Source organism: Chlorocebus sabaeus, chromosome 21, assembly GCF_047675955.1.
Source record: "Chlorocebus sabaeus isolate Y175 chromosome 21, mChlSab1.0.hap1, whole genome shotgun sequence".
NCBI lineage: Eukaryota > Metazoa > Chordata > Mammalia > Primates > Cercopithecidae > Chlorocebus > Chlorocebus sabaeus.
The window spans coordinates 26,704,679-27,281,394 of record NC_132924.1 but is presented as its reverse complement, the minus strand read 5'-3'; the positions used below and the strand labels follow the sequence as shown (position 1 = coordinate 27,281,394).

The following is a 576,716-nucleotide window of genomic DNA, read 5'->3' as shown; positions in this document are numbered from 1 at the left end:
ACACAAATTTGAACTGAGAGGGTCCACATATATGTAAATTTTCTCTGGCTTCTGCCACCCCTAAGACAGTAAGACCAACTCCTCCTCCTCTTCAGTCTACTCAACATGAAGATGACAAGGATGATGATCTTTATGATGATCTACCTCCACTTAATGAATAGTAAATATGTTTTCTCTTCCTTATAATTTTCTTAATAACTTTCTCTATAGCTTACTTTATTGAAAGAATACTGTATATAATACATATAACATATAAAATACATGTTTATATACTATACTGTTTTTGTTTCCACTACCTGGCATCTATTTATATAGTGTTTAACTCTTTATTTATTTCCTTTTAAATTATAATTTCATTTACTTTTTATTAATACATGATATTTGTACATATTTATTGAGTGCATGTAATATTTTGTTACATGCATAGAAGGTGTAATGATCAGTCAGGGTGTTTAGAATATCCATCACTTCAAGTATTTATCATTTCTATGAGTTAGGAACATTTCAAATTTTCTTTTCTAGTTATTTTGAAATCCACAATACATTGTTGCTAACTGTATTCACCCTACTTGGCTATCAAACAGTAGAACTTTTTTCTATTTAACTGTATATTTATACCCATTTGCCAACCCCTCTTCACTCCCACCTCCGACCCACACAACATTCCTGGTCTCTGGTAACTATTATTGTACTCTCTACCTCCATGACATCAACTTTTCAGTCTTTCACATATGAGTGAGAGCATTCAATGTTTGTATTTCTGTGTTTGGCTTATTATAGTTAACATAGTGACCTCCAGTCCATCTTTGTTGCACAAGTGACATGATTTGATTCTCTCTTAGGCCAAATAGTATTCCATTGTGTAAATATAGATACACCAGATTTTATTTATCCCATTCTTCCACTGGTAAACACTTAGGCCAAATAGTATTCCATTGTGTAAATATAGATACACCAGATTTTATTTATCCCATTCTTCCATTGATAACCATTTAGGTTGATTTCATATCTTTGCTATTAGGAATAGTGCTGCAATGAATGTGGGTACAGATATCCTTTGATATACTGACTTTTTTTCCTTTGGATAAATACCCACTGGTGGGATTGCTGGATAGTATGGTAGTTCTATTTTTAGTTTTTTGAGAAATCTCCATACTGTTTTCCATGGTGGTTGTACTAATTTACATTCCTGCCAATGGTGTATAAGAGATCCCTTTTTCCACATCGTTGTCAACATCTGTTATTTTTAAAATAATACTCATTCTAAGGTAAGATAGAATCCCAGTGTGGTTTTGGATTTGCAGTTCCCTGATTGGTGATGTTGTGTATTTTTTATAAATGTATTGGCCATTTGTATGTCTTCTTTTGAAAAATGTCTATTCATGTGCTTTGCCCAGTTCTTCAAAGGATTATTTGTATTTTTACTGCTGAGTTGAGTGCCTTATATATTCTCAATATTAGTCCCTACCAGATGAATAGTTTGCAGTTATTTTCTGCCATGCAACAGGTTGTCTATTCACTCTGCTGATTGTTTCCTTTGCTGTGTGGAAGACTTTTAGTTTAATATAGTCTCATTTGCATACTTTTGCTTTTGTTGCCTGTGCTTTTGAGGTACTAGTCATAGTATCTTTGCCTAGACCAATGTCATAAAGTGTTTACTGTACTTTTTTTCTAGTAGTTTCATAGTGTCTGGTCTTATGTTTAAGTCTTTAATCCATACTTGGTTGATTTTTGTATATGTTGAGAGACAGGGGTCAAGTTTCCTTCTTCTACATATGCATATCCAATTTTCCAGCATTGTTTATTGAAGAGGGTGTCCTTTCCCCAAGGTATGCTCTTGGCACCTTTATTAAAAATCATTTGGCTATAAATGTGTGGATTATTTCTAGGTTCTCTATCCTGTTCCATTTATCTATATGTTTTCATACCGGTACCATACAGTTTTGCTTACTAAAGCCTTGTAGTATATTTTGAAGTCAGGTAGTGTGATGTCTCTAGCTTTGTTTGTATTGCTCAGCATTGCTTTGGATATTTGAACTATTTGTTGGTTCCATATAAATTTTAGGATTTTTTTTCTATTTCTGTGAAAAATGACATTGGTATTTTAATAGGGATTGCATTGAATCTGTAGATTGCTTTGTTTAATATGATTATTTAAACAATATTAATTTTTCTTGTTCATAAGCATAAATTGTCTCTCCATTTGCTTATGTCCTTTTCTTTTCATCAGTATTTTGTAGCTTTTCTTGTAGAGGTTTTTAACTTCATTAGTTAAATTTATTTAGAGGTGGGTTTTTTTTGCTAGCTATTTTAAATATAATTGCCTTCGTGCTATTTTTCTGAACTAGTTCATTATTTGTATATAAAAATGCTACTAAATTTTTAATGTTGATTTTTGTACCCTGCTATTTATTGAATTTATTGGTCAGATAAAAGAGTTTTTGATAGAGTCTAGGTCTTTCTAAGTATAATATAAGATCATGTTATCTGCAAAGAAGAACAATTTGACTTTCTCTTTTCCAATTTGGAGGTCTTATTTTCTTTTTCTCCTGCCTGATTGTTCCGGCTAGGACTTCCAGTACTATGTTGAGTAGGAGTGATAAAAGTAGGCATCCTTGTCTTATTACTGTTCTTAGATGAAAGGCTTTCAGCTTTTTCTTATTCAGTATGAAGTTAGTGAATTTGTCAGATAAAGTATTATGTTGAAATAGGTTCCTTGTATACCTAGTTTGTTGACAGTTTTTATCATGAAAAGTTATTGAATTTTATGAAATGTACTTTCTGTGTTTATTGAGAAAATCATACAGTCTTTGTCTTTCATTCTGTTGATGTGATTTATCACATTTATTGATTGGCATATGTTAAACCACCCCTTATCCTGGGAATAAATCCCACTTGATCATGGTATATTATCTTTCTGATATGCTGTTAGATTCAGTTTGCTAGTAGCCTGTTTAGGGTTTTTGCATTCATGTTCATCATGGATATTGGCCTGTGATTTTCTTTTTTGTTTTATCTTGGGTTCAGTAATAGAGTAATGCTGGCCTCCGAGAATGAGTTAAAGGGGATTCTCTTCTCTTCAATTTTTTGAAATAGTTCGACAAGAATTTGCATTATTTCTTCTTTATAAGTTTGGTAGAACTTGGCAGTGAAGCCATCTTGTCTGGGGCTTTTCTTTGATGGGAGACTTTTAATTGCTGATTCAATCTCTACTTATTATTGGTCTCTTCAGGTTTTCAATGTCTTCCTGATTCAATCTTTGTAGGTTGTATCTGTCCAGGAATTTGTCTATTTCTTCTAGATTTTCCAGTTTGTTAGCATATTGCTGTTCATAATAGTCTTTGATGATCTTTTGTATTTCTGTGGTGTCAGTTGTAATGTCTCCTTTTTCATTTCTAATTTTGTTTATTTGAATCTTCTCTCTTTTTTCCTTGGTTAGTCTAGTCAGTGGTTTATTCATTTTGTTTATCTTTTCAAAGCACCACATTTTTGTTTCATTAATATTTTGTAATTTTTTTAGTCTCTATTTTGTTTAGTTCTGCTCTTTATTATTTCTTTCCTTCTACTAAATTTGGGTTTGGTTTGTTATTGCTTTTCCATTTTCTTAAAGTATACCATTAGATTGTCTATATGAAATCTTTCTACTTTTTAGATGTAGACATTTGTTTCTATAAGCTTTTCTCCCAGTGCTACTTTTGCTGTATCCCATAGGTTTCGGTATGTTGCACTTCAATTCTAATTTGTTTCGATTTTTAGAAATTTTCTACTTAATTTATTCCATGACCCAGTGGTAATTCAGGAGCATGTTGTTTAATTTATATGTAGTTGTACAATTTCCCAAGTTTCTCTTGTTAATGATTTCCAGTTTTATTTCATTATAGTCTGAGAAGATACTTCATATTATTTTGATTTTTAAAAATTTCTTGAGATTTGTTTTTTGTCCAACCACAATCTATCCTGGAGAATGTTCTATGTGTTGATGAGAAGAATGTGTATTCTGTAGCTGTTAGGTAAAGTGCTCTATTGATGGCTGTTAGGTTTATTTAACCTAACGTGCAATTTAAATCCAATTTGGTTTATTTTCTATCTAATTGATCTATATAGTGATGAAAATGAGGTATTGAAGTTTCCACCTATTACTGTGTTTGTGTCTATCTTAGTCTGTCTTATCCAATGCAAGTAGCTACTCTTGTCTGCTTTGGTTTTCATTTTCAGATATCTTTTTTCATCCTTTTACAGATGAAACATTATTCTTTTGTTTCCAGGTGTTAGGGCTCCTTAAGCATTTCTTTTAAGGCCAGTCTAGTGGTAATGAATTCCTTCAGTTTTTGCTTATCTGGGAAAGACTTTATTTCTCCTTCATTTATGAAGGATAACTTTGCTGGATATAGTACTCTTGTCTGCCAGATTTTTTCTTTCAGCATTTTTTATTTATCATCCCATTCTCTCTTGGCCTGTAAAGTTTCTGCTGAGAAATCCACTGTTAGTCTAATGAGGTTCCCTTTTAAGTGACTATATGCTTTTCTCTTGCTATTTTTAGAAATCTCCCTTTGTCTTTTAACAGCTTGCATATAACGTGCAGCTAGAAAGACCTTTTTGAACTGCATCTATTTGGAAATCCCTGAGCTTTCTGTATTTGAATGGCTAAAATTCTTGCTAGATTGGGTGAGATTTTGGCTATTCTTTGGTTAAATGGTATTTCTATACATTTGGTTTTCTCTTTGCCTTCTGGAACACTAAAAATGTGAATGTTTTATGGCTTTATTGTGTCTTGTATGTTATGCATATCTTGTTTTTTTTTTACTTTTTAAAAAGTTTTGTCTGACCAGGTTATTTTGAAAGACCTGTCTTCAGATTCTGAAATTCTTTCTTTTGCTTGATCTAGTCTGTTGAAGATGTTGAATATATTTTTATTTCATTCAATGAATTCTTCAGCTCCAGGGTTTCTGTTTGGTTCTTTTTAGTAATATCTATCTCTTTGGTAAATTTCTTATTTATATCTTGAATTATTTTTCTAATTTCCTTGTATTGCTTATCTATGTTCTCTTGAATCTTATTGACTTATTTAATATTACTATTTTGAATTCTTTTTCTAGCATTTCATAAACTTCTTTTTCTTTGGAATCTGTTTTCAGAGAATTATCGTGTTCCTTTGGAGGTGTTATATTTCCTTACATTTTTGTTTCTTATGTTCTCACATTGATAGCAGTGTACTTGCTGTAACAGTTACTTCTACCGATTTTGTTTTTGTTTTTTTGAATTTGCTTTTGTAGGGCAGGACTTTTTCCTGGAGATGTATTATTTATGGTGCTGAATAAGTACAGCACTTTGACTTTGATTCAGGGTGCATGCAGTAGTGTGGTCTGCATATAATTTCTTTGGCTGTAAACATCATTGTTGGTATCTGTGATTTCCTCAGTGGCTCAGTGTGCAGTTGTTAATGAAGGCTTTAGTGAAGTTTTGCTGGGGATGAGAATGCCAGGTAGGCCAGTTCTCAGGTCCCAGTGGTGGCAGTGGGCAGACCGAGAGTGTTTGTCCTTGTGCCCCAGGGTAGCATATGCTGGCACTGATGTTAATGAGTCCAGATGGGCTGATTCCTGGGCCTCTAGGCTGTTGCTCAGTTGTTGGCAATGGTAGTAGTGGGCCAGGTGGGTGGAAACACCCTCAGACCCCTGGGTGGCAGGTGTGGTGTGGGCAATGACAGTAGCAGTAGTAGAACAACCCTCTACCCACCAAGTGGTTCACACCGGTGTTGGTGGTGGCTGCATCAGGCTGGATAGGCCAGTCCCCAGGCCCACAGGTGGCACATGCAGGTGGGTGCTAGCTATGGTGGTAGTAGTAGATTAAGTAGATCTGTTCTCAGGCCCCTGGGAGCAGTGCTCAGGTGCCATCAGTGATCGATGGGCAGGGAAGTCTTAAGGCTCCTGAACAATGTGCACAGGCACTGAGGGAGCAGAACCTGATCAAGAAGACCTATCCTCAGGTCCACCAGTGGTGCATGTGGATGCTACCTGTGGAAGGCAGGGGTAGGGTCATCACCAGGCTTCTGGTGGAGGGCTTGGGTGGAACAGCAGTGGCAGCATTGTAGCCCTGCTGACAGAGAGGGCAAGTTTGCTTTGGGTGGCAGCAGCCGTAGGCAGGCAGCTGGGGAGCATGTGCTTCAACCCCAACTGGTGACTATAGGCAGGAAAACCTGGCCTCTTGGCATGTCCAATGTGTGGTGGCCCCTCTGCTATGGGGTTGTGGTCACTGACATTGGGGCTGTCTTTTGTACCTAGTGGCAACAATGTGCAGTAGCATCAGATTCAGGCATGGGAACTTGTCCTCAAGAAGTGTGAAAATGTGTGGCAGACATACTGCCGAGGGTGGCAGGGTTGCTGCTAATGGCTCATGATTTAGTCCTGGCAGCAGCAGCCAGCAGTGGCCGTGGCTGCCGGCAGAGGATGTCAATGGGGGCACCAGGGATATGAGGATGCAGGGGCTCTTGGGACCCAGGGCAGGATGCAGTCTGGCGGGGTCTGGGCTTTTAAAATGGCACCATACTATAGCTGGTTAGGATTCAAAGGGCTTGGGGGATCCAGGCTGAACCCCCTCTCCGAAGCAGTGCTGTTGCATGGTCTCCAGGCAATTCCCTGTGTTAGTCTCAGGGTCTGCAAGAGTTGAGGGCTAGTATGGCAGGAGTCCATGATTTCAATGTGACATTCTGGGGGTCTCTCACTCATTCCCCGCATAGGGAAGACTCTCCAGGCTTTTAGATAATCTTGGCTGTCAGGCTGTTTCGTTTCCCTCTCCTTCCTTGCCTTAGGTGTTACTTGTTGCTGCTCTGTTGAATTCCAGTGTTCTGTCTTAGATGATCTGGTCAAAGTGTGGTTATCTACTGCTTTTTTCATTCTTTGTGAAGGAGGTGAGTGCCAGATGCTTCTACTCAGCCATTTTGGAGCCATCAAAATTATCTTATTTATTTTTAATTTCTGAATAGTATTCCACTGTATGGATATACTACAGTTTGTTTACACATTCACCTACTAAAGGACATCTTGGTTTCCTCTAGTGTTTCATAAATATGAATAAAGCTTCTATACACATTTATGTGCAGGATTTTTTTATGGACAATGTTTTCAAATCCATCGGGTAAACACTTAGAGTGCAATGGCTGGATTGCATGTTAAGACTATGTTTAGTTTTGTAAGAAACTGCCAAACTGTCTTCCATAGTAGCTATGCCATTTTGCTTTTCTGCCAGCAATGAATGAGCGTTCCTTTTGCTCCGAATTTTTATCGATTTTGGTATTATCAGGGCTTTTTTTCTCCTTTTGTATTTTAACTATTCTGATATGTATGCAGTGATATCTTAGTGTTGTTTCCTTGTATTTAAAGATGTGTTTGGAATATTTATTTTCTCACAATTTAATTTTTTTCTAGGTATGCATGGAATTAAAAACTTTTCTTAATATCTAGATTCTCAGTTATGCTTTCAACTCAAGTGTTATTTAGTTATATATTAGTGTTTCCTGCTTCTATTCCAACTGTTTTGATTTATTTCTCAAGGAATTCATAATTCTGAAATTGTATTTTTATTCATTATCTTCCTATTACTATCGTCTTTAACTTCCATCCCCTTTTTTTGTTGTTTTCCCCTGCATCATAAGACAGCTTCTCAAATTTGACCTTTGTATCCCTGATTCAAGATTCTGAATTTCAAATTCTGTCTTCTAATGGAGGTTTTTAAATTCAGGTGCTGGATTTTCTTGTCTAGTTTCCTTACAGTCTTCATCTCCCTTAACATTTCTGTTTTTCTTTAATCTATTCTCTTATAATGGCTTCATGTTCTCATTTGTTTTTTAAAGTTGGTTTATTTTATAAAATGATAATTTTTTTGGAATATGATTCTCTCCAAGTCTTTAAAATGGGATGGATTTAGTGTTCGATGCAGTCACGTTTTGCAGCTTGGCTTTCCCTTTACCTAATTAGTGATATATTTAAAAAATATTTTTACTTCTTCTTTTTTTGGAAAACATAAGCCATTGGTAGAATATACAAAAATATTTGATGCGGGATGCTTTGTGGCATTTCCCTCCTCAGAACAATACAGAAAGCATCAAAGCATCACAATGTTTCACTTGCTTTGTCTAACTCATTGTTTTCTCAGGACTGCAATCTCTGAAGCTACTTGACTGAGAGAAATTTTGGAGTGGGTAAGGGGCAGTGTCTCACTACTTCAAAATAATAAGCTACTGCAGTAGAGAAATGGATTTCCCATTTGAGGCTGAAAAGGCTTGAGTTTCTGATTCACAGGCAAAGACGTTATGTGAGAAATTTTATATTCTTTATTCTTCAGGAAAGAGTATTTACTTTACCTCAGGTGAAAACCATATACCAATCTCTCTTTCACATTCTAATTCTCATTTATGTTTCATACATTTTTAATCAGTGAAAATGCTCCCTATGGTCTGGCAGTATGTTGACTGTCAGACTTAGTTTTAGATGTAGTTACAAATTATCATCATTTTCTGAATTCCCATAGGTATTCCACTGGGAATTGGGAGAAATTAAACATCAAATGGCTGTCTAAATGCTATAATGGCCAAAAAATCGCATTTCAACACAAATTTAGGATGTTTTCTTACAAGTATATCTTATAAGGTAAAGAATGCTTGAAAATACAGAAGAAACAGTATAAGAAATCATAGTAGATCATAAACAGATTATGTCATCAATAATTGCCTTCAATAAATTAAATTTATAATATATATTATAAATATATAATATAAATAAATCTGAATCTCAGATTTTAATTTTATTTATATAGCTCTATACAAGTATTTTTATGGTTTTCCCAGAGACTGAAACAGATTTTGAGATAAATAAGGAGAAAATAGAAAGAACTGCATGAGTAGTAATAAATAGCAATTTAGAAATCATAAACTAAGACTTTATAATAAAAAAATTAGTGGCCTCTAGACACCACAATTCACTTACCGAAATTATTAGGAAATAAGAAAAAGCTCTTTAATCCATTTTTAAAAGCTTATAGAGATAATAGAGATATAATTTTCATACAATAAAACCTGCCCATTTTAAATGCATAGTTTGAAGACTTGGTAAATGCATATAGTCATGCAACTACCATGATTATCAAGTTTAATCACATTTCCATCACCCAGAAAAGTTCCCTGATACCCCTTGACAATCAATACAGGCCACCAGCATTCATCTTGGAACCTCTGGTCTGCTTCGAGTCATTCCAGCTTTACCTATTCTAGAACATCATATGAATGGAATCATAGAGAATGTAGGCTTTTGCACCTGGCTTCTTTCACCTAGCATGATGTTTCTTAGTTTTCTCTGTATTATTCGTGTTTCAACAGCTTGTTCTTTCTCTATTGCTGAGTAGCAGTTCATTGTATACATAACTTACATTTTGTTTATCCACTCTGCAATTCATGAACCTGCGTTCTTTTCAGTTTGGGGTTACTATGAATAATGCTATGATAAACATCGCATAAGTTTGATTAGTGGATACAAGTGTTTATGTCTCTTGGGTAGTAGAATCATTGGATCATATGGTAAGTTTATTTTTGACTTTTTGAGAAACTGCCAACATAATTTGCAAAATGGCTGCACTGTTTTGAATTCCCTCTAACACCACATGAGGGTTTCAGTTGCTCCACAATTTGTCAACACTTGACATTGTAAATCTTTTTAATTTTAGCTATCCTAAATGTGAAGAATATATTCAAAGGCAAAAAGCATGTTTGCATGGCTCTTCAAGCTTGCTAGGTTCCCTGGAGTCTCACTTAGATGTGTGTTGTTTATCAGTCAGACAGGCATACATGAAGCGATTCTTATCTGTACTTCTATGAATCTCTTAGCTCTCATTTCCAAAATCTTCCTGTTAAACTTTTCACTGCTCTGCACCCAACTCCAAACTGACCCTACCCTCTATGCTTACTAAAGCTGTGGGTTTTAGTTGTCTGTTTGTGGAAGGTATAGAAATGGCCACAGTGTAAGACCTCAAGTAATTCTTAACCAATGAAATATTTGTGATTCCTGACTAAACACTTTCAAGTTGTTGCCTAACTTTGGACTATTACCTGTGCCCTTACATTTTATTAAAAATTTTTTTCCAGCTTATACTCATCTTGAGAAGAGAAGCATCCCACACCACACTACCACTACCAGAAGTAGCATCATTTGTTCATTTTTGTGAAGAAGGAAAGAGTTGTATATATACACATACACACATATACATGTACACACATAATAGAATGATGCAAAGTGTCAGATTGTGTCTTGTCAAAGAGCATGGCTGTGTCTAGAGAAGTATTGGAACTGAAAGTTTTCAGTGCATAACCACAGGTTTTATATACACCTGGTAAGGAGAAAGAGTAGACAAGGGAAAGTCACATTAAGGGTGAGTTTCATCTTGCACTTGAGAGAAGAGTAAAGGAGGATATGAAGCATAAAAATAATTAATAATTTAGTCATCTGAGGATGTAGTACATGTTATTTTAAAGATAATGATAGTCCGTTACTGTCTTCAGTTATGATTTTAACATCAAAGAAATGATGAAAAGTAAAATTAACAATGAAGAGAAATTTTCTTTGTTAAATATTTGAACAGGCCAGAGGAAGAAGTTATAAAACTCTCTTTTCTGTCAGTGTAGTAGAAGCAGAAAAAATAACATCATGGCTTAGAGGTTTGAAATCAAATTAAGATGAACCTGCCAAATGCTTGATACTATTTCCAGGTGTAAAGGACAATAATTAAGCTATAAATTATGATCATATTTTGGAGAGGTGTACATCAATAATTACTTAGAATTACTTCTAATATACAAGGTGCGACTATGATGGTGATTATAATTCTTTCTTACCTTCTCTCAGCAAATTTTGTTTATATTAATCAATTGATGAACATAAAAAGCATATTCTGTAATAGAATTTTTTTGCTACTCAAGATCATTAGAGTGTATTTTATAGCCATAGTATGGGCTTTATGATGAAAAAATTGTATAGGCAAAGCCTTATTATATCATTACTTATATTATCTACTGAGGACCTCATGTTGGTTTAGCTACTCTATTCCATGCCTTTCATAAAAGCAACTCTATATCTGAGTTAAATGAGTCTTCATGCATAGCCTAAAAATGAACAAATCACTAAGCACCCTGAATATTCTTGGAAGGATAAATGTTGCATGTAGCTCAAACAAAAAAGGAAAAATTGTATGTACAGCAAAAAATTGTCCATGAGGATAGATGTAAGCAAATCTAAAGGAAGCCATTCAAAATGGGCAGAATGGTGACTCTCCCACTCATATTTTCACAGTTCTTTGTTGTTTAAAGCTGGAGTTCTATTTTCTCACGTATATTTACAGATTTTTCATTTAGTTATATTAACAATACACCTAATTCCAAGCGCTTTACACATTTTGAAACATTTTCACTTAATTTGTTTGATCACAACAATTCTGCTATTCTCCTCATTATACAGATGGCTTTCAGAGGAGTTAAATAAGGTAATTAGCATGTGGCTGTATTAGTCATGATTCTATTCGGTAGCAAACAGAATTTGCACCCAGGGATTTTTTAAAGCCAAGTCAAATGTCATTTCCATCTCCTATGCTGATGAAATCTCTGGAGAAGATACAATTTCTTTGACTGTCAGAAAAACAGAGGCATTCAGAAACATCAACATGAGGTATCCTTTTTCTTAATTGTGTTGTTAGATCCAGACACCCTAGGAAGAAATTAACAGTCCAAGTGTTAAGTTCTGAATAAACATCCACAGCGAGGGGAGGTCATTTAGAAGATTCACGAACTTTTGTTTCTTGACTAGTCATATGCCACATAATGATGTTTTGATCAATAATAAACCATATACATGACAGTGGTTTCATAAGATTATAATACCATAATTTTAAGGTAACTGTTCTATGTTTAGCTCTGTTTAGATACACAGATACTTACTATTGTGTTACAGTTGCCTACAGTATTCACTACAAAAACATGCTATACAGGTTTGTAGCCCGGGACCACTAGGGCCACTCATACCACGTAGCCCAGGTGTGTAGTAGGCTCTACCATCTAGGTTTGTGTAAGTGCACTCTGTGTTGTTCCCACAAAGACAAAATCACCTAAAGATGCATGTCACAGAGTGTATCCCCATCGTTAAGCAACACAGGACTGTACTTTATGTGTACCAATTTAACGCCCTTGCCACTGTCTAATTTCTGTTATGGTTTTTGCATCATGTATGATTTTTTTTCCACTGACTGAACTATAAACTTACTGGAGGCAGGAGTTATATCAATTTTGTCATGAATCTCATGCAGTGCTTACCAAAACGTGTCACCCACTGTAGTTCATGATAAACGTTTGTTAAATGAATTAATCATACAGACCTATTCTTGTTGTTTGTGTATTATAATTATATTTCTTTGATCTTTTGACAATAACTATCAGCTGGATGTAAAGTATAAAAGTGGAGCTTTGACATCCATTAATGAATAAAGATGTATGGTTAAGCTAAGAAGGTGCCATACGATATGGTGAGAGAAAATAATGAACTAATGCGAATGGTGTGGAAAAAACGTTAGTTATGTCAGGGAAAAAAGTAAAGAAAGTCAGGGAGAACTCGGGATTAGCAAGAGGAAGAATGAAGTCAATTTAGAAAAAGCTAGAAAAGACACTAGCTAGACTTACTCTTGGCTAAATGTCCAAGGGAATTCAGGAGGGTGGGGCACCCACATAAGTAACTCCTGCAGCAGTCATCCTGGGAGAGCATTTTTTTCCTGAACCTAAAGGGAAAATATTATTATTTTTTCTTTATTTTAAAGGCAGAGTCTCTCTCTCTCTCTGTCACTCAGGTTAGAGTGCAGTGGCACTATCATAGGTCACTGCAGTCTCGAACGCCTGGGCTCAGATGATCCTCTTGCCCCAGCTTCCTAAGTAACTAGAAACACAAGTGTACACCACTACACATGGCTAATTTCTTGTAGAGACGGGGTCTCGTTATGTTTCCCAGCCTGGTCTTGAACTCCTGGCCTTGAACAATACTCCCACCTCAGCCTCCTAAAATGCTGGGATTATAGGCATGAGCACCATAACCAGCCCAAAAGGAAATTCAGAAAGGGTAAAACTTCTTCATTGGCCAGAGCATGCAAGGTATCATCCAGCTACGCTCCACATAGAAGCAGAATGGAGCGAATAAGAATTATCTCTCCTTTATTGAAACAGATGAAGATCAACTCAGTAGCTGTGATTTCAGCCATATGGAACAAATATTAAAACAGATTGCAAGAAATAAAGAAGAAAATTCTAGCTGAAAACAACAACTGCAAATTGAATAGGAAAACTTTTCCAAGTGCTTAAAGAGAAAAAGATGGTTTCCTTAAAAGCCAATCATACAAATCCTCTCACGGAGAACTTGGCATCTGTGAGGGGAACACCAGCACTAGGTCATAAAGATGAGGCTGCAGGGATAATGCTCATAGGCAATAAAAATGCTTTGCCCAAGACATTTACCAGAATGTTGAAGATGAGTGAGCTACACAAAGGCGGATGAAGATTCAGAGAGAGAACAGTCCTGGATATTGATGGGAGATTAACACTGGTGGCAAGAATAGTCAAGCTCTTTTAAGCCCAAGGATGTCTAATATACAATTTTAAGTAATTTGCTGTGCAATTACCATGAACCTTTAGTAAAATGTGTTAAACATAAGTTTGAGTGTAAGATACTTTCAGGAGCTAAATAATTGGGGGCTATTCATTTTGAGTGGTGAGGGATTATACATACATGTTATATAGGAAAAGAAAGACAAATCAGAAACATTTTAATAGAAGCTACAAATTGGAGTCAGGGGAAACCAGAGAAAATACTATATACTGCTTTGTTTCCCACTATATCATTAGGGCAATTGGAAATAATCTTATTGAAATCTTCATGGGCAAAGCGACCCAGAGAAGTGAAGAACTAGTGAGGTATGCAAGAAACTCAGAAAAAGATGGACTCATTCATTTACTACCTACTTGCTTATTGCATGAAGTACAATTTAGTTATGGGGGATGGAACTTATACTGAACTAACCATGCTAGTAAGAAAATTGTAAAAGAAACTAAGGAACACCTGGTTTATAAAGAGAGTGTCTGAAAACCTAATTTTCCTGTGTATATCACTGCCTGAAAGAAAGCCTAGCTTAAGAGTCAATGGACTAATAATAAGTCAATGAAATAATAATAAGTTTCTTCCAGATAAGTCAGAGAGAGACTGAAGTTGTGGGACCACATTTAGATCAGGTGGGTCTTCACTTCTCCAAGACTATTCATCATTCTGTCAGATATTAATAGATAAAGAAAATAAGGAATAAACAGGAAAGTATGGGTGAGTTTCCTGGACTTCTTAAAAAACATTTTGTTGTTTACAGAGGCAATAATTGAGCCACTGCAAATTAAAACACATCTTGCTAACCTCCAGTTATCTAAGTCCAGACAGGCCGGCCCCTTAGTGTGCTCACCAACCCAGGTAAGTACAAGGTGTGTGTGTGTGAATGCTAACATAAGCAGATTGCACTAAGGATAGAAATACATGGGACTACAAGGGGATAAAACTTCCTAATAATAACAATAATGGACCAGTCATCATGTTAAGCCCCTTGCAAATAGGTCACTGAATATGGTATCTGCTTATGATTTCCATAAAACCCTTTATTGTAAGATCTTGAATGTATAAATTCACAGGAGCATTTCTTTATTTTTATTTTGTTTATTAAACAGAGTCTCGCCGTGTCACGCAGGCTGGAGTGCAGTGGCATGATCTTGGCTCACTGCAACCTCTGCCTCCCAGGTTCACGCGATTCTTCTGCTTCAGCCTCCTGAGCAGCTGCGATTACAGGTGTGCACCACCATACTCGACTGAGTTTTTGTATTTTTAGTAGAGATGGGGTTTTGCCATGTTGGCCAGGCAGGCTGGTCTCAAACTCCTGGCCTCAAGTGATCTGCCCACCTTGGCCTCCCTAAATGCTGGGATTACAGACGTGAGCCACCATGCCCGGCCCAGCTTACAGGAGTGCCTTTTCTTTTTTCTTTTTTCTTTTTTTTAACATTCCACAGTGTCTATCTTTGGATTTTTTCATACTGTACGGTAATAACTGCTATTATTTATTAGGTGCATACTAATTGCCAGGTGCCTGTGCACACTGAAACTTATTTAATGCCCACCAATAACTCTATGAGGTCACTACTATTATCCTGTTTTTTATAAATGAGGAAACTGCAGCTTGAAGAGTTTATTTCGTAAGGTGAAATGTTAGCAAATGGCACATCACCGATTGAAGCCATAAAGATTTGACATGACACTTCATAACAAGAAAAAATAAAAGAAAAAGTGGTATTAGTAAAAGGTACCTGGAAAAGGGCAAAATGGTAGTGGCAAAGCTGCTACTGAAAGACTTGGCTTGCCTAGAAAATTAGCACCAGGCCTGGCCTGGTACAGGTAATTAGGCGAGGTGATTACTGAGATTTTAGTTCCACATATTCAAAGTAAGACTCATCTAACTGAAAGTGGTTTCCATAGAGGATTTTTTAGCCTCCATTCAGGTCAAGTTTGATAGCAAATAATATTTAATCAAAGGAACAGTTGGGTCAAGGAAAAAGTCAACACAGAATTTGAAGTCCCTCATTTCACGGATATTTTTATTCCCTTGGGATAAACACATTAGCAGTCTTTTCTGATTTCTCATCAGAAAAGACTGAGCGCTGAGCATGAAGGGCTTTTCAGAATTCAGATACTCTTTCTGTGACAGTACTTGAAGTTCAGATGATGGAAATAGTAGATAGTGGCCCCAGGCCAGAAAAGCCTGCTTCTGGGAAGAAAAAAGAGGGTACTGTGACTCAAAGCATTGTGAGCTTCAAGCTCAATTTCAGAGTTTCAACCCTTCTCTTTGCACAGGGAAAGGATTCAAAAACAGAGAACTAATAAAAACGAAAGGGAATCTGAAATTTTAACCAATTTTATAATCTGGCCTTCTAAGGCCTGGTGTACATCAATATCTCAGGATTCATTTATGCCCAGGACGTGCCTGTGAATTTACATCAAAACCAAGGCCATTGACAAACGTTCATTGAGAGCCTATTCCATGCCAGGCCCTTGGGGAAATGAAAGGGCACAGGGTAGATGAAACAGCAGCTGGCTTTTGAATAAGAACAGGTAGATTTGTAGTGCTAATGTTGTTTCATTACTATCCAAATGTGGTGCATGCTAAAACCACTCTTTTTTTGTTGCTGCATTCATTTTCCCATCTCCTTTTGCCATCTCCTTTTGTAACAGAGTGTCACCTTTCCTCTGGGCAACCTCTTCCCCACCTCCTCATTGTACAATATCTTCCTGGACTGGTCCAAGGAAAAGGTGAGTGAGTTACTCCATGCCCATCAGAGCTCTTCCCTGGAAGTTTCTAATTAGATGTGGAGGTACAGCGCCCCACTATGTGTGTCAGCCTATCTGCAAAAAAAGGTCCTTAGAGGGACAGGCAGAGGAGAATGAGGAACTGAGGGAAGGAGCTATCATCCCCTAGTAGCTTGGAGAGTCCTTAGGTTCTGTCTCTGAGTCTCTTGATTCCTGCAGCATTTCTTTGAGGATGTCTCTGTAGGATATAGAGGGACTAAAAGAGAGACTCCAAATTCTATGTTGACGTTTTTCCTGGCCCAGGAGTTCCTTTGACTGTCTCCACAGGATCTTCCACAGGTTGATGAGCCAATTCCACCCTGGCCCATAAGTCCCTCTTTTCCTAAGCAAGTGTTGATTTCCTATCTCTAGACACCGAAAGAATCTTAACTAGTATTATGACCTCAGGACAATTATTTAAGCTATGATTGCTTCATTCTCATTTTCTATGAGGTTAAAATATATACCTAATGGTGCTATTGAGTATTAAACTAGATTATACATAGGAAACACTCCACACATAGTAAATGCCCAATAAGTAAGAGCTCTGTTCATTATTGTTACTACCAATGCTGACAAGAGGAGGCTCTGGAAAAAAACACCAAAAGTTCCTATGGTGATACAGTGAATTGACATAATCCAATTTACACTTTGGTTTCATGGGTATCTGGTCAAAATAAATCCATCACAGAAGTGACCATCTCTGGGAGAGCTAATATGTATCTGGTTTGAGGCTAAAATATAAAAACCAAATCCTAGATTTGGGGACTCAACTGACATGCTGCCCATAGGTGAGCAACAGTTGGGGATTCCATGAGCAAACCTCAACTAGGTGTCATGAAAAATTATGTTGGAAAGATAGGATGGGCCAGGCTTGACTTTTGAATAAAGGGAATTTAGTCTGCTTTTTGTTTTTTAACCAGGCACAGGCTGTAACTCAGTAGGATTAATTTAGCTTAATGAAGAAGCAAAAGTGACCTGACTCATAATCCAATAAGATGTTGATGATAAATCTTTGTTCAGTTCCCTCTGAGAACCTGGAGACCAACAGTGACACAATTAAATGTGCAAACACTGATCTGTTGTATTTTGATAAATCCTTGATGTTCCATCTCTGAAGACCCTGCAAAGGTTAAGTCCCATGAGTTCTCAAGCTAGTTTCAGTGTTTGTGGAAGCTTCCTTGTCTTGAGAAGCAAGTCTCACAAACACTATGGAATGTTGTTCATGTATTCACTTATTTATGCCTCAAAATTCTATGATGTAGTTGTTTACATATCTTTCCCATTTTATAGATAAGGAAACAGAGACACCGAAAAGATAAGTGACTTTTGCAAATTCATATGGCTAATAAGACAAAGACTCAAACACAGACAATCTGGTCTAGTTCGTGTTGTTAGCTCCTATACAAACCCACTCAACTACCACTGCAACTAGTACTACTGCAGGGAAGCGAATGAACTCTGGAAAGATTGAAGTGGGTATAGTGATTGGCTAAGTTTTGGAAGCAACTGAAGTGTCCATCGACAGATGACTGAATTAAAAAAAAAATGTGGTATATATACACAATGGAATACTATTCCGCCATAAAAAAGAATGAGATCCAGTCATTTGTAGCAACATGGATGGCACTGGAGACCATTATGTTAAAAGAAATAAGCCAGGCACAGAAAGACAAACATCATGTGTTCTCACTTATTTTTGGGATCTGAAAATCAAATCAATTGAACTCATGGACATAGGAGAAGGATAGTTACCAGAGGCTGGGAAGAGTAGTGAGGGGTTGTGGGAGAGGTGGGGATGGTTAATGGGTACAAAAAAAAAAAAAAAAAAAAAGAGAAAAAAAGAATAATACCTACTAGTTGATAGCACAACAGGATGACTATAGTCAATAATAACTTAATGGTATAATTTAAAATAACTTAAAGAATGTAACTGGATTATTTGTAACTCAAAGGATAAATGCTGGAAGGGATGGATACCCTGTTCTCTCTGATTTGCTTATTTCACATTTCATGACTGTATCAAAACATCTCATGTGCCTCATAAATATATACACCTACTATGTACTCATGAAAATTTTAAAAAATTAAAAATAAATAAAAAATAAAATTAAAAATAAATGATTGGGGATAAGAAGGTGTCAAAGAATGACTTTCAGTTTTGCATTTGTGCAAGTGGTTGGTGAAAGGCATCACCCACTAAGATGAAGAATATTCTTTCTCTCTGGTAATATTCTCATTGCTCAGCCTGAGGCTTAGGCGTCTGTGAGTGTCAGGGTGTGAGTGGAGTTGTGGAGGGTAAGCCAGATGCACTGGGCAAACACTCTGGACTTGAGATATTTGTCCACCCACGTCTTTTGAGCTAAATTAGATCAGCTTTATATCCTGCTTCCATTTTGAAAGCAGGAACCATGTGGTCAAAATATCTTCTGGGTTTTGCAAGCCATGCTGGGCTGAGGACTTTCTGTTGGTGACTCCAGAGCTTGGATATTGAATGAGGTCGAGTTCCAGAAACATACCTCAAAATGAACATTGGCATTTAACATTTTTCCATCTCTCCCTCGTATATTCAGACCATCACCTATCTGTTGTAACATTCACTACACCCTGGCTACCACTTTTGGCCTTTGGTGGTCTATGTGACCGTTGCCATAGTCTGAGAATCCAAGGGTAATGTGTTTTCTTTTTCTGAAATTATTTTTGTACCTTTTGCATATGCTGCAAAAGTTTTATTTTAAGAAACAACTTGAGGTTTAAATTCAGCTTAATTTTTCCATCTGGTTTATCTCCATGTGTTTAGAAAATGTTTTTATGTTTTAGAAATCCAGGTTATAAGAAGAAATGACTAGTTAGTTCAAGAGATTTTCCTCTTTCTCTAAAAAAGGCTAGTTATTAACACAAACATGATCTTATTAGGGGAATTCGGGCCTTTTATGATTTAACCTTTGGGTACAGATAGCAAACTTAGGTGCAATAAATACCAGAACCATGCAGAATTCTTGATTCAGGTTCTTGGAATTCATCCACGATTTATTTCATCAACATTCATAGAATACCTATTCTATACTTGGCATCAAGTGTCCCCAGTCGTCAAGAAGGAGCATGCAATCTCATGAGAGCGCGAGGATAAAATGCTTGTGACTCTCCAGTGTACCTCAGTCATAACTTAAAGGGAATTGAGCTCTTATTTGGGGACCAGAAGAGAGAATCAGACAAAGAGGCTTCTAGATTGCTCTGCTGGAGTTGTTGACTTAAGATCCTCTTTCAAAATTCTGAATCAGAGTCCCAAACAGAATAAAACTTTGGCTGAGTTCAGGTTCAGTTTTAAAGATATTTTAAATTCTGATTCAATAGCTCTAAAAAATAGATTTCTTCTGGCTCCAGCTGGCTTATTACTTTTGGTGAAAAATTTTTAAGTCATTGAGGGGAAGAAGTGAACACTTGAGATTGTTACCAGGCTTCCAAACAGACAGCGAGTGCTACTGCATTTGTGTTTACAGCACAGGTTGCATCAAGCACCTGGTGGGAATGCAGGCATCTAGAAAAGGGAGAACGCTAATCGGAGCGAGCCCACTGGAGCCCATTGTTGCTGAGTTTGGCATACTCCCAGTGGGCGTGAGAAGGACGTGGAGAAAGGCAGCCAAATGAGCTGGCATAGAACATCAAAACTGGCTGAGGAATTTTAAAAGGCAGAAAAGGCTTTTAATCAGGAGGCAGTACCCTGAGGGAGATCAAAAGCCTGTTAGATACAACCGTTAAGATGGAATTTAGTGGTAAAAGGGCCATTTGGATAATTAAAGCCTCATATGTGATTTTTATAGCCTCTATCCTTAGAAGCCTCTGAAGAGAACAAAAGATCCCGTCTATCTTGATGGAGACCTGTCACCCTGCGGACACCAGCATAGAGCAACAGGGTTTGCTAGGTGTTGGCTGCCAGCTCTAGCCCAGAGGTCACAGCCTGGCAGCCCACAGGCCCTGTTCAACCTATAGAGAAGTGTTTTCTGCCCACACAATAGTTAAGATTTAGACAATTTTGTGGGGGAAAAAAAAATCAGTTCTCTGACTTCCCTTGGGACACCTGAAGACCTGAAAACTCCTAAATTCCCACTTGGCAAATTTTGGCTGAATCTGAGTAGCATCTGTTCCCTTTAAACTAGACATGGAGTCTCTAGTTTATGTCACACCTAGTACTTGTATTATTGCTTATTTTATCAACAATAGTCTCTACATCCTTATCTGCATTAAAAAATGAGAAACGAAACAATGGAAAACTAAACAAATCACCGGCCTGATACTCATCAACAGTGAAATCACACCCAGCTCCCTTGGCTCACCAATACTCCTCTTAATGATCAGGTAGCTTTCCTTCGGAGTTGCCTTCAGGGAGGGAATGTGCTGGTCAGGCTGGTCAGGCTGACATGAATATCTGTTTTGTTTGACAGCTATTCCTTACTGGAAATGAATAAATTGTGATTCTGGCTTACTCATTAGTCTTCAGTCTCATTAGTCTTTTTTTTTTAGCCTAAATCAGCATTTCCAAATCCAATTAACTTTGATACGTATCCAAGTGTGTTTTTATGAGCCTACGTGGCAGGGGGGCCAGGCCCTCAACATCAGTTAATGTAAGAAGGTGATTTCACTTTGAAAGGGTCTTTCTGTGTGACTAGCCAGCTTTCCATGACCTAAGCCCCATGTTCATGCTGTGCCACCTTTTCTCCATCTGAACCTCAAACCCTTTCTGAAGGTTAGCCTGGGATTTTACTATGTTACAAAGCGAAAATGTAACATAGTAAATGCAATGCAACATAGTAAAACAGTAAATGCAGAAAAAGTGTTAGTAAGTATGATGATCATGACTATGATTACATTGCTGTCACCTCACCCTATATCTTAAGTAGGCCTCACTCCTTTTTATTAAAGTTCCTGATGTTAAAAGATTATAATCCATTTAATATGGGTTGCTGAAGTACAGAGAATTCAATAGACTGTCTCCAAGTTTTAACTAATTGTAAGTTGCCCTGAAATAGCTCCTTTTCCCATAGGTGTCAGAATGTGCTTTTCTACTTACAATCATTTCCTTAAGAGGAGAAGGAAAGAGGATCTCAAATGTATTGAGTACTTACTCTCTTTCAGCATTGTTAGATAGAAAATAAGTCTGCCATGGTGTCTCCAAGTTCAGTTCAACACAGGGTACTCTCTCTGACCTAGACCTCTACTTCTTCAGAAATTTAAAGGTGGTGGGAGGGCAAGGAAACAAGTTTCTGCATCTTCAGGTTTACCTCTGGCCTGTTTTTTTCCAGGGCCTTGTACTAGTTTGGACTGTGAATCAGGGCAAGTCCAGAGGCATTGAGATGGATGCATTGAAGCCAAAAGCAGAGAAGAAACAAGATCAGATTATACCCCAGGGAGAATTTAGGAACTAAGACAAATTATACCTCAGGAAGAAGAAGATGGGTCAGGGTCTAATGCTAGCAACACAGCAGGCAAAGGGGAATTTAAATGAGACTAAGAACAGAAAGCATAGCAGATGGCAGCTTGCCATTAGCATATCTGAGATCTAAAGCAGTGGGGTTATCACTGTCAAAATTTGCTAGTCCTATGAGCAGCTAGTCGAGTATCTTAGAGCAGATTTGGATGCCTGGACTTAGGAGAAGACTTCAGTGATTCTCCCTAAGGAAATGTCAGCAGCAGGGGTCCTGAGAGAGCTAACGCAATGCTTTAAGAATAAATGAAGGTCCAATACGAGGAGAGCAGGCAGTGGAAACAATCCAAAGGAACCAATAAAGGGGTCCGGGAGGTTCATAGACCCAGGGACAAGGATTGGGAGGGCAGGCAGAGATAGAAGTAAAAGTGGTAGGAAGCCAAGGAGTGAAGAGCAGATAGAGAAAGGAAGGGAGGAGGATAGGCTGGCATTTAGAGTGGTTGATTCAAAGTCTGACTGGTGTGCATGACTGACTTTAGGGATTTGCAAATAGGACAGAGTTACAATGCCATGAGAAGCGGGAAAGGCACCAAGGTAAGCATCAAGGACTCGGGCAAATACATAATGATGCTTTTCTAATCCTTCATGAAGCTGAGCTCAGGATGGACAGATGAACTGATGGTGAGATGACAGGATAGATGGACGGAAAGCATCCACTACCTGTCCTGACTATTTAGTGCATCTCCTACTCTGTTGTTGCAAGGCATGTCCTGCATGGACTTCTCTGAGCCTCGCTTACTTCTTCCGTACCGTGACTGAGGCATAAGTCTCAATTATTTTGAGTGTATTAAACTAGTGTTAGGGCACATCTGAGAAAAACACGAGCCACAGACACATCAGTGGGGGCTCTACAGAAGAGATTTTCAGAGGTTTAGTATTATATACATTCCCTTAAAGCAGGGCGGGGGTGGGTATATGGGGCGGTAAGTAGGAAGAAGGGTAGGTAGATAGTAAGGTGTGTAGTTAGATTTCTGTGACACTTTAGTTAGTGTCCAGTAAATCTACATTTTACATAACATGACCATCTGAAGGGGAAAAAAGTGAGTAAAGGAAGAGTCAATTATGCAGCTGTCTCTGGGTAGCTGAGAATATTTTGTCTCACCTTGTCTTTGTTCCGCACCTGAGAAGCTAAGCTTATAATGGGCATTAGCAGTGTGGAGTTTTAGAAGCTAGACTTAGATTGTAGGTTTAAAGTTGCTATTGGCATGTCCTTGTCTAGGGGAGGCCAGTAAAGAATTTACTTATGAATAACCTGTGGGGGCAGCCAGAGGACTTTTATTTTTCCATGGGGTCTGGCTGATGTTAGTAATAGTATTCATTTGGAAGAGGGTGTTGCAATGAATCAGCCTCCTGGTTTGAGTTTCCCTTTTTCCTAAGAATTTGGGAGGTCCTGATATTTTTATTTTCCTTTGCACATCTAACAAGATGGCTACGACATCTTAGGTGTTCAAGAAGTGTCATTCACTTCCAGATATTCTTGGTATTCTTGGTGCTTCTTCGTGAAGACAAACCTGTGTAAACTGTAAGGCTCGGTTTTGGGGACACACTGGGTTCTACCAGTGCTCTGAATGCAAAGGCACAGGTTTAAAACCCTTGACCACCTCCAGTGGCTACAGAATAAAACAGAAACTCCTTACACACATTGGCCCTTTCTGCTAAGCCAGTCTCCCACTCTTCCCTTACAAGCTGATAGCACCATTTCCCAAACACAGCCCTTCTTTCCTGCCTCTATACTTCTGATCACACTTGTCCCATTTGGAAAGATTCTTCAATCTTATTTTCCTCCACTTACCCAAGGCCTACCCACCTAAGTCAAAGCTGCTTTTCCTAACTATTCACCCTCCATTCTTCTCTCTGCTTCCATTCCACTCTGATTTCACCTTTCCCATATCCTGTTTCCAGGATGCTTGTTAAAACACATTGCTGGTCCCATCTCCAGGTTTCTGATTCCGTAGGTGTAGAAATGTGCATTTCTAGTGAGTTCCCAGGGAATTCTCATGCTGCTCTTCTCGGGACCACACTAGGAGAACCGCTGCAGAAGATGCACAGTAATAAAATAGAAACAGCCTGCGTTTGGACCCAGGGCTTTCATTCCAGTTGTGCCACTTGCTACTGGTGTAACTTTGCGCAGTCTAGGCCTCAGTTTCTTGTTCTGTAAATTGAACAAATGCACGATTGTTTTGAAGCCTAAATTAAATAACATGAAAATGCCTAGAGCAGAGTCCTCTGCACAGAGTAGAAACTCGGTTATTGTTAGCTCCATAAAGCAAATGCAGTTTGTGCTACTCATAAAGACAATTTTCTGCCCTCTTCCTCCCTTCCTTCCTTCCTTCCTTCCTTCCTTCCTTCCTTCCTTCCTTCCTTCCTTCCTTCCTTCCTTCCTTCCTTTCTTTCTTTCTTTCTTTCTTTCTTTCTTTCTTTTCTTTCTTTCTTTCTTTCTTTCTTTCTTTCTTTCTTTCTTTCTTTCTTTCTTTTTCTTTTCTTTTTGTGGCCATGGCACATGTGTCCTTGATGGAATCAGTTGATGAATTATCTCTTATGTAACCCAAAGACTGAGAGGCAATGTGGTCAGCCTGCTCCGAAGACCGGTACCTGCTGCTTCATCTGCTTGTAGTCTGGTCACTATAACTTTGTTTCCAAAAAAGATCTTATAACTGCTCCACTTGGTTCATCTTTCCCTGGTCCTCAATAATAATAATTATTATTATAATGATAATAATAGGGATTGTTCCAATTTCAGTAGAAAGATACAATACACAGGATACTTTGCATATGCTACAGTATTTAAATCTAACAATGAGCCTGAAGGGAAGATATTATTATCTCTCACTTCCTAGAGGAGAAAACTGAGGTGTAGAGAGGTTAAGTATTTCAAGTTCCCAAAGCTACTATCAAACAACTGACATATTACCCTTTGGGTCCATATTTGAGTCATTCTGGGCAAAACCTACAATGACAGTGGTTATATTCAATAACCTCATGTAACACACAAGCCTTTTCCTTTTTCCACTGTCAAAAGTAGATGAAATTAAAATTAGAAGTCATAATAAAAATTAAATGAAATGGCCTGGTGCGGTGTCTCACACTCGTAATCCCAGCACTTTGGAAGGCTGAGGCGGGTGGATCACCTGAGTTCGAGACCAGCCTGGCCTACATGGCAAAACCCCGTTTCTACTAAAAATACAAAAATTAGCTGGGCATGGTGGTATACATCTGTAATCCCAGCTGCCCGGGAGGCAGAATCGCTTAAACCTGGGAGGTGGAGTTTGCAGTGAGCGGAGCTCACGCCACTGCACTCCAGCCTGGGCAACAGAGTGAGACTCAGTCTCGAAAAATAAATAAAAAATGAAATGGTTTAAGACAATGCTATATAATTGTCTGCACAGAAACAAGACACTTTGTTGTTAAAACAGGATAGTATCTCAATCACAGGTGAGGGAAATTCCCTACGCAAGCTCAATCAGGCTTTGTTGTCTGGGTCTCTGGCTTTTTTTTTTTTTTTTTTTTTTTTAAAAAAAAAAACAAACCTTTTTATTTTGAAATAATTACAGCAAAAGAAATTGCAAGGCTAGTACTGAGGGGTTCCCTGTACCCTTTACCCAGTTTCCTTTGGTGGTTACATTTGACATAACTATTTTCATCGTTGTGTAATCATAGTTCTATGCCTTTTATCACAGGTGCAGATTTCTGACCACTGCAATCAAGATTGAGAACTGTTCCATCACTACAAATATCTCTATCCTGTTCCCTCTTAAACTCACTCCTTCTTCCTTACATTACCCTTTTCTCCTGATTATGGTTTTCAAGTGCATTAGGCTGAGTGGGGGGGAAAAAGCCAGTCTCCAAGGGTCCCATACTATATGATTTCATTTGAATAACATTCCCAAAATGATAAAATTATAAATATAGAGGACCTCTGGCTTTTTAGCACTTCGTCAAAATACTCTTGTTCATCCCCTTTTATCCCCTTTCATTGTTTGGGAAACCTCTTTACAGTCTTGAAGAACCCAACTCAATCATTACCTCTTCTATCGAGACTTTCTCAGCACCCCTGGGTAGGAGTAGAATTCCCTTCCGTGTGATGCCATGGTCTATGTGACCCTTGGAAGATGGGGTAGAGATTTATTTATTACTTTTTCCTGTGCCTTACAAAGGTGTAGGGTCCATGTACTGGATGTTTGATGGAATTTCCTTTAGGAAACTGCCTTTTCCCCAAGGTCAGCCATATGGTCTGATTAAAACATAACCACTCTCAGCTCCAGAGATGACCAGTTGTCTAAAAAAGCAATGCATTTCATATCCAGCCACCATGTCGGATTCTGGAAGGGTAGGTAGTTCAATTCAGGTCAACAAGACAGGGGAAGACATTTGCTTCTAGAAGGCTCCAGAAGTGATTGAAATTTACTAGCTCTTCTGGGAGAGTCAATGGAAAAGATGGGTTCTCTTCCTCTAGAATCCCAACCCTCTTAGGTAGCCACCTAGAACTCTTCCAGGCACCTCAAACTCAACACCGACCAAGCAGAAGTCATCACTCTCTATTTTGCTTCTCTCCCATCTTTTCTGGATTTGTGGATAGCACCCAGACCACTCGTGTACCTGGAACCTTCTGGTTACCATGGGCTTCTCCCTCTTTCTGACCCCATAACTCTTCAGACAATAACTTGCCATTTTTCATTCCTAAACATTACTATAATTTCTCACCTTAGTTTTTTAAATCTACACTTTGTTTTTCCTCTTTTGGGCCCCCTTCATGTCTTGCCAAAACTATTTTAGAGATTCCTTTCTGATTTCCATTAGTTCAGCCTAACTCCACTCAATCAGACCTCAACATTGCATCTAGGTTGAAGTCTGACTATACTCCACTGCAGCTCAGAATGTTTCTGTGGGTCCTCATTAGATACAGGATAAATCTTAGCTTTCTGAAAATGATAAGCATTTCTCTTCATGATCTGGCGTCTCCTTACTCCACCCCAACTCTACTCCCTAATAATCTACACTAAGCAATACTGAATATATACCATATTCTTTCTTGTCCCAATTTCTCCCTATGCTGAGTCTTCCACTTTAGTGCCTTTCCTCTCCTTGTCTATGTGGCTGATACTTTGTTTTTCTCCCCAAATCAAGTCAAGTACAATATTAGCTTCTCTATGAACCCTTTCTTGATGTGGCGGGCAAATGTAGGCTCTCCTCCTGCCTATGCATCCAGTGATTCCAAACTTGAGTAGCCTGAAGTCTTTCTGCGTACTGAGGTCACCTTTGGTTTTACAGTCAATACTGCAGCCCTTCCTTATCAAACATCCTAAAATTCCCTGCAGAATGAACTGTCATTTGTATTTCAACATTGGGTCTGTATCTATTGTGGACAATCCTTCTACCATCTCCTCTCTTTATTGCTTTCATCAGTTGATTTTCTGGTTCTCTCCCTTCCTTTTGTAATGACATTGGCAGGTAGGGTACAGTCTTACCTTCCATCTCAACTCCTGTTTTCATTTTTAGAAACTTCAGTGTCTGTGTGGATGACCCAGTTAAGTCTCCGTGTTCTTAATTTCTTTATCTTCTTGTTTCACATAACTTTCCGTCACTTCACTTTAACCACACAATTTCAAGGTCACACTCTGGATCGATCATCAATACAAACTAAGCCACTGCTGGAATTACAAATGTGTTACCCCACTCTCTAATCACAACCTTGTAGCCTTCTGGCTCAATTGCATAAATAACACTGTACTCAGTTTTCACCTACACCCTTTATATTGATCTCCAAAGTACATAGAGTTTAGGAGCTGTAGGAGAAAATATTCTGGGCTGGGTGTGGTGGCTCATGCTTGTAATCCCAGCACTTTGGGAGGCTGAGGCAGGTGGATCACCTGAGGTCAGGAGTTTGAGACCACCCTGGCCAACATGGTGAAACCCTGTCTCTACTAAAAACACAAAAATTAGCCAGTCGTGGTGGTGGGCACCTGTAATCCCAGATACTCAGAAGGCTGAGGCAGGAGAATCACTTGAACCCGGGAGGCAGAGGTTGCAGTGAGCCAAGATCGTGCCACTGTACTCCAGCCTAGGCAGCAGAGTGGGACTCTGTCTCAAACAAAACAAAACAAAACAAAACAAAGAACAAGAAAATGTTTTGGACTGTGGGGGAAAAATATTCCAACTTCCATTTATTTTCCAACTCACCTTTTGACATAGTTTTTTTTTATTATATCCATGATATACCAGTAGAATAATTCATTAAAATAGTTTTACATACATAAATAAGAGCATGAACTTTGCAGCAAGACTTTGCTAGCTCTAATGCTGTGGCATAATTAAGTGTGTGATCCTGAGAAAGTTATCTAAGTGTTCTATGCCTAGCTTTCTCATTGGTAAAATTGTATAGCAATGGTTTCTACTTCATGAAGTTCTCACGAAGGTTGTGAAGCTTGAATGATGTAATATTTGCGAAGCACTTAGCTCTGTACTGGAACACAGAAAGTGTGTATCACTGCTAAACAGACAATGATACACCTGTGCTTGCTTATATAAGGATATATGCCTAAAATGTTTTAACTTAGAGAAAAAAGACCTGTTTAGAAAGTATGAAGGCAATTTCTCTTATTCATTCTTGAAATCATTGTCTTCTAACACTTCTTTTTCTTCTATATCCAATTTGGATAACACTACTCTGAGCTCCCTATCCATTCTGCCCCCTCACATGTGCTTTTACAAATCCAAAAATCTAGATGAATTTTAAAACTGCCACCATTGGGCCTACACTCACAGGCCAGTATTACTGGAAAAAAATTACCTAGGCAGGCTGAAGTCTCTCCACACTAACCATCACCAGCTCCAAATAGGCTTTCTACGCTACCATATGTTCTATTCAGTTCTAGGTGATCTGCCTCATTCATCAGCAACTATTTCACATCTCTTCCTCTTCAAACCTCCCAACCTTCCTCTTGCTGCTGTATTTTGAGCTTGCAACATGTACTTCTTCTTTCTACTGAAAATATCTGAAATCTTCAAAAGAGCTCTTCTTCATGGTAACACAACCAATTCTGGAGATCTATCAGTATCTGCTAGCAATTTTTCTTTTCTCCACAGTTTCTACAGATAAACAGCTCTTCCTTTCTCGAAGGTCAGCATGCCCCACTTGAGATCTGGACCCCTGCCCTGCCACCTGAACATGTCCTTCTCTCCTTTAATGCCTCCGTCTTTTTCCTTATACCTCCCCACTGTATCTTTATTATCTCCCTACTGGATCATGCTCTGCAGTACTCAGATAGTCTTTAATATTTCCCATCTTAGAAAGAAAGAAAGAGAAAGAAAGAAAGAAAGAAAGAAAGAAAGAAAGAAAGAAAGAAAGAGAGAGAGAGAGAGAGAGAGAGAAGAAAGAAAGAAAGAAAGAAAGAAAGAAAGAAAGAAAGAAAGAAAGAAAGAAAGAAAGAAAGAAAGAAAGAAAGAAAGAAAGAAAGAAAGAAAATATCTACGGCTCCACAATAAGCTTCACCTATTGCCCCATTTCTGTCTTCCCTTTTATCGCCAAAGGTCTTGAAACCTCATCTTGGTCTTTCCTTCCATTCAGCTGTGAAACAGCTCTATTCTGAATTTTGCTCCTGACCACACTGATACTGTATTTGAAAGATCAGTGGGACTCTCCAAATTAAATACATGTTTCTCAGTTTCCATTCTCCTTCACCTCCCAGCAGGATTGCGCACCAGGGACAACCCTCTATGGCTTCAACACATTATCTCTTGGTTTATGGGGCATATTCCCAATTTTTCTCAGACCCCTATGGCTGGTTTTTCTTTTTTTCTGAGTCTTCTAACTGTTTCTAAATCTTGAATGATGGAGAAACTAAAATCTCCTTGGATCACAGGTATAGTTTGCACCTTCTCATATTTTTCACTCTGTCTCCCTCTCCATTCTCTAGGAGACTTCATTTATTGCCCTTGACTTCCCCCTACCATATCTATATTCTTGACTTCCACATTTATGCCCCTCTTATAATATTATTATTGGATAATCCTATTGATCTAACTTCTCGAATAGGACTTGAATCTATTCTCATCTAGAATAAATCACCATAACATTTTACCTAACCACTGATATCATATTGCATTGTTTTCTCTGCTTCTTCTTTTGCCCCATTTTCACCCAATCTGTTCTTTAAATGGCAGTGAGTGATCTTTGAAAAGCATCAATTGCTTTAGGGTCATTTAGCTCCTCATTTATTTTATTTCAAATAAAATTTGCATTTCCTACCTTGCCCTGTAAGGCCTCTTACATGTTCTGGTCCCTGTCCACCTTTCTAATCATAGTTTGTGCCATCCTTGGCACGAGCTACAGTCACACTGATCTTCAAACACACCAAGCTTGGTCCAACACAATGACTGTACACTGTTATACTCTTGGTCTGAAATGCTCTTCCCAACCCTTGCAGCACAGCACCCCCCTCTCAGTTTTCAGGTTCCAGAGTAAATATAAAGTAAATGTAATCTCTTTGGGCCATTGCAACTCCTTTCTCTTTAAATCAGTATCACACCCACCTCATTATTCACCATTCTGATTCCCTGTTTGTTTCATTCTTAGGTTTTTCCTCCTTGCAATCACATGCCTGTTTATTATTTACTGTAAGTCTCCCACACTGTTATACATCCCTGCACAGTACACTCAGCTCTGAGCACAGTAGGGTCTAACAATTTTAGAGTCAAATCTTAGCTTTAGTATTTACTATCTGTAGAAAGTGAGTAAGGTTTTTGTCATCTCAATGTCATAGTTTCCACATCTGTAAAATGAGAATGATCAAATATAACTCTATTGGGGTAGTATGAAAATTAAGTAAAAGAAATATACGTACAGCATTTAGAACAAGGTTTGGCACAGAGTAAATACTACTGTTACTACTACTACTGCTATCACTTCTGATGGTGATGATGATGATGATGGTGATGATATTATTATTGGTAGTATTCAATAAAATTGCTAAATGAGTGAATAAAGATTTAGATTTATATTATTATTCAACTATGATGTGCCAGGGAACATGCTATTTGCTGTCACGTATGCTCTATTTTCAAAATTATGTTCTGACAACAACTTAATGAAATAGATAGCATTATACCAATGGAAAAGTTATTCAGACAATTTCAATATATGTATTAATTATACTGTTATATTAAGAATATAGTTGTGCTCAGAACACATAGCTCCAAAGTGATGGAACCAAAATTTGAAACCAATTTACCTCCAAGTCTGGTGCTATTTACAATAATCTTCTGTTTATGACAAGAGCCAATCTATTAGAACTACCTAGAATCTTTTAAAATAGAGATTCCTGGTGTCATCCCTGGAAACTGAGATTCTTTAAGTCTAATGTGGAATCCTGAACTGTGTGGCATTTTCAGAACTTTGGTGCCTCTGAAGTGAAGCTAAAATGGAAATTACTGCCTCTGTCTGTGGTTCTATGGCTTCGCCCTTTGGCTCCACAGTGACGGTACAAGCCCATTCGGTGAGTCACAGAAGAAGGTAAAGAGGTTCTCTTGGAAGGCCTTTCACTTTCATAGTCACAACCTGAACTGCCACACTGGCCTGAATGTGGCTGAGGATGAGCTTGTGGCTGCTTCACCAAAACCCACCACTAGGGGCTAGAAAATACTACAGTATCCCCATAGTGGTTTGTTTTTGTTTTGTTTTTTCTAATTTTACTTTAAGTTCCAGGATACATGTGCAGAATGTACAGGTTTGTTACATAGGTATACATGGGCCATGGTGGTTTGCTGTACCTATCAACCCTTCATTTAGGTTTTAAGCCCTGCATGCATTAGGTATTTGTCCTAATGCTCTCCCTCCCCTCACCCCAACCTCCCAACAGGAGCCGGTGTGTGATGTTCCCCTCCCTGTGTCCGTGTGTTCATTGTTCACCTCCCACTTATGAGTGAGAACATGTGGTGGTTTGTATTTTTATCTTAAATCTGGAGGTAAATCAAAAGCAACTTCCAGAAAGACTTGGAAGAAATGACTTTCTTTAAATTGGGTAGGAAAACAGTGATAGATCAGTTTCCAATTGGTTCATTTTATTAATTTGATAGACACCCCAGGAATATAGTTTGTTGTGGAAAGGTTTAGAAAAAATGATCCCAGAAGAGGCAGACAACCAAAACCATAGGGAAGTGTTTACAGAAAACTCCATGTTCAACTAAATAGAGGACCAGATGTTACCACAAACTGCTCCATGTTTGAAAACTTTATTCCAAGGGCTCTGGCCAAGAAAAATAATTGACATCTTCTTGCAAACATTGGTAGTTCATAGTGTTGGCAATTAGGTACCTCATTTTTTTTTTCATTTATCATGCAGAGTTATCACTTCTCTCAAGCCAAGTAGTAACAGGTTTGGCCACATTTCAATACAAATTTGGAAATGTTCAAAGAACATTGGGATTATAATCCCCAGTGATCCCCTCAGCTTCTGCTCTTGCTTCTATGACCTAAATTATCACCAGAAAATAAAAAATAAAGTTTTTATCCTTAACTGTATGTAAATCCAGAGACCATCCAGGGTGGGCTAGTGAAAACTTGTTCTGGAAACATAAGGTTTCTATGCAATTAGTTATTAAATCCTTTGGGAAAGAGTCAGGCTAGACATGAGGGAAGGGAGAGCTCTCAGGCAAGGATTCAGGATGAGGTCTGAGAGGAAAAAGGGAAACAGCGTTTGATATTCAGACTTCTGTGCCCAGCAGGGTACACAACCCATTGAAATGGCCTAGGGCTGCAGTGGGTAACATTTTCAGATTCTATTTGTCTAAACAGTCTAGTCTGTGCTGCAGTAACAACCCCCAAATCTCAATGGCCTAAAATAAAAGTAGCAAATAAAGTTGTAGTTTTTCTTCATATTACATGGCCAAAGCAGGTTGACAGTGCTGTTCAGCTCAGGAACTCCAACTGATACAGCTTCCATCTTAAAATATATTTCCCTGATCAACTCAGTAGAGGACAATAACATCATGTGCCTTGTACCAGCTCTTAAATTATTCTACCCAGAAGTGATGCATGTTCTTTCCAACCACATTCAAAGACCTTGGTACAGGGCCACCCCTATGTTTAAGCATGCAGGAATCCTCCATGTACCTGAAGGTGAAGGAGAACTGGATATTAGCAAAAAATAGTAATGGATACCATGTAGATCAAAAAGCTTAGCATCTGGAAAGAAAATCCTGCTGGCATTCAAGGGAAAGTAAATGAATATGTTGACCATTTAGGGGATGAGGGACTGCCTGGCCTTTGCCCATAGTGCAGAGCAGAAACTGTTTACGTTAAATAAAATGGTGAAGGCACAGATATTTCAGCAGCATGAGGCTCCTCTTCCAACCAATACGGAGTCTGTGACTGTGCACAAATCCCTGTTGATGTGGAGGAGGCAGGAATGTGAAGGCCATGGCCTGAACATGGGCAGTCAGGTGCAAGTTCTCTAAGGGGTGCCTTGAAGGGATTGAGTAGGGAGGCAGAAGTTCTAAAAATTATTGCAAAAATGAAGTTCTGGTGCTCTCATAATACTAAAGGCTGACATTGATTGATAAGTCAATGCCTATGTGGCTGCACCTTGTGGCCAAGGAAGTCAATGGCACAAACAGAGACTGGAAAAGCAGACAAGAGCCAGAACATGTAGAGGTCTTGCAGGCAAAGGTAGGAGAGACAAATTTTATTTGAAATGCAATGAGGAGCTGAATGACTCTAAACCAATTTATGCTTTTAAAAGATCACTCTCACTGTTGTTTGAAGATGGATTGGGTGAAAATGAAGCAGAAGAAAAGGTAGAAAAAGAATTATGATATTATGATAGTGGTCAGGTAAAAGGTGATGTCAATTTACTCTAAGTGAAAGATAGTTTCTTGCACAAATTTAGAAATTAAATCAATAGGATTTGCTCATACAGTGGGTAAAGGAGGGGAGGGGAATCAAAGATGACTTCCAGGTTTCTGACTTGAGTAGCCGGAGAGGTAACGGTGTTGTTTCTTTGCAATGGGGAAAGACCAGTAGAAGCCTAGAGATTAGAAAACATCAGAAGTACAATTTTGAATACTAAATATGTAATGGTTATGATAAATTTAAGTAGGAATATTAAGTAAGCAAGTGAATACCTAAGAATAATGCTCCAATTACTGCATAACTGAGGAAGCCAAGAACACAGAGACAGTATAGTCCTAAACATTTTTATTTATTTATTCAATATATATTTACTGATTGACAGAAATGTGCTGAATACTGGAAATCAAAAGGTAATAAACAAAAGGTTCTGGCTTTATGAACTTCACGTTCTAATGGCTTTATGCATACCCTTTAACCATCGGAAGCACTCCCATGAGGATTGTAGTATTAACATTCTCAGTTTATCAGTAGGGAAACCAAGGCATGAGGAGGTATGACACAGCTAATGAGAAGTGGGAGCCGGAATTTGAAGCTCCTCAGCATGACTCTAGAGCATAGGCTTTCAGCTCCTGAGGTATGCTGCCACTGCTGATGCCTGAGAAGGATAGTCATTCTTTTCTGTTCTCAACATATGAGATAACAGCACTTTGGAAAAGGAGGGTAAAAAATATAGGTTGAGTATTACTGTTAAGTCAGACGGAAAACACGCGTAATCTCAGTGCCAAATGTCTGAGTGAAATGGCCCGAGGAGCCTCAAGGCTTCAAAGTTTCTCCTACCTCTATCTGTTCCTTGCAGAGACAGCTATCCTCCTTCCTCAGATAGGGAAGTGCAAGAGTCTGCTGTTCCCAGGAAGATACAAATTGGGAGAATCTGGCTTCAGCCTCCAAGCCCATGTTAAGGCAGTGCAGGGAGCTGGCACCCAACGGCAAACGTTTGAATCCCACTCCAAGTATTAGTGCCCAGCATGCTGGGCAAGTCACACAGCCGTTTTGAAATGTAGGTTTCTCATCTGTAAAATGAGCACAATAATTGTATTTTCCACACAGTTTATGGAAGTTTAAAAGTGATAATGGCTGTAAGTAGAGTCCTGGGACACAGCATGCCCCCAATAAATTATTATCCACACTGTCAAATGGACCTAATACTCCTATTTACATAGGAGTTAATGGGATGTTAGCAGGCACCAGTTTAAGGAGTCCACAAGAATAAGGATTATCTGTGGAATGGGCGGGTGATTACAGGATTATGCAGACTGCCCTGCCCCTTCTTCTTTTGGCCAAGTAGAAAGTACTTATCCCTCTTTTCTCTCTAAAGTCTACTTTGTCAGGCTTCTAGCATTCACTTCTGTTCTAATCACATTTTGTCTAATTAATATCAAATTCCAATTTATAATTAGTACAGAGAAAAACATCCACCAGGCAAAACTTCTCCTAATCCCCAGTGGTGTGTGATTGAGGTGGGTATTTGCTGAGCCTGGGACATGTCCTGCCAGCCCAAGATTTAATCAAGGAATGTGGAAACTCATATATATGCAACCGAGTTACCATGATTAAGAGAATTTTCTTTCAAAGGCTATTGGTCCCCTGAAGGAGACATACCAAGCACTACCATAGAGGGAATTTAGGACAATTTGCTCTCAGAGGGCTCAATTATTTCTAAATATATTTTCAAATAAATGAGACTTACTTAAACCATTTGTCACCATGGCAACTAAGCTGGCAGGATTGGTAGGAGTTTTTGCTTCTACCAACTGTGAAACATGCTTGTTGCTGGCAAGTCTGTAGAAAAAAAAGTCCTAGATTGAATAAGAAAAGCAATAAAGTAATGAAGGCTAGCAGGAAATTAACAAATAAAAGAATGACAAGAGTATTTGTAAAGACATTCAACCTTACTCTGAGAGTTAAATAAATAACAATAACAATAAACGTCCATCACAGAGCAACTCATTATGCTCCCAATTTGGTTAGCTTTTAAGTAAAATAACTTTCTTAAAATACAAATGCTTTTCTCTAATAATAAGTCCTAGCCTATGTGGTGCCTAAAAAGCTGTAAGGCCTGAAGATCAAAAGACATGAATTTTTTTCTTGGTTCTGATGCCAATTAGCACTGTGGATTGGGCAAGATATTTAGCTGTTTCCTTTTCTAATCAAGGAAAGGATATTGGGTCCTATTACTCACTTAAAAAAAATGAAGTAAACACTAACTTTTTAAACTTCCCTGTGGCCTTGAAAAATACCTTTCCCTGCTTGCATAGTTGCAATGTACCTATGTACTTTTTAAAGTTCTAGGAAATACATGAGGTGTTCAGACTCATGGGCTATACACACAGGTAAGACTCTCACTTCACACTTGTCCTTGTGGAGTTTCAAGCATAATAAAGAGGAGGGAAAATTGACCACTGTAAGGCATTTGTGAAGAAGGCTAGAAAATGGATATTTACATTTAATGAGAAACTTTGTATTTATTGGCACTTGTATACATTATCTCCTTTAATCCTTCCATTCTCACAGGAATTATAATTATAGAGGTGAAGACAGAGAAAGTTTCACCTATTTGCTCAATGTCCCACCACCAGCAAGTGGTGTTGGTGGAGCTTTAATTCATGACTTCTTGACTCCAGAGTCTAGACCCACCAGCCTGCGCCTTTTTTGAAACCATCTGGTTCAAAGACACAAGGTAGTGGGAAAAGGCACTCTCAGGGAGTCAAGATCTGAGCTTTTAATTCTATCAATGTCATCTACTAGCTGTCTGACCTCAAACAAGTCCATCCTGCCCTTAGGCTTTAATATCTTTATCTACAAGAGACTGGTTCAAATGCAGTGACCACTTCTCAAGAGAGTGGCCAATATCAGATGAAAGAGAATGAGAAAAGTGTTCCAAGCTAGAGTTAGAGGGTTAGAGTTTCAGACCCACTGTGGTCGTGCGGAGTTACTGCAGGGAGGCAGGGTGGGGACCATCTGTGGAAGAGCAGGTTCAGCCTTTTGAAAGGATGAGTTGGGTAGCACAGGTTTTGAAAAGGTTCTTTCAGCATTCATAACTGGAAGTCAGATACTGACATAAAATAAGCTAGAAAAGAGCTTTCTGGCAACCAAAGCAAGGATTAGCTTGAAAGCAGCAGGCTGCATTCAGCTGTCTCTGTATGTCTCTGCAGGTGAATGACTTTCAACCAGACCTAATGTCCAGACTTGAGAAAAGCAGAATCTACTGCAGAGGAGACCTTGCTTAAAGATTTCAATACTATCTTTTATGAGGCTTCCTTTTCAAATTACCTCCTACTGTATTTATAGGGAAATTACATTTTCATTGGAATCACATAAGTATCTTTTCTATCCACCCCAAAGGAATAGTCAGCTTCAGTGAAGGGAAGAAAACATACCCAGCCTTCATCTCACTGCTGGCAGGTTTTCATTTAGGTTTAGTAACTTTATGAAACACAAGCATGGCCCTGGCTCCCTAATTTATGAATTGGAAGAGAAGTCTTAGATACATTTTTTGGATATCATCTGTGTTAGTCTGTTTTTGCATTGCTATAAAGAGATACTTGAGGCTAGGTAATTTATAAAGAAAATAGGTCTATAAGTTGGCTGACAGTTCTGCAGGCTGTCCAGGAAGCATGGTGCCAGCATCTGCTTGGCTTCCGGCGAGGCTTCAGGAAGCTTACAATTATGGTGGAGGGCAAAGGGAGAGCTGTTGTATCAGACGGCCAGAGTTGGAGCAAGAGAGACAGGGAAAGTGCTACGATCTTTTCAACAACCAAGTCTAGCATGACCTCATTTTCACTCATTATTGCAGAGAGAGCACCAAGCCATTCAAGAAGGATCCTCCTCCAGGACCCAACATCTCACACTAGGCCCCACCTCCAGCACTGGGGTCATACCTCAACACAAGATTTGGAAGGCACACACATCCAAACCATATCATTGTCCCTCTGAGTACAAGTAGAAGAAGGAATTTCTGCTTTAAGAAAACTAACATAGTAGCAAGGTCACAGATCTGGAGTCAGCTAGGGCTAGGTCCAATCCTGACTGCCTCACTTACTAGTTGCATGACCTTAATAAATTACTGAATCACTCTAAACTTCATTCTTCTCCTCTGAATGAGGTTAGGGAAATTAAACTAACAATTGTCCAGTTTCCAAGGAGTTAGCATGGAGATTTTATTAGTCGGTTCTTGCATTGCCATAAAGAAATGTCTGAGACTGAGTCATTTATAAAGAAAAGATGTTTAATTGGCTCTGATTCTGCAGGCTGCGGGGATGCATGATGCTGGCATCTACTTAGCTTCTGGGGATGCCTCAGGTAACTTACAATCATGGCAGAAAGTGAAGGAGAAGCAGGCAGGTCACATAGTTGGAGCAGGAGCAAGAGGAGGGAGGTGCTACACACCTTTAAATAGCCAGATCTCACAAGAAATTTCACTATCAAAAGAACAGCACCATTACGATGGTGCTAAACCATTCATGAGAAATCCACCCCCATGATTCAATCACTTTCTACCAGGCCCCAACACTGGGGATTACATATTACTATGAGATCTAAGTGGGGACATAGACCCAAATCATATCAGAAATAAAAGGAAAGGAAAAAGCAAAGAATCAAAAATGAGAAACTTAGTAAGAGCCTGGGGAATAAGACTCAAAGCACCATGGTATTTCAAGGCCAGAACACTGATGGTGTTAGGAGTCTGGGTATCCAGAAACTGTTCACTGTTATAGATAGATTGGCAGGAACTGAGAGCCCCATCTCCAGCCAGCTGCAGAAGTTTTGGCAAGCTGGTGCAGTGACTCTTCACATTGTGACCAAATCATCAAGACAGTAGGGGAGAAGAAGAAGCCAATTCTCAGGCTCTGAGGAGTAACAGCATCTAAAACAATTGCCTCAAATTCCATGATAATAAAAAGAGGACTATATGAAGGAGCTCAGGGGCATGGTGCTTTCTTTGTAACACTATTTAAAGCTGCATTCCAAAGGCTATGAAGGTGGGGAAGCTACACAAAGCCCTCCAATTCTTCTGCATGTTCTTCCCTTTGCTTTCATGCCAAGGATTCTGGCAATGACACCCTCACTGCTCTGACCATGGCATTCATGCAAGCACCCTTTCACCTGAACCCAGGAAGGAAGAAGGAAGGCATTGTGAGTGATGCCCTTCTGAAAGCAGCAGAATTGAAATGAGCAAGAGTAATTCTTCCCTCCACGGGAGGTGGCACTGTTGCGCACTCATGTATCCTGTGTTTGTGCTGGGCTGAGACACCACCAGTCTCCCTCCGCGTCTATGGCACAATGTCCTCAGCACCTGTACTCTGTGCCTGGGTGGCGGGGGCATAGATGTTCAGTGTCCTTCACATAAACCCAACCAGTAGTAAACCAGATGTATAACTGAGAAAGGAACTTGGAACAGTATCTGTGAATAGTCATGGATTATTCTCTTCCCTGTGGCTGTGCCTTATTCTTGCATAGTTAATAACCATACATCCAGGCTATTTCCAAATGGTTTCTTTAAAGAAAAAAAGAAGTATTACTTTGTATTTTTTAACTTTTGTTGCTAAAATAATTCAAAATCTACAGAAAAGTTATAAAATTCTTGCCTGTATCAAAACCTCTCATGTACCCCATAAATATATACATCTACTATGTGCCCACAAAAATAAAATTAAAAAAAAGATTTAGAAAATAATATAATATACTCACATGCTCACTTCACCCAGAGTTAGTTGCAAGAAGAAAGAATATGTAAAGAACTCCTACACACCTTTCACTCAGGTTCACCACCTGTTAACATTTTGCCACACTTGCTACATAACTCACTGTCTCATATGTAATCTCCTTCTGTATAACTCTGTCTCTATATATAAAATATATACATATATATGATTTATCCCTGAACTATTTCAGCATAAGCAGCAGGCATCATGCCTCTTTACTCATAACCTTTACTGTGTGTGTTTCCTAATAACAAAATATTCTCTTAACATAATTACAGTATGGTACAATATCAAGAAATTTAATATTAACACAATGTTACTGTATAATCCACAGTCCATATTCAAATTTGGCCTGTTAGCCTAATGATGTCCTTTATAACATTTTTTTCCTAGTTAGTTTTCATATGCTGCCTTTATTTGCCATATCTTTTTAGACACATTTAATCTGGAATTGCTCATTCATCTTTCTTGGTCTTTCATAAACGACATTGGCATCTTCAGAAGTTACAGTACATGGTACCTTTCTGAAAATGTTTCTCAGTTTCAGTTTTCCTGCTAAAGGCAATGCCCTTGTGGGTAGGATGATCACAGGAATGATATTGCTTACTTTTCTGTGTATCACAGTGGGAAGCACAGGATATTAGTTTGCCTCACGATTGAGGTGTTAACTTTGTTTACTACGTGATTTCTCTTGCTCCTCACAATACCATGTGAGAGTATGAATCAGTGGCACTCAATCCTTTTTGCACATTGGAATCATCTTGGAATTATACAACAGGAACGACCATAATCTTGAATGTTCAGCCTTCACCCTAGATTGGGGATCCCCAACCTTGGCTGTACATTGCAATCAGCTAGGAAAATTTTTTAAATGCTGATGTCTTGTTCCCACATTCAGATAGTCTGACATATTTCATCTGGGTGTGTGGCCTAGGCATTAGATTTTTTTTTTTTTTTTTTTTTTTGAGACAGAGTTTCGATCTGTCGCCCAGGCTGGAGGGCAGTGGCACGATCTTGGTTCACTGAAAGCTCCGCCTCCCGGGTTCACACCATTCTCCTGCCTCAGCCTCTCGAGTAGCTGGAACTACAGGTGCCCGCCACCATGCCCGGCTAATTTTTTGTATTTTTCAGTATAGACGGGGTTTCACCGTGTTAGCCAGGATGGTCTCGATCTCCTGACCTCGTGATCCACCCGCCTCGGCCTCCCAAAGTGCTGGGATTACAGGCGTGAGCCACTGCAACTGGCCGCATTAGAATTTTTTAAAAGCCCTCCATGTGACTGAAGCCAAGGAGGAGAATCACTGTGCTAGATTGATGATGTCATGTTTTCTGAGGGTGGGCACTGAAATGTTTTCAAGCCTCTCCAGGGAAGCGTGTTGTACAGCCACGGCTGAGAACCATCGGTGTACACCTGGAAGTTAAGTACCTACATGTCACCAGAGGAAGCCTGGGGCTGCACTGGATTTCTCAAGGCCTCACAGCTGACGTGCGGTGGGGCCAACACAGGCTTTCTTTCCTGCTGACAGTAATTCTTCTCTGAATGAGGCAGAACCCAATTAGTTAATATCTACTGCACCTGGAAGGGGACCAGAAGCGATATTTTTCTCTTCTCAACCCAGGGAGTCTCAGAGAAAAGTGGGTAGTTACGTTTAGGCTATTCTGTTACTAACTACATCCTTTCTACTCAAAGTATGATTCATGGTGCAGTTACATGGATCTGAATCTCAGGCCCCACCTCAGATCTCCTAAACCAAAATCCGAATGGCAATAAGGTCTCCAGGTGTTTTAAATGCAAATTAAAATCTGAGAAGCGCTGGGCCATACTACCTGCCATAATACAGAGAGTGACAAACTTAGGCTTTATGGGTCACGTTCTCTCTGTCACAACTACTCGTTCTACCTTTGTAGCACAAAAACAGTCGTTGACAATATGGAAATGGGTGGGTTTAGACGTGTTTATAGTAGTAAGTAGCAGGCTGTTTTCGGCCTGTGTGCCATAATTTGCTGACTTCAGTACCAATTTGGTGAAGCAGGATTGAGAGAAATGATTTGGGCTCACAAAATTGGGAATTGAAATTCAGATCCGGACTCTGGCACTCACAGGTTTGTGCCCTTTGACAAATTACTTAACCCCTCTGGGCCTCATCTGCAAAATTGTATAAAGAAAATCCTATTGCATTGGATTGAAAATGATCAAGTAAGACGGCATGTTAAATGTCTGGCTGGTAGAAGACACTCAGTGAATGCCAGTGTCCTTCTTTCCTTACAATTCTTTTTGTGTATAAATTCAATAAGTCTGGAAGTGTTTTCAACAGGGCACTATAGCACAAATAAACCAAACGTACTTCTGTCCAAAACAGCATTTTAATTTGGCTTCGGAAGGTTCTCCTATTTGTATTTGATTGTGAGAAAGTATGGCCATCTAAAAACTTCCAACATGTCTAATTAAATTATGATACCACACTATAAAAATCAAGCCTCAAAACACAAGAACCCATCACCTTTATCCTTCCCCCTTCCCACATTGTCTCTCCCCTTTCCCCTTCTCTACAGTTCATTCTCTCTAGAAGATGAAAGGCCCCAGCCTCAGCCAACCTCTTTCTCTAAGTTCAGGTCTGTCTGACTCATAACTTCCCTGAGGGAGAGAAGAAAAGAGAAGAAAATAGAAAGTGAAATTATTTTGCTTAAAAGACCTTGCTGAGTTAGAGTTGGGGAAGGTGGTAGATCCGGTTTAAGGATGAGATTTCCAAATACTTTTAACAGGATTTTCCAACAGCAGAAAAAATTTTCAAATACGACTTATACCATGGTGAAGATGGTCTATCAGGCAATGATGACAGCAATTAAGGAGGAGGTAGTCAGTGAGTAGTGACATCTATGATGTGCATAACCCTAAACTAATTATAAAACAAGGTTCTAGACAGAAGACTGGCATCTTTTCTAAGCAGCTTGGAAATCAGCAAGAAAATATAATTCTCATTTAAGTTGTCAACAAATTGGTAGCAAGAAGCTGATGGACAAATACATACGGAGGACCAAAAAAAATAAAACTTGGATGATGCAAGGAGGGTGATAAAATGAAATAGGGCCACATCATCTTAGAGACTTATCATAGTACAGATAAGCTCCACACAGAATACCAGAAATGTGTCCCATGCAGGATAGTGTTCGATTAGCAAGAGTTTATAATTTTGTGACGTATCTAATTTGTTATCAGAGCCGCTCTAGTACAAGAAGCCCTGGGTGTATCTTTTGGAATGATAATTTGATCACCCTTATGGTTCTTTTCTCTCTGACTCATCCATTGAAGTAATCAAGAAGATATAATAAAAATCCATGGATCCCCAAAAGAGAGCTATTCAGATTTTGAAAAGGCTGGAGAGTAGGCAATTGGGGTAAGAAAATGGCAAGCCCTTACATTTTATCATACACAAAGAGAAAATGCACCTGAGAAATAAGAGGATGTAAATCCCTACCAGAGTTCTACCTTAAAAAGGTGTGGACTGGATGAAAGAGTGACCATAAGAGTGAAAAAAATTGACCTTGATTCAAGAAGTGTACCAGAGTGAAGGCTGTGGATCTCACTCCAAAGTTATACTTGGTATGGATGCTTTCCTGTCATAGTGGACAGGTGTGGGAGGGGGGTCTGCATCAATGACCTACAGGTTGCACATAAATGAAGAAGGTTCTTTGGCATGGCTGCAACATTTCATTGACTTTGTCTTGTATGTACAAATAAACAAAACCCACCAGGTAAAAGGATTCAGTTGTTCAAAAGAAAAGGAATAAAGATAAGAAATTACAGTAAATATCAATTTTTGCAGTTAATGTTTTCAATTACATTCGAAATGACTGACTGAAGGCAGAAAATGTTAGAAAATAAATATTCAATATTCAGAAAAATTGTTTAAGACAATACACTTTATCAATAACTTTTTAAAAATACTATGAAAGTAATGACTAGTAAGTTGAATGATGAAAGAAACTCAAAAAAATGGCAAAAACTGAACTCAAAACATGGTCTCAGGACTCAGAGGAAAAAGACAAAGATAAGAATATAATCATAAGCAAAATGACAAGAGACTAGGAAAAATGATCCAGGAGATCCAGCACACATGATACAGGTAGTGCAGGAGGATAATATTGAGCACAAAGAGAAGCAGAATAAAATAAATAATTGAGTAGAAGTTGTCCGAGATGGAAATAAAATTGAATCTTTACCAGGAAAAGGACATCAACTATCAGATGATGATAATAATAATAATAATAATAATAATAATAATAAAAAAATCACCTATCGAGAAAACAAGATCAAGATAGAACCAAAATTTTGTTCTTTACCACACTGAATACTAAATACAAGTGAAACTTTTCTATGACATTTTTAAGGCAAGTCTTGCACACATACCTTTTAAGGGAAAAAAAATTCTATACTCAACCAAGCTATAATTGATTTATGAGATCATTAAGATATTCTGAGATATGCAAGAACTGTCTTGCATATCAGTGAGACAGGTGATTGAGCCATCTGAAATAAATAAATAGAGAAAATAATTAACTCTGGAAAAGTGAAGATGTGCTAGAAACATACAGATATAAAATTATGAAACTGCTTAAACCTGTAGTTAATGTCTGTCTTAGTCTGTTTTCTGCTGCTACAAAAGAACACCAGACACTTGGTAATTAATTATAAAACAGAAGTTTATTTGGCTCATGGTTCTGGAGGGTGGAGAGTTCAAGAGCATGGTGCCAGCATCTGGTGAGGTTATTCCATGGCAGAAAGGTGGATTGTAGAAGTAAGCACTGAGACGGAGAGAAAAAGGTGGCTGAACTCCCATAACTAACCCATTCCTATAATAACAATGTTAATCCATTTATAAAGGCAGAGCCCTTATTACCTGATCACCTCTGAAAGATCCTACCTCTTAATAACCTTAGGATGATACTTAAATTTCAACATGAGTTTTGGAGGGGACATCCAAACCATAACAATGTCCAAATAATTGTTATTAATAAGTTTTCCTCCATAAGAAGCATGACTTAGTTGGCTTCTTTAAAACTAAGATGTTAAAAAAACTAAAAACAGTATATTACTTTAAAGCAAACGAACAGACTAACAAAACATACTTTGGTGTGCGTTCTCTGTTTCTACCACCACCATCTAGACTAAATAGCCATGTTCTCTTTTTAATAGCTTTAATACAGCATAAAGGCTGGCAAAATGTCAAAATAATTTTTGAAAAGTAACACATTTAATTATTGCGATTATTAATAAGGGCAATCTGTATCTAAAATCCTCATTTATCCCAATTATAATAACTAGGAGAAGGAGGTAAAAAATAAAATGTAGACAGACACATCTTACAATTTGCAGCTTGCATAGTGGACATTAATAGACATTATTACCAATCACAATATGGAAAAAGGGCTAAGAGACCTTGATTTCCTATTGAAACAGAAACATCAAAATGCTGATTACATAATTGCTAGTAAATAAATATTTAAAAGATGCCAGAAAAAACATCAAGGCAATATGATAAAAGCTATAAATTGGAGAAATGTCTTGATGTCAATTTGTATACTTTTAAACATCCCTTAATTACAGTAGCTCAGGAATTTTGCTATTTTCCATTTGAATACTCCATATCAAGTAAGCTACACATACAAGATGTGCCCCTCCTGGTTGACAGGTATGTCTTTCAGACCTACATTTAAAAATCTATTTTCATTTATTATAGTCATGCAACCAACAAACTTTGCTGTCTGATTTCTCTAACAGCAGCAATTTAGGAATGACATAGCTAGAAGCAACAAGAAATAAACATCAACAGCCTTAAAGGGAGAAAGGTATGCTAAGCAGTAAAAGCAGAATGAAAAATGAATAAGAGGCATAGATGCTTTCACAGCAGAGCAACCTCAGGGCATTTAGTGTGAGGCAAATGCTCAGTCCCTCACTTACAAGTGGAATAAAGAGTGTCATCATTTTGTGGTAAGTTGGAGAATGGTCCCCAAAAGATGTCCATATCTAAATTTCCAGAATTTCTGAATATGTTACCTTACATGGAAAAAAAGACTTTGAAGGGTGATTAAATTAAAGATTTTGAGATGAGGATAATGTTTTGGATTAGCTTGGTGGGCCCAAAGAAATCACAGGGGTCTTCACCAAGAGGGAGGCAGAAGGGTTAGAGAAGGAGACATGAGGATGGAAAAGAGAGATTTGAAGATGCTACACTGCTGGCTTTGAGTATTAAGGAAGAAGCCACAAACCAAGGAATGCAGGTGGCCTCTAGAAGGTGGAAGAAAGCATGGAAACGGCTTCTCCCATACAGCCTTCAGAAAGATTCCAGCCTGACCAACACCTTGATTTCAGGACTCTAAACTTCAAAACCATGAACAAATTAATTGGTGTTATTTTAAGCCACTAAATGTATATTGATTTGTTAAACAGGAAGAGGAAACTAATACAATACAACATTATATTTAAGTGGCACACCTTGATTCACCAATTTATAATGAAAAATTCACATTTCAAGTTCATCTTATAATCATTCCAGGTCCCTGTCTTGCTGATTATGAAAATCTATTTTTCTCTTTCAGTCTCCTTTTCCCACATCAGGGCAAAGAATCCCAGGGGTGATTACTTAGTCTAAAAGCAACAGATCTTGTCAGTAACACTCCTGTTGAAGATACTGGAATGTCTGGTCAGTCTGCCCAAAGGGACCATTATCCACAGCTGCTGCTACTGTTACAGCCACACATTGATGCAGCAACAATAGGAAGTCCAGAGGCTCAAATCAAGATCCAGTCAACTGCTGAAACACAGAGGGCCATGGCCACCATCCAAAGTAACAGTGTTTCCTCAGGATACAGGAGAAAATGTCTGTCTCCTTAGCATCACTCTCAGCTATGGGTGCTTCATGCCAGGGTAAATCCAGTTCCCAGTGCTCCAGCTCTGCAGTAATGCAGCTCTTTCAACCTGTGGACATGTGGGTATTCTTCCAGGCAAATTCACAGCATCCAGGCAGCTAGATTTAGCAGGGACATGACCTGAGCCCAAAACAGGCTCCAAACCAGCTCTTCCTACAATAGATTTGATCTTGGTGTAGAACCTGGAGCCCCAAATCAAGATGTCCCCCACTTAACGATCTATTTCCTTTTGGAGACCCCAGTGCCTTCTTCCGGGTGGCCTCCATCAGGATCACTCAGTCCAATGGATGTGTTTAATTAACTTGGAGCTTGAAAATAAAGATCTTGAGCCCTCCCTTCTTTGAAGAGACTCCTCCCTAGTATCCCTTAGTAAAACACAGTGGTCTTCTGCCCCAAATACCCAAGAGTGAGAACCCTGGGCCTGCTTCAGGGTCTTGCTAGAGACTTATTTTAAACATAGGATTTACTATTAAATGCTGGTTCTCTTTAAGAAAAGCCATAAATTTATATTTCATTTAGCTTCTCACTTCACATATTTGCTTTAATCATAATGACTTTGAATCATTAAAATAAAGTTAGTTACGGTCTGACTTGCTGAGGGTCTAACCAGTCAGTAAACTAACCAGTGGCTTGTGTCTTTGGTAACCATGGTTTGGAATAAAGCCAAACTTTTTGATGTCCCAGCATCAAACTTTCTCAAGGAGCCTGTATTAATCAGTTCTCATGCTGCTAATAAAGACATACTTGAGACTGGGTAATTCATAAAGAAAAAAGGGATTTAATGGACTCACAATTCCACAGGGCTGGGGAGGTTTCACAATTATGGCAGAAGACAAAGGAGAAAGTCACATTTTACATGGTGGCAGGCAAGAGAGCTTGTGCGGGGGAACTCCCATTTATAAAACCATCAGATTTTGTGAGACTTATTCACTATCACAAGAACAGCACAGGAAAGACCTGCCCCCATGATTCAATTACTTCCTACTGGGTCCCTTCCATGACACGTGGGAATTATGGGAGCTACAATTCAGGATGAGATTTGGGTGGGAACACAGCCAAAGCATATCAGAGCCCATACAAACAACTGTTGGAAACTATTCTGGGCCTGTCAGATTTTATCAAAATTCCCATGTCTTCTTTGACTCTACTGATCTGGATCTGAGACTGAACTATATACAGTTTTGTTTGTACCTGAGGGCTCTTGGCATCGAGAAGATGAAAACTTTTGGTCATGAACCGTTAGCCATTGGGACTGCTTTGTGGGTTAAAAGCCTCATGTTACATTCCTGTTACATACATTTAAAAAGGTGTTCCTGCTCCCCTTGGGTGGCTGATAAATATGTAAAGAGGTTGGGACAGGATTTTCTATTCTATGGTGCTCTTGCCTCATGTCCAGCCCCTTTCATCCAGGCAGGTCTGTCTGTGGATTTATCAAGAGCCTGGGAACAGGGATGGCTGCATAATTTTTAGGATTTAGGGCAAAATGAAAATGTAGGGCCCTCTGTTCAAATATCAGGGTGAGTAAAGTGTCATTAAAGTATACATGAAGCATTTTTCTTTTTTCTGCAGTCCGTCATGGTGTTTCTACGTGCTGTTTAAAGTCGTTTAAGCAAAAGAAAGTCAGAAGTTTTAATTATTAGCATGAACTTAAGTATACATGTTTATATTGTAGGATGCCCATTTTAAATGCAAATATTTACACATTAACCCATAGCTGGAACTATAAAAATAATCCCAAATAATGCTATCATCCTGGCTCGTCACTGGAAGATGCTTTAAACTGGCCAGAAAAAACAAACATATGTCAGGTTTAAGGAGGTTGGAAATAGGAAGAAAGGGTCTCCTAGGTATGGAGGCTGCCAAGGAGGTGCCACTGGGCACAAGGTTTCTCTCAGGGTGTATATAGTCCCTCCCAGTTGCCTGTGGGCCCCACCACATAATGTGGGACACCTGTGCCCTCACTCAGGTCTGATGGCTCCCAGATTCCCCCTCTTGCCTACAGCTGGACCAGTGTGCCATGCCTTGGCCTATGGTGGGGTCTAGGGACGTATATCCAGGTCCCTCTCCTTCCCACAACATGCCACACCAATCCATAGAATATTGGCAACACCCAAAGATCTCCATGCTATGATGTGCTTGGTGCTTGGATTAGGGATAGGTGAGAGGGGGCTTTAGCCAAGACATGACCTCTGGCTGTTCAGACACACCACGGGAGAAGTGGCAGCAGGGACAGCACCTCCATGTCCACACTGAGATGCCATGGGGCACACACAGCTGACCCCAATCATTTTCATACCAGTGCCCAGAGCCCAACAGGGGAAGGAGTGTGGCAGCAGTCAGGGCAAGGAGGAGAAAGCCAGGCGTAATTAGGATGCTAAGGGTTGGAGGGACAGGAGTCTGAGAATCCATATGGGGGAAGTGGGAGGTGGGGAGGGAGAGTGGGAAGGTGGTAAGAATCCACACTGCACGCAAGTCTAAACTTGAACCCCTCGGTGTATGCCCCATGGTCCCATTTGCCTTCACTTAAAAACCACAAATTATTAAAAAACTAAATTCTTAAGAATCTCAAAGTGGTGGCCACACACTAAGCATGGGAATCTTCTGAGTGGGACCCTGAGCAACGGCACTGGTTGCACGTTGACATGGTTTTGGTCTGTGTCCCCACCCAAATCTCATGTGGAATTGTCATCTCCATTGTTGGAGGTGGGGCCTAGTGGGAGGTGATTAGATCATGGGGGCAGATTTCCCCCCCAGTGCTGGTCTCCTGATAGCAAATGAGTGCCTGCGAGATCTGGTTGTTTAAAAGTCTGTGGCACCTCCCACCACCCCTTCCTGCTCCAGGCCATGTGAAGATGCCTGCTCCAGCTTTGCCTTCTGCCTTGAGTAAAAGTTCCCTGAGGCCTCCCTAGCCATGATTCCTGTACAGCCTGTAGAACCAGGAGCCAATTAAACCTCTTTTCTTTATAAATTACCCCACTCACACATTTCTTGATAGCAGTGTGAGAATGAATACACATGCCCGTGAAGCCAGCCCTGTCTGGGAGATCTGGTGCCTTTGCTTCTCCTATGCTCCTGAGCTGTTATCTATCATCCTTATTGCTGATACTGTGTCTTGTGAGTGATGTGAATTACCATGCCTTTGCACAGCAGGATCTGTCTTTAATTTTCCTAGTTCCTAACTATGGGTCGCTATCACACTCTTTCTCAGTATTATCTACCACTAGCACCGTGACTTACCCTTGTTTTGACTTCCTACTGTAGTAGGAAAATTTAGATATTACTGAAGAAAATCAATTAAGTTTAGAAAAATTTATATTTTGGATTTTTAGAAACTATTTATTTTGTCAATTACTCGTTTGTTTCTGATTTAATTTATAACATATTCCTTCACAGCATCTTGTTTACTTTTGACTTTACTTATGCTGGTTTTTATAATAAAGAATATTTTTAAAATTGTATAGAATCAAATTTATTAATCATTTTTATATTCTGATTTTATTATACTCAAATATTATTTAAAATTTTCTAATTTTTTAATGGCTTTAATATTTTTTCACATAGACCAATGGAGCAGAATAGAGAACTCAGAAATAAGACCACACATCTGCAACCATCTGATCGTCAACAACCTGATAAAAACAAGCAATTTTTGTTCTTAGTGTTAGTCTGTGTCCAATTTATAAATTATAATTTATCATAGTTATGTATGTATGGGGAAAATTAGTGCATATGGGGTTGACACTATTAACAGTTCCAGGCATCCACTGGGGGTCTTGGAAAGTGTGTCCCACAGATGAGAGGGGACTACTGTAAATGTAGGTGTCAAGAGTAGAATTGTGGAACAGAAAAAGGATGTTAGGTGGAAGCTAAGGGAATCTAAATAACATACGAACATATAAGCTTGGGTTAACACAATGTATCACTATTACTTTATTAATTGTGACAAATGTGTCAAACTAATATAAGATGTTAATAATAAGAGTAATTGGGCTAAAAAATACAAAGAAAATCCAATCCAATTAAAAAATTGAAGAAAAAATATGAAGAAACACTTCACCAAAAAAGATACACAGATAAAATATAAACACATGTTCAACACCCTTGCTAATTAGGGACATGCAAATTAAAAATGACAATGAGATATCATACATACCTGTCAGAGTCACTTAAATAAAAAGTAGCCACAACAACAAATGCTGGGAAACATGCAGAAAAGCTGAATCACTCATACATTGCTTGCAGGATGTAAGATGGTACAGCCCACTGAAAACAATTTTCTAAAATAAACATGTAACTACAGATGACCCAGCAATTGTATTCCTTGGCATTTATACCAGAAAAATAAAAATTATTTTTACACTAAAACCTGTGCGTGAATGTTTATAGCAGCATTATTGTAACAGCCCTGAATTAGAAACAATCCAGTTACCCTTTAATGTATAAATCTTAAATGTGAGTTACATTCATACCATGGAGTACTACTGAGCAATACAAAGAAACAAATGATTAACACATCCAAACACCAGAACGAATCTCTAGAGAATTGTGTTGAGAAAAAAAAGTCAACTACAAAATGTTGCATGATTCCATTAAAATACTGTTCTTGAATTGTCAAGATTATAGATACAGATGAGTGGCTGCCAGGCATTACAGAGGGGATTGGGATGAGAAGGAAGTGGATGTGGTTATGAAAGCATAGTATTAGATACTGGAGTGATGGAAAGTGCCGTGTATCCTGACTGCATCTCTGTGGAAACTATGGTTGTGATAGTGTACTATAGCTTTGTAAGATGTCACAATTGGAAACAAGGTAAAGAACATATGGCATCTCTGTATTGTTTCTTAAAACAGCATGTGAATCTACAATATTTCAAAATAAAGTGTTTAATTTAAAACTGTGTGATGGCAGTGCATTTGTAAGGGTATTTTTGTGTATTTTCCAAGGTTTAATTAATTTTTAATTTTTAATTTTGTGGGTGTATCTTAGATTTATATATTTATGGGGTCCAAGAGATGTTTTGATCACACATACAATATGTGATAATCACATGAGGGTAAATGAGGTATCCATTATCTCAAGCATTTAACCTTTCTTTATGTTACAGATAATCCACCTATACCCTTTTATTTTAAAATGTACAATAATTGTTGTCTGCAGTCACCCTGTTGTGCTATCAAATACTACATATTACTCATTCTATCTAACTATATTTTTATACCCATTAGCCATCCCCCCAGCATCCTCCCCACTGCCCTTCCCAGCCTCTGGTAAACATCCTTCTACTCTCTATGCTCATGAGTTCAATGGTTTCAATTTTTAGCTCCACAAATAAGTAAGAATATGCAATGTTTGTATTTCTGCACCTGGCTTATTTCACTTAACATAATGATCCCCAGTTTCATCCGTGTTGCTGCAAATGACAGAAGTTTATTCTTATTTTATGGCTGAGTAAATAATCCATTGTATGTATGTATTACATTTTCTTTATCCATTCATCTGTCGATGGACACTTAGGTTGCTTCCAAATCTTGGCTATTGTGAATAGTAAAGCAATAAACATGGGAGTGCAGATATCTCTTCAACATGCTGATTTCCTTTCTTTTGGGTGCATACCCAGCAGTGGGATTGCTGGATCATATGGTAGCTCTATTTTTAGTTTTTTTTGAAGAACCTCCAAAGTGTTCTCCATAGTAGTTGTACTAATTTACATTCCCATCCATAGCAGTGGATTCCCTTTTCTCCACATCCTCGCTAGCATTTGTTATCACTTGTCTTTTGGATAAAAGCCATTTTAACTTGGATGAGATGATATCTCATTGCAGTTTTGATTTGCATTTCTATAGTGATCAATGATGTTGAGCACATTTTTATATGCCAGTTTGCTATTTTTATGTCTTCTTTTGAGAAATGTCTATTCAGATCTTTGGTCCATTTTAAAAATTAGATTACTAGATTTTTTTCCTGAAGAGTTGTGTGAGCTCTTTGTATATACTTGCTATTAATCCCTTCTCAGATGGGTAGTTTGCAAGTATTGTCTCCCATTCTGTGTGCTGTCTCTTCACTTAGTTGATTGTTTTCTTTGTTGTGCAAAATCTTTTTTAACTTGATGTGATGCTATTTGTTTTTGCTTTGGTTGCCCATACCTATGGGGTATTACTCAAGAAATCTTTGCCCCCTCCTGTCTTTGAAAGTTTCCCCAATGCTTTCTTTTAGTTTTATTTCAATTTTGTCTATTTCCTCTCTGATCTTTATTATTTCTTTTCGTCTACTAATTTTGGGGTTCATTTGTTCTTGTGGTTTTAGTTCTTCAAGATGCATCACTAGGTAGTTTATTTGAAGTTTTTCTTCTTTTCTGATGTAGGCACCTAGAGCTATACACTTTTCTCTTAGTACTGCTTTCACCACATCCCATATGTTTTCATGTGTTGTGATTCTATTATCATTTGTTGCAAGAAATTTTTTTCTTTTCTTTTTATTTATTTCTTTTTTAAAATTTTTATTTATTTATTTATTTATTTATTTATTTATTTATTTATTCATTTTTTGATGAAGCCTCACTCTGTCACCCAAGCTGGAGTGCAGTAGTGCGATCTCAGCTCACTGCAACCTCTGCCTCCTGGGTTCAAGTGATTCTTCTGCCTCCTCTGCCTCCTGGGTTCAAGTGATTCTCCTACCTCCTCCCAAGTGGCTTGGACTACAGGCGTGTGCCTCCACACCTGGTTAATTTTTGTATTTTTAATAGAGACGAAGTTTCATCATGTTTGCCAAGTTCAAGTTCTGTTCCTGAACTTCTGACCTGTGATCCTCCCACCTCAGCCTCCCGAAGTGTTGGAATTACAGGCAAGAGCCACCACACCCTGCCTTGTTGCAAGAAATTTTTAAATTTATTTCTTAATTTCTTCATAGATCCACTGGTCACTTAGGAGCACATTGTTTAATTTCCATGTGTTTGTATAGTTTTCAAAATTCCTGTTATTGTTTTCTAGTTTTACCTCAGAAAATTATGGTCAAAAAATATACTTGATACAATTTTAATTTTTTTTGGAACATTTTAAAATTAGTTTTGTAGCCTAGCATATGATCTAGTCCTAACAATAATCCATGTGCTGAGGAGAAAAATGTATATTCTGCAGCCATTTCATGAAATGTTCTGTAAGTATCTATTAGGTCCATTTGGTCTCAAGTGCATATTAAGGCCAATATTTCTTTGTTGATATTCTGTCTAGATGATCTGCCCAGTGCTAAACGTGTGGTGTTGAAGTCTCCAGCTATTATTGTATTGGAGTCTGTCTCATTCTACAGCTATAATAATATTTGTATTATGTATCTGGGTGATCCAGTGTTGGGTGCATATATATTTACAGTTGTTATATCCTCTTGCTTAATTCACCGTATCATTATATAATGATCTCCTGTGTGTCTTTTTATAGTTTTGTCTTAAAATCTATTTTATCTGATATTTGTATAGCTAGTTCTGCTCTTTTTTGGTTTTCATTGGCATGGAATATCTTTTTCCATCCCTTTATTTTCAGTCTATGTGTGTATTTATAGGTGAAGAGTGTTTCTTGTAGGCAACAAATCATTGGGCCTCTTCTTTTTCATCCATTCAGCTACCTAGTCTGTGTCTTTTAATTGGAGAGTTTAGTCTATTTACATTCAATATTATTATTGATAAGTAAGAACTTACTCCTGCCATTTTGTTGCTTGTTTTCTGGTTGTTTAGAGGTCCTCCTTTCCTTCTTTCCTTCCTTCCCATCTTCCTTCTAGTGAAGGTGATTTTCTCTTTCAGTATGCTTTCATTTCTTGCTTTTTATTTTTTATGTATGTGTTGTAGAGTTTTCAGTTAGAGGTTACCTTGAGGCATGCAAATAATATCTTATAATCCATTATTTTAAACTACTGACAATTAAACATTGATTACATAAACTAACAAATAAGTAAAGAGAAAACTAATAAAAACTCTACACTTGAAGTTTGTCCCCATGCTTTTTAGCGTTTTCATTTATATCTTATTGCACATTCTATTTTTTGAAAAGTTACCGTAGTTATTGCTTTTTATTCGTTTTTTTAATCTTTTTACTCAAAATACGAGTAGATTTTGAATTGACAATATTTTACTCAAAATATACATGACAATTACAGTGTTATATTATTCTGTGTTTTTCTGTGTACTTACTATTACCAGTGAGTTTTACCTTTTCACATGGTTTATGGCTTATCAACACCCTTGTCTTTCAGATTGAAGAACTTCCTTTAGCATTCTTGTAGGAAAAGTTTGATGTTCATGAAATCCTTCAGCTTTTGTTTTGTCTGGGAAAATCTGTATTTCTCCTTCATGTTTGAAGGGCATTTTCACTAGGTATACTATTTAAGAATTTCTTCTTTCTTCATCACTTTGAATATGTCATGCTGCCACTCTCTCCTAGCCTGTAAGGTTTCCACTGAAAAGTCTGCTTCCAGATCAACTTTTATTTTACATTCAGTGAATACGTGTGCAAGTTTCTTACAAAGATATAATGCATGATGCTGAGATTTGAAGTACAATTCAACCTGTCACTCAGGTAGTGAGCACAGTACCCAATGAGTAGTTTCTCAAGCCTTGCCCCCTCCCTCCTGACTCCCTCTTACAATCCCCAGTGTCTACTGTTTCCATGTTTATGTCCATATGTACCCACTGTTTATTAATATATTCTACTTATAAGTAAGAAAATGCAGTATTTGGTTTACATTTTCTACTTTAGTTCACTTAGAATAATGGCCTCCAGCCTTATCCATGTTGCTCCAAAGGACATGATTCTCTTTTTTTAATGGCTGTGTAGTATTCCATGTACATACTACCACATTTTCTTTAGGCAAGCCAGTGTTGATGGGCACCTAGATTGATTCCATATCGTTGCTGTTGTGAATAGTGCTGCAGTGACCATATAGGGGCATGTGTCCTTTTGGTAGAACAATTTATTTACCTTTGGGTATATACCCAGTAATGGGATTGCTGGGTCAAATGGTAATTCTATTTTAGTTCTTTGATAAATCTCCAAACTGCCTTCCAAAGTGGTTCAACTAATATACATTCCCAACAACAGTGTATAAGCATTCCCTTTTCTCTGTAGCCCCACCAACATCTGTTATTTTTAGACTTTTTGATAATAGCCATTCTGACTGATTTTAGATGATATCTCATTGTGGTTTTAATTTGCATTTCTTTGATCAGTGATGTTGAGCATGTTTTCATATGTTTGCTGGCCACTTATATGTCTTCTTTTGAGAAGTGTCTGTTCATGTCCTTTGTCCACTTTTTAATGAGTTATCTATTTATTTATTTATTTATGCTTATTGATATAAGTTTCTTATAGATCCTGGATATTATATCTTTGTCAGATGTGTAATTTTTGAATATTTTCTCCCATTCTGTAGGTTGCCTGTTTCTACTGCTGATAGTTTCGTTTACTGTGCAGAAGCTCTTTAATTTAATTAGGTCCCACTTACCAATTTTTTTTTTTGTTGCAATTGCTCTTGAGGACTTAGCCATAAATTCTTTGCCAAGGCTGATGTTTAAAGGATATTTTCTATGTTTTCTATAGTTGGAGATCTTACATTTTGAGTCTTTAATCCATCTTGAGTAATTTCTGTGTACGGTGATAGGTAGTTTCATTATTCTGCATTTAGATAGCCAGTTTTTCCAGCACCATTTATTCAATAGATACATATTTCCCCATTGCTTATTTTTGACAACTTTTTTGAAGATCAGGTGGTTGTAAGTCTGTGACCTTATTTCTGGGTTCTGTATTCTGTTCCATCAACCTATGTGTCTGTTTTTGTATCAACACCATGCTGTTTTAGTTACTGTACCCTTTTAGAGTAGTTTGAAGAGGGGTAATGCAATACCTCCAGCTTTGTTTTTTTTTTCTTTTGCTTAGGATTGATTTAGCTATTCAGGCTCTTTTGAAGTTCCATATGAATTTTAGAATAGGTTTTTCTTATTCTGTGAAAAATCACATTGGTAGTTCGGTAAGAATAGCATTGACTGTGTAGGAAAAGAAGTGAAACTATACTTCTTCACTGATTATATGAATCTACACCTAGAAAACCCTTATGACTTTGCCAAAAGGATCCTAGATCTGACAGATGACTGCAGTAAAATTTCAGGATAAAAAAATAAATGTACGAAGATGGCCGAATAGGAACAGCTCCAGTCTCCAACTCCCAGCGCGAGCGACACAGAAGACCGGTGATTTCTGCATTTTCAACTGAGGTACCGGGTTCATCTCACTAGGGAGTGCCGGACAATCCGTGCTGGTCAGCTGCTGCAGCCCGACCAGCTAGAGCTAAAGGAGGGCGAGGCATCGCCTCACCTGGGAAGTGCAAGGGGAAAGGGAATCCCTTTTCCTAGCCAGGGGAACTGAGACACACAACACCTGGAAAATCGGGTAACTCCCACCCCAATACTGCACTTTAAGCAAACAGGCACACCAGGAGATTATATCCCACACCTGGCCAGGAGGGTCCCACGCACACGGAGCCTCCCTCATTGCTAGCACAGCAGTTTGCGATCTCACAGCAAGGCAGCAGCGAGGCTGGGGGAGGGGCGCCCGCCATTGCTGAGGCTTAAGTAGGTAAACAAAGCCGCTGGGAAGCTCGAACTGGGTGGAGCTCACAGCAGCTCAAGGAAACCTGCCTGTCTCTGTAGACTCCACCTCTGGGGACAGGGCACAGTAAACAAAAGCAGCAGAAACCTCTGCAGACGCAAACGACTCTGTCTGACAGCTTTGAAGAGAGCAGTGGATCTCCCAACACAGAGGTTGAGATCTGAGAAGGGGCAGACTGCCTGCTCAAGTGGGTCCCTGACCTCTGAGTAGCCTAACTGGGAGACATCCCTCACTAGGGGCAGTCTGACACCCCACACCTCACAGGGTGGAGTACACCCCTGAGAAGAAGCCTCCAAAGCAAGAATCAGACAGGTACACTCGTGGTTCAGCAATATTCTATCTTCTGCAGCCTCTGCTGCTGACACCCAGGCAAACAGGGTCTGGAGTGGACCTCAAGCAATTTCCAACGGACCTACAGCTGAGGGTCCTGACTGTTAGAAGGAAAACCATCAAACAGGAAGGATACCTACACCAAAACCCCATCAGTACGTCACCATCATCATGAAAGACCAGAGGCAGATAAAACCACAAAGATGGGGAAAAAGCAGGGCAGAAAAACTGGAAATTCAAAAAATAAGAGCACATCTCCCCCGGCAAAGGAGCGCAGCTCATCGCCAGCAACGGATCAAAGCTTGATGGAGAATGACTTTGACGAGATGAGAGAAGAAGGCTTCAGTCCATCAAGCTTCTCAGAGCTAAAGGAGGAATTATGTACGCAGCGCAAAGAAACTAAAAATCTTGAAAAAAAAGTGGAAGAATTGATGGCTAGAGTAATTAATGCAGAGAAGGTCATAAACGAAATGAAAGAGATGAAAACCATGACATGAGAAATACGTGACAAATGCACAAGCTTCAGTAACCGACTCGATCAACTGGAAGAAAGAGTATCAGCGATTGAGGATCAAATGAATGAAATGAAGTGAGAAGAGAAACCAAAAGAAAAAAGAAGAAAAAGAAATGAACAAAGCCTGCAAGAAGTATGGGATTATGTAAAAAGACCAAATCTACGTCTGATTGGGGTGCCTGAAAGTGAGGGGGAAAATGGAACCAAGTTGGAAAACACTCTTCCGGATATCATCCAGGAGAACTTCCCCAACCTAGTAGGGCAGGCCAACATTCAAATCCAGGAAATACAGAGAACGCCACAAAGATACTCCTCGAGAAGAGCAACTCCAAGTCACATAATTGCCAGATTCACCAAAGTTGAAATGAAGGAAAAAATCTTAAGGGCAGCCAGAGAGAAAGGTCGGGTTACCCACAAAGGGAAGCCCATCAGACTAACAGCAGATCTCTCGGCAGAAACTCTACAAGCCAGAAGAGAGTGGGGGCCAATATTCAACATTCTTAAAGAAAAGAATTTTCAACCCAGAATTTCCTATCCAGCCAAACTAAGTTTCATAAGTGAAGGAGAAATAAAATCCTTTACAGACAAGCAAATGCTTAGAGATTTTGTCACCACTAGGCCTGCCTTACAAGAGACCCTGAAGGAAGCACTAAACATGGAAAGGAACAACCGGTACCAGCCATTGCAAAAACATGCCAAAATGTAAAGACCATTTAGGCTAGGAAGAAACTGCATCAACTAACGAGCAAAATAACCAGTTAATATCATTATGGCAGGATCTAGTTCACACATAACAATATTAACCTTATATGTAAATGGACTAAATGCTCCAATTAAAAGACACAGACTGGCAAACTGGATAAAGAGTCAAGACCCATCAGTCTGCTGTATTGAGGAGACCCATCTTACACACAGAGACATACATAGGCTCAAAATAAAGGGATGGAAGAAGATTTACCAAGCAAATGGAGAACAAAAAAAGCAGGGGTTGTGATACTAGTCTCTGATAAAACAGACTTTAAACCATCAAAGATCAAAAGAGACAAAGAAGGCCATTACATAATGGTAAAAGGATCAATTCAACAGGAAGAGCTAACTATCCTAAATATATATGCACCCAATACAGGAGCACCCAGATTCATAAAGCAAGTCCTTAGAGACTTACAAAGAGACTTAGACTCCCATACAATAATAATGGGAGACTTCAACACTCCACTGTCAACATTAGACAGATCAACGAGACAGAAAGTTAACAAGGATATCCAAGAACTCAACTCAGCTCTGCACCAAGCAGACCTAACAGACATCTATAGAACTCTCCACCCCAAATCAACAGAATATACATTCTTCTCAGCACCACATCGCACTTATTCCAAAATTGACCACATAATTGGAAGTAAAGCACTCCTCAGCAAATGTACAAGAACAGAAATTGTAACAAACTGTCTCTCAGACCACAGTGCAATCAAACTAGAACTCAGGACTAAGAAACTCAATCAAAACCGCTCAACTACATGGAAACTGAACAACCTGCTCCTGAATGACTACTGGGTACATAACGAAATGAAGGCAGAAATAAAGATGTTCTTTGAAACCAATGAGAACAAAGATGCAACATACCAGAATCTCTGGGACACATTTAAAGCAGTGTGTACAGGGAAATTTATAGCACTAAATGCCCACAAGAGAAAGCTGGAAAGATCTAAAATTGACACTCTAACATCACAATTAAAAGAACTAGAGAAGCAAGAGCAAATGCATTCAAAAGCTAGCAGAAGGCAAGAAATAACTAAGATCAGAGCAGAACTGAAGGAGATAGAGACACAAAAAAACCTCCAAAAAATCAATGAATCCAGGAGTTGGTTTTTTGAAAAGATCAACAAAATTGACAGACCACTAGCAAGACTAATAAAGAAGAAAAGAGAGAAGAATCAAATAGATGCAATAAAAAATGATAAAGGGGATATCACCACCGACCCCACAGAAATACAAACTACCATCAGAGAATACTATAAACACCTCTATGCAAATAAACTGGAAAATCTAGAAGAAATGGATAATTTCCTGGACACTTACACTCTTCCAAGACTAAGAAGTTGAATCCCTGAATAGACCAATAGCAGGCTCTGAAATTGAGGCAATAATTAATAGCCTACCAACCAAAAAAAGTCCAGGACCAGATGGATTCACAGCTGAATTCTACCAGAGGTACAAGGAGGAGCTGGTACCATTCCTTCTGGAACTATTCCAATCAATAGAAAAAGAGGGAATCCTCCCTAACTTATTTTATGAGGCCAACATCATCCTGATACCAAAGCCTGGCAGAGACACAACAAAAAAAGAGAATTTTAGACCAATATCCCTGATGAACATCGATGCAAAAATCCTCAATAAAATACTGGCAAACCAGATTCAGCAGCACATCAAAAAGCTTATCCACCATGATCAAGTGGGCTTCATCCCTGGGATGCAAGGCTGGTTCAACATTCGCAAATCAATAAACATAATCCAGCATATAAACAGAACCAAAGACAAGAACCACATCATTATCTCAATAGATGCAGAAAAGGCTTTTGACAAAATTCAACAGCCCTTCATGCTAAAAACGCTCAAGAAATTCGGTATTGATGGAACATACCTCAAAATAATAAGAGCTATTTATGACAAACCCACAGCCAATATCATACTGAATGGGCAAAAACTGGAAAAATTCCCTTTGAAAACTGGCACAAGACAGGGATGCCCTCTCTCACCACTCCTATTCAACATAGTATTGGAAGTTCTGGCTAGGGAAATCAGGCAAGAGAAAGAAATCAAGGGGATTCAGTTAGGAAAAGAAGAAGTCAAATTGTCCCTCTTTGCAGATGACATGATTGTATATTTAGAAAATCCCATTGTCTCAGGCCAAAATCTTCTTAAGCTGATAAGCAACTTCAGCAGAGTCTCAGGATACAAAATTAATGTGCAAAAATCACAAGCATTCGTATACACCAGTAACAGACAAACAGAGAGCCAAATCATGAATGAACTTCCATTCACAATTGCTTCAAAGAGAATAAAATACCTAGGAATCCAACTTACAAGGGATGTAAAGGACCTCTTCAAGGAGAACTACAAACCACTGCTCAGTGAAATCAAAGAGGACACAAACAAATGGAAGAACATACCATGCTCATGGATAGGAAGAATCAATATCGTGAAAATGGCCATACTGCCCAAGGTTATTTATAGATTCAATGCCATCCCCATCAAGCTACCAACGAGTTTCTTCACAGAATTGGAAAAAACTGCTTTAAAGTTCATATGGAACCAAAAAAGAGCCCGCATCTCCAAGACAATCCTAAGTCAAAAGAACAAAGCTGGAGGCATCACGCCACCTGACTTCAAACTATACTACAAGGCTACAGTAACCAAAACAGCATGGTACTGGTACCAAAACAGAGATATAGACCAATGGAACAGAACAGAGTCCTCAGAAATAATACCACACATCTACAGCCATCTGATCTTTGACAAACCTGACAGAAACAAGAAATGGGGAAAGGATTCCCTATTTAATAAATGGTGCTGGGAAAATTGGCTAGCCATAAGTAGAAAGCTGAAACTGGATCCTTTCCTTACTCCTTATACGAAAATTAATTCAAGATGGATTAGAGACTTAAATGTTAGACCTAATACCATAAAAACCCTAGAGGAAAACCTAGGTAGTACCATTCAGGACATAGGCATGGGCAAAGACTTCATGTCTAAAACACCAAAAGCAACAGCAGCAAAAGCCAAAATTGACAAATGGGATCTCATTAAACTAAAGAGCTTCTGCACAGCAAAAGAAACTACCATCAGAGTGAACAGGCAACCTACAGAGTGGGAGAAAATTTTTGCAATCTACTCATCTGACAAAGGGCTAATATCCAGAACCTACAAAGAACCCAAACAAATTTACAAGAAAAAAACAAACAACCCCATCAAAAGGTGGGCAAAGGAAATGAACAGACGTTTCTCAAAAGAAGACATTCATACAGCCAACAGACACATGAAAAAATGCTCATCATCACTGGCCATCAGAGAAATGCAAATCAAAACCACAATGAGATACCATCTCACACCAGTTAGAATGGCGATCATTAAAAAGTCAGGAAACAACAGGTGCTGGAGAGATGTGGAGAAATAGGAATACTTTTACACTGTTGGTGGGATTGTAAACTAGTTCAACCATTATGGAAAACAGTATGGCGATTCCTCAAGGATCTAGAACTAGATGTACCATATGACCCAGCCATCCCATTACTGGGTATATACCCAAAGGATTATAAATCATGCTGCTATAAAGACACATGTACACGTATGTTTATTGCGGCACTATTCACAATAGCAAAGACTTGGAATCAACCCAAATGTCCATCAGTGACAGACTGGATTAAGAAATGTGGCACATATACGCCATGGAATACTATGCAGCCATAAAAAAGGATGAGTTTGTGTCCTTTGTAGGGACATGGATGCAGCTGGAAACCATCATTCTTAGCAAACTATCACAAGAACAGAAAACCAAACACCGCATGTTCTCACTCATAGGTGGGAACTGAACAATGAGATCACTTGGACTCGGGAAGGGGAACATCACACACCGGGGCCTATCATGGGGAGGGGGGAGGGGGGAGGGATTGCATTGGGAGTTATACCTGATGTAAATGACAAGTTGATGGGTGCTGATGAGTTGATGGGTGCAGTACAGCAACATGGCACAAGTATACATATGTAACAAACCTGCACGTTATGCACATGTACCCTAGAACTTAAAGTATAATAATATTAAAAAATAAATAAATAAATAAATAAATAAATAAATAAAAATGTACAACATCAGTAGCATTTCTATGCACCAATAATGTTCAAGCTGAGAGCCAAATCAAGAATGTAATTTCAGCCTGGCATAGTGACTCACACCTGTAATCCCAGCACTTTGGGAGGCCAAGGCAGGTCAATCACCCGAAGTCAGGAGTTCGAGACCAGCCTAGCTGACATGGTGAAACCCCTTCTCTACTAAAACCACAAAAATTGTCTGGGTGTGGTGGTGTGTGCTTGTAGTCCCAGCTACTCAGGAGGCTGAAGCAGGAGAATTGCTTTAACCCAAGAGGCAGAGGTTGCAGTGAGCCAAGATCATACCATCGCACTCCAGCATGGGTGACAGACAGAGACTCCATCTCAAAAACAAAACAAAACAAAACACTTAGGCATACATTTAACTAAGGAGCTAAAAGAGCTCTACTAAAAGAACTATAAAATACTGCTGAAAGAAATAAGAGATGACACAAACAAATGGAAAACATTCCATGCTCATGGATTGGAAGGATTAATGTCATTGGTAAAGTTGAATGGAAAGAGATACTCTCATATGATGTTATTGGGAGTGTAAATTGGTATAATTTCTATGGAGAAAATTTTGGCAGTAGTCACCAAAATTATATACATATGTGTGTGTGTATATATGTGTGTGTGTGTGTGTGTGTGTATATCCCTTTGACCTAACAATTACACTTTTGGGACATTTTAGATCTACATATTTGTATCACGTGTGAAATGATTGAAGGACAGATTATGCAGCGTGCTAATGTTTGTATGTTTGTAATAAAAATGGAAACAATTTGCATGTTTGTACCTACAATATTAAATTATTAAATTGGTAAAATGAAACAGTAGGAAGATACAAAATATAACCAGTAGAGTCAGTAAGCTCTATTTTACTGCTATGAAATAATCCTTAAGATATATTGTAAAGGGAAAAAAACAAGGCCCAGAATACTATGTATGCTATTGGGTTTTCTTTTTTTTTTTTTTTTTTTTTTTTGAGAGAGAGAGAGAGAGAGAAGTAATTTATTTCCTGGCATATACATAGAATATCTTTGGAATGATATTTAAGGAAGTGGTAACATTGTTTCCCTTCTAGAAGGAAAACTGAGAGACAGTGTTGAGAGGAAGACTTCCACCTTGGGATTTTGGATGAGTTTGTATTACTCAGCTTAGGCTAGACTATGAAGCAGTAACAAGTTGAGAAGTCTGATGCAGGTGTAAGACCCTGCAGAGTAGCTCTCCTCTATGCAATGACGCAGCAGACAGGCTCCTCAGCCATTTCTACATTTAGCTTCCAGGTTTCTGCAATAAAGAGAGTATTGAAGAACTCTCATCCTCTCTTACCTTTCTTGGATTGGAAGTGTCATCTTACTTTGATTCATAGCCAATTGAATAGTATTAGTCATGTATCCTTAATTCAGCTGCAAGTGAACCTGGGAAATATAGAGATGTACAAGTAATATTTGGTGAGCAATGCTGTATCTGCAGCAGTGTTGCTGTTCTGCCTTTTCAAATACATAAATCACAAGGGTCTTTTTAAAATAAAAGGATTTAAAATGTTGAGGTTTTTTTCCCTTTAAATGTAAAAAAAGATTAGTGTTTCCTGATGGGAGGAATATGGATGTGAGTATTCTCTATCTTTGTATCAACAAAAGACAAAACTTTGCTGCATCGTTTGGTCAGGAAGAGCTTGGAAGCCAGAAGCTAAGTTTATGAATTGTCCAGTTCCAAAGGAAGACATCTAGAGACAGAGTCACAAGGATAAGGCAAGAGAAGAATTTAAAAAAATTGGCCTCAGCAACAAATTAAATAACATACAGGATAAAAATTGTGTAATGTAAGTTGATCCACTTTCCTTATACTTTTTACATTTTTGCAATTTCTGGAAATCGCTTTTGTAATTTTATTTTTGATACACAGCTGTCCTAACATCTCCTCTTAGGAAAGGTTCAGATGTAGTCATGTATGTGTCAGTGTGGCCCCAGAGCATCACCTCTGCCACAGACTTTGCACTGTAATTCTCATTAATTATTTCAAAAAGGAAGCTCCTGTAACTCCTTAGAAAAGTTTCAAGCATCAGCAAGTGAGTATAGAGAGTATTTTGAAGAGCAGGAGATATTTCCTGAAATGAAAACATATCCACATGAAAACCTACACATGAATGTTTATAGCAGCTTTATTCATAATTGCCAAGACTTGGAAGCAACCAAGATGTCCTTCAGTAGGTGAATGGGCAAGTAAACTGTGGTACATCCAGACAATGGGATATTATTCAGCACTAAAAAGAAATCAGCTATCAAGCCATGACAATACATGAAGGAATCTTGAATGCATATTATTAAGTGAAAGAATCCAATCTGAAGGAGCTACACACCATATGATTCCAATTATATAACATTCTGGAAGAGACAAAATGAAGACAGTAAAAAGATGAGTGGTTGCTGGAGGTGAAAGAGTATGGAGTGGTGAATAGGTGGAGCAGAGAAGAGTTTTACAGTATGAAGCTATTTTGTATGACACTGTAGTGGTAAATATATGTCAGTACACATTTGTCAAAACCCACAGAGTGTCCAACACCAAAAGTAAACCTTAATGTAAACTGTATACTTTGGGTAAAAATGATATGTCAATATAAGTTTATCAGTTGTCATAAATGTACCACTCTGGTTTGGGATATTGATAGGATTCTGTGTGTATGGTGGAAAGGAGTATGTGGAAACTTTCTGTTATCAATTGTTTGGTGTCTCCTCAAAATTCAAATATTGAAATCCTAGTCTTCAATATGGTAACATTAGGAGGTGTGGTCTCTGGAAGGTAATTAGGTCACGAGGGTAGAGCCCACATGAATGAGATTAGTGCTCTTATAAAAAAGACCCCAGAGAGCTCTCTCACTCTCTTCCTGCCATGTGGGGTATGAGAAGACAGAAGCGTACAAACCAGGAGAAGTACCCTCAACAGAGACTGAATCTGCTAACACCTTGATCTTGGACTTCCCTGTCTCCAGAACTATGAGAAATATGTTTGTTTAAGCAACCCAGTCTAATGGTAATTTGTTACAGCATCCTGTGCCAAGATGCTCTTTATACTTTCTGCTCAGTATATATGTGATTCTAAAGCTGCTCTGTAAGATAAAGTCTACTAAAACATTTCGAGCATCTGCAAATTAGTAGGAAAAGTATTTTGAAGAACAAGAGATATAGCCAAAGGCCCCTATATTTATATCACTGGCAGCTACTTTGCTAAGGTCTTCCAACTCAGAGTCCAGGCACTTTGACTGTGGGGTTATCACCGATTATTTTGCTTTATCTACTTATTAATGTCAGCTATGTCACCTGGAGCACATCGTTTAACCAATTTCATGTCTCCTTCATGGGATTGTTGTGATGATAAAAGAGTGCATATTCTGACAGAAGAGCTTACTAAATTGTAGCTATTGTGATTTTTTTCATTATTTAATATACCCCAGAGGAATTTCATGGGGAGTAGAGAAATTTGAAAACAAGAAAGAGAACAATGTTTTTCTATACCTGCCACACACACATATAAACATACAACTATTCCTGTCTTGTAGCTGCCTTATTTAAAATCCAGTGCATTTTATAGAAAAACATTACCACATGTCAGATCTGATGGAATAGTTATGAGTTCTGAACCACTGCACCTGAACCCTGTTTTCCAGAGATGTTAATGTAATCATCAATTTATATAAAGAAGCCAAAGAGAAAAAACAACAAAGACAAGAGAAAAAAAAAAAGTAAGTGGGGAAGGAAAACACGGTGTGGATTTTTGTGCGTAAATAATAAAAGAATGATCTTTATGAACAAAGAGAAATGATGTGCGTACAAATAACACTTGCTACCTACCAACAAGGTTTGTTTTTTTCCTCATTAAACCTTTTGTTGCTTACTGAAACATTTTTAAGTGTTGAGGTTTCAGATTTAAACTTATTTTTAATATTTGCTGGTTATACTCCTTCAGATTTGCATTTATTTTAAATATATTTTCTATACTCGATTTTAAATACTGTAATTTTGAAATCAGGACTATTGTCTGACAATTGTGTAATTCATGTTTATCCATTATTTGCCCCAACCAAGCCTCATTCTCTGCATAGGCAGCCACTTCCTGAAGAGGTCCTAAGCTTGCCTTAACCCAGCCCAAAGACTGAAAGACCCCATCCTCTGTCCCTGACAGTTGCAGGATGCCACTGCTCTGGCTTCAGGCAGCAAAAGGAATGATGCTACTTACATTGAGCTTCCATTCTAATTGGAGGAGAAAGACAATAACAAATAATTGGGTAATTTTAGATAAAGTTCTATGAAGAATGTAATATAATACAAAGGGGGACTTTAGGGAGGAGAAGGAAGCTTCTTGAGAGAGTAGTTAGAAAAAAAATTATGAGAAATGGCATTTGAGTAGAAAGTTGAGTGACAAAAATACTTCAGGGAAAAGTCTTTCAGTAAGAAATGGTGAATTGAAAAATCTTAAGGCAGAATTAGCCTGAGCAGTTCCAGGATGAGAAAGACAATCATGATGGTTGGGAGCACAGGGAGTTATGGGGAAGTGGTGTAAAATAAGGTCATGTAGGGCTCACAGACCATGTTGAGGGCATGAATCCTGTGCTAAGTATAAAGGAAAGCCATTAAAGAATTTTAAGCCGAGGGGTAAGATATATGACAAGGGATCCCAGAGGCAAGAGATATTCAAAAGACCAGGAAAGAGATTATAGCAATAGACCAAGCAACTGAAGATGGAGAGGTGAACTGTTAGCACTGGAAACTGTGAAAATGGTTAGTAAAGGAATACGTTTCAGAATGTGATGGTAGAGGCAGCAGGCAGAGGGACAAATGGATAATTTATAGTGGTAATATTATTCAAGAAAAGATGTTAAATTTTATCAACTGCATTTTCAAAACTTATGAGGATGATATTATGACCATTTTTCCCTTTAGATTATCAATAGGTATTTTAATATTGATCAATTATCTTATTTCTAGAATTGCATCCACTTGTTCTTTCTATATGAATTTCTTTAAAGTACTACTACATTATTTTTGATATTAATTTGCTTATTAGCTTTTTACATTGATATTATGATTCACTTATTTTTTAATATTTGTAGGATTTTTGAAACAATATTTACACATGCTGAAAAATTTATAAATTTTTTATGTTCTAGATTAAAATATTTTACATGACTTTAAATCATCTGTTCCTTCATGTTTTGGTAGTATTTCCTTACGAAACTATTTGAACCTGGTGTTTTTTGTTTAGATATAATTCCATTGTGACTTTTAAAATTTCTTCTGTAGCAATTAGTCTGTTCAGGACCATTTCTGTTTTAAAATAATTTAAAATTTATATTTTGCTAGAAGTGTATCTCTTTTATGTAGGTTCTCAAATTTATTGCATAAATTAAGTTTCTTATTTTTTTCATATTGTAAAATGTTTTTCTATTGTCTTTTGTTTTAGATTTTTTAATTTTTGTACTTTAAATTTCTTATATTTTGTATTTTATGTTTCTTATATTTTACATGTTTATATTTTAATTTATCATTTTTTTTCACAACTAGCTCTAGGATTTATGTGTTCTACCCTGTTATGTTTTCTAATGTGTTATTTATTTTTATACTTAATTAAATTCAGTATTAAGCTTTCTATATATTTTAATATTTGACTTCTTACTTCTGGCTAAATTCACATATTTTCATTATTTCTTACTTATTGATATAAGTATTTAGTACCATACATTTTTTTCTCTAACAATTGTTTTAACTGTATCCATAACTTTAAGCTGGTTGTTTAATTAACACTTTTAAAATGTTCTGAGTTTTTAATTGAGTTTTATTTTAACACAAAGTCCTTTAAGAGAAACTTTAAATTTCCAGATGTTACAGATTCTTGTTTTTACTTTTTATATTTTCATACTTAATTTCTAATTTTATTAAATTGTAATTAGTATCTGTACATTTCTACTTAGGGATGAAATTGATGTTTTATCTGTGGTCTAATGTACAGTTAAGTTTTGCGACTGTTTCACGGACTCTGTTTTCTAGCTCAGGATTCAACATTAAATAGAAGTATTTATTAAATTTACACATGAGATAGAAGTAATTTATTACTTAACTAATATAGGCTTGTTTATCTTTATACAGTTTTAACCCGCTTGAACTATTGTGGACTGAGAGTGGTGAATTGAAATTTCTATCTGATGCTATGTTTCTGCCCATTGTTCCTTGTATTTCTATATATTTTGCTTTATGAAGGTCGATGCATTGTTCTTTGGTACGTGGATATTTGTAAATGATAGATTTTATTACTGATTATAACTTTTACCATTATAAGGTGCCCTTCTTTTTCTCATTTAATTATTCTGGTTTGAATTCAGGCTTATGATATGTTAAGATCTGGAGTTATTTTTCCTCTGCATTTGCCTCTCATGTCTTTGCCTATTCATTCAATTTTTTTCCTTTCATAGTCATTTCATTAGGTGTTCTTTTTATGTCTGGCACAACTTCAGGTGTTGCTGTGTGATTCAGTCTGAGCATCTTATTTTCATATACACCTTATTTCACTTTTTTCTTTTTGCTTTTACTATTTATTTCATTGTTTTATCTTTCAGTAAGTGGTCTTCTTTGTCATATGTGTGTTTCTTTCTGATTATTTGAGACGTCTTTGTTTTTCTAGTAGCTGCATTTATAATTTTATATCGTTACTTAATTTTCTATTGATATAGATAGCATCTACTCCTTCTCTACTAAATAAGCAATGACAGAATTAGTATACATATGCTTTTACTTCCATTCCTAAAATAAAAGGAATGAGTTGGAAACATCCTGATTAAAAATTTTTGAGGGAAAAATTTAAGATCTGTTTTTCAGTCAAATAAATCTAAAGTTCAATGTTTTCAAAGGAAAGTACAAGTACAAGGTTTAAAATGAACAGGGTGGGGTCTTTTCTCAGCACACTCCTTTGAGAACACGAAAGCTAATTGGGATCTTCAAGTCCAGATAGTCCATCTCGCGTTTCAGTTACATCAGTATGCCTGGGCTGGAAAATTTAATTCAGCTTGATCATAAGGTGGCTTTTAATGGGATTTGAATTAATGGCTTTCTATAATTGGCAAAGATGAGAAGACATTGTGACAGAAGAATGTTAAGAAATAAAGACAACTAGATGGAAGATTTCCACTGGCATCTTTCTTTCCCCATTTCTCCAGTGAACTTCTGGTGACCTCTGAGAAGTTTATTTGGATATTGTTGAGTGGAAAAAGAAATCATAAAACAGAATATATAAATAAACCTACATATAAATAATATGTGTAATATTGAATGTACCATAATAACCAACAGTTATTGAGCACTTTCCTTGTATTGTCTTTATTAATCTGCAAAACAATCTTATTAGCAAGGTCCTATCAGCATTATTATAGATGAGAGAAATTAAGCTTAGAGGACTTAAGTAGCTTTCCCAACATTATTTATCCATTAAATAGTGAAACCCAAATTTATACTCAGGCTGCCTAACAAGAAAGGGAAATTAAAAGAAAAATAGAAAGGATGGTATGTATACAAATGCAGAGTTTTCTAAACTTTCCATTTTATAATTCTCTATTTGATTTTTTATGATGTGTAACATTATAATTATAAAATGAAACAAAATAGTCATTTGAGACGTTTGCAAAAGCATTGTTTTTCTTACCAAATGTATGTTTACTTAACAATTATTTTTATTTTTGCTCTCTGCCCAAAACTTCACTCCCTCACTTAATAAAATAAATGTTAGGAACACACTCACAGTGTTTTTCGTTTGAGAACTCAGCTTTCCAGGTAGAACTGTCCATTGTTTCAGGTCTGACTGCTTTTCGCTTTGACAGAGATTTGAATAAAACATTGGGAATTCTCCCAGAATGGCTTTTACTGGTGAACACATGCCAGCTGTGCTTTCAGTCACAAAGTTGCCTTGGGGCTGCTTGCATTCCCAGCTGAGCAGAAGTCCCTCTGCCCACTCCCTAAGCTCGTAATGATGGTGTTTTATAGGAAGCAGGCTAAATTTAACATTTCTCCAAAATATTTCTATTAAGGTTTATTTCTAGCTCAGTATACACATTTTATGGCTATTTCTTTGACTCTCATGAGTAGTGTGGTTTAAAAGAAGATATTCCCTTTCTATGTATGAATCTGCCTTTTTTTATTACTTCCTTTATGGAAGATTTGTAGTCATTGTGTCCTTAAAAGTATGTCTTCAAATTCTCCTAGCTGCCCTTCTGGGTGTATTTCCCCTCTCTAAAGAAGTGAGCCTGAGGTAAGGATACAGTTGTTAGTCCTATAAGTATATCAATTTGATTGTTCCATAGAAAAGAGCACAGGGCACATAGAGGATGTGTTTGCCTAGATCTAAAAAAATGCATGTCAGTTACAGCTCTTGATGGACATATGACAAGTGATTGTCCTGCCATTATAATTAAACACTGATAACACAATCAGCCACAGATATATATGAGGATGTGTGCTTCTCTTAGGTTAGGAGGGAAATGATTTTGACACCACAGTGGAAACACTAATTTGCTCACTACTGGTGAGTGATACCCTTCCATTGTCCACATTTATCCTAAATCTTTGAGGAAACGGTTAACAATCTCCAAATATAATTGTGTATTAGACTCCTTCTCCTTTAGTTTTATATTATATATCATGAAGCTCTGTAATTAGGTACCTGAACATTCATAGTTTTTATTTCTTCTTGAATGATGAACTTTTTAATCATTATGAAATCCCCTCTTTATCTCAAGGAACACACTTCTTGAATTGTATCTTTACAATATTAACATAACATCTCCAATTTACTTTTTAGGGTTTGCATGATGTATTAGTATTTTATTTAATTCTTTTAGTTTTAACCTATCTCTCTTTTGTATTCAATCTGGAAATCTTTGCCCTTTAATTAATTATTTACTCTATTTACATATTACGGAATTTTTAAATAAGATTGGGTTTAACTCTATCATTGTACTACTTGCTTTTTATTTAAATCTTATTTTTTATTTTTTTCTATTACTTTATATTCTCTGCTGTTAAAAAATCAACTGAATATTTCTTATATTCAATTTTTTTCTCCTTCATGGATTTTTGGCTATTTATTTTCATCTATATTTTGCTTTTTAGTGGTCGCTCTAGAAGTTACAGTAAGCATCTTCAACTTACCACCTTTTAACAACACTACTTCATGTATAATTTAGGAAATTGGACAACATTATATTTTCACTTTCTTCCTTTGGTTTATAGTTGTCATACATCTTACACCTACGTATGCGATAAATCTCCAACTGCATTGCTATACATTTTGCTTTAAATAAACAATTGTCTTTTAGAAAATATTTTAAAGAGAAGAAAGCCTCTACTATATTTTAATGAGAAAAAATCTCTCTACTTATTTTTCATTTCCAGTGCTTTTGATTTTTTTTTTTAAATGTAGATCTCAGTTTTCATGTTATGGCATTTTCTTTCAGCCTCAGAATCTCCTTTAGAACTTATTTTAGCACAGGTCTGATGGTGATGAATGATTTTATATTTTGTTTATCTAAAATGTATTTATTTCTCCTGTACTTTTTGAAAGATATTTTTCTCGATACAGAATTCTAAGTAGACAATTTTTTTCTTCTCTTGTACTTTTTGAAAGATATTTTTCTGGTTACAGAATTCTAAGTAGAAATTTTTTTTTTCTTCTCTTTCAGTACTTTGCAGTTGTCATTCCATTATCTACTGGCTTACATTGTTTCTAATAAAAACTCAGTAGTAATTCTTAGCATCATGTCCCTGTCTGTAGTATATATTTTCCTCTAGTTATTTTTAAGTTATTATTTTCTCTTTAAGAATCTGTTATCTTTTATTTTAAACAAGTTGACTATAATGTGGCTAGGTGGGGAATTAGAGAAAGTAAAAGTCAAACAGAGAGATAAATAACTGTGATTGTGTGTGTGTATCCTATTTTGGCATATATTGGAATGTTGGGTATATAAGATGATATTTATCATCACATTTTGAAAAATTGAAGCCATTATCTCTGCAAATATTTTTCTGCCTCTTTCTCTTTCTCCTTTTCTTCAGAAACTTCCATCTCACATAGGTTAGACCACTTGATATTTTCCTCCAATAATTTAGGCTCTGTTTTTAGTTTTAGTTTTTATTTTCTTATGGCTTTTTTTCCTGTACTTTGATTTGGATGATGAGGCTTTCCTTTTTCTTTTATTTCTGGTAAATCCCATTTTTTCTTTTTATTTACTTATTTTTTTTACTTTAAGTTCTAGGATACATGTACAGAATATGCAGGGTTGTTACATGGGTATATATGGTTTCCTGCACCTATCAACCTGTCACCTAGGTTTTAAGCCCCATAGCCATTAACTGTTTGTCCTGATGCTCTCCCTTTCCTCCACCTACCCTGCCCTCCGATAGGCCCTGGTGTGTGTTGTTCCCCTCCCTGTGTCCATGTGTTCCTGTGTGTTCAACTCTCACTTATAATTGAGAACATGTAGTGTTTGGTTTTCTGTTCCCATGTTAGTTTGCTGAGAATGATGGCTTCCATCTTCATTCATGTCCCTGCAAAGGACATGGTCTCACTCCTTTTTGTGGCTGGATAGTATTGTGTATATGTACCACATTTTCTTTACCCAGTCTATCATTGATGGGCATTTGGATTGGTTCCATGTCTTTGCTACTGTGAATAGTGCTGCAATAAACATACATGTGCATGTAACTTTATAATAGAATGATTTATATTCCTTTGGGTATATACCCAGTAATGGGATTGCTGAGTCAAATGTTATTTCTGATTCTAGATCTTTGGGGAATCACCACACTGTCTTCCACAATGGTTTAAAGAATTTACAGTCCCATAAACAAAAGCATTGTCATTTCTCCAGAGCCTCACCAGCATCTGTTGTTTCTTGACTTTTTCATAATCACTATTCTGACTGGCATGAAGTGGTGTCTCATTATGGTTTTGATTTGCATTTCTGTAATGATCAGTGATGCTGAGTTTTTTCATATGTTTGTTGGCTGCATTAATGTCTTCTTTTGAGAAGTGTCTGTTCATATCCTTCACCCATTTTTTGATGGGGTTGTTTGTTTTTCCTTGTAAAGTTAAGTTCCTTGTAAATTCTGGATATTAGACTGTTGTCAAATGGGTAGATGGCAGAATTTTTCTACCATTCTGTAGGTTGCCTGTTCTCTCCAATGATAGTTTCTTTTGCTGTGCAGAAGCCCTTTAGTTTGATTAGATCTGCTTTGTCAATTTTAGCTTTTGTTGCAATTGCTTTTGGCAATTTTATCATAAAATCTTTGTCCATGCCTATGTCCTGAATGGTATTGCCGAGGTTCCCTTCTAAAGTTTTTATGGTTTAGGGCTTACATGTAAGTCTTTAATCCATCTTGAGTTAATTTTTGTATAAAGTATAAGAAAGTTTCAATTTTCTGCATTTGCCTAGTCAGTTTTCCCAGCACCATTTATTAAACAGGGAATTGTTTATTGCTTGTTTTTCAAAGATTTGTGAAAGATTAGATGATTGTAGGTGTGTGGTCTCTATTCTGTTCCATTGGTCTCTATTCTGTTCCATTGGTCTACACAAACCAATATATAGACCTACTTCTGAGGTCTCTCTTCTGTTCCATTGGTCTATATGTCTGTACCAGCACCATGCTGTTTTCGTTACTGCAAACTTGTAGTATAGTTTGAAGTCAGGGAGCATGTTGCCTCCAGCTTTGTTCTTTATCCTTAGGATTGTCTTGGCTATGTGGGCTCTTTTTTGATTCCATATGAATTTTAAAGTATTTTTTTCTTCTAATTTTGTGTAGAATGTAATGGTAGTTTGATGGGAATAGCATTGAACCTATAAATTGCTTTGGGCAGTATGGCCATTTTCACAATATTGAGTCTTCCTATCCATGAGGATAGAATGTTTTTACATTTGTTTGTTGTCCTCTATTATTTCCTTGAGTAGTGGTTTGTAGTTCTCCTTGAGGTCCTTCACATCCCTTGTTAGCTTTATTCCTATGTATTTTATTGTCTTTGTAGCAATTGTGAATGGGAGTTCACTCATGATTTGGCTCTCTGCTTGTCTGTTATTGTTGTATAGGAATGTTTATGATTTTTGCACAATGATTTTCTATCCTGAGACTTTGCTGAACTTGTCTATCAGCTTAAGGAGTTTTTGGGCTCGGGTGATGGGGTTTACTAAATATAGGATCAGGTCATCTGCAAATAGAGAAATTTGACTTCCTCTCTTCCTATTTGAATATGCTTTCTTTCTTTCTCTTGCCTGATTGTTCTGACCAGAACTTCAAATAATATGTTAGATAGGAGTGATGAGAGAGGCACCCTTGTCTTGTGCAGATTTTCAAAGGGAATGCTTCCAGCTTTTGCCAATTCAGTATGATATTGGTTGTGGGTCTGTAATAAATAGCTCTTACTGTTTTGAAATATGTTCCATCAATACCTAATTTATTGAGAGTTTTTAATGTGAAGAGATGTTGAATGCTATTGCAGGCCTTTTCCACATCTATTGAGATAATCATGTGACTTTTGTCGTTGGTTCTGTTTATGTGATGGATTACATTTATTGATTTGCTTATTTTGAACCAGTCTTGCATCCCAGGGATGAAACTGACTTGATTGTAGTGGATAAGTTTTTTGATGTGCTGCTGGATTCGGTTGGCCAGTATTTTATTGAGGATTTTCACATCGATGTTCATCAGGCATATTGGCCTGAAGTTTTCTTTTTTTGGTTGTTGTGTCTCTGCCAGGTTTTGGTATCAGCATGATGCTGGCCTCATAAAATGAGTTAGGGAGGAGTCCCTCTTTTTTTGTGATGAGAACATTTAAAATCTATTCTCTTAGCAATTTCTAGGTATACAATCTATTCCTATTAACTATAGTCACTATGCTGTACAACAGATCTCCAGAACTTATTTCTCCTGTGTAACCAAAACTGTACCTTTAAACAACAACTTTTTATTCCCCTAACCACCTCCCTTTTTGAAGCCCCTGGTAACCATCATTCTGCCCTCTGCTTCTATTAATTCAATTGTTTTATTTTTCTACAAATAAGTGAGATCAAGCAGTATTTGTCTTTCTGTATCTGGCTTATTTCATTAAGCATAATGCCCACCATTTTCATCTGCTTTGTCACAGATAACAGTATTTCTCTCTTTTCTGAGTACTATTTCATTGTGTAGTGTGACTACTATTTCATTGTGTATATGCTACATTTTAAAAAATTTGTTTATCTGGTGATGGACACCCAGGCTGATTCCATGTCTTGGCCATTGTAAATAACGCTGCAATAAACATGAGAGTATAGATATTTATTCAACATACTACTTTCATATCCTTTGGATATATACCCAGAAGTAGGATTGCTAACTCACACAATAGTTCTATTTTTAACTTTTTTAGAAACCCCATACTTTTTTCCATAATGAATGCACAAATTTACATTTTTACTAACAGTGTACAAGAGTTCCCTTTTCAGCAAATTCTTGACAATGTTTGCTGCTTTTTTGTCTTTCTTAATAAAAGTCATTCTCACAGGTGTAAGGTGATAATCTCATTGAGATTTTAATTTACATTTCTCTGATTATTAGGATGTTGAACATCTTTTCATATACACTGGATATTGTGAAATTGGATTATAAAAGTGAAATAAGATGAAATAGGGGTCCAATTTCATTGTTCTGCATATGAATATTCAGTTTTCACAACACCATTTATTAAAAAGATTGCTCTTTCTTCATTGTGTGATCTTAACAACTTGCTGAAGATAAACTGACTGTAAATGTGTGGACTTATTTCTGAGCCCTCTATTCAGTTCCATTGGTCTATATGTCTGCATTTAGGCCAGTACCACACTGTTTTGATTTCTATGGCTTTGAAGTAGACTTTGAAACCAGAATGTGTTGCCTTTAGCTTTGTTCTTTTTGCTCAAGATTGCTTTGGTTATTTGGAATCCTTTCCAGTTTCATAGAAATTTTAGGATTGCTTTTTATTTCTTTGAAAAATGTTGGAATTTTGAGAGGGATTGCATTGAATTGGTGGATCAGTTTGGATATTATGGACATTTTTACAATGTTAATTCTTCCAAGCCATGAACATAAAATAACTTTCCATTTATTTGTGTTACCTCAATTTCTTTAATTAATGTTTTATAGTTTGCAGTGTACAGACAAATCTGTCATCTCCTAGGTTAAATTTATTGTTTTTTACTTTAATACTATTGTAAATGAGATTGTGTTCTTGATTTCCATTTTGGATAGTTTGTTGTTAGCATATAGAAATGTCACTAATTTTTGTATGTTGATTTTGTGTCTTGCAACTTTATTAAATCCACTTACTAGTTCTAAAAGTTTTTGAGGAATCTTCAGGGTTTTTAATATATAAAATTATGTCATCTAAAAATGGAGGCAATTTAATTTCTTCCTTTCCAATTTGGATGCCTTCTATTTATTTCTCTTCCCTAATTTTTCTGGCTAGGACTTCCAGTAATATATTGAAGAGAAGTGGTGATAGTAACCATTCTCTCTTGTTCCTAATCTTAGAGGAAAAGCTTTCAACTTTTCACCATTGAGTATGATATTAGTTTTGGGTTTCTCATATGTGGCCTTTATTGTGTTGAGAAATATTTATTTTAAAGCAAATTTATTAAGAGTTTGTATAATGAAGTGGTGTTGAATTTTGTCAAATGCTATTTTTGTATTTATTGAAATAACCATATAGTTCTTGTCCATTCTGTAATGTGGTGTAGCACCTTGATAAATTTTTGTATATTAAAGCATTTTGAATCTTAGAATAAATCCCACTTGGTAATAGTGTATTATCCTTTCAATACACTGTTGAATTCACTTTCCTAATATTTTGTAGATAATTTTTATATCTATGTTAATTAGGAATTTTTGCCAATAATTTTCTGTTCTTGTAGCTTCCTTGTCTGTTTTTAGTATTGATATGGGAGTGCTGGGAAGGGAAGAGTGTGGCCCCTTTAAATGATACGGAAAGAGGGAAGAGAAGTGCTGGGTAGAGAGAGGTTGTGGTCCCGGCTAGGGCTACACCTCCATGGACCTAGGTGAGGACAGGCACTCCTGCCTTCTTGCCCAAATGTTGCATTTTCCAAGACCTCCCTGGCCCACCATGCCCCCATTCTGTGCCTGTAAACCCCCAGAGACCCTAGCAGGCAGATACACGAGTGGCTGGACATCATGAAGGACGCATCAGTGGAAGAAGACACAAGTGGCTGGTCATTGAGAGCACACTGGCAGAAGAGCATACCAATGGGCACTGGCAGGCCGGCAGGCCATCAACTGGTGGAATGACATGGAGTTTGACTGGAGCGATCAAGGAAGAGTCAGGCCCACGGCCAAACTCCAAGGGAAAAACATTTCCCGTTTGGTTCCTCCATCTGCTGAGAGCTACTTCCACTCAATAAAACCTTGCACTCATTCTCCAAGCCCATGTGTGATCTGATTCTTCTGATGCACCAACGCAAGAAACCCTGGGATACAGAAGGCCTTCCGATATTGCAGCAAGGTAGGGAGTCTAATTGAGCTGACTAACACAAGCCACCTATAGATGGCAAACTAAAAGGGCATCCTGTAGCACATGCCCACTGGGGCTTCAGGAGCTATAACATTCACCCCTAGACACTGCCTTGGGGTTGGAACCCCACAGCCTGCCCATATATATGTTCTCCCAGAGGTTTGAGCAGTGGGGCACTGAAGAAATGAGCCACACCCGCATCTCACACCCTGCCGGGGGTTAGGAGGAAATTTTCACGTTTCAGTATCAGGGTAATGCTTGTCTCCTAAAATGAGTTTGGAAGTGTTCCTTCCTCTTCAATTTTTTTGGGAAAGTTTGAAAAGTATTGGCGTTAATTATTCTTTGAACATTTGGTAAGCTGGGCACGGTGTCTCATACCTATAATCCCAACACTTTGGGAGGCTGAAATGAGAGGATCACTTGAGACCAGGAGTTTGAGACCAGCCTGGGCAACATGGTGAGACCCCATATCAATGATGATGATGATAATAATAATAATAATAATAATAACAACCAGGTCTGGTGGTGTACACCTGTAGTTCCAGCTTCTTGGTAGGCTGAGGCAGGGGAATCACTTAAGCCTAGGAGGCAGAGGTTGCAGTAAGCTGAGATCATGCCACCGCACTTCAGCCTGTGCAACAGAGCAAGACCTTATGTGAACAAAAAAGAAAAGAAAAAGAAAAAAAATTGATAGAATTAGTGAAACTATTAGTTCCTGGGCTTTTCTTTGATAAACAACTTTTTATTACTCATTAAATCTTTTTACTTATTATTAGTCAGTTCAGATTATATCTCATCATGATTCAATAATGGTAGATCGTTTATTTCTAGAGATTTGTCCATTTCTTCTAGGTTATCCAATTTTGGGGGGGTGTAATTGTTCATAGTAGTTTCTTATGTTTCTTTCCATTCCTGTGGTATCAGTTGTATGTCTCTTTTTCATTTCTTAGTCTAGCTAAATATATGTCCATTTTATCTTTTCAAAAAGCCAACATCTCTATTTTATGTATTTCTGCTCTGATCTTTATGATTTCCTTCCTTCTACTATTTTAGGCCTTAGTTTCTTTTTTGCTAGTTTCTCCAGGTGTAATATTAGGTTGTTTATTTGAGATCTTTCTTCTTTATTGAGGTAGGCATTTATTACCATCAGCTTCCCTTTTAGAACTGTTTTTGTCCCATTCCATAAGTTTTGGTCTATTGTGTTTCCATTTTCATTTGTCTCAAGATATTTTTAAATTTCTCTTTTTATTATTTGGCCCATTGGTTGCCTAATTTTTATTTGTAACTTTTCTGAATTCCTTCCTGTTACTGATTTCTAGTTTTATACCATTGTGGTCAAAAACTCTACTTGATATGATTTCAATGGTCTTAAATTGGTTAAGACTTCTTTTGTGGCCTAACTTAATCTATCCTAGAGAATGTTGATGTGTGCTTGAGAAGAATCTGTATTCTGCTGTTGTTGGATGGAGTATCTTTTATATGTCTGTAAGGTCCATTTTGTCTTAAGTATAGTTCAAATCCACTGTTTCCTTAATGATTTTATGTCCGGATGATCTGTTTATTGTTGAAAGTGCATTTGGGTCAGTCTTTAAGCCACTGTTTTTTTTTTGTTTTTTGTTTTTTTTTTCTGTAGTAGCCATTATGTTGATGCAACATCTATGTCAGCTTTCTTCTTTTTCTATTAACATTTTTATTCTGGTTATGGGATGTCTGTTCCTATCTCTTCATATGTCTAATATATTATTAGGTTTAATTCTAAACATTACTGATACAATATTGTTAGAAGTCTGGATTTTGTGGTCTTTCATCTTATCAAGAATTATTTTGGAACTGCATTATGCTGTGTCTAGAATAGATTTTACAATAGGGCTTAATTAAATTTACTCTAAGGAGTAATATTTTTGTTTCTTAACTTAATGCCCAGGGGTTCAGTGCAATGTCACTACTTTGGCTGGTCAGAACTCCAATATTTTCCACCATTATGTGGACTTTGGAATATCTACACATCTCACAGCCTTCAATACCATCATTCTGTCGTGTCTTGGGGAGTCTCTTATTGCACACAGTTAAGTATTCAACAAAAGACTCAAAAGGATCACTATGTAGTTTTCTGGAGGTTCTCTCTTTGTCACCTGCTCCTCAGTATACTCCCCGCAAACATTGGTCAACACAGTGTCCTTGACTCCAATATCTGTTTCCTTTGCCCAACAAACTTGCTGCAATCTGAGCACCTTTTCTCACTGTGAGGAAACAGACACTTTCATATATTGTTGGTAAAAGTGTTAATTGCTAAAAATCTCCATGGGGAACAATTTTACTATAGTTATTACATTTTAAATTGCAAACATCCTTTGGTCTCCAAATTCCACCAGTGGGAGTGAACCTCAGACATTCAAAATGATTGATATGTATACATGCAAGACTACATTTTGCAGCACTGTTTGAAATAACAAATAAATGGAAACAATCCAGATGTTTCTATACTGGGCACTACTCTTAAAGTTATCATCATGCATTACCACACTATTCAACTGTGTAAAAGAAAGATGGCATTCTCTTTGTACTAATATGGAAAATGTTTCTAGATTAATTTCATGAAGAAAGCCAGGTGGAATACAATGCATGGAATATGTGTATAAAAAGGAAGGAAAGAATAAGAATCTTTATTTGTAGTAATTTGTATGTAGATAATAAAACTCTAAAATAAAAATTATAGCCATTGGGAATACATGTTAAAATTGGGAAAAATGTGCAGATAAAACACTTTTTCACTATTCACTGTTATATGAACTTTAACAATTTAAATGATGTGAAAATTGCCCCATTCAAAAAATTTAATAAATGCATTAAAATAAGTATCACAAACAACTAATTAAATCGACAATGGGTATATATAAGGATTCCCTGGGATCCAAAAGCCCAAATTTGAGAAACTCCTATTGTCCAGGTTTATTTATAGAAATACTTATGCATTGGAAATATTCACACAATAGAAAACTGAAAGTTAACTTTTTTTATTTTATTATACTTTAAGTTCTATAGTACATGTTCACAACGTGCAGGTTTGTTACATGGGTATACATGTGCCATGTTGGTTTGCTGCACCCATCAAATCATCATTTACATTAAGTATTTCTCCTAATGCTATCCCTCCCCCACCCCCCATTCACCAACAGGCCCCAGTGTGTGATATTCCCCACCCTGTGTCCATGTGTTCTCATTGTTCAACTCCCACCTATGAGTGAGAACATGCAGTATTTGGTTTTCTGCTCTCATGGTAGTTTGCTTAGAATGATGGTTTCCAACTTCATCCATGTTCTTGCAAAGGACATTAACTCATCCTTTTTTATGGCTGCATACTATTCCCTGGTGTATATGTGCCACATTTTCTTAACCCAGTCCATCATTGATGGACATTTGGGTTGGTTCCAAGTCTTTGCTATTGTGAATAGCACCACAATAAACATATGTGTGCATGTGTCTTTATAGTAGCATGATTTATAATCCTTTGGGTACATATACCCAGCAATGGGATTGCTGGGTCAAACGGTATTTCTGGTTCTAGATCCATGAGGAATTGCCACATTGTCTTCCAAAATGGTTGAACCAATTTGAACTCCCACCAACAGCGTAAAAGGGTTCCTATTTCTCCACATCCTCTCCAGCATCTGTTGTTTCCTGACTTTTTAATGATCACCATTCTAATTGGTGTGAGATGGTATCTCATTGTGGTTTTGATTTGTATTTCTCTGATGACCAGTCATGATGAACATTTTTTCATATGTCTGTTGGCTGCATAAATGTCATCTTTTGAGAAGTGTCTGTTCATATCCTTTGCCCACTTTTTGATGGGGTTGTTTTTTTCTTGTAAATTTGTTTAAGTTCTTTGTAGACTCTGGATATTAGCCCTTTGTCAGATGGGTAGCTTGCAAAAATTTTCTCCCATTCTGTAGGTTGCCTGTTCACTCTGATGATATTTTCTTTTGCTGTGCAGAAGCTCTTTAGTTTAATTAGATCCCATTTGTCAATTTTGGCTTTTGTTGCCATTGCTTTTGGTGTTTTAGACATGAAGTCTTTGCCCATGCCTGTGTCCTGAAGGGTATTGCCTAGGTTTTCTTCTAGGGCAAAACTGAAAGTTAACTTTCCATCATACTACCAGAGTATCTCCACGGATAATTGCCATCTTTGTGTATGAGTGGTGTGTGTGGGTACTCCTACACATTGTGTATTTCCAGAAACTTTTATGGGTACTTAACAATATTTGAAATTCCTTTCGTAATTTTTGTTCTCCTCCGGATTTATATTTCTAAAATAAATTTTAGTAATTTGTGTTTTCAAAAAATATTAATACTTTAATTTAGATTTTCAAATTTTCTGTAGAGATTTATTTGTAATAGTCTCCTATTAGCTTTCAAAATTCTGTGCTCGATGATGCGTTTATTCCTTTTTAAAATCCCCAAGACAGTCTGTTACTGTTTTATTTTCTCTTAGCTTAACTATCACTACGATTTCTAAGTATTTTTGTTGCACAATTTTCCATAATAAACTGCTATATGCATTTACCAAATCTACTCTTTGTTTTTATTTTTAATTTATTAATATTCTTTATACTATCATTTTCTTTCTCTTTTCTTAAATTTAATTGGTAATTAGTTTTAAGTTTCTTGAGTTACAACTGAGTTTATTTATTTTTATATCTAATTTGAATTTTATCATCATTAAAAAGTATTAATTATTTTTTATGACATTTTGTTATATTGCATCATCATTCATCAGAAGAGCGTCTTTAAATTCTCTGGATGATTAAAATTCTGGTTTAATTGTATTGTGTCAGATGAAACCTGTATACTTTTCCACTTTGAAAAAATTATTAAAGGTTTTTTTTTTGTGACCCATGGCAAGATTAATAGAATTCATTTTCTACTTATAAAATAAGATATTTTATATAAATACACTAAATAAAGTCTTACAATCATAAATTTTATAATACTCTTGCTTAATATTTCCCATTTTACCTTCCATAACCGGGAAAATGACTTTCAGATTTTTACATCCTGTTATTTTATCAATTTAATTTTTGAAGAAAATTGAAGATTCCTTGCAATGTAAATTATTAGATTAAGTACCTGCTTCCTTAGGAAATTAATCTCAGTGAGAATAAGCAGTACTTTACCATGGAAGTAAACTGTCAGATGACTCAAATATTGAGAACACTGCTTTCATGATAATTATATTCTATCCTATGTATTCCACATTTTGACCATATTTTGTTATAATTCAACTGTATATTTACATAAAAATATTTCTAAATCCTAGCATATTATTAACTTACTTCAAGTAAACACTAAAAATTCCAACAAGGAAAATCTTAAAATTAATGGTCCTGAGAATTTACGCATTTGTATAAATGACCAATTTTTCTTAACAGAGATTTTAAGAAGAAGGCAGAATTATAAATGGAAATACACTGTAGTTTCAAAGCAAACAAAACAATTTTTTGTATGAGAAAGGACAGATAGGTCATGTCATTCATTCCAGCCACACTACCATTCAGAGGGCATTTTCATTGAAAATGACAGCCACTAATACAATCAATTCTACCTTTGTTCATTATGTGAATTTTCTTTGTCAAAAAACTAAACTTTAGTTGAAACAACAGAAAAAGCCACTCCTAGATTCTTTTCAAAATAATTGGGAGGCCGAGGCGGGCGGATCACGAGGTCAGGAAATCGAGACCATCCTGGCTAACGCGGTGAAACCCCGTCTTTACTAAAAATACAAAAACATTAGCCAGACGTGGTGGTGGCCACCTGTAGTCCCAGCTACTCGGCAGGCTGAGGCAGGAGAATGGTGTGAACCCGGGAGGCAGAGCTTGCAGGAAGCCAAGATGGTGCCACTGCACTCCAGCCTGGGTGACAGAGCGAGACTCTGTCTCAAATAATAATAATAATAATAATAATAATAATAAAGTGAATGGTGAAAATGGATGGCTATTATGTATATGGATGTACTTACAAGCTGTGTAGGCACTGGCTAACAAAAATGTGTTTTATATGTCTTGCCGGGATTACTGAAACTTTTCAACGCTGGTTTCTGCATTGAAAACAAATAATAAAGCCTGGTAAAAGGTTCCTTCATAGAATTATACAATATTAAATGTAGGAATACTAGAGGTGATCTGAAAGGTATCAGTTAGGTTCATTACAGGAAACAGATGGCATGTCTAAAATAGGATACTTCCAGGAGAGTTTTATTGCAAAGACATGGGAAGCATGTAGGGAAATGATGAGGGATAAATGTAGTACTCCAGACTTAGTAATAGTGAGAGGCAGTCACCACCCTTAAGCCTGAAGGAGTAAGGGGAGGACATGGTTACCTGCCTGGAAAGAGAGGGTCATATATAGTGGAGAGGAGTTGTTAACTCAGTTGAGGGAGATGGCCAGCTCAACAGTAACCCAGAGAAAGAGCTGAGGAAATAAATATTCAACATCAATCTTCTCCTTTTCTCCAGTCTACTGCCAGGGCTGCCCATAGGCCAAACTCAATTGGAAATCAGAAAGTCAAGGGACCTATGGATGCTATTTTTACAGATCAACCTCCCAGATAGAGCTAGATAAAGAAAGGTGAAGGTGTACCTATAAAAGGCAATGAAAATATACAACACATGACCCAGTTGTCTAAATTTTTAGATGAAAACATTGAATCCCAAGGATGAACTGACTTGCTTAAGTTTAACTGTAAGCTAGAATCAGAATTAAAAGCACACAAATATTCTCAATATGTTCCCCATTTCATGGAAATCTGCTCCCTTCCCACTTCCAAAATATCTTGCTTTAGAGGAACAGTCATGATTGGAAGGAATCTATGAGACTCCTGGGTCAAAATAGCAAAGTGAACACCTATAGTTTTTTCTCCTTTTGCTCTAGTGATTAATTGCTACATTATAAACCACTTCAAAAATGGTGGCATTGAGGGATTCCTGCTATGATGGTTGACTGGATGCAACCAGGAGGAACATCTCCTACTGAGGAACTGTGGTATCAGGAAGACTGGCACACTCATAGCAGATCTTCAGAGGGAAGGCATTGAAAGTAGTTGTAGGGAAGACACAAATGCTGGGCTGAAGGGTAAGGAAATTTGGAACCCTGTATGGGACTACCATGCACCAGCACTCCTCTTGACCCCCAATGACTCCTGAGGATGACGTGAGTTGAACAGGCAAAGAGCAACCTGCCTTTGCTGTAGAACTCTGGAATTCTGGCAAGAGGAGATTCTGTGACCACCATGGACATTTGAGTTGGCAGGGAAAGCTGCTTAGGGAAGCAGTGGGGACAGAACTGCAGTCAGGGTAGAGCACAGAGGGTTTGGAGAGGAAGCATCTGTAGTGGAGCATGATCAGGGATGCCCATTTTTTCTAGGCTCGACTTGCTCCCATAAGAGACTTTAGGCTTAGGGGAGCTGTCAGACCTGAATTTTGCAAGGCAAGGTGGTCTTGCACACGAGAAAGGGCCTGTAAGGCCTGAGCACCTCTGAGTCTGCTGGCCTCTCCCAGGGACCAAGTCTGGCTGCACCTACTTGCAGTGCAGCCCCAAGTTACCTCCTGGGGTCTGCATCATAGCTCCTGCACTGGCATACTGTGCCTGACTGGCAGAGTGCTCCAGCAGACAGGCTCCAGGAGAGCACTGTCTCACTGCTCGTGGACATGTACCAGTCCGCCTGTGCCCTCCCCATATTGCAGCCTCCACCATGCTGCCTTGCCTGCAGATACTCATCCATGGCCAACTCACATCACTTTGCCAGCATGTGTGTACACAAGCAGGCCAAGCCTTCCCTTCCCTGCTAGAATGCATGTTGGTGTGCACCCGCCACGCCACTGCTGCTGATGTGAGTGCATCATGGCTCCCCCTCCCCCTGCTGCATCACCACTGTCATGAAAGTACTGGCAGGCACAGAGCTTGCCAGCCCCACCCCTCCAGCATCCCACCCCTGCACCAGGGTCACCAGCATGAAACTAGGCATGGAAAATAGTAGATCCACCCCCAACCTTGAGCAGCCACTGCCACCAACATGAACATAAACAAAGGGTGCACACAGTCCTGCACTCACCAGCGCCCCACCCCCATGCTAACACCACCACCAATGAGAATGTCCACACAGTCTGGTGGGGACCCTCAACTCCTGATCAATACTGCCACCACTGCTTCTGTGAAAGCCCACAAGGAGACTGGCACCCCAGCACCTGTGGCACCCTGTTGCAGCTGACCAGTTTGTATACTGTGCACTGCCACTGCTCCTGCTGCCGGCATATGGAAACAAGGATAGAACCCATTACCACCACCCTATGAAGCATTTGGCCGGCACCACTCATTGGAGTGTTGTGACCAGTGGTCCGGGAGCACCTTGGCCCCTCCAGCACTACAGGTTCCTAAACTTGAGGAGCCAGAGATCAAAGCCAGGCCAGATACCAGTCCCTGAGAGTTACAGCACACAGTCCAGGAGTCCTGAGATGAGCTTTGGCCCCCTAAAATCTAGTAATGAAGCCAGTTGACTGAACCCACCTTATACTACAATAAAACACTTAGGGTCATCAAATAGAACAAAAAAATCCAAAGGATAGAAACTTCAAGCACTGAAGAAACATCAGCCCACAAAGATGAGAGAGAACCAGCACAAGAACTCTGACAACTCAAAAAACCAGTCTTTTATCCAAATAACCATGCTAGTTCTCCAGTAAGTAAGAGAAACTAGTTCTTAACCAGAATGATTAAGGCTGAAATAACAGAAATAGAATTAAGAATATGGATAGGAATGAAGATCATTAAGATTCAGGAGAATGTTGAAACTCAATCTAAGGAAGGTAAGAATCACAATACAATGATACAGGAGCTGACAGACAAAATAGTCAGTATAGAAAAGAATTTAACTGACCTGATAGAACTGAAAAACACTCTATAAGAATTTCATAATGCAACCATAAGTATTAACAGAAGTATAGACCAAGCTGAAGAAAGACTCTCAGAGCTTGAAGACTGGCTTTCTGAAATAAGACAGTCAGACAAAAATAAAGGAGAAAGAATAAAAAGGAATCAACAAAACCTCTGAGAAATATGGGATTACATACAGAGACTGAGTCTATGACTCACTGGCATCCCTCAAAGAGATGAGGAGAATGAAAGCAACTTGGAAAACATATTTCAGAACATCATTCATGAGAACTTCCTAGTTCTGTAGAACAAACTAGCTAGAGAGGCCAATATTCAAATTCAGAAAATGCATAGAAACACTGCAGAATGCTTCATGAGAATGTCATCTCCAATACATATAATAATAAGATTCTCCAAGGTTGAAATGAAAGAAAAAATGTTAAAGGCAGATAGAAAGAAAGGAAAGGTCACCTACAAAGGGAAGCCCATCAGACTAACAGCAGATCTCTCAGAAGAACCCTATAAGCCAGAAGAGATTGGAGGACTATATTCAGCATTCTTAAATAAAAGAAATTCCAATCCAGAATTTCATATCCAGCCAAACTAAATTTCATAAGTGAAAGAGAAATAAAACCTTTTATAGACAAGCAAAGACTGAGGAAATTCACTGTCACCTCACTTACTTTGCAAGAGCTCCTGAAAGATGCAGTAAATATGAAAGGGAAAGACTATTACCAGCCACTACAAAAACACACTTAAGTACACAGACCAGTAACACTATAAAGCAACCACAAAAACAAGTTGGCATAATAAACAGCTAACAACATGATGGGAGAATTAAATTGACACATATCAATACTAACCTTGAATGTAAACATGCTGAATGCTTCAATTAAAAGGCACAGAGTAGCAAGGTAGATAAGGAAGCAAGATCCAATTGTATGCTGTCTTCAAGAGATCTATCTTACATGTAATGACACTTACAGGCTCAGAATACAGGAATGGAGAAACATCTACCAGCCAAATGGAAAACAGAAAAAAAGAGCAGGAATCATAATCCCAATTTCAAATAAAACAAACTTTAAACCACCAAAGATCAAAAAAGACAAAGGGCATTAAATAATGGTAAAAGGTCCAATTCAATACGAGAACGTAAGTGTCCTAAGTATGTATGCATCCATGGCTGGGTGCGGTGGCTCAAGCCTGTAATCCCAGCACTTTGGGTGGCCGAGACTGGCAGATCACGAGGTCAGGATATGGAGACCATCCTGGCTAACACGGTGAAATCCCGTCTCTACTAAAAAATACAAAAAACTAGCCAGGTGAGGTGGTGGGCCCCTGTAGTCCCAGCTACTAGGGAGGCTGAGGCAGGAGAATGGCGTAAATGCCAGAGGCGGAGCTTGCAGTGAGCTGAGATCCAGCCACTGCACTCCAACCTGGGTGACAGAGCAAGACTTCGTCTCAAAAAAAAAAAAAAAAAAAAATATGTATGCATCCAACACAGGAGCACCCAAATTTATGAAGCAAATTCTTAGAGACCTACAAACAAACTTAGACTCCCACACAATAATAGTAAGAGACTTCAACACTCCACCAACAGTATAAGACAGATAATTGATACAGAAAATTAACAAAGACATTCAGGACCTAACTCAACACTGGACCAAATATATCTGATAGCCATCTACAGAACTCTCCACCTCAAAACAACAGAATATTCATTCTTCTCAACTGCACATGGCACATACTATAAAATTAACCATACAATCAGACATAAAATAATCCTCAGCAAATTTGAAAAAACTGAAATTTTACCATCCAGACTCTCAGACCACAATGCAATAAAAATAGAATTCAAAATGAAGAAAATCACTAACACATAAATTTACATGGAGATTAAACAACATGCTGCTGAATTACTTTTGGGTAAATAATGAAATTAAGGCGTAAACCAAGAAGTTATTTGAAACTAATGAGAACAAAGATAAAACAACAGAATCTCTGGGACGCAGCTATGGCTGTATTAAGGGAGGCATTTTTAGAACTAAATGCCCACATAAAAAAGTTAGAAAGGTCTCACATAACAACTAGAAGAACTAAAGAAGCAAGAGCAAACCAACCCCAAAGCTAGTAGAATACAAGGAATAATCAAAATTAGAGTTGAACTAAGGAGACTGAGACATGGGAAACCATTCCAAAAATCAACAAATCCAGGAGCTGCTTTTTAAAAAAATTTGAAAGCTAGACCACTAACTAGACTAGTAAAGAAGAAAAGAAAGAAGACCCAAATATGCATAATTAGAAATGACAAAAGTGGTGTTACCACTGACCCTACAGAAATACAAATAACCACCAGACTATTATGAACACCTCTATGCACACCAACTAGAAAATCTAGAACAAATGGATAACTTCCTAGACACATACACCCTCCCAAGACTGAACAAACTAAATTTCTGAACAGACTGATCATGAGCTCTGAAATTGAATTAGTAATAAATAGCCTACTAACAAAAAAAGCTCAGGACCAGATGGATTCGTAGCTGAATTCCTCCAGACATACAAAGAAGAGATGGCATCATTCCTACTAAAACGATTTTAAAAAATTGAGTAGGAGGGGCTCCTACCCAACTCATTCTATGAGGACAGCATCATCTTGTGAACAAAACCTGGCACAGACACAACAAAAAAATAAAACTTCAGGCCAATGTCTTTGATGAACATTGATGAAAATATCTTCAACAAAATACTAACAAACAAAATCCAGGAACATACCAAAAAGCTAATCCACCATGATCAAGTAGCTTTTATCCCTGAGATGCAAGATTCATTCAACATATGAAAATAAATAAATGTGTTTCACCATATAAACAGAACTAAAGGCAAAGCTACATAATCAACTCAATAGATTCAGAAGAGACTTTCAGTACAATTCGACATCCCCTAACGTTAAGTGTCTCTACAAACTAGGTATTAAAAGAGCATACCTCAAAATAATGAGCGCCATCTATGACAAACCCACAGTCAACATCATATTCAATGGACAAAAGCTGGAAGCATTCCCCTTGAAAACCAGCACAAGAAAATGATGCTCTCTCTCACCAGTCCTATTAAACACAGTATTGGAAACCCTGGCCAGAGCAATCAGGCAAAAGAAAAAAATAAAAGGGAACAAAATAAGAAGAAAAGAAGTCAAAATATTCCTGTTTGCAGATGACATGATACTATATCTAGAAAACCCCATAGTCTTGGACCAAAAAATCCTTAAGCTGATAAAGAACTTCAGCAACGTTTTGTGATACAAAATCAATGTACAAATATAGCATTCCTATATATTAACAATAGCCAAGCCAAGGGCAAATCAGGAACTCAATTCCATCCACAATTGCCACAAAAAGAATAAAATGCCCAGGAAAACAGCTAATCAGGAGGTGAAAGATCTCTGCAATGAAAATTACAGAACACTGATCAAAGAACTCAGAGATAACACAACCAAGTGGAAGAGCATCTCATGCACATAGATAGGAAGAATCAATATCATTGAAATATTCATACTGCCCAAAGCAATTTATAGATTCAATGTTATTCCTATCAAACTACCAATAACATCATTCACAGAACTAGAAAAACCTATTTTAAAATTCACAGGGAACCAAAAAAAAAAAGCCTGAATACCCAAAGTAATTCTAAGCAAAAAGAACAAAGAAAGAGTCATCCCACTACCCAACTTCAAACTATATTATAAGGCTACAGTAATCAAAACAGAATGGCACTGGTACAAAAGCAAACACATAGACCAATGGAGCAGAATAGAGAGCTCAGAAATAAGGCTGTACATATACAATTATCTGATCTTCAGCAAAGCTGACAAAAACAAGCAACGGGGAAAGGGCTCCCTAGTCAATAAATGGGGTTAGGATAACTGGCTAGCCATATGCAGAAAATTAAAACTGACCCCTTTCCTTACACCATATACAAAAATCAACTCAAGATAACGTAAATGAAAAACCCAAAGCAATAAAAACCCTAGAAGACAACCTATGCAATACCATTATGGACATAGGAACTGGCAAAGCTTTCATGACAAAGATTCCAAGTAATCACACAAAAGCAAAAATTGACAAATGGGATCTAATTAAACTAAAGAGTTCTGAAGAGCAAAAGAATCTGTCAACAAAGAGACAATCTACAGAATGGGAGAAAATATTTGCAAATTATGCATCTGACAAAAGTCTAATATCCAACATCTGTGAGGGACCTAAACAAATTTACAAGAAAAAAACAAACAACCTCATTAAAAAGTAGGCAAAGGACAGGAACAGACACTTTTCAAAAGAAGACATACATGCAACTAACAAGCATATGAGTGAAAGCTCAACATCACTGATCATTAGAGAAATGCAACTCAAAACCACAGTGAGATACCATCTCACACTAATCAGAATGGCTGTTATTAACAAGTCAAAAAATAACAGATACTGGTGAGGTTGCAGAGAAAGGGAATGCTTCTGCACTCTTGATGGGGGAGTGTAAATTAGCTCAAGCATTGTGGGAATCAGTGTGGCAATTCCTCAAAGAGCTAAAAACAGAACTACCATTCGATTCAGCAATTCCACTACTGGGTATATACTTAAAGGAATGTAAGTCATTCTGTCATAAAGACAGATGCACGTGTATACTCATAGCAGCACTATTTGTAATAGAAAAGACATGGAATCAACCTAATTGCCCATCAGTGGAAGACTGGATAAAGAAAATGTGGTTAAATATACAGCATGGGATACCATACAGCCATAAAAAATTAATGAGATCATATATTTTGCAGAAACCTGGATGGAACTGGAGGCCATTATCCTTAGCAAACTAATGCAGGAACAGAAAAACAAACACCACATGCTCTCATTCATAAGTGGGAGCTAAATTATGAGAATACGTGGACACAAAAAGGCAAACAACAGACACTGGGGCCTATCAGAAGGTGGAGGCTGGGAGAAGGGAGAGGAGCAGAAAAAGTAACTATTGGCTACTAGACTTAGTATCTGGCTGAGGAAATAATCTGTACATCAACCCCCATGATGTGGGTTTACCTATATAACAAACCTGCACATGTAACTTCTGAACCTAAAAAAAAGCTTAAAAATTAACAAAATATAGCTTGCTCTGCCAAAAAAGATGAGATTTAACAATTACACTTTTATTGAAGTATATTCTGGATTCTATGAGTCAGAAATTTAGACAGGAGCAGCAAGGGGTAATTTTTTTTCTGATTCACAATATATTTGGAGCTAGCAGTGAAGAATTGCTGTTAAATAGTAAAATGGCTGGGGGTTGTAATTATTGGAGGACTTCCTCATTAATGTGTCGACTACAACACTGAGGCTGAGATAGGCTGAGTGGACATCTCCATGCAGCCTCTCTATGCAGCTTCTCACTGCATGGTGAATAGATTCTGAGAGACACAATCCTGAGAGGGGACATTCAGAGAGTGGGCACTCCAAGAAATCAGAGCAAAAGTGGCATTGCTTCTTCTGAACTAGACTTGAAGATTTCACCATTTCTCTGCTGCTAAATTATTCTGGTTACAAGTAAATCACTAAATCCAGTCCACCTCTTGAGAGAATTGCAAGCTCTAGATGCCAGCTCTTAATGGGAGAATGACAAATTAACATTGTAGAAGAGCATGTAGGCTAGGAGATACTGTTGTGATCCTCCTGGAAAATGCAATTTTCCAACTCCTTCAAAGACCACATTTAAATAAAAGCAAAGAAATTTAAAATTACGAATTGATATTGAATAAAGGCGTGGAATTGAGAGCCATCATCTGAGGAAAGAAATACTAACAAATTTTGGGAAGAAAGAAACTGAATACAGGAGGGGTAGCAGATGGGGTAAAGTAGATAAAGCTACATCTAGCACAGTTGATCCTTGTATAACATTGGTTTGAACTGTGCAGGACCACCTATATATGGATGTTTTATTCAATAAACATATTTGAGGTTTGTAACAATTTGAAAAACTGATTGATAAACTATAAATAAAGCCTACAAACATCCAAAAAATTAAGTAAAAGTTAGGTATGTCATGAATGCATAAAATATATGTAGATGCTAGTGCATTTTTATCATTTACTACCATAAAATATATGCAAATTTATTGTAAAATTTATCAAAGCATGCACATAAACAGCATACATGTAATTTGTTTTTAATGGGCAAAATATCTAAACAGATAGTTCACAAATGAAGATGTATGAGTGGACAATAAACCCATAGAATGGTGCTCAAAATTTTTATCACCATGGAAATTCAAATTAAAACTGTAATGGATAGGACTATATACCTACTACAATGACTACAATTAAAACACCAACAATCTTATGTTGGCAAAGATAAGGAAGGGGGTACTAGAAATCTCACATATTGCTGGTGGGAATGTAAAAAAGTAACAATTTTACAGAATTATTTGGAAATTTCTAATAAAGTTAATCCTATACCTACCTTATGACAGCAATTTCACTCCTAAGTATTTACTTCAAAGAGATAAAAACATTTGTGCAAGTCTTTTACAAGAATGTTCATAGCAGTTTTAATTCACAGTACTCCAGAACTGGAAACAATCCAAGTATCTGTCAATAGAGATTTAGCAAACAACTTGTTGTGTAGTCATACAATGAAATTTTACTTAGCAACAGACTGGAATGTGCTTCTAAAATATGCAATACATGAATGAATCTCAAATTTATGCTGAGCAAAAGAAGCTAGGCAGAAGAGCACATACAGGATGATTCCACTTATATAAGGTACCAGAACAGGCAAAGTTCGTCTATGGTGTTAGAAATTAGAAAAGTGGCTCCAGCTGGTGAGAGTGGGGCAGGAGTTGACTCTAGGAATTTGGAGACTGATGGACATACATATTCTGTATCTTGTTTTGGGTAGCATTGCATTGGTATACTCAATTGTTAAAACTCACCAAACTAAAACTCTGGATGTTTCACCTTGTATGAATTAGACTTCAATTGAAATAAATGAAGAAAAGCTACCTAATTTCCAGCTAATAATAATACAAAAACATTTCTCAATAAGAAGTGCCTTTACGTGAAAATGTCCACTGAGAACCTAGAACAATAGGTTCTAACCTCAGCCAAACTATCTTTTAAACAAATAAAGTCTCTTTTATATATGAAATGACTCCGAAATGTTTTTCTTTCCTATCATCATGGTGAGGAGTTAATTGAAAATATGCTCTACCAATTAAGAATCATTAAGAAGGAGAAAGACTTAGTATCTAAAAATATAAATCGAAAGTGGGAAAGTAATAAAAGCAAATTTCCAAAGTGATAGCTTTACGGGAGCATATAGAGCAATTTATACAGACTGAAGGATAATGAGAATCCCAAGAAGTGGGTGTCTGGAAAAAGTATAGATTCTTGAGGCATGTGATTTAGAATAACCTAAGAAGATGATAAATATTAATTGTGTATGAAAAAATGAATGCAATTAATCTTATAAGTCTTTAAGGAACACAGCCCCTATATGCCCAGATAAAGAAATCCAGAATGAAGACATTGGGGTAAAAACAACTGCTGGGGATTATAGATTCTTTTAAAATATATACTGAACAGTAAATAATGCTAAATGTCATTTTAAATAAGTTTTTCTCTCAGTTTTGGATCATCTAGGATCTCATATTTCTATTGTTAAAAAAAACCCTGAAATTCAGCAAATACTTGTTTCAAATCGATTTCATTTCCCTCTGTTTAACTCATGAAAAGGTAAATTTCATATCTTCTTATCAAAAATATTATTTTATGTAAAGTATGATCTATTGCTGTGAAAATGATTTCTCAGCCTATTTACTTAATCGTGCCCCCTTCCTTATGTATATATACCTAGAGAGACCTTATATATATATATATATATATATCTTCCTTATATGGTACTAGAGAACTGCCTAAAATCATGCTTATCTAATGTTCATTATATGTCTCAATGATGGGGTTTGGGTGAATTTTTAAAAAATTCTCATCTTCATAAGTTTTTTAATGCTTGAATTTTTACAATGAGAATTTATCATTTCTATAAAGACAATAAAGAAAGCTCTAATAAAGGAATATTCACCAAAGCTGGAGAAATGTGTAAGAGCTTAAGGCTACACTGGGTGCTGTCATTTAAGCAGGGAAAATTCAGAAGCCAATTAGAAGCATGGGACTGGCTGCTCACCACGTTCACTGCTATACCTCACAGTTTGGCATTTGCCCTTGAGGCCATGACCCCCTCTCCCTCTGATTCCTAATGCCCATCCATGGAGAGAACGGCCATGATGACAAAATACCAGAGCCAACATACTTGGTGCAAACAACCTGCTTAGTTGTTTCAGTCTCAATTACAATAGAAGAGAGATACAACTGTAAACTATTTAGGAGCACAAGCATGAGGGCCTCCATCAGTTATCATCCTAACAATGATTAGATGAAGATAAGAATAAAGTTTTAGACAGTCACTTGGAAAAGCCAAGTCCAGGAAAAGATGAAAGAAGTGCAAATAGGAAGGGAAATGATGTCACAAACATTACGTGCTTATTCACTCATTACCTGAAGTACATTACTTTTCGGCTATCATTTTTTGAGAACCTGATGCTGTACCTAGTGTTAGATGTGCCCAGTAAACAGGGTAAACTCCTTCCTTGCCCACTTGGCACTTCAAATTATTGGGCATGGGAGAGACTGATCATCCAAATAATTGAAAAATTGGAGTCAGTGCCTCAAAGAAAACAAACTGCTTATGATTAAAAACAATAATAATAACAGCGTGGTCAGGGAAGCTCTGTCTGGGAAGAGGTAATCATTAGAGATGAGAACTCCAGGGTGAGAAGTGAGCTGTGCACAAAGGGTGATGTTCAGGGCTTTTCTCGAGGAAAGTGCAAAGACTTCAAGGTGGGAAGGGATTTAGTGAATTCAGGGACCTGGGAGAGGGCCAGTGTGGCTGAGCGGCTGTGAGGAAGGGGGCAAGCGACCCTTGAATCAATGACAGAAGACAACTCAGACCAGCAGTAGTAAATGGAGTGAACTTCTGAGCTGCACTGTTCAAGAAACAGAGCTCAGGTTTCATTTTAGATGTTATCATAGAGGGCATTTTCTCAAATCCTGCTGTGGTGGGTTGAATGGTACTTCTCCAAAAGACATGTCCTCTGTGAATGTGACCTGATTTGGAAAAAGGGTCTTTGCAGACGTAACTAAGTTAAGGATCACAAGATGAGATAATCTGAAGTTAGAGCAAGCCCCAATGCTATGTCAAGTATCCTTAGAAGGGAAGAATAGAACATATGGAGAAGATCATGCAAAGATGAAAACAGGTATGAGAGTGATGCTGCTACAAGCCAAGGAATGTCTGGAGACCCTATGAGCTGAAAGAGGAAAGGAATGCTTCTCCCCTAGAGCCTTCAGAGGCAGTGTCATCCTGCTGACACTTTGATTTTGGACTTCTGGTATCCCAAACTGGGAAAGAATAAATGTATACTGTTTTAAGCCACCCAGTTTGTGGTAATTTATTATGGGAACCCTAGAAAATTTAGACAGTTGTCAATGTTTCCATCTGTTTTTCTTTCTCAAATTCTTTGTCTCTCAGAATGACTTGGAAACACAGGCGATAAGATGGAAAGAAATGGATGACAAGTCTCCCTAGAAGTAAGAGGTCAGGCTGAACCCACCTACCCATCATGGTTGCTCTAGTATTGTGCAAAGGAAACAACCCAAGGCCACCTAGCCCTGGTTATAAAGCCTTCTTGCTCTGTGTGTTTCAAAGAGATACAGCTGTCTTTGCCTCCTGCAGATGCTTGGCCTTCTAACGATGCTCTCTTTTTAATGTTCTGTGATCCTGGTATTCTTTTTCAGTTATTATTTAAACAATTTCCATTAAATCTCTCAGGAAAATGGTTTTTGCTTTTGTATTTGTTCTATTTTATACACCTTACCATCTTAGACTTTAGACTTTTAGATTTATCTCAGGAAGAAGTATTTCAGCTTCAGGATCTTAGAGCAGAGTTTTCAACCCCACTTCAACTGGAGTGGCATCTACCTCCCCAAAGGAACAGAGATCACTTTTAATGCAGCCATGAACCATTCTCTTTGAAATTTTCTCGTTCCTGTTCACTGGCTTGCAAGTACTCTGTGCTCTTCAGGGAGCCCATTAAAAAATACTTCTCTCTGCAGAAACACAAAAGGATCCTCAAGGCACATCTTCTTAGCTTCCCATGAAAGCCACAAGTTACTCAGGACAGAACTGCCTTTGCAGAATTATAGGGAAGGGGTTGGTGGGCAGAAATCCCCCTCCTCTGGTAGTGACAGGAGTGGGTTTTGTCTGCGCAGGGGACTGTGTCTGCCTGCCTGGAAGAAGGAGTCTCATCCGGAATGGGGCTGCACACAGTCAAGGACAGAGTGAGTGAAGGACAACGATGAGCCAGGGAAAGAAGGGGAGGAACATCAGAAGTCGTAGCCTGGGGTATGAAGCCAGGACTCCAAGACACAGAGAATGAGAACAAGAAATATGAGACACATGCAGCAGAAAAGTTGCCACAGACAGAACACAGAAGGCTGCCGCCTATAGCTTGAGTCTTCAGTGGCAACCCCTTTGTTATAGTGGTGAGCCAGCTAGACTCCAGACATCAGAGCAGAAGACAAAAGAAGTCAAAAGTCCACAGTCCTTTTCCCCAAGGCTATTGGCATGAGAGTGAAATGACAGTGGCTTGCCCATCTGCCTTCTCTGCATGTCAAACCTGCACCAGAAGAAATGTCAGTGGCTTAAATGGAATGGAAGCTTTAAGACAATGTAATAAAATGTAAACTCACCTAATTGTCCTCAGACATATTTGGACCAGTCTGTAGTTGGCAACACAGAATGCCATCAATCCAAACCTCATCACAGACAATGTTCTCAAATCGTTTATTTTGATTTTACTACTTACGTTCCTAAACTTTTCTGCCCATCAAAATTAGCTAGGAAAACTTCTTACATTATAGATACTTAAGCCTCAGCCTTATCTGAATTCTTGGGAGTAGGGCCTAGAAATATACATTTTAACAAATATTCCCCAGGTATTCTGATGCAGTATGTACAGTGGGGACTGGGTTTGGGGAACCTCTTCCCCTACTGGCATAGCTTTGGGAGTGAGACTATTTCATACCCATCCCCTGGCCTCATACACGGAAAATGGGAGACACAACAAATTCTTTTGGGCCTGAACTGAACTAGTAACTGCATATCAGAAGTTTGGCAGGATGCTGTGCTTGGGGGACACTTGCAGGAATAAATTACAGAGCCTAAGGCATAGTTAAGCTGAGCATCTAAATATACATAGGAGGTTGAAAGGCACACGCAAAGTGGAAGATAAAGAACTTTCCAAACAAGAAGCCTTTACAAAGGGCTGCGGAAAAAGGTGGATGACTGGAAGCTGAGGGTGGGCCAGCGGAGAGATCCTGTTCTGTTCTTTCTCTCTGGGCACTAACATGCTTGACGCTGACTTAGCCAGAAAGAGTTTCTGGCTGATTGTAGGAAGCATGCAATCTGTGACACTGTCTTACTGCAGAATCTATTTTGTTTTTATTATTTACCTTTTGCCTTCAGCCCCATTTCTCTCCCTATTGCCCTCCTTTGCACTGACCTCTGACTTTCAGAGTCAGTTTCCTTTCTCTAAATCTCTATGGTCCTCTCCTGCAGATTCCAGTTCTACCATTAAGGGATAGGAGGAGAGGGGAGGTGAGCATGAAAAGAGGACAAAGGGAAGGAAGAAAAGAAAAAAGTGAGGAAAAAAGAAAAGGAATGAAGGAAAGAAATTCAGCTTTACTGGGGCATCTCTTCTGTGCAACGTGCTTTCCTAGAGGGTATCTTGGCTAATCCTCATGATAAGCTTGTGAGGTAGCAATTATTAGCACCAATTTATATATATATACACACACACTGAGGTTGAGTAATGTCTTCCTTCATTTATGTTGCTATAAAGGAATACCTAAGGCTGGGTAATTTATTTTAAAAAAAGTTTATTTGGTGGATGGTTCTGCAGGCTGCGCCAGCACCTGCATCTGGTAAAGATCTTGGCTGCTTCTAATCCTGACAGGAGGTGAAGGGGAGCCAGCATTTACAGAGATCACACGGCACAGGGGGAGGTAAGAGGGGTAGAGAGGTTCCAGGCTCTTTTTAACAACCACTTCTTGCAAGAACTAACAGAGCAAGAACTCACTCATTGCCTCAAGGATGGCACCAGCCCATTTATGAGGGAGCCACCCTGGTGACCCAAACACCTCCCATTAGGCCCCACCTCCAGCACTGGGGATCAGATTTCAGTGTGAGATCTGGAGGGTCAAATATTCAAATGATAGCAAGTAACTTGCCCAACATCACACAAGCCTTTTGTATCTACTGTGTAGGTGCCTGCTCAAGTGGTTTTTCCAGGTAGGCACAATTTTAGTGATTAACTCTGATTTTGTGGTAAGAAGTGAATTTGCATTTTCAGGTTACCAGTGGTAATTATTAAATACTAATGTTCCATTGTCTCAGAAAACAAGATTGTGGGAGGAACATTTTTAGGGGCAGTTCCCTGTTGGTAAATATATCCAAGGAAAATTTTGAAGTCTTATCTCTATTCAGAAGCAACTGTGAAGGAAAGAAAATTCCCAGTAGAGTTTAGACTTATTTTGTGGTTTGAGAGCTTCATGCTGGCTGGAGTCAGAGTTCCAGTGAAATTCCTCAGAGAGCAGAGTATACAAGGTTCCTACAATCTTAATCGACAATACTGAATGAACTCTGTTTAGAGAACAACATGTTTCTCTTCAAGAAAAAGTTTCAGTCTTCCAATTACCTAATGTAAAATGGGAACAGCAGGATCAGCCAAAATATTATTTGATGTTGAGTGCGGAATGACAAAGTAAACCACATAGCATCGCCCCTGAGAGCAAAAGTGATCAAACATAAGCTCACACATCTTGTCCCTTGTTATCACTGCAGGCACCATGCCCTCACTGTATTTCCACAGCATCCTGCCCAGACCTCCAAAAGAGTAAGAATCATGCCCACCCTAATCACTGCTTTACCTACCTGTCACATAGATTGCGCTCTCGCCATTATTTTTAACTTTTTTCTCTTTTATTAACAGTGATATAATGAACAAATGATCATGTGCTAATTGTGTCTTCACTTCTAAAGATGACACTACCAGGTTCAGCAGAGAAGGATTGCTCTGGACAGATTTCTCTTTGTTAGTGCAGGGCTATCCATGGGAAGTGGCTTCCCACCCAGGAATGACATTCTCCAACCCCCTTCCATCTAGATATGATCACAATAGTGTGAATAGTTATGTGAAGAGTAGGAAGTGGAATTATTGGGTGCCTCCCCCAGGCTCCCTTAAACTTTCTGTCTGTTGGATGCCAAAAATGATGAGGCCCTTGGCGGGGGCTCCCTGAATCCCAAATAAAGGAGACCTTCCTGTCAAAAAGTAATACCCACCTCAGGCCATTAGGTATGGAAGAAATAAATGTCTTTTGCATTTGAGATCATTTGTTGAAGAAGCCCAGCCTCCTAAAACTCATAACAATAGGAACATGCATTACAGGTTCAATGTGTAAAAAACACTAATGAGGACTCCTCTCCACAGGACCCTGCCACCCTGCTGGAATTTTAGTTCACAACTCTGTACATCAACATTAATTTGGCCTAGCTCAAAAGTTTTAACACCGGAAAGCGGTTTGAATTTCACCCAAGTGCATGAGAAAACCTTTAAAGGGTTTTAAGGAGGCAAGTGGCATGATGAGGTTTGCATTTCAGAATGACCACCAGGGCAAGACCAAAACCAGAGACTAGGTTTAATGCTGTCACTGGAATGCAGGGTCCTAGCAATATAAACAGAAAGTGGGGGTGTATTCAAAACCAGTCCAGAGAAAGGAAAGGAGAAAAGGTCCTAAAGAAAGAGAGTGTGTAAACATTTGAGAGACAAAAGAGTCTGCTAAGGAGACTAGAAAATGTGTCTAAGGAAGCATGAGGAAACCACAAGGATGTTTTGCGCGAGGAAGGGAACCAAGGAAAGCGTCTTTCCAAGAGTGAGTTGAAAATAGAGTCAGTGCTGAAGGCCAAATAAGCCATGTATAAAACGGTGCCTGTGGGATTCAACAAATGAGAGCCATGTGCATGGGGTGGCCAGAGAGGGGAAACAGGGACAGGAGTGGATGTTGCCTGAGGATATGGAGACAGTATATTTCAAAACCTTTTTCGGGGGGTTGGTTGTGAAAGGAGAAGTAGAACAGGCAGAGGAAACATAGGTAGAAAGAATTATTGTGCTTATTTGTTTGTTCTTGTTTTTGCTTTTGATTTGAGTATGAGAGGATTGTTTCCATGTCATTGGGAAGGAACATGCAGGGAGGGGAGGTAGTCAGCAGTGGGAAGGCTATGGACAGAGGAGGGAAATAGTGGTTGGCAGGCTCACTCTTTTATGATAAAAATGAGAAGTGAAAAAGAGGAAGTGCAAATGGAAGTAATTTATATTGGGCAGATTAAATGTAAATGGATAATGGGAGCAAGGAATATATGCTGTCTGCAGAAGAGAAAAGAAAAAGCATCTATTAAGCCTATTAGAATTTCTATCAGTTGAATGGAAAACAAAATGTCCCTACCTGAGAGTGACTCAGAGGAGGTATACACATGAAAATTATCTACGTAGAATTCAGAGTAAAATTCCAAGAAATTGCTTCACCCTCTAATCTAGTGGTTCAAAACATGGCCTTTGGAATCAGGGAAACAAAGTTTTGCATTCCAATTTCATTTAGTAATAACTGCACAATCTTGTACAGTTTGCGTGCCCATCCTAAGACACCAATTCCTGATGCATGCTATGTGATTATACACAAAAACAATGACTATTTGGGGTAGCACATTACTAGTTCTCAAAGTACTTTCAACATAATCATCGGTATCTCTCTAAAGAGCTCATGAAGCTATGACCTTTATGTAACAAGCACAGAAAAGCAGGGATTACAGGTAGTGATGGAGAGACAAATGGGGTACTGTCCAAAAGTATCCAGGAAATGAACAGAGATTTAAACAATAAGAAAGTTGATGGCTAAGGAGGACAGATATGAGTAACTCTGCTTATCAGTTTTCACACAGTATGCCCACATATTTATAAACCACCCACTTTTGCTACACAGAGCCAGACTTTTTTCTGTATCTACCTTGTTGAAGCTGATTGCAGTCAGCTCAAGGCCATGTCACATAAAGTATTGTTTATGTATTTTTCAATTTTTAGGGTTAGAGTTTTATCTGTAATAATATTTTATTACAGAATTGGCTTCCTGATACATTTCAACCACCACTTGTAACTTACATGGATCCCAAAATAAATAAATAAATAAAAATGGGCAAATTGACAAGTACCAATATTACCACTACTGTCAAAATCCCTATTACTTCAGGAAATTTAAAAAATATTAATGCACAATGATAGCAACTGTAATTATCTACAATGTATAATTATCAATACTCATTGATATTAACAGCTGAAAGCTGGAACTTTCTTTTTCATTAATAGAAGCACAGCAGTTTTTACATTAATATTAAAGATAAAATGTATGTGTGTTTTACCTACAAGCTAAAGCTTTGGAGCCCATTATACTTGTATGGCTAGGACAAATTGTGTCAGAATACTCAGATGACCTGGAGACATGGGTGTGTAATTGAAATGGCTTCCTACAGTGCAGATAAAATCAATGACAAGAGATTCATGCTAGAATTTATCCCAGCAATTTTCCTAATTACGTAGATAAAGGAAAATCCTCAAGTGTTAATGTTTGAGGGGATGATAATGAGTCAAACCTCTTCTCCACCCCCACCTCTAGGTTAAGAAATCAGACAGCATAGAGAGATGGAGAATTCAAGGGCTTGATTACTGACAAAACTGATAGGAGAATGCAGCTTAGAGCTAGTGCCAAAGGAGCGTCCTGATCCGTCTACTCCATTCAATGCTCCTCTGGAAACAGAAATTAAAATTGCCAACCTGATCACTAACATAGCAGGATGGCCTCACAGTTTCCCAACTAAGGCGGAAGGCTTACACATGGCAGAGGATGACAGACAGAATGTTCTAGGTGGAAGAGTGCCACACCTGGGATGTCTCAGTGCTCCTGCACATGACCTCTCTTTCTAGCAGAGTAGCCTGGACTTCTTACTTGACAGCTCAGAGGAAGAAGCAGGCATTGCCAGTCCTGCGAAAGGATAGCAGCAAAATCAGCACAACATCACTTCTGTTACAGGAAAGGGGTCCCGATCCAGACCCCAAGAAAAGGTTCTCTCTTGGGTAAATTCTCACCCAAGAAAGAATTCAGGGCGAGTCCACAGATTAAAGTGAAAGCAAGTTTATTAAAAAAGTAAAGGAACAAAAGATGGCTACTCCATAAGCAGAGCAGCCCCCGGGCATGCTGGCTAGCTATTTTTATGATTATTTTTTGATCATATGCTAAATAAGGGGTGGATTATTCATGAGATTTCCAGGAAATGAGTGAAGAATTTGCAGAACTGAGGGTTCTTCCCCTTTTTATAGTATAAAGGGTAACTTCTGGATGTTACTATGGCAGTTGTAAACTGTCATGGCCCTGGTGGGAGTGTGTTTTAGCATAATAATGCATCGTAATTAGCGTGTCATGAGCAGCTAAGAAGACCAGACATCACTTTTCTGGTCATCTTGGTTTTGGTGGGTTTTGGCCAGCTTCTTTACTACATCCTATTTTACCAGCAGGGTCTTTATGACCTGTGTCTTGTGATACCAGTCCTACCAACTCCCTATCTAATCTTGTGAGTAAAAATGCTTAACTTCCTGGGAATGCAACCCAGCAGGTCTCAGCCTCATTTTTACCAGTTCCTATTCAAGATGGAGTTGCTCTAGTTCAAACACCTCTAGCACTTCTATTGCATTCTACTGGCCCAAGCAATCAGGCCAGCCCAGATCCAAGCTGGAGGAAGAATAGACTCCTTGGCTCAACCAAGGACTGGCAGGTGTGTACAGACAGGGAAGGAACTGAGGGTAGGTAAACCATCACATACTCCACGGGATATAAAGGTGCCTCACAGTTCCCTCTGCTTACCAATTTTGTGTTTACCTAATGTCGGACGTGTTTCCGTTAGTTAACATTGCTCTAGGCTCTGAGTGTGAAAAGAAAGAGAGCACTGGCATGCACAGCTTTAATAAAATTCTCCCCTGCTACAGATTCTCACTGCTCCTCAACTTAGATAATGATGTATGAAGCTTGTTATGCTCTGGCTATTCAATGAAAAATGAGTCCCATGAAAGGTGAATCAGTAGAGCCTGAAGATTTATTTGTAAAAAGAGACTCATACTCTTAATGCTTAAAATAACCTCTAGAGTTTGAAAAGCTGTAAAAAAAATTACCTTAACGTGTTATAATAACATATAATAATTTCTACATTTCTAAATTTGTAAAAGAGTGTTTTCTCATTTATAATTTCATTTGACTCATGACAGTCCTATGAGAAGCATAGCTACAAATGCTGTTGGGCCTGAAATAAACACTTAGGCCTTCTCCCTTTAAAATGAAGTATTTTGTTTGATGGTAAAAATAATAAGTGTTTTTGCAGAAAATCAAGACAAACAAAAAAATTTAGAATTAAAAAAAAATCCCCTTAAAATTACATCTTAGAGGCAAGCGTTATTACCTTTGTGATTTAACTTACAACACACTTCTCCTCAGTTACCAGCAATAAAAAGATCGTAAAACTTTCCAACATAACATATATGGCTTTCAATTGTAATCATACCACAGAACAACAACTACGTATACCTTTGTTTTCGCCATCACTAAACACTGTTCAAGACACAATTAGTAAATAATATTTTTAATCTGACTATATAAATAAATACATTATAGAATATTTAGAAGGTACAGAGAAGTAATATGAAGTTTATTTTAAAATTATCTGTTGGTCATTACCCATAGCCAACAATTGCTATCTTTTTGTTGTGTTTCCTTCCAAAAATATTGTATCTAATACAAGTAAAGACATTGAAAGTGGCATGTACAAACCTATCTATCTACATGTCTCTATTTAATGAGTGTCTACATATACACATTCAGTGTGTGTGTATATATATGTATACACATACGCGTTTTATATATACAACATTGTGATCATAGTGTGTACTGTTTTGTAACTTTCATTCACTTTTATTCATCAATGTATGTTGAATATTTTCCCATGCATGCCTTTTACAACACCATCTCATTCAACAAGTTATGATGAAAATTTTCAAACATTTAGAAAAATGTCAGGAATTTTACATTGTACACCTACAACCTAGATTCTTCAATTATTGATACTAATTCACATTACTCTTTTGCTCAAAGTCATTCCTAGGACTCTATCTGGCACTTCCAACTTGCTGTGCAGTCGGGGTAGGTGAGCTGCAGTACACACTCCTGCAGACAGCAAATACCCTCTGGCAGTACAGAGCTCAGGTAGACAAGGGGATATGGGTGGCAGATTGACAGGGTGGGCTGCAGAAAGAGATTATCTACGGTAAATGGCCCAAGGTCAATGCTCTATTAACTTACCTTTCATCAGGTTTCTTTGAAGCCTTTCTCTATAGTGTGTGACTTTCTTAAGGCGGTTGCAAGGGAAGGGTTTACTGATTCTAATACCAGTTAGTGTGAACCCCCTCATCTGCCAAAATTCATTGTACTACAAAGAAATTGTTTTTGTTCTTAAGAATGATTTTTATTGAATTTTTAGCTTTTATGCACCGAATCTAAACTTTCAAGTACCCTTCCTATTTGAGAATGCAGTGATCCACTAGAACAGCAGAGATATGCATACTAATAAACATAGGCCGTGAAAAATTCAGCACTCAAATTCTATGAATGTCTCAGTGCCTGTGGTCTAAGTGGTACCCAAACATCTGCAAAGAGATAGAAACAGAATGCTGAGCTGGTTTTCCTGAGGTTTAACTCTTGCCAAGTGAAATTGAGGAACTCCAGAAAGAGCTCAGCTTTTCACCAGGCAGTGAGATTCCATGCGCTGTCACTGAGCAGTACAATGTTCTTAACCCTGACATCTTCACATGATCTCCTCTTTCTCTTGGGTGGGGAAAAGGGGAGGAGAGCTTTGAACTTCTCCTTAGGAAAAACAAGTTATAATTGTGAAGGTTAACAAATCATCTTAAACACTGCTCTTTCTGACATTATTTCATTTGAGTCTCAACATAACTTTGTGAGGTAAGAGAAAATATCACCCATTCCCCACGTTTGAGAGTAGGATTTCGAGGTTGAGATAGGTATTCAAGCCTAGGTCTTCTGACCCCTCGGTCCCTCTTCCTTCCACTCCTCTACTTTTATCTCTTCTTAGAAGCAAAGAGAAATTTGGTCAAGAGAAAAGACTAAACAAAATAACAGGCAAAGCAACTTCATTAAGAAACCCCTCATTTGACAACTTTCTTTATTCCACAATATGATGTCTATAAAATGTGTGTTGCTTTCAAAAAAATCTAAGAAGTTCAATCTTCATCCTTTTCCTTATGCAACTCCCTGCAAATCGAAAGCTATTCTGACAAAATGATTGAAGGGAGCAGTGCACTTGCATCAATGTCCCTTAACTCTCATTCTGCTAAAATGAAATTACGAGGTAACTGCCCACCTGAGAAACTTTACACAAAGTAATGAGGCAGGACTCATTAATCGGCAGGGCATTGTTTACCCCAGTCTGCTCTTGGCTCTTTGAGGACCACCTCCTCAGCTTTTGGGCCACAGGGGAACTTCAATAATTTTCAGTCATAAAAATGAAAAATCACTGCATGGAAGTGAGGTCAATGAGATCTCTGCAACTAATATGAAGCAATTTTTTCCCCTCCCAAAAGCACTCAGATGAAAAGAAAGGACTAAATCACAGAGTTTCCAAAGAGCTGTCTCTTCTTTAACACAAGACAGTCTGAGTTCTTGATTTGCACTCAGAGGAGCCTGTCACTTGGCCAGTGTCTACCCTTCATGTAGCGTTCCATAGATATCTATGAAAATGTTGGTCTGGAAGAACTAGGGATGTTGACATATTTGGGTCAGATAAATTTCAACTCATTCTCCTTTATTTTTTATTTTACTTTATTTTATTTATTTTTTTTTGAGATGGAGTCTCACTCTGTTGCCCAGTCTGGAGTGCAGGGGTGTGATCTCAGCTCACTGCAACCTTGCAACTTCTGCTTCCCGGAGTCAAGCAATTCTCCCGCCTCAGCCTCCCAAGTAGGGACTACAGGTGTGGACCACCACACCTGGAGGACTAATTTTTGTATTTTTAGTAGAGATGAGGTTTTGCTATGTTGGCTAGGCTGGTCTCGAACTTCTGACCTCAAGTGATCTGCCCACCTTGGTCTCCCAAAGTGCTGGGATTACAGGTGTGAGTCACAGCGCCCAGCCTCATTCTCCTTTAATTAATAATGTATATATTACCTTTATGGTGGCTGACCATCTTAATGTTGGTATTTAATTGGCTTTTGAAAGACTAAAAGTTCACACCTGTACCTCTGGCACTCTGCAATTCTTCTTTCCAGTAAGTAAAAAAGCATAAAGGCAGATAGAAAGGTAGAAATTCTCAAAACATAGGCTTTCCCCCCTAATATGAAGCAAATATGGAAACTCAGGTCTCACTATGTTTTCTAAAATTCTACCTTAATATACTTAGATTTTACTGTTTATTTCTCCTGATCATAATGAAGAAAGCTCTTGAGATTCTCAGACCTGTCTAATCATCCAAGGACAAAACTCCAGGAATTCTGAGGGTTTGCCCACAGGAAATGATGCAGCAAATCAAGGTGAGCAATTATGATTTCACTCGGAGATCAAAGGAGCACCTACCAAATTTTCTACCTTATTGTATTCTAGGATTCTTTCTAAATCGACAGCATCAAGCCTTTCCTCTGTTTGAATTCCTAGTCAACATGGAAAATTTAGACAAAATCTAATAATATTTCAGGGGGTGATTTGGCCACCATGGTCACATGGTTGTGTAAAATGAGCCAACTGTGTTAAAGTATTGTGCTTCCTTCCTGACGTCTGCTGCCACTGACCTTCCCTTCTCATGTTGCTGTCTACGTCTTTATTTTAATAACAGCTTGTGGCACTGACATTAAGTGATTTTCAAATAGTCTTGGGAAATCACACAAAGTTATAGCAAGAGAAAAAATCTGAAGATCACCTAGTCAAACCTCTTTCTTTTTGTAAATCAAGAAATGAAGCCTCAGAAAATTAAGTAATTTTCCTAAGGCGACACTGCTTGTTTTTGACACAAACTCTATGCTGATCTCTGACTCAGCACTGCAGTCTTCACTCACACACTGCTGGTTCAAAGTATTTTTAGCCATTGGGTTCTTCCTGCTAATTATATATTACGAGGAAGGCAATATACATAGAGGATAAATTCAAAGCAGATGTGGGGCCTGGAGACTCACCTGTTGGTGGCCATACAAATGGCCAATAAGCACATGAAAAGATGCTCAACATCAGTAATCTTTAGGGAAATGCAAATCAAACCTACGATGACATAGTACCTCACATCCATTAGGATGGCTACTATTTAAAAAAAAAAAACAGAGAGTGACAATTGTTGGCAAGAATGTGGAGAAATTCAAACATTTGTGCACCGTTCGTGGGAATGTAAAAAGGTATAGCTACTGTGGAAAATAATAGGGTGATTTCTCAAAAAATCAAAAATATAATTACCATATGATCCAGCCATTTCACTTCTGGATATATACCCCCAAAATTGAAAGAAGGGTCTCGAAGAGATATTTGTACAACCATGTTCATAGCAGCATTATTCACAATAGCTAAAACAGGAACTAACCCAAGGGTCCATCAGTGGATGAATGGATAAACAAAATGGGGTGAATACATAAAATGGAATATTATTCAGCCTTAAAAAGAAAGGAAATTCTGACACACGCTACAACATGGATGAAGCATAAGGGACATCAAAGGGACATCATGCTAATTGAAATAAGCCAGGCACAAAAACGCAAATACTGTACGATTCCACTTATCTGAGATACTTAGAGTAGTCACAATTTTAGAAACAGAAAATAGAATGGTGGTTGCCAGGGGCTAGGGAAGGGAGGAATGGGCAGTTAGTGTTTAATGACTACAGAGTTTTAATCTTACAAGATGTAAAAAGTTACAGAGATGGGTGGTAGTGATGGTTGCACAACATTATGAATGTATTTAGTATTTAGTGCCACTGAATTGTATGCTTCAATTAGTTAAGAGAGTAACATACATGTTATGTGTATTTTATCACAATAAAAATTCTGGAAAAATTAAAAGAGATGCATTAGTCACAACTGTAGGCCCACGCTAATGCATACTGACTGGTCCCATGCTACCTTAAGAGATCCACTCCACACAGTTTGTAAACCAGCACACTTTACCATGTTAGCAAGGCTAAAGATGGGAGAAAGTTAGCCATCCAGCATTTCATCCAGAAGTCCTAGAAACTGGAATTTACAACATTGCCTGATGGAGGACTCATGTGTAGTCACTGATTAATTGCAGTATCACTTTCCGTGGAAAGAAACTACATAAAAATACAGCTTAAGTTAACACCTTCAGCTAAGCAGAATAAACTTTAGCTAAGCAGAATAAATTCCGTGTGGTAAATAAAAACTTTGCCACAATTTCACACAGTGGAAAGCAGAAAGTGCTAGTAATCCATGGAAAATGGCATTTGAAAAACATTGACGTTTGATATGTGTATGTGTGTGTGTGTGTGTGTGTATGTCTGTGTAAGTGGAGGTGGTTCTGAAAGGCAATGTGGAAACTGAAAAATACTTCTTATAAAAGTCATACTTAGAAAAGCAGTTAAAACACACACATATACACACAAACCCCAAGACACATCACTTGGCGAATGGAAAGAATGAAGAAGCTGAATCAATGTTATTTTCACTCACATCAAAACTGTACTTTCTCTTAGTAGAGAAGGTAAATATAGGAAGGAAATGGCCAGAACATCAGGAAAATCACACGTAAATAAATTTGTAGTTTAATGTTTTCTACTTGTGCATATTCTGATTTCTGCCCTGGATGTTAACCTCTTTGCCTCTGTACCCTGAAGACAATGTCAATGGGCATGTCTAACACTTCTCTTTGCTATGGTTTGCATGTACGTGTACCTCCAACAGTCCTATGTCGGAACCTAATACCCTATACTGTAGTATTCAGAGGCAAGGCCTTTCAGGCAGTGATTAAGTCATAAGCACTCCACCCTCATGAATAGGATTAGTGCTCTTATAAAAAGAGGCCTAAGGAAGAATCTTAGTCCCTTTTTCCCTCCTGCTTTTATCTTTGCAATGAAACAGCATTCACCCCTTCTACTATATGAGGACGCAACAAGGTGCCACCCTGGAAGCGTAGAGTGAGTCTCAGACACTAAATCTTCCAGTGCTTTGATCTTGGACTTCCCAGTCCCCAGAACTGTGAAAAACAAATTTCTGTTATTTACAAATTACCCAGTCTAAGGTATTTGGTTATAGCAGCAAGGACAGACTAAGATACTCTTCAAGCTCAGTTTATGATGCAGGGTACAAATCATGACACCATAGTTAGAACATCAGTGATACAGACCTGGTTGGATCATGTTACTCTCCTGGCTCTAGAAAATCATTCGTCTTTAAGAGTCTTAGTTTCTCATCTTTTAAATGTCATGCAGATGTGAAACTGCCTTTCAAAATTATGACTGAGACAGTAGAAGAGATCTAACTTAACCGGCTCCATCTTGCTTCTAACATCCAAGCTGTCTTTGTTCATTCCTGGACATAAGCTGTACTAACTTTGGGAGAAACTTAGTTTATCGTTTAAAAAAGGATAGCAACAGTCCTTTCCCAAAGCAGACCTCCTTCTTGCCTGGGGACTAGATTGCCTTTGTAGGACTAACATTAGCCACAAGTTTAGAAATTATGTTTTAAGAGTCATGCAGCTGGAGGCTACAAGATTCTGACCCTCCCCTAAACTGCTCCTAAGATCAGAGCTTGAGATATTTTGCACAGCCTGCACTTGATGGAATGGCTGGCACCACCCAGATCAATAAACTAACTCATCTGCTCTTGTGCCCCCTCCCTGCCCTGGCCAGGAACTGACTCAGCGCAAGAAGACAACTTCGACTCCCTATGATTTCATCTCTTACCCATCAGCACTCCTGGCCCACTGGCTTCCCCCCAGCCACCAAGTTATCCTTAAAAACTCAGCTACCTGAATGCTCGGGGGCACTGATTTGAGTAATGATAAAACTCCGGTCTCCCTCACAGCTGGCTCTGTGTGAAATACTCTTTATTGCAATTCCCCTGTCTTGATGAATTGGCTCTGTCTAGGCAGCGGGCAAGGTGAACCCCTTGGAAAGTGAAAGATTGTTTTTTATTTTGTTTTTTTTTTTTTTTTTTTTTTTTACTCACTTTGTTGCTAAGTGTAATAGCTGGGAATTTTAAGTTTCCTGTTAGTATTTCTGAGAGATACAAGGATGACTGGAGGTGGTATGTGGCCCCAAAAGCTACCTTATTTTTCTAGAGCCTACAAAAGTTCAGAGAGGAAGCCTTATAATGAGACTCAAGGAGCAGTTTTCCAATCTTCTTCAGAACTGAGTAGCTTACTGGGAGCTATCAAATCATGTCCTAGGGTGACATCATATGTTTATGCATCTATGTACAAAACCACACAGCCAAGAGAGAATCAAATATTCTTTATCTCTAAATCATTTGTTTCCTTCCTCTCATTGCTTCTTGTGAACATAAAAAAAATATGCTCCACAAAATAGATTCCACATCAAACTGACTTGTATCATTTTTTAAAAATATATTTTATGTAACCAATACCTAGACAGCCCTCACTATATGTGGGGACTATTCTTAAGAGCTCTGTGACTGTTAACTTATTTAATGTTCAACCGTATGAGATAAAATACTTTCTTTAACAGATGAGAAAACTGAGACACATCAAGGTTAAGTACGTTACTCAAGGTCACACGGCTAATAACCAATAGGGTAAAAAAATTCAAATTCAGACATCTCACTCCAAAATTCCTGCTCTTACCTAGTATATTATGCTGCATCATTAAAAGTAAAATACTACTTTTTAAAAGTTCTTTGACATTGCATTAACTGGAAACTAAAATCACCAGCCACCAACAATGTACTGTGGGTACTTTGAAGTCAACAAGCAAAACGTAGAATAATTTTTCTAATCTCCTTTTGACGGCTGGAATTGTATAAGTATTTAATCCTCTTCATGTTGAGTATTAATCATTAGCAAGTGGATGCCTTCTGAAAATTGCATGGGATAAGCTAAAGTGGGTTTTACAGACAAAAACTGTATTTTAACTGCATTCTCTGGATTAGCAGAATGTTGAATGAGTAGGTCTGGGGCTACAGTAGAATCTCCTATAAGGAGACTTCCTTCTAATAGGCTTTCTCCAGCTCTTCAGAGACTGAGCAGAAGCTGCACTCAGTGCTGTGAACATAGAGCTGCAATGGCTGTTATTTAGAGGTGGCCCCTCTTATATGGCTAAGAGGGGACTTGTCTTAAGCAGCTGAATCAGTGCTCTGAAACCTGTAATGCCTGCTTGTTTTCTTTGCTAATATTAAAGAGAACTACCCCTTCCCACCATTCTTGTGCGGGATCCCCAAATGGTAAGAATAAAACACAGTAAGATACCACGACAACTATGCTTGAACTGAAGCGCATACAGGACATTTCTGATGAGGGGAGTGCTATTTCTGATGGCTCCATTAACATGGGCCTTTGTGACAGAGATGGGTTCTTGCACTTTCAGCAGAAGACCAAAATAAAGTCAATGTCATTGTGAATAAATGAATTTTAGTTCCTCAGATGAGCCAACTATAGTTACTCTTTGGAATAACATACATAATCCTGGTAGTGGTGTTTTCCCTCAGGCTATTCAGGAGAAAACAAGCTACAGCCTCATTGTTGGAGACAGTAGATATGCAGTTTAAGCCAGCTGCTCCCTCCCATATCCTCCAACAAGCAAGATATCCCTTTCCTCTTCTGAATCGAGGAAAGCCCTGAATCGAGGAAAGCTTCATTCACATAGAGCTAAAAACTGGGTGTCAGAATTTGTTAAACATGGGGAGGGAGCAGGGGAGAGTTGATGAGGCAACTGTTATCATATGGAAAGAAGTAGAATGTCCTGTGAAAGGAGGTGAGAATGAAGAGGTGAGGAAGTACAGAGGACTGTAGAGAGGGAAAAAGCTGGTTGAAAGAGGGAAGGTCCCATGTGGAACCCCTTCCAAAGACCTAATGAGCAGGTCTTGTCTCTGAGTTCCCTCTCAGTCTCTCACTCTCCTTCCAAGTTCAAAGGTATGGATAGCGAAATAAAGTCACAACTCCCAGCCATCCAATTCAGTACTGGTTTATGATACTTACTTAAATCCTGTAATAAGAAAAGTGCTGTGGAGACATTAGCAATGGAGAAAGTGGGGTGCTGGCAAGACTGACCTTTACATAAAGCCTTGATTTGTCATATTTGCCAGTTTTCTTAGTGTAAATGCCCTAATCATTGCTGTTTTCAAGCCACCAAGGCAATGTCACTAAGTGCAGGATTTGTAAGAGGTGTCCACAGCCACTCTTTCCTGAGCCAGTACAACCTGGCCACAGCATACCACACCACGGGGTTGGTCCACGTTCCCTTCAGATCAATAGCTTACTTCTACTTAATTGAAAAGCTAAGAGATCATCAGATGATGAAACACATTTGAGAGACTACAGACTATTTTCCTTGACATTTTTCTTTATCCATAGGTTATGAAAGGATAAATATAACTCAGGTAATGACCATGAAAATGCATGGTGGTTGAAAGCCTTTGTTCAATGTAGTAGTACCATGATTCCCTGTGTTCACACAGGCCAAGTGCTGAACACTGCACTTGGCCTCTACAGTACTCATGTGCTGATATTTACTCAAGTGAAAAATAAGTCAAGGAGTAAACAAAATACTCCCTTATTCCTGGAAATGGCTACTAGAGGAAGGTTGGAGAAGAGCACTTATATCTGTGGTCAAATGGGCTTTTAAACAGGAAACTCCTTGGTAGGAAAGGGTCTGAGGGGAGTAGCCACTTCCAAAATGGAAAGCATGGAGGAAAGTAAAAGTCCCTGCTGTCTGCAGGAAGCGTGGGTCCTGAGGGAGCTTAGAGAAAGGAGATGATGAAGAAAGTGACTGAAACTAAATAGATATCTATCTTAGTACAAGATATCTGGACCAGAGCAGAGCTCGTGAAGCTTCCTGTGGATTCTTGGTCCTGCTAAGAAGTGAGAATTACAATGTGGGAGAGCAGAGGGGAGTGTTGCTCGGAAGGGCAGCTTCACCCAAGAGGGAAGGGAGAGAGAGAGAGACTAGGTGTGTTTCCTCTGTATAACCCACCAATCAAATCAGTTACTCTGGGAACCAGGCTTGTAATGCTTATGGATGTCCCTCCGTAAGAAGGGAGAGAATGGTACCAGACCCCCACCCTTCCACTGCCTAGTTCATTTTTATCTTAGTCTATTGAGCTTGACCATTAAGCTTTTGGTCACCTATGAATATGGCTGCTCCCTCATGGGAGAAGAGTGGCCCAGGTCTACAGGACAGACCTGCTTCACCTTCACTAAGCCCATCTCCAGCACTGACCTCTGCTTCTTTGTGTATCCTCATGAGGGTGCTGATGGCCAATTGTAGTTTGCCTCCACCACATTCAGAAATTGGTCAGAACAGCTAATTAATTAGGACAATAGCAGGGCCATGTGGTTCCCAAGGCTGAAAATTTGTTCTCTATTTTATTTCTCAGGCCAAATTACATCCAGAGAGCATATCAGAGGTTTTGAATAAAAATGAATGAATAAAATGCCAAATAGACAGATATCTTGAATTTGATTACTAAAACTGCTCTGTTAATCAAATTTCAGAGGGAAATTAAAGTCCAAAGATTAACACTTTTGCTTGTTAAAGTCCAAAATTTATGCCTTCTAATTTCATATTCTGCTCATTTCACGAAAAGGGCTTATTATAGAGCCTTTAACTTCACCTGTAATGGCTTCCTGCAGAACTCTCTGGATCAAGTAGTGGGAGAAACCACTCATACAGCTGACTTACCTCCCTCCAGCCTCACAGATCCATGCAGCAGTCCTACGCCCAGAGTTCCTTGACTTGGCTCCTTGCTACAACACGTCCACATGCTTTTTCATTTTCATTTTCTGTGTCTCTCGTGCCCCTTGCTAACTCCCAGTTTTCTCCTTATTACCACCCCTTCAAAATTAATAGAGTTAGGATGGAGTTGAAATGTACAGGTGTGCAGTTGCCTCATATTCAGTTTCTAGGTAGTCACAGACTTCAGTAGATATTCCCAATTGTTCAGAAAGAACTTGCAAACTGGACTTTTGATATACTGCTGTATCTGTTGTTAGGAAAGAATACAACCCCAAAGTTTCTTCTTCTTGACTTTTGGAAAAGTACCACACTCTGCGGTTCATCCCTCTGACAGGATGAGCTGATGTCTCCCAACTGGAATCTACTCCTCTTGCCTTCTAGCTATTTCTGAGCATTAAATATGTCAGAACCGTAAAAAGAAATGTTTGTTCCATGCTTCATTACAGAACCTTGATAATATTGTCCTCAGGGACCACACCACAAAATGAGACCCATCTGATTTTAAAACATTACTTCATGAAGAAGGAAAGTAGTTTTACCCACCTGAAACTATGATATCAATTTTTTTTATTTCTGTAATCATTAAAAGCAACTTTGATGAATAATTTCTAACATTTAAAATGCGGCTCCTGAATCTCTCTTGTCATTAAAAAGGAAAAAAGCTAGTTTTGAAAATAACCATCCCTCCTGGCTCTATTACTGTATGGTTCAGTTTTTAAATAAACGCTTTCACTTAAAAGTAGAGTGTGCATATTGAAGAAAATTTGGATACCCAGAAAAGTGGTCAGAGGAAAAAAGTACATGTAGTCCCATTATCCAAGAAAAATCATCATTAACATCTTAATGTTTTCACTTATGATTTCCTCTTACTTTTTATGCTTACAAAATATTTCCTCAGGTTGAAAGTAGGTCAATTACCCATAAATTAAGCTATTAATTTAAAGTAATTCTAAATTGCGATTCCCTATTAGAATGCAATTCTAACATAAATCCCCATGGGTTTCTTGTAGAACTTGATTAGTTCACTCTAAATTCAACCTAAGGTATAAATGAATGAGACTACGTAAGAAAAAATTTTGAAACAGCTAATAAAGAAGTTGCCTGGAAAAATGTATTAAAATTTAAAATGCGTGTACTCTTTTATCTAGCAATCCAATTTGGTAAAGATTTCCTTAACATGTACAAGACTGGTCTGCAAAGATACATGTCAAAGGGTGTTTTGGGGTGGTTTTGTTTGTTTTGTTTTGGAACTGCAACACACAGAGTTGAAGTTATCACACTTCTCAACTCATGAAACATTAACTGCCATCATTCACACATGGAAGGACCATCTCTTGTTTATTTTCCATAGGAATGATTCTTGTTCCATGTTTCTTTCCTTAAAATCCCCAATCTTCATTCCCTTTTTCCTCCTTCCCAAGTAATCACATATCACATTATAATTATTCATTGTTTTAGGATTTTTTTTTATTCAAAAGGAATAAGGCAATGAACATCACACCCCATGAACTTTCCATTATGGACCTCTGCAAAACTTTAGCTGGGCTACAGGATAATATATAAGAATATATATTCTTGTTTTCCCAAAGTACTTTTGAATTGCTTTCCATATTGTCTGTACCATTTTTCACTATCATCTGCTTGTCCATGTGGTTAATTTCCTTTCATTCTCTCCAATACTTGTCATTAACTTTTGTTAATGTAATGAGTATAATGTAATGGTTCACCACTGTCATAATTCACATCTTACTAATTAGTAAGTTTGACTATCACTTCATATACTTAATAGCCATTTAATTTTTCACTTCTGAGATTTGAGTATACACGTTCCTTGTCTACTTTTCCATTTGGTGTCTTGATTTTTCCCTAATGATTTGGAAGAAATCTCAAATATTCTAGATTCTAATCTCTTATCAGTCTTAGTTTTGACAAGTATCTTCCTCCAATCCATTGTCTGTCTATTAATTTTGTCTATGGTGTTTTCATTTGATAGAAATCTCCATTTTTGATGTAATCAAATCTTAATTTTTCACATTGTGAATTATGTTTCTAAGGTCCTCTTTAAGAATGTCTATCTGACCTGGAGTCAGAAAGATAACCTCCTCTACATTTTTTCCTGTTATCTTTATTTGGACCTTAAATATTTATAATCCACTGGTATTAATTATTGTATTTTGGATGATATATAGCTCTTTATACATGAGCTTCTGTTAATAATATAATATATCTTCTCCCTCACTGATGTGGTACTATCTTACATTAAGTTCCCCCAAATACATGGCTCAGTTTCCAACTGTCCATGAAATTATATTTACCTACTTGTACCCAAACCATTAGCCCATTTTTTTCTTTTCTTTATGACAATGTTCTGGTAGATTTAATCCTCACTACTTACTCTCTAAAAATTATTTGGGAATTTTTAAATATGAAAAACAATATAAGAAGCAAATCGAATTAAAAAATAAGAAATGAATAAGAATATACAAGATCAGAGAGACAAATTTTTTTAAATTGACCTAACTGGCATGTATAGAACACTGCACCTAACAACGGCAGAACAGCATGGGGAAAACCACTCCCATGATCCAATCACCTCCCACCAGCTCTCTCCCCAGACATGTCAGGATTATGCAATCGAATTACAAGTCGAGGTGAGATTTGGGTGGGGACACAAATCCAAACCATATCAGTTTGATATTTGAAAATCAATGTAATTCTATACATTAATAGGAAAAATTTAAAGAAATAATTATTTCAATAAATGCAAAAAAATGTAATGAGGCTAAAACCAAATTATGATAAAATCTCTTAGCAAATAATGATAGAAGAGAAGTTAATTTGACAAAGAATATCTATCTCCCCGAAAACCAAAAAAATAAAAAATAAAAATAAAGGGACTAAGGTTGTCCTCCTACTGGAAATCAGTAGGTGACTCTGCCTTCCATGATGTGGTTTCCATCAACCACCTCTACTCATTTTCCAAGTTTTATAAACTTTGAGAGGGTCACAGCGAGGAGTATTGACATTGTCAATTGACATTGTCATAAAATGATGATTTAGAAAAGGGGCAGGATTCCATGACCTGGAACATTTAGTGCACAGAGTAACTAGCTTCAACCTCTCTGAAACCACTTAACCAAGAGGCAACCCTTGGGCATTCTCTTTCCTGGGAAAGGTCTAGAGAACAATAAAGGGATATTTCCAGCATTCTCCGCAGTGGGAGATAGAGAAAGTGCTATGGTTTGAACATTTCTCCCTTCCTAAACTCATACTGAAATTTAATTGCCATTGGGACCATATTGTAAGGTGACACCTTTAAGAGGCATTTAGTCATGAGGTATTTAGGAAATACCTAAAAGTGTGTCCAAATACTTATTGTTCATTGTCTCTTGAGCTCTATATTTGGCATTATTGGGGCTTATGAATTAAAAGACAGCCTATTCTTAAGCTCACGTGAATTCCAGTGAGTGGAACCCATCATTAGAGCTTATGGAGATGAAGCATGACCTGCCTCCCATATAGCTAACATAAATCTATCTGGATACAAGCAATCTCTACCTACCGCTGGGACACTTAGGTTATAAAGATGTACCTTCATGACTAAAAGAGGCCTCAGGATTGTAAGTTTCCTGAAGCCTTCCTAGCTATGCAGAACTGTGAGTCAATTAAACCTCTTTCCTTTATAAATTACCCAGTTTCAGGTAGTATCTTTGTAGCAGTGTGAGAATGGACTAATACATAGAGTGAGTTCAGGTCCTCTTGCTCTCTGTCTCTCTTGCCCTCTCTCTGCCCTTTCACCATGGAATGACACAGCAAGGAAGCCCTCACAAGATGCTGACACCTTGATGTGAACTTCCCAACCTACAGAACGATGAGCCAATAAATTTCTCTTCATTATAAATTATCCCAACTATGGTATTCTGTTACAGCAGCACAAAATGGGCTAAGACAGAAGGGAAAAAAGTTCCTTCATTAAAGAAGTTCTCCCCTAGAGACTAAGACTTGAGAATACTCAAGAAGCCTTGGGCATGGATAGGACTTATCCAACCTGAAAAACCAAGCAGGGGAACAGGAGTAATTGAACTGGTAAGCATCCTTCATGTTTTCTTATATTTATCCTTCGCATCTCAACTTAGGGTTATGCTTGTATAATGAGGCTCTGATGTACTTGAGAAAGCTATGCTTTGTGGTTCTTATTGAATTGCCATAATTTCCTATGAAATGGTTCTTGAATAGGCTAAGATCTCCCTGGATTTAGAAATGTACAGCAGACCACATTGTTCTCTTTACTGTGGGTACTTGAATAGTCTAGGAAGTCAGCTCTTCATCCACAATGGAAAAATAAATATTTTGGTACCCAAGTTCTTGTGGAAAATTTTAGTTTGATAAAACTATTCTATTCACATACCTCATTATGAAAGGAAATGAACAGACTTTTGATGAAACTTTAAAAAATCATTCTCAAACCTTATTAAGAAAAAAATGCAAAAGCATATTAGGAATTTATCCTCCCTCTTTACATGAAAGGTTACTGTAGACAATACCATAATAATAAAAGTCCAAATGAAAGAGAGCTGGAAATTATTCTAATAAATATTCAGTTAGCAAAAATATAACAATTGCCAGATATATATTTCCTTTATTTTTTGTAATAAAAACTGAAATAGTAGCTCAATGAAAGTGTAGATCAAAATGAATGGTTTTGAAAGATTGCCCAGACACTTTCTATCAGAGAGGACACAATTCATAAAAAGACCATGTTGAAAACGTGTTTTCTGTACTCAGCGTGACAATTTGTCTTAAGCCCTTATCTTTGAGAACAGAGTTTTAAAGAAAATAAAATTTTTGATGGTTGGCTCAGTCTTCATTTTTGTTCTGGGCAATATTTTATTAATGACTGAAATGTGGACAGCAATTGTATGGTGACCTAAAAACCCTGGCTTGAAGGTGTAGGGAGGATTAGTGTGGCTTCCCCAATCCGTGAAGTAGAAATTAATGTATCGGAGAACGGAACCAGGGTCTAACATGGACCACCATATTGAATGAGAGCCATTCCCTATCAGCTAGCCACGTGCTTATTTGATTACAGGTTGGGTGGAAATTAACAATGGTGCCTGATGTCTAACACAGTTGGTATAAGTCTTAGGTTAATACAGTATCAGGGAAAAGTAAGGCCATATTTCCAAGGTGTGCTGAGCCCATCATAGAGGTTAGCTGCATTACAGGGTTCAGTTCTGGATCCAACTAAGAACCGAGAGATCCAGAAAAACTGGAACAAGTTTGGTGGTGGATACCCAAAAAGGTAAAAGTATCAAAGTATTGTCACATGTTTAAGAAATAAAGGAAAGATAAGATCTATGAAAGACATGATGTGTGTCCTCACACACTTGAAGGACTGTCATGCAGTGAAAGAACAAGATTGATTGCCATTGCAGAGGGAGGCTAGCTGCACATCTGTGTAGAGAAGAGCTATGAAGGAATAGCCTGCCTAAATTGGAAGTGAGTGCCCCATTATTGAGAACTTCAAACAGACAAGCATCTCTTATGGATGTTTGGGGCATGGTTGGGTTAGAAATAGTGGGCCTAAGAGTATGCGAGGATTGAATAAAGATGATTTAAAGTGTAAAGGAGGATATGCAGAGGTTATATGAAAATACAACAGCATTTTATATAAAGGACTTAAGCATCTGAGAATTTTGGTATTCACAGGGAGCCTAGAACTAATCCCCCATGGATACCAAGGAGTAATTGTAATGATGGCAAAGTGTGTGGACTCTGAAGGAAAATTGCTGGGTTTAAACTGTAGCCTTAGTTCTTTATGTGACATTGAGTAAGTTACTTGCCTTTCTATGCCTGTTTTCACATTTGTGAAATAGAGATGACAACATTACCTAGTTCACAGTGTTGCTCTGAAAAATAGACTCAGTCACAAAACGCTTATAATCTAGACCACATAAATATTGCCTGTTAGTTGTTACTATCCAGTGGAGGAGAGAATCATTCCAGTCCAACCTTCCCCACATGTATAAGAGATCAGCACACATCTTTTCCATTCAGACTGACTCATAGTTGGATTAAAAACCAAAGAAGGTGGCTTTCGTGGGCTGATTCTAGGTTGCTGTTTGGGCCCCTCCTGCCAATGGGCATCTTAGTGGGCTCTCCCACTTGCAATGGCAACCCACTCCAAGCCCCAATAACTGTGAACTTCTCACCACTTCTTAAATAACTCTGGCCAATTGTGGAGGATCTGTGCTTGGGGGACACTGCCCATAGGGCTTCTACGAGGCGGGCTTTGCCTTGTCTCTTCTTCTTATTGACGTGCAAATGCTTACCCAAGTCCATGACTCCTGTGAAAGGAAAATACATCTTCGGGTGCCAAAATCACTAAGCTAAAGGGAAAAGTCAAGCTGGGAACTGCTCAGAGCAAACCTGCCTTCCATTCTATTCAAAGTCACCCCTCTGCTCACTGAGATAAATACATATCTGATTGTCTTCTTTGGAGAGGCTAACCAGAAACTCCAAAGAATGCAACCATTTGTCTCTCACCTACCTGTGACCTGGAAGCCCCCTCCCCAGCTTCAAGTTGTCCCACCTTTCCAGGCTGAACCAATGTTCATCTTACATATGTTGATTGATGTCTCATGTCTCCCTAAAATGTATAAAAGCAAACAGTGCTCCGATCCGCATGGACACATGTTGTCAGGACCTCCTGAGGTTGTGTCACAGGTGTGTGTCCTCAACTTTAGGAAAATAAACTTTCTAAATTAACTGACACCTGTCTCAGATATTTGGGGTTCACACTCTTCATGTCCCCCAGGCATTCCCTCCTCCGGGCTGCATGGCTCTTGTTCATAACTATTACAGGATTTATCTTGTGGTATTTTGACTGTCATGCGTAGTCTTTTCAGCTAGATCAAGGGTCCCGAACCCTAAACCAATGACCATGACTATCCATGTCCTGTTAGGAACTGGGCCGCACAGCAGGAGGTGAGTGGCGGTGAGGGAGCAAAGCTTCTTCTGTATTTATAGCTGGTCCCCATCACATGCATCACCACCTGACCTCTGCCTCCCTCCTGTCAGATCAGCAGCGGCATTAGATTTTCATAGGAGTGCAAATCTTATTGTAAACTGCGCATGCAAGGAATCTAGGTTGTATGCTCCTTATGAGAATCTAATGCCTGACAATCTATCGTTGTCTCCCATCACCCCTAGATGGGATCTAGCAAGAAAACAAGCTCAGGGCTCCCACCGATTCTACATTATGGTGAGCTGTGTATTATTTCATTATATATTACAACGTAATAATAATAGAAATAATGTGCACAATAAGTGTAATGCACTTCAATAATCCCTAGATCATCCCCTGCCTGTCTGTGGAAAAAGTGTCTTCCACCAAACGTGTCCCCAGTGCCAAAAAGGTTGGGGAACACTGAGCTAGATAGACTGTGAGTTCCTTGAGGGCAGTGACTGTTCCGTTCATCTTTGTTTCCCCAAGATGGGCACAAAGTAAGTGTTCAATAAACCTATTAACCTAAAGAAAGTAAATCTGTCCAATTTCTCAGTATATCATATTTTCAACTTCTTTCGAGCTGTCCCCACTAGCTTAAATCTTCAGAGCAAGGATAATGTTTTTAAAATATCTATAGCCCCAGGATAGCCAAGAACATGGGAGGTGTTTAATCATTTGCAGAATAAATTAAAGGATGAATTTATTTTGAATATAAGCCTCATTAGCATCGAGCGTATATCAGTATTTCTTGTTCAAATTAATAGCATAACAGTCACAATTAGGTAGCATCTTATAAGTAGACTGTTTAGTTGATGCTGTAAATCGGCAGTCTTCTAGAGATTCTAACTCTTGTTCCTCAGGCAAATTGTGGCTGGGGAGCAAGAATTAGGCAAATTATTCACTGAACTTTTAAAATTCTCAGGTTCTACCTCAATTTAATGAATCAGTCTTTAAAAAATAAGTTTAAACAGATACTTTGTTTTGTTTTTCCAAATATCTCCAAGATTAATATGAAATAGGGGTTGAGAACCATCCTGACCCTGTAACTTGCAAGCCCTATGATCTTCAGCAAATTTTTAATTTCTCAAAGCCCTGATGTCCTCATCTGTAAAAGGAAGATAATTATTAAGCCCACCTCCTAAGGTTGCATAAAAATTAAATGATTTAATCTCATAAGAAGTGTTGAACATGGTACCCAAAATACTGAAAGCATTGTTGTTATTGTCTTATTAGTAACGTCATTTCTATTGAAGTAGAGGCCATGCCACCACCACCTGTGAGCCATTACTGACACATCTTGGCCAAATATCACAACTGCAGGTTCCTGTCTTTTGTATTTATATACAACAATGCCTAGCTTAACAATGGGGATGCATTCAGACAAATTCATAATGTGTGCGAACATCATAGAGTGTACTTACACAAACTAGATGGTAGAGCTGATTACACACTGAGGTTATATGCTATAGCCTGTTGCTCCAAGGTTACAAACCTGCACAGCATGTTACTGTACTGAATACTGTAGGCAACTGTAACACAATAGTAAGGATTTGTGTATTTTCTCTGTTTCGACATTGTGAACATGTCTAAACAGAGAAAGGTAAAACTGTGGTCATATAATCTCATGAGACTAACATTGTAATTTGTCAACTAACATTGTAATACGCAGTACATTGTTGACCAAAACACCATTATGCGGTGTGAGACTGTACTTGAAACTAGACAACTGCTACCCCAAATTAAACCTATCAAGTAAGAGAAAGGAAATTTATAAAATTCCAATCACCTTTACCTCTATCAATCAATCTCTGCTATCAAAAGCTAAAATTTCCCCAGCCATTTCTAAGCATAAAATTACTTGAACCTCATTTAGGCTTGAGTTTACTGCTTCCCAGAGAAGAAGGAAAGCAAACAGAGAAAATCCTGTACAGTAAAACTTCCTAAGTTTTACTTATCCTAAGGGGGAAAAGATGGCTTCTGAAAACCTACTTTGTAAGAAATGGTTTTGAAAAATAATTTGAATGTATTCATTAATATCCTTCATGTTATCCTTCTAAATGTCCTCGTAAGTCTTATAACTTCTAAATGATCTCTGCAGTGTCCATTTCCAGGGAATAGAAAAGAGCCAAATGAATACATTCTGTGCAGATCATAGCTCACACCAATTCTTTAAGTTTAAAACCCAATTTACATACTAATATGAGGGGAAAACAGACAAATATTTGTAAGGCAAATAAATGCTTAAGATAGGAAAAATTAGCATCCTTGAAGAAAACAGCCCAAGAATTCCTGTATTTTTCTAAGAGAGTAGAGGTGGGAAGAAGGCAATGTTCCAGCATTGAGAAAACATCAACAGAATGTCTTTGAGACAATGGCAATACAATGTCTACTGCATAGCTCATCTTCACATACATTACCACAGATGATCCTCCCAATGACACTGGGGTGAGGGGGAGTAGTGTTATCCCAGTATTACAGATGACGAGATGGTGAGGCATGAAGGTGAGACGTTACAAATCCACACAACTGTTGGGTGGCAAAGCCGTGCGAGACTCAACGCATGGGTTCCTTCATTTCATGGTTCATCTCCTTCTGTTCAACTATTCTGTGTAGCACAGAGAAGAAGCCTACGACTACCAAAACCATTGCTAACTGAGACAGCATATTATAGTTCATGTGTAAGAAAAGCTTCAGAAACGAGTGCAAGACTCTGAGGGAAGTTTGCTGCGTGGAATGCTACCCTGGGCTGCCTATGGAGATAAATAGCAGCGCCAGAACAGATTTTTATTCATTTGGAGGTCGTGAATAAAACAGTTTTAGACTTTGGAGCAGAAAGAAATTAGTTAGGGGGTAGGGGGTGTATTTTTCCCCTAGGTCTTTGTATTTTAATAAGTGGGAGGCTTTTCTGTGTTTTGTTTTTTGGGGTTTTTAAAAATCTTATTCTATAACAAAGGAGGTCCCTTTTTTATCAGATAAGGGGGACTCAATCAACAGCTTCTTCACTCTCTCTTTCTGTCATAAAAAAATAAAGTGTTTCAACCAACATATTTGATGTTTTTCTACCAGTTCCTCAGATCGTTATCGTGTGTTGATAGGAAACACCTCCCCTGAAAACCCAATGCTTCCCCTTCTTCACGTAAGCCCAGGTGGGAAGGAGGTTTGGGACTAGGGCTGTGAGCAATTAATCACAGATTTACTGCAAAGTCCTCTGAATTCGCTCTGTGATTTGGCTTCTTAAAACTAACTTATATCTCACAGAGTTCTTATGGGAAAAACCGGGGGAAAGAATGCAATGAACCCCTCTGTGAAATTTTGCTAGTTTTAAGTAAAGATTTTATGCCTGGCACTAAGTTCAGGTCTTCACGTGTGTTGTCTCATTTAATCCTTAAGACAATGGTTATTATCCCCTTTTAATTGAAAAGAACTTTGAGCCCTAGATAAGTCAGTTAGCTTGCCCAAGGCCACACAAATCCTGAGAAGCAGAACCCAGCTTCGCTGATCACCGACCTGTGGACTTAGAGCCAAAATGCTTGACTTCAACTTCTGGTTTCATAGCTGTGAATTTGGGCAAGTTTTAAAATTTCTCTGTGCCTCGGTGTCATCTCCAAGATGGAGATTAAGGATAGGAACGGTACATAAATCACACGCTGCTGTGAGGATGAAAGTGTTAATATAATTCAGGTGCCTAGATCCGAGATTCCCATTCCGTATACTAATATGTCCTAGGGCACTGCAGTCAACTTGCAAAGGGTTGTTGGAACATTTAACATTTTCAAGGGAAATGTGGGGAGAACTGACATCTGTCAGTCATTGAATGGACTACTAGCGTGCGGTAGTTCACAGTTTCAGCATTAGATCACACTGCATTCCTTTCGATGGCAGTATATCTTCACAACACCGGGTTTTCAGCTGTTGCTGTGAGGAAAAGCAAATACCATCCCCAAGTCAATGTGGAGCCGGAAATGAGGGTGAAGGTGTCAGATCTTGACTCCAAGGTTCCAGACATTGTACATCCCCCAACAGGTGAACACATGCCATTAGTAACCATTGTGTTACTTTAGAATGTAATAAAAATATTATCTTTTCTTTCAATTTATGCATATTATTTTTTCAAATTTCTACCAAGTTGTCAGGACATAAATATGTATTAAGTGGTTAAGACATAATTACTTAATAAATGTATATGATGGGTATTTCTTTTGGCCTAGGTGTGCTGTGAAAAAATTACTATTGCTACGGATGCCATGAAATGAAAATGTTCAGAACTTCTGGCTTGGAACAATTCCTGGTTGCATAGTCACTCTGCAGATGGCAGCTGTTGTTATCAGCACCCATGCTGTACTGAGTCTTATATAAAGCTTTGCCAGTTCCATATGATGAATATAGCTAATGTTTGTGTTTGCAAACTGCCTAAACAGGTTGGGAGAAGAGAGAAGCCAATTTTTACAGAAAATGATAGGGGGTTAAGGCAGACATGTGACTTGCCCCAGATCACTAAGCTTACCCTATGGAACAATGGTGCACCCAAACTTCTAGAGACAGGGCACGTGTTTCTCTGAACAGGCCAGTTCCTCAGAAAAAAAATGACACAAAACAAGAAAACATTTTCATAACAGTCATGATTCTTTTTTTTCTTCCCCCTGCCCCATTAAGAGAGTCCAGTCTCTTCCTTTCTTCCATCATCAATTTGTTTGAAAAGATTTTATTTAATGATCTTAATGAGAGAATCATTCTGCTGATTGGGAAGATAGCCAGAATTAATTTTCTTCTCTAACTGCGAAGCCTTAAAATAAGATCTCAGCATGTCATTCTAGGATTCACGTTTCCGTCTGTTACTTTTACGTAGGTGAGATTTGTGCCGTGGGGACAGGAACCTTCTGCCACCTCTCAGGAGCCTTGGTAGGCTCTTGTGAGACCTGACCTGGGGCAATGACCAGGACATCTTAGTGGACTCAGTTCTGTTATTACAAAAAAGCAACAGAAAATAGCATGCAGTAAAGATTCTGTCTGATGTGGATTAAGTGTACTATTGGAGGCCGAGCCTTTTCACAGACTGTTTCAGGAAGCTGCTTTAAGGGGTTTGGGTTTTGTTGTTTATGTTATTTTAAATTTTTTCTCCTTAAACATTTAGAGTGTTGGTTTATCTTTAATATTTTTATAGCATCCCCTAGGATCATCCCAGGGAAGTGCTTTATAATAGCTGCAAGTAATTCAGCTCTTTTGGCTAGTTAAGGAATTCCACAAAAGGTGTTCTGAGAAGATGAGAGTCTCAGTGCCCTTCCAGTGTCCAGCCTTAAGCCTTTAAGCCTCTGTCTGTATCCACTGACCCCTGCCAATCACTAGGCACCTTGTGAAGGGTAGGCTCTAACAATTTCTGCTCACAGACTCAATGCTGAACTACCTTAATCTACCCCTCAAACCATACCTTTCTTGCCCTCAACTTACCTCCTCATGAGCTCATTCTTTCCCAGTACCCTAAGTCTGATTCTGCTGCACTGTCTGTGGCTGTTGCCTTCCTAGCTATGAATGTGTTTTCTATCATAAGCTAAACAAAGTGCTGACTTTTCACCCCAGCAACACTCTGAAATCACTTAGATTAAACCAGTGTTGGGGTTTGAGCCAACCTCCATGAGCTTGCCTTCTATGGCACCATGGTATTGTCTATTATCGGTATAATTATTAACATAGGCTTTCTTTTGATTGGTCCCACTATTGAAGCCTTATGTTTTAGTGAGTCATAAAGGATAAGTATATCAAATTTCTAGAATTCTTGCAAGAATTAAATGGTATGCTGAATGTAAAGCATGTAGCCCAACTTAGCGGGCTCACAAGTGTAATAATAATTATTATGAGAAGGGACTTCACCTCTTCACTCAATGAGGACAAAGGGAAACATAGAGACTGTGGAAGTTAGAAAGGCTCCCAAAGGTGTCCATGCTCTTGTCTCTGGATCCTATGAATATGCTGCAGTACACAGCAAAAGTAATTTTGCATGTGTAATTAAGCTTATAAACCTTAAAATAGGAAGGTTAGCCTAGATTATCAGGAAGGCCCAACACAATCACATGAATCCATAAAAGCACAGACCAGGCCAGGCATGGTGGCTTATGCCTGTAATCCCAGCACGTTGGAAGGCCAAGGCAGGAGGATTACTTGAGTTCAGGAATTTGAGACCAGCCTGGGCAACATGGTGAAACTCCATCTCTAATACAGAACTTATCTGGGTGTGGTGGTGTGCACCTGTAGTCCCAGGTACTCTGGAGGCTGAGGTGGGAGGATTGCTCGATCCTGGGAGGCAGAGGTTGCAGTGAGCTGAAATCATGCCACTGAACTCTAGCCTGGGCAACAGAATGAGACCCTGTCTCAGGAAAGAAAAAAAAAAAAAAAAAAAAAAAAAAAAACACACACACACAACAACAATAACAACAACAACAACAAAAAAACAACGACAAAGAAAACAGCAGAGAGCATCCTCCAGCTGCAGTCAGCCAGCTGTGACAGAAGGGTAACTTGAGATATTTGAAGCATGAGAGGGACTCAATAAGACAATACTGGAAAGACCACATGGAAAGTATGAGGTGGAATGTGGACACTCTGTAGGAAAAGAGATCTACCTCAGCTAATAGCTAACAATGGACTGAGGACCTCAGCCCTACAATGGCAAGAAATTGAATGTGGCCAACAACCTGAATGAGCTTGGATGCAGATTCATCTCCAGAACCTTCAGATAGTCCTTCAGTACTCTGATTTTAGCCTTGTGAGACTCAAAGCAAAAGACCCAGCTAGGCCGTGTGCCCTATTTACCTACCAACTATGAGCTCAAACATTTGTGTTGTTTTAAGTGTTAAACATTTGTGGTAATTTGTTACTGCAACAATAAAAATCTAATACAGAGCCTGTATCCTGGATTAGGTCTGAGTAGGAGAATGACTTCCAAAGAAATGCAGAATCATGTCACTATTGAGGGTTGCTCCTCAGAGGCTGTGGTAGGTGACAGCAGCACAGCAACAGCAGCAGCCGTAGGAAACCAACAGTCACAACAATGCCAGACTTGAGGGCTGAGGGACTCAGACTATGACTCTACAGGGGGACCTCAAAAAGTTTGTGGAAAAATTGAATTGATAAAAATAAAAAATAATACATTTTTTTCATAAGATAAACTGCAGCAAGTTCAAGACTCAATATATTGTAAGTGATGATACCAGCCATTTAGTTCATCCCTAAAGAACAAAGCACCCTGGGATTTAACGACATCAATGCAGTCTTTTTTATTAACCGAAGAAAAATGGGTGGCTTTTTCAGGTCTTTCTTCAGATAAGGAAATAAAACGTCAGAAGGAGCCAAATCAAGATTGTCATGTGGATGCCGAATGATTTCCCATAGGAACTCCAACTTGATTGCCCTTGTTTGATGAGATGAATGACTAGGAGTATTTTGGTAGTGAAAAGGAATTCTCTGGTGAAGATTTCTGGACATTTTTCTGCTAAAACTTTGGCCATTCTCAAAATATAATAAACAGATGTTATTCTTTGGTCCTCCAGAAAGTCAACAAGAAAAAATGCCATGTACATTTCAAAAATAGATTCCCATGACCACTGCGATAGTTTTTGCTCTTGACCAGCAAAAGCTTTTGCTTTGACTGGACCACTTCCACCTCTTGGTAGCCATTGCTTTGATTGTGCTTTGTCTTCATGATAATACTGATAATGTCATCTTTCCTCATCTGTTACAATTCTTTGAAGAGATGCTTCAGGATCTCGAATTTCCTTTTTAAAAATTTCCACTGAAAGTTCTGCTCTTATCAGCAGCTGATTTCTAAGTAAGAATTGTGTAAGCTGAATCAATTGAGATATCTATAGTACTGGCTATTGTTTCTGCTGTTCATGGTCAGTCCTGTTCAACTAGGGTACAGACAAGATTAATTTTTTTCTCACAAATTGATGTGGATAATTTGCCACTGTAGGCTTTTATTCAACGTTGACTTCTCCCTTCTTTAAAAAAGTTATCCATCTGTAAACTGCTGATTTCTTTGGGAAATTGTCCTCATAAATTCTTCGTAAAGCATTGATGATTTCACCATTCTTTCTCTCAAGTTTCACTATACATTTGATGTTTGTCCTTGCTTCAATTTTAGCAGAATTCATTTTGCTCTGACAGAGGCTCTTTCAAACTGATGTTTTATCTTTCTTAGTGCCTCAAACTAGATTCTGCTCATACATGTTATAAAAAGTTAGCACCAGTTTATTCTGGTGCAAAATATTTTTGAAATTCATGCATAATTTTTCCATGATATGCATTTTTCATGAGCTTTTTGAAGACCCCACATAATTTGAATCGTGCTGCTGACTACAGCCAGGAGAACTGTAAGACCTCTGGCACTAGGGATGAAGCATAAAGAAATGGAGAGGCAGCATGCCAGCCATTGGGACCCAGCCAAAGGCCAATATTTTGTGCAGTAGCAGCCAGGAATGTATGTGTTGCCGCTAAAAATACTAAGATTAATTTAGAAAGCGTCGATATGATGTGTCCATAGTGTTACTAACAAACAGATAATCTTGGTTTTTCTGCATTTTTTGCTTCTGCACAGATTTGGTGAGCCACACATTTAGAATTTATAAATGACTGACCCTCCAGTCCTTGATATTAGGTTGGGTCAAAAGTAATTGTGGTTCTTGAACTTGAAAGTAATGTCAAAAACCATATTTACTTTTGTACCAACCTAATACTTATTTAAAGGGATTAAACACAAGTGTCCCTAAGCTCAGAGAAGTTAACCTCAGGGAGAGCTGGAGACTTCAAATACAGTCAGATCTGGTTTCCATGTCTGAACACATATGTCTCCCACAAAGTGTACTTCTTACCCTCACCCTAAAATATAATTCACAGCATGACAATCTCTTGCCTTTTATGTAACTACCTCTTTCCCCCAGCCCATAGTCCAAGAACATCATAAACGTAGTATTCTTATTTTCTTTTATAAGAAACAATATCAATACCTGCTGGAAAAATAAAGATATCCATGATCTGACCCCCACCAATCATGATTCTGCAGTGGAAGGTAGGGATGGGAAGTTGAGTCATGACTCCATCTTTCCTGTACATTGTTTTCTGTCTGAAATGTAATTATTTCTTCCTTGTGTAACTCACTCCTAATCATCCTTCAGAATTTAACTCAAAGACTTTCCTTTTGACAATCTTCCCTCACTATAGCACCATTCATTTATTCCACAGATATTGTGATCCTTAATCAAAATTCTGCAAGTGTTAGAGATACAGAAGTGAGCAAAAATGAAGTAATCTTTACCTTCATGGAGTTTACAGTCTAGTGGTTGAGTCAAACATGAAACAACGAATTCATATATAATAACAGATTGTGGTAAGGCTACTATGCCAGAATAATGATGTATCAATAATTTAATAGATAAATTACCCTGTGCCTTTCTTTTTCTGTAGTTGACTTACTAAGAAAAAAGTATAAAGGTAATTTTTCTCTCTCTCCCTTCAAAACACATTCAGGCTTTGTGTAAGGTAGGTTAGGGCTCCCAGGCCATGGAAGTGGAGCTACTAAATGGGGATAGGGTCCTGGCCTCTGTTCTGGAATATATAGAACAACACCATACCATAGAACTGTTACATGTAGTTTTATATTTTCTAATAGCCACATTAAAACAAAAAAAAAGTGCAATTAATTTTGATAACAAATTTTATTTAATCTCAGTATCACAAACAGTATTTCAACATGTAACTAGTATAAAACCATTAATGAGATATTTTACATTCTTTTTTCACATCATCTTTTCAATATCTAGTGTTAAAATCACAACACATCTCTATTTGGACTAGCTACATCTTTCTTTAAAGTTATTTTCCTGTGGTAGGAGGACCTTTAGTTGAGCTGGTATGTGGTAATTCTGAGACATAAATACTAACTGCCAAAACTTGGTATCCTGGCAAAGACCCTGGTGATCGAATCTTTGGGTGATAGAGAGGCATATCTGTATTCCATTTCTGGATCAGTACTTGATGAAAGGCAACCCTCAAATTCAGCATCATTTAGCAGAAGCAGCCAAATTAACAATATAGATCAAGGGAATAGAGCCCTTCTCCTATTGTCCAGGCTAAATAAATTCTCATTCCTGGTAAATGGAAATCCTGAACTATAGTATATGCTTTAGAATATAATATACATGTGACATTTCTTACACTCTGAGTGTGATAGAGCAATTCATCCATTAGGCATAGAGGAAAAGTCCATTCTGTTTTGAGAAAGAATAGAAGAATGCAGGTTAAACGTGGGCAAAGATCTCCTTGAGGAAGGGACATGAACGTATGGAGAAGGCAGCTGTGTATAGACATGGGGGATGAAACGTGCTGCAGACAGAGAGAGCAGCATGTATAAGTGCCTGAAGGTAAAAAAGAGGTTTGTATGCTTTAGAAGCTGCAAGAAACCCAATGGAGGTATATAAGAGGAAGAGTAGAAGGCTGGGCGCAGTAGCTTATGCCTGTAATCCCAGCACTTTGGGAGGCCAAGGCAGGCAGATCACTTGAGGTCTGGAGTTCGAGACCACCCTGGCCAATATGGTGAAACTCTGTCTCTACTAAAAATACAAAAGTTAGCTGGACATGGTGGCTCATGTCTGTAGTCCCAGCTACTTGGGAGACTGAGGCAGGAGAATCACTTGAATCCGGGAGGCGGCGGTTGCAGTGAGCCTGAGATCGTGCCACTGCACTCCGGCTTAGGTAATATAGCTAGACTCTATCTCAAAATATACATAAATATAAATATAAATAAATAAAAGAGGAAGAGTTGCTCAACTTGAACTGGAAGATGTGAGAGGAACCAGATTATATGTACTTATGGGATAAGTTAAAGGTCTTGAACTTTATTCAAACTGCAGCGGGAAAGTGTAAGCATTTAGAGGTTCAGAAAAGTGTGATCAGATTTATGCAGATATTCACTGTAGCTGTCGTGAATGGGTTGGGGGATGGAAAGAGTAGAAGAAGGGAGACTGATGGTCTAGGCATGATTAGAATAAGGATAATGGGAAAGAAAGATTTTGAGATCAATTTTGAAGTTGAAATCAATAGGACTTAGTGATGCATTAGATATGGAGGTTGGACTGAGGAGGTACCAAGGATGACACCCAGATTTGTGGCATAAACCACTTCATGGAAAATGAAGAATCTGCGAAGTGTAGCAGGTATAGAGTAGATTCAGAGTTCAGTGTCTTATTTTCGTGCTTCTATGGTGCCCTATGCATATAATTAATTAAATTAATTATAAATTAAATGATGTATTTGTCTCAAAATGGACCTATGGGCTTCTTGACTTTGTATCTTTGTATCTTGAATTTTTATCTTCAGCAACTACTTAACATGCCATCTTGCACAAATCTGATATAGATTCATTTAAACATTAATTATATCCCATTTCCTTCTTGCTTTGTGATATCAAAATCCAAATCCATATACTGGCATACAACATCTTCCATTAACTACCCTCCAGCTACCTGTCCAGCCTCATGTCTTACCATGCTTCTTCACACACAGCTGGTGTGTCAGGCTCACAACCTCTCCCACCCTTCAATGCACCAGTCTCTATCGCAATGTCCTGACTTAGAAATCTTGTTCATCTATTTGCCATTCCTCACATCCCACATGAGCCATGTTAAAGGTTACTCCTCTTCAAAGACTTCCAGAACAATCCCAGCCTGGATCCCCCACAGAATCCCTCAATACCTTGTTTATTCTCTAATCAGTGCAGCAGTCCTTATGATTCAGGATCAGTTTGCAGGTGATAATCTACTTAAGACAGTGGGCTCCTTGAGAGCAGGAGCTGTGCCTTGTTTGTCTCTCAAATATTGGTACTTTGCATTAGACTTAACAGAAGTCTATTGAAGTAAGGATAAAGAATATAGCTAGAAGGAAGAATTATCCCTGGTGAATAATTTAAAAAGTCAGAGATTCAGGATAAAAATGCAGAAATATCAGTATCCTGATAGTTAAATGGTGAGTGCAAGGAAGTAAATGTTGCCTGCAGAAGAAAATCTGGAAATATTTAATGAACCTACATATGACTTTCGACTCAGCAATCTCACTTCTAGGAATTTACCCTGAAAATAAACCTCCAAAAATGTGAAAAAATATATGTGTGTGGTTATCAATTACGGCATTATTTGAGCAATGAAAGTCCATCAATAAAGGATTATAAGTGTCCCCACACAGTGGGCTATGATGCATCTATTAAAGAGGAATAGGGTCACTGCAAACTCATAGCAATGGTTCCCAGGGCATACTTTTAAGTGAAAAAAATATATATATAGGACAATGTTTGTTGCATGCTGCCTTTTGGGTAAGAAGAAAGGAAAACTAAGATATTAATTGTTTTTAGGAAATAAGAATTAAGTGTATCTGTGTATGTGTTTATATTTGCCAAAGGAAACATAGAAACAATCACCAGAAACTTATGAAAATCGTTCCTTCTGTAAGTAATCTAATAGTAGCTTTTCTTTTATTTCTGATCTTTAAGTTACATGAATGTTTTACATGTATTCAAAAATCAAATCAAATCAAAAAGAAAGAAGTACATTTTAAAAATGAATACAAGCAGAAACAAATGAATTTAAATATATGTATATACACACATGTATATGTGTGTGTATATATACGTGTGTGTATATATATGCACGTGTGTATAATTAATAACAAAATGGCCCATAAAAATGTACTCCAAACAACTCTTGGATCAGAACTCTGACTATACAGCTTTAGTATAATACATTGTACTCTAAGAACAAAATCAACTGCCAAGAGAGCTTACATTTCACTCAGGCTCAATTTTTACTCAGGTAATTAAACTAAATTTAGGCTTATTGCTATTAAATAAAACGGCATTATAAATTTGAAACTATTATACGTATATTATAGGTTAAAGCAAACAAGCAAATATATTGTTATTAGGAAGCAGGATTTTAATATAAAAGAACTACATGTACAAAAAGATAAGATAAAACTTGGTAATAGAAATATCAGTTGGCCCGTATAATTCTTATTTCCTACTTCTGACATCTACAGGATCTAGAAGCGATGATATCCAGGTAGCCATGAACATAGCCAGTGTCTGGATTTTACCATTCCCCCTAATATGTGCTAAGCTTTTTGGAGAATGATTGAGTCTAGACCTGGGACAGAGAACGCACGGGTGAGTCTGAGACATCCGTTGTAGTGGAAACCAAGAAAGCACTCCAAAACTAACAGGAATATGTTCAAAGGACCCAGGAGTCAGATTAACAAGAGTTGCAAGGATAAATTCAAGAAAATATGATAATCAAAAAAGATGGACTATTGTGGTTTGTAATATATTGAATAAATAAAAATCCTGAGTCCCTACTGATATCATCTCCCTGCCTTCAAATAAAAAATAATAAAGATAAAAAGGGAAAACACAAAGGCTCTTCTATACAGAATACTACCAGATAACAAGTGGAGAAGAAATGGTAGAAATATAAAATCACTATGTTTCAACCCTTAATGTAGTAATTGATTTAGGCAGGCTTTATCAATGGATGTTAAAACTGTTAGAAGTGGGAGATATTCTTCCATGCCAAAGTATCATGTGACTGCTTTCTCATTAACTGCAAACGGTGACATTTATCATTACAATGGAGAGAGCCAGTGGCCACCATCTTAATCAAATGATTAAAGCTAGCATTCTGAACAGCGCAACAACCTGAGGAGATGGAGCTCCTGATGTAATTCACTATACATAAGTAACATCAGCCATGAGGAATTCTTACCCACAATGTTTAACCAAACCTAATCAAGCTTCTGGACATAATTTCTAATTTACCAGAAATCTATAGATACAAGAACAAATAACACCACGAGAAAATAATGAGACAAATCCAGAAGTTGGAACATTTCACAAAATATTTTTTTAAAAAATTTTCATGAGAAAAAAAAGTATGGAGACTTAGATACAAAGAGAGTTGACTACATGCCAGCTACTATGTGAAACTCTTCGTTCATTTTGTAGAATCTTCACTACAACCAGGATGGCAAGGCAAGGAGACTTGCCTTAAGTCACATAGCTGGTAAGTAGTAGAGTTGCTCAATCTGCTGAGTCTGTCACTCTGACCAAACTACCTACCCATAGTCTGGTGATGACATTTATTTAACTGATTTTATGCAATACCTAGGAGTAACCACGACAGGCAGATAGATAAGTGTTTAGGTAGTGTTCTCTGATAACAACAAAAAGTCAGTGAAGTTTTCTACTTATTGTATCTGCTGAAATGTTAGCACTGAATATCAGGGTTTACCTACCAAAGATGTCAGTGAGCAAGTAGTAGGAAAACATCAGCAGTTGAGTAAAGCAACAAGTGAAAATGGTCAAATTGGCAAAAGTGGTTCATTTCAAATGTGTTACGTTAGAAAGTCAAAAGTGCCAAAATGTCCTTAATGGACTCCACCAATTTGAATGATGTTTCAGTAACATCTGCAGATCACTATTTATTTCGAATTTTATTTATTTTCAAGTAGTTCATGCCATAGCAATCTAAATACTCTTATTAATTCCAGGTTAGTTTACCACTCATTTGCGTTACTTTTCTTTGTTCTAATTAATATTTCCTAATTAAAAATACTAACAGACAGCTTTTAGGTAGCTTTTCATATTTACTCCATTGTATCATTTAATATGGTACTATAGTTTCGGCTAGATCCTCCTCTATGTATACCAGGTAAAACAAACAAATAATATCAAAAGAGAGGAAAAAAAGAAAATGAGACTTTGTATCCAAGTAAAATCTATCAACTTTGATTAGATCCTGATTAAAAAGACAACAATAACAACTGACATTCTTGTATAACTAAATAAATTGTTAGTCACACACCACATAATGACATTTCAGTCAACAATGGACTGCTTATACGATGGTGGTCCCATAAGATTCCATTACCATAGTTTTACTGTACCTTTTCTATGTTTAGATACACAAATACTTACCATTATGTTAACAATTGCCTACAGTATTCAGTATGATAAGATCTGTACAGGTTTGTAGCCTAGAAGCAATAGGCTATACTGTATACCCTAGATGTGTAGTGGGCTATACCATCTAGTTTCTATAAGAATACGCTATAATGTTTACACAGCAATGTAATCTCTTAGTGACATATTTCTCAGAACGTATCCTCATCATTGAACAGTGCATGACAGTATACCGAATATTAGATAATGTTGGAGAACTATTAGTTTTCTTAAATGTGATAATATAGGTAAGTGGGAGAATGCCTTACTCTGGGGATTTGCATGAAGGAGTATCTAAGAGTGAGATATATTAATGTCTGTAACTTACTTTTGGATAGTTCAGCAAAAATGACTACAACAATAACACACACACAGGGTGAGTGGAAGTGGAAAGCAAATGATCAAAAAGAAACAAGCTTTGAATCTGGTTGTAGAGCATTGTACTATTGCACTATTCTTTCCAATTTTCTCTATGGTTGGATTTTTAAAATTATAATACATGAAGAAAAATAGAAGAAGTTAGGATTAGTCTGTGGCATTAAGTTTATATAAAGGTCAAGGTAAGTAAGATCCAAGAAGATCTTTGCCAAGAAGGTGGTGGTGGTGGCGCCTGGAGACATTTGAAAATGTGCCTACACTTACATGGTGAGGGTAGAAGTCAGAGCAGAGGAGGTCTGGAAAAGAACAAGGCAGCCTGAGAAACTCACTCGCTCCAGAGAATAGGCAGTAGAAAGAAAAAAATGGGTTGAGTAGCTAGATTAAGTACTAGGTAACTGATTTTTAGTAGAAAAGACAGTATCACAGTAACATTAAAGGACCTTTGAAAGAGATAATAATAATAAATCATCCATTATTCTATGACTCTCCCTTGTATTAACTGTATGTATTACATTCTACATTCAAATTTTCCAATATTGTCATCATGCTATTTTATAATCTACTTGAACTATACATTATGTCAAGTAGTTTCCATATTTTTTTAAAAGCTTTCAAAACAGCTTCATATTTTATTAGGCTTTTATACTACAATTTATTAAGCCATTACTGTATACTGGTGATACAATGTATATAATAATGTGTATCTTCCCTCTAATAGATGATATCTTTGATAGTCACAGGAAAGAAATAATTTGTGCAGAGTGTGTGAGTATTTTTGTGTTTGACCTTTGAGTTTTGATAATCTAATCTTACTGCTTGAATGTAGAGCCATAATGACAGAAGGGGCCATTAATTCTTCATCCAGTAGGGGAAGGACGCAGGAACAAGGCCTGATCCAGGCAGAGCTCATGATCTTGGATGGGGATCTGGGAAGAGGCTGGGTGTGAAAGCCAAAAAAGCAAAGCTCTAAGCACCTAAGATGAGGCCTGCTTAGTTGAACTTGGCATTTGGGGAGTGTGGGAGTCCTCTCTTCATTCAGGCATCTGAACTAGAGAGCATATCACAGCGTAGGATTCAGTGTAGGATTTCCAATCCTACCTGCAATTTTAAATATGCATCACTTAGCAGTAAAAAGTAGAAGTGGACTTTTATCCTGGGTGTGAAGACCAAAGTGATTTCCTATAGATCTCAAGTCACCTGGGAGTTCTGAAACAGTATGAAAAAAATGCCAAAAGAGAGAGATTCAATGTTGTGCTATAGGTGGTGGAGGCTTGAAAAATTAATTGGAAATAGATGTGAACCTATTTGCATGAACTTCAATAATGAAAATCATGAGCATCAGATGGTAGCTTCTGCCCAACGCTTCATAGACTCTGGTACAAGCAGTGTAACGGGAGATAAAGGTGAAGTTGTCCAGGGAGCAAATATTAGGGTAGAATCAAACTTGTGAGCTATCTCAGAAAGCGAGCATTCTCAGCATGTGAAATGGTAGGCCTGGCACTTACTACAGAGTGCTCCCACTACCACTTAAAGAAGGCGAAAACAGCCCCGGACAACTTCTGTCTGTACCCACAAGCATGGGAAAGAAGTCAAGGAATGTGCTTTGTAGCCTGCAAATGCATTACACTGAAATGTCTTCCTACACTTTACAGCCAACCAACCTTCTCCTTACAGAATAAAACAGACCCAGCACGAAGATTGCCTTTTCCTTTTGTCTAGGACAACATATTTAAACAGCTACCCATCCCCACCCAAGGCCCCATGACAGGCAACTGTGCACATTTCTGGAGCAGCATGTATACGACTTGCAGGAACCAAAGTGGAAAATAAGGACCAAATACTCCAAGTACCTAAGATCTGCATTTGGATTGCTAATTGCTGCTTCTGATCACAGAGGTACAGACAAAGATATGAGTGGCCATTTCCCCATTGTTGCAAACCCCTCTGTCTCTGCCTAGAGTGACTTTCAGAGGATTTAAAAGACCAGTACCCTCTCAATCCTTTCTTTATTTTTCTTTTTCCAACTTTTGGAGTCAGACATTCAACACTAAGATGCTGAAAAACACCTACATATACAGGGAAAATTGGAAAGGGATCATGCATGTTCAGGGAAAACTGCAGACTCAGAAAGGCCTGAAAATGCTTTAAGTTTACACCTCAAGCTAATCATTGGCACAAATACAGTCAATGACAACCCAAAAAGCATAACAATAAACAACTTTTTAAAAAGCAAACCCTGAGGAAGACAGAGAATCTGACTTACTATTAGATAATTTATGAGGTTATAATAATTAGATAAATTATTAGATTCAAATACTCACTCTTCAACAGCAAATTACATGGCATACAAAGAAACAGGAAATATGGCACATGCAAAAGAAGCAGAAACTGTCCGTAAAAATGACATGATGACAAATCTACCAGACAAAGGCTTTAACAAAAATGTCTTAAGGATTCTCAAATAACTGAAGGAAGATGTGGAGAAAGTCAAGAAAACAAGGTATGAATAAGTTCAAACATTAATAAAGACAAAACTTAAAAAGAAAACAAAGAGAAATTCTGAAGCTTAAAGGTATAATAACTGAAATGAAAAATCTACTATAGAGACTCAAATGCAGATTTGAGCAGGCAGAAGAAAGAATCAGAGGACTTGAAGATAGAACAATAAAAATTATTGAGTATGAGAAACAAAACAAAAGGATTAAAGAAAAATGAACAGACCCTAGGGTCCTCTGGGATATCATCAAGTGGACCAATATATGCATTGTGGGGGTCCCATAAGAACAAGAAAGGAACAGACAGAATATTTGCAAAAATAATGACTGAAAACTTCCCCAAAGTGAATAAAGACATAAATAAAAACATTCAAGAAGCTCAACAAACTTCAAGTAAGATGAACTAAAAAAATACTCACACTGAGACACATTGTAATCAAACTTTCAAAATACAAAGACAAAGAAGGAACCTTAGAGACAGCAAGAGAGAAGTAGCTGGTTACATACAAAGGATCCTCAATAATATTATCAGCTTATTTGTCATGAGAAACTTTGGTGAACAGAAGACAGTGGGCCAATATATTCAAAGTACTAAAAACAAACAAACAAACAAAAAAAGCTGTCAACCAAGAATCCTATATCTGACAAAATTGTCTTTCAAAAGTGAAGGAGAAATTAAGGCATTCCCAGATAAACAAAACCTGAGGGAGTTTGTTACCAGTAGAATCATTCTGCAAGTAGTGCTTAAGGGAGTCCTGCAAGGTGAAATGAAATGACATTAGAAAAAATTGAATGCTAGATGAGGAAGTAAAGATAGTGATAAAGGCAAATGCATAGGCAATTATAATAGCTAGTTTTTTTGTTTTTTTGATTAAGACATTTATGTCAAGGGATAAGCGTGCAATAATGCAGATATGGTTCATTTTTCTAAACAGAAAGGTAGAACAGGTTGTACAAATATCACATAGTTTTACTGGAGAACTTTCAAGGTCATTAAAGGTTTTGAGAGTTATGGCAGATACATAGCAAATAATAGTAAAGAGCAAAAAGTATAAGAAAAGCAGCAGTCAGCAACATGTTAGTAGCCAGTCATTGATGCTTATAAAGGCCCATAGACTCCAAACAAAGAATCTGAATTTCTGAACATTATACCTTCATGTCTTCTGAAGAGAAACCACAAATTATCTTTTTAAAATTCTGCATATATGTGAAATATTTCATAGAGAGCACTGGAACAGAAAAGTCAAGCATCCAAAACCTTTAAGCATTAAAAAACAGCAAAATGACAGAAATAAATCCCTCCTTATTAGTAATTACTTTAAATAAAAATGGATTAAGCTTTCCATTTAAAAAACAGAGATTGGCAGAATGGATTATTTTTAAAGAAACACGTGATCTAACTATATGCTGTCTACAAGAGATACTTTACATCCAAAGGCACAAATAAGTTGAAAGTGAAAGGATCAAATATTGTATTTCATGCCAATAGTAACCAAAAGAGAGGAGATGGTTATACTAATATCAGACAAAATAGACTAAATTTTAAAAGATTATGAGAGACAAAGAATGACATTATAAAAGACTCAATATGGCAATATAACAAGAGTATTTAATAATTATAAACCTATACACACCTAATGACAGACTGTAGCATAGAAATATATAAAGCAAAAACTGACAGAATTGAAGGGAAAAGTAGACAGTTCTACCATAATAGTTGGAGGTTTCACTACTGTACTCTCAAAAATTGATAGAACAATCAGATGAAAGATAAGTAAGAAAACAGAGGACTTAAACAACACAATAAACCAATTAGTTTTAACAGACAAATACAGAACACTACCCAAGAAAAAAAAAATACACATTTCTTCTCAAGTGCATATAGGACATTTATATGTTAGGTCACAGATAAAGTCTCAGTAGATTGAAAAATGCAGACATGATACTAAGTATCTTCTCTGATGACAATGGGATGAAGTCAGAAATTATTAATATAATTAAAACTGGAAAATGCACAAATTTGTAGAAATTAAACAGCACACTCTTAATCAACCATGAATCAAAGCATAAATTACAAATGAAATTAGAAGATATTTAGAGAAAAATGAAAATGAAAACATAACATGCCAAAAATGCATGGAACATACTGAAAACCATGTTAAGGGAAGTATTTAGTTATACATGCCCACATTAAAAAATAAGAATGATCTCAAATCACCAACCAAACTTTATGACTTAAAAAATGGAAAAAGAAGAACAAGTTAAACAAAAGCTAGTAGAAGGAAAGACAAAGTAAATATTAGAATAGAGATAAATGAAATAGAGAAAAAGAAAACAATAGGGAAAATCAATTAAACCAAAAGTTGGTTATTCAAAAAGATCAATAAAGTTAAAAAATCATTAGCTGGATGGACTAAGAAGAGAAAAGACTCAAATTTCTAGAATGAGAAATGGAAGTGGGACATTACTACTGACTTTACAGAAATAAAAAGGATTATAGTGTAGTACTATGAAAAATTGTATACCAACAAATTCTATAACCTAATGAAATGGACAAATTCCTAGAAACGTAAACCATACCAAGATAAATCATGAAAAAATGGAAAATCTAAATAGACTTATAACTAGTAAGAAGATTTGGTGAATTTGACCAAACATTTAAGGAAGAACTAATACCATCCTTCTCAAACTTTTCTGAAAAGTAAAGAGAGAACACTTCCTAAATTATTCTGTGAGATTAGCATTACTCGGATGCAATAGCCAGACAAAGACACTACTAGACAGAAAAGGAAACTACATTCAATATCCCTTCTAGATGTTGTTGCAAAAATCCTCACTGAAATACTAGCAGCCAATACTAGGCAAAGTGACCTAAAGATTCAATGCAATCCCTGTTAAAATCTCAATGACATTTTTCACAGTATTACAAAACTCCATCCTAAAACTTATCAGACACCTCAAGTAATCTCGAATGACCAAAACAATCTTGAAAAAAAAAAAAAAAAAAAAAAAAAAAACAGCTGATTTCAAAACTTACTACAAAGCTACAATAATTAAAACAGTGTAGTACTGGCAAACAGACAGACATATATATAAACCAATGGAATAGAAGATAGAGCCTGGAAATAAATATATGATCCACTCATATATGGTCAATTTTTGACAAAGCTGCAAAGACCATTTAATGGGGGAAAGACAAGTCTTTTCAACACATGCTGCTTGGAATAGTGTATATCCACCCGCAAAAAATGAAAGTGGACCCTTACTAACAACATATACAAAAACTGATTCAACATAGATCAAAAACCCAAATGTAAGACTTAAAACAATACAATTTTTAGAAAAACATATGAGAAAATCTTCATGACATTGGTTTAGACAATGATTTCTTGGATATGACACTGAAGGCATAGACAACAAAAGAAAACATAGACATACTGGACTTCACAAAAAATTAAAAATTTTGTGCATCAAAGGACATTATCAGGCCAAGCGCGGTGGCTCACGCCTGTAATTCCAGCACTTTGGGAGACTGAGGCGGGCAGATCACCTGAGGTCAGAAGTTCGAGACCAACCTGGCCAACATGGCAAAACCCTATCTCTATTAAAAATACAAAAATTAGCTGGGCATGGTGGTGGGTGCCTGTAATCCCAGCTACTCGGGAGGCTGAGGCAAAAGAATCCCTTGAGCCAGAGAGGTAGAGGTTGCAGTTAGCCAAGATTGTGCCATTGCATTTTGGCCTAGACAACAGAGTGAGACTCTGTTTCAAAAAAAAAAAAAAAAAAGACAATATCAAAAATACAAAAAGACAATCCACAGAAAGGAAGAAAATATTTGCAAATTATATATCTGATAAGGATTTGATATCCAGGATTCAAGGATATATACAAAATTCTTAAAACACAAAAGCAAAAAAACAAAAAATCAGATTAAAAATGGGCAAATAGCTCAAATAAGCATTGCTTCATAAAAGATATACAAATGACCAATAAGCGTATGAAAAGATGTTTAATATAGCCAATCGTTAGAAAATGCAAATCAAAACTACAATGAGATACTAACTCATACCAATTAGGATGGCTACTATAAAAAAGAAAGAAAAATAGAAAATAGCAAAATAGGAAAGAATCTGGAGAAATTGGACCCTTGAGCACTGTTGATGAGAATGTAAAATGGTACAGTTGTTGTAGAAAACAATATGGCCATTCCTCAATTAACAATAGAATTATCATATGATATAGAAATTTATCTCCTAGTTATATATCCAGAAGAATTGAAGGAAAGGTCTCTAAGAGATATTTGTACACCCTTGTTTATAACCGGATTGTTCACAATAGCCAAAACATCAAAGCAACTCAAGCAAGTTGCTTATCCATTTATGGATGGATAAGCAACCTATGGTAATAAATAAAACATTATATTATTCAGCCTTAAATAGAAAGGAAATTCTGACAAATACTATAACATGGATGAAGCTTGAAAGCATTATGCTAAGTAAAATAAGGCAGTCACAAAAAGATAAATACTATACGATTCTACTTATATGAGGTACTTAAAGTAGTTAAAATTATAGATACAGAAAGTAGAATGGTAGTTACTGGGCTTTGGAGGAAAGGGGGAAATGAGTTATTTTTTAACAGAAATAAAGTTTCTGTTTTACATAATGAAAACTTTATGGAAATGGATGGTAGTTATGGTTGCAGCAGAACATTATGAATGTATTTAATACCACTGAACGGTATATCTAAAACTATTTAAATGGTAAATTTTATGTTGTATATATATTTTAACACATTTGAAAAATTGAGAAAAAAAAAAAAACACTGATAAAAGGGTCAGGAGATCTCATTCACCTGTAATAGTAATTGGAGAAGCAACATATAAAAAAGAAAGTAATAAAGCAATAGTCAAAAAAAATAGTAGAAGAAAATGTCCTAAGATGTAGCTTCCATCTTTAGATAAAAGCTCCCTGAAGCTTCCATCTTCACATTAAAAAGACACTGAGAACCTGGCAAAATGATGAGAAATGCACTAGCCAAACTTAATCAAAAACCGGTTTGTGAGGGAACCTAAGAAATGTTGTTTGCAAGTTTGCCTCCAGAGATAACCAATAGAGTAGGGGAAGAGTATGAAATAGATCTCAGAACAAATGGTAAAACAGGCACAATGATTACGTAAGATTCACTTCGTAAGTAAAAATATAATTCAGTATTTAAGGATTGGTTAATTTAATTCATCATACAACTGAATCAAAGAATAAAAACTGTAAAAAATACACTAAAATGACACTTGAAAAGTAGCAATGAAAGGATAAAACAACCATACTTGAATTAAATACTAGAGACTCTTCTACTATAGATAAAATATAGTTTGTTATAATTGAATTATTCAATAATGCTATGGATATTTTGGCCAATGCAGTAAGATCTTTACTCCTACCAAAAAGCAAAACAAGTAAATTTAAAAATTAAGCGGTATAAATATTATAAAAGAGGAGGCAAAGTTACTATTATTTTCATATACTGTCATTTTATACCATAAAACATACAAATAACCAACTAAATAACTATTAGAGCTGATAAATGAATTCAGTAAGTTGTTTAATTAAAAAGCAGTATACAACAATATATTAGCAATAACTAAGCAAAATTAAATTGATCATCCTTAAATATATTATATATTAGTGAAGTTATTTATAAGAAACATAATGCAAAAAATACCAGAAGACCTTCCTGAAATACCCAACAAGGAAACATGAATAACATTGGAGAAACAAGATGTATTGGATGGAAAGTGTCTATGTGTTATGGCCTGAATGTTTGTATCCTCCCAAAATTCCTATATAGCAAGCTCCAACCCCCAATATGGCTCCATTTGGGGGATAGTAGAGCCATACTGGGGGTTAGAGCTTTCAAAATTACTCTGGGTGGTAAATGAAATTCCAATAGAATTAGTGTCCTCATGAAACGAGACGCCAGAGAGCTCACTTAACTCTTTTCCACATATACACAAGGAAAAATGGCCATGTGAGAACACGGTGAGAAAGTGGCCAGCTAGAAGTCAATAAGACAGCCCTCACCAAAAAACTGAATTTGCTGGCACCTTATCATGGATTTCCAGCTCCAAAACTGTGAGAGAATAATTGTCTGTTGTTTAAGCCACCTAGTAGTCTGTGATACATTGCTATAGTAGCCCAACCTGACTAAAACACCATCATAAAGATTTTGGTAGTTCTCCAATTAGCCTATAAATTAAAATCATTTCAATCAAAATGTCAATGAATTCTGTTTTCATTTAAGTGTCTCCTACAAGCCCCATTCACACGTAATTAGAGAAAATATTTTTTCTTACATAAATCTGGACCAAGAAAACATGCTATCCTAACATGGACTAACACATGTTGATCACATAGTTACATTAGAAGAAAGGATGGCACACAGTAAGGACTTGTAAAATGTTAGTTATTATCATTTTATCATTGTCATCCTCCTCATTATTATTTCTCACTTTTGGTAAGTATTTAAAATATTTTAACCTATTCTGAGAAAAAGTGGGAAAATTTTGACTTAAAAAAAGTCAAAGATGTGCCCTGTGACAGAGCAATTTCATCTTCAGGAAACTATCAGTAACAGGCAATTAGACTAATGGACAAAGATGTTTACTGTAGCTTTGTTTATAATGGCATGAAATGGAAACATTCCAAATATTGAATAAGGAAGCAATTTTGAATATATTAGGGCATATCCATAAAATGGAAATCATTTCAGCAGCAGGGTCATTGTCAGTCACAGTCCTGTCAGGGAATTGGTTATGCAAGTGACAGAAGAACCAAGAAGCCAAACAGGGGATGAGGAGACAATGCGGAGATTAGAACAGTGGGAAGCTGCCAATACCCCTGAGCTGGGACTGATGACAGGAAGGAGTAGTGTTACTGAACCTAGAAGTTCAGGCCCTTCTGTGGGAGCTGGGGTCCCATTAGGTACCTAAGTAAGGTCTCAGAGACCTTAGAGAAAAGAGGCCAAAGAGAAAAGAGGTGTCCTTCTCCCTGGAGTCAACGAAGAGGCTCAGTTGCTGTCAAAAGTAACACTCAAAGCAAAGAGGAAGGCGGGGAAATATGCTGCCTTATCCTTTCCAGTCTTCCACTAGCTTCTCCCATTGGTGAACCTGCCTGGAAATTAGAGGCAAGGGAGTCTGGAAAACATAGTTCCCTGTGATTCAGAACAGGGCAGGGAAGTGTGGGGAATGAACCTGAGAGAAAACAAGCACTAAGCTGGCAGGGCTAGTGGGCGATACTTACTGATGAGGAGAACATATTCATGATATACTTTCAGGAAAAAAACAGGTTATACCTGTTTATATTACCCAAATAGGCATATACATAAATATATAAGCACATAAAAATGTCTAGATAATATAAACCAAGATATTCATGTTAATATTATCTGTATGGTAGTATTTTTGACTTACCTGAATCTCCTGATTATTCTAAAATAAATATATATCACTAGTGACTTAAAGTAATAAAAAATAATTGTGCTTCTGTGTTTAAGGAAAGAGCAATTTGCTTGCCGGCTCCTTGAATACAGGATATGAAGATGAGCTATCTTTATCATTTTTAGAGCCTTTATTTTAGAGGAGAAAGCTAAAATGTGTCTACCAACATGAAATACACAACTGAATCTAATGATGGTGCCCATCAGACAAAACATTCAATATAATTTGACTTCTGCTTACCCTTTTCTACTCTCATGTACAATTGAAATAGAAGGTATATTACATCTGAATCCTTTTTATCTCTTTCAATAATTCATTTTGAATCATCTCCTTTAAGAATTCTCTTCACATTTGCTTCTTTTAAAATAATGTTAACTTCCATAATTCAAACAGTTCTATTTTATGGTTTTCATTGTCCAGTATCATTTGTTTTATAACAGATATTCTGTATCCATTTATTTTTAATTTTGCCTGTTTCTCTCTCGACACACTATCCATGGTATTTGAGTTGTATCAGAGGGTAGACCTTGTTTGGAAGGAAGATTCTGATGCCAACTTGAAATGAAAACAAAAGAAACACTTCTCTATCAATCAGTCAGTTCTCCTTTTCTCAGCTGGTCTTGGTCAGTATCCAGTCAGGAGACAGTGACCATACCAGTTATTTTTACTGAGAGAATTTAATTTGAAGAATAGTTAATCAGGTATTGGAGAACTGAAAGTGCAAACATCAGACGCTAAGGTAGTATAGAGGTGGTAACTGCAGGAAGATGTAACTACCCCCTTGAGTTGGAAGGGCAAAGAGAAGGGACTGCAATTATTAAAACTTAGATGCTTAGAGAAGGGGTCCCAAGGAATTGGGATGGAGACCTCTTGGAAGGCATTCGCTGCCTGATTGGTGCTGGGATGATTCTTCAGGGACCTGTAGGAGCCTTCTGTGGAGCTGGCACTCAGACCTCTGAGCAGCAGCCCCCTGCAGCCCCATGCCAGAGCTACCATCCCTGAAAGGATACCAGGAGGCAAGCTCTCAAGGCAAAATGGAGAACCACTGCTCCTAGAATGTACTGCCACTGCCAGGGTGAACAACCACTGCTGTGGTGTTGCTAAGGTGACCAGGAAAAGACACGAAGCAGCAAGTCCTCTCTCCCTCTTTCACGCATCCTCCCTCTGGAATTCCCTAGTGGCAGAGCCTAATGAGCAGCCCTCTCACAAAACTGGAATGGGGTTCAGGGAATGCTTAGCCCTGGCTTCGAATGCTGGATACATAAGGGTGGTCTGAAGCTGAGAAATGTTAGCAAAAGTCCCTGACACACAGCTCCTGTCAACAGTGTCTGGAAATAATAGAACTCTGTGACTATTTCCAAGACTAAGAGGAAAATTGGAGACCAAATAAGGGTAGAATAGGCTTGGAATAAAAACTGTGGGGGTTGTTTACCGTAATTAGTAATATGGTAACACAGGTCACTGTGCCCCAATTCAGCCAGTGCTCAAGGGAAACAAGCTTTATGCATTCTGATGCTGAAAAATTCTCAATCCGTATTTATTCAGCTGTCTGACAATCCAGCTGAAAATGCAGCTAAGGTAGTTTTGTTTCCTCATTTTCTATTATTAGTTCCCACTGAACCAGATAACAAGTTCGGATTCTTGAATTTTGACCCTGAAAGTTCTTGCTCAGGTACAAAGTGTGTATATTCACCCCCTGGCCTTTTAAATTATATTCCTTTCCAATGATAAAGTGGCCCATAGTAGTCTATCTTTGTATCATGTTTTCCCACAAGACCAGTGCTGGTCTTAGAGAGGCCTATCCATCCATCTATATACCCATTCATCAACTCATTCGACAAGTGGTTATTAATAACCCTCTGTGTTTGGCATTGTTCTAGACACTGGTGACACAGCAGAGAGCAAAACCAGTCCCTGATCTGATGGAGCCCACATTCTAGTGGGAGGAGAAGGGGAGAGGCAGGAGAGAGGCAGACAATACACGAATAAAGACATCATAGCAGGTCATGGAATAAAGAGCCCTACAGAGAATAACACAGTATATGAGAAGGCAGAGTGACAGAGATGGAGGAGTATAGAGTGATCAGGGAAAGAATCTGAAAAAATGACAGTTGAGCAGAGATCACAGTAAGAGTCTTAGGAACATCTATGAAAACAGCAATTGCAGGTCAAGGGAAGAGCAAGTGCAAAAGGGTGAAGCAAAAGCTGTGTGGCATGTTGAGGAGAAAAGCAAAGGGCCAGTGACACTGGCAGAAAGCTGGCCTAGGGTCAGAACGGGGCTGAGATCAGAGAGGGAAAAGGTCACATGGGGCCGTCTGAGTCATGTGAAAAACTTTGCAATGCCTCTGTAAGTGAAATGAGAAGCTACCCGGAAGGGACGAATAGGATAGAGAACACACTCGATTTAAACTTAAAAAAGAATTATCCTGGCTACTGTGTGAGCAAGTCATAGACTCTACAAATCAATCAATCAAAAGAGACACAGTTGTTGTTTGTACCACTAAGAAATTGAAAAACACTGCTAATTAAATCACACATAAAGTTTCCTTATGACTCAGGAAATTTTTACACCCATTTAAAGAGCTGTTTTTAAATTTATTTAGACACAAGTTTTTAATCATGTATCATTTTTGTGCATATATAGAAGGAAAATATACATGAAACTAAAGTATTCTTAAGTATTTTTCATATTCAGAGTCCAGCCCTTCTGAAACACTTTCAATTCAAAGTCATCAAGGAAACCAAGATACTCATTCATCGTTTCATTCATTCATTCAACAAATACAATCAAGGGCCTACTATGTAGCAAGTACTGTTCTTAGTGCTGAGATGCAGTTGAAAATATGACAGATGCAATCACCAACCTCATCAAGCTTACAGGCCAATAGAAAAATGCAAGAAAAGAGAAGGGCAATAATCACAAGGAAGAAGGCAACATCTCTGCAAATTCTCCATCCTTCTAGAGCATTGTTCATAACAGGATCTTTAATGTCAGACAATTGGGTTTGAAACCTGACTGTCCATTTACTATTTACGTGTCCTTGAACAAATTATTTAACCTCCCTGGTCATAAATTTTCCTCCAATATCTACCTCATAGCATTGGTATTAGGATAAAATAAAATAATGTATGCAAAACCCTTAAAAGAGTTTTGGCTCTCATATGGAATTCACAGTTGCTACGTGAGCATATTTTTTTGCATTTAAATATGTTTTATATGGTTCGCAAATTAATTCGTATATTCATGATACCTTAGATTCTCTTAGCACAACGATAGTGACTTATTCCTTCCTTCCGTAACCCTTGAGGGAACTTCTAAATGTGTTACACATATTCAAAGTTGTAATAATATGACTACTTTGTTTTCTCATAATTATGCATTGAGTTGACATCTTGTTTTCCTTCCCCTAATTCATAAGATCTCAGAAAAAAAGCATATCTTTCTAACAACTCTGTAAAACAGATTTTTCTTATTTGCCATTCTTTCTCTTTGCCAGAGATAAAAATTGAAGAACTGAAAGGAGATTGAAATGCAGGCTCAAAGACACTGAAGGGCATTGCTGCAAGCATCTAATAAACTATTGCAAACATGTAAGGAATAATTGCAAAAGTCTAAACTGATTAGGCCGGGCGCTGTGGCTCACGCCTGTAATCCCAGCACTTTGGGAGGCCGAGGAGGGCGGATCACGAGGTCAGGAGACAGAGACCATCCTGGTTAACACAGTGAAACCCCGTCTCTACTAAACCCCGTATATACTAAATATATATATATATAAAATTAGCCTGACATGGTGGCGGGTGCCTGTAGTCCCAGCTACCTGGGATGCTGAGGCAGGAGAATGGTGTGAACCCTGGAGGCGGAGCTTGCAGTGAGCCGAGATCGCGCCACTGCACTCCAACTTGATTGGACTGAAGGGTGCAAAGTATTGTTCCTAGGTGTGTCTGTGAGGGTGTTGCCAAAAGAGTTTACCATTTGAGTCAGTGGAGTGGGAAAGGCAGACCCACCCTCAATCTGGGTGGGCACAGTTTAATCAGCTGCCAGTGCAGCCAGAGAACATGAAAAGATGAGACTGGTTTAGTCTTCTTGCCTACATCTTCCTCCCATTCTGGATGTTTTCTGTCCTCAAACATCAGACTCCACGTTCTTCAGCTTTGGGACTTAGACTGGCTTCCTTGCTCCTCAGCTTGCAGACAGCCTATTGTGGGACTCTATGATCGTATGAGTCAATACTCCTTAATAAAATCCCTTTATATATACATCTATCCTACTAGTTCTGTCCCTCTAGAGAACTGTAACTAAAACAAGCCCACATCGTTTACTTGGTTGTCTCGTGAGTCATTATAATGAATGGTTCTTTGTCAGTCTGAGGCATTCCACGTCAAGGTCCCCTTAGTCTTGAAGCCAGGGAGACTGGTGATCCTATAATTGCAATCTTTGTACTAACAGAATTTAAAGTATCTGTGGACTGGTCATCTTTCTGATAGTATATTTAAAGGTTTGATTAAGCACTTCTTTTATTTTGAAAAGCCTAACATAGATGAAGAAAATACAACTATTACTCTTCCTATTTTTTAAATCATGAATGATGTAAATTGTTCCTTGGTTGACATTTTCTTGGCCATAAGCTTCTTTGAAGAAAAGTGGGTAATCTATCTCCAAAATGTCATCCCATTCTCTTTTCTCTTCTAAATTCTACACCTGACTGGGGACCTCATTTGCCATCTGGCTCATTTGTGAGTTTCCAAAAAAAAAAAAAAAAACTGGAGTTACAAACCGGAAAAAATACATCTTTCTATATGCATCCTCTATTAATATGTCAGCATAGTGAATGTATGACCAGAAATATTTCCATGTATATGAAGGGGCCATTCTGCTACCTACCAACCTTCTCTGTTCCAGAGTTGGTAGATTTCTAGAGATCAGAGAACACAACTCCAACATAAACAGGACTCTATGGTTTCAATATGTTATAAGAGCTTAAGGTGCCTTTGAACTCTGAAATACTTTAAAATAGATGTTAAATATATATGTACTATTTAACTTATTCTTTTCTAAAATATATTAAAATTATAATGATAAACTTGAGGTGATATGAATCTAGAAAATGATCATAAATTGTTAATGACTAAAGTCCCATTACAAGCAAATCACTGAAAAACAATGAGGAGATTAATACATTCTTATCCAGGCAACATATGGTCTTTAAAATGAATATATAAAAGTGTTCTGTGTTTATACATTTCTAATTTTTCAAAATATTCCAAGCAGCTCAAATTAATCCTTGGCATGTGTTGCCTTTTAAGACATATTCCATCTTTTGAGTCACAAAATAAAATTAATTTTTTTCACTTGAGGTTTTAATTTATGTGGATAATCAGATGTCAGCTGTGTAGAGAAAATCCATTTCATCCAAATTATGGGTAAATGGTATTCTAAGATAATGATGTGTGTTTCTTTCAAAAGTCCTGCCTGTCCTACTTTCCACGCAATTCCTTCCGTGTCCTGATCTATGCTCTACATTAATTCTTCCATTTTTAACTTTCCAAGGAATACTGTGAAGCCAAGGCTAGAAATGCCTGGTACAAGGTCACATGAGGTTCCCAATTTTCTCTGAAATTTTTCAATCTACTACATATATTTATTGACTACGATAAAGATGATATCTTTTATTTACTTAAATGTCATTCAATTTTCTTGCACTATTGTGCTTTCACAGTACTTTCACACTGATTACCTCATTTAATTTTCACATCAACTCTGGAAGAGGCAGGGCAATAATACTATATTCATTTTTATAAATTACATTGTTGTTAAGGATTGCTACTCAAAATACAACCCAGACCTGCTAACTCTCAACACACAACGTTTTCCGTGATGTCCTAGGTGGAAAAAATTTGAGTTTTCATATTGCATGTACCTCAATTGGAACTCTATTTCCACTCTTTACTAGCTAGGTGAATGTGACTTTAAGTATACCATGTTTGTGCCTCAGTTTCCTCATCAGCAAGGTAGAAATAATAAATAACATGTATAAAATACCTGGCACAGTTCTCTCTACACATACTGTAAGGTTTTAACAAATAATTGTTGTGAGACTACTGCTGAGTACAGAGCCATACTCCATAAATTCAAGTTTCTTCTTCTCCAGGTAGATGACATCATGGCTCATTGAAAATGAGACTGTCACTAAATGAAACATTTTAGGAGTAAAAAATATTTACAAATTGAGTTGAATAATTACCAAAATAAGTTAACATTTATTGAGCACCTATGATCTGCCACACTCTGTCAATTCTGAAGTGCTTTATCTGTAAAGCTGGGTGCTATGCTTATCTCCAGCTTACAAGTTAAGAAACTGAGGCACAAATGGTTAAGTAACGACCTAAAATCACAGAACAAAGAGTAACAGAACTGAGATCGTAACCAGTAAATCTGCTTCCAGAGTCCTCCATCTATAGGTCAATTTCAATATCAAACGTTATGTCCAAATGATTACAGCAAATAAATAAACCCAACCCTTTATAGAATGAAGTCCTGTTTCATCATGTACATTTGTAATAATTAGTTTCTATCTTTGTGTAATTTCACTACCTAAACTTTATAAACCAACATTATCAATACCTTGACCGAAGGTAAAAGATTACTCTGGAGAACAAGTAGGTCAACATCTATTTTTTTAACCATCGATATTTTTTCTGGCAAGTTTTAAACTATCAACTAAAATTCTGTCTTTAAATATTATGATAAAGGAAAGAAAAATTTCTCTCAAGTGAATTGAGATGGTATCATACCAATTTCTTGCTAAAAATTCTTCAATGCCTTTATTTTTCCTACAGAATTAAGTTCAGATTCCTTAGCCTGTCACTCAGAACCCTTTACCAACAGTCAACTACTTAGTTTTTGAGTTTCATCTCCCTCTACTAACAGTCTGAAATTACACTCTTCTACTTTTACTTTCAAATTCTTGTCTCTACCATGCTTCTGTAGTTATTCTTATATCCAGCATGCCATCTTGACTTTCTCTATTAACCTTACCCATTCCCCAAAGTGCATACAAAATGAAAAGCACTTCTGTGAATTTTGCCTTTTTCCACCATCTTTGAGGGGTCCTTGCCTCTCAATTCTGGGAGCACGCCAACCAGTCCCATCATTTGATATATATCCTCACATTGATCGAGCACCTACAATGTTCCAGCTGTTCTAAATGTGTGTCAGTATTTAGTCTTCACTAAGTCAGATTTATTTTATTTAGGAAGGAATCAAAGTTGAGAGACCTAATTTTCCAAAGGTATTTAGTTATTAAAAAGTAGATTGGAGCTCTCTAGATTCCTCCTCCCTGGGCAGGACAGCGGCAGCCCCAGTAAGGGGCTTATAGATAAAACTCCCATCTCCCTGGGACAGAGCACCTGGGGCAAGGGGCAGCTGTGGGTGCAGCTTCAGCAGACTTAAACGTTCCTGCCTGGCAACTCTGAAGAGAGCAGCAGATCTCCCAGCACAGTGCTTGAGCTCTGCTAAGGGACAGAATGCCTCCTCAAGTGGGTCCCTGACCCCTGTGCCTCCTGACTGGGAGATACCTCCCAGCAGGGGTCGGCAGACACCTCATACAGGAGAGCTCTGGCTGGCATCTGGCAGGTGCCCCTCTGGGAAAAAGCTACCAGAAGAAGGAACAGGCAGCAATCTTTGCTGTTCTGCAGCCTCTGCTAGTGATACCCAGGCAAACAGGGTTGGGAGTGGACCTACAGCAAACTCCAGCAGACCTGCAGCAGAGGGGCCAGTTAGAAGGAAAACTAACAAACAGAAAGGAATAGTATCAACATCAACAAAAAGGATGTCCACTCAGATACCCCATCCAAAGGTCACCAGCATCAAAGAAGGTAGATAAACCCACAAAGATGAGGAAAATCCAGCACAAAAAAGCTGAAAATTCCAAACACCAGAATACCTCTTCTCCTCCAAAGGATCACAACTCCTCACCAGCAAGGGAACAAAACTGGATAGAGAATGAGTTTGATGAACTGACAGAAGAAGACTTCACAAGGTCGGTAATAACAGACTCCTCCAAGCTAAAGGAGCATGTTCTAACGCAGTGCAAGGAAGTTAAGAACCTTGAAAAAATGGTTAGAGGAATTGCTAACTAGAATAACCAGGTTGGGGAAGAACATAAATGACCTGATGGAGCTGAAAAACACAGCATGAAAACTTCCTGAAGCATACACAAGTATCAATAGCCAAATCGATCAAGTGAAAGAAAGGATATCAGACACTGAAGATCAACTTAATGAAATAAAGCATGACAAGATTAGAGAAAAATGAATGAAAAGGAATGAACAAATCCTCTGAGAAATATGGAACTATGTGAAAAGACCAAACCTACATGTGATGGGTGTACCTGAAAGTGATGGGGAGAATGGAACCAAGTTGGAAAACACTCTTCAGGATATTATCCAAGAGAACTTCCCCCAAGCTAGCAAGACAGGCCAACATTCAAATTCAGGAACTACAGGGAACACCACAAAGATACTCCTTGAGAAGAGCAACCCCAAGACACATAATCGTCAGATTTGCCAAGGTTGAAATGAAGGAAAAAACGTTAAGGGCAGCCAAAGAGGAAGGTCGGGTTACCCACAAAGGGAAACCCATCAAACTAACAGCAGATCTCTCTGCAGAAACCCTACAAGCCAGAAAAGAGTAGGGGCCAATATTCAACAATCTTAAAGAAAAGAATTTTCAACCCAGAACTTCATATCCAGCCAAACTAGGCTTCATAAGTGAGGGAGAAATAACATCCTTTACAGACAAGCAAATATTGAGAAATTTTGTCACCCCCAGGCCTGCCTTCAAAGAGCTCCTAAAGGAAGCACTAAATATGAAAAGGAAAAACCCATACCAGCCACGGGAAAAACATACCAAATTGTAAAGACCATCGACACTATGAAGAAACTGCATCAACTAATGAGAAAAATAACCAGCTAGCATCAAAATGACAGGATCAAATTCACACTAACAATATTAACCTTAAATGTAAACAAGCTAAATGCCCCAATTAAAAGACACAGGCTGGCAAATTGGATAAACAGTCAAGAACTATAGGTGTGCTGTATTCAGGAGACCCATCTCATGGACAAAGACACACATAGGCTCAAAATAAAGGGATGGAGGAGAATTTACCAAGTAAATGGAAAGAAAAAAGAAGCAGGGGTTGCAATTCTAGTCTCTGACAAAACGGACTTTAAACCAACAAATATCAAAAAAGACAAAGAAGAGCATTACATAATGGTAAAGGGATCAATGCAACAAGAAGAGCTAACTATCCTAAATATATATGCACCCCATACAGGAGAACCCAGATTCATAAAGCAAGTTCTTAGAGAAATACAAAGAGACTTAGACTCCCACACAATAATAGTGGGAGACTTTAACACCCCACTGTCGATATTAGACAGATCAACGAGACAGAAAATTAACAAGGATATTCAGGACTTGAACCCAGCTCTGGATCGAGCAGACCTAATAGACATCTCCACCCCAAATCAACAGAATATACCTTTCTCTCAGCACTTCATTGCACTTATTCTAAAATTGACAACATAATTGGAAGTGAAACACTCCTCAGCAAATGCAAAAGAATGGAAATCATAACAAACATTCTCTCAGACTATAGTACAATCAAATTAGAACTCAGCATTAAGAAACTCACTCAAAACTGCACAATGACAAGGAAACTGAACAACCTGCCCCTGATTGACTACTGGGTAGATAACAAAATTAAGGCAGAAAGAAATAAGTTCTTTGAAACCAATGAGAACAAAGACACAAGGTACCAGAATCTCTGGAACAGAGCTAAATCAGCATTTAGAGGGAAATTTATAGCACTAAATGCCCACAGAAGAAAGCAGAAAAGATCTAAAATCAATACCTTAACATCAGAATTAAAAGAACTAGAGAAGCAAGGGCAAACAAATTCAAAAACTACCAGAAGACAAGAAATAACTAAGATCAGAGCAGAACTGAAGGAGATAGAGATACAAAAAGCCCTTGAAAATATCAATGAATCCAGGAGCTGGTTTTTTGAAAAGATTAAAAAAATAGACCACTAGCCAGACTAATAAAGAAGAAAATGGAGAAAAATCAAATAGACACAATAAAAAATGATAAAGGGATATCATCACTGATCCCACAGAAAAACAAACCACCGTCAGAGAATACTATAAACATCTCTATGCAAATAAACTACAAAACCTAGAAGAAATGGATAAATTCCTGGACACATACACACTCCCAAGACTAAACCAGGAGGAAGTTGATCCCTGAATAGACCAGTAACAAGTTCTGAAATTGAGGCAGTAATTAATAGCCTACCAACCAAAAAATACTGCAGGACCAGATGGAATCACTGCTGAATTCTACCAGAGGTAGAAAGGGGAGATGGTACCATTCCTTCTGAAACTATTCCAAACAACAGAAAAAGAGGGACTCCTCCCTAACTCATTTTATGAGGCCAGCATCATCCTGATACTAAAACCTGGCAGAGACATAACAAAAAAAGAAAATTTCAGACCAATCCCTGATGAACATCAATGCGAAAATCCTCAATAAAATACTGGCAAACCAAATCCAGCAGCATATCAAAAAGCTTATCCACCATGATCAAGTCGGCTTCACACCTGGGAGGCAAGGCTAGTTCAACATATGCAAATCAATAAATGTAATCCGTCACATAAACAGAACCAATGACAAAAGCCACATGATTATCTCAATAGATGCAGAAAAGGCCTTCAATAAAATTCAACACCCCTTCATGCTAAAAACTCTTAATAAACTAGGTATTGATGGAACATATCTCAAAATAATAAGAGCCATTTATAACAAACCCACAACCAGTATCATAATGAATGGGCAAAAGCTGGAAGCATTCCCTTTGAAACCTGGCACAAGACAATGATACCCTCTCTCTCCACTCCTATTCAACAAGTATTGGAAGTTCTGGCCAGGGCAATCAGGGAAGAGAAAGAAATAAAGGGTATTCAAAAAGAAAGACAGAAAGTCCAATTGTCTCTGTTGACAGATGACATGACTGTATATCTAGAAAACCCCATTGTCTCAGCCCAAAATCTCCTTAAGATGATAAGCAACTTCAGCAAAGTCTCAGGATACAAAATCAATGTGCAAAAATCAAAAGCATTCCTATACACCATAACAGAAAAACAGAGAGTCAGATTATGAGTGAACTCCCATTCACAATTGCTACGAGAGAATAAAATACCTATGAATACAACTTACTTCCAAGGGATGTGAAGGACCTCTTCAAGAACTACAAACCACTGCTCAAGGAAATAAAAGATGACACAAACACATGGAAAAACATTCCACGCTCATGGATAGAAAGAATCAGTATCGTGAAAATGGCCATACTGCCCAAAGTAATTTAGAGATTCAATGCTATTCCCATCAAGCTACTGTTGACTTTCTTCACAGAATTAGAAAAAACTACTTTAAATTTGATATGAAACCAAAAACGAGGCTGTATAGCCAAGACAATCCTAAGCAAAAAGAACAAAGCTGGAGGCATCACACTACTTGACTTCAAACTATACTACAAGGCTACAGTAACCAAAAGAGCAAAGTACTGGTACCAAAACAGATATATAGACCAATGGAACAGAACAGAGGCCTCAGAAATAATGACACATATCTATAATCATCTGATCTTTGACAAACCTGACAAAAACAAGCAATGAGGAAAGGATTCCCTATTTAATAAATGGTATTGGGAAAACTGGCTAGCCATATGCAAGAAATAGAAAGCAGACCCCTTCCTTACACCTTATACAGAAATTAAGTCAAGATGAATTGAAGACTTAAATGTAAGACCTAAAGCCATAAAAACCCTAGAAGAAAACATGAGCAATACTATTCAGGACATAGGCATGGGCAAAGACTTCATGACTAAAACACCAAAAGCAATCTCAACAAAAGCCAAAATTGACAAATGGAATCTAATTAAACTAAAGAGCTTCTGCATAGCAAAGGAAACTATCATCAGACTAAACAGGCAACCTACAGAATGGGAGAAAATTTGCAAACTATTCATCTGGAAAAGGGCTAATATCCAGAATCTACAAAGAACTTAAATAAATTTACAAGAAAAAAACAATCCCATCAAAAAGTGGGTGAAGGATATGAACAGACACTTCTCAAAAGAATACATTTATGCAGCCAACAAACATATGTAAAAAAGCTCATCATCACTCGTGATTAGAGGAAATGCAGATCAAAACCGCAATGTGATACTATCTTAGGCCAGTTAGAATGGCAATCATCACAAAGTCAGGAAACAACAGATGCTGGAGAGGATGTAGAGAAATAGGAAAGCTTTTACACTGTTGGTGGGAGTGTAAATTAGTTCAACCATTGTCGAAGACAGTATGACGATTCCTCAAGGATCTAGAACAAGAAATACCATTTGACCCAGCAATCCCATTACTAGGTATATACCCAAAGGATTATAAATCATTTTACTATAAAGATGCATGCATATGTATGTTTACTGCAGCACTATTCACAATAGCAAACACTCGGAACCAACCCAAATGCCCATCAGTGACAGACTGGATAAAGCAAATGTGGCACATACACACCATGGAATACTACGCAGCTATAAAATGGATGGGTTCATGTCCTTCACAGGGACATGAATGAAGCTGGAAACCATCATTCTCAGCAAATTAACACAGGAAGAGAAAACCAAACACCACATGTTCTCACTTATAAGTGGGAGTTGAACAATGAGAACACATGGACACAGGGAGGATATCACATACCATGGCCTGCTGGGAGGTTGGAGGCTAGGGGAGAGATAGCATTCAAGAAATACCTAATGTAGATGACAGGTGGATGGGTGCAGCAAACCAACATGGCATGTGTATACCTATGTAACAAGCTTGCATGCACATATATCCCAGAACTTAAAGTATAATTTTTTAAAAACAGGTTGGAGATTCATATTTAAAGTGATACTAAGCCAAAATTTGTATCATTTTTCTTAATAATTTCCAAAATGGAACCTAGGTTTTACCTTTTAAGCCAATCTGATCAACTTCTCATGGCACTACCTTGAGAAAAACTCTAAGGTATACTAAGACACAGTAGGTCTCAGTGCCATAATCCAACAGTGAATGTGGGGACAGGTAGCAGGCACAGAGAGTGGGAAGTGCGCCCAGGTCTGACATCAAGAACAACATGTTGATGCAATATCAAGAAGTTGCTTCTCTCCTGGTTTCCTTGTAGCCATCATCAGCTATTACCCAACTCAGCTACTCTATAGTCATTTTCAACACATTTCTTCCTTTCTGTATCCCATTGCAAAGACTTTAAAAGCCAGGCACTTATTTTTCAAGCCCCCTTTCATAAGGCCAGCAGTCGCTGTATAACCTAGTTCTTGCCAATAAGATGTAAAGAGATAATTGCCATCATCTTCATAAACATCATGAAAATATTTTCCTCTCTGAACAGAGAAACAAATGAAGAATGTCTTCCTCTAGCACCAGCATCCTCCCCTGCCCTCCGCCCTATTTTTTTTGTTGTTGATTTTTGTTTTTTGTTTGAGACAGAGTCTCACTCTGTCACTCAGGCTGGAGGGCAGTGGCACGACCTTGGCTCACTGCAACCTCTGCCTCCCGGGTTCAAGCGATTATCCTGCCTCAGCCCCCCAAGTAGCTGGGATTACAGGCGCCCTACCTCTACGCCTAGTTAATTTTTGTATTTTTAGTAGAGACAAGGTTTCACCATGTTGGCCAGGCTGGTCTCAAACTCCTCCTAACCTCATGTGATCCACCCATCTTGGCCTCCCAAACTGCTGGGATTATGGGCATGAGCCACCACACCCAGCCTCCTCCCTGTCTTTTTTTAAACCCCTTACCATCCTTGCTATCTGATTTGGCCTGGCATTGAAGATGTGATGATTAGGGATCTGGCAGCCGTTTTGTGATCATGAAGGAAGATACTGGCAACATGATAAAAATAGCATAGAGGAGGATGAAAGGAGTCTGGGTGTCCTGGGGACTTGTTGAGCTACCAAACCCACCCTGATACTGCCCAGCTTCAGTTCTTTGTGGGATAAACAATACATGGTTTTGTGGTTTCATCTACTGTGAGTTAAGTCTTCTGCTCCTTGCTATCCAGTGTATCCTAAAACCAATACACCAACAAATGAGATGCAAGTATAACTGCCTATATGCTCTGCCATTTTTGCAATGTAGACACCACCTAGAACAAGAAAATTATTGAATCTCTGAATGATATTTTTGTAAAGCTATAGAAGCAAAACCACAAGTTTAAGAGACTTAGATTTTAATTATTAGAGCCAGATTCTTGAGAAAATTTCTGATGGCCTTGAAGCCAATAATTTATACAGTGAGGCAGGACAAGGAGAAATCTGTTTGAGAGTTGTTTCCTCCCTGTACACAGAGAAAATCAGAACATTTTCTAGAGAGGATTGGGAATGGAGAGGAAGACAGTAGATGCTAATGTTGGCCTCTGCTTCCTGGCTTTCTCTTCCTACAGGTTTGACCCACTGATGGGGTGTGTAAAATAGGCTTGGGGATCTGAATGTAGAAAGGACTTGCCCCACACTTCCTGCCTAGAACTCAGAGAGGAGATGGCCTTCAAGAATGCCTTGCAGCAACGTGTGTAGACAGCAATGGCTTCAGAATAGGGGCACAGCATAGCAAAATCAACTCATCTCAGGTCTTCAAAAAGACTTCAAAAATCTCCCAAGCTTCCCCCAAAAAGGAGTTCAAAGAACAGCTGAGAATTAAGAGCCGGAATGCATCAGGAATTCACATCCTCATAGTAGAGGCTCAGAAAGTGATTATGTCAGATAAATGGAAGAAAAATAAGTAGAAAGAGAATCATTCAGGCAGACTGAATTTTAAAATAAATTACCCTGAAATGGGAAGTTAAGAGTTTTTCGGGTTTTATCCCACTATAGAACAAAAGAGCTATGTTAATTTATCTTGTAAAGAAAGTTTTGTTTCATGCATCCAAGTTGATAATGTAAAACTTAGAGTTGCTTCAGACAATGTGACACCCCTGGATTATAATACATTAGGACTCATCTCTCTGAACGAACAGCAACTGTGCAAAAGAGGAAACAGGGCTGCCTGTTCTGTTACTGTCATATCTGATTTTTATTTGTATATGACTTGACCAGCCTTTACAGCTCTCGCCACACAGCACTTCCATGCTCAATAATGGTCCTGTTCAAAGGAAGCCACATCACTCCACTTGATTTGCTTCTGATACCAGTTCCAGGGGTATCTATCTGTCTTGAGTAATGTCTTATTGTTGGCAGATAGGCTTCTTGACTCACTGTAGGTGAACTTTTATGTCCTTTAAAGTTCTGAAAGGCCCATAAAGAGAAGGTTTAAATTACAAGTCAGACACAACAGAAGAGTCTGGAACAGCCACACAGGCAACTGCATAATATTAGAAAGACTGTGGGCATGGAATCAGACTACACAGTTCCATAGCTGACTGGGTATATTACTCTTTCCTCAGTTTCCTCATATGTGAAACGGTAAGGCTAATATCTACCTAGCATAGTTTTCTGAAGATTTTATAAGAGATCACACATATAAAGCACCTAACCCTGTTAACCCATAGAGGAACTGTAATAAATATCATAAAAAGAAGAGATTTTTTTTCTCCCTTCTTCTGTTATTTCATACTATAAATTTTACTATTTTCTGGTTTTAAGTACAATGTGTTTATGCTAAGGTTTAACACAGTGGCTTCATCTTTTAGTCATTCTAATTAATTTCAGCATTGACTGTACCCAGTGGCCCCTGTGGATGATAACAGGACCAACCACTAAACATTAAACTCTCAAGCACCCAGCTGTAATCACTTAAACAGCTAGAGGTGGCTCCACTGATACTCGTTAAACAGATGTTCACTCTGTATCAAAAGTGTACCAATCTCATCCTGAAGCCCCGAAAATACAAAAGAAGATAGGACAGCCTCTGTTACCCAATGGCAGAAATATGACAGGGCTATATGAGGCTAAGATAAAGAATATAAAACTCAAAACCAAGAGTGATGAGCAAGGAGACTGTGTTAGATTGTTTCAATAATTAAGGTGAGAAATGATGGTGGCCTGAAGTGTAATTTTCATGGTGGAGATGCAGAGAAATAGATAGTTTAAAAACTATTAAAAAGGAACATTGGCAGAACTCATTAATTGAACAGATGTAGATAGCAGGTAGGCTGGGGGATGGAGGTGTTACATATGACATCATGACATAGTCTATTAATGCTAATTGAAGTCCTCTATGGCGGAATCACTTACTTAGGTGACTTGGGAGATACCGAGAGGTAAAGTCACATTCCTGGCTCCCAAGAAATGTATAGTACATTTAAAGGGATAAGACATAACGACAACTTTTTAGTATCTGCTCTAGTTTATCATCTTGTTTTTTAGGGGTCTATTCTGTTCTCAAAAAAAAAAAAAAAAAAAGTAGGATGAAAAGGGGTAGGGCATCTGGGAAAAACTTTGGAGAAGCCTCAGGAACATCCCGCTTGAAACCTCCAGCCAATTATTTTAGTCTTAAAGTGAGTGGATGAAATGAATAGGTTATGTCACTACTTTTGAGAAGCCTGGGTGCCTCTTCTAAGAGCTATTTTCATTTCCATAAAAAGCAAGGGAAATTGCAGTATCTAAAAGCAGTGTTTGAAAGTCACTCCTTAAGAATTATATCAAGTCAAAACACTTTCATTTAAAGCCCTTGATATTTGAACATTGTTATTTATTTTTGCTGTTTGGATTTTTATGTGCATGTTTGTGTACCTATGAAAAAGTGTTCCATTCATGTCTCAAATGTAATAAAAGAAGGTGGTTGTGATGTCTTAGTATGGGTTCTCAATTTCTGTCCTAGGTAAGATGAAAAGCATGAAGATGCCTCCTTCAATCCCTGTCATGACCTGCAGTCTCCTTGTCATACTCGTATAGGCTCTACCTCAAGTTGTGGGCAAACTTCTTTACCCATCTGTCATGAAACTGTGTTTTTTTTCTATGCTATCTCTAGGGCTCCAAGACTCTACGGATAGCTGCAGACCACTACCTTCAGGAAGAAGGGTCAGATCCATTGTGGAGTGTATTTGGCATTGAGCTGATAGAGAATAAAGGAGAAAAACTTCCTGAGTAGCTCCAGTCTTATCGACCCGGCTTCTGTTTCAATGTGAATTCATGATTAACCGTGGTCTCGCCTGGAGTCATTACTCCAGAAAACATCCCAACAAAGAAGGTGTTGGAAGTTTTCCCAAACCTAATTTATACATCAAAAACCAAGACAGAGAGAGAACAAGGTTAGGAAATAAATGGGAAGTTGGAGGAGCCCAGGTAAAGCAGGAGTAAGCCCAATAAAGCAAGAGAAAGGTCTGAGGTATAATGGTATAGGTCTGAGACAGGAAGAGCTACTGAATAAGCAGAGCAAGAAAGTGCAGAGGGCAGTAAGGAGTCCTCAAGGACTATTTCAGATGCTTTTCTTCTACTCCAACCCCAATTAGATACACATGGACATTGGTATCTTTGCCTTCTGAATCTCTGGGATGATACATCAACCACGTAATTTGCCCGGGGAGAGGGTTTATGAAATTAGCAAAATAGCTCTGATTTCCTGCCAAACGGTTAATCAGAAGGGAACCTAATACATAAAGAGCAGGAATCTACTACTCTCATAGACTCCTTATGCCTTGGGTAAGACATAATTCTATCTTGCTATTACCTTCTTCTCTGATTTTACACTAACTGGGGATATAACAGCCACCTCAAACGTCTCCAGGTAGTCCACATCCCAGCAATAGCTGACTTCGCCAAATTGGGGCAGCAATTTCATCTTCATCTCACAGAGTTCAATGAATATGTTGCTAAGGGACATTTTGAGTGCCAGTTCACTAAGTTTACAGAAACTCTGTAATTCATTGGAATTGCTGTGGTCAGGGATTGTATATTTCTTGTCACCTTCCTTCACAGTGCTAATTTCTGTTTTCTCTCTTGGATGCATTCTATAGATCAAACGGCCGATGCACTCTCTTGCAATGGTGAATAAAAAGTCATTCTTGGACAGGCCCAGTTGCTCTACTAAGTTAGAAGGAACCTCCTTTTTAGCTGACATATAATCAATCAGCATGCATTCGGTTTAGAGCAATGAACCTTCTCTAAGTGACAAGAGACTGGATTTGTTAATTTTGCTTTCAGCAAATGTACCTTAATATGGATATTTCTAAAATTCTTGGCAGCAATATAATTTAAAACGTAGTTTAGTGTGACAATACAAGAGCATGATGTTCTGATTCTGATAAAATTTTGTCACATATGAGAGAAGGAAGAAGAAAAAAAGGTTAGCAGTTCAGATAAGAGAAAATAATTGGCTGAAAAGCTTTTATATTTGAGAATGATATAAAAGTGGAAATTGAAATCATTGACATGAACTGAGAACTTTGAAAGACACTTTACTCTGGGACTGCGATTGCCCAGCTGTGCCTGACATGATCCCATCTAAAGTCAGGGGTCATAATATAAACCTCCCATCTCTGATTTTCCCATAACCAGGGCTCTAATGGACATCTCAGACTTCCTCAGAACCCCCACACTCTCCAGTAGTTGACTCTGCCACCTTGCTTGTTACGAATCAGGGCAGCAATTTGATCACCTTCTCATATGGTACAATAAATATGTTGTCAAGTAAAGTAAAAAGATAGCTCAAGAAATTTTTACTGGATATAATTGCATTTTAGTCACATCCAACTATGCATGAAAACAGCACAGAAATCATCTAAGACTTTTACTAATTAAAGTTCCCAAGAAAGTATCTTAGTGCAGTGATTTTCAAAGTTGTGGTATATATCAGAATCACCTAGGGAACTTGTTAAAATACAGAAGCCCAGGCTCTTGTCTACTTGATGAACCTGAACCTCTATTCTTTATTAACTCCCCAGGTAATTCGAAAACATTGCGAGTTTGAGAACCACTGATGTAGTATTACAGAAAGAAAGTAGAGAAAAGGATGAGCTGTAGGTAAGAGGGCAACACTTTCTGTCCCTTTTCCGACTGTATGTAGGAAATGTTTGAGGAGTGGTTTAGCTGGATGGGAAAGCAAGTATCCTTATTCATCACTTCTCACTGAGCAAGCAGTTTCTTAATTGCAGTGCCTTCTGCCTCTGACTCCATGCTCATACACACATTATGAATCCGAGGGCCTATGGCCAGGCAGTCATACAATAGAGACAAGGACCAATTTACTTGCCAACTAAACATGTAGGGACATGCCGTCTATCCTCAACACAGATAAAACCTGCAGGTGCTCTTCCTTTGTGGATCCCAGTGCTTCTCAACCTTGGCTGCACGTTACAATCGAAAAATGTTGCAAACTCCCCATTGCCCAAGCTGTAATGCAGACTAGTTACAGCTAAACTGGGAGGCGAGCACAGGTTTTGGTGGTTTATAAGGCTCCCCAGGTGATTCAACATCTAGCCAAAATTGAAAATGACTGCCTCTAATTCAAATTCTCATGAATGAGGCAGATTCATCCTGCATTTAAGAGAGCAATCATAACTGTAAGGTTACTTCTTCTATTGTATGCTCTCATGATTTGGTGTCAGATTAAGTAGTTTAAAATACGAGAAAATGTGCATGAAGAAAAGTCCCAGAGATGTGATTGCCCATTCCTTCTCCTTTCCTACAGTCTCTGGTCTAGGTGACAATGCAAATATAAATCTGCTCTTTTCAGGAAGCAAATACCCACCACACCAACAAATGGCAATAGAAAGACTGTATAGACCTGATTCCCTTATAAGATGTGTAAAGAGAGAAATGAGAACAGCACATTTGAAATTCAGATGTAATCAAGAAGTCTTAAACTCAATAAAAAGACAACTCAATTTTTAAATGGACAGAAGATTTTAATAGATATTTTTATCAAAGAAGATATACAAATAACTAATAAGCACCTGAAGAGATGCTCAACATTATTGGCTATTGGGAAATGCATATCAAAACCACATGAAATAAAACTTACTCATCACTGAAATGGCTAGAATCAAAAAAACAGACAATAAAAGTGATGTCAATCATGTGGAAAAACTGAAACCCTCATTTATACATTGCTGGTGGGAATGTAAAATGGTGTGGCCACTTTGGAAAGCAGTTTAGCAATTTCTTAAAAATTCAACACAAAGTTACCATGCAAATCAGCAATTCTACTCCTAGTAATCTCTCCGAGAGATGAAAATGAAAGATGTCCACACAAAGACTTGTATGTGAATGTTTATTATTCATAAAACCCCAAAAGTGGAAACAACTCAGTGTTTTTCAACTGGTAAATGGATAAACAAAATTTGATCTAGTCACAAAATGCAATAATTTTCAACAATGAAGAGTAATACAGTACTGATATAGGCCACACTATGTATGAAATTCAGAAAATTACACTGCACAAAAGAAATCCAACATAAAGTCCACATATTTTATGATTTAATTTCTACAAAATGTCTAGAAAAGATCAATCTACAGAGATGAAAAGTTGATTACTGGTTGCCTGGGTCTGGAGTGGATATAAGGAATGACTACAAATGGGCCTGAAAGAGACACTATTTGCGTGAGAGAAATGTTCTAAAATTGGATTGTGGTGATGGTTGCACAACTCTGTAAATTTACTAGAAGTTAATTAAGTTGTGTACTTAAAATGGGTGAATTTTATGGTATATACATTATTTCACAATAAAGCTATTTATAAAAACATGTACAGTTGACTTCAAAATTCTGCAAAAATAATGTAAAAATTTAAATAGATATAACATGCAAAAATAAAGCATATTACTTTGGAAAAAATTACTTCAAAAATATGAAAAAAGTTCAAGCTGCAGGATTAAAAAAAAAAACTCTAAAATAATAATATTAGCTAAAATATATTGAGCATTGACTGTATTCCAGGCATTATTCTAAGTGCTTTATATCATTTAGTCCTCTAAACAATACTCTAAGTTTGATGTTATGTTCCATTGTACAAGTATAGAAACTGAGGTCTAACTAGAGATAAAAGACTGATGCTCGAATAAGAAGACAGATTAAAAGGAAGATGGTAGTACTAAAGAAATAATTCGAGTAATTTATAGTGCTGTTGCATAATTGTAACTGGTATTAAAAAGAATGAAAAAGAGAATAGAGACCCAAATCTAGTGTTGATCAGACTAAGATTAAAGACATCACAGACAATGCAGAGAAAAAGGAGAAAGAGATTAAGGTGATGAGAAAGTAGATGATAGATAGATACAGATGACATAAAATGAGGAACAGAGTAGGGATAATTAGTGTTCATGGGGTACAGAGGAGAATCAACATAACAAAAATATTAAAGATATTATTTAAAATGTCCTTTTAGCAGAAGAGAATTCTAAACATAACTAATATTATCATTAGCAACAATAAATATCAGGCAATGATGTACCACAACTGCACTGAGCACACATCAGCTCCTTCAACCATCACAACAACCCTAGGAAGCACACACTACAATTTCCATTTTACAAAGGATCCCTAGAGCTAGGGTGACTAGATATCTCCAGTTTGCTTAGGACGATTCTGGTTTGCTGCATGTAAACTACCTAAAGTACCCATTTTATTCTTAAAATTATGATTTTGGAAAATAAACGACATGATCACCCTACTTTGAGTCTAACAACTACAGGTGGTAAATTGCAGAACCAAAACTTAGAGAAATCTCCAAAGCCTTTGTTCTTAAACATTTTATTATACTAAATCTGCAGAGCTAAAGTGTTCATCACAAAGCAACAAAACTTGTAAAAAACTAAGTGATTATACCAAGAATTCTGCATTTCAAAGATAAACAACTCCACATGCATTCAGTAAAAGTAAGTCACTTAAAAAGAAAAAAGATATTAATTAATTTAGTAAGTAATTGAAAAATAGTACCCTGGATTTCTTCTTTACAACATTAAATGCCAAAAAACAATGTCTATGAAGTCAAGTTAGAATTAATGCAAGCTCTCAAATATACAAGTAGTTAAGAATCTAGAAGTCAAGCAACTACTTAAAGACATTGTCCAGCTAATTTAGGTAGAAATCAAAATTTAGACTTCATAAACACGTAAGTAAGATACAGAAGTACTTATAGTGGGCAATGAATCCACTTTAATATCAAATTTTATAAAAGTTGATCTGGTAAATATCATGTCTAGACAAAGTATACATGTGATATTTCTTGGAAGACAATGTGCACCATATCTAACTTCAATCCTGCATCAAAAATTCCACTGGTTTGAGAAGAGGCCGGGGGAGCAGAATGGGAAGAAAGGCACATGAGCTGCTTTTCCCATTTTCACAAGGGAATCCAATAAATAATGTCTTATTCCCATTGTTGATAAACTAGCAATCTGAGATTTAGTCACATTTTTAAGTCATATAAATATACATCAATAGAGCAAAAAAGTTGTATTATCTTTCACGTTGCAGGAGAAAATAGAATTAAAGAAAACCTTAAAAAGATAACATAAAGAAAAAATGCAAAGGTAACACAAAAACTAAAGAAAATATTTTAAATGGCAGTTAAAGACAGAAAACAGACATAACAATCAGGAATTATATAAAGAGATCAAACACAGGATGTTTAATACTAAATATAAATGGTTAAATCACTCTCTCATTAAAAGAAAGATAGCTTCATATTAAACAAAAAATTAAGTAAAATATATTTAAAAGAGACACCAAAAGCCAATGATTACAGAATATAGAGAATAAAAGAATCAGGAAAGGTATGCAAAAGAAACTAAAAAATAATACAAATTTTAAAATACAGTATAACAGCTATTTACCTAGCATTTACATTATATTGGGAATTATACTTAGAGATGATTTTAAGTATACGTAAGGATATGCATAGGTTATATGCAAATGCTACACCTTCTTATATAAGCGACTTGAGCATCTTGGATTTGGCATCCACAAGAGTCTTATAACAAATCCTCCATGCATACCAAGGGATTGGTCTGCTTATCTGATTGACTTAAAGAATCCTGATTTTATAGAGCATGACCATATTCTCAGCCTCCCTTGCAAATAGGAGAAGCTATGTGACTAAGTTCTGGCCAATGAAATATAAGTGGAAGTTATTGGGAGGGCTTTCAGGAAAATTTCTTTAAAAAGAGCTGAGCTCCCTTTTGTCTTTTCCCTTTCCTTCTTCCATCGGCTGGAATGCAAACACAATGAAGCTGAAATGTATGTCTTACAACTGTGTGGTGACCTTAAAGACGGAAGCACTTCATCAAGGAAAACAGAGAAAGAAGATACGATGAGCCTGGGTCACTGATGATATCCTGGAACCACTTCACCTCATGTTACCACTAATTTCCCATTGCTTTCCTACATTAATTCAAACTTGACTGTAAAAATTATTTTCTGGCATATAATGTTGTAAAGAAAAAATTCAGGATACTTTTTTTTATTTACTTATAAAAATAATTTACTTTTTTATTTACTTTTAAAAATAAACACTAAATTAATATAGTATTTCTTTATTAGTGCCTCACTTTTACTGAATGCATGTAAAACTTGTTTATCCTTGAAATGCAGGATTTCTTGGTACAACCACTTTTTTTTAAACTAATCTGTTTCTTTATGATGAACACTATAATGGCTCTGCAGATTTAGTGTAATAAAAGGGTTAAGAACAAAAGCTTTGGCAACTTCTATGACAGAAAGTTTTGGTTCTGCAACTTACCAACTGTAGTTTTTAGGCCCAAAGAAAGGTGATCATGTTATTTGCTTTGTGTCTTTACCACAATACCTTGACTCCATCTTACTTGAAGAAAAGACCAGCAAACATTCTGTTTTGTTCAAATTGCTCTTTTTTTTAAGGTCTCTGTTACTTGGACTAAAAAGCAATTATTAACTGATACCAGCTCATAATGATAGTTTAGAACAAATTAGAATCCAAGGTGAAAAAATTATATGTGAGAGAGTATTTTTACTTGATCATTGACATAATTCAGCATAATCATGTGTGTCATTAATCTTTTTATGACAACAATACAGCATCAAAATGTACAGTGTAGACCTAGAGGAAATACGAAGAGAAACACAGGGTCCCAATAATAATGGAAAACATAAACAAACCTTTCTGTGCCTTTGACAAATTAGGTAGACAAAAGTTAAAAGGTAAAGAAATGAGATTCTAGAGACTTCAGTAGAACTAAGAGTACCTAATAAAATGCTTCTAAAAATATGTGTGTGTGTGTGTGTGTGTGCACATGCAATTGTGAAGTTATCTGATAAATAAAATCCCAGGTATTTTTTCAAAGACAGACTATATATATATGTTTTAAAATATTTCAAAAAATAGAGCTTGCCTTCAAAATATAATTCAAGAAATAAACAAAACTTGAAATTAAACTGAAAAAATATATAAACATTTGGAAGTCACTTCCAAGTAATTCTTTGGTCTAAGAAGAAATCAGACACACATTGTATTTGTTGTAGGAAATAATGAAAATGAGAATACCACATATCAGACTCTCCAGGTCACAGCTAAAAGCAGATTCAGAGGAAAATTCGTTGCCTTAAACACTTCAATTACAAATATGAATGAATGAAAATAAATGTTAAGCATTTAACCCAAGGGTTCAGATTTTTTAAAGACAGTAAAATTAAGAAAGAAAAAGAAGGAATTGATGACGAAGTAGTAATATCATTTGTACTTCAAGAAAATATTTTGAGGAAATAATCAGACAAGAGCTCAAGAACATTTGTTTAATGTTGTTTCTGAAAACTCAGAAGAAACTTTAATCTTTATTATAGGGATGATTGAATAAATCACAACACATTTCATGTAGCAGAACAGAGAGACACTAAAATATATTTCTTGATACAAAAATCTACAATAAGTGGAATTAAAAAGAAGAATGCAGAACTGAATAGAAGAATCACACTTGGGCACTGAGGAATACATTAGCAGTTAATACAAGTTGTGTCTTTGCATCTTCAGGCATTTATTTAAAGGAAGCACAGTTTGGAGCTATAAATGGAAAAATACAATCCTAAAAGCATGGACTGTGAAATCATATTTATTCTAGTGTCATCCTTTAAGTAAAACATTGCATTCCATTTCTTTAGGGACTGTATCTCTTAATCATTGTAACAGGTAAACCTCTGGTACCCATTAGAGCAAGCAATTACCAAATACAATATACTACATTTGTCTTTTCTGCAGGATCCCAAGAACTTCTCTGCCTTCAAAGCAAGTTTCTGTTTAATGCTATGCTGAGGATACTGTTATTTTATACTAATGATTTAGAACACTCACCACCAGATCAGAATTCCAAGCCAAAACTAAGGTACCATGAAAAGTTAACTGGTGTGGAAAGTCAATGATTATTTCTTATCTTATTTCTCTACTTGAAGAGTTATTCCTTACCAACAGCTCTCTGCACTTTCACTATGGGGCAACATGCACCCACTTTAAAGAAATATTCTGGGAATTAAATGATGTGACATCTTTCATGCACCCAGCACAGTGGTCAGATGGAGTTCCACCTTTACCTTCTCCCATGTTCTTTCCTGCTCATATCTGAGTAATTACAACTCCTCCAACCAACCCACTTTTACTCAGTGGTTTCTGTTGTTGTTGTTTTTGTTTGTTTGTTTGTTTTTTGAGATGGAGTCTCACTCTGTCACCCAGGCTGAAGTGTAATGGCACGATCTTGGCTCACTGAAACCTCCACTTCCCAGGTTCAAGTGATTCTCCTGCCTCAGCCTCCCGAGTAGCTGGGACTACAGGCATGTGCCACAATGCTTGGCTAATTTTTGTATTTTTAGTAGAGATGGTGTTTCACCATATTGGTCAGGCTGGTCTTGAACTCCTGACCTTGTGATCCACCCGCCTCAGCCTCCCAAAGTGCTGGGATTGCAGGCATAAGCCACTGCAGTGAGACTTTTATATGGTTTTTTTACAGAGTACACATCCAAATGTAGCATCAGTGGTATATCTGAATTAAATAGTGGGTGCAACACCATGGCTATTTCAAGTTTAATTGTCAGCTCATATTTTTGGAAGCAAAGTCATGGGAGTGAGTGTCTGTTTGCACCTAATCCTGAGAAATTTAATCTCTGCAGGCTGTGACACATTCTGATGTCAGAGAATCAAAATCCCACTGGTGGAAGTTAATTTCCTTTGCTCTACAATCCATATTTACCATTCTGTGCTCAGGTAGGAAAATAAAAGCTGTGTTCTTCATCCAAAGTTACTAAAAACACCAAGCCCAAATTTAAACCTCAAAACTGTGAGCTCTGTTTCCTCGGAACTCAAAAGAATAATTCTCTTTACTACTCAGTTAAAGATTAATCACACTGCCTTTATCACCTACTGTGTTTGTGTTATTTTACTCTTCTTTTGTTATTTAACTGAGAGCATTTATGTCTATTCTACCTAACCAAACCATGAATTTCATTTGCATGTGTCAGGGAAGCTCTGGCAGCATCTGATACAACTTACTCCTCATATATTAGTTGCTTAATACAGTTTTTATGATTGAATTTTGAGCCAATAACATGTTTTAATTCAATACAGCATGCATTTTTAAACATTCTGAGAATGTCCAAAAACAATCTGTCACTTAGGTAAGAAGAGACTTTATTCAGGCCAGGCGCGGCGGCTCATACCTGTAATCTCAGCACTTTGGGAGGCCAAGGTGGGTGGGTCATGAGGTCAAGAGATCAAGACCATCCTGGCCAACATGGTGAAACCCGGTCTCTACTAAAAATACAAAAATTGGCTGGGCGTGGTGGTGTGGGCCTGTAGTCCCAGCTACTGGGGCGGCTGGGACAAGAGAATTCCTTGAACCTGGGAGGTGGAGGTTGCAATAAGCCAAGATCGTGCCAGTGCACTCCAACCTAGCAACAGAGCAAGACTCTGTCTTACAATAAAATAAAGAGACTTTATTCAAAAGGATTAGTGCAAGAGGGAGACTGGACCATTGCAGTAAGGAGAAAGGGGCCGTTGCAGTGTGGAGAACATTCCTATCATGAGATCTGCAAGCATCTCGAGGGTTAGGAAAAAAGAGATTCTCTTTCATAAGAAAGAATAGACAAGGCTAGAAAGAACCAGGTGTGGAGAAGTACCATGACAGGAGCGACACGATCTGTCAGTAGATGAGGGAATATTTTACCCTGAACTCTGCAGCCTACTCCAGGGAGAGGCTGTGAAGGAGGGGCTGTGTGCTGGCTGAGGCTGAGGGCAGGACTAAGTTCAGCCCAGGAGAAGCACAGAATCTTAACCAAAATTGGTTTAGCCTGCATGTTTTTCTTATTGATCAGTGGAGACAAAACAGCTTAGCTCGTATCATTTATGAGACAAACAAAGGGAATTTAGAGGGTCTGCATCTGGCCTTGTTACAGGTGTTTATGGCTATTTACTCTGTGTTGCTACAAAAATATATGTGAAATTGGGTAATTTAAAAAGAAAAGAGGTTCATTTGGTTCACAGTTCTGCAGGCTGTACGAGAAGCACAGTGCCAGCATTTGCTTCTGGTGAGGGCCTCGGGAGGCTTGCAATCATGACGGAAGGCAAAGGGGGAGCAGGCACACCACATGGCAAGAAAGAGAGCAAGAGAGAGAGGGGGAGGTGCCAGGCTCTTTGAACAACCAGATCTCACCTGAACTCAAAGCAAGATCTCACTCATTGCTGCAAGAACAGCACCAAGCCATTCACCAGGGATCCACCCCATGACCCAAACACCTCCCACCAGGCCCCACCTCCAACATTAGAGGTCACATTTCAACGTGAAATCTGAAGGGGACAAAACATTTGAACCATATCAATGGCCCCCAAGGGAGCATTGGTGAGTCTGATTTAAGTCATATGGGGAATAATTGTTAGCTGCAGGAAGCCCTTTCTGGAACACAAAGCAATGGGGTCATTTATTAGCCTTTTCTATTTTCCGAGATCCCAGGGTTCTGGTAAAGTTCAACCTTGTCAGAGGATACAAAAAGAAAAGGTGCAGTGTCTCCATTCAGGAATTTGGAGACTAAAGAAAGAGCCAAGGAAAAATTGTTCACATTTTAAAAAATAGTAATGATTAAGCAGAAGACAAGAAGGAAGACAATTAGATCTCATTTGATTTCCAACACCTTCATGATGCAGGCACCATAGTCTCTCAATTAACAGATGAGAAGAAAGAGGCTTAGAACTGTTAAGTAAATAATCCAGGGACTCACAGACAGGACATAGCAGAGCCAACTTTGAATCCAGATCATTTTGACAGCTCAGGGCACAGATCATACATGAAAATGCCAACTAACAAAATGTCAGCTAACAAAGGCATCACTGTGGATGGTCAGGAAATACCTGCAAGCTCCAGAACTTCCTCATTTGCATAGCACTAAGAGAAACTTTTGGACTTTCCCTGCAATGAGGCAGAGTGTCAATCCCTACAGAGATGGACACCAATAACCATTAAAAATACATACATAAAGAACAAGTTTAAATATTTTGCCTATAACTTTTATTCCAAAGCTTACGAACTCTCCTCTTTCAGCATTACAGGAAAATGATGTATTAGTTCAAGGACATAAAAACTGTGGCCAGGGCTCCCATAGTGAAGGTATGAAGCAGGAAGCTGGGGGGATCCACGGAACCTTGAGCATTCTCTTCCAGAACTCTCCATCACTGCTAAAGCTAAACTGCCTGTCTCATGGGCGAAGCTTTTCACACTAGAAAGGTCAAAACTTAAAAATATTCTTACCAAGTGTCTCCCAGTAGTACACAACTGATATGAGACTGAGGCAAAGGTTCTCCTAGTAGAAAAGAAGGGAATCAATAACCTGGGAAAGGGGACCTTCATCTAGAAAAGGAAGAGACTGGATATTCAGTTTCTACAACACAATTTGTTTAAAAAAAAAAAAAAGAAAGAAAGAAAAAGAAAACAAGAAAAATAAAGGCACAGCAGGGGGAGAGGCTGAGGGAGGAAGGTGAAGAATACAAATAGGTTTCAAAACAAAACCAACAAAATATACAATGATCAAAATATGTAAAGATAATATTTCAAATAAAAATTTGTGTATACTTTCCCTCAGCATTTATAAACTCCTATTACTTGTAGCCCAAGTTCTCCCCATGTCAAGCCCAAAGAGCTGAATCTTTGGTGGGGGTAGGCTTTAGAGGAAGATGGTTACTGTAGGGTGAGTCATTTGTGAGCCAATGGCAGAGGCCTTGTGAAAGCCAAGTCAGTTCCCAGCTGTCCTTTTACTGGCATCTGTCCATGGCCCACAGCGAACAATGGCCAACATATCCTCACCAATTGTCCATTCCATGTAATTATCTATGCCCTGGGATTTGGGGAAACTCCTCAAATTCAACTCATGTGATCCCTGACATTGAACACTGGTCCTAGTGAACGTTTGTTTCAGCTAAGACTTTCGGATCTCCATTCTACTTACAGGGAAGACACTGGGCATGTCTCAATAGTTACTAGAGATTGGAGAGTGACCAAAATGGTGTTGGAGGAGTTGTTTCACTGACTACCACTGGACAATGTGTGGTGCCTTCTTCCAAACCAAATGCTGGACTGAATACAACAGGAAGAGGTAGAGAGTCTGAGTAGAGGAGAACTAGACAGGTACCAAAGACAAAGGAAGATTTTATTAAAGGTGAAACTCACCAGACATCACCTCTTTTCCAAAGCCCCATAGCCTGAATGTGCCCCAGCAGCATAAAGAGTAGACTATACCTGGTAAAGCAGTTTCGTAGCAGTTTGTGCAAATTTCTCTTTTGATACCTCCAAGCTTTGGTTCAGTCTTACTATGATGCCCCAGTCTTAGATCCATTGCATTCTCAGGTACAAGAACTAAACTGAGAGGCCCACCTTTCTGAGGTCAGAAAGACAGAATGAATTACTGAGCCAACCCAAGGGCAGAGAAAATCTAAGGGATATATTTGGAGTTTTGTAATCTATACACCCTTCTCATCCCAGACATTCTGCTTTCAGGCTCATGTTGGACATTTTAAAGTAAGCCTATATTTAATTATTGAAATGTGATCCAAATGTGGTGTTTGATAGTCTCCAGAAGGGATGTTGACTATGACTTCCTGTTGCCGAGAAAGAGAGATGGCCCAAAGATAAAGAAGTTGGAAAGTTCCCTCCCTTTCTCTGCTCCTCTGAGACTATGGGTGCCCCATGGCTAAAACTGGGTCTTGAAAAAGTGAAACACACCAAGGATGTTGGGCTTCCTGTGTATCCCAGGAGTGCCAGAAGCATCCCTCAAGGCTGAAGACCAGGCAGGACCACACAATCAGGAAAGTAGCCTCAGAATGAAAACTGCTGGACAGGTAGCAAACATACAAACCAGAACCAGGAACCTAGAACTGCTCTCCTCCTAGAGTAGGGATTCATTTCCCTTGATGTATTGTAGGACCAACAGGCTCTTATGCCTACTGTGCAGTAACAAATCAATTACATGAACAACAAGGTTTGCAGCAGAGAAAGTTTAATGACCACAAGGCACTGAACAAGGAGATAGGAGGAGCAAGGAGATCCACCTCCCCAAAGACTTCTGGGCTGGTGATTTTTTTTTTTTTTTTTTTTTTGAGATGGAGTTTTGCTCTTGTTGCCCAGGCTGGTGTGCAATGGCACAATCTTGGCTCACTACAATCTACACCTCCCAGGTTCAAGTGATTCTCCTGCCTCAGCCTCCTGAGTAGCTGGGATTACAGGTATGTGCCACCACGCCCAGCTAATTTTGTATTTGTAATAGACACAGGGTTTCACCATGTTGGCCAGGGTGGTTTCAAACTCTTGACCTCAGGTGATCCGCCCCCCTCAGCCTTCCAAAGTGCTGGGATTACCAGCACTATGAGCCACCACACCTGGCCAGGGGCTGGTGTTTTTAAGGGGATCATGGAGGGTGTGGGGCTGGAAAACTGGGGTCTTTGATTGGTCAGGGTAAATGGGGTGAAATCATCAAGACATGGAAACTGTCTTCTTTGGTGAGTCAGCTTGTCATGGGGTTCTTCAGACGAGTTGGTTTCATTGGGGTCCTTTAGACCAGCTGACATCAATAGTTTCATTGGTACACAGGACCTGAAAGAATTTCTCAAAGAGAAAACAACATTTTATAATGTTCAAGGTGTTATCTATAGAACGATTATGGTGAACTATAATATTGTAACAAGGTCTACTTGATTCTAGGACAATAAGCACCAATCAACTGTAAGGAAGCAGGTAAGAGAACTAGTTGACCTCATGATTAATGCTGAATGTGCTGGAAGCTTGGTTTCTTTTCATTTCTTCCACTCCTTTCTTTCCTGATTAATTTTAAACAGTTTATAGGGACAGTTTCAGATGCATGTTAGAATTACCTGGGGTGCATTTCAAAATCCCAATGCCCAGGTTGCATCCCAGAACAATCTCTTCAGAACCTTCAAGTGTGGCATGGAAGCACACCAGGTTATTCCAATGTGCAAGGAGGATTGTAAAGCACCCTAGATTATTTCAACGTGCATGGAGGATTGAGAACCCCTATCCTGGCAAGCAGTAAACATGTAAAATACTGGGCTTTGAGAGGGTTCCCAGTCTCCATAGGTAACACAGAGGTGTGATACACAATTTATTGCAATCTGTTAGTAAACTCTTCACTTGCGTCAAGGGGTGACAAGGAGGGGAATGCTGGGCTGCCTCTTGTAACAGAGGTAACAGAGACCAGAGCTCTCAAACCAGAGTAGAATCACGCTGAGTGAAGCTGTCAGCCTCGCCATGAGCCAGTCCCCCCAGCACCACTGGCTATTCAGGGTAAAGATTCTTACCTGTACCATCACAACATGCTGAGGTTTACAGTTGCTGTTATCAGTGAATATCTAATTAATAAAGTCCTGCTTTTGTTAAATTAGAAAAGTTTCAAGGTTATCCCATAACAACACGATACTCATGAGCTTGCACTCTGAGTCATTCATTCAACAAATATCGATTTGATGCCAAGCACTGAGCTTGATACAAAAGGTACAGTAGTCAGTACAACAGCTGTGGTCCCTGCCCTCACAGGGATCATTGTCTATCAGAGGACAGAAATATTTAGACAGAGTATTAAATAGGGATGAGCATTATGATGTGTGAGGAAAAGGTTACCAAAGGGATACAAAGAAAAGGACTCTTGGCAGAGGTAGAAGAGGCCTTTCTTGCCAGGAGACCTGTGTGGGAAGTAGGTGTTGAGTGAAAGAGTAAAGGATGATGTCACAACTAATGATGAGCAATTGGCCAGGATTAGGAGTCTACCTCTAAAGCTGTAAAGAGCCACCATCCTTGAATGAAATTAATAGTCATTACAATCATTAGTTATCATAATGTTGTAGTATAGCTTACTTCCCTACACATTATAGAGAATTCATCAAATCTCAGTGATACATGGGAGAAAATTTTCTAGGCATATGTATCATATTAGAAGAAAAGTCAGGAACCATGGAACTGCTTTTAGAAATATGACAAAAGGTAATCACATTTATCTTATATTTAAAGGCCAGTGGATTGATGCGTTTCAATCCCTCCCTGCCCCACTCAGATGACTCCACCCCATGCCACCCAGTTCATCCTTCTGATGACTCCATCAGCTTCAACATGCTTTTCTGGGATCATGCTTCTCAAACCTAGCAGAATTCGGAATCATCTGGAGGGTTCATTAAAACACAGATTCATGGGCCCCACCCCCAGAGATTCTAACATAGTAGGTCTGGGGTGGGGCCCCAGAATTTCCATTTCTAGCAAGTTCCCAGGTAATGATGCAGATGCTGCCAGTCCTGGGGCCACACCTTGAGGACTACTGCTCTATAGCACTGATCCTCAAGAGTAAATGTCAACAAATTTGCAGACAGCTGAGGTTCTGCCCCATTCATCCCCTCTGACTGCAATATTCAGAGAAGCTTCTGAAGCAGGATGCAAACTTGCATTCTGCTATCCCCATATTTTTGTATTGTAACCCTTAGAACAGAACTCCCAGGAGCAGGGTCTCAAGGTATTGGTTACTGAAATTTGTGAATAACCAGTGCTCTCATCATTTTCTTATTGAAGAGACTTAACCTATATAACAATGATGAGTTAGTTTTTTTATTTTTTTTAATGTAACAAAGTTAAATATAACTTGCTGTGTAGACTACTGGTCAACGAATTTCTCAAATCATACCTAAATTTCTATTTCTTTAAAAAATCTTTTGATATTTTTGTCAAGGTCATCTGACATCCTCCACCCCCCTCCCCCAAAAAAATGGTTCATTTTGGAGTCAGGAATGTGAAAAAAATATTTTATATTCACACATGAACTTTTCTGGATATAAGACTTTAGGTTTGAAGATATTTTTTTAAACCTCCAGGTCATTATTCAATGATCTTCTTGCATCCAGTATTGTTATTAAGAACTCAGATACCCATATGATGCCTATTTCTTTGTAAAGGTTCTGTTTTTCCTCTTTGAAAATGTTTAGAATTTTTCCCTTGTCCTTGATATCCTTACATTGTGCTGTTACTTGTCGAGGTTTTCCTTTTCTTCTCTTGTTTCACATCTGCTATAACCTTTCAATTTAAAGTCTTGTAACTTCCTTTAATTCTGACAAATTTTCAATAATTATTCCTTCAAATAACTTTCCTTAAATTTTAAGAAATATTTTATTATGAAAATTTCCAATCATACAGAAAAGAATTATACAATGAAAACCCATATAAACACCACTTAGATTCTATCAATTTTTTTTTGCATTGTCACGGACCTATCACTCTAATCAACTTTCTATCCAACAATTATTTTAGGAAATGTTTAATGCATTTCCAAGTAAGTCAACAACATCAGTAAGGTCCCTTCAAATGCTTCAGCATGAATATCAAGTAAATGCATACTACTATTTGTTTATATATTTTTTATTTTGTCTCCTCAAGTAAAAATTATGTACAATAAACTACACAAATCTTAATTATGCCATTCAATGCATTATGATGGATGCATACACCTGTGTTTCCCAGGCCCGTATCACGATACATATCTTTACCACCACCTCTGAAAGTTCTCTATGCCTCTTCCAGTCACCTCCAAATCCAGCCCCATACCCATACCCACAGATGCAATTGCCATGCTTAAATTTTCTGCTGTAAATTAGTTGTGCTTATTCCAGGGCTTAAGATAAGCACAATTATATAATAAACATTTTTAAGGATTTTTCTTTCAGCCTAATGACTTTGAAATTAACTCATGTTGTGGCATGTATTATTGCTTTGTTCCTTTTTATTGCTGGGAAGTATTCCATTGTATGGGTATATCCTGGTTTATTTACCCATTCTCTTACTGATGAACACCTGGAATCTTTCCAGTTTTTCATCAACAAACATAAACCACCATAGTGGTAGCATTTTTCCTTCCACTAGCATTGTGTGAGAATTTCAAATGCTGCATGTCCTTACCAACCTTTGGTATTGTCAGTCTCTTGAGCTTTAGTCATTCTTATGAATGTGTAGTAGCATCTCATTGTGCATGTCCCAGACCATTGTCCTTGAGCACTTGTACAAATACTTATGGAGAATTCTCATATTGTCCTTTGTGAGGTGTCTATATTAATTTTCCATTTTAATTTTTTTGTCTTCTTATTGTTATTGATATATCTTTATATCAGTTATTTGTCAGATGTATATTTTATAAATGTTTTCTCCCAATATTTTCTGTACATTTTAACATCTTTTCCTTTTTAAAAAAAATACACTTTCAAAACATCTTTTGATTATCATAATATTTTAATTTTAATGAAGTCTAGTTTTTCAAGTTTTGTTGTGATTATTGCTTTCTGCATCCTATCTAAGCAATATTTGCCTAACCCCAAGTTGAAAAAATATTCTCCTCTGCTTTTTTATAAAGGCTTATAGTTTTGAGTCTGTGATCCACCTCAAATTAATTTTGGCTGTGATGAGAATCATAGGCTGACGATCATTTCCTTTTTTCATGTGAATATCCAGTTGCTTGGTGCCATTTCTTGAAAAGATTTTCTATTCCCCACTGGTTAGTTTTGGTACCTCTGTCAAGAATCAGATACCTATATAAGCAGAAATCAATTTTTACATATATAAAATATATTGTTCCATTGATCTATTCATCAGTATCCACTGTCTTGAATTCTGTAGCTTTATAGAAAATCTTGAAGTCAGGTAGTTTAAGCTCTTCAATGATGTTCTTCATCTTTAAGTGATTTCGACAGTCTAGATTTGTTGTCTTTCCATATGAATTTTGATATCAGCTTGTTAATTTCTACTAAAAATCTTGGATTGATTATTAGTGAAATTTTACTGAATTTATAGATCAATTTGGGAAGAAGTGACATTTCTAGCAATCCCGAGTCCTCCAGTCCCTGAACTGGCATTCCTCTCAATTTCCTCATGTCTTTATTCATTTCTTTCTGCTATGTTTTATAGAGATATTTTATGTCTTTTGTAAATGCATGCTTAAGAATTTTACATGTCAAAATTTCGAGAATTTTTATGGATTGGAAATAAAATTATTTCATAAATTTTGTTTTGCATTCCCTTCCATTGATTTTTAACTCTCCCACAGGGATCTAGGATACAGATGTTCAGACATCTACCTTTATTACACATACTGTTTAACTGTTTGTCCCATTTTTTCATAACATTATCACTTTTATTGTATTCTGAGAGTTTTTCACCTGTCTTTTATCTCATTCATTCTTTTCTCCAGCCATTCAAAACATCTGTTTAGTAGTTTTTTCAGCTATTTATTTTTATACTCAGTATTTCCTGTTGGTATGCCTTAAATACTTAGCTCTACTCTTCCGTGGTCTTTATTTTATTTTATTTTATTTTATTTTATTTTATTTTATTTATTTTTGAGACAGGGTCTCAGGTCACTCCAGATGGAGTACAGTGGGGCCATCACAGTTCACTGCAGGCTCGACTTCCTGGACTCAAGTGATCCTCCCACATCAGTCTCCTGAGTAGCTGGGATCACAGGCACACACCACCATGTCCAGCTAATTGTTTTTATTTTTTGCAGAAACGGGGTCTATGTTGCTTAGGCTGGTCTTGAATTCCTGGGCTCAAGTGACCCCAAAACTTGGCCTCCCAAAGTGCTGTGACTGTGGTTGTGAGCTGCCATGCTTGGGCTTCCTAGGTCTTTTTCACGAGCTGCCTCTTCATTTGTAAACATCTAGCCCATGGAGTGGTGTGGAGGATAGACTTTAAGGTGACCCCCATGATATCTGACACTTGGTTTTCACGCTTTTCTATAATCCCCTTCTCTTGAGTGTGAGTAGACTATGTGACTTGCTTTCAGACAATGTAAACAGGACATATACAATGACGTATATGTGATTACATAAGAGTGTTGTACTCATCTTGTTAGAATCTTTCTCCCCTTTGCTGGCTTTGAAGAAACAAGGTGCCGTGAGTTCTACGTCCATAGGAAATGAATTCTGCCAACAGCATGACAGGACATAGAAGTGGATCCTTCCCCAGTTGACACTGTGATGAGTTCCCAATTGCAGCCAACACCTTGATTTCAACCTAATACAGATGGACAAGAAGAAACACTCAGTGCCAGCTGCCCATCCGCACATGTTGTGATCTGCTCCCCTGCTCCTGCGGCCCTGCACCCAGCTCCAGGCCAGGATCCAGAGTTTCTGCTGTGTGATCACCACAGGCCAAGCAAGGAGCCACCTGGACAGTGTGTGCAGAAAAAGACACAACTAAAAAGAGTTCTCTCTGAGCCTGTCTCCTGTTCAGAGCACCTGGCCTTTGCCTACTCTAAGTTGCCATTTCCCCATCCAAGCTCCCATCTTTATCAAACCATGACTCAGTCAGCTTCTAATCTAACTCCAGGATTTTCTCACAGCTTTTTTTAAAATAAGCTTATATAACATACATACAGAAGCATGAAGAAATTATAAGTGTATATAGCTCAATGCATTTTCACAAGTGGAACACCTTCAGGTTACTATCAGTCCAGTCAATGAACAGAATATTACCAGCATCCCAGCGTCATTCATTTTCATTAGTGTATGTTTTCCATTGTGTGAATATACCACAATTTATTTTTCCATTTTACTATTGAATGGCACTTAGGTAGCTTCTTGTTGGAGGCTATTACAAACAGAACTGCCATATTGACTGTTACATTTTTTGGTTAACATGTGTGCTCATTTGTGTTGGGTATTTTCTTAGCAGTGAAACTGCTAGGTCATAGAGCATGCATATGTGCGGCAGTAGATGATGGTACTGAGCAGTTTTCCAAAGGGGCTTGTACCAATTTGCATCACTACAGTAGGGTATGCTAGTTTTTCCTCCACATCCTCACCAACATGTAGTATTTTCCATCTTTATCATTTAAGCCATTCTAGCAAATGTCTTCTGGTTTTTCTTTAACTCCTGCATTTCATCAATGCCTCTCTCATTCTTATGGAATTTCTACAAATAAGTTCAGGTGAGAATGTGTATTAGTTAGAGTTCTCCAGAGAAACAGAAACAGAACCAATAGGAGGTGTGTTTGTGTGTGTGTGTGTGTGTGTGTGTGTGTGTAGGGAGGGTGGAGAGAGAGAAACAGAGAGAGAAATTTATTATAAGGAATACAATATAAAATAATCATTCACACAATTAATACAGATTAAGAAGTCCCAAGATCTTCAAGCAGCAAGCTGGGGACCCAGGAGAGCTGATGTGAAGTTCCAGTCTGAGTATGAAGGCCTGAGAACCAGGAGAGCCGATGGTTTAATTCCAGTCTGAAAGATGGCAGGCTTGAGACCCAAAAAGAACGGATGTTTCAGTTCAAGTCCAAAAGCCAGAAAAAAAACAATGTCCCAGCTCATAGTACTCAGGCAGGAGGAGTTGCCCCTTTTTCACAGAATTAGCCTATTTATTTTATTCAGGCCTTTAATTGAATGGATGAGAGCCATTCACATTAGGGAGGGCAATCTGCTTTACTCAGTCTGCCAATTCAAATGCTAATCTCATCCAGAGCCACCCTCACAGACACACCCAGAATAATATTTAACTATTTGGGAACTCCATGGCCCAGTCAAGCTGAAACAAACAGTTAATCATTATACCATGTTAGTTTGTCTTCTTGTCCGCAACTTTCTTTTAACTACGGTACAGTATTCCATTGTGTTATATACAAGCATAGTTATACTTCATGAAATGAAAGGGCCAGGCATGGTGGCTCACACCTGTAATCCCAGCACATTGGGAGACTGAGGTGGGTGTATCATGAGGTCAGGAGATGGAGACCATCCTGGCTAACACGGCAAAACCTCATCTCTACTAAGAATACAAAAAAACAAAGAGTCCCAGCTACCCAGGAGGCTGAGGCAGGAGAATGGCGTGAACCTGGGAAGCAGAGTTTGCAGTGAGCTGAGATCGTGCCACTGCACTCCACCCTGCGCGACAGAGTGAGACTCCATCTCAAAAAAAAAAAGAAAGAAAAAAAGAAAGAAAACAAGCATATTTATTATTTTGCTTAATACTATGTAAGTTCCATTTATATTATTTTTGGCTGCAGATCATTTTCTCATCGCTATATAGTATTTCATTGTGTGACTACATGAAAATTTATTCATCCACTTGATGAACATTTGGGTGGTTTCCAGTTTGGGATGATTCATTGATTTTGACATCATGAATATTTAGGTTGCTTCTGATACATTTATTTAATAAGTTGCAAAGTCATCGTTTTGCATGTCTGCTTGTACAGATACATAAATGTTTCTGTTGGGTGGCCACGGGTTAAACAATGATCTACCTGGATCATGAATGGAGATAAACAACCAGAAAGCTCTCTCTCCCCACCTATTCTCTGTCCATGGCATTTGCCATTTTCTCTCACTCTGCCCCTACCACGCTGTGACCTAACCAGCTTCTACCTTCTCCCAGGAGTTCCTCACAGATTTTTGTCTTATAAACATTTTCTTGAAGTAAAGCATACCTACAGAAAAGTTCATACATTTTAAGTATGTAGTGCAAAGAATTTCTGTGAATTGAGCACATGTAAGTAACTCAGATACAGATGAAAAATTATTAGCATCTAGAAATGGAACAATGCATTAGAGGATATGTAATTCCAGCTTTACTAAATACTGATGAATTGCTCTTCAAAATTACCATGTCCACTAACTCACACCAGAAGTAAAGATGTACACCCATTTCCCTTTAATCTTCTCAGCACTTGGGGATAGCCACACACTAGCTTTCACTATGCTAATAGGTAAACATTCTTACTGTTTTGAGTTATTTTCCTTAATTGTTAATAAGGTCGAGCCTATTTTCATGCTTATTTGTTAGTTGGAATATACTGCTCTTGTTTTGCTATTGAGTTGTTGCCCTGTTTTGACGCTTTCCTTAAGAGCTCACAGCTTATCCAGTTTTCTGCACAACTCACTTCTGTTTGCTGCCCTTCATTACAGAGTTAATGGCTTCTCATCGTTAGAGCACCGTGCCCTCCTTGGGGCTGGATGGTTTATAATAAAGCTTTCCCAGGAGATCTCGGGGGGGCATGTTCTTTAGTGGTGGCCACTAAAGCCGCTACCTCTTATTCCTGGTGTCATAAACCAGTGGCTGGACCTGTTTGGTTCACAGAGTGTTTTCAGCGTGAGGAATCAGGTATCATGTTTGGTTGCCATATAAGCAGCTTAGTTCCTATTGTTTTACACCCAGCCTGCTACCCTCATTCATGTTACCTTCATGCCCCATAGATATTTGAGATTTGATGCAAACCAATCTGTTACAGTAAAAGCACCGCTGTCTAGGAAGTTCTGGAGATGGGTTATCAGCTCATTTACATCAGCAGCTGCGGGATCTTGAGCAAGTCATTTCACCTATTGGAGCCACTCTCTGCTAGCATAAAGGAGAACATAAAGCTACCGTCCTTGCCTATCTCACAAGGTTGTTTGGGAAACTGAATGAAAGAACATGTAAAGTACTTTGTGGGTTTTTTGTGAATCAAGAGCAGCTCTTAATATTCTTGCCTAGCCCTGTCTGTGGAGCCCAGGATGCTGCATTACCTCCTTTCTACTCTTGCCCTGAGTATTGGGTCCTAGGTAGAAACTGAGGTCAATATACTGAAAGCACTAAGAATCTTCACCAGGCCGCTCTCAGTCATATCACAAGGTGTTGTGGCTTATTGACAAACACAGACCTCGTGTTTTTCTGAGAACTGCCTTGTGAACACCTAGATAGAACTACGGGTGTGAAACACAAATGTACTTACTATTTGCCTACGCTTACAGAAATGAGAGCACACGACAGAGTAGATGGCAAGGTGAGGCTTTAAGTCAGAAAGCAACCTCAGCTGAAACAAATGTATAATTATAATTTGATTTCAGAAGTGGAAACATGACCTGAATTCATGTACCTACTGATTAGTCCAAATTCCTGTATTGTTGAAGCTGGAGCAGAAGTGGGGGTCCACTCTAGAAGTAAGGAAAAGCACAACAGAACAGGGGTCCCATTCAGGGAGCCATGTTGATGGCTATGGGGAGCTCCCCCTTGCTCTTGAGGTGGGGCCCTGGCCCTGGGTGGGATTGTGGGGTGATGAGGGTTGTGCTGTGCTGGTGGTAATTGCCAAGGAGAGAGCAGCACGTAGATCCTCCCTGTCATCAGGCAGAGCTCTTCAGTGAGGTGGGCTCAGGGAGGGCTCTGTGCCTCTGTTCAGCAGAGCTGCAGCTGCTGCCCAGCTCTCAGGAGGCGAGCTGGACTCCCTCACTCAGCTGCAGGAGCAGGGACCGAGAGGCTCAACCCCGCCTGAGCCATGCCAGCCAACTTCACAGAGGGCATCTTCGATTCCAACGGGACCAGGCAGATGCTGGATTCTTCCCCAGTGGCTTGCACTGAAACAGTGACTTTTACTGAAGTGGTGGAAGGAAAGGAATGGGGCTCCTTCTACTACTCCTTTAAGGTAAGTTTCCTGCCTGCGACTCTGCACACTGACTTATAATAATGAGACTGGTGGAACTTAAGAGTGTCAATTAAAGGATCATAGCCAGTATTGTGAATGAGTGGTGTTTATTTTCTTTACTAAAAAGGATTTTTAAAAGTCTGAAGTGCTAAAGCAACAAGCTTCAGTGTGCAGAGACCTAGACTGTAGTTTCTTAGGAATACAGGTGGCGTTTTTCTTTCTGATGCTGCTGGAAATGAGTGAATCATGAGTAACATTTATGAGTGGATGATTTTTACTCTCCCCTTTTCCTAAGGTGAAAGCACTTTTAATTAATCCTATAGCAGTCCTTGAAATGTCTGTTTCTAGTAGGGGTTACAGCTATGAGTTTTTTGCTAGCAAGACCAGACGTGTGGAAAGCTCACAATCCCCAGGACAGTGACTGATGTGATGAGAAACAACATTGAATAAGGCAGGAAAGATGACACTTTCTTTGATGATCCTTTTCATTAAACATACTGAGAAATAGATTCTTTGAGGGTAGTTGATGATGCCACCATTTGCAACAAATTCCCTCCTAGAACAAATGAAAGACAGAGTTTGGTGAGTTTCACCTTCAAAGTATCCAAGGGCCACACTGAGGAAGGATCTTCATTAAGCTAATCCTGTGTTGTTTCTTATTCCGCAACAAGATCTTGTGGACAGAAATGAACCACACATTTGGGAAAACAACAGTTTCCTGTTTCTTGCCTCAGAATGCTGGCTTGTCAGGTTATTTCACACCCTGCCTAACAATATGTTTAGTCATTGCAATCATTCACAGGCCTCAAACTGGTCCTTTCCACCAAAGGAAAAAATACTTCAAAAAGATTCTAGTTGTTGCTTTGTTGGGTTTTGCTGTTGTTGTTACTCTTCTGTATGTTCTTGAAATGATTTGGTTTTTACACAATGAGGTAACATTACTGTAACATCCACCTCCCTACTGGAAGTTCATTTCTTTTGCAAGTATTCAGAATAAAACTTTCAGCAGGGTGCTGTCCCAGGAGTCAGACTTAAACTTCCAGGGCCCTAATGACTATGCAGCAAAGCAGAGCCTGATCAAACCACTCCTCCACTGGCTTCAGCGAAACCCTGGTCTCCAAATCATCTCCTAATGCAAGCACATACACAGCTCAGCTGCACAGCTCCACGATGTAGCAGGGAAAGTAAAATTAGAGTTTGTTGCTACTTAATGTTGACTGAATAATCCCCTTTACGAAATCAGCCTGCAGACCCAGAGAGTCTATCTTGGCAGGCTTTGTGCACCCAGGAAGCACAGGACTCCACTTAGTATTGCTGCCTGTGCAGCCTCTTTGATATTCTCAGAATATGACAGCAAGCAGAATGAAGAGAGGTCCTCCATGGCAAAGGGAATAATAATCAGCAATAAGGTGGTTATTCTGAGACTCAGGCAAGAATCAATCTCAGCTGAAATCTCATTTGCCATTTTTTGAATACAGCACCTACAGGGATATTTGGAATATGCGAAGAAACAAATCCCACCTTGCTCTCTCTGAGTGTTTGTCCTCTCTATCCTAGCAACATCATGGCCAGACGCTAAAGAGAATCACAGCATCTCTAGCTGATTCCTATTGATATGTTTGCAGCAAAACGGCTGGACCACTGGACAAGGAGAAAAGCAGAAAGAGAGGAATTATGTCTGGCCAGGAGCTTAGAGTGCTCAGATTCATTATTACAGAGATACGTGTATTGACTAAAACCCTGTGATTTTTAGTTACACAGTGATCAGTGGTGTTATTTGTGAGAACTTAGCTTACATTTCTTAGTGTAACTTTTTTTTCTATGGTCCCCTTTGACCACAAGCAATTTTAATGCATTGTTGACACAGAAATAGTTCTGATGCAAGCCTTTGTTCACTGCGATTCATTTTATCTGACATACTAGAGAAGAAATTCAAAACCGTGCCCCCTTTACTGTCTCCCAAATGTATCCCTTTAATCCCCATTGCCTTTATCAAAAGCAGTAAAAAATAGCATAAAAATAAAAACAGCAACAGCAGTAAATGTCACCGAAATAACAGCAACAACCATACATCTCATTTACTTTGGGTATTCTTGGTGCCAAGAGTCATAGCAAGACTCACTTAGCAAGTGACCTCTGTGAAGTATCTCATTTAATTCTCACAATCCATGGTATATCTTTCCATCCAGACCTGCCTTCCATCTTCATCTGTTTATCACAATTTTACCCACTCTATAAAGCTCAGCTTGGGTTGCTTCCTTCATGAAGCCCTCCATGACTCATCCCTCCCTGAGCTTCATTAGTGTCACGGACTGTACCTCTCTTCTTGCCACTTAATGCAGCTCTGTCTTAAACTGCTGTTTCCATATGTGTTGGGTGAATGTGTTACAGTCCTCAAGCTCCTTGAGTAAAAGGAATGCCTTATATTTGTTTCATATTTTCTCCCAGGACCTACCATTATGCTGGTCATACTCAATAAACATTGACTGTATAAACAAATTGTGATATGTTTTTTTATTCCAATTATCAACATTTTGTCAAATAAGCAACAGAAAGCATGTATTCCCTGTGACAGAGGTGGGTGGGGGCTCTCATTAACCAAGTTTCCACCCGTCAGCCCCTACCCTGCCTGGTCTCTATACTCATCCAGGTCCATTTCTGCAAGCATGTTCAGCTTGTCTCTAATCCATTTCTAAGCCAATGAGACCAAGATCGGTTCCAGATTCCAGTGGGTGGGGTATGGAACTAGCTGAGGCACCATGAGCTGGTACCAAGTACCTGGTCCAGCCCTGGGGAATCCATCTCTACCGCATGGCAGCCTTACCTATTCTCAGCTGTCTTGCTCAGTCCACTTACCTGGGCTTCTGACTTAGTTTCTGGGAAACTAAGAACATTCTCGTTCTTATCCTCTGAACCCCAAAGCTCTTTCGGGAGGAGACAAAACACCCCGTCTAGATCTTACTGGCACTTCCTTCACAGGCTTAGAGTCTGTTCCTTCCCCCGACCTCCACCCTTGAATTCTAGCTTCTGCTCCCACCACTCTAACCTGCTCCACCTTCCTAAGCATGTGAGGCTCTTGGAAATGAGCAGGGAGGTCTGGGGTGGGTTCACCCATCCCATCTTCTACCATGGGACTTGTGTAACTAACCCTACACGGTCTTGCGTTCAGGATTCTCAGTTCAGATGCTGGGTCCCTTCACAGTTTCCAGTTTTGTGTACTTTTAAGATCACATCCAGCTCACCTTTTCAAGACCTAGTTCTTGGCATTAAGGAATTATATGCGCTTCAAGAATCTACCAGAAGTTTTCAAGGGGAAATGGGAACTAGCTCATCAGAAATTAAATGAGGTATCTGAATATAAGGCTGTCCAAATGCAAAACAAATACAAAACTCTTCACACAGAAAGCCCTTAATTTTGCTGGTGAATTCACCAGCAATGTTTCCTGAATCTCTGATACTTAATGAGAAACCTAAGTAGAAGTAACTGGGAGGGAGACCTGTCTCAATTAGTGAATTACCTAAATTATAAAATAATGTAAATGAAACTTAGTTTTATTACTCATAGGTGAGTGGAGAAACATGAACTAAGACTGCTAAATATCACCTAACAACAATCTTTTATTGCGCCTCCTTCAGTGGATAGTTACAAGTGATACGCAATTAGTCTAACTATTGTTTACATGTAAATGGTTGCTTCTAAGTGCTTGAGGGTGATTGGACACAGTTTGTTCCCTTTGTTTGTACACCCTCCCTGCCACACTGCCTTACTGTTAATTTTCTTAACACACTCTTCCTCCATTAATATAACAAAAGCAAATTTCACCTCAACGCATTATCTCACACTATGCTTTTGCAAGGGAGCTCAAATTAAGCAGCTTAAGTAGACCATGCTTGTTTTCACTACATTTCGGTTGATAACTCATTTCTAAGACCTTCTTCTACTTATCAAGTACCGGCATTTTCACCTGTGACTGTCATCTCAACGGCTCACAACTTTCCAGGGCTTGCTGTTCTCCCTTCCTGCCCTGGTCCCAGGACAGTGTCAGTGATGTCCTTCCTGGAATCCAGAACCCCTCATGTTCCAACCCCCAAATGTATCTCCTGCAATTTGTAACCAGAGGTCTTGCCTTTACGTCATGCATTTTTTATTCTTTTCTAATTAGTCTCACTCAGTATGTTCAATTTGAGTTTCTACAGTTGAATACTGTGGCTGCTCCTAAGGGAACTACTAGTTTTGCTCAGTTAAATCATTATTAAATACATTATTCCTTCCAGCCAGTTCTGCTACCCAGATCTAGCGCTCTGCTTTCTAATCCCTGACCCTGGGTAAACTCTACCATGCAGTGAGTCCAATTTCATTCACGCAAATGAGAAAGGCTAAGGATGGCACGCAATTTCCAAACTATAGAGGCTAGTATTTGAAAAGGAAATCTTCCTCGGCTAAATTTCTCTTTGTGTTACTAATACATCTGATGGCAGGAAGCATAATCTTAGCTAATTCAGAATAAACCCAGTCATTGCAGAGCTTTTCAGCCCAGGAAGAGTTTTCACATTTTCTGGCTTCGGGAAGGCATCTAACCCCAGGGGCAGTGCTTCTGTAGTGCACTTCTCTCTCTCTCTCTCTCTCTCTCTCTCTCTCTCTCTCTCTCTCTCTCTCTCTCTGTGTGTGTGTGTGTGTGTGTGTGTGTGTGTGTGTGGAGGGGGTGGTAAGGGATGGAAGGTGAAGATGGTCTGATCTAGTGAGGGATCTGAGCAAGTTGGCATCAGTTGAAACAAGACCTGTCTGTCCCTCAGATGTGGTCATCCTCATTCTGGACTTTCATCTGGGTTCCCATCCGACACATGTCAGGCCCACACTGCTTTCTGGGGTAATGTCCCTTGGTCACATTATCTCCTGGTACAGGGTGCTTGAATCCCTGTCTCTCAATCCCGGCTATAATTTCTGCCTCCTTCCTAGGAATAGAAAGTTTGACTGCTCCCAACTTTGGGCTGCAGAAAACACAATGGAGTGTATCTGGCCCTCTCTCATCCCACATAGCCACCTACACTGTACAACTTCCACCTCTTGATAGATAGGAAGGTCTGGGAGACTATCCTTCCCTGGTCCCTACACAGTAAGTGGACCTCAGCACCCTTCCAAATCCTGTGCTCCCCAAATGTAGCAAATATTCTCTCTTCCTCCCCTTTTTCCTGCTAACCCTTGGAAGGGGACAATCCAATACACTTTTGTCATTGTCTCAGTTGCCTCACATCTCCCCTGGCATCTGACACCACCGCTGCACCATCAAATCCTTCTATCGCCCTGAGCGACCCCCCCCTTGTCATGGGGAAATTGACGACACAGTGTTCCTCCAAAATTATTATTCCAGGCTCTCTGTTCTGAATGCACAAAAGTCATACCCTCTTGCAACAGAAAAACCCATTTCTCTTCCAGCTGTTTAAGATATCCTCGATGAGGTATTTTGAAAGCCCAGTGCTGACTTGTTTCTCTCTGTCTGCACTGATGGAGTCAAGAGTGCACTCTGAGGGCAGTGGGGCTGCCTGAGCTGGTGGACAGTGTATCAAAGAAGTGGAAAGAAGCACATCCATTCATGCTTCACAATGTCATTCTGCCATCCTTGAAATAATTTCCTGTTGATGAAGTAAGAATGTTTCAAGCCATGCACTCAGGTAGATAAGAAATCTAACCCTATTTTTCTTAAGTAAACTAAGCTTCTCTCTGGACCTCTAAACCTCCCAAGTAAACTCAGGCTTTTGAGCTTTCTCCAGCATTTCAGTGAGGCAGTGTGGTTCAGAGAGCAGGCTTTAGAGCCAGACTTCTGGGGTCAAATCCCAGTGCCACACCATCTAGCAGAGTGACTTTGGGCACTTTACTTCCACCGGTGTCTCAGTTCCCTCATCCAACAAACAAAGCTAATAATTGCATGTCCTGTAGAGAGTTGTTGTGAATGGGAGAGAATGCTTGTATAGCCTTAAAGAACAGCAAGTAGCCCCCAGTAGTGTTCATTATTCATAATTAGAGTTCCAGGAGTTCGTCATTCCACTCTTTTCTCAAGACAACTACTGAGAGGTGAGGAGGCAGCACTATCTGTAAGGAAGAAGTTTCAGCTGAGAGAGACCACTGCAGGTGGAAGCACTTCAGGACAGCTTTGATTTGCAGGTGGTCCTCAAACAATGGTGGTGAATTAAGCTGTTTCTTTTCTTTAAAAAAAAAAAAAAAAAAAAAAAAATGAGACCATGAAAATGTAGAATAAGATACAGAGAGAAAAATTCTATTTCTTACTTTGTCATCTTGATATTATGTCTAGCTATTATCTAAGCAAACTTAATGGCCCACTATATGAAAGGCTATTTGCAGAAACAGCAAATTATGCCCTATCTGGAGAAAGAAAGAAATGGCTTCTTCTCTGGTATAAAGATTTTCCAGGCCACAGATGGCAAAATCACCCAAGGTCATGAGGAAGTTGTAAGGAATAATCAAGGTTCTTGTTTTCCCACTTAGGCAATATTGATGGCTGCCTAAAAATGATAGATCTATTGCTCATGTCAGTACTTTACAGTTTGCAATATGATTTCACAGTATCACCTTTGAAGCACCCATCAGCTCTAGGGGGATTTAAAATAGCATTCTTTTTATTTGAGCAGATATGAAACTAAAGTCTGAGAGAAGTTAAAGGTGTAAACTTCCTAAAAGTTAAGATAAGGTAAAAATAAAATAAGAAAGAAAATAAAGAAGATTCTGAGCTGATTTTGGTCTGGATAGGTTAAGCTCTGAAACAGTAGAAACCAAACCCTGAATCTCTGTGGTTTAACATACCAGAGGTTTATTGTTCCCTCACATCACAGTAGCAAACAGGTCAACTTGTAGCTACACCTTCTAGAACAAGTGGCTTCCAGGGGAGATGGCAAACTTTGTCTTGTTGGCTTTGGTCTGAAATGACACATGACTTTGACTGAGTTCCATTGGCAAGAATTAGTTACCTTGATGGGCAAGAGAAACGCCCCCAGGGTCGGGGGTATAATGCATGGTTTTAAAGATTTGATCCTTACCTCTGGCAGATAAAACCCAAATCCTTGGGCCTGGCCTACCGGCCTTTCACTGACCCAATCACCTTCTCTCCTCCTTTCTTCACATCCTGGACCGCGTTGTATTGAATGTCTTACCATAGTCTGAGGATCCAAGGTCCTGTTTCCCTTTTCTGGAAATGCCTTTCTCATACCTTTTTCTTCTGATATCACTCTAAGCTCAGTTGCCTCCTCTTCTGGGAAGGCTTCAGAATCATTCAGTAGACCAGCATCATCACATCACTACCCTTGTGCTCCCAAAGCACTTAGAATCTCTGTGCAACACGGTTCCTCTCTTGACATGTATGTTCACCTACATACACACACATGCACGCACGCATACACACACAGCCATGAGCACATACACATGGACACATACAAATACACAACGACAGACACACATGCCCACACACACGCAGACGAGATGTCAGTTATTTAGGGACACCTTTAGATCCTACTATCCCTAGTACCGTGACTGACACATAGCAGATACAAGGTCAATAAATATTTTGTTGAATGAAAGAGTATATCAAGAAATAATCTGTAAAACAAGTTTACTGCTAATATCTCAGTAAGTTCATGTGAATGAATTTGGGTAGATACAGTCTTAATCCTTTTTCACCAACCATTTGGGTTGAATTTATAGGCGTCATAATTTGGGAGGGATTCGTGACATCATAGTAAGCCATGTTATGTATTATTTAGTAGTGACGAGGAATAATGATGATACTATCGGATTTTGGGAAACATCAATAGGATTGGTGAGTAGAGGCACTACACGAGCCTGGAGGAGGGACAGGGAAAGAGAACAGGTTTCTGTAACCCAGGATGCCATTTGGTTGAAACAATACTTAGTTTCAACCTCCTTCTCACTGTCCCAGCTAAGTACTCACTCTCCTAGTCTCCCTTGCAGTTAAAGGTAGCACAGTTTGGGAAGCTTAATTGGAAGTCTCTGAGATTTCTAATACAGGTTTTTCCTTTTCTGATGAAAGTAGAAAGATATGGCTGGCATTCTGATGTCCCCCTGACTTGAATTCAGACCCAGTGCATAGAGCCGCAGCAACCATTTTGTGACCACAGGAAAAAAAAGCCAAGGGAATCTTAGTGAATTGAGTTCAGCAGCAACATATCTTCAGATTTCTTATGATATGAAAAAAAACTAAATCTTTGTTTAAGCCGCTGCTAAGCTGAATACTTTCCTAATTGATATAAATACTAAGTATAATATGACATTGACCGTATTGAAGCCAAGGTCTCAAAACGTGGTCCACAGAGAGTCAAGCAGACATTGCATTATTACACATTTGGAGGGTACAGAGGCTGGCTCTGCCCATGGATTTTGTCCTGTTATTATCTAGATTACAAAGAGATTGAATAGATTCTTATAAAAACTGATTCAGATTAGATTGTGCAGTTTTGAGTAACCAAGAAAGTAAAAGTTTCTACCCCTCCTCATAGAAAAGGGTCTTACATTTTTCAAATGATTCTCTACATTCCAGATAATAACAATGCCATTCACTTGTGCAATTTTATGAAAAAATACTAAAACCATTCTAAAAACATCAGCTCAAAAAACTACCCAAGACATCTGCTCATTTTTTCATGATGGCTCAATAAGAAGATCTTTTTATTCTCTTCCAAAAAGCATAAGGAATGACATCCTTTCCTGACAGCTTAAAACATCCAAGCAAAATGTAAGCTGGAGCCACGGGCTCTGGACCTGGCAGCCAGTTTTATGTTGTGGGATCCTGCACACATCACAGGGCTACTCTAGCCCCAGGTATCTCTGCCTTGGGTGCGGAACAATAACCACCATCCCTGCCTGGATGGTGAAGTAGGAATGGAGCTAGTTTTCATGTGGGAGGAACAGTTTTGAGAGACAGGAGAAGGGAGGTAGTCGTGGAGGACTTCTGCTTACTAACCTGTGACAATCCTCTCCAAGCCCAGAGAAGGTGGGAAGTGGGGGAGGACTGACGCTTTTCCCCCTCAAAGACCAGCCTCCTGGACTCTCCATTCATCCAGCTTCTTCACCCTCCTGGCCTCTCCACATTCCCTGCCTCTCCATTTTCTCAGGTTCTCCACCTTTCCAGACACTCCACCCTCAAAGACTCTCCACCCACCCAGCCTAGTCATGCATTGCTAAAGATAAATAAAAAAGAAACTTCCTGGGACTCTTTCCTCCTTCTAAAGACAGGAGTAGGTGGTTGAAAAGGAATCAGATGCAATCATAACTTTGACAAGACTCACAAGAACCCTCATGAAGATTTCCCGCCATCTCAAAAGCCTCTGTTTTCCCAGCCTTATCTGCCTGCCCTCATCCTTACTAGGGCATTCAGCTTGGACTTTGCATGCTCAGTTTTTAAAAAAACATTTCTTTCTTCCCCTTTTCTACCATCCCTCTTTTATCTCATCAAAACTTCTTTCTTCAATAAACTGACTCCAAGTATTAGCAGAAAAACCATTCTGAGTAAAAGAGTGCTAAGTTCCATCCCTCAAATGTCTCTTCTCATAACTCCCCTAACCTGCCATGGCTGTTTGCATTTTAGAGAAGCCTTTGCTTAATGTAAAATAAACTCCTACTCCCCATCCCCTCTGGACAGAGTCTAAAGGATTCTTGGAGTTCCTTACAGAAGCCAAAACTCCTCTGCTGGGCTACAGCCATGACTCACCCAGGCCTCTGAATCAGACCCAAGGTATCCCCACAGCACTCAGAATTCCATTCACATACAGATATTGAACCCAAGTGTTCGCACAAGGAGCATTATTCACAAGTCATAATTTAATAAAAAATGAAAGGGAATATTGCGAGTGCTCCAATGCAGGTTTCTCTTCTTTCACCTATTATTGTAGACTCTAACCCTTGGCAACACAGAACAATCTATGAAGACTGAAGATATTCTTTTGGCTAAGAATAAATTTATTCCCTTTCCAATGTATTTAGTCCCTTTTCAGGGTTTTTGGTCTAGGTTAAGATAAAAATGCAGAGTATTCAAGAACACAGAAACTATCACCCTAAAATAAAACTTAGAATAATGTAATGAATGCAACTCTATCAGGCATTCAGTCTTTTCTATCAATTATTTCATTCGTTAATCAGGTTAAGCTAGCTTATGCTGAGGAAACAAATAACTGGATATTCTCAGTGGGTTAAAACCATAATATATTAATATTTGTTTCCTACTCATGTCCCATGTCCATCACAGGTTAACAAGGGGCTCCGTGCATTGTAATCTCTCAGGGAACCAGCTGATGGAAGCCCCATGTCAACACAGGCTTCCATAATACTGAAGTCAGGAGAGCAAGAGCTAGAGAGATACAGAGTAATGATCCTTGCCCTGGCTCTCATAAGCTGCTGCCCAGAAATAACACATATGACTTCCACTCACTATTCATTGGCCAGCGTAAGTTCACGGTCACGTCTGATATCAGTGGAGCAGAGAAACATAATCTTCCCACTGGGAAAGGCAGGAAATCTTGGTGCTCAGTAATGTGTAAGGCAACTCCTAAAGCTCTGAGACAGGCATTGTCCTCTTTGATTTAGAGAAAATAAAAGTGAGGCTCAGAGAAGATAAGTTCACACAGTAGTTAATAATCCAAAAATTTTAACCCAGATATGGGTTAAAATTATGACCCAGATAAGGTGCATGCTCTTTCCACCATATCAGGAATTCCCAAAGGTTGTTCCACAGAATTCTTATGATGAGAGTTCTTAAGCAGTTGTCAGGGGAATGTGGAATAAAGAACTTGGGAAGCACCACATAATATACACCATTATATACTTAGAGGATGCATTCACCTATTTAACTCTCTGAGAAATCTTACAGTAAAGAAACTTGTTTACGGTGGCTCATGCCTGTAATCCTAGCACTTTGGGAGGTCGAGGCAGGTGGATCATTTGAGGTCAGGAGTTCGAGACCAGTCTGGCCAACATGGTGAAACCCCATCTCTACTAAAAATACAAAAATTAGCTGGGCATGGTGGCGGGTGCCTGTAATCCCAGCTACTCAGGAGGCTGAAGCAGGAGAATTGCTTGAACCCTGGAGGCAGAGGTTGCAGTGAGCCAAGATCGCACCACTGCACTCCAGCCTGGGCGACAGAGCAAGACTCTGTTTCAAAAAAATAAAAAGAAAAAGAAAGACAAGAAACTTGTTTAATTCTTTAACATGCATTTCCCAAATCTATTTGACCACAGAGCATTACGATATTACCTCTAATAATGACCACTGGCACACACTTCAGAAAACACTCTGTTACATTATGTGCTTTCCCGAAAGAACTTACCAGATAACAGAACAGAACTAGCTCTGAGCAAATGAGGCCCAGAGAGGTAAAGTGACCTTCTCAAGGTTACATAGCTGGTAGATGTTAGAGTCAGGACAAGAACTGCAGTCTCTAAATATCCAAGTTGGAGCTTCTGCTCAGTTGCTGAGGGGATCGTCAAAAAATAAGAATGTTTTATAAACTGGAAAACACTATTCGAATTTAAGATAGCATTAATTCTCTAGGCGAAGCATTACTGAAATATATAGAATACATGGAAAGACATGCGGCACTTCAAGACAGGAAGATTAAATTTCGCAAAGATGTCAATTCTCCCCAAATTAGCATATAATGTTTGAAATAATTTTAATCAAAACCTCAATGTGATTGTTTTAAATTGATTAGATAATTGAAATTTTTATTTAAAAAATAGGTGAGAAAAGTTCAGAAATTTGAACACAACTATGGGGAAGAAATGTGTTTCCTATTAGTTATTAATAAATGTGAATCCACAGTAAGCAAAACATTACAGAACTAGCAAAATAATTGATAGATGGATCAATAATAACAAATAGTTTGCCCTGAAAATAAAGTCCTAGTACATATACGAACTTAACGTTACAAAGAAACAACCAAAATTAGTAAAAAAGGAACTAATATTTTGGCAACAAAAGTAGTGGGTGAGTAATAGCTCTTATATAAAGTTATAAGGTAAATCTCAGGTGGATTGTGGAACTAAATTTTTACAAAATAGCTAGAAAAATTATATAATGATGACACTAATTTTAGGATTAGCAAGCACTATTCAAGCCTAAAAACAAAAATTTAAAGGGAAACAACAAATTAAGAAATTTATTTGCAATAAAAATAAATATATAATATTATAGCTAATAGTATATACATTAATTATATAAAAAAATAACATGGTTAAAGTCCTAAATATATAAAGAGACCTAGAGGGAAAATAAATAATATTTCTACCGGAAAAATGGGCATGGGAAATAAGAACAATTTTAGATTAAATACAGAGTTAAAAGAATATGTGAAAAACATTGTTTATAGTGGTTAGAACAATACAGACTCAATAATTCATCATAATATGAGACAAATCAAATAAAGATGAAAGAAAAATAATATATAAAGCCAGAACAGTTCTGTAAAACTGTTTGTGAGAGAGTAAATCAGAACAACTTAACCCAATTTTTCTGGAAAGCAATTTGGTAATATGCAGCAAACTTACACGATGTATTCAGACTTTGCCTAGTAATTCTATTTGTAGGATTATACCATAAGTATACTAAAGAAACATTCGAAGACAGAAACAAAGACTGCATTGTTTTTATTAAAAAGCAAGTTTCTAACAATGGAATAATAAAATTGTGATATAACCATAGAATGGAATAGTAAGGAATATTATGCACCTATAATAACCATTTCTGTTTGTGCAATGTCAAAGGTTTTTAAAAGCACAATACATATAATATATTTCAAGTTTTATATATACTCATAAAATATAGAAGAAACAAATACCAAGATGGAAGAGTAAGAAATTGTCTCTGAAAATCACTTTGCAGATGATTTTTATTTTATCTTTGTGTGAAACCTTACTGTATTTTCTAGAGTGAGCACATATTACATTTATTATTCTAAACAACAAATAACCATGTAAGATACACCATGCAACCTCTCAAATAAATTCTGTGCATTGTATTTCCATGAGGTAAATGGGAAGAATCTATTTATTCTGCAGAAGCCCAGAAATGAACCCAAGCAAGTGAGGCTTGCATGACCCAGAGAGCACATTAAGGGATCCAGAAATGCAGGCAAGGGAAGAAGACAGCAAATGAAAACCAAGGCAGATGACTGGCTGTATGAATTGAGTGCACACCAACTCATTAGCCTTTTACATTTTGCTACCCAAACACCCAACTTAGCTGCACAGAAAACAAAGCTTGCAAGAGTAGCAATTCCAGACTCTGTAGCAGGAATCCTCCTGCTGAGCCTCTCTCATGCCCGCTCTCCTACTGTTCTCATCTCCCAGGATGTTCAACTCCATTCCCTGGTCCTTACATCTGCTTCTGCCCATCCATGTGTTCGCTCCTCCTGGTTTCTTTTAGCTACTTGATTTTGAGCCTCCCAGATGGATTTTAAATATCAGGTCCAAGCCAAGGTGCGCTCCCAGGGGAAAGTTTCTCAGACACTTTCCCTTTTTATTAGCACCTCCAGAACAGAAAAAAAATTCCTGAATGTTTATTATTTTAATTATGCGGATCATCAGGAATAATACATTCTGGGCATTTTTACTATATAGTAATTACTTTGGTTTCTACCACATTGTAGAGATTTGGACCTAATTTACTTAAATGTTAGTTTTCCATATTTCAACAGTCTAGAGCTTAAATAGCAATTTAAATGTTAATCTCAGTTCTTGTTATATAGCCGACATTTCATTCGTTTATTCAGCAAATATTAATTACTACATAGACTTGAAGCCCAGTGGGTTTCCAAATGATTTCTAACATTTGTGGTTTGCTACATTATGGGAATTCAAATGGAATCCCAGAATTTAATTGTTTCAAAGTTTTCAATATATGCTATTAGTGGTTAATTTGCAAGTCCTCTTGTGATCCAAGAACAAATTGCAAGAAGAGATTCACATTAAAATGATTGCAGAACATTGGCATTTCTGTTTCTGGTGAAATTCAAGAATTCACCAGTAACCAGAAAACTGAATTCGAAAGTAACGCAAATGCAGTCCCACATGCCAAGCCCTGATCGAAATGAGAACGTTTAGGATGTGGGAGATTAACATTGTTAATAAAACATGATCTACGATCCACAGTACTGATGATAAAAACTCCAAACCAATGACTATGTCTTTCCGGTCAGAGGAGAAATGACTAATGCAGTTATTCAACATGTCCTGAAGACTAAACTAAGAAATCAATGTCAGGCAGTAATCCAGAGTCTGCTGAATCGCTTTCCGGTACAGTCCCAATCTGAAGGTGCTAGTATTACATTCCGTCACTTGTAATGATGGTGTTGAGAGGTAAGGCAAAGGCAATTCAGACGAAGACAACTGAGGAAGATTGCAGATGGACAAGAATCTCTCCTCTGCACCTCCCATCCCATCCACTTTCTCTATTCTTCATGAAGAAGGTCTCTGTCAGCTTGTCTTACCAGTCTCCAGACAGGTCTAGAGGCATTGCAGAGGGTGCAATCTCTCCCTGTTCTAGACCTTTGTTAAAGTGACATGAAAAGCCTTAAAAAAGTATTAAAACTTGAGCTAACAACCAAATTTATATGTAGCTTTTTACAGGTTTCTTACTTTTTTATGAATGTTTAAAAAATCTTGTCATACATATTTTCATAATTGAGTATTATAACTGATGACAATGCTGGGTAATCCGGGACAGAATCCCCATAGTTCATGGTAAAACAGTTAGAAAATGTGAATGCCAACAGGAGGTCGTGATGACCATAATTCAACTGTATTTGCAAGCATGCCTCCCAGCTGGGTTGCTCAGGGGTTGGTGGCAGGGGAGGGGAGGAGAGACAGATTTTAAAAAGAGGCATCATCAGAAGGAGATGGCTGTCAGGGAGAAAAATGGCAGGCCCTCCTGAACTAACTCAGTCCTACCTTCAGGCCTCCTTGTTGACCTTGACTGGTTATTGACCACCTGTCATTGTTTCTGTAGCAGCAGGTGGGGTGAGATGTGGGAAGAAGTTGGGATGACCTCCTGAATGACAGATTACCAACTGTCCAGTTACTGCCCGGGGTCACCACACCCTCACATTGTGTCTTATTCTCCAAGTCTAATTAAGCAGCTTCAGGAACACAGAACTTTGCTATCTGCTCCTGCCTGTTTCACTTAAAATCAGGTGCCCATGTATGTCTCTGTGTTACACTGTGACTGATCCCTAATAAAATTAGAGATTTTCTATCTTTGCACTTGATATTGTCAACTCACCTAAGCAAATTAATGAGGCTTTGAGTAGGCCTCAGAGCCTGCTGCTGTGAATGACGGAAGCCACACAAGTCTCAGTGACAGAGAAGTAGAATTTCATTGTCTTCTCACTGAGAAGTGACACCAAATCATTGAAACCTTTTTTCTGATACTTTCTTTCCTATCTTGGAAAATAGCAAATATTTGCTCCTTCCTGTGTTGGAGATATTCATCTTCAACATCACATACATAACAACCTTCCTAAAACAAACCCTGAAAACATGAGGGGCACGGAAAGCTTTGTGACTCCCAGGACAGCTGATGTGGCTACATCTTGTGTGACATTTATCACTACTGTTGTGTGGGCACCACATGTTGCCATAGAGTCCCTCCATTCCTCCGAGGAATGGACCTTACGCTCTGTCCTGGGGGAGACAGTCATGAATCCAACCCAGCCCCGGAAACTCAGCTTCAGGCAAGTTTTGGCTCAGAAAGAAAATGAAGAATTGTCTCTCCCTTGAAAATTGAAAGTAAATGAGGCAACTTCACTATCCTCGAGCCAAAATCGGGGCAGAAAACTACTAGAGTAAGCAGGGCATGGTCTTTCCAATTAAGCAAAGCTACATTCAAATCCCAGCTGCATCACCCAATGAGCCAGTAACCCAGGTAAGTAACTTCTCTGAACCTCATTCCCTTGCCAAAAGATTGAGGACAGTGATAACTCGTTGGTCAAGTTGTGATGGTTAAGTGAGCAATATGTAAGGCTTATCAAATGATCCTTGGCACATGACAATCAATCAAAAACATGTACTGTGCACCTACTACATACATTACAAACTCAGTAAGCCATGTACTGGATTAATGTGATTCACTCAAATTATTTCATTCCCTTTCACCCTACTATTGTTAAAGATACTTAGGCTTTTTGTCTTCCAGTTTTCAGCATCTAACTGAAAAAGGAGATCATTATTCCTTGGATCTGGATAAATCCAGACTAGCCTGACAGATCCAGAATCGACTAGAGTAACTAATGTCCTATATTTCCTGAGATAATTCCCATTTCAAATGACCTTTTCTGTGATTCTTGTAAGTAGCCCTGCACTTGTCATCAACCATGTTTCCATCCAACAGATATTTATTAAGCACCTTCTATGGGCCAGATAGATGCCAGGGGTGGAGTTGTGAACCAGGCTTAGTGCCCGCCAGCATGGACATCCTTTTGGCTCTGGAAGCATGGCTCATGGAGCCACATCCCAGCTATCAGCCCTGTGGAAGCATCACCATCATCAAAGGAACCCTGCAATTCATCTTTCTAAATCCCAATTTGCAATTATCCAGGTCTGTAGAGAACTGATGTCACTGTGTAGCCTGATTAACTTGAGGTTAAAAGCCAATCAGTCATGTACCAGCAACCATGTAATTGAGCTGAGAACAGGCCAATCTTTAGTTACTGAAACATTTTAAATACATTTCTTATTTCCACTCAGTATTTGACCATCTGGCTGGAATTTTGCCTCACATCACCACTAGGGGGCATTTTACGCCCAACTATATTCTGCAATAGTTTGGGGATGGTGTTGGGACACCATCAGTACACTGTGGTGGGGGGTGGGTAGGGAGAATGCTTCTTAGGCTTAGTGAAATTCCAATAGACTAGTACCAAAAATAGGATGAACACGGTGAATTCAAGCATCACTCTGAAAAGGTAGTGAGTTATCACCCCTCAAATGTACGTATGTAGTCCACAAACCTCAGGGAGGAGATAAACCAATTTTTTATTGCATATCTACTATGTAGCAGGCACTGAGCTAAAAACCCCAATCTTCATCATCTTATCCACCCATCACAACTATTCTGAGATAGGTTTCGTCTTCATCCTTATTTTATAAATAAGAAGGTCAGAGAGGTTATCACTTACAACCTATCACACATCCAACAAGTAGCAGAGACCGAGTCCAGGTCAGGTTGGTTTCAAAGCCTATCAACTTTTCTCCCACGAGGCTCACCTGGTTGTGATATTCTCATTCCTCTGAAATTGTTTCCTCAATCCCCATTACCGTGACTCTCCAGATTATCCTGGGATTTGTGTGTGTCTCTGTGTGCCTGTGGGTGGGGAGGGGGACATGCACGCGTAATATGGCTGTGAATAAAGGAGCAAGCAGTTGAGTATTTTCATACTTAATGACCCTTGTACTAGTCAGTGAAACAGGATTTAAACTTGACTGAGTATAACTTATACACTCAACCTATTTTATTCTCTTGTAGCACCAACACCTTACACTATGTCTGGCATAGAGTAGGCAATTAATAGATGTTAGATGAATTAATAAACAGATAAATCAACATGGCTCTTAGGAAGACCCCAGAAGCATTTGGCCGGGGAGGCTTCCTACATCTAGAAGTGTCCTGAAGCCTATGAAGTAAGGGGAGATTATCTGCCAATAGAAAATTCCAAAAGATGTGGAGGTGGGGAGGGTTTCACTTATAGGATTTGCTCAGCCTGCCCTAGAGACATCAGCCAATCAAAGGAAAATAGACCCCAACTTGTTTACAGAGCTCCTTGGACTTACCATCCCAAAGCACAGCCCAAGAACAAAAACCCAGTCCAAGCAATCACTGACTCACCAGTCCCGGGGAATGATTTCCAATTCACTGATACATCAAACCAGGGTGATTTGATATGTAGTGCTTGTCACTCTGAACTTTCAACAATACAGATCTGAGCCCCGGGACTACTTTGAAAAGACTGGATCCCTTGGCTTGGATTGCACTCTACAAAGATGAAGAAAGCAGTCATTTACTGCCCACTGGGGACCAGAAGTTTCTTCCATTAGACAGAAACTTCATTTCTGGAAATGTGAACTTTGCTGCCAGGGTCATAAATGCCAACTCTGTATGTGAAAAGCAGACCATTTACTTATTTCAGCATGTATTTTTCTGGAAACTTATGTAAGTAAGGCCTGCCTGTACTTACACGAGGAAAGGAAAACATGAAAGAGAGATATAGTCTGAAAATGTAATGTTGACTTCCAATGCAAAACTACCCTGAGTTCACTTATTCTCTTCCTCTTTCCAATTCTCATCCAATAGGCTATCAGAAAGTAATTTCAGTTGAAAAGGCTTCCATATAAGAAGTAGAAAAGAGGGAAGGTCCCTATTCCCTTCCACCTGCTGGAAAACTGGAGGAATGTCCACAACGTGTAGAGTAGGTAAGACATTCTGAGGGAGGGGTCGACAGACTCCTCTGCTCTCTGACAGGAAGTAAAGGCCTTCCTAGGGGGTCAGCAGAGAAGAGATCAGCTCCAGGGCATTCCACTACTCAGAGTCCATCCACTGAGGCTGGGGCCACCTCCAGTGAGCAAATTTCTGTGGGAGGTTCACTAAATGCTGCAGACCTCACAGAAGAGGATTGTGGTCAGTGCCTTCTCCCAGCTAAAGGAGTGTGGACGACTGGCTAAGTAAAACTTGGGCGAGGCTATGGATGGTGCCAGTGAAGACAGAGCCTCAGTAAGGAAAACATTCCTGTATCTACTATCTTCCTCACATCCCACCCGTGCCTCCTTCTTTGGCTGCTTCCAGACATTGTTCTCACCTCTCCCACCATGGAGACCTGGCTTTCTGATCTGGCAAAGAAACATCATAAGTGCTTTACCTTTTCTCTTCCTTCTTCTTTCTCCATTCAAGAATGAAGGAGTTCAACAGAGACCAATACAATACAGTACTGGACAAGTGCAGAAATAAACCATCCCCTTGCACCATCTAGGCTTTTCAATTCTTTTCAATTCTTTTTTTTTTTTTTTTTTGTTTTGTTTTGTTTTGTTTTGTTTTGTTTTTGACAGAGTCTCACTCTGTCTCCAGACTGGAGTGCAGTGGCACCATCTCAGCTCACTGCAACCTCCACCTCCTAGGTTCAAGTGATTCTCCTGCCTCAGCCTCCCGAATAGCTGGGACTACAGGCACGTGCCACCACGACCAGCTAATTGCAATTTTTAAAGAAGAAATTGCTTTAAGGCATCAACATGCTTCTCTTTACGAAACGGATTCCCTACAAGAAACGGGAGTAAAGCTTGGAAAATTTCTTATTTGTATTCTCAGCAGAGCTTGAAAGGACATTGCATTAAGAAAAGGGACACAGTGGCTGGGCGAGGTGGCTCACACCTGTAATCCCAGCACTTTGGGAGGCCGAGGCGGGCAGATCATGAGGTCAGGAGATGAAGACCATCCTGGCTAACACAGTGAAACCCCGTCTCTACTAAAAATACAAAAAATTAGCTGGGCATGGTGGTGGGCGCCTATAATCCCAGTTACTCGGGAGGCTGCCGTAGGAGAATGGCGTGAACCCAGGAGGCGGAGCTTGCAGTGAGCCAAGATGGCACCACTGTACTCCAGCCTGGGGGACAGAACTAGGCTCCGTCTCAAAAAAACAACAGAAAAGAAATTCTTATAAACTTCACTGTAAACAATGGAAAGCAGAATATGATGGGGAAGAGAGAGAGAGAGAAGAGAAATGCAGGGAAGTCTCATACAGTAAAAATCAAGCAACTACAAACTAAGTAGAGGTATGCAGTGCCTTGTGGATTCAGTTTCTTCTCCCACATGGAGAACAGCAGCAGCGGAAGAGATAGCACCTCTTTTCCAGCCAGCCAGTGTGCTGTAACACTTTCTCGGCCTCCTGGCAGTGCCAAAGACATGTATGGCGGCCTTAGCCAGAAAGAGGAGGCCATCCCAGCCTCCAGCATGGGGCTGTGAAAGTAGACGTAGGTGACCCACTAGAGCTGTGAACTCCTTCAACTCTAGGGCCGAAGTGCCATATTCAATGAGCACAGTTCTTGAAAGGTCTCCAGGGAACCCATATTATATCTTGAACTAACCCAAACCTCTAAATCCCCTAAATCTTTCAAAGCTGAGAGAGAGAGAGTAATTCATCTTTAGGGATTGATACAGACTAGGCTATGATATTTGGAGCCCACCCACTGGGAACCATGGATAGGATGATTATATAATTGACTATCCAACCAAAGACACTTTTTGAGAGAGAAAGGGAAATTTAAATAATTATCTTGGGACAGCAGTTGACAACTAGGACTGTCCTAGGCAAACCAGGTTTCATAATTACCCTAGCCATGGACCACACTTTGAGAAGCACTTTCCAAAGGCCTCCGCCATGTACAGCTGCTCATAGCCAAGCTCATGCTACACAGGTGGGAAAGCTTCTGGAAAACTGAGGCGCTTCCCTAGAAGACTCAGAATGTTAACAAGGAATAGGGAAGAAAGAGAACTAAGAGCTTGGCACAGGAGGGCTGGCCCAAAACCTGTGTCACAGCGCTGCCCTGGGCCATTCACACCAAAGCTCATTCTAGAGACCAAAAGTATTTGATGGCCTTCTGTCATACTTTACCTGCCAGGCCACCTGCCTGATGGGCTCTTTCCTGAACCTAGACACCCCCAGGGCACCATCATCCTCCCTGATAGAATATTATATTAGAACAATTTGAGGAACACAGACACATTATCCCCAACCCTGTCCCTCAACTGTTTCATCTGTCAGCACCATGGTGTCAGTGAGACCTTATGATGGAGACTTCCAAGCCACCTGGCTGCTTATGTTAGTCTGCAAGTTGTTCCATTGTTTTTTAAAAGAGAGGTCCTCCAAATTCAATTCACTTGTTTATGTCCCACTGCTGACACATCACCTGAATGGGAAGTGTGAGTCTAGGACATCAAAGGCCTCTCCTGTTGTATCTGCTACTGACAGCACTGTTGTCCATCTATCTCAGTGGGGAGAATTCTCTTACAAAAATTGGCCCCCTCCACTCAGTACAGTACTTTGCATAATAATTAGTTTTCATTCCTGATGCTTTATCGCCCATTTAAAGACTGCTAGAGAAATGAGTTATCCAGGATATGACCCCTCTAGTCATCAAAGAACCAGAGAAAAAGTGTGTGGCTTGAAGCTGAGCAAAGATGGTGCCCTCCAAGTGGGATGTGACATACGTATGCTGGACATGATATATCTGCAGAGCTCTCCAACCCTGTCATCCTCCCACTCTAGTTGTGCAGCCCTCATCCTCCCCTCACATCACCACAATGCCTATCCTCATTTCCACAGTTCTGCAGTTCCAAGGCCCTGACCTCCACCTAGGATCTCAGAAACTGATCTGTAAATCCAGGATGGAGAGCCTAAATATCAGATTGATAAAGTACAGGACTCATGAAGATGCTCATAAAAAATTTCTTAGAAGGCCAGGCATGGTGGCTCATGCCTATAATCCCAGAACTTTTTGGGAGGCTGAGGCGGGTGAATCACTAGGTCAGGAGGAAAAGAGACCATCCTGGCTAACATGGTGAAACCCCGTCTCTACTAAAAAATCAAAAAGTATTAGCCGGGCGTGGTGGTGGGTGCCTGTAGTCCCAGTTACTTGGGAGGCTGAGGCAGGAGAATGGCATGAACCCGGGAGGCAGAGCTTGCAGTGAGCTGAGATCATTCCACTGCACTCCAGCCTGGGTGGCAGAGCAAGACCCTGTCTCAAAAAAATGAAACAAAACAAAACAAAACAAATTTCTTAGAAGGACTGTTAGATTAATAGCATTCCTGCTTTTTTTCTTTTTACTAATTAATCATTTATCTTAATCTGTTTTATGCTGCTATAACAGAGTATCAAAGACTGAGTAATTTATAAAGAAAAGTAATTTATTTCTATAGTGTGAGGGTCTGGGAAGGTGCTGGTATCTGGTGAGGGCTTTCTTGCTGCATCATTCCATGGCAGAAAGCAAGAGGGTGAGAGAGGGACAAGGGAAGAGAACTGAGCTCATTCCTTTATCAGTAACGCACTCCTGCAACAACTAACCCACTCCCACAATAACGACATTAATCCATTCATGAGGGCAGAGCCTTCAAGACCTAGTCACTTCTTAAAGGTTCTACCTTAACTCCACTGCTTTGGGGATTAAGTTTCAACAATAGGAACCTTGGAGGACACATTCAAACCACAGAAATATTCTTCAGTAGAACTTTAATATTACTGTCTTATAAAATTCTGTCAAATGAACAAAAGATAACCCATAATTATACTATCCTAATATGACTGCTTTTAACATTTTACTGTACTTCAGCCTTTTTGCTATGTATATAATTTTACAGAGTTGTAATCATACCCAGTACATGATTTTATCATGTTTTCCCACTTACCATTATATTATAGGTATTTTTAATATTGCTACATGGTCTTCGTGGTTGTCCTTGTTAATAGCTATGCTGTAATAGTTCACTAAATTGAAGTGCTTTATTTACTTAGCTACCCTATTATCTTTAAACAATTTCTAATTTCTTTTTACAATAAATATGGACATCTTTGTGACAGTGGTGTTCTTTTTCACATCTTGACCTACTTTTCACATAGTGTTACAATTACTTGACCAAAGAGTACAAACTTTTTGTCTCTTGACATATATTTCCAAAAGATTTTTAAAAGGTGTATTAATCTACTCTGCAGCTGGCCTAAATGAAGACCATTTTGTCATTGTTTTCCTGAGAGCAGAGCTTCCAAAGGTAGGGATATGGGGCCAGGAGGAAGAAATCCAGCACCAAAGCCTGGGCCATGCATTCTGTAAGGAACCCCGGTTCTCACTGGTACACTGGTCTTATTTTTCTCTGTTTCTTGCAGACTGAGCAATTGATAACTCTGTGGGTCCTCTTTGTTTTTACCATTGTTGGAAACTCCGTTGTGCTTTTTTCCACATGGAGGAGAAAGAGGAAGTCAAGAATGACCTTCTTTGTGACTCAGCTGGCCATCACAGGTAGGTCACTATGCAAGTGAGAGGAGGAAGCTGTATGTGAATTCTCTATGGCTTCCTGCTTTTAATGAATTTTATCCAAAAAAAAAAAAAAAAGTAACACATCGGTAAATTTGGGAATAATTTCTGAAACAATATAAAACCCATGTTTGAATATTTCCTCAGGCATACTTAACACACATGAATGCCTCTAAGATTTCATTATAAAAGTAACTCACTACACTAATGGAAATACCATTATCAGTGCCACCAAATGGTTCTGTAGGGTTTCCCTGTTTTTATACACAATAGCCTCCATAGTTTACTAAGGTGATATTACCATATCATCCTGCATTATGAGCTTAAGGAATACATCCCAGAAAATGTACCAGCACTATCTCTATTCAATTATTAATGTTAAGTCTTGAGTACTTTGCAGATTAAAGCCTGTGGACATTGCTTTTGAAATGCAAATGATGTGCAACAGCACTACTGGGGGTAGTATAATGAAGTAGTATAATCTCAAGGATCGGGATGCTTAAGTGTAGACTTTGGAAATGACTGTTCAGTAGAAGAGTGAGCACAGCTCACCTAGTAGAGGAATGGTGCAATATTCTCAAAGAAGAAAATGATCTGTGAAAGTAAGAGCCCCACAGACATGAGTAGAACTCATGTTCAAAAGGAAAAGAAAAACACAACCAGGGAAAGAGTCTTGTTCTACAGGCCAGAGAAGAAAGTGAGAAAATGGGATTCACAGAAGGTCCAGCAAAAGCCATGCTTGGCGTCCTGAGCTCTGGGAGCAAGACGGCTATTATATTAGCTTAATTTGGATCAGACTATAGAAAAAAAATGCAAAAAGGAAAATGTAAATATTAAATGCTTACAAGGAGTGATGGTAAATGACTTTCAGAAAGGGCTGTTTGGTATATTTCAACCTGTACTGTTATCTCAGCTGTAATAATGGTAGTGGAGCTCTTTGGAATTTAGTCTTGAGCCAAAAATATATGACACTGTAACTTACAAGAGAACCTTAGCCATACATTGTTGGTAACCTGAAATACCCCTTTTTCTTTCTAACAAATTATAACAAGCCCATCTGCTTGAGCTAGGCTGCAGTGGTCAGGGTAAACATCCAAGGCACCACTGAAAAATATAGAGAAGGTAAAAGGAGCAAGAGTTCTGAAGATGGAACCTGGGATGGGGGAAAGTTTCTTCAATCTTTCCTACCAACAGGAATTCTAATTTTTCACTCCTATGATTGCAGAAGTAGAGGTAATTAGGATCATCCAGCAAATGCTTAGAGGCAAATATCCCTGGATGAGGATGCCACAACTTATTTTCATTATATTTCTTTCATTACAGTGTGGTAATGCATGTTGTATGGAACTACGTACTCTTTTAGAATGAAAGGATTTAGAGGTGGCAAGAATATCAGCTTGAAATTTAAAGTTTTTTCATAAACAATAAACATATAATAATTGAAAATTCACTACATATTATCAAAGAGAAAAGTTGTATGTTCTATTCTAATTCACAGTCGTTGTATTAATCTGGGCTTAATTTCGTATACATCTCCTGGACGGTTTTTATTTGTTAATTGTTTCTAGAAAAACTCTGTCAGGTCAGAAGCATTTTAAATGAAGAATTTCTGAGGTGAAAAACACTGCCAAAGGTCTAAGATTGAAGCTCAATAGTCTGAGATTAAATTTTTGTGTTATTGAAATTTCCTTCATACACTTTCACCATGATCACAGATCCTTTGGTAAAGGAGGTGAGCATACATACCTGAGTCTAAAAGTTACCCAGGAATCAACTGAGGGACCCTGTGCTTTGAGACATATACAAAAATGTGGTTTGAGTCCCCCATCATATGTCAATATCCTCCTTTAAGATTTCTTCAAATTCTGTGGAATTTATATTTTTACTTCTCTCTTCTGCTTCTTGCTTTCTCCTTCCACTAAATTCTTGCTCTGTCTCACCAGTATCTCATCTTTCTGAGCTCCTCTTTTTTTGTGGTTGTTTCATGCTGTCCCTAACAAGGCACCACCCTCCTTTCCTTTATTTTCTTTAAAATCATTCACAAATTATGACTTTCTATGTTTAAAGGACTTTTCTGAATATTTCAGGCAATATAAGGATATTGCATCATAGAAAAGTAAATACCTTAAGAGCAAATATTTCATTTTCTCAGAACATTCAGCTGCCATCAGAAATGTTTCAGTTTGATCATGCCACTGCACCTCAGCCTGGGCGACAGAGTGAGACTCTGTCTCAAAAAAAATAAAGAAATGTCTCAGTTTTACTTTGCTTCAGCCTCACTATTCTACTCTCTCTTCTAAATGTCTAGTATCTTGTGCCAAGAAATTTTAATACTTTCCTCTATTTTTTGTTTTGCTTTGTTCTTACCGCTACCAAACCATGATCTCAGAGACCCCTCAACTTCCAAAAACCAAGTATCAGGCCAAAAAGCAAGTATGAGGCTTTTTTATTTTATTTTTTTAAACAAAGGAAGTTGCTCCCTAAAAAAGAACCCTGGAACTAGTTACAATGATAAACAGACAAAGAAAAATACACATTCATATTTATAGTTACATATGTCATGGCTAAAAATAAATTATTCTGAATTGTATAAAACTGTAAGATATACAGTGATAACTCAATAGTATATTGTATTAATCTGTTCTCACACTGCTATGAAGAAATACCCAAGACTGGGTAATTTATAAAGGAAAGAGGTTTAGTTGACTCAGAGTTCTGCATTGCTAGGGAGACCTGAGGAAAGTTATTAATACAATCATGGCAGAAGGCAAAGGAGAAGCAAGTACCTTCTTCACAAGGCAGCAAGGTGGAGTGAGTGCGAGCAGGGGGAACGCCAGATGCTTATAAAACCATCAGATCTTGTGAGACTCACTCATTATCACAACAACAGCATAGGGAAACTGCCCTCATGATCCAATTACCTTCTCCTGGTCCTGCCCTTGACACATGGGGGTTATTACAATTCAAGGTGAGTTTTGGGTGGGGACACAGAGTCAAACCATACCATATATTATGTGCTGTGCTTGCAAAAACTTCGAACTGGTTTTAGGCCAATACTCCTACCTACAATAATTAGAAAAGCTGGACAAAATCTAAACATTCGTTAGAAGGTATCATATAGCTGCCAAAGACAACTAAGACTTGAGGGGCCAAGATTTCACAGAGCAGAAAATTTTGTGAGATAAATACATTATTTGACACCACTATCCCCTTAAAGTATTAGCTGATTTAAAAGCAGAAATGGGCTGAAAACCTGAGTAGAGCTTTCGGCAGTTTCATTGGACTGATGGGGCAAAAATTAATCTGCCAAAGCATAGTGGCTTTGATAAATATTCCAGGGTTTCTACCGGTACTGCTGAAAGACACAACCTACAAGTAAGAGAAAACTAAAAGTGGATCAGCCCTCATCAAAAAATGAAATACAACCCCAAACCCGAATGAAATCAGATGATCTACCTCTGCATGCACACAAACCATCTGCTAGTGCAAAAATAAATCTTCTTTGGGGGAAGAAAGCATTATCCCATATCAAATTAACTATAATTTTCCATGCACAATGTTCAGCACTTGATTAAAAAACAACCAGGAATGCAAAAATACAAGAATTGATGAAAAACAAGGAGAAAAATAGATTATGAAGAGTTGCAGAAGAGATCCATCTATTGGCATTATCAAGGTACAGAATTTATAACTGTTGCTTATCTGTTTAGAAACTACAAAATAAGATTAAAGGTTGAATATCCTATCTCCAGGCTTTTGATGCACCTGCCCCCTTAAAATTGGAGCTTGAGCACACAAAGAACTCCCTTTCCACACAAAGAACTTGGTGTAGTGGCACTTCCTCCACTCCACACCTGGATGTAATTCCAGCCATTTAACACACCTGCCCTAATGGACTAGGAGTTTGAGCCACCTCTTCCTCCCATGCAAAGACCTTGTTGTGGCTGCAGTTTCTCTGCTCTTTCCCCAGACATATCACCCAACTCGAGGTGCACCTGCTCCCCCAGATTAGGAGCTTGAGCTACCCCTATGTTCACCAGGAAAACTTTGTGGCAGCAGTGGTTTCTCTCCACCTTGCCGGGGCATATTTCCAGGCATCTGGCACACTCGATTGTCTAAATTAGAAGCCTGACCTGCTCCTCCCTGCAGAGATCTTGGTAGAGCAAAGCTGTCTTCACTCGATGCCCAGACATATTTCCAGGCATTTGAAGAACCAACCCTTTTAGATTAGGAAGTTAAGCTTCCCCCACTTCCTGTGCAGAGAACTTGGGACAGTGGAGGTTTCCAGACTCTACGCCTAGGCACATCTCCAGGCACTTGGCAGCTGCCCACCAGACCCTGCCTCAGAGCTAATACTTCTGCCTGCCATTGGGAGAACTGTAGGAGAGCTTGCTTAGTCTATCCCACCCATCTTGGCCCCCACTCCAGAACTAAGCACGGAGCTCAGACCACTGTGCATTCCACAGATCAGCCATTGCCCAAGTCAACAGAACTTCTCCCAGTAAACAAGAATCAAGTATATACCCGTTTGAGTCAGCTGCAGCTGAACTTTATGCATAAGCATCACCTACTGACCTGGAGGTTGAACTGCACAATACAGTAAGAAATCTGGGGCCAGGCGCGGTGGCTCACGCCTGTAATCCCAACACTTTGGGAGGCCAAGGCCAGCAGATCACAAGGTCAGGAGATGAAGACCATCCTGGCTAACAGAGTGAAACCCTGTTTCTACTAAAAATACAAAAAATTAACTGAACGTGGTGGTAGACGCCTGTAGTCCCAGCTACTCGGGAGGCTGAGGCAGGAGAATGGCATGAACCTGGGAGGCAGAGCTTGCAGTGAGCCGAGATCGTGCCACTGCACTCCAGCCTGGGCACAAAGCGAGACTCCATCTCAAAAAAAAAAGAAAAAAGAGAAAATGCTTAGCTATCCAACCTAAGAAACTGGAAAACAGAGAATCCTATTCACTAAGACTAAATTAAGCCTTCTGGCTAGTGTGATTTTGTAAGTTACTCTAAATTCCTATTTATAGAAATTGCTGACCTGGTGCGGTGGCTCAAGACTGTAATCCCAGCACTTTGGGATGCCAAGGCAGGCAGATCACAAGGTCAGGAGTTCAAGACCAGCCTAACGAACATGGTAAAACCCTGTCTCTACTAAAAATACAAAAACTAGCTGGGTGTGGTGGCACATGCCTGTAATACCAGCTACTTGGGAGGCTGAAGCAGGAGAATCACTTGAACCCGGGAGGCGGAGGTTGCAGTGAGCTAAGATCCGCCACTGCACTCCAGCCTAGGCGACAGAGCGAGAATCCATCTCAAAAAAAAAAAAAAAGAATTAGCTGGCCTGGCAAGGTGGCTCACGCCTGTAATCCCAGCACTTTGAAAGGCTGAGGCAGACGGATCCCCTGAGGTCAGGAGTTTGAGACCAGCCTGACCAACATGGAGAAACCGTGTCTCTACGAAAAATACAAAACTAGCCAGGAGTGGTGACGCATGCCTGTAAATCCCAGCTATTCGGGAGGCTGAGGCAGGAGAATCGCTTGAACCCGGAAGGCGGAGGCTGAGGTGAACCAATATTGTACCATTGCACTCCAATCTGGGCAACAAGAGCGAAACTCCATCTTAACAACAACAACAATAACAACAACAACAACAAAAAGGGCCGGGCATAGTGGCTCAGCTTGTAATCCCAGCAAGCGTGGGTTTCGGAGGCTGAGCCACTGCACTCCAGCCTGGGCCACAGAGCAAAGCTCTGTCTCAAAAAAAACAGAAAGAAAGAAAGAAAGAAATTGGGCAGGGCTTGGTGATTTATGCCTGTAGTCCCAACACTTTGGGAGGCTAAGGCCAGCTGATCATTTGAGCTTAGGAGTTCGAAACCAACCTGGGCAACATAGTGAGACCCCCGTATCTACAAAAAATTTTTTACATTAGCCAGGCATGGTGGTGCACACCTGTAGTCCCAGTTGCCAGGGAGGCTGAGGTGGGAGAATTATTGGTGCCCAGAAAGTTAAGGCAGCAGTGAGCCAAGATCATGCCACTGCACTCCCATCTGCATAACAAAGTTAGACCCTGTCTCAAAAAAAAAAAAAAAAAAAAAAAGGAAATGAAAAGACATCTGATAACATAAGTGCCCAGCAGTGGAAAATGTAATAAGCCTCCTAAGACCTCTACCACCCCAGCCTCATAGGAGGCAGTGAGCCTGCTCACATACTCAGTACACAGCTACTACAACCAGCATTTGGGAAAGCCACCATACAAAAGCTACCCATTACCAAGAAATGCTTATACAGACTCGTTGCCGCTGAAAGCACCCAGAACCAAATCCAAATGACCTTACACAACATAAACTAAAGATATCTCCTCAGAAGAGGAAAAAAGTCACATCCAAATAAAAGCAAATTTAAAAAAAAATAAAGAAAGATAGTTTATCTGGATGAGAAGGAACCAGAGAAATAACTCTGAAAGTGTGAATTAAATAGAGTGTTACAACACCCCCAAAGGATCACACTAACTCTCCAGTAATGGATTCTAACCAAGATGAAATCTTTGAAATATTGGGTAAAGAATTCGAAACATTGAGTTTTAAAAAGCTCAATGAGATCCAAGAGAAAATTGAAAACCAACACAAAGAAAACAGAAAAAACAATTCAGGACATGCAAGAAGAGATAGTTATCACTAAAATAAGAGAACTGGAAATGTAAAAATTATTGAAGGAATAACAAAATAAAAATGAAAGCTTCAACAATAGGCTAGACAAGAGGAAGAAAGAATTTCAGAACTAAAAGACATCTTTTGAATTAAACCAGTAAGAAAAAAATACAGAAAAATGAATTTTAAGAAATGACCAGTGCCTTTGAGAAATATGGGATTATGTAAAGCATCCAAACCTACAATTTATAGGTATTCCAAAGGGTGAAAAAGAAAAAGTATAGAAAACCTATTTGAGGAAATAATTCAGGAAAGCTTCTTTGGTCTTGGGAGAGATTTAGAAACCCAGATACAAGGAGCTCAAAGAACTCCTGGAAGACATATCATGAGAATAACATCACCAAGACATAGAGTCACCAGACTATCCAAAGTCAACATGAAGGAAAAAATCCTAAGAGTGCCCAGAGAGAAGTGTCTAATCACCTATAAAGGAAATTTCATAAGACTAACAGTGGACTTCTCAAAAGAAACTCTACATGCCAGAAGAGATCAGGGGCCTATTTTTAGCCTCCTTAAAGAAAAACTTTGCTAGCCAAGATTTTCACATCCTGTCACGCTAAGCTTTATAAATGAAGAAGAAATAAAGTCTTAACCAGACAAATAAATGCTAAGGGAATTTGTCAATTCTAGACCAGACTTACAAGATATGCTCAAAGGAGTTCTAAACATGGAAACAAAACAACAACACTCATCATCACAAAAGGACACATAAATACAAAGCTCACAGATCCTGTAAACCAACAGCACAATTGAAACTCCAAGAGAAGTAACAACACTGTGACAGGAACGCAACCTCACATATTAATATTAATCTTGAATGTAAATGGCCTAAATATTCCACTTAAAATATAGAGTGGAAAATTGGATTAAAAAGAGACTCAACTATCTGCTACCTACAAGATACCCACTTACTGACTAAAGACAGCTATAGACTCAAAGTAAAGGGGTGGGAAAATGTATATCATGTAAATGGGAAAAGAAAGCAAGCAGGAGTAGTCATTTTTATATTAGATAAAAGAGACATCAAACCAACAGCATTAAAAAACAAGACAAAGAAGGGCATCATATAATAATAAAAGGTTCAATACAATAAGAAGATTGAACTATCCTAAAGTATACATGACCAACACTGGAGAGCCCAGATTCGTAAAAATTACAACTACACATAAGAACAAAGATTAATAGAAAAAAAAAATAGTGGTCTTCAATACTCCACTGACATCAGGAGACAGACCATCAAGGCAGGAAATCCATGAAAAATCTCTAGACTTAGTCTGGGTACAGCACCTGACTCTTGTAATCCCAGTGCTTTGGGGGACTGAAGTGGTAGGATTATTTGAGGCTAGTAGTTCAAGACCAGCTTGGGCAATATACTGAGACCCAATCCCACAAAATAAATAAATGAATAAATAAATAAAAATTAAGCATGGTAGTGCATGCCTGTAGTCTAAGCTACTTGCGAGACTGAGCTGGAAGGACTGTGTGAGTACAGGAGTTTGAGGTTACAGTAAGCACCACTGCAATCCAGCCTGGGCAAAAGAGTGAGACTCTGTCTCCTAAAAAAAAACAAGACAAAATGAAACAAAACAAAAAGAAAGAAGGAAACTCTGGACTTAAACTGTATATAGATCAAATGGACCTAATAGGTATTTACAGAACATTTCATTTAATAACTACAAAATATACATTCTTCTCATCTGTGCATGGAATGTTCTCCCAAATTGACTATATTCTTAGCCATAAAGCAATTCTCAATAAATTCAAAAAAATGAAATCATATCAAATATTTTCTTAAACCACTGTGGAATAAAATTATAAATCCAACTAAGAGGCACCTTCGAAAACACACAAGAACATGAAAACTAAACAACTTGCTCCTAAATGACCTTTGGGTAAACAATAAAATTAAGGCAAAAATTAAAAAAAATTTCAAAATGAATGAAAGTAGAGATACAACATACCAAAACCTCTGGGATACAGTAAAAGCAGTTCTAAGAGAAAAGTTTATCGAATTCAATGCTTACATTAAAAGATAGAAAGAGCTCAAATTAACAACCTAACATTATACCTCTAAGGAACAAGGAAAGCAAGAACAAGCTAAATACAAAGTTAGCAGAAAAACAAACAAATATAATAACAAATATCAGAGCACAATGACATGGGATTGAGATTTAAAAAGATACAAAAGTCAACAAAACAAAATATTGAATCTTTGAAAAGGTAAATGAAATTGGCAGCCTTCTAGTTAGATGAAACAAGAAACAGGAGAGACGATTCAATTAAGTACAATCAGAAATGATAAAGGTGATTGATATAGTTTGGATGTGTGTCCCAGACCAAATCTCATGTTGAAATACAATTCCCAGTGTTTGAGGTAGGGCCTCGTGGAAGGTGATTATATCATGGGGGCAGATTTCTCATTAATGGTTTAGGACCATCCCCCTTGGGCAACCTACTGCCCTCATCAGAGCGAGTAAGTTTTTGTGAGATCTGGTCATTTAAAATTGTGTAGCACCCCCCTGCTCTCTCTCTTGATTCTTCTCTGACCATGTGATGTGCCTGCTCCCTCTTCACTTTGCCTACCATTATATTGTAAGTTTCCTGAGGCCTTCCAAGAAGCCAAGCAGATACCAGCATCATACTTCTGTACAGCCTGAAGAACCAAGAGCCAATTAAACCTCTTTTCTTTATAAATTACCCAGTCTCTGTTATTTCTTTATAGCATTGTGAGAATGGACTAATACAGTGAAATCACAACTGATACTATAGAAATAAAAAAATATCATCAGAGACTACTATGAACACCTCTGTGCACGCAAACTAGAAAACCTGGAGGAAATAGATAAATCCCAGAAACATACAACCCCCCAAGACTGAACCAGGAAGAAGTTGAAATCCTGAATAGACCAATAGCAAGTAATGAAATTACATCAGTAATAAAAAAATTTCCAACAAAAAAATCTCAAGACCAGACAGATTCACAGCTGAATTTTATCAGATGTACAAAGAAGAGCTGGCACCAATCTTACTGAATCTATTCCAAAACATGAATGTGAAGCAATTCCTATAAAATTCCTGTTTCTCTAAAACCAGTATCACCCTGATACCAAAATCATACAAGGACACCACCACCACAACAACAACAACAACAAACTACAGGCCAATAACTCTGATGGACATAGTTGTAAAATTCCTCACCAAGATACCAGCAAATCAAATCCAACAGCACATCAAAAAGATAATACATCACAATCAAGTGAGTTTTATTCCAGGGATGCCAGGATGACTCAACATACGCAAATCAATAAAATCAATTGACATGATTCACCACATTAACAGAACTAAAAACAAAAACCATGCGATCATCTCAATACAATAAGGTTTCAATAAAATCCAATATCTTTTGATAATAAAAACCCTCAACAAATTAGGCATCTAAGAAACATACCTCAAAATAAGAGCCATCTATTACAAACCTACAGCCAACATTATACTGAATGAGGAAAAATTGAAAGCATTATCCCTAAAAACTGGAACACAGTGAGGATGTCTACATTCACCACTCCTACTCAACATAGCACTAGAAGTCCTAGCCAGAGCAATCAGGCAAGAAAAAGAAATGAAAGGAATTCACACTGGAAAAAAAAAGTCAAATTACCAAATTATCTCTGTTCAGTAATGACATGATTGTACACCTAGAAAACACTCTACAGACTCCAAAAGACTCCTAGACTTAACAAAAATCTTCAGTAAACTTTCAGGATACAAAATCAACATATAAAAATCAGTAGCATGTCTATACACCAATAGTCTTCAGGCTGAGAACCAAATCAATAACTTGATCTTCTTAACAATAGCCCCCAAAATAAAATAAAATAAAATAAAATAAAAACAACTAGGAACACTTTAAATCAAGGAGATGAAATATCTCTACAAGGAGAATTACAAAAAGTGATGAAATTGTAGATAACACACATGACTGGGGAAACATCCCATGCTCATGGATTGGAAAATTCAATATCATTAAAATGATCATACTTCCCAAAGCAATCTACAGATTCAACACAATCCATATCATATTACAAATGTCATTTTTCAGAGAATTAGAAAAACAATATTAAAGTTTATGTAGAATTTTAAAAGACCCTGAATAGCCAAAGCAAATCTTTTTTTTTTTTTTTTTTTGAAATGGAATCTTGCTCTGTCACCAGGCTGGAGTGCAGTGGCATGATCTTGGCTCACTGCAACCTACACCTCCTGGGTTCAAGTGATTCTCCTGCTTCAGCCTCCTGAGTAGCTGTGACTACAGGTGTGCATCACCATGCCCAGCTAATTTTTGTATTTTTAGTACAGATGGGTTTCACCATGTTAGCCAGGATGGTCTCGATCCCTTGACCTTGTGATCTGCCAGCCTCAGTCTCCCAAAGTGCTGGGATTACAGGTGTGAGCCACTAGGCCTAGCATAGCCAAAGAAATTCTAAGCAAAAGAAAAAAATCCGGAGGCATCACATTGCCTGACTTTATACTACAAGGCTATAGTAGCTAAAACAGCATGGTACTGGTACAGAATTAGACACATAGATCAATGAAACAGAATAGAGAAAGCAGTTATAATGCCACATACCTGCAACCAACTGATCTTTAACAAAGCTGACAAAAATAAACAATATGGAAAGGACACCTTATTCAATAAATGGTGCTGGGAAAATTGGCTAGCCATATGCACAAGAATGAAACTCTACCTATGACAATATACAAACATTAACTCAAGATAGATTGAAGACTTAAATGTAAGATCTGAAACTTAAAATCTTAGGAAAAAATCCTGGGAAAAACTCTACTGGACATTAGCCTAGGCAAAGAATTTATAACAAAGACCCCCAAAACAAATGGAACAGAAACAAAAGTAGGCAAGTGGAACTTATTTAAATTAAAAAGCTTCTGTACAACAAAAGAAATCATCAACAAATAGACAGCCTATCTGGAGAGGAAGTATTTGCAGATTATGACTAATGACTAATATCCAACAAATGACTAATATTCAAAATATACAAGGAACTAAGACAAATCAACAAGAAAGAACAAAAAAACCCATTAAAAACTGGGCAAAAGACATGAACACGGCCAGGCATGGTGGCTCATGCCTGTAATCCCAGCACTTTGGGAGGCCGAGCTGGGCAGATCACAAGGTCAGGAGATTGAGACCATCCTAGCTAACACGGTGAAACCCCATCTATACTAAAAAAAAAAAAAAAAATTAGCCGGGTGCGGTGGCGGGCGCCTGTAGTTCCAGCTACTTGGGAGGCTGAGGGAGGAGAATAGCGTGAACCCAGGAGGTGGAGCTTGCAGTGAGCTGAGACAGCACCACTGAAGTCTGGCCTGGGCGAAAGAGTGAGACTCTATCTCAAAAAAAAAAAAAAAAAAAAAAAAAAGAAGACATGAACAGACATTTCTCAAAATTAGAAATACTAGCAGCCACCAAACACATGAAAAAAACGCTCAATATCACTAATCATCAGAGAAATTAAAAGTAATACCACAATGAGATATCATCTTACACCAGTCGGAATGGCTATTATCAAAAAATCAAGAAACAATATACACTGGCAGGCAAGGCTGTGAGGAAAAGGGTAGACTTACACACTTTTGGTGGGAATGTAAATTAGTTCAACCACTATAGAAAACAGAATAGAGATTTCTCAGAAGACTTAAGACAGAACTTCCATTTCACCAAGCAATCTCACTACTGAATATCTACCCAAAGGAAATGAAATCACTATATGAAAAAGACATTTGCACTCATATGTTCATTGCAGGACTATTCACACTAGCAAAGTCAGAATCAAGTTCAGTCTCCAGCAATGCATGATTGGATAAAAAAACTGTGGTATATATACACCATAGAATACTATGCAGCTATAAAAAAGAATGAAATCATGCTCTTTACAGCAACATAGATAAAGCTGGAAGTCATTATACTAAATAAAATAACTCAGAAACAAATAAAATAACATATGTTCTCTTTTATAAGGGGGAGCTAAACAATGGGCACACATAGATAAAAAGATGGAAATAATAGACACCAGGAACTCCAAAAGGGAGAAGGGTGGGAGGTGCATAAGGGTTGAAAAATTACCTATTGGTTACAGTGTTCACTATTTAGGTAATGGGTACACTGGAATCACAATCTCCACTAGTTACAATATGTTACAATACACACATGTATTACAATATGCCTGTGTAAAAAACTGCACACCTATGTCTGGAATCTAAAATTTAAAAGTAATGAAGATTGAATGTACTAGAAAGGAATAAAACAAAACATTTAGGAACAGACAATTACAACTGAAGCTTAAAATACAATAGTTAAATTTAGCAGCAAATTAAATGTAGCCAAAGAAGAAATCATTGAACTGGAATATAGGTCAGAAGAAAATAATTAGATTAAAGCATGAAAAAAGAAAGGATAAAAAATACAAAAAGAAAATAAAAAGCATATGGAAGTAGTGAAAAGGACTCCCAGAAAGAGATAAAGCCCAGACTGGATAGAAACAACACTTAAAGATATAATGGCCAATAATTTTCCCAAACTCTTTAAAGACATCAAAACACAAATGCATAAAGCACCATATAGGACAACAGAATTAACAAGCAAACAAACAAATATAAAGAGAATTAAAACACATGAAATGATAAGACTAAGTAAAAGCCCCATAATCTTGAATTTGAAATGAAAGTATTTATGTTAGCTCATGATATATTTTATGCTTAAGAGGAGTTTTTAAGGATACATACCAAAATGTTTACAGGTAAACTGATAACACATCTGGGATTTACTTCAAAATAATTTGAGGGTGGGGGTGAGTTGAGATGTACAGATGTGACAAAATTGATATTGATAACTGTTGGAGGTTGGTGGTGAGTACATTGGATTCTTTATATTTTTATACGATTCTCTCTACTTTTATATAAGTTTAAGATTTTTCCATAATAAAATTCAAAACAAAAAATATACATGATTACAATGAAACAAAATAAACAGATTTGGGTAGTTAAAGATATTAAAGTCTTTGGATTGCCTGGATGTAGTAAAAGTACTAATTTCTATTGGATTTTAATGTCAAGGAGGTGTGTTAAAATCTCTAAAGTAATCATCCCAAATTATGAAAATTGACATTACTAGCAAGCTAAAGAAGGCAAAAATGCAGTCTTTGAATATGCAAATATTTATGTTTATATATACAGTTGTTCCCCAGTATCCATGGAGGATTGGTTCCAGAATCCCCTGCCAATACAAAAATTTGAGGATGCTTAAGTTCCTTATATAAAATGGGTAGTATTTGCATAAAACCTACATACATCCTCCTGTATACTTTGTCATCTCTAAATTATTTATAATTTCTAATGCAATTTAAATTCTATATAAAAATTATTGTACTATTTTCTTAAAATTTGTATCATTTTATTATTATATTGTTATTTTATACTTTCTTAATATTTTTAATCTGCAGTTGATAGAATCCAAGGATGTGGAACTCACAGATACAAAGGGCCAATTATAATATATACATAATATATATAATCAATCTAAGGAAAGTTAAGACAGGAGAGAAAAAATATTAGAATTATTAGAACAAGTAAGACAAATAGGCCAGTACACTTAACCTCAAATATATCAGTAATTGCATTAATTGTAAATGGACTAAATATTCCCATTAAGATAACAAGATTGTCAGAGTAGATTTTTAAATTACCTATTTTAATTTGTTTATAAAAGGTATACACCATAAATAAAATGATGCAGGTTAAAATGAAAAGGAAAAGGATAGTAAAGTAAAATGGTAAAAAAAAAAAAAAAATGAAACAAAACAAAACACAAAGTAAATGTAAGCCAATGCAGCTACATATGTGTATCAAAAATTTATATATTTGCCGTGATTCTTGGAATCACTTGTAGCTTTATCTGTGTCTTAGAATTTGCTTTGAAAGGAATACAAAGACAGGAGGGCTTCTAAAGCTAGTAATGTTCTATTTCTTGACCTTGCTTATAGTTACGTGGGTGTGTTCCCCTTCACCAAATTATATACTTATGACTTTGTGTACTTTTATTTATGTATTTTATTTCAATAAAAAGTTTATTTACAAAATATATCACATTAATCCAGAGCAGGGGTTGCAATTTCAGATAGCTTTAGGAATCAAGCAGGTAATGTAAACATGTAAAAGAGCCAAGGGGAAGAGACAAAATGAAAACAGAGATAAAACCAGAGAATGAATGCCCTGCCTAAAGACATTAAAATCAATTTTTGTCAAACACTGTGCAGATCAAACAAATCACATATGCAGGCCATATTTGACCTAAGGGTGACTTTCTTACAACAACTGATATACCAAATTTAAACATCAGAATTTGAAAAGTGAGCCACTATTAAATTCTAGCCCACCTCTGAAGTATGAACCCCACCTTCAATTTGTGAGGTAGAGTATCAGTCTTTACTGGTGGATTGTGAGAAGTGAGGCCAAGAAGTTGGGGAGGTTAACATTTACAGTGGTTTAGAGAAATCATATGTTTGACAAGGCTTAAAATCCCTTCTGTTCAAAAAATATCTTATATTAGGATTATCTTTTCCTAATGTGTTTATTATTGTTTTTATTATTATAATTTTTAAAGAAATCTGACCTATTATATGCCTCAGAGACCACAACAGTGAGAACAAAAATATAAAGGAAAATTTACAAATGATGGGAAGTCCAACCCATATAACCTGAAATCTTCATGATTTTCAGATGACCATCTGATTAAGGAGAAAAGTCAAGATAAGCACATATTCATATCTGCTTATTTCTAGAATTGTTCTATCAGAAGACCATAAATTGGTCATATGAGGGGAAGAAACACTGACACAATACTGGCTGTATTAGGATGATATTAAAAGAGGCTGCTGGCTTAAGCTTAGGATGGATGAGTTGTTCTCAAATAAAGATGCTGCTGTTGGCCAGGTGTGGTGGCTCACGCCTGTAATCCCAGCGCTTCGGAAGGCCTAGGTAAGTAGATCCCTTGTGTCCAAGTGTTAAAGACCAGCCTTAGCAACATAGTGAGACCCCGTCTCCACTAAAATTTTTTTTAATTAAAAGTTTAAAAAAATATTAAATGGTGCTGTTATTATTAGTGCATTCCTGCAATGCTAATATACTTGCATAAATATAGTTATGATTTTATAGGTGTTTTCCTCTTAGCCTCAAGAAGGGACATGTTTTAGTCTAGGGACTGTCATAACAAAATAATACGAACTGTGTGGCTCAAACAACAGAAATTTATTCCCTCACAGCCCTGTAGGTTTGAAGTTCAACATTAGGATGCCAGCATGGTGGGGCTGTCTTCCTGGGTTGCTGATGTCACCATCTCGCTGCATCCTCATGCCTTTCTGCAATGCCTCTGCACAAAGAGAAAGAAATATCAAGTTATGTGGTGTCCCTTCTTGTAAGCTCACTAATCCTATGGAATCAGGGCCCCACCCTTGTTAACCTTGATTATTTCGACAGAGGTCATAGGTTCAAATACAGTCACATTGGGAGTTAGAGATTCAACATATACATTTTAGGGGGACACAGACATTCTGTCTGTAACAGTTGGAAAGGACAGGTTGGGCAAAACACAGTTGAGGGAACAGGGGTGCTAGAAGAAATGTAGTAGTAGCAAAAGGTGAGGGTGGGGAGATAATAGGAGCTTCATATGTCTTGCTAAGAAGTTCAGGCTTTGCTTTTAGTACAGACCCTCTTCTGCTAGCTTTGTACAAGCCACCATCACCTTTGCTGCAGATTACTACAAAAGCCACCCAAGGTGTATAAAGTGAGAAAACACATACTTAAATCAATACATGGCCAGGTTTTGCTGGTAACTTGGGGACACAGTAAGGGAAGGAAAATAACCTTGTTGTGAAGAGGGCAAACCAAGGAAGGTCAGAAAGATATAGAGACAGTGGAAGTTCAAGGAACCGGAGGTCATCCCAAAGTCATAAGGTGGATGTAACGAGAGCACCTAACAACAGAGCTGGAAGGAAGGAAGGAAGGACCTGTTTAGGAAGCAAGATATTCCCAGATGAATATTGCAGAGGTGGTATAACTTAGCACAACGATTGTATGGGTAGCCAAGGTAGGGTGGCAGGGAGAGTCACTAGCAAACATGGCCACAATAATGGAAACTAAACTTTGTAAGTGTTTACCATGCACCAGGCTCTGTGCTACATGCTTTCTGCAGATTATCTCATTTCATCCTCACACAGGGATTTAAGCCTCAAATTTTTTTCAGAGAAGACATAAAAATTACCACCAGTAAGAGCATGAAAAGATGTTCACTAGCATTAGTCATTAGAGGAAATGCAAATCTAAAGATCAGGGAGATAACACTTCACACCCACAAGAATGGCTATTCCCCTATAAAACAATATACTAAATCACTCTTCAAAACATAACATTTTCCACAAACTCACCTCTCTGAATCCATTTTGCTTTGCCAGTGTTTTATGTTATTCAGACATGAGTTTGAATCTCAACAATTCTACTTCCGGCCCTATGACCTAGGAAAAGTGACAATTTCTCTGAATATCAATTTCCCAATCCAAAAAAATGGGAATACCTCTTGGAGTTGTGGTGAGGATTGAATAAGATATTGAATATAAAGTGCCTAGTACAGTAAGAGGCATATTATTGCTCAATAAATGCTAGCTGTGAATGCTACTGCTATAGTTACTTCATTTACTGTAGAAATGATTAATTTAAACTCCTTCAAGTAACTTACTAAAGAGTGAAAGTTCTCTAAAAGGCCTGAATTTCATTGCAAACCTCTTTCCCTGTTTTGCTCTTTTAGTCAGGACAATAAACTTTGCTCAGGTGTGTCTTTGGCTGTCAAGTATTGCTTTAAAGAATGACCAGACTTTGTCATAAAACATTCTTAAAGGAGTTCAGGACATGCCACCCCAAAATATGCTGCTTTCATATATTGATTATTTTGAGCTGATGCCACTTCAACAGCAAAAGCAAAAGAGGCTTTCTCTGAACTCACCTGCCTAAAAACAGACCCTCCAAAAGAAACTCAATTGCCATATATCCTCTCCCTGGGAGTTTTATTAACCAGGAAAGATAGACTTTTATCACAAAAGAGGAAACTGGAAGTCAACACCACCTACGGAAAAACTTTTTCATAAACTGTTATATCTCCCATCGATTCTTCTAAAAACCCATTCATCTTTCCCCAAAATCATTTACTCCACCCTAAGTGGCTTACATCACTCCTCCCCATCCCCTGTTAACACAGTATGTAAGCTCTCAAATCTCATCTCTTTTAGGAGTATTCATTTTTTTCCTGTGGCACCCCATGAACATAATATGAAAAGGAATATGCCTTCTCTCTTATTAATCTGCCTGTTGTCAGTTTATTTCATAGACACAGCTATCCAACCCAGGAGAGTACAGGGAAATTCTTTCCTCCCCTATATCCTTAAATCATAAGATTCAACTGACATCATCAATGCAACAAACATTCAGAAAACTAAATTCAGAGACATTATAGATGGCTTTTCTGAGGCAGAAAAATAAGAACTAATAGGCATTGTCGGGTAAGGCAATACGGATGTTTTTCATTAAATGATGTTTTTCCCCATGACCCACATCTTGAAAACACCTTCCTAATTAAAGACCAGTAGTCTTGAGTGATTATTTGAACAACGTTTTTACTTCCGTTTGGTCTTTTCTTTATTGAGTTGATGAATCTGCTGGAATTAGATTCAGCGCACATAATATAAATTCAAATAATACCGGCTTAAGTTTACAAGGATTTATTTTTATCTTATGTAAAGAAGTCCAGAGGTAGGTAATCCAGGGCTCATGCTGCATTTTCTTATCATTGGGAACCCAGGCTCCTCTGTATTTCTACTGTATTAAAGAGTTGTCACCCTCCCAGTTCAGCTTATGGTACAGATGGCTGTTGGTTCAAGATGACTGCTAGAACGTCTGTTATTATGCCCAAATTCTAGCCAGCAGGAAGGAAGAAGGGAGGAAGGACAGAGGGGCCTGTATCAGCTCCTCGTCCTCCTCTTAATTGGTATTGCTAGAATTCCCACCCATTAGTTTTTCCTTGCATCTCAATGGTAATGTCTAAGAGAAAAAAAGCCTGGGAAATATTTTCACTTATTATTATTTTTTTAACCCAGGTCTATTGGCCAGAATAAAACCAGTTTCCTTTTCCTAAGGAAGAAGGAGAAAATAGAATAAGGAGCAGTCTCTGGCATAGCTTGTTCTCCATACTTTTACTTCCATCCAGAACTGAGAGGTTTAGAAAACAAATCTCTTTGTCTCCCCATCCCCTGCTTTGAGAATGCTTCTTCTAGAGTGTTAACTCTCTTCTAATGACCTATTATCTTGGCAGGCTGCACTTTTCACACCCTCCATAGGCTGCAGATCCATTGGATGATTGTCCCATTATGTAGATAAGCTCCTATTGCTGGCTGTTTATGCTTTTCTCTCATTTTTAGGCTATTAGCAATCCTGCAATAAACATTCTCATAATTAAATTTGTGTGAGAATTCTGTATTATTTATTTAGAAAAAGTTTATAGAAATGGACTTACTGCATCAAAGAAAGGCACTTTTGTGGCTTTTGAATTGTCTAATATCTTTTTTGGTTACCCAAGTTAAAAGATGATGGAAAATGTCGGGGAACAAATGCTCTAGAAGCTGCCAGCGTAGACCTACACTAAGTCTTCTTTAAAAAGGTCCCCGTAAACAAAACCCTAGTTGACTTGCAATAGCTACAGAATCATAACTGGTTTTTTGAGAGCAGAGATTATCTCTGTTCCTCCCTTAGTGATACTTAGCCACCTACTGGTAATTTGCTTGTTATCAAAAGGAGTGGCCGGGCAAGGTGACTCACGCCTGTAATCCCAGCACTTTGGGAAGCTGAGGAGGGCGGATCACGAGGTCAGGAGATCAAGACCATTCTGGCTAACACAGTGAAACCCTGTCTCTACTAAAAATACAAAAAAAAAAAAATTAGCTGGGCGTGGTGGCAGGCACCTGTAGTCCCAGCTACTCCAGAGGCTCAGGCAGGAGAATGGCGTGAACCCGGGAGGCGGAGCTTGCAGTGAGTCGAGATGGTGCCACTGCACTCCAGCCTGGGCGACAGAGCGGGACTAGTCTCAAAAAAAAAAAGACAAAACAAAACAAAAAAAAACCAGGAACTTTTTTTTTTTCACTTTAGCCAGTGCATCAGAGAAGAATCCACACCTGATTGTCTTACTTCCCCCCTCCCCTGCCCCCCTCCCCCCCACAATGCCCAGAGCAGTATTCACACATTCATGAAAAGAAAACACATCACTTAGAACATTTGAATGGAGGACGTGTTTTTATTTTGCTCTTCTATGTTTTACCTCCACTTCTCCACAATTTTGACCCCTTCAAAATAAATCTTAACTAATTGTTCTCTATATACTATATTAGGAATCTTGGCTGTAGACTTAATCTTGAGGTTAGCAAGAAAATAAATCTTGAGGCCACTATTTTGACACATTCTGTAATTCTTAGAATTTCCATTCTAACAATTTTCTGGATGAATTTAATGACTGTTTATATTTTATGAGCTAAAGTGCCAATTAAAATTTATTATTCATTTATCATCTTTAAGACTTACTTGTCTGTTTTATTCAAATGCAATAAAAAAGGGGAACTAATGAGAGTAACTCCCATTGAGAGTTCAATAAAGAAGAGAGAAAACGTATTTTTTGGCACACATTCAAATCATTTCCTTTTTCTGGTAGGGCCAAATCTTCCCATATTGGGAAAGGAAATTAGCTTTGCTTCAAAGCACTTTCTGAAGAGCAATTTACTAATGAACTTAGGAATACTCTGCCCTCAAAACCCTCCTATACATTACCTGAATGAAGAGAAACTTGAGACGTTCAGCAAGGGAGGTGAGGCCCGGAGTGTTGAGGGGTCCAGGTCCATCTGCGGAGTTCACTGCCACTTTCCTGTGTGGATTTCAGTCCTTTTTTTCCTGGATTTTGAGTTGCATTCTCAATATATTATTTTTATTTTTATTCATCGTGAAAATATTGAAGACTGAATTTTTTCTGAATTCATACATTTTATATGACATGTTTTTATTTTCTGTTGAATATTTTACTGTTGAAGTAGTTCCTCTTTCACACAAAAAACTAATAGTTTTTGCTGTCTTTGTTTAATTTCTAGATGACCTTTGCTTTAATATTTTGTAATTCACATTGGATTTTATTGCCTTGTAGTCAAGGACTATTTCTGAAAGGACTTCTGCTCTTTGGAACTTATTAAGAGTATCTTTGAGGTTTAATATGTAATTATTATCTTAAAAATATTTAATGTATACTAAAATGTAAGACATAATTTATGCTGTGGAATTAAGCAAAGACCATTCAAATGAGAAGAAGCTATGGCTATTGACTCAGTTTGGGAGTCAGCCCACAGTTTCTTGTGTTGACAGAGACTCAAAAGGCAGGCTGAGTGGGAAAATTTCACAAGGGGGAAAAAAAGGCGGGGCCTCAGCTGTGCCCTGATTGGAGGCTGCTGGCCTGGGGAAGTTGACCTGAAGCACAGCATCTCACTTGATTGCTTAAGGTTGCATATTTACCTTTCTCCTATTGGTCCTAAATTAGAAGCAAGGGAAACAATTAAAGGAGCTATCAGTTATGAATCAAGTTCTGGGTTTGTTGGGCTAATTGCTATTGTGGTATTGTTTGGCTTCCTAAGCTGGTTGCTGCAGGTTGTGGATAAGAGTTCTATTTTATGTATATGGTCTGGCCATTGTCTATATGTTCAGTCTCTCAATGCATTATTTGTACTTATTCTTTTGAATTTGCCTTTGCTAATTATGGTCTCTATATTGTCTTTTTTAAATATAATTTTTGCCTGTTTAACCAAAAGAGCTACTAAAAACTTTCACAGTTTTGGTTGGACGTGGTGGCTCATGCTTGTAATCCCAGCACTTTGGGAGGCTGAGGTGGGCAGATCACTGGAGGTCAGGAGTTCAAGACCAGCCTGGCCAATATGGTGAAACCCCATCTCTGTTAAAAACCTAAAAATCAGCTGGGCATGATGGTGCACACCTGTAATAGCAGCTACTCGGGAGGCTGAGGTGGGAGGATCATGTGAACCCAAGCGGTGGAGGTTGCAGTGAGCAAGGATCATGCCACTGCACTCCTGCACTCCGGCCTAGGCAGCAGAATGAGACTCCATATCAAAAAAAAAAAAAAAAAAAAAAAGAAAGAAAGAAAGAAAAAAAGAAAAAGAAAAAAAAGAAAAAAAAACTTTCACACTTTCTCTCATCTTTTAGTATTTTTTATCAATGTTTGTCTTATACATTTCAGTGGTTTATTATTTGGTTCCTAAAGGCTCCTGATTAGCATATCTTTAATGTATGTTTGTGTATGTATGTTGATCTCTCTCTCTCTCTCATATGCACACATAAGTCTTTTCATATATTAGCTTTGCTTTAAATTTTGCTAATGTGATATTAATATTATGTTTGTCTATCTTCTTTTTATTGCAGTTGTTTGCCAAGCACCAAACTAAGCATTTTAAATAATATCTCATTTTTGTAACTGTTTTGGCATTTATCTTCTTCATTGTGACTTTACCTGAAATAATTATCACTATGTATTTCTATATTTGAGTGTTTCAATACTTAGCAAGAGTTTGCTTCCCCATTCTTGGTTCCTGTGTTTTGACACAGCTCTCAATTTTCTGCGGTACTTCGGGTAGTATTTTTTTTTTTTTTTTCAAGAAGTCACCTGGATAAGATTCTAAACACCTGGCATTTCTGTAAGAGCCTTTTTCTTCATTCCACAACAATAATGATATAGATGGGTATAGAAATCTTGAATTCATGATTTAAATCTCCATAGATGTTGCTCCATTTAATTCTGGTATTTTATGTTACCAAAAAAAAAAAAAAAAATTCTAAAGTCAGTCCGAGATTTCTTTCTTGATAGGTTATCAGATTTTGTCTTTTGTTTCTGACTTATTTTTTTAGATTTCATGCTTTCACCAGGTTATGTCTATTTATTGGTCGTCTGTTATATGAGTTCTCTGAGCTGTCATATGCTCTTTTGATCTGCCGATTAATGTGAATTCGTAGATTATTTTCTTTATGTCTTTGAATACAAATTGCCTTCCATTTATTCTAATCTTATCTTCAGGAACTCTAACTGTTCAATGTCAGTAATTTTGGCCTTTCTGTCATCATTTAAATATCTTGGTCCTATTCTTCTACATGGGAAGAATAAGTTCTACTTTATTAATCAATAATTTGATTTTGATTCAATGATTAGCAGTGTTAACTCTACTTTTTGTTGTTTCTAAAGTATCTTAAAGGTTGCTTTGCCTATGAAAAGTTTTAAAACATTCTTTCTTTGTATTATCTGGTGCCTTTTTATTTCTGTCAGCTTCTCGGTGTTTTCCCTCTCACAACCTATCTAATGTCTTATTAGCTCATCTTTCACCTTTTATTCCATACCGTCAAAGTGTCCCCAAAATGCAAAAAGAATGCAAAATATGCACTGTCTAAAATTTCAGTGTTTCTTGAGCTAAAGTTTTTTTGAATGTATATTCTTTTTCTGACATTTTCGTGCTCTTTTAAACTCAATGCTAGGAAATCTCTCTCTCTCTCTCTCATATGTTTCACTCAACTACTGAAAGTTTTTAATTGGCTAACATCTGAATAAATGCACATATCTTTTATTTGGATTATTCCTACACTAGTTGCACAATGCCATCATTGTTTCCTTCTCCAGGAAGAGCTGGGTCCTGTTCATAGAGAAAATCAGTTTCTCTCAATCAGGAGAAAAACGGCATTGTCCTATCACTGTGTGAATAATTCAACTAAAAAGAATAACTTTTCTCCCAGTAAAGCTTTTTCTTTCTTAGAAAAATTGGATTTCTTTATATTTAATGCCTTTGCTTCAGAGCACAACATGTGACCTGGGAAAGGCATTTACCCTTGTTAAACCTTCGTTTTCTCATTTCTAAAATGATGAGGGTTATCTCCATGATCTTTAGGAAGCCGGAACCGATCTGGTTCTAATGGTCCTTTGATTCTAATTAGAAATTTCCAACTGCAAAAGTTGAGGGGAATTCTTACATCTTCAGAAGCCTACTAATTAAACAACTTTTGCTGTAATGAGTGTCAGTCACCTTTGTGAATCAGCTTGTCACTTAATAATAGAAATATCTGGCTTCTGGCCCATGCAGAAGGAATGTAGACAATAGATCATAGTAACAAGCTGACTCCCATTCTCCTGTTGTTCCCCTACCTCTCTCAGTTTCCAGAGTCAACTTAGGACAATTCCATACTGTGATTATTTACTCCTTCTTTGCTTTTATAATTCAACAAACAGTATTAACCACTTACTATGATGAGGCATGGTTCCAGGTGCTAAGGACACACAGTGTACTTGATTACAAATTACAGCTAAAATAATAAAGCAATAAAAAGGATAATTTTGCTTTCATCACTAAAAGCTCAGTGATAGAGTAAGCCTTAGACTTGATTTGCCTCACAATGCAGCAGTGGTAGAGGGCAGAGGAGAAGTTTCATCCTAAGCCTTATTCCCTAGGCTGGTTATAGGATGCTGTATTAGTTTGCTAGGACTGCTGTAACAAATACCAAAGACTGGGTGACTTAAACAACAGAAATTTACTTTCTCACAGTTCTAGAAGCTAGAAGTCCTCTATCAAGGTGTTGGTTATTTTTATTTTGAGGCCTTTCCCATTGGATTGTAGATGGCTGTCTTGTCCATTTTTTTTCACATGGCTTTTTCTCTGTCCATGTCTGTGTCCTAATCTTCTCTTCTTATGAGGATACCACCAGTTATACTGGATTAGGGCCTACCCAAAATTACCTCATCTTTTTTTCTTCATTATCTCTTTAAAGTCTCTATCTCTAAGTATGTCACATTCTGAAGGACTGGAGGTTAGGACTTTAACATATGAATTTAGGGGAGACGCAATTCAGCCCATAACAAATGCCTGCTAGTAACTCATGGGAACTCTCATCCGCATGCAAAGAGATAGAATGTGACTTCTACAAGTTTTATTAGAAGTATAGGAAGGAATCCTTCCCAGCAGGGCTTGACAAGCCTGTGCATGTGCCTCACTGACATAACTAAGTTACATGGTCATATTTGAACTAATCCATGGAACAAGACATGCAATTACACTGATGCGCTTAGGCTGAAGTCAAATGTCTCACTCCTGAAAATTCAGACTTCCCCAAAACACATGGGCTAAGCAGATAAGACGGATACTTCAACTGAAAGCCAGGGTGCTTAACAAAAGCAGGAGAAATAGATATTGTGGAGGTAATCCCAAAGTGCAATGCAAATGCTATGAGGGAAAATGAGAGAGTCCCAAACATGCTGGAGCTTGTAGTTAGAGGAAGGAAAAATAAGATTTTTCTCAGGGCTTTGGGATTGGGGCACCTGGCAGTCAGTGCCTAGATTCCAAAGCAGGTCAGAAGATGCCTCTTCCCGAGAGTTGGAAACCTTTTGAATATCTTTGAGTATTGAAAACATTTTAACACTGCCTGAGAAAAGCAGTATTTGTGAAGTTATACATTTAGCCTATCCCATTCAGCTCAGGGGAATGTACACAGATCAAATAAATCGCAATTGTGTTTCCCTCCCTGATATTCACATAGAAAGGTCAGTGGTGAGCACTAACCTTCAGGACCTTTACAGGCATCATTGCTTTCACCTTTGCACCAGCCTTTTGGGGTAAATATTCCCATTTTCTAGAAGAGGATAATGAGGCTCAGAGAGGGTAAGTGGCCTCCCCAAGGTCTTCTAGCTGAATTGTAACCAGCTTGATCTGCCTTTTGAATTCTACCATCCTGCCTGTGAGGGAAGAAGGAATAAGGAGTTGCAGGGTCATTTTTCCCCCAAGGGGCTAGAGAGTAACAAATATCTGTTCAAAACACTTTTGAGAATTTGATGGCCCTTTTACCTTCTCAGGAGTCCCTGGGGGAGGTTACGCTTTTAGGATCCCCAGGAATAGAGTGACAAAATACAGCTACCACAATGTGGTCCTGTGCAACTGTGCCCTTGCTCAGCAATGACTGACTCCATTCTGACTGAACTCTGCCAAAAACTCTTAACATTAATAATTATTACCTGTTCCCAATTTTAATAATTAAGAGTTTTACAACTTCCAGTGACTCTTAGTTCAGGTTTCTTTGGCTTGCTGTTCTTGGACAATAACAGTATGGTCACTGTTACACAGACAGAAGCTAGACATAGTCTATGATAAACTGCTTCCTCCACAATAATCTCACTGCATCCTCCTTAATTCCCAAAGCTTTTGTACAATTTAGGCATTGTTTCAAAATTTGAGGAATCAACATTTGTGTTAAAATGTGTTCTTGTAACATACTTTTGTTGCAGAGCCAATTCATGATACTCCAAACTCATATACCCAACTGCTTACCCAACACGTCAAAAATTCCCCTTCTTATGCACGTGCTTCTTCCATCTCAGTTGATGCCAACACATCACATCTTTGTGGTTGCTTAGGACAAACATAAAGTCATCCCAGATCCCTCACTTTCTCTCACACCACACATCCAATTCATCAAGGAATCAATTGACCTTAAGAAACTCCTCTGAAACCCAAAGACTCCTTGCCATCTCTATTGTTTCTACTCTGGTCTAAGTGATCATCCTCTCTTGCTTGGATGACTTAGATATCCTCCTAACAGGTCTTTCTCCTGCTATATTTGTCTCCTTATAGTCTAAGCAAGAGTAGCAAACTATGACTCACAAGCCAAATCTGGTCAGCTGACTGTTTTTGTAAATAAAGTTTTATTGGAATAGCAGGCTCATTTGTTTATGTATTGTATATAGCTGCTTTTGTACTAACATGGCAGAACTGAATTTATGTGGCATAGATTTTATGGACTGCAAGGCCTAGAATATTTACTGTCTGACCTTTTAAAGAAAAAGTTTGCAGGCAGGGTGCGGTGGCTCTCGCCTGTAATCCTAGCACTGTGGGAGGCTGAAGAGGGTGGGTCACTTGAGGTCAGCAGCTCAAGACCAGCCAGGCCAACATGGTGAAATCCCATCTCTAAAAATATAAAAAAGTTAGCCAGGGGTGGTGACAGGCACCTGTGGTCCCAGCTATTCAAGAGGCTGAGGCTTGAACCAGGGAGGCTGAGATTGCAGTGAGCCACGATCGCACCATTGCACTCCAGTCTGGGTTACAGAGCGAGACTCCATCTAAAAAAGAAAAGAAAAGAAAAGAAAAGTTTGCTAACCTATGGACGATTCTCAACTCAGCAACTTGATAGGTCCTTTCAAAGTGAAAATCAGATCAGGTCATGTCTCTGCCCACATTCCTCCTATGACTCTTCATTCTAGTCAGAGTAAAATCCAAAGGCTTGCCAAGGCCTTCAAGGCTACATGATCTGGCTTTGCTTTTGCCTCTTCTGCTACACTCCCCGTCATGCACTCTGTTCCCGTCCAATGGATTCCTCACCGTTCTTCCCACATGCCAAGCACACTTCTACTTAGGGCCTTTGCATGTGCTGTTCCTTCTGCCTGGAGAGCTCTTTCTGCAGATAATCTGTATGGCTAACTCCCTCATGTCCTTCAAATCTTTCTTCAAATGTCAGTTTCTTATGGGGCTTTCTGTGACCAACCTGATGAATACAGCCCACCAGTCCCAGACCACAGCGTTCCTGACTTCCTTTACTTTGCTTCACTTTTCCCTTTTTCACAGCAATTGTCACATTCTATTCTACTATAACTTACTTATTTATTGAGTTTACCATTGATTGTTTGCCTAGCCTCCCTATAATATAAGACAGGGATCTTTGTTTTGTTCTCCAAGAACTTAGAACAGTAGTTATTCAATTAATATTTGCTGAAGCAATGAATGAACCAAATTAATGAATGAAAGATGAATATAAAATATTTATACGTCCTAACACTCTATGAAGCAGTATGAGAGAATATCCACCAAAAAAAAAAAGGTGACATGTTCCTTTACACCAAGAATTTTTTATCACATATACAGTTAAAGATATTCAGGAACAGTATATTGACATATAATTAGGATTAAAGTATATATAGAATGTACAAAGCAGATTTCAGTAAAAGACAGCAAAGGAGAACAGAGTAGTTCAGGAAGACTTTATGAAACACCATGAATCCTTCCCAGAAAAATGAAAAGAACGAAGCAGATAGGAAGTTAAATCTTCTAAATACGGAATATAGGATATATTAAATGTAATATACATATTCTATGATATATATGTGAAAATATAATGTTATATGATATACATGTGTTTATCTGTATCTCATCTGTATGTATAACATAATATATAGATATATAGTATATATATTTTATAATATATACATATTTTATACAGATACCTATATATTTATGCACATATAGATATATAGATATATAAAATTCAAAGGTGTTAACACTCTGAATTTTTTTTATAAAAAGAAAAATGTTATGAAATTAGGTAACTACTACTGGCCAATAGAGAGGCACTTAATCAGGTCACTAATGTGATATTCTGTCCTGTGAGCCAATTATACGTCATCTGGCCTCACCATGATCATATATTCATTCACTCAACAGCGAAAACTCCGAGCATCTTCTATGCATCAAGCTTGTGCTAAGTGCCAGAGATCCACTGGTGAGCAGAAACAAAAGTTCTCCTGCCCTGTGGAGCCTAAGTCTATTGGGGATAACAGAGATTAAACCCACATTGGTCAAAGAGGGTGCAAGGGGTCTCCAAGACCAGTCACATCTTCTTGCTCTGATTCTATAATCATGAAGCCATCTTCCAATGACGACTGCAGTCTCTCAAACACACTGTTATCAGGAAACTGTGGGTTTTGGGAAATGGGGGTAGATAGGAGGGCCTAATTAGAAACTAGTTTCTACACCTGCTGTGCTGGGCCAAGAACTAAGCCATGGGCCCTGGCAAATTCCCCATGGAAAGCCACTCTGTAGGTCTCTATATAGTTTGTCCCCAGCCCAGCACAGCAGGTATAGAAAGCCAATCTGTAGGTCTTCCACAGACCCAGTTGGAGTCTGCCAGTGACCAGTACAGACATGAGATTTGGAACATAGATGAGAAGGAGAAACCATTATTCTCCTGTAGCAGGGCTAACAGAACATGAGCAGATGGCAAACATGAGATTATCAGCACCTTCTGGGCTAGTTCCTGGAAATAAGCTGATTTCCTGCTGCTTCCAAAAATTCTTAAAGCTTTCAGACTCCTGGGCAAGCTCCTGCAAAACACCGGTTTTGGTGCTGCAAGCACCTGCAGTAGCTCTCTAGCCATCCAGGTACTTGTTGACCTTAGGAACTCAAGCCATAGCTTCCATGATTTTCACTCCCTGATCCCTCTTCAGTCTCAAATTGCTGTATCCAAACCCTTCCTGCTTGCAATACCTTAGAAAGGCCAGCTTCTGACCAAATCTGACAAGTTGGGTAGGTTTGTAGAGGAAGAGTTATTGGATTATTCCCAATTCTTTTAATCCTCACTCAAAGCTCCTAAGACCAAAGCTACAGTGGCCTCCCTTTAGGGAAGAAAGCAGAGGAAAGGAGCAGAGGAATTATTTTCTGTGAGTTACCTGTTTCTAAATTCTACTATTAGTGACTAAACTGCCATTTGCACTTCCTGTATTCCTGTTTTAGCAAGAGCTAAAAGAGTTTCAAAGAATTTAAATTGTATTCTAAGAAGAGAATTTAGAAAGGCCTTTCCAGAATAGATGAATCTTAAATGGTGGGTAGGTTTCCCAAAGAGATAGGTGGAGAAGCCATTCTAACCTAGAAAACAGGATGCCTAGAAGTATGTGGTGTTGGCCGGGCGCGGTGGCTCACACTTGTAATCCCAGCACTTTGGGAGGCCGAGGCGGGCGGATCACAAGGTCAGGAGATCGAGACCATGGTGAAACCCCGTCTCTACTAAAAAATAGAAAAAAAAATTAGCCGGGCGCAGTGGCGGGCGCCTGTAGTCCCAGCTACTCGGGAGGCTGAGGTAGGAGAATGGCGTGAACCCGGGAGGCGGAGCTTGCAGTGAGCCGAGATTGCGCCACTGCACTCCAGCCTGGGCGACAGAGCGAGACTCCGTCTCAAAAAAAAAAAAAAAATTAAAAAAAAAAAAAAAAAAAAAAGAAGTATGTGGTGTTTTCAGAAAACAGCAGACACAGGCTTCCTTGGCTAGAGAACAAAGACTTCATACAGGAGTAGGTTCATAAATACAAGCACAAGAGCCCTTTATAGCATCCGAGTCTAGTGATTTTCAATTATTCTGCCTATAAGCATCAACTGCAAGAATAGTTAAAATTCTGTTGAGGAGAAGAAATAAGTTTCCTGCTGTGCCAGAAACCCTTAAGAAAAAGCAAAGGAATTTCACAGAGCTGAAGATCAAGCACCTGAGAAACAAGTTTGCCTCAAGAGATGCTTCCAAAGGCAAGGAGGAAGCTTACTGATGAAAAAGCGAAACACTATCCCAAGGAGTACAGGCAGATGGACAGAACTGAAATTCAAATGGCTATGATGGCACAAAAAAAAAAAAAAAAAAAAAGGCTGACCACTTCTATGTACCTGCAGAACCCAGATCGGCATTTGTCATCAGGATCAGAGATATCAATGGTGTGAGCCCAAAGGTCCAAAAGGTGCTGTAGCTTCTTCGCCTTTGTCAGATCTTCAATGGAAGCTTTGTTAAGCTCAACAAGGTTTCGATTAGCATGCTGAGGATTGTAGAACCATATATTGCACAAGGGTACCCAAACCTGAAGTCATTAAATGAACTAATCTACAAGCATTGTTATGGCAAGATCAATAAGAAGCGAACTGCCCTGATAGACACCACTTTGATTGCTTGATCTGGCTTCATCTGCATGGAGGATCTGATTCATGAAATTCGTACTGCTGGAAAACACTTCGAAGAAGCAAATAACTTCCCGTACTCCTTCAAATTATCCTCTCCATCAGATGGAATGAAGAGAAAGACCACTCATTTTGTAGAGATGGAGATGTTGGCAACAGGGAAGACCAGATTAATGGGCTCATTAGAAGGATAAAATAAGGTGTCTGCCATGACTATTTTTGTTATCCTGTCAGTTAATAAACAGTGACTGGTTTCAATTTGTAAAAAAAAAAAAAAAAAATAGTTAAAATACACCTATACACCTACACACTCACACCAAAGGTTCTGACTTAATTGGTATGAAGTCAAACCAAGACATTAGTACGTTTCCAGAGCTTCCCAGCTGATCATAATTTGCAGTCAGTGCTGAGAAACACTGAGATGATACACATAAAATGCCTAGCCCAGAGCCTGATCAAGAAATGTTAGCTGTTGCTCTCTGCTGTCATTGCTCGGGTGGTTGAGACTTGGGCCCAGGCTTCCTAGGGGAGTGTTCTTCCCATTGCCCACAGTCCCCTGGAAGTGGTGGAAAAGGAGACACTATAGCAGCACTTCTCAGCACCAGCTACACATTTGAATCAACAAAGGAGCTTTGCAAAGGTTTGCAAAAGATGTCTGGATCTGTCTCTCACCAATTAGAATCTCTGGAGGTGGGACCTAGGTATCCCCATTATTTACTTTCCCCATTAATTATTCCACAAATATCCTCATATGATCTGATCCCTATTTCTCCATAATTATTTATTGGTATTTCTCTTTGCCATTTCGGTGTTCACAATCTGCTTTGTATTAAAGCTGCTTGTTTATGTTCTCTCTCCCACTGGGAACCACTGCAGATCAAGGACTGGGTTTGTTTTGTTTTGTTTTAGTTTTTATATAATCGCTTTCCCCTTGCACTCAGCATACAGCAGAGCTCTAATACATGGTATATACTTACATAATATTAATTTAGTTAATCATCACAGACCACAGATACTCAACTGTAAGACTTTCCTGCCTTCTCCACTCTACTTTTCCATTTTTCAAGTTTTCTTTGTTGTTGTGCTTTTTTATGCCTTCTTCTCACTGTAGCCAAAGTAATTTTATTCAAAATTCAAATTAATTTAATTATGGCAGCTGGGTAATTGGCCTAATAATACAGACACAGTGGTGCAATGAGCATGCATCTAGTTATAATGTTCCATCTATTTTTCTGTTGTTTGAAGGCATCCACAATTTATAAAGTACCCGGTGATTCAAAAATTAAGAACCACTGCTCTAGGAGTAGGTTGAGGCCAATCTACGGAATCTTCCAATACCCAGGAGCAGGAGTTGGAATGGAATAAATTAGAGCACTGGGTCAGCCCTGAAATCTTTGAGCAGAGGAACAGCCTAAACAGAGAGGTATTTAAGCTTATAAGTCTAAATAAAAGTTGGGTATTTAAAAAAGGATACTTAATTACTTCTGAGAAAAAATCCTTTATTCGTTTCTCAGTGGGCTTCTAATAATCATCACAGCTCTGTCTGCAGTTTCCTTTCTTCCATAATTATTTTTCTCTCCATTTTCTTGCCATGGTAGCCACGTGCTCATTTGGGTATCTGTCAAAAGGCTTCATTTCATTATATTAATTCTCTCACTGAATGGTACAGCTTGAATTTCCTTCTGCTAGTTTTATTGAAATCTAAATGGGGGGGAAAAAGCCCTCTACATTATCTAGGCGATCCATGTGAGCTGTCCAGCTCCATTAGCTGTTGTCTGTTAGAGGTGGATTACAAGCAGGTGTAATCTTAAGGACACCGCCCTTCCGTGGTTGTTGAGAAGGAACACAGACTGGGCAAAATGGGTACTGTTCTGATCAGGAGCCACCATCCCTGGTTCCTACAGCAAACAGAATTTCAATAGTCAGATCTGTCCTGGAGGAACAATAGAATAGAACTGTGAATTAAATAATTTAGAAACCAAGGACATAATCTCACTTTTCTAAATGAGTTTGCCTCTTTTAGTTTTGCCAGCACAGTCCTATGATGTAGAGGGAAAATGCCCAAAAATATTCTAGAAAAAACTTTGAGAATTCAAGTTAAAATGTCAGATGGAGCAGCCTCTAGAATTTTTCCTTTGTAGGCCATCAGTAACCTCACTCAAAATTAGAAATTTATTATTTATAAATATAATATTATTATGTATATTTTAAATATTAATGATTTAGGTCAAAGGCAGAAAGTGAAATTTCTAGGTGTCAGAAATGAAGGGCAAATCTTTAGTGGGAAGGCTGTGGGAGTTGAAGCTCTGCAGAGCACAGTGGGGATCCAGAAGTAATATTTAGAGGCTGGTGTTTTCACTCTCCTATGCAGAAGTCAAGGCTCCAACTCCAAAGCATGGAACTAGGCTTCCCAAATAAGCCTATTGTTGGCAAAGCTCTGCACAATCCATGGCTGGGAGATGGGAAATCTGGAAAACTAACCATCTGACCTAGGCCCATCCCAGGCCTGTCCTGGGTCCCTCCAGAAATTTCAAGAAACAGGATCTCAAACCCACAGGGCACTATGTGCCAGGCACCATGTCCACTGGACACATCCAGGGAACATCATGAACATGTGTCCCTGTTCCGGTCGTTGATTGCTGTGTAACAAACCATCCCAAATATTAGTGGCTTAAAACATCAGTTTATTGTCTCTCATGTTTCTGAGGGTCAAGAATTCAAGTGGGATACAGTGAGGCAGCTCATCTTTTCTCCATACTGTCTGAGACTCAGCCAGAAATAGCTTGACTGGCACTGCTGGCACGTTGGTGCCAGCTGTCTGCTGGAAGTCTGGCAAAGATTGCCAAGCAAGTTCCCCAGTTCCTCCTCACTTGAGCCTCTCTAGAACTCCCTGACTGGTGCTACCTAGGTTCCAAGAGGACTAGGTGAAAACTGCAAGGATTCCTATGACCCAGGTTCTGAAATTATGAAATGTCCATTTGCCACATTCCATTGGTCAAGCATGAATCCAAGCTCTAGCCAGGGCTCAAGGAGAGGAGACCACACAAGGGTGTGAATAATATGAAACATGGCTCACTGGGGGCCATCTTTGGAGACTAGTGACCACACGTCTGGAATTGTGCAATGGGCCAGTACTTGGCTGCGGTTGTAGAAATCCCACTGTAAAGCCTAAATAGAAACACAAGTTAAGAATAAGTCAACCCAATGGTGCACTTAAGAAGTGACCATAAAACTCTCCTGTAGAAGGACTTTCACATATTAGAGCATCTACAAGGCTCCCCCGGTTTCCAAAGATGATAGATCTCCTGGAAGATGAACTTGAAGAGAAGGTAAGTGCCCGCTACCAGAGCTGGACTGTGAGCTCCAAGCTGGGCTCATGTACCTAGTGGGGGTCCATAGGTTACTCATCCTAGACCCAGTCCATTGCCCCTGACCCACCTCAGAAGTGAAGCAGAGCCAGGGTCAGGGCTAGGTGGGTAGGCGGGCTGCCCCGGACTTTAGTTGTGCATTGAGAAGTGCCATAGAAACCAGGAACCAAATGAATGAAGATTTGCTATTATTTGGAAGAATGTAAGATCACAAGCATATCTATAAGAAATTGTATGAGGATTACATATCTCCCATCTCAACTCTGCAGCAGTGATCTCTGGAAAGAAACACCACCCCACATCCCAGGCCAGTACACTTCACAGTAATGATGTGTGCCCAGATTAACACAAAAGACAAGTTCCATTATACTCCCTCTATCTGAAGGAGGATTAACCGAGCACACCTAATGTGAGAAAGAGCATGAGAGGAGCCCGGCTGTCAGAGCAGGAATTCTTCATTGTGGCAGGTTCTACTCTGTCTGGCTGAGCCTTCTGAATACAGCAGAGATAGGATGGCCTCATAATTTGGGTTGCTTGAAAGGCAGAGAAAGAAAAGTGACCTAGTTTCGTAAAATCAGGAAACTCAAATATGGAAAGGCTATGCTATCCCAAGCCAGCATTGCTCTTGAACTAAGCAGATGAGAATGAGAGTCCAGAAAGTTTTTCTCCCAAAGAAATTCTCTTTTTGACAGCCAATGAGGCCCAAGTGGTTTATAAGGTAGCCCAAGCGGCAAAACATTTGAGTTAGAAAACCCTCACATGCTTGGCACCTCTACCAAGGAATTGTCAGTCAGCCCTACAGAACCTTCTGTCTGGCCTTATCTTAAACTTGTGGCAGAAGTAATGTCACATGTTCACAATATCCCATGGATGGGGTCATGTGATATGTTCAGGCCAATGAAATGTGAGTTGAAGGGACTATGTCACCCCCAGACTGAGACTGTGAAAAGCCCCTATTGGATGGTTGTCTCTCTGCTTTGAGCTGTATGGAGACCACGTGTTGAGATAGTAGAGTCCTCAGATCAAAGCAGCCCTGAATACAAAATAGCTGCGTTTGGAGCTTGTGTGCTACTGCAGGTATCATAAGCCTCACCTATTTTGTTACTCCAAAGATGTGCTGGGTTCATCTTTGTAGCTAGCCCAGGGACACCATGATGCTCAGGCTACCACATGGGAGGGCAATCCGTGAGGAGCAGCACCTGGGTGGTGAATAGCACTTGGGAAGCTGAACCTCTATGTTCAGCTTGGAAGTAGTTAGCAGATGGAGTTCTAGGATGTACTACCATGGGAAGAAAATCAAGGGAAGACAAAAGTCAGAATGAGGGAGATGGTATTGGTTACATTCAAAGAAGGAAGGATAAAAGCTGTGGGGAAACAGTGGAAAGAGGGTGGCCTCAAGAGCTGAGACCACCAGGATGTACAATAAATTATGCTTATGCTTAAGATGAGCCCAGGACTCAGTATGCAAATGGGCAATCTATGCCTCAGTGCCCACTTATTGGAAAACACATCTGAGATGAAAAGCATGCTCTAAACTCTGTCGCTGGAGAGTCTTGCCGCTTGGACCACGAGATGACTGTAACAAAAGTACTGCCATTCATCTTCCAAAAGAGGAAATGGACAGACATATAATTATTAGCCCATAAAATGATAGCAAATAACACAGCCCTCCAGACACTATACTTGGTGCCAGGGAAAAATTTGAGCATTATTGGGAAATCACTGCCTTCTGACTTCAACTTTGACTTAAGAAGAGCAGAAGAGTGTACATACTGGGAGCAGGATCAAGACACAGACTTTCTGGTTCAAATCCTCACTCTCCTGCTTTTTATTGGGAGATCTTGCAAGTTAATTGCTTGACTTATTTTTGCTTCAATTATTTCATCTGTCAAATAGAGACAAAAGCAATTCCTTTTTCATGAGGTTAGTATGAAAATTACAGTGGATCATGAAGAAAGTTCTTAGTACCGTGTCTGATATGTGAGTCCTCGATGAATGATGAATTCATTGAATATGATGATTTTACCAGGATTTTTTAAACCTCTGGCCAGGTGTTCCCTCACAATCCTTTATCTCTCCTCCTCCCTAAATGTCCAACACAGGCCACTTCTCCCCTTTCTACACCTGCTGTGCAATTCCTGCCACTTTGGAATGGGAGCATCACAGTTGAAGGGTCCTAATTCCTTTCTCAGCCTCTGGGTATCCCAAGTCTCTAACTTGCTACGGCCATTGTCTGCTTTGCACCAAGACTAGAGTGTCAAAGGTAGATTACACAGAGTCCTACAGTCACTGCTTTGCTAATGAGTGCTTCCCTTAGAGGTGAAGAAGCGAGGCAGTCCCTGCCTTGGAATGCTTTAATAAACACCAGGACATTTTACTCACTTTCTAATGTCTAAAATTCAAGAAGATAGGACACATTCATTTGCTAAAATACAAAATTTCCAGGGAGAGGATGTATGAGTCTTTTTTGTTTGATTGTTTTTTGAGACAGAGTTTCGCTCTTGTTGCCCAGGCTGGAGTGCAATGGGGCGAACTCGGTTCACCACAACCTCCACCTCCCGGGTTCAAGAGATTCTCCTGCCTCAGCCTCCCAAGTAGCTTGGATTACAGGCATGTGCTACCATGCCCAGCTAGTTTTGTATTTTTAATAGCGACAGGGTTTCTCCATGTTGGTCAGGCTGGTCTCAAACTCCTGACTTCAGGTGATCCGCCTGCCTCAGCCTCCCAAAGTGCTGGGATTACAGGCATGAGCCACCGCGCCCGGTCATATAACAAGTCTTATCTGTCAGTATACATCAGTTTAAATTAATTTCTCAGGTTCCTTTTCTAAAGGGTGAGGGGGAAATGTAAGATGGTGAAAGACTTGGGCATTTGAGAAGCAACTGAGAGGGAAAATGATCCAAATGAGAACCCTGGGACCCCCAGAAACAGTCACTAAAGAGTTACCAGTTGGCACAGAACTTCTACTCCTGCTCCCAACTGGCCATGCTCAACATGAAGCCCAGTAGGGTCTTCAGGGTCTTACCTTGGAAGAAGACAGGTTCCAAGCCTAGGATTGCAGAGTGTTTAAGGGTCATTTGAGTGCTGCTCATCAGTGAACGATAGCTAATCAGTGTGCAAATTCAGCAGGCCAGCACTCCATCAGCAAAGGCATTTTCATGAGGACACATCCTGCTTGGAGAATTTTGAGTGCCATCAGACAAGTCAAATGGCTGCCCTCCTCTTTACTCAAAGGATCTGGAATCCCCTGAACCAGTAAAAATGCCATTGTCACCCTCCTGGGTGTATAAGCACAGGAATAAACACAATAGATGGGAAATCCAACTGTACCTTATCCTGATGACATGTTTCAGGACAGTAGTTTTTAACTGTCTAGCTTATGCTGTTAAAAATAATATTGAGAACCCCAAAGAATTTTTGAGGATGTGGATTAACTGATCTCTACAGATATTTATCATTTTAAGTTAAAGTGGAAAATTCTTTAAAAATATTATTTATAAATTCATTGTAAACAACAATAATAAAATGTTAACATAAATGTAATACGTTATGATAAATAACTCACATTTTCCAAAATGACAAAAACGCAGCTTGCATTGTTCACATTTTTGCAAATCTCTTCGATGTTTGTTTCCATTCAGCTGTGATATCACTCACCATGCAGCCTCTGGAAAACTCCACTCTACACACAAGAGAGAATGAGAGTGAAAAAGACAAAGGACAGCTCAGGATTGTTGTAAAAATAGTTTTGACTATGCAGACCCCATGAAGGGGTCCCAGAGACCCACAGGAGGCCCTGACAAAGACCTCTGTTTTAGAGGATTGTTTTAGGTGATTGGGCTGTTCTGATATGATCCATTCCTAGGCTTCTAACCACCTCAGGCAAGTCTCCAGGACCCAACAGGAAGGTCAATACATCCTCTTCCTGGTTAAGGGTAGGCCTACATTAAAGATCAAGGAATCTTGGTGTTTGCAGAATAATTATGGACTAGCAAAGGATAAAGCAGTTGCGGGTTTCTTTGCTGAGCCTCTGTGTTTGTGAATCTGGAACCCAAAGGGGCAGCAGCTGAGGGGCAGGGACTGAGAAGTAGCAGGATCTGTCTCTTACTAGCTGCACCAAAAGGGAAAGTCATGACATTTTTCTGAGACTTCCTTTGTAAAACTGAAATAAAGTCCAAGCACTTCATGGAGAGGACTTTATTTAATTCAAACACATAACATAGAAAGATTGGGAGATAATCATCTTACTCTGTTTTACAGATGAGAAATCACATACTCAGCAAAGTGCCCAACAGACAGGAAGTGACAGAGTCCTAATTTGAAGCAGTGTTTGTTTGATCTTAAAGCCCAGGCTTTTCCCCGTCCTGCTGGCTTGGTGAGAAGGTGTCCAGGGTTGGCAGGAAGCTGAGAGAAGTGGAGGATGGACTTTTTTCTGGAAGTTTATCCAGAGCTAATGGCGTGTGGTGACTGCCAGGGGTGTGTGAGCACTCAATACCTAATAACTGCCTGCAGGAGGATTAATAGAAAGTGGAAAAATAGAACAGCAACCTGGCCAGTTATCAAAGCAACCCAAGGGACAGTAAATGTCCTCACAGTATATGCTGTGCATGCATATGTGGACCCTGCACTTCTCAACAGAGGGAAGGAGGGAGGCTTTTTCGTTTTTTCATTTAGACACACGGATGCCTGGCATAATTTGCTGCAAAGCATTTTTCTCTCTCAGGACTTAGGAAAATGGAGTCACAGGTTAGCAAGCTAGATTGGTCAGAGCTTTAGTGAAGCAGCAGGTGACCTAGAAAAGATCTTCCCTAGGAAAAATGCAATAACACAGTATCCCTAGATAATGATGACATGCTGTCTCTATGCACTGCTAAGACGTTTCAGAAACATTATGGGAAATAAGAAATGGATTTTTCCTACAGCTGGCACCTTACTAAATAAATACATATTTCATACCTGTTTTGTTAATGAGGATTCAAAATGTATTCCCATATTGCTGCCAGAGTATGTCCCTAAATCACAGACAGATTGTTTCCATTCTCTTATGCAAAACATCTAGATGGACTTCCAGTTCAAGATTGTGTCTGGCTAACAGCCCTCAGTGCAACCTGTCCCATTTTCTCACTTCTAAAAGATGGGAAGAAATGAAAACTCATTACTATGGAAAACCACCAGTGACAGTCTAATGTCAGAATCAGAGAGGAACCGACACTAATTGTAAGGCAGATGGAGCTGCATTAGGAAACACCAAGCCAAGGAGCCCTCCATACCCATGCCACACTTAGACTAGTTTCCAAAAAAAAATTAAGGGGCGCCAAGGCTGGGCATGGTGCACACCTGTAATCCCAGCACTTTAGGAGGCCGAGGCGGGTAGACCATGAGGTCAAGAGTTCGAGACCAGCCTGACCAACTGGTGAAGCCCTGGCTCTACTAAAAATACAACAATTAGCCAGGTGTGGTGGTGCGTGCCTGTAATCCCAGCTACTCAAGAGGCTGAGGGAGGAGAATTGCTTAAACCCGGGAGGCGGAGGTTGCAGTGAAGCGAGATTGCACAACTGCACTCCAGCCTGGGCAACAGAACAAGAGTTCATTAAAACAAACAAACAAAAAAAAATAGAAAAGAAAAAGAAAAAAAAAAAAAAAAAAAAAAAAGGAGCCAGACAAAGGCAAGGCAGAAGCATGGAGCCCTGTGTGCTGGGATCTGGCCCACCAGAGTAGGGGGTGCTAAGCTGTAGATGCTACCAGACTGTGAGGCAAGCAGAATGTGGACTCTATACCAGTCTCCACTTTCTGGGAGGGAAAAAAGTCCCAGGAGGAAATATGGGCAGGATGTAGGGGCAGACACAATATATGATCCAATGTGTAGTTCCCCAAATAAAGCCCTTAATATGTGAGTTGGGAGAAGTCCTCTGATAACAGCACCATGTTGAGAGTTATGTGTGATGTATGGGGTTTGGTGTGTGTGATGGGGGATGTGGAGTGAGTGTACGTGTACTTAACTGCAGTATTTAAGAGTCCTGAAGAGTCAGGCAATTGAAGGAGATGAAACCTTCTGTTAGCTAGAGACCCCAAAAGAACTTTGGAGTTGGCCTGGAGCTTTGACCTGTCTCCAGATGCATGTCAGGAAAAAGTCTTATTTGTTCACTGTATGAATGAACAGAAAGCAGGGACAAGAGTACTTTATTCACATATCTGCTTCTAATCATCAAGTCGGAAAAGAAATCTGTATACTATTTTTGAGAAAAATAGAGAAGCCATAAATAATTTGGACCTGTATAAGTACACGTTACACCAAGAAAAAGGAACAACATCTGGAAGGTTCAAAAGAAAAGGATATCTCTGAAAAAAATAAAATAAGAAATATATATATATACACACACACATATATTAATACCTCAGTGACTAGAAAAATATATTTCAAGCAAATGTTTTACTGTCATGCAAAGTTGTAGGAAGACATAAATAGGAACAGTGTCATAAGCAAAAACGCAGGGAGGGTAAAGGAATAGGATGGTAAGAAAGAACAAGAATGATCAGGGAGCAATAGTTGAGGCAATAACGACTAAAACAGGTGTAATTCGTGACGCATAAAATCCAATCTATTCCTAGAAAGACAAATTTGAGACACATTTCCAGAATGTCAAAGGAAAAGATAAGGAAATGAAAACAGCGAAATAGGAATGGAAGATAGCAACGAGTGTTCCTGGAAGAGAAACAGGAATAAATGGAAGAGAAGCAGAATCAAACCTACAATAGAAGAAACACTTCCTGAGCTTAATAAAAGAGCGGGGAGGAGTCTTATGTGAGCAAATTCCCAGGGCTCACCATTTTCAAGCACAGTAATTAGAATGAGACCCCACCTCCCACCTTCACCATCACATCTTGCCAAAGCACTTTCATTCATTCTCGCAACTAACACTTATATTATTTCTATTGCATGCCAGTCCCTGCAACTACAAAGGTTAAAGAAAAAGGCCCCCAGGTTTCAGGTAGCACAAAATTATGTATTTATAATATGCATAGTGACTTTAGATTTCTTTGTAAAAACAAATATTTCAAAACATTGTGGAACAACATCTATAGTTCTAAGAGAATAGTTTGTGGCTCAGGAATTTCATATGCTGCCAAATTTATGCAAGAAAGCAACAGTTTTTAACAAGATGACATTAATATTAAATGCTTAAAAATAGTTAAAGGTATTCCAGAACCAATGGAAAGCTGGAACAGAATTAAAGTCCTAGGACTAAAGAAATAATGGTATAGAAATTCTGAAATTATTAAAATATAGATAAGCATAATTGGTACAATGTAGCTTAAACTGAAATGATATTACAAACATTATACCAGGAAGAGAATATATATAAATGTATACATCCTTAACTCAACAGTCCTTTTATTTTATTTTATTTTATTTTATTTTATTTTATTTTATTTTATTTTTTAGAGAAAAGGAGGGGGAAGAGGAGGGGAAGGAGAAGGGAGCGAAAGAAAAAGATGGAACGGTTTTATTAGTAAAAAAAATTCCCAATTAATTATTTAAGGATGGGTATAATAGTTTCTAAATGAGGGTGTAATTTACAATATTCATTACAAAGTGAAAAACGTTAAAGAATATAAGGATAAAACAATGATGTTGTTGCTTATATGGACAAAACATACCTATGATGAAACATAATAGAATAATGTGGATAAAATCCATCCATAGGGTAAAAAACTGTAATATGTGGTATATGCAAAAAAAAAAAAAAAAAAGGAAGTTATAACCCAATGCTATAGTACAATTCTACTTTGGAAAAATATGTCTATATATGTATAAATAGAAAATAAGGTATAGAAATATCTGCAGCTAAATGTTAACAGTTGTTATATCTGGAAGAAAAGATTTTGCACGCTTATTATGTTTTATTTTAATTTGTTTGGGGCTTATCTGGATTTTTAGTTTTTCTGGAAGTTACATATAAAGGATTTAAACACGGCTATGACATATTTAGATTTGTAAGGGTAGAGACAGAATTGCAAGGGCCAGTATGAGAGAGAAGGTAATTGAAGCAAACCAAGTGAGAGGTGATGGCAGTCTAAATCCAGACAATGGCAATAAGATGGAAAAAAGTGGGCAAACCTGCGCTATTCTAAGATGAGGAGCTGATGGGGTTGGAGATCCATTAGATATGGGAGTGTGGCTGCAGATAATGACAGTTCCATATGTCAGTGTCGACGTGGATGGAAGTGTCTTGAGCCACTGGAAGATCAGTCTGGGAGTTGGCAAGGCCTCTTAGAAGAAATCATACCTCCTTTGAGTTTTAAAGGATAACGAAGAGTCAGCCAGCTGGAGAGGTGAGGAAGGCCATTTTAGCCTGAAGTGAGTGTCCCATTATTTGACCTGTCTCCCAGTGGCCTTTCCCAGTCAAATTGCAGAGTCACCAAATTTGAATAAACATTTTTAAAGGGAGAGAAAAGCACTGCTCCCTCTGGAACCTGTGAACAAATTAAGCCAGAGCAAATCCATCCATCCTGGCTGCAGCAATCCCCAGATAATGCTGCTCAGTGCTAGGCTGCTTGGCAGAAAGGGGTTATTCTCTGTTATGTGCCTCATTTACTCATGAATGGAGAACTTCTGGGAATGCAGGATCAGCCAAGCACAGCACAGTTACTATTTCTAGGAAGATTTCATTTGACACCAATTACTTACAAAAGCAGAGCGATGTCCCATTTTCCAATAATAATCACCATGACCTTCACTGGGTCTAGGTGTCCCTTCCCCAAAGACTTGCTTCAAAATATCATCTAACAGATTGGAGCTCCTGTCAAAACAAGAAGAGTCATCACGCTGACAGGATCTCCCTGAGGACACCAAGTACCTAAGAATTTGAACAAAGCATCCTTTCTGTGCCGGAGGAAGGGGGCACAAGATTTCTAAATAGCAAAAATAAATAAATAAATAAATGAATAAATAAAGATGAATTGTAATTATCTGTATTTAGCAGATTCATTTGAAGTAGAAATAGGTCACTGGGATTTCCATTTCAAATCTCCATTGAAATTCTTTACCAAAAAAATTATTTTGCACTTGCTCTATCCAGCCTTTTTTTGAGAGAGGGATGTTTCCCGGGCTAGACTTGAACTGCTGTGCTTAAGCAATCCCTCCATCTCAGCTTCTGGAGCACTGGGAGCTATGGGTGTGCACCCCCACTGCACCTGGCTCAGCACTTTTTATCAGCTATAATTTATAACAGTAATAGTGATAATAATTATAATAAAATAATATGAATGTTTGTTACTGTTTGTCAGGCTCTGTTATTAATATGTATCTCTATCTTTATAACAATCACATGAAGAAGGTGACTCAATTTCTACAGATGTCAGAGAGAAAAATTATCCATTTGGTTGAACCAAAACCCGTCTACCTTCCACACTGAGTTAGTCTTTTATTTTAAATAAATATGTTGTTATCAAGAAAGGAAATCATCCATTATACTTTCACTTTCACCTTTGCTTTCAAAATCACCCAAACTTGAATTACTAGCTCGTTTCTCCAAAAGCATAATTAATATTGACTTTCTTTTTATTATCTGCTATAACTAGATCTTGAAAAATGGTATAGCTAGCAAAAAGGAAAACTTTTGAACAGTGTAGCCATATTGCCACAGAAACAGATTCAAAAAAATAAACCTGAGAACTCTAGAGAAAAATGCATGTTACATAACTTTCTCCCTAGAGTTTGGCAGCCTTTGTTCATAGTCGGATGTAAACTTATTCATTTCTACCCATAAGCCCACATAGCTTTACTTCCTGACATCTGTTTTCTCCTCCCAGGATCTGGAAGGTTTCTTCCTTCTGATAAAGTGTGAAACATTTGTGGGGAAAAGGTAGGTTCAGAGAGGGAGAGAAAGACGACAGCCTGATTCCTAGATCTGAGGTGGGACCTGGGAAGATGGATTTGTTTTAATTCCCCCATCAAAGTTATTCCTCCTCATGTGCTTTTGGGACAATGCTTTGGGAATCTCTGGAGTGGAGTATCTGGTGGTCTGTGCATTGTGGTGAAGAGCCTGGAGTCAGAGAGTCTGGGGTCAAATCCCAGTTCTACGTCTAATCAGCTGGGTGAACTTGGCAGGTCAATTCACTGGCGAAGCCTCAACTTACCTGCTCTTAAAATGGAGAGTGGTGATATAAGAAAAGTGTTTATCATAGTATCTAGGTTACAGGAGGTGACCAATAAATAGGAGTGATAACTGTCATCATTATATTACATGTAAGTACAAAACAAGTATTATCACAGAATGTAGCAAAGTCCTCAATTTGTTGGAAAAAGTGATTAAATAAAACCCCAAATGTCTGTAGCCTGTGGGGTGAGATGAGGGAAAAGTTCAATGGTAATAGACAGCAAAGTGTTACCAAGCTACCCAAATAGATGATCCATTTAATTTCTACATGGAAAGGAGCAAAAAATGAAAGGGACCTCTGAAACCCTTCTAAATACACACACACACACAGACACACACACACTCACATACACACTCACATACACACAGAGCTCTCAGAACACTGCTGCCAGAGGGTGAAGGCAGATACAACTTTCATAACCACTGCTGGAATCACACATATTCCAAGAGGGGAAAATACTTGTAAAACTAAAACTTAATAATTAAGATACTATAGCCAAAATGGATGTCACAATGCATGTCTGAATATCCATAAGAACATTTACGTAAAATTTACTATGTCCCATCAACTGTCCCAAATCCTCTACCAGGATAAGATCACGCTATCTTGACAACCACTCTAGCTGGTAAGTGTTGGTTTTAAGACAGCTACGATTGAGGATACTGAAGGACAGAGATATTAGGTAATCTACCCAGGCTGCACACCTCATAGACAGTGGAACCAAGACTCATATATAAGTTAACACATCCCAGAGCCTGTGCTCCCAAGCACAGCCCTCACACAGAACTGCTCCTGTAGTTAAGAACATAGTGAGGTCCCCAGAACGTGGGCAAAGTCTAGTGGAGAGACTATTTTCTGCCCCATACCAGCTGTTGTTATCGCTGGATTGTTAGTAAAAAGGAAATGGATCAAGAGAATGAGAAGACAAGCCACAGGCTGGGAGAAAATACTGGCAAAAGACAGACGTCTAATAAAGGACTATTGATATGGTTTGGCTGTGTCCCCACTAAAATCTCACCTTGAATTGTAATAATCCCCATGTGTTAAGGGTGGGACCAGGTGGAGATAATTACATCATGGGGGCAGTTTCCCCCATAGTGTTTTTGTGGTAGTGAATAGGTCTCACGAGATCTGATGGTTTTATAAATGGGAGTTCCCCTGCACAAGCTCTCTTGCCTGCTGCCATGTAAGATGTGACTTTGCTCCTCCTTCACTTTCCACTATGATTGAGAGGCCTCTAAATCACATGTGGAACTGTGAGTCAATTAAACCTCTTTCCTTTATAAATTACACAGTCTCAGATATGTCTTTATTAGCAATGTGAGAACAGACAAATACAACTATGGTACAAAATATACACAGAATTCCTAAGGCTCAACAATAAGACAACAAATAGCCCAATTAAAAATGGGTAAAAGACCTGAACAGACACCTCACCCATAAAGATACACAGATGGCAAATGAACATATGAAAAGATGCTCCACATCCTATGTCATCAGGGAACACAAATTAAAGCAACAATGAGATAGCATCTCATATCTTTTAGAATGACCACCATCCAGAACACCAGCAACACCAAATGCTGGGGGTGCTGTGGAACAACAGGATTTCTCATTCACTGATGGTGGGAATACGAAATAGCACTGTCACTTTGGAATACAGTTTGGCTGTTTCTCACAAAACTAAACATACTCTTACCATATAATTCAGCAATCACACTTCTTGGTATTTATCCAAATGAACTGGCAACTCATGCCCACACAAGAACCTGCACATGAATGTTTATAGTAGTTTTATTTGTAACAGCCAAAACTTGGAAGCAACCAAAATGTCCTCAGTAGATGAATGGAAAAACAAACTAGAGTACATCCAGACAATGGAATATTATTCAGCACTAAAAATAAATGAGCTATTAAACCATGAACATATGAAAGAAAATTAAATGCATATTACTGATTGAAAGAAGTCAATCTGCAAAGGCTACATACTATGATTCCCAAGTATATGACATTCTGGAAAAAACAAAACTATGAAGACAGTAAAAAAAAAAAAAAATCAGCAGCTTTCAGGGATTAGGGAAGGGGAGGGATTAATAGGCAGAGGATAGAGGATTTTTAGAGCAGTGAAACAATTTCAGATGTTATTATAAGGGTGTGTATGTGTCATTGTACATTTTTCCAAACTCATAGGATGTATACAACACCAAGAGTGAACCCTAATGTAGACAATGGACTTTGGGTGGTGATGATGAGTCAATATAGGTTCATCAATAGTAAGAAATGTACCATTCTGGTAGGGGATATTGATAGCGGGGAGTGGGGGTTGTGCATGCGTGGGAGCAGACAGCATATAGAAATTCTGCACTTACTCGATTTTGCCGTGAACCTAAAACTGCTCTGAAAAATAAGGTTTATTTTTTTTAAATGATGTGTATTTGCCAGTTATATTTTAATAAAGCTGGGAGATCAAAAGGAGTGGAGGCTATCTTCACACACATGTGCAGCCTTTTACAATTCATTTATAAACAGGCTCTCCAGGAGGGTGATCATGTTTATCTTGTTCACTTTTTAAAAAGTCATTTTGTAAAAGCAATACATTCAAAGGAAGTTACAAAAATAGAGGCCTGGTGTATTACTGACCAAGTTTCCCCCAATGGTTTTTGCATAACATTTAACATAACTCTAGTTTGATATCAAAATCAGGACATTGACATATGTGCAATGTGTGTATAGCTGGACACCACTTTGCTACCTGGATACGTTCATGTAGCAACCACCACAGTATCTTGTTCACTTTTGTCATCCAGTGCTGATCATGATTCTCAGTAATACTCTTAAGTGACTCAGTCAACAAACAAATAAGCAAGTGAATGAACAGGCGATTGAATCCATGACATCAATAAAGAGCATGTGGTTCTTCTGTTGCATATGGACTCAGTCAATCTCACAGATCATTTTTATTTGTATAAAGTCTTGAGCTGAAAGCAGCATCTTAAATACATGGACTGGAAGCACCTCACCACACTATTAAAGTGCCCTTCTTCCCTTTCAACTTGACTAATTGAGCCTATGTGAGTTTAACTGCCACCCCCCGAAAGATCTTTATTGAAATAATATAACATAAAAACGGAGGAGATGATTTTTTTTTAACATCCCTGATGATAGGAAAGAGTGCTATCCATATGGTTAAAAAAAAACTGAGGCTTTCTTGCCAAATTCAGAACAGGTGAGATGGAAAGCCACCATCTGGGAAGAAAAACAAAAATCTGCCTTTAGAGATGGCAAGAGATACCCATCAGAACTTCATTCTCAACCCCCAAACCAAGAGCTGGAAATAAAAGGTGTACAAGGTGCCAGTTACAGAGGAAATGCACCAGACCCTGCCGCTGGAGCAGGAGGTCAGAGCATTCTCCCAATCTATCCTGGGCCAAGGAGGCACGCGGGAGGCGGGCTGGGCTGAGCTGGGTGCATGATGTGGGGTGCATGCTGGCAGAGCCAGTTCCCACCTGAGCCAGTGATGCTCACTAGAGAGGTGTGCAGTGCCTCAGCCCCCGACAAAGCTCAGAAGCTCTAGATGGAGCAAACGCACTTGCCTTTGTCTTTAAAAATAACTGGACTTTGATCTGGCCAAATGGTACTGGAGAAAATTCTCCCCCTCCTCTTTTCTGTTCACCTGAGGTTTTTCAGGAACCATCCAAGCAATTAAACAGGAGTGACCTTATATCTGAAGAAAATAATTTCACTTACCAGTTCGGTATTATGAAAGACCCTTGGGAATAACCCCTCTGCTGGACTTAAGACCGGTGATAGCTATACATATTGGTTTTCTTCTCACAAGAAACTGATGGGCATGAAGACAGCAGTGACTGAACTGACTCTTACCTTTTATATTTCTATGAAATAATAGAGAGAAATTTACTCCTCCAGCTCCCAAGAGAAGAATGAAAGTTAGCTTAGAATTTATAGCAGACCCACAATTTCTGACCTGAGAACTTTATAATACAGGAATCCAAACCCCTCCCAGCTCTTCTTTGCTACAGTCATCACCCACTCAGAGGTTCAGCTCTGAGCACACCCCTTCTGAACCTCTCCCAGGAAGCCTTATCAACCCACAGTCCAGAACCACCTTGACCGTTTGAGAACCTCATGAAGGGTACTTCCAGTGCTAGTGATGCCTGCAGGCTGCTTGGCCTTATACTTGAGATGGAGTGAAGACAAGGGAAATCTCTTGATTGTTCTCAGTTTTCCCCTTTGCCCCTTGAAATTTCCATTTCATTGTGAATAAAAAAGTCAAAGTGTATTCAGTCCCAGAGAGAGGTTGAATCCCTGACTTTCACAAGATTGAAAGATCATGAAAAAATTGACCACCCTCTGGAAAGATGCGAAAAATCGAAAAGACCAATGAACACCTACAAAGAGTTTGTATCTCTGACTCTTATTGACAGTGACTAAAGGAATTTATCTGAGTAATTCAGCTAATTCAACTCATTTAGGAAACAACATAATAAAAGATATAACTGAAAAAAGGAAATTATCAATTTGGAAATGATATGATTAAGAAGAAAAAAACAAGATTGTTTTTGAAAAATCATTGGGCCTAATAAGACATTGTAATTAAAGAAGATTATTACAAAACCAACAAATATAAAAAGTAATTAGCTTTTCTATACACTATCAACAACCAATTAGAAAATGTAATTTTTAAAAAACAAAAGATGAAATATTCAGGAGCAATCAAAATACAAAATGCAAATGAACAAACTTTTTTGTTTGTTTTTTGTTTTTGAGACAGAGTCTTAATCTGTCACCCAGGCTGGAGTGCAATGGTGCAATCTCAACTCACTGCAACCTCCGCCTCCTGGGTTCAAATGATTCTTCTGCCTCAGACCCCCAAGTAACTGGGACTACAGGCACCCGCCCACCACGCCTGGCTAATTTTTGCATTTTTTAGTAGAGATGGGGTTTCACCATGATGGCCAGGCTAGTCTGGAACTCTTGACCTCAGGTGATCTGCGTACCATGGCCTCCCAAAGTGCTGGGATTACAGACATGAGCCACCGTGCCTGGTCATGAATAAACTTTAAAATAATTGTGGTGACTTACATGAAGAAAATTGCAGAAGTTTGCCGAGTGACATTTTAAAAGTTTAATAATGGAAAATCTATTCAATGCTCCTGGTAAGGGAACAGAATTAATGGTCAGAAACAAATCAAATATATATAAGAACCTAGGATTTTTTTAAGCACATTAGAAATGAATAGAGAAAAAAGGGATCACGTCTCCAGCACATTGATGTTCCTGCTTTTCTGAACACACTTAACTCTGTGCTGCCTGAAGACCTCTGTACTTGCTGTTCCCTCTGACCTGAAGAGTCTTCCCTCAAAGTCTGTTTCTGATCTCTGCTCAATGTTCTTTTAAAGGATAGTGGTGTCTTGAGTCTTTATAACTTTGTGGCTTATCTATGGCCAGCAAATGTAGGGCATAGGTGTGCAGAGTATGCAAAGCAGGAAGGCTCTCAATGGTTAAAAATCTGTTTATTTGGTTATGTTTAAAACAACTGGATGTAAAAATTTGACTGTGGTGCTAGCGGGCATTTAAGCTAACAGATCTCAGCCTATTGTGAAGAAGTCATAAACCCAGGAGTAATATACAGAGGCCATTTTGGCTCATTTGCATGACACACCCCACCCCATTCTCAAGCTCCTCCCCCTTCATTTTTTATTATAGCACCTATCACTCTGTGACATTACAATCTATATCTATTTGGTTTTGTGTCTATTATCTGTTTTTCTCTTCAGAATGTTAACTTCACAGAGGCAGGAATCATGTCATCCTTGTTCACTGCATTTTCAGTACCAAAAAAAAGTGAGCGCCTGACCGGAATGGAAACCTAATAAACAGTCACCAAAGGAAGTAGGAGAGGAGAAGGGGCATGGAGGGAATATACTAAAATAGGTTAAAGTTTCCAGTATAGCCATGAAATTATTTTTAGGAAAATAATTTCAATAACTCGCATAGAAAAAGATTTTTTAAGCATGATACCAAGGCAGAAATCCTTACAAAAGACTAACAGATTTTACTGCAAAATATAAAACTTACAAAATTTAAATTGTAAAGTTAAGATTTTTTAATACAAATAAAATTATAAACGGATTTAAATGTTTACAATATAAATAGTATTTACATAGCTGATCAAGAGTTAATATACTCATTAAAAAAGGACTTTCTACAAATCAATAAGGAGAAGATAAATACTTAATAGAAGAACAAATACAAATACAGGAACAAGTAAGACCCACAAAAAATGCAATTCACCAGTAAACCTATTTTAAATGTTTACTTTTGCCACAAACTAAATAAGTGAAAATAAAAATAACAATGAGTTGCCAAATTTTCCAATAAGAAAAAGTAGGTTTTAAGATATTGGTAGTGCATTAGGCCATTTTTATTAAATAAACCTAAAATGATATCAACAAAATATGTAAAAGTATCCCTGGGTTATATTGGGTACTTTCTAATTATTCACCAATATGTATTACTTATGTAATTCACAAAAGTGATTTTACATGAAAAAATAAATAGTATGGTAAATTGCTGGTTCCTAGAGAGTGGGCCAATCTTGGAAAACAATGTCCCAGTGCTGAGAACTGTGTAGGTAAGTTGCATCTTTCAGTAGCACAAAAGAAGGGTTGGTTTTTCACTGCTTTAGACGAGGGCCAGGAGCTGAGGGGCTAATAGTGCACAGGTAAATCTTGAAGGACAAATGAAGTTTTCCACGTGGCCAAAGGAAGGAAAAATTATAGGCAGATGAACAGAACATGCGAAAAGAGAGGAACACAAGGCAGCATGGGCCAATGTAGCATCATAATAAAAATAAGCAACACAAGGCCAGGCACAGTGGCTCTCGCCTGTAATCCCAGCACCTTGGGAGGCCAAAGCAAGCAGGTCACCTGAGGTCAGGAGTTCAAGACCAGCCTGGCCAACATGGCAAAACACCATCTCTACTAAAAAAAAAATTAGCTGGGCATGATGGTGGGTGCCTGTAATCCCAGCTACTCAGGAGGCTGAGGCAGGGAGGACTGCTTGAACCCAGGAGATGGAGGTTGCAATGAGCCAAGATCGCTCCACAGCACCCCAGCCGGGGCGACAGAGTGAGACTTTATCCCCCCCCCCCCCAAAAAAAAGCAACACTTGGATTCTCAGATTGTAGAATTCACAACTGATACTAAAACTCTATCATGTAACAGGGCTCAGGTTGAAATTCACCTCACTAGTTATGAGTTAAAGACAGGGTTTTTGATGAGACTTACAAAGAAAATGTCAGCAAGAAAAGAAAGGACACTTTTCTCTGATCTCTCACTCTGGGGAATGCTGGAACAGGTCATGAGTGTACCTTCTGCGAGAGAGGCCCAGCTCCCTTTCTCACTCATCAAGAAGTTGCTCAACTTTCTAATATATCAATAGATAGAGCAAGTTTACCTGTGAGCGGAAGCTAGTGGTGGGGCAGGAAATGGACCACTTGGGCATTAGGCAGTATGGTTTTGATGTCATTTGTTTAGCTGCTTAGGAAAGCCATCCATTGCCAGCTTAAGATTCAGGGGGAGTTGAGATCAGGTGCAGCCCTACCTCCTGACATGGGGAAAACTCATTGTCCTCACTCATTCATCATGCAGGCAACCCGGGGAGAACTTCCAGGGTTGCTTTTGGACTGCCCTATTTGTGATACCAGAGCTTTATGACATTTCATTAATTTTAATTTTACTGAGGCTGGATTTGACTCACCCATACTTGAAAGGTAGGGTACATAACACATCACTAAACAAGCAAATGAGTCTGTGAACCACCAGCAGTCACATCTCAACTATACTTCTCTTCAGGTATTTATCAGCACATATGCATGCTAACTCACAAAATGAGTAGCCACAAAGGGGTGCTAATTCCTAATGATGGTGGTGGCCATTAAGAGTGAAATTGGTAGTTCTTGGACAGAAAAGATAAGTTCTGGATAAATGACAAAGAAAAATATTAACACATCTAAAAGTTTGAATGTGAGTAAGTACAGCATTTGGAAAAAGTAAAGGTGATTTGTGAAGCTGTTTTAATGATTTCTTGAACCAATTCAGAAATTGCTCATCAACTTAAAAATTAGACAAATGAATGATGAAACAGTGGTTAACTGAGTGTTAACAGGTCGCTGACTCATTATAAGAATCCATGCAGGCCGGGTGCAGTGGCTCATGCCTGTAATTTCAGCACTTTGGGAAGCTATGGCGGGTGGATCACGAGGTCAGGAGTTCGAGACCAGCCTGGCCAACATGGTGAAACCCCATCTCTACTAAAAATACAAAAATTAGCTGGGCACAATGGCGGTTGCCTGCAATCCCAGCTACCAGGAGACTGAGGAGGGGAACTGCTTGACCCCGGTAGATGGAGGTTGCAGTGAGCCACGATCACACCACTGCACTCCACCCTGGGTAACAGAGCAAGACTTTGTTTAAAAAAAAAAAAAAAAAAAAAGAATCCATGCAGAGCAAAAGTACTATCAAGGCTTTGGAATAGCATATCCTGCAAAATAAAAGTTAGTTCAAATTTTTGGGAAATATTTTTCTTTGTAGAATTTAGATTCTCTTTGTGAAGAGAGGGCTTTTCCTAATCACACCTGTATATAAATGTGGACTCAATAGGAATAATTAACATCATTCATCACTCTTGGTCAGTGTTACTATAGAGATGGAATGCAATATTTTGTGGAGGTTATTTTTATGACAAAGTACACTGTTATTGCTATTTAAATTACATTACATTTGCATTTATAGAATCTGTGTGGAAGTCACAGTTTCTCTGTTATAAGTTATGGCCTTCTATGGGATGAAATTACATGACTTTCCAGAAAATGGAGTTTTACAACTGTCTTGAGATATTTCTCTTATGAACGCCAAGGACTACTTTGGTACCACTATAGAAAACTGGGAGGGGGAAGGGACAGAGATGCTATTGAGGAGACGGACAATGAGGTTGTCTGTAAAGCCATGCAGAGGTTAGGGTCACAGAGGAGTCATAGTCATGGGAGTGACAGAATCAGATTGGTGTTTTACAAATATTCCCCTGGAAATGACATGGAGGACACATGAGAATGAAACCAGATTGGAGGAGGCAGGTTGACAACTTAGAAAACTAATTTAGTAGCCCTGAAAAGATAATGAAGATCTAAAGTTAGCTTCAAATCCAGTGGTCCTCAACTTCAGCTAGATATCAGAGATGGCTGAAGAGCTTTTGAAACTACTAATGTTGAATATCATTCCAGATAAATTATATCTGAGAGTGACATCTGGGTATCAATTTTTTTAAGCTCCCCAAATAATTGTGATGCAAGATGAGAATTGAGAATGCTACTCTAAACCAAACAAGGCAATAAATGTGGATACATTCAAAAAGCATTTAGGAAACAGATGATGACTGATGGATGGGAATGGAGAAACAGGCAGGGCTCAACTTCCAGATGCGTGTCTTGAACAGCATGGATGATAGGGTTGAAAATATTAACATGAAATACATGGAAAATCTGCTCAAAGCTGAACACATTTCAAGCTTTGAAAAAAAAAAAAAAAAAACACTAAGGTATAATGTCTTCAAAATCTAACCTGCCCTCAAAGCCCACAGACTGGGAGTGGCAATCAGCAAGGAAAACCTCTATTATTCAAAAACTAATCATTTCTATGGTTGGGAAAAGTAAGTCTTCTCAAAAGTCACAAGAGAAAAAGCACTTGACTGAAGGTGCTTGTTCTGAAGGGAAATCTGGATGTTGAAATAGCAGCATCCCATTATGAAGATTTTGCTCCTGTGGGAGATTAGATTGATGATTTATTCAGTACTGAGATGGAACGAGTGTCCTCAGAGGACAGTGTTTCTTTGATAATAATGAACAGATTTCAGTCTCCTTGAAAACCCATGTTACCTGCAAGTGTGTTCTCTGTCACCTCCTGCTGGCCTTCTATTTTTCTCTCTTAGCTTGCCCTCTTGGCTGTACTTTTTTCTGAGATGGTATTTTGCAATCTCCCCACAAGGGACCTCAGCAGCACGAGGCTTACATTACCCTTACCGCGAGTAACCAGTCACTATGGCCATGGTTGGACTACTCTGATTAGCCAGCCCTAGGTCATGAGACAACCCTAGGTGAGGAGCAAGAGAGTCACCACCACCTAAATCATCTGGATGAAGACCTGGTTGGGGGAAGGATAACTGAGACAGTGTTATTAGCAGAAGAAATATTTTTAGGGTAGGCAAAAACAACAGATGATGAGTAAAACCTCAAAAGAGTTTCTCCACTCCCTTGGCCCTTATCAGGGTCATGGCCCCGAGAAATGATTCATGGGTGACTGTATCCCCTCCCTGGTCTCCATGCATAGCCATGTGTGGAGCGGAGATGACCATGCTGGAGAAGAGACCACTCCAGAAGACACAGCTAAAATAAAGGCAAATTTGTTGTGCCATTCTTGGCAGGGCCATCTCTCTTATTTATTATCCTGGAGCCGTCTTCCCCTCCTCTGTTTTGCTGACCTTAATAAATGAACACATCAATATATGTTTGGAAATACATCTGTTTCTACATACCTTATGGCTTCCCTCCAAAGAATAAATTAAGTGATTATTAGAATATAAGAGCTGAAAATGTGACAGCTGTCTGCTCAGAATCCAGAGAAAACAGAAAGGGGCTTATGAAAAGTAGTGCTTAATTAGTTAGTTTCAAAAAATCCTAAAACAGTGTTTTCAAATGTTCATTTCTTTGAAACAGTAGTTAAGGTTTTGATACTCTCCCCTGAGGAAGTCATCTAAAATTGCTGATAAAGCTTTTGGCAAAGAGCTTTTCATTACAGGGCTATTTATAACAACAGAAAACCGTAAACAACTTAAATATCCAGCATTGAAAGAACAGTTAAATAACAGATGGTAAATCCACACAAATAATATTATGTATCATTAAAAACTATTGACAATGAAGTTGTAATACTATAGAAAAAAATCTCAAAATGAATAAAAAGCAGAATAAAAAATTATATATGCACCATAAACTTCAGCTATATAAAAAAGTGAAACCTCACATTAAAAACAGGGATGAGAAGGATCATTTAATAATATAAATAAGAGTTGTTTTGATGGTGATAAAATATATATGATTGTCATCTCTCAACTTTCTACTTTCCTCTAGTTTTTATATTTTGGGTAAGAATAATTTACCCAAATAACTTACCCATGTTTAGTTTCTTTAGAAGTCAGTCTTCATCTTGGTTTAAGCGGTCAGCAGAATTTGACACATCTGATCACTCCCTCCTCCCTGAAACACCCTCTCCATCCTCCCCATCTCTTCTAGTCTTTATATAATAATACAATATAATAAAGGTATCTATCTGTGTGTTTGTCTGACACACAATACTGTGAATTCCTTGACAGCAGGTACTACGCTGTACCAATCTTCATCTGTTTTTTCTCTCCTTACCCAGATTGAATTCCACAGTCATTTTTATTACTCTCTTTTGCACATCCTCAACTTCCTTGACCCTGCCTCTTTTCATGATATTACCTGGCAAAACTACAACCATGGTAAAATCCCGCTTTTTCTCTCTGTACCCACTCTGGCGAACAAAGCTGGAAACACACACACACGCATGTATACACCCTGCCTACTCTCCTTGCTTACTTACTTAATTTATTTATCTATCTATTTATTTTAGAGACAGCATCTCACTCTGTTGCCCAGGCTGGAATGCAGTGGTGTGATCATGGCTCACTGCAACCTGGAACTTCTGGGTTCCAGTGATCCTCCTGCCGCAGCCTCCCAAGTAGCTAGGACTACGGTCATGCAGTACCACACTCAGCTTATTTTTGTATTTTTTTTTTATTTTTGTAGACATAAGGTCTTGCTCTCCTTAGTTTAATAACCTAGAACTCAAATAAGTCACAGATTCTATCCAGCAACCATATGCTTATTCCCTTACGGTTCACTGAATTCTCCAAAATTATCATTAGAATTTTTTAAATATTCGCAATTTTCATAGGATAAGAAAGCAGTATTTCATCCTACATCTCGCACTGCCCTAAACTCTTTCTTACCTTCTCTGTCTTCTAACTTTCAGCACCTCCTCTTTCGTCCTCTCCTCCACCAGATGACTTTGTTTCTACTCCACGGAGAAAGCTGAAGCATCAGAAGGGAATGTTCTCACTCCCCGGACTCTCTATACCTTTGCTGCCAACATCAGCATTCATATCCCCTGCCTCTCACCTGAAAAGTATGAGTAAATTCTCCATGTGCCAAGGCTAAACCATTTTCTCATGTTTTGGACACCACCACCTCTTACCTACTCCAGATCTTTGCTCCAAAAATCTTCCCCCAACCCCGATTAAGTTTTCTCTTTCTGCTGATTATTAACATCAACATTTAGGATGCTCTTCTTTCTCAAACACTGAAAACACAAACAAAAAAAAAAGAAGCATATTCATCCCACTTTTCCCTCCATCTCGCACTGCATTTCTTTACCACCCATTAGAGGAAAACTTCTTGCAGTAATTGTCCATACTCACTGTAGTCAATTTCTCTTCTCTCATTCCCACTGAAATTGTCTAGCCAGGCTTTTGTCAGTAAAGCAGCTCTGGTTTAAGCACCCTTCAATAACTTTCATATTCTAAACCGAGGGTCAATTATTTGAACGGACAGTAGTATTCAACACAACTGACCACTCCCTCTTCTTGAAAATACTTTTTTACTTGGTGTCTAGCCACCAAACTCTCCTGGTCTGCTTCAATCCTATGAATGGCTTCTTCTCAGTCTCTTTTATTGGTTCCTTCTCTTATTTCTGGCTTTATTAATATTTCTCATATTAATAGAGTCCCTACCTCTCAGATCAATGCTTGGATCTCCCTCTGCACTTAGGGACAGTCTTGTATTTACTTAAATAGTCGTCATGTCTTGGGGCTTTTAAAGTGTCTCTACATGGATGATCCTTGAAGTGATCTCTCCTTCCAGGAGTTCTCCTTCGAATTCAAGTTTCCTTAGACCAACACAGACTATGTTTACTGCCTATATCCCACCACTGGAATGAAAACTCTGTCCAAGGAAGATTTTTATCTACTTTATTCACTGCACCTAGAAAGGTGCCTGGCACATTACGGACATTTAACAAGTGTTTTTGAATGAATGAATGAATGAATGAATAAATAAATGGGAAATTGGAGCATTATGGTTGAAGGCTAGGAGGGGGCATTTTTGGAGGCATAAAGAGGCAAAATCAAACCAAAGCATCTTGAACAAGAAATTCATAAAATCTTGCCTTTTGTTTACTATACTATCTTCATTGAATCAAATAGGCAATACCTTCTTTCACAATTCTCTAGAAGACTTTGTAAAAGACCAGAATGAGATGCTTCTTGAATGCCTGGTGGAATGCACAGGTAAAACAATCTGGGCCTGATGCTTTCTTTCTGGGAACATTTTACACTAACAGATTCCATTTCTTTAGGGTTACAAAAACAATTAGGTTTTCTATTTCTTCTCAAATTATTTTTGGGAAGTTATTTTTTAGGAATGTGTGCATTTTACTAAAGCATTCAATTTACTGACATAAATGTATCAATATTGTTATATTATTTTTTCTGTCTCTACTGTACCTATAGTTGAATGTCTGATTTTTACAACAAATAGTTTGCTTTTGGCTTCTTTTTTTTCTTGTAATCGATATCACAAATACTTTTTCAGCTGGCTTGATCGATCTTTTCTATTATATTTTGGGTTTTTATTTGTTCCCTGCTTTTGTCATCTTCATCTCCTTTCCTCTGATTTAAATTGATTTATATACCATTATTCTTTCTCTAACATCTTTTTATTTCAATTGAGGTAAAATTTATGTAACATATCATTCATCAAATTAACCAAGTGTACAATTAAGCAGCATTTAGTACATTCACAATGTGGTCAACTATAAAATCTATCTAGTTCCAAAACCCAAAAGGAAACTTAATAGGAAACCTCATAACTATTAAACAGTCACTGCCCCATGCCCCCCATCCAGCCCCAGCAACCATGAACCTGTCTATGAATTTGCCTATTATGAATATTTCATAAAAATGGAATCATAGAATATGTGGCTTTTTGTGTCTGGCTTCTGTCACTTCGCATAAGATGTTTAAAGTTCATCCATATTGTAGCATGTATCAATACTTAATTTTTTTATGGCTGGAAAATAATACTCCATTATTATATATTGTGTTTTATTTATCAGTTCATCCACTGATGGACATTTGGGTTGCTTCCAGCTTTTGGCTATTGGGAATGATGCTGCTATCAACAATCAGATATAAATATTTGTTTGAAACCTGGTTTCTATTCTTTTAACTATATACCTAGGAGTAAAATTGCTGGGTCATATGATAATGCTGTTTAACTTTTTAAGTCAATACAAAACTGTTTTCTACAATAACTGCATCTTTTTATATTCTCATCAGCAATGTACAAGAGTTCTAACATCTCTACATCCTTGCCAACACTTGTTATTTTCCTTTTTAAAATCATAATTATCCTAGTGGCTGTGAAATGGTATCTCTGTGGTCTTGGTTTGCATTTGCCTAATAACTAATGATGGTGAGCATCCTTTCATGTGTTTGTTAACCATTTGTATACCATCTTCAGAGAAATGTCACTTAAGTCCTTTGTTCTGTTTTTTAGTTGCATTGTTTGTGTTGAGTATTAAGAGTTCTTTATATATTCTGGATAGTAGATTCTAATTGTATTTACAATTTGAAAATATTTTTCTCTTGTTCCGCAGTCTACCTTTTAATTATAGTGTCCTTTGTTACATACAGTTTTTAGTTTCAATAAAGTCCAATTTACCAATTTTTGTCCTTTGTTGGATACCCTGTGAATTATATATGTTCCCTCCTACCTTCAACCATAATGGTCCAGTTTCCCATTCATTTATTTATGCTTTGGTGTTATATCTAAGAATATCTTGCCAAATCCAAGATTATGTAGATTTACCCTGTCTTCTTCTAAGAGTTTTAGAGTTTTAGCTCTTATATTTAGATGCTTGATATATTTTTAGTAAATTTTTGCCTATGGCATGAGTTAGAAATTTAACTCCATTCTTTTGCATATAGATATCCAGTTGTTTTGGCACTGTTTATTGAAGAGAACACTTTTTGCTTCTTGAATGATCTTGGCATTTTTGTCAAATGAGTTATGGACGCTTAGGTTTATTTTAGGGCCCTCAATTCTATTTTGTTGCTCCACGTGTCTATTCTCATGCCAGTAGCACACTATTTTGATTATTGTAGCTTTATAATAAGTTTTGAAATCAGGAAGTATGAGTCTTTCAACTTTGTTTTTCTCTTTCAAGATTATTTTGGCATTTGGAGTCCCTCGTACTTTTACATAAATTTTATAATTAACTTTTCTGTTTCTGCAAAATAAAAAAAAAAAAAAGTCATTGGAATTTTTGGCAGGTTTGGCATTTAATCTGTAAATCACTTTAGAGAGTATCATCTGTATATGAGTCTGTTCTTACACTGCTAATAAAAAATAACCAAGAGTGGGTAATTTAACAAGAAAAGAAGTCTAATTAGCTCACGGTTCCACAGGCTGTACAGAAAGCATGATGGCCTCTGGAAAGGCCTCAGGAAACTTTCAATCATGGCAGAAGGTGAAGGGGAAGCAGGAATGTCTTACATGGCCAGAGCAGGAGGAAGAGAGAGAGAGATGTGGGAGGCACCACACACTTTTAAACATCCAGATCTCATGAGAACTGTACCAGGAGAACAGCATCAAATGGAGAAATCCATCTCCATGGTTCAATCACCTCCCACCAGGTGATTGACCTTATATCTGTCATTATTAATTTTACTTAGTAATGTGTGTTGGTCAGGGTTCTCCAGAGGGACAGAATTAATAGGATATATGTATATATGAAAGAGAGTTTATTAAGGAGAATTGACTCACACAATCACAAGGTGAAGTCTCACAATAGGCTGCCTGCAAGCTGAGGGGCAAGGAAGCCAGTAGTGGCTCAGTCCTAGTCCCAAAGCCTCAAAAGTAGGGAAGCCGACAGTGCTGCCTTCAGTCTGTGGCCAAAGTCCCAAGAGCCCCTGGCAAACCACTGGTGTAAGTCCAAGAGCCTAAAGGCCAAAAATCTGGAGTCTGATATTCAAAGGAAGGACGCATCCAGCACTGAAGAAAGATAAAAGCCAGAAGACTCAGCAAGCCAGCTTATCCAACTTTCTTCCACCTGCTTTGTTCTAGTTGCACTGGCAGCCGATTGGATGGGGCCCATCCACATTGAGGATGGGTCTTCGTCTCCCAGTCCATTGACTTGTGTTAATTCTCCTCTGGCAACACCCTCACAGACACATCCAGAAACAGTACTTCACCAGCTATCTAGGCATCCTTCAATCCAATCAAGTTGACACATAACATTAAGCATCACATAATGTTTTATAGTTTTTAGTGTATAAGTTTTATACCCCTTTGGTTACATTTATTCTAATTATTTTATATTTTTCGTGCTATTGTAAGTAGAGTTATTTTCTCAATTTCATATTTGGACTGTTAATTGCTAGTATATACAAATACATCTGGTTTTTATGTGTTGATATTGCATCCTGCAACTTTGTTAAACTTGCTTCTTAGCTTTGATTGACTATTGTGAATTCTTTAAGATTTTCTACATACAAATATTTTCTGTGGACAGATGATTTGCCTCCTCCTCCTTTCCAATCTGTGTGCCTTTTATGTATTTTTCTTGCTTAATTGTTTTGATTAGAGCTTTCAGTAAAATGTTGAGTAGAAGTGGTGAAATGTGCATCCTTATCTTTTTCCTGATATCAAGATAAAGTTTTCAGCCTTTCATCATTAAATGTACATTAGCCGTGGATTGTTTCATAAATGTTCCTTTTTTTGTTAAGGAAGTTTCCTTCTATTCTTAGCTTCTTGAGCAATTCTTGTCATAAGAAGGTATTAGATTTTTGTCAAATACTTTTCTGTATCACTTGAGATAATCATGTTGGGTATTTTCCCCTTCATTCCATTCATGTGGTGTATTATATTAATTGATTTCCATATGTTGAACCAACCACTCTTACATTCCTGGGATTAATCCCATTGGTGATGGTATGTAATCCCTTAAATATGCTGCTAGGTTTGATTTACTCGTTTTTTTTCCCCCAAAAAAAGATTTTTGCATGTATATTATAAGGGATATTGATCTATATTGTCTTTTCTTCAAGACGCTTTTTCTGGCTTTGGTATCGAGGTAATGCTGGCCTCATAGAATGAGTTAGGAAGTGTTCACTCCTCTTCAATTTTTTGGAAGATTTTGAAAAACATTGATGTTAGTTCTTTAAAATGTTCGGTAAGGTTCACCAGTGAAGTTCTCTGGTCTTAGGCTTTTTCTTGTTTGATGGTTTGATTACCAATTCAATCTCTTCACTTTTACAGATCTGGTCAGATTTTCTATTGGTTCTTGAGTTAGTTTTGGCAGTTTGTGTGTTTCTACAAATTTATCCATTTTATGTAAGTAATCTAACATATTGATGTACAACTGTTTATAGCTTCCCTTTGTAACCTTTTTCTCATTTCCGTAAGGTCCATAGTGATGCCTTTACTTGCATTTCTGATTTCAGTAACTGAGTTTATTTATTTATTTATTTTTTGCTTGGTCAGTCTAGCTAAATATTTATTAATTTTGTTGAGTTTTTTTCAAAGAACCAACTTGTGGTTTTGTTGATTCTATTAGTTTTTTATTCTCTATTTATCTTTGTTCTAATTATTACTTTCTTCTTTCTGCTAGCTTTGGGTTTAGGTTGCTTTTTTTTTAGTTAATTAAGGTATAAATTTATTCTATTGATTGAGGATTTCTCTCCTTTTTAATGTTAGCATTTACAGCTCTAAATCTTCCTCCACATATCATTTTCACTGTATCACATTTTTAAATGTGTCTTGGGGTTGAGCTTTTGTTTTTATTCTTCTTGATGTATTTTAAAACTTACCTGTTATTTCTTATTTAACACACTGGTTGCTTAAGAATGTATTGATTTCCACATATTTATGAAGTTTCCTGCTTTTCTTCTGTCCTTAACTCCTAGCTTCATTACATTATGATTGGAGAAGACACTTTATACAACTTTTAAGTATTTAAATGTATTGAAACTTGTTTTATGACCTAACATATGGTCTATTCTAAACAATGTTTCATGTATACTTGATGAAAATGTGTATTCTGTTATTGAGTAGACTGCTATACAGATGTCTGTTAGTCCAGTTGGTCTATAGTGTTGCTCAAGTCTCCCATTTCCTTACTGATCTTTTGTATGGTTTTAATATCCATTTTTGAAAGTAGATATTGAAGTCTCCAACTATCCTTGCAGAAGTGTCTATCTCTTCAAGTCTGTCAATCTGCTTCATATGTTTTTGGGGCTTTTGTTGGTGCATATGTGTACATAATTGTTATATCTTCTTAATGGATTCATCTTTTCATTATTTCATAATATCCAACCTAGTGTCTTATAATAATATTTGTGTTAAAGTCTATTTTATCTGATATTAGTACCAGCTCTTTTTTGGTTACTGTTCCCATAGGATTTTTTTTTTTTCTTTTTCTTTTTCTTTTTTTTTTTTTTTTTTTTGAGATGGAGTCTTGCTTTTGTCACCCAGGCTGGAGTGCAGTGGCCTGATCTTGGCTCACTGCAACCTCACCTCCCAGGTTCAAGCAATTCTCCTGCCTCAGCCACCCAAGTAGCTGGGATTACAGACACCCACCACCACACCCGGCTAATTTTTGTATTCATAGGATTTTTTTCATCCTTTTAGTTTTATCCTATTTATGACCTTGAATATAAAATGAGTCTCTTTTAAGCAGCATATAGTTAAATGATAATTTTTATGTATTCTGTCAATCTTTGCCTTTTAACTTAGGAATTCAATCCATTTACATTTAAAGTAATCCAATTACATTTAAAGTAATTGCTGGTAAAGAAAGACTTATTTCTGCTACTTTATTATTTGTTTTCTGTTTATAATTTTTTGTTTCTCAATTCTTCTTTACTGTCTCCTTTTGTAAATAATGATGTTTTTGACCGGTGTGGTGGCTCACACCTGTAATCCCAGCACTTTGGGAAGCCAAGGTGGGTGGATCACCTGAGCTCAGGAAGTCAAGACCAGGCTGGCCAACATGGTGAAACTCTGTGTCTACTAAAAATGCAAAAATTAGCCAGGTGTAGTGGTGGGTGGCTGTAATCCTAGCTACCCTAGAGGCTGAGGCAGGAGAATCACTCAAACCTGAGAGGTGGAGGTTGCAGTGAGCCAAGATTGCACCATTGCACTCCAGCCTGGGCAACAAGAGTAACACTTTGTCTCAAAAAAAATTAATAATAATAATAATTTTGTCTAGTGTACAGTTTTGATTCCTTTTTTATTTCTTTTTCTGCATGTTTCCTAGGGTTTTTTTTTTTTCCTGTAATAGTTACCCTGTGGATTATAATTAACATCTTGATATTATAACAATCAAATTTAAATTAATATCAACTTAGTTTTGATTGTTTATAAAACTCTGCTTCTTTATAGCTCTGTCTCCTTTTATATCATTGTCACAAATTACATCTGTATATATTGTATGCCCATTAACATACGTTTTATAAATGTGTCTTTTAAATAATACAGGGAAAAATAGAGGCATTACAAACCCAAAATAAAATAATACTGGCTTTTATATTTACCTATGAAGCTAACTTTCCTGCTGTTCTTTATTTCTTCTTATAGCTTTGAGTTACTGTCTAGTGATCTTTCATTCCAGGCTGAGTACTCTCTTTAGTATTTCTTTTAGGGCATATCTACGAGTGAGGTATTCCTTCAGTTTTCCTTCCTAAGAATATCTTAATTTCTCTTTCATTTTCAAAAGACAATATTACTGGATGTAGAATTCGTTCTTTTAATTTGTTATTTCTATAGGTTATTGTGGAATAGGTGGTTTTTGGTTACATGAGTAAGTTCATAAATGGTGATTTGTGAGATTTTGGTGCACCCATCACCCGAGTAGGATTCACTGCACCCTGTTTGTACACCTTTATCCCTCACTGCTTTCCCACCCTTTCCCCCTGAGTCCTCAAAGTTCATTGTGTCATTCTTATGCCTTTGCATCCTCATAGCTTAGCTCCAACTTATGAGTGAGAACATACAATGTTTGGTTTTCCATTCCTGAGTCTTAGAATAATAGTCTCCAATCTTATCCAGGTTGCTGCAAATGCCATTAATTCATTCATTTTTAGGGCTAAGTGGTATTCTGTTTTGTGTGTGTGTATGTGTGTGTGTGTGTATGTGTGTATATATATGTATATAGGTGTGTGTGTGTATATATATATAAAATATATGTATCAAAAACAGTTTCTTTATCCACTTGTTGATTGATGGGCATTTGGGTTGTTTCCACATTTTTGGAATTGCGAATTTTGCTGCTATAAACACACATATGCAAGTATGTTTTTCATTTAATGACTACTTTTCCTCTGGGTAGATACAGAGTGTGGGATTGCTAGATCAAATGGTAGTTCTATTTTTAGTTCTTTAAGAAATCCCACACTGTTTTCCATAGTGGTTGTACTAGTTTACATTCCCATCAGCAGTGTAGAAGTATTCCCTGTTCACCACATCCACGCTAACCTTTTTTAAAAAAAATTTTTTTTGATTATGGCCATTCTTGCAGGAGTAAAGTAGTATTGCATTGTGGTTTTGATTTGCATTTCCCTGATCATTAGTGATGTTGAGCATTTTTTCATATGTTTGCTGGCCTTTTGTATATCTTCTTTTGAGAATTGTCTATTCATGACCTCAGCCCACTTTTTGATGAGATTTTTTTTTATTGCTAATTTGTTTCAGTTCTAGATATTAGTCTTTTGTCAGATGTATGGGTTGTAGAGATTTTCTCCACTCTGTGGGTTGTCTGTTTACTCTGTTGACTGCTCCTTTGGCCATGCAAAAGTTTTTAGTTTAATTAAGTCCTAACTATTTATCTTTGTTTTTATTGCATTTGCTTTTGGGTTATTGGTCATAAAATCCTTGCCTAAGCCAATGTCGAGATCCAATGTTATCTTCTAGAATTTTTATAGTTTTAAGTCTTAGATTTAAGCCCTTGACCCATCTTGGTTTAATTTTTGTATAAGGTGAGAGATGAGGATCCAGTTTTATTCTCCTACATGTGGCTTGCTAGTTAATCCAGCACCATTTGTTGAAAAGTTTCCCCATTTTATGTTTTTGTTTGCTTTGTTGAAGATCAGTTGGCTGTAAGTATTTGGCTTTATTTCTGAGTTCTCTATTCTGTTCCATTGGTCTATGTGCCTAGTTTTATACCAGTACCATGCTGTTTTGGTGACTATAGCTTTATCATATACTTTGAAATCAGATAATGTGATGCCTCCAGCTTTGTTCTTTTTGCTTATTCTTGCTTTGACTATGTGGGCTCTTTTTTGGATCCATATGAATTTTATCATTGTTTTTTCTAGTTCTGTGAAGAGTTATGGTGGTATTTTGATGGAAATTGCATTGAATTTATATATTCCTTTTGGCAGTACAGTCATTTCACAATATTGATTCTACCCATCCAAGAGCATAGGATGTGTTTCTATTTGTTTGTGTCATCTATAATTTATTTCAGCAGTGTTTTGTAGTTTTCCTTGTAGAGGTCTTTCACCTCCTTGGTTAGATATATTCCTGAGAATTTTATTTTTTTGCAGCTATTATAAAAGGGGCTGAGTTATTGATCTGATTCTCGCTTGGTCACTGTTGGTGTATAGAAGAGCTACTGACTTGTGTACATTAATTTCATATCTGTAAACTGCTCAATTCTTTTATCAGTTTTAGGAGCTTTTTGGAGGAGTCTTTAGGGTTTTCTAGGTAAACAATTACATCATTAGCAAACAGTGAGTTTGACCTCTTTAACAATTTGGATGCCCTTTATTTCTTTCTCTTCCCTGATTGCTCTGGCTAGGACTTCAAGTACTATGTTGAAGAGAAGTGGTGAGAATGGGCATCTTTGTGTTGTTCCAGTTCTCAGAGGGAATGCTTTCAACTTTTCCCCATTCAGTATTATTTTGGCTGTATGTTTGTCAAAGATGGCTTTTATTACATTGAGGTAAGTCCCTTGCATGCTGATTTTGCTGAGTGTTTTAATCATAAGGGGATGCTGAATTTTGTTGAATGTTTTTCCTGAGTCTATTGAGATGATCATGTGATTTTTGTTTTTAATTCTATTTATGTGGTGTATAACATTTATTGACTTGCATATGTGAAACCATCCCTGGTATGAAACCCACATGGTCATGGTAGATCATCTTTTTGATATATTGCTGGATTCAGTTAGCTAGTATTTTGTTAAGGATTTTATCATCTATGTTCATCAAAGATATTAGTCTGTAGTCTTCCTCTTTGGTTATGTCCTTTCCTGGTTTTGGTATTATGGTGATGCTGACTTCATAGAATAAATTAGGGAGGGAGTCTTCTTTCTCTGTCTTGTGGAATAGTGTCAAAAGGGTTGGTACCAATTCTTCTTTGAATGTCTGTTAGAATTCTGCTGTGAATCCGTCTTGTCCTGGGCTTTTTTTTTTTTGTTGATAATTTTAAAATTATCATTTCAGTCTTGCTGCTTGTTATTGGTCTGTTCAGGGTATCTAATTCTTCCTTATTTAAGCTATGAGGGTTTTATTTTTCCAGGAATTTATCCATCTCTTCTAGGTTTTCTAGTTTATATGTGGAAAGGTGTTCATAGTGGCCTTGAATGATCTTTTGTATTTCAGTGTTGTCGGTCGTAATATCTCCTGTTTCGTTTCTTAGTGAGGTTATTTGGATTTTCTCTCTTCTTTTCTTGGTTAATGTTGCTAATGGTCTATCAATTTTATTTATCTTTTCAAAGAACCAGCATTTTGTTTCATTTATCTTTTGTATTTATTTTTTGGCTCAATTTCATTTAGTTCTGCTCTGATCTTGGTTATTTCCTTTCTGAGTTTCATTTGTTCTTGTTTCTCTAGATTCTTGAGGTGTGACCTCAGATTGTCTGTTTGTATAGATGTAGGCATTTAGGGCTATGAACTTTCCTTGTACTATCCCAGAGGTTTTGATAGGTTGTGTCATTATTGTCATTCAGTTCGAAGAATATTTTAATTTCCATCTTGGTTTCATTTTTGACCCAATGTTCATTCAGAAACAGGTTAATTTCCATGTATTTGCATGGTTTTGAAGGTTCCTTCTGAAGTTGATTTCCAGTTTTATTCCACTGTGATCTGAGAGAGTGCTTGATAAAATTTCAATTTTCTTAAATGTATTGGGTCTCATTGTGTGGCCTATCATATATCCTGGAGAAAGTTCCACGAGCTGATGAATAGAATGTCTATTCTGCAGTTGTTAGGTAGAATGTTTTGTAAATATCTGTTGAGTCCATTTGTTCCAGGGTATAGTTTAAATCCATTCTTTCTTTGCTGATTTTCTGTCTTGATGACCTGTCTAGTACTGTCAGTGGAGTATTGAAGTCCCCTACTATTATTGTGTTGCTGTCTATCTCATTTCTTAGGTCTAGTAGTAATTGTTTTATATATTTGGGAGCTCCAGCTTTATGTGCATATATATTTAGGATTGTGATATTTTCCTGTTGGACAAGATCTTTTATCATTATATAATGTCCCTCTTTGTCTTTTTTAACTGCTGTTGCTTTAAAGTTTGTTTTGTCTGATATAAGAATAGCTAATCCTGCTCGCTTTTGGTATCCATTTGCATGGAATGTCTTTTTCCACCCCTTTACCTTAACTTTATGTGATTCTTTATGTGTTAAGTGAGTCTCTTGAAGAGACAGTAGATAGTTGGTTGGTGAATTCTTACCCCTTCTGTAATTCTGTATCTTTTAAGTGGAGCATCTAGGCCATTTATATTCAATGTTAGTATTGAGACATGAGTTATCATTCCATTCATTGTGCTATTTGCTGCCTGTACACCTTGGTTTTATGTTTCTTTTTTAATTTTATTTTTGTTTTATAGGTCCTATGAGATTTATGCTTCAAAGAGGTTCTGTTTTGATGTGTTTCCAGGATTTGTTTCAAGATTTAGAGCTCTTTTTAGCAGTTCATATGGTGCTGACTTGGTAGTGGTGAATTCTCAGCATTTGTTTGTCTGAGAAGACTGTATCTTTCCTTCATTTATGAAGCTTAGTTTTGCTGGATACAAAATTCTTGTCTAATAATTGTTTTATTTAAGGAGGCTGAAGATAGGGCCACAATCCCTTCTAGCTTGCAGGGTTTCTGCGGAGCAATCTGCTAAGTTTAACATAATAGGTTTTCCTTTATAGGTTACCTGGTGCTTTTGCTTCATAGCTCTTAAGATTCTCTGCTTCATCTTAACTTTAGATAACCTGATGACAATGTTCCTAGGCAATGATATTTCTGCAATGAATTTCTCAGGTGTTCTTTGAGCTTCTTGTATTTGGATGTCTAGGTCTCTTGCAAGACCAAGGAAGTTTTCCTTAATTATTCCCCCAAATATGTTTTCCAAACTTTTAGATTTCTCTTCTTCCTCAGGAAAGCCAATTATTCTTAGGTTTGGTCATTTAGCATAATCCCAGACTTCTTTGAGGCTTTGTTCATATTTTCTTATTCCTTTTTTATTTGTCTTTGTTCGATTGGGTTAATTTGAAAACCATGTCTTCGAGTTCTGAGGTTCTTTTTCTGCTCATCAATTCTATTGTTAAGACTTTCCAGAGCATTTTGCATTTCTATAAGTGCATCCCTTGTTTCCTGAAGTTTTGATTGTTTTTTATTTTTGCTATCTATTTCACTGAAAATTTCTCCCCACATTTCTTACATTTTTTTTTTTTTTTTTTTTAGTTTCCTTAAATTGGGCTTCACCTTTCTCTGGTGCCTCCTTGACTGGCTTAATAACTGACCTTCTGAAGTCTTTTTTCAGGTAAATCAAGGATTTCTTCTTGGTATGGATCCATTGCTGGTGAGCTAGTGTGATTTTTTGGGGTGGTGTTAAAGAACCTCATTTTGTTATAGTACCAGAGTTGGTTTTCTAGTTCCCTCTTATTTGGGTAGGCTCTGTCAGAGGGAAGGTCCCTAGGCCCTAGCTCAAAGCTGTTGTTCAGATTCTTTTGTCCCGCAGGGTATTCCCTTGATGTAGTACTGCCCCCCCTTTTCCTAGGGATGTGGCTTCCTGAGAGCTAAGCTGTAGTGATTGTTATCTCTCTTTTGGATCTAGCCACCCAGCAGGTCTACCAGACTCCAGGCTGGTACTGCCAGAGTCTGCCCAGAGTCCTGTGAGGTGAACCATCTGTGGGTCTCTCAGCCGTGGATACTAGCACCTGCTCTGGTGCAGGTGGCAGGGGGGTGAAATGGACTTTGTGAAGTTCCTTATTTTTGGTTGTTTAATGCATTATTTTTGTGCTTCTTGGCCTCCTGCCAGGAGGCGGTGCTTTCAAGAGAGCATCAGCTGTGGTAGTATGGGGAGGATCAGGCGGTGGGCAGGGCCCTAGAACTCCCAAGAGTATACACCGTTTGTCTTCAGCTCTCAGGGTAGGTAGGAAAGAACCATTAGTTGGGGACAGGGCTAAGTGTGTCTGAGCTCAGACTCTCCTTGGGAGGTCTTACTGCAGCTGCTGTGGGTAATTATGGTATGGTTCCCAGGTCAATGGAGTTATGTACCTGGGAGGATTATGGCTACCTCTTCTGTGTCACGCACGTTGTCAGGGAAGTTAGGGAAAGTTGGCAGTCATAGGCCTCACAGAGCTCCCAAGCAACCCAAAAGGCCAGTCTCACTCCCACCATGCCCCGCCAACAGCACCGAGTTTGTTTCCAGGCAGTGGGTGAGCAGGGCTGAGAACTTGCCCCAGGCTACCTGCCTCCCAGCTGTGAAAGCAAGTAGGCTTTAGTACTTCCCCACCTGTGGAGTCTGCATACCAGATACACACCCTCCCCCAAGTTCTGTCCAGGAGACTTCTAGTTTCATAGCAATTGTTACAAAGTTCAGCTGGAGGTTTCCTTCTTCTTGTGGCCTTTTCCCAGTGCCTCTGGCAGCACTCCCCAAGGACCCTTGTGAGACAAGGCAGAAATGGCTTGTTAGAGGACCCAGAGAGCCCACAGAGCTTTCCTGCTGCTTCCTCTACCCCTGTATTTCACTTGGCTCTCTAAATTGACTTAGCTTCAGGTATGATCAAAATATTCTCCTGTTATATAGACCTTCAGGTTACCTAGTGAGGGTGTATATTCGGGGGTAGACTCTCACTTTCACAGTTTGGGCACTCACAGGATTTGGGGTGTCTCCTAGGTCTTGCAGGAACAATCCGCTTCCTGCAGAGGGTCTATGGGTTCTCTCAGCTTTCCTGATTTATTCCTGCAGTCATTCTGGAGCAAGAGTTCTTGAAGCAAGACTCCACATGCTGCTCTGTCCATCTGAGTGAGAGCTGCAATCTAGTCCTGCCTCCTGTCCACCATGATCCTCTGTAAAACTTGGATGTGGAATTCTTGATTGATAGGATCATTTTTCTTTCAGCACCTTAAATATGTTATCCCATTGCCTTATGGCCTCCATAATTCCTGAAGAGAAACCTACTGTCAATCTTACGGAGGAGCTCTTGTACATGACAAGTCATTTCTTTTTTGTTACTTTTAGGATTGTCTCTTAGTCTTTCATTTTTCGAAAATTTAGTAATATGGTGTCTTGGTATGGATATCTGTAAGTTTCTCCTTCTTGGAGTTCATCAGGCTTCTTGCATGTGTAGATTTGTGTCATTTGGGAAGGTTTTGGCCATTATTTCTTTAAATATGCCTTCTGTCCCTTTCTCTGCCTTCCTCTAAGCTTTCACCCAGAGGCGAAAGCTCAGGGTCTTCTCATGTCTTTTTTGAGAGTTTATTCAGTCCTGATTATGCATTTGATCTCCTTGATTTACTTGTACATATTAGTGCTTTTGAAAATTGTTATTCCCCCATATATCTTCTTTCCCAACTTCATTCTTCCTAGGATTCTTGATCTATTGTTTGTCCTGACTGTTATCACTTGCTCCAAGCTGCTGTGGACAGTACCTTTGGCTTTAAATATTTTTAGCAAATGTGGCTCAGGAAGCTCTATGACCCTGGGAATATTCCAAGTTAGGTAAAACAAAGGCACACTTTGTACTGATCCTTCAGGGACCCTGGGAATATTCTAAGTTAGGTAAAACAAAGGCACACTTTGCACTGATCCTTCAGGGAGCTGCCAGACAGGTCAAAACACACAACCAAAACTCTTCAGGAATAAAGTCTATACTGTCCCCTGTGACATTAGCAAACTAGAACAGTATCTTCATGGCCACCATTACTCTGGGGAGGAGGGGTGGCAAGCAGGCAATTTTAAATGCTCTAACACCCTCTTATCACAATGCAGCAGCTTCTTTCTTCATTAAACTTCCCCTGGTTGTTGTTAGTTTTTCACTGTGTTTCCTCGTTCTGTGAAAGTTGATTCTACTAGTTTTTGCCAGCATTTGTTGCTGGATGTATGGAGCCTTAGAGTTCCCTACTCTGCTGTTTTTGGCAAAATCAATTGCACCTATTTTTAACTTGTCAAATTAGATGCTTAGATAGTTTATTTTCACTTTCTTCTTCTCTAATATAAGCAGTTAGGAACCATAAGTTTTTCTCAAGGATTTTTTAGTTTCATCATCTCACAAATTATTATATGTTATTCTCTCAATCTCTCTCCTCCTTTTTTTTTAGGTTTGGGGGTGCATGTGAATGTTTGTTACATAGGTAAACTCATGTCACAGGGGTTTGTTGTGTAGACTATTTCATCACCTAGATATTAAGCCCAGTACCCAATAGTTACCTTTCCTGCTCCTCTCCCTCCTCCCACCCTCTGCTTTCAAGTAGACCACAGTGTCTGTTGTTTCCTTCTTTGTGTTCATAAGTTCTCATCATTTAGCTCCCACTTGTAAGTGGGAACATGTGGTATTTGGTTTTCTATTCCTGCATTAGTTTGCTAAGCATAATATCCTCCAGCTTCATCCATGTTCCCACAAAAGACATGATCTCATTCTTTTTATGATTGTATGGTATCCCATGATGTATATGTACTACATTTCCTTTATCCAAACTGTCACTGATGGGCATTTAGGTTGAGTCCATGTCTTTGCTATTGTGAATACTACTGCAATGAACATTTGTATGCATGTGTCTTTATGGTAGAATGATTTCTATTTCTCCAGGTAAATATCCAGTAGTGGAAATGCTGGGTCAAAAGGTAGCCTTGCTTTCATCTCTTTGAATTGCCATACTGTGTTCCACATTGGTTTACACTCCCACCAACAGTGTATAATTCTCTTTTCTCCGCAACCTCACCAGCATCTGTTATTTTTTGACTTTTTAGTAATAGCCATTCTGATGGATGTGAGATGGTATTTCACTGTGATTTTGATTTGTATTTCTCTAATAATCAGTGATATTGAGCTTTATTTCATGTGCTTGTTGGCTGCATGTATGTCTTCTTTTGAAAAGTGTCTGTTCACGTCCTTTTTAATGGGGTTGTTTTTCTCTTGTAAATTTGTTTAAGTTTCTTATAAGTGCTAGATATTAAAACTTTGTCAAATGAGAGATTGAAATATTTTCTCCTATTCTGTAGGGTGTCTTTTTACTCTGTTGATAGTTTCTTTTGCTGTGCAGAAACTCTTAACTTTAATTAGATCCCACTTGTCAATGTTTGTTTTGTTGTGATTCCTTTTGGTGTCTTTGTCATGAAATCTTTGCCCATTCCTGTATCCAGGATGGCATCACCTACATTGTCTTCCAGGGTTTCTATAGTTTTGGGTTTTACATTTAAATCTTTAATCTATCTGAGTCTATTATTGTATATGGTGTAAGGAAGGGGGTCCAGCTTCAGTCTTCTGCCTGTGGCTAGCCATTTATCTTAGCACTATTTATTAAATCAGGAGTCTTTTCCCCATAACTTGTTTTCTTTCTCTCGCTCTTTTTTTTTTTTTTTTTTTTTTTTTTTTTTTTTGAGATGGAATCCCACTCTGTCGCCCAGGCTGGAGTGCAGTGGTATGATCTTGGCTCACTGCAACCTCCTCCTCCTGGGTTCAAGCAATTCTCTGTCTCAGTCTCTCAAGTAGCTGGGATTACAGGTACCCACTAACCATGACTGGCTAATTTTTGTATTTTTTAGTACAGACGGGTTTAACCATCTTGGCCAGGCTGGTCTTGAACTCCTAACTTCGTATCAGTTTTGTTGAAGATTAGATCATGTGTTATTTTCGTTACCATCTCATTATGATCAATGAATCTATCATTTTTATTATGATTTCTTTTTGGGCAACTTTTACTTAGAAGTTTACTTTTAAATTTTCAAAAGTACCAGGCTTGTCTAGTTATATTTTTGTTATCATTTTCTAGCTTACTTTCTTGTATGTTTTAGTTTTTTTGAATTAGATGAAATGACATATGGTCTAATATATAATAATCTGATACTCTTCTATGTACCCTTGAATACATGTGTTCAGCCGATTTGAGAAGTATTAGTTTATATGTTTACATTAGGTCAAGTTTTTTTGCTGTGTAGTTAAAATCTGCCCTATCCTTGCTGATTATAATTATCTATTCCATCTTTAAATAAATAAGAGAATTTGCTAAAATCTGAAGTTCTGGTGGTGGATTTATCTTTTTCTCCCATAGTTCTATTATTTTCTTACTTTATTTATTCTAATGGGCTTAGAATTGCTATATCTTCCTGGTGAATTTAACTAGTAATCAATATACAGTAGTTCTCTTTATCTCTAGTAATGCTTTTAGCATTAAAAAATATTTTTATCTTATATTGATGCCGCTACATAATCTTTCTTAACTAATATTTGTCTGGTATACCATTTTATTGTTGTTTTAAAATTTTATGCTTTTGTTTTAGGTGCTTCCTTTTTCTTCTTTTTTGAGAGCAAGTCTACATGTGCCCAACGTTGTGTCTGGTAGCAGTGGGCCTCAGGATAAAAGGAGCAGGAAGAGCAGAGGAAATGGGAAGGACCTCAGTTTTACTGGGTGACTTTCTGGCACCTAGCAGGGATTCAATAGATGTCCATTGAACTGTCAAAATGAATGCAGATGGCTGGACTTGCTTCTAGTGAAACTCTTGGACCCAGGTGAAGTCTCCCCATTCCTTCTTCATGTTTGAATCTCTAGTTGTCCCATTGGGAATCCCTCATCCCCAAGGTCTTCTGCTTATGATAAATAATCAGTCAGGTTTGTGATTCAAAACAACATCTGTCATCTCTGTAAAACTAGTTCCCCATCCGAAAGCTGTGGCATTGTTTGACAAGAGTATGTATTATTTAAAACCAGACTTTGTCATGTTTTCAGTATCTGAGTACAGTTGGCCCTTTGTATCCACGGATTCTGCATAAATAGATTCAACCAATTGTGAATTGAAAATATTCAGAAAAAAAATGTATCCATACTGATCACGTTCAGACTTTCTTCTTGTCACAATTTTCTAAACAATAAAGTATAACAATTTACACAGGACTTACATTGTATTAGGAATTAAAAGTAATCTAGAGATAATTTAAGCTAGGTTAACATATGCAAATATAGCATCATTTTATTTCAGGGATTTTGGTATCCATGGAAGGATATCCATGGAAACCAATAACCCCATATATACAAAGAGACAACTATATTGGCATCCTTTACCTACTATAGAAAAATTCCTAGTCACCACCTCAGTGCCTCTTTCCCATCCTCTTTATTATCTTCTTCTGGAATTCCAATGGGATTTTTGTTGGACTTTCTCATCCTACTCATTATGCCTCTTCACTCCTCTTTGATCTATCTCTTTGTCTCTTTCTATTGCTTTTTGAGTAATTTATTTGGCCCATTCATCAAGTTTACTGTTTCTCTTTTTATTGGTTCCAACCTTCTAATCAACATATTCATTGAGATTCTAACTTTATTACAATTTTGTTTCATTTCTAGAAGTTCTATTTTGTTCTTATTTAAATGTATCTGGTAAATTAGAGAATTCGTCTTTCATCGAACTTGCAATTTTCTGCTTAATTTCTTTTAATATACTATCTATTAATGTATTTAGTTAGAGATAGGGTTTTGCTCTGTCACCAGGGCTGAAGTGCAGTGGCATGACCACAGCTCACTGCAGACCTGAACTCCTAGGCTCAAGCCATCCTCCCACCTCAGGCTCCCAAGTAGCTGGAACTATAGTTATGCACCACCAAGCCTGGCTAATTTTTGTTTTCTGGAGATGGGGTCTCACTGTGTTGCCCAGGCTGGCCTTAAACTCTTGGTCACAAACAGTCCTCCTGCTTTGGTCTCCCAAATTGCTGGGATTACAGGTGTGAGCCACCATCTCTGGCCTATTTTTAAATATTATATAATACTGTTTATCTGATATTCCCAATATATGCAATCTTTACACATCTGATTTCTGTGTGTACACAGATGTTCATGTTTACACAGTTGAGTTTTCCAAAAGTCATAGTACACTCATGAGAAAATGGAAGTGAAAAGACAAATACAATCTTAGTACTATTATAAAAATAGTTTTTGCCTAATGGATTCAGAGTCTTAGTGACCCTCAGACGTCCTCAGACTACACACTCAGAACCACTTCACTAAAGCATCCGTTGATACAATCAGTTATTTCTTTCCTATGCCTCCAAAATGTTTCTACCTAGATGCCAACCTTGGAAAAATTGAGAAAATGAAAGTTCAATTTATTTTCCATGGAGCCTAATTTTCTCTGGAATTCTAATCGAAAAAGATTGCAAGCAATGAAAGAATCAAATGCAGCTGTATTCAGTAGTTCTCCCTTATCCACAGCTTCACTTTCCATGATTTCAGTTAATAGTGCAGTAGAGTAAGATATTTTGAGAGACAATGACCCCATATTCACATAACTTTTATTACAGCATATTTTATCCTTATCATATGATATCAGTATATTATTGTTGTTCATTTCTTTATGTGCATGATTTATAAATTAAATTTTATCATAGTTAGGTACATATGTGTAAGAGAAAACATGGTGTATATACAGGGTTCAGTACTATCTGCAGTTGGGACCCTTCAAACATATCCCTCACAGATAAGGGGGGACTTGCTGTAACATTTTTGCTTCCTAACCAAGTGTTCTCCCTCCCCCAATCCCTGTCTTAGCATTTCTATCATTACATAATTCTCTGTTTGGAAAACTGTATCATAAGGCTTTTACTGCCACAATGCAGGTTAATTAGGAAATGAGAAAAACAAAGTAGTCTATTTCTTGGTCTTGAGTTTCAAGTGATTTAGAAGGAAAAATGAAAACCAGGCTACCTGGATCCAAGAATGGGAAAGAATGAGGAGTATGTAGGGAGGAGGAGACAAGAGCTTAAACATGGAGGCATTTCTGGCCGGGTGCGGTGACTCACGCACAAGCAAGGGCATCTGTAACCCACCCTACCCACTTTCTCAAGAGAGTCCAGAGAGCGAGTAAGGCACAGGGGCCCTCTTCTGCATATTGAAAGTGAGAAGAAATGTCTATGTGAGTGTCTAGGCAAAGAGCTTGAAACAGCCACTGTGGGTCTCTGCACCTGCAGCCTAGTGCAGGGATCAGAAGAATGTACTTACTCTGTGCAACAAGAGCCATGCCTTTGTGACAAAGCCTGTGGCCCAAAGAGACCCTGCAGTTGGAACAAGGAGGCACCACTTTGATCTGCTGACAGTTAAGTGCAGGGTGGAATCAGAGATATCTTAATAGATGCCAGTGATAAGAGATGACACCGAGGACCAGGCAGCTTAGACACACACACACACACATACATACACACGCGTAAGTACCCATGCACACGTGCGACTTGATACTGCATGAGTTTTCTAAAGCTTAAAGATGACTACAAGGACAAAGAATAAACACTTATTTGACTGCAATTAAGTTTTTGATATCTAGCAGAGTAGGAGTTTTGACTAGCAATTAACTTCAGTTTTAGAACATGACAAATGTTATTTTTATTATACAACTACAAACAAATATGTAATGAATGCTCAGATTCCAGGACCCTATACCTGGGGTGATGGGTGGGACGAGTTAAAGAAGGGATCTGGACACTGCTGCCTCGCTGCCTTCTTTATATGGGGATCATATCACAAATGAGGCTCACTGTGGCTCCAGTCTTGTTTACTGTGCAGCAAGGCTTTTGGCCAGAGAACATAATTGACGTGCATGGAGCTGGAGCTCTTGCCAGCTCACAGCAAAAGGGCCTCTAATTCAGACAAAAAGGAGTTGGACCTCTGCCAGTCATGTACCTGTCATGCTTTCATATAGGCATCAGTTAGACCCTGATTTCAGTCTGACAAACCAGAAAATATAAAACCGTCAGGATCAAGCCACACTCTTTACTGGGAGTATTAGCCTGGTAATGGAGAGGAATGTTATTGCTCTAAGCATTTGCATAATATCTATTAAGTAAAATTCTGTGAAGCTGCTATTCTTCATGCCAGCATCTGGCGGCAAGGGAGGACTATTTCAGGTCTCACCATCACAGCCACTTCACACTCAGGACATGCCACAGTCACTAGCACAGCCTGAGATTGGGGCAGGAAGTCCCCAAGGTGACCAGACAGAAAGCAGCCTCGGGGCAGAGCATGAGACTAGGGGTGGTAGCAGCTGGGTTTTATTTACTCTGGAATGTGTGACCTTGGGCAAGCTGCCAGCCCATTCTGTTCCTCTCTGCATGCCATACCACCTGCAATTCCTACATTACTAAGTCACTCCCGGGCCAAGGTCTGATGTCCCTATTAAAATGCTGTTGAGAGAGTAAGTGGCTTCAGTTATTAGCCCTGGAGAACTAGTTCACCAGTTTGATTTGTTTACAGCTGAGAACTCTTTCAGTTTGTGTGGGTGAGGTGCTGAGCAGGTGGAAGAGGCTTTGCTGGAGTAGGGGATCCCACTCCCTTTTCTGCCTGGGAGTGGGACTGGGGGAAGGGGGAGTATTTGTCAATCACAACAGAATCCTAGACATGTATGTCTGGGAGGCATAGCATAGGCCATTGCATTCATCTTCCCCCAGTACCCAAATCCCTGACCAATGGAACTGAGGATCTTTACTTAATAACCTCTGGTGATGGGATAATCACCTCCTCCCAAGGCAAGCTACTTAGAAACTCTAAGATATTATTGAGAAAAGACCCTGAGCCCAGTCTTGAATTAGTCCAAAGTCTAATGCTTCTCCCAGGTGACAACCCTTGAAAGAGTGTGTGACAGGCACCATGCCCCCCGAATGGTCTCTCCTTGCAAATAAATAATACCTGTTTCTCCCTCTGCAATGTGCGCAGCCCAAACAATGCCGAGCCTCTGTGTGGCCACTCTCAGCCTGATGTTGTACCCTAAACCTTCAGCCACAGTCTTAATGCCTGGGAATGGGGGAATGTGTGGAAAATGGCACGAAATACAGTACACGGGAAAATGTCTTAACATTTCTCTTGATTCTCTAGCTCCTTATCTCTTGTCTTAACAATCTCTTTCTAAAACTTTCAAGGGAAAAAGAAAGGGGGTAGAAAGCGGAAGTGAGGAGAGGTAAAGGAAGATGTTCATTACTGGGAGCCTATAATGTTTCAAACACTTGGGACATTTAACCTTCCCAAAGTAAGTATACTCATCCTAATTTTATAAGGTAGAAACTAAGACCCAAGATATCTAAGTAAGTTGTCCAAAGTCACAAAGCAATTACTTGGCAAACAATGGATTCAGGTAATGACTATATCATAGGCCAGGCCCAATTACACTCAAAATAATTCACATCTTCCTGAGAGGCAAGCCCTGGGGGCCCAAATGGGGGTTGTTGAATAAGGGCAGAAAGTACAAGGGAGACAAGTTGCCAATCACAGCTTGGCCCTGATTATAATAACTGATACAATCAAAGTTAAATTTCATATCCTTAGAAGGTTTCCTGCATATTCCAAGGCTGATGAGAAATTCCCATTCTAAGAATGGGGATCTGCTGAATGTCTTAAATTCAGGCCCTTAATTAAATCTTTTAAGATGACTCTTTCTGTGTTTGCCTTTAGTCTTTTATTTCTATTCAATATTGTTTCCGGACCAAACTGAGGGTTGGGCTGCTGTTTCTTGTAGCCCAATAACGAGATGCAAATGAACTGGGGAGGAAGAGAGTTTTTTTTTTTTTTTTAAGTATATAAAAACATTGATTCATTAGAAAACAAGGAGACTGGCAAACATATATTCCAAAGTGAAAGCAGCTCCACGCAGTTCAGTTAGCCTAATTTAAGAGAAAGGCCTTGCACTTTAAAGATTGTGTATTTTTTTTTTTTCCAAAAAAGGAGACAGGCAAATATTTTACAAGGGGAACAGAATTAGAATTCCAGGTCACCCTACATGATACCCTGCACAGGGAGGACAGGAACAGGCAAGACGACTTCCTAGGATCTGTGCCTGCGAGCTGATGCTCTGAGAACGGGCGTTGTTGTCTTCGGTGTCCCATCTTCTGTCATCTAGGCTAAAAGATCTTCCTCACCTGACTCATCACTTGAGAAGACAACTTTGGGTTTCTTTCTGGAAGCTCGCTGCTGGGTGTTCGGATGCCGAAGGGCAGTACGGCATGACTCTGGAGTGACAAAGTCATTGTCTGAGGCTGCAGAAGCCAGAGGCTGGTGCCTACAAACAGTGGATGGTTTCTTGACTGATGGGGCTCTCTGGCTACCTGCTTGGTTAATCTCAAGCTCCTCAATCCCATCCAAACCTCTGGTATGACAGGCCTGAAGCTTTTGCTCAAATTCATCTATTACAGCCTTGCCCTCAGGCTTGGCCCCATGTTGCAGCTTGCCCACAATTGACAAAAAAAACACTGAAGATGGATTCATCTGACAGTTTGTCTCCAAAACAGTCAAAATTGCCAAGCATCTTGCAGAGGCTTTGCTCTGTGAGGGGCAGCTGTGACACACAGTAGGCCAGGTCCCGCTGCACCTGCTTAGTTTAGGCTGTGCGGAACCACTGACACAGCTTTTCCACCAGGCTTTGTATACTTGTCTTTGGTGATGATGTAGGAGAGGAGCTGCTTCATAATGGTGTGAAAAGGCACTTCCTCCATCCCCAGCTCGGGGCCTGACAGGTGACTGATGATATCTGGAAGGGGATTATAGATTCTGCTGCCTTTGTGGGAGAGCTTGTTGAAGAACTTCTTGGCCAGGGCAGCAATCTGAGGCTCAGGGTCGATGAGCAGCACTGCCATCTCACTCACCTGCCCCTTCACCTTCACCATGTCCTTCAGGGTCAGGTGAGTCATCACCAGCACTGCTGTTTTCCACACTGGCTGAGCAGAGTCCCGAAGGTAAGCATAGACATGAGGAGTCCAGGGGTCCACTAGATTGGGAAGGCAGATGGCCAGATCTCCAGTGGCAACCATGAGGTTAGACCAGACAATAGGAAGTGGAGACTTTTCTAGCATGGTGAACAGAAGATGAGGCTGAGAGTCGCAGAAAGTGGCACTGATCATGCAGAACTTGCCAAGGGCAGGTGAAGCAGCTGCAGAGAGGTCTGGGTTGCTATAGAGGCCTGGGTTGTTGCAGACTTTAAACAAGAGTGGAACAAAGGCAGCCGGTGTCTGTTTGCCATCCAACAGTTCCATCTCGCAGAAGACGCGAATGATTTCTGTCTCTGTGTCATCTGCTGCCCCAGCCAGCCCCAGCTCCTCCTCCATGGTGGTCTCAAAACTTGTATTCTTCTTCTTGGGATCTTTCGGTCTTGTGCTCCTGTTTTTCCCAGAGAACTCAGTGCTGACAGAACTCTCCACTCACTGCCTGCTCCAAGTGGACCAGCTGCTGCAGAGTCACATGTTCAGCCAGGGACAACAAGTTCATCAACAGGAAAGTGGGGAGCATTGCAGGGGACTTCTTTGGGTCCTCCTGACTAGTTCTCTTTTCTTCTAGCTTCTCCAGGACCTGTTTTGCATAGCCCTGCCATATCTGGGCACAGATCACTTTGGGACCCTCTGCCAGTTGGTAAATGAGGGTCACTGCCACCTCTTTGAATGGGATCCAGAGTGGGTCTGGTGGACAAAGCCTTTTGGAACTCTCTCCCACAGTCACTCAAACAACCTGTGTTCCTGAGGCAGCCAGAATGGGGGGTGACGTTTGCCTGGAGAAGGCTTTCTACTGTCAGAGATACTGGCAATGGCATGGCACACCTGCTGGGCCAGCCGGTAATGCTGTGAAAACTTCAGAAGAGAGTTTTATTTTCTGCAACCGGTGACAGGGAGAAGACTTGGAAATTATTGCCTGACCAACTTAAAATTACAAAGTTTTCCAGAGTTTATATACCCTCTAAGCTATATGTCTACGTGTAAGTGTGCATTCTTCTAAAGATATAAATGGTTAACTTCTTTTAATCTATAACTAAGGCCTGAGTCCTGAAGACCTTCCTCTGGAGCCTCAGTAAATTTACTTAGTCTAAATGGGTCCAGGTGCTGGGGTGATTACCCTTATCTTGTCTCCTGCTAAATTACAGAGGTTGGGGAGTTCCTTCAGACCTCCAATCAACTTGTTTGTGGAGGCCTAGGGAGTTTCTTCAGACCTGCAGTGAAACTTGTTTAATCCTAAATGGGTCCTGTTAAGAATTCCTTTGTGGCCGGGCGCGGTGGCTCAAGCCTGTAATCCCAGCACTTTGGGAGGCTGAGACGGGCAGATCACGAGGTCAGGAGATCGAGACCATCCTGGCTAACGCAGTGAAACCCCGTCTCTACTAAAAAAATGCAAAAAACTAGCTGGGCGAGGTGGTGGGCACCTGTAGTCCCAGCTACTTGGGAGGCTGAGGCAGGAGAATGGTGTGAACCCAGGAGGCGGAGCTTGCAGTGAGCCGAGATCCGGCCACTGCACTCCAGCCTGGGCAACAGAGCAAGACTCCGTCTCCAAAAAAAAAAAAAAAAAAGAATTCCTTTGTTATTTTGTCATGCTTTAAGTCCCAGGAGAGGCCTAGGTAAAACTCTTGATGGGCTTTTGTTACATTCCAGCCTTCATATAAGGGCACTGGCTTTTAAGATTTAATTTAACCAGTCAGTACTGAAAGAGTTGTTAGTGACACCTGGCCTGCCACAATTATGAGTGTCCAGAATTTTACTAGATGTTTGGGAGAAGGGGAATGAGAAGCCTGAGTTAGGAATCTTCTCCATGAGTCTCTCACAATCTAGTTGGAAAGACTAATAAATTCAATGACATATTAAATGATAAGTAAATGACAACCTGTGGTCTTTACTTCATGCCTTTGCACACACTGCTGTCTCTACCTGGATGCCCTTCTCTCACCTGGTCTCTCTAGCAAAGCACTACTCATTCCTCAAGACACAAAGCTGAACAGGCACTCTGTGAAGCCTACCTAGTCCGCTTGGTTCCTTCCCAGAAGATTTTGCCAATCATCCCTCTTTTGGACAGATACCGTGCAACACTGTATTTTAATTATTTCACATCTCCCTGAAACACTAGAATGTGAGCAATTTGAAGATAGGAATGGAGTTTCCTTCCTCGTATTCTCAGCACATGGCATTGTGTCCAAAACCAAATAGTCAGCAATCATTAGTAATTGACATGTATTTAAAGAAGCCCTACGTGAAGTGGTGCAAATCAGGGTCCTCCAGGACAAGATGGGGACTTCACAGAGTGGGTGGAGCTTGTATTGGGCCTTAGAGGATGACTAACATTTGGAGATGCTGATGCTGCCAAAAGTAGAATAATCAGGAGGAATGAAAGGCCAGAAATATGAGAATGTCTTCCCCAGTGTTTCACGGTGGTCCTAGATTCAAATATCCCATCATGTCACAACTTCAAGATGAGGAAAATACTTTCACCAGGAAGATGAATGCAGTTCTGAATTACAAACCCAGGTGAGTTCTTAACAAGAACAGAAGACCAGCCAGGTGTGGTGGTACATGCCTGTAGTCCCAGCTACTCAGGAGGCTGAGGTGGGAGGATCGCTTGAGCCCAGGAGCTCTGGGCTGAAGTGCACTATGTGGATTGGATGTTTGTACTAAGTTTGGCATCAGTATGGTTACCCCGATCCCAGGAGCAGGTAACCCCTAGATTGCCTAAGGAAAGATGAACCAGCCCAAGTTGGAAACAGAGTGGATCAAAATTCCCATGCTGATCAGTAGTAGGATTATGCCAGTGAACAGCCACTGTACTACAACATGAGCAACATAGAGAGACTCCTTTTCCAAAAAAAAAAAATGAAAGAAACCTGCAATCCGAGCACTTTGGGAGGCTGGGGAAGGAGGATTGCTTAAAGCAAGGAGTCCAAGATCAGCCAGGGTAACATGGCGAGACCCTGTCTCTACAAAAATAAAAATAAATTAAAAATATACATAAATAAAAAATTATAAATGAATTTTAAAAAGAAAGAAAAAATAATAGAAGGCTTTGGGGATCAGAGAAGCCCAAAGGGATTCCTGGAGTTTCAAACACAAAATAGGCATGAGAGACTTAATCTGGATCTCAGACCAACACTAGAAGAAAACCTGGACATTTTGAAGCCTTTAAATTCATAAAACTTTGACAGTTTTATGAACATTTGTTGAAGCCTTGCCATGTCCAAGAAGGTCACCCAGGATCAGAACTTCCACCTATCTCCTCTTCTCCCCTGTCCTTTTCTGAGGTCTATACCCCCTTTGTAGTAGGTGGTCAACTGGACACAGGACTAAGTTTATCAAAACTTATTCTCAGGAAATAAAAGTAAGACAAGAAATACAATATACACAAGAACGCATGTTCTTGTACATCAGTAACTATCTTGAATAGCCTGTCTCTAGATTCTGCTTGATGTAAGAGTGGTTGCTTCTGAGAAAAGAACTGAGTGACGAACAATTGTTGGAGAAGGGTACCTTTCGTAGTTTTGGTTTTTATTATTTTTATTGAAGTACGAAGTTCAATTCTGTGCACACAAGTATCAGCTGACGAATTTTCACAAACAGAAGATACCAGTGTAACTACCACCCAAATCAAGAAATGTTCCCATCTGCCTCTATGCCTCCTCTCACCAATTCCCAGTACCACTTCTTCCCCCAACCAAAAGTCAGCTCTGAGGCCCAGACAGGCTTCACCTAATTTTATACTTTATTTTTTCTTTTTATGAACAGCTTTATTAAAATAGTCACATAACAATACAGTTCACCCATTGAAAGTGTAAAATTGAGTGACTTTTAGTATATTCACAGATATGTATAACCATCACCAAAGTCAATTTTAAAATATTTTCATCACCTCAAAAAGAAAGTGAATACCTTTTAGCTATAACTCCCACCCCACATCCTCCCCAACCCTAGTCAACTGCTAGTCTACTTCCTGTCTCTATGAAATTGTTTAATCGAATTAAACAAATTTCACTGGGGATTTGAAGAAACTCCCTAGGCCTCCACAAACAAGTTGATTGGAGGTCTGAAGGAACTCCCCAACCTCTGTAATTTAGTAGGAGACAAGATAAGGGTAATCACCCCAGCACCTGGACCCATTTAGACTAAGTAAATTTACTGAGGCTCCAGAGGAAGGTCCAATTCTCTACATTTCGTATAAATGGAATCATGTAATATATCATATTTTGTGATTGATTTCACTTAACACTTTCACGGTTCATTTTTGTTGTAGCATGTGTCCATATTTCATTTTTTATGGCTAAATAATATTCTATCATATGGATATACCACATTTTGTTTATCCATTCACCAGTTGATGGATATTTCAGTGGTTTTTACCTTTTGGCTCTTCGCAATAAAATGCTGCTACAAACATTTATGTACAACTTTTTGTGTGGACAGTTTTTTCTCTTGAGTATGTAACCAGGAGCAGAATGGCTGGGTCATGTGGAAACACTGTGGTTAGCATTCTAAGCAACTGCAGTTTTGCATTCCCACCAGCAGTGTACAAAGGTTTCCATTTCTCCTCATCCTCACCAACATTTGTTATTTGAGGATTGTTCATTACAAATACATAAAACAGTGGTTACCAGAGTCAGTCAGGGTGGGAGGGAGGAATGCAGAGATTTAGGTCAAGGATATAAAGTAGCGAATATGTAGAATGATTTAATTCTTTACATAAATAGAATCTCACAGTATGTGTGCTTTTGTTTCTGACTTACTTTGCTCAGCATTGGATTCAGGAGATTCATCAACAGTGTTGCCTATAGTTGCAGACTATTCACTATCCTTATTGAATGGTGTTCTACTGTGTGAACACACCACAGTTGATTTTTTCACTCCACTAGTGGTGAGCATTTGGGTCATTTCCAGTTTAGGGCTGCTATGAATACTGCTGCCTTGAACAGTCCAGGATACATCATTTTGTGAGCTGCTTATTTTTATTATTTGTGCTACCTGAATTTTGTACTATGTGCATGTATTACTTTTCTAAAACATCCTAAAACACCTTTAAGGGCTTTTAAACTAGATCAGAAACTGAGCTCCTTCCCTACTGACAAGTAGGCAGAAAAAAAATAATAGTAATAACTAATATTTACTGAATGCTCACTGAGCCACCTCTTCGGGAAAAAAATCTTTTCATATATGTTTGTATTTAATCCTCCAAATTACTCAAAGCCATAGGTATTCTCATTATGCCCATGTCAGACCTGCAGAAACTGAGACTGAAGGACGTTAAATAATGTGTGCGAAACTATACACCTAGCAAGTAGGGAATCACAGTACAAATACAGGTCTCTGACTACAAAGCCTGTGCATTCACCCTCCAATTACACAGCCTCCGATTACACTCAGCTGGGAGTTCAGGGCACCTGCTAGACACAGGGAGGAGAGGCTGAAATGAGAGAACCTGAAACTGCCAGCTCAGTCCAGCTCAACAACCCGGATTCTTCTTCCCCCCACTTCATGTCCTCATTAATCAAATGCTCTTGAACATGAAAAAGAGTGAGATTGGATTTTTGTTAAGATGAAAGAAACGAATCTGTTCCCATCTGGCACCTTCAAAACTCTTCTATCCAAGCCAGCAGGGAGCACTTAGTGCAACCTACATGGCAGTTTAATAATTCCCCAAGAATGCTGGGAGATTTGGCAATGTCACAACCGATCTGGATCCACCAGCACTTGAGAATAATGGAAAGAACAGGGGCCTAAGGTCTAGGGCAGGGGTCAACCAACTTTCTCTGTAAAGGCCCAGATACTAAATATTTTAGGCTTTGCAGATCCTTTGACCTCTGTGTCAACTACCCAACTCTGGCATTGTAACATGAAAGCAGCCATGGACAACACATGAGCAAACAGGCCTGGCTGTGTAAATAAAACTTCATTTATGGCACAGATATTTGAATTTCATATAATTTTCATGCGTCCAGGCATATATTTCTTTTTTAAAAAAATATGTTTTAACCAGTAAAATATGTAAAAGTTATTCACAGTTTGAAAGCTGCACAAAAATAGAGGACAAAGTCTAGAGACCTAGATTCAAATCCTCTCTCTACCATTTGTTATTTCTGTGGCTTTCCATATACAACTTACATTCAGCAAGCTTCGTTTCTCTCTTGAGAAAATGAGCAGAGCAGGTGTCAGGCATTCGGGGCCTCCCTCGTGGCTGGCACTGAGCCACATGCTTTATATGCTTTACTGAATTAAATCCTGTAATAAACACAAAAGGCTGAAATTATACGACTGCCTTTTCAGATAGTTACGATGACTAAGAAATTATGTTTATAATTGTGCCTAAGCTGGCCTCCATAGTTCATTGAGTTTGATGCTTCCTGTTGTACGCAAAAGTTGCCATGCTGGTTCGAAGAGAGCATGCCTGCTTTTTCTAATACCTGTGATGTTTTGAGTACCTATATTTGTATTGCATTTAGAGTAAATAATTATCTAATTGTATTATTCTATTTAATTATAATTGCATCAAGCTGCAATATACAATCCAAATTTCACTGAACTGAAAGTTGAGCTCACACTTTGAATAGTCACTCCTTCTATTAGGTTGATGCAAAAGTAATTGCCATTACTTTTAGTGGCAAAAATGGCAATTACTTTTGTACCAACCTAATATACATGTGCACAGTAGGCAGTTTGACTCAGGTACACTTATTCAAAACATTGCGTTAAGTAAGATAATACATGTAAATACCTAGCACACAGCCTGGGATGCAGGTGTCGGCCAGTGTTTGTTCCCCACTTCCTTAGTGACAAAGATGAGGCTTAGCTACTTTTTGGAAAAGGTAAGTGCCACCAGAAAGATGAGGCCAAGGCTTATCAGACACACTGGAACACACAGCTTTACCAAGGAATAAATCCAACATATTTTGTGTGTGAGTTCTGGCTCTGAAGCCCAGCCTGTTCTTACACTGACCCCCCAGTTTCTGCCTTGATCAGCCACCCACTAGGCTGGGCATTGCTTCCTCTCACTCTGCTATCTAGTGACCCAACCTAAGCCCAACCCTCCAGCTTTCTTCGGCCATGCAACTGTTCTGCTAGTCTGCTCTGCATATCTGCTCCTACCTTCCGATGTCTCCTCTGAGCTTTGGCTCCATTTCCCACTCAGCACAAACAACCCACTTTGCCCCAATATGGGGTGCAACAGCTCAGACTCTCCTAGTGGTCTAATCCCAGACACCTCGTTTGCTTCATAAGCACAATCTGGAGAGGAGATTTTCACTGCTCAGAGCCCCTCAGGAAGCAGAAGAGTAGAGTGGTGAACAGAGCAATCATCCTCTGGAATGACCCTAACTGGTGTTTCAATCCCAGTTCCCCTCCATACTAACACTTGGGTGAGTTATTCACCAAGTCTATGCTTCAGTTTCCTCATCTGTAAAATGGAGATTGCAAAAATATCATCTATCCCACAGGGTTATGGTGATGATTAAATTTGTTATTCCATAGAAAGTACCTGCAGCAGTGGTTAGCATGTGGTAGGCACTTCGTATTCGTTATCTGTCATGTCTGTTTGCTCTTACTAGCATCTATATTTCTGAGTCCTAGACCTCCCCAGAGAGTGTCAAGTTTGTGATGTTTCGTGGGAACAGATATAAGCTCACTTGCTGAATCTCTCTCTGAGCTAATAATTAACACATACATTGCACAGTAGCTTACCAGGAAAGCCTATACTGGTCTGAACGAGAAGAAACTTACTGAACAATACTAAAGCTCACTTCTCAATATAACAGCAGCCCTTGCTCAACATGTTGCCCATATCTTCAGTACTGTGCTGAGGTCACAGCCATCATATTCTGCCAGCTCTTCCCCTATGGGTTGAGCAACCATATCATGTGTCTTCCCAACGAGGACATGTTTCATTTTTAGCTTCTTGTTTTGACATAATTTCAGGTTTACAGAAAATCTTTAAGAGTAGTACAAGTACCACCATGTACCCTGTACACATATTCCTGAAATGTTAATATTTTTCATATTTGCTTTATCATTTCCTATATCAGTCTATCTATAATACCTACCTATCTACCTATCCATCCATCTAAAAGTGCCCCATGTAATCAGCAAACCTGCTTTAAATGTCACCAATTATCCCAAGAACATCCTTTTTAGCACAAGAAAACCCTGAATCATGTATTGTATTCAGTCGCCATGTACTTTTAGTGTTCTTTAACTTAGAACAGTTCTTTGGTCTTTCTTTGTATCTTATGACATCAACATTTTAAAATAGCACAGGTTAGATATTTTGTGGATTTTCTCTCACTTTGGGTTTGTGTAATGTTTCCTTCTGAATAGATTGAGGTTATGTGCTTTTGAGAGTTATACACCAGGAATGATGCTTTGTTCCTCTTAGTATGTATTATCAGCAGACACAGTATATCAATTTGTCCCATTACTAGTGATGTTATTGTCAGATTTCTGTACTGTAAAGATACTGCTTTTCCTTTTGCAACTGACAAGTATTTTAAGAGTATATAACCATCCTGATACTCCTTAAACTTTCACTCAAAACACTCAGCACACAGTGTAGATTCCTGTCTGAATCAATGCTATAAAGGTTTCCAAATGATGATTTTTCTAATTTCATTATTTCTTCTATACTTATTAGTAGTCTCTCTACTTTAAAGAAGAACTTTCCCTTCTCTCCTACTTTTAAATTTATATCATAGGTTCTTCTTTTATTCCATGGGTTATAATTGGTTGCCATAGTTATTACTTTTTATGCCTAGATGGCTGACGGGTCAGGAAGAGCCCTACAATTTGGTGCATGTTCCTGTTGACATGTTTCTCAGCATTTTGGGGGATGTCCTCACTTGCCAGCACAACATGATGTTTCAGGCTTATCTTGTCCTTTTCCCAGCCCCAAGCCTGGAATCAGCCATCTCCAATGAGCCAACTAAACCAGGGCAAAAAAGGGCCACAGGCATAATCATGGCGGGTATAAACTGTAACTGACCTAGAGACGCCAGGTCATATTCCCAATCTACCACTAGATGTCCTTCCACAGCTCAATGGTTCTTAACAGGAGGCAGTCCCGGGGCATTTGGAAATGGTGGGATATTTGGAGTTATCACAAAGACTGGGGCAGCAGGGGTTACCTCTGGCATTTAGTAAGCACAGTCCAGGCATGCCAAATTTCCTGCACAGGACCATCCATCCTAACACAGAATTACCACATAAGTAGCAATCCTGTTAATAAACAGTGGTCCAATCCCTGAACTAATCTATCTTGTGTTCTAGTCTCTCAAGGATTTACTTAGTTATTTTCACCTTAGTGGCCATCAGTTAATTCAATCACCACTGTTTCCATAGAGGGAATCTAATATATTAGATTGATCAAGTGCGTTAATCAAATATATTGGATTAGCTGGCATGCATTATAGCAAATAAAATAGCCAGTCTTCATTGTAGATCTAGTTTAAACAAAGCCTCTACCTCTTATGTGTCAATTTTTGAAGAAAACATTGTTCTAGCAAGTTGGCAAGGAGCCTAGGACTTACGTTAAGACACACCCTCTCATCCTCAGTTCTTACAGCTCTCTGTCTAGTTATTGCCCCTGTTCAGCACCAACAACAGGTAACCAGGTTTTATAGGGCAAGCATTTTACATGCACTATCTCATTTAACCTTCACAGTAGCCCTATAAATCAGGCATTCTTATTATTACAATTTTACAAAGAACCTGGGATTCGGTGTGGTCGGGAGCAAGCCCAAGATAGCACAGCTATCATGTGGCAGAGCCAACATTCAAAATCCCACTATCAGGCTCCAGTAGCCATGCTGTGTACTGCCAATGAATGTAAGAACATATCCAACACAATGAAAAATAAAAAATGAAATAGAAAGGGTATGGAAAACATTAAATCATAACTGCAGAGGAAAAAAATCAAATTTAGGCTTTGAGTTACGCAAAGTTACTGCAACCAATTGTTTCATTTTGTGCTTCCTAGTTATCGGCTAAAACTAAGGGCAAAACAAATTACAAAAATATAATTTGTTGTAAGCTTGAGGGAAATGCACAGCAAGATGTTTCTTGATCAAGAAAATGGATACTGTGGAGCTTTCTATTCAGTACTTTGATGAAACAGCACTAAAATGTCCTCAATAACATCTCTACAAAGAATCAGTGATTCTTACAGACCTCTAAGAGGAGCCAGTGTGATGTTTAAGGATGGGCATGTTGGTTACTTGGAAGACAGACTCAGCAGTCATCATCACATAGTAATTTCTAGCATCCTAGTAGCTTTCTCACTGGCTTTAGTTTTGAATAAATGGGATTTTTACTAAGATCGTACATTATGCAACAGAGGCAACCACAAAGACCATCCCTAGAAAATGAAATTATCTTGGGCCCCTTCCTCCCTTACCTCGTGCTTCACACTGCATTCTCTGGGAAGCAGATGCTGAAACAGAATCAGGTATACAAAAATTTGGGGAGAAGCCACACCTGTGAAAGCAAAGGGAAGAAGTAAGATTGGGCCAGAGGACCCATCAGAGCCTGACATTAACCTGACAGTCTCTGTAAGCTCAGGAACCCTTTAGGATTTCCATGTTGGGTGTAAATGACTGGACCCTTCTACTGGAACTTAGTCATTGGTAGAGGTTGTACCAAGAATAGCGTGATCCCAGCTAAAAAGCTGAGGCAAACACTGAGGAATCTAACAGCTGAAGGATGTCAGCAAACCATATTCCTCACAGCTGGACAGCAAGGTCATTCTTGAAGGGGGCATCTGAGCAGCATATCTCTATGTCTGCCTCACTTCCCTCTGTACAAGCCTGTACCTGATTGCAGCAGAATGAGATGAGAAACAAATATTTTTTGTTACAATTTACCACTTCCATCTCAGCCTGCTACCACTTAGCTCTCCTTGGGCAAGGGGAAAAAGACATTTGAAGAGCTTGCATCTTGGGTAAGTGAAAATGGAACTCTCCTCTCCTTCCCTTGGATTTCTAAACATCCTAGATCATTTCTGTGAATTCTTTTTATTAGGAAAATAGCACCCTTTAAAAGAAAAACAAGTTGTCTATGCCTTACACTTACACTCAGAGTCAGTTTGAGCCTCCTGCTGTGCAGTGATGTACATCTCGTGCAATGATAACTGCATGCTACCATGCCTCAAGAAATGTTCCCTTAAGTGGAGTGAGGAGGAGAAATAACAGAGGCTCAATGCCTTGTTTCGAGAAAGCATTTGTTCTTGCTGAACCTGATGCTTGTGCTTTTGAGCTCAGGACTTTTTCCTCGCCCAGCGATAACCAACAACTCAGGTAAGCCAGTTGGCCTCACTTCATGAGCTTCTTGGTTTCTGAATACAACAGAGGCAAAGAGAGTAAGTTTTATGAGGACTTGGGTTTCCTTAATTAGACACAAGATTTTTATTTGGTTGGGGGGACTAATGGAGAAAGGGAGACACTAGTGGCATTTGTAACTTGTTAAGACTAATTGAAAATCTCAGGACCAAAGCTTTCTGTGAAGAGAGTGCTCTAATGAGAATAAATGTGATGATTATTTACCTAATTGAGCAGTAATGAGTGAGGTGTGAGCCACTTCCCCAGGATTAATAAAGAGCTGGGGAGTTGACAGTTTAGACCATTAGGCTCAGCTGGTACTTCATCTTGGTGAAGGGCACAGTGCCAGAATCATATTGCTATTGTAAAATGAGCCCAAAATATAGACATATACTTTTGGAGAAATAATTTTAATTGGCTAAGTACCTGACATCAGTTTGGGCCATTCAGTTCTATCATTAAACAAAGTTTCATACAAGTTCTTCAAGACTTGTTCCATTTAGAGTGTCCTCAGCATTCAGTGATTAAAAAAGAAAAGCAGAAGAGGGACCCTTAGCAATATCAAAAATAGTCTCTTGTGCAATCAAAAGCCAGCAAGCTATTATTATATACACCCTCTCACTTTAAAAACAACACTAGAGACATTGAGTTGAGCTGGAAGCATTGCATACTCTGAGATACAGTTGATATTGTTACCCACAGTGTCCCTCCAGGAAAGCCAGAGGTCATCCGTAATACCACAATTAAGGATAAAAGGATCTTATATTATCAGAAATTTCAATGTCTTCATAAAAAATTGTGTTTGCATTCAATATCTCCCTTATCCAGTGTGACAAATATTCACGTATGAGTCATGTCAAGACAAAGAGTTTCTCAGCTTGCTATGTATTCATTATTCTATGGCTCTGCTCTGCAGGGGAAAGTGCGAACAGCAACTGAGAGCAAGCAGAAATCTAACACATGGGATTCAACTTGCCCTTTACACAGGGTGAATCCTACACTAGTGACCTTTGTGTTTTAAGGAAGTTTGCAAATATGTTTAATTGGACAACATTTCTTCCTTTATCTAGCAAACACTGAGTATCTTGCCAGACACTGAAAAAAGATAAAATTATAAACATGAGCAAGGCACAGCCACTGCCAATCAGAAGCTTACAATCCAGCAGAGATCTTAAAATCTAGGGAGCTCTTTTAGAAATCTGCTTAGGGATTAAAATTTCCAATCACACTCTTCCTTCCAGCAACTTGATTCTGTAATCATTATTTTAATCTTCATTGAACAAGGCGATTAATGTGGTTCTATCTGCTGTATGAAATCACCCATGCTACAATCAGCCAATCAAGCAACAGCAGTAATAATGCACACTTCATTTAAAGGACATTTACCAAGCTGTTACTATGTAATATCACAGTTATAGGGCCTGAGGAGGTAGAGTTGAATTAAAAATAATAATCTCTGTTATCCCATAGTATAGTGGAATAGGAAAGAAATACAAAAAAATAATGTGTTAATGTATTATAGGTCCTATAATAGTAGGGTAGGAAGATACACAGAAGTGGGAATAACCAAGCCAATCTCAGCACTCAGAAAAGGTGTTATAAAGGAGGTAACCTTGAATTAAACCCTGAGGAAATGGATATTCTTCAGGCAGAGGTGTATAAAGAGCTTCCCAACCAACGGAGCAGCATAAAGAAATGGCATGGCAGAGTGAATAGTTGGGTATGGTCAAGGAAACTCTCTCAACTGCATCTTCTTCACTGCCTCAACTGATTACTCAATGCTCTCCATTCTCTCAGCAAACACCCTGACTAACTAAACTCCCATGACTAGCAGGATATTATTAGATGTAACAAACCTGTCAATTTATGTTTTCCCTTTAGAATGACTGGACTTTTGTTTCAGTAAACTGCAGTAAAACTAAGCTCAGGAGATCAACTATGAAAGATGAAGGAACATTATAAAAATCTCTGCAATGAGATTCTGCCTTAGATTGCTTTGCTGGTATGTCAACTGATTACCCCAATTTAAAGAAACCCAAACTGGAAATTATAAAAGATAAATTATGGGTGTTTTTATGCAAAAAAGAATCAAATCAAATCAAAGTCTTGGCTCTACATTAAAGAAATGACAAATGCATGTTTATGTTTTTATTAAAATGTTTTAGGGTAGATTCGTATGTATGCTTTATTTCTTTTTTTTTTTTTTTCACTTAATAAATTTAATGTTGTAGCAATACCAAATTGTCTCCTTATCACAAATTTAATTATAGTTCATTTAGATACAGGAATAAGAATACTTTAAAACCAACCTTACAGAATTTAGCCAAAAATATTGCCATATATAAATGTTATAATGTTATTTTTTTTAGAAAACAAAACATTTTAAATGAAGACAGAATTCAACTCATAAAAATTAAAATAACAATAGAATAAACATAAAGGAAGCAAATGAAAGAGTTAATGAGATAAACATAACAATTAATAAAATAGAGAAAAACAGAACCAAGTGACTGAAAATAGAAAACCAAAACAAGTTTTTTTAGAAAGAACAATAAAAAGGCACCATTCTGGCAACTCTGCCAAAAAAAAAAAAAAATTAATGAAAAAACGCAAATGACAATAGGGATGAAAATGGGAACATAATCATAAATATAAAAGAGCATAACATTTTGAAAAAATGCTCTGTATAATTTTATTTCAATAAATGTGGAAATACCGATATAGTAAATAATCCTTGGGAACAGTTATCAATATTAATACAAGAAGAAATGAAAGATTACAACAGACTGATAACAACAGAAGAAATTTTAGAGATATTTAAAAAACATCCCCCAAATCCCACATGGATTCTAGAAAATCTCAAGAAATATAAGAATTAAACTGCTTTGATATATGGTAAAAGTTGATGAGATACTCCCATAATTCCACAAAATTATTAGAACCTCAGCAAGAAAGGAATAAAAATCATATTATTAGTAGCAGCAGCAGCAACAGTAGTAGTAATAGCAATGAAGTCTGATCTTTTTTTTTTTTTTTAATTTATTTATTATTATTAAACTTCAAGTTGTAGGGTACATGTGCACAACGTGCAGGTTTGCTACATATGTATACTTGTGCCTTGTTGGTGTGCTGCACCCATCAACTCGTCATTTACATCAGGTATAACTTGCTTTATTTCTTTAACCAATGTTTTAATCAGTTAACCAGCTGCTATTATTAATGTGCTGGTTGAAAGGGTTTCTCTTAAAGTATGAATTCAAAATAGAATGAGAAAATATCAGACTTGAGAAGAAGGAAAGTCACAGTAGGACATTTGGAATTTATTCTCTAGACCAGAGTTCTGCAAACTCCATCCTGTAAGCCAAATCCATCCTGCAGCTTATTTTTATAAATAAAGTTTTATTGGAATACAGCCAGACCCATCCAGTTACAGAATTTTCTATGGCTGCTTCCACTCTACAATGGCAGATTTGAGTAGTTGTTACAGAGACTATACGTAAGTGTGCAGGAGAGTTCAGGCCATGCCTACAGGAAAGGTATGAAATACCGCTCTTCTTCCTAGACACTTCCCCAAACAAAAACCTTAAGCCAGTGTGGGACCAAACACTGTTGCCCCACCCGAGCACTAATGAAGGCAGATAAATGACCCAGAAAACCCCATCCCTTGGAGACAGAGGCCAGAAATGGTAACACCAATACCACTGGAAGTCTCCTGCTTCTAGGGAAGGGCATGAAACTCTCTCATATGCAACACCCACCACAGATACAAGGCAGAAGTTTGATTTTCATGGGGAGGAGGAATTGGAACACTGAGAATGCCCCACCCCTAAGGCCCAGGCACACAGGCCTATATGGGTCCGTAGCTAAACTGGGACAAAAGAGAAGCGCTGAAACCACCAGTAGCAAGCATTGGGTAACAAGCAGTAGCAGTATTACAGCAAAACAGGTGCAGCTGAAAGCAGAAAGCGGGCCATTAAAACCCTTCAGCACCTCAGCTACTATGCTAATAGAAAATCCAAAGAAAAATTTGAAGCCCATAGGAGGCTGAGGATGACCCTACTAACAACAAAACTCAAGCCTAGCTAGACTCCTAAGTAGATTGATTTAACACTCCACTCTAACAACCTTAAAGAAGTATGCCCATTTCCATGAATAAATAGTATGTATCCTAATATTTGATGATCTTCTACACAAAATGTTTGCCATTTAATCAAAATGTATGAGACTCAAAAAGAAAATGCAGCCCACTATTAACAGCCAAAGCAATCAACAGAACCAAACAGAGACATGACTCCAATGTTGGAGCTATTAGTCAGGGACTTTAAATAAAATAATTACAATGAATAGGAAAAATACATTAAAATACTTCATGAAAGAAGATATATGGATGGCAAAGAAGCACTTTAAAAAATGTTCAACAGCTTATACACTATTAATGGAAACGTAAATTAGTTCATCCACTGTTGGAAGCAGTTTGGAGAGTTCTCAAAAAACTTAACTGCCATTTGACTTACCAATCCCATTACTAGGTATATACCCAAACAAAAGCAAACTGTTCTCCCAAAAGGACACATGCACTCATATGTTCATCATAGCTCTATGTATATTCACAATAGCAAAGACATGGAATCAACCTAAATGCCAATCAATGGATTGGATTTAAAAAAAATGTAGTACATATACACCATGGAATACCATGCAGTCATAAAAAAGAATAAAATCATGTTCTTTACAGCAACATGGGTGCATCTGGAAGCCATTATCCTAAGTGAATTAATGCAGAAACAGAAAACCAAATGCTGTATGTTCTCACTTATAAGCTAAACCTTGGATACACATGGACATAAAGATAGCAACAATAGAGGGGAAAAAGAAGGACTAGAGAAAGGGATGCAAAACTAGCTACTAGGCACTGCTCAGTACCTGTGTAATGGGATCCATCGTACCCCAAATCTCAGCATCACACAATATATCCATGTAACAAGCCTGCACATGTACCCCCTGAATCTAAATTAAAGTTGAAATCATTTCTAAAGAAAAGAAAAATGAACAAATTGAGAAAAAAAGATATTCAACATGATTAGTCATTAGAGAAATGCAAAATAAAGCCATGATGAAATATCACTACATACCTAGTAGAACAACTAAAAGAAAACACACTGACAGTCCTGAGTGCTAGCAAGTATGTGGAACCACAGTCTCACTCATACATTGTTGGTGGGAGTACACAGTGGTGCAGCAACACTGGAAAACTGCTGGGCAGTTTTTTATGAAGCTAAACATATATTTACTTACTCTGTGGCCCAACAATTCCACTCCTGAGTATTCGTCCTACGGAAATGAAAACTTATGTTCACACAAAAACCTGTACATGAATGTTTGTATCAACTGTGTTTGTATCAGCCATGTTTGAAAACAACACAAATGTATTTCAGTGAGTGAATAAACATATTGTGATACATTTATACAATTTAAAACTATTTGGCAATAAGAAAGAACAAGCAAATGATATAAACACCTTAGGAGAATTTCAAAGGCATTATGATGAATTTTTAAAGCTAATTTTTAAAGGTTGCATATTTTGAAATTCCATTTATATAAGATTCTTAAAATCGCAATACTATAATGATAAAGAACAGATTAGTATTCGCTAGGAAATGGGTGGGTAGGGAGTGTGGCTATAAAGGGATAGCACAAGGGAATATCTTGATAGTTGTAGAACAGTTCTCTATCCTGACTGTGGTGTTAGTGACATGACCTTATATGTATTTGAGATTAAATTTCATTGATATATAAAATGCTTATAAAAACTGGTGATGTCCAAACAATTCTATAGTTTAGTTAACAGTATTATGCCAGTGTCAATTTCTTGGTTTTCATCATTATACTGATATTGACCAGGTAAAGTGTACATGGGAAACTTCTGTCTTATTTTTGCAACTTTAGTATGAGTTTTAAATGACTTCAAAATAAATACTTAAAAATCTTCTCCCTACTAAATAACCATTATTAATAGGTTAAAATTTCCAGGGGAAAAAAGTGGACAACAGAGATGAACAGTTGAGTGATTTCACAGAAAGATAAAAACTGTAAGCGAGGTTCAAGTAGAAGTGTGTGAGGGAAATAAATCACAATAGTAATTCACAGATTTAATTATAGGAATCGTAGACTTTACACAGCCAGAGGAAGAATTAGGTAATTTGAAGATAGATCAATAAAAACTGCCCAAAGTGAAAATCAATAAGAAAATAACAAAGAAAGTGGATGGGGAGAACAAAGTATTTAAGAACGATGGGACAATATCAAATAGTCTAAAATATATGTGATTGAAGTTACAGAAGGAGAAGAGAGAATGGGCAAAAAAAATCTCTGAATAATAGAATTCTCCAAAAATAATGAAAGCATAAAACTATAGATCCAAAATTCTTAAATAACCTGAAGCAGAATAAATTTTAAAAAGCTAAATATAACTTACTCAAAGTAACAAATAAAGGTAAAGAGGAAATTGAAGGAAGCCAGTGGAAAAATATGTGAACACATTAAATTAGAGAAATTGTTTAAAAATACAAAATTACAGCTACATAGAACTAGAATAAGTTCTAGTGTTCCATATCACTGTAGGATTACTATAGTTAATAATAATATATGGTCTCAAATAACTAAAAAAATATTTAATGATCCTAACACAAAAAAATTATAAATGCTATGAATGATAGATACGCCAGTTACCCTGATCTGATAACTATATGTAGTGAGACATCATCATGTAGCCCCATGAATATGTACAACCATTTTGTCATTTAAAAAATTAACTTAATATAAAGAGGTAAAGACAAGAATTATAGCTGACCTCTTGCCTGAAGCAATCAAAGTCAGAAGATTAAACATATCTTCAAAGCCAGCTGGGGGGAAAATTATCACCCAGAATTCTATACCTAGCAAAAATACCTGTTTAAAATTAAGATAAAATAAAGACTACTCAAAATTTTTGTAATGGGAGAATTCCTTACCAGCAGACCTATACTTCAAGAAACATTAAAGAAAGTTCTTCTGACAGAAGGAATGTGAAATCAGACCAGAAATTTTACCTACACAGAGATATGAAGAACTCTGAAAATAGTAAAAATAAAGATTAATATTAAAAAACACATTTTTCTTAATTTTAAATGACTCTAAAATGTAATTGACTACTTGAAGCAAAATTGTAGCAGTGAGATTTACAACCCATGTAAAATGTAAATGTCTGATAGCAATAGTACAAAGTTTATGAGGAATTTGAATGTCTAAGTCTTCACAATATGTAAGAATTTGTATAATATTATATAAAACATCTAGTACTCAGTCTTTACTTGCTGCAGGGAAGATCAGTTTGGCAGGTCCAGCACTGGAATTACCATTTAGATTAGTTAGGAGACTGCAGAAGTTCAAGAAAGAAATCATCAGTACCTAGAGTATGCCAAATAATAGTAGGAACACAGAGAGGATTCAAATTTGAGATCTACTTAACAAGGTAAAATAAGGAGGGTTTGGTGACTGAGTATTGAGAGATTCTGAATGTGAGGTAGAGGGAAGAGTCCACTGCGTATCATGGGTTCCTGGTTTGGGTGTCCCTAGCAGATAGTGGCGCCATCAAGTGAGTCTGAGGAGAGAGGAGGGTAGGATCATTAATATGAAAAGTTAACGAGTTTGGATTTTAATTGGTGTTTCAGGCAATTTATATGTAATGTCATTATTGATGTGTTTGGATTGAAATCTACCACTAGTTTGTTGCTTTTATTTGTTCCATCTATATTTTTCTTCCTTTTTTCATTCTATTTCAGCCTGGTTTCACTGAGCTTTTTATGATTTCATTTTGTCTCCACTATTGGCTTATTAATTATGCCTCTTTTTCTGTTTCTTTTAATGCTGACCTAGGCTTTACAATGTACATGCTCTCTACATTCCTACAGTTATTTAACATACATTTCTTTCTTCAACTTCTGCATAGTTTCCTAATTAAATGGTAATTCCTGTATTGGACCTAACAAATTGATCCTCCCTGCAGTAACTAAAGAAATCTATTTATAGTACATGTGTGAAGACATAAACATTCAGCAACTCTCACAGTATAGAAAAAATACAACCTCTTTTAACTGGCATGTGAGACCCTAAAAGTCTGGATTCTTCTTGTTTCTGCAGACCCATTTTTGCAACTTCCTAGCTCCCATTTAGGCTTCAGCAACAACAAACCGATGTTTAATATACACAAGCCAAGTAGTTTCTCATCTCCATAACTTTGTCCATGCTGTCATCTGTGCCTAGAATCAATATTCTGCATTCCTTTCTCACCTGCATTCTAATCCTCACTGAAAAGTTCAGCTATTGCCTCGTTCTTGACTTCTTCCCTGTCCACCTGCATCTGTGCTCCAACTAGGAACCCCATTCATGTTTACAAGAAACCCTCAAAGGACAATAAAGCCTGTTGTGAGTCTACTTTGGCTTTTCTGAGTATTAAAATTTCCTAAGATCTTTCACAGGACAAATTTTGAAAAGCAAGTGTAATACACGGAGGTGATTAAGCCTTTAAAGTGTACCCTTTGTTCCCAAGGTCTTGTTAATTATCATTTAGGAGCAGTGTATTTGCAATGTACTCAGTTACTTAAGTAACTAAATAGCTTTTTACTGATCAGCATTGAACATCATTTGCTTAATAGCAACTAACAAATGCGGTGGCAGAGTTCCACCGATAGTCTACTTTCAGAAATAGGCTTATTTAAGATTGAGCTCCAGGGGAAAAATAGATTCTAACAGACTAGATTATTGTTATTTACATAACCACTTAGGTCTAGAGAAACAAAATAATCTTTCTGTTTTTCAAAATTAAGGAATCAGTAAGCCAAAAGAGATTATCCAAGTAACTCCCAAGTCCATTCCGTTCATTCATCTAGTCCATTTGTGCCAGGAAAATCTTCATGACATTCTTATTTGATCAGTCACAACCCACAGCTCTGGACTGCTCACGTCTGACCTTCTTAGTAAAGACTTCTCTTATAGCTTAGAACAGTCATAGGATTTTTCCTCTCCAAGCTTTTGACACTTTGGATTATAGATCCCATGTGCTTGCCAATGTTTTTGGTTGTTAACTATAGAAAAATAAAAAGCAAATACAGACAGGTGAAAGACTGGGAGGGTCACATAACCTTGCATGGTGAACTATACCATGTGAACAGTCAAGCAAAGCTTCTGGAGCATGGGACATATTAGCTAGGTGTTGAAAGAAAAACAGGAATTCAATAGGCTGGAAAATGGAGGGAGGCTATTCCAAGCAGAGGGAATGCCTATCTAGAAGCACAAAGGTATGATCAATATGGTGTTCAACATTGAAATGCCACATGGGGACCTGACAAGAGGTAGTTGTCTTAGTTTGTTTTGTGCTGCTATGATGGAATGCCACAGACTGTATAATTTATAAACAGAAATGTATTAGGACACAGTTCTGGAGGCTAGGAAGTCCAGGTGCCAGAAAGTTCAGTGTCTGGTGAGGTCATTCTCTTCTTCTAAGACGGTGCCTTGCATGCTGCCTAGATCCTCACGTGGCAGAAGGCCAAAGGGAGAAAGAGGATGAGCCCATTCACTTTTTATAATGGCATTAATCTATTCATGAGGGCTCAACCTAAATGCTTCCCATTAGGCCCCACTGTCACATTGGGAATTAAGTTTCCAACACATGAATTCTTGGGCACACATTGAAACTAGCATCATGCAAGGCCAAATTGTGGAAGGCTTTTATTCTAAGCTGTGGGACTCAGACTTTACTCCGTTAACAGTGAAGCTGCAGAAAGGGCGAGATGCAATGGCTCACACCGGTAATCCCAGCACTTTGAGAGGTTGAGGTGAGTGGATCACTTGAGCCGGGGAGTTCAAGACCAGCCTCGGCAACATAGTGAGATCCTGTCTCTATGGAAATTTTTAAAAAGTAAAAGTTAGCTAGGTGTGGTGTCAGGGACTCTTCCCAACTACTCAGGAGGCTGAGGCAAGAGCATCACTTGATCCTGGGAGGTTGAGGCTGCAGTAAGCTGTGATCACACCGCTGCATTCCACCCTGAGTGACAGCAATACCCTGTCCCACTTCCCCCCAAAAAAAGATGCGCAAAGGGGAGATTTATCTCCCCAGTTTTATAAAGGAGTAAAAGCAACCTCTGTGGGTGGAGTAGCCGCATAAATAGAAGGGTCCAAAAGAGAAAAAGGGCAACCAAAGTAGAGAATGAGGGGACGAGAAGAAGACAGGGACTCATGTCTGCACATTACGGAATAAAGGAGAAAAGACACATCAATCTAAAAAGAAATAAATGAAAACAATAAAAGGCAGTATTGACGGCAGTCAAACACTGACTTCTATAGTATGGGTTAAAGCCTAGCTTCACCTCTAACTTTCTCTGAAATCTTAAAATGTTCTAACCTCTCTTATTTTGTTCATCTATAAAATGGTGATTTTATCTCAGTTTGTTGTGAGATTAAATAAGTTAATGATTCTAACTACTTAGAGCCTTGCAAAGGATATAATAACTGCTTAATAACCCCTCACAATCATGTTGTGTGTTCTAGAGAAGACAGGCTAAAGGTAGTCATTCTCTTTTAAACCATGAAGTCAACCTAGAGTTATATAAGATGTCACCATTGGGGGATACTGTATGGTAGGCACATGAAACTTTTCTGTATTGTTTATTGTAACTTCTTGTGAGTCTCTAATTATTTCAAAATAAAAAGTTTTATTTTGCTTTGTTTTTCTTAAAGCCTTTTCAAACCACAATGGCAATTCATTCAAGCATGTGCTCAGCACTTGCTGCATGCCATACCCTGAGCTCCTTCTGTTCTAACGTTAATAAACCTCATTTTCCAATATTCAAAAAGCAATTAACCAAATGACAGTGTGACTTTCCATTTTTACTACTGCTCTTTAGCAGAAACAAAGCAATAAAAATAAACTATTGGAAATGAAATTATGAGTATCCTAGATTAATCCCCAAAGTTGCAGTTTCTTTTGTTGTTCAGCTGTTTGATTTTCTAAGAGCCTGAACCCAGCCAAGTGCATACTCTGTTTCTGAGCAGAGTTCTGTCCAGTTCTCTGTCTGACTAGAATTGAACAGAAACAACAAATCTCTCATAAAGCCTAATGGTGTTTCTCAACAGAGGCATGACTGGAATTCTGAGCTGAATAATTTAATACTAGGGTACAGCCATGGGTGGTACAGAAAAGAATCAATACTTGCTTTGTCTTTGTGTAACCAGGATGTATGTCTGCATGACAATAATGAAGACTCAATTTCAGCTCCCATTCACCCTTCCACAACAGCAGGGGCAGGACACCCTAGAGCATAAATAATCTGAACAACCCTGTGCTGAGGGCCTGCTGAAGATGCTTAACATCTCTGGCCCCATCCACTAATTGTCTGCCATCAATCACAACTTGACAGTTACAAGTAAATTGACTGTGTTCTCCCCATATGCCTGCCTTTCTCATTGTGTAAACACAGCTCTACCTCCATCTGCTAGTCACTACCAATCACTCTTGCCAAGATGGTGACTCCTCTTCTTGCCTGCTAGTCCCTAGACACAAAGAGTCCAAAGTGCCCCGGTGGCAGCCATAGCTTTTAGTTCAGTGGGACCTTTGCTATATTCCCTGGCAGAAGTACACTTCCTTTGGTGACCAGGACCTCCAACTTGAAGAGCACAGAGGTGCAGATGAAGAAGCGCAAAGCCCTTCAGTGGCCATTTCTTCCTCTACCCCTTGATGGCCTCTACTGAGGCCATTTCTTCCTCTACCCCTTGATTCTAAGACCTATATATACTTCCTGTTAGGGACCCAACACCATGAAGTGGGCTCTGATTTAACACATATGCTGCACTGTAAAGGATGGGACCCTAACCTTTCAGAGCATTACCTTTAAGCTGGCACTTCATATGTTCCTTTAGTAGTTCATTCTAGGGTTCTAAAAGTACAGCTACTTCTGTCTGGTGTAGTATGTAATACAAACAGTAAGTTCTAGGATCATGAGCCAATCCTACACCCCCTTCACTATTAAGTGGGTCCCCCGATCAGATACTATGTTGTGTGGATTTCCATTCTTGTTCAGTAATCTAAAAACTCCCAGATAATAGTTAGTTGTGTTGACTATGACTCAGAGATCAGGAAAGGAAAGCTTATACCCAGAATAAGTGCATCATTGGAAGGATGGATAGCTGGCTGCTGCAGGATAAAGGGGACTCATTGTAGTCAACTTGCCACAAATCAACCAGTCGATCTTCTGAAGACCTAGTAACCTATTGAGGGCTCCTTATTGGTCTCTCTTGTTAGCAAGTTGGATGCTCAAAATCAGCAGTAGCTAGATTTTCTAGGAAAATTTGTAGTCTATTGTATTGGCTAATGAGTAGTCTTGCTCTCTGCCACTGTGGCCACTCTATTCATGTGCCCATTATGCCAGTACTTAATCCAATGACAAAGCCTGAATAATGTCAACTGGACAAGTTATCTTGTCTATTTGTTTTTTCAGTGCTTCTTGTGTACTTGATGTTTTCCAATTAGTGTTAAATGCACAACACAAAAATCTTCACACATTGTGTCCACTCCCATAGTCCCAACTATATGCCTCTGTCTCAGACTCTTGTTTCCAATCTCCAAGTCCCTTTCATTCAGGTCCCTGTCCACACAGCTAGACTATTGGCTACTGTGCAGAAACCTATACATATATTCACACCTTAGGCCAATTTTTCTTCCACTCAAAATAGATAACCATAGTCATTGCTTGAAGCTTCGTTCATTGGGAAGACCTTCCTTCTCCACTGTCTTCCAAGGCTACCTCATAATGCATCTCTACTTCAGTGACCATCTATTTTTGCTTTACAGCTACATAGTGAACCAGAATTGTCAACCAGAATTGGGCTTTTACCTCCCTTTCAGCTAGTCATGGAGAACACCCATATAACCATAAGTGTGAGCTGTACAAGGGCACTGGTACAACCCTGGTGGGTGACATGGAGGCATCTGTGCTACTTGCTCATGCAGCCTCCTCATGCCAATCTAGTCCCATATGGGTTTGATCCCAGATGTGCCATTTCCATTTTCCAGTGGAAGGCTGTGGAACACATCTGAGTGTATGACTTAGTGCATTGGCAATAATCTAGCTCATAATGGTCTGTTCCAAATACATTTAGTGCCCCATTATCAACCACTCCATCTTGACCAAGGCTCAGCAACATTCTAGGAACAGTTTCTCAAAGGGTGTATAACTTTATACCAAAAATGGATGGCATTGCTTCAGAGCTCTAGGGGCCTGCATTCTAATTCTTTCACTTGGGCATACATCAACTCCAAATTGTATCTTTCCCCACTAACATATTCAGCACCATAGGGTCAGCCAGATCATATGCCCCAAGTAGTAGGTTTGCTTATACTGCAGTCCTACATGCTGCAGAGTCCTTTCTTGCTCCAGGCCCACTCAAAGCTGTGAGACTTCTATGTAGTTCAGTATATGAGATGGAAAAATATTTCTAGATGTGAAATGTGTTGCCTCCAAAACACAGGCCTACCAGGTATCTTGCTCTGTTTATTGAGATTGAGAATGTAAGATACAGCAATTTAACTTTTACTTGAAAATCCAGTGGTCGCAGTGGTGTTCCAGCAGCCTTTCACTACTGAACCACTAAAAACTTTACCAATGTGGTATGTTCCTGAATTTTCACAGGGTTTATCTCCCACCCTCCAGAGTGTGTGTGTCCTACCAAGGCCTCTAATGTATTAGACACCTCTTGTTGACTCTTAATGACGTCTTTGATGTAAATGGATCAATGTGATATTCTACAGAATGTTCAGATGGTCCATGTCTCTTCAGACCTTATTATGGCAAATGTTTGAAGAGGTAACATAGTCCTGGGAAAGCAGAAAATGAACATTATTGTCTGTTACATGTGAATACAAACTCTGATTTTTTTGAATGTGTCTCTGTCTGGTTTTGGTATCAGGATAATATTGGCCTTGTAGAATGAATGTGGAAGTATTCCCTCCTCCTCTATTTTTCAGAATAGTTTGAGAAAGATTGGTATTAGTTCTTCATTAAATGTTTGGTATAATTCAGCAGAGTCACCATCAGTTCCTGAACTTTTCTTTATTGGAAGATATTTTATTATAAGATATTGTTATTTGTGGCCAGGCATGGTGGCTCACACCTGTAATTCCAGCACTTTGGGAGGCTGAGGCAGGCGGATCACAAGGTCAGGAGATCGAGACCATCCTGGCTAACATGGTGAAACCCCATCTCTACTAAAAATACAAATAAAAAAATTAGCTGGGCATGGTGGTGGGCACCTGTAGTCCCAGCTACTCAGGAGGCTGAGGCAGGAGAATGGTGTGAACCCAGGAGGTGGAGCTTGCAGTGAGCCAAGATCATGCCACTGAACTCCAGCTTGGGCAACAGAACAAGACTCTGTCCCCAAAAGAAAAAAAAAAAAAAGATCTTGTTATTTGTTATTGGTTATAGTTTTATCTTGGTACATTGTATGCATCCAGGAATTTGTTCCTTTCTTCTATATTTTCCAATTTATTGGCATGTAGTTGCTCAAAGAGGCTACTAATGATCCTTTGAATTTCTGCTATCAGTTGCAATGTCTCCTTTATTATCTCTAATTTTATTTGTTTGAGTCTTCTTTCTTTTTAATTAGTCTGGCTAAAGGTTTGTCAATTTTGCATGACATTTCAAAAATCCAACTTTTTGTTTCGTTGATATTTTGTATTGTTTTCTTCATTTCAATTTCATTTATTTCTGCTCTGATATTTATTTATTTTCTTCTACTAATTTTGAGTTTGTTTTGCTCTTCCTTTTCTAGTTCTTTAAGATGCATCATTAGGTTTTTTATTTAAAGTTTATCTTCTTTTTCAATGTAGGCACTGATAGCTATAAAATTCCCTCTTTGTGCTCTTGCTGTATCCCATAGATTTTGGCATGTTGTGTTTCTATTATCATTTGTTTCAAGAAATTTTAAAATTTTCTTCTTAATGTCTTCATTGATCCACTAGTCATCCAGGAGCATATGGTTTGATTTCCATGTATTTGTATAGTTTCCAAAATTCCTCTTGTTATTGATTTCTAGTTTTATTCCATTATGGTCAGAGATGATGCTTCATCTTATTTTTATTTTGTTTTAATGTTTTCAGGCTTTTTAGTAATTTAACATATGGTCTGCTCTCGAGAATGAACCATGTGCTGAGGAAAAGAACGTGTATTCTGCAGCTGTTGGATGAAATGTTCTGTACATAACTATATAGTGCAGATTAACTCTCATATCTCTTTACCAATTTTCTGTCCAGTAGATCTGTCCAATGGTGTAATTGTGATGTTGAAGTCTCCAGCTATTATTGTACTGGGGTCTCTCTCTCTCTTTAGCTCTAACAATATTTAATTTATATGTCTGGGTGCTCCAGTGTTGGGTGCATATATATTTACAATTGTTAAATCCTCTTGCTGAATTGACCCCCTTTATCACTATATAGTAACTTTCTTTATCTCTTCCTATAGTTTTTGTCTTGAAATCTAATTTGCCTGATATAGGTATAGCTAGCCCTGCTCTTTTGTGGTTTCCATTGACATGGAATATCTTTTCCCATCCCTTTATTTTCCACCTATGTGTGTCTTGTCTTTATTGGTGAAGTGTGTTTCTCGTAAGCAACAGATCACTGGATCCTTTTTTTTTTTAATCCATTGAGCCACTTGATGACTTTTGACTGGCAAGTCTCAGAGTCTCACTCAAAGTCTTCAATGCACCTGGGTATTCCTGATGGTTATTCTGAGCCCAAGGACTCTTTAGCTGGCAGGTAATGAATGCTGCCAGGACTATGTCCTTCCCTTCAGGGCAGTAGTTTCCCTTCTGGTCTAAGGCATGTCTAGAAATGCCATCCAGCAGCTAGGGCCTGGAAAGGGGGCATCTCAGAGCTGACCAGTGCCCTCTCCTGTTGTGACTGTGCTCTGGGCTCAGTTCAGCACTAGAACTTGCTTGAACGTTGTACTCCTTGTGGTCTAGACTGACTTTCCAGTGTATTTAGAGCCCCAGAGTACTTGAGCTTGCAGTGGTAAGGCTTGTAGGAACTCAAGTTCTGACCACCAGGATTGGTGATTTCCTTTTGGCTAGAGCTGATATAAATGCTCCCTCCATGCAGGGGCATCAGCTGAGTTTGGTCCTGTTTTCCTTTATGCTGTAATAGGACAGCACTAAGTTCAGTGCCTCACAATTGCTGTGCTTTCCTCCTCTAGCACCTAGGAAAGCTCTCCATACCCTGCTGCCATTGCTGGGGATTGGGAGAGGGGTGGCGTCAGAGATTTAAAATTGTTTATTTTCTACTTCTTCGGTGCCTCTTTCAGCAATATGAAGTTAAAACCAAGCACTATGAGTGCTCACCTGATTTTTGGTTCTTACAAAGCTACTTTTTTGTGTGTGTAGATGGTTGCTAAATTGGTGTCCTTGCTGAGGGTGGAAGAGGGAATCATCAGTAGAGTCTTCTATTCTGCAATCTTGCCTACAGCACTCTTTTGAGAAAGATTCTGGATTATATGATAAATTAGTGATGTCTGTCATGGAGGGGTGAGGGGCAGTTTTTAGACATATAGCCTATTTTGCCATTTCTGCTATAAACATCTACACAGCTTGTACAATCTGTAACTATAGAATTGAGTACAGATGACCTGCCCACAAGAGGACAAATGTCCTGACCTTGGCCTTAGTTCTTCTGTAATTCAACCAAGTACATTAATTAAGTTGACAGATGATACACTTGCTGTTTTCCGAGGGCAGATGTTGCAAGTGGAAAGGAGAAGAAAGCAAAGAAACCTGGGAGCAGGGGGACTGAGACTGGGTGTAAGGAGAAACAAGAGGTCCAATTTGCAAAATAATGGGTGTAGTAAGAGGAATTTTGAAGTATTCTCCAAAGATAACAATTTTGCTTTTCTCAATTTTGTCCTCTTGATTCTCACACAGTGCTGTCTTTAGTACAAACCCACTACCCTGAAAACTTCTGCTCTGTGACTTAAAAGGTCAGTTATGATTACTGTGATTCCTCTTCAGTCATTATTGAAATTCTTCCTAGGTGGTTACATTTAAGTGGTAAGAAGCTGCAATAATATAAGTCAAAGAACTCCTGCTTTGCTTTACTTTTCCTCAGTGGCCATCTGATAAATCAGGAAGGAGAAAAAAAGTGAACCTCTCCAGGATTTCATTTCTATTGTGGCTTAGCTGAAAATTTGAAAAACAAACAAACAAAAAAACAAAACAAAACAACAACAACAAAAATCCCTGCATGTAAGCACTTGTATGTTTCTGTTAGATTCTTTCACAGGACTAGTCAACATCTTGACAGATATTATCTGGCGATTCACTGGAGACTTCATGGCACCTGACCTGGTTTGCCGAGTGGTCCGCTATTTGCAGGTATGTAACACCTTCCAAATGTGATGAGACAAACTGATACCACAGTTAGCTCTTAGATTTATTGTAAGGAAAATAATATAAAACCCTGCATTCCTATGCATCAAACTGCCCGCTTTATCTTAGGTGGAAGGGCAATGAAAATTTGAAAGATTTTTAATGTATTTCCTTTGCTAAAAATAGTATCTACATAAAGAAAACACAAACAAGCAATGATAAGGATGTAAAGCATCCATATTTCAAATGTTAACTAAAAATGTCTGGGTCAATATTAAGGATTTTGGCACATTGTGGATAATTTCCAAAAAAGTTTGTTAATTATATTTACCTTTTACTTCTCAAATGAACTCAACACTGGCTACTGTTCTTTTTTTGTAAAACAAAGGGAATTTGTTAGAAAATAACTATTACTTATTGAATTACTGCATAAATTATACTTTTTAAAGTATCTATTGGCATTTGAATTTCTTCTTCTCAAATTTCCTCTTTTCCTTTTGGAATGATTTTATAACTGAAAGACTTTTTAAAAATTTTTCCTAAGATCTATTTTTAGATTAAAGATATCCATGCTTGGAATGTCAATCTGCTTCACTGTAAGCCACATTTATGTATCATATGTATATTTGATTTAAAATATTACATATATACATATTTACATACATCCATACTCATATTGTTAATATGCATTAGATGTTTATAATATAGATTTAGACACTTCAACTAAGTATGGAAAGAATGGATTATTTCATAACTGGTATTAGGTTTGATGTGCTGTTTCTGAGTTCTGAAAATTATTTTTTATTAATATATTTTTATTCTGATGCTAGTACTTCAGGTCTAAATTATCATAGCTTTATGTATATATAATGCATTTCTAGAAAGCTTTATCCTGCTAGATTCCATTTGTTAGTAGAGTCTTTTAGGATCTTTGTATCTGTATTCATAAGTAAAATTATAATTCTTTTCATTGGTTTTATTATTTTCAGGTCTTGGTAATGAAGTTATTCCATATTCAGAAAGTGAATATGGAATAGTTAAGAGTTACAATCTTCTTTTGTGCTCTGAATATAACCTTGAAAGTTTGGTATGTCTGAAAGAGCCTTTACCATTATGTACGGCTAGTACTTTCTCAGGGGAAATTTTTAAAAACATATTTCAATTTCTTTCTGAGGACATTTGCTTCCTTGTAAATAAATGCTTTCAATTACTTATATTGGTAATCAATTGCTGAGACACAAATTATGACAAAACTTAGTGGCTTAAAACAATAAATATTTATTATCTCACAGTTTCTATTAGTCAAGAATTCAGGAACAGCTTGGCTAGGCAGATCTGGATAAAGGCTTATCAAAAGGTTCAGTCAGATGCTTTGTGGTACTGTAGTCATCAGAACGCTTGGCTGGGACTGGACAAGATGGATCACTCACATAGGTGGTAAATTAGTGCTGGTTTCAGTGGAATACTCAGTTCTCCACACGAGCCTCTCTATAGGTATGTTTTAGTGTCCTCACAACATAGTAGCTGGTTTTTCCAAGAATAACCTATTCAAGTGACCAAAGTGGAAGTGGCAATGTATTTTATGAACTAGTTTTAAAGGTCATACACCATCACTTTCATATGATTATTTTGGTTGTACAAATCAACTCAGATTCAGTATGCGGAAAGAAGAACCACAAAACTAGGAAGCAAGGATTATTTTCGACATGTTGGAGGTTGGCAACCACACTATCTTCATATTTTTCCAAAGCATTTGATAGCCTATGGTTTCTCCTAATTGTTAACTTTTAAAATGTCTTCTTGATTTAGAAATATTCATGTCAGTAACATTTTTTCTAACTGTATCTACAATATAAGTGTTAAGATAATACTATATATAAAATGTATCTTTTGACATAGGGAAAATGATAGAGAAAGAAATTCTGATAATTCTCTCTTCTATAAAGAAGGCAAGAAGATTGGCAAAAATTATCAGAATCAAATTTGTAGGACTCTGGAAATTAACCAAAGACTTGCAATTACCCAGGGAGCATTTATTCAGGAAAATGGCTGAATCTCAGTGAGAAAAAAATGAGCTCTGTGGTGCTTTGGCTTGCATTATTCTCATCCCCCAGTATCCAACTCTGTAATAGCCTGAAAAAGTAATAGCACCCATTCATAGTTAAAACAAATTGTCTGGCAGCCACTGTAGAAAGCAAAACCGGGATAGAGCCCTTTCAAATTCCCAAGAAACTGCCATTATTTGACATGTCTGGCAGTTCTCTAGAAGACTCCACCTGCAAGGCTGTCTTTATTTTACTTAAATCAGAACTCACCCACTGTGAAAAACCTTTTTCCTCTGGGCATTTGTCAAAACAGTTACAGGCAATTGATTAACTTTGCTTATGACTAAGGTATTGGATAATAGTCAGGGAAAACACTAGACTAACCAAAGCTTTAAAACATAAGCTGAGTAATGAGCTATCCATAGGGGATTTGAAAATCTCTGACATATTCCCAAAAATCTAGAAGACCAGGTATATGCCCAGGACTGTGCTCATCCTAAGGAAGAAATAGAGAAGACACTGAGCTGTCACCTGTGAATGACTTTGAGGCTTTGTGCAAGCAGGAAGTGAGGGCAAAGACAGAATTGTCAGTTGCCTGGCTAAGTGTCAAAATCATGCTCCAACATTCACACAGACCTCCTCTGCAATGAATGGGGGAATTAATAGTTTCTGAAAATCTATTTTTAGGTTAAGAAAATTTTTAGTTAAGAAAATCTCTTTTTAGGAGCTATCACCAAGATCATGGAGTAGGAGATACTCACCTTTAACCCTCCAAAGCATTCAAGTAAAACAGCTATTCACAAACTAAAATATCCCAGAGAGGACTCAAGGGCCCATTAAAGAATTTGCAACAACATCGTGAAGCAAAAAATGGAGAATAACCACATAGAAAGAATTGCTGCTGTGATTGGCATACCTAAGAGGCCATGATTTGGCTAGGAACAAAGAATAAAGGTGGAAGCTATCAGTATTAGACACAGAAAGGACCAACATTGTCTCTAGTGGCCTGCTCCACAGGAGACTCTAGGATCTTTTTCCACTGAGTAACCAATAGTCATTCCTGCAAGAGAACCCCAGAAGGGGAGATGTGGCTATACCTCCCTTCTATACCCCAAGAAGGAGTTGCTGTTGAGCTACTTTGGGAATGGGGTCACCATCTCTCCCAACCATGTGTAAGCTTCAGCCCTGGAGCCATGGCCACCCTGGGAATGCCCACACTCCAGACTGACAGTCTGACTACACTGAGCCCACCCGTGTGTTTAACACCACAGCTAGCACCATAGTAAGCTAGTTAACACTCCAAGCCCCAATGTTAATCTCTGCCTGCATGTGTCCACGCTTCAGACACTGACTTAACCAACATAGAGAGCTATCCCCACCCAGGCCTCAGAGCCATTATAATTCTGTGCATACCTGTGCTCTCATTCTTGTCTCCTTGACTAATGCATATGTATACTATTACCAACACTACAGCAGGGGCACCTGTGCCCTGGGCAATAGCTCAGCCATAGAGAGCTATGCCTTGCCCCAACTCTGAAGCCACTGAAAGACTGTGTTCTAGCTCCCACACTACTTTGCAGGTGCACCCATGCCTCACATACTATACCATGCAGCAGAAGGAGAATCTGCCCCTTGAGCACCAGTGTCATTACCACTCTAATCCCAGAGCCATAGTCTCTCCATGGGAGCCCATGCATCAGACCTCAGTTCCATGGCTACTCCATCAACGTCACCCATAAGACACTGGTGGTACTGCCACTATGAGAGGCCCTACAAGCCAGATCTAGTACCAAGAGAAATCTTCTCAGTGCCAGCTTCCCTAGTGGGAGGAAAGATCAGAAGAACCTTAGCAGCCATCACCACTGAAGACCCAATCAATTCTTGCTGCTACTGCCAATATTCACTGCTTTGGCCACTGAGGATCACTGCCTATAGCCACTGCTTTGGCCACTGAGGATCCTTATGATCTTTATCAACTCTGACCTGAGCTGAAAAAGCTACACAGAGACTACAAACCTGCACCATCACTGATGCTACACCACCCAACAAACCCTCCCCCATAGCGTATGGTCTTTCCATAGTGAACTAGCTCACAAAATCTGGAAGGTGATTCTTTTTGGTTTTGTTAATGTTTATTTTTCCCTTATGTTGATATGTGTGCATTTGACTGCTTTACTAAACACACACACACATCAACATAAGGCAAAAATAAACATAAAAAAAGACACAACAAAAGAATACAGTAATTTTACAGTAACTGGCCCCAGTGAAATAGAGATATATGCAATGCCTGACCCAAAAAATCAAAATAATTGTTTTAGGAAAGCTTAGGGAACTTAAAGTACAGAGAAGTAATTCAATGAAATCAGTAAAACAGTACAACCAAAACAAAGAATTAAAGAGGGAGATTGAAATTAGTTTTTTAATCAAATAGAAATTCTGGAGCTAAAAAACATAATAAATGAAATAATAAATGTACTAGACAGCACCAACAGCAGAAATTATCAAGTAGACAAATAAACTGTGAACTGAAAAACAAGTTATTTGAAAATATACAACTAAAGAAGAAGAAATTCTGGAGCTAAAAAACATAATAAATGAAATAATAAATGTACTAGACAGCACCAACAGCAGAAATTATCAAGTAGACAAATAAACTGTGAACTGAAAAACAAGTTAGTTGAAAATATGCAACTAAAGAAGAAGAAAGAAAAAAGAATGAGAAAAGATGAAGAAACATAAGAGATTTATGAGGCAGCATCAAAAGAGAAAATGTCCATTCTCATGCTGCTATAAGAACGTATCCAAGACTTGGTAATTTATAAAGGAAAGAGCTTTAGTTGACTCACAGTTCTACAGGGTTGGGGAGGCCTCAGGAAACTTACAATCATGGTGGAAGGGAAAGCGAACATGTCCTTCTTCACAAGGCGGCAGGAGAGAGAAAATGAGAACTGAGCAAACGGAGAAGCCCCTTATAAAACCATCAGATATCATGAGAACTTACTATCACGAGAATACCATGGAGGAAACCACCTCCATGATTTAATTATCTCCCACTGAATCCCTCCCACGACATGTAGGGATTATGGGAACTAAAATTCAAGATGAGATTTGGGTAAGGACATAGCCAAACTACATCATACAAGTTATAGGAGTTATAGAAGGAGATAAGAGAGGAAAAATAAAGAGAGATTATTTAAAGAAATAATGGCAGAATAGTTTGCAAATCTGGGGAAAGATATAAATATCCAGGTACAAGAAGTTCAAAAGTTTCCAATCAGATTCAATGAAAATAAGACTATGCCAAGACATATTATAATCAAACTGTCAAAAATCAAAAACATGGAGAAAATCCTGACAACAGCAAGAGAGAAGAAGCAAATCACATATAAGACAGTTATAACAAGGCTAGTAGAAAATTTCTCAGCAGAAACCTTGCACATAACAGGAGAGAATAGAAGAACATATGTAAGGAAGGAAAAACAAACTGCCAACCAAAAATATTTACCCAACAAAACTGTCCTTTACGAATCAAGTAGAGAGAAAGATTTTCTCAAACAAACAAAAGCTGAAGGAGTTCATCACCACCAAACCTATTTTCCAAAAATTCTACACAGAATTCTTCAAGTGAAAGGAAAAAAAAAGGAGCAAGCTAAAGGGGGAAAAAAAGAGCAAGCTAATTAATGACATGAAAACATATAAAACTATATCACTCACTGTGAAAAGTAAGTACATTTACAATACTCTAATACAGTAATGGTGGTGTGTAAATCAGTGACATCATTAGGGTAAAGGCTAAAAGACAAAACTATTAAAACTAACAATAGCTACAATATGGGTATACCTCAGAAATATTGTGGATTCAATTCCAGAATGCCTACATAAAGCAAATATCACAATAAAGCTAATCACACAAAATTTTTGTTTCCCAGTACATATAAAAGTTATGTTTACATTTTACTGTAGCCTATTAAATGTGCAATAATATGTCTAAAAAGTAAATATGTTAATTTAAAAATACTTAATTTCTAAAATAAAAAGTTAACAATCATCTGAGTCTTCATCAAATATTGGCCTTTTTACTGCTGGAAGGTCTTGCCTTGATGTTGATGACTGCTGACTCATCAGAGTCGTGGTTGCCAAAGGTTGAGGTGGCTGTGGCAATTTCTTAAAATCAGATAACAATGAAGTTTGTTGCATCAATTGACTTTTCCTCATACACAAAAAATTATCTGTAGCATGCAATACTGTTTTATAGCATTTTACCCAGAGTAGAACTTCTTTTAAAACTGGAGTCAGTTCTCTCAAACCTTGCCACTGTTTTTATCAAATATATTTATGTACTAGTTCAAATTATTTGTTATCATTTCAGCAATGTTCACAGCATTGTCACCAAGGGTAGATTCCATCTCAAGAAATCACTTTCTTTGCTCATTCACAATAAGAAACTCCTCATCCATTCAAGTTTTATTAAGAGAATGAAGCAATTCAGTCACATCTACACACTCCATTTCTAATACTATTTCTCTTGCTATTTCCACCACATTTGCAGTACCTTTCTCCAGTGAAATCTTGAACCCATCAAAGTCATTCATGAGAGTTGGAATCAACCTTCTAAACTCCTGTAAATGTTGATGCATTCACCTTCTCCCATAAATCATGAATGTTCTTAATGACATCTAAGTAGTGAGTCCTTCTGGAAGGTTTTCAATTTCCTTTGTCCTGATCCAGCAGAGGAATTACTATCTATGGTAGCTATGGCCTTACAAAATGTATTTCCTAAATTCTTAAATAATAAGACTGGAAAGTCAAAATCACTCCTTGATCTACGGGATGCAAAATGGATGTTGTGTTAGCAGAAATGAAGACAAGTTTAATTTTTTTGTTCGTCCTCATCCAAGCTCTTGGGTAGCAATGTGCATTGTCGATGAGCAGTGATATTTGGAAAGGAATCTTTTTATCTGAGCAGTAGATATCAACAGGGAGCTTAAAATATTCAGTAAACCATGCTGTGAACAAATGTGCTGCCCTTTAGCCTTTGTTGTTTTGTTTATAGAGCACAGGCACAGTAGATTAGTCTAATTGTTAAGGGCCCTAGGATCTTTAGAATGATCAATGAGCATTGGCTTCAACTCAAAGTCACCAGCTGCATTAGCCACTAAAAAGAATATCATCATGTCCTTTGAAGCTTTGAAGCCAGGCATTGACTTCTCCTCTCTAACTATAGAAGCCCTAGATGGCATCTTCTTCTAGTATTTGACTGTTTGTTTCCACTGAAAAACTATCATTTAGTGTAGCCACCTTCATCAGTTATCTAACCTCGATATTCTGGATAACTTAATGCAACTTCTATATTATCACTTGGTGCTTTACCTTGCATGTTTATGTTACAGAGACAACTTCTATCCTTAAACCTCATGAAACAAACTATGCTAGCTTCAAACTTTTCTGCTGAAGCTTTCACATCTCTCTCAGCCTTCATAGAGGTGAAGAGAGTCTAAGATCTTGCTCTGGATTAGGCTTTGGCTTAATGCTGCAACTAGTTTGATCATATATTCAGACCACTAAACTGTCTCCATACCAGCAGTAAGTTTGTTTCATTTTCTTATAATTTGTGTGTTCACTGAAGTAGTCATTTTACTTTTCTTCAAGAAATTTTCCTTTACATTCACAACTTGGCAAACCAGCCCAAAACCAAGCTTTTGGCCTATCTTGGTTTCTGACATGCTTTTTCTCACTAAGCTAAGTCATTTCTAGCTTTTGTGGATTTTATTTATTTATTTATTTATTTTTTGTTTTTTTTAAATTTATTTATTATTATTATACTTTAAGTTGTAGGGTACATGTGCATAACGTGCAGGTTTGTTACATATGTATACTTGTGCCGTGTTGGTGTGCTGCACCCATCAACTCGTCATTTACATCAGGTATAACTCCCAGTGCAATCCCTCCTCCCTCCCCCCTCCCCATGATAGGCCCCGGTGTGTGATGTTCCCCTTCCCGAGTCCAAGTGATCTCATTGTTCAGTTCCCACATATCAGTGAGAACATGCGGTGTTTGGTTTTCTGTTCTTGTGATAGTTTGCTAAGAATGATGGTTTCCAGCTGCATCCATGTCCCTACAAAGGACACAAACTCATCCTTTTTTATGGCTGCATAGTATTCCATGGTGTATATGTGCCACATTTTCTTAATCCAATCTGTCACTGATGGACATTTGGGTTGATTCCAAGTCTTTGCTATTGTGAATAGTACTGCAATAAACATACGTGTGCATGTGTCTTTATAGCAGCATAATTTATAATCCTTTGGGTATATACCCAGTAATGGGATGGCTGGGTCATATGGTACATCTAGTTCTAGATCCTTGAGGAATCGCCATACTGTTTTCCATAATGGTTGAACTAGTTTACAATCCCACCAACAGTGTAAAAGTGTTCCTATTTCTCCACATCCTCTCCAGCACCTGTTGTTTCCTGACTTTTGAATGATCGCCATTCTAACTGGTGTGAGATGGTATCTCATTGTGGTTTTGATTTGCATTTCTCTGATGGCCAGTGATGATGAGCATTTTTTCATGTGTCTGTTGGCTGTATGAATGTCTTCTTTTGAGAAATGTCTGTTCATATCCTTTGCCCACTTTTTGATGGGGTTGTTTGTTTTTTTCTTGTAAATTTGTCTGAGTTCTTTGTAGGTTCTAGATATTAGCCCTTTGTCAGATGAGTAGATTGCAAAAATTTTCTCCCATTCTGTAGGTTGCCTGTTCACTCTGATGGTAGTTTCTTTTGCTGTGCAGAAGCTCTTTAGTTTAATGAGATCCCATTTGTCAATTTTGGCTTTTGCTGCTGTTGCTTTTGGTGTTTTAGACATGAAGTCTTTGCCCATGCCTATGTCCTGAATGGTACTACCTAGGTTTTCCTCTAGGATTTTTATGGTATTAGGTCTAACATTTAAGTCTCTAATCCATCTTGAATTAATTTTCGTATAAGGAGTAAGGAAAGGATCCAGTTTCAGCTTTCTACATATGGCTAGCCAATTTTCCCAGCACCATTTATTAAATAGGGAATCCTTTCCCCATTTCTTGTTTCTCTCAGGTTTGTCAAAGATCAGATGGCTGTAGATGTGTGGTATTATTTCTGAGGACTCTGTTCTGTTCCATTGGTCTATATCTCTGTTTTGGTACCAGTACCATGCTGTTTTGGTTACTGTAGCCTTGTAGTATAGTTTGAAGTCAGGTAGCGTGATGCCTCCAGCTTTGTTCTTTTGACTTAGGATTGTCTTGGAGATGCGGGCTCTTTTTTGGTTCCATATGAACTTTAAAGCAGTTTTTTCCAATTCTGTGAAGAAGCTCATTGGTAGCTTGATGGGGATGGCATTGAATCTATAAATTACCTTGGGCAGTATGGCCATTTTCACGATATTGATTCTTCCTATCCATGAGCATGGTATGTTCTTCCATTTGTTTGTGTCCTCTTTTATTTCACTGAGCAGTGGTTTGTAGTTCTCCTTGAAGAGGTCCTTTACATCCCTTGTAAGTTGGATTCCTAGGTATTTTATTCTCTTTGAAGCAATTGTGAATGGAAGTTCATTCCTGATTTGGCTCTCTGTTTGTCTGTTACTGGTGTATAAGAATACTTGTGATTTTTGTGTTGGAAGTTCTGGCTAGGGCAATCAGGCAAGAGAAAGAAATCAAGGGTATTCAGTTAGGAAAAGAAGAAGTCAAATTGTCCCTGTTTGCAGATGACATGATTGTATATTTAGAAAACCCCATTGTCTCAGCCCAAAATCTCCTTAAGCTGATAAGCAACTTCAGCAAAGTCTCAGGATACAAAATTAATGTGCAAAAATCATTTCTAGCTTTTGATTTAAAGTGAGAGATGTGTGACTCTTCCTATCACTTGAATACCTAAAGACAATTTCAGGGCTATTTACTGGCCTAATTTCAATATTACTGGGTCTCAGAGAATAGGAACGTCTGAGGAGAGGGAGACAGATGGAGGAACAACCAGTTGGTGGAGCTGTCAGTATGCACGCAACATTTATCAGTTAAGTTTGTCACCTTATACAGATGCGGTTTACAGCACCACAAAACAATTACAATAGTATCATCAAACATCACTGATCACAGAGAGCCTTAATGGATCTAATAATAATAATAATAATAATAATGAAAAAGTTTGAAATAACCAAAATATGACACAGACATGAAGTAAATACATACTGTTTGAAAAATGACAGACTTGCTCAACACAAGGTTGCCACAGACCTTCAATTTGTAAAAAATGCACTATCTGTGAAGAAAAATAAAGTAAATCACGACAAAATGAGGCTTATTTGCAGTGTGTTAAGGGATATACTATATAAAAAATTTTAATTGTGACATAAAAAACTAAAATGGGGGTGGTAGAGTAAAAGTGTAGAGTTTTTGTATGTAATCAAAGTTAAGTTATTATCATTTTAAAATCACTGGTTATAAGTATAAGACATTCCTTTGTAAGTCTCAAGGTAACCACAAAGCAAAACCTGCAGTAGATACACAAAAATTAAAAAGTAAGGAATCAAAGCATACCACTAGAGAAAAGCATCAATCACAGAAGAAGACAGAAAAAATAGAAGAAAGGGAAAAAATACACAAAGCAGAAAGAGTGGAAGACAGAAAAAGAAAATACATGATAGCCAGAATACAATTATCAAAATGGTAATTTAGGGCACATATTATTGAAAGTAAACAGATGGAAAAAGATATTTCATGCAAGTGGAAACCAAAATAGATGAGGGATTGCTACACTTACATCACATAGAATAGACTTTAAGTAAAAAATTGTAAAATGGGGCAAATAAGGTCATTGTATAACAGTAAAGGGATTATTTCATCAGGAAGAAATAACAATTGTAAATATATATGAACCCTACATTGGATCACCTAAATATACAAAGCAAATATTAATAGACCTGAAGAGAGAAATAGACAGCAATAAAATCATAGGTCTTCAAAATCCCACTTTTAATAATAGACAGATTATCTAGACAGATAATCAGTAAAGAACCATTGGACTTAAACTACACTTCAGACCAAATAGACCTAATAGACATATGGAACATTTCACCCAGTGGCAGCAGAATATATAATCTTTTGAAGCACCAAAGGAACATTCTGCAGGATAATCATAGAGTAAACCACAAAACAAGTCACAACAAAATTAAGATTGAAATATATAAATTATTTTTTTCAAAAACAGTGATATGAAACTAGTAATCAATAATAGAAGGAATTTCAAAAATGTTACAAACATGTGAAAATTAAACAACATACTCCTAAACAATCAATGGGTCAAATAAGAAATTAAAAGCAAAATTTTAAAATATCTTAAGATAAACGAAAATGAAAACACATTCTAATGAAGCTTATGGGATGCAACAAAAGCAGATCTAAGAGGAGAGTTTATAACAATAAATACCTACATCAAACAAAAGATTTAAAATAAATAACCTAATGTTACAACTTAAGTAACTAGAAGAAGAATGAAGTAAGTCCTTTAGTAAAAGCGCAGAAATAATAACAATTAGAGAAGAAAGAAAACAAATGGAGACTAGAAAAACAAAGAGAAGATCAATGAAGAGTTAGTTTCAAATCTTTAGCTAGAATAACTAGGAAGAAGAAGAAAACTCAAAATTAGAAATGAAAGCAGAGACATTACAGCTGATACCACAGAAACAAAAAGCATCATAAGAGGCGATATGAAAAATTAAATGTCAGTCAGACCTAGTGGCTCATGCCTGTAATGTCAGCACTTTGGGAGGCCGAGGCAGGCAGATCACTTGAGGTCAGGAGTTTGACACCAGCCTGACCAACATGGAGAAACCTCGTCTCTACTAAAGATACAAAAATTAGCTGGGTGTGGTGGCGGGCACCTGTAATCCCAACTACTCGGGAGGCTGAGGCAGGAGAATCACTTGAACCCAGGAGGTGGAGTTTGCAGTGAGAAAAAAAAAATAGATAACCTAGAGGAAATGGGTAAGTTCCTAGACACACAAAAACTACCAAGACTTTGAGTATTGAAGGAATAGAAAATCTGAACAAACCAATACTAAGGAGGTTTAATCAGTAATAAAATATTTCCATTCCAAGAAAAGACCAGGATCAGATGGCTTCACTGCAAAATTCTACCAAACACTTAGAGAAGAACTAATAGCAATCTTTCTCAAAGTCTTCCCCCAAAAAAGTGAAAACAAGTGTTTACTTCCATACTCATTTTACAAGGTCAGCATTACTCTGGTAACAAAGTCAGACAAGATACTATGAGAAAATTACAGGGCAATAACCCTGATGAACATAGGTTTAAAAATCCTAAACAAAACACTAACGAACGTATTTCAATAGCATATTTAAAGTATTATTCACCATAATTAAGTGTAATTTATTCCTGGAATGCAATGATAGTTTAACATACACAAATTAATAAATGTGACATACTACATTAACAATGAAGGATAAAAGGCATATGATCATCTCAATAGATGCAGAAAAAGATCATGTCAAAATTCAACATCTTTTTGTAGTAAAAATGCTCAACAAATTAGGTACAGAAGAGAAGTACTTCAACAAATAAAGACCATGTATGACAAGTCCACTGCTAACATCACAGTCAACAGGGATAAACTAAAAGTTTTTCTTCTAAGATCAGGAACAAGATAAGAATGCTCACTATCACAACTTCTATCCAACATAGTACTGGAAGTTCTAGCCAGAGAAGTAAGGTAAGAAAAAAAAAAGAAAAGAAAAAGAAAGGCATTCACATCAGAAAGGACAAACTTAAACTTTCTATTTGAAGATGATCTGATCTTACATACATATATATAATATTATATATATACACACACACACAACACTAAATGCCACCAAAAAACCATGAAAACTAACAAATGAATTTACTATAATTGCAGGATACAAAATCAACATGCAAAGTCAGTAATGTTGCTATACACTAACAATGAACTATCCAAAAAAATTAGAATCTATTTACAGTAACTCCAAAAAGTATAAAATACCTAGAAATGAAGTTAACTAAGGAGGTGATAGACTTATACATAAAAAACTAAAATACATTGATGAAAGAAATTAAACAAGACAAAAATTAGAAAAGCATCCTGTTTTCATAAACATACAGACTTAATACTTTTAAAGTGTCTATAAATCAAAGCTATCTACAGATTCAATGCATTCCCTATCAAAATCCCAACAACATGTTTGACAGAAATTGAAAAAAAATCAAATATTCAAATTAAATCACAAAAGTCCCAGAATTGTCAATGTTAATTTGAGAAAGAACAAAGCTCAAAGCATCACACTTCCTGCTTACAAAATATATTGTGAAGCTACAGTAAACGAAACAGTGTTGTACTGGCATGAAGACAGACATACAGACGGATGAAACAGAATAAAGAAGCCAGAAATAAATCCATATATGTATGGTCCACTGATCTTCAACAGTGGTGCCAAAAACAAACAATGGAGAAAGGATGGTCTCCTCAACAAGGTGTTGGAAAACTGGACATCTACAAGAAAAGAGTGAAATTTAACCCTTAACTTATATAATACAGAAAAAAATAAACTCAAAACGGATTAAAGACTTACATGTAAGACCTTAAACTATAAAATTTCTAGATAAAAACAGGGGAAATGTTCTTTGACATTTCTCTTGGCAGTGATTTTTTTGGATAAGACATCAAAAGCTCAAGAAACAAAACCACAAATAGACAAGTGGGACAACATTAAACTAAATAACTCCGGTGCAATAAGGAAAACAATGAATCAAATGAAAAGGTGACCTATGGAATGGGAGTAAATATTTACAAACCATACATATGATAAAGAGTTAATATCCAAAATATGTTAGAAACATCTAGAACTCAATTTAAAAAACAGTACAAGGCGGCCGGGCGAGGTGGCTCACGCCTGTAATCCCAGCAGTTTGGGAGGCCGAGGCAGGCAGATAACAAGGTCAGGAGATCGAGACCACGGTGAAACCCCGTCTCTACTAAAAATACAAAGAATTAGCTGGGCGCGGTGGCAGGCACCTGTAGTCCCAGCTACTCGGGAGGCTGAGGAAGGAGAATGGCGTGAACCCGGGAGGTGAAGCTTGCAGTAAGCCGAGATTGTGCCACTACACTTCAACCTGGGTGATAGAGCGAGACTCCATCTCAAAAAAAAAAAAAAAAGAAAAAAATAAAGTACCAGGCATGGTGGCTCACACATGTAATCCTAGTACTTTGGGAAGTTGAGGCTGGTGAATAGCTTGAGCCCAGGTGTTCAAGACCAGCCAGGGAAACATGGCAAAACCCTATCTCTACAAAAAAAAAAAAAAAAAAAAAAAAAAAAAACATATATATGTGTATGTGTGTATATATACACATGTATGTGTGTGTATATATGTGTGTGTGTGTATATATACACATGTATGTGTGTGTATATATGTGTGTGTGTGTATATATATTAGCCAGGCATGGTGGGTGTGTGTCTGTAGTCCCAGTTACTCAGGAGGCTGAGGTGGTAGGATTGCTTGAACCCAGGGCTTGTCGAGGCTACAGTGAGCCATGACAGCACCATTACACTCCAGTTTGGGCAACAGAGAGAGACCCTGTCTCAAAACAAACAAACAAACAAAAACATAGGCTGTGAGCAGTGGCTCATGCTTTTAATACCAGCACCTTGGGAAGTCAAAGCAGAAGGATCACTTGAGACCAGGAGTTTGAGATCAGCTTGGGAAACATAGCAAGACCCTGTCTCTACAAAAAGTAAAAATAAAAATAAATAACCAGGCATATTGGCATGGGCTAGTAGTTCTAGCTACATGGGAGGCTCAAGTGAGAGGACTGCTTGAGACCAGGAGTTCAAGACCAGCCTGGGCAACATAGCGATACCCCATCTAGGAAAAAAAAAAGCACAGGCAACAAAAGCAAAAATATGCAAATGGGATTGCAGGAAACTACAAATCTTCTGCACAGCAAAAGAACTATCAACCGAGTAAAGATACAGTTTACAGAATGGGAGAATATATTGGCAAACTAAGCATCTGATGAGGAGTTAATATCCAGAATATATGAGAAACTCAAACAACTCAATAGCAAAAAATAAAAAATAAACCCAATCCAAAAAAAATGGGCAAATGACCTGAATAGACATTTCTCAAAAAATATATATACAAAAGAATACATACAAATGGGCAACATGTTTATGAAAATATGCTTAATATCCCTAGTCATCAGGGAAATACAAAACAAAACCACAGTAAGATGCCACCTCACTCTAGTTAGAATGTCTACTGCAGAAAGACAAATGATAACAAGTGTTGGCAAGGATGTGGAGAAAGGAAACCCTTACATATTGTTGATGGGAATGTAAATTACAAAGTCACTATAAAAACAGCATGGAAGTTCCTGGGAAAATTAAAAATTGAACTACCATATGATCCAGCAATCCACTAATGGGTATAAACCCAAAAGTAATGAAATCAGTATGTCAAAGAGACATCTGCTGTCCTGTGTTTTTTGCAGCACTATTCATAACAGCCAAGATATGGCAACAACCTGTGTATATCAATGGATGAATGAATTTAAAAATTGTGGTATATATATAATATGCAATACTATTCATTCATTAAAAAAAGAAAGGAAATGTTTCATCTGTGACAACATAGATGAACCTGGAAAACACTGTGTTAAGTGAAATAAGCTAAGCACAGAAAGAACACTACTGCATGATTTCACTTATATGTGGAATCTTAAAAAGTTGATCTCATAGAAGTTGAGAGTAGAATGGTGGTTACCAGAAGCTGGTGAGGGTAAGTGGAAGAGGGTATGGGAGAACACTGGTCAATGAGTACAATGTTAAAGTTAAATAGAGGAATAAGTTCTAGTGTTTTATTGCACATCAGGGTGAATATAAATAACAATAGTGTATTATATATTTCAAAATAACTAGAAGAGAATATTTTAAATGTTCTCACCACAAAGAAATGATAAATGTTCAAGATGATGGATATTCTAATTACTCTGATTTGAGCATTACATAATATACACATGTATCAAAACATCATATTGTACCACATAAATATGTACAATTATTATGGCTCAATTAAAAATAAAATAAGATTTTAGAAAGGTTAAGAAAGGAGTATTATGAACAATCTTATGCTCACAGATTTTATAACCTAGTTAAGATGGACCAATTCCTTGAAAGATACAGTCTACTATAACTCATACAGGGAGAAATAGGCAATCTAAATACTGTTAATTGTATTAAAGGAATTAATTATTGAATAAATTTCCAAAACAGAAAGCATCAAACCCAGATGGGTTCACTGGAGTATTCTACCAAACATTTAGGGAAAAAAAAAACTACACAAAGCCTCTATAATTGTAGAGAATATAGAAGCAGAGGCAATATTTTCTAATTCATTGTATAAGGTCAGCATTATACTAATACCAAAACCAGACAAAAATATTGCAAGAAAAAAACACATATCAATATATCTGATGAATATAGATGTAAAATTTCTCAACAAATATTAGCAAGTTAATCCAACAATTTATAAAAATAATTATACATTTGAGATAAGCCTGGGCAACATAGCAAGACCTGTAACTACAATAAATACAAAAATTAGCCAAGCATGGTGGCGCAGACCTGTACTCATAGCTACTTGGGAGGTTGAGGCAGAAGGATTATTTGAGCCCAGGGGTTAGAGGCTACAGTGAGCTATGATTGTGCCACTGCACTCCAGCCTGGGTGACAGAGTGAGACCCTATCTCTTAAAAAAAGAAAAAAGAATTATACACCACAAACAAGTAAGGCTTATCCCAAAAAAGTAAGACTGGTTCAACACTGGATATCAGATAATGTAACCCATTATATCAATAGGCTAAAGAAGAAAAGTCACAAGATTATATCAACAGATTTTTAAAAAGTGTTTAACAAAATACAACACCTATTCATGATTTTAAAAAGGAATTCAGTAAACTAGGAATAGAAAGTAACTTCCTCAACTTGAAAAATAACATCTACAAAAGAGCCTTCATCTGACATCATATTTAATAATGAGAAACTATGAGCTTTCTTCCTAAGATCACGAACAAAACAAGGATTTCCCTCTCACATTCCTTTTCAACATTGTACAGTAAGTCCTAGCTAATGCAATGAGACAATAAAGGAAATAAAAGATATACTAATTGGAGGAGAGAAATAAAATGTTGCAGATAACATGATTGTCTATGTAGAAAATCCAAAATAGTTGACCAAAAAAACTCTCCCAGAACTAATAGGCAATTAAAGCAAGATTACAGAATATGTTAATATACCAAAGTTCATTGCCTTCCTATATAACAGCAATAAACAAGTATAATTTGATATTAAAAAACAATATTACTGCATTAGCACCCACCAAAATGAAACAATTAAGTATAAATTTAATAAAATATGTACAAGATCTATACAAGGAAAACTACAAAACTTGAATGAAAGTAATTGAAGAAAAGCTAAATAAAGAGTTATTCCATGTATACATAGGAAGATTCAATATTGTCAACATGTCAGATCTTCTCAACTTACTCTATGGATTCAACACAGTCCCAGCCAGTAACCCAGCAAGTTATTTTGTGGATATCAACAAACTGATTCTAAACTTTACATGAAAGACAAAAGATGCAGAATGGTCAGCATAATATTGAAGGTGAAGAGCAAATTTGAAGGACTGATACTTCCCAAAGTCAATATTTACTATAAAGCTACAGTAATTAAGACAGTGTGTTATTAGTGAAAGAACAAACAGGTCAATGAAACAGAATAGCAAGCCCAGAAATAGACGGGCATAAATATAGTCGAATGATATTTACAAAAAAGCAAAATATAACGGAGAAAAGGTCATAATTTTAACAAATGGTGCTGAAAGAAGAAGATATCCACACACATAATAATAAATCTAAACACAGATCTTATATCTATGACAAAAACGAACACAAAAGAAAACCTACATGACCTTGAGTATGGTGATGACTTTTTAGATACAACATCAAAGGCATGATCCATGAAAAAAAGAACTGATAAGCTGTAATTTATTAAAATTAAAATAAAAATTCTGCTCTGCAAAAGGCAAATGAGAAGCAAACCACAGATTAAAGAGAACATACTTGCAAAATGCATATCTGATAAAAGATTGTTATTCAAAATATACAGAAGAGCTGCTAAAGCACAACAATAGGCAAATGAACAATCTGATTTTAAAATGGACAAAAGAACAGACAACTCACCAAAAAATTACACAAAAGTCAAATAAGTAAATGAAAAGATGCTCATATACTTGTGAACATCTTTGTTATTAGGGAATTGCAAACTAAAACAACAATGATATAGCACCGCACATTTATTAGAATAATCAAAATCTAAAACATTAAAAACACAAAATGCTACTGAGAATGTGAAGCAACAGGAACTTTCACTCATTGCTAGTGGGAATACAAAATAGCACAGCCACTTCAGTGACAGTTTAGTGGTTTATTCCAAAATTATACTCTTACCATGCATTCCAACAATTGTGCTCCTTGGTATTTACCCGAATAAGTTGAAAACATACATTCCCACCAAAACCTGCATACAAACGTTTATAGCATGTTTATTCATGTTTTCCAAACTTGGAAGCAACCAAGATGTCCTTTGGTAGGTAAATGGAGAAATAAGCTGTGGTACAACCATACAATGAAATACTGTTCGGTGCTAAAAAGAAATGAGCTGTCAAACTTCTTTAAAGTTTACGTGTCTCATGCAAAGACATGGAAGAACCTTAAATGCATATTAGTAAGTAAAAGTGACAGTCTGAGAAGCTACATACTGTAGATTCCAACTTTATGACATTCTGGAAAAGGCAAAACTCTGGAGAAAGTGAAAACATTAGTGGTTGCCAGGGGTTGGGGAGAGGGAGGCAGAGCACACAGGGGGAACAAGGGGCAGTAGAACTACTCTGTAAGATACTGTAACGGTGGACACATGTCTATACATTTATCAAAATACGATGTATAACACCAAGAGTGGATCTTAATGTAAACTATGAACTTTGGGTGATAATGATGTATCAGTGTAGGTTCATCCACTATAACAAACATACCACTCTTGCATGGAAGCATGATGGTGTGTATGGGGGGCATACACAAAGTGGGTTTATGGGAAATCTGTGCCTTCTGCTCAATTATGTTATTAACCTAAAAGTGTTCTAATAATAAAATTTACTTTTAGAAATATAATAGAATTCCCAGGAACTGTGGGACAATTACACAAAGTGTAGCAGACACACATAACAGAAATAACAAAAAAAGAAAAGAGCAGAAGTATTTGAAGCAATAATAGATGAAAAATTTTCAAAATTAATGGCAAACACCAATCCACAGATCCAGGAAGCTCAGAGAACACCAAAGCAAAATAAATGTCACAAAAAATGTACCTCTAGGCATATCATATTCAAACTGCAGAAAACCACAAACAAAGATAGATAAAATCCTGACAGAAGTTGAGGGGGGAACTTACCTATAAATAAACAATAGTAAGAATTTCCTCTGACTTATCAGAAATCAGGCAAGTAAGAAGAAAGTATAATATAATATTTAAAGTGTGAAAAGAATAAAAATCTCCCCGACCTAGAATTCTCTATCAAGTGAAATTATTCTTCAAAAGTGAAGAAGAAATAAAAACTTTCTCAGACACACAAAAATAGGAAATTTCTCATAAGTAAACTTTTCTTACAAAGAATGCTAAAAGAAGTTCTTCAGATAAAGGGGAAAATGATAAAATAACAAACACAAACCAATATAAAGAAAGGAAGAGCAATCGAGAAGGAATAAATGAAGGAAAAACAAAAGCTACTTTTCTTACTCTTAATTGACCTGTAAACAGCTGCTCAACACAAAAATAGCAATAATGCATTGGTAATCATACTTATGGATAAGTGAACCTAATGACAATATTAAAAGAGATGCAGCCCAGGTGTCGTGGCCCATGCCTGTAATCCCAGAATTTTGGGAGGCCGAGTCAGGCGGATCACTTGAGGTCTGGAGTTCGTGACCAGCCTGGCCAACATGGTGAAACCCTGTGTCTACTAAAAATACAAAAATAGGCCAGACGTGGTGGCATGCACCTGTAATCCCAGCTATTTGGGAGGCTGAGGCAGGAGAACTGCTTGAACCCGGAAGGTGAAGGTTGCAGTGATCCAAGATCGCACCACTGTACTCCAGCCTGGATGACAGAGTGAGACTCTGTCTCAAAAAATAAAAATAAAAATAAAAAGGGGAGAGGGGTGTAGGGGGGTGGCGTGAATGCAAAGAGAAATACAATTTAGCTAAACAGCCATCAGTTAAAATGAACTGAACTATTAATTAAATGGATCTAATTGGCATGTATAGAATACTTCATCCAGTAATAGGAGACTATACCTTCTTGTCAAACTTATATGGGATTTCCATCAAGAGAAACTGATATATTATATGGGCCATAAAACACATTTTAACAATGTAAAAAAATAGAAATTACACAAAGTATGCTCTCAGACCATACAAAATAGAACTAAAAATCAGTAACAGAAGGATAGCTGAAAATTTTCAAACTGTTTGGAGATTGAACAACACACTTCTAAGTAACACGTGAATTGAAGAAGATATCCCAAGAAATATTTTGAAATAAATGAAAATATAACATCATAGTTTGTAGGATGCAGTGAAAACAGTTCTTTGAGGGAAATTTATAACACTGAATGGATATATTAGAAAAGAAAAAATATGTGATATTAATAATCTAATCTTATGCCTTAGGAAACTAGAGAAAGAAAAGAAATGTAAGCCTAAAGCAAGCAAAATAAAAGAAATGATAAAAGTTAGAGCATAAATTATTAAATTGAAGTAGATTTTTTTTTTTTTTTGAGACGGAGTCTTGCTCTGTCATCCAGGCTGGAGTGCAGTGGCACGATCTCAGCTCACTGCAAGCTCTGCCTCCCGGGTTACACCATTCTCCTGCCTCAGCCTCCCGAGTAGCTGGGACTACAGGCGCCCGCCACCATGCCCAGCTAATTTTTTGTATTTTCAGTAGAGACGGGGTTTCACTGTGTTAGCCAGGATGGTCTCGATCTCCTGACCTCGTGATATGCCCGCCTCAGCCTCCCAAAGTGCTGGGATTACAGGCGTGAGCCACTGCGCCCAGCCTGAAGTAGATTTTAAATTTTCTCTACAGAATAAGTATGTGAGGTAATGAATATGTTAATTGGCTTAACTGAGCCATTCCACATGTATACATATATTAACACATCATGTTATACTCCATAAACGTATACTATTTTGTTTTTCAATTAAAAAATTAATTAAAATCAGAAAAAAATAATTATTAAATTTAAAACAGGAATTCAGTACTGAAAATCAATGAAACCAAAAGCTGTTTCTTTTAAAAGATAATAAAATTGATAAATTTCTAGCCAGGATAATCAAGAAAACAAGAGGGAAGCCATGAATTACTAACATCAGAAATGAAAGAGGGGTCATCACTACTGATTCTGTGGACATTAAAAGAATGATAAATAAATAATATAAACAACTCTATGCCCACAAATTTGATAGCTTAGATGAAATGAACCTATTCCTTGAAAAGCACAATCTGCCAAAACTCACATAAAGATAAATAATTTTAATAGGTCTATACTTACTAAAGAAACTGAATTAATAATTAATAATCTTCCACAAAAGAAAACACCAGGCTCAGATGGGTTCATTACTGAATTCTTTCAATCATTTAAGAAAAAAAAAGATAATAATTATCTGCAGTCTTCTCTAGAAAACAGACGAAAAGGGAACCGTTCCTAACTCATACACTTGCTGACTTGTTCCATGAGGCCAGAATTGCCCTAATTCTAAAACCAATGACATTAAAAGAAAGGAAAGCTACAGAACAATATCCCTCATGAACATAAATGCAAAAATTCTCAACAAATATTAGCAACTTAAATTTTTGTTTAAAGGTATAATCATGTATAGAAAGAATTATAGTCCATGGCCAAGTGAGATTTATTCCAGGCATGAAAATCTGGTTAAATATTTAAAAATCAATTAATGTAATCTACCACACAAACAAGATAAAGAAGGAAAATTATGTGATTTTTCCATCAATGGACACAGGAAAAGCATTTAACAAAATTCAACATCCATTTATAATAAAAACTGAGCAAATTGGAAATAGAGAGAAACTGCCTCAACTTGATTAACAGCATCTACAAAAACCGTATAGTTAACCTCATATTTAATGGCGAGAAATTAGGTGCTTTTGTCCTAAGACTGGGAAAAAGGTAAAGATGTCCTCTCTCGCCACTCTCATTCAACACTGAACTAGATGTCTTAGATAATTTAACAGGACAAGAAAAGGAAATAAAAAGTTTATACATTGGAAAAGATGAAATAAAAATGTCTTTGTTAATAAATTCGTAATTGTCTATGTCAAAATCTGAAAGAATAGACAAAAACAAACAAACAAACAAAAAAGAAACTTCTGGACCTAGTAGGCAAAAATGGCAACATTGCAGAATAGAAGGTTGACATTCAAAAGTCAGTTGTTTTTTCCAGCAATTACCAAGTTGAGATTGAAATTAAAAACACAATACCATTTATATGAACACCAAAAAATGAAACTTAGGTATAAATCTAACAAAATATATACAAAATTATTGAAGAAGACTACAAAACTGATGGAAAAAAGCAAATATCTAAATAAATGAAGAGATGTTCCATGTTCATGAATAGGAAGACTAAATATTGTTAAGATGTTTATTCTGCCCAACGTAATCTATAAATTCAATACAATTCCAATCAAATTCCCAACAAGATATTTTATGGATATAGACAAACTCTAAAATCATATGGAAAAGCAAAAGACACATAAAAACCAATGCAATAATAAAGAAAAAGAGCAAATTTGAACAACCAACACTACCTGATTTTAAGATTTACTATAAAGCTTCATAATCAATACAGCATGGTATTGGTAAAAGAATTGACAAGTAGATCAATGAAACAGAACAGAGAGCCCAGAAATAGACATACGAAAAGATAGTCAACTAGTCTTTGATGAAGGAACAAAGGCATTGAGAGACAGCCTTTTCAAGAATGGTTGTCTTACTTGAAAGAGTAGCTGAATATCCACATGCAAAAAAAAAAAAAAAAAAAAAAAAAAAAAACAACTTCACATAGACCTTATGCCTTTCACAAAAACCAACTCAGTTTAGATTATAAATATAATATAATGCTCAATACTACTATATAAAACTACTAGAAGATAACATAGGAGAAGATTTAAGGGAACTAGCATTTGTCAATGAGTTTTTAGATACAACACCAGGAACATAATCCATGAAAAATGATTGAAATGTTGGACGTTATGAAAATTTTAAATTTTGCAAAGGACACTGTTTAAGAGAATGAAAAGCCAACCCTCAGAATGGGAGAAAATATCTGCAGAATATATATTTCATAAAGGATTTGTATCCAAATATGTACAAAGAACTCTTAAAACTCAACAATAAGAAAACAAACAACTGATTTCAAAAATGGGTAAAAGATCTGAATAAACACTTCACCAAGAAGATGGCAAGTAAATATAGAGAAAGAAGCTCAAAATCATATGCCATTATGGAATTGCAAATTAAAACAACAAGATAACACTACACATCTATTAATCACTAAAATTCAAAAAACTGAAAATACCAATGGATGATGAGGATGAATATTAATAGGAACTTTCTTTCATTGCTCCTGGGAATTCAAAATGGTGCAGTCACTTCGGAAGATAATTTAGCAGTTTCTCACAGAACTAAACATGGTCTTACCATACAAACCAGCAATTGTAAGGCTACGTATTTACTCAATTGAGTTGACAACTTATGTCCATACAAGAATGTTTATAGCAGCTTTATTCATAATCACCAAAAACTGGAAGCAAACAAGATGTTTCTCAAAAGCTGAATGGATAAACTGTGGTACATCCATTAAATGGGATATTATTCAGTGATACAACAAAATGCGCTATCCAGCCATGAAAAGACATGGAGGAATCTTAAAAGCCCATTGCTAAGTGAAAGAAGCCAGTCTGAAAAAGCTACATACTAAATGATTCAACTATATTACATTCTCAAAAAGGCAAAACTATAGAAGAGTAAGAAACCAGTGTTGCCAGAGATTTGGAGGAGGAAAGAGATGAATAGATAAAAGATACAACACACAATGGCAATAGAATATTCACAAACTTATATGTAACAAGTAACATAACACTAAATATATAATGAAACCGAATGGATTTTTAGGACAGTGAAACTCTTCTGATACATAATGGTGGATACATAATATTATGCAATTGTCAAAACCCATAAAACTGTCCAACACAGGGTGAACCTTAATATAAACAATGGACTTTAGTTAATAATATATCCATATTGGTTCATCAGTTTTAACAAATGAACTACAAGATGTTAATGACAAGGAAAAGTATATAGATGGGAGGGAGTCATAGGGAAACTCTCTGTGTTTTTTGCAATTTTTTGTAAATATAAAATTGTTCTGAAAAATAAGTCTATTTTCTTAAAGTCAGTCCAGGGATCCTCCTCTATATGAATCCAATCTGGCATTTTTCTAAGTAAAATTTCTCTGTTTCCAGCATTTAAGTCTCACTTCTCTGTGCAAGATTTTCTTTAGTTTTCTATTTCCTAGGTCATTTCTGTCAGAATTAAGGGGTGGGGTAGTGAGAATTCAGACATATGTCCTCGAGCTGCCATCTGTTCTCCGAATGGTGTCCCATATGTTGTTGATGTGTAGAGTTTTCATTGTTGACATTTATGAATTGACTATAATTGTACTTTGATTTCCTTCTTGACTCGAGTTAATTATGAGGGTGTTTAAATTTCCAAGTGGTATTTTTTTTTAAGCATGTTACTAATTTCTGCTTCATTGCTCATTGTTTTAAATATGTGATTTGCGTAAGTCCTACTTTTTAGAGCTATTGAGAGGGTTTTTTTTTTCTTGGTAGTTTAGTATATTGCCAATTTTTGAAATGTCCAGATATTTTACAGCGATGTATATTATTCTTATGTTATAAAGTCTATTTTTTCTCTATATATATTTTTGTTTATTATTCTGTAAAACTTTGAACAGTTTCATTATATATTTAGTGTTATGTTACTTGTTACATATAAGTTTGTGAATATTCTATTGCCATCATGTGTTGTATCTTTTATCAATATAAACAATCCTTTATCACATGAAATGCTGTTTGCTTTGAATTTAATTTGTCTAATAGCAGTGTTGTAATGAATGCCTTCTTTAATTTTTACTTGCTTGATATACCTTTGGCCATCCCTCTATTTCCACACTTAGATATCTAAGTGATGTGGTTTTAAATTTTTCCTTTTAAACAGTGTATAATTGGATCTTAGGGAAGTTTTAAAACAAGTTATTTTCTTAATGAAAGAGCTTAAGTCATGTGTCACATGTATTGTGACAGATAGTGTTTTGGTTTGGTGTTATTTCAGTTACCTCAGTTTAGTCTTTCTATATTAAAGGGTTTTTGTTTGTTTCTTTTTTGCTATTTACTTGTTTTTTTCTTTTTATTTGATTATCAATTGTGGTAGGCTTGAAAAAAGTCCTCCCCACCCCCCACAAAATCCATATCCTAATCCCTGGAACCTGTGATGTTGCCTTATATAAGAAAAGGGAACTTTGCAAATGTAATTAAGTTAAAGATCTTAAAACTGGGAGATTATTCTGGTTTATTCCAGTGAGTCGCAAAGGCAATCACAAGAGGGAGGCAGAAGGGGGCGTGACACACAGACAGAAGAGGAAAAGGCAGAGCTTGGGCTGATATGGTCACAAGCCAGACTGTTGGCAATCACCTGAAGCCAGAAGAGGCAAGGAACAGATTCTCCCCTAGAGTTTCTGGAGGAATCATGGCCTTGCCAAACTTTTATTTTTGCCCAGTAGAACTGATTTTGGACTTCTGGTCTCCAGAGCTGTGCGAGAATAAATTTATGTTGTTTCAAGCCATCAAGTTTGTAGTAATTTGTTATAGCCACATAGGAAGCTGATTAAAATTTCTTCATTTTTATTTCACTCTATCATAGCTTTTCTTTAACTTTTAGCTTTAATATATCTCTATCAAGGTAAAAAACAAGAGAGATACCCAAAATACATAACAAAATTGAACATGATGTCTTTTGTACTCTGTCCCTTCACTCAACTCCCTTAAGTTTTTCCTGAAATGTTTCATAATCATATTTATAACTATTTTGTAAGCATTTCATGTGTTTCTAACTTCATTGCTTACCATAGTTGTTATTATTCTATGCTCTTTCCTCTTCTTGAATTTTTATTTTTGATTCAATTCTCAATTAGCTGAAGTATGCCAGGAAGAGTATATAATGTTATATTTTCTTCCTTCTTATATATCTGAGAAAATTGTTCTGTGCCTTGGCACAGAAATTATATTTACAAAGTTCTTGGATCATAATTTTTTTCAAAACTCTGAACATGTTGTTTTACTATTTTCTGGCATTAAGTTTTGTGAGAAAGAGGCATGATAATTTAAGATGCATTTCTTTTAGATAACCTTCAATTTTTTTTTACCCTGCCTTAAATGCCTGAAGATGGTTAATCTCTGAAATTAAATACTCTTTTGATTGTATCTCAAAGTTGGCATCTTTTTATCAACATCGACTGCTCTTCTGGACACTCTTGTTTGTGCCTTTTCCTTTCGCTCCAGATTCTGAACTGTGCCTGTCACCTCCCTCAAGACAGCCGCAGAGCCCCAAGATCCTTATAACCTTCTCACCATGATGTTCCACCCCACAGGGTTCTGCCATTGTGTGCTTTCTTTTTCATCCTTCTCTGATGCCACCTCCCCTTCTGTTTGTAGCCAGCCTTAATAATTCTAAATTCATGGATCACAGGTAGAAACCCCAGTTTTGTCTAAGTAGACGATCAATTTTTTTTCTTAAACCTAGTCATTCATTTTTCTCTTTCTCTATTTATCACTTTTCCCCAATAAACAATTTTTCCTTATAGTTTTCAGGGGAGCCTTCAATTTCCTTTTTTTAACCTTTTTTCTAACTTTTATTTTAAGTTCGGGGTGCATGTGTAGGTTTGTTACACAGGTAAACTTGTGTCATGAGGGTTTGTTGTACAGATTATTTCATCATCCAAGTATTAAGCTTCATACTCATTAGTCATTTTTCCTGATCCTCTCCCTCCCCGCACCCTACACCCTCCTATAGCCCCAGTGTGTGTTTTTCCTCTCTATGTATCATGTGTTCTCATCATTTAGCTTCCACTTATAAGTGAGAATGTGCAGTATTTTGTTTTCTGTTCCTGCTGAAGATAACGCCCTCTATCCATGTCCATCCATGTCCATCCATGCCCCTGCAAAGCACATTATCTCATTCTTTCTTATGAGCCTTGAATTTCTAATCATTCCTCAGAACCTCCTCCCTATGGTGCCTTTCACAACATTAGTGCTGAGATGCATTGTGGAAATAACAAACAATAAAGAACAACAATGTACTTGATTGTCATTTGTCTGATCCAGAGAAAGAACAAAAAGGCATGAATTCAGAACAAAGGTAATTGCCAAGAAGAAAGTGAAGTAAATGCTCTCCGTTAGACTTCAGTCTACAAGTTACTCTCCTACTCCCTCTGCATTTGATCTTAATGTTACAAAGCAGAGATACAGCCAAACTCTTGGTAGAAATGAGGCTCCAAGTTACCTGAAAAATGTCCACCTTGATCATCCCTTCAAATATATTGCATTTAATCACATTCTAAATATGCTCTTCACTTAAGAGAAATTAACTTCTTAAATCCCAATTTCCTTTTCTAATTATGCAAAAAAGATTGTACACAGATAATTAAAAGATGTGGATAAAGTTAATAAAAGAGACAGTGGGAAGGAAGAGGAGACCCAAAGCCTGAGCCTAATGAAGTGGATGAAAAAGGGGAGCTTTCTGATGGTGTCAGTGCTGTTGATGATAAATGATTCAATACCACACATAGGCTCCCTAAAACCGGAACCCTTCTATCATCTCTCAACTCCCACTGATAAAAGGCAACTGAACTTTTGTTTCTAATTATTCTGGAATGTCAATTGTGGCAGAAAAAAATTAGTTTAGCTTTAAAAGTCAATTACAAACAAATGTACCATGCAAATGTCAAGGGCTGATCCTGAAATATGGAGTTTCCAAGAGGCCAAGGGAATAAGTGAGCAAGAAAGCACTGGAAGCATTCTCACTCATCATGGCCAGCAGTACAAATTCTAGCACCAGGGACCAAAATCTGCCTCCTGGTGTGGAGACGAAAAGGGAGAGTTCCCTGGTCCATCCATCAGAGGACATGGGACAAGGGTATGGCTCTCTGTTCAGCTGCCTCAAGCTCAAACTCCTTATAGGAGGGGAAGCACACAGAAGGGTAGGTGCAGGAGCCAGGGCAAGCACTTTTAACTCCAGCCCCACAGTAGTGTCTGGGGGGGGGGTGCCTATGACTCTTGAAGCCACAGTGTTATAGTGCTGTTTTAACTCTGCCGCCTGCAGATGGCTTAAGTGGTAACCAGCTCAGTACCCTCTTGGTACTCAGGTCCTTGTCCATAGTCCAGGAAGAGTCAGGTCACACACAGATTTAAAGGATGAATACAGGAGTTTTATTGAGTGGTGGAGGTGGTTCTCAGTGGGATGGATGGGGAGTTGGAAGGGGGATGGAGTGGGAAGATGATCTTCCCCTGGAGTTTGGCTATCCAGGGCCAATCTCCTCTCTGATTGTCCCCAGCTGAACTCCTCTCGGTGTTCAGACGCTCCTTCTCTTCTCTCCTTCTCTGCCATGCCATTCTGCCATTCGTCTGCTCATCTCCTCCTGGAGCCTAGGATTTGGGGTTTATATGGGTACAGGATAGGGGCATGTGGCTGGCCAAAAGGCAACTTTTTGGGCACAAAAACAGGAATACCTGTTCTCATTTAGGACCACTGGTTTCCAGGCTTGAAGGTGGGGTCTTTGCTGGGAAACTGCCCTCTTCTACCCAGTATTTCCCTTTCTCTTGTCCATATAAGAGAGTCATTTCCCTTCCTAACCCAACACTCACTCCTTTTTTGGTTCACCTCTCAGGTTTCTAAATAACACAAGGTGCTATTCTTTCCATTATATGCATTTCCTCACCTCTTTGAAGTCATGAGCTTCCTCTCATTTCTGTCTTTAGGTTGTGCTGCTCTATGCCTCTACCTACGTCCTGGTGTCCCTCAGCATAGACAGATACCATGCCATCGTCTACCCCATGAAGTTCCTTCAAGGAGGTAAGCTGGCTTCACCAGGTGCTCTTTCATAAAGAATTGTCCTTGTGTGAGGGTAGGATTGTTTTCACTAATATTTTACTCTTAGTAATAGTGATCTTCCTCCTCTTTCCTTCTCTTTCTTCTCCTCTCTTCATTTTCTTCTTCCACCTCTTTCCTCATTTCATGGGTCTGATTGTCCAAAGAGATGTATAAAAGAAAACTTAGATGCCTGAAAAAATGCTGATGGTTCCCATGGACAGCCCAGAGCCACTAAGGAAGGTGGGTTACTGACCCACTTTGTGACCATTTACCTTGATGCTGCTGCTTCCGTCTTTTTCCTCTAGAGCAGTGTTGACATGCATACCTGTCCAAAGAAACAAACTCTCCCACACTAACTTCTCATTTTCCAGAAGCAAACACCTTGTCCTCCTTATCCAAAACCATAGAAATAATCATCGTATTGGTAAAAAAAAAAAAAACAACAAAAAAGGAAACTCTCCTTGATCCAGAAATGGTGAGGGATCCCTAAGAAAAGGAAGCAGATGGGTCAGGGGGAAGGCTGAGACCACACAGCCAACAAAACTCCCAGGAGATGCTGAAGTGGGATGGGAGGCCTTAAGAGCACTTCCTGAACAGGCTGCATAAATATGGAGTGCAGGAGAGGAACTGAGGCAACTGACAAGGTGATTTTTTAAGTACGACACAGAGGATTAATCACAGCAAGTTTCCCTGGATTTTAATTAATCACAGCAAGTTTCCCTGGCAGAGTGGGGCCCTGGGGAGCAGTAATGCCCTAGAGGAAGGGTGGGTACATATTCACAAGACTAGTTGCCTACTGCTCTGCCCACAGTCAGAGACAACTCTCCTCTGTACACCCTGAAAGCAAATACAAAGCGAGTGTTTAGCAACCCGTCCTCCCTTCCTCCAGATAACTTTGAAAACTGATAAAGAACCTAACAAAAAATCTTGACCACAAAAATGAGGTGCAATCAAATATTATTTAAAAAATGACAAAATCCAAACTGTAGAAAACAGATAATACATTTAAAATCTCATTCCACACAATTTTCATCTAGGGAAGCAAATTTAATAGAGGTAGCAGAATTTTAGGATAAATATAATTAACGTCAACAAGGATCTATAAGAAGTGGGGTGAAATAGGGTAATTTCATTTACTATTGACAGGGGTATAAGTAAACACATCTTACTGAAATATAAAATGTGCAGCCCTTTGATATGACTTCCTGGTATCTGCTCTGGAGAAACACCCACATGTGTGCATGTATATATATGTGATATATATCATGGCATTGCCTACAGTAGCAGGAATTCATTGCTAACCTTGGTGTATCTCAGTGGAGGAATGGTTAACTAGTCTATGGAAGAAGTTTCAGTAGCTTATGTTTATTGATTGCATACTAGGTGTCATTCATGATTCTAACTGATTTATACATATTAAATATTTTAATATTCATAATATCTCTGTGAGGTGGGCTCTATTATTATCTGCATTTTACAGGTAAGGCAATTGTTGTTCCAAGAGTGAAAGTAATTTGCCCAAGGTCACAGCTAGTAAGTGCAGGAGCAGGATTTGAATCCATACAGTTTGGGTCTAGCTCCAGCACCCTCAAATGCTAAATAGCCTGCCTCTCAATATGGAAGTGGTAGAGCCATGGGCAGTAATATACATCAACATGAACATATCCACATTGTGGGCTGAGTGACAAAAACAACATGCACAAAAATCCACGCAGAATAACATTAAAGTCAAAAACTCAAAACAATGCTAGATACTATGAACCGAAAGAGAGGAGCAGAAAGAGAGAACACACAAAAGAAAACTCTAGGAAAAATAAACAATTATTTGCAAAAACGCACACCAAACTTAACATCTGACTTCACTTCTAGTTATGGGAGTCAGACCAGTGGTGTGACCACCACAGGAACTTATATGCAAGGCAGTAATTTTTACATGAAGATAAATGTGTTGTGTGCAATTAAAATTAATTTATTTTGATCATGCTTGTTATGCCTACTGTACAGCATAAGACATATGAGTAACAATACTAAATTGTATACCTAAGAATTTGCTAGGGGTCTGTTCCAAGATGGTCAAATAGGAACAGCTCCAGTCTACAGTTCCCAGCATGATTGATGCAGAAGACAGGTGATTTCTGCATTTCCAACTGAGGTACCTGATTCTTCTCACTGGGACTGGTTGGACAGTGGGTGCAGCGCACAGAGGGTGAGCCAAAGCAGGGCAGGCCATCACCTCACCCGGGAAGCACAAGCGGTGGGGGGATTTCCCTTTCCTAGCCAAGGGAAGCCGGGACAGACTGCACCTGGAAAAACCGGACACTCCTGCTAAATACTGCACTTTTCCCAAGGACTTAGCTACTGGCAGACAAGGAGATTCTCTCCCGTGCCTGGCTCAGTAGGTCCCATGCCCATGGAGCCTTGCTCACTGCTAGCATAGCAGTCTGAGATCGAACTGTGAGGCAGCAGCCTGGCTGAGGGAGGGGCGTCCACCATTGCTGAGGTATGAGTAGGTAAACAAAGCAGCCAGGAAGCTCAAACTGGGTGTAGCCCACCACAGTTCAGTAAGGCCTACTACCTCTATAGGCTCCACCTCTGTGGGCAGGACATAGCTGAACAAAAGGCAACAGACAGCTTCTGTAGACTTAAATGTCTCCGTCTGACAGCTCTGAAGAGCACAGTGATTCTTCCAGCACATTGTTTGAGCTCTGAGAATGGACAGACTGCCTCCTCAAGTGGGTCTCTGACACCTGTGTAGACTAACTGGGAAACACCTCCCAGCAGGGGCCAACAGACACCTCATATAGGCAAGTGCCCCTCTGGGACAAAGCTTCCAGAGGAAGGATCAGCCACCAATATTTGCTGTTCTGCAATATTTGCTGTTCACAGCCTCTGCTGGTGATACCCAGGCAAACAGGGTCTGGAGTGGACCTCCAGCAAACTCTGACAGACCTGCAGCTGAGGGACCTGACTGTTAGAAGGAAAATGAACAAACAGAAAGGAATAGCACCAACATTAACAAAAACGACATCTACATCAAAACCCCATCTGTAGGTCACCAACATCAAAGATCAAAGGTAGATAAAACCACAACGATGGGAAAAAAACAGAACAGAAAAGCTGAAAATCCTGAAAACCAGAGGGCCTCTTCTCCTCCAAAGGATTGCAGCTCCTCACCAACAATAGAACAAAGCTGGACTGAGAATGACTTTGACGAGTTGATAGAAGTACGCTTCAGAAGGTCGGTAATAACAAACTTCTCCGAGCTAAAGGAGCATGTTCAAACCCATCGCAAGGAAACTAAAAACCTTCAAAAAAGGTTAGACAAATGGCTAACTAGAATAAACAGTGTAGAGAAGACCTTCAATGACCTGATGGAGCTGAAAACCATGGCACTAGAACTTTGTGATGCATGCACAAGCTTCAATAGCTGATTCAATCAAGTGGAAGAAAGGTTGTCAGTGACTGAAGATCAAATTAATGAAATAAAGTGAGAACACAAGGTTAGAGAGAAAAGAAAATAAAGAAACAAACAAAGCCTCCAAGAAATATGGGGCTATGTGAAAAGACTAAATCTATGTCTGATTGGTGTACCTGAAAGTGATCAGGAGAATGGAACCAAGTTGGAAAACACTCTTCAGGATACTATCCAGGAGAACTTCCCCAACATAGCAAACAAGGCCAACATTCAAATTCAGGAAATACAGAGAACACCACAAAGATAATCCTCCAGAATAGCAACCCCAAGACACATAATTGTCAGATTCACAAAGGTTAAAATGAAGGAAAAAATGGTAAGGGCAGCCAGAGAGAAAGGTCAAGTTACCCACAAAGGGAAGCCCATCAGACTAACAGCAGATCTCTTGGCAGAAACCCTACAAGCCAGAAGCGAGTGGGGGCCAACATTCAACATTCTTAAAGAAAAGAATTTTCAACCCAGAATTTCATATCCAGCCAAACTAAGCTTCATAAGTGAAGGAGAAATAAAATTCTTTACAGACAAACAAATGCTGAGAGATTTTGTCACCACCACGCCTGCCTTACAAGAGCTCCTGAAGGAAGCACTAAACATGGAAAGGAACAACCAGTACCAACCACTGCAAAAACATGCCAAATTGTAAAGACCATTGGTGCTAAGAAGAAACTGCATCAATTAATGGGCAAAATAACCAGCTAACATCATAATGACAGGATCACATTCACACATAACAATATTAACCTTAAATGTAAATGGGCTAAATGCTCCAATTAAAAGACACAGACTGGCAAATTGGATAAAGAGTCAAGACCCATCAGTGTGCTGTATTCAGGAGACCCATCTCATGTGCAGAGATACACATAGGCTCAAAATAAAGGGATGTAGGAGGATCTACCATGAAAATGGAAAGCAAAAGAAAAGCAGGGGTTGCAATCCTAGTCTCTGATGAAACAGACTTTAAACCAACAAAGATCAAAAGAGACAAAGAAGGCCATTTCATAATGGTAAAAGGATCAATTCAACAAGAAGAGCTAACTAACCTAAATATATATGCACCCAATACAGGAGCACTCAGGTTCACAAAGCAAGTCTTTAGAGACCTACAAAAAGACTTAGACTCCAACACAAGAATAATGGGAGACTTTAACACACCACTGTCAATATTAGAAAGATCGACGAGACAGAAAGTTCACAAGGATATTCAGGACTTGAACTCAGCTCTGCACCAAGCAGACTTAATAGATATCTACAGAAATCTCCACCCCATATCAACAGAATATACATTCTTTCCAGCACCACATCACGCTTATTCTAAAATTGACTGCATAATTGGAAGTAAAGCACTCCTAAGCAAATGTAAAAGAACAGCAATCACAACAACCTGTCTCTTAGACAACAGTGCAATAAATTAGAACTCAGGATTAAGAAACTCACTCAAAACCACACAACTACATGTAAACTGAATAACCCACTCCTGAACGACTACTGGGTAAATAACGAAATGAAGGCAGAAATAAAGATGTTCTTTGAAACCAATAAGAACAAAGATACAATGTACCAGAATCTCTGGGATACATTTAAAGTAGCGTGTAGAGGAAAATTTGTAGAAATAAATGCCCATAAGAGAAAGCAGGGAAGTTCTAAAATCGACACCCTAACATCACAATTAAAAGAACTAGAGAAGCAAGAGCAAACACATTCAAAAGCTAGCAGAAGTTAAGAAATAACTAAGATCAGAGAAGAAATGAAGGAGATAGAGATACAAAAAACCCTTCAAAAACTAAATGAATCCAGGAGGTGGTTTTCTTAAAAGATCAACAACATTGATAGACTGCCAGCAAGACTAATAAAGAAGAAAAGAGAGAATAATCAAACATTCGCAATAAAAAAATGACAATGTGGATATCACCACCGATCCCACAGAAATACAAACTACCATCAGAGAATACCATAAACACCTCTATGCAAATAAACTAGAAAATCTAGAAGAAATGGATAAATTCCTGGACACATACACCCTCCCAAGACTAAAGCAGGAAGAAGTTGAATCTCTGAATAGACCATTAACAGGCTCCGAAATTGAGGCAATAATTAATAGCCTACCAACCAAAAAAAGTCCAGGACCAGATCGATTCACAACCGAATTGTACCAGAGGTACAAAGAGGAGTTGGTACTATTACTTCTGAACCTATTCCAATCAATAGAAAAAGAGGGAATCCTCCCTAACTCATTTTATGAGGCCAACATCATCCTAATACCAAAGCCTGGCAGACACGCAACAAAAAAAAGAGAATTTTAGACCAATATCCCTGAGGAACATCGATGCAAAAATCCTCAATAAAGTACTGGCAAACAGAATCCAGCAGCACATCAGAAAGCTTATCCACCACGATCAAGTCAGCTTCATCCCTGGGATGCAAGACTGGTTCAACATACACAAATCAATAAATGTAATCCATCACATAAATAGAACCAATGACAAAAACCACATGATTATCTCAATAGATCTAGAAAAGGCCTTCAACAAAATTCAACAGCCCTTCATGCTAAAAACTCTCAATAAACTAGGTATTGATGGAACATATTTCAAAATAATAGGAGCTATTTATGACAAACCCACAGCCAATATCATACTGAATGGGCAAAAACTGGAAGCATTCCCTTTGAAAACTGGCACAAGACAAGGATGCCCCCTTTCACCACTCCTATTCAACATAGTATTGGAAGTACTGGCCAGGGCAATCAGGCAAGAGAAAGAAATAAAGGCTATTCAATTAGGAAAAGAGGAAGTAAAATTGTCCCTGTTTGCAAATGACATGATTGTATATTTAGAACACCCCATTGTCTCAGTCCAAAATATCCTTAAGCTGATAAGCAACTTCAGCAAAGTCTCAGGATACAAAATCAACATGCAAAAATTACAAACATTCCTATACACCAATAACAGACAAATAGAGAGCCAAATTATGAGTGAACTCTGATTCACAATTGCTACAAAGAGAATAAAATACCTAGCAATCCAACTTACGAGGGATATGAAGGATCTCTTCAAAGAGAACTACAAATCACTGCTCAATGAAATAAAAAAGGACACAAACAAATGGAAGAACATTCCATGCTCATGGATGAGAAGAATCCATATAGTGAAAAGGGCCATACTGCCCAAGGTTATTTATAGATTCAATGCCATCCTCATGAAGCTACCAAAAACTTTCTTCACAGAATTGGAAAAAACTACCTTAAAGTTCATATGGAACCAAAAAAGAGACTGCATGGCCAAGACAATCCTAAGCCAAAAAACAAAGATGGAGACATCAAGCTACCTGACTTCAAACTATACTACAAGGCCACAGTAACGAAAACAGCATGGTACTGGTACAGAAACAGATATATAGACCAATGCAACAGAACAGAGGCCTCAGAAATAACACCACACATCTACAACCATCTGATCCCTGACAAACCTGACAAAAACAAGAAATAGGGAAAGGATTCCCTATTTAATAAATTGTGCTGGGAAAACTGGCTAGCCATATGTAGAAAGCTGAAACTGGATCCCTTCCTTACACCTTATACAAAAATTAATTCAAGATGGATTAAAGACTTATATGTTAAACCTAAAACCATAAAAACCCTAGAAGATATCCTAGGCAACACCATTCAGGACATAGACATGGGCAAGGACTTCATGACTAAAACACCAAAAGCAATGGCAACAAAAGCCAAAATAGACAAATGGGATCTAATTAAACTAAAGAGCTTCTGCACAGCAAAAGAAACTACCATCAGAGTGAACAGGCAACCTACAGAATGGGAGACAATTTTTGCAATCTGCCCATCTGACAAGGAGTTAATATCCAGAATTTACAAAGAACTCAAACAAATTTACAAGAAAAAACAAACAACCCTATCAAAAAGTGGGCAAAAGATGTGAACAGACACTTGTCAAAAGAAGACATTTATGCAGCCAACAGACACATGAAAAAATGCTTAAAGACATTTATGCAGCCAATAGACACATGAAAAAATGCTTATCATCACTGGTCATCAGAGAAATGCAAATCAAAACCACAATGAGATACCATCTCATGCCAATTAGAATGTTGATCATTAAAAAGTCAGGAAACAATAGATCCTGGAGAGGATGTGGAGAAATAGGAACGCTTTTACACTTTGGTGGGAGTGTCAATTAGTTCAACCATTGTGGAAGGCAGTGTAGCAATTCCTCGAGGATCTAGAACAAGAAATACCATTTGACCCAGCAATCCCATTACTGGTATATATCCAAAAGATTATAAATCATGCTACTATAAAGATACATGCACACGTATGTTTATTGTGGCACTATTCACAATAGCAAAGACTTGGAACCAACCCAAATGTCCATCAATGATAGACTGGATTAAGAAAATGTGGCACATATACACTATGGAATACCATGCAGCCATAAAAAAAGGTGAGTTCGTGTCCTTTGCAGGGACATGGATTAAGTCCTAGTTATTATGATAGGGGAGGCAAGAAATGGATGAGGCAGGGGAGATAGGAGAGACATTTCACGACATAGGTATGCAAGATGTGTCAATGAAGCGTCAAACTCTGTAAAATATTTGTAGAGGTTTATTCTGAATGAAATATCAGTGGCGATGGACAAAGCCCTCAGGAGGTCATGAGAATTTGTGCCCAAGGTGGTCAGGGTGCAGCTTGGTTTTATACATTTTAGAGAGACATGAGACTTCAATCAAACACATTTAGGAAATACTTAGGGTTGGTCCAAAATGGCAGGGTTGGGTAGGGTGGGGTGGGGTGCGTGGGCGAAGCTTCCAGATTATAGGTAGATTTAAATTTTTTCTGGTTGACAATTAGTTGAGTTTATCTAAAGACCTGGGATCAATAGAAAGGAATGTCTGAGTTAAGATAAAGAACTGTGGAGACCAAACTTCTTATTTGTAGAGGAAACTTTCAGCTTTCCTCTGCAGGGAGACTAGGTTGTAAAACGTTTCTCATCAGACTTAAAGTCTGTGTTGATGTTAATGCTGGAGAGGTATAATGAGACATGTCCCACTGCCCACTTCCCATCATGGCCTGGAACAGCCCCTCAGGTTAAATCTTAAAAGAGCCTTGACTGAAGAGGAAATCCATTCAGATGGTTGGGGGACTTTATAACTTTATTTTTGGTTTACATTCATGGATTTGTGATACACTTTTTTTTTTTTTTTTTTTTTTTAAGACAGAGTCTCATTCTGTTGCCCGGGCTGGAGTGCAGTAGTGTGATCTCAGCTCACTGCAACTTCTGCCTCCCAGGTTCAAGTGATTCTTGTGCCTCAGCCTCCCAAGTAGCTGGGATTACAGGTGCACACCACCATGCCTCCCTAATTTTTGTATTTTTAGTAGAGATGGGGTTTCACCATGTTGGCCAGGTTGGTCTCAAACTCCTGGGCTCAAGCAATCCAACTTGGCCTTCCAGAGTGCTGGGATTACAAGGTGTGAGACACTGCGCCTGGCCCATGATACACTTATTTATCCATCTATTTATTTATGCCTAGCCGACTTCAGAAAGGATTGAATGTAGTGGACAAAAGGACATCGACGCCAAAGTATTTTAAGATGAAGAAATCGAAGTGAAGGAAAAATAAGTATAGGAAATTGCATGAGGGAAGTCCCAGGAAACTTGTTAGAGGTACAGACTTGAGACCCATAGCCAAGAGGGTGACATGATGGATTACATGTGTCACCATATTCACTAGGTTAAAAAATTAACTGTTTGCTCATGGAAAATATGTCTAGTTCTGGGAGACACTGTGTAATATTAAGAACAGTGTCCTAAATTATCAGAAAGGCAGCAATTAATATTATAGTTTTTTTCTAAAGATGTAAAACAATTTATTTCCTCACTACAAAATTAAGAGAGGCTCAACATTAGGTGCTTGGAAACTCCTCATCATCGATAGTTTCTGGGTAAGATGAAAGCCTAGAAACACATTAGCCAGCTCCCTTCCCCTGCCCAGTCCCAACGAAAGTCACTGAAGAAATGTAAAAACAGGGGGAGACCTGCATCTGGAATGAGAGTCAAGGAAAGAAGCCATCCAAATACCAGAAACGTCTAAGAATTTCCAGCACACGAGGGAGCAGATGAAACACGGAAGTCAAGTGTATAATGTATAATTCAGCCCCTGGGAGAACTTCCTGGCCTTGTAGAGGATGAACTGATACAAGTTCATAGGGTGAGGGCAGCTGGTGAGAACGGGGAACGAGAGGTTCCAGGAAACCCAACGCGGAAGTCATTTTAGTGCCGCAGCTTGTCAGAACTTAAAGGCAGCTGAGAGGCGGGGTTCGGGGTTTACATGCGGCTCAGCTGAGAGAAAGCCCTAGAAAGAAGAGATTTCCCGGAGAGTCGTTGGGCTCTCTGGGAGAGTCACGGAGCAGGGAGAAGCCAGGAGGGAGTCAAATGTAGCTGTGCAGGCACAAGGCAATGGCCGCTTAAGCGAGGGGAGGCTATGTTTTATTTATTTTTTACTGCTATTTACTGAAGCAGTATTTTTCTTAGCCAGCAACTCCAGAAAAGTTGACAATTTTAAAGCTCTTCACCAAAAATGAATATGAGAATAATTAGACAAATATCAAAATAATGAAGAGAAATATGCAGTGTTATATTAAAACATAATACAAAATTTTGATAATTAAAACGATATAATACTGGAACCGGAATAACACATATAAATCATACAAAATTTCAAATCAGTTGGCAAAAAATGAATTAGTCATTATACTATATGTTGAAATAGCTGTCTGGCCTTTTTTAAAAATATTAGATCACCACCCGCCATAGCTAATAACAAAGTACATTTTAGTTGGATTGAAAAAATTAACACTTTAAACATAAAAAGAGTAAAAGAATATTTGGGTAACACCTTCATAATTTCAGTGAAGGAAAGGCCTTTCCAGGAATCATATCAAAAGCAGAAACAACAAGGAAAATATAGTTTTTTACTACATAAAAATTTAAATTATTTATATACATAATAAATATTCATAAACAAACTTAAAAAGCAAAATTATAAATGGAGAATATTTTTATATAATAGGCAAAGAAAAATATCCTTTTTATAAAGAAGTCTGGCAAAGAAATGAAAACATTCTAATTGAGTAAATGGGCAAAGGGCATGAACAGACTATCAGGAAACAAAGAAACATAAATGAGACCAGGTGCTGTGGCCCACGCCGGTAATCCCAGCACTTTGGGAGGCTGAGGCGGGTGGATCACTTGAGGTCAGGAGTTTGAGACCAGCCTGGCCAACATAGTGAAACCCCGTCTCTACTAAAAAATACAAAAATTAGCCGGGCGTGGTGGCACGCACCTGTAATCCCAGTTGCTCAGGAGGCTGAGGCACAAGAATTGCTTGAACCTGGGAGGCGGAGGTTGCAGTGAGTGGAGATCGCGCCACTGCACTCTAGCCCTCTAGCCTGGGCAACAGAGTGAGACTTGGTCAAAAAAATAATAAAAAATAAAAAATAAATGAAAAGAAAATATTTAAAAATGTTCTTCTGACCGCTAATTAAAGAATTGCAAGATTATAGTGACAGCCATAAACAGTAGGCACTTTTGAGGGAAATGTAACAATATTTGTCCAAAGTTAATAAATCTTCTGTTTCTAAGAGTTTATCCTAAGGAATAACTAGAACTGGGAAAAATAGATGAATATAAATTATTTATAACAAAAAATGGAAAACAATTTAGATAATAATAGGCTACTGATAAAACTGGAGTATGGTATAACCTTCAGAAAAAATATTATTTATCAGTACTTCTCCAATTGTGCTTCCCACACTGACTCCCAGAGGGCTCATTTTGCTGGCCTGCTCCAGGGCAGATCTGGGAGTTGCTGACTGTCTCAGTTTCAACCGAAGCTACCTGAGCTTTCTATACTTTTCTATACTGGGTTCAAGATAAAATTGTATTTGAAGAAAGGATCTTACGACCCAAAAAAAAAAAATGCCACTTGTACAGATTCATATTTCTTAACAGGAAAAGATGGTCATAACAGGCTTTTCAGAGGAAAAAAATTAGGTTACAAGGTAGCATCTGTATTGTGATCTCATTTTTAAATGTGTAATCTATGTATTATATATGCATGCATTATCAAAATTTAAACTTGACGTTTCTGGTGGGTGCCACTGTGGATTTTTTTCCTTTTCGTTTATTTTTATTTGCTAGTGTTTCTGTAATCAATATGTGTAACTTACATGATTTTATAAAAAGGTAAATTAGTTACATGGAAAAGAAGAAGGCTAAGCAGCAGAGACGTGCAGAAATGGACAAGAGCACATGGAAGAGGGAGTCTGACTTTCCGGGGGTGAGAAACACGAGACAGTCTACCTCATATGCAAACCTGCGTTTCATCTGTTCGATCCTGGATCCTTCAGCCCTGAGAAGTCACTCTTCATGGCAAATGGGCTCAGCTGCCTGGAAGGCCATCAGTCTCCCTGCTGTGGCAGCTGCGTCACAACCTAAGAGAGTGGGGCTTTCCCAGTGCAGCCCAGCGCCGGTATGAGAAAAACAGTTCCAAGCCTGTACCCTGCTGGGCCTTTGGGGAAACATCTTTGGAGACCTTGGTAGAGTTGATTCTAAATTATGATGCTATACTGTCTTAATCTGTTTCCCTGTGCATCCCTCTCAAAAGTGAATGCACTGTTTACCCATCAGGTGGAAACTGGGTGGGGCCCAGGAGTCACATGTTGCCCTTAAAAGTGTCCTGGGACCTATAGAAGACAACATTAGAATTCTAACCATTGAAAGAACAAGAGCACAGGGGGCAGCTACTAATGTCACCCAGGACCATAGAAACCCATCAGGCTTCACACCCCCACCATCAAGAAGAACCCCCTCCAGTCCTACCACCTGCCCACTTCATCCCACCCGGCTTCTTTCCTAATCTGAACTCCCACTGCTTCTCTCCACCCCCGGTTTTTCTCTATTCCTTTAGGGACCAGCTCCCCTATACCATGAACCTCCTAATGGGAGGCTGTCCCCACCTCCTGCCTCCTGAGGTGGCTGATTCCCCTAAGATATCTCAAAAGGATGCTCCTCAACCTTCCTTTTTAGATACCTCATGGCGTGGTGGCGGTGAAGACATTTTCCTACCTTTCTAGACCACCTCTAGGCCATTTCTCCTTCAGTATTGCACATACATGCCTGCTCTGTTTCTCTGATGCTCATGCTATCAGTCTAGACTACCTTCTACAATGCCTTCCCCATGCCTGTGCCCATATGGCCAAGGCCCTCATCCAGTGAAGATGTCGACACTGTTCTCAGTCTCTCTTTCACCTTTCATACTGCCCTAATCACAGGTGACTCAATGTCTACGTAAACTAAGTCTAATGAGAGGGCTTCACATGATGACTCACAGAGCTTGACATGTTCCCTGTATTTGAGAGCATTGGGGACCGATGACTACATCACACCTGAGACCGTTGAAGAGAGGCTGGTTGGCGCTGTGGTCCTAGCCCAGGGGGCTGATGTAGAATCTGCATCGCGAAGTTTGCCTGAGGCTGTGTTAAAAAAGATCCTGCCCCAGACATTTCTGCCAGAGAGAGAGGCCTCCCTGGAGGTTACCAGGGAGGGTGGAACGTCACTGCCCAAGTCAAGCAAGTGGCCACCAGCGAGACCCCACAGGAGAATTTCCAAAGGACCCAGAGAAGTTCCTCAGGGGACCAAGAATCAACTTTGGATGCAGCCAGGCACAGAGTGCACAAAGCCCTCTGATGACAGCAGCAGTCAAGCGAGAACTCTATCCCCTTCCTCCTCCCTGGTTCCCTGTACCGCAGCTCTGGAGAGACCCCAATGTGGATAGCGACCTGGGGGAGGACGAGGACTAGCAGATGAGGATAGAAAGCAGAAGGGTTGGTACCTCTGCTGGACTTCCTAATTGAAGCAAGCCCACCTAGGGAGAAAATACTTGAAATCCTCTTGAGAATTTGGGTTTTTTATTGTTGTCTAGGATTTTAATTACTAATTTTTATGTAATTAACTAAATTGACCAATGTTTACCACTTAATGTGTCGGTCACCTATGAGTCATCACTAACATCAAGGGGCTTGAGTTTCCAAACGCAGGCAGGAAAACCTCTCCCCCTATCCCCAGTGGATTACCGGTTGCATGTAAGGAACAAGAAAGACCTTAATCAGATTGCTGTTATAATTCTACCCCAAGACTCCTGCTTGCTCAGTGGGCCATGACAACTCTTTTCTACATGAATCTAGTATCTCTTTTCAGTGCATATAATTCAGCAAGAACAGAACCCTAGATATTATTCTTCTAAATATTTCAGGTTTAGATTTTAATAGAGTCCCTAGTTTCCTCTAGATTTTTCTCACTTCTTATAGCTACTCGACCAGAGCCAACACACTGTTCGAAGACACCACCTGACTCTACATTCCAACCCCACCCAAAGACACATGCCTGCTTTCCAAGTTGAAAGTAGGGGAGCAAGGTGGCCTCCTGTTTCTGGAAGAAGGTCCCAGAGCCAGTGAGCACAGAAAGCCCAGCTAGGTGAGGGATTAAGATGACAGCTTCAACAACAGCTTGACAGAAAGCATCACATCATAACAACGGGTGTGTTTTAAAGGTGCTTGCTTATATATTAATTGTCTCTCTCCAGCCCCATCATAACCTGCTGAGGTGGCTAGAGCAGGTATTTTTTATACCAATTTAAAGAAAAGATGAGGCTGAGACTGCGTGATTTAGCCAAGGTCAGAATATTGCAACTGAAATCCAGTGTGCAGACATAGCTACCAGGTTTCTGGGCTGGTTTTGAATGCGCCTACTCTCCAGAACAAAGTTCAGTGTTCTTTCTCTGCCTTATAAGTCCACCCATGTTCCTACCAAAAAAAAAAAAAAAAAAAAAAAGAGGGTTCCTTCCCATTTGGCAAATAATTCTCAAAAACTGTCCCAGTGCTTTGCAGTGCTGGGTATAGTGAAAGGATGCCACGCGGACCAAAGGCTGTAGCCCTGCCTCGTAATAAGTTAGTGACTGCATATGGGTAGACACAACTCAGCATTTGCACCGCAATTTACTAAATGTACATGGTACAAACTGAGCTCCCTAATACTGCAGGAATGAATGTGTCAACATCTCAAGTCAGATGAGGAAATCAGGAAAGAAGAAGCACCAACCTTAGGCCAGGCAATGTGCTAGCTTCTGTTCAAGCTTTCCTTTATAATCTTCACATTGACTCTGTATGGAGGTACTGTCTCCCTGTTTACATATGAGGAAACTGAGGCTCTGGGAGGTTCTGTGAGGTCCAGGGTGGCTGCCCCACAGTGATCCTTTTCTATAGCAGACTCTATTGTGGTCCTCAAAATTGTTGCCACATACCCAGACATCCCTCTCTTCTCTTTGGGCAGAAAAGCAAGCCAGGGTCCTCATTGTGATTGCCTGGAGCCTGTCTTTCCTGTTCTCCATTCCCACCCTGATCATATTTGGGAAGAGGACACTCTCCAACGGTGAAGTGCAGTGCTGGGCCCTGTGGCCTGACGACTCCTACTGGACCCCGTACATGACCATTGTGGCCTTCCTGGTGTACTTCATCCCTCTGACAATCATCAGGTAAGAAGCTGTCAGGCCAGGACCACACAGGGGGTGGTTGGGCAGGGAGCTTTCCTGCTTTGCCAGCTGCTCTCCTCCCCTACAGGCCCATTTTTTCTAGTGCCCTAGGGGGAGCTGGCCAGGCCACAAGATTTTATGTGTAGCTACTATAGGGTAAGCCCAATTTCTTCAAAGTAGAGTAAGGAGAAGGGAATTAACAATTACTGGGTATAGAGGGCAGGCATTATGCCAAACAGCTAACAGTTATCACATTAGCCACAGTACAACCCTGTGAAACAATTACCATTGTCCCAATTTAATGAATAATGAAACTCAAGCTCAGAGTGGTTAAGTAACTTACTCAACATCAAACAGGATTGATATCCAGGTTTTTCTGATTTCATACCATATTATTTCTTTTATATCTTGCAGCCTTCCAAATATAAGGCAAATTACAACTTTAGTGATTTTGTAAATGAAAAGATAGATATACTTGAAACAAACTGAACACAAAACTCAGTATGCACTAATATGCTAAATTGTGTATGCAGTGGAGTCACATAATGCCAGGGAATATATTTTGGAAGCCACCATTGAAGGAGGAAATGATTCAGAAAGGATAAGGGAGAAGTGGGGAGGAAGCAGACTCTGATGACCAGAAATCGGAGTGAGTGTAGGGGCAGAGTGGACATGTAGACAGTGCCAATGGGACAGAAGTTGGCAGTGAGCTCCTTCCAGTGGCTGGGGGAGGCTCAGTTGTGAATGATCTTGGCAAAAAAGTCGTAGAGTGTCCTTTGTCCTGCAGTCAATGGTGAGCTGTAGATGGTCTTTTAACAGAGATTAGCACAACAACCTGGTCAAGGTAGGGTCTCACTTGGCCATGTGGCAGGATCACCCTCTGAAATGGGCTCTGCATGTGTGGATGGGGTGGGAGACTACAGGGAGAGACCTGGCACATTGTGTATATCCTTGGGCCATGATGATCCTGCGCCTTTTGAGTACCTCTAAGCCAGTCATAGTGTGTCATATAACACATCAAAGCAAAGGAAGATCAACCTTTGTTTTTGATAGTGTAAAGACAGCTGTGATAAAAATCTTTGTACTTAAAACTGTACATGAGTCTCTGGTTATTTCCTCATAACTCATTCTCATGGAATTACTAGATCAAAGGTATAGATCGAAGGTGATGCACATTTTAAAACTTTCGATGCATAGTCACAAGCTGCCCTTGAGAAAAGCTGTATTGTTCCTTGGCCTGTTAGCTAAGATCACTTGTAGAAAAGGTATATTCTGGGCAACACCATACAAGGGCTCTTGTTTTTTGCTCCCCTGATCCAATGGAAGGTAGCACTATTTCCTTACTAAATCTTTGCCAACCTCAGAGTTTAAAAAGTATTTCATTGTTTTAACATGCATTTCTTTAATTACTAAGCTGGTGGCATGCTTTTCAAGTGTTTTCTGATATGGTAGGAGTCACCTTTGCTTGCTCATTATTCATCTTTAGTCTCATAAAATACTATAGCTGGGAGAAATGTTATCCATCATATGGTCAAACCCCTGAATTTTTCGTAAGAGTAGAATTAAGACTAAAAGAAGTAATTGCCTTGCTCCTACCCCCGCATCAGAGATTGAGATGGGCAAGCACAGAGTGACCTCAATAGCCAACCCAGCAGCCTTTCCGAGATGGGGTGTTGTCCAGTCATCTCTGCTGAATGGACAACTTAACACCTACACTTTATTTTGACTTATTGCCCTCCACTCCATCAAGCTGAGCTTGAGAGGAAGTTTGAAGGAGAGAAGGTTATTTAGACAACCACCCAAGGTAAGTAACAGGCAAGTGAGCCGGAGTGGTCAGAGAGCATTTGGAAGGAAGCGTCTTGTGTCACCCTTAGCAACTGAGGCATCGATTTCAGTGGCAGCGCATGTCCTGGCTTCACTGCTGATTGATTTCCCATCAGTTCAAGAAATGAGCTCCAGTCAAAGTCCCTGCTCAGCAGAGCGGATGCTGCAGCATGTGGACCATGCAGCTCAGGTTGTCCTGCATCTATGATTTCCCCATTATTTGGGCTGCTTTTTCCACCAGGACTTCTCCTCGAACTTGCCTACAGGATAGCCAGTGTGTTTTTTTTTCGTGTCCTTGAAAGGGCAAAATACAATGTGTTTGCTGATTGAAGGAAATGATTTCAAAAATTTCCCTCAGCTCTCACCAAACTAAGGCCTCTGTAAGGCCTGATCCTAGCTCCTTGCTTCCAGCTGTGACAGTCATGAAAACTCAGCCATGACCTCCAGCTATCCTTGAGCTTCTCTGAAGCATTTCCTACCTGACAAGAGGCTTCTCTTTCATCACCTTCCCTCTTTCGTAGCTCCCCCTGGTGAAGAAAGAACTTCTCTCTGGGGGACTAACATCCTCCACCTCCTTCAGCAACAACTGTCTTCTCAAACAAGACCAGGCCCTGGGGGGAATTTTGGGAGGAACTTGTTTCCAACGAGTACCTGGCATAGGTGCTACAATTTCATCTCAGAGATAAGGTTCAACTCTTATTCTTTCTTTATTGCCTATAGTCTGGCCCCCGGGCTCAATGCTGTAAGATTAAATTCTTCATTTCAAGCTTAAATAGACAAAGAAAACAGCTCAAGGAAAGTGTTCACTCATGTTGTTCACCATGCCTCATTGTCCTTCATGCATGCTACATATGCTACATTTACCAAATTGATAGGAAAAAAAAAATACCTTAGTTGTTTTATTTTGCATTTCTTTCATTACAAATAAGATTAAGTATATTTTATATGCTGATTGTCATTTTTTTTTAAAGTACTTCTTAGGTTGGTGCAAAAGTAATTGCAGATTTTGTCATTGAAAGTAATGCTACTTTTCTTGTTTAAATGTTTTTATTTTCTCTATTCTCTATCTTTAGAAATATTATATATACAATAACCTTTTTCTTTTTGCATATGTTGTGAATATTTCTCCCAATTTGTCATTTGCCTCTATATTGAGTATGGTTTTATTTTGTTTTCGATTATTAATAGTAGTGATTGACATAATAGTAGTGATTGACATAATAGAAAAAAAGAAAAAGCACAAATAACTAACTTAGCAGCTTTTCTGCCACAAATACCTCATTGTTTTACTTATTGCCCAGCTTCATATGCATTCAGTATCTGCTAGGACAAGATCCACTTGTCTTTTTCAAAGATTCCCTGCCTGCTTCACAGTGAGCTGCTGATACCTCACCTGCACTCCCAACTCCAGCTATGGAACAAACATCCCTCTGGCCCATGTGCATCACTCCCAGGCCTGAACACTCTGCCAAGCTCACCTGGCCTTGTTTCAGCCAACTAGTTCACATCCTTTGTGTCTCATTTCCAATACCAACTCCACAGTAGAGTTTCCCTTGCCAACCCCGAACCAAGAGGCACCTCAGGTCCTCACTCCTTAACCTCCAACCTCACTTTGTCCATGTCATCATCTAGACTTCATGGTAGTGTGACTGTATCTCATGAGTGCAGGGACTGTGGCCTCTTCATTTCTGAACTGCACATCCAGCACGCACTAAACAGTTGGTGAATATTAGATTGAATGAATAATGCAATAAATTGCACCAAACAACAGATGTGTCATGTCACTCTCTCTACTCTTTCTCTCCCTCTCTCATTCTCTCTCTGTCTCTCACACACATACACACACACACACACACACACAAACACACATGTACATGTGCTGCTAATATAGAAATTTCTGGCTATCTAATGCCTAGATCAGTTTTTGGCATATGATAGCTCCTCCATAAATATATGTGAGAGGAAAGAAAAAAGGGAGAAAATAAAGAGGAGGGGGAAAGAAAGGGAGAGAGGGAAAGAGAGAGAGAGAGAGGTAGTTGTATTTTTGGTGGCAAACTCTCATGAGAGCTGTGTATGAATAAAGATGTAGCTCTTCTATCATCCACTAAATCAGGCTCCCAGGAGTTGAAACCATAGTGACTGACAGCAAAGGCAATGTGTTGTTTTTCTGGGTCAAAACAACAGGAGTTGTTTTGAAATTCGCTTGACATAACTGTCTAATTGTTGCTGGGGAGGTTATTAGCCCCAGTGTAATCGCTTTACTTTAGCTGTGCTTATTTTCTTCCTACCTAATTGATTTCTCATTCTCTCATCATTTTCATCTTTGTAAGATAAAGGTAAAAGCAGAAGAGATTCATGACCGACAATCACAAAAAAATAAGTGGAAAAAAGCACATTAGTCATGGATCATTGACTTGTCATATGTGAGAAAAATTCATTTATTTTGCTTAGGAAATGGGATCACACTGTGGGAAAGCCTCATGCCAGGTTGGTGCAGCCCTGCAGATAGAATACACAGCCATGGTGGGTAAAAGGGCCCCAGGGACCTGGCCAGCACTGTCCATGGGCATGAGGTCCAAGGTCAAAGAGGATCACAGGGCCCACAATAAAAGTGGTCATCAAAATGAATAAAGAGAGATTGTAAGGGTCTCCACTAATGCTGAAAGCCTGGATGGAGAGGAAGGTACAGATTATGGAGTCATTTTGCTGAGACAATCCAGAAAACTTATCCGCAATCTGATTGATCAGCTAAAGAAAAAGAGACAAAGCCAAGTGTGGTGACTCACACCTGTAATTTCAGCACTCTGGGAGGCCTAGGCAGGTGGATATCTTGGGCCCAGGAGTTCAAGACTAGCCTGGCAACATGGTGAAACCCTGTCTCTAGAAAATATACAAAAATTATCTGAGCAGGGTGGCACACACTGGTAGTTCCAGCTATTCAGGTGGCTGAGGTGGGAGGTCAAGGCTGCAGTGAGCTACAATCCTGACACTGCACTCCAGCCTGGGTGACAGAGCAAAACACTGGTGGTGATAAACAGCAACGCAGATGTCTCTTTGATGCTTGATTGCTACGCTCCAAGAAGTAGCCTGGTTTGGCAATAATACCCTAGTTATTAGGTGTTTGCCATGCTAACTGAAAAGTTGGTACTGGTTCTCACTCATCTGATTGGCCCTAAGTAAAAAGAGGGGGTGACTTAGGCCCAAATCCCTAAAGCATAAGACATTTCTTAACCTTTCTTCTGTGTACGTGGTCGACAGTCATAAATATTTGACTTATTGGTCAATTATATACTGGGGTTGCAATTGACATAACCATTAACTTTCCATGGTGGGTGTAGCCTTACCTTGCACAGTATTTCACTTTCTGGGGAAGACGTTTCCCTGTTCTAGCAAATATTCAACTTAGGATTGAACTCACTAATAACATTTTTCTCATTTTTTCTTTACTGCAGGCATACAAATTGCAAAAGAAAAAAAAAAAAAAGTCCCTGGGCAATTATGTGGGAAAGAATGGAGATGCTCCAAAAAGTCCCCGAGCTCTCCTGGAGCACTCAGAAGGGTTCGCTGAGCAAGAATGGGAAAAGGCAATAAGCAGCAGAGATTTTAACATTGCCATGAATTAAGTTATATTCTAAAGATCATTAAAAGCAATTAGTGCTTTGTCAGCTACTGCAAACTGAAGCTTTGATTTTTTTTTAAACTAATGATTCTCAAGAGGGAAGATACATAGTTTTAAAATAAAGCATTGCTGTGTCCCAAAGTTTTTTGCCAAGGTGCTTCATGTAGTCAAAATATCAAGTAATATTAAAGAGGAGTAGTTTTTATATTTATCAAAGAGTACCCAGGATACAAAACTTCTTGACACTTTTGAATCATTAACATTTTGTTTTCCTGTTAGGCACAGATTAAATCATGTAAGAATTGGTGTGATATAGTGTAAAAAAAATAGACAAGAAAGAGGAGAAAGGAAATTAATCCCCACTAATTTTCCAGCACTGTCCTTGGCACTTTAAATATTGTCACATCTGATACTCAAAAAGTTCAAGAGGTCTGTATTGCTAACACCATTTTGTAGAACCTCAGCTGAGACTCAGTGTAGTAGTTATCTATTACTCCTTTACAAATTACCACAAACCTAATGACTTAAAGCAAGATACATTTATCATCTCACAGTTTCTGTGGGTCAAGAATCTGGCCATGGCTTAACCGGGTCCCCTGCTCAGGCAAGGCAGTCATCAAGTTGTTTATCCAGGGCAGGGGGTCATCAGAGGCTAGAATGGGAAAGGCTCTTTTCCAAGCTCCCTCAGGTCCTTTGTGGAATTCATTTTCTTGCAGCTGTGGGGTTCATGGCACCTTGCTTCTTCAAAACCAGCAATGGGGAGAGACACCAACAAGACAGGCGCTACACTCTATGTAATCAGTCCCATCCCCTTTGCCACTCTGCATCGATTAGAGGCAAGTCACCGGCTCTTCCCACACTAAAGGGGTGAGGATCACACAAAGCCATGAATGCCAGAGTCAGGGATCATAGACGTCACTTAAAAGATGTCACTAAAGTCAGGATTGTACAACAGGCAAGTATTAGAGGAGACCCAAGTCTTTTCTGACTCTAAGGCCTGTTTTTGGATTCTAATCACAGCTCTCCTTCAAACCATTTGGGTTACCTTGAGGAAACTGCATAACTTTACTAGGTCTTAGCCTCCTCACTTAAGAAAGAAGTGACTCCATCCAATGGATCCTCATGTTCACTTTCAGTTGTGAGTCTATAAACAGCAAGTATAGGGGGACAGGCATGGTGAAAAGATTCCTCCCTTTGCACCTTGCACTCGGGGAGGTGGGAGTGGTCTTCTCTGTGTCCTCACAGTAGAGATCCACCAGCCACTTTAATACTACCTTTGGTTCTTTCTGCAGCGTCATGTATGGCATTGTGATCCGAACTATTTGGATTAAAAGCAAAATCTACGAAACAGCGATTTCCAACTGCTCAGGTAAGTCTCTACTCTGCATGGCCCAATTCTTAGCTAATTTGCTTCTCCAGAGGTTTTCCTCTAGCAAATGTGAGCTGGGGATTCCTTGATACGCGAGCATACAGGATCATATCAGGACCCAGCCGACAGACCAGACCCACCAAAGGCTATCACAGGCAGGCTCTGTCGTCCCCCATGTGATCTCCCTGAAATTTAGGAGAAGGAAGGGGGCACTTTGGACCTGGCCAAACTATGCCAGCAGAGAGTTAGCCTTTGAGCTAGGATCCAAGGGTTACCCCAGCCTCAGTTCTGGCAAAGAAGCACCTTGGAGGACATAGATATGAAAAGAGACACTGTCCAAGAAGGACATCACACCTTCAGCAAAGATGAGGATAGGCTTTTCTGATTGTCTTGAATTTTCAGGTACATAAAGCTGCCATTTGTCCATAGAATAATCCTGGACCCTAAGCCAGTAAAGGCAAGGTGGTTCATTCTTTCCCAGCTGCCCTGACACACCAATTCAAACCAGATCAAGCCTAAGACCACCTACTACAACCTTCCCCCAAGTTCCTTCTCAGTAAACCTGAATGCAGAGCCCCTTGTACGCAGTAGACTCTGAGCCCTGGAAGCCTGTCCTGGTTCCCAGGAAAACATTACTGGACCTGACCAAGGTCAATCTGGAGAAAACACAGCAAACCAAGGGACCAAAAGAAGAAAGGGCTTCTAGTTTTCTGTTTGTTGTAATGTCATAGCTCTGCAGAAGGAGACTGGATCCTCTCAGGTTACACACCCCTCCCGCTCCTCGTGCACACACATACACACAACGTAGGTTCATATACACAAATACACACACCTTCACACACTCAGTCTCACACACACTAACAATGCATACTCACAACTATATGCACTCACACAAGGACAACAAGTTGTACCACAAATATCTGAAATAAGAAGAGCTGCTTTCTGTTCCAGATGTGCCACAAAGAGCTGTGCCACCTGGCAAAGTTACATAATCCCTGGGCTCCAAGGCGTTAAAATAAGGGGATAGACTGGATTCTCCCTAAGCCCTCCTCTTTTCAGACTGTGAGTTAAACTTTTGTCGGACCAAGACAGAGCTTGTTTTCTCCCTCTTAAAGCTACTTTTTCCAATAAGACTGTGAGGCCGCCAAGAGGATGCACAAGTATTACTGGGCACTGATAACCTGTGTCTTTTTCCCTAGAAGAATGAGTAGAGATATGTAAGTCTGGGTTCTTCACCTGAATTCGGTTCAATTCCTCAGTGTTCTTCTGCATGTCAGGAGTGGTACAAGGGACTGGGAATGACAAATGAATGAATAGCATGGTTCCTGACTATAGGCAACTTATAGTCTAGGGCCTTGGGTCTTGGCCCTGGCTATACAGTAGAATTGCCTGGGGAGCTTTTAAAATGCACCAAAACTCAGACACCATTCCCTGACAGATTCTGATTCACTCTGTCTGGAGTGGGGCATGGACATCATTATTTCGGAAAAGCTCTTCAGGTATTTTTAATGTTCAACCAGGTTTGACAATCTGGTCCAGTGAGACACAGAGTCATAGGTGGCTGACCTTCACACTGACTGACCAGTGTAACCAAGAGATGTGCTTAGGCTGCTTGGAAATTTTCAACCCACAAAGACCCAGTCATTCAGCTTGGGGCTAATTCCAGCCCCCATGCAGATCCTAGTGCTTCCCTTCCACTGGTGCAGTGTCCACACCCTGGTTTTTCTGGAAGAGCAAAAGCAATCAGAGAGAATAAACACAAGTGAATTCATTCTATTCAGTGCAATTGGCTTTGGTTAAAAGTCAGAATATTTGTCTGAAAAAAAATTGGATGAAGGCATCCTTCCTCTATCAAATATCAAATAAATTCCGTAAGTACTATAATTATAATACTATAATCATTGAAAGAGAATTATATGGACAGGGAATTCCAACAGAACTGAAATGCTAAAGGAAACTTCAGGAATTTAGAATGTGATGAAGTATTTTAAACTGATAGAGAAATTGAAACTGTTTAATTACTAATGTTGAGACAACTGCCCATAAGGAAATAATCATACATTAGATTGTTGTACCATATGCTACAAGGAAATACACTCCTTATGAAAGGAAGAACAAAAGATAGAAAAAGGGAGAAAGAAAGAGTGAGGAAAGAAAAGAAAGGAAGGAAGGAAGGAAAAAGGAAGGAAGGAAGAGAAAGGAAAGGAAAGATAGGGAGAGGAAGAGAGGCGAGAGGGGGAGAAAGAAAGAGAAAGGAAACAAATATAAGAAATATTGTTTATAATCATGAATAACTGAAAAGATCTGAATACCCTACAATGAGAGAACTGAGTATAATAATTATATAGCCATACAATTAAACACTACAGCTCTAAAAATTAATATATAGAGTGTACTTATTGCCATAGAAATATTTCTCCAATATAGTACATTAAGAAAAGGAAAGCAGTATGGTATCCCTTTTATAGATATGTGCACATATTTTTACTTAGCAGAATATATATGTGCATGTATAGATAGATGATAGCTAGAGAGAGAGGGAAATGGAAAATATCAAGAAGCTAAATGTTATCAATGTTATTGCAATTATCTCTGAGTGGTCGAATTTTAGTTGATTTTTATTTTCTTCTATTTTTCACTTAGCCATATGTAAAAATTTTCTACAATTACCTAAATCATATAATTGAAACAATAGCCCTGTGGCCCTTTAGCCTGAGTAAACAGCCAATATTATCCTAGATGTATATATGTACATTCATTTTTTAAAACCATCAACTCAGCACCCACAAACATATTTGCCATGCACTTCTCTGTATAAACATCATGCTTACACCTTCTAAGGCCCACTCAAAGCCATCGTCCATTCATCTCTCAACACAAACAGAGAAGACAGAGGGACAGACGGAGCAGCTCCTGTCAGCCACTGCTAGGTCTTTTCCTTGTGTTCTTCCCTTTAACTCGTTTCCTGTTTGCTCCATTTCACCTATGGCCGATTGCCCATTTCCCATTTAACCCATTTCCCATTTGAGAATACTGCACTGGCAGTGAGCTGTGCTTTTTTTTTTTTTTTCTAAACAGGAAATGAGTTAATCCACAACTCTTCAAGGTGTTGTTACTGTCTCTCACAGACAGAAGACAGGCCCAAAGCTTAAGCAGTTTGCTTGTTTTCACGGGTAGCATGTGACACAACTGGTATTTAGATACACACATATTGAGTGCACACATAAAGACAAGACTTTTTAAAAATCGAAAACACAAACTCAGGGTCTTGTGTGTGGCTTCCCTTCCAGGACACTCCCTCTAGAGCTCTGCCTTCAGAGAGCTATTCCTACCTCATCTCCTGAAGGTTTTGTTTCAATATATGTAAAATCTAAAGGCTGAGTCATGACTGGCAGTGTGGAGACCAATTTTATGGAGGTAGCCGAGGTCTTCCTGTACTTTCAGACGAATCAGATTGGTATAAACCCCTGTCGTGTGATTTCTGCCAATTCCGTGGGTCTGACATGCTCCTCCCTGCTCGTCCCTCTGAGCACTCACTCTCACTGTCTCACCTCCTACAGCTCTCCTGTTCCCTCCACAGCAGCACCGCCCTTGCTCAGCACCTTCCTCAGCATGCCTCCCCCCAGAGAGGCTAAGTTCCTGGTTCTCTCCAAAGTTCCTATGTCTCCTGCTACTGCATAGGCCAGTCCTTGCAGTCTTGGGCTCCCCTGACTTCCAGTCCTTGAAACCGTACAAAGCCACTTAGAGCTCTGTTTCCCACTGATACAGAGTGTGCCATTACTCCCTCCTAAAGGTGGAAATGGCTACCGCCACTTTTTGTTCTTTAACATAGTTTTATATCTCCATTATATCTATTTTTTAGTTACTGTTAGTGACCTCGTCCTGGAATGAGGGCAGCTGGTATTCTCAAAAGCTTATATGTTCTCTATATCTTATTCATAAATGGAACGCAGTTGATTTCCCATCTGTCATTACAGCCAAGCAGCTCTGGAGTTGGCAGGTAAATGGAATCTCCAGCTGGGTCCGCATGCCAGGATTATTGCTCATCAACGAGGGGACATTAGCCATGATTAGTGTGAACAGAAGCTCACTTTGTAAACACTGGCTGAAAAACTCAAGCCATCCTTAGTGCGAGAACCACTCTTCTTGCTGACAAATATGTCTATTTTCTCCCAGTCAAACGCTGACAGAAAGGAAAAGAAAAAGAACTGTATCATAAATTATCTAAAGACCTTCCCATAAACAAGCGTGGATGGCAAGACGCAGAGGAGACGGGGTTTCAAATCCTGTATGTTATCTTTCATAAATGAGCATATTATTGATGTCCGGGAGGATTTACTTGTGCAAACTAGAACATTTACTACTGCATGGGAGCAGGAGATTGGGCAGGTGTACCCACTGAACAGACAAATTTCTCATTATAACTATGTCTAGCTTTCATGGCTTGGCAGATATGATCCATGCTATATCCAAATTCCATGTTTTTAATTAAATGAGGCACACTAGAGTGAAGGAAAAAAGCTACAGATTAGGAATTGGGTTACAGTCCTATTCACTTTCTATCTTAAAAAATTTAAGAGAAGCCTGTTAACTGCTGTCCATATCAGCTTCTTCATCAGTAACTGTGAATAAAATGACTTCTCTACAATTAACTACATTTGATAAAAGATGTGCCGGAAAAACATAAAGATACAAATAAATGACGATTATGACATGTTCGTGGATAGTAAGGTTCAATATCATAAAGATGTTGAATCTCCCCAGCTGATCTACAAGTTAATAAAGTTCCAAACAAAACTGAATTGAAACATCTTATTGAGCTTCACAAGCCTATTTTAAAATAGACATGGAAAATTCAAGAGCCACGAGTAGCCTAGACATTCCTAGAGATGCAAAACAAGGTAGAGAAAGTTTGGTTTACCAAATATTGAAAGCATTATAAAGTCAGAGTGCAGTGTTGGCACAATAGACAAATGGAAACCTCAGTTTCCTTGCCACCTGCTACCTGCCCACGAATCCAATGCCACATGTTTCAGGTTTTCATTAAGACAGCACTGCATATGAGGTACCAATCTCTACTTTAGTAAGAGAAACACTAGCAGCTGTGTAACCCAAAATATCAGTAGCCTTAACCACATAGAAGTTTATGTCTTAATTAAAATCCAGTTGGCAATAAAGACCAGAGGGAAAGGCATTGTTCCACACAGTCGTTCAGAAATTCAAGAAGGTGGAGATTCTGCCACACTTAACAAACGGCTGCTAAGGTACCCCTCAGCACCTCCCTCCAGCAGGCAGGGGCGGGGGAAGAGAGAGAGTGGAAGACTGCTCAGGAGAGGTATCTGAGCCAGGTTTGGGGATGGTAGACATTGACTTTTCCCAGCATCCCTTAGGCAGATCTTAGTCACATGACTACACACTGCTGGAAGGCAAGCTGGGAATTGTAGTCTAGTTGTGTGCCCTGAGGAAACAGGAATGGGTTTGGTGAACAGCTCATCTGTCTTTGCATAATTATTTTAGGCTGTCAGGGCTCCTGCTTCTGCCTGAGCTGAGGTGCTGAGGTACAGAAAGGGCTATCTGGTGGGTTAGTGAAATCTTCTCATATCTAGCTACAATTTATGGTTGGCTCTAGGCTAAAAACCTCCTGAAAAGGAACTCAAAATGCTTTCCTACTTGAAGGTTCAGATATATGCAGACATGTCCAGCTAATGGGGAGAGAGGGAGTACCTCAGATGACTAGAAAGGGACAATAAGATCCTTGAATGTGAAAACATTCTGGAGAATATGGAGTCAGACACAATGAGTGTCTTAAGGTCAAAGGGAAATGTAAGTTCTGGGTCACAGAAGAACATTCCCACCTAACCACTCTAGCCACTTGTCGGCATCTAGGGAGGAAAACGCTGTGTGGAGGGCTAAAGAAGCTGAAACTCTTGGGAGTTCAAGTGAGTCTGCTGCAGGCCCCTGGAATAGCACAGCACAGAGGAGAGAGGCCATTCCCTTGCTTCCTGGCAGAAGAACTTGGACAGTAGGTATCCCAGGGAAGAGCAGTGGTGCTGAAAAACCCACAGCCCAGGAACAGAACTGAGGCCCTGAGAGGGGAGCAGAAGAGCAAAGCAACTGCCCAGGGTCAAGAGCAATAATGAAGAGGACTCACAACGTTGCTTTGAAGTGACTGTGGCTGTGGAAGCATCTGGTGCCCAGCGGGAGCCCCTCAAGAGGCAGTCCTTGCAAAGAGGAGGTCTGGGTGAAGTGACCTGGGGCAACCCAGGGCAGCTGCAGCGAGCTTAGAAAGCAGGATCCAGATAGTGTCACCATAGAGGCACAGGTGGTGGCCCAGGTGGATCCTGGAACATTGAGACACCTCACTGGGTCTCTCAGAAAAACTAGAGGGACAAAAACCCCCTGGGAAGAAATAGACTGCAGTCCTGCAGCTAGGCAGATGAGACCTAATGTGCTTAAAATACTGAACTGATGATTTCAGGGGGGTATTGAAGCTGTAATAATTTACTAATTTTAATAATTTACTAATACGTAAAGAGAATGTTACTGTTGAAAATGAATTTCAAGTTTTAAAAATTTTAGAAATCAGGAAAAACTGCTAAAAAACTTTGAAGTTTTTAAAAATCAACCTAACATACACAAAGTTTCTAATATAGGAAGCATATTTATTTTAAAATATTTCCAGTTAGACTTCCTTGTTTCTAAACAAATCACCTGCACTCACTATAAGTTCAAAGATGAATTCCCCCCACCACCTCCCAGGAAACAATTCTGCTTCCATTTGAAATCCCAAGGTGCCAACTGCTCCCACTTCAGGTGCTCAGCCTGCATAAATAATGGGTTCCCAGTGGCTCTGTAAGAGGCCTGTGGTCTTGGGAAGGTGAGGAGCCAGAAATGGCCATTTGGAGACTAAATTTTCAGCATGTGCCCCCATTAGGGATGTACTCTGGAACCAAAACAGTCCACATCAGTGTGCTTCTTCCAGTCCCAAATCGAATGGACCTGCCACCTTCAGGCTACCCAAGTTATTAATGCACAATGACAGCTGAATTTAACTGTTTTTCACTGCAGCTCAGCGCCAAGGCCTGAGTAGAAATAATCCTTTTATCTCCCAATAAAGGAGAATTACCGGCATTTTGTAGCTCAGCTCTCTCTGAAGGGCCATCTTTAGAAGCTAGAGGCTTTGCATTTCCTGGAATGGTCAGATTAAAGATGCTTTTCTCTGATCTCTGGGCAGGTAGTTGATTATATTGTCACCCAGTTGCCCCGTGGAAAGCACTGCGGGTTTCCATTTTAAAGGGATTTCAGAGCACAAATGTCGTTCTCGAAAACTTTTCTGAAAGACCAACTTAGTCTTCAGAGCCATACTGTTTAGGAGCCAGCTGTTGCCTAGGAACAGTCAGTGGGGATGCTTTGAAAGAATATAATTTGGTCTGCTGTCTTCTTTACTTGCCCCCCATGGGTATAATCTCACCTGGATCATTTTCTGCTGTACATAATTCTTACACAGATAACAACCTTGTATAATAGACAATCAAATATAGTAATACCTTCTATTCACTTCCATAAAGATGGCTCACCTTCCACCTGAAATACTGATAAAACTGCATTCATCTCAACTGATAAGACATCTGACATTCCATCATGGGGCTTGGTTATATTATTTTATGTTAATCTTCAAAGTAACTCTCAATTAGGTGTTCTACACCTCAAGTTTTAAACGGGAGAACTGAAGCCGGGAACTTTAGACAATTTGCCTAAGGTTACACAGTTTTAGTAATTGGTAGAGATGGAGGATCCATTCCAGTCTGATCTTAAAGCCTGTGTCCTTCCCAAGATCCCATCCTGGAAATCAAGGTTTCTCGCCTTTGACACCTTTGGCATTTTGGACTGGATAATTCTTTGTTGCGGGGGCTGCCCTGTGCATTGAAGGATGTTTAGTAACATTCCTGGTCTCTGCCCACTAGATGCCAGTAGCACACATTCACACACAATCGTGATGATTAAAAATGTGTCCAGACATTGCCAAAAGTTCCCTGTAAAGCAAGATCACCCCAGCGGAGAATCACTGCTCTAAATGTTCTGAAGCATTTGCTTTCTTACAAGGCTGAGGTTTCGTGGTCCCATGAAATGCACAGAAGAATCTGAAGACCCTGATGGTATTTAGGAGTGCCTTACAGGGTATGCTTTAAGAAATATGAATAATTATAATGAGCATTTTTTCTTTGTACCTAAAGAGCCCCTATTCCTGTTACTCTTGAAAATCATTTGTCCTCTGCAATGAGTAAATGTTCACACTGCAAAACCACTCAGAAACTTCAGTGGCCTGCGGCTGCCTCAGGAGTTCAGCCCAAGCTCCTCAGAAAGACATTCAAGGCCTCCCCAGTTTGCCTTCAGTTCTCTTCTCCACTCTCAAACCCCACATATTTGTAGGTTACAGCCAAGCAATATGACTCACTGTGGTTAAAACGCATCCTACGTTTTCTTGTTCCATGTCTTGGCTGAGGATATTCACTCTCTGCCTCCCACCTCTCCTGATCCCACGCCACATCCCGCCTTTGTCTTGGAATCCTTCTTATGTCATTTGAGTTCACTTGATGCTCTCTGCAACTCCCACACGGCCTCCCCAGCACAGTGGTGGAAGGATGGGTCTCTCCTCTGTCCACAGTTGGTTTCTGTCTTAGTCCATTTTCTGCTGCTATAACAGAATACCACAGACTGGGAAATTTATTTAAAAAGAGATTGATTTGGCTTATGGTTCTAGAAGCTGGGAAATCCAAGAACAGGGCACTTGCAACTGGCAAAGGTCATCCCATGGCAGAAGACAGAGGGTGAAAGTGAGCACCCAAGACAGAGAGAAAGTTAAGCCAAACTTATCCATCCCATCAGAAGCCCTCTTCAACAATAATAGCAGTAATTCATTCATGAGGGCCAAGCCCTAGTGGCCTAATCACCTCTCAAAGGCTCCACCTCCCAATACTATTACAATGACAATTAAATTTACACATGAGTTTTGGCAGAGTCATTCAAACCATAGCAGCATCTCGCTCATCTCAACCAGTTTTATGGAGAGTGTGTGATCTTTCATGCTGGATTGAAAATTCTTAGAGAACAAGTACTATATTTCAGGCCTTCTAGTCAGTCCTTATCTCTTAGCAGACGTGCTATACTTGGGGGGTTGGGCTAGATCAGATTGGAGGTGGGATTGAATGAATATTGCAAAGGTAAACATCTGACTAGTTTCCATGAGCATTAAAATAAATTTCGAATGTGAGAGCTGGGCAGTGCAGTGAAGACAATGGAGCACAGCAGTTTGTCTTTCTAGTGCACAACTGTCCTACTCCAGGTGACTTTTTGGACACCCTGAGTGGGCCTCTGACCAGGGCCACCACTAGGGTTGTGCCCACTGAGCCTCACTGGGTGGCTCCTGGCTGAGAGGTGTGTGTGGCTGGCATCCTCTTCATATTTCCCTCACTGAGTGTGTGCCCTAGGCAGGCCTGTGCTTATCAAAGAAAGGGCCCCTTTTCCAAAATTTCACAAAGGTGGCATATGGGCTGGTGGAAGCCCTGACAGTAAAAACTCTTGCATGAGGAAAGGGACAGCACGCCTGACATTTTTATCCCCAAATTTATAGGTAATCACTCCTTTAACCAAGGCCTATTGCGCTGGATCCTGCCTAGCCTATCCTATCACTTTGTTTTGCCACTGCTTGACTAGTGAGAAGTGGTTATTGATTCATTCAACATATTTGTATTAGTCACTGAATATGTGTATAGGCTACAGGAGTGCAAAAAACAAAGCCCCTGTCCTCATCAAGCTTGTATTCTAGTGGATCCTTATATTCACCCCTCAGTGTTCACCATCAGACAACAGCCACATACAAAAAAATATATATATATCCAAGCTCCTGTTTTTGAGAGTTCTGATACCCCTGTTTTGAGCTTTTCTTGAGTGTTTTTTGTTTTGTTTTGTTTTTGTTTTTGTTTTTTGTTTTTTTCTTTTTTTACAAATGTAGTTGTCTGGGACAATCATTTTAGAAAATAACTTTTTTCTAAAATTTAGCCTAGGTTGCTAAAGTGGTTGCATGGGTGTCTCAGCATAGCCAGGGCTCAGAGAGTAGCGCTCCTCAGGGAAGACCTCAATTCCTGCATGGTCACATGGTCGAATTTCAGCTACAGCTGTTCAGACCATCTGACCAAGTCTGTTGAGAGAGTCTGAGCATTCCATACCATTTGCATGTAATATTAAGGTATAAACTGAGCATTCTCCAGAAACCAGCCCAGAACCATCTTTAATCTAAAAATTTCCAAGGAGGGCCATCTGGGCATAAATGCACAGGATATAAGTGAAAACTGGAGTCTAACCTTTAATGTTCCTATTGGCAGAAACAGAAACTGTCACATCTTGAACACTTCATCTTACTATCCCCCTCTTGTATCTACAGATGGGAAACTGTGCAGCAGCTACAACCGAGGACTCATCTCGAAGGCAAAAATCAAGGCTATCAAGTATAGCATCGTCATCATTCTTGGTAAGCTATGTCCCTCCTTGAGCTGTAAAGTGGTATGAACATCCCAAAAGCAAGCTTGCTCCTGGAACCTGGTGGCAGAAAGGAATTTGCCAACGGGCACTTCTACATTGGTCTGATTGGAAACGAATGTGTGAAACTCATCAGCCCATTCATGGTTCCTTCAAGGGCTCACATTTGGTTCCTAATCGCTCTCCTTATGAATACAGTTGCCTGCCAAGGCTATAGGTTGAATAATTTGGAGAAAATCTGATTAGGAACTAGCTGAAGCAGATGCTCACATCACCTGCTAACTCAGTCACTTCCTTGAAGACACTCTCTTCCCCAGGGTTGGAGTTCACAAGCAAAAAGAAGATAGAAGTGGCTTTCCACCTTTTCTGAATATTTAACGTTAGGTTCACTACAAATTTCTCCCTTATGGCACCTTACCTGCCCTTCCACCCTCCTGTCTTCTGCCCTTTCCTTTTCCTTTCTCTCTACTCTTAAGACTCATAAAGTCACCTTGCACTATTTCCTGTCTGAAATACTCTGCTCTCCGGGGGTGACCTGACTTACTTCCTAACCTCATTTGTTCCCCAACAATGACACCTCCCTGAGGGCTCCTTGACAAGTCTTTTTAATACCCTTTTTCTAGTCTTTACTCTGTCTTACTTTTGTTCTTGGTTCTGCCTGGCACTATAGGACATAGACTGATTTTCTTATAGTCTGTCTCCCCTGTTGGAGTAGTGAATCTATGAGGGCAATGACTTTGGCTTTTGTGTTACTTATGTTATCACGAAGACTTAAAATAGGGTCCCCTACACACTGCTCAATTAACATTTGTTGAATGAATGAATGAATGAATGAATGAATGAATGAATGAAAATATGCAAGAAGGAAAGGGATTTGTACTATTTTCTTTTTTATTTAGCTTACATATCCCCTCTTTGCCCCTCTGGCAGCTCTTGGAAGCTCCGAGGAAGCATAGCTCTCCCATTAGCTACATGTCAAAGCACCAGAACAGTCTTCTCACCTTTCTAAAATGCAACTGCAAAATGCCAAACAGACCACACACAGCATGACTCAGCCAGCAGGACGTAGGCACAAAACAGCATTGCAGGCGGAACTGGGATAAAACATATACAACCCACCGGGGCTCAAAAACTTTGTCAGAGGCTTCTGAAGCAGATAAAAGACTCCTCTGTCTTCTCAGATAGTCAGAACGACAGATGCACGTTCCCTGGGTGTTGAGTTGGAAAATGTTATGTTTACAAGTATGTCGCAGAGCCAACATAGCCCTTTGTCATCAGCAGCCATACACCAAGGCCATGTGGGATCCCTTCAGTCAGCACGCAGAGACACCTACTGGGGGTCAGCAAATGTCAACAGCCCTATCAGACCAAAAGGGCCCTTTCTATAGCAAACGCTTTGTAATGTCCCTTTCCTATCTTGAAATAAAATGCCTACTTATACTACCTACCATGATAATTAAAACGTTAATATATTGCCAAAAAATAATATAAAGGAGGAATAAGAAAATAATCTAAAATAAAACAATACTATTTTTGTTAATTAATTAAAATTTATACCAATTTTAACGTGTAAAAACATAAGCACAGCTACATTAGAAGAATAATGAAGTAGTCACACCTATACTTTGACATAATAACAGCTACAATGAAAACCAATACAGGTGTATTTTCATGGAGACATAAAAAAATGTAAGCAGTATTGCTGTCAGTGACTTGATTTTCTGAGCTGCCAAAAAGAAAAAATCCTTGTAAAATTTTGAATTAAACAAAGTAATGTTTCCTGCATTTACAACAGAATTGCATTTCTACAAATTTCAATATTTATTTAATCTGTGTTTATGTATAAAACAAAGTCAAGTTTCTAGACTGGGATAACTATACAGAAGTTTCTCTTCTACATGAATGGGCATTCAAAGTAGATACAAATCTTCGCTGGCTGGGCTGCCTGTACCATGCCAGAGAACTGGTATCCCTGTGACAACCAGAATCCTCCAACCCCACATATACACACATGCAGACACACAAGCTCACAAGGCCATTTGCCCCCCTTAGTGCCCCAGATACTGTTCAGGGCCAGTGTTTGGGTTAATTAACCAGGATCCAGAACACTTAGTGGGCTTTGTGTTTGAATTGCTCTGCTTTAATACATTGCCAAGGTCTGGGGTCGAGAGGGGAACCATGAGTCAGTTTATCATTCTAAAATTCCCCAACAAGTTACAGAATCCACATTACAGAGTTATGGCGGAAAGCTTGTCCCTGCATGCAGACAGCCAAGGGAGCCAAACTTCTACTCTGAGAAAAAAAGTCTATAGATGAGAAAGTGGGAGAAGGAGAGTGGAGAAGTTATGGCAAGAAAATGAGAGATGTATGTATTTCCAGTCAACTCATGAGTGTTTAGCTCTGTGGCGTAGTCTGTGCTCTCCAGAGGATAATGAGAGAGACAGGTTTATTAGAAGGGATTGGCCCAGGTAATTACTGAGGCTGAGAATTCCCAGGCTGTGCAGTTGGAAGTTGGAGACCCAGGAAAACCAACGGTGTAGGTGCCAGTCCAAGTCTGAGCCCAAAGGTCTGAAAATCAGGAGAGTGGATGGTGTACATTTCAGTTTGATTCCAAGTGTGAAGGCAGAAGACCAATTTCCTAGCTTGAAGACAGGCAAACAGAGTGAATCTTCTTTTACTCAACCTTTTTCTATGACTAAGGCCTTCAACAGATTGGACACGGCCCATGAACAGGGGAGGGCAATCTGCTTTTCTTACTCTGCCAGTTCAAATGTTACACTCATCCAGAAACGTCTTCATACGTATCCAGAATAGTGTTTAACCAAACATCTGAGCACTCCACAGCCCAGTCAAGTAGTCTCAAAACTAGCCATCACATTCTGAATCCCCACCTTTCATCCATTTCTTTTGAGAATTTGGAGCCAAACAAAATTGGGGTCTCATACACGCCAATGGATTTAGAGAAGGGTATAGGGTGGGTGTTTTCTGGAGAGGCCAACTTAGAGGTGAAAGAGAAAATTGAGAACACTGTCATTAAACTGGTGTGTGCTTAGAAAATATTGTGATCACCCCTTCTCCCTGACATAACCTAAAACCAGTAGTCACTATGTGGTCAAAATGCTTCCTGTTCTGTCTTTGCCTAGAGAGTCTTCAAAGTATTTTGCTATTTTTTCCTGATCCCTGTGTTGGATGAGATGGTATGGCCATAGTCACTTGTTCCTGGGGTTTCTATAAAGAATCCACAGCAGTAGAAATTTGACCCTTCTTTATGGACAGAGAAGCTCTACGACCTTTGCTCAGTTTTAGGAACATGTCTGTAAGATGTGTCCATATGTATGTGTGTATGTGTTTAAGTGAATGTGACATCAATCCTCTAAACAGCAACCCCAATATTTCTGAGAAATTCCAGGTCCCAAAGAACCTCCCAGGTAAAAGTCCAGTCAGGACCAACCAAAAGAGTCCCCTCAACTGTTACCTGCTGTGGTGCTAATGGCTCTCTTCTCCCCCAGCCTTCATCTGCTGTTGGAGTCCATACTTCCTCTTTGACATTTTGGACAATTTCAACCTCCTTCCAGACACCCAGGAGCGTTTCTATGCCTCTGTGATCATTCAGAACCTGCCAGCATTGAATAGTGCTGTCAACCCCCTCATCTACTGTGTCTTCAGCAGCTCCATCTCTTTCCCCTGCGGGTAAGGGGAGCTCTTGCATGGGTCAGATACACTGATGGTCATTGCACTGGGATTCGTCAACACGTGGGTTTCTCACGTCTAAACTCTCCAGCAGGTTACAGAATCCCCCTTTTATAGATGAGAGGCTTGAGAGTCAGAAAGATCCCACTAACGTGGCTGATTCAAACCCTGGCCCAGGCCACAGCTGATGTGCTTTTTCCTATACCACAACACCTCGTATAGAAAACACCTTAATCATGACACATCTAGAAGACCTTGCTTTTGTTCAAAGCATCTTCACATGAATTGCTTCAATACAGTTCTATGGCAATAACAGGACATGGAGCCTTATTACCATTTTAGAGATAAACAAAGTGAGTCTTACATGGTTAATGACATCATTGAGGTTATATGAATAATTAGCAGAGCTGAAATTAAATCCCTCCCACGGTTATTGTGATTCTTCTGTTTTTCTGCTGTTTTTCAGTTGTTTTCCTGCATAAGCCACAGAGGGTAGGTGGAGAATTCCATAGGAGATACAAGAGGAGAACAATTTAAGTCTTGGGCTTAATGCCAGTCGGTGAAGTTTATATCTTGCCATTGCTTATTCGTAGTGATGTGTGACCTTGGGCAAGTTATTTAACGTCTATAAACCTCAGCTTCTTCATCTGTAAAACGAGGCTAATAGCAGTGTCTACCTATTGGCCTGTGATGTCTCTGTCCTCTGGGCTCTGGTGCTGACCAGTGAGAAGGAGAGCTGTGAGTCATGGAGAAGGAAGGTCAGGGTATTACATGTAAAGTGCCTGGCACAGTTGTCTGATCTTTAATACAGTTTTTATAACTATTGTATCTTAACATGTCTACTTCCCTTTTCATTCGGTCAAATTATTTCCCTCCCTGCTTTATTTTGACTTTCTCCAGGGAGCGAAGATCACAGGATTCCAGAATGACGTTCCGAGAGAGAACCGAGAGGCATGAGATGCAGATTCTGTCCAAGCCAGAATTCATCTAGACCCTAGGACAGTGCCAGTGCTAGGCTGAGCACCATCAACCCTCCCAGGTCCCTGTCACCTGCTTGGGCATGTGCATAAAACCCGAGCCAACTTCATCCCACCCTCGTCATCACCTGGGAGATGCACAAGACAAATGTTCTAATGAGTGCATGCACTGCGTTAAGTATTGGCCAACACGAACTCCCCAGTTACTCATGCCAGCCAGGAAGGAAACACCTTCCTTCCCGACCATTCCCAGCCCTCCTTCCCACTGGCCAGCACCTGAACCCAGTGAACACAGGCATCAGTGGCCCAAGGTCCTGGCTTGGAGCCGGTGAGTAGACAGGCAAGCAGAGGGGACAAAGGTAGCTGGGTTATACATGAATATTCTCATTACAAAGAAGAAAATAAAAGACTTAATTAAGCCTAGACTTTTTCCCCAGTTTTGGATTGGAGGTTCAGTGCTTGTAGCCAAGAAAGTGTTTGTCCTTGAAATGCCAACAAATTCATTTCCAGGCATTGGTGCTTTGCACCTCTTCTGCAGATAGCCTCGGTTTGCAGATGGGTGTGCTGGCAGCAGCCAAGTGCATCTCCTATTCCATCAACAAATGATTTGTGGAAAGGGAATACTGTTAGCCCTCCAGAACAAGGTGAAATGAAGGGATACTGCTTCTGATAGAAAATAAGTTGTGCTAAAAAGCCATGGGCCCCTGACTTCCAGCCTCTGAGAGCTGGTCCCTAGAACACACATGTCCTTGAGGCTTGCTTGCTTGCTTGCTTGCTTTCTTTCTTTCTTTCTTTCTTTCTTTCTTTCTTTTCTTTCTTTTTTTTTAATGGAGTCTTGCTCTGTCACCCAGGCTTCAATACAGTAGCACGATCTCGGCTCACTGCAAACTCCACCTCCCGGGTTCACCCCATTCCCCTGCCTCAGCCTCCCAAGTAGCTGGGACCATAGGCGCCCGCCACCACGCCTGGCTAATTTTTTGTATTTTCAGTAGAGATGGGTTTTCACCATATTAGCCAGGATGGTCTTGATCTCCTGACCTCGTGATCTGCCCGCCTCAGCCTCCCAAAGTGCTGGAATTACAGGCATAAGCCACCGCGCCCTTGAGGTTTTCTAAGACCTCTCACTCTGTATTTAACACTTGGGCCACTCTGGGCTCCATTCCTCACACCTCAAGGACAAGTCTTCCTGTTTTTAAATCCCTGAACCCTCTCTTTGGTTAGGAGCTAGGTCCCTGTGGTGTTTCCAAGCTTAATGTTTCTCTAAGCTCTTTATCGTTCTTCCCTGTCGCAGCCTTTGTCTAGCACCTCGGCCGGGAAGTGCTAGTGGGACTTATTTTGACAGGTCTGGAGTTTGGTACTTATGAGAATAATCCAAGTGAAATATGACTAAATGTTTTCTAGTCAATTTCTCCTATCAGATTTTTCCACAAGTGGAAGTGAAATAATTTCATTTGATCATATATACATCCCACCCACGGCTCTGGGATGCACGTGAGCACCTTATTTTAGCTTCACATATATTCTTGACATTAAAATCTCCTTGGCAAAATCCTCCTTCCCCGAGTTATTCAGAGCTGAAATCGGTTTTTTTTTTTTTTTTTTGGCATACTGCTAGTGGAGTCATTAAATTGTTCAGTATATTTTAATAGCACTCCATTCCTCATTATGGTGTCAACTCCAAGTCTGCGTCTTTAAGGTCATATGGGTTTTTTTTTTTTTTTTCCATAAACTATCTTTTCAATTCGATCTGACCTTAAGGAAAGTACCTCTTTAAGAGGAAATCAGACTCCTCACTCACTATCTCTCTGAGATTTTTTCTCTGAATTTGAGGAGCCTGAATAGTTTTATTTCTACACAACAGTTTTGAAGGCTGTCTCCCTCTCTGTCCAATCAGCTAAACTTGAGCAACCGTGGAAGCTTTGAGCAGCTGAGAAATGCTTTTTAACATTTCACTTTAAATCAAGATGTGCCACAGAAGACCCACGGAACTGTTGCTAAAATAGCTGCCTGCACAGCAGCCAATTAACAGAGCAAAATCTGGCAGATGTCCTACATGGCAAAACAGGAGGACCAGGTTCTCTTGACAGAAGCTTTCAATCTTTGTCAAGTCTGGTCTGCAAAATACATTACGTGCCTACCTCATCCATCAGTAAGGTCTCAAAGTGAAGGAGAGAGTGGAGTGAGGGGCGTTGTGATCTGTAGAAACTGTGAACATGGTTTTGTAGTTGTTGTGATGCTGTCTCTCTCATTTCCTGAGAAGACTGGAGATCAGTAAGATAAGTGTACAGGTTGCTGCAGGATAATCTACCATTTAAATGAAACTTGCTTTATATTGGTATGGATTCTGGAATTGTCATTTCCAGATGTATTTGCTGAGCTTGGGGAAACATGATGTAACTGGTAATTGGCCAGGTGTGGTGGCGCACGTCTGTAATCCCAGCACTTTGGGAGGCTGTGGTAGGCAGATTACGAGGTCAGGAGATGGAGACCATCTTGGCTAACACAGGGTGAAACCCTGTCTCTATTAAAAATACAAATCAAAAATTAGCCAGGCATGGTGGCGGGTGCCTGTAGTCCCAGCTACTTGGGAGGCTGAGGCAGGAGAATGGCGTGAACCCAGGAGGCGGAGCTTGCAGTGAGCCGAGATCATGTCACTGCACTCCAACCTGGGCGACAGAATGAGATTCCATAAAAAAAAAAAAGAAAGAAAAAAGAAAAAGAAAGAAAATACTGGTAATTAATAGTCTTGTGACCTTGAACAAATCATTTAACATGATTTGTCTGGGCATCAACGGTCTCATCTGCAAGATGGGGACAAAATCAAGCTGGAGCAGAGGATCTTGGTGGTTCTTCCAGACACAGGCTCTGAGATTGTGTCCAGACAGTGAGAGCTTCTAGAATTCTTTCCCCAGGGGACCAATGACTCAGTGACTTAATGCTGAGTCATTTGCCCTTTAGAGGTGTGACTTCCCTATCTATCACTATGAATGCAGAGAAATATCATTTCCCAACTGAGAAATGCAGTTTGAGCTCTTGGAGAAAATTAGAAGCTTAGTGCTGTGACGTTACTGTTTGTGGCCTTTGATGCCCATGTGGAATCAGAGAAGCCATCAGGATGATACCTAAAATAAAGGTGCTTACTTCCTGCACCAAGATGTGGAAAAGTCTATGGTTACATTATTGCATGGCATCAGGGACAGGAGAAAATTTAGGAGAGCAGGAGTAGGTGTGCTTACTATATTCAGCCATACTATAGAAAATAAGTGTCTCCACTTTACTGAACTAAATTAAACATGAATGGTAAAAACTTCTCTACTTGCAGGGTGCATGTGGAACATAATTTAGTTGAAGTTTACTTTCACTAAGGAACATCTCCCACCTTTTTCCCCAGAAAATGATAACACCTTTTTAATGACTTTCATTTGTGGATAATCAGGAGAAAAAAAGTGTCCCTTTTAAATCAGCCCAACACACAGCTGAAACTTCCTAGCTTCATTTAGAAAATTCTGTATACTCATATACAGAAATGACCTTGCCTCTTCCAACTGCATTCACAGTGTCAGTTAGAAAAGGCCACAAGCCTGAGTCTGAGAGAAAAAAGGTAAAACAAAAATACATTTAACAGGAAATAAAGTGATTCTACTCTTCTAGAATTGTCTTAGGTGAGCTACAGACCTGCTGCTAACTCCAATTTTTTCATCATCATTTGAACATACCTCATCTTATATGCAGATCGACTAGTGTTCCCTGAAGCTTTCCAATTGCATTTAATTGAAGGGAAACGGCTGTAACTGTTTAGGTGCCAATCTCTGTGTTTTTGGAAACATGAAAAACCCATGTGTCATTTCTCTGCAATTGCATTTTAAGAATACATTATCCACAACAGGGCTGGTCCAGTTAACATTTTAAAAGCGCAATTCCAGGCTTACAGAATGTTAAAGTGGATGGAGTCTTATATCATCTGGTCTCATGGTTTTCAGATTGCTCAGAGACTCCAAAGCTGTTCCAAGGAGGTGACTCAATATTAATATTTTTACACAGCTGGGCATGGTGGCTCATGCCTGTAATCCCAGCACTTGGGAGGCCAAGGAGGGTGGATCACCTAAGGTCAGGAGTTCGAGATCAGCCTGGCCAATGTGGTGAAACCCTGTCTCTACTAAAAAAACAAAAATTAGCCGGGTCTGGTGGCGGGCCGCCTGTAATCTCAGCTACTTGGGAGGCTGAGGCAGGAGAATCACTTAAACCCAGGCGGAGGAGGTTGCAGTGAGCCAAGATCGTACCATTGCACTCTGGCCTGGGCAACCAGAGGGAAACTCCGCCTGAGTAAAAAATATTCTTACACACAACAACAGCATAGCATAGAAATCGAGAGGCAACTAAACATAGTTAAATAGTTTCAAGTTCCTTAAATTATCTTGCATGCAAAATGTGGATTAAGATTAGTCATTGATGCGCCAAGAATGCATGTTACAATTTCAGGGTCATCACTAAAATAATAGAAATGCAAACATATAATCTTTCAGACTAAAAAAGAAGGAAAGCTGAGTGACAAGTTACTCAAATAATTTTAAAGAAAGCAAGAAAAGAGAGAAACAGGGACATAAAACAGCTAGGATAAACAGAAAACACATAGGAAGATGGTGGATTTTTTTTACCCAAACTTACTAGTGATTGTAAGTGCAAAGAGATTAAATGCCCCAGTTAATCATCAAAGACTGTCAGACTGATTTTTAAAAAACTAAATAACTGTCAGTTGTTTACAAAAGGCATGCCTAAAACACAAGGATACAGAAAGTTTGAAAATCAAAGAATGGATCCAGGTATTCCGTGGAAACTGTAGCTAAAAGAAAGCTGGTAAGGCTATATTAATAAAGACTAAATGCACTTTAAGGCAAAAAAAGTATTAGTAGAATTAAACAGGGATACTTCGTAATGATAAACATTTTAGTTTAATAAGATGAAGTAATAATTCTAAATTTCCATGCATTTAAAAACATGGCCTCAAAATATACACTTTTAAAAGTTGTCAGAACTATAAAATAAATAGAAAAATTCACAACCATAATAGGGAATTTTATCACACTTAATGCCAGTAATTAAAGCAGACAAAAATCAGGAATGATCTGAATAATTTGAACAACATGAATAACACAGGTAGAGCACTTTACCTTACCACCCCCAAATAGACATTTTTTTCAAACACATATGAAGCAGTTACCAAAGTTGACCACACGCCAGGTCATAAAACAAGCTTCAACATTTCCACGAGATTGAATTCATATAGTCTGGTTTTTCTGATCACGCTGTAATTATGCTAGAACTCAAGAGTAAGAGGTTAACTAGAAAATTCTGATAGGTTTGGAAATGAGGAAATACATTTCTGAATAACTTATTGCCAAAGAGGAAAGTTTATGAAAACTAGAAAACAATTGTACTGAATGCTAATGAAAGTATTATGTATTAAATGTATGGGATACAAGTAAAACAATACTTAAAGAAAAAAGAGAAGGATTAAAAATCAATAAACAAATTATCTATCTTATGAAGTTAGAAAAATTTACCAAATTAAACTCAAGGGAAGTAGAAAGAATAAAATAATAAGAATAGGAGTAAAATTAATGAAGTTAGAAACAAACATAATAAAAAGCCTCAACAAAGATCAAATTTTGTTCTTGAAAAAAATTAAATTAATAAACCTCTGGTGAGACTGATCAAAGGAAGAAAAAGAGAGAAGGCACAAATAAACATTATTTTTTAAAGGATATCACTATAGATCCTGGAGTCAATCAAAAGATAATAAAAGGATATTACAATCAAGTTTATGTCAAAACAAATTGAAAATATACATAAATGGGAAAACATGTAATTGACCCAAGAAGAAACAAAATCAGAATAGTAGCATAACTGCTAAAGAAAGAGAATGTCTTCATTGGTGAGCTCTACCAAAATTTAAGGACAAAGCAACACCAATTTTATAGTCTTCAGTAAAATAGAAAAAGTGTGACTTTTCAGATTATTTATGAGGCTAAAGAAACCTCAATACCAAACACTACAAAGGCATTACAAGAAAAAAATTGCAAGTCAATTTTGCCATAAAAATACATGCAAAAATTCCAAAAACAAAAATTACCAATCAAGTGCAACAAAACATAACAAGGCTAATATATATGACAAAACTCGTTTCATTCCAGGAATGCAGTGTTGGCTTACCATTAGAAAATCACTCAACTCATTACATTAATAGATTACAGGATAAAACAATTTATTAACTCAATGGATGCAGAAAAAAATGTTTGATAAAATTTTTTGACCTCTAATTATGATAAAAGATTTTCACAAACTTGGGATAGAAGAGAATTTCTTAAACCTTCAAGTTTATCTGCAAGAAAGCTACAGGAAACCTATACTTAATGGTGAAGCTTTGAAGATGTTCCTTTTGAAATAAAGAATGAGTGAAGAATGCCAGCATCATCACTTCTATTCAACATTGTAAGAGATCCTAGCCAATGCAGTAAAACAAGAAAAAAAAAAAAAAAAAAAAAAAAAAAACAAGATAAAAGGTATATGGATTCCAAATGAATAATAAAAACTGACATTATAGATATAAATATATAGCTGAATATCCAAAATAATATACAGATAAATTATTCGAATAAATCAAAAAGTTTAATAAGGCTGCAGGATACAAAAATCAATATTTCCATGTGGCAGCAATAAATAAAAAATTTAATTTTTAAAGTTTTGTAGCAATGAAGGGAAAGCTTCCTTTTTGCCCTTGGAGGATTCACTGAAAAATCAAGTCATAAAAAGGCAGATAAATAAGATGAAAAGCCTACAAATTAATTACTCCTATGCACTCAGGGAAAATCAGAGTAATTGACCAATACTTCAATGGGTACAGATGCTTATAGAGCCTTCTTCTTAGGGGAAAGAGAGATGGGGAAGTGTGGATGATTTCAGGGGAATAATAAATGATTTTTAGGAATTTGCTGGGCTTGAAGAAAGCAATGGTCCAGGACAGAGTCTGTTGGACTCACAGAGCAGACTTTTGCTTGTGACAAAAGGCTGCCCAGGTTTGTTGATAGACTTTAGTCTTCCTTCTTGTGAAATGGTTCAGTTAATGAAAACTCAGGAAAGGGACCGGAAGTCACTGTTTTCTTCTTTGGTAAGTTTAGAATTAGGCAGATAAGGAAACTTCAGGATTGAGAGGCAGGAGGGAGAGGAGAAGCAATTGTTCTCCCTGGTAAGAGAACAGTTTCCCTGGTAAAAGAACCAGTCTTTATGTAGATGGGGGGGAAATCTCTTTTAGCATCTGCTGATCTCTAAAGGCCTTTAATTCAAAATACTCATTACAATACCATGAAGCCATATTTTAGGGTAAAGTTCCATGAGCTCCTGCATTCGTTATTTACAATAGCCTTAAAAAGTGAAATTTGTAGTAGTAAATTTATAAAAGGTATGTAAATCTCTGTGGAGAAATTATAATACTATTGAGATATATTCTAAAAACTAATGAAATGCAGAACTATATCATGACTATTGTTTGGAAACTGAATATCCTAAGATGATCAATTTTCAAATTGATCTCTGAAGATTCAGTAGAATGCCAAAGCCCCAAGAGGAATTTGGTCGAACTTGATAAGCTGTCTCTAAAATTTATACAGAAATGCAAAGGGCCAAGAATAGTCACGACACTGTTGACTCAAAAGGAAAAAAGTGGAACAGCCTGACTGACCACATATCAAACTTATCATGAAAGAATACTAATGAAAGCTGTGGTATGGGCGCTAAAGTAGACAGCTTAGCAAATGGAATAGAAAAGGAGTTCAGGGGAAGATGCCCACATATAGGTAAACTTGATTTGTTTCAGAGGTAACATTGCAAAGCAGTAAGGAAAGTGTGTTCTTTTCAATTATATAAAAAACTAGACATTTATGTGGGATAAATTTTAAATGAAAACCTACTGGATTATATGTAAAATTGGTTCCAGGTGGATTATAGATCTAAATTCACAAGACAATACAACATTGAAAAAGTAATATGAGGGAATAGCCTTAAAGATTTCAGGGGAGGGAAAGAGCTCTTAAACAGAACATAAAACACTGTACTCATGAAGGAAAATATTGATATATTTAATTACCTAAAACTAGAAATTTCTGTTCATCAAAGAATATGAAAAATGTGAAAAGACAAGCTATAGAATGGAAAATGACATTTGCAAAATATATAACTGACCAATATCTAGTATTTGTAATGCATAAAAACTGCAAATCAGTAAGAAAAAGATTTTAAAAGACAATAGAAGACATAGAAAAGTGAGCAAGAATTAACTTCAGAAAAGAGGTTATTCAAATATGGACAACAAACATATGAAAAGGTGCTTAATCTCATTAAAAAGCAAGGAAAAGTAAATTAAATCACCATGATATATGAGCATGCATATTGGCATAACTTAAAACCTTTGACAATATCAAATGTTGGTGAGGATGTAGAGCATCAGAAATGCTTATCTGATGTGGACTGGAGAATAATTAGTACAACTACTCTGGAAAGTTACATGCCTTAAACTAGTAAAACTAAGGATTTGTGTTTCCTATGACTTTGAAATTCCACACTGAGTACACACACTTCAGAAGTGTGAATTATGTGCACCATAATAGATATGAAAAAATATTCATAATAGCACTAATTACAAGAGCCTCAAATTGAAGGCAAAACATATACCCATTAGCAGTAGAATAGATAAATAAATTATGGTATATTTCACACAATGGAATACTTTACAGCAACCAAAAAAAATGAAGAAACTGCATATACTTGCAGTAACATAAAAAAGCCTTTAAAAACATAATATAAAGGTCAAAGACAGAGACACCAAAGATACCATATGATCTCATTTACATGAAATTCAAAACTAGCCAAAATTAAATGATCATATTTGGCAGTGCACACATAGGTAATTGTATTAGTCCATTTTTCACACTGCTGATAAAGACATACCAAAGACTGGGCAATTTACAAAAGAAAGAGGTTTATTGGACTTATAGTTCCACATGGCTGGGGAGTTTTCACAATCATGGCAGAAGGCAAGGAGGAGCAAGTCACATCTTATGTGGATGGTAGCACGCAAAGAGCAAGCTTGCGCAGAGAAACTCCCATTTTTAAAACCATAAGATCTTGTGAGACCCATTCAGTATCACGAGAACAGCACAGGAAAGACCTGTCCCCGTGATTCAGTCATCTCCCACTGGGTCCCTTCCACAACATGTGGGAATTATGGGAGCTACAAGATGAGATTTGGGTGGGGACACAGAGCCAAACCCTATCAATGATAAAACTCTAAAACAAAGCAGGGAATCACTTTTTGTAAGAGTCCAGACTGAAACACATTTGCAGGGAGAGGGAGAAGATGTACAGAGAGGCGATGTCAGAGTCTCTTTTTTGCTCTAGGTGGCAGGTTCAAGGGTGTTCACTTTATTTTGGAAGCAATGCAGAGAAGGGAGCCAGACTAGAAACGGAGGTGATCAACTGGGTCTCAGTTACATACAGAAAACAGCAGAGATGGCTGAAAGATCTTTCTCTGTGTTCAGAGTCATCATCTATCATTAGCATCCAGTGACAGCAGGAATATTGATGCCAATATTTTTCAAAGTCTGCAGAAATGACTTGGCTCCTCTGCAGAGCCTTGTGAGTCACTTCAGAAAAAATCAATATCCATCTTCTGTTCTCTTCTTGCCTGGCGAGGGGACCTGGAATCCTTAAGCTTTTGCTCCTGGTTTCCCACTTCAATATGCATCCAAAGAGTCTCCTCCTGCTTGTCCTCATTCTTTCTGCCCTTCCTTGTCCCCCAAGGTGGAGATCTCAAGTGTATGATACCCCACTATGCGGTGATGTTAGCCCCAGAACACAGCTGAACACAGCATTCCTCAGGAAAGGATTCATCCTCTATATAGGAAACACTGGAGATACTGCTGCCCTAACCCCAAAGAACTAATCACCAAAGCTTGGTACTTTGGGCCCATGGTAGGCAACTGGAAGAGCTATTTGGGGCAAACAGTGTAACTCAAACATCATTGTAACTATCTGACAGACTTTAAGTAGGCCGATCTAATGTTCTCAAACCTGGCTGCATCATGAATCACTCAAGGAATTTTTTTTTATCCAGATTTCTGAACCCCCAACCCCAGAGATTCTGACTTACTGGGTTATGGGTAGAACATGGAAATCTGTATTTATAGCAGCTCACCCAGGTGATTCATCCAGGTGGCTCTGGTGCAGCTCTTCAATGGGCTCGTACTTAGGAGCATCCCAAGGGGTCAGAGTTCAAGTACCTCACGGCCAGGAACTGTGTAGGCCTCCTCTGCTTACATCTAAGTGGTTTCCCCTGGTCCAACTGGAACACGAATGTTATCTCCTAAGAGTCCAACTTTATCACTTCTAACCATCTAGATATCTGCTGGTAAACTCAAGACATCTCTAATTCTTCCTCTTTCCACTAGATATTAAATGCATTTTTTTCACATGAAGATAGACTTTAACATAGTTATGCATGCATATAAATACCCAAATGAGAGCCAAGTTGGGAAATATGGCCATGTGTTTGATGTGATGTCTTAGAACAAGGAAGGACACCTCTGCGGAGGTGTTTTGAGGGCTACACCAACATGCTGATGTGATACCTTATCAAAGCACTCTAGAGCAGCCATTCTTAAATATTTTGGCCTCACAAAGACCAAACAATTCCTTTATGATTGTTTATGTGTATTGCATGCATTGATATTTACAATCCAATCGTGTTAAAAATTAAAACTGAAAAAATATTTGTTTATAAATCATTTACAAATAATAAACTCATTATATTAACATAAATATCTTACATGAAAATAACTATTTTCAACAAAATTTAGTGAGAAAAGTGACATTGTTTTAACTTTATGCAAATCTCTTTAAGTTTGACTTAATAGAAGACAGATTTTCATATCTTCTGCATTCAATCTGTTGCACTATGCTGTTTTGATGGAAATATATAAGAAAAACCAGTCCTCACAAATATGTAGTTAGAAAAAAATGTTAGAAAAAAAGATTTTAATCTGCCTCTGCACTTAATCTGTTGCATTATAGCATGCCATGTAACCTCTGGAAAATTCCACTGTACACATGACAGAACGAAAATGAAAAAGGCAAGTAACATTTTAGTACTGTTATAAAATGAGTTTTGACCTCACAGACCCCCAAGATTCTCAGAGTTGGCCCCTCCTTCCCCACTCTCCCCACCCCCATCCTAGTTCTGGACCATGCTTTGGAGACTGAAGACTGCTTCTTCAAAGAAAAACAGTGTGCTCCCTTCTTGGCCAATAGACAGCCATTGCTGTAACACTGTTCTCTTGAATGCAAAGCTGAGCCAGGTGAGGCGGGCAAGCTAAGGGACCGTTTGCATCCATTTGCAGAGCTAGTGAAAGCGTTAACTTATAGCTAATGCTGATTGAGGCTTCATTTAGGCAACAAACACCTCAGCAGTTCACCTGGTGATTAAACCCGCCTCTGCGGGGGCAAGAGCCTGATGCCCTGCTCACACTGGGGACAGGTAATTGCTTGAATTGAGGAAGAGAATAGTCAAGATTCACCTCAAAGTCGATGGCATTTGCCAGGGTTCTGAGTTTGAGCAACAAACAGCACTCACGTTTGTCAGAATGAGCTTCTGAGCCACCTCCCCATGAACTTGAGCACTTCTCCCTCTGAAAATATGTTTCCCCCAGATATCTGCTTATCCAACATCCTTGCTTTCTTCGGATCTTTGCCCACATAGTACTTTCTAAGAGAGGCCCACCCAGACTACATCATTTAATACTGCAGCTGCCAGCCCAGCAATCCGGATGCCCGACCATCCAGCATTTTTATTTTGTAGTAGTATGTGTTGCTTTTTAACATACTGTACAATGTGCTTATAGGCTATGTTTATTGTTTCTTGTTGATATTTCCCATGAGACAAAGATCTTTGTTTGATTCAATGTTGTATTCCCAAGGACAGAATCACACCCAAAATTGAGTAGATACCAATAAATATTAACTCAATGAACGCACAGGTAATGTTTACACATCGTGGGGCAGAGGAGAACATCAGCTTCCTGTAAGCAGCCTACTCCCAAGAGAAGGGGAAGGCAGAGCTGAACATGCTTGGTTTATTCTCTGCAAATTCATGATGCATGGTTCAGCCATTCCTTTTCATCAGAGTGATTGAAGGGCAAATAGGAATTGGGAATGTGACATCTCCACAGTGAAAGAAGACATCAGGAATGGAAAAGAAGAACCCACCCCGATATCCCCAACTGTTTGTTATTTACTCATTTGCACTTAACTCCTAAGCCTATGCTCAGTTTAAGCCTGTGGTGATCCTCAGAGATCAGAAGTTCCAGCAAGAGCATTCTGCTCCCTCTTCAACAGGCACTCCCCCAGTGCCAACCATTGCACCTGTGCCCTTTATTTCCCTATTGTTTCTCAGCTCCAAAGCCACCCTTCTGCTCCCTTCTCTTGATGGTGGGGTGAGTACTTTGCAAACCGAATTTCTCAGACTACCTCAATCATTGACTTCCTGTCTGCCAAAAGGAAATAGGCAGGAGACTGGGAGCAAGCAAGAACATAATTGCAGGGAAGGAGGTCGGGGGTGGCAGTGGACAGTTCTTCCTCCAAGCCCCAGCCTTGCCATCTTCTCAGTTACTAGCAGCATCCAGACACTATTTGTCCTCAGTTGCATGGCGCTCACCCCCAGAGTCCCAGCATCAGCCCTGGGGCCTCCTCTGAACTCTTAGGATAAATCTACCCTTTACTTTTTGTTCCTCCAGTCTTAGGAATATTAGCAGCTTTCTGCAGTTAGCCCTTCTATGTTACTCCTCCTTCCTGCTCTTTCAGTCCTCCAATAGCCATGGGATCAGCTCCCTGCATTGAGTCTCTCTATCTGAAATACCTTTCTTTCTTTTTCCTTGCCTTTCCTTGCCTAGGTGGATCCTAACTCATACAGCTTCTCTGTAGATACTTTTGGGAACATCGGTGGACAAGTTAAGATTCATCCCCAGGGAGTTCTGATGTGGGTCAGAAAATTTACTAATTAAATTTCTACAAGACTGTGAATCCATTCCTTTTTCCATTTCTCTTTCCGAAGTATGCCCTTCTGCATTGTCCAACATAACTGGGGTGACCATACACACCAATGCACCCAAGACAGTCCATGTTTTTGCCTGTTATCTCAACAAAATTATTAATATAGCCCCCTTTCTCTCTCAAAACTATCTAGTTTGAGTGATAAATTATATGGTCACTCTAAATATAGACCATTATATGTTCTACCATGAAATTCAATGACAACATTAAGATACTCCAGCAAGGAGGCATCACGCTACCTGACTTCAAACTATACTACAAGGCTACAGTAACCAAAACAGCATGTTACTGTGTACTAAAACAGATATATAGACCTATGGAACAGAACAGAGGTCTCAGAAATAATGCCACACAACTACAACCATCTGATCTTTGACAAACCTGACAAAAACAACCAATGGGAAAATGATTCCTATTTAATATATTGTGTTGGGGAAAGAGGCTAGCCATATGCAGAAAACTGAAAGTGGATCCATTCCTTACAGCTTATACAAAAATTAACTCAAGATGTATTAAAGACTTCAATGTAAGACCTAAAACCATAAAAAGCCTAGAAGAAAATGTAAGCAATACCATTAGGACATAGGCATGGGCAAAGACTTCATGACTAAAACACCAAAAGCAATAGCAACAAAAGCCAGAACTGACAAATGGGATCTAATTAAACTAAAGAGCTTCTGCGCAGCAAAAGAAACTAACATCAGAGCGAGCAAGCAACCTATAGAATAGGAGAAAATTTTTGCAATCTATCCATCTGACAAAGGGCTAATATCCAGAATCTACAAAGAACTTAAACAAATTTACAAGAACAAAGCAAACAACCCATCAAAAGTGGGTGAAGGATATGAACAGACACATCTCGAAAGAAGACATTTATGTGGCCAATGAACATATGAAAAAAGGTCATCATCAGTGGTCGTTAGAGAAGTGCAAATCAAAACCACAATGAGATACCATCTTATGCCAGTTAGAATGGCAATCATTAAAAAGCCAGGAAACAACAAATGCTGGGGAGAATGTAGAGAAATAGGAACGCTTTTACACTTTGGTGGGAGTGCAAGTTAGTTCAACCATTGTGAAGACGGTGTGGTGATTCCTCAAGGATCTAGAACCAGTAATACCATTTGACCCTGCAATCCCATTGCTGGGTATATATCCAAAAGATTATGAATCATTCTACTATGAAGGCACATGCACACATATGTTTATTGCAGCACTGTTCACAATAGCAAAGACTTGGAACCAACCCAAATGCCCATCAGTGATAGACTGGATCAAGAAAATGTGGCACATATACACCATGGAATACTATGCAACCATAAAAAAGAATGAGTTCGAAGATGGCCGAATAGGAACAGCTCCAGTCTCCAACTCCCAGCGCGAGCGACACAGAAGACCGGCGTTTCTGCATTTTCAACTGAGGTACTGGGTTCATCTCACTGGGGAGTGCCAGACGATCGGTGCTGGTCAGCTGCTGCAGCCCGACCAGCGAGAGCTGAAGCAGGGCGAGGCATTGCCTCACCTGGAAAGCGCAAGGGGGAAGGGAATCCCTTTTCCTAGCCAGGGGAACTGAGACACACAACACCTGGAAAATCGGGTAACTCCCACCCCAATACTGCGCTTTAAGCAGACAGGCACACCAGGAGATCATATCCCACACCTGGCCGGGAGTGTCCCACACCCACGGAGCCTCCCTCATTGCTAGCACAGCAGTCTGTGATCTACCGGCAAGGCAGCAGCGAGGCTGGGGGAGGGGCGCCCGCCATTGCTGAGGTTTAAGTAGGTAAACAAAGCTGCTGGGAAGCTCGAACTGGGTGGAGCTCACAGCAGCTCAAGGAAACCTGCCTGTCTCTGTAGACTCCACCTCTGGGGACAGGGCACAGTAAATAATAACAAACGCAGCAGCTCTGCAGACGCAAACGACTCTGTCTGACAGCTTTGAAGAGAGCAGTGGATCTCCCAACACGGAGGTTGAGATCTGAGAAGGGACAGACTCCCTGCTCAAGTGGGTCCCTGACCCCTGAGTAGCCTAACTGGGAGACATCCCCCACTAGGGGCAGTCTGACACCCCACACCTCACAGGGTGGAGTACACCCCTGAGAGGAAGATTCCAAAGCAAGAATCAGACAGGTACACTCGCTGTTCAGAAATATTCTATCTTCTGCAGCCTCTGCTGCTGATACCCAGGCAAACAGGGTCTGGAGTGGACCTCAAGCAATCTCCTACAGCTACAACCTACAGCTGAGGATCCTGACTGTTAGAAGGAAAGCTATCAAACAGGAAGGACACCTACACCAAAACCCCATCAGTACATCACCATCATCAAAGACCAGAGGCAGATAAAACCACAAAGATGGGGAAAAAGCAGGGCAGAAAAGCTGGAAATTCAAAAAATAAGAGCGCATCTCCCCCGGCAAAGGAGCACAGCTCATCACCAGCAACGGATCAAAGCTGGACGGAGAATGACTTCGACGAGATGAGAGAAGAAGGCTTCAGTCCATCAAATTTCTCAGAGCTAAAGGAGGAATTACGTACCCAGCGCAAAGAAACTAAAAATCTTGAAAAAAAAGTGGAAGAATTGATGGCTAGAGTAATTAATGCAGAGAAGCTCACAAACGAAATGAAAGAGACGAAAACCATGGCACGAGAAATACGTGACAAATGCACAAGCTTCAGTAACCGTCTCGATCAACTGCAAGAAAGAATGTCAGTGATGAGGATCAAATGAATGAAATGAAGCGAGAAGAGAAACCAAAAGAAAAAAGAAGAAAAAGAAATGAACAAAGCCTGCAAGAAGTATGGGATTATGTAAAAAGACCAAATCTACGTCTGATTGGGGTGCCTGAAAGTGACGGGGAAAATGGAACTAAGTTGGAAAACACTCTTCAGGATATCATCCAGGAGAACTTCCCCAACCTAGTAGGGCAGGCCAACATTCAAATCCAGGAAATACAGAGAACGCCACAAAGATACTCCTCGAGAAGAGCAACTCCAAGACACATAATTGCCAGATTCACCAAAGTTGAAATGAAGGAAAAATCTTAAGGGCAGCCAGAGAGAAAGGTCGGGTTACCCACAAAGGGAAGCCCATCAGACTAACAGCAGATCTCTCGGCAGAAACTCTTCAAGCCAGAAGAGAGTGGGGGCCAATATTCAACATTCTTAAAGAAAAGAATTTTAAACCCAGAATTTTATATCCAGCCAAACTAAGTTTCATAAGTGAAGGAGAAATAAAATCCTTTACAGATAAGCAAATGCTTAGAGATTTTGTCACCACTAGGCCTGCCTTACAAGAGACCCTGAAGGAAGCACTAAACATGGAAAGGAACAACCGGTACCAGCCATTGCAAAAACATGCCAAAATGTAAAGACCATCAAGGCTAGGAAGAAACTGCATCAACTAACGAGCAAAATAACCAGTTAATATCATAATGGCAGGATCAAGTTCACACATAACAATCTTAACCTTAAATGTAAATGGACTAAATGCTCCAATTAAAAGACACAGACTGGCAAACAGGATAAAGAGTCAAGACCCATCAGTCTGCTGTATTCAGGAGACCCATCTCACACGCAGAGACATACATAGGCTCAAAATAAAGGGATGGAGGAAGATTTACCAAGCAAATGGAGAACACAAAAAAGCGGGGGTTGCAATACTAGTCTCTGATAAAACAGACTTTAAACCATCAAAGATCAAAAGAGACACAGAAGGCCATTACATAATGGTAAAGGGATCAATTCAACAGGAAGAGCTAACTATCCTAAATATATATGCACCCAATACAGGAGCACCCAGATTCATAAAGCAAGTCCTTAGAGACTTACAAAGAGACTTAGACTCCCATACAATAATAATGGGAGACTTCAACACTCCACTGTCAACATTAGACAGATCAACGAGACAGAAAGTTAACAAGGATATCCAGGAATTGAACTCATCTCTGCAGCAAGCAGACCTAATAGACATCTATAGAACTCTCCACCCCAAATCAACAGAATATACATTCTTCTCAGCACCACATCGTACTTACTCCAAAATTGACCACGTAATCGGAAGTAAAGCACTCCTCAGCAAATGTACAAGAACAGAAATTATAACAAACTGTCTCTCAGACCACAGTGCAATCAAATTAGAACTCAGGACTAAGAAACTCAATCAAAACCGCTCAACTACATGGAAACTGAACAACCTGCTCCTGAATGACTACTGGGTACATAACGAAATGAAGGCAGAAATAAAGATGTTCTTTGAAACCAATGAGAACAAAGATACAACATACCAGAATCTCTGGGACACATTTAAAGCAGTGTGTAGAGGGAAATTTATAGCACTAAATGCCCACAAGAGAAAGCAGGAAAGATCTAAAATTGACACTCTAACATCGCAATTAAAAGAACTAGAGAAGCAAGAGCAAACACATTTGAAAGCTAGCAGAAGGCAAGAAATAACTAAGATCAGAGCAGAACTGAAGGAGATAGAGACACAAAAAAACCTCCAAAAAATCAATGAATCCAGGAGTTGGTTTTTTGAAAAGATCAACAAAATTGACAGACCACTAGCAAGACTAATAAAGAAGAAAAGAGAGAAGAATCAAATCGACGCAATTAAAAATGATAAAGGGGATATCACCACCGACCCCACAGAAATACAAACTACCATCAGAGAATACTATAAACACCTCTACGCAAATAAACTGGAAAATCTAGAAGAAATGGATAATTTCCTGGACACTTACACTCTTCCAAGACTAAACCAGGAAGAAGTTGAATCCCTGAATAGACCAATAGTAGGCTCTGAAATTGAGGCAATAATTAATAGCCTACCAACCAAAAAAAGTCCAGGACCAGATGGATTCACAGCTGAATTCTACCAGAGGTACAAGGAGGAGCTGGTACCATTCCTTCTGAAACTATTCCAATCAATAGAAAAAGAGGGAATCCTCCCTAACTCATTTTATGAGGCCAACATCATCCTGATACCAAAGCCTGGCAGAGACACAACAAAAAAAGAGAATTTTAGACCAATATCCCTGATGAACATCGATGCAAAAATCCTCAATAAAATACTGGCAAACCGGATTCAGCAGCACATCAAAAAGCTTATCTACCATGATCAAGCGGGCTTCATCCCTGGGATGCAAGGCTGGTTCAACATTCGCAAATCAATAAACATAATCCAGCATATAAACAGAACCAAAGACAAGAACCACATGATTATCTCAATAGATGCAGAAAAGGCTTTTGACAAAATTCAACAGCCCTTCATGCTAAAAACGCTCAATAAATTTGGTATTGATGGAACGTACCTCAAAATAATAAGAGCTATTTATGACAAACCCACAGCCAATATCATACTGAATGGGCAAAAACTGGAAAAATTCCCTTTGAAAACTGGCACAAGACAGGGATGCCCTCTCTCACCACTCCTATTCAACATAGTGTTGGAAGTTCTGGCTAGGGCAATCAGGCAAGAGAAAGAAATCAAGGGGATTCAGTTAGGAAAAGAAGAAGTCAAATTGTCCCTGTTTGCGGACGACATGATTGTATATTTAGAAAACCCCATTGTCTCAGCCCAAAATCTCCTTAAGCTGATCAGCAACTTCAGCAAAGTCTCAGGATACAAAATTAATGTGCAAAAATCACAAGCATTCTTATACACCAGTGACAGTCAAACAGAGAGCCAAATCATGAATGAACTTCCATTCACAATTGCTTCAAAGAGAATAAAATACCTAGGAATCCAACTTACAAGGGATGTAAAGGACCTCTTCAAGGAGAACTACAAACCACTGCTCAGTGAAATCAAAGAGGACACAAACAAATGGAAGAACATACCATGCTCATGGATAGGAAGAATCAATATCGTGAAAATGGCCATACTGCCCAAGGTAATTTATAGATTCAATGCCATCCCCATCAAGCTACCAATGAGCTTCTTCACAGAATTGGAAATAACTGCTTTAAAGTTCATATGGAACCAAAAAAGAGCCCGCATCTCCAAGACAATCCTAAGTCAAAAGAACAAAGCTGGAGGCATCACGCTACCTGACTTCAAACTATACTACAAGGCTACAGTAACCAAAACAGCATGCTACTGGTACCAAAACAGAGATATAGACCAATGGAACAGAACAGAGTCCTCAGAAATAATACCACACATCTACAGCCATCTGATCTTTGACAAACCTGAGAGAAACAAGAAATGGGGAAAGGATTCCCTATTTAATAAATGGTGCTGGGAAAACTGGCTAGCCATAAGTAGAAAGCTGAAACTGGATCCTTTCCTTACTCCTTATACGAAAATTAATTCAAGATGGATTAGAGACTTAAATGTTAGACCTAATACCATAAAAATCCTAGAGGAAAACCTAGGTAGTACCATTCAGGACATAGGCATGGGCAAAGACTTCATGTCTAAAACACCAAAAGCAACGGCAGCAAAAGCCAAAATTGACAAATGGGATCTCATCAAACTAAAGAGCTTCTGCACAGCAAAAGAAACTACCATCAGAGTGAGCAGGCAACCTACAGAATGGGAGAAAATTTTTGCAATCTACTCATCTGACAAAGGGCTAATATCCAGAACCTACAAAGAACTCAAACAAATTTACAAGAAAAAAACAAACAACCCCATCAAAAAGTGGGCAAAGGATATGAACAGACATTTCTCAAAAGAAGACATTCATACAGCCAACAAACACATGAAAAAATGCTCATCATCACTGGCCATCAGAGAAATGCAAATCAAAACCACAATGAGATACCATCTCACACCAGTTAGAATGGTGATCATTCAAAAGTCAGGAAACAACAGGTGCTGGAGAGGATGTGGAGAAATAGGAACACTTTTACACTGTTGGTGGGATTGTAAACTAGTTCAACCATTATGGAAAACAGTATGGCGATTCCTCAAGGATCTAGAACTAGATGTACCATATGACCCAGCCATCCCATTACTGGGTATATACCCAAAGGATTATAAATTATGCTGCTATAAGGACACATGCACACGTATGTTTATTGCAGCACTATTCACAATAGCAAAGACTTGGAATCAACCCAAATGTCCATCAGTGACAGATTGGATTAAGAAAATGTGGCACATATACACCATGGAATACTATGCAGCCATAAAAAAGGATGAGTTTGTGTCCTTTGTAGGGACATGGATGCAGCTGGAAACCATCATTCTTAGCAAACTATCACAAGAACAGAAAACCAAACACCGCATGTTCTCACTCGTAGGTGGGAACTGAACAATGAGATCACTTGGACTCGGGAAGGGGAACATCACACACCGGGGCCTATCATGGGGAGGGGGGAGGGGGGAGGGATTGCATTGGGAGTTATACCTGATGTAAATGACGAGTTGATGGGTGCAGCACACCAACATGGCACAAGTATACATATGTAGCAAACCTGCACGTTGTGCACATGTACCCTACAACTTGAAGTTTAATAATAATAAATAAATTAAAAAAAAAAAAAAAAAAAGAATGAGTTCATGTCCTTTGCAGGGACATAGATGAAGCTGGAAACCGTTATTCTCAGCAAACTAACACAGGAACAGAAAACAAAACACCACATGTCCTCACTCATAAGTGTCAGTTGAACAATGAGAACACATGGACACAGGGAGGGGAACCTCACACACTGGGGCCTGTCAGCGGGTGGAGGGCTAGGGGAGGGATAGCATTAGGGGAAATACCTAATGTAGATGACAGGTTGATGGGTGCAGCAAACCACCATGGCATGTGTATACCTATGTAACAAACCTGCACATTCTGCACATGTATCCCAGAACTTAAAGTATAATAAGAAAAACAAAGATACTCCACCAATAAAATACCAATTACAAGATGTTCCACATTTGAATATAAACTCCTTCTCATCATGATTTTCTGAAATTAAGATTAAATGATTAATTTCAATGATTAATGTACAAAGATATTAAACCCCAAAGGAGTTAAAGTCCAAAATCATATTCTCTTCACCTTGTAATCAAATGTTCAAAGAAAATTAATGTCCAAAATATATCCCAATTTCTTATTCAACTGCTTTGTTGTGTTTCTCAATGTTCCCAGGCCATGCACAAAATGTTGGAGTTGAGACGTCCAAATATCACTTCTTTTTTCCTCATGAGCATCTTAAACAGATTATAAAATAAAACAAGGAGAACAGGGAAGAGACTAAAACAACACCCTTATTACTAACAAATGTGGTTTGTGCCTACAGGCAAGAAAGCCTGCTAACAGTGAACTCTAGAACTGGTCTTCCCCGCTGTGGCATAAACAGCTACTGTTCACCCATGTCTGTGTTTGTCCCCTCTTCTGGGCACAGCTACGCTGTATCTTTCTCAGCCTCCCTTATGGTTAACTCTGTTCATGTGATTGAATTTTGGCCAATGGAATGTGGAAAAAAATTCTGTGCACTCTCCTAACACGATCCATAAAAATTTCCCAAGTGTGTTTCACGCTTTCACACCCTCCCCTCATTTGCAAGCTGAATGAAGAGGACTCTCAGGGCTTAGAAGAGGGCAAAGCCACCAGAAGGAAGAACACTAGGCCTCAGCATTACCGCATGGAATAGAGACTGTTTCTTTACCACCAGTCCTCATTGAACAGTGACATAAGTGAGAAACAAACATTTATTTTTGTTCAGCTACGGAATGTTTGCAAGTTGTTTGTTTCACCGGTTAGCCTATGCTGCCTGATACACCCAGAAGATCCCTGGAAACCCTGATGCAGGACAGGTTTCCTGTGGCAGGAAGTGAACTGCTCAGGTGACACAGAAGAAACTTCTGACCCTAGGGACAGCTTCCCCCACGAAAAAGAGGGCCAGGCTGAGCTGAGCATGCTCAGTAAAACCTTTCCACATTCAATCCAAGCAGCTTAAGCCCCTCTTTCTTCCCTGGTAGGAGTGAGGGAGCTTCTTTCCAGAGGCTAAAATAATCACACCGGCACATGGAAGGAAACAGCTCCCCACCGAAAATGTGTTTTCTTTTTGTGCAACTCTTTTCTTGATCTCTAGAAATCTTTCCCTTTATTCCCCACCCAGATTCTATGTACTGTTTCTCAAGACACACCCGCTCTTAGCATCCTTAGCAGGTAGAAGACAGAGGGGCACTACGTTTCTCTCTTCTGACTAGCCCATGAATGCCAGTCGTATGGTCGCCTTTGGGCAAGGTTGGGTGAGAGTTAAAGGAGAAACAGCCCTTCCCGACCTCTCTCCCCACCTGCTTCAGACTGCAGAGTCCATGAAGGGTCATTCTCAGCAGACATAAGGATCCTGGATGCATTCTTTTTTTTTTTGAGATGGAGTCTCACTCACACTCTATCCCCCAGTCTGGAGTGCGGTGGTGCGATCTCGACTCACTGCAAGCTCCGCCCCCTGGGTTCACGCCATTCTCCTGCCTCAGCCTTCAGAGTAGCTGGGACTACAGGCGCCCCGACACTGCGCCCGGCTAATTTTTTTCTGGTATTTTTTAGTAGAGACGGGGGATTTCGCCGTGTTAGCCAGAATGGTCTCGATCTCCTGACCTCGTGATCCACCTGCCTCGGCCTCCTAAAGTGCTGGGATTACAGGCATGAGCCACCGCGCCCGGCCGCATTCTTCTTTTTAAAAATGAGGGCATTTCCTCACAAATCACCAGGCTCTTCCTAAGGAAAGTTTGCTCCCACAGCAATGCCCAGAGTCCACTTGCCTTACAGACCCACCTTCCTTCCCTGCCTTATTTTAAAAGGAGAGAGAAAAGCTCCAGTTTTCATCATAACAAAACGAACGCTGGGATGAATCCATTTCAATGCGCTTGCCATGCTTGTAGTCCCTACTGAGGGACAATGCCCTGCACAGCCCTGGATACTTGGGCCGACGTTTGGTCCCACGTGGTCTCCACCTGCCAACCAAAACAGATGAGGCAGAGGTGGACGCCCATGGATTGGTCAGCACACTATGGCTGAGAGATAAGCCAGTTAATGGGAATTGAAACCCAAAGTTCATGATGTAGAATTCAAATGAGATAAGTCACAATGAACCATCTCAAAACCATAAGACAGCAGGGGCCGTGAGTAAATGGAAGAAGTCAGCTCATGGAGAAAGGACAATGGCACAGTTGTAGAGAGACATGCAAATGATAAGAGGATAGCAGAGGGACAGGAGGCAGAGCGCACAGGCTGGAGGAAACTATTCACAGAGATATTGTGGAACCTGTCCATTGTTCAGTGCTTTCTTTTCATGTCTATGTTTATAATAAGCCCCTTTTTCCTTGACCTGACTTGGGTGGTCAAGGTCACTGTGCCTTGCCTGATTGAAACAACTCATTTGCACAACTGCATAATGAGACTGTGACAAGTGATCCAGAAAACCGTGATCATATGGGCTTCTCCTCTTCCTACCTAAAATAGCAGATGCCTTGAGCTACAAACTTTGGGAAAAGGGTATGAATAAGCACTAGATAGTTTTGCAATATTTGCACTTTAGAGAGAAAGGAAAGTAAGCTAGGTGAATTATTGGGATATTCTTTAGGTTACTATGAGGTTTGGAGGTTACGGTTAGAAAAAGAATTTCCTGCATCAAAACCCCTGCCAAATTGAAAAATTCTTTAGATCACATGGGAGATCTTCAAGGAAATCATGGTGCTGGTTAAAAAAAAAAAAAAAAAAAAAAGATTTTGACTTTCTCTTCTTCCGGGGATGGGAGAACTAAAGTCAGGCCTCAGTGTCATCTTTCCACCCAGGAGCAAGATCGAGCCCTTCTACTGTAGGATGTTGAGGCCTGAATAAGACCCTTCTAAGCAAAGGTGAAAGAGGCTCTGAGTACAAGTACCCATAAACATGGGCTGCTGTAACATAGGAACCCAGAACCCTAATCATCAAAGCCAATGAATGTCTCTAAGAAAGGGACTGACTGTCCTGACAGAGTTTGAAGAGCCAAAGGCTTTGTGGACTGAACCTCCAAAACAGAGCAGATGGGAGGAGGGATGGTGAGAAGGCTTATTCCCAAGCCAAGCCCTGGAGAGGATGGCAAAGTGGCAGGTGGAAAGTGTGGTAGATGTGGAGTGCCATGTGAGATAGGATATCCCAGTTGATGCCTCACAAGTCCTGGCTTGCTGCCTCTTATTGCACCTCCTGTTTCTATCTTCAGTAAAGGCTTGAGGCTATTTGGAGCCCAGAAGCCAGCAGCTGGAGGGAACAGGCAATTGGCCAGGCCAACTCCTCAGCCCGAGGAAGGCAGGCCTGGGGCAATGCCCACTGGCCAGCAACATCAGAGGGCCCATAAGAAACAAAGTCCCCGTGACCCACAACTGTCATAGTTGTGAAGCAGTGTCATCTTTCTTCCTGAAGATTTCCTGTATCACCCCAGGATCAACAGGGATGATTGATTTTTGCTCTGGAAATAAATAATGGGTCACTGGGGACATGAATAGAACTATAGCTTCCTTAAGAAGCAATCTCTCTTAAGAAATGATAAAGCAAGTGGCTTCCCTGCTCAGTGGCGTCTGTGGCATTGTACCCCCAGTCTTTCAGGATAAGTCTAAAACAGTTTGGCACTCAGTTCCAGGCTCACCTATGGAAAAGGGGGAACTCCAAAATCTGTAGAATAAATAAAGTAATGAGGTATGCCCACCCTAAATGGAGAAAGTCCAGCCAGTATTATTAAAAACTTTCAGTCTTTAAAATTTATAACATGGAAAGCTATACTATACTGAAGTATCTGAGTCTCCCCAAAAAACAATGACGCTAGGGAGGAAATCAAATGAGAGCAATCTAAGATTGACAGTTCAACTAGCCAAATCGCCACATAATCTGCAGGCACAGTGGGATAGTGGACTGTTACTAAATAAACCCCTGGTGAATATTCTTTATTAAAGAGCAAGACGTCAGCAGGTTTCAAAGCCCTGGGAATGTGGGGATGTAGGCCCTCTCAGCGATAGTCAAAAGTGAGAGGAAGGGTCTAAAACCTCTGCTCCCCCTTCACTAGAAAGCCAGCCCTGGGGAGGGAGGAAACAGGCGGCAGCCCCACTGCACCACACAGCCCTCTGTTACTCCCATCTGGCCTATTAGTCTCTCCCTTAGCCTGACCTAAGTAACTCTAACCCAAACAAGGAGAAAAACAAAGTTGGGTATTTCAGCATTCCTGACCAAGAAAGGTTGAGGATCAGTCTGCAAAAAGTAAGCCCCAAAGTCAATGAAAGGGAATGAGATCTGGACACACAGCTGCACTCAACATCTAGCATGACCCTCAGCAGGATGCACCATTGGGCACAGCAGTGGCTACGCTTGTCCGGCAGAAATGGGGCGGCGGGGGTGAGCTTGCTCTCAGCAGAAGAGAGAAACCTCCCACTAAGGGAAGAAGGAGCTGGGTGCATGAGATTGGCCCAGTAAGACAAACCTTCTCCTCAAAATAAGAGGGGCAGCTCTCACAGTATTGTGGTCTTGGTCACTCGTGTTTGCCCCCTGAGTCAATTTCCATGGACTCCCATTTAAACCCTGGGGGCAGGCAGGCAGGGTCACTAGAAATCTGTGAGGCATTAGGACTACTCTGTCCTCCTGTGACAAAATATAACACAGATGGAGAAAGAGGTGCTGCTGACCCTCAGATCTCCAAAGACCTGAATGGGGGTGGCTCAGAGCAACAAACTGCCTGCTTGCACCAAGACCACTTGCAGAAGACAGGACTTTGGTGGGAGAGACCAACCACTCCTGAGGACCTGCCCCTTGCTGCCTCTCATTGCACCTACTGTTTCTATCATTGGTAAAGAAAAGATGCCACAAGCACCACTCTATTTAGCATTTAAGGTCAAGGTTCTGGGGAAATGAGTCTCACAACACTGGCAGGAAGAAGGTCTACTCCATGACAGGGCTGCCACAGTATGGTAGCAGACAGGACTTTTCATCAATGACAGCCTCTGGAAACCATGGGGAGAAAGTGTCCTGCATAACCAAGTGGAGGCAAACACCAGTGAAGCGTGGATTAGACAATGAAACGATTCAAGTGAAACAACAGAACAATTCAAGGGGGAGAAACAAGGGCCCAGTCATTCACAGTACTGCAAAGTGATTAATCTAAAATGCAAATTTGATGACATCAGATCCTGTTTAAAATTTTTACCTTTTCTTCATTCCCACATACCCTCTCCTATCAGACATAATGAATTACTGCTAGGATTATTGCAGTAGTCTTCTGACTGTCACCAGTCTCACCTCACTGCACTCCTCCACTTCCCCACTGCTTTCACAACAATCCATGTAAACCTCCAGACTCTTCGGGGCCCTTCTTACCTCTAGCAATGTTCCCTGACTTCCTATACCTTTGGGGCAAAAGTCTACACATATTATAGGCCTTAAAACAGCCTCCATCCATTCATTCATTCATTTAACAAATATTTATCAAGTGCCAACTCCATCCCAGACTACTGTTAAGAGTGATAGGGAACAGTAAACCAAAGACCAAAAGTCCCTGACTTTAGGAAGTTACATGCTATGGGCAAAATTTAGCACCCTTCTGTGTTCAACTCTTCTGCATTCAGTGGTGTGGGCACGGGTTTTTACCAGCTCATGAAGACCAAGGGTGCACATCTCTTCCCAACATTGCATTCAGTGATATTGCTTTGGTAGCCTGAAATCAACCTGGATGGGAATATTTACACTGCGGAAATCAGAAGAAGTCACTACAAATAAGCAGACACTAGGTTTTTTCTTCAAGAACAGGTACGTGAACATTTACCAGCATACTTTTATAACTTAGTCCAGGCTGCTCTCTGTGCCTAGAAATCTTTTCTTCTTGTCATCTGCCTGATGAATACCTACCTTCAAGACTTAATTCAAATATCAAAGCAGTTTTGGACCCAAGAGGGAGAGCAGACTCCTCCTCCCTCTGAGCTGCCTCTGTACCGTGCACACACCCAGAACACCTTCTGCACTTACCTAGTCATGTGACTGTCACCCCACTGTACTGTAAATTTCTTGGAGCCAGGGATGAGTCAGACGTGACTCATCAATATCCCCAGCCCCTGGTATAGTGCCTGGCCCAGTTCCTGGACCACTCTAAAATAAATTCCTGTTGAATATATTTGGAGCCAGGAAAAAATATGTATCTTATTTTAACAGCTGTCATCAGATTTCATTTTAGGAAAGGAATCAAGTATGAGGTGAAATGAGCCCAAATTGTGGAAATGACCATGGGATATTTAGGTATAGTAATATGTAATACTGAGATTTCCTTTTTTGAGCTAAAATTATTCCATACCTAAAAGATATATTCACAATGTGAATGCCTTATGTAAATGGTTGCACTGGTGAATGTTAAGAAAAATGGCTGAGTTCTGTAACTGAGTTAATGGGGTGCAGAACAGGGAAGACATGAGGAACAAACATGGTGATCCCTAGACTGAATTTGCTCAGAATAAGGAGGCTGGAGCCAGAAGTGACCACAATTAATAAGCTCCCTGGGAATTTATGAAAATCTTGTGAACCTCCAGATACTTCAGAATCCTTGGACTAGGGCTTTAAATTCATCTCATCTAGATATGAAAAAACAGGGTGGCCTGTAATTTGACAGCTTAATCAGGAAGAAGTGGGTAAGATGGATGGATGGATGGATGGATGGATGGATGGATGGATGGATGGATGAACAGATAGATCTCTGAAAGCAGAGGTTGTGAATGGCTTAGTAGTGGAGGTGGCAAGTGAGATTATATTAGACCATTCTTGCATTGATATAAAGAAGTATCTGGGGCTGGGAAACTTACAGATAAAAGAGATTTAATTGGTTCGTGGTTCTGCAGGCTTTACAGGAAGCATGATGCTGGCATCTGCTTCTGCTGAGGCCTCACAAATCTTACAATAATGGCAGAAGGTGACAGGGAGTCAGCATGTCACATGGCAAGAGAGAGAGGGAGAAGGCACCACACTCTTTTAAACAACCAGATCTCATGTGAACTACCAGAGCAAGAACTCACTCACCATCAGGGGATGGGGCTAAGACAGTCAGGTAGGATCCACTTCCAGAAAAAAACATTTCCCACTAGGCCCTGTCTCCAACAGTGGGGATTACATTTCACCTTGAGATTTGGAGGGAACAGACATCTAAGCCATATCATTTCATCTCTGGTCCCCAAATATCATGTCCCTCTCACATTACAAAATACAATCATACCTTTCCAGTAGTTCCCCAAAGTCTTAAGTCTTTCCAGCATCAAGTCCAAAGTCCTAAGTCTCATCAGAGACTCATTCTCCTTCCACCATCAGTCTGTAAAATCAAAGACAAGTTATTTGCTTCCAAGATACAATGGTGGTACAAGCATTGGGTAAACATTCCCATTCTAAAAGAAAGAAATTCACCAAAAGAAAGGGGCAATAGGCACCACACAAGTCTAAAACCAAGCAGGACAGTCATCGCATTTTAAAGCTCCAAAATAATCTCCTTTGACTTCATGTCACACCCTGGTATAAGGGGTGGGCCCCCAAGACCTTGGACAGACCCACCCCTGTGACTTTGCAGGGTGCACCACACATGGCTGTTCTCAAGGGTTGGAGTGGAGTGCTTGTAGCTTTTCCAGGCAGAGTTTGCAAGCTGCCCATCTAACATGTTGGGGTCTGGAAGGCAGTGGCCCCCTTCCCATAGCTTCACTAGGCAGTGTCCCAGTGGTAACTCTGTGTAGAGGTTCCAATCCCACATTTACCCCTGCCATTGCCCTAGTAGAGTCTGTCTATTGGGGCTCCACCCTGCAACAGGCTTCTTCCTGGGCACCAAGCTCTTCCATAATCCTCTGAAATCTAGGTGGAAGCCTCATTCATGCTTACATTATGAGCATCTGAAGACTTAACATCATGTGACAACTGCCGAGGCATGACTTGCACCCTCTAGAGCTGCAGTCCAAGCTGTACCTTTGCCCCTTTGAGTCATGGCTGAAGCCAGAGTGGCCAGGATGCAGGGAGCAGTGTCGCAGCACAGGGAAGCAAGGCCCTGGGCCAGGTCCTCTAAGCCACTTTTCTCCTAGGCCTCTGGGCCTATGATGGAAGGGACTGCCCCAAGACTTCTAAAGTGCCTTCAAGGCCTTTTTCCCATTGTCTTAGACATTAACACTTGGCTCCCTTTAGGTCAGGCTAATCTCCATAGCAAGTGGTTACTCCACAGCGTGCTTGAACTTGTCTCCTGAAAATGATTTTCTTTCCTGCTACATGGCCTGTTTATTAGTCCGTTTTCATGCTGCTGATAGAGACATACCTAAGACTGGGTGATCTATTCAGGAAAAACTATTTAATGGACTTACCGTTCCACAAGGCTGGGGAGGCGTCACAATCATGGTGGAAGGCAAGGAGGAGCAATTTATGTCTTACATGGATGGTAGCAGGCAAAGAGAGAGAGAGAACTCCTCTTTATAAAATAATCAGGTCTCATGAGACTTATTCACTATCCTGAGAACAGCACAGGAAAGACTTCCCCCCATGATTCAATTATCTCACACTGGGTCTCTCTCACAACACATGGGAATTCAAGACGAGATTGGGTGAGGATATAGCCTAACCATATCAGTCAACATGAAAATTTTCCAAATTTTTACGCTGTGCTTCCCTTTTAAACGTAAGTTCCAGTTTCAGGTCATTTATTTGCTCGCACATATAAACACTGGCTGTTTGAAGCAACTAGGCCACTTCTTGAACACTTTGCTGCTTAGAAATTTCTACTGCCGGATACCCTAGGTCATCACTCTTAAGTTGAAACTTCCACAGAGCCTTAGGGCCTGGACAAAATGCAGTCAAGCTCTTTACTAAAGCATAACATGGGTGACTTTACTCCAGTTCCTAATAACATCATTTCCATCTGAGACCTCATCAGCCTGGACTTCAATATCTCTATCAGCATTTTGGTCACAACCATTTAACCAGTCTACAAGTTGCAAACTTTCCTTCATCTTCCTGTCTTCTTCTGAAACCTCCAAATTCTTCCAATCTCTGCCCATTACCCACTTCCAATGCTGGATCCACATTTTTAGGTACCTTTATAGCAATGCCCCACTCCTCAGTACTAATTTTGTATTATGCCATTCTTGAATTGCTATAAAAATGTACCTGAGGCTGGCTAATTTATAGAGAAAAAGGGTTTAATTGGCTCATGATTCTGCAGGCTTTACATGAAGCATGGTGCTGGCACCTGCTTCTAGGGAGGCCTCAGGGAGCTTACACCATGGTGAAAGGTGAAGGGGGAGCCAATGTGTCACATGGTCAGATCAGGAGCAAGAGAGAGATGGAGGTACCACACTCTTTTAAATAATCAGATCTCACATGAACTACCAGAGCAAGAACTCACGCTTCACCAAGTGGACAGGGCTAAGCCACCTCCCACCTCCAACATTGGGGATTACATTTCACCATGAGATTTGGAGGGGACAAACATCCAAACCATAACAGAGATGAATGCCAAGACAGCTGGACTAGGTGAGGCAAGCCAGGAACAGCCTTCAGAAACAGCCTAGACAGGAGGCAGGAAGACAAGACAACAGGAAGCAGTGGAGAACAAAGCAGGCTCCTCATCATTCAACATCCCCTGAGTGCAGCAAAGAAGCTCTATTTTCAACCCCTAACTGAACTGATCATTGATAACTAAAGTTATAACAACTCATACCTGTAAGGGCCATGGTGAGTTACAGCTAGCAAGAGCCCTAAAGATACACAGTCTTCTATTTAAAGAGAAGACTGAGGCCCAGAGAAATGAGTAAATTTCCCAACAAGCAGAGAGTTGAGACTGGAATCTGGCTTCCCACCCCAGCCCAGTGCTCTTGGAACTAGAGGACTGTCCTCATGCTATCTGCTAAGGGGAGCCTTGGCACACTGGCCACCACCAGCCCAGTGATGCTAGGAAAGTTGCAGTGCTTATCTATCTGTGTGTGCCTCCCTTTGCTCAAATGTAAAGTAGAAACAATAATACTGCCTGTCAGAATCTTCTTGTAAGAACTAAATTACTTAATATTTTAAAATATAGTGGTGTCATATTTGAGTTCACATTACCCTAAGATTCACCACACCATCAGGTTGCTCCAAGGAGTTCAGATTCCTGGGTAGAGACCTGATGAAAATGGGCACTGGTTAAAAAAAAGGAGGGATAATTTGGCAGTAGGGTTGTCATTTATGTTGTCCCCAGGTCCTACCCCTGGAATTGTGCAAGGGCCACAATAGTCAGAAATGGATTGTTTCATGGGATGTTCAATGAAACCTCAGTGAAACCATGGGACCATCTTGTCTTATTGCTGAAAACCACTGAAAGTTGAAAGGGTTGGATCTATGGAGCTTCCAGGTAACATCCTCTGAGGACCCTAGGAATGGTCAATGAGGGAGGAAGGGAGTAATGAGAGAAGAATTTAAACTGAGAAGAGCCAGGCAAACTCTCCCTGCATGAGCAACTAACAGGAAAACCCAGGTCCCGTGGGAAGTACCAAGTTACAGGACCCCAGCAGACCATGTCGGTTCCCTTTCCCCTTTCTGGACTTACTGCTCCATCAAGGCTCAGCACACCATTGGCTCTCTCTTTTCCTCTGTTCTCCTGGCTCCTGCTACCTTCACTTTTTTCAGCAACAGATGTATTTTTCAAGGATCCTGCTCCTGGGAAGTACTTCCTCTATTACTTCACTTATCTCACCTGATGCACTATACCTAATTATCAGCTTAATTGCCTGCTTCCACCACTGACAGTTACAATCAGGTATATTCTATCTTTATCTCTGTGGCATTATCACTCCAAAACAATAGTAGACAGTCTCTGCATATTTATTGGATGAATGAATTAATGAATGAATGCATGGAACTCTTCCTGACAATGAGATTCAGGCTGTAGTCCCACACATAAGTAATTAAAGGTCAAAGTGACCATACTGAGCAAGCTCCTGAGCCCTTGCTAGTAAAAACAGGGCCCCTGGAGCAACATTGGTCTTTCTTGGAAGTGTATTAAAAATACAGACTCTCAGGCTGAATCCAGACTTGCATTTTAACAAGATCCCCAGATGATTCCCACATATTGAAGGTTAAGAAGCCCTGTTCTAAGGGGTAACATCTTCCAGAGAGCTTAGCTGCTTCCAGCGCCCTACCTCAAGGGTCTGATTCAAGGAATGAGACGGAAGGCTGCAAATGCAGGCAGATCACTAAGGTTTCTGGCCCTGGGGCTCCATCCTCAGTCCACCCTCCACCCCAGATTGACCTAGAGATTCCCAAGTATGAGGCAAAGAATCAAGTGCTCCCTGAGAGGGTATCAAGCCCCAGCGCCTCCTGGAGGTCTCCAGCTGTGCAGAGTCATGCTCTTGGCAGCACCTGGCTGCTATTGTTAGGAGAGAATGAGGAGCTGCGGGGACAGTGGCACTGTACGTGCTGACTAAAAGGCGGGGCTCCTATCCGCATTTGGAATGACAGACCCAATTCTATTTGGGAAAGAAGCACAATTACCCTTTATTACAGGATTTCAATGGCAGGAACCAGCCAAATGGACCAGGAAATGATTAAGAGACAAAAGGCAAGGCATTGTGTGTGCACCATGCTTAGTCCAGGCCTAAAAGCCCTATTGTAATGGCCACTGTTCCTGTAGCCCCCACCTGAGCCCCACCACCCTCCTCAGAAACACTGTGGCTCCTTGGCACACTGCAAGGCCTATTTGTCTCTCCTCGAGGAAAAGGGTGTAAAGCTACAGCAAACTTTGCCAGGGACTGGGAGGGATGGTGGGGCAGGGAGAGGTGAAGGGGCAAAAGACAGTTGGGACAGGAGGTGACAGCCATAGACCACAAGCAGATCAGGGAAGGATGCAGACAGCAGAATTTGTAAATGTTGTGCTGCAGCTTGGAAGAGAGGAGAGAAAGAAGAGGGCAGGGAAATATCACTGCTGTCCCCCATCATGGGGCAGGATGTCAGGAAGTTCAAGTTCAAAACCCTTACCCCACGTACTGGCTATGTGACTTAGGCATTTTGCTTATGCTTTCTGGATCTCATTTTCCTGGTCTGCAACATGCAGATGCTGATATTAGTCATATGTGATGACATGCCAATGAAATTAACTGAAGCATAGGAAAGTGCTTAGCACAGTTTGACACATTAACTGTGAATTCTAGTTCAGAAAGAACTAGAAATTGCTTCCTTTTGCCTGTCAACTAGTACATACAGCACTGCCTCAGCCCTGCCCATGCCACCCCTTGAGAAAGGCTTAAGGCATGATTCCTCTCAAGATATTAGAGGTTGGTGCAAAAACTATTGTGGTTTTCGCCATTACTTTTAATACAGCCTAATATTTGTATTTAAGTGGGGACTTCAAAAGAGTCAATGGCTTCTCTTTCAAAAGAAACACTCTCTAATCATGGAAATGGTATAAGGAGGTCTGAGAAGGACCTAGGCTGATATCTCTTGAGTCATGACCGCTATGGGACCACTTTCCTACTCAGCCTCTGTCTGAGACCATTGAATAAGATCTGAATCCAGCATTCATTGAGCAAGGTTAGAGAGAAATGCTCTGACAGCAGAAAAAGACTTGGAATGCTGGGGGCTCCCCTGCAGGACTCCCGCAGTGAGGGTCAGTGGGTGGCAGGAGTCACTGGGGAATCAGGCCCAGGAAAGTCAGGGCTGCAGGTCACATGGCAAAGCCTAGGAGTCCCCCAGACAGACACACAACCTGGGCCTGCCCCCGACTCCTGGATAGTAGACACCTGTACCCATTGCTCTGAAGGAGTTGGGAAGTTAGAAGGTCTATGTTTGGTTCATGAACCACAAGATGGGGCCACCAAGATGACAACGATTCGGCTAGCCAAAAGGATCTGGGTCTCGGCATGGACAGTGGAGCCACTGAGCACTGGTGAGCCACAATTCTCATGGGTGGGGCCAGGAAGGTAATGTTCCCACAGGTGGTGGGACTTGGATGCATGGGGGTGTGGGGGTGGCAAGAGCACAGAGCCAAGCTGAGATCAGACTGGTGGCCCCGTAGGGCCCCTTATCCCAAACCTGACACAAAGAGGGTGGCCCACTCCTGCCTCCTTGCAGAGTCTTGAGGAGAGGGCAGTGGAAGACAAGACACAAGCTTCTAGAGAGAGTATGGCAGCCAGGCCCTGGGTGTTGGGACAAGTGTCACTGCACTATTTGGGGGTCTGGGAAGGGGATGGAGATCAGGGTCAGAGGCACAACCTCAGAAAAGCTGGATGGAGCAATAGTGAGTGCCCAGGTAGCAGACTGCACATGCCTGATGAGGACTGGTCCACCCCCTCGAGGAGTCGAGGGAGACCAGAGGCAGAGGGGTCAGTTGGCTGAGGGGTGGCCATCAGGGTAGGATTGGTGACAGATGTGGGAGAACATGTTGGTGCCCATTAGAATTATAAAACTGAAATGGCTGCAGAGTCACTAGAGTAATTCTAAACCCTCCAGGGAGGCTTTGAGTCAGGTGCTCAAAGATGCTGTCCACATTCAGCTGGAGTGGCCACAATGCCAGTTGTCACTTCAAAACAGACACCCAGAAGAGGCAGCAGGGCCCAGCCCTTAGGAAAGAGTTGAAGAAGATGAACGAAGCAGAGCTGTCACCCAAAATAAAAGACTATTTGTGGTGGTATTAAGTAGAAAGTGAAGAACCGAGTGGGAGGTAGACTGTATCTTATGAGAAATGACCACAATGAGGTCACACATTCCTTCCTTTTATGCAAATAGGAAGACCCAGGTCCCTATACATTTCAATAAGCCTTTCTTCTTTCCCAGGGTCATCTCTCCTCATCAGCTCCAGGAGGTTGCCCTAACGCTCTGCCCTCAAAGAGAGAACTGGAAGGGTACTTGTCCGGGTGTACCTTCCTGGGCTCTTCCAAGATGACAGCTCTCACCCTGTGCTGCAGGTGGCCCTGTGCCTACTGCCACTTCTCACTGCTTACCAGGGCACATGGACACCGTTGGTTCCAAAAATGGGTCACAACAGGATGGGCTGCTTCAGAATCACCAGGGAGGGCTATAAGAAGGAAGGCAGACTTCTTCTTTTTCTTTTCTTTTTTTTTTTTTTTTTTTTTTTTTTTTTTTTTTTTTTTTTTTTTTTTTGAGACAGAGTTTCACTCTTGTTACCCAGGCTGGAGTTCAATGGTGCGACCTTGGCTCACTGCAACCTCCACCTCCTGGGTTCAAGCAATTCTGCCTCCGCCTCCCCAGTAGCTGGGATTACAGGCCCCTGCCACCATGCCTGGCTAATTTTTGGTATTTTTAGTAGAGACAGGGTTTCACCATGTTGGCCAGGCTGGTCCTGAAATCCTGACCTCAACTGATTCACCTGCCTCACTCAGCCTCCCAAAGTGCTGGGATTACAAGTGTGAGCCACTGCGTCCCGCAAAGAAGTCAGACTTCTAAACCTAGAAATTCTGATGCAATAACATGTAGAAAAGAGCCCAGGAATTTGCAATAATGTTTCAACTCCCCAGACAATCGTGAAGCACAGCCAAATTTGGAAAATATTGATCTATACAAAACAATAAAAACAATAGAACTATCCAAATATTAAAAATGACTTCACAAAAGGTAGCTAAGAGTGTGTCCGATTTTGTAAATATATACTCCGATTCTGTGAACACACACACACTCACGCATGCGCATATATCTGAGTTGTAGAATGATAGAGGTTTTTCTTCTTTATTCCTTTCTCAATTGACTTTCTATAATAAACACATATCCTGTTCATAATGAAAATATGATTTTGTGAGTGCTGGGGAGCAGATTATGACATATTTGACTCCCAGAGTGGCTTAGCTCAGACTCCATGTGTGGATTTCCTGGAAACACAATGCCTCCCGGAGAGGCGTGCTGTCCCCTTCCTTTCTTCTGGAGAGTGTTCGTATGTGTTTGTTTCAATACACTCTTCATGCTGACTAGCAGATTGCATGGCTAGTTTTGCAAATGAACACTCATCTCACTTGATTAAATTAATATATTGACAGGGCTAGGGGGCTGGGCATGCATTCAGGATAGGGCTCTAGTCAGCAGGAAATGAAAGAGCTAAGCAAGGAAACTGAGATTGATATCAACATGGTGGGGAGGAGAGGCTGCTATGCAGAGGCTCCCCTGTGCTGCAGGTGGCCCTGTGCCTGGTGCCAGGGCTCTCACTGGGGACCCCAGACCCCTCTCAAGCCAGAGCCCCGTCATGCCAGGGCTGAGTCTGCTGTTGCTCTCCCTGGGGCAGGAGGGGAGAAGATCTGGTGTGAGTCCAGCGTGAGTGCTTCACACTGGTGAAGAACAAGGTTCTGGAGTCAGAAAGAACTAGATTCAAAATCTGAATCTGGCACCGAACACTCAGGCAAGTTACTGTCCTTCACTAAGCCCAGTTTCCTCTCATCTAGTAGGGACGATAACAGTATCTACTCAATGGATTTCTTGATCACTACCATCGTCCAGCTCCCACAGACCCCTTCGCCACCCATCCTCCTCAGGATGGAGTGACAGTGTGGGCCTGCTCTGAAGACTCAGGGTTGGGGCCAGATGGTTAGAGGAAGTGTTTGCTTTTTTCTCCCCTTCAGTCATTGAGACAATATTTGTTACCAATACTGAGATTCTTCATTCTCTGCTTCACTTCTGACCGGAGGCAGCATGAGGGGAAGACTTTTTCGAGAGGGAGAAACTGCTGGGAAGGTCCCTGGCTCTTGAGGGAGACTCACAGGAAGCGACACTGAATATTAAGGGTCTGGATGTGATGTCTGGAATGGCTGCAGCCATCACATTCCAGCCTGAGGACACAGCCAATGCCGAGAGAGTAAGACCCGGGTCTTTGCTGCCATCACCAAGCCAACAAATCAGCTGCCACTGAGGTGTGCCTATCTCACAAGTTCCTGGTACCTGAGATAATAAAGTCCTTTTTTAAACCAGCTTGAGTTGAGATTTCTCTGTCTTGAAGACAAATGCAACTGACACAGAAAAATAAATTTTACTTTTAGAATCACAATTGGTCTACAACCTCTTCAAAGTGTGAAAAGAAAATAAATCTTGGAACCCCAAACCCACTAAGCCAAAGGGAAAACTCAAGTTGGGAACTGGGTCACACAAACCTGCCTCCCATTTTAGTTCTTAAATAAGATGATTACAACAATGAAAAACTACATACCTCCCTCAAATTTTTCCCACAGGGAAATTCCTGTGCAATGTAAGTTGATTGCTTATCTTCACAGGTGTGGGGGACAAAGACAGAACTCTAAGTCATCCCTCAGCCTACCTGAGACAAATGCATATCGGATTGTTTCCTCTGCCCTATTGTCTATGTTATCTTACGTAAAAATGCAGATTCACTGAGCCAGACGAAAGCACGAATGACTCCTTTCCCCCTAAACCCCTCCCACATGAAAATTGTGTATCTTTCAATATCCCACCTTTTCCCGTTTAAATTCGAAACCCTCAAAATTTTCTTGGGAGAAAGGCATAGACCTGTCTCCTGAGTGTGCGTCCTTAACTTTGGCAAATAAACCTCCTAAAATGATCAAGATTGCCTTAGTCATTTTCCTTGATTGGCAGAAACAAAGTTGCCAATGTCTTCTACCTAGATGAACAATACCTTTTGAAGTAAACTTTCTATTGAACTATAGAACACATACAAAACTGGGCACAAATCCTAAGTATACAGTTGGATGAATTATGACAAAGAGGGCACATCCTTGTAACCGCCGTCCAGATAACCCTACCTTCATCCCAGAAGCCCTGCTTGTGCCCTTCTCAGTTGCTACCCCTCCCACATCTCTAAAGGAAAATGTGGTCAAGGTCAGCAAAAAGAAGGAAGACCTAAGAAACTGCCCAAGCCAAGAGCAGCCTCAGGAAACATAGCGGCTGCATTCAATTCATCGGGCTGCCATAACAAATTGCCACAAACTGGGTAGTTTAAAACAACAGAAATGTATTACCTCGCAGTTCTGAAGGCTAGACGTCTGAAATCAAGGTGTTGGCAGGGCCAAGCTCCCTCTGAAGTCTCTAGGGGAGGATCCTCCCTTGCCTCCCCCACTCCTGATAGTCCCAGGTGTTCCTTGGCTCACACAGCATCACTCTAATCTCTGCTTCCATCTCTGTCTTACATCTCTGTCTGTGTCCAAATTACCCTCATCCTATAAGGAAACCAGTAGATTAAGAACCCATCCTACCCCAATATGACCTCATATTAACTAATTACATCCACTTTACTTCCATTTCCAAATCAGGTCACATTCTGAAGTACTGGAGTTAGGGTTTCAACAACACCTTATATTTATAAGGTGATATCCTGATGGCATCCTGGAACAGAAAAAGGACATTAGGAAAAAACTAAGTAAATCTTTTAAAAACTATGAACTTTAGTCAATAATAGTGAATCAAAAATTGGTTCATTAATTGTGACAAATATACCATACTAAAGTAAGATGTTAATAAAAGGTGAACCAGGTGTGGGACATGTGGGAAAGCTGTGTGCTATCTTCACAATTTTTTCATAAATCTAGAACTTCTCTAAAATGAAAAGTTTTTTAAGCACTTCAGGGTGAGAGTTCTAGGAGGTGGCAAAGTTTCTTGTACTGATCTCTGTCATGTTCTCAGCAGCTCATCAGTGTCTGAATCAAGGTATGAATTTGAGATACCAACGATGGATGGATGAATGGATGGATGGATGGATGGATGAATGGATGGATGGATGGATGCAAGGATGAATGGATGGATAGATGGATGGATGGATAAATGGTGTATCCATGCGTTTTCATGTTGCTGATAAACACATACATGAGACTGGGAGGAAAAAGAAGTTTAATTGGACTTACAATTCCACATGTCTGGGGAAGCCTCAGAATAATGGCGAGGGGCAAAAGGCACTTATTACATGGCAGTAGCAAGAGAAAATGAGGAAGAAGCAAAACTGGAAACCCCTGATAAACCCATCATATCTTGTTAGACTCGTTCACTATCACAAGAATAGCATGGGGAAGACTGGCCCCCATGATTAAATTACTTCCTGCTAGGTCCCTCCCACAACACGTGGGAATTCTGGGAGATATAATTCAAGTTGAGATTTGGGTGGGGACACAGCCAAACCATATTATTATGCCTTTGACCCCTCCAAATCTCATGTCTTCACCTTTCAAAACCAATTGTGCCTTCCCAACAGTCCTCCAAAGTCTTATTTCAGCATTAACCCAAAATTCCACAGTCCAAAGTCTCACCTGAGACAAAGCAAGTCCCTCTGCCTATGAGCCTGTAAAATCAAAAGCAAGCTAGTTACTTCCTAGATACAATGGGGGTACAGGGTACAGGTAAATACAGCTGTTCTGATGGGAGAACATGACCAAAACAAAGGGGCTACAGGACCCATGCAAGTCTGAAATCCAGCAGGGTAGTCAAATGTTAAAGCTCCAAAATGATCACTTGACTCCAAGTCTCACATCCAGGTCACAATGATGCAAGAGGTGGGTTCCCATGGTCCTGGGCAGCTCTGCCCCTGTGGCTTTGCAGGGTACAGCTCCCCTTCTGCTGCTTTCATAGGCTGGCATTGAGCATCTGTGGCTTTGCTAAGCACGTGGTGCAAGCTGTCAGTGGATCTACCATTTTGGAGTCTGGAGGATGGTGGCTGTCTTCTCACAGCTCCACTAGGCTGTGTCTCAGTAGGTACTCTGTGTAGGGGCTCTGACCCCACATTTTCCTTCCACACTGCCCTAGCAGAGGTTCTCCATGAGGGCCCCACCTCTGCAGCAAACCTTTGCCTGGACATCCAGGTGTTTCCATACATCTTCTGAAATTTAAGCAGAGGTTCCCAAACCTCAATTCTTGACTTCTGTGCACTTGCAGGCTCAACACTACATGGAAGCTGCCAAGCCTTGGGACCTCTACCCTCTGAAACCATGGCCTAAGCTATAATTGTCCCCTTTCAACCACATCTGGAGCAGCTGGGACATAGGGTACCAAGTCCCTAAGCTACACAAAGCACAGGGACCTTGGGCCTGGCCCACAAAACCACTTTTTCCTCCTGTGCCTCCAGGCCTGTGATAGGAGGGCCTGCTGTGAAGGTCCTGCCATGGCCTGGAGATATTTTCCCCATGGTCTTGGGGATTAACACTAGGATCCTTGCTACTTATGCAAATTTCAGCAACTGGCTTGAATTTGTCCCCAGAAAATGAGTTTTTATTTTCTATCACATAGTCAGGCTGCAAATTTCCCAAACTTTTATGCTCTGCTTCCCTTATAAAACTGGATGTTTTTAACAACACCCAAGTCACCTCTTGAATGCTTTGCTGCTTAGAAATTTCTTCTGTCAGATACTGTAAATCATCTTTCTCAAGTTCAAAGCTCCACAAATCTCTAGGGCAGAGGCAAAATGCCACCAGTCTCTTTGCTAAAACATAACAAGAGTCATATTTACTCCAGTTCCTAACAAGTTTCTCATCTCCATCTGAGACCACCTCAGCCTGGACCTTATTGTCCATATCACTATCGGCATTTTGGGCAAAGCCGTTCAACAAGTCTCTAGGAAGTTCCAAACTTTCCCACATTTTCCTGTCTTCTTCCAAGCCCTCCAAACTGTTCCAACCTCTGCCTGTTACCTGGTTCCAAAGTTGCTTCCACATTTTCAGGTATCTTTTCAGCAACACCCCACTCCTGGTACCAATTTACTGTGTTACTCCATTTTCACACTGCTGGTAAAGACATACTCAAAACTGGAAGACAAAGAAGTTTAACTGGACTTACAGTTCCACATGGCTGGGGGGACCTCAGAATCACGGCGGGAGGTGAAGGCACTTCTTACATGGTGGCAGCAAGAGAAAATGAGGAAGAAGCAAAAGCAGAAACCCCCGAGAAATCTATCTGAGCTCGTGAAATGTATTCACTATCATAAGAATAGCATGGGAAAGACTTGCTCCCATGATTCAGTGGCCTTCCCCTAGGTCCCTCCCACAACATGTGGGAATTCTGGGAGATACAATTCAAGTTGAGATTTGGTTGGGGACACAGCTAAACCATATCAGATGGCTAGATAGATAGATAGATAGATAGATAGATAGATAGATAATTAACTATGGGCATCTTATTTTTTATATATATGTGTATATACGTACACATACATATATACACATAATTTTCCTATAGCTAGCTAGCTATATCCTTGATAGTTCTAGATTTAGATATAGATAACAGAGAATGCCTATGTGTAGGCTCTATACAAGACATTTTACCTCCATGAATCCTCATACCAATTGGTATCCCCATTTTACAGATGAGGAGCCTGTGACTCAGAGAGAAAATCAACTTGCTCAGAGCACCCTACTAGCAGAGTGTTAGAGCCAAGTTTCTAATTCCAGTCTGCCTGGCTCTGAAGCGTGGGCTGTTCCACTACATGATGCAGTCTTCATCACACTGCACATCCCTTCCTGCCTGTCCCCTCGCTGCTCATCCCCTTCAAGTTACAAGTGAGCAAACTGAGGTCTAGAAAGGTGTAGTGACTTGCCAGTTTTATAAAGGGAAAAACCACGTAATGAGTTTTGAGATTGGGACTTTGAATTAGTGTATTTAAATGAAAACAGTTTATTAACAATCTTACCTATCAGCCATGTATGCACGGAAAAAGGAAGAGATAGAGAGAGAGAGAGACAGCAGAAAGCTGAAAGCCCTCTGGGAGCTGGTCGGACATGGATCTGAGAACTTTACATTTCCAGTAAAACATTGCCTGTGGAAGGTTTTCAGTTGCTTCTGCAGTTTTTCCCTCCCACACCACCCTCACTCAGAATAATGACCTAGAAGAAAAAAGAACAAAAGACCTTTGAACAGGTCATCTGTTTCCTGTCTCTAGCAGGGTGCTGGGGCATTGAGGGTTTCACTGTGTACTTAACAAGAAGCCTAGACCCTAGATCCATAGACCTGTTCTCTGTCTTCTTTGTCTGAAAAAGTTCAATTCATTTAAAAATCTTGGAGCCATCCCCATTGACATCCATCTCTATGATTGATTTTACAAAGGTCACAGCTATGATTCGGAGGCTGAAATGCCACTGCAACCACTTATCTCCTGTCCTTGCTCATGGCATTGACAAGGCTGATATAAAATGGTGAAGTCAGCTCAAAAATATGAGGTTCTAACCACTAGAGCTTGTAAATGTTGTAAGGACAGAGTCTTTCTAGATATGACTACATTAAGGATCTTGACATGAGGAGATTATCCTAGATTATCAAGGTGGGTCATAAATGCAATCACAAGTGTCCTTATAAGAGAACACATGGAGAAGAGGAGAAGGCAATGTGGCCACAGAGATTAGAGTGAAGTAGCCATAAATGAAGGAATATTGGCTGCCACTAGAAGCTGGAAGGGGCAAGGGACAGATTCTCCCCAAAGCCTGCAGAGGGATCTCAGTCTTATTGGCACCTTGATTTCAGTCTTGTGATACTGATTTCAGACTTCTGACCTCCAGATTGAGAGAATACATTTTTGTTGGCTAAGCCAATTAGTTTGTGAAAATTTGTTACAGAAGCCTGAGAAGACTAATGCAGATGTTAAGAGATGCATTCCACTAAAAACTGAGCAAAACTCTAAAGCAAAAGTGAGTCTCCTGGCTGACAGCTACATCACTGCAGGAATGAGGGACAGTCTGGTGATGCCCATGTGTACATCTATGAAGAAAATGAAATCCATCATTGCTCTGGGTCTCTATCCAATTAAGGAGGAAATTAGGGCTAAAAGAACCCAATGACCTCATTTTTCAGGTGAGGAAAATGAGATCTCGGGAGATCATTTAATTTGTCCAAGAGCTATTATCTAGTTCCTCATGATTAAGGCTGTGTTAGGACTCTGGACCCAGCCAACAGGACTTTGTTATAAACACACAAAATTAGGCCATACTGACAAGAACATACTCAATGAAATTATGATTTAAAAAAGAAAAAATAAAGACAGGATTTGGGGGAAATACTATTAAAATTAGGAGATTAGAATCAAAGCAAAAAGTTAATGAAATGTATAGACACCCTCCTCAGAGCCAAGAGAATGTCTACAGTTAAGCTTCAACAAACAAACAAACAAAAAAAAGAAGACTAACCTTGAGCTTCCCAGGAGCCAATGTGAAAGGAGAGCAGAATCAGTTACTTTATTCTGAATATCACAAGGAGAAAGCACTCCATTTCCTCAGGAGAAGCCAAGTGTTTTCTTGTATTAATTTTAAATGTCATTTCTCCTGTGAGAGTTTACTTAGTTAACACCAGGAAATGTAATAGATGGTGAGTGCAATAATATTTTTACTGTGTCTTGCAGAGATAATGCAATAATGACTGTATCTTGCAATGATCTTTGATGAAAGCCTCAGGCAAATAATTAAGACAATTCTGAAACGATGCTTCTGTAAATGAATGGGATGATAGTGTGCATGGAGAAGTGGATGAACTACTTATCCATTCAAGGACCTCACATTGACATTTCCCCTCCATTGGGCATTTTCTAAGACCTGCCTAGCAGTCAATCTGAATTTGTTCTCTCAGACAAAGGTCCAGCATACTGATACTCTTCCTCTGTTGAATGTAGAACCAGTCTTGCAGGTGATACCACTGACATTCTTTCACAGAAATAGTCACCTAAGCAATAAAGAAAAACCATCTAGCGTCCACAAGATGTAAAGGGGGAGTTCTTTTTCTTTCAGGAAACAAGGTACCTCTGTAGAATAAGCTCAATAGGCACCAACATTGTGATATGCTGGCCAATAGACAAACACCATCTCAGGCTGTGATCACAGAAGTGTGAAGTCTAAAAAAGAGATAGAGGCATGTTGTTCTGCCCTGTGCTGTCATTTGGATGTACCTGGAATATCATAGTCAAACCCACAAGTCATACCTTAGGAAAGTGTCTGTATTAATTAGAACTCCTTCTGCTTCAAGTGACTTAAATTCACTTAGGCAATAGGTGTGTGTGGTGGCTCGTGCTTGTAATCCCAGAACTTTTGGAGGCTGAGGCGGGCAGATTACCTGAGGCCAGGAGTTCAAGACCAACCTGGCCAACATGGCAAAACCCCACCTCTCCTAAAAATATAAAATTTAGCCAGGCATGATGGCATACACCTGTAAACCCAGCTACTCAGGAGGCTGAGGCATAAGAATCACCTGAGATTGCAGTGAGCTAAGATCATGCCACTGCACTCTAGCCTAAGTGACAAAGTGAGACCCTGCTAAAAAAAAAAAAAATTTTTTTTACTCAGGCAATAAAATAGCATTTATTGATCCAAATAATTGGACAGTCTGTAGTAGAACTGCTTTAAGCCCAGCTGAATCCAGGGGCTCAAGCGATGTTATAAGACTGTCTTGTGCCCTCCTTCCACCTTGTTCCCTCAGAATGTTGGCTTCACTCTCAGCGGCAGTTTCCCCACCCCACCCAGGTAGGCAAGAAGGCCATTGGCAGTCTCAAATTTAGCCCCTTGAATTGTGATTGACAAAAGAAGAGGGACTTTCTATTCCCAGTGCCCCTGGAAGGTATCTCATGGAAGGATTCTTATTGGCCTAGCTTAGTCCATGCGCCTACCTTCAGATTTATTTATTAATGCATTTATTCAATAAACCTACATTTAATGTGTGTGGCATATACTGCTCTAGTGCTGGGGGTACAGCAGTGACAACAATCACTCTTCTGCCTCTTGAAGCTTAAGATTTTGAGATGTAGCATGTCATGTGATGACGTATGTGATAAAGAAGAAAAAAGTATGGTAAGGCAATAAGGTGTCATTGTGAGGGGTGCTTTCCAGATAGGATGGCAGAGACAGCCTCTCTGAAACGTAATATTGATATTTAAGCCAAAACCTGAAGGAAGTGAGAAAGTAAGTTCTGTGAATATCCACATCTGGAGAAAGAGTAATCTAGATTTAGGAAACAGCAAGTATGGAGGCCCTGAGATTGGAAGCTGTTCATCATGCTTAGGAAACTGCAAGAAAACCATTGTCTCTAAGAAACTGCAAGAAAACCATTGCCTCTAAAGAGTCAAGGACAAAGAAGGGAGTAGTATAAGATGAGGTTTGGGGTTTGGGGCTCGCTATCATATAGAGCCTTATAGACTATAATAAGGACTTTGTACTTTGCCCTAAGTAAAGCAGGATGCGATGGAAGGGTGTTCAGCAGGACAGTGATGTGTTCTGATGGAACACATCAGTTTGGAAGTTTCTACATGATGTTGTGCAGAGATTAGATTGTAGGGGTACAAGTGTCCTCCAGCCAAAGGCCACCAGTCTGTAGTTTAGTTTTACTGATTTGTTGCAATGAGGAGAAGTGTGGAATGTCTCCGTTTAAAAAAATGGGTATGACTTACTGCAGGGTTTAGGGTTCTGTCGGGTGATTTGAGAGTGGGGAATAAGGGAGTGGGGGCTTTGGGCGCCATTAGGCTAATCCATAACTGTGTATCTTAATCATTCTTATCTTGAAGGTGAGAAGAAGAGAGTGAGGCTGAAAATTTGACTGGTAAAGAAGAAGAAATCTCTCATTTTAACCAGGCTAGGAAGATGTTTGGTCACTTTTGCATTTGGACAATGTTTTTGTTTTTGTCTTAATCCATCATAGTCACAGAGTGGCTTTGTCTGATGTGGGTGCTCTGTGTGTGAGTGCCAGGCAGATCCCAGTTATCAGGGGCTGCTTTTCTCTTCCTCAGAGAACAAGGGAGGGTCGGGGAATCAGATTCCTATCTGATGCTATGGATGCAATTGTCATCATGGTTTCCAGCAAAATCACAGTATTTCAAGAGATTTACAGAGGTACGATTTGGAGCACATTTTGAAGCCAGGGGTGGAATTTGCTCATAGAATGTGTGTAAAAGGCAAAGACTTCAAGTTGATTTCTGGGAGTTTTTCCAAGTGATGAAATGGAGTTGCCGCTCATCAAAATGTGGTAAATTATGAGAGGCATACATTGAGTGAGGTGGATATAGAGAGCTCAGTTTTATTTATTTACTTATTTTTTTGAGACAGAGTCTCACTCTATCACTCAGGCTGGAGTGCAGTGGCACCATCACAGCTCACTGCAGCCTAGACCTCCAGGGCTCAAGCAATTCTCCCACCTCAGCCTCCCAAACAGGTGGACTACAGGTGTGCACCACCACGCCCAGTGGTGTATGTTTTGTAGAGACAGGACTTCACCATGTTGCTCAGGCTTGTCTCAAACTCCTGATCTCAAGCGATCCTCCTACCTCAGCCTTCCAAAGTTCTGGGATTACAGGTGGAAGCCAACACACCAGGTCAGAGAGCTAAGTTTCAAACATGCTAAATGTAAGATGCCTGTTAGACAGCCATGGAGATATACTGAACAGATATACACACACACACACACACACACACACACACACACACACACACAATGCAAATCACTGACATTTAGATAATATTTAGAGCCATGGGACTGGACATCACCTAAGGATTGAGAGTAGATAAAGAAAGAAAATGAGACTAGCCTGAGCCATGAGATACCCCAGCTTTTAGCACCCAGCCCAGTGCCTGAGAAGGGACTATTCTGAGAGGCCGTCCTAAGTTGAGTGGCATCCCGTATCTGCCAAGAGGGTGAGGCAATATGATTGACAGATCCCTCAAGCCCACATGGAAAGAGGAGATTTCCTAAAGCAAAGAATGTTGAGTCAAACAAATACCACTTGTCTACTTCGACATCTAATGAAGAACTCCCATCTTTTGGTTATCATTGAATTATTTGATTGATCAGCAATCCTTATCTGCTCATAAGTGGTATGCTTATAAAAGTTTCAGGAGTGTTAGTAGGATTGGAATACTTGCCATATTGGTCTTGAGAACACAAGACTCTTCTCACATATTAAAAAGTAATCTTATTTATGTATTTATGTATTTATTTATTTGAGACGAAATCTCTCTCTGTCGCCAGGCTGGAGTGCAATGGCACGATCTCAGCTCACTGCAACCTCCACCTCCTAGGTTCAAGCAATTCTCCTGCCTCAGACTCCCAAGTAGCTGGGACTACAGGTGTTTGCCCCCACGGCTAGCTAATTTTTGTATTTTTAGTAGAGACGGGGTTTCACCATGTTGGCCAGGATGGTCTCTATCTCTTGATCTTGTGATCCTCCCGCCTTGGCCTCCCAAAGTACTGGGATTACAGGCATAAGCCACCGTGCCCTGTGTGACCTTATTTTGTGTTTGTTATCTTTTGAGGAGTAGGTACCAAGTGATAGTATTTCAAAGAGTTATAACTCAGTTCAATATAAGTCAGATGTTTTTAGCTACAGACCTCTTCACAAGTGAAATGGGGCTTCTCAAACAGGTGAGTGCCCTACCCTCATAGACATAGAAGCCAAGACTGGACCCCTACTCAGAGGGGATGTTGTGGAAGCATTCCAAGCATTCTGGGCTTGACAAAGTTATCCACAGTGATACAACTACTGTGTAAGACTGTGAGAACAGAGATCTGAGTGCTTGTCCTCAGTTACTAATTGGATGACCTCCAGCAAATCACTTCATCCCTCTAAGCATCAGTTTCCTTTTATTTATTTATTTTGAGATGGTCGTGCTCTGCCTCCCAGGCTGGAGTGCAATGGCAGAATCTCAGCTCACTGCAGACTCCACCACCTGGGCTCAAGTGATTCTCATGCCTCAGCCTCCTGAGTAGCTGGAATTACAGGCGTGCGCCACCACATCTGGCTAATTTTTTCTATTTTTAGTAGAGAAAGGATTTCACTATGTTGGCCAGGCTGGTCTCGAACCCCTGACGTCAAGTGATCTGCCCCCAAACTAGGCCTCCCAATATGCTGGGATTACAAGCATGAGCCACTGCACCCGGCCAGTTTCCTTATCTTTCCAACTAGGGATAATACTGCCTTTTTCACAAGGTTGTTGCGAGAGTTAAGTAAGATATTATTTGTGAGAGAGTGTAGCATCATGATTGGCATATAACAGCACCCAGCAAATGTTAGTTTCTTTCCTCTTTTAATAGCCAACCTACAGGGAGAGTTTAATTCTGGAAATATTTATTGACCACTTATTATGACTTCTGTAATATTTGAATATGAATCATTGACAAGTCAGTCTGAAAACTGGCTGAGAGTCTGTAGCAGGGGATTTGGAAAGGAAGGCAGCGGGATGGCTCACTCGGGAAGAGAGGAATGTGTTTGCTCCTGAGGGAATAAGCCCCTAGGTTCTCTCTGGTGGGGGAAGAAGGCTGGAGCTGGAGGAGGCTCTCTGGGAGGTGGTGTGGCCTCTGACTTGCACTCTCAGCCTTAAGCCAATAGCTCACACAATGCTAGTGTGATTGCATTTTCTGTGAAAATCTGGCAGAACTGAGTTCCACAGGCTGACATGACTGGAACAAGAGGCACCATTCATGGACTTAGAATAGAACCAACATTAGGGCAACGGCTCTGGAAGCTTCCGGGGACAGGGTGCTGGAGCATTTGAGTCAAGTGCACTTATGCCTCTGACAAGTGAAGGACCTCAGCAGATCTCTGCTTTACCCATACATTCTACAAGATGCCCTGATTGCAGCTGTAGAGGGATTTCTCCAGTCAAGGATCCTTGACATGAATGCTCAAAAGATACATTCTTCCTCTACAGTGCAGTCAGTCATCAAGGACAGCAGGACAAGCAGATTTATCCTCACCTGAAGTCATAACCAGGATCAGTTTTCCCCAATTCCAGCTCTTCCAATTCCCCAAAGAGGACTTTCTGTAACTACCTTAGGAGAAACACACTAAAGAATAAACATCAGCAACCAGCAAAGGTGTGAGTGGAGACATTTCATTTCCAGCCCTGTCCTTGTTGAATCCGGTGTGTCTGAAACCTCACGAAGGGGCAGAGGAGAACATGGCACAGTAAACAACCTGTCCCATGCCCCAACCTACGCTGCTGCCTGTAAACGACCCTCACAACGATCTCCTCCACTCATTCCCAGAGATAGTGATATGTTGGTATTAACAACACATCTCTTTAAAAATTCAATTATATTTGCATCTATTTGACAGACTAGAATAATTACTATCTGCTGCTAAGGTTTCCCCTGCAGATGCAAGAAAAAAGGGACCTTACACTTTCTGTCTGTCTGATTGTGGCAGCCAAGATTGAATAGGGAAATACAGAGGGTAGAAATCTAATTCTATAACAGTATTGTGATCATTTTTTAAAAGTTCTTATCTTTTGAAGACACATATTGAAATATTTATGAATATAATGATATTATTGTGAGATTAGTTTCAAATAATACAGGATGAGTATGATTTCATTTACATAAAGTACAAAAGCAAGAAGAAAATCACAAACCCATGCTGTTGAGGTGAGGAGAATGGGATGGAGGGTGGAGATAGTGGCCAGTAGATAGGACGAGGTGGGCATCTGGGGTTTGCATTTACACAAATAGTTTTTGGTTATGAAAATTCACTGAGCTTTAATTTTATAGCATATGCTTTTCTGTGCCTGTGTATATGTATACATGTGTATATACATCATACTTCAATAAAGCTTTTTGAAAAATCTTAATGTGGGAGGAGGGGTAACTGATGCAGGGGTGGGAGTAGGGAGTGACCGAAACAGGATTGACTGGGTGTTCACTGCTGAAGCTGGGTAGTGGGCATGAAGTGGTTTGTTTTACTAATCTCCTATTTGTGTCAATGTTTGACATTTTAAACAATAAAAATTTTATGAAAGTATCCCTGGAGGTGTTAAGTCTCATGCATTCTTAAACATTATTAGTTTTTTGAGCTGAGGTCTCTCTCTATAGCCCAGGCTGGAGTGGAAAATGTTAATTTTTTAAAACCAAAGGCTCAGTACAACAGGAGTTAAAGCTCTGATGGGTCAGAGAAGAGGATGGGTCATTTGAATATGAGCCAGAGTACTGAGTGTTTTTGCAAATGTGATTTTTTTTGCCTACCTTGGTGAAGCCACTTTAAATTAGTAATTGTTGTCATTTAAAAGGGAAACATAGAGATATATGTTAACATGTGCCAGTATTTGTATTTACTAATGTTGATTACTTATTAATATTTTTATATTTTATATCTGTACTATGTACAAATATTATATAAACATTATAATACACATTTGACAAAAAGCTTTTAAAGGAAGATATAAAATATGTAAATAGATATTCTAATGTATTATTTCTACATATCAATGGATCTTTTTTGGGTGCCCTCGGGTATATGATTTGGAAAACATGATTTTCTTTTTGCAATAAGAACTCACAAGAAATAATAAATAGATTTAAAGTACACACACACGAAATCTAAATTCTGCTTTGAATATCATCTGTTAGACACCAGACTTTGCCCTAGGCATGTATGAATATCCTTGGCCTTGAGGGACTAGTAGTCCAACAGGGGAGAAGGCATATAAAAATAACTTCAATGTGATATGATGGTGCCACCAAGATGGAAATGGGAGCAAGGCATCTTAGGAATTCTTCCTGCAGGAAAGAAAACCTGAGAGGAGATTTGAATCTTAACAAAGAACTTGGCGTGCAAATAAATGTAAGAAAGACTGTTAGGTGTTGAATTGTGACTCCAAAAAGATATGCCGAAATCCTAACCCTGGTACCTGAGAATGTGACCTTATTTGGAAACAGGGTCTTTGCAGATGTAATCAAGTTACGATACAGTCATTAGGGTGCACCTTAATCTAATATGACTGGTGTCTTTATAAGAGAGGAAGGGTCACAGAGACTCACACAGAGAGGAGAATGCCATGTGAAGACACAGAAATACAGCGAGAATGCTGCATGATGATGGAGGCAGAAATTAGAGTTATGTAGCTGCACCAGGGAACACCAAGAATTGCCTGCAACCACAGAAACTGGAGCATGAGCATGAGCATGGCCATTGATTTGGTTTGGCTCTATGTCCCCACCCAAAATTGTAATTCCCAGTGTTGGAGGTAGGGCCTGGTGGGAGATGATTGGATCACAGGGGCAGAGTTCTCATGAGTGCTTTAGTACCATCCCTCATTAGTACCGGTTTTATAGTGGGAGAGTTCTCATGATCTGTTTTTTTTAAAGTGTGTGGCACCTCCTGACTCTCTCTCTTGCTTCTGCTCTGGCCATGAAGACATGCCTGCTTTTCCTTTGCCTTCGGCCATGATTATAAGTGTTCTGAGGCCTCACCAGAAGTAGAAGCAACTATGCTTCCTGCACAGCCTGCAAAACTGTGAGCCATTAAACCTCTTTTCTTTGTAAATTACCCAGTCTTGGGTATTTCTTTATAGCAATGCAAAAACAGACTAATACAGAAAATTGGTACTTGGAGTGGTGAATTGCTATAAAGATACCTGAAAATGTGGAATCAACCTTGGAATCAGGTAATGAGCAGAGGTTGGAAGAGTATGGTGGGCTCAGAAGAGGACAGAAAGATGAGGGAAAGTTTGAACTTCCTAGAGACTTATTGAATGGCTGTGACCAAAATACTCATAGTGATATGGACAGTGAGGCCCAGGTCTCAGACAGAGATGAGGAATATATTGGCAACTGGAGAAAATGTCACTTATATGTTAGCAAAGAGCTAAGGATCTGTGGGACTTTGAACTTGAGAGTGATGATTTAGGGTATCTGGCAGAAAAATCTCTAACCAACAAAGTATTCAAGATGTGACCTAACTGCTTCAAACAGCCTATGTGCACATGCATGAGCAAAGAAATGACCTGAAACTGGAACTTATACTTAAAGGGGAAGCAGAGTGTAAAACTTTGGAAAATTTTCAGCCTGGCCATGTGGTAGAAAAGAAGAACCTCTTTTCTGGGAATGAATTTAAGCTGGATGCAGAAATTTGCATAAGAGGAGCCAAGTGCTGATAGGACAATGGGGAGAAGGCTTTGAAGGCACTTCAGAGAACATTGTGGCAGCCCCTCCCATCACAGGTCCAGAGGCCTAGGAGGACTGAATGGTTTTTTGGTCCAGACCCAAGGCCCCAATGCCCAACACAGCCTCCAGACACTGCTCTCTGCATCCCAGCCAGTCCAGCTCCAGCTGTTGCTCAAAGGGACCCATTTATAGCTCAGGTGGCTGCTCCAGAGGGTGCAAGCCATAAGCCTTAGAAGCTTTCACATAGTGTTAAGCCTGCAAGTGCACATAGTGCAAGAATTGAGGTGTGGGAACCTCTGCCTGGATTTCAGAGGATGTATAGAAAAGCCTGGATGTCCAGGCAGAAGCCTGCTCCAGGGGCAGAGCTTCATGGAGAACCTCTACTAGGGCAGTGTAGACAGGAAATGTGGGGTTGGGTAGTGGGGCACTACCTAGTGGAGCTGTGAGCAGAGGGACACCATCCTCCAGATACCAGAATGATAGATTCACCAGGAGGTGGCACACTCTACCTGGAAAAGCTGCAGACACTCAATATCAGCTCTTGAGAGCAGCCACAGAGGCTGAACCCTGCAACGCCACAGTGTTGGAGCTACCCAAGGTTTTGGGAGCCCATTCCTTGCACCAGTGTGCCCTGAATGTGAGACGTGGGATCAAAGGAGATTATTTTGGAACTTTGAGGTTTAATGACAGCCCTGCTGGGTTTTGGACTTGCATAGGGCCTGTAGCCCTTTTATTTTGACCACCTTCTCCCTTTTGGGAGTATTTACTCAATGCCTGTACCCCCATGGGAGTATTTACCCAATGCCTGTACCCCCATTATATCTTGGGAGTAACTAATTTGTTTTTTATTCTACAAGATCATAGATGGAAAGGACTAGCCTTCTCTCAGATGACACTTTGGACTTTGGACTTTTGAGTTAACGTTGGAATAAGTTAAGACTTCAGTGGACTGTGGAAAGGCATGATTGTATTTTGAAATTTGAGAAGGACATAAAATTTGGGAGGGGGCAGGGTGGAATCATATGGTCTAGATATGTGGCCAAGTCCAAATCTCAAGTCTAATTGCAATTCCCAGTGTTGGAGGTGGAGTCTGGCGGGAGGTGACTGGATCATGGAGGTGGAGTTCTCATTAATGGTTTAGAGCTATCCCCTTTGTTACGGTATAGTGAGTAAGTTATCACGAGATCTCACTGTTTAAAAGTGTGTAGTACCTCCCACTTCTCTCTTGCTCCTGCTCTGGCCATGTAAGATGTGCCTGCTTCCCCTTCACCTTCCTCCATGATTGTAAGTTTCCTGAGGCCTCCGCAAAAGCAGAAGCCACTATGCTTCCTGAACAGCCAATGGAACCGTAAGCAATTAAACCTCTTCTTTATAAATTACCCAGTTTAAGGTGTTTCTTTATAGCAGTGCAAGAACGGACTCACAGCTCTGCTGACACCTTGATTTCAGAATCCTACTCTCCAGAACTGTTTGGGAATACACATCTATTGTTTTAAGCCAATCAGTTTGTGGTATTTTGTTAGAGCAGCATTAGCAAACTAATACATCAACATAAGGAACCCAGTTAGCAAATGAATAGGCACTGAAACAAGGTGTGTGGAGGGAATTGCCAGCCTTAACAGTGGGAAGAGTAAAGACAGTCCCCTTAAAGCCACTGGGGCACAGAAGGCAAGATCTGAGCTATAGACTTGGAGTCTGGAGAAGACTGCAGGAGCCAGCCACACAGGACCCTAAGTGAGAAGCCACTGTCATGGCCCCAGTGAGAGGCCATGGATCCTGAGCCTAACCAAGACCACAGAAATAGGGTGTGAGAGAGGTGACAGTTGCCAGAAATATACAAGAGACAAAAGTGACAAGATCTGGTGACTGACTGGATGTTGAGGGGACAACAGAGCAGGAGAAACTTAGGTGGATGGTGATTTTGCAGCAAAAACGAGGAATAAAAGTCAGTTTGGGGAATAAAGGGAATTTATGAATTCAATTTTTGATTTGGGGAAGCTTATGGAACACACCAGTGTGCTTAGCAGACAGTTGAATATATAAATCTAAAGCTCAGGGAGATGTAATACACAAAGATAAATGTTTGGGAGTAACAGCATGGAGGCCATTAAGATCACAGAGAGTAGGCAAAGACTGGAAAAAGCAAGTGTCAAGGGGAGAACCCTAAGCAACATCATGAATGTGGTGGGCAGAGGAGCCCAGGCAAGAGACGGGAAAGTGACAGGCAAAGCTGAAAGGGCAGCACTGGGAGTGTGGGGTGTCTTGGAAGCTGTAACGTAGAGTCAAGAAGATGAGCGTGGTCAATGTTGTAAAAAGGACAGAAACCTGGGAAGATATAGCCTGAAATTCCACGGTTTAAAGACAGTAGATGTGATCACTGGTGGTGTTAGCAGTTGAGGGAGCAGAGGGCAAGTGGCCCCAGTTCAGGTTGAATGGTAGATGAGAAAGTAAACCACTTCTAAAAGCTGCATGGCAGAGAATGAAGGAGAAAGGGGATGTCACCAGAGAGAGATGGACCACAGTCAAGGGCAGAGGAGACTTCAGCAGTCTACAACTTAACAGAGACTCCTGGCAGACTTTGATGACATATAAGTGTCAGAATAAAGTGTTGGGGCAAGGGAGGAAGAGGGGATCAAGTCTCCTGGGGAGCACAGATCTTAAACTGGGATGTATTTTAGTTTCTGCACCAAGAGGAAGGGATAGGGTGATTTTGAGGCAGATTAATTCGTAAAGAAAGCTGAGGGAGATCATTTCTCAAGGGGTTTTTTGTATTGGGATTTCATTTTTTGAGACAGGGTCTCACTCTATTGCCCAGGCTGGAGTGCAGTGGTGCAATCACAGCTCACCAAAGCTTCAACCTCCCAGGCTCAGGTGATCTTCCCACCTCATCCTCCCAAGTAGCTGGGACTACAGGTATGAACCACCATGACCAGCTAATTTTTTCTATGGTTTGTAGAGACCAGGTTTCGTCCTATTACCCAGGCTGGTCTCAAACTCCTAGGTTCAAAGCTAGCTTTCCAAGGTGCTGGGATTACAGGCATCAGCCACCATGCCCAGACAGGATTTTTTTTTTTTTAAGTACAGTCTGTGTTGAGAAAGGGACAGAGTGAGGTGGGGATGGGGAGGGGGTAAAGATTTGGAACTGATCCAGAGGAAAACAAGAAAGCAAATGGAATAATTTGCCCTGGTGGCCCTGTAGAGGCTGCAGCCAATGCACCTCTGGGGGCGCTGTCTGAGGAACTGAGTGATTTAGGGTCTTACATCATCAAGGTGGGAGGAACAGGCTCACCATAGAGCACCATACGACGGGAATTCGGAGAGGTTTGGGGCCGTAGCCCACTCTCCAGGCCCAGACAGTCCTTGAGGTCAGCATCCAGCAACAACCTTCACTAACGACAGCCCTGCCAACTGTAGCCAGCATCCTAGGCACATGCACCTTGAAGGCAAAGAGACAGGAGACCTCTGGCTGCCAGCAGGCATGCTTTCTTTATTCCGTGTGGCCCATTCTCATCCTAAAAGCAATTTCCAAGCTACCTCCCTGCAGAGCATTAGCCTAACAGGCTGAGCCCTGACAGTATGTATCATCCTGATTCTTTCATTTGAAGCACATGTTCATTATACACTTTCTTTCAAATAAATCATACTGCCATTTCTAAAGGAGAATATTTATCTGGGCTCATGTGACACCCCGAGGTCAAGGACAACAGCACCACAGTCTCCATTCCATACCAAGGCAGCACTAGGGTCTTCCTGTCAAGAGTTGGTGCATGCCTGCAACTGTATTAGGTTGGTGCAAAAGTAATTGTGGTTTTTGCCATGAAAAGTAATGACAAAGACCTCAATTACTTTTGCACCAACCTAATAGCTGTGCTCCTACTGTGCACCCAATTATATGTAAATCATAATATATTATATAGATATAAACATATAGATATTTATGTATCTATTATATATAATAGATATATTGATATTATATATTATATAGATATATAATATATATTTATATATATAAAACAAAAATAAATTATAATATAATATATATAAGGACCATTGTATGTCCCAGGGAATATTAGTTTGTAGGCACCTACCCTGCTTGAAGTGGGCTGGAACACTGGGTTTTAGGATGGCAGTGGGGAGCCGCAGTCCAGGCTCCAGCAGGCTGTAGAAGGCAGTTGTCTCAGGTGGAGGTTATGTGGATGATCCTTTTTTGCCCAAGGTCACCAAATTACTGCATGCCTCCTAAGAGTGTAATCTGGGGCTACCTAAATTCATGTCAGTCAGTCTTTTTTTCACCTAATTGTCTAAGTTGGGTTAAGGGAGCACTGTCTAGTGATCATTGATTGGTCAGAGCCCAGGGCATCCGCCTGGCCATATTTTATTAGTGGGCCGGGTTACTGGGCCTTAAATGTCCATGTTCCTGTGCACTCACTCATGCGTGCCCCTGCTCCCCGTGGTAAGCACACCTGGTTGAGCCGCCTTCTCAGGGGAGGCTAGTCAGGGCTCTTTCTCTCCACCTCCACTCTGCCTGTAACTGAGGGGCAGATTTAGGCTGGTGTCTTAAACTTTCAGGGAAGGAGAGCGAAGTCTCTCCGGGCTCTCCTATCTCTGCATTGGAAGTCATTGCATCTGGCACTTAATGAATACGCATACTGATTTCCATTTGGCTATTAATCCTTGTGTATAAGCCTCTCACTTGGTAATCACAGTGAGAGGCAGGCGTGGCTGAGCCCAGAGCTGTTAACAACTTCTACAGCTCGGAAAACAGTGCCATCGGAGGTCATGTGGCAGGCCTTGGTCAGTGAGTAACTCTAACTGAAAGGAAATGAAATCAATTACACAGTTTGAACGCTCCACACTTAATTATGGTGAAATCACGTTACAGTATTTGGGCATTATTGAAATGACTTGAACATCGGTCAAGTAAAGTATTGGCCACAACTCAATCGTAAATCAAATGTATTTACTGGCTTGATGAATGTATTTACTGGCTTGATTTACTGGCTTGATAAAGCCAGTAAATACATTTGATTTAGGATTGAGCTGTGGCCAATATTTGCCTAACCAGGGCAGATCCTCCGTGGTAGGCAAAGTAGTGGCCCACCAAAATGTTCACATCATAATCCTCAGACACTGTGAACATGCTGGTTACACGGCAAAAAGGAAATTATGGATGCAAATAGGATGAAAGCAGCTAATCAGGTGACCTGAAAACAAATAAATTATCCTGGCTTACCTGGGTAGACCCAATGTAATCTCAAGGGTCCTAGTAAGTGCAAGAAGGAGGTATATGAGGGAGAACCCGAAAGACACCAACCTAAGATGGACCTGGCAAACGTTGCTGGCTTTGAAGATGGAGGACTGGAGCCACAAGCCAAGGAATGTGGTGGCCTCTGGAAATAAAGAAAGGCAGGGAATAGATTCTCCTCAGAACCTCCAGAAGGAATGCAGCCTGCTGATACCTTGATTTTAGCCCAGAGAGACCCATTTCAAACACTACCCTCCAGAACTGTAAGATGATAAATTTGTACTGTTTTAAGCCACTGTGTTTGTGGAACACTGTGACAGCAGCACTGGAAGCCAATACACTTTCTCAACCTGGGTTTCTCAGCTTCAGCAATGTTTCCATTTTTGTCTGGGAAATATTTTGTTGTGGGGCTATCCTGTGAATTGTAGGATATGCAGTAGGATCCCTCACTGCTACCCACTAAATGCCAGTAGATCTTCCCCTTCCCAAGTTGTAACAACCAAAAATGTCTCCAGACATTGCCCAGGAGGTGGGAGTGGGAGGGGAGGGATGGAAAAAATCACCCCTGGCTCAGAACCGCTGCTCTAAACTCAGCATGGTTATGCATTTACTATACACTTTCCCTCACCCACTTGGGATTCTGGTCACTGCCCTTTTATATACGGGTGCTTTTGGTTGAGGCCTTTGATGCTAGTTGAAACTTAAGTGCCTAGGGAGGTAACACACAAAGCTGTCATCAGCCTCAAAGTGAGTTTCCATCATTTCAACAAAGCTGGTTTGAAGGGAGAGAGAAAAAGGAAACCGAATGTGCTATTAAGTTAAGAAAAGGACATAAAACTGAGATCTAGAAAGGTACAAGATTTCCTCCTTTTTTTTTTTTTTTTTTGTCCACTTCATGCAATATTCTTCATACCATTTGTCTTATGTGTAAGTCCCAAGCTGGGCTCCATGCTGCAGTGTGCAATGAGAAAAACATGACTTCTACTCTGAAAGACTTCACTGTCTCATAGGGGAGACTTGTACATCATTTTGTAAAACCTTCAATAGAGATGGAAAGGGCTATAAATATGTCATAGTCACATATTCTGAATCAAGGATCCACAATCTGGCTCTGAGGTATGAGAAAGTATAACAATGGGGCCAAATATTTAAAATCAAGACTGTCTCAGAAAATGTGGTCATGTCACCTATAAAAGGCATATGCAAATTGCTACCAGAAGCTGCCCAGAACAGAGGACGTGTGACTCAGGACTTGCATGGGAGGAGGAGGAGGAGGAGAGAGGCACGATTCATGTGAGAGAAACGTGTGCACAAAGACACCGGACAGGAAAGCTCCACATGGCACATCATTTAGAATTAATCAATGATTTCAGATTGATGTGACCATTGGAAGTTCACTGACAGTTCAATATCTGAGCTCTTGGCACAATACACAAGTATAGGGAGTGGCCAGTAATTAGTTGTGCCTGGAGTATTGAGAGCATCAGTGACCAGGAACATCAGGCAAGATGTGATGTTTTAAAGAGCCTTGAATGCCATGCTAAGGACTTGGAACTGCATTGCATAGCCCATGGGGAGCTATGGAAGGTTTAAAGCAAAGAAGAACCTTGCCTTGTCTAAATTCTGTAAGTGTCAACACTCGGTTTCCTTCATACTACTTACGGAAGTTTGTAATTATTTCATTGACTTGTTTATTTCTTTCCATATCTTCCACTAAATGTCAAACTATTAGCAGAAATAAAGTATGTCTGTTTTGTTCACATTTACTTCTCAACTACCCTGTAAGTCCCTGGAACATAGTATGAATTCCATAAAAGGTAATTGAATACATGAGTAAATGAAGAATAAATGCAGGAATGGATGAGTAGAATCAACACAAAATTAACCATGGGTTTCATTCAACACATACCTCACCACTCCTGCCTGTATATAAGATTCTTCTGAAATATACCAAAATAAAATGCAAATTATAGTGAAGCTTGGATGCAACAGAATACAGCAGCAGTGACTGGACCTGAATGATGTGCATCTTACTGAGTAGTGCACAGGGCAGAGCAGACACTAGCAAGTAATTAGAGGCATAAGACCTTCACTAGTGCACATACGCCAGAATTAATGGAAAAATCTACTCATTTTTACTGGGGGCATAAATGCCAGGATTCGGTGTTCAGCTTCACCTATAAGCATATAAAATAAAGAGAGCTCACAACCTTTACTAAGGTCTTCTTTCTTTTAATTCAAATAAATCAAGTTATTTATTAATTCAGACATACACTGAAATGCTATTGGGTTCTTCTTTGAGTAATGAGATTTTCTCAATTGTCCAAAATTTTAATAATAAGCATGTATTACTTTAAAAAATAGAAAAACAATGAAGATTTGAGAAATGATTCTTGAGAATCAATTTATAATACATTGTTTGAAGCCCTATAGTTGATATTTTTCAAACTCATTTAATAACATTTTGATCCTTAGAACCATAAATTTTTAGAGTAGGTGGAAATCTTGCCAGACCATCTGATATAGCTCCCTGTTGTTTCACAGGTAAATTTTTGTCCAGCCAGTGTCCCTCCCCAACTGCATGAGATTCTAATGAGACTGTCAATCATGGAGATAGGTGGGGAGTCAGGGAATTCAGAGAGGCTAGAGAACAAAATCCAAATTAAACTAAACTCTCAGAGCAACTTAAATATTTATTTCTCTGGAAACCAGTTAATCCAGAAGTGTTCACATGACTCAGACAGGGATAATCAGACTATTTCTATTGAAAAGAGGATTGTTCTCTTTATCTTGGCTCACAAGTCAACAGAACAAGTGTGTTTGGAAAGTCATTCAGACTTTGAGTGATGGATCTGCTTGGTCCAACTCCTTGGACTTCCCAGGAGTTGTATTAAGCCAAAAAGTTGTGTGTGTATGTATGTATGTGTGTGTGTGGGTGTGTGTGCGCATGTGTGTGTGTGTGTTTGCTGAAGGTTTTAATTCATTTTCTGTCACATACATCAGAAGGAATTCTTAATAAATAATCCCCCTTAACTAATGCCATCTGTCCCCTTTGTTAAGATCTCCAAACATGAGGACCCTACAATATTCCTGGGTCTCTCAATTCAATGGTTTTTGTTTTTATAATAAGTGGTAGCAAAAACAAAATTACATTTAACTTAAACTTTCTGCTAAAACATAAAGTTAAGAATTTCTGTTTCCACCAGATATAGAGTAACAGGAACTGGATATATGTTCTTACTGAAATAACCAAGAAAAACAGACAAAATATATGAAACAAATGTTTTCAAGTTACTAGATATTAGGCAACAAATACAGTGATTCCTGAGATGACTAGCTAATGAGGTGAGCCCTGTCATTGTCCCATAATACCTTTTTCAGAGAGTTTACAGGCTACAGCATCAGGAGGAAAAGTCTGGATAGAACTTGACAAATTCCTTGAAGTCAGGAAACATAGCTGAGAGTTTAGAAAGATGAAGAGAGGTAGAGTTTGCAAGACAGAGTACCAAAAAGCAAGTACTGCGCAGAGAGTGATCTGTGGAGGTTCCTTTTCAAGTATTTAGCAGAGCACAGATTAGCATATGTTTTTAAGGAAATGACCTGAGGCTGAGGGAACCAGCTGGAAGGATCAGAGAACAGTGTTCGGGGCACACACAGGACAGTGAATAGTGCCTGTTCTAACCAGCCAGACTGGAAAAAAACATGATTCATGGTAGATTGGTGGAGTGCTCAGGAAAGTCATGCCTCAGTGGTAGGGGATACGTAGCCCTAGACTAAGCACTGCTCTGGACCCACCTAAACAATGACAAAATCAAGACCCAAAAGGATCAAACTGTTTCAGAGCAACTTGACTGCATCCCAGAATAAAGTTCAAAGATATTTATAGAGATATAAAAATAATCAGCACCAAGCAGGGTACAATTCACAATGTCTGACATTTAATCAAAGGTTATCGAATGTGCAATGCAAAGAAGCTAAAAAATGTGACCCAGAATGAGAAAAGTCAATCACTAGAAACCGACACTGATGATGGAGCAGGCAGAAAAGGACATTAACGCGTTTGTTGTAACTGTACTCCAGTGTGTTCACAAAGTTGAGTAGAGACATAGAAGATGTTTTTAAAAGACCCAAATGAAATTTGAGGAAATGAAAATGATCATGTCTTAGATTAAAAAAATACTCTGGATGGCATCCACAGCAGATTAGAAATTTCTAAAGTAAAGATTACTAAACTGAAAGGCATAGCAATAGAAAATATTCAAAGTGAAACAATTAAAGTAAAAAGAATGTCTCCTCTTGTTCCCCCAAAAATGAAAGAAGCATCAGTGAGCTGCAGGGCAATTATAAAAGCCTAATACCTATGTAGTTGGAGCCGCCAAGAGGCAAAGGAGAGAGAGGTGTGGACAGAAAATATCTTTTAAGAAATAATAACTGAAAAATTTCCAAATTTGATGAAAACTGTGTATCTATGGAACAAAGAAGTTCAGTGAAACATAAAGAAAACTATGCCAAGACACATGTGATCAGATTGTTTAAAACCAGTGAAAAGGGGCAAATCCTGAAAGCATCCAGAGAATAACAATGTATTACACACAGAGAAACCAAGACGAGAATTACAGCAGATTTCTCCTTGAAAACAGTGGAAGTAGAAGGATAGTGGAGCAATATCTTTAAAGCACTGAAGGAAAAAAAAAACTGTAAACTTAGAGTTTATGCCCAGTAAAAATATATTCCAAAGCAAGGGCAAAATAAAGACATTTTCAGTCATACGATAGCTGAAAGACTTCATCACCACTAGACGCACACTCTAAGAAATGTTAAAGGATGAAAATGATACCAAATGGAAATCTGTATTTACACGTAGGAATGAAGAGCACTGGGAATGGTAATAACGTGAACAAATACGGACTTTTCTTCTTACTATTAAATATTTAAATTTTAAGTCACTCTTTCTCACCTGGTCCTCCACGATCTCCAATTCTTCGTTAAAGTCCTTTATATAAATGGAGATCAATCCAACTCCTTTTACTCATCTTTCCTTCTCATTTAACATCCTTTTACTATTGATTTTTCTCTTCTCACGGGACTCGCTTTCTACTTCTTCGAGACTTATGCTGTTCCTCTTTCCACCTCCTTTAGCTTCTCCCCACCTTCCTGAACTGTGTAGCCAGATGTCCAAAACAAGCATCATTTGTGTCAATAAGGACACAGTGGCTTGGATGTCATCTTTTCCATTAGAATCTTTTTAGTTGCTTATGAAAACTTGCACGTTAACTTTGTCCTGGAAAGTCAGGTGCATATTAGCACATTAAAGTTTCTGAGAAAGTCATTACCGAACTATTCTATGCTATAGATCCCAGGATTTTCCCAACATATTGTCTACAAGATCTTTAGAACACAATTTGAAAATTATTAATCCCAACCTATGTCCTCACTTTATAAGAGAGAAAACTTAGGCCCAGAGAAGTAAGGAGTTTGTCCAGGATCACACAGGATGTTAGTGTCAGAGCAGCAGCTAACACTGAAGTCTCTAGAATAAGACTACTCTTTTTTCCTCAGCATTCACCCAGAAATCTTGGTATTCTTGAAATTTCCCTTGGGAATTTTCTCTTTCCAAATCAAGCTCATGGCCTACAACTTTGCCTTTCACTATCAAGTTTGATTGCTTCTTCTTAGCATAAAACTCTACAACTCTGTGAATTAGTGGATGCCTGGGCATTTGGACAGGAATCCAGTCGGGTCCTCAGGCTCTGTAGCTAGCTCATTGTGAAAATGCCATCTGAAAAGACAATTCTGTGCCTTCTCAGAGGTGGCAGTTCTACTTGGAATTGGCAGCTATTTCTCTGTCATCACTTAGTCACTTCCCTGCTCAAGCTCTGAAGACAGCCCTGGCTCTGCTGGGAGTGACAGACGCTGGGCTGAGCAGAGCCCCCAGCTACCCCACCCAGCCAGGCCCACTATAAGCAAAGGCTGAGTGAAAGGGGCAGATGTGGGGCCCAGACTATTTTGACTGAAGATTCACTTTCTCCTCTCTCCCCTCCAGAAGACTATTGCATCACCATATGTGTGGATGAATTATTTCTATTATCGATAAAAAGCAAAGAGGAACAGTAAGAAATGATTCCGGATGGCACCTGAGAGGAAATGCACAAAAGGAAAACCCCAGGGGTTTACGGTATTAAAATGGTTAGTAATCAGACCCACCCAGCCCACAGATTTGCTCATCTGCACCTGGCTTTGGGATTAAGGAAAGGGAAGGGGGTGAGAAAATGTTATTTTTTGAAGCTGCCTGCTATTTCAGCTTGATGGTCAGTGAATCAATCTTTAAAAAGAGTTCTGATTTTCTGGCTGGGAAAAACAACTGAATTGATGCATTTGATTATGAACAGGAAGCCTCCTAGGAACAGATAACCTAGATAAGAAAGTAAGACAAAAAGGAAATAAATTGTCCTGCATGATGAAGAGGAATCTAGGATTTGGCCAGAAGTGGCTCCCAAGTGACTGGAAGTGGGGGTGGGGTCTCTTGAGCAGTGGAGGAATGAGAGTGAGGGGGAGCAAAGGACAGTGCCCCACAGAAGGGGAGTGGGCAGGGGCCGGGGAAGAAGCAGAAATGACAACATGATGGCAGTAAGTGTGACCCATCCCTTCCAGTTGTCCCAAACCTCAGTGCAAGTCTGTGACATGCTGCGTCTTGAGTTGGCAGTGTTTGGAGGGCTTAAAGGAAAACAGGCTGCCTGCAGTGCAGGGTGAGGAGGAGAGAACAGCCATAGGAAAGATGCTGCCGCTGTGGTCAAAGGCCAGCAAGAGCAAGCCGTGCACCTGTGTCAGGATCCCCAGCTGTTTTTATTGTTAAATTAAATGGAAGATTAAGCACTGAGAGCTGGCAGTAACTTGGTAAGAAAAATAAGCTCTCATTTAAACCTCACACCTGGGCTGTATGGAATCATGATGCTATTTTACAGACACAGAAACAGAACTTGAGAAAGCGAATTCATCACTTAAGATCACTTGGCCTTTGCCCATAGAGCATGGCAAAGCCAGGCTGCCTACCCTGCTCCAACCCACTCCAAGACACGTGCTCTTAACCAGTCTGCTTTTGATAAAACTTGTATGTCCTTGAACTTGACTGTGGATCTCCTTGATGGCAGGGAGTGTGACTTACTCACTCGTAATGCCTGGTGCCTGACATGCAGCAGGCGCTCAATCTGAGTATGGTAAATTGGAACACAGATGTGAAATGAAGTCCTGCTAGTTCTGTCATGAAGAATATTCCCCAGCTAGCTCAAAGGTAATTAATTTGCCTGAGTCATACAGCAAGAATGTGATGCTCTGTCATGTGACCCTGTCAGCCCTAAGCAAACTCTCACTGAGGACCTACTATGTGCAAGGTGAAGCTAGTCAAGCAGATAAGTAAAGAGGGGACTACGAGTGAGGTATTGCAGGCACTAGGGGAGCACAGAGGAGGATTCCCAGCTGAGCAGAAGGAAGAGGGGGTAAGGACTAGTTACCGGGCAGGTAACACCTGTCACCTGACCAATGAGTGAGAGACGCCAAGTGCCAGGTCTTCAGTGAAGGCAAAGGCTGAAGCAGGGAGGCATGGGAGGGAACAATGGCTTCTTTCTCCGGATAATGTGGGTCAGTTCTTAGAATTTCCAGCACAGACGTCCATCTCAATTGGTCCCAGACCTCCCTGCCTGAACTTGAGTCTCAGGAGCTGTCTGCCCTTACTCTATCAAATAGAATCAGTTCAAGGGTCCTCAGCTCCTGCAAAATTTAAACAGCCTGACCCTTTAGGGCTGCACTGTCCAATATGGTAGCCACTAGCCGCATGTGGCTATTTAAACTTAAATTTAAATTAATTGAATTTAAATAAAATTAAAAGTAGTTCTCGATCACACTAGCCACATTTCAAGTGTTTAATAAGCACTTGTGGCTTGTGCCCAGCTTACCGACAGCACAGTTGTAGAATGCTGCCATTGTTGCAGAAAGGTCTGTTGGACTCTGCTGCTCTAGGGCTTCTTTGCCTTCCCAGGGTGGCCTGGAACTCTGGCCTGGAAGTAAACGGCATTTCCTCTCTGGCCAGTTTCCCATTGTTCCCTGATTTTTAGTCTCCCCTGCTTCCCAGTCTGAGGAGTTTGAGTCTGGGCTGCTCTCTTCTGAGTGTTTCAGCCCCGCTGCCCTGCTCACCTCTTGACCCTCATAGTGATGTCAGGTTGCCACGCATTTTTCTAAGCTCTTCTCCCAGCCCACATTCCTCAGCAAGCTGTTCAGCTGAGTACTGTCTTGTTCTTCCCCAGCCAAGCAGCCTAAATGGCAGTTCTTCAAATGAAGCCTAGATTTTCTCTCCCCAAGAGATGAAAGCTCCACCAGAGGTTTGAGGCATGCTTCTGCCCCTTATGGGGTGATTCGAATAACTTTGGGCAAATCACTGAACTCTTCAGCAAAGCACAGAAATACATCAGAAGGAAATGATGAAGTTTCCGTAATCCTACAATGTTCCCCTCATGGTCCTTGGTCTACATTCTCTTCCTGTGAGATGGTAGTCAGAAATCCTACTGGCTTCTCCAGTGAAGGCATGCCACATCTTATTGAAGGCTCTACCTGTCAACCCTTTCCTTTCACATCACCCCTCTTCCCTGCCTTAAGATGCCCTCCCGTCCGACCCGAGTCTCTTGTGTGCCACTTGTTCCTCTGGGGACCCGTCGAGGCCTTGCCTTGCCCAGAAGTCATCCCAGGTGGGACGGTGCTTCTGACTTGTGGAGAGCTGAGTGACAGTTCTTGGCCAGGACAGAGGCTGCTCCTGTCCCATTGGCTCAGCTGTCTTTTTGCTGTTTGCTGCTTCAGAACACAGTGTGTCCAGAGTCCTGACATCACTCCCTAACATTAGACCCACATCAAAGTGGATGTCTATTAAGAAGAAAGCGGTGCCTTCTCCATCCAGCCTCCTTAACAAGGGAGACTTTCCACAAAGATGTTGACAATTATGGTGTCTATGTATAGGATCCCTTTGATGTGAGTGCTGGGCATTGCATTGGGTTTCTTGTTGCTGCCTCTCACAATAACCCTGCAAGCTAAGTAATATTGATTCCATACTTTCTGATGAGGAAACTGAGGCTCACAGAAGTTCAGGATTTCAGGTAGTAAATGGCCAAGCTAGAATTAGAAGCCGGGTGCACCTGGCTCATGACTTTGACCTTCCCATTGGCCCAGCCTCTCTCTACTGCTGATTGAGAGGGGCTTAGTGTGTTATGCCTTCAGGGGAATTTGCTTTCTTTTTCAGAAAGTACTGGAAATGAGTCTTAAAGACTGTCTTTCTAATGATGGGTTTATAGACACCTGGATAGGCAACGGAGTCATATTTGGGGGCAGCAATCTGCTTGGTATCCTTCGGCCAACCTCCCAATGACCCTGTGTGGGCATCAGAGAGCCCCAGCCTCCCACACCTCTGCTTAGGGCCAAGCAAAAGGTCCTGAGTCAGAGCTGACAGATGGTGTCACATAGTGTCCCCAAAAGTAAGAATATGCCTGCCAATCCCTTTCCATGCAGGGTGAGATCCCAAAGTCAGAGCAAAATAAGGGGAAAGGAGAGGCGGAGTAAAGGGAGAAATCAATAAAGGAGTCCGTTTTTCTTAAAAAAATAAAAAATCCTTTGCACAGACTGTGAATGATAAAGCCTCCTGGCTTCAGGAAATTGATTCTGGCAGAAATCTTGGTTCAGCTCGATTCTTTTGGTTCCCATAGGGATCTTTGGGTGATAATAAAAGCTCTGTGTCTGGAGCAAACATGGAGCCACAACAATTATTTGCAAAGTGAATGTCTAGTCATCTGGAACCAGAAATAAATAGAAATAAATTCAGTATGAGTATCAAAAGTAAAAGTCAAAGAGCATAAAACACTTAACTAGAAACACCTATATGCCCTCCTGTGTGTAAGCACACCCAGAGAAGTCCTGGGCTCTTTATCTGTCATTGGAGTGTGGTGCTTTCCTGCCTGGGTGTGTGTTCGGCTGATGACACCATACCATTTCAGCCTACTCCCCTTCTGCTGCTATCATGGGTAGGATGTAAAGAACCAGGATTCATTACATTTGGACTATAAACTTTTGCATACAGAACTTCAATGCAAATGTCCTAACAGCCATATGAGATGCTCGTTATTTCTTGTACACATTTCACTCAGGAGGCAATGTGACTTCAAGAACGTAATTGACCTGTGCTGGCTCACACAGCTAAGTGTCAGAGCAGATTCAGTATATCCCCAAGCCCATGGTGAATGGGGTGTATTGGTTAGGACCCATGGACCAATTTTTTAATTTCAGCTCTACTACTAAATATTAGTGTGAGCTTGGGAAAATCTCTTCCCCTCCCAGAGCCTCAGTTTCTTCATTTATAAAAAAGAAGATATTGGCTTCAATTTTGTCGGCAAACACTTTCATCTAATAGTCTGTGGTTTTATTATCCTATGTAGCCACTGCTGGTCTCATAAATAAGACACTATAAATGACTCACATCACATGTATTCTTCTACAAATTATACATACATATTTTTGCTTAACAACATCTTCCTGAGTCATCCATATTGTTGCCTATCACCATTTTACCATTTTACATATTCGATAGGATCATACTGGATGATTATACTCAATGTCTTTATCCTTTCTACTATTTACTCCAGACACACATTCAAGTGATTTCTGGGTTTTCTGCTTTTTTGAACAATGCAGCTCAATAATAAACATCTTAAACATGTCTCCTGGTGCATACATGTAGGAATTTTTCTGGGGTATGTATCTAAGGAGTGGAGATGCTGGGTTGTGTTTATTAGTTAATGCCATTTATTTCCAAAGTAGTTACCCTCCACTGGGAGTAAAGGAGAGTTCGTGATGTTCCACATTTCTCAATACTTAAAAATTTTGCCAATGTCATGTTATAAATATTGTTTCATTCTGCATTTCCCTAATTATGAATAGGTTAAGGTTTTTTTAATAAGCTGTTTGTATTTCTTTTTTGGTGAAATGTCCATGTCTTTGGAGTTTTTCTAAAGGGTTCTTTGCATTTTCTTACTGTTTGCAGTTCTCTTCTCTAATCTTCTGTCAGGTACTCATGTTGCAAATATCTCGAACACATCATGGCTTACCTCATTCTCTTTTTGATATCTTGTAGTGAACAAAAGTTATTTACCATAACAGTGAATTTATTGATCTTTTACAGGGAGTGTTTTTTTAGGGTCTCAGGAAGTCCTTCTTTAAGGAAATCTCCTTGAGAAGGTAAAGAAATTATCCTATATTGTCTTCTAAGTTTTACAGTATTGCTTTTCATGTTTAGATATTTGATTCACCTGGGGACTTTTATCTTTGTGTATAATGTGAAGTAGGGGCTCAATACCATTGTTTTCGATACGGATAATCAATTATCACAGCCTCATTTATTGCATGTATGCACACTTGCTCCCAAGCCATCTATTCTGCTCTATTAGTTAATCTTTAAAATATTAGTGTGCCAATACTTCTACAGGTCTTGTAATAAATCTTGACATCTTATAGGAAAAATGCCCTTATCTCATGTTCTTCTGACTTATCTTGATTATTCTTTACCTGTAAAAATTTTACATTGTCAAGCTCCATCATAAGTCTTACTGAAATTTGGATTAAAACTTTAGATAAATTTGAGAACTGATATTTTTATATCTTGTTAAATTTATTACTAGGTTCTTGTTTACAGTTTTATTAATGATTGCAATAGACATGCAATTTTCCTTTATTGCATTGACCCTACTGAGCTCTTGGTATTAATGTTGCAGTCACCTAAAGAAATGAGTTTATTTGCTATTCTTTGGATGTTTGTATAAGACCAGAATAATCAGTATCTTGAATGTTCAGTAGGAAAAGCTTATAAAACTGTATATATTGTTTTCTTCAAGGGAAGATTTTAAAAAGTTGTTAATCCAACTTCTTTCCAGGGGATGACTGTTATTTCTAATTTCTATTTCTTCTTGGATCAGTTCTATTTTTTCTAGGAATTTAGACATTTTATCAAAGTGTCCAAATGTATTGACAAAGTTTGTTTATAATATCCCCATTACCTGTTTACCCTCTGCAGCTTCTGTAGTTTGCCATTCCTTATCTTTTATACCTTTTCTCTTATCTCCTGATTAAGGTTTCAAATAACCAACTGATATGGTTTGGCTGTGTCCCCACCCAAATCTCATCTTGAATTCCCACATGTTGTGAGAGGGACCCTGGTGGGCGGTAATTGAATCACGGAGGCAGGTCTTTTCCATGCTGTTCTCGTGATAGTGAATAAATCTCATGAGATCTGATGGTTTTATAAGGGGAAGTTTCCCTGCACAAGCTCTCTGTCTGCTGACATTCATGTAAGATGTGACTTGCTCCTCCTTGCCTTCGGCCATGATTGTGAGGCCTCCCCAGCCATGTGGAACATAAGTCCATTAAGCCTATTTTGTAAATTGCGCAGTCTCAAGTATGTCTTTATCAGCAGTGTGAAAAAGCACTAATACACCAACTTTGACTTTGTTGATCTACTTGTTTTCTGTTTCATCAATTTCTGCTCATTATTGCCTTCAAATTGGGGTGGGGGAACTATTCTGTTACTTATATTCCTGATATAGATATTTATTGATTTTTGGCTTAATGAATGCATTTTAGACTAAAGGCCAAAAAAAAAAAAAAAAAAAAAGTATCTCTAGCACTGCTTTAGTCATATTCCACATGCAATTTGTAGCATATAATTGTTCTATTTTTTCTCAAAATTTCATCATAAATTATGAATTAATATTTAAAACTGTTTCATTTGTGTTGATTTCCAACAAAAGGATTTTCAATCTTTAAGGTTGTTCCCCCCACCCCCAAGAATTGCCATTTGGCTCTAGGTATGATCAATTATTTCCTTTAACAAATATTGGGCACCCACATGTGTCAGGTACTGTTCTAGATGCTTAGGTTACATCTGTAAACAAAATAGGCCAAAAAGTCATGCTTTCTTGGAGCTCATGTTCAAGTTTTTGTCTTTTTGGAGGCAGGGGTCTCACTCTGTCGTCCAGGCTGAAGTTCAGTGGTACAAATCACGGCCCATTGCAGCCTCAACCTCCTGGGCTCAAGTGATCCTCTCACCTCATCTTCCCAAGTAGCTGAGAATACAGGCACATACCACCCTGGCTAATTTTTTGTAGAGACAGGGTTTTGCCATGTGCCCAGGTTGGTCTCATACTCCTGGGCTCAAGAGTTCTGCCTGCCTCTGCCTCCCAAAGTGCTAGGATTACAGGCATGAGCCACTGTGCCTGGCCAGGAGCTCATGTTCTACTGTCAACTCTTGGAAATGTCCCATATACCTGAGTAGAATGTATATTCTTCACTTGTTGGGTGCAGTTCTACATATGACTGTTAAGTCAAATTGCTTTTATTACTCAAATCATGCATTTCCTTACCGATCTTTTTGTTTGCTTATTATCTCAATTTCTAAGGAGAGGTATATTAAAATTTCCTGCTGTGATTGTTCATTTGTCTATTACTCTTGTTTTTAATTACTATCTAAAAGCCATATTCTTTTAAAAGACAAGAAACTGATGTTCAAGAAACATGACCTATTTCACTAAGTTTGTAAAGGATGGATTATGAATTCCAGTGTAGTTGTCTCTATTATGACAATATTAATTGTGCAACTGTTGTCATCTGTTTTGCCTAATATCTACACCCAATAATAACACACCAGTCCCTTCCCATCCTTTGTGAAATCCCTTTTCCCAGACTTTTAATCAAATTACCAGAGTTCCTTGCTCCCTGTTCAGCAGCAAACGTGTCAATGGCTCGTCATCATAGTATCCTGAGCCACACACTGAAATCAGTTCAATGAGTCCCACCCCGGACATATGTATCTGTCTTTATCATATTGCCTTCCAATAAATTCATACGGTCACTAGCCATGTCTGAAAGTACCTACCAAGGATATGTTATGAGGTTAATTATTGTTTAGCTGTTTGACAAGGGTATTTTCCCCTATCCTATTTATCTCATCTGATGATGTCCTGCATTTCCTTGTTATTTCTTCTCCATGACTGGAAAACATAAACTGTCTTTTAGTCCTAAAAATAACTTTTATTGCCATCTGGAATGTACGGCATTGTTGAATAAAGTGTGGTTTATTTCAAAAAATCATTAAGCAGTACTAATTTCCAGGAACTGTGCTAGGAGGCACTGTGGATTCAGAATGGAGTAAGACATGTTCTTTTTATGAAGAACACAATAGAGTGGGGGGAAAGTCATGTTGATAAATGTGTACAAAGGGGTTATGGGCATGTGGGCAGTGGGAGGCAATGCACTCAACCAATGGCAGGCAGTCAGGAAGGCTTCACAGAGGAGGTGACATTTGAGTTGCATCTGAAATACATACTAAGAAAAGCGTATTCCAGGAGGGGCAAAAAGCATCTGCAGAGAAGACACATTATTCCTCACATATTAAATTTTCAAAGTGATTTTTACTCTTTTTCTTTTTGCTGCTATATTCCCATTTCTTCTTCACACTCTAATCAGGGTTTACAAATACGTGGCACCTGCACTGCCACTCTCCCCCTTCTCCCTGCCATTGGCAGGCATCTATAACTGAAGATAGAATTCTTTCCTAAAGAGTCTACTTGGCCGGGCGCGGTGGCTCACGTCTGTAATCCCAGCACTTTGGGTGGCCGAGGGGGATGGATCACGAGTTGAGGAGATCGAGACCATTCTGGCTAACACGGTGAAACCCCGTCTCTACTAAAAATACAAAAAAATGAGCCGGGCGTGGTGGTGGGCGCCTGTAGTCCCAGCTACTCGGGAGGCTGAGGCAGGAGAATTGCAGTGAGCCGAGATTGCACCACTGCACTCCAGCTTGGGCGACAGAGCAAGACTCCGACTCAAAAAAAAAAAAAAAAAAAAAAAAAAAAAAAGAAAAAAAAAGAAAAAAAAGAGTCAACACTAGGTGCCATTAGAAATAATGTAGAAATTAATAATCGTGATTAATAAAGTGTACATGACAGACACTTGCTTACCATTCCTACTTTGACTGAGTGGAGATGTGGAAACCTTGTTATTCAGAGGTGAAGTAGGGAGGGCAAGTTCTAAAATGTTAGCCCTAGGGCACTAGAATCACTGGGGATTTAAACAAATTCCAAATCTAAGGCCACACATCTCTAGGGGTGGGAAAAAGGCTTCAGGATTTTTTGAAGCTCCCCAAGTGATTCCAATGTGCAGAGAAGTTTGAGAATTACTGCCATAGAAGTCTTTGTTCAAAAAAGTCAAATTCGTTGCCCATGTAAAGGGTTCAAGGGATTACCAAATTGTACTCTTCTGGGAAGAAAATTTTCCAGAGCAAGAGGGAGTCCTCTGAATCTGAAGTCTGGTCACTAAGCAGATACCAGAGTAAAGACCTGAGGAGCTTGGCTAAAGAGCAGGATATCAGCAGCAGGGGGCAGAGCCAGAGGTGGCCTGCAGGCATTTTTCTGTCCCAGTTTTCATGACAGGATGCCAAATCTACTTAGCAATGGTCATTTCTTATTTTCATTTCTATTTTTCAGAAATGCATAAGGACTAAGGGTGTCAGTGTAATCAGCATAACAACCACACGAGCTGAAGTTTGCTAAAGTCAACTCCCCCTGCCAAAATACTAAATTTGCCTACAGGAAAAAAGCCCACTAGGTACTTAAAAAATCAATGAAATGATATTATGCTGCATTAAAAAGAACATGCCTACGAAACACAATACCATGTAGTGCTACCATTTATTTGAAAGTCATTTTGATGACACTGTGCATACTTTAGAGTTTTGGGTTAAAGATAATTGAGTATAGAAAACTATAGAAAACCTTGCTTTGAAAGTGGAGCCAGTATCAATGTTATCCTAATCTCTTTGCAAAAAAAAAAAAAACAAAAAAAAAAAAACTGTCTCTTAATTACACTACAATCGAATCGAGTCTTCAACTCTTATATATTCATTCAGAATTGTATAATCTCTCTCATGGGAGGAAATGTAAAAGGGAAGTTTTCAAGACCTTTTTGTACCTTAATATCCTTTTCAACTTCTAATGTAAAATGTATTCGTCCTGATACAATGCTGTGAAATAAAGACCAATTCAGGAATGTAATGAAGTTTAAAAGTAGCTCCTCTTTTTCTGCATTGAGGACAATTTTATTGATTCGAATTAGAAACTTCTAGTTGGGAGCAGGAGAAAAAGGAGGAAGAAGAGAGAAGCAAGCGATCTGTGATCTAGCGCTGATTATTGGCTGACCTCTAATAAAGGAAGAAGATTCGGATTTCTGGTGCCAAAACAAAAGTAATAAAGCGGAAAATGAATTTTTGCAATCCCCACACATCACTGAATTTATCTATTATCTTCTAGACAAAGTAATCCTACAAAACGAAGTTCTATTTCAAGGATTTTCACTCCTTTTCCATCTCTGAACTGAAAAACAAGGTGCAGTTTGCAGCTTCAAAATATGTAAATAATCTATAACTCATATCAGTGTTCCGATTAAAAATTACCTAATCTGTTCTTTGCTCCTTGCAAGTTTCATTGAAGCAGCGCCCCGTAACAGGCAAAGACGGTACGTGGTAAAATTCGGCTTGTGGTAGATTGTCCATCAACCAGCTCTCAGGAATGGAGCGCCCCCTGGAGGCCAGTCATCCAGCCAGTCTGTTCCCATCCATTAGAGCAGAGGCTCTCAAGTATGGTCCCTGGACTAACAGCATTGACACCACCTGAGAACCGTTAAGAAATCCAAGTTCTGGGGCCCCACCATAGGCCAACTGAATCAGAAACTCCTGTGATGGGGCCCAGCAATCTACAGGCCTTCCAGGTGCTGCTGAAGCCTGCTAATTTTGAGAACCACTGTATTAGAACACCTCATTCCCCAAATATGTCAGAATCAAGGTGTCATTGTGTTAAGAAATTAATTATACAGGAATGAACAGAGCTGAAATGTCTTTCCTACATAGAGAATGAACCAAGAAGTTGATATTTGTATTAAGTAAAAACATTGAACTACAATTTAGAAAATGTTGATACCAATGTATTTTTTAAATACATTAAAGCAGCTTTTAGCAACTCTTTAATTATTCCCAATATATAGTTTGAATTACTGTGTTCCTTGATGAAAAGGATAAAGGAATGTAAGTGACTCTACCATAAACACAGGAAAAGTTTGGATAATCTCAGTACCTACTACTACCAACAACAAGACCAATGATCCCTCCCCCCCTCTCTTCTCAGGACTGCCATCTGACTCAAACCAGTTCATGGCTATCTGACTACAAAATGAGGCCGAACTTTATCACAATCAAGGTGGAAATGAAAATAACAATCAAGAAAAACACTTCCCTCATTTTAAATTTTTTTTTTATTTAACATATATAGTACATGTAAACAACTGGCATAAAATTCATAAAAATACAATACTCCTATGCAATATTACTTTATTCCTGATACACTTTCATTTTCTCATTAATATCACTGCCTATTTTAACACTGTACTTTTTCAGCCAAGCATTTTTAGAGGCTTATCTTTTTAAAGAAATACGGCCCCGACTTTGTTTTCTAAAATGTCATAGCTATAGCTATTTTGATCGCCTCTTTGCCCATCCTTACTTTCCTCACACTAAAGCAAAAATATTTTTAAATGCTAAAAGTATGAAAAACACTGAGCTTTAATACTGTTTTGTCACGCCTATGGAGCCTGCTACCACTCTGCATTGCCATCAAAGGTGTGGGTGCTCCACAGCGCTGGTGCGGTGAGCTGTGGCCACGGCTGCATAGCAGGGACCTTCAGGCCTCTGCTCCAGACTGGCTTCCCTAATATATAGCCACATTTTGCTGGGGGTTACATTCATGAACACTGCTACAAAGGATCCTTCTGGAAAAAGGTAATTTACACTACTTTTAATGGTTCTCAGCAAATGAAGCAGTTATAATAGTATTTTTAATGCTTTTTTCCTACACAGTATTTCTACTTATTACATGTGAACTTATTTGGAAGGAAATTACTGGGGGTGAGAAAAATACAGAATAACTGTAAAATTTTTAAAAATTGTAACTGCTGGATGTACACAATCAGCCACACTCAGGTGAGCAACAGTCACAGATAAGCAGAGCGCACCTCCCTCTCCCTGCCCATGTCGACTCCCATCCTCAGCCTCAAGTGTCCACTGCCCCTTTTCCTGGACTGTTGTGCATCATCGCTCAAATGTTGCTTTTGATCCATAAATCATGGGCTGCTTCCCTATTTTCTAAAACTAGCAAAAGCCTAAGAAATAAAAACAGTCAACCAGCAAATGAGAAACAGTGGCCACAAATCTGAAGAACACTGCCAGAGTCCCTCTCCTGGGCCACTCCCACGGAAGGAGCATCCCTGGGAGCTGCGACTCTGGGCTCTGGGGCAGGGTTGGGGGCGGGGTTTCCCTGAGGCCACACCCCTCAGGCTTTGCAGCTGACCCAGGTGAGAACAGGCCTGCCCTTGGGCTCTGGTAAGAAGGTAGAAAGGGAACAGCGGCTTCCAGGAGTGGGCACCAGAAACCATCCCTGAGGACTAAGGTCTCAAGGACAATCCACAATGAGGTTAATCTGCCTGTGGTTAAGAAAGAGAAGCTGGATAATTAAATGTGTAGTCAGTCAGTCACAGTCACGGTTTGCTTAGAATTTAAAAGCCTAAAACCTTTTCTCAGAGCCATGAGGTTTCATTGTTTTGAAGAATCTCATTTCACACAAATTAACTTCTAAGAAACAAAAATTCATACAAGGAATTCAAAGAAGGTGTAGAAATTTTTCAAAATAAAAATAAATAGGAAGAAAAAAACTAAAGAGGAGGACGAAATATACTCATTCTGCATACTGAAATAATGGTTTTTAGAACCAAAATTATAACATAATGCTTAAGGCTTTGTCTTATTAAAGACAGGCAATCTTAAAAGTAAAATATAAAAACTCCATTTATCATTATTCTTTACGTTTTTGACAGCAAAATTAGTCATGTTTTATGGTATCTTAATAGTAAAAGAGAAATTACCGTGTACTATAGTCTACTGTTCCACTATAAATGATGTCTTCTCAAATATACATTAGTTTCTAGATGCACTATATTTGGGGTTGTTCAAAATAGTTTTTCTTAAAACTATAATTAAACATGAAAAAATTTTAAAGTGGTTTAAAGGTATTAAAATATAAACATTTGAATAATGCTAAAAAATGAGGAAAATACAGTTACCATTAATTTTTTTAAAACCAAGAATAAGTACTTGATAAGCAACTAAATGAGTAAACAGTACTTATTTGACAGAAAATGTGGGGAGGAGGAGAAGAGAGAGCGAGAGAGACATGGTAACGCCACAGGGCTGGCAGTTAAGGGAATTTCCTAACCACAAGGTCCGAGAGTTTGGATTAATAATGGGCAGGAAAAGCTTCATTAACAAGAGAACAGAGAACAAAAAGAGCACAAGGAAGTAAAAGAGACAGACAGTTCTACACAGCAAACGTTCCATGTCTGCTGCATCTACTGTAACTCAAGCTGATGACAGGGGCTGACACGACCGAAGAACTTACAAAATCACTGAAATGTCCAAAAGACAAGAGCGAGAGGCAGAAAAAGGAAGCATTAAAAGTTCTTACACTATAAAATCAGCCCCTACATAGTCAGAATTGTCCTGTATTTTCATGTCACCCTTGTCACAACCCATTGTGTTTTCTTTCTACAGGTAGCTTTGCTTACCTTAGCACAAATATCAAAGTCAAGTACAAGCATACACTCATTTGCATAGCAAATTTTAAAGGGTGCATTGAAACAGTAACCAATTGATAAAGGTAAAAGTCATTTTTATAATTAGAATGACATTCAAATTGACCAAATAAAACGTTTTCTATTTGAAAACAGTTACCTACAAAAGTTTTTGGGATATGAACAACACATGACTTAGCAAAACATTAAAACCGTTACTGATGTAGTTCTCCATAGGCAGCAGTTCATGTAGAAGTCATTCTTTTACAACTTCTAGGACTTTGTAAACACTGTTCTGGAATACAGTGGTGAAGTGAGGTTTGGAATCCTTCACCAAGAGGTTACATAAGGGAGTTTTCCCAGCATTGGCAGGATCTTCTACATCCCAAATTTCAGGCATACTGCAACCAGGCCTAGAAAAATGAATGTACATATTAAAAATCAATGTGCATTATATAACCGCAGATAAAGCAGGGCACTTCTTATATTCCTGACCTCATTTCCTTTTCTCCACTTAAATTACTTTAGTTTTTAAACAATCCTGTCATATTGCTATTTTAAGATTTTATAAGCTGCCATGACTCACTTTAGGACAAGGTGAATGCAGCAAAGGTGACTATAAGGAAAGACACAGACCTGCACATACATATATCCAGGTGTTGGGGAAAGAGACACCTCAGTTAAACTCTGCCGCAGCTACTTACCAAGAATGTGGTTCTGGGCAGGTAGCTTCCCTTGGTCTTAGTTTTCACATTTGTAAAATGAGGAAATAAACACCCATGACATAGGTTTGTTGTGAGGATTATGAGAGATCAGGTATCCAGCGCCATGCCCAGCACACAGAAAAACGTGTAACATTGATTTAAAAAATTATAATGAACAAATATGCTTAGTTCACAGGGAAGCTGCATTAATTGTACAGATGCTCCTCAACTTAGAATGGGGTATGTTCCAATACAGCCATCATAAAAAGTTGAAAATGCATTTAATACACCTAATGTATCCAGCATCACAGCTTAGCCGAGCCACCTGAAACATGCTAGGAACACTTGTATTAGCTGACAGCTGGACAAAATCATCTAATGCAAATGCTATTTTATGACAAAATGTTGAATATCTCATGTAATTTACTGAATGCTGTACTGAAACTGAAAAACAGATGGTGGTATGGGTATCTGAAGTGTGTTTTCCACTGAATGCATATGGCCTTAACACTGTCACAAAGTCAAAAAATCAGTAGGTCAAACCATCTTAAACCGGACAGTCAATATTCTAGAATGAATCAATTTAAAGAAATTCTGGTAGTGTTGAGCACACATCTTAAACACATAATTAAATCTCAAAAGCAATATATCTTTATAAAGAAGAGAATAAGTAAAATTGGCATCATATGACATTTGCCTAAATAAGTTCTTCAAAATAACAGCATCATTTATTTTAAATCAATAACAGTTTTATAGATATAACTGTTGGATACTGTTATCTACCTTTTGAGGAATTTTAGAAAACAGAAAAACATACTGGAAAATTATAGACAATTGACAAGTTTTGTCAATTTTGTCATAATTGCTTCCTCAAGTTTTGTCATAATTGCTTCCCTTTTTATTTTTATTTTTATTTTTTTATTTTTATTTTTTTTAATTTTTTACTTCTGATTGATACAGTTTATTTAACCATAAAATTACAAACAGACATTTGCCTGCTTAATATATGCCAAGCATATGTGATGCCAAGCATATATGTTGTTATTATAATACAATAATTACTTTATTCAATATCACAGCAATCTTATACAAAGTTTTTGCTTTTATTTTAAAGCGGGTAAAATGGAGGAAGAAAGACTTTATGTACCTATTTCAAGTCTTAGTAAGATCCAGAAAAGGAACATGAGCCTGCCCGTAGATAAAACCAGAGATCCTGGGTTTGAGAGGCCTGTGTGGCTTCATGATGTGTGTGGTGTGTGTTTACGATGAACTAAGTAAATAAACCTTGCAGTAAATATTTGTAATCTGTTATAGAAATGTGATGAGTAAGTTTAGATCTCTTGCACATCATAAAATATGATGCGTATGTCTTTTTTAAATGTAAGATGACTAATCTATTTTTATTTTATTTCATAGAAAGATTGGCATGAGTAGCTAGAAAAGAATAGTCCTTCAACACAGACTATTTAAGAAGCGCTGGTCTAAACTATTCTGCTCTCTAACCTTTGTTTATGGCAAAATTGTATTTGTTTTTATCATAATTTTAGACATACATGTACAAAAACTATTACAATTTTTACATCGATTTTCCATTGACTTTTTTTTTTTTTAAATTTATTTATTATTATTAAACTTCAAGTTGTAGGGTACATGTGCACAACGTTCACAATTGCTTCAAAGAGAATAAAATACCTAGGAATCCAACTTACAAGGGATGTAAAGGACCTCTTCAAGGAGAACTACAAACCACTGCTCAGTGAAATAAAAGAGGACACAAACAAATGGAAGAACATACCATGCTCATGGATAGGAAGAATCAATATCGTGAAAATGGCCATACTGCCCAAGGTAATTTATAGATTCAATGCCATCCCCATCAAGCTACCAATGAGCTTCTTCACAGAATTGGAAAAAACTGCTTTAAAGTTCATATGGAACCAAAAAAGAGCCCGCATCTCCAAGACAATCCTAAGTCAAAAGAACAAAGCTGGAGGCATCACGCTACCTGACTTCAAATTATACTACAAGGCTACAGTAACCAAAACAGCATGCTACTGGTACCAAAACAGAGATATAGACCAATGGAACAGAACAGAGTCCTCAGAAATAATACCACACATCTACAGCCATCTGATCTTTGACAAACCTGAGAGAAACAAGAAATGGGGAAAGGATTCCCTATTTAATAAATGGTGCTGGGAAAATTGGCTAGCCATAAGTAGAAAGCTGAAACTGGATCCTTTCCTTACTCCTTATATGGAAATTAATTCAAGATGGATTAGAGACTTAAATGTTAGACCTAATACCATAAAAATCCTAGAGGAAAACCTAGGTAGTACCATTCAGGACATAGGCATGGGCAAAGACTTCATGTCTAAAACACCAAAAGCAACGGCAGCAAAAGCCAAAATTGACAAATGGGATCTCATTAAACTAAAGAGCTTCTGCACAGCAAAAGAAACTACCATCAGAGTGAACAGGCAACCTACAGAATGGGAGAAAATTTTTGCAATCTACTCATCTGACAAAGGGCTAATATCCAGAACCTACAAAGAACTCAAACAAATTTACAAGAAAAAAACAAACAACCCCATCCAAAAGTGGGCAAAGGATATGAACAGACATTTCTCAAAAGAAGACATTCATACAGCCAACAGACACATGAAAAAATGCTCATCATCACTGGCCATCAGAGAAATGCAAATCAAAACCACAATGAGATACCATCTCACACCAGTTAGAATGGCAATCATTCAAAAGTCAGGAAACAACAGGTGCTGGAGAGGATGTGGAGAAATAGGAACACTTTTACACTGTTGGTGGGATTGTAAACTAGTTCAACCATTATGGAAAACAGTATGGCGATTCCTCAAGGATCTAGAACTAGATGTACCATATGACCCAGCCATCCCATTACTGGGTATATACCCAAAGGATTATAAATTATGCTGCTATAAAGACACATGCACACGTATGTTTACTGCAGCACTATTCACAATAGCAAAGACTTGGAATCAACCCAAATGTCCATCAGTGACAGATTGGATTAAGAAAATGTGGCACATATACACCATGGAATACTATGCAGCCATAAAAAAGGATGAGTTTGTGTCCTTTGTAGGGACATGGATGCAGCTGGAAACCATCATTCTCAGCAAACTATCACAAGAACAGAAAACCAAACACCGCATGTTCTCACTCATAGGCGGGAACTGAACAATGAGATCACTTGGACTCGGGAAGGGGAACATCACACACCGGGGCCTATCATGGGGAGGGGGGAGGGGGGAGGGATTGCATTGGGAGTTATACCTGATGTAAATGACGAGTTGATGGGTGCAGCACACCAACATGGCACAAGTATACATATGTATTTTTATTTTTAAATAAGAGAAAAAAAATTCCCAACAAGTCCCTCTTAGGTTTAGTAGCAGTCCCTCCCTCACTCTCCACCATGAGGCAAACACCGCAGCAGGGATGTACATCATTTTCCCTTTTTAAATAACATCTTTAATTTATAATAGTCATTATAAAAGTGTCAAAATATAGACCTATATATATTTTAAAAAATGAAAGTCACCATCATCTCCAATAGCATTTCTCAGAGGTGACTTCTATAAATAATCCAGCATATATCCTGCTGGACCTTTTTTTTTTTTAAAAAAATATTATTTCAATAGCTTTTGGGAAACAGGTGGCTTTTGGTTACATGGATAAGTTCTTCAGTGGCAGTTACTGAGATTTTGGTGCACCCATCACTAAAGCAGTGTCAAGTGTACCCAATGTGTAGTCTTTTATCCCTAACCCCACCCCTTGCTTCCCCCGAGTCCCCACAGTCCATGGCATTTTTATGCTTCGCATCCTGGTAGCTTAGTTCCCACTTATAAGTGAGAACATACAATATTTGGTATCTGCTGGATCTTTGGTTATCCAATGTCAGACACACATACAGACACGGATATCATTATATACACAGACGCTGTGATGGTCAGTATTGAGTATCAACTTGATTGGATTGAAGGATGCAAAGTATTGTTTCTGGGTGTGTTTGTGAGGATGTTGCCAAGGGAGATTAACATTTGAGTCAGTGGACTGGGAGAGGGTGACCCACCCTCAATCTGTGTGGGTACCATCTAATCAGCTGCCAGTAAGCTAGAATAAAAGCAGACAAAAGAATGTGGAAGGACTAGACTGGCTGAGTCTTCTGGCCTCCATCTTTCTCCTGTGCTAGATGCTTCCTGCCCTTGAACACTGGACTCCAAGTTCTTCAGTTTCTGGACTCTTGGATCTACGCCAGTGGTTTGCAGGGCACCTTGGGCCTTCAGCCACAGATTGAAGGCTGCCCTGTCAGCTGTCCTACTTTTGAGGTTTTGGAACTCTGACTGGCTTCCTTGTTCCTCAGCTTGCAGATGGCCTATTGTGGGGCCTCACCTTGTGATCGTGTGAGTCAATACTCCTTCATCAACTCCCTTTCATATATACATCTATTTTTTTTTTTTTTTTTGAGACAGGGTCTCGCTGTGTCGCCCAGGCTGGAGTGCTGTGGCATAATCCCGACTCACTGCAAGCTCCGCTTCCCGGGTTCATGCCATTCTCCTGCCTCTGCCTCCCGAGTAGCTGGGACTACAGGCGCCCGCCACCACGCTTAGCTAATTTTTTGTATTTTTGGTAGAGATGGGGTTTCACTGTGTTAGCCAAGATGGTCTTGATCTCCTGACCTCGTGATCTGCCCACCTCGGCCTCCCAAAGTGCTGGGATTACAGGTGTGAGCCACTGCACCCAGCCACATCTATCCTATTAGTTCTGTCCCTCTGGAAAACCCTGACAGATGCCCTTGAGTTGTTTTTACAAAAATGGAATTATTCTGGGACTCTACCTATACTGAACAATAAAATGTGGCACCATTTTTCCATCTGAGTACATAAAGACCTACTCTATTGTTTTAAAAGCTTCTAGTTCTCATATGTATTAACCAATTCTTTACAGACAGATACTTTGTTTCCCATCTTGCCATTATAAAGCAATGCAGCTATAAGCAGTCTTGTACCGAGCTCCCTTCTACAAGCTAAACCTCTAAAGCAGCGGTCCCCAACCTTTTTGGCACCAGGGACTGGTTTAGTGCAAGACAATTTTTCCATGGACTGGAGGGTCAGGGGGATGGTTTTGGGATGAAACTGTTTCACCTCAGATCATCAGGCATTAGATTCTCACAAGGAGCATGTGCCCTAGATCCCTCGCATGTGCAGTTCTCAAGAGGGTTCGTGCTCCTATGAGAATCTAATGCTGCCACTGATCTGACAGGAGCCAGAGCTCAGGCTGTAATGCTCACTCACCCTCCACTCACCTCCTGCTGTGAGGCTGGGTTCCTAGCAGGCCACAGACCAGTACTGGTCCATGGCTGAGGGCTTGGGGACCCCTGCTCCAGAGGCAGCATTATCACTCTGCCAAAGGACTGCACAATTTTTTCTTACCTTCCCTTCATCAAACTATCCCCTAGAAATGTTTTGCCAATGAGAATTCCCATGAAGAGGGTTCAAGTGCACACTTTTTGCACCCCCTTGCTGACACTGGTTTCTGCTGACATGGAACACCTATGATCATATGGCTGGACATGGGTTTTCTACCTTGTAATTTTCTCATACACGTCAAGGCTGAACTGTTACAACACTGAGGGCCGTGGTGGCAGAGAGTGAGACACACAGAAAGTAGAAAACAACCCACAGTTTTCCTGAGTTCAACAGCTTTAAGGAAAAAGAGAGGGCAAACAGCTGTCTTGGGGAGCTCTGGGTGCCTTGTGCAACATTATTTAGTCCTCATCTGAGTTTCCCAAGGTTTCCCCAGGCCAGCCATCTGCAAATAGCATTAGTGAAAATGTGAATAATTTCCTTCTAAATACATGTATTTTATGTCAACTCTATTATTGGAGTAAAACAGAGAACTGTAGTTAATTAAAAACTAATCTACAACTTGCATGCAAATATATTTCAGTGTTTAAATATAAACACAGTGTCAAATATTTAAGGAATAATCAAGCCATACAATTAAGCCACTTGTAAATGAGATCATTTAAACATAGTGCTCACCAACTGCCAGGCACAGATTAAGCACTAGATGAATACTGGTCCCTCTTTCCCTTCCTCTCCTATCTGAGTTCCCCATCTGCTTTCCCCATTCCGACAGACTTTCATGTCCCGGCAGTCTACAAGGGTTTCAGGCTGATCACAACTGAAATGGAGAGTGAAGGCCAAGGAGATAAGGAAGGTCCCAAACCTGGCAGAAAGCTTTGTCAAGAAACTTCCTACTCTGAATGTAAACACTAGGTAAATATTAGTCATTCTTCACTTTCCCCTCCTATCTGAACTCCCCATTTGCTTCCCTGTCAGGACAGAAAGCACAGCTTCTGTTTTGTGTCAAGGTTGAAGCAGAGTGGCCCTGTCCGGGGTTTCCTGCCAGTGTGTCATCAGCCTGGCTTAGATCTTGTACTAGATGGAGAGTGCTGTTTTGATGAGTGGGAAAACAGATGAGAGAGTCACTTTTGTAACTTCCTCCCACTCAACTCCTGCTGTGACAGACACAATAAATGGCAAGTCAAGGTCCAGGCGGGGAAATCCAGCACCCCCTCTTCTGCACCCCACCTCTCAGTCTGAGTGCTCGTAAGTGACCTGAAGTCAGTTCAATGTCTGCTATTTTGTTTAGTGTGCAAAGTTTATTGCCATACTTCCTGAATTTGCCTTCGTATCCCTTCTTGTGTGGGTAAAACAGTGCTCTGCCTACTCTGCAAACAGCATGAACCTGAACATGAGACTGTTAGAGCTGTGCAAATCCAGGGAGCTCTCCGAACACTCTACAGCACAAAGCCTCTGCAATCTTCACATATTCAGACTCTACGCGGGGGTCTAGGGAAAAATGAACTCTCGAATCAAGGCTCATTGTTAGCTTGGAGAAAAAAGGTTATGAAAATTATTTTTATGTTCCAGTAACTTACAGTTGTTTCAAGAGAGTGAAACCCACAGAAATAAAGAAGATCCCAATTCTGGTAGAAAGCTATGCTAAGAACTGAGTTCTCTCTATTGCAAATGTCAGCCTACCATTCATTTCATATAATTTCCTGATAAGATCGTCATGAGATGCTTAGAACTTTTCTGTCCTAAATTTATATAACAATGTTAAAGGTGAGTATGTGAATTTCATATATATTCACAAATGATTAAAGCATTTTCTAAATTATTACAAAGTAATATTTTCTGTAAATCCTGACTGAATTCAAACCATGGAGCACACATTCATAGGAAAATCATTCTATGATCAACAATTATTTTAGTTTCCTTGTGAGCAAAGCTGTAAATACTATGTCACAGAACTATTTTTCACTCACGACTCAATATTTAACAATGTTGTCTTAATACCATATGTGTCATTGAAATATATGGTGGGCAAGTATGATCAAGCCACAAATATAACAATCTCTTGAACACTTTTGTTTAGTTACAGAGTAGTAAGAATTTTTAAAATATTATTATTCCACAAAATAGTGTTTATTTCTGACAAAATTCTTCCTGTACTGTGCTCTTCATGAAGTGAATGGTTTGGTACTTTAAAAGCAGGTTACTGTCACCTGCTGTCCAGTCACTTACGTGCCACATTTCTAGATAGCTTTAGACTCACATCTGCTTTGAAGATCTTACTGTCACTTGGAGCTATATTCAGATTAGTAAACATCTCTGTGGAAATAGAAACTTTTAAAAACTATAAACCCAAGAGAATGTGGGTCACAGTAAAGTTCTTTTCCCATTCAAATAAGATGTGAAACGCCAGGAAAGAAAAGTTTCCTTCTGAGTTGATGCTGACAGGGTATCCCATCCATCGACAGGACGTGGTGTAGCACAGAGACCCAGTACGGATAATGCGGCCCCTGGTGCTCAGCTGCCTGACTTCACCAAAAGAGACTCCCTATTACTTGGTTTCAGACCCTGGAAGTCTTTTGAAATAAAATACATCCAACTTTAAATAGAATTTTTTTTTTTAAACATCAAAAGCAAATATGAACAATTTGGGAGATTATCAACTAGTGCCAATAAAAATCTCTTTAAGGTAGTACACATACGAATCATTATTTAAAAAAAGATATTTATAAAGACTGAAAAACAAAGTCTCCAAATCACTATCTAAAAGGTTTTTTCAGGCCAGGCGTGGTGGCTCATGCCTGTAGTCCCAGCACTTTGGGAGGCCAAGGCAGGAGTAGCACTTGAGGCCAGGAGTTTGAGACCAGCCTGGCCAACACGGCAAAACCCCATCTCCACTAAAAATACAAAAATTAGGCAGAGGCTGCGGTGAGCTCAGATCATGCCAGTGCACTCCAGCCTGGGCGACAGAGTGAGAGCCTGTTTAAAAAAAAAGTTTTTCCACGTATACTTTATGTTATATACACACCCCCGTCAACAGCAAAGCATTTGCCATGTGCTTGGATTAACCTTCGTGTCTTCTGATTATAAAATGTTAACTGTGTTGATACTCACTTGGATCTTCTTACACACCATGACTCTTCTAGAATGTAATAGTTCACTTTTAACTTTATCAGTTCTCGCTTCACTTCTTCAGCTGCTTTCCGACTATACATTGAGTATACTATTTTCGTTCTGGCTCTTTAAAGAAAAATAATTGGGCACAAAATTTTCAAGATTAAAACGATATAATCAACACATTTGGAAGAAAGCACTGAATTAGACTAGATGACGATGAAGAGGAATCCAGTCAGGAGGAAATTCCCCATGGAAGTTCCTGCTAATGGCATCGGTGAGGTCAAAAGCAGAAGGCAGAAGGAGACCAAGTCGTGGGAGATGAGGGTCACCTTTAACGCACCCCTACTTTCCAAACTTGGTCATCTTTGTGTTTGTTCACCGATTTATTTGTCTTAAATTCTTCACTGCTCCATCACATGTAAGAGTGAGGTACCCTGTGTGTGAACAGGGATGAACTATAGCAAACACAACTACAGGACTACTCTGAAGCTGCAACAGTCCCAACTTCGACATCAACAGTAATTCACATTAAATGGTTCTTCGTTTTATTTCTAGATTTAAGAAAAACTAAACTTATTTAACAAAATTGTCTGGAAATTAGCTTGATGAGATTGATTTTTTAATGAAAAAACTTATTTGTAAATGTACATGCCATTGTTATGCAAAAGAAGATGCTAATAAGATTCACCTAATCACTTAGAAAATGAATAGCTTCACCTGCCTTAGAAACTGCATGAAAAATTAAATTTAAAAAAAGATAATTTAGACCACACGTCTCTAAATTATTTTCTAAAGTCTCAAAAAAATCTAAAAAAACAGAAAACACCCAAGATCATTCTAACAGGCTATACTGGTGAAAACCAGAATAAACTCCTCTTTGAATGGAATTCTATTTCAAATGACTTCTCCAAAATCAAGAAAAATCACCTATGAGAAAACCTTAATAAACACCCTAAGCTAAACTCTTCAGGGAGTTATAGGATGAAAAGAACTTGGACATTTTAGAGCCCTGTTAACCTGTGGGAAAGTACTATAGTATGACTTCCTTTTTCTGCCTGGTAGAGAAGATGGCCCCCAAAGTTGTTGCTTTCCTGCCCTGTGAAGCCTTAACGGATTTGTTTAGAGCTTAGCAGTCTTATTTCAGCCTTCTGCTCCCCGACGCGATAAGCCTCCGTTCATCATATCCTTTTGGAACATTCCTCATTCCTTTGCTAGCGTCCTCCACTCACTGTCTGTTTGCATGGAAGGTTTGTTTTGATGATGCAAGACTGTGCACTGACCTCAAGCCTGCGTCTTCATAATGTGGATGATTCACAATGGGCCGAAGCGCAGAGAGCTTAACACTTGCCATCGTGGGCATGGCACCCGCAAACACTGCATCTGGAAAGCAAGAGGAAGGTCTCAGGAAGACACTCAGTGAGGGTGAGAAGGGGTCTCTTTCAAGTTTAAATCAATTATTTCACAGGTAACAGAGCGGAGGCCCAGCAGGTTCATGACTTCAAGATGCAATGGCAGAACTAGAATGAGGTCAGATGGCTGATAAAGTAGCAGTTGGCAGCCAGGTCTGGGAAAACTATTTTCCTTGCAAAATAGAGCTTCATCATCTCATTATTAAAGATTTCTTTCTTTCTTTCAAGAAAAAAATCTTAGAAATCCTTCCTGAATCTAGAAAAGAAGTATCAAATGGACTAGGAAAGCTTTATAGTAACAAAGAATTCTAGATGATGATTTAGCATTCAAAAATTTGACACTCAGATGACAACAAAGACTCCCTTTCCACACATGAGTAAAATATCACATTCTAGGAGTTTATTTCAAGAAGGAATGTGAAGGACTAATATTAAAAATTCATTAAGAAAATAAGCACAGTAAAAATTATTTTAAATGTGGCATTTATGACTGTGAATAAATTTTGAAAAAATTAAAATCTATAAAAAATGGCAGAATAAATTACTAAGAACTTATATATAACATTTCCCCAGAAAACCATTTAAACAGGATTGATATCTCCTTTGTTTTAGATATTCTAAAAGCAACATTGCTTAGAAAGAGTAAGATCAGCAGAAGTAACTAGGGTTTAAGTGTTTGCAGTGGTATACAAAATTGTGGGAAAAACAGCTAAAAAGTATGGCTTTTTTTTTTTTTTTTTTTTTTTTTACCTGGTTTAGTACTATATTTGATCCACTCTATAAGTTCTTCTTGTGGCAAATTGCTGAACTCCCCTACAATATTCCACTGGGTTTGCAGATTTGCTGAACCTTGTATTGACATTGCTGCTAATATAGCAAAAACAACAGCACCAGGATGTACTTTGCAAAAGAGCCATCCAAATAGCTGAAACCAAATTAAGAATACATTGGTAATTGTTAGTATAAAGTAGTATGCATCTGTTATGCAAAACTTCTTCCCAGAGAAGAATGTGGCCTCTGCTAGAGTCCCAAATACAGGATTAATTATCCTTAAAAAAAAAGCCCCAAAATAATAATCTTTGGGATCAAAAGAATTCTACCATCAGCCTCATATAAGTGGAACACAATGTAGGAAGCTCTTTTCTCAACCTGCTTTCTCTACTCCCAGATTCAAGTAAAGCCACAACCACCTATGCAATTTACAAGGCCCAGTGCAAAACAAAAATGTGGGGTCTCTTGTTAAAAAATTATTAAGACGTTCAAAACAGCAGCAGCAAACATTCAACCAAGTTCAGGGTCCTTCTGAATGCAAGGTCCTGTGTGACCAGCAGGAACCCCACATTTGCAAAACCTGCCCTGGGTGACACTTTCTATTAGATTGGTGCAAAAGTAATTGCGGGTTTTGCTATTTTAATGACAAAACCCGCAATTACTTTTGCACCAACCTATATCATCAGTCATGCTGCAGGATAAAGACTCAAGATTAAAGGCTTCCAACCAGCCTCCTCTCCTGTGCCAGCCTGAAGGGGTCAGAAAGGAGGAAAGTAGTGCCTTTCTAACACAATCGACATTCTGCTTGGGAACCTCGAGGCTGGCTACTTTTTTCCACATTCAAATAGTCCACACTCCATAACAACACTTTGTTCTCTTGATCTTTCTCTGCATGTCTACAGAGCTAGATTTCAAGTTTTTTGAGGGCTTACAAACACTGGCTTTTGACTTTTCTGTCCACTACTCTATCCTCCATCCCTAGAGTGCACAGGGTAGGTGCTTAGTGACTATCTGCTATGTTTAAGGGAGGTGCTGCTGTTGTATGTAGGCTGGTTGACTGATGGAAAGGTGACACTATGAAGAAGCATCAGTTTGTGAATACAGAGCAAGGAGGCAGTTATCCAGGAAAAATTAGCAGCAAACCCCCAAGGAAGGCTTAAACTAAATTTTAAAAAGCACAAGTCAAGAATGTGCACCAAATGTGTACCAAATGAAAAAAAAAGTTTAAGTTTGACACTAAAAAAAAAGACCATATAATTTTCAAGCACTTATAACTTGAAATTGTTAGGATTATTTGTGATATGAATGTCAAAACAAAAAAAAAGTTACTATTTGTACAATTAAGCTCTGCTTTCTATCAGCACCTGCAGTAACCACTCATGAACTCAGTCTGTACTAAATCAGTGTTTGTTGTACACCAACAACTATTTTAAAGTCTTTAGAAAGATAGAAAATGATCAGCTTTGGCCCTTACCCTTTAAGAAAGATAAGTACAAAACCATGAAGAGCTTTAACTATAATCACTTAAAAGACTTTGTAATTCATTATTTTAGGGCCACTCAATAATAAAGGCTAAAATTATTATAGTAGCTATACTCCAACATAACATGTTACCTGTCTTGAGCAGATCAGTGATGCCATAACACACATGTGTGGTGTCAAGAAGAGTTTTAGTCTCATAATTAAAATACCAAGGGCTGTATATGCTAACAATTGCAATGCATGATAAACCAGCTGAAAGAAAGAAGAAAATATTTTTTACTCCTACTGTTAGTGAAGTTTAAGAATACTAAGCTGGCAATATGTAGAAAGGGGTATGTTCTCCTTAGTAACAAAAAGTACTACTACTTAGGTTTCTGAAATTTCTAAAACAATTCTTAAAATTCACTTTCAAAATGTTCCATTTTAGTGGAAGCCTAAAATTATCAAGTCATTAAGGCAAGTGCTTCTGTGATTCTCAGAGTCAAACCTGTGGTTAATAAAGCCCACATTTTTGAATCTACCTGGATGCTACCATCAGACCAAGAAAAGACAGTGGTAAAAGAAATGACTGCTGCATCAAGATCTGAGGGCTCCATTTTGGAACTGCCCTCAAAACCAGGCTGGACCACTAGGAGATGGGAGCAGTAACCAATCACATCTCTGAGGACTCAGGCAAGGTGAGCAGAGAGGAAAGTGATTTCCAATTGTGCAACAGACATCTCATATGTATGTCTAAATGGGCTCCAGAAATCAACTGTCAGAGCAGAACAAATGAGTTTCCTAGTTAATTTTAACAAATGAATGTTCAGTGAATCTGCATGTAGCATTCTCATAAAAACACATACCAGGTTATTTTCAAGATGATTGCTGACAATTGCCAACAAAGTTAGAAACTGGAACTAGAAAGGAAAGTCCAAATGCATGCAACTTTAAGATAGTAAAATTATAGTGATATTAAGTCTTTACCTCTCCATGATCAAACTGGTGTTTTCTGGAACAGAAAAAAATATATTGCTATCAACTCATTATTGAAGCACTTACTTCATATATTTGCATTTTCATCTTGTAAACAGGAGTTTTACAACTTCTATAACATTCTCTCAGGACACATAGAGGCAAATCAGAATAACTAAAAGTCACATGCCAAAACTAGTGCTATATTCTTTTAAGAAAGTTAATGAAGAAGGACAATGTTGTATTATATCCTAACTATTTGATTAGATGGGTATTTATTAGGACAACAAAGGCACACTGTGGTGTCCCAGCTCCCTCACTGGTGATACCCCAGCAAAGCATGGGATGAAAAAAATCTTCGAGATTTTCACTAGGCAACCAAGCACAGATGACAAATAAATGATTATATGTGTAAATCTGAGTTCAAGGGAGAAGTCTAGTCAGAGACGGGAATGTGTGAGTTGACAACACACACCTTCTCCTTCTTAAGCACTGATACGTTCCCAAGACCCAGAGCAATACCTGGCACTTAGAGCTCAACATTTTTAATGAATGAACAAGTGTATCAATAAACTGTTAATCCAGGTAGCATATAATCTGAGAATCTGGCCTTAAAAAGACTGATATATTAGCAAACTCAGGACACATAAGGGGGTAGTGAAGGAGATGAAACAGTTCTTTCTTTATTCTTTTTTCACACCAAGTAAAAACTATCAGTTACCATTTGTTGAGTACTTACAATGTTAATATGCTTAGTACATTCCATTAACTCTAATCCTACAACCATTTATTACCCCAATTTACAGCCAAGGAAAGGGAATCACAGAGCTACTAAGTAGCAGCCAGGACTGTATTCTGACTGACTTCAGAACCAACATACTTTTTACTACATCATGCTGCCTCTATCCCATTTTACTTCCTGGATCTTTGAGTAAAGAGAATATTGGCATTCATGTCTTTCATAGTTAAGATTTATGTCCTACTCTTCCCCTTTTTACACGGGTTTTGGTAGTTATGCAAAATAAAATGTCAACATGCCACTCCTCTTCCAAAAAAGAGCTCTGATCCTATTTGAACTGAAAACCCCATGAAACTCAATGGTTCCCTATAATTGTTTCCACAGGTGAGTTATTATTCTTGAAGGGACAGCTTTGTTTCTGTGAAAAGTTCTACCTTCCTCTTTCAGAGTTGCATACTAGAGCTGAAACTTCGTAGCTTCTTCCTCAGCTCTTCAAAAATAATTGCACCTCAAATGAAGAAAAATTTTGGCACTGTAAACCAGAACCTTTTCTTTCCCCCTTAGTCCTCAACTCAAATGTTACAGGTATAAACAAAGGCATAGTTACAGCAAATTGTTTCTAAATGAGAACAAGGATTCTCTCAGGAGTATATGCAATAATTTATCATTATGTTGGCAGAGACTTGGAGGTGAGGGAATAATATAAGGTGTGTATATTCAAATTATAAAATATAGGGTCATGCCTATAATCCCAGAACTTTGGGAAGCTAAGACAGGCAGGTCACGAGGTCAGGAGTTCAAGACCAGCCTGGCCAATATGGTGAAATGCCATCTCTACTAAAAATACAAAAATTAGCCAGGCGTGGTGGTGGTCACCTAGCTATTCAGGAGGCTGAGGCAGATGAATCGCCTGAACCCGGGAGGCGGAGGTTGCGGTGAGCCGAGATTGTGCCACTGCACTCCTCCAGCCGGTGCAACACAGAGAGGCTCTGTCTCAAAAAAAAAAAAAAAATATATATATATATATATACACACACACACACATACACACACACACAGATACATACATTGAACAATCCTTGTCCCCCAAAAATCCCACAAAAAAATAAAAGCAGAGTTAAAACTACCTTCACTCCATCCTCCAATCCCACACTCTTAATAATTACAGGATTTATCTTTCCAGATCACTTCTATGCACAAACACACAAAAATCTCCAAATTTTAAACAGAAATATAATTATCCTACACACACACACACACACAGGCAATTTTTAAAATTCAATAATGTATACTGGACCTATTTCCATAAAGATGGTCTAACATTCCACTCTATGATTGGATCATAGGAGATATTTTGGATGTCTCCATTTCTCACATTACACACAGTTCTACAAAAGGCATTTCTCCCCATCATCTCTGTATTTCTGTGAGCATCTCTAGAGGGTATACTTGCACTGGTGGAACTGCAGGGCTGAAGGACAGGCCCACTACATGTTTTACTGTGTACTGCCAAACTTCCCTCCCATCCACTACCTCCCACTCTTGCAAGCATTGGATATACTATTAATTTTTAGAAATATGAGAAGTGAAAAGGTCTTCACTTTAACCTGAATGTCTTTACCATAGGATCAAGACTACATTTTCATGTTCATTAGTCATATGTAAATACTCACTCATTCAACTACTATTTTTTACTATCTTGCAGGCACTGTATATAAACTGTGGAACAAAAATGGTCGCTCCCTTCAGGAGACACAGGTCACACATCAACATTTAAGTACAAAGGGTGATAAATGGAAAGAGTAAGATAAAGGGTGTGATGGAGGAAAATACCAAGCATGCTATAGGCCTCTCTAACTCTCAGATTATAAACATACTCTCTTGGTTAATTTTGGGGTTTTATTTTTTTCCTATACCTAATTCTCTGCTTCACCTGAAATTTATTTTCTGTGAAAAGTGAGAAGTATGAATCCAGTTTTATATTTCCCTGCTCATTTCCCAAAAGGCAGTCCACTGGTCCTAAAACCACTCACATAATAATTTACTTTCCCTGCTGAACTGAAGTACAAAACTGCATCCTTCGAGTGTAGATTATGTGCAGGGCTACTGTCAGATTGTACTGGATGACATCTGAAGGATGAATAAGTGATGTGCTGTGTTCTACACAGATAGAAAATAAGAAGAAACGCCAAGAAGGGAATGGACCACAAAAAAATATATATTATCAAATATTAGGTACACAACATGTAAGTATAAAATTAATACACTATAAATATCTATTTAATAAATGAACAGAGGAGGTAATAAAATTCTTAATAGCATATTTACCTTACATGTGTCTGTTGTTTAGCTAAGACACCCCACATATCACTAATAACCTGTAAACAGATTTTGAAACACTTTAGAAAGGCTGTGTTGGGAAAAACAATATTTTAATCAAAGTATCTTTTAAACTGTAAAACTTCTAATGAAAATATAAGTATAGAGATAAGAGATAACTCAGAAAATAATAATCACAACAACATAATCTTATATTTGTGTAGTATCTGATCAAAGCTAATATTCAACAGCCCTGTTGGGTAGATGATATCATCCTCATTTTGTAAATGAGCAACAAGCTCAGATGGATTAAATGATCGCCCTGTAGGCAGACAACTATTAAGAAGCACTGCAGTCTTGAAACCAGATCTTCTGGCTTCAAATTCACATTCAGTGCTGCTTCCACCATGCCAACGTTGTTGGCAACACCTCTCCTTAACAGTACACACAGAAAACTGGAGAGCTGGCTCAAAGGTTGATAATCACCGCTAGAAGCATTCAAAACACAGTCGCTGTGCTTTCATACTTAGCAATAACGGGAGGTCATCTAATCTAAAATCCTATCTCCAGTAAAATATTCTCTACGACACTGCTGACAGGTTGTAATCCAGCCCTTAGAAGAACCACTAAGCTGCTGCTTGAATCTATAACACTTTCCTTATCCATTGATCAGTTCTGGTCAAAAGTCCTACCACCTGGAATTGGCCATGATTCTAAGGAGCCAGATTGTGTGTAACCTTATGTTCAAGGGGCAGGCTTTCAACACATTTCAAAATAATTATCCGCTTTCCATCTGAATCTTTTCTTCTTTAAACGAAACAGCCTAGCTAATGGTTTTCATCATCTCTCACCACTCAGGATCCTGTCTTTTGCATATGTTCTGGATGGCCAATGCTTAGTATTTTTTGAGTACCCACTAGATGCACATCCACATAAAGTGTATAAAAGTGCAAAGCACACACGAAGCCTAGCGCACAGCAGGAACTATTAACTGATTAGAGATGAAAAGTGCTGTTGGAGTACACAGCTGAATACTAGATGTAGCCCTATGACAGGGAAGGTGCAGAGCCCGAGTCTCACTCTTCCCTAGATTTTAAGTGGACGTGATGTGAGGCTTCTAACAACATCTTTGGTTTTTCAGTTCTGTATGTGAAAATGGGGATAACATTTGTCTGCCCCACAGGGCTGTCGAATAACCAATTTAAATACTCATGTGAAAATGTTCCATACAAAGCAGAGTACAAATACATAATATGAACAATTGTTATCATACAGAATAGTCTACAAATAAATGAAATTGTGTTAACACAGAAATCACTGGCTACAGATCAGGAAACTTTTAAGGTCTGTCATCTCTTTTTCCATCACAGATTAACTTCTACTCATTCTCTTAAGACACATTTGGTTACAGAGTGCACAATTCTTGAAGGAAAAAAAGAGAGGGAAAATCACACTTCCATTGACCTTATTTATATCTGGGCTTAGAATTTTATTATCAAAACCAAGTTGGGGACCTAAACATTTTATCTAGTTCATCAACACATTGCAAATACTCTGTTTTTTTCTTTCTGATTAATAATAAACACAGGAGTTACTGTACACTGCACAAATCACTTAGAAAGGTATATATTAAATATTTTAGGGAAATATTACATTAAAGGTAGAAGCCAGTAATAATTTACACACGCAAGTTGTATCTGGGTCAATATGGTCTCTGTTCATGTTTTCCAAAATACATGACTATCTAAACTTGAGCCATCCTTTTCCGATGTCTGTTTTATGCTAGCAGATAGAATATTTTGCAGATATATAAATGTCTATCAAAAACTATCATTAAGAAAACATAGAACATGTTATAGTAAGCCCATAAAAAACATTGTATCATATTAATATGTGGCCAAGTATATGCAAGTACTATGTAAAAACAAGAAAATATTATAAGAAAGAGCTCTTAAGTGATAGACATACCTTTCTAACAATAGCAATAAACACTACAAGAACAACTGGAAGCAATAATGTCTTTGTGTATCTCAGTGGAGTCTGAAATTAAAACAGATGTTTTGTTGAAGGAAATATTTTAACCAAACAAAATTTCATTTCAAATAATGAAATAGGTAAATTTCTGAAAGCAGAGAAATATGAACATTCACCAATCTACCCACTGCCTGCCATCATAAAAAGGAAGGTGCATTTCCACAGAAATGAACTGCCCCAAAATGCTGAGTTGAAACACTAAAAATACAGTACCTAAACCCCTGTAAGTGTGACATGTGACTGAAGAGATTACTGTTCACTTTTTGCATGCTACTTATCTAACTAGAGAGACCAACTTAATAGTCATCTAAGGTATGTAAAGTTCCTTTAAATGGAATAAGCTTTTCCTGTATATTTTGATTCTTGAAACACACGCACACACACACTCTCTCTTTCTCTCTCATGCATAAACAAAATAATGATCGATGTTTGAGGGGAGCAAAAGACTTTTACATTTTCTTTAGAAGAAAAAAATAGAAATAAGTTTAATAACAAAGCCCTACACATTGTGATCTTGTGCACCTCTCAGTTATCTCTCCACCCAAAAAACCACTGTTAAACTGTTGCTCTTTTATACTTTTTTTACTTTTATGTGTGTTAATTATGGGTTAATAAGACTATATCATTTTGTTTACTCCATTATATATCTTAAGCATCTTTCCATGTCAGTATGATATCATGTTAGGAAATAGCACGTTATGGGTATTGTATGGGTGTACCACACAATACACTGTATGGGTGTACTATAATTGGAACATATGTTCCCTGAACTGACACTACTCTGTCTCTACAGCACAGTCCCGATGAATTCAGATACATACAGTGATGCGGAATGGCATGCTGGAAAGAGCTTTGCTATTTTCTTCAAATTAGCTGAAGTCATGCTATGCCTCAATAAATTATTTCTTTCATCACATAACTTATGTTTAATACTCTCAGGTTGTAGCAGTATGTATGATGTTCTCAATAACGTTAAAGAACTTCCACCACATCCTAATTCTCTAATATTTGAAGGAGTCTTGATCCCCTATGAACATGCATTTCAATGTCTTGCAAGATATGCTTCGTTCATTTGTTTCAGCGGGTTTAACACTAAAACTCATATATCTTTGTCAGTCATTGTGTGTCAAAACCATTTGCCGGAACACAATAAATGAAGACTGACAGGCCACTGGAGTAAAGAGTACCTCTGCAGAACACACTCAACTCCAAACGGCTGGTAGATAAAAGTTTCCTGTGTGGTGCCCTGGCATCCACTGGTCTGGAACTCTGGACGCTAGGCTAACACAGTGGGATCATGAGGGAAACTAACATGTCAATAGAGTATTGCTGGCCAATTTCATATACACACACACCACTCTGAAGGAGTGACACAGATAATATAATTAATCAGTACCACATTGATGGTGTTAAAAATGCACATATATATATGTCTGTTGAACTAAAGCAGCTCATAAAGTATTGCAAATTAATATTTTATTTATTTAAATATTTCTATATTTAAAATATCAAAGTACTTTCCTATGTATTATCTCATTTTGTCTTCAAAATATCTGTTTATGGCATGCTACTAGAAACTAGTAAACTACAACACGAGGAATGAGAGTTGCTTGTTCAAGAATATCAAGCAAAATTGCAGGCTTCTGTCTCACAATCCACTAAACTACTCTCTGCTTTCCTTCTAAATCTCTGAATACAGTTTTAGACAGAAAAATGCTGTTGGAATGAAAAGCCTGGACTTGATGTTTCAAAACAAATATCTATTTAAATAACCACAAAATGAGTGGAAATGTAAGAGTTTGAGAGCTTGACTAAATTAATGCTATCACAGAAAAATGGCAACTTGAAATGCCTCTGTGTTTACTCACCTAGAAAACCACTGCTCGTCTGAATGTGTTATTTCTAAATTATCAAAATGAGTAAAGGCCATATATTCCAGGGAGCTGCACTAATGTAAATAGAAAAATCTTCCTCTAAGCTGCCAGATTTTCCTTTTCCATCAAACTGAGATAACAGCACATAAAGAGTCTGATATAAGAGGAGCACCCTTTATGAAAAATGTATGGACCAAAATCTTAGGAAACAGAACTAGAAATCACATCTTACCTCTTTTTCCATAAAGTCAAACTCCGCTGCACAGGTATACAATAAAGTATCAAAATCCTTATAACTGAAGAATTTTGACGTTAATAAGTTGCCAATATGAGCCTGGTAAGAAATAAAGTTACCATTACATTAAGCCATACACTGCAATAATATATTTTAATTTCAATAGTATCTGAAAATAGTTTTCATTACATTACGCAGTCCACTGTTCCCATACCAAGGTTGCTTTTGTTAAAGAAGGAAAAGCTATACCCTCCACCTTCACAGTTCCCTTCTTTTGCTGAATAGTGATAGCTCCAAGGACACTCTACCTTCCACACTCATCAACATCCCAAAGGCTTTTTCCTTTGGGTTTTCCCAGTTTACTGTGCTAAACCTGGTGTAACAGGCTACACAGTATCTCCCTTGCTGGAGCCTACCAGCAGCTCTGGGCTTGAGAACACATACAGACATCTCTTAATCATAAAAGCACAATGGGCTATGGGGTAAAGAAAAGGAAATACTAATTCTGAAAAGGAGATTGAAAAGGGTACTTGAGTGAAGTAGAAATCGGCAGGCATTGGAATAAAAGGTACTTTTTGACTGATAATCACCTCCCACATAATTATTCACATGTTATCAAGCATTCTCACTCACACTGCCACATTACCTCCCACAAAAAGCCATGTGAGGAAGGTGGAATTATTTTCACTTTATAAACAAGAAAACTAGGGCACAAAGACAGAATACATTTGCCAAATGTTCAAGTTCACTATAGTCTACAAAAGCAATGACCAAAGAAAAGAGGAGAAATTATATCTAGGACAAACCATGACTAAATTCTATGATATCTACATGAAGCAGAAAGAACAGGGTAAGAGTGGGAACTAGATGGTGGCAGGTATGTGATGAAGCATTTCAAAATACTGTGTCTTCTTGGGAGAAGAAATGTATGCTGATAAGTTTAAGAATAGGAAGAATATACGGCACCTAAAATAGCAGAAAAAAACAAATCCCAAACAAAATAAAAGAAGTAAGTCCTAGTATTATAACAATTAACATATATGTAAAGAGCATAAATTCACTAATTAAGGGGCAGATGCTCAAATTGGACTTAAGGGGAAAAAATCTAATATTATGTTGTCACCAAAAGAAATACTTATAAGTATGCTGAAAGGTTGAAAATAGAAGAATGGAAGAAGATATACCATGCAAGTTTAAAACAAATCTGTTAGCAATTATAATGTCTCACAAAACTGAATTCAAGCAAAAAATACATGAAAAGAGACAATAAATATATTATTATAATATAATATTACATATTATATTAAAAAGCAAGATTATACATATTGCCAACAAAAAAGCAAGATTATACATATTGCCAACATACCTGCAATTAAAAATATAGATGCAAAGTACACAGAATAAGAACTGACAAAAACTAAAGGAAGAAACAGAAAAGTTGACAGTGTTCATTGAAAATGTTAAACACTGCCTCCTTGAATAAAAAAGTTGACAAAAGTTAACATAAAAGGTGAATACAATCAACTAGCTCACAAACAGAAAATATAAACTTCACAAAGAGAATACACATTATCCTTGAACACAAGTGAAATATTTTTGAATATTCATATACCATGCAACAATAAATTCCAAATATATACATATATTTGATTATAAATGCAATAAAACTAGAAAATAACTAAAAATTGCTTTAAAATTTTTTTGATTAGAAATTAAATATCATAAAACTTAAAAAAAAATCACATATAGCCAATGTATAAGATATATAAAGAAGTACTACGCACTTATAAGAAAATTTTAGCTTTAAAAGCATTGATCAGAAAACAAGAGAGGTGAAAACAACAGAGCTAAGCATTTCCCTTGGGCATCAGAAGAGAGGAAACAAAAAGATCTAAGAATAAGGACAGGAATTGGTGACAAAGAGAAACACAACAAAACCAAAGAGGACTGAAAAAAGGTACAACTTTAAAAATATTAAAACAACAGACCTCTAGAGCAAGTCCAATGAAGGAAATAAAAGATGCAAACAAAAAGCAAAATGAAAAAGGGAGAAATAACTATGGACTCAACATAATTAAAATAAGAAGAATAGGCTACACAATTTGCTAATAAATTGTAAAAGCTAGGTAAAATGGATACATTTCTGGAACCCCATAAAGCACCAACAAAAATAAATAGAAAACTTGAATAGAACAAAAAGCATTCAAATATCTGAAAGAGAAATCAAGTATTTTCCCTCCCAAAAAGCCCTAGACTGAGATGGTTAACATAGATGAATTATTAAACTTTCAAAAAAAAACTTTCCCAAGTTGACAGAAAGTAGGAAAGAAAAAACAAACAAACAAACAAAACAAAAAACAAAAACCACAACAGCTCTTAATGGGAGACCAATATTAATTCCAAATCCAAATAAAGAGAAGCCAACCAAAGAACAAAAAGATCACTTCCCATATACGCATATACACAAAAATTCCAATAAGAATTTTAACTGACTAAACTCAAAAAGCATTATCCATTTGATGACATATAGAAAATGGGCAAAATTCCTCTAAGGACATAAACTACCAAAGTTCACTCCAGATGAACTGGAGAGCTTCCTAATGAAACTGAATTTGTAGTAAAAAACCTACACAAAAAGAAAACTCCAGGCTGTGAGGGCTTCACTGTCAAATTCTACCAAACATTTAAGGAAGAGATAATACCAATTCTACACAAAAATCTCTCTGAAAACAGGAGACAGAACACTTGCAAATAATTTTAGGAGATGACATTGCCCTGAAGCCAAAACCAGACAAAATTATTACAAGAAAAGAAAACTACAACGAATATTCCTCATGAATAACAGACGAATATCCTTAAAAATATTAGCCAACCAAATCCAGCAATACAGAAAAGAAATACTACATTTGAGCAGGTGAGGTTTATCCCAGGATATAAGCTGCATCAACACTCGTATATCAAAAAATGTGTCGACTTCCAAATACCACAGAGTGAAGAAACTAGTATTTCCCATTCTCCAAAACAACTTTAAAATTGGACAAAATTATATATATATAAAAAAAAACACTCGTATCGGGTTCTAGAGATTAATCAAAAGGAAGTAATGATGTGGGAAGCATTCATTCATAAAAAACTGAGAAACTCTGGGTAAAAACAGTGGGAGTCTGTGGCATTTTTACCTAGGTTGCTCCCATCCACCTAGGTACCACCCTCATCTCCCCCATACTGTTAGTGCAACAGTTCTTTTGAAGGGGGCAGGACGGAGTGTGGCTGGTCATAAAAAGAACTTTCACTACTGGAGCAGGCTGACCCGATTTGGGGCGGACAGCTAAAAGCCTACGCTCAGAGGCACTGTCAGTAAAAGTAGAGAACTCAGTAGGAAATGAAAGGCTGGGTAGCCTTGCCACTCTCTTCCTTTAACCAATGTCAAAGTTAAGAACTTATGAGCCAATGCCCTTGATCAACGTTACATATTTCTAAAAAGACTAAAGTTACAACTAAGTTATTTCTAATTTGCAAATAACAGAGTTTTCAGCATCTTTTTCTTGGCCCTGGCATAATTTTAGGCTATGACAGAAAATGACAATAATTGCTTTAACCTGAATTAATACCTTAACTGGTTCATTTTCCCCCAGTGAGGTAAAGAGATTCCATAAATGCAGGACTAGGGTTATTTTACTTGTCTTCCTGCTTGCGCTCTGCATACTGGCTGACTCACCCACCTTTCAGCTGTCATCCTCAGATGACTTCCAGGATCCTTCCCTAACGCTCCTCCTGTGTATTCCTGAAGCACTCTGTACTTAATTTTTTATCATAGCCTTTATTACGCTGTATTATAACTGCTAGAAATTGGTCCTATTTTCTGAATTTTCTGCTAGACCATACCTTACTCAGTTTTGTATCTCTAGGATACTTTCCATTGTCAGGCACACAGGAGGTACTAAATGAATGAATGAATGAATACATTTTCAACTATAGTTTTAAAGTTTTAAAAATCTTTCCACAGATTGTAGACCACCCATTTAATGGTCCATGTGCTTTCAATCTTTTAAGCAAAAACAACCCTTGTTCTTATGAAAACCTATATGAAAGAGATTAAGGTTAAACTGCCCTGGGTAAGAGAGGCTAGGAGATGGGGGAGTACACAGCTCTCAGGGAAGAGTCCTGGGAAGTCCTAGGACTTCACATAACCCAGTTTCAAAACCATAACATTAATCTAGTACAGAAAGAAGAAAATCACCCAATAAAAATAAATTATAGGAAAGAAAGTAGTTTATTTTTTCCATATTGGTTCTTGTGCTTTTTTAAATTAAATCTTTGACAGCCTCCTGACTTAGGATGTGCTGATTAGAACACCAAAATAAAATAGGCAAAGCAATTATGGACAGGGAGAATCCTTAAATTTATAAGACAGACTTCTCCATTTTATCTTCCCTTCAACCCTAATACCAAAAACAAACAAAAATCTTCTCTAAATAAGACTAACTTGGATTAAATTATCTATAAAGGCTTATAAAAGCCTTTTACAAGTAATGACTTGAAAACTGGGGAGAAAAGACTATAATACGATCTCCAGTTAAGGCTCTGAAGATGGTGTCTTTACCAGTTAAAAAGAAGCTAGAGAAAAATGTCTGTATAGACCTTAAAATTCGATCTTTAATCTCTAGAGTTTTCCTGCTTTAAAATTTTAGTGACAAAGAAGGACCAATACAATAAAGAGACTGTTTTAAGAAACTAATTTTGGAGAATGAAAATCTATATACAATTACATTTACTTTCTATTATATTAAATAGATAAAATAATAGGTGAACAGACTTCATCCTAGAATTTCATTTTAATAGTAATACTTGAATAACTCAATTTATTCTTAGCCGATTCAAGTCTTTCAAGTTTAAGCAAAAAATGCACTTACGTCATCTGCAATACCAAAAATTTTAGATGTCAAGTATTTAAGTATGACAGTTCCAAATAACCAAAAACATCCTTGAATAACCTAAAAAAAGAAAACAAAAATAACTTTGATGCTTCATATTCCATAGACATAGGCTAGGAAGAAAAAAATAAATGCTTTAATCATACATGAAATATATATTGCTGTCTACAAGACAAAATGCTAAAAAATGCATCTCAATTTAAAATCAAGCATGTTGCTCAAAATCAAGGGGCAATAACTAAAAATAAAAATATAATCATACAATCTTATCAAAATTAATATATTTTATAGAAGATTTATACAACCACTGCAGTTAAATTCCCTTTAACAGATTTTCATACATGCACTGTTTCTCAGATGAAACATGAGTAATAAATAAAACTGGAATTTTTAAACTACATACCCAGGAATAACTTTAACTTGTTTCATAAAAAGGGCAATTTGGTACATTAAAATTGAGCCCTAATACACTATGAAACTATTAGATCCCCTGAATTACATAGATCATTTTCTTAAAAATAAAACATAAAACCAATGATATATTTTAGAGAAGAAAAAACATAAGCATTAAAATAGATTGATTCTTACCCATAAACTAAGTTCAGATACATTTATTTTTAGGAAATGTGGTTTCATTGCCAGAATACCCTGAGTAGAGAAAATAACATAGTATACACAGTTAATACTTATAGACATAAATTCAAGTACCGAAAAATTCTTCTAAATAATACAGATTCTCAAATATATAAAATGTAGCACATGGTCATCTTTCCACATACCATCCACATGCTCATTTCTATAGTCAGTGACTTCAAGGTACAGCCCTATTATCCAAAGTCAATTAGGTGAGTGCATGACTTTTTAAAGTTGAAAAAAGAATCACCATATATAAATGTCTATGACTGATTTGACATATCTGATTTATCTCTAAGCCACGAGATATATAATATTTTCAGAATTTTGGACAGCAGTCATACAGGGATAAGATTTTCCTTTAGCTAAAAATTACTGACTCTTAGGGTAAACAACAAATGAAATTTTAATGGATCAACTAAATACTTCTCTGAAGTATTTTTCAGGTGGTAATGCTCCCAAACTGTATTACCCTTGGGGAGCTAAAACTACTTCAAACATGGCAAAAATATGATTAGAGATCCAGACATAAATACTTGAAACCAAATTAAATCTTTTTGGAAGTTTCTAAATACCTAAGAATACAAAATGTGATACAATTCAGGTTTCAAAGTGATTAATTATAAATATATACAAATGTGTGTTTATAGTTAAATATGCACAAACATGCTGTATTCCCTGTTATCATTTAATACACCAAAATATATGGAATACACATAAATATACTTAATTCACACCTAAGATACACCTCAGTGTGAAGCATCTAGCAGCATACCTGACATATAGAACTGAAGAGAAATGTCCTACAAAATGTACTTAAATTAGATTTTATTTATATGTAATATTCGATTCAATGGTTTCCCTGTCCATAGTACCAAGATTCATGTACTTGATCCTGGGTGATAGCAGTACATGACAAAGTACATATGTAAAACATACAACTGAGTACTTTGTCACCTTTCCTAATAATAAACAGAGTACACAGAACTGAAGAACTATACTTATTAATCCCAAAGTTATGATTTTTCTTGTTGTTGTTGAAAATATAGCATCATGCTAATTGCTAATTTCTGTAGCTAAGTATACTCAAGGCACAACCTGAAAAGGGTGGTGGCCCAGACTGGGAAGAGGCATATTTTTGAAAAATGCGTGTTTTTTTCTTGAGATACAGTCTCGCTCTGTTGCCCATGCTGGAGTGCAGTGGCGCAATCTCGGCTCACTGCAAGCTCTGCCTCCTGGGTTCACGCCATTCTCCTGCCTCAGCTTCCCAAGTAGCTGGGACTACAGGCGCCCGCCACCACACCCAGCTAATTTCATGTATTTTTAGTAAAGATGGGGTTTCACCTTGTTAGCCAGGAAGGTCTCGATCTCCTGACCTTATGATCCGCCCGCCTCAGCCTCCCAAAGTGCTGGGATTACAGGAATGAACCACTGCACTCGGTCAAGAAATGGGTTTTTAAATAAATATTATTTGTAAAATAAATGAAAATAGAGGTTTCAAATGTAATGGGTTCTAGAAATTAAGAAACCCCAAATGATCTAAGTAACTTAATTACTCAAGAAGTAGAATATATTCCAATTACGACAGTGCAATACGCTTTTAAAGTCATTGGGAAACTAAAGCACATGCACTTTAAACAAAAGGAATAATAAGTTTGCAAAACATTTTAATGGAAACCTACCAAAAATAAGGCAGTCTGTAAATTTCAGAAGACTTTTAGACTTGCAAAGTCAACCTGCCAGCTGGGCGCGGTGGCTCACACCTAATCTCAGCACTATGGGAGGCCAAGGTGGGCAGATCAACTGAGGTCGGGAGTTCGAGACCAGCCTGACCAACATGGAGAAACCCTGTCTCTATTAAAAATACAAAATTAGCCGAGCATGGTGGCATATGCCCCTAATCCCAGCCACTTGGAAGGCTGAGGCAGCAGAATCGCTTGAACTCAGGAGGCGGAGTGAGCCAAGATTGCGCCATTGCACTCCAGCGTAGGCAACAAGAGCGAAACTTGTCAAAACACACACACACAGACACACACACAGACACACACACACAAACAAAACAAAACAAACAAAAAAATAAAGTCATCCTGCCAAATGTGGTAGAAGAAATTAGATGACCTTCCATCAATTTGTTCTAATTCTGTAAAATAATCTCTCCATAATCTAAAGATGTTCTTGGTAGTGATTTAGCAAAATAAAATTGAATCATCACCTTACTTAAACCATCTGAACAGTCCATACAAGAAGATAAGGGGCAAAAAACAAACCAAAAAACCCCAAAAAACAAAAAACAAAGTAACCAAGGCCTTGATCTTCTGATCACAGTGGAATGAAGAGGGGTGGCTGTTATAAAGATTGCAATGAGAGGAAAGGGGTTCAAAAAGTGGAGCAGTAATAGGATAAAAATGGAAAGGAGGAAGGGAGAAGAAAGTATAGAAACCTTTCTGGAATGATACTAAGTTTTCCTTTTTTTTCTTTTTTCCTGTTTTAGGAGTACTTGAACACCATCACATCTAGTATATTCAGTAAGACACCTAAGATGGTTCCTACAGAAAACCCTCATGAATCCTAAGTCAGTGAAGAAAAAATTGTTAAACCACTAGTTTCAAAAATAGCCATATAAGTGTTAATACTTACCCAAATAATTACCAAAGAAGAAGCATAATAAGAAGTTAATAACATTGAGTTCCCAAACATCAAAACAAAGCAAAGTGCAAGAGAAATCTGGAAAAATCCAAGAAAAAAAATATAAGTAGTGCACATAAAACAAAAAACCTTTGTTTTTTATTGTGAAAACTGCACATGCCCATAATAAACAGAATTCCAACTGTTCAAAAGGGACTATAAGATTAAAATAGCCCATTCTCCATCCCGCATTTCAAACTCCCAGAGATAACCATCAACAGTTTCCTGTGCCTCCTTCCAGATAACATGTACAAATTCTAGTTTATATATTTTGTTAAACCACAAATGGACACTTACCCCATAAGCTACACTATTTCTTGCTTTTATTCACAATATGTTTCAGAGAGCTCATGCAAGCCAATCTAATAATACATTCTGCTTAAGACCTGGAAAAAGTATTCTATTCTATAGATGTACCCTAATTTATTTAACTAGTCCTCTGAATACTGCTAAACACTTAAGTGCTTTCCACTTCTATTTTGTTTTGTTTGGATCTTCCTAATACAAACATGGCTATGATAGACATCCTTATGTGTATACCTTATGTACATGTCAGTACATTTACAAATAAATTACTAGAAGTGAAAATTGATGGATGAAGGATATACACATTTTTAAATTCAATACAAATATTGACAAATTGACCTATGAAAAGATTGTGCCAATTCACTTTCCCACCAACTGGGCAGGAGAGAGTTCCTATGGATATATATTCTGGCAGCATTGTATTATTCTTTTAGATATTTGCCAATCCAGTAGGGAAAAAATGTTACTTCATTGTTTCACTTTTTCATCCTTTTAATAGTAGATGAAACACAGCACCTTTTATTCTATTTGCTGGTTACGTTGTTTTCTGTGTATGTGTGAACTGCTTATTCCCACTGCGCATCTGTCTATTGGGCTTTCATTATTTTCCTTAACAGCTCTCTTCAGATATTACAGAACACAGCCCCAATATCCAGAATCTACAAGGAACTTAAACAAATTTACAAGAAAAAAATAAACAATCCCATCAAAAAGTTGGCAAAGGATATGAACAGACACTTCTCAAAAGAAGACATTTATGCAGCAAACAAACATACAAAAAAAAGCTCATCATAAGTGGTCATCAGAGAAATGCAAATCAAAACCACAATGAGATACCATCTCATGCCAGTTAGAATGGTGATCATTAAAAAGCCAGGAAACAACAGATGCTGGCGATGATGTGGAGAAATAGGAATGCTTTTACACTGCTGGTGGGAGTGCAAATTAGTTCAACTATTGCGGAAGATAGTGTGACAATTCCTCAAGGATCTAGAACCAGAAATATCATTTGACCCAGCAATTCCATTACTGGGTATATACCCAAAGGATTATAAATCATGCTACTATAAGACACATGCACACATATGTTTATTGCAGCACTGTTTACAACAGCAAAGACCTGGAACCAACCCAAATGCTCACCAATGATAGACTGGATAAAGAAAATGTGGTATATATACACCATAGAACACTATGCAGCTATAAAAAATTGATGAGTTCATGTCCTTTGCAGGGACATGGATGAAGCTGGAAACCATCATTGTCAGCAAACTAACACAGGAACAGGACACCAAACACCGCATGTCCTCACTCATAAGTGTCAGTTGAACAATGAGAACACATGGACACAGGGAGGGGAACATCACACACCGGGGCCTGTTGGGTGGGGGTTGCATAGGGGAGGGATAGCATTAGGAGAAACACCTAATGTAGATGAAGGATTGATAGGTGCAGCAAACCACCATGGCACGTGTGTATACCTATGTAACAAACCTCCACTTGCTGCACATATATCCCAGAACTTAAAGTATATATATATATAAGAACCTAGCCCCTTATCAAGTAAATATATTTTAAATATTTTTCTCAGTTCATTTTTGACCTTTGTGGTATTTTTTGTATTATGGTTATTTTCTAAATCTTTATGTTAGCAAATTTATCTTTCATTTCCTTTAGGTCTTTGGATTTACCTGTCATTTAAAAAGGCACTAAAAATAAAATAATTTTCTTCTAGAAGTTTTATTTTTGATCCATATATATTAATTTCCATGTGAATTTCAGAATCAGCTTATCAAGCTTCAAAAACTAAAATTTTTATTACAATTACTTTATTCAATAACGTACGTTATTTATAGTTATATCTGTTCAACATTGAATCTTTAGATCCCAAAGCAATACATGTTCCTTCCATTTCTTTAAATCTTCTTTGACATGCATTAGCAAGTACAGTTTTCTTTATATAGATCCTGCATATTTTGTTGAGTTTTTTCTAAAGCATATTATTTTTGCTGCTGTTGTATCAAGAATCTTCATATTTTCTGATTGTTTGTATATAGAAAAGTTATATTAAATATGCATCAATGAATATGATTTCATTGTTTCCAGTAGTAATTTATTTGGATTTCTCAAGTATTCAAAATGATATCACTACAAACAATGATGTTTTTACATTTTCCTTTGAATTATCTGTTAGTCAATTGTACCAGCTGACATTTCTGCAATAATGTTAAGTAATAAGAGAGGCAGTAGGCATATTTATCATGCCTCTGTCATTAATGGAAATAGAAAATTGTTCTATTGTTTCATCATTTTATGTGATACTAGTTTTTATTTTGAGGTGTGGGTATCTTAAATTTCAATGAAATATCCATCACTTGATTATGGTCTTAAACACTAAAAATAGATGTTGACTTTTATCAAATACCTTTATAGTATCAAAGGCAATTACTACCTTATGGATTTTTTAAACTTCTTAATGTGATAAATCATATTAATAGAATTTCTAATATCAACACATTCCTGCATTCCTGGAATGAGGCACTTAGATACAAATTTAACTATGTAAAAAATCTATCTGAGAAAAACTACACAACTTCAATGAAAGTAATCAAAGAACTTTATAAATACATGAAGCGTTATTCCATGTACAGGAAGATTCCATATTGTCTAGATGTCAGTTCTTCCCAACTTGATCTATAGATTCAACACAATCCCAAAAATGAGCCTAGCAAGTTATCAATAAAGTGATTCTGAAGTTTATATGGAAAGATAAAAAACCCAGTATAGAGCCAACTCAATACCGAAGAAGAGCAAAGTCAGAGGACTGACACTACCCCACTTCAAGACTTATTATAAAGTGACTGTAAACAAGACAGTGTGGTATTGGTGAAAGAAGATACAAACAGATCAAGGGTACAAAATATAGAGCCCAGAAATAGACTCACATATATCATCAACTGATATTTGATGAGGAGTAAAGGCAATAGAGTGGAGCAAAAATAGTCCTTTCAACAAAAGATGCTGGAACTAGAGATCCACATACAAAAAATCAATCTAGACTTACACTTTACACTCTTCACGAAAATTAACTCAAAACAGACAATAGATCTAAATGCACACTGCAAAACTATAAAGCTCCTAGAAGATAACATTGGAGGAAACCTAGATGACCTTAGGTATGGTGATGACTTATTACATAAAACAACAAAGGTACAACTTATGAAAGAAATGACTGATAAGCTGAACTTCATTAAAATTAAAAACGTATGCTCTGTGAAAGACAGGACAATGACTGAGAGAAGGTATTTGCAAAGGACACATCTGATAAGGGACTGTTATCTAAAATGTACAAAGAATTCTTAAAACTCGACAATAAGAAAATGAACAACCCAAGGAAATATGAGCAAAAGATCTTAATAGACACTTCACCAAAAAAGATACACAGATGGCCAACAAAAGCATATTAAAAGATGTTCAACCAAATTAAAACAATGAGATACCAATATACACCTATTAAAATGGCCAAAAAAGCATATTAAAAGATGTTCAACCAGATTAAAACAATGAGATACCATTACACACCTATTAGAATGGCCAAAAAAGCATATTAAAAGACATTCAACCAAATTAAAACAATGAGATACCATTACACATCTATTAAAATGGCCAAAACTCACTGTGACACCACCAAATGCTGACAAGGATGTGGAGCAGCAGGAACTCTCATTTATTGCTGGTGGTAATGCAAAATGGTTTGGCCACTTTGGAAGACAGTTTGGCAATTTCCTAAAAACTAAGCATACTCTCACCATACCATCCAAATATCACTTTCCTCAGTATTTACTCAAATGAACTAAAACATTCATGTAAAAACCTGCACACAGATGTTTAACAGCAGCTTTATTCATAATTGCCCAAACTTGGAGTTAACCAACATGTCCTTCAATAGGTGAAAAAATAAACACTGGTACATCCATATAATGTTAATAATAATCAAGATCGAAATGAGCTATCAAGCCACGAAAAGACTTGGAGGAAACTTATTTGCTTTTTACTAAGTGAAAGAAGCTAATATGAAAAGGCTATATACTGTATGGTTTCAAACACATGACACTATACAGAAGGCAAAATTATGGAGACAGTAAAAAGATCAGGGGTTGCCATGGGTTAGGGGCAAGGAGGGATGAACAGGTGGAGCACAGAGGAACTTTATGGCTGTGAAACTGTTCTACAAGATACTACATGGTTGACAGATGTCATTATACATTTGTCAAAACCCAGGCCAACTGTGGTGGCTCACATCTGCAATCCTAGCACTTTGGGAGGCCGAGGCAGAAGGATCCCTTGAGCCGGGGAGGTCAAGGCTGTGGTGAGACATGTTTGCACCACTGAACTCCAGCCTGGGCAACAGAGCAAGACCCTGTCTCAAAAAAACAAAACAAAACACAACTACCCATAGAAAAGTGAGGCCTAATGTAAACTACAGACTTTGGGTGATTATGATGTGTGATGTAGGTTTATCAATTGTAACAAATGTACCACTCTGGTGCGGATGTCAATAGAGGGATAGGTAGTGCATGGTTGGGGGCAGGGGGTATATGGGAACTCTGTACTTTCTGCTTAATTTTGCTACAAACCTGGCTGGGTGCGGTGGCTCATGTCTTTAATCCCAGCACTTTGGGAGGCTGAGGTGGGCAGATGACATGAGGTCAGGAGTTCGAGACTAGCCTGGCCAACATGGGGAAACCCCGTCTCTATTAAAAATACAAAAATTAGCCGAGCATGGTGGTGCGTGCCTGTAATCCCAGCTACTTGGAAGGCTGAGGCAGGAGAATCGATTGAACCCGGGAGGCGGAGGTTGCAGTGAGCTGAGGTCGTGCCACTGCATTCCAGCCTGGGCGACAGAGCGAGATCCGTCTCAAAAAAAAAAAAAAAAATTGCTATGAACCTAAAACTTATCTGAAAAATAAGATTTTAAATTAAGAAACAAAAACCACAGTGAGATATCACCTTATACCTATTAGGATGGCTACCATCACAAGAGCAGAAAATAAATGTTGGTGATTACAGGGAGAAAATAGAACCTCATGCACTGTTCAAAGGGATGTAAAATGTATAGCTACTATGGAAAAGTTTGGCAGTTCCTTAAAAAACCAGATTTACCATATGATCAATCCAGCAATTCCACTTCTGGGTACATACTCAAAATAATTGAAAACAAGATCCCAAAAAAAATTTGTTTACCCATGTTCATAGCAGCATTATTTACTATAGCTGAAACATAGAAGTAACTCAAATATCCGTGGACAGACTGAATAGATAAGCAAAATCGTGTGTGTGTGTGTGTGTGTGTGTGCGTGTGTGTGTGTATACACACAATGGAATCCAAGGATCCATGGACAGGTTGAATGGAAAAGCAAAATCTAGTGTGTGTGTGTGTGTGTGTATGTGTACACAAAATGGAATCCAAGTATCCATGGACAGATTGAATGGATAAGCAGAATCTAGTGTGTATGTGTACACACAATGGACTATTATTTAGCTTTAACAAGGAAGGAAATTCTGACATGCTTCAACATGGAAGAAACTTGGGGATAGTAGGCTAATTGAAATAGGCCAGTCACAAAAAGACAAATACTGTATGACTTCACTTACATGACATACATAAAGTAGTCAAAATCACAAAGGCAGAAAGTAGAATGGTGGTTTCCAGGGGCTGGGAAGACGAAAGAATAAGGACTTTAATGGGTATAGAGTTTCAGTTTTGCAAGATGAAAAATGTTCTGAAAATAGATGGTGGTGATAGCTGTAAAACAATATGAATGTACTTAATATCACTGAACTGTATAATTAAAAATGCTTAAGGTGGTAAATTTTAAGTTACATGTATTTTACCACAATAAAAAATGGAAACATAATTTTCTGGAAATAATTCTACATACTTTTTCTTTTTATAAGAATTTAGGAATTTATAAAATGATAATGGAAGAAGACAGAAAATAGTAAGTCATATAATAAAGCATGTATCATTTACCCAAGGTAGGTTTTACTACAAACTACGCTGTGTAATTTTATAATTTCATAACTGTAGCTTTGAGTTAAGACCCTCAGCCATAGTTGTCTATGTGACCAGTCAACTCTGAAGGCTTAACATTTAATCTGGTTTACACTACAAAATAAAAAACTATTTTAAATAGTTTGGGAAAAAATAAGCCAAGTCTAAAAAATGTATAATTACTGTCTAACTCTTTCATGAACAAGGATGTAAAAATCCCATCAAAATAACAGCAAACTGAATCCAGCGACATGCAAAAATTGTGTTTAGCCCAGAAAAACAAGTTTATTTAATGCTAGAAAATTAATTGTTAATTCATTAGAGTAACAGATTAAAGAGGGGGAAATACACAGAATCATCTAAACAGATGTAGAAAAGCATTTCATGAAACCTAACATTTATTAATTTCTTTTTAAAAGTGCTCAAAGCATGATAAGGACATGTTAAAAGGAAAGAGAAGTCAGCTTGAATAGTTGGACAAGTGTGAAACAATTTGAGCATCAACATAAATAACAAAAATAAAGGATTACACTGCACTGACTAAAATAGATGTCATTTTCTTTTGGACACAAGACAAACTGGTAAAAGATATGAACAGGAATTTACAACAATGGAAACATGAAGGGCGTATAAACATACCAAAAGATGCTCAGCTTCATTATGAATCAGAGAAAATGCAAATTAAGGTCACAAGATACCATGTTACATGAACCAGATTGATAAAATAAAAAAGGATATAGAATAACATAAGATGCTATTGGAATAATACATTGCTGTTGGAAGTAGTCCAATCATGTTAGAAAAACAATTTGGTATTTATAAAGTTGAACATGTACATAATTTACCACCCAACAAGTTTACTACTAGGTGAAACACCCTAGAGAAACTCTCAACGTATGTGCCCTAGGAGATACGTGAAGAATCTACAGCATTCTTTAAAACCAAAAAAAGAAGTTGGGGGGAGAGGAGAGAACCTAAACGTCCTTCAACAAGAAAATGAACAAATGAATTATCCTTTATTTATATGATGGAAAATATAAAGCAGTGAAAATATTTGAATTCTAGTTACATATAAGTAGCAGAAATCTGAGTGAAAAAATAGTATTTATAAAATGCCATTTGTATAAACCTTACAAAGAATGTGAACATTTAATAATAAAAATATATATTATTTAGTAATCCACGTACGGTAAAGTTATAAAGAAAAGCAAATTGATTACAATTCAAAAAGTCAGAATAGCGGTTACCTCTAGGAGCAGTGAGGGGATGAGCTCAGGGCATACAGGACTTAAAAGTAACGATAAGGTTCTATTTTCCATTTGGAGAATAGGCTCCTAGTTGTTTATTTTATGACTGTGTATATAACTTCCTTACACATTATAAATGTTCTTTTATATGTATAAATTATTAAGAAAACGACAATAATGGGATATTATGACAACTGTAAAATTATCACACAAAAAAATCAAAATTATAAAAACTAATGAGAGAGAAGACAAACGTTTGTTTTTAAAGGACAACCATTCAAGAACATCAACCAACCGGCTTTTGGGTCTTTGTTCTAGCTGTTCCACCAACCTAGAGATCAGTTTCTTTCATATCTATTTGGCGAACTCCTTCTCCTTTTTCCAATCTTTGTTCTACTCCCCCTTCTCAAGAAGACCTGCCCTGACCACCTCATTTGATTTTTCCATCTCCTACCCCCTGATCTTGGTGCTCCTGATCTGCCTTACCCTGACCTTTTCTTTCTTCTAAAATCTTTTTTTGTATTTTTTTTTTTTTATAGAGATAGGGTCTCACCCACGCTGGTATTAAACTCCTGGGCTCAAATGTCCTCTTGCCTCAGCCTCCCCAGCTACCATACCTCGCCTAAAATCCTTATCACCTTCTAACATCCTACATAATTTACCCATTTACTATGTTTATTATTTATCTTCTGTCTTCCCTCTTTCCCCCATGCTGTCAGAATGTAGTAATATGAATGCTGGTGTGTTCCACATACCTAGATAGTTGACACTCAGTAAATGAACTTTTTTTCTTTTTTGTAAAGATATGGTCTTGCTATGTTGCCCAGGCTGGAGTGCAGTGGCGTGATCATAGCTCACTGCAGTCTCGACCTCCTGGACTAACGCGATCCTCCCACACCAGCTTCCTAAGTAGCTAGTACTACAGGCATGCGTCACCATGCTAAAATTTTTTATTCTGTAGGGATGAGGTCTGGCTCTGTTGCCCAGGTTGGTTTCAAACTCCTGGCATCAAGTGAACCCTACCTTGGCCTCTCAAAAGTGTTGGGATTACAGGCGTGAGCCACCATGTTGGGCTCTTCTACTTTTAACAGGCAACTCCTGGATAATATATCAGTCCCAAGTTTCTGTTTCATAAATTTTTTCTTTTACTGATAATGCATAAGTTGAGCACAACTTCAATCAGATAATATGACCCAAATTAAATTTTTGTGAGTGGTCTATCAAAACAAGGTCTGCTGATTATATCACAATGTGTGAACATTTCAAATATTCACAAATCAAATATTAATTAGGAGTTTATTTTAAGGGTAAACTAAATGGAAAAGAATAATAAAAAATTATTACCATGTGTATATAAATGATCTTCCGTAATTTACATATATCAATGTACCCGACAACATACACTGCAAATAATGATGCAATCTGAAATTTAAAAAGAAATTAAAAGTAAAAAAGATAAAATGAATAGCCACAAGAATGAAGAATATTTTTATTGTTGTTTCAACTGATTTATATCTACACACAGTGAGTTCTTTTGTTTTCCTTTTATCTGCCAATTTATTATTAAATATAGTCAATATATTAATATAGAAAATATTGGTTTATTTTTCTCTCTGATACATAGCTCTCTCAATTACGTGAATTGTCTACTTTGTCGATTGTCCAAAACAATACTCATTTTAATTTCAGGTCAACCCTACTGTCAACATGTACAATTAAAAGGTGCCTTGTCTAATCAAAAGAGACGAAAATGTAATTATAACATGATAACTAATACATAATTGGGGAAGGTACATTAATCTGAAAAATAATTATGCAATGCATGTGTGCATAAAAATACCTTAATTTCTGCTTGATAGTTACTCTTTACAAGTATCTCCATTAGCGTTCTTTCATTAATACAAATATTCAAGAGTTAGTTATAATCAAATTTATCAATTTCAAATTGAGTACTTTCGTTGTAAAGGTATTTTTAATTTTCTTTTCCATTTGAAAGAAAATTGTATTTTATATATCAATAATTCTAAGAATATTGGAATTATTTAGATGAACTGATTAAATGATGATACAGTATCTCTTACATAGAGGTAATATGTCAGACAATGCCTCTACACCCTTCCTCATAGAGAAAGCAACTCAAATTAAATTCTCCCTGTCCTACTACAAAAGCATAGCATAAACAGATTGCAAAATAAACATATAACTTAAGTTTCATTCATCAAGTTTTTTATCTCTAAAGCAATCTACAACAAATTTTTCCATTAGTGAGAAAAACAACAGTTTTCCTTTATTCAGAGTTATCCATGGAGAATACTGCATTTCTTGGGGTGCCTGATATGACATACCAACTGTGCGGAAGTGTGTGTTATTATTCAACATAAGCCCCACAGGGACCTTCACCTCCACAGAAAAGCAGGCGGTGTTCACTATCGGGAAGCAATGAGAATGCTCCCTTTTCACCCCAAGGGCTAAGCAACACACAGTACATTTGCAGGGTAGAATTTTAAAGAGAGAATCTCAGAGACAATTTTAAACCAGAAACTTATTGAAAATGTCATCAAACTAAGTTAGACAAACGAGTCTACAAGACAAGATCAAAGTAAAAAGTAGTACAAATAGAGCCTATGTTTTAAAATAATGATAAAACCAACTAACTTTACTGACACCTACTAAGTACCAGGTACCGTGTTAAGAATCATACACATTACTTCATCTGGTCCTATCCGCAACCCAATAAAGTAGGTTCTTTTATTATCTCTATTTCAGAAATGAGAAAACCTAAACTAAGAAAAGTTAACTATTTTATCCAAATTAAAAGGCTACTGAATAGAATTAGGACTCAAATCCAAGTCTAACTTCATTTCCCAAGCAAGACGTTCTAAAAAATATTAAAAGGTGGCCAGGTGTGGTGGCTCATGCCTGTAGCCCCAGCACTTTGGGAGGCCGAAGCAGGCGGATCATGAGGTCAGGAGATCAAGACCATCCTAGCTAAAACGGTGAAACCCGTCTCTACTAAAAATACAAATAATTAGCTGGGTGTGGTGGTGGGCGCCTGTGGTCCCAGCTACTTGGGAGGCTGAGGCAGGAGAATCGCTTGAACCCGGGAGGTGGGGGTTGCAGTGAGCCGAGATTGTGCCACTGCACTCCAGCCTGGGTGACAGAGCAAGACTCCATCTCAAAAAGAAAGAAAAAACAAAAAAAGCAACTCTTCAACTGCTTTATACAAATATACCAGTACAACAACAACAACAACAAAATAGTAGGCAGGGAAAAAATGAGTATGTAATTTACTCCCTCTCTCAACAAGCTACCTCCATTTATAATGGGCAAGAGTACATGGAAAGACAATAGATAAATTTCCAGACTGGTAGAGAAAATTTTGTAAGAGATGAACTGGTTAGCTATTTATCCTGTAATCCTATGTGTCATTATTCTACGTGCAAGAATGTACACAACTATTCATAAAAGAAACATTTTACATAAGAGAAATACTATAGATAACTTAAAAGAAATACTTAAAGTTATAGCACTAGTCCTCTTTTAAGCACATTAACAATACTGAATAACAAAGATAAGCATTCTTACAAATTTGAGTTCAATAAATGCATTATGTTAGGAAGTAAATAATTAACAATCATTAATAAATAATTCTACATATTTCTCTACCCTGAACTTTCTTCTGTTCAACATTTCTAAAAAATGTTCTAAAAATGTTTTAGAAAAACATTTTTCGTAGAAAATGTTTTAGGACTCAGAATCATAGAACATCTCAGTTACAATTTTATGCAAATGAGTTCACACAGTCAAACATGCTAAGCTTAAAACAGCTTAAAATATAATCAGCTCACCTGAGTAAGAAGTACAAATTGAGCAAACTGCCAAGGAAGCATGAAAAACACATTGGAAATGCAGAGTGCAATTAAGCTTCCTTTATAAAGTTTTGTAGCCCTTCGAAAGATAAAATTAAGTATTAGTAAGTTTAAACACAAAATAGTCTAGCATGGCTCCAAACTGCTACCAATTGGAATCTCTAAATATATATGATCTGGTTATAATACAACCTAAACATAAAATGAACCAATGGGTTAGAAATTATACCTTCTGATACTCAATTACAACCATTTTCTTTGAAAGGTAAATACCCATTATTGCTAACAATAACACAGACAGAAGGAGGGTGGCTGGGTCAGTATATTCGTGGACATTTTTCTCAAATTACATTTTGGTGAATCCATGTCTGAATATTTAAAAATACTGATTCAACAGATTCATTAGTTAGAAAGGCAGGAGATGCCTATGAAAAGAACAGCAGTATATTCTAAGTGCTAAATATTACGCAGACAACTAGTGCAAGAATGCAGAATAAGAGCTAAGCGGCTGAGAGAGATTTTGTAAGCTTGTGAGATAAAAAGTTAGGTCTGGCACAGGTAGGAGAACACAGAAAAGTGGAGGAAAAGATATGGGGGCCATTCTGAAGCAATCTTTAGAGATCTCGCTATGGTACTGACTTGTAATTTAGGAGATTTTAGGAGATTTTAGATTTTAGATGATTTTATCCTCCAAATCTGCAAGCCAACGCAAAGCCCCCACACATGTCCATCTTCACAGAAGCGAAGTGTGCATGTTAATATACTGAGGTGATGAAGTGTATGCAGCTTGGATACAGTAAAGACATCCTGGTTAGACAAACCTACCTGGAGCATAGAGCACCATTACGAAACGCCTTTCTTCACTTCTGGAAGTATCCCTTCCCCAAAGGACATCCCTCTCCACTATTTTCGTCCAACAAAAGTACTTTAAAACTCCAGATAACCTTTTAATGAGCTATGAAGTCAACTTATGGAATAAAATTTAGCATTTAAAAATGCAGATCAGCAGAGTGAAACAGAATATATATGACTATATCCTACGTATGAGCAGTTCTATTCTGAGACACTTTTCAGTTGTGTGCATACATGTATGTGTATTCTAAGCCACAGTGTAAAACTTATTTCTTATTTCTCATAGATCATAGTCCAAAAGTTTGAAAGCCACTGTCTAAAATAAAGCATTTCTCTACTGCTTTTGAATACTAAGTTTGATTTTCATTTTATGGGTACCAAGAGACATTAAGATTTCTGAACAGAATTTAGTACCAATCTGGCAGCTGGGTAAAGAATGCACTATGGGGAGATAGGAATGAACAGAAAACAAAGAAAATCCAATTGGTGATCAAAATAGCTCTGACCCAAGACAACAGAAATGGAAACATAAACATTGCCAAGGATAAAAAAAAAAAAAAAAAAAAAAAAAAAAGCTAAAAACAATCAAGAAAAAGCTAAGCTGTGCTAGTATTAGGTGATTATATAAACTGAATTTCTAAAAATGCTTAAAATTCAAAACTGGACAAAACCAATTTGTTAAAATATACCTCTAACCTTATTTATACATGATTCCTAGCATTAAGGAATAGTCTCTTTTCCAGTTTTATAACAGTATCCTCAGCACTACAGCCTGTGCCAACACTGCTCAGCTTCTTCTTGGCTCCCCCAAGCCAGCACCACCCACCACCTCCCTCTCATGTCACAATATGTCAACTACAGGTAGAAACCAAGAACTAAAGGAAATGGCTGCTCTTCCAAAGGAGACAATGTCAGTAAGAAGGATGAAATATTAGAAGATGAAGATGGCCAATAGAGAGAAGGTTGCTATCCTTCAGAAAAAAAGACTGCAGTGTCCAAGAAAGCAAAATGAAAGCCCACACTTCCAAGCAAGCAGTCACAGCCACACCAAGCAAGCAGGGAGCCATGCCAACTAAGGAGCATAACCAGGAAAGCCATCGCAGTCAGAAGTGACAAGCTGCCAATGAAGATGGCGAGGAAGATCAAGATGGGATGGATCTGAACCAGAAGTGGTGAAAGCAGCAGCTGATTCAGCTTCAGATGGCCAGGAATATGAGAAGGGAAATGTCAACCAGAATATAAACAGAGACAATGAAGAAGGCTCTAAAGAAAGGAAAGTTTCTAAAACTTTTCAGCAAAAAGTAAAGACAGGTATGAAGAGGTGGGTAAGGCTGAAAAAGACAATGATAAGAGACTAAAGAAAACATAAAAAGCTTGTCACAGAAGCACCTGGAGCCAAAAACAGAGAAGAATCCAACAGAAGGCAGCCCTTGAAGGCAGGAAACAGCAACTGGAGAGACCCCACCTTAGAAGGCAGAATAATGGCCTCCAAAAATATCTGTGCCCTAATCCCTGGAACCTGTGAACATGTCATGTTGCATGGCAAAGGGGAACTAGGGCTGCAGACGGAATGAAGATGACTAATCACCTGGACTGACAGTAGGGAATATATCCTGGATTATCCAGGTGGGCCCAATGTAACCACAGGGTACTCAAAAGTGGAAGAGAAGCTGAAGAGAAAGTTGGAGTGAACTGACAAAGAAGGACCCAATCCACCATTGCTGGTTTTGAAGATGAAGGAGCCACAAGCCAAGAAATGCAGGCAGCCTCTTAAGAAAGGCAGGCGGTCTCCCAAGAAATGCAGGCAGCCTCTAGAAGCTAGAAAAGGCAAGAAAATTGATTCTCTCCCCTCCCACTCTGCGCCTTCCGGAAGAGTGTAGCACCTCCAATACCCTGATTGTAAAACTTCGGAGCTAGAGAACTCCAAGACAGTAGATCCCAGTATGTGGTGACTGGCTACACAGAAACAGGAAACTAACACTACCTTCCATGGTGCAGATGGACTAAAGGAAGCAGCGCTCAGTCCCCGGAGCAGCATCCGCACAGCTACTCAGGGACAGATCAGATCAGTGAGTGAAAGAAGATTCAAAGGTTTGCCTTCACTGGATTTAAGACAGGAGCAGAGGTAGAAAAGCAGGAAGGAACTAGAGACTGATAGGCAGTCTGCTGTCTGCACTACACTGGAGAAAAAAGCCATGGTCAAGAATGTGAATGTGGAAAAACAGCATCTGTGGTGGTCAATCAAAGACTCTTATAGCACGACACTTCTTACAGAGATGTTTGAGAAGGGACCGTTGCTCAATGTGCCTCAGAACCAACAGGGCACAGCTAAAGGTTATGAATTCATAGAGGTTCACCTTATTTGAAGGTGCTAAAGAAGCTTTAAACCGTATTAAAGAGGAGTTTAGGGGACAGCTAGAGCTACACAGACTTTAAAAACATTACCCATCCCACGTTCTATGAAAGGTCTGTCTAAAGGCACTACTACGTAGGAGACTAAAAGCCACGTGAGGGTTCTATGCTTGCTGTAACATTCAGAGGGAAACAGATTGCCCAGAGGGTTTGGCATAACAGACTTCAACAAAGTTCTTCCGAATTCGGAGGATCACTGAAGGGAGTTATCAGTCTGAGTCATCTTCAGATTTTTATCATGCTTTGTTCCATTTTTCCATAGCCCCCATTTGGTTTCATTTTTACCCTCCGGAGCAAGGTAGCTACATTAAATACGTGTCAGCAGAAAGGGAGATACCTGTGAATTCTGTGAATTATCTTTTGCCCCAAAGGATTGTATCTTACAGGATACACTATAACAAGACCAGCCTTTACCTTCTTTCTGCTCATTTTCAGGAGGTTATACTGGTAACAGAAGAAGACTTGAGAAAGTGGAAACGACAGGAGAAGTGAAAGCAAATGTGTTCCTTCTCAAGCAGTCACTGTGGACCACAAAGAAAAAGGAAGAGGAACAGAAGGCTGATAGAGGAAATGGTTTTGGTACTATTTTTAAGTTATACTCTTAAAATGTTTTTACTAACAAGAGCATCATATTGGTTATTTTATTATGTTGACTTTATTATGGAAGATTAAGAAATTCTAGTTTAAATTATTTAAATGCAAAAAGAAATAACGTTAAGTCAAAGTTACCTGAGAATATGAGTCACTAGCAACATTTGAAGAACAAGAAACGGATATGAGAAGCTTTCACGGAGAGGTGGTGTCCACATTACACGGGTACACTGAAAAAAAAAAATTCGTAGTATAGTACACTTGCTAAATTTACTCAGACAGACATTCCAAGGAAAAATTGCTATTTATAAATAAAATAAAATTATTTTTAACAAATCATTTAAATGGCGTGTTGTAAAACGAACTACTGGGCTTTATTCCACAGACAGCAAAACTAGCGTGTGAGAAATATGACTGACAGAAGCATGTGGCTTAAGATCAGGTAAAGCATCAGTATCATCAATTGTCAGCAAGAAAATACCAAAAAAGATGCAACTACATCTTAAAAGGGAGGAAAGTACCAGCAAGAAAACGTTCTGCCAAATTTTAGAATATTTTGAGTTGATTATTTATCTATTGTTTGTCTTCTTTCCCATGAATTTCAGCAAAACTATTCATAACCAGTACTTGAGAACTCTTTGTAGTCATCAATTTTAGTATTTTCATTCACAGTGTTGCTACAAAGGAATATTCCATTTTTGGTTTTACTTCTTTGCCCAAGCTCCCCTTGGTTGCAAAATATTTAAAAGTAGGCGGTAGAATCAAATTAAGTAACAAAAGTCTTAAAATTGTTAAGCATAAACCTTTCTGAAAAGCTAACTTTGGGCATAATTAAGCAATGTACTATCACAGTTGTAATAACGTCATTTTTCTGTATATATGCTAAACATATTAGTAATTTCATCCTTCCATCAACAGAAAACAGCATAGAATTAAATACAAGCAATCTGATATTATTAAGTCACACTAAAATAATGATGTCTTTCAATGCAAGCAGGGGTATCTAAAAGACTCCACAGAATGACAAAGACCATGTCAGAAATAAGTGTTTCCTATATTTAGCTCTACCTCAGACCACTGAATATTTCTAGTACTGCTATAGAAAGACTGAGCCAATTTACTCTTTTCTACCAAGCTCACCATCCTTTATGAAACTGACATACATATCTATTTATGAATGAACTACTCCCACAAGGGAATGCTGAAAAGATTGAAAAGGTCTGCTGATAATGTATAATGTTATTACTAGAATGCAATTTTTAAAAGCTGTTTATTAGATTAACTGGAGAGTTCAGTATGATTGACAGTAAGATACATGGGCAAACTGCGTTTCATTGCCCTTTACCATGCTTTGCAGATAACGTCTGTTACAAATTGAAGGTTTGTGGCAACCCTGCATCAAGCAAGTCTATCAGTGCCATTTTCCCAATAGCATGTGGTCACTTCACGTCTCTGTGTCACGTTTTGGTAATTTTCACAATATTTCAACCTTTTTCATTATTACTATATCTGCTATGGTGATCTGTGATCAGTAATCTCTGATATTACTATTGTAATTGCTTTAGGTGTCTTGAACCACACCCAATAAGATGGCCAACTTAATGGATAAATGTGTGTGTTCTAACTGCTCCACCGATCAGCCACTCTCCCATCTCTCTCCCTCCCATCAGGCCTCCAAATTCCCTGAGACGCAACAATATTAAAATTAGGAAAACTAATAAGCCTACAAGGGCCTCTGTGTGTTCAATTAATAGAAAGAGTTGTTCATCTCTCACTTTAAGTCAAAGGCTAGAAAGGATTGAACTTAGTGAAGAAGGCACGTCAAAATCTGAGAAAGGCCAAAAGCTAGGCCTCTTATGCCTAACAGTCTGGAATGCAACAGAAAAATTATTGATGGAAATTAAAAGTGAAACAACCTTATTGCTGATATGCAGACAGTTTTAATGTTCTGGATGGAAGATCAAACCAGCCACATTTCCTTAAGTCAAAGTCTAATCCAGAACAAAACCCTAACTCTCTTCAATTCTATGAAGGCTGAGAGAGGTGAGGAAGCTGCAGAAGAAAAGTCTGAACTAGCAAAGGTTGGTTCATGAGGTTTCAAAGAAGCCATCTCCATAAGATAAAAGTACAAGGTAAAACAGCAATGCTGATGTAGAAGTTACAAGTTATCCAGAAGATCTAATTAACATAACTGAGGCAGGTGGCTGCACTAAACAACAGATTTTCAGTGCAGATGAAAAAGCCTCCTACTGGAAGAAGATGTCATCTAGGACTTTCCTAGTCAGAGAGGAGTCAATGGCTGGCTTCAAAATATCAAAGGACAGGTTGACTCTCTTGTTAGGACCTAACGCAACCAGTGACTAACTTGAAGCCAATATTCATTGACCATTCTAAAAATCCTAGGACCCGTAAGAATTACACTAAATCTACTTTGCACGTGATCTACAAATGGAGCAACAAGCCTAGATGACAGCACATCTGTTTTAGCATGATTGACTGGATATTTTAAGCTCATTCTTGAGACCTACTGCTCAGAAAAAAGATTCTTTTCAAAATATTATTGCTCATTGACAATGCACTTGGTTACACAAGTGCTCGGGTGGAGACGGATGAAGTGATTAATGTTGGTTTCATGCCTGCTAACACAGCATCTATTCTGCAGCCCATGAAGCAAGGAGTCATTTCAACTTTCAGGTCTTATTATTTAAGAGGTATGTTTCATAAGGCTCTAGTTGCCATAGTGATTCCTCTGATGAGTCTGGGAAAATGAAATTTAAATCCAGAATGGATTAACTATTTCAGATACCATGAAAATCATTCTGATTCACGGGAGGAGGTCAAAATATCATCATTAATAGGACTTTGGCAGAAGTTTATTTCAACCCTCATGGGAGACTTAGATGGGCTCAAGACTTCAGTGGAGGAAGTAACTGCAGATGTGGTAGAAATGGCAAGATAACTAGAAGTGGAGCCTGAAGATGTGACTGAACTGCTGTAATATCATGATAAAACTTAAAGGATAAGGAGTTGCTTCTTAAATGAGCAAAGAAGAGTGGTTTCTTGAAATGGGATCTACTACTGGTGAAGATACTTTAAACACTGTTGAAACTACAACAAAGGATTTAGAATACGACATAAACTTAGTTGCTAAAGCAGTGGCAGGGTTTGAGAGGACTGACTCCAATTTTGAAAGTTCTACTGTGAGTAAAATGCTATCAAACAGCATCACATGCTACAGAGGAATCTTCCGTGAAAGAAAGAATCAATCAACACAGCAAATTTCATTGTTATCTTATTTTAAGAAATTGCCACAGCTATCCCAATCCTCAGCAACCCATCTGTCAGCAGCCGTCAACGTCAAGGCAAGACCCTCCATTTGAACAACTTGCTGAAGGTTCAGATGATCATTGGCAGTTTGTTTGTTTGTTCATTTGAGACAGAGTTTCATTCTGCCGCCCAGGCTGGAGTGCAGTTGTGCAATTTCGGCTCACTGCAGCCTCCGCCTCCGGGGTTCAAGCGATTCTCCCGCCTCAGCCTCCTGAATAGCTGGGACTACAGGCACGCTCCACCACACTCGGCTAATTTTTTTTGTATTTTTAATACAGAAAGGGTTTTACCATGTTGACCAGGCTGGTCTTGAACTCCTGGCCTCAGGCGATCCGCCTGTCTCAGCCTCCCAAAGTGCTGGAATTAGCAACTTATTTTTAAATTACAGTATGTACATTGTTTTTTAGACATAATGCTATTTCACACTTAACAGACTACAGTACAGTGTAAACATAACTTTTATATGCACTGGAAAACCAAAAAGTTTGTATGACTTGATTTATTATGGTATTCACTTTATTGCCCCAGTCTGGTCCTAAACCTGCATATCTCTGAAGTATGCCTGTATGATCAAAATTTGTAAAGCCATCAGTCTCTGTACAAAAACAAGTATTCAAACAAGCAAGTATTCAAACTATGCAATGTGCAGTTTAAGAATTTTCTTCATACAGACGTTTCCCCCACATTTGTTACCCACATTCAATGACATTATCCTCTCTCAGAAATTTGTCTCATTTAACAGCTAAAGTCACTCAGTTCACCAAAACTGAATTACATCCTCTGAAAGTAGGGACAAGAAAACCCAATTACAGGACTGTAATGAAGGGCAAGGTCTTCTCCCTCCAAAATTCTGAGTGCATGAAATCAAATGTCTATGAAAGTGCTTTCTATTGTTTCTCCAATAACATAATGTGCTTCACTAGATCTGGTACAAACATAATTGCCATTTCAGATGATCCTATATAATTTGAAAATAGTGAAGAGATTTGATTTAGTCATGCCTTACGTTTCAACAAGTAAATATTTTTTCTTTATCTCTAATTTTAAATGTAAAATAAAAATAGTGTGACAGTTTAAAATGTCAACGCTTTTTAAACGCATTATTTTGAAATTTGAGAATTAAAGGAAATATACATGTGAACTGCTTCAAAAAAGGGTTATACAAATGTATGTTATCTTTAAGTACAAGAAATTCACTTACTGTGAAAATAAATTCAATAAAAATCTTAATTGCATAAACTGCAATCATCTAGTATATAATTTTTAGCACACATTTCATAACACTGATTATATTGCAACATAATACTGTGTAGATATTAACAACAGGCTTTTATTTTCTGCTTAATAATTTTTAATCATTCACTCAAGAATCAATAACTAAGGAATCTCAAAAACAGGTTAATTTTCCAATCTCTATTTTCAATCTATTAACTTACAATATTGGAAATACAGCATAATCTAATTGATTTATCTTCATAACTTCAAAATAAATAGAAGAACAACTGACTAGTGAGTCATAAATTGTGGTTAGTATTAGTATCAAACACATCATGTTTAAGATTTATTCCAAGAGTTTTTACTAGAGTTACTATTTGCTGGATCAATCCTAACTTGCTACTATAATGTTTAGGTTTAAAACAAATTACCCACCTCTGACTGCTGCTTTTCTTTATTGACTATACTATTGCTTTATATTGCTTAATATTAATTATAATAATGCTTCAAACACTATATGAGTGCTTCCTTAAAAGATTGCTGGCACTATGAAGGTTATGCTACCTTTCTTCAGAGAATGTTATAGTTGTTAAGAATCCTGCTATCCACATAGAACCATAAAAATGCTAGGTTTAAAAGACATGGCTTGAACATCATCTGTTTGATGCTACTTAGGGCAGTCCTATTATCTAGGAAGACTTTTAGTTTGGAGCAGGCTTTAAGAATCTCAGGGTGCTGTATCTTGATAATAAGTAAGTCTGGTTGCTTTCTTGGAGTTTTGGTCTATTTTTGTACCATACATGGATTGAGTATTTCTTATTCAAAATGCTGGGACCAGAAGTGTTTTGGATTTCAGTTTTTCAAATTTAGGAATATTTGCATTTTAATTACTGGTTGAGCATCTCTAATCCAAAAAAAAAAACACAAAATCTGAAATGCTCCAATGAGAATTTCCTTTGAGAGTCATGTTGGCACTCAAAAAGTTTTAGACTTTTGGAATATTTCAGACTTCAGATTTTCAGATTATGCACAGCCTGTACTGATAAGCTGCTCGATTAACCAGTTACATATTTCAATCTGAACTTACAATTTTGGCTCACATAGAGTTTAATGTGTCAGTGATATGTAAATGCTATTTTAAACTGTACTATCTTTATAAAGAATTTCAGCTGGTTGTATGACAGAAAACACTGATCTTTTTGTCTCTGAAAATCTAAGGTATCATTATATCCTATCCTAAATTTACAAAAAACCTCTGTGAAAGCAGTCAACTTTGTTGAAAAACCAGTGAGTACACCTCCATGTCTCCATCCATTGTTGCAAAGACTTGAACTTGACCATTGCTTACTCATCTAAAATAGAAAATATATCTGGCAAGATGTTATCAATGTCACCTCTACCACCTTTATCATGTGGTTATAAACTACACTGCTCAAGATTATCAACATAACCAAAATTCTGACTACAAAATGAAAGCATTAGCCAAGATATAAAGGCAATATAAGTAGAAACAGAAACAAAAGATTCAAATTGCACTATCAAAATGATAATACAACATGGAGAAATAAAAACAATTCAGGTTGCTTCTGAATTGTTTAACTTTTATATTCTGACTACACCTCCTTAGTAGAATATACTCATAGGAGAAAAATAACTAGAGAAATACTGAACCATACTTGGCAGGTTTGTTATTGGTAATGACATTAGTGCAGTAACTCTGAAACAATTTTGTGTGTATTACAGAATAATTTGTTTCTGGAACCTTTTTGTATTTGAAAGGAAGTGTTCAGACACCAATGAGATATATTAAAAGGGCAGAAAATAGTGCCAAAATCATAAAATATCTAGAGATTAATAAAATATGTGCAAACCATAAAACATTGCTGAAAGGAATTAAAGGAGACGAATATAAACCTATGTTTATGGATTGGAAGATTTAGTATATTCAGGAATGTCCATTCTAGATTAATCTAGAGATTAACCAGCAGGTTGTATATGTGTTGAAAGAGAGGAAAGTAGTGACAAACTGATTCTAAAATTTGTATGGAAACACAAAGGACCTGGAATAGCTATGGCAATATTGACGAAGAACAAGGTTGGAGATCTTCACTATCAGATATCAAACTTATAAAGCTACAATATTTAAGGCAGTGTGATACTGGCTTGAAGATAAACAGACTAATAGCACATAATGGAGATGTAAAAATAAATCCAAAACGATATAGTCATTTTATTTATGACACAAGGCCCACTACAATTCATCAGGGAAAAATTTTCTTTTTAACAAAAAGGTACTAAGTTAACTGGGCATCCTATTTGGGGTGGGGTAGGGGAGGAAGGAATCTGGAACCTCTTTCATACTGTATACAAGATTCTAGACAGATTACAAACCAAAATGTGAAAGCTACACCAAGGTTTTCCCTTGTATTTTCTTCAAGCTTCTAAAAGACAATATGAGAAAATCTTTATGACCTACAGTAGGCAAAGATTTTTTTAATCAGACACAAAAAGGACTAAACATAAGAGATTGATAAATGGAACTTCATGAAAATTAAGAATTTCTTCATCAACAAACCCCCAAAAGATCATGTACACAAAGATAAAAATCACAAAACCCAAAAGATGAAAAGACAGGTCATAAGTGGTGAGAAGCGACTTGCAGAACATATATATACTTGCAGACAAAGAGTTCCCATATATGATTAAAATAACCCAAGTATTTTTTAATGGGTAAAGACTTAGATAGGTATTAAACAAAAGAGAATATCTAAATATGATAAGCCATATTAAAAGGTGCTCAATGTCATTACTCATCAGGAAAACGCAAACTAAACCCACTATAAGGTACCATCTCACTCATCCGAATGACTATAATTAAGAGGACTGCCAATGCCAAGCACTGACACAGATGTATTGACAGAAGAAACTGGAATTCTTGTACATTGCCAATGGGAATGAAAACTGGTACAAGTACTTTGGAAAACAATGTGGATACATATCACAGACATCTGTTGAGAGAAAGACGTGAGGCATAAGAAAGTATGATTCCACTCATATGAAACCTCCAAATAGGCAAAACTAATCAATAGTGATAGAGACAGAAGAGTGGCTACCTGTTTTGAAGGATGGGGAGGGATACAGATTGGACAGGAACAGAGGTGAGCCTAGTTGGGGGCTGGAAATAGTCTATACATTGATCTAGTTCCTGGATACAAGATTGTATACATATGTAAAGATCCACTGAACAATTAAAATACGCAAATGTAAATGTACGAAAATTATATATCATTAAAAGGTGGGGAGACTACTACCAGACAAATTTGTGACAATGGGAGCATCAAAAAGAATTGCGATGATTATAAAACATTGAATAAAAAAAAAACCCTATGCATATATAATAAAAGAAAATGGCAGGAGAAGGGATTTATCTTTATAGAACACCATTAAATGTAGATGAAATGGCAGAATTAGAAAATTACAATTTGCAATGGCTAATGTAATAACTAATTCAGGCAAGGATCATCAGTGGATGCATAATCAGTTGGTAAATGTTATGGGAGAAGAGGATACTCAGGTGTCTCAAAGTATCATCCCACATTTCAGCTATTAATTAAAAGGAAAAAGGGCATTTTTATAATAGAGACATATGACAAATACCACCTTAACCATGTGATTTAACTTAGTAAATTCAATAATGGGACAAATTGGTTTTGCATGCCTCCAGAGGTAATGCAAAGAAAAGGACACATCATATGTGCCACATTCTTCATTAAAATGTCTAATCTGGCTGGGTGTGGTGGCTCACGCCTGTAATCCCAACACCTTGGGAGGCTGAGGCAGGCAGATTACTTGAGGCCAGGAGTTCAAGACCAGCCTGGTCAACATGGTGAAACCCTGTCTCTAAAAAAAGTATAAAAATTAGCCAGGTGAGGTGGCACACACCTGTAATCCCAGCTACTCGGGAGGCTGAGGCATGAGAATCGCTTGAACCTGGCAGGCAGAGACTACAGTGAGCCAAAATTGTGCCACTGCACCCAGTCTGGGCAACAGAGTGAGACCCTGTCTCAAAATAAAATAAAATAAAATAAAAGTCTAATCTGAATCTATTAATGAGGAAACAATCAGACAAATCCAAATTGTCAGACCTCTACAAAATTAGACTCCTCAAAAATGTTAATGCCATGAAAAAAAAGAGAAACCGTTTGAGATAAACTTTTCTAAGTAAAATAACAACTAAATGCAATGTACGATCCTTAATCAGATTCTGGATCCAAAATAAAAGCATCAAAGAATTTATGGGAATAAACTATGAAAATGAGAATACGGGCTGTATTAAGATATTATTGTATAATTATTAGTGTTAAATTTCTCAAGTATGATAACAGTACTATGATTATGTAGGAGAATGTCTTGCTTTTAGGCAATATATTCTGAAGTATTTAGGGGTGAGATATCATATCTGCAGCTCATTTTCAAATGGATTAGAAAAATGTCTGTCGGTATTTGTATAACAGAGACAGCAAATGTGTCAAAATATTAAAACTGGTAAATGAAAGTGAATCTAGAGCATTTCTGTAAGTTTCAATTTGTTCAAAATAAAAAGCTGGAGAAAAAACAGTAGAGAAAAATGGACTTTTCTTGTACTGCCTTTTTAGTACAAGATTTACAGTGGAACTAGACATAGCCCAAGTGAAGATATAGAACAGCTGTTGGCGCTACCGTCACACCTGGGAACAATTGCATAATTTAGGTACGGATCTGCCATAGGCAGAGAGTCTTTGCTGGAACCAAACAACTTCTAACAACATAAACAAGAATCTGAAAAAGGTACAAACACAAAAATGAGTATTTGTTGTGACAGCCACCCCTCCCTCAACCTGGGACACACATAGACATACACACACGTGAATCTGGCAGATAAAGGAGTTGGGGAGAGTCAGAACCCAGTGAGATCACAATCTCACACACAGCGCTTAGGTTCCAGGGCCTTGCCATGGCTGAATCTGGAGATGAATTAAAATTAACTAAAAAGCTGAAAACTAACCCCTTCCCAGTTTAAAGAGTGGTAAGATCAAAGGAATCGTCCCCTGAGTTGAGCACCTGGAAAGCTGGAGATGGAGGTGGGATTGTAAACTGGTTCAACCATTGTGGAAAACAGTATGGTGATTCCTCAAGGATCTAGAACTAGAAATACCATATGACCCAGCCATCCCATTACTGGGTATATACCCAAAGGATTATAAATCGTGCTGCTATAAAGACACATGCATACGTATGTTTACTGCGGCACTATTCACAATAGCAAAGACTTGGAACCAACCCAAATGTCTATCAGTGACAGATTGGATTAAGAAAATGTGGCACATATACACCATGGAATACTATGCAGCCATAAAAAAGAATGAGTTCGTGTCCTTTGTAGGGACATGGATGCAGCTGGAAACCATCATTCTCAGCAAACTATCACAAGAACAGAAAACCAAACACCAAATGTTCTCACTCATAGGTGGGAATTGATCAATGAGATCACTTGGACTCTGGAAGGGGAACATCACACACTGGGGCCTATTATGGGGAGGGGATAGAGGGGAGGGATGGCATTGGGAGTTATACCTGATATAAATGACGAGTTGATGGGTGCTGACGAGTTGATGGGTGCAGCACACCAACATGGCACAAGTATACATATGTAACAAACCTGCACGTTGTGCACATGTACCCTAGAACTTAAAGTATAATTTAAAAAAAATGTTAAAAAAAAAAAAAAGAAAAGAAAAAAGAGACCGCTGTAGTTCATTTGAAACTGGAAGTAAACTAAAACAAATTAAAACTATACTACTGCCTTGCTTGGCAGGGCTTCATATGGGATCCAAATTCTCAGTCTCTCTTACTAGGTGCTTGACACAAAAGAAGATGTTCCCTTTTTAGGGAAACTGAAGCAAAAATGATTATCTAGTTCAACTTTTATCATTCTTTTACAGAAATTGTCTTGCATAAAATAAAAAGCTATGAGACACGCAAAGTAGCAGGAAAATATGACCCATTATTAAGAGAAAAAAACAGTCAATGGAGTTAAATTCCCAGAAAACGTAGGTGTTGGCATTAGAAGACAGACTTTAAAATAACTACAATAATTAGATTTTAAAATGTATAGAAAAATATTAGTGAGATGAAGAGGTAGGAAATTTCAACAGAAAAATGGAGGCTCTAGGGAAAAAATGGAAATTCTAAGAAGGAACAAAGAAAGAAAGGGAAGGAGAGAGGGAAGTAGGGAAGGCAGGCAAGAAGGGAGGAAGAGAGGGAAGAAGAGAGGGAGGGAAGGAAGGAAGAAAGGGAGGGAGGAAGGAAGGAAGGAAGGGATGGAATTTACCAGATAGTGATAATAGCAGACTGCATGCATCAGAATAAAGCATCCGTCAACTCCTAGACATGGTAAGAGAAAATATCCAAAGGGAGGAATAGAGAGGAAAAAAAATGGGAAAAAAGGAACAGTGTCAAAAATCTGTGAGATAGTATTTTTTAAAAGTTGAACATACATGTAATTAGAATCCCCCAAGGAGAAGAGAGAAAGAATGGGGAAAATAAAGTATTTAAAAAGAAGATCTTGGCCAGAAATTTTCCAAAACTGATTAAAAATAAAAACCCACAAAAGTGTTTAATGAACAAAACACATCTAGGTTTACCACCATCAAACCAATAAAATCCAAACACATAATGAAAATCTTTGAACAACAGAGAAGACACATTATATTCAGAGGAACAACAGTGAGAATTATAGCGGACTTCTTATAAAACAGTGGAAACCAGAAGATAATGGAATGGCATCTTTAAAGTGCTGAAAGGTAAAGCTGTCAACCTATAATTCTTAATCAGCAAACATATACTTCAAAAAATGAAGGCAAGATAACATTTTTAGACAGACAAAAACTAAGGGACTTCTTGGGAGATCTTTATCACAATGCTAAATAAAATTATTAAAACTAAAGAGAAACTATGTCAGATGGAAATCCAGATCTGCAGGAAGAAATTAAGAACACCATTGAGATGCAAACTGAAATGCCCAATTGTGAAGGATGACTAGGAGTTAATTAGGCACAGGTCAAGATGAGGGGGGCAGAGGTGTATACAAAGCATAGGAAACAGCGTGTGCAAAGGCCCTGAGGAAGGAAAGGAATAGTCCTTTCCAGGAACTGGAGAAAGAAGGGCCAATAGGGCTGCAGCAAAACAAACAAAAATAGCCTGAAGAGTGATGTGAGACAAAACCAGAAATCCAGCTGGGGCAAGGTCATAAAAGATGTTGTAGGCCACTTTTCTATTGTAGACTGCTTTTCAAATTTACATCAGCAGATATGCTGCTAAGATTAACACACTCTGTTTTTATTGAACTTCTGAAGTTACTGTAAGTTTAATATAATAAGTTCATAAATCCATAGACATACCAGTGAATAGCCTTTATAAAATTATACATCTTGTACTTACACAGTTTCCTAAATTCATGTAAAACATAATTTAAATCATGTCATTCTACTAGTCATCATCCTCTAGAGGCATTCCATCCACTCAAAATAGACCCTACAATGACCTACAGAAATCTGCTCGCACTCTATCCTACCTCCAATTATTAACTGCCTAACCTTATCTGCTATCACTCTCTGCTCCTCCTTGCTACTGCCCAAATAAGCCAGTTATTCTCCTGCTTTAAGGCAGAAGATTATCCCACATCATTCACATGATTATCCACAAGGATAGGAGTCTTTGTTTTACTTATACATCTCAAGCATCAAAAAGTATCTGGTGTACAGCAGGCCAAAACCTTACCAACACTGGAAAGAAGGGAAGAAAGAATGAAAGAAAAATGAAATAAGAGGTCCACAAATTGGCAAGAAAAGGTCTCTGCACCATTCATTTGTAAAAGATAAATTAGAGTGATGTCTTCTTTGAAATGTTACTCCCCTACCGAAGAGTTTCGTGTTTGGAGAGATTAATGGGGAATCAGGAAACTTGTAATCCTCTCTCTGCAAAAAGATGCACAATATTGATCTGGGCAATGATTTCTTGGATAAGACTGCAAAAGCACCGGCAAGGAAGGCAAAAATAGCCACATAGGATTGCGTCAAACTAAAATGCTTCTGCACAACAAAGGAAATAATGAACAGAGTGTAGAGTCAACCCGAGGACTGGGAGAAAATAACTGCAAACGATGCCTCTGATAAGGGGCCAATATTCAAAATATATAAGGTACTCAAATAACAGCAAGAAAACAACTCCATTTTTAAAACGGGCAAAGAATCTGAAGTCATTTCTCAAAAGGAAAGATACAAATGGCCAGCAGATATAGGAAAAAAATGCTCAGCTTCTCAAATCATAGGGGAAATTCATATTAAAACCAAAATGAGATATCAACCTACACCTGTTAGAATGGCTATTATCAAAAAAGACAAATGATAAGTGTTGGAGAGGATGTGGAAAAAAGGGAACTCTTGCACACTATTGGTAGGAATGTAAATTCATACAGCCATTTTAGAAAACCATGTAAGTTTCCTCAAAAACACTAAAAATAGAATTGGCAATCCCACTTCAGAGTACATATCCAAAGGAACTGAAATCAGTACATCAGAGATATCTGCACTCCCATGTTCATTTCAGCATTATTCACAATAGCCAAGCAACCCTAAGTTTCCATAAAGAGATTAATGAATCAGGAAAATGTGCTATACATACACAATGGAATGTGACAGAACCTTAAAAAAAGAAGGAAATTATGTCATTTGAGACACTATGAATGGAACTGAAAGATACTATGCTCAGTGAAATAAACCAAGCACAGGAAGTCAAATACTGTATGATATCAATTATACATGGAATCTAAAAGTCATTCTCACAGAAACAGAGAACAGAAAAGTAGTTACCAGAGGCTCAGGGGAGAGAGGGGTTATGGGGATATGATCCAAGGATATGAAGTTTTAGTTGGGCAGGAGGAGTAAGTTTTAATGACCTACTGCTCCACTTGGTGACTACAGTTAATGTATTGCATATTTTGAAATTGCTAAGAGATTTTTAGCATCCTCACCTCAAAAAATGCTAACTTGGTGAGGGAATAGATACGTTAACTTGCTTGACTGACTCTTTCTACAATGTATACATAAATCGAAACATCACATTGTACCCCATTAATATCTACAATTATTTGTAAGTTAAAACAAATAATTTTTTAAAATACAAATAAATAAAATCATCTCCCCGCTGGGTAACCTTGAGTCAATCACTTAATGTTTCAGTGCTTCCATTTTTATGATATTGGGATACCTACTATATATCTACCATATAAGAATAAGGATTAATGAGACTGTTTTCAAAGTGTTCTAAGAATTCTTTTCCAAATCTTATATAAATGGCATAACTATGTCAATGAGTAATTAGGAACATGTATGTTTATAGTTTAGTCTCAGTTCCGTGCAAAAATATTTAAGAAATACGGGTCAGAAATATGTTGTAGGCCATAAAAATGATTTAACTAGAGATGAACCTCAAAGCAATCCTTTCATTCACTTTCAATTACTTTTGGAGGCAATGCATTCATCTACTTTGAAGTACTTTTGGGGGCAATCCTTTCATTTACTTTGAATTACTTTTTTAAAAAGTATTTATTTTTAAAAAATACAAAGTAAGGAATTTCCTCTTCATATGTGTACATCTTTATATATGTGAACATGTTTTACATGAAACAGCATCAATCATGCTTCACAATAATTTTTTTAATCTTATGAAAAAGCTAAACAATCCTATTTCACAAAAAAAGAATTTCTAACAATCAAATAATTGGAGAAAAATACTGTATTCAGGTTTTCCTTAATACACATTCACGTGCTTTCCAATCAGCAGGCCAAAACCTTGCACCATCAACACATGTTGTGTGCATACTGTAAAAGAAAACATTTTAAAGGCAAAATGAAATTGCTAGCTTTCTTCTTTGCAAAAATTCTCAGTTGCAACAGAATGAAATTTACTAAAGAAGCTTGATCAATGAAAGTATCTGCACGGTTTTTAATATAAAATGTATAACCTCAACATTACTGATCATTATTATAAGACCTTTTGTTGCATTTTACAAGTTTCAGATTTGAAGGTTTTAAATGTGTTTTAAATTATTTATTTAATAGTCGATTAAGCTATTCATGCTACACATTTTATAACTGCTTTGTTCAGGCAAAATGTTTCCCTTATAAAACCACAAGAGGAAAAAGAAAATTTTAAAAAAGTATACCTATGCTATCTTAGCATCTAGTACAGAGCAAACTAAATAATGGAAATAGAACTTAAATGCAAGTAACAATTCAGAACTATTTTTTGCAATATAAACCAGTCACTCATGTGACCAAAGTAACTCTCCTAAGAAAGTAAGGTACCAATTAGTAACCCACTAGCATTTCCAGAGAGCAATGCTCTATAAAAGCTCACTAAATACATAAATAGGTACTACCAGAATAAATATTTCTGTCCATAGAAAAAGTATATGCTTAAAAATCAGAAAAAAATAGGGTCTGAAAATCTCATTACCTAAAACCAAAATATGTTGAGTTTTCACCAATATTTTACCCAAAACTGCAGTTTATGTTCTCAATTTTAATGACATTACCTGTATTTTCACAAGTAATTTTACATGTAAGTAAAATTATCTACTTATTTCAGTAAAACTGAAATTCTAATTCTAATGATATTCAGTTTACCTTTTCCTAAAAAAGTGATGTCTAAGCATGCTTTTCAGCTATACCAAGTAGCTGAAAAGTATCAAAAAGACAATTCATCAGCCTGAAAAGCCAACTGAATAGTCTGAATCCCATTGTTAAAATTTAAGAAAACTTTGTAAGGAATGTTGTTCAAGCCACATGAGATTCAAAATTATAAGAAAACATAAGACCAAGAATTAAAAACCATGGTATACACTGAGGGTAGCACGATAGACCTTTGCGCTTTACATACAGTGGTCTTCCTGGTTCCAAAATTTTGAATAACCTCTCCTCTGACACCTCATTGTTAACACACAATGCTTCTTTCTTCCATTATTAAAAGGTTATTTCCCCATTTCTTAGGTCATTCTCACAGAATCTGTGGTTCAAAGTGCTTCATGGCCCACACTATTACAATGTGCAGGATCCAGAGTCAGGAAAAACCAAAACTTTTTTTTTTGAAACACATACTATACCAATTAACTGATGTCATGTTGCAACCAGTTGTCAAATACTCTAGCTTTACATTTCTGTGATTCTAAATACTAAGAACGTATTAGCTAAGTATCCATTAGTAACTCGCTGACTAAAAGAAGTCCAGCATTGACTCTGCATTATGTTTGGAGATGATTACTCTTATAGCACATGTTAAAACATGTATATTCAAATACAGCAGGCACTGAGTGTATAAAATGCATGGAAGGACAAAGTCACTTCACACAAAGCAAGCTGACCTTTATTCTTTTCTCCCTCATACAAAAATTTATCATGAAAGAAATCTACACAGAGATGTATTAGAAATTCATTTACAACTATGATTAATCTAGAAACGTGACACTCTGAATTTATATTAGAATTTAAACTAAGCTAATTAGTCAATAACAGTAATAACACAAGCTAACAATTACATAGCAGCTACCATGTGCCAAACATTGTTCTAGGTATTTACACATATGAATTTACTTAGTCTCTGCAATAATCCTACGAGGTGGGTAACATCATTATGCTCATTTACAAAGAGGAAACTAAGGCAAAGAGAGATTAAATGACTTGCTCAAGTCACAGAGCCACTAAATAGCAGTTAGGATTTGAACCCAGGCAACCTGGATCCAGAGTCTATATTTTTTACAATACTGTTCTCTTTAGAAAGCCCTTAAACACTCAAATATTTTGCAAAAAGTACTTAAAAGAGTATCAAATGTTAATACATTAAAATAAGAATATACTGTGTAGCTCCTGCAACAAAAAGTTATCCCTACAAAAGAAAGTGGTATCGATTACCGCCTACTTCTATTATAACTAAAACATTAGCTTTCATAGTTTTAAAATTATACAAACAATTGATACTTGAGGGTAGGTGAGGTGGCTTACACCTGTAATCCCAACACTTTGGGAGACCAAGGCAGGAGGACTGCTTGAGGCCAGGAATTAGAGACCAGCCTGGGCAACAAAGAAAGATTGCATCTCTATAAAAAATTTTTAAAAAATTTTAAGAGTGTGGTGATGAGCTCCTGTAGTCCCACCTACTCTGGAAGCTGATTCTGAGGCAGGAGGATCACCTGACCCCAGGAGTTTGAGGCTGCAGTGAGCTATGATCTACCACTGCACTCCTGACTGGGCAACAAAAAGAAACTCTGTCTCAAAAAAAAAAAAAAAAAGAATTGGTACAGTTGATACAGACCCACTATTTCATCAAATTACTAAGCCTTATATCACATAAGAAGTATAATGGTCATGAAAAGTTAACTTAAATGAATGCTAGTGTTTAAATTTTGAATCAAAATAATATCAAACATTTAAAGAATGCCATTATAGATTAAATTTAAAGAAGAAAACTGCATTGCCAGGAGTAATTCTGAGAACAGTTTTTGATTACCTACCTCTCCATGATTGAAAAAGAAGCACAACACTGTAACCAGGCCTCCTAATCGGCTGCCACTGAAAAAGAAGAAAACATAACTCAAATAACAAAAATTCAGGTCAATCCTAAGAAAAACCTTAAAACACATAAGATCATAACCTCTGGTATTATAAAAGATTTTAGTCATACTAGAACTCTCCTATGCTTATTTACAAAATAGTTTATTTCCTCCAAAGTTTCATTAGTCAAAATAATATTTTTTCATTTTTAAAAAATCATTTGCTAACTTCAAAATGTATAGACTCAGAAAAGCACACAAACTGAAAGGGAATAAAAAATTCTTTCTAGTCATATTACTGTACATCATGCAACCTGATTTTTCTGTTTATTTTCTTTAGTACCTCATATTTACGTCCTTCAACATTTCTCAAACTGCTTTCCTTGGGACAAATGACATACGTTAGGAAAAAGGGTGAGAAAGATGTGCAAGGAAAGGGATCCATGGTCATGAGAATGGAAAACCCCACACTGCCTACTTGCTCCTAGAAATTCACAAGGCACTTCCACACATTAAATATTTAATTTCATATTTCCCAAATCCCATCCCCAAGCTACTTTTCTGCAGAATACAGAACACCAGTTTATAGATAAAGTTTTATGTTTCATTTGTTTTCAAAAACTGGAATAGAACACAAATATCAAAGTATGACAATCAGGATTATAACTCTAGGTAAAAAAATAAAATGGTATAATCTGATAGTTCTAACAATTAACCTTCATTTGCTCAGCTAAGAGTGAAATATGTTCCCTACTGTACCCGAAGTCTGGGTAGGGGACATAAGGTTTAGGTTTATTTCATCATGTTCTGCATCTTTACTCTTGAGGTCTTCTTACTCGTTTTAGCTCATGCTGCTTTCTCATTATTCTACCCAAATATTCTTCCTTCTTTTTCTTTAAGTATAGGTATACCACATAGAGGTCAGAGAGCATACAAAGAACCAGATGGTATAGGCATCAAAGGCCCTGTATTTACTCTTGTGATGTATGAATGAGGAAAAGAGGAAGAGATGCAATGGCCAGCAGGGATAATTCACGTAGGGAGTATCCAGAAGGAGACAGGTAGGGCTGGGACCCAGCACAGGTGGCCTGTTTGCCTTGGCAAAAGAGGAGGAAGATTGCATATTCAGTGGCAAGTACTTTGTGGAGTTTCCATGTTCTCCACAGAGCAGAAGACACAGCCACTTGCTGCTAGAGAGAAACAACGGCAGCATTAAAGGTTTGAGGAAAGACAAATGTCTGAAATACCACTCACATTTCAGGAAAGGGGTAACTGGGGAAAACAAGTGCTGCTGGGATATCTTAAGGGAACAATTGAGGCTGCAGAACACACATCTATAGGGTCACTAATCATAAGACTGTGTGATTTTTGCCTACTGATTATCAGCCTAGAAAGTACAAATGAAATATAAAGAAGCAAAGAAACTGAGAACATTGGCCAGAAAGTGGCTGAAGTGACGGATCACTGAAATAAGAGCATCAGATAGAGGAGCTTAGAAAGCAGTACAGACCAGGAAGTAAAGGCCAGGGTTCTCTCCTGAAAGGTGCACCACATCTTCTTCAAAAGAGAAGCACACAGGCTAGGCCCAGGCTTCATCACAAGTGATTAGACATTAGAAAGGTTAAGACAGAGTTAAGCATTTAAAAAACAAATAAATACATTTTAATGTTTTGAACTTACTCTAACAAGACAAAAAATCATAGAAGTTTATAGGGAAAAACGTGATTTTTCTCTTGCTGCCCTCTCCCAATCCTATTCACCTAAGAACATTTTAGTACATGTCTATTCTTCCAAATCTCTCTCTCTAACCACACAAACATATATTTTCTATGTGATCATATTAATATCTGAAATTTGTTCCTTTTCTAATTATTCTAGCATAAAGATTATTCCTAATCAATATATGTAATAACCTTAGAGGGATTATTTTTATAGATGGCAAATACTGTATAATACAAATATATTTATTTAGCTCATTCCATATTACTGGACATAGAAACATTTTTCAATTTCTTGCTATAATAAAAAAAGGTCAAACTTCCTCGTACATGTAAATACTGGCGTGTTTGTTTCGGCAGGAGGGACCTAACTGTGAGACACGTGAGTCAAAGGATGTGAGCTGTGCCCGGAAGCACTGCAGCAGTCCGCACCCTCGTCACAGAGGATGCAGGAGGTCGTTTCTCCACCCCTCGTGGAACACCTCATGTGCTTTTCAACTTTTGTCCTTAGATAGGTGAAAACCCTTTTCACACTGCTTACTTGTATGGAGCATCATTTTAGTACTTTGTTTTGCAACATGCATTTTCTCTTCCGTGAACTGCTTATTTACATTCTTGACTATTTTTCTATTAGACTGTCTATTTCCCTACTTAAAAATTAAGGTTATCAAATCTTTGACTGTCAAATGTGAAAATAACATTTAAAAGCTGTCCAAAAAAACAACCACTTTAAGCCTTGAGGGAGATGTGACTGTGAGAGTCACACATGGTTACAACTTCCGTTCTTAGATTATAGATTAACTTGCTTTCTCATTTTTCTTGTTCAGTACAATGACTAGAGAATTAAACAATGCCAGGCACCAAAACTTCCTTTTTTTTTTTTTTTTTTCCAGAGACCAGGTCTCACTCTGTCATCCAAGCTAGGGTAGAGTGGCACAATCGTTGGTCACTGCAGCCTCAAACTCATGGGATTCAGCAATCCTCCTGCCTCAGCCTCCAGAGTAGCTGAGACTACAGGTGTGAGCCTGCCTTCGTAGTTAATAACCTGTTATAGATTAACTTTCCCTGTGTTGCTTTACTTTGCTTAGATCAGACTATAGAAAATCCATCATTATTATACTTTCTGTTAAAAAAAAAAAAAAAAAGTTAAATGTACCCTTCCCCAAAAGAAATACCACCTATAACCCATCAAACTGCTGTGACTATGTGCCACCTGTATGAATAATGTTGTATTCCTGCTAAAAATTTCTGTCTCTGCCTATATAAATGAAACCTAAACTTCCCTGATTCCAAAGGCTGACTTCATTCCTTTGGAGTTGGTGTTCCTGAGTGGTCCACCCTCACACTTTGTGCTTGAATTAATGCTCTTTAGATTCTGATATTTTTTATTATTTTAAGTTAACACACATGTGTGACAAAGTATTCTGATACATTTGTGGTGTATGCTATCAGAAAGAATTTTTAAACTTTTACATATTTAAATATGTTGATATTTTCCTTTATTTCTTCTGCACTTCCTGTCTTGTCTCTGAAGGTCTTCCACACCTCAAAACTATCGTCTCCTAAAATTTCTTCTAATATTATTAATTGTATTTTCCACTTAGCTCTTTCACCCTAATTTTGTTCTCTTTGAAATAGCCAATTATATTAAAATAATTTATCAAGTAAACATCCCTTTTACCAGTGAATGAAATTCAGCCTTTATCTTATATTAATTTCTTACAATGCTAGACTCTCTTCTATTTCATTCAACTGACTTAATTCTGTATTTTTTTGTATCACACTATTTTTATTACTGTAGCATTATGGTAATTTTAACGCATGATTTTAAAAAGCTCCCCACCCCCAACTACTCTTTTAAGATTTTTTAGGTAAATCTTACCAACTTATTCTTACATATAACGTCTGAACTAGTCTCCCAACCCTGTTCCCCTACCCAAGAAAAAAATATCAGGCTTCTGATCAGAATGACATTAAATTTATATATAATTTGGGTTGGGAAGGACGGTCATTTATATGACAGTCATTCAGTTAAACAGTATATCTCTTTCCATTTACTCAATTCAAATTGCATTCCTTTAAATAAAAATGTTTGGGGCCAGGCACGGTGGCTCATGCCTGTAATCTCAGCACTTTGGGAGACCAAGGTGGGTGGATCACTTGAGGCCAGGAGTTCCAGACCAGCCTGCCCAACATGATGAAACACTGTCTCTACGAAAATACAAACAAACAAACACACAAACAAACAGAAAACATTAGCTGTGTGGTGGCACACAACTGTAGTCCCAGCTACTCAGGAGGCTGAGAGTCAAGAATCGTTTGAACCGGGAACGTGGAGGATACAATAAGCTGAGATTGCTCCACGGCACTCCAGCCTGGATGACAGAGTGAAACTGTCTCAAAAAATAATAAAAATTTTTTTGGACAACCAATGTAAGAGTTAAATACCAAAAGTTAAAACTTCTAGAAATACAAAGAGAACATGACAAAATCTGATCACAGAGGAAAACTTTAATTCTTTCATAATCTGACAGGTCAAGTAAGCTAAACAAAACATACTAGGGATTTGAAGGAGATAATCAACAAGCTCAGTGTTGTGACTATACGGAGATTACACATCATTTTCTACGTCACTGGAACATCTAGTTGCAAAGGTACTTCATTCTCTGATTAGAATCTAAAACAACCTAAAACACAAGAAAGGTAAGTTTTTTTTTAAATGACACTTGGGGAATTTAATATAAAATTTCCTTTTAAAAATTCCCTGGAACAACGAGGAATCAAAATGGAAATTTAATAACTTTAATTTTCTAAATGGCAGAATAAAGGTAGAGAAAGAACAAAAGACTCACAAATCCAATTCCCTGACCAAATCTCAGGATGAGGTTTGCCTAAGAAGTCACATACCCTCACTCAGTTGCCATACAACCTGGGAGGTTCTGAGGTTGGACAATTTCCTGAGAGCAGAGCCACTGTGACAACATTCCTTTTTCACCAAATTACTAAAATACAGGTTATGGTCCAATATCTTCCATGAATATGGGCTCAGCTTTGCTTAACTAACAAAAGAGGCAGATTTTTTTCTAGTACACTTTGGGGAACTGCAAAGCTAGAAGAGGAGAATAACATTTGTTTATCTCCAAGGATGTTCTGAGTTAGAATCACTGTGAAATGATGTGACTTGAAACAAATCTAAAATAGTGTTCTCGATGTCCACCCTGTTACCCCAATCTATAGAGGCTACTATGTAAGTCCTTTTATTTTGCTAAACAGAAAAAACGCAGCAATCAGAATACCTAAAATTAAATTTTTTTTTTCCCACTATAGTCGATCAGTTGATATTTTAGCATTCCCTAGTGGTTAAAAAAAAAAAAAAAAAAAAAAAAAAAAAAAAAAAAAAAAAAGTCTCTTCTGCAATATTACTGTCAGAAAATATGAAAGCTCCTATTGTGCAAATTTTAAAACATTCTAAGCTTGCTAAACATTTACCACATTTACTTATACACCTAAACCTTGATTTTTCTCAGATATAAAATGAGGGGATAATTTAAAAAAAAGCTAAAAACAACCTTAAAATACTTTCCAGTTCTAAAATTTAAGAATTTTATAATTCTCTCCTTTCCTACCTACCACAGTTGTATAGATTTAAATCAATTATTAAGTTTTGATAGATTTTATTAATCATTGAGATTTTTATCTCTATTTACAAAAATGATGAACCATCCAAAGTTAAACTTTTGAAGAGAAAAAAGCAATCGGTTAATTCAAAACTATATTAAATAACTCTTACGAGTAAGCTTTCTTATTGTTGTATAAATGCTTAAGAAAGAGAAAATGGAGAAAAATTTGGAAATAACCAAATTAAGATAATTTCCAATCTTAAGTTGGAGATTGAAGGCTTGGGCACCTTCCTAGCCCAATGAAGAAATGCTAAGCAGGCCTGGTTCAGAGCTGAGAACCTTCCCCTATACTCACGGTGGCAGGAGAGGGGGGATTCACTGGTTACTAAGGAAAGAAAAAGGAAAGATGAGGAATGAGGATAAGAATTAGGAAGGATGAGAAAAGTTCTCAGCTTGGTCCTTTCCAGTCTGTTTCAAGCAAGTCATTAATGCCTTTAACTCTCTATCTGCCAGTTCTAACAGAAGTTATTTATTTATTAGATTGTGAACTCAATTCACCCATGGTGCCTAGTACCAAGCCTTGTCCATGAAAGACAGTGAAAGGGTATCTGAAAACAGAACTACTCAATCAAAAGACTGCTGGCATTCCTTTTCTGAAAGCTTGGAGCCAAACACACCACACCTCATGTCATTGTTGCTCTCGGTACTGGCCCCAATACCAGGCAGGGCCATGTGTTCAGGTGAGCCTCTGCCCTGACCCAACCACCACACTCCTCAACTCCTATGCAGACCTCTCCACTGTGTGCTCCAGGCCCTTCATTCCATGGTGAACAACTACCTATCCGACACCCACAGCCTCTTCCCAGAGGCTTCCTCCTTCTCTTGCCTGGAAATATCACTCTCCTCTGAACAAATGCTTCCCCCGGAGCCTCCCCAACAATTCTGTGTCCTAGTATCCCAGAGTCTGTCCATTTCCCTCCACCCCACCACCGCCATACCAGCCCAGGCTCCCATCCTCTTCCCCTGGGCTGCTACAGCCTCCGACACCCCCCACCCAAAGCCTGCTCCCTCTACGCTGCAGAGTGTGTTGTCTTTAACAATGAATAGACCCAATTCCACTCCATCCACACAGCCCTTCTGCTGTGTGGCATCCCACTGCCCACAAGGTCAAACCCAAACACCAAAACATGTAAAAAATGCCTCGCAGGATCTGGCCCCTGCATACACCTCGACTCCTTTCACTATTCTTCCTCCTGCTCTCACACTGTTCTCCAGCTGCGCTGTCCTCATCAGAGTTCCTTAAATGATAAGACCACACTGACAAGAGTGCAGAGCAGCATGGGAGCAAGACCAGTGGGGAGCAGAGCCCCATGAGCTGATGCAGAGTCATCCCAGGGTGATGGGCTGGCACAGAAGTGGAAGGACGCCAGAGATATTCTGAAGCAGGACAATAATAATAGGATTTTGTGACTCCTTGGATTACAGAGGAAAGAGGAAAGTCATGGCTATCTCTGAGAGGTCAGACTGGGCATTAGAGTAGACAGAAGAGTCATTTGCTGAGACAGTGAACACATAAAAAGGGGAAGGGTTTGGAGAAAAGATGCCAATATTGCCAGCCAATAACCTTCATCAATTTATGCATACTAAATAAAAATACTTATCTTTTAAATATTCATACACAACTGTTAGACCAAATAGGTTTGATTAAAGATACGTTAGCAGGCCAAGTTAATAGTACATTCAAAAAACAAAAAAAAAGGCCAGGCACGGTGGCTCACGCCTATAATCCCAGGACTTTGGGAGGCCAAGGCAGGTGGATCACAAGGTCAGAAGATTGAGATCATTCCGGCTAACACAGTGAAACCCCATCTCTACTAAAAATACAAGAAAAAAAAAAATGGCCGGGCGTGGTGGCAGGCACCTGTAGTCCCAGCTACTCAGGAGGCTGAGGCAGGAGAATGGCGTGAACCCGGGAGGCGGAGCTTGCTGAGATCGTGCCGCAGCACTCCAGCCTGGGAGACAGAGTGAGACTCTGTCTCAAAAAAAAAAAAAAAAAAAAGTGTAGCTGGAAAAGTTTGAGATGGTAGAATTCACAGTCTATTTAAGATGCGTTTTTAGCCAAAAATCCAGCCTGTATAAGCAGTAAATGCTTGATTTTTTGAAAATAAAGAATAAGAAAATATGCAAAACAATGGAGGCAAAACTGGCATGAAATTTAAGAAATTCAACTTTTCCTTAAAACAGGTGGAGGGCAGTGGAAGAGTAGAAAATTAATACAAAATGTTCTTCCATTCTGCTACAGAGCCTAAGAATACTGAGCACTTCACAGGTAACTTGGTTGGATCACGGGAAGAGACAGTAGGAAGATTAACTGTGTTAATGATGACTGCTCACTTCAGATGTAAAGGGGAACATCAAGCAAAATTAAAAAGGGCTTTGACATACAGACTAATCTTCCAGGCCCTCAGGGCTTCTGGAACACATCTAGAAAAAAAGCAGCTTAAAAAAATTTCTCAGGTATCAAAGAAAAACTCTGAACCTCCAATAACCAAAGAAGATAACAGAGAACAGAAAATCGGAAGATGAAGGTATTGTCCTCTGACTAGCTGGTTCCTTATGTGGAAGAAAAGGCATTTTCTGCTGACTACTTATGTCTACAAAAGGATGTCCAGGCTTTTCTCACAAAAATTCAGAAACAATGGAGAACTGGGTAGAGACAAGGGTAAATATTCAAAAAAGGGGGAGGAGATCAGGAACAGATCAGAGGGGACCCAGGGACTCTGGGCAGCCCTCATTAAATGTAGAGAAGTTCATGAAAAAGATCATTTTTCTCTTCAAAAAGTGACCTCATTGCCAGAGAGGGGATGGAAGTGAGGAAAAGGGAACACTGACCCTGCCTCAGTGAGTGTGTGCTCAGCCCTCCCTCATGCATAAGCATCTGCATATGAGCGGGGGTGAGGGGGAGGAGGAGTCACTGGCACTGGGTGTCACTTCTGCACTGAGGTGAAGAATCAGATATGCCTCCTGGACTCCGGCCACAGGCAGAGGCAGCTGAGGCTGGTAGATGAAAAAGCAACAAGATGAAAGGAGCCTGGGTCTCCCCAAACAAAGCAGTTTCCAATCTGATCATGCTGTAATAAAAGCCACTAGTCAGTTAAGACCCATCCACTTTGCAACCTTCTAACCAGCTCCTCATTCTTAGATACAAATGTCAAGCTAGGAATCACCAGGCTGTGGGGATGGGAGCTTCCAATGTGAAAAATAGAAACTAATACAAATTGAAGGGGGACCAAGAGGTAACAAAGACAATGCAACAATTAGAGAAATTTTCAAACTCAAGATTCTTGAAGTTGGAAATCTAACAGAAATGACAATAAAATGTAAAAATAAAATAAGGGAGAAAGACCCTGAGAAAATTCGACTTCAAGAAGTCCAATATCCAATCAATAACTTTCAAGAAAACAGGAAAAAAAATGGAGATAAGAAAGTCACTATGGAAATAATACTAAAAAAAGTTTTCCTCCAAAGTGAAGAAAGTGCCCAGATAGATAGAGCACACAAAGTATGCGATAAGAAGGATGAAATAATTTCTGCCACATCATGACCTTTTAGGGGACTAAAGAGAGAAAGATGAACCCAAAAGCTGCCAGAGGAAAAAAACTAGCCACACACAAAAGGAACTAACGGTAGAACAGCAACAGACTTTTGAAAAGCTACACACCATCTTAGAAGACAGTCGAAAAAAGCCTTTAAAAGTCTGAGGAAAAATTAAAATCAACAACCAGGCAAACCAGTAATTAAGTATAAAAATAAAAAAGGAAATATTCAAACATGCCAAACAAATGTATTTTAAAATTATCTCTGTGACTCTCTTGGAAATTACCTGACGATATGATCCTCAAAAGGATGAAACAGACCAGAAAGAGATCAACTTGGGGTCCAAAACACAATGAATCCAAAGCAAGACAGGAAAGGGGAATTCTCAGGATGGTGGCGAACAAAACTCCCAGGGAATCGCTATACGGAAGCCCAGGGAAGGATGGGTCTAGGATGGAACCAGAGACAGAAGCTCCAGGAGAGAGGCCCCAGGGGATAGGAGTGGGAGAAATGAAATAATGGATTTTATACATTTGACAAAGTATAAAATAAGTCTTTACAGTTCATTGTAGATCTGGAGAGGAATTAATCAGCATACAGAACACCAAGGAAAACAAAATATTAGCAATAATTAACCACAGGAAAAATTTTAAGTTACCAAATAAACAATTATTTATACTACTTAATTCAGCAGTAAGCAATATTTTTACAGTCATAATAATGTAACTGCGGACCACGGTTTTACGTATTAGAATTGCTGAGGTTTCAAAGATCTGAAAGCGGCTTTCCCTAGACAAAGGGATCAGTGGGGTCGGGTAGACAGATGGGGCAAGGGACCACTGATGTACTTGATTAGAAAAAGTTGAATAATGCCCAAAGATATGTATGTATATACAAAGCAGTGAAAATTCAGTTTAAAAACATACTAATAAGTAACATACCCATTGTAGGACACATTAATAGAAAGAAAGTTGTTCAATTAACTTATTTGGAGACCTCTTGATACTTGCTAAAAAATACTTATAAGGAACAAATCATAAAAATGTTCCAGATAACATTAAAATAGATGTTCGTAGTCACCACCAAAAGAAATAATACAGTATATTTTAACCTTGGCTTGAAAACCATTAAAGAAAAACCTTCCAAAAAAAAGAGAAACTTTCCATACTGAAATTACCAACTACAAACTACCAGATCATGCGAAGGTATGGAGTTACAGTCATCTTACCTAGAGGATGAGGAGCTGGGGAAATGTGTAATCGCAAAAGCAGACATTTAAGAATCCGCCCCCCAACACGCAGTATGTTACTTTTCCCTCCAATGTGTAGTTAGTTCAATAAATGATTCTAAGTAAAATTAACTGAGGAAACTATTAGAATAAAATTACATGTATAAAATTACATGTATGACAGCCACAAATGGAGCAAAATAGGATCCCGAAAAATGACAATACTAGAAAGAGTAAACTTCCACCTATCAAACCAAAACAATGCGTACAGAAATATCAGCTGAAGAACAGAAAAATCCTGGGACCTCAGAATCCTTCAGAAGTCAACTATTATGGAACAGTAATATTCTGGAACATGTGAACAGAAAAGAGAACAGAAAGTCTAGATCCTTCTTAGTGTCATGTATCTTTAAAACATTTTAAGTAAAACTTTTTATGAAATATAAATACCACTCACTTTGGAAATGGAATAAACACTTTTTTCTTCATTATGCAGAATCTTTAAACAAAAATTAACTAAAGCTGCAGACAATTTAATTGCTGTGGAAAGAACACTTAAAATGTATTCTCAAAGACAGTAGAGCACACATTTTGGAGGCACTGTTGGTACTCAAATCCCTACTCTGCCAATGACCTCATCAAAGTTATTTAATATCCTTGTGTCTCAGTTTCCTCATCTATAAAGTGGTTTACCTATCTCATGGAGTAACCATATGGATTAAATGAATTTCTGACTGCAAAGAGTTTAGACTAGAGCCTCGCACATAAGCGTTATACATGAATTTCTCCAATCAAAAACAGTCTTCAGTGAAGACTGGAATCTGCAGAAGGAAAGCTTCAGAATGAGTCCACTGGAAAAACACTTGCTAAATCGGTAAATGCTAGTAAAGCTTATATGATAGATAATATATTTCTATTGTGCCTTTCACATATGGTAACCATAAGCTAAGTTTTTCTTTCAATATTTTATTAATTATCAATTCATGTATTCAACCAAAAAATATTTTGGAAGGCAAGCATTCCTCTGGGTCCTTTGCAAACACTACCTTATTCCATTCTCACACAGAAGACAGTCTCTTAAACTCATTTAGGTGTTCTCCCCTCTACTCAATCACTTCTTTAAAAATCTTCTATAATCTTCCATTTTAGTTAACCTAATAAAACACCGCACCTCCCTTTTACAACCCTAAAAGACATCTGTTACTTTATATTTTCTTTTACATCTAAAGGCAAACCAAAGAACTGGCAGTCACTCTGAGTTCTGCTCACATCATTTATTCAAACTATATAAAAACTCAACCTTAACAGATTCCACCCACAATTTAGAGCTTCTATACAGCTTTTTTTGGTCTTCTAGCCTTAACCATGACAGCCTAAGTTTGCCAGACATCTAAGGAAAGCACCTAACATGGAAGGTAAAGAAGATGTTTAAAAAAACAAGTGAGGCCAGGCGCGGTGGCTCACGCCTGAATCCTGGCACTTTGGGAGGCTGAGGCAGGCAGATCACCAGGTCAAGAGATCAAGACAATCCTGGCCAACATGGTGAAAGCCCCTCTCAACTAAAAAATACAAAAATTGGCTAGGTGTGGTGGCACATGCCGGTAGTCCCAGCTACTTGGGAGGCTGAGGCAAGAGAAAATTGCTTGAACCCAGAGGCGGAGGTTGCAGTGAGCCAAGATCATGCCATTGCACTCCTGCCTGGTAACAGAGTGAGACTATGGCTCAAACACACACACACACACACACACAAACACAAGCTAGAAGATGCCAAGGTTATTCCGGGAGGGTAAAAACATCATTAATACCCTCAGAGGGAAAATTTATTGAATCCATGAAACAAAAATAAAATACTATTTTTTAAAAAGGAATGTTTATAGAACAAACAAAACTTCTTGGAAACTAAAAGCATGATAATGAAAAATAGAAACTCAGCAGAAGGTAGGAAAAAATAAGGCTGATAAAATGTTCTAGAATGTAGAACAAAGCCAAATAAATTAAAAATGGGTTGGGGGGAAGAAAATTAGAGGATGGGAACTATGAACATCCAAACAATAAAAGTTCTGAATCAGAAAACAAAGGGAATAAAGTAAGTAAAGAAATAATTCAAGAAAATTCCCAGAAATCAAAGACATGACTGAAACAACCCATCAAGTGTCCAAGAGAACACATGAAAGCAGATCTACCGCCGGGCGCGGTGGCTCAAGCCTGTAATCCCAGCACTTTGGGAGGCCGAGACGGGCGGATCACGAGGTCAGGAGATCAAGACCATCCTGGCTAACCCGGTGAAACCCCGTCTCTACTAAAAAATACAAAAATCTAGCCGGGCGAGGTGGCGGGCGCCTGTAGTCCCAGCTACTCGGGAGTCTCGAGGCAGGAGAATGGCGTGAACCCGGGAGGCGGAGCTTGCAGTGAGCTGAGATCTGGCCACTGCACTCCAGCCTGGGCGAGACAGCGAAACTCCGCCTCAAAAAAAAAAAATAAATAAATAAAAAGAAAGCAGATCTACACTGAGACATACTGCTCTGAAATTTCAGAACCATAGAGACAAAGAAGATATTCTACAATCTTCCAGAGAGAGGAAGGGGAAGCACAGGTCACATACAAAGGTTTAGAAATCTGAATAACTTAGGAACATCTGAATAGCACCGTCTGAAGCAATCAACATTCTTTTTTTTTCTTCTTCTTGAGACGGAGTCTCGCTCTGTTGTCCAGGCTGGAATGCAGTGGTGCGATCTCGGCTTACTACAAGCTCCGCCTCCCGGGTTCACGCCATTCTCCTGCCTCAGCCTCCCAAGTAGCTGGGACTACAGGCGCCCCCCACCATGCTCTGCTAATTTTTTGTATTTTTTAGTAGAGATGGGGTTTCACCATGTCAGCCAAGATGGTCTCGATTTCCTGACCTCGTGATCCGCCCACCTCAGCCTCCAAAAGTGCTGGGATTACAGGTGTGAGCCACCGCGCCCAGCCAGCAACCAACAATGTTTTCAAGTCTAGAGTTCAATATTTGGCCAAACAGTGAACCAAATATGGAAGCAAATAAAGACATTTTCAAATATGCAAAGTTTCCTAAATGTTTACTTCCCAGCTATCTACTCTCAAGACCTACTTACTAGAAGATGAGGTCTACCAAAGTGAGAAAATAAACCAAGAAAGAGGAACAAACAGGACAAGGGCACAGGAGGATCCAACAGGGGAGAGTAGTCAAGGAAATCCCAATGGGATGGCAAAGGAAAATGCCAAGAGGACAGATGTACACAAACCATGGAAGGTGGCCAATCCAGAACCAAGTACTGACTCATGCCCAAAATCTCCACATTTTATTTGTGTGAGCCTGGACCAGATTCTCATATGTATTTTATCTTGGCTCCACATGCTTTACTGCTGGCATCAGTTAAAGACACTTATGTCACTCACAGAAGTTGTTCTGCTTTGATATGCTCCACAGAGCCAGGGTAAACAGTGGTGAATTTAGAAAGAGGGAACAGCTCTTCCCCTCATATTTCTGCTGGATATTCAGTACGTGGCCACTGCATTTCTGCCAGATGTCCCTACCGACCGAGTCCCACATTTACCCCAGGACTAGCTCATGACCTTGCCTACTGATGTCCTGAGGAATCACGCTCCTGGTTGAAAACATATATGGGATTTCTCAGGCCTGGTCATATGCAGGGCTTTGCCTGGCAGGCGTCACAGGGAAAAAGACGCCCTTCACACACCAGGCTTGGTGCAGAGCCAGTGTACTGTATTCTCTCAGGGGAGTTGTAGTCAACGACTCAGCCACTTCTGAGAGATAAACTTCTTCTTATATTTGCCTTCCTAGCCCACGCACCTTTATTTCCTGGTCCCATTCTCTGCTGAGGCCTGGTGGAGAGGGGCTCCTTAAAGTGGCTGCTCCCCACTCTGACTCAGACTCTGCTCTCTTTGGCTCTGAGCCCTTCTCCTTTGCCCCACCACCTCAAGAACCATAAACTGCAGGAGCCTTTTGCTCCCTTTTGATGAGGGTGAGATATCCTGGTCCTCACATCTCACTTACACCATTACAGTAAATGATTAAAGGCTTAACTCTCACTTTTGGCTTGTCCGTTTAACCAGCCACTCCCATACCTGGCAGCTCAGCTCCCTCCCCTAGCTCAGCTGAACTCCTGACAGCCTCAGAAATTTCCCTCAGGGAACCTAAAGACCATGACTCAGAAACTCTCTTCTTCTGGGAACTTTCATCTAACAATGGCAATAGTGTCCTCTCCTTTAAGCAGCTAGGTTTGTGCCTGATACTCAGGTTTTAAAAACTAAATACACCTTATTTAAGGATATGCACATGAGTGGCACAATCATAAAGAAAAACAAGGAAAACATTGGTCCAAAAGTTAGGATGCCATTTCCTCTGAGGGTTGAGGGAAGGAAAGAGAATGCATTAAGAAGGAATGCTAAGAGTATGAAAGCTCTGATAATTTATTTATTTTTTAAATCTGTGTCATGGGTACATAAGTATTCATTTTACTCATCTTTAAAAATGTATATAAAGATTTTACACGATTCCATAGTCATAACATTTTACACATAAAAAAGTATTTTTTTACTGGTTATTTATTTACTGGGTCATAGATAATACACTCACATGATAGCAATGCATAAAATAAAGTAAGAAATTTCACACAACTGTTTCTTATAAGATCCTCAATATAAACTGAAGGAATAATTTAAAAGTAAAGTTTCAGTGAAAGTATTGCATGGGGTACAATAAACAAAGGTCCAAGTAGGCAGCAGTGACTGGGCAGCTATCAGTCAACAATGAGACACTCCACAGGGGCACTGTTCTGTCTGCCCCAGGATGACTCATCAGCCACATTCACTGCCCACTGTTTTCTCCAGAAGACCTCCTCAGACGGCGCTTGATCTAGAAAGGAATCACAGGCTGAAGAGTCTAAAAACCTAATGGGGTATTTTGGGGGCAACCTCGCATAGGATACTGAACAGAAAAGAACTCAAAGATTCTAACATATGATCTAAAAATCAACTTAAGTACTTTTATAATTCGACCATATTTCGCTTATCTTAGGCAAAGGAATTTCTGTCTATCCTTCAGCTCCAGTTTTAAGGAGAGCAGTAGGAACTCTGAAGACAGAGGCAGCAGTAATCAGGGAAGAATGCTACAAAGAAAATGATGCTCAAAAAGACAGCACCAGAGTCCTTTCTGGCCAGCCATAGCCCTGGTCTGTGAAAACCCTGGGTGGTTTCATGTATCATTTCACCATCCTGAGATTCAAAACAAATCAAGCAATCAAAGGCAGGGCTGCTAAGTAAGCAGCTGCACAAGCGGGTAGTGGGAGAGGTGAATGGGACCAGGGCCTCACTGCTGGGGAGAGGAGGAAGGGGTGGGAGACTAGATGGGGATAGCAAGGGGACCCAAGGAAAGTCCAATTAAAAAGTTTTGTTGGCTGGGCGCGGTGGCTCATGCCTGTAATCCCAGCATTTTGGGAGGCCGAGGTGGGTGGATCATCTGAGGTCAGGAGTTTGAGACTAGCCTGACCAAAATGGTAAAACCCCGTCTCCACTAAAAAAAAAAACAAAAAACGAAAATTAGCTGGCTGTGACAGTGCGCCCCTGTAATCCCAGATACTCAGGAGGCTCAGACAAGAGAATTGCTTGAACCCAGGAGACGGAAAATTCAGTGGGCAGAGATTGCACCATCACACTCCAGCCTGGGCAACAGAGTGAGACTTTGTCTCAAAAAAAAAGAAAAAAAAAAGAAAAAGAAAAAGTTTTGTCTTAATTTTGTCATGTGAGAGAGAAGGTAAGGGATAAACACATTCTGAGGTGGATGGGAAGGAAGCAAGAAAGCAAGCCTGAAGGACAGCGACGGGCAAAGAAGAACTGGCAGCCAGTAGGAATAAATCTAACACCCACAAAGGAATAAGCCTTAAACAAAGGCACTTTTTTCAATGATCCTCTGATTCCACCAGGCTTCTGTATCCCAGTATTGTACTCCCTCTTTTACTTCAGCTAGTCAGAGTATTTCTGGCACCCTTTTCCAAAGAGAAAGAAAAAAACTCCTCCTTAGAAACCCTGTTATTGTTTGCACTCATCCTTACATAGCAGTAAAATTTATAATAAACTTTATATACATATGCATTTTTCCAGAGAACTGTTAAACATATACACATATTTAACAGCTTAATATACTATCCAATCTATTCTTCCTCAACAATGCACCATAACTGAACTAACCCCGAACTCCAAAATATTACTAAAATCACACTAAAGGGCAAAGAATAAAAGCTTTAGTATCACCTGCTTGATATCTGCCTTAGAGTCCAACAACAAAAGTTTTTTCTATTTATAAATAAGAGAACCTTAAGCATATATAAATTTCCTCCAGAAGAAACTATGGGGAAAGTTCTAACTGCCCAACAACCAATGCTCCTTCTTACTGGCAGAACAGAGATTTCCACACACTGGGTCTTAAGAAACTGGCCTTCAGAAACTGTTAGTCTGTGGCTAAGAAATATCAGGGTATCTTATGAAATAAATAACGGTAAGTATAAATCAATACAGCTTCAAAAAATAATTAACAATGAGTATTTTATAAAAAAAAAACCTAAAATACTGAGAATTCCAGAAAAAGAATTATACCATGAGTAGGCTGTGTTTGCAAAACAGATCTCACTTCATCTCCTCAAGTTAGAGCTTGGCAGTCTGGCTCCATTCACCATTTGGCTGTTTTCTATTTTTCCTTCTTCCATTTCTGGTGAAATGGACTGGCTTACCTGGCTTCTAAAAACTTATATGTATATTATTTCAAGACAAATAGACTTCTGAATTTAAAATGTCACAGTCGATCTGCCTGCAAATTTCTAACCTGCTAGACAAATCTCAACTTTTATTTCTCAGTATATAATACAATTTATTTTTTTAATCCTAAAAACAACTTTAGATATCTTCCTCTTTATTTTTAACCCATATTTTAAGAAGTCTGCAGCTTTATCCCTCTCATAAAATTACAAGGGTGACTAACCATCAAGAAAGAAAACATTAAGAACTAACTAGTAATCTGAAACCTCTAAATGTACTTCGGGTCAAAAAACATACAAAAATGCAATGAAAAACACTGATAGAAAAGAAGTGATAAGAGTCTCTATTCAAAATAATATACATCAGGATCAACTGTGGCAAGAACCTTCAGTTTAGGATGCTTTTGAATAGAGCTAAAGAGATGGTTCCGGGTTAAGAAAAAGCCCACAAACAGCAAAACGAAATCTGGAAAAATAAAAACATGTGCTGCTAGTGCAGACAACCATGGGGTCCAAGAGTTGGGTAACACAGAAGGGGCCAGCTAAAGCACAAAGCAGTCAAGTGGGTGGAGTTGAAACAAGTTACAGCCATTGACATTGGAAGAAGAACCAGAGACAGTCATCTAGAAAGACGCAAATGCTCTAAGGTAAAAGCTGCTCCCTCATGCCACCATAAGCAGTAGTCTACAGACTTTTTTTACACCAAAAGTACAGTAAGAAGACTTTACACAACTCAGCACACACACGTGTGTGTGTGTGTATGTGTATATATATATATAGCAAATGGAAGTTTCTCTAAATAGTATCTATCCTTATTAGTGTGATAGATGATATTATCTACTTTGTAGTATTTTTTTTTTCATCTAAAATGAAATGGGCTCAACCCACTGAATCAATTGTAAAACTCTCTAATAAGTGATGCCCTGCAATTTGACAAACACTGTGCTGAAGTAATCACTGCTTGACTTTGAGGAATGGGGAAAGTCAAGTGTTCCATGAGATCATACTTCAACTTGAATCCTGTTCTTATACTGATCAATTTTTGTATTTATTTCACTTGCTTTGGAATAGGTTTCAACCCAGTCAGTTACCCAGGCCTTTCATCATCCAGCACAACCAACTGTTCCCATCTGAATCCTTCACAACACTCCCTGAAGAACATGCATCCCAGCAAAACTGATCTGCTTATTACCTGCTTTCCACATACTAGATTTTGGCCTTCGCCGCTCCCTGGTATGCTTTTATCCTCATGGTTTATTTCCACCTATCCAAATACCTCTGATTCTACAAGGTCACATTGAAGTGGCCCCTCCATGCAGAACAAATTCCTTCTGCCTCTGGAGTTCTAAGCACTCTATCCTTCCTTCCTGTCTATCTTCCATTCACACACACCCTGTCGCACTCCCATGCTCTCAGAGCCCAAACAGTCTTAAGAAACTACTTGGTATGAACTGTATGTGTTGACTGAACAACTGAATATGCATCTCTTATGTAGACAGAAAACTGCCTACCAGGCACCACAGGGGTTAAAGACTGAGAAAGGTCAGGTCAGAGCCAAAACCACCAAGAACCCCTCAACTGAAACCAGAAACTTCTATTCTCTTCAGTAGATGTTGTACCTTCTGCCTTTGAAAAAACAGTTATAACAAGCATTACAAGAAAATATGAATGATTTAACAATTGTGTATAAATTCTTCTTTCAATTAAAAAAGTAGCAAGGCATAGTGGCACACACTTGTAGTTCCAGCTACTTGGGAGGCTGAAGCAGGAGGACTGCTTAAAGCTAGCGCTTTGAGGCTGTAGTGCACTGTGACTACATCTGTGAATAGTCACTGGACTCCAGCCTGGGCAACAATATAGCAAGACCCCATTTTTTTTTTACAAAAAGGTAGCATAAGTGTAGATTAGCAGCTTAGCAAACATGCCATGTTTCATATTCTAACTTCTCTTATTTAAAATCTAATCCCCCAAATGTAATAAAGCTACCCGTAGACAGATGGGCAGTACTTAGCAAAATGAATAGACACCACCAAGTTTCTCTCCCTCTGGCTCATTAGGATGCAAGCACACAGGTCCACTTTCCCTCAAGTCAGCCCCCTTTTCTCATTACCATAGTCTTTTGGTTTAACTTACTTCCCTGTGTCTTGTTTCAAAAACAAAATCTTTCACATCATCTTTTAATTATGCATTTTTATTTTTGTCTCCCCAATTAAACAATAATTTTCTTAGACCTAAGTCAGAAATATTAACATTAAAGTATCTTAAATCTACATGCAAATATGTTTTACATTGATCTTCTAACAGCTTCCTCGTTTGACAAATGCTTATCAAGTAACTGCTTGCCCAAACGGTGGGCTAGAAACTCAACAGATCTTTGAGGTACTAAACTGAAAATGCCACACTTCCAAAGGAAGGGAGATAATGGGATAATAGCAAATTCAAACTCATTATCCCGAATTGAAAATCACATACAATTCTTGTAATTTCTGTACTACAAAGAATCAATAAGCAGCAAGGAAGAAAATTCTAAAGATAATCTCAAGGTAAAATACTTCAAACATATACAGTATAATAAATTGGCAAACAAATAAGAAAGAAGAAAAGTAAACATAAAAAGCCTTAAAAAAGTAGTCTTTTAGTTTTAGGAATGCTGCTCAACTACAAACTAAATCAGGTCAGATATTAAATACTGTACAGAAGATACTTCTAAATATTACATAGAAAATACTTCTATTTTAACGTTAGTAAAGAGTTATTAATATTATTTGATAATGAGTGGTCTTTTCCCTTATATATTATGCAAATAATGTATACTGGAAGGAGCTGAAACAATCTACAGCCATTGACATTGGAAGAAGAACGGAGTCAGCTATCTGGAAAGACCCAAATGCTCTAAGGTAAAAGCTGCTCCCTCATGCTACCTTAAGCAGTAGTCTGCAGACTTTTTTTTACACCAAAACTATAGTAAGAAGTCAGACTTCACACATCTCAGCACACACACATATACACATACATACAGCAAATGGAATATATTGTTCCATAACAATATATTAGATATTCCATAACCATATATGGAATATATATTGTTTATGCCCAAATGCCTATGAATATTTAAAATTTAGGCACTGTGGCTCATGCCTGTAATCTCAGTACTTTGGGAGGCTGAGATGTGCAGATCACTCAAACTCAGGAAGTTGAGACTAGTCTGGGCAACATAGTGAAACCCTGTCTCTACAAAAAATACAAAAAATTAGCGGAGTTTGGTGGCGTGCACCTACAGTCCCAGCTACTCAGGAGGCTGAAGTGGGAGGATCGCTTGAACCCAGAAGGCAGAGGTTGTAGTGAGCACAGATCACACTACTGCACTCCAGCCTGGGTGACAGAGTGAGACCCTGTCTCAAAAAAAAAAAAAATTAAATTTATCAAGTATTCCCAACTCTATTTATACCTCTAAAACTATCTTAAGTGTGATGGGCCATGGCAGTGGTGAAATCATGCAAATAATGAATGATTTTATGATAATAAGGTATTTTAGGATATTTTCATAAAACTGAACTATAAATTAATCAATGATTAACTATTAAGCAATCAACTATTTTATTTTATTATATCTTATAAACACATAGTAAAATATTATCTTACCTTAAATATGTGCCATATATGAAGAATAATGCCATCATTAGTCCATTTAAAATAAAAATTACAGCAACATAAAAGCAAGCAGGATCTCCCAATCCTTTAAAAATAAACAAAACATATGTTCTAACCACATTAACCCAAATTACCTTATGTGTCTAGCAATTTATATTAAATTGTGTTCATGTTGAAAATGGTGGCCAGATATATTCAATAGTTGCCCTGGTTCCCACATGAAAACACAACACTACTGCAGAACATATATGCGATCAGGGTAATAAGCAATGGTGGTTTGAGGGCTGCAAATTCACAGATACGCCTCCTCAGGAGGTATGGGGTCTATAGCCCCCATTTTTGAGTTTCTTTGGTCTTGTGACTCTTTCAATGGAGTACGGCAGAACAACACCATGTGACTTCTGAGACTAGGTCATAAGAGGCCATGCAGCGTCCGCCTTGGAGCCTTCAGCTGCCATAGGAAAAGCCTTACTACAACTCTGAGGTACTTTGCTATCAAAAAGCCCAAGTCACCCAGAAAGGCCACAGGTAGGTGTCCCAGCTGACAGTTCCAGCTGAGCTCAGCCTCACAGTCCTCCACGCCCAGGAGCCAAAATGTGAGCAATGCAGCCTCTCAGTTAATTCCAGTCTTCCTAGACATTTGCGTCTTACTAGCAGAGGTCCCTGAAATCATGGAGATAAGCCAGCCCTGCTAAAGCCTGCCCAAATTCTGGGCCTGCAGAATGCATATGCATAATAAAATGGGTGTTGTTTATACCAGTAAGTTTACAGTGTAAGTTTATTATGCTGGATAAGTTTATTATGTTACAACAGATAACTGGACAATATCACAGAAAGAAACTTACCTTCACAGCTTTCAATAGGACTGAGTCCTTCTCCTCTGGTAACCGTCCAACATATCTTGGTCTGAATACCAATCAAGTCCATTATTTTGGTATAAATCCGGTACCAGCTGGCCAAAATTACCTTTTTTAAAAAAAAAATAAAAATGGAGGCATCTTAAGAAAATATACTAAACAATTTTCATTACTAGAATACTTTTGAGATATTCTGACAATTATCGTATTTTCCCTTTCTATACCATCCACTTGGCTCCCTTTAAATGTAGTAAAATGAGGCTCAGAATCTCCTAGGCAGATTCTTCACTGGTCAGTTTTCAATTGTTCATCCATGGGTAAGGACAAAATATGGGCCAAAAAAAGCGCTAAATTTATGATTTTCAAAAACTATACAACTCTACTGAGAGACACAAAAGAGGATTTGCACAAGTAAAAGATACTGGGTCTACTGGAATAGACTGAATTATTTAAGATATGAATTCTCCCTCAAATTAATTCATAAACATAAAATAATTCTATTCAAAATTCCTAGTATCTAAAATGTATCGAGAAAACTAAAGGGAATGTTTTAACAGATATTAAGTCTTACCACTTTCAATAATTAAAATAGTGTGATCCTGGCACAAGAATGGCTAGACAGATTAATGTAGCCATGGTATAGGTGGTGATAAGCCACCCCAGATTCCCTCTTCTGGGGTGAGGCACTCATTCCTCCAGCTGGTTGGAAGACTGGTAAGTGAGAGCTGAAAGCTGCATCCCTCCCCGGGAACTGCCTGTGGCTGAAGAAAGTAAATTCACTCAAGGTGACAACCCCTACACAAGGGCAATCTGCATCCAATGACTGACTAGTCAATAGGGAAAGATATCAAGGTCAGGGGCCCTTCTCTCAAGGTAGGACAACTCTGTAAGGTCATCCCAGATCCAGAGCTGCCCAGGGACTGGATGAGGCTTTCACAGTGACTGCATCAAAGCTCTCCTCTTCCTCCTGCCTCATTCATCCCCCTTCAGGTGTTGACCCTAAGGTCACTCCCTCAACTACTTCCTGCATGTAAATCTCCATCTCAAAGTCCACTTCCCACAACCTCAACCTAAGGCAATACTGAGCACAAAATCCAGAAACACATGCAAGCATGTATGTATAATAATTTTGCATATAAAGAAGAACGTTTACTTCAAAGCAGTGGAGAGAGGATGGACACCTCATCAGTGTTAGGTTACACACAATACCATTTTCAAAACAAAAAATTCAAGGTTAGATGCCTACCCCACACTATGCATCAAAACGAATTCCAGATAAATTAAAAATGTAAATATAAAAAAATTATGATTATAAAGATGAAGTTTTTTACATGTATGTATAAAAGACAAAAAAGATTCATAGATATATTTCTGTATAAAAAAATACACAGACATCATACACAAAGCTAAAGTGCAAACAACTGGGGAAAATGTTTCATTATATAGCATTATATTAATATCCAGTATATAATAAATGAGCTCTTATAAAATTTTAATAGAAATATAGATAAAAGGCATGAATTGGCAATTATTTTTAAAAGCAAAAATGTATTATATGTATATGTATGTGTGTTATATACACATATATAGAGAACACTAAAATATATATATAATCAATGAATGAAATACATCATATGACTTCAATTTCTTTGTCTATCCAATTAACAAAGATGCAGGTAAATAAATAGTTTCGAAAACACTGCTGGTGGATAGTTCAATATCATCTTGAAGGACTTTTGACAAAATCATTAAAGTATACATTCTATTGAACTAGCGTTCCACATCAACAAATTTATAGTTTTGCAAGGAGGATAAAGGAGAGGTCAAATGTCATCTCCACTTGCTGAACTGGGCTCACCTTCCCTCCACCCCCACTCAAGAAAGTGCACTCAATTAAATGAGGATAAGAAAGAAAACATTTAACAAATGACATGTAAAAGTAACAGAGCTCCCTTAGCATAAACCCTACAAGTACACCAAATCTAGTTTTTGTATTTTTTAAACAATGCAATCACAACAACAGTTCCCCACAGAATTAAAGCCTTCTCCTCAAAATCAGTAATGATCTTTTTTACATATTTCTCCACAAGATACATATTTTCTTTATGTTTTTTTGTTTGTTTGTTTTGAGACGGTCTCGCTCTGTCGCCCAGGCTGGAGTGCAGTGGCTGAATCTCGGCTCACTGCAAGCTCTGCCTCCCAGGTTTATGCCATTCTCCTGCCTCAGTCTCCCATGTAGCTGGGACTACAGGCACCCACCACCTCGCCTGGCTAGTTTTTTTGTATTTTTAGTAGAGACGGGGTTTCACCGTGTTAGCCAGGATGGTCTCGATCTCCTGACCTCGTGATCCGCCCGTCTCAGCCTCCCAAAGTGCTGGGATTACAGGCTTAAGCCACCGCGCCTGGCCCATATTTTCTTTTAAAAAATTAAATACAATTTGATATATTAACTAATATCTTAGATTTAAAATCAGCATTTAATACAAAAAAGTTTTACAAAAGTGAAAAGTCACAACTGGAAAAAGTGTCTTACCTCAGGGTAAAGATTGAATCTTTTTAACGTATTAATAACAAGAGGGTATTCAGTCAGTTTATCATTCATAATCATCCATACTCCATTCAAAAATGAGGGTGCTTCCACAATAGTCTTGAAATAGGAATAATATAGTCCCTGAAATAAGGATAAGCTCAGTTAAAATAACAATTATGATGCCTCTTCTAAGTAAATACACTGTTTTTGAAAAACAAAGCAATTAAGCAAGTAACAGCTATTAATACAATGAATTTCACAGGTTTCTGATCACTGATAAATCCTAAAGTTGCGAAAAAACTATGTATTTTCACATAAACATTTCTTAGTTGAAATAACTGAATGCAAAATAGCTTCAAAAAGTTTCAGCATTTACAAAATAATACAACTCAGCATACTTCAACTTAGAAAATCCTATTACCCATACCAATATAACCATTAGAAAATGCTATCTTATGAATAGAGTGAGTGGTTTATTATGGAATTAAAATTTATCACGAACCAAGAAATCTCAAGCCAAAAATGTTCCTCTAACTGCTTATTTTAATCCCCAAAATGACACTATCAGTCATTTTTCCTCTGGATTTACATGCAAAAATGCAAATACATTGAGAAGGTTATACACTGATGTATTATTACATATGAATTTCACTCAGGTGCCACCTAATTTTACAGATTATTTTCCCTCCTATCAAGTCAGCATAAGGTAAGAACCCTGTGGGACTGGGGATGAGGGTGGGGAGTGGTCCTATTTTGAAGAAAAGAGATAGTTTTTTAGCTTGGCACACTACTTTGGAAAGATAGCAAGAGTGGAATAATATGTGAGACAAAAAAACAAGAAAATACTAGAAGCCTAACGGGGAGTCTAAGTGGCAGTATGAAGGAAGACAGAGAAGGACAAGATAAATCTACATCTTGTATTTGCATCTTCAGTTTTGCCTGGAGCTGCCCTGGTAGCTGCCAAAGTTTAAACTGGGTTTAAGACTCATAAATACAAAAGTGATATGCCTACCCAGAAATTTCTTGAAAAAGAAAAAAATGGTGTTGATACTCCAATGTATTAGCTCTAATATCACTATTTTTAAAATTATGTTTCCTTGTGTACTGATTTGGATAGTGTCCCCTAAAATTTCATGTCCACCAGACCCTATGGATGTGATCTTATTTGGAAATAGGATTCTTGCAGACGTGATCAAGTTAAGATGCGGTCATATTGGATTAAGGTGGACTCTAAACCCAACACAACTGGTAAATCTAAATAAAGAGGAATATGTGGCCCCAAAGCTACAGGCACACAGGGGAAAAGGCCGTGTGAAGATGGATCAGAGACTGGGGTGAGGCATCAGCATGCCAAGGAATTCCAAGGATGGCCAGCAACCACCAGAGGCTGACAAGAGGCAAAGAAGGACTCTCCCCTCCAGTCTTCGGAGACAAGAGGTCCATCAACACCTTAACGTCCCACTGCTAGGCTCTGGAACTGTGAGAAAACACATTTCTGCTGTTTTAAGTCACCTAGTTTGTTGTACTTCTTTATGACAGCCCTAGAAAACTATACCTTCCTTCTTTTGTCGGTTTGATTTTGGAAACATATGCTTAATTATAAAACAAAAATGTAAAACTACCTGAATATCAAAATAAAAATGAAAGAAAGTAATGAACTATTTATCAACTTGGGAGAAGATTTCAATTAACAGTAAGATATTGTAATTTTACTGTATATTCCTAGTGGACTATATCCTAAGGTTAAAATGGAGCCCAGGATTTCGGCAGGACTGGTTTCACAAGTTACAGGTCACAAAGACCCTGCTGATAATACAGGATGCAGTAAGGAAGCCAGAAGCCAGCCAAAACCTGCCAAAACCAAGATGGCAACTAAAGTGACCGCTAGTCATCCTTATTGCTCATTATAATACATTAGCATACTAAAGGAAACTCCCACCAGCAGTATGACAGTTGACATATGCCATAGCAACCTCTGGAAGTTACCCTATATGGTCTGAAAGAGGGAGGAACCCTCGTTCCAGGAATTCCCCTCCCTGTTCTCAGAAAACTCATGAATAATCCACCTCTTGTTTAGCATATGATGAAGAAACAACCTTAAAAACAATGATCCAGCAGCCCTCACAGCTGCTCTGCCTGTGGAGTAGCCACCCTTTCATCCCTTTACTTTGTTAAGATAAACTCATTTTCACTTTACTCTGTTGGCACATTCTTGAATTCCTTCCCGCCCAAAGCCAAGAACCCACATGGCCTCCTGGGCTGAGCCCCAGTTCTGGGGGTTGCCCTGTGAAGAACCGAACTGCAAGAACATCTTAAACTCTTTTCAGTAATCATATTTTTAATTATACCTTTGGCACTTTTATTCCTAACAAATCAATAATTTGACACCAAGATTCTCAAACTAAAAAGATTAATATCAAATAAGTAAAAAAATCTAATCTTCTTTCCATTTAAAAAATTAATACAAATTCTTGATTTATTTTCTCTTTAAAAAAATTTTTGTAGCCTAATTCTGTTCAGTAAAAAGGCCAAAATACAATGGTCAATCTAGTAGCAATGAGCATCTGCCACTGACAGGAATGGTGGCTCATTGGAAAACTGGCTGATGCCAGGTCTGAGAAGAAAATGCCTTGTAGTACCTGAAAGTAAGGAACCTATGGATACTAGTGAGGTCACATCAAGGGCAAACAGGGAGAGCTGCAAGGGTTTTACTAGCTAAGGACAAGAAAGTTTACAAAATATGTTAAAATCCATCATGTCACAATGATACTCCAAAAGAAGGTACTCCATTGATCACTACTAGAAGATGCTAGGGAAGCTACTTATTTTTCTGAAAACTGGTAAATGAAAAGAAAGAATAAAGCATTTTCTTGTCTTTCCTCTATGAAATATACCTCAGAGAGAAATCAAAAGGTATTGTGTGAAAGTTCTTAATAGAAGAATTATAGCTAATAAGTGCAGGGAAAAAAATGATAGGCTAGGTATCACAGTTTGAAAAGGATAACGAAATAACTAACCTAGGCTGATGGCTAGGCTATAGGAGAAATCAGCATCACAATACCTAAAGCCAGTGATCAATCTCAACATCACAGAAAGCGAGACAACCAGATATGATGTGCCTCTTGGCCTGACACAACAGAAGTATACAGCATCACCTAGGAAGTATTCCTGCCAGAAAATAAGTCAAATCTTCTGATCCATAAATGTTCAGGAAACTTGGGATACAGGAACATAATTGAAGAATGTGGATTATTGTGGGTATAGGACAAATCACCTGGATTTCTCAACAAACAAATGGCAGGAAAACAAAACAAAAACAGGTAAAGGAATTCACATACTAAAACACTTAAGATACACATCAACTAAGTGCAATCTGTAGGCACTGTTTGGATCCTATTCAAACACATCAACTGCTTTTCTTTCTTTCTTTTTTTTTTTTTAGTGCCAAACAGGGCATTTAAATACTGATTTCTATTTGATGATATTAAGGATATTGTTAAATGTTTTCCAGTTATGTCTTGTGCCATGGTTTTGTGCCATAGTTAAAACAAAGTCTTATCTTTAGAGACACTTATGCACTTATGAAAGTATGAAAGCATGAAATGATATAATGTCTGCGATTTCCTTTAAAAAGAGATAGTTGGCTGGGCACGGTGGCTCACCCCTGTAATCCCAGCACTTTGGGAGGCCGAGGCAGGCAGATCACGAGGTCAGGAGATCGAGACCATCCTGGCTAACATGATGAAACCCCATCTCTACTATAATGGTGGCAGGTGCCTGTAGTCCCAGCTACTAGGGAGGCTAAGGCGAGAGAATGGTGTGAACCTGGGAGGTGCAGCTTGCAGTGAGCCGAGATGGCGCCACTGTACTCCAGCCTAGGCGACAGAGTGAGACTCTGTCTAAAAAAAAAAATTAACAAATAAAAATTAAAATTAAAAAAAGACGTAGTGAGTGGGGGTGTAGACGAAGGAAAACCGGCTGTGGCTGTCAGCTGTAGAAGCTGGAGCATCCACTCTTTCTACTTTGGAACATCTTGAAATTTTCCATAATAAAAAATCTGAAATGTTTTTAAATTCCTAAAGTACTATAATGAAATGCCAAATAAAAACTAACCATTTCAGTGCGAAAAGCCATCTCCCTTTCCAATGTTGAGAGGTGAGAAAAATGACGGTCATTTTCAAAGAGGTGTGTTATATGGCTCCTGGAAAAACAAAACAAAGCAACAGTGTTAAAGCTTACACTGTAAGTATTATTTTTTAAACTAAGCTAAAAGCAAAAATAAAAGTATCAACTAACTTGCAGATAATTTTGTAATAAAACTCAAATACAATAGTATCTATATTTGTTTTCCGTTCAGTATGTATTGCATTTATACTAAAATTTCCCTCTATTAAAAAATCAAATTAGATTTTAAAATTAAAATGAACCAGAATATTTTAAGTCAAGTACAATAAAAGTATAGATTAAACTGTAAATGTCACTGAGTTACCATTTTAGAAACATCTAATGAAATTCATATTTCTATCTAGAAGATTAAAAAATTAATCTTTCTCTCACCATGAACATATTAATATTGAGTGGAGTCTCAAATACAGCCTCTTTAATAATGAATCTCTTTTTTATTAAACAATTATATTATTCTGACCCTGATTTATCAATTAAACTAGTTTTTCAGACTATTGTGTTACATGTAATATATATTCATACTGATCATGCTGAAATTATTCCTTTAAATGTATGGGAAATAGCTTTAGTAAGTCATAAACATTTGCATAAGATACCATAGGAGAAAAAAATCTTACCAGTGCAACACTGCTGCAAAAGCAGCTGTAAGAAAAAAGAAATTTAAATTAGAATTTTAGCATAAACATGTTCATCTTACAGAAAAGCCATTTCAAAGATAAGCATTTCAAATATTGAAATGTGTAAAAAAGAATACTGGCTCTTCAACAAAAGCCCCAGGGCTACATTTAAAATTGTGATTGATTGGCTCATAAGGGAATTAAGCATTACAGTCACCATTACAGTCACCATTTTCATTCACTCACTCATTCAACAAAATATATGAGGGTCTAATATCCGCTAATAGACAGAAACCATTAGATGGAAACTATCGCTAACAGAACTGAGAGAGGAATGGAATCAACAGGTAAAGATAACTCAGAATAAAGAAATATGGTGGCTTAGGGGTACAGGATTAGGGGTGGGAGAAAAAAGGGAACTACCACTTCTGATATACTGCTGCAATGCCTGAAATTTTATGACAAATCTTACCTGTGTTTTTAAACCAATTTAAAATGAAACGAGTAAAGGAGAAAAAAAGAAGAAAAGGTAAGAGAGAGATAACAAGCTAATAATAAAAATCAGTCTCATATGAGAATCAATACCTTGCTATCTGTCCAAGTAGAAAGAACATACTAAGATGAACCTGGAAGACACAATTCAATTTTCTTACATCACAAGATACAGCTGATGGCGGGCTTCTGATTAAATAAGTCTTAACTAAGGAATCAAACTATGAAAATACTCTTAGAAATGAAACCCAAGCCAGGTACAGTGGCACATGCCTGTCGTATCCATTACTGGGGAAGCAGAGGCAGCATCATCTCTTGAGCCCCGGAATTCAAGGCTGCAGCAGTGTGCTATGATTGTGACTGTTAACAGCCACTGCGCTCTAGCCTGGGCAACATAGTGAGACCCTGTTTCTCAAAAAAAAAAGAAAGAGAAAAAGAAGAAGTAGGAGAAAGAAGAAGGAGGAAGAGGAAAGAAGGAAGAAGAGAGGTGGAAGGAAGAATAAGGAGGAAGAGAAAGAAAGAAAAATGAAAACCAAATAGATCAGATCTTATTGTTTTATTCTTAAAGTTAGTTATATTTTTTCATTTAAAAATCCATTTTGCCTTGGAAACACAAATAGTTACTTCTAGATAATTGAAGTTACAAATATCTAACTTAGTTTGCCATTTGACTTTTTTAAATAAGATATATTCATCTTTTGAAATTTTAAAATTTTTTTCTTATTAACGAGTCTACCATTTGTTCCTTTTAGTTTCTGTCTTTAAAAATTTCATCTGCCAGGCTCATGACTATAATCCCAGCTACTTGGCTGGAGGAAGTAGGGGGAACAGCTGAGGACAGGAGTTTAAATCAAGGCTGGGTAACACAGCAAGAGCCGGTCTTTACTAAGCACGCAACTATCGTCCCAGCTACTCAGGAAGGCTGAGCTGGGAGGATCACTTGAGCCCAAGAGGTTGAGGTTGCACGCTAGCCTGGATGACACAAGACCCTGTCTCTAAGGAAAAAAAAAAATCATCCTAACATAATAAAATTTGGTCTTTATTTTCACAATGATTCAACTATCCTTTTCTGAATAAATTATTTCTCTCCTATTGAACGTAAATGCAACCTTTATCATACTGAAGACTTGCCATGCTTATACTTTGGTAAACCCTCTGAGGTTATAATTGGATTTTCACTTACAAAATTAATTAATAATTAATTTTACATGTTTACAATATAGAGCCTTCAGATCCATAAATGTGGTGTGGGTATATATATGTTGGATATATAGGCATGTGCGTATATATACAACATATACCTTCAATTGTTCAAATTGTTTTTCGACAGTACTTGAGAAGAATTCTACAGATATTGTTAACATATTCATTTCTTATGAAATTTCTCCTGTGAGTTTAACATTTTTTTCTGCTAATATTCATACAATTTTTATTATACATTACTGGATATTGTAAAGGTATTTATTTTTGAAGAGTATTTATTTTGCAATGTATTTATTTTTAGTTCATTTACTAAACTGTTAATTCATATAGTTTTTAAAACTTATCTTCAATTCTCCATTTTATTGTATTTTATTTTATTTTTGAGGAGTCTTGCTCTGTCACCCAGGCTGGAGTGCAGCGGTGTGATCTTGGCTCACTGCAACCTCCACCTCCTGGTTTCAAGCGATTCTCCTGTCTCAGCCTCCTGAGTAGCTGGGATTACAGGTACATGCCACTACGCCTGGCTAATTTTTGTATTTTCAGTAGAGACAGGGTTTCGCCATGTTGGCCAGGCTCATCTCACAGGTGATCCGCCTGCCTCGGCCTCCCAAAGTGCTGGGATTATAGGTGTTAGCCACCACACCCGGCCCTAATTCTTCATTTTAAACAATACTATTTAAATATAATAATTTTGTTCCTGTTTTATAATTTTACTATTAGTTTCTTCTTCCTATTTGACAAAAACAATAAACTTTTAGAATATTACTGAACAATAAATGGGGGCACTCTTGGTGTTGGTGGTAGAGTGGTGAGCATAGCTGCCTTCCAAAGGGGGCATTCTTGACTTCTGCTGACTTTAACAGTAATGCATTTCCTATTATGCCATTAAGTTGGCCTTTGACCTTCACAATTCTGGAGTGCTAACTAGGATCTGTCAAGGTCATCATCCCTCTATGTCCTTAAAATACCTCGCTTTCTCAGAATAAGGATGGGAGGTGAGAGAGGTCTCTGGTGCCTTTTAGACAATACACAAGGACAACACTTGGAGTTCCTGACATTCTTTCACAGTCTCCAGGGTTCATTCATCATCTGCCCAATGTTTTGAATTCCTTTTTTCATTTCAACTTAGTAATAATAACGATGAAAACAACGGAGCTAACACTTGAATGCTTATTACACACCCAACACTTTATAAGTACTTTACTTGTACTAGCCAAATAAATCCTCACAACTACCTTATGTCATATGTACAAATATTTCCACAGTATACAGACTAGTTGAGACACAGAGTAGTTGAGTAACTTGCATAAGAATGCACACCAAGTAAACCCAGAAAAGGAGGCTGGACTCAGGAACTCTGACCTGCACTGCATGGCTGTTGTAGAAAGAGGATGGAACAGATGAAACAAAAGCCTAGGTCTACTTACCCTAAAGTATTCCTACTCTCCCCTCCTTTTTTTTTTTAATCTTAAATATAAAAGAAAAAAATGCTGCAATTCATCTGTTGACATAGGAAGTATATTTTATAGAGGCTATTAATTTTGTATAAAATTTGGAGATATATTTTACTTAAAAATTGAAATACATTATACATATGTATGTCATTTGAACATGAAAGTCCCAGTAAAGCAAATACTGAGTTGTGAGCATGTAATTGAAGAATAAAAACGGAAAATGACAAAAACTTCTGAAGGCACCCCTTAAGAGCTTTTCTTGCCTTCTTGCCTACAGAAAATAATATTTTAAATTATTTTCTCTAAGTTTATTCCAGTGATTATCGACATTTTTGAGAGTCTAACAAAATTGGGAATCCACTTTTTTTCCACTTAAACACATATGCCATGTTTTGGCATTCTAAGGAACCGAGACAAATACGGCATTTTAAAAAATCAGAACATAAAATATATTTTTTTAAAAATCCAAACCTATTCTGTTAAGAAAAAGGTGCTCAAGGAAAGGTTTGCTATGTAATCTAATTCAAAAAATCGCAATCCTTATGGCTGAGAATTTTGTAAGGTTCATAATTTTGCTGGAAGCACAGAAATTACCTACAATCTAAAGTTAAATTAGACTCTCCAGGATGCTACATTAACTCTTTCTGATTAAAGAAAATTTCCACCAGACTATATGACACATTATATCAATTTTCAGTCTTATGGGATTTGAGAGGACTCTACTGAAGATTATTCGTCTCATGTTAATTACACTCTTGTTTAAACAAAACAGATTGTAACTCCCTGAGGGCAGAAACAATGTTTACCATACTTTACTACAGTACTTATTAGCACAAAGCTGAGCACGCTCAAGTGTTTGCTGAATGCATAAAGCTTGATATAATTAAGGGGAGGAATGAAATAATCCAAAATCATGTCCTAATAACATCAATTGAATATATTTTGATAGATACACACACACGTGTGTCATCCTTTTTCACCAATGGAGCACCCATTTATTTTGTGCAGATTAGATACCTGGTCTATAGGCAGCCAGCTCCCTCCCCTCTCGCAGCGGGAGGAAAGGATGAAGACACTGAACAGACAATCCTCCAAGTCCCCAAACCTCATTCCATCTCCCACCAGCACCCGGGCCCCCGCCTGCTCTTACCTCCTCCCTCTTCCAATTACCCCAAGCCGGGGCCCTTCCTAGACACTGTGGTGAGGGTCACCGGGAAGTAGCAATGCTGGGATCTGTAATTTTAAGATTCCCCAGTTGAGTCTACGGCAAGCTAAAGTTTGAGACTCACTGTCCTTTCTCTCTCTCCTCTCCAAGGTTTGAGGGCACCATGAGGCCAGGGTGGGCTTCTCCTCGTGCTGCTCTGTAACTTGCAGTCTGCTCTCCCACAACCGCAGCAACCAAGGTGTGTTCCTGACCACAAATCAACGTTCCCATCCAGAAGTTAAAAAAAAATTTACTTTTTTTCCTCTTACACGTGTACTTCATAAATAGTATTTGTCTTAAAATTCACAAAGCACCTCCACAAAAAACTTGATTTTCACAATAACCTTGTGAGTATTTATTAGCATTTTACAAATGAAAGAGTGGGCTTCTAAGGAGGCTATTCCCCGCAAGGCACATAGCTGGTAAGTGGCTAGAGACGGCTGAACCCAGGTGTCCTAATTCTCAGCCTGAGCTCCTTCCACCATGGCAGAGCTGCCTCCTTCCCTATGCTGGGCATTTAATGACCTTGTCTTGTAACAATATTTATATGAATAAATGTATTCTTTTTTTTTTTTTTGGTTGGAGTCTCGCTCTGTCTCCCAGGCTGGAGCGCAGAGGCGCGATCTCAGCTCACTGCAAGCTCCGCCTCCCAGGTTCACACCATTCTCCTGCCTCAGCCTCCTGAGTAGCTGGGACTACAGGTGCTCGCCACCATGCCTGGCTAATTTTTTGTATTTTTTAGTAGAGATGGGGTTTCACCGTGTTAGCCAGGATGGTCTCGATCTCCTGACCTTGTGATCCACCCGCCTCGGCCTCCCAAGGTGCTGGAATTACAGGTGTGAGCCACTGCGCCGGGCCGAAGAAATGTATTCTAAGTCCAAAATGATATGCATTATCCTGTTGAATAAGTGAAAACTTAAAAATTCAACCTATTCCTAAATTGAGGTTCATCTGTACCTAAAGCATGCTAAAGACTTTTGGCATTACTAACCCTCAAGTGAAAAACGGCATAAAAAGAAGTTAAGGACACTCCTTAAATCTATCTGGATAAAGTTTTCAAATCAAGCTTGACAAGTTCTATTTCCAATCCCTTCCTAACATTACTAGCCACTTCTCACTGTTATAAGGGTTCGTTTTGAGTTTCAAAGTTTTCCAGAAGCTGAAGTCATCAGTGTTGGTTTCCCTACCCAACAAGTACAATCCATCCTAGGAGTTGAAGTCAATTTTGAAACATACAGCTCTAAGCATCACATCCCCTTGCTTGAAAAGCCCCATGACTTCCCATTACACATATGTAGCCTACACGGGCCTATTTCCAGTCAATCCCACCACACACCCTTCATTCTAGATGCACTGGGCAACAATCCCCTAAAACCCCAAGTGTTTTAATGATTCTGTGCCTTTGTTCCTGCCTTAAAAATCTGTAATTTGTCCTTCAGAATCAAAAGAATTCAAATGTGGCATTTTGTACTGCTTGTCCAGCTATCCTAGCTATAATACCACTATTACGGCACCTAAATAGCTAGTTACACACATGCCAGTTTCCTCTGCTAGAATGCAACGGCCTCAAGGCTGAGTGTATGTGTAATTCATCTTTACACTACTTAGTATCACACCTGGCACCTCGCTGAGTTAAACGGTTAAATTACTATTACCTACAACCATATAAGAGAAATTATAGAATGCACTCAATTAAACAAAAACCTTAACACATAAAGATACTTTCTCAACAATCCAAATTATTTGAAGCATTCCCATTACATGAAGGTAAATATGTATTTTTAGATATACAATACAGTTATAGTACCTGGAATCAAAGCCCAGTTTCTGTATAGTGAACAAATGAAAAGACATTCTTTAGGATCCAGCTTGAGAAACAGAAAGCAGTCACAGATCCCACAAGCTCAGTTTCTTCTTCTTTCTAGTGCCTAGATTTTTGTGTGGATTACTTTGCATAGCTTCAAAGTCAACAACTATCTAAATGCCTATTAGATGCACAACACATTTTCCTAAGAACCAAGAACATTAAAGAAACATTAGCCCATATCTTTGCCCTTAAATATAAAATCTTCAAGAGATAAGATTTAGGTACATAAAATAATGAGAGAACACATTAAGCACTCAAGCAGATGGCACAAAGTCTAAGAACTATAAGAAACCTGAGAAGGCAGATCAGTAATGACCTTAGGGCATGGTTTATTAAGATGGTTAAGAAGATGGGGTCGGGGTGGGGGTGGCAGCCTCAAGACATGGATATAACTTAGGTGTGGATTTATGGCAAACAGCCAGAAAAGACAAATACAATACAGTCAGATATTGGACTTGGATAAAAGAATTCCCGCCACTAATAATGATGATATAGAATATGAATAACGATGACAATAATATGCTAATATTTACTAAGGGTCCACTCACTATATACACAGTCTGTCAGGCTTTCAGCACTCCATGAACAGCAGGAGCCAGACTTTCCCAACTAGTAGGCCTGGAAGTGCCAAGAATAAGAAAGCCAGAGTCCCTGGGGCCAGTAACCTCCTGCCTGGCTTCGAAGATACCATCTATTTACCCCACTGTGCCACACAAATGTTACCATTTTCTTTGCATGCTATTATGTGGAAGGTTGAGAAGCAGTGACATTGGTCAACAGAGAAACCAAGCAAGTTTCAGAGACAACATCATAATGCAGCAATAGAGAGCCACAGTGGTCCAAGCCCTGGTATTGCATTAGAATCATCAGTGGCACTAAAGATAAGAGGTGTTTGAGTATAAATCCAGGGCCCCTAAATCTGCACTCCAGGATTTTTTTTGTTTTTATAGTCACAAGTGATTCTGACATACAGTCAAGGTTGATTATCACTGGTACAGAGAATGACTGGGACACAATCTAGGTAGTTCCTCACAAAATGTAATGTGAAAATCAGCTTCTTGCTACTCTCAGTGTTCTGGAAACCAGCAGTAATTGTATCACCTGGGAGTAGCTGGAAATGCAGAGTCTCAGGTCCCATTCCAGACCTCCTGACTCCTAATCCACATTTTAACAAGGCTCCCAATCCACATTTTAACAAGATGCCTGAGGTGATTCACAGACACTTTAGAGAGCAATGTCAACACTGACAACACACTGGAATCACCCGGGAGCTTTCCACATTACTATGTCTGGCATGGCGGGGTGGTGATTGTGCAGCCAAGGCAGAGAACACCGACCTAGGAGTAGTGTGTTAAGCCTGCATTTCTGGGCCCCCACTCTCAGAGATCCTGATTCAACAGATCTCACTTGGGGCTTGGACATCTACATTTTTAACAAATTCTTGGGTGACTTTATACAGTCCAAATTTTGAGAAGCAGTGTCATTATGTCAGAAGGTCCAATAAGAAGAATATAGTAACATTCTAGGAGTAAAATGACCTGGAGACTAGTGATGAAATGGGCTTTATAAGGAAAAGGGAAATGTATTAGTAAATTCAAAAGATACGCTGAGGGAGAAGTTGGCAAAACTTGATAGCTGAAAATACTGATTAAGAAACGGAAAGAATTCAAATTCCTTTACTTTCCTGGTAAGAAAGTCATTCTTAAGAAGAATCATTCCTTAGGTTTTAGATGACTTTCAAGTTATTCAGCCTCTCAGAGTCTCATTTTCACCAAGTATAAAAGTAAGGGGCTAGTCGGGCACGGTGGCTCATGCCTGTAATCCCAGCATTTTGGGAGGCCAAGGCAGGTGGATACCTGAGGTCAGGAGTTCAAGACAGCCTGGCCAACAAGATGAAACCCCGTCTCTACTAAAAATACAAAAAATTTAGCTGGGCATGGTAGCAGGCACTTGTAATCCCAGCTACTCAATACTCAGGAAGCTGAGGCAGGAGAATAGCTTGAATTCAGGAGGCGGAGGTTGCAGTGAGCCGAGATTGCGCCATTGCACTCCAGCCTGGGCAACAAGAGCAAAACTCTGTCTCGGCAAAAAAAAAAGAGGGGTTTCTCTTTGGTTGTCTCCATCCCTAGCACTTAACGACCTTGAGTAGCTACCTATAGCTATTATCACTAACACACTGGACTCTACTCTCCCAGGTGGACTGTACAGCTATTTTCTGACAATTTTCTGTTTTCATTTTTATTTTCCTGCTCCCCAAACTACAAAGTCTCGGTAGGTTTGGCAGTTTCAATTTGTTTTCTATTTTGAATAGGGAAAGAAATCTATTTTGAATAGGAAAAGAAAGAATGTACTCTATTAATATAGATATTGAGTTTCAAAGTGAGAAGAAAGATTGCTTTTAAAATTCACTCATGAAGGCCGGGCTCCATGGCTCACGCCTGTAATCCCAGCACTTTGGGAGGCCGAGGCGGGTAGATCACCTGATGTTAGGGGTTAGAAACCATCCTGGCCAACATGGTGAAACCCTGTCTCTACTAAAAAAAAAAAACAAACAAACAAATTAGTCGGGCATGGTGGCACATGTCTGTAATCCCAGCCACTTGGGAGGCTGAGGCAAGAGAATCGCTTGAACTTGGGAGGCAGAGGTTGCAGTGAGCCAAAATCACACCATTGCACTCCAGCCTGGGCAACAAGAGCAAAACTCCGTCTCAAAAAATAAATAAAAATACAATTCAGTCATGATTTGAAAAAACTACTGCTCCTAGTAAGATCTAGAAATCAGTGCTCTACATGATGATCATTTTAAGGACAACTTTAGTTAATCAGAATCTCCTCCATGTATTTTGCATTAAGCAAAACTGTGCTTTCCAACAGTTAAGAAAAAATTAGAAAACTTAATTACAATGAAAATGTCTAACATCTGTTTGTCAGTTGCAGTTGAGAGAGCCCTTTCACATATTAAGCAAAAATGATCCAGGGGTGCCTTTGAGGCAGATACGGGTCACATTTTCCCATGAGGCTCAGGGGCACACGACTGGGATGCAGCTAGGCCTGGAGGAGAACTGGGTTTCTCTGACTCCAAGCTCAGGCTTGAAGATGTTAAGCACATTCAACGAAGAGGATGCACTGGCACACAGGAGGAAATGCCTTAGAAATCACAAAAGCATCAAGGACAAAACCGTTTATTTTAAAGTGAATACAGTATATGAAAACAGGAGAGCATGGAAAGTATATATCACCATCCCAAAGCGGAATATAATTAGGCTTCTAAACAGAGAAATACACTAAGTAAACGTTCACATATTTAAATATTTGTATATGTACAGATATTACAGTAGGCAATACTTAATACAACAACTACTCAATATAAGTGTTTTGAAGACAATAAATTCTAATTTCCCTTAAAAGTCTTATTCTCACATAATATGAATACAGATGTTACCAGAAAACGGTCCTGATCCAGACTCCAAGACAGGGTTCTTAGATCTTGCACAAGAAAGAATTCCGGGTGAGTCCAAAGAAAGTTCATTCAGTAAAGGAATAAAGAATGACTACTCCCTAGGCTGAACAGCAGTTTGGGCTACTGAACCAAGGATACTTATAGTATCCTTATACTTACAGTTTTTGATTCTATGCTAAACAAGGGGTGAATTATTCATGAGTTTTCTGGAAAAGGGATGGACAACTCCTGGAACTGAGGGGTCCTGCCCTTTTTAGATCATATAGCCTAACTTCCTGACATTGCCATGGCATTTGTAAACTGTCATGGCACTGGCAGGAGTGTCTTTTAGCATGCTAATGTAGTATAGTTAGCGTATAATGAGCAGTGAGAACAAGAGATCACGTTTGTCGCCATCTTGGTTTCGGTGGGTTTCAGCTGGCTTCTTTACCACATGCTGTTTTATCAGCAGGGTCTTTGTGACCTGTACCTTTTGCAGACCTCCCATCTTATCCTGTGACTTAGGATGCCTAACCTTCTGGTAATGCAGCCTGGTGGGTCTCAGCCTTATTTTACCCAGCCTCCATTCGAAATGGAGTTGCTCTGATTCAAATGACACTGACACAAACATTTCAAAATCAAACAGTAATCTACACTAGTAATTTTCATACATTAACTTTAACCTTATTTAAAAAATGCATTTTATTGTTTTAAGAACAAATAGCTAAATAAGATACACAACCAACATAATATGATCTGCTTCTGAGCTTGCATAGAGAAGCTGTAAAACTTTAGTAAACCTAATGGAAAAAGTGTAGAAGCTGCATCTCTCCACTAGAGTAAAAAGAGAACCACACACACGAATAACACACACCCAGGCCCATCATATTCAGCAAGAGATTTAACAAGTTCATTAACTGATAACCCATTCCAATGGTAAGACATGCATTCCCCTCAAACTGCAAGCTTCCCTTGTGTATCACAAGTCTTGTTTATCTTTTAATTTAAGTGACTAAGAAAACTGTGACAGATTTTACTATTTTACTGTGTTTGTTATGTCATTGCCAAACCAACCAAATGCAATAAAAATATTCAGATTAAATAGTTTTCAAAAATAATCATGTAAAAAAAACCCCGGAGACTGACGGGTTGACCATAAAGACATAAAAGAGTGATTCCCCCAAATAACCGAAGCCAAAGCAGTGTTCTTGCCAAAAGAGCTATAACGTCTTGGGACACATGAGGTCAACCTCCCACTAATGTGCCTTTGACAGATGCCTTAGACTTTAGATCTGAAACCTACAATTTACACAGATGTAATTAACAAAGCCAAGAGACCTCAACTTCAATCCCAAACTTCACCTGCTGAACTCAGTAATGATACTGGGCCATTCACCTGACCCTACTTTAGTTTTCTCACCAGGAAAGTTCTAAGAGGTAACCTTTAAGTTCTACATTTTTATAACATTCCCATGGATATGAAAGATGAGAAAAGAGTGAGAAATAAGGTCTCATTTTCAAAAAACAACAACTTTTTAAACTTAGTGGAAAACAATTACATAAGAACTTTATGATTAATATGAAAACCCGCAGAAAAAGATTCTGCTGTTGACAACTCCAGGACTGAAAAGCTACATTATAAAAAGTAGTACTTACTGTTAGGAAATAGGAAACGTATTTGCCCGAAGGGCATAGTAGTAGCACTTTGGGCAGATTTTAGTATTAAAACTATGGATAAAGTCTCACTCTTCTCAATTACAACAATCTTCCTAAACTAATAATTTGTCTAGATAACAAGTTTTCAAAAGTAACTGGTCAAGTGACTTAGAAACTGTGTTTACAATTAGTGCTACTGTAAACTAGTAGATAAAATCACACGCGTTCATGATCAGTACAATAAACCACGCTAGAACTTCTGTAAGTGGTCTTGGTGACAGCTACGCTATTATGTTAACACTTGCTGCTATAATAAAGTTAAAATTACAAAATGCCATCCAAACATTCTTTAGGTGATAGTGATCATGCTGAAAAACACACCTGACAATCAGCTACAAATATAGAGCAACATGCCAGAAAAACAGAAACAGCTATTCATTTAAGAGCCCTCGGGACAAAAATAATAGTGAGAATGCTAAGAAAATAGAAAGCAGTATTAAAGCACAAAAACATGCTATAATAGTTGTAGATTTATGTATTCTGAAAATAAATTATTCGCTTTTTAAATGTATTTATATTCAACGATTCTTGATTGAACTACGAAAGGTCCTCCATGCAGAACTGATATTCCCTGTGAAACAAGACTGCCCTTTATGAGATTAAACAACATCTGGACCTAGATACAGATGTAATTTTTACTAGCTTTGATGACTGGTAACCATTAGAACTAAATGGTTCTAATAGTAACTAAATAAAACTAGCAGCCTCTTCCCCTGGAAGAGTAATGTCCCAATGGTTTGGCGAAAGTGCAAGCTGATGCAAAAGAACTAGCAAAACAGAAATTTAGGATTAAACATATGAATAATAAAGCCTAAAGCTACCCCATTTGGAAGTATGTACACAGGTTTATGGTCTCTATGACAATGTAGATTTAGTCAGTCCTCCACATCTGTCAGTTCCACATCTGTGGATTCAACCAACATCAGATTGAAAATAGTAGGAGGCAAATAATACTGAACACATACAGATATTATTCCCTAAACAATACAGTATAACAAATATATACATAACATTTACATTCTATTAGGTATTCTAAGTAATGTGGAGATGATTTAAAGTATCCAGGAGTATGTGTGTACATTATAGGCAAATACTATGCCATTTTACACTAGGGACTTGAGCATCTGCAGATTTTGATATCAGAGGGAGGGCCTTGAACCAATCCCTCGGGGATACGAAGGAACAACTGTGCCTCATTAGCATGAACTTTAAGAAACATTAATATACCTAACACACTCACTAAGAGAAATTAATACAGCCTAATAGGATAAGTATTTACAATGCAAAGCAGCCACTGTTCATATATTAGCAACATCCAAATATCCATATGTACATAAAATTGTATGTGCTCTCAGTATTGATGCCCCATTATTGGCCAAAAATCAATCACAAATAGATAACATATGCTTATATTTATATAAACTAAACTCACCAAATTTGTTATTTGGATGCTAATGAGCATCACGTATTCAGACATCTTCTAACTGTATCTTTTAATAATAAAATATGTTTAGGTGATTATAAACATTCTTTAGACTTAGCCAGAAGTCTATTTTAGAAAGAAAAAAATGGCTATAAATATTAAATTCTTTAAAATCCCAAAATCCCACTGGCATGACTTCTGTGAATTAACAGAAACACACTCTCACAGTTGGTGCTCAGTTGGGTCTACGTGTCTGTTTGACAGCAAGCACACCAAGATGGCTTGTGTCCCTGAGCCTCATGCTTACTTGGCTTTTCTTGGCCCTTATGCCACCCCTAATATGCTCTTTCTACCTCTTGTTCCTGTATCTCTAAGTATGACCCTCTTTTCCTTCTTTTTCCTGGAGAAGGAAGAAACAAGAAAACTAACATTTATTGAGCACAAAATGTTAGGGTTTCTCAGAATTGGACTCCAGGGCTTCATTGCTTTTGCTGTACTGTCCCCCAGGAGGAGATGAAATATAGCATGAACTTAGGAAACACATTGCCTGGGTCAAATCCTGGCCCTTCTACATTCTAGGGGTGACCTTGGACAAGTTACTTAACATCTGTGTGCCTCAGATTGCCCCACGTGGTAAAACAAGCACAGTAATCATAGAGTCATGGTGAGGACTGAGTTAACAGTTAAATTAGTTAATCTAAAAGCACTTCGAATAAAGCCTGGCAAAGAGTAAGCCCCTATCAGTATAAGATGCTATTGTTTCCATAAGCATGGAAATAGAAGTTCAATGGGAATATGAATTCAATTCCCATTAATGTGAAAACCAATTTGCTGATGACTCCCTGTAGTATGTCTCTACTCAGACCTTTTCTCTCATATCCCACCACTGATTGGCATTTCTACTTGGACATCTCACAAATGTCCCAAAAGTAACATGTCCAAGATGAAATTCTTGACCTTTTCCTTCAAACCTATCCCCTCATCCATACCCCTAGTCTTCAGTCTTCACTATCTTGGTGAATGCCACATTATTTACCCAATTAGAGAAGCCAAAAGTGTACAAAGTATTCATAACTCTTACCTTTCCCTCAATCCAAGCCCATTTCATAAGTCCTATCATTTTCACCTCCAAAACACATCTCAAATTGACCAACTTCTCTCCATCTCCACAGCCACTGCCTTCATCCAGGCCAGCAACCTTCTTGCAAGGTCCCTGAACAGCCTCCTCATGGGTCTCTCTGCTTTTGTCCTTGTAATGCAACCACCCATTTCCCCAAGAGCAGATTTCTCAAAGTGAAAATTTAATCATGTCACTCTCCTCCTGTTCAGCATTCCTCAATGGCTTCCTATTGCACTGAGAATAAAACCCAAGCTCCTTTTCAAGATCTGGCCCAAGCCCATCTCACTTTGATGCACCTCCGCCCTCTCTTCTTTCAACATGCTAAGCTCTGCCCTACCTTTAGCACATGCTATTCACAATACTCTCTTCTTCTGTTCAGCTGACATCTTTTCTATCAGTCTCAGCTTTAAGGCTACCTCCCTAGAGGCCTTTCCTGACCCTACTTAAACTGGGTATTTCCTTTTTTTTTTCTATCTCAGCTTGTTTCTGTCCTGTACTGCACTCACTATGTGCAATTATTTTCATTTATTTACCATCCCCCCTTCTAGAATGTAAGTTCCGTGAAGGTAGGGGTGACAGAGTCTCATTCTACATTTTAGCCCCACCAACTAGCATCTGGCTTAGTAGACACTCAATGATATGGTATGATTGACTATGAATGAACTTACTGTGCTATTTTACATGTATTATCTCATTTATTCTTTACCACAATCAGACAAAGCATTTATTATCCCCATTTTAAAGGACAAGCCAATTAAGGGTGAGAAATATTAAGGGAGTGTAGAACAGCTTGAATGCAGAAACAGGATTCAAATGCAGGCCAGTGTTGAAATGGTTATGCTGCTTCCACCACACCACATTGCTCCCCCCATCTACTCCCCAACAGCTAGATTCAACTCTCTGCCTCCACCCAGTTTCTGACCACTTCTGCCTCTAAGAACTCACAAGTGTTTCCTATCATATGCGCTTCAAGGCTCTCGTAAGCTGTGGAGAATAAAAGCAGTGGTCCTAAATGAAGCAATTTTGCCCCCCAGGGTATAATGGCCAATATCTGGAGACATTTTCGTTGTCACTACTGGGTAGGTACTAGTGGCACCTAGTAGGTGGAGGGCAAGGATGCTGCTAAAATCCTGCAGTGCACAGGACAGCCCCCATGACAAAAAAATTATCCCACCCAGAATGCCACAATGCTAAGGTTGAAAAGCCTCGCCAATAAAGAACCAGGTTATAGCAGGGATACCCTTGTCACTGACCACAGGAACCAGGTGGGTAACGGGAATGAGTCAAACAGGACTGGTGCAAAGCGAGGAAAAGGTAGTTTTTATCATTCACTTTTTCCATACTCAGGTTCTTTTTTTATTGTTTTGTAAATCATATCTCATGTTAGTCTTTCACCGCAGACATGCTTTGTTTGCATGTCTAATGGGTATATCTTTTACTAGCACAATTGTTTCCTGATGGAGCACTGGCATACATAAATAGATCAACAGACATACAAACTTATGCTTATATATACTGAGTTGCATTTTGGAAGTGTGAACAGGTTTAATATAAAATGTATTGTTACAATGTGGGCTGTGGTCAAAAAAGTTTGGGAAACATTGTCAAGGTTTTATTATGTCACAGCCGCCTCTGCATGAGGAAGCTATCCGGTTGAAACTTCTAAAAATAAACATGCCAAGAACCCCTCTTTACAAATGTTACCACTACATAAGTAGCAAATAATGCCCCCAAATAAGAAAAACATATATTTATTAAAACAGACTTTGCAACAATGCTTAACACTGCCCAACAGTGGAAAGACCATGTTGGTAGGCAGTGAGTTCCTCATTAGTGATTAGAACCTATGGAGGAAAGCCCCGGTCAGTTTCTAACTCTTAAAAATGTGTGTCTCTATCATGGAGCTTCAAGTTACAAAATTACTTTCTAAACAGAAATGAATCCATTTCTGTCTAGCTTAATATTTAGTTGTTATAATTGTTCTTTTTTTGATCAGTTACAAATGAACTCTTGATGAACAAAAGAATATGCAATGCAATGTGGAAAACCAAACAGCTATTTTAAAGTCCCATACTGAAATACTGTATGTCAGCTCAACTCTCACTCATTCTGGGAGGCGGGAAGGAAACAGGATCCTGCTCCTCTCTGCAGGATCTGAGTGGTTTTTTGATGCTGTGGCAGGGCATAATCGTGGGGAAGAAACAGGTCTGACATCAGTCTATGAGGGTACAGAGCCAGAGAAAGAAGTAACCCAGGCCCAATCATTCAGCAGAATCATCTCTCAAGGTGCCCTGGGGCCTCATGCAGAGGGTTAACAAGGACAGTAAGTCTCTAGACCTAGGTCTGTTCATCCAACTTCCATACATCTGATGGCCATGGTCCAGGGTACACCCAAGAATACGGTCTACCACATTCACTGTACCTCCTTTCAACGCTCAAAGGGGCAAGTCAAGCAACGTGCTATACTGTTACATTAATACAAAACTGTATTTAGGTATGGGCATTACTAAATCCAAAGATAAGTCATTCAAATATAAGTCATGCATCCATCCAAACAAGATTCAAAGGAAATGCAATCAAAAAAGAAAATATGCAGAAAATAGCAATAATTATTATTATTCTAAGATTTGTTATTGTAACATCCCTGAAGAAGCAATGCCATTTTATATTTTACTACAAAGTGGTTAATGTTTATATTAGTCATTCAATAAAAATGCAACTCCATTCTGTCATCAGATCTCAAATCAGTGTCACACATTTGCTTTTATTACAACAACTACAATGTGTCAAGTGCTCTAAACACAAAGTATCTTCCCATGTATCACCCACCCCTTTTAGTTATGATCCTTAGCAGATCCCTGTGGATCCCTGTGGAGTAAATTCGCCATGTGATAACCCCCCACTAGCAGAGAAGGAAAGACTCACAAAGGAACCTAAAACTCAAACCAAACTGAACCGCTGTGTACTAGATCTGAAGGCTCTGCCTCATCCACTGTATCATGCTGCCTCCCCAAGGTGAGCTTTTCTAACCTGCACACTAGCCAGCTTTTCAAGCTCGTTAAGAAAAAAAAAAAAAAAAAAAAAAAAAGGACGGGCGGGGGGGGGGGGGAATGTGCTGGAAAAAAACAAAAAAACCAAAAAAACTTAGTTTTTCTAGGCTTGAATCTGCAATGGAAAAAAAAGTACCCTAAGAACAACCTTCTTGAGCCCATTAAAACGTACACACAGAGATGACTGGCTTTTTATGACTGAGTGGCTTTTAGCTGTGGCTGTGATCTCAGGGGAAGCCAATTTGCTGTGTCTTATTCCTTGACTTATACGTCTGTACCCCAACTCCTGGCTAAGGGAACTTTGAGTCACTAAGGGAATTTGAAAATATACTAAGGGATAAATCAACAGTAATTAAACAGTTCAGTAGCCAAAAGCCCACTTAGGCATACAGAAAAAGCAATGTTAAAGCATTTCACTAGTTGACTTAGAAAAATTAGGCCTGTTATCCAAACCGCTATAATTTTCCTTATCGAAATGTCAACCAGGAAACAAAGGAAACCTGAAGTCAGTCCGAAACATATGCTTCAACTTTTTTTTTTTTTCAGCACATCATTACACATCATCCATTTGGTGCATGGCAGAGGGAGGGGAGGAGAGCCCTCCTCACCAAAGGTTCCCAGGCCAGCAAGGAGGATTAAGGCTCGGGCGCCCCAAACACAACGCAACCTAGAAAGTGACGTGTTGAGGGGAATCACAAATAAAGTGCCACCGGCGGCGTTTGCGGCCAAGAAGAAAAAAGCACGCTAAAATTTAATTATAAGTTTAAGCAACTCTCTAGGACATTGAACGTGCGTTTGCTTTGAGCTCCACGGAATCGTTTCCAAGCCAAAGCAAACCATCCCGGCGGTCAGAGGCCGAGATAACGGGGAAGGCGGCCGGTCGTGCCAATCAGCAGCGCCCAAGTCTCGTTAGCGCAGACCTGCCGCCCGCGGCCAGGCCGGGCAGCTGTTGATCCCCGGGCCATTCTTTTAAAGCCCAGGCAGAGCGCGGGTGGGAAGCGTGCGAGGAGAGCTGAGCCGGGGAGTTGGGGGAAGGAGAAGGTAAGAACGTCCCACAGAAAAAGTCGGAGAGAGCTGCAAACTGGCTGGTCCGGCCGGCTGGGCTCTGCGCGGCGGAAGCGGGAGGAGAGGGGAAGGAAGGGGAGGAGAGGGGGCCCGCGTCTCAAAGTTCCGCGTCCCGGCGGCGCCCGCGCTCGGGCTGCTCACCTAACAGGAGCGTGGTCCAGGTCCGGCCGCGCCCCGCGCGCCGCAGGCCCAGAGCCCAGCGCAGCCGGGCGGCCAGGCGCCCACCGAGGCCGCCCCCGGCGGGCGGCGCGGCGGTCTCCGCGCGGGGCCCCTTCCTGCCCGCGGCGCCCTTGCGCCCTGGGGACGGCGGCGCGCGCTCGGGCCCGGGCTCCCCGGCGCCGACGTCCGGCGCCCCCCTCAGCGGCGACTGCGAGACGCGGGGCGGCTGGGGCGGCTTGGGAGCCGCCTCCCGGTGCTTGTTCCGCGCCTGCAGGACCATCTTGGCATAGTCGCGCCCGCTCGCTGCGCGCGCCCGGACGGCGGCCGGAGAACGGCGGGCTGGCTGGGCGGCTGGGCGCCGCTCACTCTCTAGCGGGCGGGCAGAGGGCGGGCCCGTCCCTCCCCGCGGGCCGGGAGGCGGGGAGATCGCGGAGGCCGGGCGGCTGTTGCCTGCCTAGCAGTACCGCCGGGAGGCGGCGCCGGACTCGCCAGCCCGCCGCCGTTGCCGCCGCTCCGGTTGTCACGGCGACCGTGGTACGCCGGGGGGCGGGGGCGGGGACACCCTGCGAGCGGCCACGGCCCCGCCCCCGCCGCCCCTCTGCGCCGGACGCGCGCTCCAGACTGGCCAGCGCGCACGCGCGGACTTCCGGCGCGGGAGGGGCCCGACCCCGCTGCCGCCAGGCGACCCGCACCTCTTCGGGGCCCGCGCAGGGCTCGGCTGGTGCGAAGACGCGGACGCAGACGCGGACAGCCTTCCGGAGGCGGCAGCCCTTCCATTGTGGGAGTGATGGGGGCCGAAGGAAGAGCCCTCTCAGGGATCGGTGCGCTGATCCAAGTTTCGGAGCCTATTAAGGCTGCGCGTGGAGCCCGCGAGGGCGAGACGCGGCGGGGCAGGGAGAAGGCGCCCGGAGCGGCCACTCAGGGGCGCTGTGCGTGTGCCCTGGGCGCGTGGTCGGCCCCGCCGCTGTGAAGCGGACGGATGGCAATCAAGTCACTGTCTCCGTTTACTCCCCACTGTGTGGTCGCGCAACTTGAAGCGCAGCCCCTCACTCACCGACACGAAGAACGGGCGCGACCCGATTTAAAATAGTAACAGAGTATTAAAATAGCAGCCAGGAATCTCATGGGTAGCTGATAAGGGCTGAGACACAAGTGTGAACTGAAGACCAGGGTAGGAGCCAGGCTGAAGGTGATAGGATGGATTGGCTGGAGCAGGAAAGATCATCAATAAGTACGTTGAGTTTGTTATACTTGCTGTAACCTTGTTGCTTAATAGAAAGCAGGAAAACTTTGCGTTGATAAGATAGGAAATTTTAGTCGAAAAATATGCTTTCTTTTACATAGCAGAATGCACGAGTAAATTAAACCCGGGAAAATTGAGAAAATCAGGTAGATCCCAGTTCTCCTTCCACCCCTGCCTTCTTTGCACAAAGTCTTACAACCGCATGGGTTACAACTGGGAGGTTCCTTTCCTTTCCGTGCCCAGTGGGCTTGTTCCAAAAAGTTGTCTTTAAGTCCCAGTGTTGTAAATCAAGGCTCTTCGTTCTGCTTACCTCTATTGTAATTCCAGGGACTTCACTTGACTTTCTCGCTCTTTATGTTTCTTTACCCTTTGATTTCCTTATTAATACCATCATTCGTTCACTGTTAGCCTTTTTAAGAGACAGTGGATTATTTTGTAAAGGGAGGGTGTTTGCCATGCTAGTTAATACTCCCTCATACCCTCTCTAGTTTGTGAATTTGGATTTTCCAATGTCTTTATTGGAGCAAGGAATAACTATTTTTATACACTGGTTTTAAAAAAATGGTTGAAAGTGGGATGCAGAAGGCTTGGATTCTGAAACAATGTGTCATCCGAACCCAGTGTTACCTCTGGGATTAATGTTGAATTTATTCGGTTAAAAGAAAGCTAATTCAATGTCTATTAAGGATAATATGAATAGCTGGCCAGGAGCCGTGGCTCACGCTTGTAATCCCAACACTTTGGGAGGCCGAGGCGGGTGGATCACGAGGCCAGGAGTTCAAGACCAGCCTGGCCAAGATGGTGAAACTCTGTTTCTACTAAAAATACAAAAATTAGCCGGGCGTGGTGGCGAGCGCCTGTAGTCCCAGCTACTCGGGAGGCTGAGGTGGAAGAATCGCTTGAACCGGGGAGGCGGAGGTTGCAGTGAGCCGAGACCACACCACTGCACTCCAGCCTGGCAACAGAGCGAGACTCCACTTCAGAAAAAAGAAAATAATAATAATAATAATACAAATAACTTTTTTTTTAATTACTAGAAAGACTCATGGAAAAAGAGGTTCAACATTTGAACTATTTGATTGTTGTGTATCTCCTTTATGTGATAGTCCCTGAATTCAGGAATTGCCTCCCTTAAGCTGGTACCCTTGTACCAGGAAAACACTTGTTGAATGAATAAGTGAGTGAATGAATGCATTCCGCAAGTGCTTGTCAGTTCCTCTTCTTGGCTTGGCAACCATGCGGAGAATCCCAGCGAGGGGCAGTGTGGGGTATTAGTTTTTTGGTTTTTTTGTTTTGTTTTGTTTTGTTTGTTTCTAAACACGGTCAATTTAGATCCAGGTTGCAGCCACTACATTGACCCATATCAGCCTTGACCACGGTATTATACCTCTTTGAGTCTGGATTTCTTCATTCCTAAAACAGAGGCAACAAAAACATGTAGTTCACAGGTTTGTTTAAAAAAAAAAAAAAAAAAAAGGCTATGTAAAACATCTAACAATTACATATATTCAAGTAGTTGCTCAGTGAATGTTCAAATTGTCTGGATGTTGGTAGTTGCTCAATAAGTGTTCAAAGTAGTGGATGACGTTTAAGGAGAGTGGCAAACTCTGTCCTCCCAGATCCTGAGGTTGAAATTCCAAGTTGGGGTATAGCAAGGGGAGAATGCTGCCCTGAGCGGGAAAGCAAGAACAGCCACGTGATCTTTGAGCCAGGTCTGCTGGGCTTCAAGCTTCTCAGCTCTCTGGGCAGTTGATGTGCCTGAATGGCTCCCTGCTTTCCACAGATGCTGTACAGATGTTGCCCATCTCATGGGTCCTTAGGCCTGGATGACATAGTAGGCAACTCCTCATGCCCCCTCCCAAAAAGGAGGCATTTCACACAGGAAGGGTGGAGGAATGGAAACCAGAGCAGCCATGGAAGATCATATGCCAGATTT

At 38.8% G+C, this 576,716-nt stretch overlaps 2 protein-coding genes and 1 pseudogene across 3 annotated transcripts; 1 reads left to right on the top strand and 2 right to left on the bottom strand.

The window, feature by feature from the left end:
* Positions 1-188,574: 188,574 nt before the first annotated feature.
* On the top strand, positions 188,575-422,996 carry NPSR1 (neuropeptide S receptor 1). Its single transcript, XM_073008644.1, has 9 exons — positions 188,575-188,916; positions 211,853-211,985; positions 321,228-321,331; positions 350,665-350,758; positions 365,654-365,855; positions 372,588-372,664; positions 383,106-383,192; positions 386,710-386,890; positions 422,736-422,996. Exons 1-9 carry the CDS (start codon positions 188,770-188,772, stop codon positions 422,842-422,844), a joined length of 1,134 nt encoding a protein of 377 aa, XP_072864745.1. The 5' UTR covers positions 188,575-188,769; the 3' UTR covers positions 422,845-422,996.
* LOC140709534 (condensin complex subunit 1 pseudogene) lies at positions 291,619-298,775 on the bottom strand (annotated as a pseudogene).
* Positions 422,997-462,357: 39,361 nt separating the features above from the next.
* Positions 462,358-573,948, bottom strand: DPY19L1 (dpy-19 like C-mannosyltransferase 1). 2 transcript variants are annotated; one of them, XM_073008970.1, is made up of 22 exons: positions 573,520-573,948; positions 555,346-555,370; positions 554,657-554,744; positions 550,547-550,684; positions 548,002-548,122; positions 547,148-547,241; positions 526,516-526,573; positions 509,505-509,596; positions 505,491-505,590; positions 502,987-503,064; positions 493,987-494,073; positions 491,305-491,364; positions 490,696-490,776; positions 485,780-485,881; positions 483,608-483,679; positions 481,649-481,698; positions 478,594-478,618; positions 477,760-477,879; positions 476,125-476,299; positions 475,246-475,345; positions 473,963-474,088; positions 462,358-465,155 (listed from the first exon to the last, which is right to left on the bottom strand). In XM_073008970.1, exons 1-22 carry the CDS (start codon positions 573,815-573,817, stop codon positions 464,999-465,001), a joined length of 2,247 nt encoding a protein of 748 aa, XP_072865071.1. In that variant the 5' UTR covers positions 573,818-573,948; the 3' UTR covers positions 462,358-464,998. The 2 variants fall into 2 exon arrangements, with proteins under 2 accessions (XP_072865071.1, XP_072865070.1); XM_073008969.1 differs by lacking the exon at positions 573,520-573,948 and adding an exon at positions 555,931-555,947.
* Positions 573,949-576,716: the final 2,768 nt, after the last annotated feature.

What these genes read in the sequence shown, in the direction of transcription:
- DPY19L1 (XM_073008970.1), bottom strand. Translation starts at nt 573,817, where the DNA reads ATGGTCCTGCAGGCGCGGAACAAGCACCGGGAGGCGGCTCCCAAGCCG. An exon ending in CTGGACCACGCTCCTGTTAG is followed by an intron (nt 555,371 to 573,519) that starts GTGAGCAGCCCG and finishes TTTTTCTTACAG; the next exon opens with CTGCTTTTGCAGCAGTGTTG. An exon ending in TTTTTGGTATTGCAGATGAC is followed by an intron (nt 485,882 to 490,695) that starts GTAAGTGCATTT and finishes ATTTCTTACCAG; the next exon opens with GCTCATATTGGCAACTTATT.
- NPSR1 (XM_073008644.1), top strand. Translation starts at nt 188,770, where the DNA reads ATGCCAGCCAACTTCACAGAGGGCATCTTCGATTCCAACGGGACCAGG. An exon ending in ATCCCTCTGACAATCATCAG is followed by an intron (nt 365,856 to 372,587) that starts GTAAGAAGCTGT and finishes TTCTTTCTGCAG; the next exon opens with CGTCATGTATGGCATTGTGA. An exon ending in TCCATCTCTTTCCCCTGCGG is followed by an intron (nt 386,891 to 422,735) that starts GTAAGGGGAGCT and finishes CTTCTTTCCCAG; the next exon opens with GGTCATCTCTCCTCATCAGC.